Below are 433,876 nucleotides of genomic sequence, written 5' to 3' on the forward strand. Positions count from 1 at the left end.
TTAGTTTCAATTATGACTTTATTACTTTCCTTTTCAATTGCTGCATCTTCTGTTCAACTAAAGTATAACTAATAATAATATTATGCGAAAAATTATAGCTTACCTAATAATAATTGCAAGTTTTTGCTCAGGTGATATTGCATCTCTCATTTTTGTAGTTTTTTTTAAATAAACTAGTGTAAACAGTGTAATAGTTCCTCAAATGTCAAACATTCCTGTTGTGTTTCATTGCTGATTTAATGGATGCACCTAATGGATTCAATGATATTTTTGTTTTCTCAAATAAGTACAAACAAAGCAAATGCCTTTGATCCATTTCATTCTGCTGATTCACATCTACTTATCAAACTGTGGCTATGCATGGCACATGCTGTGAGTAGCCACAGTGAAGAATCGTGATGTGTGAAAGAGGCCTAAGTGTTGTGCTCCATCTCTCCCAGAGTTTTTAACTAGCATGCCATAAAATTTAGTTTCAAACTGACTTTAAAGTATCTATTTTTAATAATATTCAATCTTTCTGTATTATTACAACCATGTAATAGGACTGGATTTTTGTATTTAATTATTACATGTACAAAATGAAACAAAATATGTTGATGAACAAAAATTAAATCCTAATTTGAAAAATGCATATTATACCTGTTCTTGGGGCCTGCTAAGAATAATTCAGCCTGTAACCTTTAGCATTCTCTGTTTTTTTCCCTAGCCAAAGAAGGCTGTGGATGCTATTGATGTTTATGAACTTCGCAATGCCTGTTTATCACTTTGCAATCATGTGTTTTTAGTAACAGTACATGACCTTTCCTCTTTTATTCATAGATGAAGGAAGGAAACTGCTCATCTAGCAGTATTTATGAAAAAAAAAAAAATTTTTAAATAAAATAGGGATATTGTGAATGTAAAAATGTACTGTAATATTTTTATACAGAATACAGCAAGGTGCAAAATTAATATGCAGTATAAATATACAAAAAGATGAAAAGTTCTATATGTTAGGAACATAGTGGAAAATGCATTTAGTAAACATAAAGTGGATGGAAAGTCCCCAGAGTTTTCATGTTATAAAATTTTTTTTATTATATTTAATACTTATAATAGGTATATATTCAACACACACACACACACACACACACACATGATCTGCAGTATGCTATACTTTTCTTTTTCTTTGATGTGATCATTACTTGTTAAATAGCTTAAAGGAAAATTATGGACAAAGACAATTCTGCTTTATATGCCTACTTGCACAAAACTTAATGGAAGTGGTGTTTTTAATGAAATTACATTTGAATTGGAAGGCATGGGAAGCAAAAAATTTGAATTCGAAGGCAAAAAATATATTTTAATCATATTAATCCACCCCTGGTACATTGATTTTATTACATGAGTATATGTGCTTATATTCAGGAGTGGCCCTAGACCAGCTGCCAGCAATTATTGCCAAAACCACAAGGTCAGGTATAGATTGACTAGGAACATTTTTGCTGAGTGATTTTTTATCAGAATTGCATAGTGGGCCACCATGAAATTTTAAAAAATAATTTCACTAAAATTTATTTTGGCACTAAATATAAGATATGAAATAATAAATTGTAAGGCATGTATAGAATTAAATCATTCCTCTGTGAAATAATTATATCTTTGTTTTACTTGTATATTTTTCCATTATTTTCATTTTAGTTCCTTAACCTAATTTTTTACTAGAATTTTGCTCCTTATGCAATGGACTAATTCAGAATATTTTCATTTTTCAATTTAACAAAGTTAAAAACAGTTACAATAAACAATGTATTATTCTTAAATCCTACCTTTTTTGTCCCTAGGACAAAAAAACAACTATAGCTCTGCCTATTGGTAAAGAATAATACAATTCTTGAGATAAAAATACAACTCCTCACAGCCTCTGTAACGTCACAGTGTGAAATTTTTAATTCACTTTTACAGAAAATGTCAGACACTTCTCATTGCAAATATAAAATTTTAAGTCACATTTACAATGGTTATTTTATTAGAATTTTTTAAATTATATTTTTTATAAAATCAATTGGGACTATGAACTGAACAGCACGTGAATGAGGATGATAGCTAAAGTTGCCACCTTTCCCAGCATATTCAGAGATTTTAGGGTTTCAATACAGTGGGACAGCAAGGACAATTGCCATCTCCACCCCTTGACCTCAGTAAATTGCAGCAAATATTGTTTTATGATATTAAGATCTATGGTAACCATTTGTGTTGCCATAGATCTTAATATCCCCTCAGGAGAGAATAAAGAAACAACTGTCTTTTTTTTTTTTTTTTTGCCCTGAATATGTATCCACATAAGTTCAGTATATGACCTCTGTTTTGAGAGCAAAACTAAAAATAAGTTTGTTGTAACCTCTTAAAAATCCATTTACAGCTTCCTTGAGATTGTCACCACTTTTAAATTAATATCCACTCAAGTGTTTTTTCAACCTTCTGAGGAGGAAATAATCAGTGTTTGTGGGGGAGGGGGGGCAGAACCAAACTGCAAAGGCAAGTTGGTTTAACTTCTGAGATTAGCAATCTCTCAAAGCAGCAATTTCTTTATGGGATTTGTACAGGAGCATTGTCATGAGAAGAAAAACACGTGCTGATTTTACTCTTGTCTATTCCTTTATGGCCCTTCAATTTGTAGAAACAATCAGCATGAAAGAGAAGAAACCAGGCAATGTGTTTCCAGTCCTCTGTCAGCGTTCCTAAGAACAGGAGTGGGTGGAACTTGGTTCGGTTGTCCGCTTCAATACACAGTTGTAACAAGATATGAGTTATACGTCCCGAAATGCCTCCTTGTTTACCATGTATTATTTTTCTGTAGCCTTTCTGTTACTCTGCAAAAGTCTCGGCTTCTTGCTACAACGAACCAATCACAAGATCACAATTAGCTATATGTTATTGGATCAATCTAGAGACATAGCCACATGTGAAAACCACCAGTATTGCAGTTTCTAAGATTTCATACCAATATGGCTAGTGCCGAATAACGTCACTTAAATCTTGCCCTGGACTGCCGCAGTTTTAAACCAACAGGTAAAACCACTTGTGTGGCCGGTTATGAACAAAAAAATTTTTAAAAATTGTTTTTAAATTTTTGAAGTTCTGCAATATAATTATTTGAAAAGAAATTGCTACATGTAATAAAACCATGGTGGTCCAGATCTACAGGAAAAATCGTGTGTGGCTGCCAATTCCTATACTGAATTACACATGAGGAGAGACAAAATAATGGAAATGCCTGATATGAAGTAGCTTTTATAATGGATGTATGATGGTTTTATGAACGTGTGATGATTTTTTTGTTTCTTGCAAGTATTACTGCAAAGACGATAAATGATGTGTATTTAGAGGTGATATAAAAGGGTACATGAAGAAAAAGACACCTGTTAATTCTAAGAGGTCAAATTGTTGGTGCACATTTAGCAGAAGCATCTGTGACAAACTGCTGGTTTGTTTAATGTGTCCAGAGTAATATATCGAAAGTGATATCTGCATTCACTAAGTATGGAAAAACAAAATCAAATCTGATGTCCAATTTTGAAAGAAAATCTACACTAATTAAAAACCACTGAAAAGGATTGTAGCCCAAAAACAAAACTTCTGCAAAAATAAATGCGTATTTAATGTGAGCCTCAGCAAAACAGTTCATAAAAACTTCATAAAGCTGAAATTTATTGCACAGCTATTGCCAAACCACTTGCCACTAGAAAGGCAGTGGCATAAGGAGCACAAAAACTGGATGTTTGATTGGAAACATTTTCAGACAATCATCTGAGTTTCTTGAGATGACCAACTAATATTAAAATAAATAAATGATATATACATAAGATAAGGTAAAAGTTAAAATACATAGAAGCTTTTGAGAAGTGCCTCTTCGTCAGCTAGTCTGTGAATGATGTGCTCCAGTATATATTGATGATTACATTAGCAAAAGTCAGCTGGGCATGATCATGTACCACGAGTCTGGTATCAGCAAAACTTATGTACATGTGATGACTGCCAGTGCTCTTCCCACCGCAATACAGTACATTCTATAATAGGGCATAAGTGCACTCCCCTCATGCGATTCATAGTACTATTATTGGTAGCTATGTGCTGTGCTTCAAGCCATCAGCGCTAGCAGTAATCACATGAATAGTCAGCGATTTTATCTCATCGAGGATCAAGATTGTGCTGTTCACCCCAATAATGCTCAGCGACGGCGGAGTTACAAATTAGCGGTTTCCAGAGCCACCTCACGCTCAGAAACCCGGTCCTTCGTTCTTCTACCAGATTCAACTACATAACACCCCCACAATCCGAACATGTAATGTGGTATATAGAACCATCCGTAGGAATGTAGGAACAGGTGTTTTCACAGGCGCCTCCGTAGCCAGGTGGGAAGGAGCAACAGTGCATAGCGCACGCTTCTTGATTAGACCGGGGTTCGAGCCCGCCACCGCCAAATACGGAGTATGCGGAAAGGTCAGGGAATGACCACCGCATATTCCCGGAGCAATATGGCCTTAGTTGCTAATGCTCCTAAAAACCAAACAACAAACAAACAGGTGTTTTCACCTTAGAAATAACAGACTGTAATTTCCTCCCCATATTACGTCTCCATCATATACGTGTTGCACACGTATATGATGGAGACGTAAAATACTACTAACAAGACGTTCCGATACGCCTGGATAATAGGGGATGTAGGCAGTAGAGATAAATTCATTGACGTGAGGACGGTTAGATTGTGCAGCAAAATTGTGAACTTGAAGCTCACATCTATTTAGAATAGGTGGATAGTCGCAATTTGAAAGCTCTGCACTAATTCTAGAAATCTCCAATTGCCCGTCACCAGTCGAACTAGAGTGTGTCCAAGTGCAGGAAAATAAAGTGAGCAGTGTTATGCAAATGACCAGGGGCATGTGCAGACCCATAATTGGTAAATTGGCCTGTGCACATTGGCTTCCTAAAAACGGAAGTTACTAAACTCGAATCCACACTTTCAACTAACACATCCAAAAAAAGAAAAGTATTATCAACTGAATGACGGGTGACAGGGAATGAGATATTGCAGCAATCGAGATTCCGATCCCCGGGGGTCAATCCCAAAGATATCATCAACATAACACCAGAGAGTGATAGGAACAGGTAAGTCCAAGAACATCTAACTCTCAAGTTCCTCCTTGAAACAGTCATTGATCACGATCACACCCCCAGTTAAACACGTTGAGAGCAGTACAAATATCTGTAGAGAGCGAGGTTCTGTATCCCTGCTCAAAAGACGGCTCGCACAAGCAATAGCCTGTTGTACAGGAACAGAAACCACATCAAAGGAGACCATAACCTCACTCTCAGAATTAGTAAAATTCTTAATAATACGTAGGAAATGAGTACTACTGTAAACTTACAGTTTTCCCAAAAAAGTGTGGTAATAACTTAGCAACATGTTTAGAAAGTTCATATGTAGGTGTATGACAACAAGAAACAATGGGCTGTAAACAGGTTTATGGATCTTTGGGAGTCTGTAAAACTGCGGGAGTTGGCAACCTGTCGCATGAAGTTTCCAGTGGACATTCTTGGTAATCTTATTAGCTAAAAACCTAAGCGGGCACAAGTTTATTAAGTTTAGATTCCAGCTTCTCCAACACTTTCATAAACCTCCCGATCCTGTGATAGAGTGAGGGCTTCATGAACATACTCTGACTTGTCCAAGACAACAGTGCGTTGCCCCTTATCTGCAGGCAAGATTGCAATGTTGCCATCTTTGCACAAAGAAGAAAGCAACTCATCCGGCCTAATGGCAGTGTGCTACTGCAACAGGGTCTAGATAATTTGGGCAGATGCGCTAAGAAGTGGCAACTGAATTTAACCTTGACAAATGCAAAGTATTGCATATGGGTAGAAGTAACCCCACAGAAACGTACCAACTGTGTGGTACTACACTTAAGGTGTTAGAAAATGAAAAAGACCTGGGAGTAATTGTGCAGTCAGATATGAAGTTTTCTGAGCAATGCAGACAGGATGTCACAGCAGGTCATAGGGTTTTGTCAATGATATATAGGAATTTTGCCAGCAGGGAAAAGGAGGTGATTGTCCCTCTGTATAAGGCAATGGTCAGGCCACACCTTGAGTACTGCGTACAGGTCTGGAGGCCTCATTTTAGGAAGGATGTAGATTTTCTTGAGTGTGTACAGAGAAGGGCAACAAGATTGGCGAGGGGAATGAAGGGATCCTCTAACCAAGAGAGGCTTAAGTTCTGCAAATTGCAGTGGCTGGAGACTAGGCACATGTGCGGTGATCTGATTGAGGTATATAAGGCTTTGAATGGTTTGAGCACGCTAAATTCTGATGGGATCTTTCGAATTGTTCAGATTACCAACCTAAGGGGGCATAAATTCACATTAAGAAAAGACAGATGTAGAATAGATTTGCCAGCGGGTGGTTAATTGCCGGAACAAACTTCCATCTGTCGTTGTGGAAGTTGATAGGTTAAATAAATTTAAGGAGGAACTGGACTAACATTTAGAGGGAATTGTTTCGTAATTTTTTTTTTTTTTTGGCTGATGCTGCATAAACTCACACTTGCTTTCTTGCATCACGTCCCACTACTACTACTAATAATAACCTCAGTCGTCAGCGGGAAGCTCTTTCTTCTTTGTGCAAAGACGGCACTATTGTAATTATGTCTTGAGTACTGTATACAGGTCTGGAGGCCTCATTTTAAAAAAGGCTGATGAGCTGCTGTAAAGGGTACAGAAAAGGGCAACTAGATTTGTGAATTGAACAAAAGGTTGCTTGTACGAAGAAAAGTCTGCAAATTGCACTGTCTGGAGACTAGGCGCCTGCGAGAGAATCTGAGGTGTATAAGGCCTTAAATGGTTTGAGCAAGCTCAATGTTGATGAGATTCTTCCTCTAGCCCAGATTAATTGCCCTAGAGGATAGAGAATCAAATTGAGAAAAGTCTGTTGTAGAATGGATGTGTGGAAATATGCCTTTAGCCAGCAGGTAGTTGATTGCTGACACAAACTTCCCTCTGTCGTTGGGGAAGTTGACAGCTTAAATAAATTCAAGAGGCAACTTTGACAAACATTTGGTGGTTGGATTAAATGGGAAGGTTTTTTTGTTTTGTTTTTTCTGATGTTGTGTAAGCTTGCTTTCTTGCATCATATGCTTCTGCTAATGCTAAGACATAGCATAACTTCAGACGCAAATTTCTGAAGGAAGTTCGATTTTAATATTTCGTGTGAATATATTGGACCAATTCAGAATAATAACGGAGTTATGTAATGTTCCTACATCTCAGCAATGCACCGTTACGGATTTCGCTCAAGCTTGTGAGTCTATGCAACCTTGATCGAACGTAGCATCACGAAATACTTACAGGTACGAGGCAACGTCCTACTTAGTGTCTTTCCTTTTTTATTCAATTTTTCCTTTTACGATGCCTTTTACATTTATAAGTGTTGAATATGTCGATATGATATTATGAATCTTGCGGTGTAAATGCTCCTGCTACTATTGCTGAATACTAGCGACGTTTTACTAACTGCACAGTTCCGAATCCACAGCCGAGGTTTTATTTATTTATTTCGTTAATTCTCGTGACTGCTACCGCAGCATAATATACGTCTGTGTGGATGGCCTCCAGTGTTGCACCATTGCTGTCGAGGTAATGGTGCTGTCCAGGTTATGTGCCGATTGAAGTGGTCTGTGACTTTTCACAAGATTCTGTTCGGCCTCTGCTTCGGTATCACGTGAGTCTTTGTGGTGTCCATTCCTTTGAATTCTGTTAGGGCCTTCTTCCACTCGTCCTCTATTCTAGATATCATGACCTCGTCTCTTTCCTCTTCAGCTGCTGTAGCTTGTATTTCTTCTTGCTCTTCCTCCTCTGGTTCGGTGGTGGTATGTTCTTCTTCCTCTGGTTCCGTATTCTTTATCCATTGTAATTGATCGCTCACGTCCAGCTTGATTTTTTCCAAGATTGCAGAGCTATCAGGTTCTTCGTGACGATGGCCCTTCTCTGGTCCGCTATTCGCTGTTCGGTGACCTGAATATCCAGGAATCGTTCCAGCCACTTGGTATGTAGTCTTGCCCTGTAAGTTGTCATATCGGTCTCCAGCTTCGTTATTTCGTAGTATGCTTGCATGATGTATTCATTTCGATGCTCCACTTCACGCGCTGGCGTTTTCTCCGTTCCTGGGTGATTACTAGCGCAGTTGCGCAGGAAGCACTTTTAGTTGACTGGATAGTCTTGCCCTTCTTTTGTGGTAGCTATACTACGGGGGGACAGCGCCACTTGCTCCATTGTCTTCCTCAGGAGACCATCTCTGATGTTTCGAACCGACCCCTCTGCCTAAGGCCCGAATGCAATTGACTTTATCCTGCGCCACACTCGATGCGGAATGATTAATATTTCTCTGTAACATCATCCATCTATGGAAGTGGACCTGTTTAGCTTCGGCTTATGTCCAGTGGGAGTTTTCTGGATTTATCCCAGATGGCGCCACAATCTGCCTTAGCCGCCACTCCGATCTTGGGGTAGGTAGGTCCCTTGGAGCAGCTTTCACGATGTTTATTTATTTATTAATTTTTATTACTATTAATTTATTATTATTATTATTATTATTATTATTATTATTATTATTATTATTATTATTATTTATTACTAAGAGAGAGAGAGAGAGAGAGAGAGTGGAATGATGATATCCAGCTCAGAACCCTGGGAGTTAACAGCTATTTTGAAGAACAGTAACGCCGAGATCAAAAGAGAAAATCCCGTTTTTCAGATGCTTGCGAAGCAATATTCGTAACGTGATTATACTATAGAGATTAGATGTCACGGTAACCCAATAGAGAAAGATGATCTTGTCGAGAAATCCGAGTGTCATCGAAAATAAGCATAGGAGCAGAGGAATACTTTTTGCGAAATATAACACAGGACTGAGTTTTAGAAGAATTGAAATCAACAAAGTTATCTTTGCTCCATTGGATATGAGCTTTTAAGAAATTGGTAGTGAATATTCGAGAAGTTCAATCTTTTTGTACAGGGCAAGGTTTCTCAAACTGGAAGGTGGAATGTAACGTTCTATTTTCAGAAAACCATGGATAGGATTTCCAGTCAATGGAATAAAGTGATTAATATAGAACAAGAAAAGAGTGGGAGAAAGAACTGAACCTCGGGGAACACCAGCATTATTGGAGAAGTTAGTAGACTGAGCGCCATATACCATTGCCCACAATGTGCAGTCAGAGAGAAAACTGGATACCCAATTACAGAAAACGGTAGACCACAAGATGAAAGCTTATTTAAAACACCTTTATTCCAAAAAAGCGATCAAAAGCCTTTGAACTATCATGAACAACTGCTTGAGTTTCACCAGACGTTTTTTTTTCCCTTTGAATTTGTCCATAAATTGTTAACATAAGCCAGAATATCACTAGTGGATCGACACTGACGGAATTCCCACTGGGAATCATTGATCACAGTGATGGTGATCTTAATATTTCACACCCAATATAAGCTTGCGTTCGAGAAGTTGTGCCTATGAGAAAATCGTTGGGACAATATAGTGCAGATCTCGTGCTATCATCAAGGACATCCATGCATCTCGATGTTTCCTTGTTCATAAAGAGGTACGTATCAGTGGTGGGATTCAGCCGGTTCGCGCGAACCTGTTCCTAGAATTTTCTGAGTTCGCCGAACCGATCTCAAAAGACCGTTTCACATCCAACGCCATGCGAGTTATGCTACTCTTGATCTATGTTTAGTTTTTCTTTTTTACCTTGAAAAGGGGGAACAAAGTGATAGAGAACCTGCTTTTAAAATTTTTGATTTCTCACGATTGCATGTATTCATATCACTTGCAGCATGTTTAACCACAGGGAGCCGACCGGGCTAGCCGGGTGGGTAAAGTGCCTGCCTGGCAACCCAAAGGTCGCGGGTTCGATTCCCGCCTCGGGCTTGGATCAAAGTATTGCAAAAACCTTGGGAGGTGCATTATGGCCACAGAAGCCTATGCGCCAACAGCTACCAAAAAAAAAAAAAAAAAAAAAAAAACCACAGGGGGCTCACATCTGGTCAGTATGGGCTTGGCTCACCCAGGGTCCTGAGCTGGATATCTTCATTCATTATTCTCTTTCTTGGTGATTTCTTTCTACTTCTCTCTCTCTCTCTCTCTCTCCTGGTGCAGAAAAAGCCTCAGGCTTCCTTGCACCGTATGGCTAATAATAGTAATACAATCGAACCTGAGGATGCTACCAGATTGCTGCAATTTTTTTAATTGCCTAATGACAATAACCATTTGCATCGTTACATCCTATTCAGTGATGAAGCTCAATTCACCGGAAACAGTGTCAAAAACACCCAATCTCATGTTTAGCTTGTTACTTTTAAGAGGAATTTTAAACACTGATTCAGTATTAGTATATGGGTGGTGTGACATCGTCTTGAGTGGTCCATTTATTTTGAGGGTCGTCTAACTGGACAGGTCTCGTAACTGGTAGAAGATGTACCTTTGCTCTTCTCGATGATTGCATGATGAATCTTCTGCAGTGGCCATAGAATTGGCCACCAGACCTAAACCCTTTAGATTTTTGCCTATGGGATGGTTGAAATATCTTGTATATCATATAAAAATGCAAACACGATATGCGTCGATTGCTTATTGAATGCTGGGGCCCGCATAAAAGACAGCTATGATGAGCGGAGAAATTCATTGAAGTGGCAGGTAGTTTTTTTAGAATCAATTCTAACCGCGCGTACGCTGTTACAATTGATTCTAAAAAAAAAATATTGATTCTAAAACTTTCCTAAATAAAAATGAATAAATAGATATAAATCAATATTCTTATCAGTTACGTTTATGTGTGTACAGTTTTTTTGATATCACTCCCAATTGTTTTTTTTTTTTTTTTTTTTCCCCACTCTGAGCTCTGTAATCAGACCATGAAACTCAAAACTGCCGCAGTAATCAGTTCCCGAAGTTACTTCATATCTCTTTGAACCATCATATATACAATATTACAAGTAAATACTATTTAATGAAAAAAGGGATTCAGTTACGCTTATATGTCGTTCATGTGGCTTATTAAATCCCAGAGCAGTACTATTTTGAGTCATTAAACAATGGTAACGTGGTTAGTGTTGGACGTGAGCCAAAGCTATGCTATTATCTGTTGTTATAGATGTTAACAATAGTTCCTTGATTTTATCTTGATGTCGATTAGATATAAGCATTTATAATTGTTCATATTGCTAGGACAAATATAAACATTTATAACTGTTCGTATTCCTTGGGTTCGATTTTGTTTTTGTCTGCGCGCTTAGCTTACACCAGTATTAATTTGCGTACATTTAAGCTCCGCTTAAATGTACGCAAATTAATATTGTTGTAAGCTAAGCGCACAGACAAAAACAAAAAGCATTGCGTACGTTTAAGCGGAGCTTAAATGTACGGAAAGCAAAGTTATATACATTTGCGTACATTTAAACGGAGCTTAAACGTATACAAGCTCCGCTACATTTTCATGTGTTATCTCCTAATTTTTACGAGAAATTTGTCTCAAGTTGTGAACTGGAAATATTGCGGAGATTATGTTGCGCTGCTCAAATAGTAAGACAATAGCCATTACAAGTTTCCTGAGGAGACTACAGCCTTTATTATTATTATTTATTTTGTCATACAGAATTATGATGACATGTATGATTAATGATACAAGTTATTATTAATCATACAGAAGTGCCGTGTCCGAACTACCATACCGCCCCTCCACTCAGTGGACAGCTAATTTAGCAGCATCCTGTCATCAGTTGGTGGGGGAAACAAGGTTTTTGCCTCTGCAAAGGTATGCAGATGTTTTTGTATAAGCAGTTATGGTAATCGTTTACAATCTGCCAGAAGCTGACCATGATTCTCGATGCTAATGTACAAGATTACTGTAGTTATTGCCAAATTATTTTTGTGTTTGAAGATCATTGTGTTTGGACACTGCCACTACAATTTTATTGTAATTTTATGAAGATGCCAAATTTCTGACACCCTCCATGAGGTTCCCAAATTTTGTGTTGTGTAAAATACTAATTAGTAGTAGAAGTGGCATGTGATGCAAGAAAGCAAGTGTATGAGCTTATGCAGAATCAGCCAAAAAAAAAAAAAAAGAAAAAATTTACAAAACAATTCCCTCTAAATGTTTGTCCAGTTCCTCCTTAAATTTATTTAACTTATCAACTTCCACAACGACAGATGGAAGTTTGTTCCAGCAATTAACCACCCGCTGGCTAAAGGCAAATTTCAGCACATCTGTTCTACCTCTGTATTTCCTCAGTTTGAATTTATGCCCCCTTAGGTTCATAATCAGAATTCAGCTTGCTCAACCCATTCAAGGCCTTATACACCTCAATCAGATCACCTTGCAGGTGCCTAGTCTCCAGCCAATACAATTTGCAGAACTTCAGCCTCTCTTGGTAAGAGGATCCCTTCATTCCCCTCACCAAACTTGTTGCCCGTCTCTGTACATGCTCAAGCAAATCTACGTCCTTCCTAAAATGAGGCCTCCAGACCTGTACACAGTACTCAAGGCGTGGCCTGACCATTGCCTTATACAGAGGGACAATCACCTCCTTTTTCCTGCAAGCAAAATTCCTATATATCATTGACAAAACCCCATGACCTGCCCTGGCAGCCTGTCTGCATTGCTCAGAAAACTTCATATCTGACTGCACAATTACTTCCAGGTCTTTTTCATTTTCTACCACCTTAAGTGTAGTACCACACAGTTGGTACGTTTCTCTGGGGTTACTTCTACCCATATGCAATACTTTGCATTTGTCAAGGTTAAACTTCAGTTGCCACTTCTCAGCCCATCTGCCCAAATTTTCTAGATCCTGTTGCAGTAGCACACTGTCATTAACAGCACTGCCAACCTTTGTATCATCTGCAAACTTCGACACTAAGCCTGATACCTTCATCAATATCATTGATAAATATACAAAACAACAGTGGACCCAACACCGAACCCTGTGGGACTCCACTAATAACATTAGTCCACAAAGAGCAGCACCCATTGATTACCACTCTCTGTCTTCTCCCACTCAACCATGCTTTTATCCATTGTAGCAACTTACCCTTAATACCATTCTGCTCCAATTTGTACAGTAGTCTTCCATGCGCAACTGTCAAAAGCTTTCCTGAAATCCAAGTATATGATATCAAAATTATTTTTTGCATCCAGTTCCTTTGTAACCACATCATTATTCTTATATGAAAATGATTAACACTCTTAACATGGACAAGCCTGTTTGCCCATATACTTAGAGCATATGCAGAAAAAGTATTAAATATTGGATTGGCAACCTTTATGTTTAATAGTTGGCTAATAGCTTTTAGGCATAAAGTATTGACACCTTTATGTTTGAGTTCATATTATTACATCAGACTTGTTTACATCTTTGCAATAATGATATGACTCATGCATGAATTATTCCTGCAGTTAATTCTCCGTTGTTTGAAGAATGTTTTTTGATAGTTCTGTGAAAAATTTTTTTTGCCATAAATGTACAAAAGGATTAAAGTTTATTGACCGGAATTGCTGTCAATCATTTAACATGATTATATCTATACTGAGTGAATGACTTGATTTAATGACTCAGGACATTGATCAGGGCCATAGTCCCGTAACTGTTATTGTGATGATTGACAACTGATATATCATTGTTCCAGTTACAACAGCAAAACAACTAAATCTGACTATGTATCATATCAAGCTTCAAAATACATGAACAAATCCAGTAGAATAGCCAGTTGTCAAAATCTGTCTGGTTTTTGGTCAGATAGATTTTCCACACAAATGTTTTGTATGTCTGGTTTATACCTTTGAATTGCACTTTTTTTGGTTTATACTTTTTCTTTCAACTGTTGTGCATTTTTGCTGCAAGTGGGTAGTAATAGTAGACTGACTACCACCAACTTTTTCTGGGAAAAAATTTGAGTCAAAACAAGAAGGATGTCTGATTTTTTTTATTGTTATTTTGGTTTTGGGTAAAATTTTTAGCAGAAATTTACAATGGCATGACTTTTTTCTAAGGCTGGGATCATGCTGACCTTTGATTTCATCATGCCAGCCTGGTCATTAAAATGCCCCAATTGTCTGTTTATCAATTTGCTGTATGGTAAGATCACATCTTCAGCACTGTACACAAGTCTATAAGGATGTGGATCTGTTGGAATGAGTGCGGAGAGAACGTGGAGATTAGTGGGGAGAACAAAAGGGTGTGAAGCTTCAGATTTCCAGGTACTGCGAATTGCGGCACCTGGAAACTAAGCACCTGTCAGGATATCCATTTCAGACTTTGAATGGATTTCATAAGCTCAGGTCTCAGTGCTGATAGAATCCTACAGTCAACTACTATTCAGTCGCAAGTAGTTGATTATTGGAACAAACTTCCATCTGGTGTTATTCAAATGGGTAGTTTCAGTAAATTCAAGGAAAAACTAGTCAAATTATGAGAGGGAATTGACAGGTGATAAGGGAGGTGTTGGTTTGTTTTTTGTTTGGCTGATTCTCTATGAGCTTTCTTTCTTTCTTGCATCATTTACACTACTAATACTAAATCTAATTTGATTCAGTAGGAATTTTATCCTGCTGTGGCATGTTTTTTAACTAGAAAATGTTATAGCAGTATCTGGCATTACTGTATTTAATATTTAATTATTATTATTTTTTTTATGGAAATCTCAAACACGAGAGGTATAGTACTTAGTACAGTGTATGGTTTGGAAGTTGAGAAGACAAAAGAAGATATTTGTTGACATTAGACTTGAACTTCTGTAGACTGTAATTTTCAGGAAATACATATGAAGGAAAGTTGTTCCAGAAAATGGCAGTTGAATGAATAAAATGAGGAAAATGAAAAGTTGGTTCTGTGAGTTTGAAGTTGGACAGTAAATGGATGTTGGCTGGTGGCAGCACATGTTCGGACTGTTTTGAAAGAGAGAGAGAGAGCGGGAATTATAGAAGCCAATTCAGAAGAACAGTGCCCATGGAAGTATCTAGAAATGGCATGCAGCAGAAACAGTACGTCTATGAGACAGAGAGTGGAGAGATTCTGTTACAGATGTCATTAATTAACTTAACTGCCACTCTTCTGATGGAATCTAGAAGCCCGAGAGAGAGGTTTTGGGGACACCGCCCCAGATGTGGGAACAGTATTCCATGGTAGGGCAGATTTGCGATTTGTACAGAGTGAACAGCTGTTTGGAAGAAAAGTAATGCTGAGAGCGAAAGAGAAAACCAAGTTTTTTAGATGCAGAGGAAGCAATATTTGTAATGTGCTCATTCCAAGAGAGATTAGAAGTCAGGGTAATTCTCAAAAGAGATATATCATCTTGCCTAGAAATCGGAATGTCACCAAAGATAAGAATAGGAGCATAAGAATCCTTTTTGCGAGATATAAGATGGGACAGAGTTTTCGAAGGATTGGAATCAACTAAGTTGTCTTTGCCCACTGGAGTGCGGCATTTAAGGAATTGGTAGCGGATATTCGAGAAGTTGAAGCTGATTGAGCAGGTTTATAGGCAAGGTTTCTCAAACTGGAAAGTGGAATGCAATGTGCGACCATCAACAAAACTATGGATAAGATTTCTGGTCAATTGAAGGTCATTAATATACAAGAGGAAAACAGTGGGGGAAAGAACTGAACCTTGGGGGACACCAGCATTAGTGGAAAAGTTAGAAGACAGAGAGCAATCTACCATCACCCTCAGTGAGTGGTCAGAGAGAAAATTGGATAACCAATTACAAAAAACAGTTGGCAAACTAGAAACTTGAAGCTTGTTTATAGGACCTTGCCAAACATGATCGAAAGCCTTTGAGATGTCAAGAGCAACTGATTGTGTTTCACCGAACTTTTCCATTGAATTTGTCCATAAATGGGTAATAAGCCAGAATATCACCAGTTGATCTACACTGACAGAATCCATACTGGCGATCGTTGATCAGACGGAAGGTTTCTAGATAGGTTGATTTGGTGGTTAATTGATTTCTCCATTACTTTAGAAAGAGTAGAAGTAATTGCAATGAGATGATAATTGGATGGGAGGGATTTGTCATCCTTTTTAGGAACCGGCTGGATATAAGCAAATTTCCAAGCAGTAGGAAAAACAGCTTTGTAATAAAGTGAAAAAAGCGGCAAAGAACGGGAATAAGTTCAGGAGCACAGGTTTTGAGAGCAAGTGCAGAAATACCATCAGGACCTGAAGCTTTCTTAGCATCAAAATCCTTCTGACATCCTTTCGATGGAAGATCACAGGAGGCATTGAATGCAGCATGTTGGGAATGGTGAGAGGACTTTTACCAAGATTGTTTTATCCTTGGCTGAAGTGATGGTCAAGCAATGGTCAGGCCACACCTTGCGTACTGTATACAGGTCTGGAGGCCTCATTTCAAGAAGGATATAGAGCTGCTGGAACGAGTACAAAGAAGGGCAACAAGATTAGTAAATGGAACAAAGGGTTGCTCTTATGAAGAAAGGCTTAAGTTTGCAAATTACAGTGTCTGGATACTAGGCACTGGCGAGGTGATCTGATAGAGGTGTATAAAGCCTTGAATGGTTTGAGCATGCTGAATGCCGATGGGATTCTTCCTCTTGCCCAGATTAATCACCTGAGAGGGCATAAATTCAGATTGAGGAAAGTAGATGTGCGGAAATTTGCCTTTAGCCAGTGGGTAGTTGGTTGGTGGAACAGACTTCCATCCCTTGTTGTGGAAGTTGATAGCCTAAATAAATTTAAGGCTCAGCTGGACAGGTATTTCAAACGAACGGAGGGGTGAAATGGAAGTGTTTTTTTTTTTTTTTGGCTGATGCTGCATAAGCTTGCTTTCTTGCATCATATGCCTCTACTAATGCTGTGGCCAATAGCTTTGGCGAGAGACCAAAATGTTTGGCTACCATTAGAGTGAGAAGCAAGTTTTCTACTCTTAACTTTTCAAAATCTGTTTTGGACTGATTAATAACTGCTTTACAAATTTTGCAATCTTTGGTGTAGGCAGAAAATGAAACTGAAGAGTTGGACAGCCTTAGCACATTTATTGGAAAACCAAGGTTTACATAAAGGACAAGATTTTAAAGTGGAGTGTGGGATAAAGGATTCCATTCCTGCAAGAATAATTTCACTGACATGATCTGAGCAAACGTTGACATCAGAAGTTTTGAAACAGTAATCCGACCAAGGAAAAGAAGAAAAGAAATCATGCAGGTCATCCCATTTTGCATTCTTGTAATGCCAAACAATATGAGATTAGAAATAGCCATGAGATAAAGGTTCCATTGGAGAAGAGACGATCACCAAGTTGTGATATGAGGTGCCTAAAGTACCACTCACTTCGACCGTGTACTTGGAAGGGTTGTTTATGAGAAAAAGATCAAGCATGTTGGCAGTATAGTAAAAAGTCATTGTAAAAAGTTTATCCTGTTAATAACATTAGCCAAAAAATAAGTAAAATAAAAATAAACAAATAAATAAAGTGAAAATAAAATAAAAGTAAATCTGTAACATACTTCATTTACCCATTTTTTTCTGATAGCCGTTTAAATTTGCTTATGCTAGCCACTTCCGTACACTATGGTTCCCCCCATTCTTTTCAATAATTTGTTCCAACTTTTGCTAAATTTATTCAAACTACCACATAACATTAGATGGAAGTTTATTCTAACAATTGATTACTGTTTGGCTAAATGTAAATTTCTGCACGCCTATTGTGCAATCATTTAAATTTATGCCCTTTTGTGCGTGTTCTCTGAGGAAAGGTAAAGATGCCATCAACATTTAGTTTACTTAATTCGTTTAAAGTTTATACACGTTAGGTCACCATACAAATGCGTGTTTTCTAGAGGCTGCAATTTGTACAACCAAAAATTTTATGGTAAGAGCTCTTTGTATTCTTGACTAGTTGGTTGCTCTTTCCATCATATTTATGTCCTTCCTAAAGTGAAGTTTACAAATCTGTATTAAGTATTCCATATGCAAACCAAGCATTGTTCTGTCCATTTTGTTGCTAGTGTGGTGTCTGACAGATGCCACTTTTAAATTTTTTTAATTTGTAAATGAAATCAGATCTTAGCATCTACCTTTGCTCACCAATATTCTCCAACTAGATATACAGTATTTTCATTCCTATGTGCTATGAATTAAGAGGTGTTCATTTTTTGTTTAGTGTTTAACAGATTCCAGGCAAGCAAAAACATCTGTTTCTTCTAGGCAATTCACATTTTCATGTGGCATTGGTGAGATGCCACAACAGATGTCTGATTTTGCCATAGAGCTTTGGTTTCACCAGCTAAATATGAACAGTGGTAAGAAATTATTATTATTATTAGCCATATGGTTGCAAGGAAGCCTGAGGCTTATGCTGCACCAGCCAAAAAAAAAAATTTCTGAACCACCCAGAGAGAGAGAGAGAGAGAGAGAGAGAGAGAGAGGTAGGTAGGTAGGTAGGTAGGTAGAAGGGAATCACCAAGAAAGAGAAGAATGATGATATCCAGCTCAGGACCCTGGGTGTGCCAAGCCCATACTCACCAGATATGAGCCCCTGGGGTTAATACAGATGTTCACTTTGTATCTGTTAGATGCCATGTGAGCATCTGGGTTCCAGTCCTGGGGATGAATAACCATAAATTCTAAAAAAATACAATAAAACTTTATTATTATTATTGGTTTCATATCTTTATTTTCATTCGATATTTTGATGTGAAAACGTCTTTGGCAGAACCTACTAAATTTTTTGGACTGAAGTAAAACTGATCGGAGACAAATGACACAAATGATGTCACTTCCTAAATAATGCTAATGACTCTAAATCACTAATTTTGATTCGGTAAAGTAGCAGGCATAAGCATAAAATGTTACATCGTTCATAACTTCAGTTCTAGCTGTTCAATTTTAAAAATTAACAGCTCTGATTTTTGTCAAAGATGGTTTCACATAAAATAAAACATCTTTCATGCATACAGGGTACACGCAATTTTTTTTAATTGAGTTTAGCAAATTATAAGTAATAGACAGTTTTTAATTCAGTAAAGAAGTTAAAAATTAATTTTTTATAATTGAAACAAAAAGAGGCATCACATATATGCCATGTGAGCATTTTTGCTAAATTGAGGGTGAGTGATGGAACATTATGTAACGGGAGAGATTGCAGAAATCTGCCTTCAGTCAGTGAGCAAAGATCGAAAGAACAAACTTTGTGGAAACGAGTAGTTTGAATTTATTCCAGGAAGGACTAGACAGATTGTTAGACGGACTGTATAAGCTTGCTTTGTTGCATCACTTGCTACTACTAATAGTAAAATAGTAAAATTCCGGTGGGAGAAAACTGCACAGAACGATGCACTTGTCTGAAGCACTCCAGAGAGGCAGTTTTATTTAAAAAACTTAATTAAAAGATATGTTTTCAGTATTAAAAAAATGGATTTTTCACAGTTGTGTTCAAACATATCAAAAATAAAGGCAACATCTAAAAGGGAACAATTTTGAATTATTTCTTGCTGATTTTTAAGGTTATAAATCATGTTACTTTTTTGAGTGAGTGATCAATGAAAAAAAATTGTCCAGTAAACAGTTGCCCACCTGTGCCCACCTTTGTATCATCAGTAAACTTGGACATTAAAGTTGATATACCTACATCAGTGGAATTAATAAATATTAAAAATAGTAAGGGCCAAACACTTCCCCTTCTCTGATCAATTAGTCTGTGAAAATCAATGGCCATTTATAACCGCCCTCTCTTTCCACTTAACCGTCCCTTTATCCATTGTAGTAACTTTCCCCAATTTATACAACAATCACATTTGTGGTACAGCGTCAAAGGATATCTAAGTAAATGATGTTAAACTTATTCTATGCATCCAGTTCCTTTGTAACAACTTTGTAGTAGCTAATCAGATTGGTGAGTCATGATATCCCTTAACAGATCTGGGCTGCTGTGATTGCATTATGACTCCACTCTTATCAAGATGATCTTGCATTATATCTATTGATTCTATTATTTTCCCTGACACAAAATTAACTTGGAGGCCTACAGTTACCCACTTCAACAGTTATACTATTCATATCCAGTTGACCAATGCGATTCATCCCTTTCCTTTTATTGTTAACATTTGCAAAGAATGACTCTGCTTTTCTTTGCACTGTAGCCTGCCTGAGTTCGGCAGGCTATGGCAGATTGCACAATAGTTTGTACTTATTGTGTGACTTTGTCCCCTAACAATTTATAATCATCCAATGCATTTTGATTTCTCTACCACTGTGACTTTGTCCCCTAACAATTTATAATCATCCAATGCATTTTGATCTACAGTACAGGCAATGAGTGGGAATAGAAGCTATCTGAACAGTCACTGCTCTGACAGCATAGTGATAGATTTTATCATTATAGCACTGCAATACAGAAAGCCAGCAGGGAAATTATTGCATTATTCTATCCCTAGAACAATCACCATGGCAAGAAAGAAAATTACAACAGACCCCCATCCTGACTTCCCTTTAATGGGACCGGGACGCTAAGGATCGCAGGCTCAAAATGGCAAATTGTTTGTGAATTGGAACATGGAACGTCAAAATACTGTTTACTGCAGGAAAACTTAAGAATGTGACCCAGGAGGTGAAAAGACAATGTACAGGTGATGTTGTTATGCGAACCTAGATGGCCTAGTTCAGGCACACATTTCAAAAGACACCAACATGGAGTGGGGATTCTAGTCACCAAGGATGTCTCCAAAAGCGTTCTAAACAACATTTAAATGTCGATGTAATTCAAGTATATGTTCTGATGGCTGATAAGGAAAATGTGGAAATTGAACAGTTTTATATGGGGCTGAAAGTAGTAGTTAAACTAACAAAGAAACAAGACCTAACTATTGTTATGGGAGATCTGAACACTAAGGTTGGAAAAGGCAGATCTGATGGAACTGTAGGAGAATTTTGTCTTGGAGCAAGGAATGAAAGAGGGGATCGGCTGAAGCAATTTTGCTAGGAAGAGAACTTGATGATTGCAAATACCTGGTTTCAACTGCCTGAGAGAAGACTATATGTGGCAGTCACCCCTAGACTGTAAACAAAATGCCATAAACCAAACTGACTATATCATGATTAATCAGCATTTCCAGGGTAGTATTAAAAGCACAAAGATATACCCCGGTACGGATATTGATTCCAACCACAATCCAATCATAACTGAGATCAAGCTGAGATCTCAGTTATGATTGGAGGCTATTAGAAGAAATCAACTGATGAAGAAAGTTGACTAAGAGAAGTTAAAAAAAAATCCCAGAAATGTATGTGTTAATGAAGACATGCCTTAACGAAACAATGCAACTCATCCAAAGGCAGGAGAAGGGAGCGGAAGATCTTTGGAAGAAGTTCTAGGTTGTGAGAAATGTCTGAAGGACTGGATGACAGATGAAATTTTGACACTCATGGAGCAGCACAGAGCATTTCAGAACTGCAGTGCACTAAGGTACATGGAGGTGACTGATTAAGAACAAAATTAAAGGAGCTAAAGAGCTGGATCACAGAGAAATAGAAGCACTGCAAGAAAAGCATGATGATTTCAGTCTTCACAAAAGGATTAAAGAGATTTCAGGAATTAATAGAAGGAAACAACCAACTTCAAATCTGAAATGACAAAGGTGAGATTATCATGAAAGAATCAGTAAAACTGGACATGGACTAAATACATAAGCTGTCTTTGCTGACAGTGAACATGAGATAGATGACAAAAATGATAGTGATACTAAGATCTGAGGTGGAGAGGATGATTAAGTCAGTGAAGAAGGGAAAAGCCAAAGGATCTGATGAAATCAGATCCTTTGGCTTTGCTGAAATGCTGAAAGGATTTGCTGAAATAATCAAATTGCTTGACTACAAAAACACAGATATTCTATTCAATTATTTAACAGAATTTATGACACTGACAACATCTCTTGGGACTGGCTGACATCAGTGTTCATCACTCTTCCCAAAAACTAAAAATCAGGACTCAAAATGTTCTTAATAATAATTCAAAATCGGATTTTCAGGAATTGTGAGGAGTCTATGGATGATGTGCAGTTTGGATTTAGGGAAGGACAGTACAAGAGAAGCACTATTTTCTGCCCAGGTCATGATGTAAAGGTGCAGAGAACAACAGATCAGTGCCCCTCTTTGTTTTATTGACTTTGAGAAGGCCTTTGATTGAGTCCAACATACCAAGCTCAAGATCTTGAGTCCAGCCTTGATAAAAAGGACATCCAAATAATCAGAAACCTGTACTGGAACAAAACAGCATCTGTTGCAGTTCATGGCAGAAAGACAGAAACATCAATATTGAATGTGGAGTGAAGCAAGGATGTATACTCTCCCCCCCAAGAAAGCATCTTCAAGAAAGCTTTATAGACAGAAGAAAATGAAGTAATATCTGTCAATGGTAGCGTGATTAACAACCATCGCTATGTGGACAACACTGTACTTTGTACAACTAATATGCAGGACTTACAGATACTCATCAATCATGCATGAGGAAAGTAAAAGAATGGGCCTCGGGATTAATGTCAACAAGACTAAGCTCATGGTACTTAATGGGCCAATGCTAACATTTCTCCTGTTAAAAGGAAGGCTGATAGAGAGAATTGACAAATTCAAATATTTAGGCTGTTGAATCAATGACAAAAATGAACTGGATATAGAAATAAAAGCAAGGAGTGAAATAGCCAGGCAGTATTTCCTTAAAATGAGATCTGCATTGTACAATGGGAACCTGGATGTCCACTTTAGAATTTGAATGATGAGATCTTATGTTTGGTCAGTTTTGTTTTATGATGCCGAGACATGGACACTGAAAACTAACACCTCCAAGAAACTAGAACCATTTGAAATCTGGATGTACAGAAGAATGTTAAAGGTACCATGGACAGAAAGGGTGATCAATGAGTGTCCTGCAGAGAATTGGAAAAAAACCTGTGAATTGCTGAAGAACATAAAGAAAAAAACTGTGTATCTTGGAAACCTGATGTGGAATCACAAATATGCTTTTCCATGGCTAATTATTGAGGGGAGAATGGAGGGAAGAAGAAAGCCTGAGAGAAAACTCATATCATGCTAGATAACATCAAAAGGATAGGTCTTAACACTGAGCAGCTGTTCAGAGCTGCCAGAGACCGAGAGATATTTGCTGTGGTGGTTGTTGACCTCCATTAGGAAATGGCACATGGAGAAGAAGATGAAATGCATAGTTAGCCTCTATGATTACTTTTCTGAACACTTCCCATTTGTCATACTAAAAAGAGTTTAAAAATGTCTGAACACATTATAATCCCTTTGCTAATACAAAAATCCCATTACCCTTGACAGTAATTATTTTTTGAATAAATCCCACACAAATACACTATGAACACTGCCACCTAAAGGTTCTTTTACTTGAAGATTCTTAGTACATGATGAATCACTGTTGATAACTATTTTTTTTTTTTTTTTTTTGCCTTGTTAGTTTTGTTCCTTCCTCCACATACTTTCAATAGAATATACAATTTGCCTGGAATCAAATGGTTTTGCCCAGCACAGTATAAATGAGGAAGACTTTTAGTCCTTGGATTCAGTTTTTCATGTACCCAACTCCTCAATGAGGAGGTGCCAATCTGGGGGAGCAGCGAAAGTTTTCTGTAAGTTGGGTAATAGTCATGGGATCATTCAATAGCTTTGTTCATTTGGTGTTTCCTGTATTTATTAGCAGGGCTCAAACATGAAATTTTTGCCCAAGATATTAACTTATGTTCTGTGAAATTTGAGACATCAGCAGATCTGTGGATTTTATTTTTAGTTAAAAAGAAAGTAATGATTTGGATTGGAGTACTACAGGGGAATTAGTACTGATGGTCAGGCGCCTCCGTAGCCAGGTGGGAAGGAGCAGCAGTGCGTAGCACATGCTTCTTGATTAGACCGGGGTTCGAGCCCGTCGCCACCAAATACGGAAGATGCGGAAAGGTCAGGGAATGACCACCGCATATTACCGGAGCAATATGGCCTTAGTTGCTAATGCTCCTAAAAACCAAACAACAACAACTGATGGTCAGATAGATGATGAACAGATTCTTTCCATCCTTATTCACATGGGAATGCAGTTTTAGAGGAGCAGGGGTTGAGAATGTCAGGTCAGCTAATTTAGTACTGAACGAATTTGAGAATTGGAAATGTATTGAAGGAGAAGTCATTAGGTTTTCAAGTGAAGAAAGAACAACGATCTCATGGTATCTATACACTCACTACTGCAAGAAATAGTTAAAGGAATCTCTAAACCAGCGTTTCTCAACCTGTGCGCCGCAGCACATTAGTGTGCCCCAAGTATGCTTCAAGTGTGGTGCAGAAAATGCAAATTAATAAATCCAAGTTTTATAATAAAAATTAATTAAAACAAAAATTTCATTTCCTGTATTTACTCTGCGCTGATTTGAGTGCTTTCCGGCAGTCAACGTAACATCACGTTTTTATCCTAGTACTGTATATGTTCACCTATATCACACATTTGATAAGTGTATTATTAAATGTATCCAATGGAAATAACTTCCCGTTTTTTTAATATATGAGTATAGTAGTGATTGTAGTGTGCCCAAAAATTTTAGCATCTTTAGAAGTGTGGCAGCACACTTCTAAACATACTAAAATAAGTGTGTGGCAGCAACGAAAAGGTTGAGAAACACTGTTCTAAACCCTTATCTATAATGATGCGAGCATTTGTAGAACTGTAAAAAAAAATAACCTGGAAAGCATTTTAAATGGGTGATATACAGTAGACATTGAATAATTTGGTACCAAAATAAGAGTGCTAAAAGAGGGATAGCACTATAAGTAGGAGTTTTTTTGTGACAGGAATTTACTGTATTTTGAATTTCCATGTATCTGAGTTCTTCATATGCTAGTGGAATTGACTTTGCCTAGCACGTGTGTGTGTGCTCGCACCTAAGTTTATATATCTTTACCAAATGTGAGAAGGAAATTTTTTAATAATCAATTGTATATGTTATACAAATGATTACTATAAAATGAATTTATAAATTTGTATATATTGCTTCACAAAGTTGAGAGTTATTTTGATATCATTTTAAATTGATTTTTATTTGCTGAATATTTGCTGATGCTATCGAGGCAGAGTTAGGCGGGTCGGAAAACTGCTAGCTTGGGGGGGATTCATGGACTAATAGATTAACAGTAGCCGCTTGCAGAGGTAAAAGTGATTCTTGCACTACTTCTATTGAAATGCAATTGAGTAGCAGTCTGGAAAGCAAGGCAATGGAAAATTCCAGGACTGCTGGGAGTCATAGTGGAATAAGTAAATACATGGGCTTAGGGTAACAAAGAGTAGAAACAGGTGCATGAATACTTGTATGTACACCAATGCTAGGAGTATAGTTAATAAATTCGATGAGCTTGAAGTGCTAGTCAAGACATCAAAGGCAGATATTGTTGGGATATCAGAGATATGGTGTCACACAGACATAAGCAGTGCAGAACTGGAATTTGGGGAGTACAATATGTACAGAAAGGATAGACAGGACAGGAAGGGAGGAGGGGTTATGCTGTTAAAATCTAAGGAAGTGCATCCAATTGATGTATGTGGACAATGTAGTGTTGAATCTGTTTGGTGTGACATAAGCACTTGGAAAGGAAAAATGAGAGTAGGTGTGTGTTATAGGCCTAATGAATCTGATGAGTATAATGAGCAATTGTGCAGAGAAATAGAGTGGGCCAGTAAACTAGAGTGTCTTAAAAATGGGGGATTTTAATTTCTCAGATATTGACTGGAATTTGTGGGTTGGTCACTCACACACACTAGCAAGGCTTTTGTGGATTTATTGGATGATTGTTTTCTACAGCAGCCTGTTCGGGAGGCAATTAGAGGGAGTAATACTCTTGATCTGATTATCAGTAGTGATTTTTCATGCATCAAGAATCTGCAGATAAAGGAACCACTAGGTGGCAGTGATAACAGTGTGCTGAAGTGGGATTTACTCAAAGAGATAACTACCATCAAGGGTAAAGGGAAGAGTTTTTGCTTTCGTAAAGGTGACTACAGTGGTCTGAGACAGTTTTTAAATTCTATACGGTGGAACCAACTGATGATGTTACCAACAGCAAATTCAAATTGGGAAGAATTCAAAGAATTAAACTTGGAAGCTACTAGGCTTTTCATACCAACAAAGAAATATTGTTCAAGATTTAGGCCAAAATGGATGTCAGATGAACTAATTAGACATGTGACAGAGAAGAAAAATGCATGGGATACATATAAATTAACATGTGACACAGAAGCCTATGATAGATATAAGCTGGTCTGTAACCAAGTTACAAAGGTGGTTAGGCAGGTGAAGGCAGATTACGAGAAATCTTTGGCAAAGGATGCAAAGAAAAACAGCAAAGAGTTCTTTACTTATGTAAACTCTAGAAGGAAGGGGATGAATCAGATTGGTTCACTTGATATCGATGGTTCAACTGTTGATGATCCTGCTGAGGTAGCTAACAAACTAAATGAATATTTAGCATCGACATTCACACATGAGGAGTTATTCAGGGAGGGGAATGCCAGAGGTGTATTCAACTCTGGCAGTAAGTTGGATAATCTTGTAATAACTGAGAGTAAAGTGGAGGAGAAATTGTTGAAAATAAATACAAGAAAGGCACCTGGGGTGGATGGAATCTATCCAGTTATAATAAAGGAGGTGGCAAAGGAAGTAAGCAAACCCTTAGCCATAATTATGAGAGCTTCCCTGGACTCAGGGAAGGTACCCATGGACTGGAGATGTGCAAATGTAACCCCAATCCACAAATGCGGATCAAAGGGAGACACGGGTAATTACAGACCTGTTAGTTTAACATCTGTTCCAGGGAAATTAATGGAGGCACTAGTTAAAGAAGCATTGCAGGATCATCTAGACAAGACTTCAGTTATAGCTCGGACACAGCATGGGTTTGTTAAGTGGAAGTCTTGTCTGACTAATTTGATTGGATACTATGATGTAGTCACAAAGGAACTGGATGCAAAGAATAACTTTGATATCATATATTTGGATCTTAGAAAAGCCTTTGATACTGTTGCACATGGAAGAACTGCTGCACAAATTGGAGCAGTGTGGCATTGGAGGCAAATTGCTGCTATGGATAAAGGGATGGTTGAGTGGGATAAGATAGAGAGTGGCAATCAATGGACACTGCTCTTCGTGGACTAATGTTATTAGTGGAATCCCTCAGGGTTCAGTGTTGGGTCCATTGTTGTTTTCTGTATTTATAAATGATATTGATGATGGTATATCAGGCTTAATGTCCAAGTTTGCACTCGATACGAAGGTTGGCAGGGTTGTTAATGACACTAATGACAGTAAACTGCTGCAACAGGATCTAGAAAGGTTGAGCAGATGGGCTGAGAGGTGGCAAATGAAGTTTAACATTGACAAATGTAAAGTAGTACACATGGGAAGCAGTAATCCCAGAGTAACGTATCAACTCTGTGGTACCACACTGACAGTGGTGACTCGACCTTGCCAGACCACCGCAAGTGAAAATCCAAGGCACTACAATAAAACTTGCTACAGAAATAAAATATCTCGGAATCATCATTGACAAAAATCTGTCTTTTCAGCCCCATCTAAAGTACATTAAACAAAAGATACGGAAATATTCTGCATTGGTCGCAAGAGTGACCAGGAGGGACTGGGGGCTAAGCAAGGGGACCCTGTCCCTCTACTACAAATCTACCTTCATCCCGGTCATCACATATGCTTCACTAGTTTGGTACAAAAAGGTAACCACAGTGGTAAATAGAAGAACCTTGGACAGCATCCAGCGGTCAATAATTCTGACAATCACACGAGCTGTCTCCACAGTCAGCACGCACGCAATCCAGGTTCTGGCCGGAGTCCTCCCGCCGGACTTGGAAATCATCAGATGCACCCTGACATATAATATGGCAAAAGAAATACCGTGCACTATCCTGAACTTCACGTTGGATCTCACCAACAACAGGAAGCTTGAAAAAACCAGATTGCTCGACCACCTCCGACAGGAATGGCAGGATCGGTGGACAGAATCCACTAAAGGGGAAATCACCAAGAAGTTCCTTCCTAGTGTAAACAGAGTCTTTCCAAAACTCCCGAGTTGGTTCCAACCAGGGCTCCACGTCACCTTTCTGCTCACAGGGCACGGGCCATTTAATGCAAAACTATCTAGCTTCCGAATCACTGAGGATCCCCGTTGCCTCTGTGGCCACGAGAAAACATGGCAACATCTCATGTATGACTGCGACCAGTATGAGGACCTGTGATGCAGGCTCACCACTGCTATCACCTACTTCCCGCAGAACATGGAACAGCATCTTCTCGACTCGGAACAAGAATACAAAGCCCTTACCATTTTTGCACAGAAACTCTTTGCTAGAAGGCGAGCACTTATAGCAAACCACCATGCACGGCACCCAGAAGCTGGTGATGAATCCCAAAACCAGGACTAGAGAAAACCGGAATACACAAGAAAACTGTACCTACAACTACGAACATGACCATCATTTAGCCTTGTTCACGAGGGAACTGACAGCCAGGAAGACCTACGTCTGAACCAGCGACAACCTGACACAGGACTTGATTCATGTATGACCCTGCGACTGGGATCTGACTCCTACATAGAAAAAGAACACTAATGAAGATCCGGTTCAGATCGCTTGGACTCCCCACATGCTCACAACTGTCAATGCCTGATGGTGATCTGTACCGGGCTCCCTTGCCTGGTACCTTTACTCCCTTTCCCCTGGTGGGGAGGAGGAGACAGTCTTGTCTCCTCTCCACCCCTGCCAACCCTGATTCTTCTCCTGGTGGGGTTTGGGCCTGCCTCACTGAAATCCTGGGGGTCGCTTTCTCTATCGTCCCCATACTTCTGTCTTTTCCCCCCAGCCTTCAGTCTCCCCCTCCTACTCTGCCTAATACGCCAGCGTATAACCCCACACAAACTGCAAAAACTTAACTTCGTCCAAATTAAACCGCATACACCTCAATTGGCTTTTCTGATTCCAGGGTTCACCCCTACCAAGTCTTTTTTTTTTTTTTTTAATAGGCCCTAGTCACTGAAATCTCAGGAAACTAGGTGGCAGGGCCTGCCAGAGTAAAATTCCATTCTGTGTACCTGGTCTGCCTCCACGAGGCCAAGTGTGGACAACGTTGGGCCTCAGTAGGGGTCCAGCGGCTAAACGGCCAGATGAACAACGATACACAACACTACACATATACAAAATCCACACACTTTTAAATCTCTGGCCTTCCCAGTGAACTGGTACACCTACAATGAAAGCAACGCGGAGATGAGGGAAACCCCTGGTGCCGTTAGACATCAATACACTTTACACTGACAGTGGTAGAGAATGAAAAGGGCCTGGGGGTAATTGTGCAGGCAGATATGAAGTTTTCTGAGCAGTGCAGACGGTCTGTAAGAGTAGCTCATAGTGTCCTGACAATGATATACAGGAATTTTTCTAGCAGGGATGAGGTGATTATCCCTTGTATAAGGCAATGGTCAGGCCACACCTTGAGTACTGCATACAGGTCTGGAGGCCTCATTTTAAGAAGGATGTAGAGCTGTTGGAACGAGTACAGAGAAGGGCAACAAGGTTAGTGAATGGAACAAAGGGTTGCTCTTACGAAGAAAGGCTTAAGTTTTGCAAATTACAGTGTTTGGAGACTAGGCACCTGCGAGGTGATCTGATTGAGGTGTATAAAGCCTTGAATGGTTTGAGCATGCTCAGTGCTGATGGGATTCTTCCTCTTGCTCAGAATAATCGCCTGAGAGGGCATAAATTCAAATTGAGGAAAGACGGTTGTAGGATAGATGTGCAGAAGTTTGCCTTTAGCTAGCAGATGGTTGACTGGTGGAACAAACTTCCATCTGTCGTAAAAGTTGATAGCTTAAATAGATTCAAGGCAGAACTTGACAAACATTTAGAGTGAGTGGATGGGTGAAATAAGGGTTTTTTTTTTTTTTTGGCTGATGCTATATAAGCTTGCTTTCTTGCGTCATGTGCCTATGCTAATGCTAATTTTGCATTTCAAATTTTATTAATCACTGAATGGCCATGCTCAATTTACTTTTACAGCAGTGGTGTCCAACCTACGATCTGTGGGCCAGATGTGGCTCTCAATTTATTTTTATACCGCAAGTGAACTAAAACAGCATTTTAAATTTTGTTAATTATCAAAAAAAATTCTGATTAAATGTTTTGTGTAGTAAATGTAATTGTGTATTGTACTTAATGAAATTTTAAAATTTTTCAATTTTAGTAGGTGTATCATTATATTTATTTATTTGCCTTAATATTGAAAAGTGGTGATCCTTTTTTAGGTTGCATTTCTAAAGTGAGCATTTAAAAGTAAAAGTATGAAATAATTTTTTTTAAAGAAAAGTCATATTTTTATAATTTTAATAAAATCTAAAAAAAAAAAAAAAAAAAAATCACTGACACAGATTTTTTGCATATAAAAAGTGTTGGGAATTTTTTTTTTTCATGTATGACCCTGCGACTGGGATCTGACTCCTACATAGAAAAAGAACACTAATGAAGATCCGGTTCAGATCGCTTGGACTCCCCACATGCTCACAACTGTCAATGCCTGATGGTGATCTGTACCGGGCTCCCTTGCCTGGTACCTTTACTTCCTTTCCCCTGGTGGGGAGGAGGAGACAGTCTTGTCTCCTCTCCACCCCTGCCAACCCTGATTCTTCTCCTGGTGGGGTTTGGGCCTGCCTCACTGAAAATCCTGGGGGTCGCTTTCTCTATCGTCCCCATACTTCTGTCTTTTCCCCCCAGCCTTCAGTCTCCCCCTCCTACTCTGCCTAATACGCCAGCGTATAACCCCACACAAACTGCAAAAACTTAACTTCGTCCAAATTAAACCGCATACACCTCAATTGGCTTTTCTGATTCCAGGGTTCACCCCTACCAAGTCTTTTTTTTTTTTTTTTTAATAGGCCCTAGTCACTGAAATCTCAGGAAACTAGGTGGCAGGGCCTGCCAGAGTAAAATTCCATTCTGTGTACCTGGTCTGCCTCCACGAGGCCAAGTGTGGACAACGTTGGGCCTCAGTAGGGGTCCAGCAGCTAAACGGCCAGATGAACAACGATACACAACACTACACATATACAAAATCCACACACTTTTAAATCTCTGGCCTTCCCAGTGAACTGGTACACCTACAATGAAAGCAACGCGGAGATGAGGGAAACCCCTGGTGCCGTTAGACATCAATACACTTTACACTGACAGTGGTAGAGAATGAAAAGGGCCTGGGGGTAATTGTGCAGGCAGATATGAAGTTTTCTGAGCAGTGCAGACGGTCTGTAAGAGTAGCTCATAGTGTCCTGACAATGATATACAGGAATTTTTCTAGCAGGGATGAGGTGATTATCCCTTGTATAAGGCAATGGTCAGGCCACACCTTGAGTACTGCATACAGGTCTGGAGGCCTCATTTTAAGAAGGATGTAGAGCTGTTGGAACGAGTACAGAGAAGGGCAACAAGGTTAGTGAATGGAACAAAGGGTTGCTCTTACGAAGAAAGGCTTAAGTTTTGCAAATTACAGTGTTTGGAGACTAGGCACCTGCGAGGTGATCTGATTGAGGTGTATAAAGCCTTGAATGGTTTGAGCATGCTCAGTGCTGATGGGATTCTTCCTCTTGCTCAGAATAATCGCCTGAGAGGGCATAAATTCAAATTGAGGAAAGACGGTTGTAGGATAGATGTGCAGAAGTTTGCCTTTAGCTAGCAGATGGTTGACTGGTGGAACAAACTTCCATCTGTCGTAAAAGTTGATAGCTTAAATAGATTCAAGGCAGAACTTGACAAACATTTAGAGTGAGTGGATGGGTGAAATAAGGGTTTTTTTTTTTTTTGGCTGATGCTATATAAGCTTGCTTTCTTGCATCATGTGCCTATGCTAATGCTAATTTTGCATTTCAAATTTTATTAATCACTGAATGGCCATGCTCAATTTACTTTTACAGCAGTGGTGTCCAACCTACGATCTGTGGGCCAGATGTGGCTCTCAATTTATTTTTATACCGCAAGTGAACTAAAACAGCATTTTAAATTTTGTTAATTATCAAAAAAAATTCTGATTAAATGTTTTGTGTAGTAAATGTAATTGTGTATTGTACTTAATGAAATTTTAAAATTTTTCAATTTTAGTAGGTGTATCATTATATTTATTTATTTGCCTTAATATTGAAAAGTGGTGATCCTTTTTTAGGTTGCATTTCTAAAGTGAGCATTTAAAAGCAAAAGTATGAAATAATTTTTTTTAAAGAAAAGTCATATTTTTATAATTTTAATAAAATCTAAAAAAAAAAAAAAAAAAAATCACTGACACAGATTTTTTGCATATAAAAAGTGTTGGGAATTTGCATTTTTTTTTTTTTTTTATATATATATATATATATATATATATATATATATAGCCTGAAAAGAAAACACGGTAACATGAAAATGGAAACTTTCCATTTACATGTAACAAGGTATGGAAAATGTAACACACTAATTTTTCTGGAATCACTCTATGTGGTCCCCACGAAACAAATGTAACTTTGAATATGGCACCAGGAAAAGGTTGGGCACCACTGTTTTACAGTGTAAAAGAAACTCATTTGTGTATTTAATGCTTTTACTGAATGAGCTCTATAAAAAGAAATACTGTTGTTTAAAGTATTAAGTCATATCATGTATTGTCATCAGAAACAGTTTAGTGGTATTTATTTTATAATATTTAGTAATAATATTTTTCTTATTAGGAAGTTTCAATAGAAAATGATTGAAGATGAAATTAAAAGTTCTGAAGAAGAAGAACGTTCACATAGAAAGTATTTCAAGCACAAGAAGTATGTACATATTTTACGCACACTTCAGATTATAGTTGGACTTCTGACTTTATTAATGGGCATTATGGGTGTTACTGTTTTAAATGAGTATCCTGCTAAATTTCTTTTTCTTGGGATAATTTCTGGGTTTTTAATGACTGAAGCAGCTCTTGCTAGTCTTTTCATTCTGCAAGAACACTCTGGAAAAGATTTTAGAGGATGGAAAGAGGGCTTACGTAGAGCAGAAAGAGGTGGGGCATTCTGTGTGGCAATGTCTTGGCTGTTTGGTGTTTTGGCAACTGTTGCCATGATTGTTGTTGATGTTATAGCACTAGTTACATTATATGACTTAAGTGTAGTTCTTATAGCAGTTATGGAATTGGCATGTGGATGTGCAATGTTAATTGTTGTTTTCATATCTGTATGGAATGGGGTGAAGTTTCATGGAGCTCTTAGGAAAGATCCTACTTATGCATAATACTAATTATGTTGTTTTAGCTAGTTGTAATCTATTTACATTTTGCTGTTATGTATGCGATTTTTGTATATATAATTTCATTATCTTGATCTGTCATTATTCTATTTAGATTATGAATTTGTTTTTTCCATCTGATATTGACTGAAAAAAAAAAAAAAAAATATATATATATATACAGTGTGTGTTTGTGCACGCACCTGCTGGTATATTTATTTATACAGTATATCAAATTATAAAAATTATATAACAAGTATAATTTTTAGATTAACATATTATGGGAATTATGTGAGATTACATGAACTGTTCAGTTGCATTACAGGTGGATTTAGTCTATATGGTACTGAATAATGCTAGGTAGGCCTAAAGGCACAATTTAGTAGCAATATATTTGCTATGCTATGTTTAATCTAGTACTAAAAACTAAAACTAATTTTTAGTTTTATGTTGCACTAAATTGCACTTTTAGAGACACCTAGTGTTAGTCAGCACCACGTAGATTTAATCTACCAGTGGCCTCTGTAGCCAAGTGGTCGTGAGTGCAGTAGCATACGCTCTTTGAGTAGACTGGATTTCAAGCCCCTGACTGCTAAATACAGTCGATCTGCCAACCTGCACTGGACCAGCATGGCAGATTATGTTCTATTTTCCTCAACATGAATCATTAAGGAGGCTTCCATTCTGCATTGGATTGATAATGGCTGCAGCTTTTTTTTTTTTTTTTTTAAATGAAACTGAACAGTTCATGCAATCTCATGTAATCCCCATAGTATGCATTAATCTAAAAATTATACTTAATATCAAATTTCACGTGTATATAGTGACTAATTATATACAACAGCAATACCATTAATGCTACATATAAATAGACTAAATTAAATTTTGTCAAGTACTGTAGTATTAAAATTATTTTGTGTATGTGCATGAAAGAAGTTAGGCTCGCTTATTTATGTCATAAATCCTGAAAATTGCTTATTTTATGCATTTAATAATGTGAGGAATAGATGTTTTCAAGTTCAGCTAAAAAGAATGCCATATATTAATTTATTTGTAATGACGTAATTATACATAATATATTTAAATAGTGTCCTAGAAGTTATAATAGCTGATGCAAAAAAATGGAAGAAAATGACACATGTATAATTTAGAAAAATGAACTGACCAATCAGAAACTTAGATGTTTTACATTACTTATTCCTGGAATAAATGACTATTTCTGTTGTTGAAATTGCAATACAGTAATAAGCTTAACTTTTAATATTAAAAGCTATATGGCTTAATTAATATATATAAGTAAAGCTACTTTGACTGTTTTGGTCACATCTGTTTTCCCCTCCCCCATCTGACTATCAGATCATTTCATTACCATGAATGTTGCAGTGGTCTTTGGTACTCATGACAGAACAAACGCCTCTGCTATGAGTTGCATAAGTATTGCATTACTTTTAAATAAATGATATCACTAAAAGGCCATTTTATTTAAAATTGTTTTTAACTAAGTTAAATCCTTTTAAATTAAAACTTTAAATAAATAGAATTTTAAAAAATAAATTCAATGATGTCACTTGTTTACATTACCTATATGCACTTGCGCAACCCTTGGTATGATACACCAGTTTGCCCTTTTGTGAGCTTCATCATCATCAGCCATTTTCAATCCACTGCAGGATGAAGGCCTCTCCAGCAACTTTCCAGTTCCTTCTATTTTGTGCAATGGCCATCCATTTACTACCCACAAACTCGTGAATTTCATCTGTCCATCTCCGCCGTTGTCTTCTAGGTTTTCTTCTAGCTCCTCTTGGGTACCATTCTGTTATTTTCTTAGTTCATCTGTCATCATGTCTTTGAGCTGTGTCCTGCCCAAGACCATTTTAGTTCTTTAGTTTTGATAAGAATATCCTTTACTTGAGTTTGTTGCCTAATCCACGTGTTTCTCTTCTTATCTAACAGTCTGATTCCCAATATAATTCGTTCCATTCTTCGCTGTGTAGTTCTCAGCTTCTCTTCCATTCTTTTGGTGAGTGCCCAAGTTTCACTTCCATAAGTCATGGTGGGGAGTATACATTGGTTCATTATTTTACTTTTCAGACAAACTGTTTGCTCTTCAGTATGTGACTATGCTATCCATCCAAAATTTATTCTTCTCTTGACTACCAGCCATTTATCATTATTACAGCTAATAACTTGTCCCAGATAAGTATATGACTCCACCTTTTCAATTACTGCTCCATCAATCATTATGTCCCTTTCTGTGGCATACTTGTTCATCATTACTTTTGTTTTAGCCATATTCATCTTTAGTCCAAAATCCTTACTAACTCTGCATAACTGATTAAGATTTTCCTCTAATTCTTTGGGATCGTGGCTTATGACCACAATGTCATCTGCAAATTGTAAATGGTTTAGGTACTCTCTATTCACATTCACTCATTTCTGCGACCAGTCTTATCTTCTGAAAGCTTCCTCAAGGGCAGCAGTAAACAGCTTCGGAGATATTGTGCCTCCTTGTTGAACTCCTTTCTCAATTTTAAATTTGCTACTGTCTTTGTCTAGTCTAATAAAGGAGGTAGCGTTCTCATATTTTCTTCAAAATCATAATATATGGGGTATCTATGCCTTGTCTTTCCAGTGCCTGAAACATTGCTTGTTGTTTGTTTGTTATTTGGTTTTTAGGAGCATTAGCAACTAAGGCCATATTGCTCCGGGAATATGCGGTGGTCATTCCCTGACCTTTCCGCATCCTCCGTATTTGGTGGTGACGGGATCGAACCCCGGTCTAATCAAGAAGCGTGTGTTATGCACTGCTGCTCCTTCCCCCCTGGCTACGGAGGCGCCGAAACATTGCCTTATGCTGTATGGAGTCAGATGCCTTTTCATAATCCACAAATGCCATGCATAATGGTGTTTTATATTCATTTGCTTTCTCCATTAGCTGTGATATTACGTGAAGGTGATCCAGAGTTGAAAATCCTGTCCTAAAGCCAGCTTGCTCTTTCGGTTGATTCTCATCAAGTGAGCTTAGATTACTGTAATGTTCACTGCAGTCCAAAAAAACACATCCTTTGTCAAAATGCTTTTATTTATATATACAGTAGTGAAGTTATGTAGTATGTTTTATGTTGAAAATATACAAACTTTTAAATATTTTTATTAGCATTATTTTCTTTTAGTTTATTTATTTACAACATATAAATATTTTTATATGTTGAAAATAAATTATTTGTTTAATAATTTTTTAAATAATTGCCACATTAAACTTACAAATGATATATCTTCTTTATCTTCGCCTTCTTTCCACGTTTATATGGGGTGAGCATTTCCGTCCTTAATTCTTTTCCTCCATTTCTCCCTATCCTGGGCTTCCTCTCTCCTCCATCCTCTCTCTTTTAAATCCTCTGCCACCTTGTCCGCCCATCTCAGCTTATGTCTCCCCCTCTTCCTCTTCCCTATCACCTCCAACTTTTCACACCTCTTTCCCACATACTCCTCACTTCTTCGTTCCACATGTCCAAGCCACCTCAACCTAGATTCCTGCATTTTTTTACTCAGAGGCCCACCTTAACCATGCCTCTGATGTAGTCGTTTCTTATCCTGTCCTTCCTCGTCACACCACACATCCATCTTAGCATCCTCATCTCTGCCACTTCCATCTTTTTCTCCTGGGCCCTTGTAATCACCCATGTCTCAGCACCGTACATCAATGAGGGTCTAACCACAGTTTTATACACTCTTCCCTTCATTCTACAAAATATATACATATATGATATGTAAATTTATGAAAACATATATACATAAATGATATATGTTTTCATAAACTTAAAGTGCAGTGATATCAAATCTATTTCATTAAAATCTTGCTGTTATCGATCTTCCTTATTTTATAAGAAATTTTGCTCTCATCCAATGAAGTAATCGTTTAGCATTCAAAATTGATTTTTTTTTCTCTCAGTTGCCTTGAAATTTCTGCCACAGTTGGATATTTATTTTAAAAATTTGATAGAATCACCACTGAAATAACAGATCAAAATAGCCAACATCACTTATTTTCCATAATCACCATATAGATGAATATGGCACTTCCGCTGCTTTACTTGTCTTTTAAAAAAGCATCTTTACTCTCACCATGTTTGTGCTCTTTAGATATTTATACATATTCACAATAATTGTTCAGACCTGGCTTATTTAGTGATTTCCCATGATTTAAAGAACAGCACGTGCTGTTTGAACCAATACATAACTGTAAAGGTTATCTGTAAACCTGGACGCTGTAGTTGATAACCACATTCATTACGCATCTGCCATTTTCTGCCACCTTTCCTGCTGGATACTGTTGATTTTTCTTTCATTAAGAGCTGAAAGATAAATGCCAAGATGATTCACCCTGCTCTTTTGTTCTGGCGTATATTTTTATTTTGTGTTTTATGAGATAATTTTACAGTGAACTTACAGTTACATCTAGTAAAATCTTATAATGATGAGAATTACTAGCTATGAAATTTTATTATTTCAAGAAACTGTATTCCATTTTTCATGTCCTCTGGGGAATGATGCTTTATTTCCTCCATTAACAGTGAGGAAGCTTGGGCTTTTCTCTCTTTAGAAATGATATTGTTATTTATGAGTTGATTTGAAGTTACTAATTTTTTCCTTACCTTGATTGGCATTATAAAAAGAGGCAAAACTGTTATTCAGTTAAATATTCTGGAACACTTACCAGCCATCTCTTGAGATGGCCTCAAAATAATTACTTAGTGTTTTGAATTGTAAATAATCTAAACGAGTGGTTTATGTAGGGGAGGGAACTTCTGATTAAATATGTAACGAAAGTTGAGTTTTAGTCTGGTACTGGATTGCATTGACCCATTGCAGCACATTAGTGGAGTTTTATTTCAAGCATTAAAATGATAAAATAACAAAGATAGTTGACCTATCCCAGCATGCCTCTGGTTAAGATTTAAAGTACTGCTTTGCATGTGGATTTTTTTTATAAATAATACTAATTACAACTACTAAATCCTAACGTTTACCAGCACACATTTTCAAATATATTTCAATAAAGTCAAATTAATAAAAAAAAAAAAAATCACACAATTAAAGACATGAGTAATGTAAAGGTTAAAATAATTCCATTTTATATTCAGTGGTTATTTATTAAAGTCTCTTTCCAGTGATATGCTTTTTTGTTTATTTCTCATTTATATCACTTCATTCAGTTTTTTGTTAAAAGAATCAAGGAATAGTTGAAAATAAAAAAAGAAATAAACATTTATTTTGGGATTTGATTGCATATACTCCAAGTAATAAAAACAAAGGACTGTGTTCTGTATATGCTTGTATTAACAGATTTAAAATGTTGATTATTTGCACAAATTCATCAATTAATTAATTTTGTATTTAAAAATGAACTCATTATATCCTTGTTAATATGATAAACCTAATACTCGATTGAGACTTTTTGATTGATATATAATTTATCTATTATAGATTAAAAAAAAAGCCTATCATATATTTATATGTTATATAATATAATATATTATTTATCAAAACTTAAGATCAATATTGTAAACAATATTATAATATAATAGTATTGTTATATTTAAGAATGGTTTTGATATTGTATAATAGATTTGATTCAGTTATCCAAAGTAAATATAGAATGAAATGAAATAAATTTGGCTTGAGTAAATTAGAATAACACAAATTTGGTTAAATGTTTATGCGAAATTCATCCTGATAAAACATGACTGGGGTTGCACACTGTCACAGTTCATTTTGTGCTTTACACTGCATGGGGTGAAGTGATCCTCAAATAAAGTTCATGGATAGTTAACTATGTGAATCAATTAAGAATATGGCAGTGGTCTGTTTATATTTCCCCTTTTCCATTCTCATATACACTGTTGGCATTAGTGCCTGGTTCTTCAATGAAAAGGATCACATAGTGTCCACTTCCAAAATATTGCTTGATATATTACTTGTACCCTGCATATTTGTTATTAGTAGGCTACAGTCATTTAAAGAAATATTTTTTATTTTATAAAGGAAAATAATTAAACAGGAAAAATTTAATCATAATAATTAATTTTTTTAATTCTTTGTGATGGTAATTAATCTTTGGATGTTAACCCTATAAAATTCACTGTGCTTTTAAGCTAGAAAATTCAACAACCAGTGTTTCATTCTTCTTTTCAAATATCATTTTTGATTCTATTAAAAATGTTCTTATATTCTGGCACAGCCACTGGGTTAGAGGAATTTACACTAAATCACGAATACAGTCATTAATTGTATTTAGCAGGCATGGGCTTGAACTGTGGTCCCTTCAAAGAGTCACCCTTGGCTGTGTCAGTGATAGCTCTACTAGCCTTTTTATGTAAAATGAGTTGTGCAGTAGCAATTCAGATTCCTTTATAGTCAAGAGAATTTCTGCAGGCAGTCGAGGTCATTCACTAGCTATTCTTCAATCCATTCATGCTAGCATTCCATTCCTTCTTATTAGCAAACTGTTGATCTAAGAAATGCATTGCTTATGTAAGTAGTTGTTGCCATGAATTATATGGGTGAAAGGTGTACAAAATGAGAGAGAGAGAGAGAGAGAGAGAGAGAGAGAGAGAGAGAGAGAGAGAGAGAGAGAGAGAGAGAGAGAGAGAGAGAGAGAGAGAGAGAGAGAGAGAGAGAAAAGGGCAGCTAGTGAATGACCTTGACCTACTTGTAAAAATTCAACTATAAAAAGAATAGGTATAGATTTTTTATTTTTTTTGTTTTGTTTTTTAGCACTTGTGCAAGTTTTGGCAACTGAAATTGTTTATCGTTTTCTTACAGAGCTTACAGTATTAGCCATCAGTATGATATGTGTGTGTGTGTGTAAATTGCATATCCTTGCTTTCCTCTTTTGTTGCAGGAAAATCCTGAATTATTGGATCCCAAAAAAACTAACTCTCCCTTAGTTCAAAAAAGTCTATTTGTACCATCTTGACAGTAGTCAAATGCATACTTTTTCCAGATGGAGTGGTAAGCATGACTCTGCATTTGTAGCAAGGATCCTCCAGCCTTATTTTAATGTATTTATGTGGCAGAGAAGAAAAATGCATGGGATACATATAAATTAATGGGTGACATGGAAGCCTATGATATAAGCTGGTCTGTAACCAAGACACAAGGAGATTAGGCAGGCAAAGGCAGATTATGAGAAATCCTTGGCAAAGGATGTAAAGAAAAACAGAGTTCTTTACCTTTGTAAACTATAGAAGGAAAAGGATGAATCAGATTGGTCCACTGGATATTGATGGTTCAACTGTTGATGATCCTGCTCAGGTGGCTAACAAACTAAATGAGTATTTTGCATCTACATTCACCCACGAGGAGTTATTCAGGGAGGGGGAATGCCAGAGGTGAGTTAAACTCTGGCAGTGAGCTGGATGATTTTGTAATAACAGAGAGGAAAGTGGAGGAGAAATTGTTGAAGATAACATAAAAAAGGCACCCGGAGTGGACAGGATCTATACAGTTATATTAAAGGAGTCAGCAAAGGAAGTAAGCAAACCCTTAGCCATAATTATGAGAGCTTCTTTGGACTCAGGGGAGGTACCCATGGACTGGAGATGTGCAAATGTGATCCCAATTCACAAAGGAGGATCAAAGGGGAACACAAATGATTATAGACCTGTTAGTTTAACTTCTGTTCCAGGAAAATTAATGGAGGCACTGGTTAAAGAAGCACTGCAGGATCATCTAGACAAGACTTCAGTTATAGCTTGGACACGGCATGGTTTTTTTTAAGGGAAAGTCTTGCCTGACCAATTTAATTGGATACTACGATGTGGTCACAAAGGAACTGGATGCAGGGAATAACTATGATATCATATATTTGGATCTTAGAAAGGCTTTTAGATACTGTTGCACATAGAAGACTTCTGCACAAATTGGAGCAGTGTGGCATTGGAGGAAAATTGCTGCTATGGATAAACGGATGGTTGAGTGGGAAAAGACAGAGGGTGGTAATCAATGGACACTGCTCATTGTGGACTAATGTAATTAGCGGAGTCCCTCAGAGTTCAGTATTGGATCCATTGTTGTTTTCTGTATTTATAATGATATTGATGATGGTATATCAAGCTTAATGTCCAAGTTTGCAGACGATACGAAGGTTGTTAAGGACACTAATGACAGTACGCTGCTGCAACAGGAACTAGAAAAGTTGAGTAGATGGGCTGGGAGGTGGCAAGTGAAGTTTAACATTGACAAATGTAAAGTACTATGTATGGGAAGCAGCAACCCCAGAGTGACATATCAACTCTGTGGTAGTACACTGACAGTGGTAGAGAATGAAAAGGACCTGGTGGTAATTGTGCAGGCAGATATGAAGTTTTCTGAGCAGTGCAGACGGTCTGCAGGATAAGGAGGTGATTATCCCCTTGTATAAGGCAATGGTCAGGCCACACCTTGAGTACTGTATACAGGTACTGGAGGCCTCATTTTAAGAAGGATGTAGAGCTATTGGAACGAGTACAGAGAAGGGCAACAAGATTAGTGAATGGAAAAAAGGTTGCTCTTATGAAGAAAGGCTTAAATTTTGCAAATTACAATGTCTGGAGACTAGGCACCTGCAAGGTGATCTGATTGAGGTGTATAAAGCCTTGAATGGTTTGAGCATGCTCAATGCTGATAGAATTCTTCCTCTTGCTCAGAATAATCAATTGAGAGGACAAATTTAAATTGAAGAAAGACAGATGTAGGAGAGATGTGCAGAAGTTTGCCTTTAACCAGCATTTTGGTTGGTGGAACAGACTTCCATCCTTTGTTGTGGAAGTTGATAGCCGAAATAAAATTAAGGCTGAGCTGGACATGTACTTGGAACGAACGGAGGGGTGAAATGGGAGCGTGTTTTTTTTTTTTTTTTTGGCTGATGCTTTAGAAGCTTGCTTTCTTGCATCATATGCCTCTACTAATGCTAATGTGACATGCAGTGTAGATGGTGGATTTTATATTCTATATAGTTTTGCATTGGGATGGAGGAAGTTCAAGTAGGCATTGGCAGAAATGTGTTCATGACACAGAAATTCCTGAAACTTAACAACCAGTGTCAGGAGAATGTAAATAAATTATTGCTAGTAGTAGTTAGTAGCAGCAGACATGGAATACTACCAGACCTCATTGAACCAATTTACAAACTTTGTTACTGTCCTTGGATTTCGAGGGAGTTTCCTATGGGTTGGAGATTTGCAAATGTCTCTTTCCTACTCATGAAGATCTAAGTGAATAACTACAGATCTGTAAGCATGACATGTGTTCCATGAAATATAATGGTGTCTATGGTTAAAGAAGTATTGCAGGATCAACAATGCAATTATACACAATCACAGCATGGTTTTAATCTTGTCTGACCAATCTGATTTTTTTTTTTTTTTTATGTGAACCCCAAACACGAGAGGTATTAGAACCTATAGTACTTAGTACCGTGCTTGGGTCGGAGGTTGAGAAGATGAAAGAAGATATTTGTTGACATTAGACTTGAACTTCTGTAGATTGTAATTTTCAGGAAATATGTATGAAGGAAGGTTGTTCCAGAAAATGGCAGTTGAATGAATAAATGAGGAAGATGAAAAGTTGGTTCTGTGGGTTTGAAGTTGAACAGTAAATGGATGTTGGCTGGTGGCGGCACGTGTTCGGACTGTTTTGAAAGAGAGAGCGGGAATTATAGAAGCCAATTCAGAAGAACAGTGCCCATGGAAGTATCTGTAGAAGAGGCATGCAGCAGAAACAGTGCATCTATGAGAAAGCGAGTGGAGAGACTCTGTTAGAGATGAATCATTAATTAACCTAACTGCCCTCTTCTGAATGGAATCAAGAAGCATGAGAGAGGTTTTGGGGGCACCACCCCAGATTTGGGAACAATATTCCATGTCAGGGCGGATTTGCGATTAATATAGAGTGAGCAGCTGTTTGGAAGAAAAGTAACGCCGAGAGCGAAAGAGAAAACCAAGTTTTTGAGATACAGAGGAAGCAATATTTGTAATGTGCTTGTGCCAAGAGAGATTAGAAGTCAGTGTAATCCCCAAAAGGGATATATCATTTTGCCTAGAAATCGGAGTGTCACTAAAGATAAGCATAGGAGCAGAAGAATCCTTTTTGTGAGATATAAGACAAGACTGAGTTTTAGAAGGGTTGAAATCAACTAAGTTGTCTTTGCCCCACTGGAGAATTACCTGAAGATCGGCATTTAAGGAATTGGTAGCAGATTTTCGAGAAGTTGAAGCTGATCGAGCAGGACAAGGTTTCTCAAAATGGAAAGTTGAATGCAATGTGCTATCATTGGCAAAACTATGGATAGGATTTCCAGTCAATGGAAGAAGGTCATTGATATACAAGAGGAAAAGAGTGGGGGAAAGAACTGAACCTTGGGGGACACCGACATTAGTGGAGAAGTTAGAAGACAGAGAGCCATCTACCATCACCCTCAGAGAGCGATCAGAGAGAAAACTGGATAACCAATTACTAAAAACAGTTGGCAAACCATAAGATGGAAGCTTGTTTAGAAGACATTTATGCCAAACACGATCAAAAGCCTTTGAGATGTCAAGAGCAACTACTTGTGTTTCACCGAACCTTTCCATTGAATTAGTCCATAAATGGGTAACATAAGCCAGAATATCACCAGTGGATCGACACTGACGGAATCCATACTGGCGATCGTTGATCAGAAGGAAGGTTTCTAGGTAGTTTAAGAGTTGGCGGTTAATTGACTTCTCCATTACTTTAGAAAGAGTAGAAGTAATGCAATGGGACGATAATTGGATGGGAGGGATTTGTCACTCTTTTTAGGAACTGGCTGGATATGAGCAAATTTCCAAGCAGAAGGAAAAACACCTTCGGAATAAGAAAGTGAAAAAAGGCGGCAAAGAATAGGAGTAAGTTCAGGAGCACAGGTTTTGAGAACAAGTGGAGAAAAAAAAACCATCCGGACCGGGAAGTTTCTTAGCATCAAGATTCATCGAAATCCTTCTGATATCCTTTTGATGGAAGACCACAGGAGGCATTGGATGGAGCCTGTTGGAAATGGTGGGAGGTGTTTTTCTAAGATCATTAATACATGAGCTGGAAGAAAAATGGGATGCTAGCAGGTCAGCTTTATCCTTGGTTGAAGTGACAACAGAACCATCTGGTTTGGACAGAGGTGGGAGCAGAGATGGGCAAAAGTTGCGGCCAATAGCTTTGGCAAGAGACCAGAATGCTCGGCTACCATTAGGGCAAGAAGCAAGTTTTCTACTCTTAGCCTGTTCTAACTCTAGTTTGGACTGATTAATAACTGCTTTACAATTGTTGCGAGCTTTGGTGTAAGCAGAAAATGAAACTGAAGAATTAGAAACAAGCCAATTACGATATGCAACATTCTTCTCTTGGACAGCCTTAGCACATTTATTGGAAAACCAAGGTTTAGATAAAGGACGAGATTTTAAAGTGGAGTGTGGAATAAAGGATTCCATTCCTGCAAGAATAATTTCACTGACACGATCTGAGCAAACGTTGACATCAGAAGTTTTGAAACAGTAATCCGACCAAGGAAAAGAAGAAAAGAAGTCTTGCAGGTCATCCCGTTTTGCATTCTTGTAATGCCAAACAACACGAGGTTGGGAATAGCCATGAGATAAAGGTTCCATTGGAGAAGAGACAATCGCAAAGTTGTGATCTGAAGTGTCTAAAGGACCTCTCACTTCGACCGTGTACTTAGAAGGGTTGTTTGTGAGAAAAAGATCAAGCGTATTGGCTGTATGATTAGGATTTTCTTGTAGGTAAATGAACAATCTGTGCTAGGTCATTAGTAATTGCAAAAGCCTCAGCATCTCGACCTGCTGGGTCGGTGTGACTAGAAAATGGAAGCTAGCTGGAGTTGTGAACATTAAAATCACCAAGAAAAATTACCTCACTGTTAGGAAAGTTGGACTGGAGCAAGTCAAGTTGCAAAGAGAGGAAGTCAAAGAGCTCCAAGTGATTAGTGGAGTTGGGAGAACGGTAGAGACAACAGATGAATTTGATACAATGGGGTAGAGAGATTTTAAACCAGAGGAGATTCCAAATTGCCAAGTCTCTGACAGGGAATATCAGAACGGACATATGCACAAGTACCACCTTTGAGGCGAAAGGAATCATACAGCGAATAATTTGGGCATCTGAGATGAGCAGTAGTTGAATCAACCGATTACTGAGATTCTGTTAGAAAAAGTATATGGGGTTTGGCAGACTGCACGTGGAAATGGACATCGTTGAGATTAGAATTGAGACCACGTATATTTGTGAAATGAATTAGGAAGTCCTTGGGAGGTTTAGATCTTTTTGCAGATAAGCTTGCTCTATTAGTTTGACAATTCATGGTGTATTCAATAGTAAGAAAAAGTGGGTGGGACATGCTGTATGAAGTAATGAAATTTTTGGATATGGCGTACATGTGGTAAGAATATACCCAGATCCTTGACATAACGTGGCCTTGACAATTCTTCCCGCATACACACTACTCGGACTCCCTCCAGTCACTATCTGGCAGAGTAGAGGTAGCAAGATTATACACTAGCTGATCCGGAAGCCTCCTAGAGAGTTACCAATAGGTTCGGTCCGGTGTAGTAACTAGCGGCCGGCCTGCGAACACCGTTTTAGAGCTTTACCCTCAAAATTTAAGGAATATTGGATCTCGCCACGACGTTCATCATAACCTCAAAAGTCATTAATCATACTGCATGATGGAAGAGATAGGGAAGGGTTGACCGGAACTTAGCTCTAGAGACTAAACATGGGTTCCACCACTTCAATCCTCCAATAAGCAAAGTGGTGGTATTTCACCGGTTGATGAGAGTCATCTACCACCTAGTACTGCCTGGTAACATAGAGGGGCGGTGTTCCTCCATGTGGTGTGGGCGCCACACCTCGACCCCTGCTTACGTTGATTCACACCTGGGTGGTCACCCACCATGTACTTGTGCATGGAGGTTATACCCAGGATTACTAACAGTCCCACCGTTGTGAAGGTGCAAGCAGAGGATTTGGCTGTCACAGACCGTCCGGACTTCGCCGAAATTGGGTCCACTTGACTTGAGTGCCACCCGAATATCAGTTCCATCAGCATTTTAGACTCCCAGGTAGCAAGTACAGCTTGTCTGGCATATCTGAGAGAATGTCTGTGTCAACCTCAAGGACCCAAGGATTCAACGACTCAAGGATTAGTTACTGTGTTACAGTAAAAAGGAACTGAATGCAAAAAAATAATTTTGACATCATATATTTACTTCGATTTCAGTAAAGCTTTTGGCACTATTTCACATGAAAGACTGCTATACAAATTTGAGCAATGTGGCATTTGGAACAAGTTATTGCTATGGATAGAGGGATGGTTGAATGGCAGGAGACAGAGGGTGGTTATTAATGGATGCTGCTCATCTTGGACTAATATTATTAGTGGAGTCTCTCAAGGTTTATTGTGAGCCCCTTACTGTTTTCAATATTTATTAATGATATTGATGATGGTATATCAAGGTTGTCTAAATTTGCAGATGATACAAAGCTTGGTAGGATGGGTAATGACAGCAGGTGAGGTGTACTACTGCAACAAGACTTAGAAAAATTGGATAGATAAGCTGAGAAGTAGCAGTTGAGGTTTAACATTGATAAATGAAATGAGATTACCACTGCATATGGGCAGCAGCAATCTCAGAATAACATACCAATTGGGTAGTTACCACCTTGACAGTTGCTTTAATTTCCTTGAGCAGTGCAGATAGACTGCTAGGACAGCTCACAGTGTTCTGTCAATGATATACAGGAATTTTGCCACAAGGGTCAAGGAGAAGATTATCCCATAGTGTAAAGCAATGGTCAGGCTGCATTCTTAGTGCTGCATAAAATGTCTGGAAGCTTCATTTTAGGAATGATGTGGATCTGTTTGAACAGTTGCAGAGAAGAGCAACAAGATTTGTCAAGGACAAAAAAGGGTATTCTTACCATGAAAACTTCAGTTCTACAAATTTTACTGCTCGGAAACTTGGCTAATGTGAGGAGACTTGATTGAAATGTTTGAGACAAAAGGATTGAATAAACTGAATGCTGATGGCATCCTTACTTTTTCTCACAGAATGCCCATGAGGGATAAGGGGACATAAATTGAAAATGGATGGAGGCAGGATAAATACAAGAAAATTTGCTTTCAACCAGAGAGTGATTGATTGGTGGAATAAACACCTATCTGGGGTTTTGGAAGTCAGTAGTTTAAATAAATTTAAGGAAGAATTAGAGAAATTATTGCTCTCTCTCTCTCTCTCTCTCTCTCTCTCTCTCTCTCTCTCTCTCTCTCTCTCTCTCTCTCTCTCTCTCTCTCTCTCTCTCTCTCTCTCTCTCTCTCTCTCTGTGTGTGTGTGTGTGTGTGTGTGTGACTGATGCTGCATAAGCTTGTTTCCTTGCATTGTATGCTAATACTAATAACCAGATGAGTCCCAAATTCATTATGATCAGCAAATCAAGAAAGTAATGTTCACAGTGTAATCAAAACATTTTCAATATGCATTTAAACCTATAACATGTTGAGGGAGTTTGTTCAAGGTCAAGTGTGTATGGAACATGTATGTACAGACAAGGCTATTCATGACTGGTTCATATGATCAAATGAGTGGGGAACTACTCAGTAATGTGCACATGAGAAACTTCAAAAATGCCAAACTTGACATTTTTGTAAAGTTGCAAGCACAAATTAATGTTTTTGAGGAAAAGCTGATTTTATCCTTATGTAGATATTAAAATGCACCCTTTTATGTCACTTGCTTAAAACCTGCTTGTTGATCAGGCAATCCCTGCTCATCTGACTGGCCTTGTCTGTGTATATGTAACAATGGCATATTCATATTTATATACTGATCAGTTGCGATTTTTTTGATCAGTAAGTTTGCTAATTTTGGAAGGGAGAAGAAATACACAGTTTATTTTTACTTTTACTTTCTCATGAATAGAAATGTCTGAATCCAACATTGTATTCAACTTTAAATACTTCTTTGACCAAATTAGAATAATGGCAATATCACAAGCTTATACTTCAACATTGAGCAATGGACGCCTGCACAGATTTCAAGAATAATAGTAATAGTCATATAGTGCAAGAAAGCCACAGGCTTTTGCTGCACTGGCCAGTAAAAAAAAAGAGTAGATAAGAAAATACAAATTAGTTGCTACCCTCCTCACATAGGTAACTATCCAGTTGACCTTGAATTTATTCAAACTGTCAGTCTCAACTACCTGTGGAGGCAACCTGTTCTGGCCAGAGCCTATCTTAGGCCTAGGCAAGCTAGGCACGTCCCTAGGGCCCATACTTTTGAGGGGGTATATATGAAGATTTATTTGCTTTACATTTTTATATTGATTGTGTAATCCTAATTTTCTGAGTTCCCCTGTGCCCTATTTTTTTACTATTAAAGTAGGGCGTAGGGTCCCCAAAAATATTTTGCCTAGGGACCAAATACTCCAAAGATAGGCCATTGTTCCAGCAATCAGTGAATTCTGGGCTAAAAGAAAACTTTCTATGATCTAGTCTAAACCTCTTCTCCTGTAATTTGAATTTGTCCCCAAGCTCTGGAATTCCTATAACAGTGAAAATTTCGTCTTTGTTCATTTTACTAACTGCTCTCAGACCTTATAAACCTCAATCAGGTCACCTCTGAGGTGCCTTGTTGCCAAGCTCTGTAGTCCATACTGACTCTTCCCTCATATGGTCGCCCTTTTGTTGAACTCACTGTGCGAGTTGCCCATATTTGGACTCTTTCAAGAAGCTCAGTCTTTTTTCAGATCAGGTCTCAGTACTTAAACACAGTATTCCAAATGTGGTCTTACATTTGCCTTGTACAGTGGGACTATGACCATATCTCTACAGGATAATGTTTGATAAACCGTCGATAGGGCACCTTGTGCTTTCCTGGCTACATGTTTACACTGCTCAGAAAACTTCATATCTGCCCATGTTTTAACTCCCAGATCCCTTTCTTTCTCCACTGTTTTTAATTCAATGCCATTAAGTGTATAATTTATTTTGGGGTTGCTATTTCCCAAGTGTAAGTCCTTGCATTTAGCTTCCTTAAAACATAGCTGCCACTTTTCTGACCATTCTTGCGGCCTGTTCAAGTCATCCTGAAGGAGTGCTGCTTGGTACTGATCATTAACTACTCTACCAATCTTTACATCGTCTGCAAATTTTGACATCAAACTTTCTATTCCTTCGTTGATGTTGTTTATGAAAATCAGAATCAACAGTGGTCCAAGAACCGATCCTTGGGGGGTGAGCTTCTGAAGTTAAATGAAGCTGAAGAATATCCATTAATCACAACCTTCTGCCATGCAGCCACCCAGCAATTCAGCTTATAAAATAACTTCTTATGAGGTTATTTTGCCTTGCTAAAATGCCTTTCTAAAATACAAATAAACTATGTTGTAATTGTTCCCTACATCCAGCTCATGAATAACTGTGTCAAAATAGCTTACTAAGTTAGTTGAACATGATTTTCCCCTTAACAAAACCATGTGTGTTATTCAAAATGTCATATCCATTTAAATGTTCCTGGATTGCACTCTTAATTATTTCTTCTAAGATTTTCCCCACTGAAGTCAGACTAGCCAGTCTGTAGTTACCAGCTTTGCTCTTATAACCACCTTTATGTATTGGTGATACTTTGGTACTTCTTCAATCCAAAGGAATCTCTTCCAAGTCCAAAGATGGCCTCGTAATTAAGTTCAGTGGTTCAGTACACTTCCTGGTGGCCTGTATAAAATTTCTATATATGCCGATCAACTCCAGGAGCCTTACCTGCACTTATGCTCAAAAGTTTTTTAAATAAACAGTAATCTGTAATTTCGAAATCACTAATTTCATATGACTCAGCTTGACATGCACAGCCTCTTCTCAGCATGAAGGGTCTTTCTTCAGTAAAGACAAATGCAAAGTACCTGTTCAGAGTAGAACTGTTATGAGTAGAACTGATGACTTGTGGAATTTTGATCCAGGAGATATTGCAATATAAATGATCTGTTTCTGTTGGAAGAAATTTACTATTATTTCTTGTATATCTGTAATACAATCAAAATTAAAGGTCCAAATTTAATAATGAATTGTAAATCCATTGTTCTAAAACAGGGGGTGTCAGACTCAATTTTCATGAGCAGTACCCACGAAATTACTGAGAAATGTATTAAATATTTTCTTCTTCTTGTAAAAAATTTCTCTTTGTCATATTTCTCCTTGTCAAAATTCGTGATCATATCTCATGTATGAAGATTTATATCACTTTTCAGTTTTATATTAGTGTGTATTCTTTTATTATTAATTATGTTTATTATTTTCATATAGGTTTAATACTTTTTAACCTGTGAAAATTGACAACACTGGGAGCCACCATTTTTATATGCCTGGTCTAAAATATAATAAATAAAAAAAATTTTGTTTATATTCTGGGATGGTTGTATGGTTCATTGATTGGAAATTTTTCTAATTAATTTTATTATAATATAATATTTCTTTTGGATATTAAATTATGATTTTATTATTGACATAGTAGTAGTAGAAGTAATGGACGCATGTGATGCAAGAAAGCAAGCGTATCAGCTTACGTAGCATCAGCCAAAAAAAAAAAAAAAAAAAAAAACAAGTTCGCACATACATTCCCACTAAAAGTTTGTCCAGTTCCTGCTTGAATTCATTTAAGCTATCAACTTCTACAGATGGAAGTTTGTTCCAGCAATTAACCAACCGCTAGCTAAAGCCAAATTTCTGCACATTTATTCTACAACTTTCCTCAATCTGAATTTATGCCCCCTCAGGTTCGTAATCTGAGCAAGCGGAAGAATCCCATCAGAATTCAACATGCTCAACCCATTCAAGCCCCAATCAGATCACCTTGCAGGTGCCTGATCTCCAGCCGCTGAAATTTGCAGAACTAAGCCTTTCTTGGTAAGAAGACTGCTTCGTTCCCCTCACCTTCTCTGTACATGCTCAAGCAACTCAACATCCTTTCTAAAATGAGGACTCCAGACCTGTACATAGCACTCAAGGCATGGCCTAACCATTGCCTTATACAAAAGGATAATCACCTCCTTTTCCCTACTAGCAATATTCCTGTATATCATTGACCTGCTCTGGCAGCCAGTCGCATTGCTCAGAAAACTTCATGTCTGACTGCATAATTACTCCCAGATCTTTTTCATTTTCTACCACCCTAAGTGTAGTACCACACAGTTGGTACTTTTCTCTGGGATTACTTCTACCCATATGCAGTGCAGCAGGTCCTTGTTATAACGCTGTTCTTATATTATAAACCCATATTTTACTATAACACTGTCACAAATCACTATAACACTCTTTTACCAGCATACACATCGCATTTTTGTCATATTTAATGAAAATGATTCATCTGATGGAGTCGATAACTTGAAAATGAATAGCAAAACAGCATTAAAACATTTCCCACACTCAGTGAAATTTTGTCGCACGCTAATTTAATTGCAGTACAGTGACTTGTTACGTAGTTCCGAGATTAACATTTTAAAAAATGATCAAGTATATTGCTTGTAATATTTGTGTTATATGCATTTATCCAAAGTCTAGTCATCACTCAGTACAGTATTAGACATTGTGCGTAACGGACAGTTTACTCGAACATTGAATCATAATTAATGCAACCAACGCAGTTACATTTTCAAAGAGTTAATAATGGCAGATAAGAATGAAAAAGCAACGTCTGGATGCAGTATGAAGACTACAAATGTTAGAAAAAGACTGAATTTGAAAATTAAATTAGACGTTTTGAAGTGAATCAATTCTGGTCAATGACAAGCACATGTGTGCCATAATTTAGGGCTGGCAGGTTTAACAGTAAGAACAATTATAAAAATAAAGAATTAATTTTAGCAGCAGGAAAGACAGCTGTTCCATTGCAAGCAACTAGGGCTAGGCCAGCAATTAGGATTGAAATGGAGAGACTTTAACTAATTTTATTGAAGATAATATCCAATGCAGAATTCAGTTAAGTTAAATATTATAGAAAAAAAAAAAAAAAAAAAAAAAAGAGATTAGCCTATATTATGATGATCTGAAGAAAGCTCACCTAAAAAAAAAAAAAAAAAAAGCAGAACCATTTAAAACTAGTAAGGGCTGGTTGAATAGATTTAAAATCCAGGGAGAAGCCGCAAGTGCAGATCAAGGAGCCGAAACTTTCAAAAAAGAACTTGTTAAAATTATTGAAGAGGGGTATAATGTGTTATATTTCTCAACAAGTTTTTAACATATTATTTTGCATTTGTCAATGTTAAAAATGAGAAGTGGTAACTTCAGTTGCCACTTCTCAGCCCATCTGCCCAAATTTTCTAGATCCTGTTGCAGTAGCACACTGCCATTACTGTCATTAACAAACCTGCCAACCTTTGTATCATCTGCAAACTTCAACATTAAGCCTGATATACCTTCATCAATATCATTGATAAATATACAAAAAAAAAAAAAAAAACAGTGATTCCCACACCAAACCCTGGGGGACTCCACTAATAACATTAGTTCACAAAGAGCAGCGTCCATTGATTACCACTCTGTCTTCTCCCACTCAACCACCCTTTTATTCATTGTAGCAACTTGCGTTTAATACCATACTGCTCCAATTTGTACAATAGTTTTCCATGCGCAACAGTGCCAAAGCCTTCTTGAAATCCAAGTATATGATATCAAAATTATTTTTTGCATCCAGTTCCTTTGTAACCACATCATAGTATCCAATCAAATTTGTCAGACAAGACTTTTCCTTAACAAATCCATGATGTGTCTGAATTATTACTGCAGCCTTATCTAGATGATTCAAGACTACAGATGTGCATCTGTAGTCTTGAATTTGGCCAAATTTGGCAAGCCAATTCTTTGTGAATTCTAATATATATTAAAATAGGCTCAAATTTAGATTCAATAATGAAATTGAAAATAAATGTCTAATATGTATAGATGTTTCTTTGTTTAGAAATTTCACTTGTAGCATTCAGCAAAAATAAATACATTGTGAATTATAATTTATATTATACACAATTGCAGAATTTTGTATGACCATCCCCCCCCTGTATATATATTTGACCACCCTATATGTGCACGTCCTATGCAGACATAGTCCATCAGGGATATGTGCACTATATGCTGCAGTACACATTTTGTATGTATCCCGCACTTAATGCCTCCATCTGAAATCTCTGAGTGATCGTGTCCTTTTGGTTTATTATGCGTATGTTAATGATCAGTCCTCACTTTAGTTTCCTCTAATTTTTTCTTTGGTGTGCAGAATGACTATAGTTTTGTATGCATGCATTATTAAAATAAATAATAATTTCATTTAATAACAGATATTAGATTAACGATTAAATATATTTTTCACAAAAATTAGGTTTATTAGTTAAACCTAGTTTTATGAAACTATTCTTGACAGTTTTAACAAATTTTATAAACTACAGAGGGAACATAGTAATTTTTCTTTTAACTTCTACATGATGATTAAAATCCAATGAGTTCCCAGGACACTGCTTTAGCTCTTCCCCCCCACCCACCCACCCATTCAGAAAGTTTTGGAACTACCACTGGTCATGATCGAACAAGTATGTAATTATAGATTAAACTGAAAAATACTAACAATGTAAATATTTATCATTGAATAAAATAAATTTTTTGAACATCCACTAGAGTTTTTGATCAAATCTTGTATTATACTTATCTGGTATATGATTATACTCCTACTCTCATCTTTGTTTTTCCCATATTTACTGGATATGCTTATCTTGACTGTATATGATTGGCAATTAAATATTTTATTCCCTCCTTCCTTCTAGAGAATCTTCTTAGTGAAACAATGTCTTTGTATTTTCAATTTCTATCCTTTCATAAGGACATGTCTCGTAATCATCCTTTGCTTGCTACTTGTTAAGGTAACAAATTTGTTACCTTAACAAGTAGCAAGCAAAGGCTGATTACGAGAAATCCTTAGCAAAGGATGCAAAGAAAAACAAAGATTTCTTTACTTAAGCAAACTCTAGAAGGAAGGGGGATGTATCAGTTTTGTCCACTTTATAACGATGGTTCGACCATTGATGATCCTGCTAAGCTAGCTGGCAAACTGAATGAGTATTTTGCATCTACATTCACACAGGGGGAATTCTGTCAGGAAGGGGAGGACAGAAGTATACTAAATGCTAACAGGGAGCTAAATGATTTTGTAATAACGGAGAGCAAAATGGAGCAGAAATTGTTGAAGTTAAACATAAAAAAGATACCTGGGGTGGATGGAATCTATCCAGTTATAATGGAGGAGGCAGCGGAGGAAGTAAGAAAACCGTTAGCCATAATTAAGAGAGCATCCTTACATTCAGGGGAAGGTCCCCATGGACTGGAGATGTCACAAATGTATCCCCAATTCAAAGGGCTCTATGTGGACTAATGTTATTAGTGGAGTCCCTCAGGGTTAGGTGCTGGGCCCATTGTTGTTTTGTGTATTTATTAATGATATCAATGAAGGTATATTAGGCTTAATGGCCAAGTTTGCAGATTATACAAAGGTTGGCAGGGTTGTTAATGACAGTAAAGACAGAATGCTACTGCAACAGGATCTAGAAAAGTTAGGCAGATGGGCTGAGAAATGGAAACCGAAGTTTAACATTGACAAATGCAAAGTACTATTGCACTGCTTCTATTAGAATGAGCAACAGCCTGGAAAGCAAGGCAATGGAGATTTCCAGGACTGCTGGGAGTCATAGAGGAACAAATAAATACATTGGCTGTGTTAGAGTAACTAAGGGTAGAAACAAATAAATACATTGGCTGTGTTAGAGTAACTAAGAGTAGAAACAGGTGCATGTACACCAATGCTAGGAGTATAGTTAATAAATTTGATGAGCTTGAAGTGCTAGTCAAGACATCAAAGGCAGATATTGTTGGGATATCAGAGATGTGGTGTCACATAGACATAAGCAGTGCAGAATTAGAATTTGGGGAGTATAATGTGTACAGGAAGGATAGATGGGAAGGGAGGAGGGGTTATGCTGTTAGTTGAGAAACACAAAATCTAGGGAAGTGCATCCAATTGATGTTGGTGGACAATGCAATGTTGAGTCTGTTTGGTGTGACATAAGCATTGGGAAAGGAAAAATGAGAGTAGGTGTGTGTTATAGGCCTAATGAATCTGATGAGTATAATGAGCAGTTGTGCAGAGAAATAGTGGGCCAATAAATCAGAATGTCTTATAATGGGGATTTTAACTTTCCAGATATTGACTACAACTTGTGATTTGGTTACTCGCACACTAGCAAGACTTTGGTGGATTTATTGGATGACTGTTTTCCAGAGCAACATGCTCGAGAGGCAACCAGAGGGAGTAATACTCTTGATCTAATTTTCATGCATTAAGAATTTGCAGATAAAGGAATCACTGGGTGACAGTGATCACAATGTACTGATGTGGGAATAATTTATTAAAGATGTAACTACCATCAAGGCTAAAGGGAAGGGCTTTTGCTTTTGATAAGGTGACCACAGAGGTCTCAGACAGTTAAATGGGAAGCCTTCAGGGACTTAATTCTGGAGGCTACTAGGCTTTTCATTCCAACTAAGAAATACTGTTCAAGGTTTAGGCCTAAATGGATATCAGATGAACTAATGAGACTCGTGGTAGAGAAGGAAAATGTATGAGATGCATATAAAGTATCAGGTGACACAGAAGCCTATGGCAGATATAAACTAGTCTGTAATCAAGTCACAAAGGAGGTTTGGCAGGTTACGAGAAATCCTTGGTAAAGGATGCAAAGAAAAACAGCAAAGAGTTCTTTACTTATGTAAACTCTAGAAGGAAAGGAATGAATCAGATTGGACCACTTAACATAGATGGGTTGACTATTGATAATTGATCATGCTAGGGGAGTGTCAGAATTTTATCAAACTCTAACAGGGAGCTAAGTGATTTTGTAATAACTGAGAGCAAAGTGGAGGAGAAATTGTTGAAGTTCAACATAAAAAAAGGGCACCTGGGGTGGATGGGATCTATCCAGTTATATTAAAGGAGGCAGCAAAATAAGTAAGTAAACCCTGAGCCATAATTATGAGAGCGTCCTTGGGCTCGGGGAAAGTTCCCATGGACTGGAGGTGTGCAAATGTATCACCAATTCACAAAGGGGTTTCAAAAGGTGACACAAGTAACTATAGACCTGTTAGTTTAATTTGTGTTAATTTAATGGAATCACTGGTTAAAGAAGCATTGCAGGATCATCTAGACAAGACTGCAGTAATAGTTAAGACAAGCATGGGTTTTTTAAAGGGAGTCTAGTCTGGCCAATTTGATTGGATACTATGATGTGGTCACAAAGGAACTGAATGCCAAAAATAATTTTGATATCATATACTTGGATTTCAGGAAAGGTTTTGATACTGTTGCACATAGAAGACTGCTGTACAAATTGGAGAGGTATGACATTAAAGGGCAAATTGCTACAATGGATAAAGGAATGGTGGAGTGGGAGACAGAGATAGTGGTAATCAATGGACACTGCTGTTCTTGGACAAATGTTATTAGTGGAATTCCCCAGGGTTCAGTGTTGGGCCCATTGTTGTTTTGTATATTTATCAGTGATAATTGATGAAGGTATATCAGGTTTAATGTCCAAGTTTGCAGATGATAGAAAGGTTGGCAGGGTTTTTAATGACAGTAAAGACAGTTATGCTACTCCAACTGGATCTAGATAAGTTGGGCAAATGGGCTGAGAAGTGGCAACTGAAGTTTAACATTGATAATGTAAAGTACTGCAAAAAGGGTAGCAATAACTAAAGAGAAACGTACCAGCTGTGTGGTACTACACTCAGAGAAGTGTGAAAGTGAGAAAGACCTGGTGGTAATTGTGCAGTTAAATATGAAGTTTGCTGAGCAGTGTTTCACTGCTCAGCAAACTTCAGATGGGCCGCCAGGGCAGGTCATGAAGTTTTGTCAATGTTATATAGGGAATTTTGCTAGCTGGAACAGGCAGGTGATTATCTTGTTATACAAGGCAATGGTCAGGACACACCTAGAGTACTGTGTACAGATCTGGAGGCCTCATTTTAGGAAGGATGTAGAGTTGCTAGAACAAGTAAAAAGAATGGCAACAAGATTGGTGAGGGGAACAAAGGGGTGCTCTTACCAAGAAAGGTTAAGTTCTGCAAATTGCAATGCCTGGAGAGTAGGCACCTGCGAGGCGAGCTGATTGGGGTATATAAGGCCTTGAATGAGTTGAATAAGCTGAATGCTGATGGGATTCTTCCTCTTGCTCAGATTAAGAACTTGAGGGGGCACATTCAAATTGAAGAAAGACAGTTGTAGAATAGATGTGTGGAAATTTGCCTTTAGCCGGCAGGTAGTTGATGGGTGGAACAGACTTAGTTGATAGCCTAAATAAATTTAAGGCTGAGCTGTACAGGTATTCGGAATGAATGGAGGATTGAAATGGGAGGTATTTTTTTTTGGCTGATGCTGCATAAACTTAATTTCTTGCATCGTATGCCTCTGCTAATGCTATTAATATCAGTAGGAAAGCCATTTTTTTCCTTCTCAAATGTCAAAGAAATGTTTATGCTGTCATCTGGCTTGCCAACCCACACCATACAGTAGTTTCTCATATGTTTCCAGAATCCATGGATATCCCTTTGCTGAAGCCTGATTGTACGAATAGGTCTTGTCTCAACAATCCAGCAACTGCAGGACCATTAAGGCAAGAATTAATTCCAACAATATAATCTAAACACTAACTCAGTAATGTTGTACCTTTATGTCATACGGTAGTATAAGTTTACCTGATATGATAATCTGCATTTAATAGCTTTCTATACCCCTTCTATATTTATTTTATTATTTATTCACTTCAGTTTATTAATTCGATCCATAACAGGACTATATTACCCACATAATTTTCTTTAATCCGTTACTTTACGTCCAATATTGGGTTAGTTTGACATTATGTTTTCCACTTCTGGTATATCTGTTATCTGGAACCCCCCCCCCCCTACCTTTTCATTTCATTCTTCTCATTTGCATTAGTTCTTAAGAAAATCAATTTATCTTTCAAATTTAAAGGGAATGTTTATGCTACTATCTGACTTGCCAATCCACACCATACAGTTCCTCATATGACAATCAAGGCTTCCCTTCATTGAAGCCTTGATTATGACAGTACCAACAATTACAGGATCATTGAGATAAGAATCAATTCCAGCAATATAATATAAGCAATAATCTTACTTAATCACCATCATCACTGAAATTTATTCCAAGGGATTTGGCAATTTCTCCTGCCTTCAGTTGCATTGCTTAGTTTGTAATAGGCAATCTGGTGAAAGTAAAGAAAGACAACCCGAGAAGCACAGAAAACTAGGGAACTTACCAGACAAACTGGTTTGCCGCTACCGTAGTTTCTCCCTGCATTCTCGGTAAACAGACTGTGCGTGTATCGGTAGTGTCAGTAGAAGTCAAGAAGGATATATTGATTGACACATAGGTGTGACAGATGATAACATCGTAGCGTTAAGTGTCTAAGTCATTGGCGTTATCATACATATATATGTAAATTTTAAATTGCTAAAGACAAGAACAATAAAGTTCAATCCTTCCTACTTCAGTAATATTGTTAAAATATAACAGAAATTCTCATACCTTACTATAGGAATGCTCTTCAACCAACACTCACCACTGCAACTTATCCAGTTAATCATATATGAAAAAAAGGTTAAAGTTAGTAATGCGATATTATCCATAAAATTTTATTATCAATACATACGGTTTTATTAAAAAAAAACTACTCTTGTGTTCAATTTCCTTTATCTATCAACTGCTAAGAAAGTAAAAGTGAAGCTTAGTCGATGCACCCCGAACCACCCAAGACTAAACCAACTTGCAATCACAGACTGGGAATCGCTAAGGCAATTGTCAAATATTCCTCATCATTTTTAGTTAAACTTCTTTATAAGTGACTAAGTTATTTCGGTTGAAATCTGTGCTCACAAGAATTAAAATTATAAACTTAACAATATCCACTCTCTTATAAACCAAATTTAATACTGCCCCCCCCGTCAAGATTATTTTTGTTAACCAATTTGAATGCCACTATTCACACATGCGCATAAAGGTCCATGAATCCGAAATGATGTATGGTCTACGAACGTTTATAGAATTAAAATTTAACTTCATTTCAAGTGTTTCAGCTATTAAGAGTTTTATATATTCATTTTGTATATTAATAACTTTAGCTTTGTTAAAAAGAAAAACATGGTTCTCGTGGATGGCATGAAAGGAAAGTTCAGGAGCACCTGTCCTTTTTGCCCTCACTGATACTTGGTGCTGTTGTATTCGCTTTGGAAGGTAATTTTGGGTAGAACCAATGTAAAAAGAGTTATATTCCCCACATGTAATGCTATAAACTATGTTGGAAAGTGTTAGAAATTGAGGATTTTTTCATCTTCAATACATTGTGGGGTTTACTTATAGGTTGTGCCACTATATTTAATTCTGTATTTTTAAAAATATTAATGAACTGTTTATGCCACTGTTGTACATAAGTAACTTTAATAAAGTATTTATGTGCAGTGTTACTGCTCATTAATACCGATTCTGATATATGTTTCGCTTGTTGCTGTATGGTCCTAATTAAACCTAGCATGTATTCCCTCTTCCAGAATCTTGTTAAAAGGCCCCCAAGTTCATTATTAAGACATTCCTGCGTAGAACTATATAAGCATTATAGAATTGATTGAAAATGATACTCCTTTTATAAGTAAAAGGGTGATAACTGGAGTAATGTAAAATTTTTCCTGTATTTGTGGGTTTATGATATATTTTAAAATGTTAGCGTAAAATTAAGAAAATTTATAGAATTGTCTCGTATTTTTCCTTCCTCTAAAGTCAATTTAAGTCTTATATGTATATTATTAAAAGAATCCATAAGGTTATTTACAATATTTTCATGTGAAATAACGAGGATATCACCTAGGTACCTACCATAAAATGTTAAATTAGGAATGAACAGACTTAAATGTCATTGTTCAATATTGTTAAGATATATTTCAGCCACTCAGGCTAAGTCCCATCGGAAGACCAAAAATCTATAATTATATGTTCGTTTGAAAATCAATATAATTGGCCTGAATGAGAAATCTAATTAAATGAAAAATTTCAGTTACTGGAAGTTTTCAGTTTTATTCAACATTTCAGAATATCTATTAATCAAATCCCACAATGTATCAAGTGAATATTTTACCTCTACATTAGAATATAATAAGACTACATCCAGGGAAAACAGTTTATCTTCGTTATTTAACCTTTTCTCTTTTAATTTATTAAAAAGTAAATCTGAATTTTTTATACTAAATTCTAATATAAGATGTAAAGGTTTTACAATGTCATATAAATAAGATGCGAGCGATGCGAAAGCCGAATTTCTATAGGAGATGATGGGTCTAATTGGATATCCTGTTTTATATAGTTCGATTTGTCCAAACAGGATAAAGGATATCAGAAGGATTTTGATGAATCTTGATGCTAAGAAAGCTCCAGGTCCTGATGGTATTTCTCCACTTGTTCTCAAAACCTGTGCTCCTGAACTGTGATTCCTATTCTTTGCCGCCTTTTTTCACTTTCTTATTCCAAAGGTGTTTTTCCTTCTTCTTGGAAATTTGCTCATATCCAGCCAGTTCCTAAAAAGGGTGACAAATCCCTCCCATCCAATTATTGTCCCATTGCAATTACTTCTATTCTTTCTAAAGTAATAGAGAAATCAATTAACCGCCAACTCTTACTCAGATGGAAGAAACCTTCCATCTGATCAACGATCGGCAGTATGGATTCCGTCAGTGTCGATCCACTGGTTATATTCTGGCTTATGTTACCCATTTATGGACTAATTCAATGGAAAGATTCGGTGAAACACAAGTAGTTGCTCTTGGCATCTCAAAGGCTTTTGATCGTGTTTGGCATAAAGGTCTTCTAAACAAGCTACCATCTTATGGTTTGCCAACTGTTTTTAATAATTGGTTATCCAGTTTTCTCTCTGATCACTCACTGAGGGTGATGGTAGATAGCTCTCTGTCTTCTAACTTCTCCACTAATGCCGGTGTCCCCCCAAGGTTCAGTTCTTTCCCCCACTCTTTTCCTCTTGCATATTAATGACTTTCCATTGACTGGAAATCCTATCCATAGTTTTGCCGATGATAGCACATTGCATTCCACTTTCCATTTTGAGAAACTTTGTCCTGCTCAATCAGCTTCAACTTCTCGAAAATCTGCTACCAATTCCTTAAATGCTGATCTTCAGGTAATTCTCCAGTGGGGGCAAAGACAACTTAGTTGATTTCAACCCTTCTAAAACTCAATCTTGTCTTATATCTCGCAAAAAGGATTCTTCTGCTCCTATGCTTATCTTTAGTGACACTCCGATTTCTAGGCAAAATGATATATCTCTTTTGGGGATTACCCTGACTTCTAATCTCTCTTGGCACAAGCACATTACAAATATTGCTTCCTCTGCATCTAAAAAACTTGGTTTTCTCTTTCACTCTCGGCGTTACTTTTCTTCCAAACAGCTGCTCACTCTGTATAAATCGCAAATCCACCCTGCCATGGAATATTGTTCCCACATCTGGGGTGGTGCCCCCAAAACCTCTCTCAGGCTTCTTGATTCCATTCAGAAGAGGGCAGTTAGGTTAATTAATGATTCATCTCTAACAGAGTCTCTCCACTCGCTTTCTCATAGATGTACTGTTTCTGCTGCATGCATCTTCTACAGATACTTCCATGGGCACTGAATTGGCTTCTATAATTCCCGCTCTCTCTTTCAAAACAGTCTGAACATGTGCTGCCACCAGCCAACATCCATTTACTGTCCAACTTCAAACCCACAGAACCAACTTTTCATCTTCCTCATTTATTCATTCAACTGCCGTTTTCTGGAACAACCTTCCTTCATACGTATTTCCTGAAAATTACAGTCTTCAGAAGTTCAAGTCCAATGTCAACAAATATCTTCTTTCGTCTTCTCAACCTCCAACCCAAGCACGGTACTAAGTACTATAGGTTCTAACACCTCTCGTGTTTGGGGTTAACATAAAAAAAAAAAAAAAAAAAAAACAGAGGAGGTACATTGTTAGTTCTTGCTTAGAGTAGCCATTGTAATACAATCTTTTTTTCTATATTCAGTTAAAATATTATTGTACTGGTTTATCAGATTATCAAACATATCTCTATTTACCAATTGATAGGTGGATTTATCAGTTATAATATTATTCAATTTATCAATATAATCTTCCTTATTTAAAACAACCACAGTGCCCCCTTTATCTGCTCTCTGTATTAAAATATTGTCATTTTTTCTTAATTTTCTTAATCCAGTACTTTCTTCTTTTGATAATTTTGGGATATAAGGATCGTTAGAATTATTAATAACATCATTGATCTGTTGTATTAATCCTTCTCTATTCTTAGCATTTCTTAGACTATACTCAAATTCAACAAGTGTTTGTTTCCACGGAAGTTGTTTAGGCAACAGATTGTAATTAAGACCTTCATTAAGAAGTTAATTTGAGCATTAGATAAATTATACGAGGATAAATTTACTACTCCAAGATTCAGATTATTTTCCTGTGTCCCTGTGTTTTGAAATATAGTCATTATGTGGTGTCATTGAGTCCGTCATATAATGTTGAGTGCTTCTGGTATTACTTCTCTCCCCTGTTTCATTATGTGTCATATTATATCCATTATAGAGGTGTGTATTGTTAACTCTTTGTACTCCCTGTCTGTTGTTTATCATAGGTAAACAGTATTTTATTTATGTCTTGTATTTAATTTTATTTCTAACACTTTTTTTTCTAATTTAAATTACTGACTTAAGATGATTCCAATCATTCAAATGTAGATATCTTTTTACTTTATATCAGAGATTTTGTAATTGATTAAAAAATTTACTTACTAACAATTCTACCCCATAATGTCATCCTGACAATTTTTTGAGATACTTTAAAAGCTAATTTTTGTATCCCTATTATTTTTTGTCTTAACAACACCCTCGCAAATTTGGGGATTAAATTTGCCCATAAGCAGTATTTAAGAAACCTGATATGAAATTGTCTCATATTTTAAAGTAATATAGATGTAGTCTTGTATCAAGTTATATAAATGAGTATTCATAATGCAAAACCAGTTCTAACCAACATACGAACGTAGTTTAATCTGAGCAAAAACAGTTATTCAACGTTAAAATGGTAATGTAAATCTGTAATATTGAGAGTGTCTGTCGTTTTTTTATGTATGTACTATTATTATTATTGATGGATTGGGTTATCTCAATAATCTTGTTTTATATATATATATATATATATATATATATATATATATTTTTTTTTTTTTTTAAATAAAACCGTATGTATTGATAATAAATTTTATGGATAATATTGCATTACTAACTTGAACCTTTTTTCATAATGGATTAACTGAATAATTTGGGAGCGAGTGTTTGTTTGTTGAAGAGCATTCCTATAGTAAGATATGAGAATTTCTCTTAACAGTATATATATATATATAAAGAATCTTTCTTTCTTTTCCTATTATTTCCTAACCTAACCTAACTTTTAAGTTTAGGTTAGGAAATAATAGGAAACAGACTTATATAATTGTAATATTAATTTGTAATGACCGTCACATACTATCTTTAACTTCAGGCATTTGTTATTTCTCCATTTAGACTTGATGATGAAATTCAACAGAATCTTGAAACACCACTGTTTATGTTTTAAGGATTATGAGGGTGAGTCAAATGAAAAAGAATTTTATTTTTTTTTACCAATAATGGTACTTAATTTTTCAAAACTATCTTCACCACTGTTTAGGCACTTTATCCCATCTTGCACACCAGATTTTTTTTATAAGCCCCTCAAAAAGTCTTTTGGTATCATTGTTTGACAGATTCTTTCATTTCATGTTTCAAGAGTGGAAATAAACATCCTGTAAAATCATTCTCCATTCCAGAAATGTGAAATCACAAGACAAGTTCATCCTTCCAGAAACATGATAATCACAAGACATGTCAAGTTTGTGCAGTGAATGCTCAGTCACTTCCCATAATTTCTGGATGGTTGTCATGTGTGTGTGTGTGTGTGTTCTTATATAGTCGCAAAAAAAAAGAAAGTGCCATAACTGAAAACATTTGGGTCTCTTGTTTTTGATGATACATTGCAGATCAACTTTGTGGAGTCATGTGTAATGTTGTGAGTTACCTGTGAGTTGAAGAAGAATAACATGAGCTTAACCCTTCCCTGTGCTTGCAAAAATGTCTTGAATTCATTTGGCCATGGTGATGGCTGATGTTTCTAATGTGTGGGTCACATGCTCTATTACACCATGGCTCACCCATAGTTGTTCTGTCATCTCAAGTTATTTTCTGCTTCTTCATGTCATATTAGTGGGTAGTTGATTGCTGGAACAAACTTCCATCTGTTGTTGTAGAAGTTTGATAGCTTAAATAAATTTAAGGCTGAAACATTTGGAGTGACCGGGTGGGTGAAATTGGAAGGTTTTTTTTTTTTTTTTTTTGGCTGATGCTGTATAAGCTTGCTTTCTTGCATCATATGCCTCAACTAATGCTAATTAGGTGTTGCAAGCAATTCCATTCACAAATGTTTCTCTTCATTGTTGAGACTTTCTCGTACTGCAATCTGTGGGGCATAGTGGTTTAGGCAGACCAATGCTAATATTTGGTTCCCTGATTATATCATTAACTGCCTTATATTGATTTTTTCTCAATGCCATTGTCTACCAAGATATTGTATGAACTTGTCCTGGATGAGAGCCTTTTTCTTTCTTCCTGCTAAGGATTTGTCCATCCTTACACTCGTGAGCACAACAGTCAATTTCTGCAGTAAAGACACCCTCCATTGTATGACACTGGCTAATACTGTGTTATGCTTGCTCTGATGCACTCATCACTGTGAATGACATGTTGTTTCTGTTACTGTACATCAGAAACAACATGGGATTAAAGGATCTAGGCTTGGAGGATCTCTGTTGCTCTGCATCACTGTTCTGCAGACCTGGGCCATGTTGAATTAACATCAATGTCAGTGCTGAAATTTTTATGGTTTATACCAGAGAGAAAGTAGATTGTCTCAATATAAGTTTAGTTCCTAATTTTTTTTATGATTATTATTCAAGATAACTTTATTCTCTCTCTCTCTCCCAGAAATTATAGTGATATAATTTGAAAAGATCATCTGTTAAACTATAATATTCAAAACCTTCCTAATCAACTAAGGAATGGAAATGTTTCTAATGTTTAGGGTTACTATATTTCAGTAATAATAAAAAGAATACTTTTTAACAATATGTTTATTTAATAATTAGATTTATTCCTTGTACAAAAATCAGTTGATATTATGATTGTCATACATATGTAATATAAACAAGAGATATCATAATTTAATGATATTTTTAAGCCACTGTTCTATTTATATTTTAAACTCATTTAACACAGATTTTTCCTTTAACAGAATTGTAAAATTGTTCACAAGTGTAAGCCATTAAATTAAATTAGGTCATAATAATTCTTTTAATAAATATAACTTTAATTGCCATATTGTATTTCCTGGGATTTAATTAATGAAAAAAATCTATTTCAGTATTGACATTTGCTGGCATATTATTAAAAAAAAAAAAGGATATATTTTCAATAATTCATTATAGCATTCTTCAGTATTAATATTGCACCCATTTCTTGTGAGATAACAAGGTATTTGTTTTCATTATTAGTATGATTGACATAAATGTTTTGAGATAATAGAATTGATCAAAAATTTTTGAATCAATAATACCGTACAACATTTCAAAACTAGACATTTTTAAGATTCTTTTTCCTGTTTTTGAAATTGATTAATTTCAGTTTTGGAATTAATCAATTTCTTGTTTTTTTTTTTTTTTGTTTTTTTTTTAATAGTACTTTTGAACAATGAAATGGTTCTCCAAATGTTATTAGTATTAATATGCAAATGATGCGAGGAAGCAAGCTTATACGGTATCAGCCAAAAATAAAATGCATGCATTCACACGCACGCAAGCACTACCCATTTCATTTGTTTGTCCCCTCTAATAATTTGTCTAGTGCTTCCATACTTCCTTTAATTTATTCAAATTATTCACTTCTACAACAGCAAATGGAAGTTTATTCCAATGGTCACTCTCTGGCTGGAAGCAAGATTTTCACTTCTATTTTAAATCACTCCTTTTTCAATTTATGTCCTTTTACGTGTGTTGTCTGAGAAAGAGTAAGGATGCCATCAGGAATTAGTTTATTCAATGTATTTAAAGCCTTAAACACTTCAATCAAATCTTCATGCAAGTGCCTGGTTTCCAAGCATGCAATTTGTAGAACTCAAGTCTTCGTGGTAGGAATACTAATTTGTGTCTTTGATTAATCTTGTTACTCTTCTCTCTATCCTTTCCAACAGGTCCACATCCTTCTTAAAATGAGATTTCCAGAACTGTATGCATTAGCTAGCACTGAAGATTTGGCCTAACCATTTCTTTATACAATTGGATAATCATCCCTTTTCTCTGCTGGCAAAATTTGTGTTTATCACTGACAGAACCCCATGAACTGTCCTAGCAGTTTGTCTGCACTGCTCAGAGAACATGTTGGACTGCATAATTACCCATCTGTGTCTTTTATTCTCCACCATTCAAGGTGATGGAGAATGAAACTGGGTGGTAACAACCATTTGGTATGTTTTTATCTGAGATTACTGTTGCTCATAAGCAGTACCCTGCCTTTATCAGTGTTAAACTTTAATTGTCACATCTCAGCCCATCTGCCTAATTTTTATTGATTCATATCATTAACCACCCTGCCGATCTTTGTATTATCTGCAAAATTGGAAAATAACCTTGATATGATTTTTAACTTTATTTCCGTCATGATAATCCTGCAATACTTCTTTAACAACTGACCCCATTATTTTCCTTGGAATGGAAGTGAAGCTTGAAGGTACGTTGTTACTTACTTTGCTCATTGATCCCTTTCATGAACAGGCGAGACATTCATATTGCACATCTCCAATATATAGGTACTTCCTCTGATTACAAGAATGTAATCAGAGGAAGTACCTATCACGATGAACTCCAATATCTGGAAGGTTAAAACACCATTATAAGACATTCTGATTTATTGGCCTATTCCATTTTTCTGTATAGTTATTCATTAGTTGTTACATGACATCAGATAATATGAACTGAAAACAAGCAAAATGTGCAATAAAATACAGGTCGACCATCACTAATCCAGTTCCACCGCTAATTCGGACATAATTTCCGTGAATGTAATTTCAAACTTCCCAGGTCACCGCACTGACCTGCTGCTACTGTTTTGGTGGCATTGGTTGCAGCATCAGCTGTTGGTGCAAACTCGTAAACACTGGCAAGCCATTCCCACTTGTTTTTCTGCATTTATTATTATTATAACCTGCTCACATTTAGCCACAGCCATGGTTCGAATGCATAAAGGATGTGCCTCTCGTGGTGTAAAGCGCAAACACCGTACATTGTCCATAACAGATAAAGTTGAACTTATGAAAAAACTCGACAGCCGTGTGTCCTGTGAGAAGTTTAACTCTGCTTAATTGTAAATTCCAGCAATTTCTCTCAGTTCCTCTTATTTTACTAATTTGCTTTTAGCCATTCCTTTTAAGATTTTTTTTTTTTTAACAACACACTTGTACAAACTTGTGGAAAAACACAACACAAAATGATGGATAATACAGCATGCTGATGAATTTGTTTTCACAAAATCTCTAACAATACTGACAAACTTATTGTGACATTTGAGAGTTTATTTTATCGCAGCGCTTGTCGTGCGTGCAATGAACTAATCACAAACAACCTTCATATGTATGCCATAATAGCGTCACACGTATGTGGCCGACACGGCTTCTCAAGAAATAAAGTAACCTACTGGGCCACATCGGTCACATATATGCAACATAAAAAAAGTACCCCCCCCCTTTTTTTTTATATTTTAGGTGATAAAACGACAACACTGACATTACAATATTTATTTTAGAATTACTAATCAAATTATTTGCTAAATATTTTTTAGTCTCTGGGGAATTTTTTTTCTTAAACTGGCTTGGCAGTCAACATGTTAAGGTAGGAGAAGGTGGTTTGTTGTTGGGTAAACTGTATGTGCTAAAATAACCACCGGTGATCCCGCAAACTCACTAATCCGGCACCCCACAGGTCCCAATGCTGGCGGATTAGTGAAGATCGACCTGTATATCAAAATATGCAACAAACTGTATTAAAATATCCAGTCAAATATATCAAAATATCTACTAAAATGCCATTATTTGCAAAATATTTTTTTATACTTATTACTCTCATACCACTCTGCATGGTTTTTGATGTTTGTAAACTAATAGCTGTTTATAACTCAGTTTTTTTCTGATTTCAGAAATTTTATTCATATTTTTCTATCATGTACAAAGGTGGTTCAATAAAGAATCACCCTGACCTAGCTGCAGAAGTGCTAGCCTGTTGATTCTTGGCACAGGTTTTAGTCCTTCTCTACATAGCTACTGCAGATTTACACATTTTTCCCATTGATGGATGAGACTACGGATACCGTTTTTGTAGAAGTGGTGAGGTAGGTCTTTGAACCATGGCTCTGTTGCGGAATGAGTGTCTCGTCATCAGGGAAGTGGGTCCCCCTAAGAAATGATTTGAGGGAAGGAAACAGGAAGAAGTCCGATGGTGCAAGATCGGGTGAATAGGCTGGATGGGGCAGTATTTCATATCCACAAGTGGCCGCTTGTGTTGTTGCAATTTTTTAACTGGGGCATTGTCTTGAAACATTCTCACACCTTTGGACAGCATGCCACGCCTACGTTTTGTTTTGATTTTTGTAATTTTGTGAGTAAGTTGGCATAATAAGCACCCATAATTGTTCTAACTTTCAGCAGGTAATCAGTCATTATTACGCCTTTCTTGTCTCAAAACACTGTCAGCAAGACCTTTTCTGCTGACTCTTGGACCCTTGCCTTCTTGGGGGGGGGGGGGGAACCATGATGTCGCCATTCCATGGACTGCTTTTTACTTTCAGGGTCAAAATGGTGCATCCAACTTTCATCCTAAGTGATTAGACAAGAGAAAAAGTCTTCCTCATTTTATTGGCACAGGACTAACAACTGTTGTGCCTTCTGGAAACCAGTCAATAATCGGGTAATCCATCTTGCACCCAATTTCTGTAAATGGAGTTGGTCATGAAGGACTGTTTCAACAGAGCCCATAATCTTCACCTCCCGGGGCAATTCACACACACACAGATATCCGGTGATCTTCCATGATTAACGGTTCCACTTTTCGGATCATGCTGTCATCAATGGCTGAATGGGGATGATCTGGAATGGGCTCAGATTCTACCAATGTCCAACCACACCTAAACTATCTATGTCAGTGCTTCACAACGCCATAGGATGGGCTTCATCCTTATATACAACAGTCATCTTCTCGTGGATTTCTTTAGATTTCCCCTTCAAGAACAGATACTGGATTACAGCTCTGGCTTCAACTTTGTCCATGATTCTACTTTGTCACACGTTCAGCTCTGTAAGAGAAAAACAAATTAAGACACAGCTGAAATTTTACACCTTTAGTACAGAGATATGTATGATGCTACACACAAAATATCATGGCTCTGCGATATGTGGAAGTAGGTGAGGGCTATTCTTTATTAAACCACCCTTGTACCCTATTTTTTCACAACTCACTTGTGTTGATTCATGAATTGTATTATTGAATGTATAAGGAGGGTAAATGCTGGAAATTTGTAAAATAAATCTTCACATGTTGGCAACACTGCTTTGAGTTATTTGTTTCTTGATCTTGACCTTGAGAGCGCCATGCAGCAGTGATTATTATTGTGAGCTCAGTTTATTTTTGAGGTTATCTTGCCAGACTTGTGCTAAAAAGTGAGTAAAATGCCTTCACACAACCATTTGAATGATCCTAACTTATTTTGTTATATTTATGGAAGTTATGTAGTCCTTAAACAAAGACATGATATTACAGAATTTGTAAAAAAAAAAATGTGTATTGTGCTTATTTTGGAGTGAAACTCTGTGACCAAGATAAACAGTGCACCATATAAAGTTGCCAAACCTGTGTTGCAGCCTTGAGATGGTGGAAAAATGGTATAAAAAAGGCTATGCCATTTGCAATTCCCATGATTTGGTGGGTGCCTACAGTCAAAAAATATTCTAACATGTGGGACGTTTTTCTCATGGCACAGAGAACGAGAACTAGTCCCCTACTTTTCTGAGGACGGTTCTATGGTTTTTTGCAGTAATATAAATTACTTAATTATTTAGGAATTAGTTAATCCTACACAGTGGAGACATTTTATTGACTCATCAAAGAGGAGTCTCAAAGGTGTATTGCTTCACAATGGAATTAAATATGGATCAATTCCAGTAGCTCACTCTGTGCATTTGAAACAAACATGAGAAACTGATAAATATTAAGTATGAAAAACATGGTTAGTTGTTCTGTGCTGACTTTAAAATGATATGCATGTTACTTGGATAGCAATCTGGTGACACAAATGTGCCATGTTTTTTGTGTGAGTGGGACAGTCAGGCAAGGTGTAAGCACTGGGATGTCAAAGTCTGTTGTTGAGCAGTTTTTTGCCTGGATCCTAGTTCATAAACCACTGGTGGAAACTGTCCTCCTTCCACCCTTGCACTTTACCTCAGAAAGCTCCTGCTTTGGCTACCTTTATAATAAATTCCCATTGATCACCAAGAGAAGCTAAAACAAGATATTTTTGTTGAACTTAAAATTCATAAACTGATAAAGGATTGAGATTTTGAGGGAACTATGAATAAAAGAGAAAAACAGGCATGGATTAGCGTCATATCTGTTGTTGAGAACTTCTTAAGGAACAACAAGAATATGGTTGAAAATATGTTGGCAAACTTCAAAAGCTGGGCTGCAACATGAGTGTCAAGCTACATTTTTTACATTCCCACATCAACTATTTCCTAGAAAATCTAGGAACTGTTAATGAAGAACACGGTTTCACCAGGTTGTTGAAAACATGGAGATGAGGTACCAGTGGAGAATGAAATGTCAACATGATGGCTGACCAGTGCTGGATCCTGAAGAGGAGGATTGTAAAGTAGGAGGATTTATCCCATCATAGATCAGTTTTTAATATGAGAGGTGAGTGCTTAGTGGACTTTTACCACACTGCTCTTTTTAATAGTGCTTTCACACATGTATTTAAATATAAATGTCTGTTAAAGTACAATTTTTTTTCATAATGTGAATGCACAAATTCTGCCAAAGTTAATAAAAAAATGTGAAATCTCTAAATTTCTTTTATTTTTGAAGAAACCTGACCTGTGAAATCAGACAAAAGTCATTTTTGAAATCAACATTAGAAAATGATTCAGAAACAACCCTTTCTGAGAAAACATCAGTGAATTTTTTTTTTCAAAATGCAGAGTAGCATACGAGGGAGTATCAAAAAGCTCATACCCTTACCTAGAAATGATAGCCCTAGAAAGGTGAAACTTTACAGGAACTTTAACCCTTTTCTATGTACTATCTATGTATAGTAACACATTTCTCCCATCTATGGATCAGTTGTTTAATGCCTTGATCATAGAAGTCCACACTTTTTTAATTTTAATTAAACCATGATTCCACTTCATTGATGACTTCCTGAGATGAATCTAAGTGCTGTCCACACAATGGTTTCTTCATTTCTTGAAACAAGAAATCTGACGGTGCTGGGTCAAGAGAATTGGGTGGGTGCTGCAGTAGTTCGAAGCCACACTGGGCAACAAAGTTGGTGGTGGCAACAGCCGTGTGAGCTGGTGCATTGTCTGACAGAAGATGGACACCTTTGGTTAACATTCCACGCCTTTTCACCTTCAGAGCATCGCTTAACTTTTTCAAAATATTTCTATAGTATTCTCCTGTAAGTGTGGAATCACGAGGTAGGTAATCTGTCAGGATAATCCCTTTTTTGCCAAAAACACGAACAAAATCACCTGCTTCGCAGATGGAGTAGGGAGGAGGTGTGCTTCCACTGCTTTGACATGTCTTTTTCTTTGGTAGAAATGTTTCACGTATAATTAACTGTTTGTTATAGGTGTGGTGTTTTGCTCATATGGTGCTTAAATTATTATTTAATTTCTTTAACAGCAAATCAGCATAAAATGCTTTGAATACTTTCAACTCTCAACTAACATTCAGTTTAACTATATAATGAATTAGCAGATATATTAGATTAAAAAAAATGTTTGACTTAGAGAGTTCATATTTTAAAATTTTTACACATTTTAAAACCTTTGTTCTGAATATGTCTGTTAAAATAGATATAAACGTGTAATTGAAGATGCATCGTATGTGACATCCGTGGAAAATTCAGAAGTAGTTATTTCTTATATAGCACATGATGAACTGGATAGGACTGTACACAGTCCTATCTCCTAGTTATCACAGTCCTATCACAATCCTATCCCATCCTAGTTAACTGTACACAGAAACAGTTTTTGTTTATTGTATTATTGAATACAAGTAACATTTAGTTTAACTATATAATGAATTAGAAGATATATTAGATTAAAAAAAATGTTTGACTTAGAGAGTTCATTAATATTTTAAAATTTTTACACATTTTAAAACCTTTGTTCTGAATATGTAGTAAGTATTTATTCTTATGTATATATTCCAGAATAGCTTGTTTATAGTGGGGAACTTTTATAGTGCAATTGGCATAACTATGATTTGTATCAGCTCTGAGATAAGAGTAAGAGTTGTTATGGTTACCTAATTGATGAAAATGTTGAAAGTGCTTAATAGATATTTTTCCAGCCAAATTAGTAGGGTTTAGATATAGTTTTACACTAATTGACAGACTTTAGTTGGATTATTTTTCTTACATGCCATATAATGTTTGGTATACAGAAATGGATTTATAAATGTTCTAGTCATTAAATTTTATTAAAGAAAGTGTTGACTGTTGTTAACTGAGTGTTGTTCTTTCCTTAAATACCTTGTTCCAGGCAAAATAATGGAGTCAAAAATTAAAGAAGAAAAGCAGAATTCCCATCTTCACATGTATATGTCAATCGGAGTACAGATATATTAAGGGAAGATCTTGTCTGAACAGTAATATTTATTTATTTTTAATGAAAACCCCAAACATTGGAGGTGTTAGAACCTATAGTACTTAGTACGATTCATGGGCTTGAAGGTCAAGAAGATGAAAGAAGATGCTTGTTGATATTAGACTTGAACTTCTGTAGATTGTAATTTTCAGGAAATATGTATGAAGGAAGGTTGTTCCAGAAAAGGGAAGTTGATTGAATAAATGAGGAAGAAGAAAAGTTGGTTCTGTGAGTTTGCAGCTGAACAGTAAAAGGATATTGACTCATTGAAGCACGTTTCGGATTGCTTTGGAAGAGAGAGTGGGAATTATAGAAACCAGTTCAGAAGAACGGTTCCCACCGAAGTATCTATAGAAAAGGCACACAGCAGAAATAGAATGGTTTTGGGGTCACCACCCCAGATATGGGAACAATATTCCATGGTAGAGGGGATTTGTGATTTCTACTGAGTTGAACAGCTGTTTGGGAAAAAAAGTAACGCCGAGAGCGAAAGAGAAAACCTAGTTTTTTAGATGCAGAGGAAGCAATATTTGTAATGTGCTTATGCCAAGAGAGATTAGAAGTCAGGGTAATCCCAATAGAGATATATGATCTTGCATAGAAATCAGAATGCCATCAAAGATGATAAGCATAGGAGAAGTAGAATCCTTTTTTGCAAGATATAAGGCAGGACTGAGTTTTAGAAGGATTGAAATCAACTATGTTATCTTTGTCCTACTGGAGAATTACCTGGAGATCAGCATTTAAGGAACTGGTAATGGATATTTGAGAAGTAGAAGCTATTTGTGCAGAGCAAGGTTTCTCAAACTGGAAGGTGGAATGCAATATGCCATTATAAGCAAAACAATGGATAAGATTTCCAGTCAATGGAAGAAGGTCATTAATATACAAGAAGAAAAGAGTGGGAGAAAGAACTGAACCTTAGAGGAAACCAGCATTAGTGGAGAAGTTTGAAGACAGAGCCATCTCCAATCATCCGCAGTGAGAAGTCGGAGAGAAAACTGGATACCCAATAACAAAAAAACAATTGACATACCATAAGATGGAAGCTTATTTAGAAGATGTTTATGCCAAACACAATGAAAAGCCTTTGAAATGTCAAGAGCAACTGCTTGAGTTTCACCAAACCTTTTCATTGAATTTGTCAATAGATGGATAACATAAGCCAGAATATCACCAGTGGATCGACACTGATGGAATCCATACTGGTGATCATTGATCAGATGGGAGTTTTCTAGATAGTTTAAGAATTGGGTGTTAATTGATTTCTTCATTACTTTACAAAGAATAGAAGTAAGTGCAATGGGATGATAATTGGATGGGAGGAATTTGTCACTCTTTTTAGGAACTCGCTAGATATGAGCAAATTTCCACCTTTGGGAAAACACTTTTAGAATAAAAAAGTGAAAAAAGACAGCACAGAATAGGAGTATGTTTGGGAGCACAGGTTTTGGAGCAAATAGAGAAATACTATCAGGACCTGGAGCATTTTTAGCATCAAGATTGTTAAAAATCCTTTTGATATCCTTTTGACGGAAGACTACAGGAGGCATTGAATGGAGTTTACTGGGAATGGTGAGAGGTAGTTTACCAAGATCATCAATACATGAGTTAGAAGAAAAATAGGATGCCAGTAGGTCAGCTTTATCTTTGGCTGAAGTGGCAATAGAACCATCTAGTTTTGACAGAGGGAGGTGGGAAAAGAGGGGCAAAAGTTGCGGCCAATAGCTTTGGCAATAGACCAGAATTGATTGACTACCATTTGAACAAGAAACAAGTTTTTCACTAAGACTGTTCAAAATGTAGTTTGAACTGATTAATAACTGCTTTACAATTGTTGCAAGCTTTGATGTAAATGGGCCAAAAAATGAACCTGGAGATTTGGATACAAGCCAATTATGATAAGCAATGTTTTTATCTTGAGCAGCCTTAGCACATTTATTGGAAAACCAAGGTTTAGATCAAGGGTTCCCAAGCTTTTTTTGCTTGTGGACCCCCTGAGCCCTAACTTTATGTATGTGGACCCCCATATACGCATATGTAATATTCCTAAATGAAATATTTATTTATAGGTTAGTAAAAGCTAATAATTAAACAATTCAATATAATATAAAAAATGTAAATTATAAATTTTGAAAATTTTAATTGATAAAACTGTAACATATTTTTACTTGTAATGACAGAATTAGTAAAAAAAAAATTTTTAAAAATACTATTTCAAACAACATATATAAATTTATTCCTAAGGCTATTAAATAGATCCCATTAAATAGACCCTACTAATGAGATCCTTATGGCTGATGTTTTGATATTAGCATTTTAATATCTGGCTTCAATTTTGTGAGAGTCAGACGAAGATCACCTCTTTTTACTATATCAAGTCGATTACGATTTTTTGTTAACAACTGTGTTACACGACTAAAGCCAGATTCCACAAGATAAGATGATGGGAAAACAATGACATACATTTTAGCTTTCTCCCATAAAAGTGGATATTTACATGCAATGTCACTATTCTTCCATACATCATTCTTTCCTTTTTTGGATAGACTTCGGACTGTCTCATCAGACCGCAATTCAACAAGTTCCTCTTGTAAATCAGTTTCAGCATCAGCAGCATTTACCTCAAATGGAATCAGCACCCAATCTAGGATGTTCAGTTCTAGTATGTCCTTGAACCGAACTTGCATGTCTTCATAAATTTTTTTTAAATGATCAACATACACAACACAATCATCATCTTTTAAATCACTGCTAACTGAAGTAAGGTTTGGAAACTGGTCAAACGCACGGGGCATGAGATATTAAGACTGTACAATTTGAGTTTTCCTAGGAATGCATTAATGGCTTCTTTGCTAGATATTTAATCACAATTATGTCCTCTGCAGCTTATTAAGAGAATTCAGTTTTTCAAACACATCTGAGAGGTAAAATATGTCTGTTTTCATGGCAACCAACTGTTTTCCAATCTCCTTTTCGTTTAGAAATGATACAATACTGTTCCAAAGGACGACAAAGAAAATTGCCTTTAGACAACCATTGTACCTCTGTATGCAGTACAAGATGGTCAAATCCTTCATTTTCATCACAAAATTTGCAAAAGAGACGATCTCGAAGAGCATTAGCCTTAATGAGGTTGACAGCTTTTATTACAAGAGTTAAGGCTTCACGAAGACGTCCACTCAATCTCTTTGCCACCAGATATTGGCAGTGAATCACGCATTGTATGCAAAATACTTTTGGCAATGCATTTTTTAAATGCGTGATAAACCCTCTGTACCTGTCGACCATGGAAGGAGCACCATCAGTAGCACAAGCCATTAAATTTTCGAGTGGAATATTTTTTTCCTCTAAAATAAGACTGGACTTCCTTAAATATTGTTTCACCTTTAGTATCTGTTTTGAGGAATCTTGCAAAAAGCATTTCCTCTCTGAGTTGATTATCATCCATACATCTTACATATGCCAATAAAAGTGCTTCATTGCCCATCAAAGTTGATTCATCGAGTTTCATTGCAAACTTTTTCACTCGTAATTGAGCAATAAGTTGATTTTCTACATCTTCAGACATTTCATCAATGTGTCTGTATATTGTGTTATTGCTCAAAGGAAGGTTATCGGTAATTTCACATGCATTTTTGTTTAACATAGCTGAAATTACAACTGATATCGAAGGCAAGATGACAGTTTCACCAATGCTATGTGGCTTTCCAGATTTTGCTATTATTTTGCTAATTTCATATGATGCTAATAAATCGCTATATTTATTACTTGCTTGTTTACTAAAAATCTGATCCAATTTGTTTCTTCCTTGAAAATTGTCTCGTAGTTTTCGGAAATACTCCACTGATTTATTTTTCTTTTCGCTGTGCCTTGTCTCTAAATGGTGACGAAGCTTACTTGGCTTCATGCTATCATTAGACAGCACAGTCATACATATAAGACACATTGGTTTTGTGATATTCTCTGGTGATTCAATAAAACCATATGACAGATATTCAGTCAAATATCGTCTTGTTTTCTTCTTTGCATGAGCCATGGGTAATCTGAAAACAATAATAATATTATTAACCTATAATATTTAATGTTGGAAATGCTTGTAGGTACTAATGGAAATATAGTTCACTAGAACAATAACGTTCAATAACATAAACAATAGATTTCATCACGACGATGCTGATTACTCACTAAAGAATGAAATGACTGCCTCTGACCGACTCTTTCTAGATCAGTCGATGCTTAAATAATGTTTTCTTCTTCGAGAATTTTCTATGGAAAGAATTTTTTTTTTTTTTGCGTCAACTAAAGAAGGTTCCAAAAAATACGAGTATCTTCTAACTGCGAATTTCCGGACTTTTCTATGACATTAGTTTATTTTATTATTATTATTTTTATTTAACAAATTATTTTATTTATAATATTTTATCATGAACCCCTTAGCTCATATTATGGACCCCCGAAATACAATTTTTTTTCTTGTGGACCCCCTCAAAGCTTCTGTGGACCCCTGGGGGTCCATATGGACCCCAGTTGGGAAACGCTGGTTTAGATGAAGGATGAGATTTTAAAGTGCAGCGTGAAATAAAAGATTTCATCCCTACAAGAATAATTTCATTAACATGATCTCATTTTCCCTTCTTGTAATGCCAAACAACATGAGGTTCAGAATGGCCACAAGAGAAAGTTTACATTGGAGAAGAGACCATCACCATGTGTTATGTGAGGTGCCTAGAAAACCACTCACCTTTACCATGGACTTGGAAGGGTTGTTTGTGAGATAAAGATCAAGCACATTGCTGTGTGATTAGGATTTTCTTGTATTCTTGTAGGTAATTAACAATCTGAGCAAGGTCATTAGTAATCACAACACAGACCCAGCTGGTCAAGATAGTAATCTTGACCAGCTGGGTCTGTGTGACTAGCAAACGGAAGCCAGCTGGAGTTGTGAATGTTAAAATCACCAAGGAAAATTACCTCACTGTTACGAAATTTGGACTGGAGAAAGTCAAGTTTCAAAAGAGGAAGTCAAACAATTCCAAGTGATTAGTGGAGATGGGAGAATGATAGAGGCAATAGATGAATTTGACAGAATGTGACAGAGAGATTTTAAGCCTGAGAAAGAATCTGAGACCACATCCATTTGTGAAATTAATGATGAAGTGTTTTGGAGGCTTAGATCTTTTCACAGATAAGTTTTTTCTATTAGTTTGACAATTCATAATGTATTCAGTGGTAAGAAAAGATGGTGAGGATGTGCTATATGAAGTAATGAAATTTTTGGATATTGTGTACACATGGCAAGAATATACCCAGCTCCTTGACATAATGTGGCCTCGATAGTACTCCCCTCTAATCACACTACTCGGACTCCCTCCAATCTGGCAGAGTAGAGGCAGCAAAATTATGCACTAACTGATCCGGAAGCCTCATAGATAGTTACCAATAGGTTCGGTCACACCATTGGCCTGTGAACACCATTTTAGAGCTGTATCCTCAAAATGTAAGGAAGATTAGATCTTGCCATAATGCCCATCATAACTTCAAAAGACATCAATTATATTGCATGATGGAAGAGATGGGGAGGGTTGCCAGATCTTTGCTCTGGAGACTAAAGATGGGTTCCACCACTTCAAGCCTCCAATAAACAAAGTGGTGATATTGCACCAGTTGATGAGAATTGTCTTCCACTTTGTATTGCCTGGTAACACAGAGGGGCAGCATTCTTCCTTGTGTAGGTGCCAAACCTCAACCCTTGCTTATGTTGGTTCACACCTCCAGTATGACCAGGTGGGAAGGAGCAGCAGTGCATAGCACACGCTTCTTGATTAGACCGGGGTTCGAGCCCGTCACCACCAAATACGGAGGATGCGGAAAGGTCAGGGAATGACCACCGCATATCTCGGAGCAATATGGCCTTAGTTGCTAATGCTCCTAAAAACTAAAATAACAATAACAACCTCCAGTATGCTAGGTGCTGTAGTTCAGGACTTGCACATGGGGGCCCAGAGTTACTAACAGTCCCACCATCATGAAGGTGCAAGCAGAGGATCTGGCTGGCACAGACCAACTAGACTTTGCTGAAATTAGGTACACTTGACTTGAGTGTCACCATAATATCAAGCCCAGCTTGGCATATCTGAGAGAACGTCTGTGACAGCCTCAAGGACCATTAACTACTATGATGTATTACATCATAGTAGTAGCTTCTTCTTCCAGTCACATAGCTTCCTGCAGATCTGTTGTGGCCACCAACAAATTGCTCCAACTGCATTGATAATGTGCTCTCCGAGGGGCATCTCAAAGTGTCATGCCCAGAGGTTCACTGATCCCATCCTTCCACCTAGTTGCAGGTCTTCCCTGCACCTCTTCCCCTTAGTTTTTCCTTCCATTATATTCTTCCACAGAAAGTTTTCCCTTCTTACTATATGACCAAAAAACTTGAGTTTTCTTTTGTTGAAGCTATGAAGAAGAAGCAGTTGTGGCATAAAAGGAACTAAATGCAAAAGTAATTTTTCACATCATATACTTAGATTTTGGTAACACTTTTGATACTGTTCCACGTGAAAGACTACTTAGAAATTTGAAACAGGATGGCATTAGGGGTAACTTACTACTTCAAGTTGGTTAAGTAGAAGAAGACAGTTGTTATTAATGGGCATCAGCATTTAGTAATCTAAATGTCAATGATATTTTCATTCTTTCTTGGATGGCATACAAGGTGTTACCCAAAAATTTCTCGAAATGTATTTATAAAATAAATTAGACTCGCCCCGGGTCTTATTCGCCCCCATCACCTTCAAAGTAGTCCCCTTGAGAGTGTAAACACCGATCACAGCACTTCTCCCATGATTTGAATGTGTCCTGAAAGTCCTGCTTCGTAATGTTCAGCACCACCTGCAATTGGGTTTGGATAGCCTCTACACCAGTGGTGTCCAACCAACGGTTCACGAATATGGCCCGCACGGAAAATGAATTAAAACAGCATTTTAAAATTTCTCAATTATCAAATTATCAAAAAAAATTTTCTCATTAAATGTTTTGAATATTTTCAATTTTGGGTGTATCATTATATTGATTTATTCACCTTAATATTGAAAAGCAGTGATCCTTTTCAAGTTGCAAATTTTCTAAAGTGAACATTTAAAAGCAAAAGTAAGGTATTTTTTTAAAAAACAAAAGTCAGTCATATTTTTATAATTCTAATAAAATCTAAAAAATAGATCACTAACATAGATTTGTTGCACATAAAAGTGTTGGGAATTTGCATTTTTTATATATAGCCTAAAAATAAAAAACAGTAAAATGAAAACAGAAACTTCCTTTTACATGTAACAAGATTTGGAAAATGTAACACACTTAATTTTTCTTGAATCACTCAGTGTGGCCTGTGAAACAAATCTATAATGATGCGAGCATTTGTAGAACCTTAAAAAATATAAGCTGGAAAGAATTTTAAATGGGTGGTACACAGTAGACATTGAAAAATTTGGGACCAAAATAAAAAGAGTGCTAAAAGAGGGATAGCACTATAAGTGGGAGTGTTTTGTGACAGGAATTTACTGTATTTTGAATTTCCATGTATCTGAGTTCTTCATATGCTAGTGGAGCTGACTTTGCCTACCACCCTAGCACATGTGTGCACTCGCACCTCAGTTTATATATCTTTACCAAAATGTGAGCCCGTGACCACCAAGTACGGAGGATGCGGAAAGATCAGGGAATGACCACCACATATCCCCGGAGTAATATGGCCTTAGTTGCTAATGCTCCTAAAAACCAAATAACAAACAACCAAATGTGAGAAGAAAATTTTTTAATAATCAATTGTATGTTATACAAATGATTACTATAAAATAAATTTGTATATATCGCTTCACAAAGTTGAGAATTATTCTGATATCATTTTAAATTGATTTTTATTTTGCATTTAAAATTTTATTAATCACAAAAATTTTTAATCAAAAATTTTATTGATTTTAAATTAACAAAATTTAAAATGCTGTTTTAGTTCACTTTCTGTGTCCAACCTACAACCTGTGGGCTGGATGTGGGTCTTGATTTATTTTTATACAGCCTGCACGGAAAGTGAACTAAAACAGCATTTTAAATTTTGTTAATTATCAAAAAAATTCTCATTAAATGTTTTGTTTAGTAAATGTAATTGTGTATTGTACTTAATGAAATTTTTGAATTTTTCGATTTTAGTAGGTGTATCATTATATTTATTTATTCACCTTAATATTGAAAAGTGGTGATCCTTTTTAGATTGAATTTCTAAAGTGAGTTAAAAGCAAAAGTATGGTATTTTTTTTTTAAACAAAAGTCAGTCATATTTTCATAATTTTAATAAAATCTAAAAAAAAAAAATCACTGACAGAGATTTGTTGCACATAAAAGTGTTGGGAATTTGCATTTTTTTTTTTTTTATATATAGCCTGAAAATAAAACACGGTAACATGAAAATAGAAACTTCCTTTTACATGTAACAAGATTTAGAAAATGTAACACTTAATTTTTCTTGAATCACTCAGTGTGGCCTGTGAAGCAAATCTAACTTTGGACATGGCCTCTGTCCGGGAAAAGATTGTACGCCACTGCTCTATGCTGTGAAATCTTCGACGCTTCAGACTGATTTTTGTTCTTGGGAAGAGGAAGAAGTCGCAGTGGCTTCTTCGACTTCTGGAAAATAAGGGAGGTGGGGGACAATTGTCATGCTGTTGGATGCTAAAAACTGCGCCACAGTGAGAGATGTGTGCACTGGTGCATTGTCATGATGAAGGACCCAGTTTTTTGTGTGCCACTTCTCTGAATGTTTCCTCCTGATGGCTTCCCTTAACTGCCTCAGGACGTTGCAGTAGAACTTTACATTGACTTTTGTGGCATTTTCCGGGGTGGTGCTTGATGATGGGTACCCAGAGCGATCACTGTCATCAGCCAACATTCGACCATTTTTAAAACGGTTAAACCACTAGTAGGTCTGCATCTGGCCTAAAGCATAGTCACCAAAAGCTTGTTTCAATTTCTTATGGGTTTCTGTTGCTGTATCATTAAGAAGGAAACAAAACTTGATGCAAGCATGTTGCTCTCTCACATTAGCCATCGCAAACTATGTGAAACACACTGCCTAAGAACTGTGCATAAATATTCAATGACTATCCAGCCCGATGCCATATAGCACACTGATTCACTAAGTGTTACCTAGCGCCACAAGTCCGTACTAGATGTAGTTCCTGCACAACATTCAAATTTTGGGAACATTTGAGTAGCACCTAGTACATAAAGGGACATAAATTTGAATTAAAAAAGGACGTTGGCCGTAAATTTAAATTGAAAAAGGATGTTGATTTTTTTTTTTATGTAACTGCTAAACAAGGAAGATATTAAAACTTAAAAGTACTTAGTAACATGCATGGGTTGAAAGTTGAGAAGATAGATGATACTTGTTGACATTAGACTCAAAATTACAATCTGCAGATTGTAATTTTCAGGAAATACATGCAAAGGAGGATTATTCCAGAAAACAGACACAGAACAATAAATGAGCAAGAGGAAATATTGTTAGTTATTTTTTTGAGTTTGAGTTCGACAGTGAATGGATGCAAACTATTTGTGGCACATGGTCAGACTGTTTTGGAAGAGAGTGGGGTAACTGAAGATTCCAATTCAGAAGAATAGTGCATGTGGAAGTATCTATAGAAAAGACATGTAGCAGAAACAGAACATCTGTGAGACAGAAAATGGAGAGGCTTTGTAAAAGATGGGCCATTAATTAACCTGACTATCCCTTTTGAATGCAGTTTAGAAACCTGAGAGGAGCTTTGGGGCACCACACCAGATGTGCAAACAATATTCTGTTGTAGGGCAGATTGAATTGTTGTTTAAAAGAAAAATAATGCTGAAAACAAAAGAGAGTACTCAGTTTTTTAGATACAGAGAAAGCAATATTTGTGATGTGTTTATGCCAAGAGATTAGAAGTCAGAATTTAATGATTTGGTGGTGGATGTTTGAAAAGTTTGGCTGTTTGTGCAGGGCAAGGTTTCTCAAACTGGAAGGTGGAATGTAGTGTGCAATCATCAGCAAAACTGGATAAGATTTCTGGTGTGGAAAGTCATTAATATATGAGGAAAAGAGTGGGAGAAAGAACTGAAACTTGGGAAACACCAACATTAGAGGAAAAATTAGAGAGAGCCATCTACCATCACCTGGAATGAGTGAGAAACCAATTATATAATAAAAAAAATCGGCAATTCTTTATATAAAAATGGAAGCTTGTTTAAATGTCCTTTTTGTGAAATATGATAAAAAGCCTTATAAATGCCAAGTGCAACTGCTTGAATTTCGCCAAACTATTCCATTGAATTTTTCCAAATATGAGGAAAATAGGCCAGTATACACGCATTAATCACTAAATTGTGATCACCTTGTTTGGCCAACGTTTACATGGATAACAGCTGCTATTTGCCTAGACATTGACTCCACTAGATTTCTGAAGATGTCCATAGGGATTTGCAGCCATGCTGTTTGCCTGCCTTTCCACAGTGTTGGAATAGATGACGGTTGCATGTCCATATGCCTCACTTCCCATTCCATAACATCCCATAGGTGTTCAGTTGGATTGAGGTCAGGCAAATTTGGAAGCTAATTGAGATGGGTGATACCTCCACTGTGTTCCTTGAATCACTTGTGCACAGTGTGGCAGATTGATGACACAGCCCATTATCATCTTGGAAGATCCTGTTTCTGTCCAGGAAAAAATGCAACATGGCAAGGGCACACTCTCCAAAGAGCTTATGGTAGATCTCACCAGTGAAACATTGGTCCATATGCACCAAGGGACCTAGTTCCTGCTAGCAAAACATGCCCCATATTAAACAACTGCTGCCTCTTCCTGGATAGTGGGCACCATGCATGATTACTCCATAGAGTAATGTTGCTTGCATCACACACAAAGGTATCTGTTAGCATGTTGCACTGGGAGTTTGGACTCATTGGACTGCCACACTCGTGTCCATTCTTCCACTGTTGTCCAACCAGCATGTTGTTCACACTACAGCATTTACTGTCGACAATAATCAGTGGTGAGGAGAGGGGGTACCTTTTGGGTCGTCTGTTGTGGAATCCCATACATCTGAGTGTGCAGTGCATCGTTATTTGGGATATTGTTTTGGCATTCACCATATTATATTGCAATATCGACTGTCACACAGTGACCTGCTGTTGAGCCTGTACAGTGTGCTGCTCCCATCACTTATCACAAACATCCATCTTGCGTAATCCTTTAGCCCATGCACGGTACTAAGTACAGTCAGTCCTCGTATAACACGTGTTTACACTACAAGCATTCGATCATACACGATTTATAAATAAGGGAATGATATCGTACATAACATGAACCAAATTCGCTTATGCACGATTCACCTTTGTGTTTATAAGAAATGACAGTCGAACGCGGAATCACCCCAACTGAATGCAACACGATAGGAATGAAGAGAAGACTCGGAAAATGTATTTGTTTTTATATCAGTGAAGGGGAAACACAATTCATCATAATAATGTAAAAATCCACACAATTCCAGCTATCGGTATTATCGCAAATGCAATCAGATCAAGGTTACTGCCAGTTTATAACAGATTCCACTAGCAGAAACTCAAAAATGTGCTTTAGTAAAATGTGAGCTAGTAAGGTGTTAATATTGTCTCTGCTTTACGGTGTTGTTTATTCAGTTGCTACACGTACACAGCATTGTTTGTGTATCAAGCGTGCCTCCTCATTTTGTAATTGTGCTTTATTCCCGAAAAATTAGTAAAATACTAAAAGGTGTGAAAAGAAAGCATCCTGGTGAAGACATTACAGATTTAGAGAGAAAAAGAAAAGCAATATCGATAGACAGAGGCAGACTGGGTCAAAAATTCTTACCTGGGAAAATTTGTATCGGCCTCATACTAGCGTTTATGGCCAAAATCACACGGCCTCTATCATCTTCTGGCCCACCGTGGTTTCCCCGGTAAGGCTTATGGCCTGTCCACCTCTGTCGATAGAGAAAAAATATGATATTGTGTAACACTTTGAGCGAAACGAGAGACCATGTGATATTGCACGTGTTACAGGCCTAAATGAGGCAACACCGAGAATTAGAAATAATGCAGAGAAAATAAAATCAACTTTCATAGCAGGAACAACTCAGTGTAACAAAATCCATTAGATCAAGACACAAAGAATTGGAAGAGATGGAACGGCTGTTTGGCATCTGTTTGGATAGAAGATCAAACAAAGAACAAGTTTGCTTACGATGGAAGCAAAAGCATTAGCAATATTTTATTATGTAATAGTCATAATAAAATACTTACGTATTTTATATTTAATAATTGTAATAAAATACTTACGTATTTTATTACAATTATTTATTGTGTTTGGTAATGTTTTGGTTACAAATGTTTGTTCAATCTTGGATGGTTGGCACCTAACCCTATTTTTCCCATAGGGCCTGTTATTTATATTGCATGATTTTGCATTGCATGGGGGTTTCTAGGAACGTAACTATCATGCTGTATGAGGACTGACTGTACTGTAGGTTCGAATACCTCTATGTTTGGGATTTTCATAAAAAAAAAAATCCTATACAACCAACAAGACTGTTGGTTGGAAGTGGTTTAATGACCCATTTGACACCATTCTTTGTACACTTTAACCACCACGGGCTGTGAACATCTGATATGGAAGCACCCAACGCACGAGCTCCCACAGTTGTGCCCTTTTGCAACTCTGTGATATCTTTACTATGTCCTATAATTGCTACTTTATCACTTTGATTTGCATGACCATATGCAGATTACCACTGCTCTAGCTTCCTATACTAGAGCAGTGGTGTTTTATACTGAGAGCTGTGTCACAGGCAATTATGAATGGATGAAATGCATTACAAATCAGTGATCAGTGAGTGTATATCACCAGTGGATTGACAACGACAGAATGTGTTGCTGGTCGAATTGTGGCTTTCAAGTTCTATCTTAGACAGAGCACAGATTCTTAATGATCGTTCATCAGATGGAAGGTATTGAGTTAGTATTTGATGGACTTCTCCATTATTTTGGAAAGAATTGGATACAAATTGCGTTATGCTACTTTCTTATCTTTTACAACCTCAGGAGATTCATTGGAAAAATAAAATTTAAACAAAGATCAAGATTTTAGGATTGAATGTGGAATAAAGGATTTCATCCCAACATATTAATTTCACCTACACGATCTGAAGATTTAAAACTGAAATACAACCAAGGAAAAAGAGGAATAAAGTCATTCAGGTCATCAGTTTCACATTCTTGTAATGACAAAAGGCTGAGATTGGCTGTGAAAGAGATCCATTAGAGAAAAGACCATCACCAGGTTGTGATCTGAGGTGTCTATCACTGACATCGACTGTGCATTTTGAAAATGGAAAATACAGAGGAAACAACCTTAGATTCTGATATAGAACCTTTGGATCCACAGTTCGATTAAAACGAACAAATAATGATGGAAACAACTCTCTAAGTAATTCAGAGGAGGAAGATATCAGGCCTGAACCTGCTTCAAGTAAAATAAATTGAATAAAAACAAGATCAAGAATAGAGTCCCCATAGCGAATAGAAGAACTCTTTATTGTACACAGAAGGCACATTGCTGTACACAACATCCTTTACAGCTACAAGCCAGGGGGTTGTAGAAACCCTACAAAATTACAGAAACCCCACAGTCAGGAGAAAATGCAGCAGAAATTAATACAGAGGAAACTGAGCAATCTTCCCATGCAGCTGGCTCTACGCTGGATAAAGTTATTAGTGCTTGCCTACAACTAGAGAAACTTATAGCAAATCATACTGGAAGAATTACTGCATTACCAAGAACCAAAATCATACAATGCTGAATGCAATGCACTTAGAAAGCACTGTCACAGATCTCCACATAGAAACTGAGGTTCAAAAAACCAAATTAGAGACTAAAGAAGTTGAATGGAAAAAACATAAACAACGATCTTCCCTATTCTCAGTAATGACCAGGCTCGGAAGTTATGCAAAATCACTGAAAGCAAACCAACCAGTACAAAAGTTGGTAAAATATCAAAATAAGACTACTAACCAAAAGAAAGAGGAAACCATAATTATACTGAAACCCAAAGAGGACAGCAAACTGGACTCCAGTGATGCAGTCAAAGTAGCTGTCACCAAAAATCTGGAACAAGAATTCAAAAAATGTAAAAGGCCTAAGAAAAATACATAACACTGGTGCAGTAATTGAAGCAGCAACCAAGGAGGATGCTGACAAAATTAGAAATAATTCTATGATAACTAATTTAGGGCTAAAATCAGAAAATCCAAAAACTAGAGGATGTTAATCTTTGACACAGACAAAAATAAAACCATATCTTAACTGAAGTCTATGACAAAAATTTCCAGGGGCATTTCACCACAGATCAACTAAAGTTTGAATTTAACCTAAAATACAATACAAAGTCATGGTCAGCCCAATTCTGTGGATGTATAGTCACCAAATGGGACCATATACAGGATGTCTCAAAAATATTGGTACAAACGTTTAGGGGGGGGGGTAGGTAACATCTAAAGGAATGTGAATTGCATAGGAACCCATAACCGGAAACGTCACGGGAAAGTCACAGCAGAGGCACAAGACAGTAATTAGTGGCAAACATTTATTTGACATAATATTAACAATGGAGTACGAGATGGATGCATTTCATGATGTTACAACAGATGCTCGAAGGTTCCACCATGAGACACGATGCATGCGTGACACCGATGCAGCATGGATTGGCGGACACGGTTGAACACACTTGGAGTTTCTTTGACAGTAGCAGCAGCGCAGACGAGTCTCGCCACGAGATCCATTTCCGTCTCCACAGGCGATTCATACACGATACATTTGAGGGCCCCCACAGAAATAAATCAGGTGAGCGAGGGGGCCAGGCAACGGGTCTACCACGGCCAATCCATCGACGCCCAAAATGCCTGTTCAAATGGTCACGAACACACCTTCCATAATGGGCAGGTGCCCCGTCATGTTGAAACTAAATTTTGCGTCTCACATTTGCTGGAACATCGTCAAGTAACCCTGGTAGAACTTGTTCAAGAAAGATCCGATATTTAGCGGAGTTCGTGTGGGATGGTAACAGGTATGAACCGACTAAGTAGTCATCGACCATACCTGCCCACACATTTATTGCGAAGCAATGTTGTGCTACATGGGGGCGCATACCGTGTGGGTTGTCGTGAGCCCACACATGAGCATTGTGCTGATTGAATAAGCCTTCCCGAGTGAAATAAGCCTCATCCGTGAACAAAACATAGGCTGGAAAATTCAAGTCTTGAACACTTTCTTGGAGAAACCACTGCGCAAAAGCCACACGTGCAGGATGATCTTGAGGGAACAGTAACTGAACCCTTTGAGATAAAAGGTGTGTAAGGAATCGTCGTGCCAGACACGCTGTACATTGCAATGAGACACTCCTAAGGCAGAGGCAACGGCACATGTGCTGGTAGTAGGATTATTCTGGACGGCATTCAACACATTTTCTTCCATGGCAGGAGTTCGTGTCGAACGTGGCCTGCCCGCACTACTCCTGTTATCTCTAAATGACCCATAATCGCACGAATTTTGATGCACACGCGCAAACAAACGGTGGTCCGGTACATGTCTCTCTGGGAAGCGTTCTCCATAAATTCATTGAGCAGCTCGTCCATTGCCCTCTGCTAATCCATACACTAGGTGCATGTCTGCCAGCTCATAGTTCGTATATCGATGCATGCTCTTCGTGCGGTGATTACTGCTTGAATGAGTAAACCAGAAATTTTCCCTCTCGCGAACTGATGAACAGCGCCGTCTACCGACTTACGGTGACATTTCCGGTTATGGGTTCCTACGCGATTCACATTCCTTTAGATGTTACCTACCTCCCCTAAACGTTTGTGCCAATATTTTTGAGACACCCTGTATACATGGGTTTGGGTGTAATCACCAGTATAAGCAGCACTTCCTAATACCCAATGTATGAAATTTGGCCATACATCCCACCCTCCGCAGTGTCCACAAGTGCTCTCCAAAGGAGAGCACTTGTGGACACTGTGCTGCCAAAGCCCATGATTACAAAGAGGGCAGGAAAACACAAGAGGCCAAATTGCCAACTGTAAATATGCTGGGTGGTATATAATCATTCCATGAGGGATCTTAAGTGTCCTGTCTACATTTAAGGCAGTAAACTAGCCAAAACAAAACATGAATACTCTCCATAGTCTCAGTAATGACCAGGCTCTGAAGTTCTTACAGTTAAATGCCCAGCATGCATGCACAGCAGTAAACAGCTGAAAATAATTGTGGAAGAAAACCAAATAGATGTAGCATGTGTCCAGGAGCCCTACACCCATGGTGGCAAGGTTCAGGGATATCCTGCAAACAACAGAATTATTGAAGCCTCCATGGATACTGCGTGAGCAGCCATAGTAGTCAGAAACATTACTGTAAGTGGTAACTGTTGTACCCTGAATATATATATATATATATATATATAACTATAAAGACTATATGAAAGAAAGAAGAAAGAGCAGGAAAAATTTATTAATGGACAAGAGCCACTGATAGATAGAAAGCACCCGACAACCATAATAGTATATGTAAATAAGCAATAGTTGCAGAGAAAAGAAAAGAAAGATAGAATAGAAAGCAAGGGTAAAAAAAAAAAAAGAAAAAAAAAATTAAAAACCATATAGAAATAAACATTTATTTCTATATGGTGTTTAATATATATTTTTTTCATTGCAGCTATTACTTATTTACACACATGCACGCACAAATTAAATTAGCTACTCTTCTTTTTCTTTTTTTTTATGAAAACCCCAAACACGAGAAATATTAAAACCTATAGTACTTAGTACCTTTGTAAAATAATAAGAGGAGTTTACCTCAATATAGTACGTAGAACACTTCCGTATGATACTCTCCAGGGAGAGTATCACAAGGAAGTGTTCTACGTACTATATTGGGGTAAACTCCTCTTATTATTTTACAAATATTAATATCAACGTAGAATGTATTGAGTATTACAGCTCTGATTCATACTATCTAAGTACTTAGTACCGTGCATGGGTTGGAGGGTGAGAAGAGGAAAGAAGATACTTGTTGAAATTAGACCCGAACTTTTGTAAATTGTAATTTTCAGGAAATACGTATATAGGAAGCTTGTTCCAGAAAATGGAAGTTGAAGAAAAGTTGGTACTGTGAGTTTCAAATTGGACGGTAAAAGGATGTGTCACATGTTCGGACTGCTTTGGAAGAGAGAGCGGGAATTATAGATGCCAATTTAGAAGAACAGTGCCCATGAAAGTATCTGTAGAAAAGGCATGCAGCAGCAGAAACAGAACATTTATGAGACAGAGCGTGGAGAGATCTGTTAGAGATGAGTCATTAATTAACCTAACTGCCATCTTTTGAATGGAATCTAGAAGCCTGAGAGAGGTCTTGGGGGCACGGTCCCAGATGTGGGAACAGTATTCCATAGTAGGGCGGATCTGAGATTTGTACAGAATAATTAGCTGTTTGGAAGAAAAGTGACGCTGAGAGTGAAAGAGAAAACCCAGTTTTTTAGATGCAGAGGAAGTGATATTTGTAATGTGTTTATGCCAAAAGAGATTAGAAGTCAGGGTAATCCCCAATGGAGATATATGATCTTGCCTAGAAATCGGAGTGTCATCAAAGATAAGCAGACGAGAAGAAGAATCCTTTTTGCAAGATATAAGACAGGACTGAGTTTTAGGATTGAAATCAACTAAGTTATCAGTGCCCCACTGGAGAATTACCTGGAGATCAGCATTTATGGAATTGATAGTGGATATTCGAGAAGTTGAAGCAAGGCAAGGTTTCTCAAACTGGAAGGTGGGATGCAATGTGCTATCATCAGCAAAACCATGGACAGGACTTGCAGTCAATAGAAGAAGGGCATTGATATACAAGAGGAAAAGAGTGGAAGAAAGAACTGAACCTTGGGGAACCAGCATTAGTGAAGAAGTTAGAAGGCAGAGAGCCATCTACCATCACCCACAGTGAGTGCTCAGAGAGAAAACTGGATACCCAATTACAAAAAACAGTTGGCAAACCATAAGATGGAAGCTTATTTAGAACTTTATGCCAAACAAGACCAAAAGGCTTTGAAATGTCAAGAGTGATTGCTTGAGTTTCACAAAACTTTTCCATAGAATTTGTCAAAAGATGGTAACATAAGCCAGAATACCACCAGTGGATCAACACTGACGGAATCCATACTGGCGATCGTTGATCAGATGGAAGGTTTCTAGATAGTTTGAGTTGACGGTTAATTGTTTTCTCTATTACTTCAGAAAGAGTAGAGGTGATTGCAATGGGACGATAATTGGATGGGACGGATTTGTCACCCTTTTTAGGAACTGGCTGGATATGAGCAAATTTCCAAGCAGAAGGAAAAGCACCTTTGGAATAAGAAAGTTAAAGAGCGACACAGAACAGGAGTAAGTTCAGGAGCACAGGTTTTGAGAACAAGTGGAGAAATACCATTACTACCTGGAGCTTTCTTAGCATCAAGATTGTTCAAAATCCTTCTCACAGCCTTTTGATGAAAAACCACAGGAGGCATTGAATGGAACGTACTGGGAATATTGGGAGGTGGTTTACCAACATCATTAATACATGAGCTGGAAGAAAAATAGGATGCTAGCAGGTCAGCTTTACCTTTGGCTGAAGTGGCGATAGAACCATCTGGTTCTGACGGAGGTGGGAACAGAGATGGGCAAAAGTTGCAGACAATAGCTTTGGCAAGAGACCAGAATGCTTGGCTACCATTTGGACAAGAAGCAAGTTTTTTACTCTTAGCCTGTTCAAAATCTAGTTTGGACTGATTAATAACTGCTTTGCTCACTAACATGACTAACCTTTCAAGAGGATTCCTTTTTGTTAAACTAATCCAGCTAAATTTTTCTATCATTGGAAGTTGAATGAACATTTTGATTATTGAAATCAATTACTAATCATTCGATTATAAATGTTTCTTTCACTTCCCTGAAAAATTGGGTTCTCTTTTTCACTTTTGGCATTATTTTCTTCTAAACAGTTAGACCCAGTGCAAATTAAATGCTATGGAAAACGTCCCATATCTGGGGTGCTGCTGCTGCAAAACTTCATATAAGCTACCATCACCATCACCAAATTGTGATTTGAGGTGCCTAGAGGATCACTCACCTCAACTGTGTACTTAAAAGGGTTGTTTGTGAGAAAAAGATCAAGCGTGGCTGTATCATTAGGATTGACCGGAATTCTGGTAGGTAAACTTGCAAGTTAAGTTGTATAAACATGAGTGAATGTCAGGGCACCTGTGTAAACTATGTGGTGACCGAATGAATGTTTATGATTAGTATTAAAAAAAAAAAAAAAAGTGTCTTGAAGGTTGTTATATTTAGGTGGTACCTGTCTGTCTGTATGATGATGAAATTAAGATGATAAATGTGTGAGAACGTTGTAGTATGCACAGTCTTTTATTCTTCCCCTAAATATATATATAAAAAAATAAAAAAAAGGAGAAAAAAGTGTAATTGCGTAAATGTATGACAGGTGTGCAATTGGGCTGAATGCACATGAAGTGTGTGTTCTAACATGCTCCCCCAAATTAGACTGCAGTGGGTAAAACCTACCTGGAAATCCCCTCCCCTCCCCTGCCCACACCAGCTTCAGCTGGCCCAGGTAGCATGGATTACTAACAGAGAAGCACTGCATGTTCACAGTGCAATCTCCTCCCCCACACAGGGCACCATGGTCCTATGACTAGGGCAGATGATAAGGAGGCTTTTATCAGAAAATAGAAGAATAGAGGATAAAGGAGGATGCAGAGGATGGACTGTTTAGGGTGATAGAACCCACCAGGCAAAAAGTGTGGCGATGAGAGCCCTTGGGTGAGAGAAAAAAGTCATAGGGCCAGGTGGTCACAATCTAGAAATTTTTGTCAGTGCTCTGACATGCCATACTGGCCAGACCAGCTGAAGCTAGTGTCAGCATCCCATGCTGTCCACCTGAGAAGAGGATTCAGCATGGCACCAGCAGAGTGCAGTGGGAGAGGCAATCAACAATCAAGTTAGTTTGCCTTCCACTGCAGCCAAGTCCTGTCTGTTAGGGAGATGCAGTTCATTCACTTGTTTTAATTACTCTTCCCATCCTACACAAAATATTTAAGATTTTTTACATATATTCAGAGTGCAAAAATTAAGACTGCTGAACACTTACATTCACCCACCTTTCACCTTCATTCACACACCCTCACATTGGAGGGAATGGTGTGATTTTTTTTTTTTTTTGGCTGATGCTGCATAAGCTCATACACATGCTTTCTTGCATCACATGCTACTACTACTACATACAGACTAAACCACAGCACCCTAAATATCGACACCAGACACTTTGTTTTACCAGCCCATGAATGTCACTTGGTCACTGCACAGTTTACACATGTGACCAATTCATTCATACAATAATTATACATTTTACCCTGTCATGATGGTTTGGGAGAAGAAATTTTTTATGTGGTTTACAGTTTGGAACAGTCTTAGATTAGCCACACAGATGTTCTTGTTCAACACAACTGGCACTATCCCACACATGCAGGCTGTTGCAGACAGTGATACAGACACAATGGGGACAAGCAAACATCACCCACACAGACAATTGTGAAGAAGAGATTTCATAATAGGGGTCAGAAAGGATCAGCTTGTTGTAGTGTGTTGTCTGAGTGTCTGCTTCCTAGTTTCAAAGACAGTTTGGTTAAATTTAGTAAAAGCTGTGTGCTGTTGTGAAAAAGTTTTCTTGGAAGGGGACTGATCCTTGATATTAGTAGGTTTTGGCGATTGTCAATGATTGGGCACTCATATAATAAGTGCTGCCAGTCTTCAGGAATGCTGCAGTTGCAGAATGTCATCAGTTAGGCCAAGCTGATGCAGCTTAGCCTTAAAGAACCCATGCACCACCAGGAAAAAGGTCATGAAAGAGTCCTTAGGGAAAACTGGGGGGGGGGTGATTTTGGAGAGGTCAGTGTCACAATGCAGGAATCTCTTTGACTGTTCTCTGTTTGTCTGCCACTGCTGAATAAGCTCAATGGCAATCATCTCCTTTTCTCTGTTTATATCACTGGTAAGGTCTATTATTATACCTATGTTGTGTGGGTTGCCTTTCTAAGCCTGTAGTTATGCTTCGGCATACTATTTCCAGGTCCAGGGTAGAGTAGCTACCAGGACTTGAAAGGTGGGGTACTCACTGCACAGCAAGCTCTGGTTATGGCCAGTAGAATAACTGGATTGTTTCTCTCTGTTGGTCCTGTGGAACCAGATGCCAGCTCCATAGGTTATGACGGGAATAAAGACAGCTTTATGTACAAGACATCTTCAGGAGCATGGCTGACTGGGATCTTAGAAAGGTGCCTTCAACAGAGATGGCTAGCATGTATTTTTTACTGTTTGCTGCATTTAGCAGGTGCTGTATTGTATCCTCAGTGGAGTAGCCAGGTTTAAATATTATTTGTCTGAACGCTGAGCTGCTCACTGGTAGTGGTCAAGTAGCTGGCATCGTATAAGTCTCTCCAAGATCTTGCCCAGCACAGATAGCAGAGCTATGGGCCACAAAGATCTGGGTTCTGTGAGTGGCTTTTTCAGTATGAGCCACACAGAATTGCCTGTTTCCAGGTGGTGGGGAACACACCCTGGGCAAGGATGGTTGTAGAGTTGCAGTAGATGATCCCTGCTTGCCTATTGCAACTCAACAACCATTCCTTCCCAGGCAGTGAAAATTTTTTTTTTTTTTATAAAAAAAAAAAAAAAAAAAAAAAAATTATGCAATATGATGAATCATTTCCTTATTTGTTTCAGGCCTGTTTAAATATTTATTTCTTGGCATTAAAAGAAATAATTTGGATGCAGGATATTCCAAAATAAAAACAAATTTTACAAAAAAAAAAAAAAGTAATATAGATATTACTCCATAAATGCATAATGCATCTGGTTTTCATAACTAGTAATCAACCTTAATTTAGCCAATTGCTTTTACAAAAACAACACTTGCAGATACAAGATGGTCAATTAAAAAAATTGAGGAGCTAAAGATCATACTGGAAGCTGTTATCATAGTTGATAAATACAAGGTCTCTGAAAAGTTTGAGGGCTGATTTTTTTTAAACAATACCACAAGTGCCATGTATTAGCCACTGTCGAAACTATTCACTATCAAACCTGAGCTGGCTCTGTGCGAAGTTTCATTAGTGCACAAAAAGGCATTCTACTGGAAAGGTGTGTTTAAGTTGGTAAAGTAAAATCATGTCATGGATTCAAGGACTGAGTAGAGTGGTCATAAATTGTTTTAAAGCTAGAAAAAGTGCCACAGAATCAGTTGTAATGCTAGTGCAGCTTATGCATGAAGCACTATCATGATCCAACATTTTCACCGGTATGGGCAGTTCTGTGAAGGGTGGGAAGATGTTTAGGATAATGCGTGGCGTGATTGTCCCTCCCAGCCTTGTATGGATTTGAACATCGAAAAAGTTCGATAGCTGTTAATGGAAGATCATCACCTGTCCCTCTGAATGATAGCAGACCAGCTTCACATTAGCAAGGATAATTACATTAGCAAGGTGCATTCGATTGCTGAAGATTTTATATATATAAAAAAAAAAGTGTGTTCACACTTTGTACCACATGCATTGACAGCAGAAGGAACAAGTTAAAATCGTCAAGATTTGATTGAGATTGCAGATAGTGATCCAAACTAAAAAAATCAACTGGTGATATATCCTGGTGCTTTGCATATGATTCTGAAAGAAAAACAATCAGCTGCATGGGTTGTAGAAAATTCACCAAGGATGACGAAACTGGTTCCAAAAGTCTTGATTTTATTACCCCATAAAAGTGGTAATAAAATACACCATAGCTTACCCCCTAAGTGTAACTACAGAAGTAGTGTAACAGCATAGTTTGATTTTATCTCATATTGCGGCTACCTTCACAATGAGATACCAGGTATTGCACTACTTCGAATAAATAACACTTCTCTAGCAGAGGAGACTACTGTTATTTATTCTCAGTGGGCACCACCACTGAGTATTTACATCAATTTTATATAGTTTATTTCAACTCATAACATATTATGCCTTGTGCATTTAGTTTTTAAAATATTTTCATTATCTTCACCATTTGGCATTTCTCATATTGTGGAATTAACTTCGCAACCGAGATGGCATGTTTGTATTATCAGGGTACCTGCCTGCCCACCGATGAGTGAGCCAACAAGCTCTGAAACGACGCTGTTTGGGTGGTGCCCATAGAGAATAAATAATGGTAGTCTCTGCTAGAGAAGCATTATTTATTCGAAGTAGTGCAATACCTGGTATCTCGTTGTGAAGGTAGCCACAATACAAGATAAAATCAAACAATGCTGTTAAACTTATGGGTAAGCTATGGTGTATTTACACTGATATTATATAGTTTATTTCAACCCATAACATAGCTTTGTGCATTTAGTTTTCAAAATATTTTTGTTATGCATTACTGTACCCGCTAATTTTATTTATGAGTGATATATTTGACATTGCAAATTTGTTCATGCTTTATCTATAAAGCATGCACAAATCCTTTAAATGAAGAATGCATAATTACCCAACTGACATGTACAATATATTGACACTGTCAGTGATAATTTATGGCTTCTTTGAGATTTGAATTAATTTAGTTTTCCTGTATTTTGAATGTTGTTTTTCCCCCTTTTAAAGCTGGTACCATGTAAAACCACTTTGGAAATGGACCAAGGTAACACAAAGTAAAAAAAAAAAAAAGCTATAATTGCCTAATCTGCACAACATATGTTGATATTGGTTTCAAATGAAACTGTCTTGATCATAAATGAATTTAAATAACAAAACAGAATCAATCAAAACCAGTTTATTTATTTAACAGCAAGATACCCATACATGAAATAATCATTGTTGAAGAATTCAAAACAGTGGCTAGAGCAGGTTAGTTAAGCATAAATTAAGTACTAATTGTGGCACGTTTGAAAATGCTTTTTCTCATATGGCGTACATTGACTTAAATACTCATAAAGTAGCAAATATAGCTTACAGTGGGCTGCTCAACAACATATTTCAGTTTCCTTTCCTAGAGGCCTTCAGCAGCTTACATAACAGAAATTTACAATTATATACATGACAAGGAAAAATGAACATGAACTGTAGAATTTTAATACTATAATTCAAAGTTTGTGAACATGGAACAAGTTATTGGTCATATGCTGGGTGTCCCATTGATCATTTGACATAAAATAAGTATCTGTCTTTCCTAAAAGCTGGTCAATAACTTTCCCATTTTGGACTGTTAAAACTTCAGTTTTGGTGGCATTTAGAAAACACTGCTAGTTCTTGTTCATTTTGTCTTGTATTTATGAGTGATATGTTTATGATTTATGAGTGAATAGTGCAAATTTGTGCATTCTTTATCTTATAAAGCATTCACAAATATTTATTAGGATTCATAATTATGAGTTGAATTAACAAGATTTTAGTGTATTTGTTTATACACAGTTACAACTTGTTTTACTTATGAAGATAACCAAACCATGTTTTACTAATGCAAAATGTAAATTAAAGACTTTTTTTTTAAAACTAAGATATAATTACAACAATGAAAGTTCCCCATATGTGCAGGCACTACATGAGAGAGAGAGAGGGGAATACAAGACTGGTATTTATGGTATCAACTGGAAGGGGGGGGGAAAAAAAAAGCATAGTTTAGAATGTTTCAATAATAGGATAAGAATGTGCAGTTTACAGTATATAGGTTTATTTCACTTAACATATGTGTATGGCTCACCTGATTGGCATATATTTTTTCAGCATTTATAAATATGGATAGCACTTGACTTATGATGCTCATTTATTGAAGTAGTCCAGAATTATATATAACTGGCCAAACAGGCTAATAAATAAATTTGCTTTTTTATTTTGAAAACCCCAAACAAGAGAGAGATATTAGAATCTATAGTAATTTTCAGTAAATAAGCATGGAAGGAGGTTGTTCCAGAAAACAGAAGTTGAAGGAATAAATTAGTAAGAAGAAATGTTGGATCTGTAGTTTGAAGTTGGACAGTAAAAGGATGATGACTGGTTGTGGCATGTGTTTGGAAGCCAATTCAGAAGAACAGTGCTGATGGAAGTATCCATAGAAAAGGCATGCAGCAGAAACAGAACAGCTATAAGACAGAGGAGAGAGACTTTGAGAAGAGATAGGTCATTAATTAATCTAAATGCCCTCCTTTGAATGGAATCTAGAAGCCTGAGAGAGGTTTGGAGTCACTGACCCAGATCTAGGAAAATATTCCATAGTAGGGCAGATTTGCAATTTGTACAGAGCAAGCAGCTGTTTAAAATAAAAGTAATGCTGAAAGGATAAGAGAAACCCAGTTTTTTTGATGCAGAGGGAGCAACATTTATGATGTGCTTATGTCAACAAAGAAAAGCATAGAAGCAGAAGAAACCTTTTTGTGAGATATAAGACAGGACTGAGTTTTAGAAGAATTGAAGTCGACTAAGTTAATTTTGATCCCACTTAAGCGTATTGGTAATGGATATTCAAGAAATTGAAGCTGTTTCTGCAGGGCAAGGTTTCTCAAACTGGAAGATGGAATGCAAGGTGCTGTCATCAGCAAAACTATGGATAGGATTTCAGGTCAATGGAAGAAAGTCATTGATGTATAAGAAGAAAAAAGTGGGAGAATGAACACCTGCATTCATGGAAAAGTGAGAAGACAGAGAGCCATATACCATCACCTGCAGTGAGCAGTCAGAAAGAAAACTGGATACCAATTACAAAAAAAAAAAAAAAAACCCATAAGATGGAAGCTTATTTAGGAAACCTTTATGCCAAACACAAGCAAAAGCCTTTGAAACGTCAAGAGCAACTACTTGAGTTTCACCAGACTTTTCCACAGATGGATAACATAAGCCAGTATATCACCAGTGGACTGACACTAGCAATCATTGATAGATGGAAGGTTTGTAGAGAGTTTTGGAGATGACAGTTAAGAGATTTCTCCATTACTTTAGAAAGAGTAGAATTACGTGGAATGGGATATGAGCAAATTTCTAAGCAAAAGGGGAAAAATATTGGTGGAATAAGAAAGTGTGAAAAGGTGACACAGAAGAGGGGTGAGCACAGGTTTTGAGAGCTACTAGAGAAATACCATCAGGACAATTAAAAATACTTCTGACATCCTTTTGACAGCAGACATTGATCGGAGTGTATTGGGAATGGTAGGAGGTGGTTTGACAAAATCATCAATATGAGTTAGAAAAGTAGGATGCTTGTATCAATTATTAATATTTGACAAAAGATATCTATAGTATATTTAGATTTCTACAGCTAGGGTTAAATTCATTGGAAACAGTGATTACCAAACAAGTTACTTTGTTTTTAATGGCATTTAGTCAATATGTTATAATGCTGGTATGTTAACAGAAAATTGCCTGTTGTTTACATTATTTTTTAAAAATGTATTTGTACCTTAATAATAGCTGATAAGAAATTCAATTGCTGGAGATGTGTCTGGTTATTAAGAAAATATAGAACCATAACAATGCATAAAAGTTGACATAACTAAGCACTCTGAAAAAGGAAAGAGACCGGCACACATCACTTCTTGGCCTTAGTTATCCATTGTGTGTCAATGGTGATAATCATAAAGATAAGGTAAGAATTACAGGTTATGTTAAAGGACCCTGCTCCAATGCCAGAAAGGCTTATTGCTGATATTGAAAAACTTTTTTTATCATTTGAATTCAGGATCAAACTGTGCTGCATGCCATTCATTTTAGCAACAATTCAAGAAAGGCCAGTAGTCTTTATGATTATCTTAAGTGAGGCGACAGGTCTAATGCCATGACTATGTACTTTATTCCTTCAATAGTTATTTGACTTTACATTTTTATGTTAGAATAAAAAAAAAACATTAGTTTTTAATAATTTACAGTTTGTTTGCTTAAGTATAATGTTATCAGTCATTTTATAATTAAAAAAAAATTATCTGGATGCTTCAGTGAGAACCTAGCAGCCCAAATTTTAAACATTGTGCTTCAACTGATTTAAGATGTGATTTTCAGGAACCAGCTAAGTGTAAGGACTGATAAAATTAGATTTTTGATGTATCTATGCAGTTGTTTCCTCCCTCCCTTTTAATGTTTGTTCTAATGTTATTGAAATTTCTACACATTCAATAAGCTGGTTATTTTGAATAAATACCATTTTTTTAAAAAAAAATAACAGTGACTAAATAAATCAGTTTGAAATTTTCCTAAATATTCAAGTGATGCCAATGGAAGCTATTATGAAATTTAAGGGCTTAATGTAAAAATATGCAACTTTCAGAGAAGTTTTAAAGAAGTTAATTCTGTTAGGCTGGCTTCTTGGAATTAGAAAAGTAATATAAATATAATAAATAAGAGTACTTTTCAATAAAAAAATGGATTTTTAATTTTTCTTCATACATGGTCCAAGTTTCTTATAGTTGTATCATTCATATCTTTATTAAATATATACAAAACATGTTATAACAACTATCCATTATTATTTTTTACTCCCACATCCAATTTTTACAGTTGGTGGTAAGTATTACAAAAGGTAATCTTTTCATAAAAAAGAATACTGGAAGAACTAGCAGTTGAATGTCAACTATTATTCACATCTGCTTTTTATCCAAGTGAAATTACAATAAGCCTAATAAAGCCGTTTTCTTGTTGTTTCTTGCTGCTTCTGGAAGACCATTACACCAACAATAATACAAATAAAAATTCCAAGAATTGCACACAGAATTATCAAAAAGAGTTTTGTACCAGACATTGGTGGAGGTGGATCATCAACATGATCTGAAATAAAATTTGATCAAACACAAGTGTGAATTAAAAAGTAATTATATTTCAGCAGGTTTGAAAAATCAAATTGCATTATTCTACATTTAATTTTTGTTGCCACTTTCGTCCCTTCTTCACTCTTTGAACTAATCATATATTTAAGATTTTAGTAGTTACTAAATTTCCCTTTGATAAAGAGTCTAGGTTGCAAACTGAAGGTTAATAAATTGGTAGCATCATTTTTTTCTAATTTTGTCTAAAATCTGTATATTCTATAGAAGTGCCTCAACTTACAGTAAATTCCTGTTATAGCACTTTCTAGGGGACTAGCCCTAAAGAATAGTCTAAGTAGGACCCTGTTTTTTGGAATTTGTTTCTCAATATTTTGTTAGATAACATTGAATAAATGTGATTTTAGTATTCACTGAAAATAAAACTCTTCTCTTCCACCACCTATGGATAAAGCTGTGTTTATGGAAGGATCAGCAATTATATATCTAAAAATATTTCTGGACTAAATGTCTAAGAGTATGAAAGTTGTTTTATGCGTGGTTACTGCACATACATCATTTAATTATATCTCATATTGTGAATACCTTCACAATAAGTGTCCAAGGTGCACTGCTTTGAATAAGTAACGCTTCACCAGTGGAGAAGACTAATGTTACTTATTCTCGTGATGGTGTGCATAGTTTAATCTAAAAATATTTCTTGACTAAATATTTGAAATGTCCAAGAGTATGAAAGAGTTGATTTATGCATGATTACTGCCTGATCATTTCTACTACCCAGGTAGTATGAATGCATCGTGGCCTTATACTTCATAACTGGGTTGTCACTATTGCAACAGGATACCTGCCCATCCACCGATGAGTAAGCCAACAAGCTTTGAAACTGTGCTGTCTTTCTTCATGGTAGTATCCACCAAGAAAAAAGTAATATTAGTCTTCTCCACTGGTGAAGCGTTACTTATTCAAAGCAGTGAAATACTGCGGCCACTTGTGAAGGTATTTACAACATGAGATATAATTAAATGATCCAGTCATACTACCTGGGTAGTAGAAATAATGTCCATACATAAACCAACTCTTTCAGCAATTATATAATCGGGAGAAAATCTCTAACATCTCCTAAGCTAGATGTTAGAGATTCCTCAACATTCCTCATCTGCAAGGTTAGGGCTGTAGGGCAGATAACACATTTGACATTAATTCCGACTGAGTACAATGACAGTATGAGCAATGTTATGTCTTGCACTGTCATGATGCAGCATCAGCCTACCCATGCAGTTGTGGTTGTTTGCAACAAATGTGATCCTGCAAAGTATGCAGCACAGTTCTAGAATAAGGTCCTGTAATGATGCTAACACAGGGCACAACATGCTAGTAAACTATTACTTGAATGTAAAAAAAAAAAAAGTGACCATAACTTTTCCAGCAGAAGCCACAACTTTCTTTTTTCGATGTTGGCAATGACAGAGACTTTAAAAACGCAGGTTTGTTGCTTATTCTCTGGGTCAAAATGATGAGACCATTTCGTCTGCCATTATCACCTTGTGCAGAACCTTGCCAACTTCAGTAACTATTTGTTGAAGCTCCTGGCAAATCCCCATGCAAACTTGCTGTTGCTTAGGTGTGAGTAGTCTTGGAACCCATTATACACAAACACTTATCATAATCAAATGGTCATGGAGAATACCGTGCATGCCTCCTACTGATGTTCTCAACATCTCTGCAGTTGCCTTACTGTTTATTTTCTCGCAATTACAGAAGCAGTGCTTATGGTTTCTCTGGTGACAACAATGGACGAAGCTCCAGGAGCACTGATTTTTGTGTAATTGAATCACTATCTTTAGACATTCTAAACCACCTGTGAGCTGTGCTATATGGAAGCATAGATTCACCATAAGCCTCTTATAATTTCATATGCTTCAGTTGATGCTCTCTTAAGACAGAAACAAAATTTGAGAGCAGCATACTGTTTGTGTGTCATGTCCATCGTTAGGTAGGTGAAACTAAACAGGCTTGTTTGTTTGTTATTTGGTTTTTAGGAGCATTAGCAACTAAGGCCATATTGCCCCGGGATATGCGGTGGTCACTCTCTGACTTTTCCGCATCCTCCGTATTTGGTAGTGACGGGCTCGAACCCCGGTCCAATCAAGAAGCGTGTGCTACGCACTGCTGCTCCTTCCCACTTGGCTATGGAGGTGTGCCACTAAACAGGCATAAACTTGTGCATGAGTCAACTGTGCAGTTGCTATGAGATGCAGCTTGGTTTGTCTCAAATTCCACAGCTCTGCTAGAAATATAACAAGCAGTACGGTTGTTCATGAAAAATTATCTTTAGTGAACAGCCCTCGTATATAAGTTTATTTATTTATCATTATTTTTTTTTTGTCTGTGTATACTCTAAATTTAAACATAGAGATATAACTATAATATCAGAAAACACTGGTGGAGAAAGATGGAAACAGTTTCCTATGGGGTTGATTGCTGGGTAAAGAACAATGAAACTGATCATTCAGGAATGAGAGTTTAATGAAAATAAATGGAACTAAGGTGGAAGGATCATATAACCAAAGAAGAAAAAAAAAAAAATTACTGAAGTAAATTTTATCCGTTCAAAAGTAAGCAAAGTAAGATGGTATGTCTATAAGATTACAGGCAGACCAAGAGGAAGGGGGATCAATAGTATTAAACTGAATAGGGATAAGCATCTATCAGGATAGCATGGATAAAAATGACTAAAAGTCTGATTTAGCAACCTGTATACTCACTAAATATAACATATCTGAATGGTAATTAAAAATAGAAAAAAAAAAAAAAAAAAAATGCACCTAAAACAAATACAGTGCAAACTTCGATATACTGCACCTTGTTATACCACAGTCTTGGATGTAATGCGATGTAATGCAAGTGTGATAATGTCTCCTCAAGAGGGAAATAAAAAATGCTGTTTATAGGAAAATACAAATTTCACATGTCACTGGCAAAATCAAATTATACCTGTTTTTAAGTAGTTTCTGAAGTGCAGACCACTGAACTACCCTTTTCTCTTTTGTAGAACATTCTATGAGACTATTAAATTTTTATAGATAATAGGACTTATCTAAGAGTAACTACTATAGATGTTCAATCCCTCTCATCTCAGTCAACACACAAAACAAATAAAAATAAAAAAACACATCAATGAAACATTAACCTGGCAGTAGTATAGTGCTTTTAGTATACTAATGCTTGATGTTTTACACGTAGATTACAATGTTTACGTATAGGTTTGTGTTATAGCATCATGTTTATATGTAACCAACTAAAAATTGGCATCATTTAAGTACATCTCGTTGAATGCTTTCACGAGTTGCCATGGTATTGCACTATCTTGAATAAGTAATGCTTCTCTAATAGAGAAGCATTACTTATTACAAGACTACTGTTACCTTATTCTTGGCGGATACCACCACCCAGACAGCACCGTTTCAAAGCTTATTGGCTCTTCGTCGGTGAAGAGATACTGAAGAGGTATCTATTAGAGAAGCAACACTTATTCGAGGTAGTGCAATACAATGGCCACTCATTGTGAAGGCATTCACAATAAAAGATATACTTAAATGATCCCAATTTTTAACTACTTAGTAGTTGGCTAGTTATAAACATGATGCTATAGCACAAACCTATACATTAGTTAATTTCTTCGTAACTAAACAAACTACACTGGTGTTCAAAGAAAGTGCATCACCTAGGAATTTCACTTTTCTAACCCATTTTCGCGATGGTATGTTACATTAATGATTAGCATCACAAATAGAAATATAAACAAATGACATTTATTAATAGTTCAGACAAAGATAAGTAATATTTGACACGTGCTCTCAAAATATTCCAAAATTAGCATTTGCAATCTTTATACAACAGTTTTGGTAAACACTACAATTAGGGCTGAAATGTTATCAAAAGCCCTCAGTTTGCTTCAGTTTATCATTTTAAATGGAAAACAAAATGAAAAGTTCACCAGGTGCAAACTAATATTTAGTTGACCTGGCCCTGATGACAGCACACCACTGTCGAGGCATCGACAAGATCAATTTCTGAATATATTAGACTGATAGGTCATGGTTTCAAACACAAATTATGGCTTCTTGAAGTTCACGAAGGGTCTTTGGTTTCTTTCTGGCAACTGCAGATTCCACATGATGCCAACAGTTCTCTATAGGATTCAGGTCCGGGCTGTTTTTTGGACAGCTAACATTGTAATGGACAGTTCCTCCAAACATTTTTTCACCTGTAACAAATGTAATGCAGAAATGCCTACTACACTTTTTGCTCAATGACAAGGAGCAGAGTTGTCCTGAAGGATGCAGTTGCTTGGCAGGTTGAATTGGTCTCTAATGGTTGGCAGCAATTTGCCTTCCAATATAGCCAGGTATCCATTGGCATTTGCGGAACCTTTTATAAACTGCAGGTGACCTACTCCATGATACGAAATGCAACCCCATATCATTTGGATGGTAGGGAATTTCACTGTAGACACTATACAGTCTGGATAGTATTCTTCAACACATCCATGGCAAATTGTTTGTCTCCCATCAGAGCCATGCAGGTTGAATTCTTCTCATCCGAGAAAATAACTGACTTACACTTGCTCGGGGGTGCATTTGACATGCTTCTTACACAAAATTAATTGGGCCTTTTTTCATTTTTGTGTGAGGAGGGGGCTTCTTCTTATGACGATGGGCTACAAGTCCATTTTTGAAGAGGCGTCTTCTGATTGTTACTGCACTCGCTACCACTCCTGAATGTTCTTCCCATCCTCTTTTCAGCTCAGACAAAGAAGCTTTACCGTTTTTCATACATAAGCGCTTCAAAACGTAGTCCTGTTGTAGCGTAGAGACTCATTTGCATCCAGTTTCTTTTTTCTTAGCAGAACCAGTGTTCTTGAGTTTGGAAAGAAATGGAGGTTTGATGGCGCATAGGCTACTTTGGCCATAATGCGATGGAAAGAAATCTACTCACTGTCTACTGATTACAAGACAATATAAGCAATATGACAGGAAGAACATCCTTCCTTACGTAAAGCAACAATAGCACTCTTTTGTCGTGGCGTCAACTGCACGTTACTCGCCATCCTGACACAAGGAAGGAATGACTGCAATTCTTGAAGAGCATGCTTATATAGCTGAAAGTAACAGCTGATGCAATATTATGTCATCACCTACGTGTGTCAAGCTTATATAATGCAATCTGTAAGAAATATTGCCATAAAAGATTTATGTTATTTGGACAACAATTATAATTTTAAGGGGTGATGCACTTTCTTTGAACACCAGTTTATGTACTTAAAATGCTTATTAATTTCAATTCTTCATTTTTTTAATAATTTAAAATTTTTCTAACTAAAAATGTTGGTACCATAATAGAAACATTTAATCTCTGCCAAATTTCAATTTGTGGAGGCATTAATTGCACAAAACTTCAGCATTTCTCTAGTATATCGCTTTGTGTGCTCATCTTTTATTGCAATAAAAAATTGGGACAATCTTTAAGTATTATCACTTGCAAACTGATGCCTTAAATTCACCAGTGGTTATTTTTTATTTATTTATTATTATTTTTTTTTTGGCTGATGATGCTGCATAAGCTTGCTTTCTTGCATCAAATGCCTCTACTAATGCAATGCTAATGCTAATATGCAGTGGTCATTCCTGACCTTTCCGCGTCCTCCGTATTTGGTGGTGACAGGCTTCAACCCTGGTCTAATCAAGAAGCGTGTGCTATGCACTGCTGCTCTTTCCCACCTGGCTACGGAGGCACCTACATGCAAGACTAAAGACATTATTAGTCAGGTACAAAATGAATCAACTTTGAGTCCCAAACCAAACAAAGTTAAATATTCTCCTGCTAGCCCCACGAGCACACACACACACACACACACACACACACACACACACACACACACACACACACACACACAGTGCTATCACCATTAATACTACATGGTGAAACTTGAAAAAGTAAATAATGCATTTCTTTGAAAGGGCAACTAGCTACCATATTTGTCAGCTGCAATACAGAGGATTCACTTATCATTTTTTGTAAACAATAGCTCATTTCTTTTCAAGGTTATGAAATCACATTTAGGCCTATTTCACAAGAATGAAAAAATTTCTTTTATTGCAGGGTAATAAAACCATATGGCAACAATCATTTCAAATCATTGGGCAATGGAATATATAAACAGAATTTGGGGGTTCAGTATCATTCATTAAGTGCCCAAATTCTCTTTATTAATTCATACAAGTCTTAAAAGTCACTTTTCATTAGTAGGGATTTTGAGACAAATGATAGCTTCCATAAAGAGGTTAATTAGCAGTTCAAGGCTGCTAATTAACCTCTGTTGATCACTAGGCTTTTTATTTTTTTATCTTTCTTCTATGCTGCCACTAGAGGAAAGTGGAAAAAAATAAAAACTAATGCCTTAGCTGGTGCTGCTAATAAACTCTGTATGAAAGCTAATGAAAAGTGACTTTTTACACTTGTATGATATTTTTTACCATTATTATTATTAGTAATGGCATATGATGCAAGAAAGCAAGCTTATAAAATAAAACCATCCCACATCACCTGTTCATTCCTTCCAATTCGTCTAGTTCTTCCTTGAATTTATTCAAACTACCCACTTCCGTAACAACATATGGAAGTTTGCTCCAACAATCAACCACTTGCTGGGTGAAGTACATCTCTGCAACCATACTTCCTCAATTTGAATTTATGGCCCCCTTTGTGTGTAGTCTGAGCAGGAGGAAGAGTGTCATCAGCACTGAGCTTTCACAATTCATTCAAAGTCTTAAACACCTTGCTAATCTCCAGATGCTACAATTTGCACTACTGAAGCCTATCTTAGTAAGACCACTCTTTCAATCCCTTCACCAATCTTACTGGCATCCCCTGCACCCATCCCAGCAGATCTACATCCTTCCTAAAACAAGACCTCCAGATCAATATGCAGCCTAACCACTAAATTATACAATGGGATAATCACCTACTTATCCCTGCTAGTCCTAGGAGCTGTCTGCATTGTTCAGACAACTTCATAACTGACTGCAAAATTAACACCAAGTTTTTTTCATTTTTCATTACTCTGAGGCTAGTACCACAGTTGGTGCTGTTAAAGAATATTAATTCTTTAACAGCACAAATTTGTTAACCAGAGATTCCATTATTTTCTCCTGGGACAAAAGTTAAGCTTACATGTCTGTTATTACTCATGTCACCTTTTGATCCCTCCCACTTTGGGAATTATGGACACATTTGTGCATCTCCAGTCCCTAGGAACCTCCCTTGAATTCAGCATTGCTCTCATATTTATGGCTAACTGTTTAGTTACCTAATTTGCTGCCATCCTTAATATAATTGAATAGATTCCTCCATCCCAGGTGCCCTTTTAATGTTAAACTTACAGAATTTCTCTTCACTTTCCTCTCAGTTATCACAAAATAATTTAGCTTTTTGTCAGATTTTCGATAAAACTTCTGACATTCCTCTCCCCAAAGAACTCCTCGTGCATGAATGTAAATGCAAAATGCATATTCAGTTTGTCAGCAACCTAAGCAAGATCATGATCAGTTAAACCATCGATATCAAGTGGACCAATATGATTAAACCCCTTCCTTCTACTATTAATATAAGTAAAGAAGTCCTTGCTGCTTTTCTTGGAATTCATTTCCAGACACTTCTCGTAACCTGCCTTAGCTTGCCTGACTTCCTTTGTGACTTGATTGCAGACAATTTTATATCTACCATAGGCTTCTGTATCACAAGATAATTTATATACACCCCATACATTTTTATTCTTTGCCCCAAGTCTAATCAGTTTTATCTGACACCTATTTAGGTCTAAGCCTGAAACGGTATTTCTTGGTATACTTGGTATGAAAAGCCCAGTAGCTTCTATGATGATTACTTCCAACTTAGAACTTGCTGTTGGCAACATCATCAGATGGTCCCACTGTACAGAATTTTATGACTGTCTGAAACTACTGTAGTCATCCTTATGAATGCAAAAGCCCTTCCCTTTACCCTCAACAATAGTTGTCTTTAAGTAAATCCCATATCAGCACATGTGATCAAAGCCACCAAGAAGGTTGCCTGCAGAGGGTTGCTTAAAGCACGAAGAATCGCTGCTGATAATTAGATCAAGAGTATTGCTTCTTCATGTTTCATCTCTAAATATTGTTATAGAAAACAGTCATCCAATAAATTCACAAAAGTCTTGCTAGTGTGTGAACCCACACGTTCCAGTCAATATCTGAAAGTTGAAATCCCCATTATAAGATATTCTCTCATTTACTGGCCCAATATATTCCTCTGTATTGCCATTCATTAGGCCCATAACGCACTCCGACTCTTTTTTTTTTTTTTTTTTCAGGCTGTTGCATGTTTCAATAGAAGCAGTGCAAGAATCACTTTTACCTCTTCCTGCAGCTCTAGTTAATCTACGAGGTGTTTCCGAAAAGTAAGAACACATTTTTTCTCTCGATGATGTTTAATAATATGAAGTTGAAATTACACATCAAGAAATAAGTGAACATGCACTACTTCTCCACAAAGTCTCTAGTTTTATTGATGCACTTGTCAACGATGGATCAGTTTATCAATATCAGTACTGAAGAAGTCTGTGCCCACATGCAGTAACCAACATCGCACTGCCTGATGAACTTCCTCATTCGTGGTGAAATACTTTCCTGAAAGGTGTTTTCAGAGGGCTGAACAAATGGAAGTCTCAAGGCTCTAAGTCTGGGCTGTAGGGGGGAAGGTTACAGGGTTTTCCAATAATTATGGCACAGCCACTCGCAAGTGGTGTGGGGATTTGCATTGTGCAATAAAATCACGCTGCTCAGGAGTCCTGGTCGTTTGTGTCGAATATTGGCTTTCAGTTTTTCCAACATTGCACAGTAAAGCTGTGCATTGACTGTTCCTCCCTTTGGCAAGAAATCCACCTTGGCCTTGGTGATCCCAGAACACTGTGGCCATGATTTTTCAGACACTGGGAACAGTTTTGAATTTTTTGCACACAGGAGATTGTGGATGTTTCCAGGTCATGGAGTCTTGTTTGCTCTCCGGGGTAAATCGATGAACCCACGTTTCGTCTGCTGTGACTATGCGAGTGAGAAAATCCTCTTTTGTCGATCGCAACAGGTTCTCCAGACACATCCTCATGCGTTTTGCTTTGTCCTCCTCTGACAATTGTCGGGGCACCCAGCGGCAGCACACCTTTCGAAAGCCAAGGACATCGTGAACAGTCGACTTACTCACGTTCACTATTTGTGCAATTTCACTCACCTGTTTTCAAGAACAATGCACGAAATGTCTTCTGTCTTGCTCGATGAAGGCTTGCCCGCCCGATGTTGATCTTCAATGTCAACACGGCCCGCTTTAAATTCATTGCACCAAAAACACACCTGCTTTGTCATCATCTTCTCGCCATACACAACAACCAATTCACAGTGAATGTCACTTGGTGAAGACCCTTTTGCTTGCAAAAAGCAAATAACTTCATGAACACTTGTTTTGGACCACACTCGCACTGTAGCCACCATTTTGAATCTGCTGTGAGGCGACAGTACTGCTGGTCTTTTTGAAACGCGATGGACAGGTCCATCTGTCCACTGCATTTCATATCATTCCCTTTCACCATTATTAAGTAAAAATATGTTACCTTACTCTTTGGAAACCCCTCATATTAATCTGTGTATCTCTCCCAAGCTCTTAGTTTTCTGACAGACCCAACACCATGAATTGTAGCATCAGCGAACATTTTTACACCCCTTCTATATATGTGTATTCCATAAATGGAATATATGGTATGGTTAACAGGAGAGACTGTAAAAACAGTCTCTCCTGTTAACCATACCAGGAGATGCATGTGGCTAATGTACAATCATTTTTGCCATACAATTAGTGTGTGAAAATTCCCTTTATTGTAGCTGCAATGTGGTTTTATTGGTTTCATGGTAATAAAACCACATTGCAAGTTTTATTACCATATAATAAAACAAATTCAAATGGGCAATTGTTTTGTGTAAAATGGGCCTTAGGATGACAAAAACTGCTAAAAGCATAATGCATTGTGTGCACAAACTGATGAATAATTTACATATTTTTATAATTTACTACTGATTGCAGCTAGTGTAATCCATAATTATACTGAAGTACTGTAAAGTTCACGTATGTTATTTAAGCCCAAAGAACTAATCCAAGAAAAAAGAAACTGCTTCAGTCTGATTCAGAACCTTATTGCACTAACATGGGTTGGCAATAGATAGTTAAATTTATTATCTATTATAACTACTTAGAATTTACAAACATAACATTATAGCATAAGCACGATATTGAAATATATCTATTCAGTAATATAAACTTCACAGCATATCCAATGCATAGCGTAATTACTGCATTATGATATAAATTTAGCGTAGTATTTTTAATTATATTGAATTAAACCAAAATTATGCCTCAGACCAGAGCAGAAAAGCTCAAAGTAGTGAGAGTGGCATGGTTTGGGAAAGAACTGAAGGAGGAGGGGGTTGTCTTCTGAATCACAGCCTTAAAAAATGTTGTGGTTGTTTGATGTTTGTGGAGCTATCAGAAACAGGACGTGTTATTGCCAATCTTTGTGCTTGCACGATGTAAAGAGTGTGAGGACGTTAGGCACAAAATCATTCTTGTTATGGACTTTTACGAGAGCTTGAAAAAAAGAAAGAACAGGATGGATGCCTCAAAGGAATTAAAATGGGGGGGAGGGGCATCAACCTCTCAGCTGCCCAACTCAATGCCAGAGCTTACACTTCTTCATCAGGCAACATAGTGACAATCCCCAAGGCAGAAAGCAAACTGATTTGAATTTATGCTGCCTCAGATCATAATCTGAGCAAGCGGAAGAATCCCATCAGAATTGAGCATGCTCAACTCATTCAAGGCCCTATACACTTCAATCAGATCACCTCACAGGTGCTTAGTCTCCAGCCTCTGCAATTTGCAGAACTTAAGCCTTTCCTGGTAAGACTACCCCTTTGTTTCACTCGCCAATCTTGTTACCTTTCTCTGTACTTGCTCAAGCAACTCTACATCCTTCCTAAAATGAGGCATCCAAACCCTTATGCAGTATGCAAAGCTTGGCCTGACCATTGCCTTATACAAAGGGATAATCACCTCCTTTTCCTTACTAGCAAAATTCCTGTATATCATTGAAATCACCCCATGACCTGCTCTGGCAGCCTGTCAGGATTGCTCAGAAAACTTCATATCTGACTGCACAATTACTCGCAGGTCTTTTTCGTTTTCTACCAACCTAAGAGTAGTACCACACCATTGTTACATTTCTCTGGGGTTACTGCTACCCGTATGCAGTACTTTGCATTTGTCAATATTAAATTTCAGTTGCCACTTCTCAGCCCATCTGCCCAACTTTTCTAGATCCTGTTGCAGTAGCACACTACCATCTGTCATTAACAACCATGCCAACCTTTGTATCATCTACATACTTGGACATTAAGCCTGATATACCTTCGTCAATATCACTGATAAATATATAAAACAGCAGGCCCAACACTGAATCCTGAATCCATTAATAACATTAGTCCACGAAGAGCAGTGTCTCCTATTGTAGCAATTTTCCCTTAATACCATACCTCCAACTTGTATAGTAGTGTTCCATGCACAACAGTATCAAAAGCTTTCCTGAAATCCAAGTATATGATATCAAAATTATTTTTTGCATCCAGTTAATTTGTAACCACATCATAGTATCAAATCAAATTTGTCAGACAAGACTTTCCCTTAACAAACCCATGCTTGTTTCTGAATAATTACTGCAGTCTTGTCTAGATGATCCTGCAATGGTTCTTTAACCAATGACCATTATTTTAACTGGGGAAAAGGTGACTCGTGTCACCTTTTGATCCCCTTCACCTGCATTATACCAAGGCTGAACTGTAATTCTGATAGAAAAGTAAGGGCAAATGAATGGAAGGATGAAAAAAACAAATCACATTGTGCAATCTGATACCTTGTCATTCAGAAAGGTACCAAAATTCAGACTAAACTATAGTTTATCTGGTACTTGATAGTTTTATTACAGTTTATTATACATGATCCTATGACTGATGATGGAAATACTATATTTAGTCAGTAACCTTCTTGAACATGTTTAATCAACTTTGAAAATTTAAAGTAAAATATCATTAATTTCCAAATTAAAAAAGTTCTAAATGCTAATGAATATTCCTATTTTAACAACTAATCACTAAATTACCTCTGGGTGGTGCAAAATAGGATGCAGCAGGTATAATCTTTGAGCGATCCTCTTCTTCATCTTCTTTCATCTATAATATATGATATACAAACATAAACACCAACCATGACAATTAAATAAACTGGTGTTCACACATATACAGTTCATTAAAACTGCTAAAAACAAGCTAAAAATAATGCAAGTTCTCTGCTATTAAACCAAGCAACTAATATTTTACTTTACCGGTAATTCTTAACCCTTTGGAGTCTGATGTTTCAGCCCCCATTACACCATAAAATTTCAGTTAACATCAGATGTGACAGTTAGTGTTGCTGATTATGAAATTTGTTTTTCCTCTGTGCTAGTATAATTATTGTACTGGCAACCATTCATAATTCATGTAAAATGTGAAAAACAAGACTAATGTTTATATGCAATTACTAGAAGCAGGAGGCAGTTGTTTTTCTTTATTTCAGAAGTCACTAAGTACCTTATATTCTTGTGTTAGAAGTGACATATTAAGACATGGAGTCAACATCTCATAACGGCCTTTCTGACGAAGAAATTGAGAAATTGTTAGAAGTTTATTCAGAATTTGAATGAACTAAAGGTGTCTTTTGCCGTCAACATGGAACTAAATGAAAAATTAATATAAAGGAATAATGGTCTGAAGATAGAATTCCATTTTTCAAGAATGTATTTTAGCAGGAAGAGATTTATGCACATATTTTAGATACTGCATCTCTGCCCACCAAGAAAATAGAAAACAAAAATAATTCAAAGTAGAGGATCTAAAGTAAAAAATATTTTTGGTGATCTGGTGTAATAAACAAAAGCCAACAAGGTGAGCCTTCATGTATTTATTTTCGTTGACTAGAAACAAACAGGTTATGTGACAGCTACTGTGTCATATTTTGGAAAGTACTGCTTTGCAAGACCAAGCTTGACTTTCACCTCAAGGATAATGCTTCATCGCATCCAAAAACTGCTTTGCAGTATTTAGGGTAGTGGATTTCATTTATTTTCTAACTGATTTTACAATAATATTCAACTAAGAGAAAACTTCATAAACTAAATATACACAAAACATAAAACTAAATATATAAGAGGCACTGTTACGAGAAATGTGAAGGGGTCAACCATTAAAGATGAAGACTAGAAAGAAACCTGAAAAGGAACAGGAGTGTTGGTTTTCAAAAAGAGGATAAAGTGTTAGAACGAAAAGACAAAAGAACAGTACTCATGCTTTCTATAATAGAAACTGAAGTAACATGTAAGAGATAAAGTATTCAAATGGAAATATGATTTTGGTTTTTATGGCGCAAAAATGTCAAAGGTGCACCAGGAAGAATTAAAATTTACAAAAAATTGAGATTTTCATAACCTATGAAAAGGTTACCTCAAAAGTTGTGTGTGTATATGCACTGGTGTTCAAAGAAAGTGCATCGCCTAGGAATTTAACATTTCTAACCCTTTTTCGTGATGGTATGTTACATTAATGCCTAGCATCACAAATAGAAATATAAACAAAAGATATTTATTAATAGTTAAGGCAAAACTAAGTAAATTTGACACGTGCTCTCAAAATATTCCAAAATGACCATTTGCAACCTTTATACAACAGTTTTGGTAAACACGGCAATTATGGCTGAAATGTTATCAAAAGCCCTCAGTTTGCTTCAGTTTATCATTTTAAATGGAAAACAAAATGAAAAGTTCACCAGGTGCAAACTAATATTTAGTTTAACCGCCTCTAGCCCGGATGACAGCAGCACACCACTGAGGCACACCATTGATAGTTCGTGGTTCCAAACACAAATTATGGCTTCCTGAAGTTCACGAAGGGTCTTTGGTTTCTTTCTGGCAACTGCAGATTCCACACAATGCCAACAGTTCTCTATAGGATTCAGGCTGGTTCCTGTCCAGCTAAGAGTTGTAATGGACCATTCTTCCAACCATTTTTTCACCTGTAACAAATGTAAACACATTACTGTTGAACCTCTAATGCAGAAATGAAGCTAAAATAACTACAGAAGTGCCTACTTACACTTTTTGCCTGATGACAAGGAGCAGAGTTGTCCTGAAAGATGCACTTATTTGGCAGGTTGAAATGGTCTCTAATGGTTGGCAGCAATTTGCCTTTCAATATATCCAGGTGTCCATTGGCATTTACGGAACCTTTTATAAACTGCAGGTGACCTACTCCGTGATACGAAATGCACCCATGTATCATTTGGCTGGTAGGGAATTTCACTGTAGACACCATACAGTCTGGATGGTATTCTTCACCACATCTATGGCGAATCATTTGTCTCCCATCAGAGCCATGCAGATTGAATTTCTTCTCATCCAAGAAAATAACCGACTTCCATTGCTCGGGGGTCCATTTGACATGCTCCTTACACCAAATTAATCGGGCCTTTTTCATTTTTTGTGTGAGGAGGGGCTTCTTAGGACGGCGGGCTACAAGTCCATTTTCGAAGAGGCGTCTTCTGGCTGTTACTGCATTTGCTACCACTCCTGTATGTTCTTCCCATTCTCTTTTCAGCTCAGATGAAGAAGCTGTTTGTTTGGGTGTTTGTTTCGGGATTTATTAGGCGCATCGGCAACTATGGCCATAGTGCGCCACATGAAGAAGCTTTACTGCTTTCAAGGCATAAACGCTTCAAAACCTGGTCCTGTTTTGACATAGAGACTCGTTTGCCCCTGGTTCCTTTTTTCCTATCAGCAGTACCAGTATTCTTGAGTTTGGAAAGAAATGTACTCACTGTCAACTGATTACAAGACACTCTATAAGCAATATGATGGGAAGAACATCCTTCCTCACGTAAAGCAACAACAGCTTTCTTTCTTTGTAGGTTAAACTGCACGTAACTCGCTATCCTGGCACGAGCAAGGAATGACTGCAACTCTTGCAGAGCGTGTTTACATAGCTGAACATAACAGCTGATGCAATATTACGTCATCACCCACGCGAGTCAATCTTACATAATGCAATCTGTAAGAAATATTGCCATATACTTATGTTATTCGGACAACAATTACAATTTTAAGGGGTGATGGACTTTCTCTGAACACCAGCGTGTGTAAAATTCAGTATGAGGGTAAAAATATATTTCCTATATTATCTCAAGGTGCCTTCGTAGCCAGGTGGGAAGGAGCAACAGCAGTGCGTAGCACATGCTTCTTGATTAGACCGGGGTTTGAGCCTGTCACCACAAAATATGGAGGATGCAGAAAGGTCAGGGAATGACCACCGCATATCCTGGAGCAATATGGACTTAGTTGCTAATGCTCCTTAAAAAAACCAACCAAACAAACAAGCCTATATTATCTACGTCTGTACATATTAATAGCATATAAAAATTTAAAAGCTGCTGACACATGGTCATTGTCAGATAAAATCTGACTGAGTGTATAAGGCTCAGTCAGATGGCTAAAAGCAATAAAACATGAACTTCTAAAATTTGGACAGTCTGTTAAAACATGTTTGATAGATAAAACAGTGTCACATTTCTTGCACACAAGAGGGTCATCGACCCTCAGCAGAAAAGAATGTGTCAGATGATTATGTCCTATGTGGAGCCGAGCAAGCACAACTTCCTCTTTACAATCCCTGTGTAGACTAGATGACCACAGTTTGATTACAGGCTTAATCTGATAGATTGTTTTTGTTACCTGCCCAAATAGAAAGATACAATGAGGATACAGTGTTAAAATGGAAAGATAAAAGAACTATTTATGCTTTCTATAATACTGAAACTGAAGTAACAAGTGTTATGAGGTGTTTAAAGAGCTTATAAAATTGTTTTACGATGCAGATTTATATAATTAGCTCATAACCCAAAATATTTTTTGTCAGCATTTCAAAGACTTTTTTTTTTTTTTTTGAATTTTAGAGCTGCACACAGAAGACAGTTAACAATTACACCAGTTCCAAAAAGTCTAATAGAAATTTATGCTAAAGACAAACTTTATGCAAAAAAAAAAAAAAAAAAAAGAGGAGCAAATACAGGGACAAAATAAAAGTTCTTTGTCTCAGGAAAATAAGATACGACAGAATTAAACAAGAATAAATTCTTATTTTTCTATCTTCTAATTGTGATGAGTTTTATATGAACTGGAGCAAAAACAAAAACCTGTATTGGGTGAAAGGCCACATTTATAATGTGATTGTAGGAATTCACAAAAGCTGCATTATAGGACTAAGCTTTTTTTTTTTTTTTTTTTTTTTAATGAAACTGTAAATATGGAGTAATATCTGAATAAGTATGCAAAGGGTTTTTGTAATTACATTAGAGTAATGTCTTTAGAGCTAGATTAAAGTTTTGGTTTCAACAAGATAGCTAAACTGAGGCTTTGGGATAGCCATACTGACCTTTGTGGAATGACTGCCCCAAAGCTCCAGTGTGATCTCAAATTTTATTTTCTTGTGGGGATCATTAATTAATCTGACTGCTGTCTTCTGGGTGAAGTATAGGAATTTCAAGGGAGGTTGTGGGACATCCCCTCCCCAGATGCAAGAATAGCTGCCACATTTGCAATTTGTATAGATTAGTAACTGTTTAAAAGAAAAGTAATGTCAAGAGTGGCATATGCTTATGCCAAGAAAAGTTAGGAGTCTGGGGCTATAAAATCTATTTTGAAGAAAGCATTAAGAATAGCAGATTTTTTTGTGAGAAAAAAGATGGGATGGCTATTAGAAGGATTGAATAAAGTAAGTTTTCTTCTCCCCACTAACCACTTGGCAGTAAATGTTTCTCAAGAAAATGTTTCAAAAATTGTTACCCCCATCCCAGTCCTATTTCCAAAAGTTAGTACACTTGATATCATTGTGTATGTCTCTTTCCCCCCCCACCACAACATTTCTGTTTACGGTCAGACTAAAATCAAATCTATCAAACACACACAACACTGCTCCAAGGTGGTGGTGGTGGTGGTGGTAGCAGTAGTGGCAAGTGATGCAAGAAAGCAAGTGTATGAGCTTATGCAGAATCAGCCAAAAAAAAAAAAAAAATACAAAACAATCCCCTCTAAATATTTGTCCAGTTCCTCCTTAAATTTATTTAACCTATCAACTTCCACAACGACAGATGGAAGTTTGTTCCAGCAATTAATCACCAGCTGGCTAAAGGCAAATTTCCGCACATCTATTCTACATCTGTCTTTCCTTAATTTGAATTTACACCCCCTTAGGTTCATAATCTGAACAAGTGGAAGAATCCCATCAGAATTCAACGTGCTCAACCCATTACAAAGCCTTATACACCTCAATCAGATCACCACACAGGTGCCTAGTCTCCAGCTTATGCAATTTGAAGAACTTAAGCCTCTCCTGGGAAGAGGATCCCTTCATTCCCCTCACCAATCTTGTTGCCTTTCTCTGTACATGCTCAAGTAAATCTACATCCTTCCTAAAATGAGGCCTCCAGACCTGCATGCAGTACTCAAGGTGTGGCCTGACCATTGCCTTATACAGAGGGACAATCACCTCCTTTTCCCTGCTAGCAAAATTCCTGTATATCATTGACAACACCCCCATGACCTGCCCTAGCAGCTTGTCTGCACTGCTCAGAAAACTTCATATCTGACTGCACAATTACTCCCAGGTCTTTTTCATTTTCTACCACCTTAAGTGTAGTACCACACAGTTGGTACGTTTTTCTGGGGTTACTTCTACCCATATGCAGTACTTTGCATTTTTCAGTGTAAAACTTCAGTTGCCACTTCTCAGCCCATCTGCCCAAATTTTCTAGATCCTGTTGCAGTAACACACTGCCATTACTGTCATTAACAACCCTGCCAACCATTGTATCATCTGCAAACTTCGATACTAAGCCTGATATACCTTCATCAATATCATTGATAAATATACAAAACAACAGTGGACCCAACACCGAACCTTGTGGGACTCCACTAATAACATTAGTCCACGAAGAGCAGCCCATTGATTACCATCCTCTGTCTTCTCCCACTCAACCATGCTTTTATCCATTGTGGCAACTTACCCTTAATACCATTCTGCTCCAATTTGTACAGTAGTCTTCCATGCGCAACAGTGTCAAAAGCTTTCCTGAAATCCAAGTATACGATATCAAAATTATTTCTTGCATCCAGTTCCTTTGTAACAACATCATAATAACCAATCAAATTTGTCAGACAAGACTTTCCCTTAACAGATCTATGCTGTGTCTGAATAATTGCTGAAGTCTTGTCTAGATGATCTTGCAATGCATCTTTAACCAGTGACTCCATTATTTTACCTAGAATAGAAGTTAAACTAACTGGTCTGTAATTACTCGTGTCACTCTTCGATCCCCCTTTGTGAATTGGGGACACATTTGCACATCTTCAGTCCATGGGGGGATCCCGAGTCCAAGGATGCTCTCATAATTATGGCTAAGGGTTTGCTTACTTCCTTTGCCGCCTCCTTTAATATAACTGGATAGATCCCATCCAGCCCAGGTGCCTTTCTTATGTTTAATTTCAACAATTTCTCCTCCACTTTGTTCTCAGTTATTACAAAATCATTAAGCACCCTGTTACAATTTGATAACCTTGTGGCATTTTCAAACCTTAATCACTACTCATGTGTGAATGTAGATGCAAAATACTCATTCAGTTTGTTTGCTATCTGAGCAGGATCATCAACAGTCAAACCATCGATATCAAGTGGACCAATCAGATTCATCCCCTTCCTTTTAGAGTTTATTTAAGTAAAGAAATCCTTGCTGTTTTTCTTAGCATACATTGCCAAAGATTTCTTGTAATCTGCCTTCGCCTGCCTAACCTCCTTTGTGACTTGATTACAGACTACCTTATATATATATATATATATCATAGGCTTCTGTGTTGCCTTATAATTTATATGCATCCCATGCATTTTTCTTCTCTACCACGAGTCTGATTAGTTCATTTGACAACCATTTAGGCCAAAACCTTGAACAGTATTTCTTAATAGGTATGAAACGTTTAATAGCTTCCACTATTAATTCCTTGAATGCTTCCCACTTAGAATTTACAGTTGGTCCCACTGTACAGAATTTAAAAACTATCTGAAACCACTAGGTGCTCAAGTACCCAATAAGAGGGTTAAATTTGCTCATAGTTTTGAAATATGAGGGCCATAACTTGATTTAAGTGTGCTATTTATAAGTTAGTTTATAAATTCAAATTATTTTAACAGCACTAGAACGTTTTGCTCATATCTCTACAAGTGTATTTAGTCTGTAGAAGCATGTGTGTTAGGGGACCAATTTACATTGTGTTAAAAGGGTCTGCTTTAGAGTGAACTGGTTTACAGTTTAATGGTACTGCAACAACAAAGCCATAATGTGCCAGTCCAGTTTTAAAACATTAAAAACAAGGGCTGCTTTTATGATTAAAATAAAATTGTTATCAAAAGACAAAATATAGAACAAAACTGTATAAAAGTTGAGATAAAAACAGGCCTTAAAGCTAAAAGATGTTATATGGACTGATATCCAACTGTATAGCAGTTGGATATCCATCACTAAAAGTGCAAAATAAGCCATGGTACCACTTTTGGCACTACTCTACTACCACAAATCTTATAATCTTCAGAGGACTTTGAAGATAACACTTTGCACTGTCCCTTAGTCAACTAACCCTAAAACCATGTGGAATTGGAATAAAATCCAAAATATGACAGGAAAGAATTTTTTGTGCCCTTCACAGTGCAGGACCTCTGCACAGATCTCAACAACAGCTTCCAGTTACCCAGAATTTCTTGCTGCAAAGAAAGAAAATAAAAAATGGGTATCAATTTTTCTTCCAAAGGGCTTAAATCTTATAATCAGCCATTCACTGAACAGTGAATTGCAGGATGAACTTTCCGTCTTCAAATAGCAGTGATTTCCAGTTGTATATTACATTTATACAGTTGAGTATTTCTTGAAGGGACATTTCCATATTCCTGGTGCAAGTTTATTGTTTAGCCTTTCCAAAGCCTAAAACAAAAAAATACAACTTATCAATATTTTTTAATATTGATAAGTTGTATGAGTGGTTTGGACATTCATAAGTTTAGTCTAAAGGAAACCTCTCTCCCTTTTTATTAAGAACTTTTTAACTGACCAAATATTTCAGGTGCGATTACAGTCCTCCCTCCCTCCCTCTACCAAGAAAACAATATATCACAGGAATCTGTGCTAAGCGTAACACTTTTCTATAAGGACAAATTATATAGCAGCTCAGTTACCAACAACAGTTTCCAGTGCTCTTTATGTTGATTTCAGTAATTTCTGCCAATCTTGTAACATGAGAATCATAGAAAGATAGCATGCTATCATTCATCTCAGTAAATGGCCATTAGTTAATGGATTTAGGTTTTCCCCCACAGAAAACAGTATGTTCATTTCTGTTATGAACATCCACCTGACCTTCAATTAACAGCCACAAATTCCTATTCCACTCAAATCAAAAGAAAAGTTTCTAGGGCTTATATCTGACCAAAATCTAACCTTTCTAGCTTATTTGCCAATTTTAGACCAAGTGTATGAAGAGCATAAACATTCATCATGCCTTTTCTTCCATATTTTGAGATGCAGACAGGTGTACCTAGAGAGAGAGAGAGAGAGAGAGAGAGAGAGAGAGAGAGAGAGAGAGAGAGAGGAGAGAGAGAGAGAGAGAGAATCCTTTGATTGCTAGATCCATTGTCATCTGCCTTGCTACAGGTGCCCTCTGTACCTCTGATCTACAGTTTGTATGTAGAGGTCAATGGAATGGCCCTATCGCACAGATACCAGCTGCTTTCACTGCATTTAAACTGAAATCATTGCTGGATCATCCTACATAGTCACCTGTATTTGTGCCATACTAAGATGCCCCAGGGACAGCCAATCATTAGGTTCAAGGTCATATTAGAAAATTTCACTCATTAGTCAACCATGTTGCCCTAATCCCATCCATCCTTGAATGTCCAGTTTCCAGGTTGTGATTTTTCTATTCGGAACAGGGGAAAAGGCACTACACAGTTGTCTGTTTGCAGCAACGTTTGGTTCTTGGCATTGAGCACAGTTTTAAGAATTCTAACTCATTCTATATGGATGGTTCAAAATCTGACTCTTTGGTAGAATCTGCAGCATTCTTTCCAGATATAAGTACAGTAATTTTACACCCTCACTAATCTGGTTACAGTTAATCTGGATGTTATATAATCCAAATCGAAATACGAAAAATTCGATGGGTCTGAGGTGTAATTGCTTATATCACTTCATTTGCGTACTTCTTTACACGTATATATGTACATAAGTTAACATATTTTATATATTATGGGTTTATTATTTTTCACGAAGCATGGGACTATGCTTAAGGTTCACCAGTGAATGGGTCAATGCCTTTGCACCATGTTTTGTTTGTAGTGAACTGTGTTGGCATCATTTTAATTGTATCTCATATTGTGGATACCTTCAAGGTATCCACAATATGAGATACAATATGAGTGGCCAAGGTATTGCACTGCTTTGAATAAGTAAAGCTTCATCAGTGGAGAAGACTAATATTACTTATTCTTGGTGGATACCACCACCAGACGGCACCCGTTTCGAAGCTTGTTGGCTTACTCATTGGTGGGTGGGCAGGTACCCTGTTGTTTAGATAGTGACAACCCAGTTATGAAGTATGAGAGATGCCCGATGGTGTGTAATAGTATAAACCAAGGCAATTATTTTGCCGAAGCATGGGACTACGCTTAAGATTCACTATTGATCTACCACATGTGAATTGTAAACTTTTATTTTAACATTTGCAATTACATTTTAACCCTTTGTCAGGCATATTGGTGATGAATATTCACCAGGGTGACTTAAATTTGAAAATAAGAATATCCATTAAAGTGAATGTCAGTGTGAATATTAGTATTCCTTCATTATTGGTTTGACTTTTCAGTATCATTATTTCTTTTGTTATTTACTGCTGAGGCATGCAGATTTATTCATTTTTGCTCCCTTTAAGTTTTGCTTGCTGACAGGGAAGGTGATGCTGAAATGAGGGCATTAAAAAAATGTTATGAAAAACATAAAACCCATCAGAGATGGGGGTTTTAATCAATTTTTAAAAACTGATTAAAAATAGTTAGCTACAAAAAATTAACAATTTTGATTATTTCTTCCTTTATTCCAAGCATAACAATGGTGAAAAAAAGTCCACCAGTGTGCCGGGCTAATGCTGGTGGACTCAGAATGAAATGGGGGGGGGGGAGGAAAGAGGGAGAGAGAGAGAGAGAGAGATTAAAGAAACCAGCAGTGAACCAGGCCTGGAGATCTTTATGGAGAAAGATGTGGATACAAGCCATCCATACTTTCTCAAGAAAACAAAAACAGAATGAAAAAAGTAATAATAATAAAAATAACTACAGCCCCTCAAAAAACAACTGAAGGGCTGTCTAAATAATGGCAAAATTTGCTCAGTGAAACTGTCACAGTCTCTGCTTACAAGAAACATATTTAGATGCAGTTCCACAAAGAAAGATGTGGGGGATGTAGTATGTGTGCTTTTGTTACAATAAAAACGAGAATGATTACTTTCATTTGTGATTGTACTTTACTAAAAAATTACCAGATCATTACAGTATCACCTAAAATTTGTTTTCAGTTATTTCATTGACAATTATAAGAAACAGAATGATAAACATTGTGATAAAGACTTTTTTTTTTTAAACTATATAAAAAAACTACAGTGACCTTTTTTCAAAAGTTTTATTAGTACACTCCAAAATGAATAAATAATGGTAGTTATTATACATTGAGTTGGTTTTGCATTAGCAATGCTCTCCCCATCCCTCCATGTAGGAATGGCTGATTAAAGATGGTAATTTGCACACGTGGCAATCAGTTTTTGAGTGTCTACAAAGAATAATGGGTCAGGATTAAGACGTTTAGGTGGCAGTATCTCCACACCAGCCAACGCGGTTAAGTGCTCCCATTTTTGTGGTGTTACATGTCTACTGTGACTGGCTCAACAGCATTTGAACAACCAGCCAAAGGTCACATGTGGGACAGCCATGTGTGGTCAATACTCATGGTGAGCATTGTGCATCTTGCCTCACAACATAGCAGTGATGCAGCACAGTGGCCCAGCTAACCCAGTGCAACACATGAGTAGCACAACCAATATCCACATGAACTTGGCACCGTACATTAGCTCATATAGGTTATGGCAGTCGACAGTTGTCGTGAATATCCATGCTCACTGCAAGACACAAGAAACTGTGCCTTGCATGAGCACGTCTGCACCAATTAGACCACTGATATTTAGAAATCTGAAGCCTGGTCTGATGACTTCCATTTCCAACTCTTTCATGATGATGGGTTTATCCACCTTTGGAGACAGTAATGTGCGGCCATAGCATCTGAATGCAGTGGTGTTATGGTTTGGGGACTGTTTCATGGCATGCCCTGGGTGCTCTGATGACTGTTATTGATGGGTATACCTACTTTTCTCTCATCACCAACCAAATACACCCTTTCATGATGACAGTGCATCCAGCCAATTCTGGTGTCTATCAACAAGGACAACATGCCACGCCACAAGGCCTGCCAGGTTGCTACCTGATTTCAGGAACACGACAATTAATTGTCCATCCTCCCAAGGCCACCCACCCAGCTCACTCACTGAAACTTAGCATGTTTGGGACCTACTGGAAATGAAACTCAATGCTGCTACCATCTACCTGGCGATATGTGGACATTATTGGACACATTGTACAACACGGCTGCAGGACACTATGTGAAGTCCATGCCAAGGTTTGCACAGGCAGCCCACACATTGTCAGGTGAGTGGTCGTAGTATTGAATGTCCTTTTGTAGTGTTGGAAAATAGTTGTAGATTTTTACGTAGTTAAAAAAAAAAGTCTTTATCACAATATTTATCATCCTGTTTCTTATAATGTATAACCTGAAAACAAATTTTAGATGATACTCTTAAGTCTGGTAATTTTTTAGTAAAGTACAAAAACAAGAGTATTCACATTCTCAGTTTTGCTTGTAACAAAAGCACCTGCATGCTGCAGTTTCCATCTGTCTTTATGGAGCTGCACCTAAATATGTTTCTTGTAAGCAAAGCAGGTACTTATTGGCAAATACATCACACATCCATATTCTAGCAGAGACTGTAACAATTTCACTGAGCCAAATTTTGCCATTATTTAGACAGCTCTTCAGTTTATTTTTGAGGTGCTGTTGTTTTTTTTTTTTTGTTTTTTTTTTCCTCCCTTTTTCATTCTGTTTTGGATTTGTCTTTCTTGCTAATGTAAAGCCAACTCAGTGTATAATAACTACCATTATTTATTCATTTCGGTGTGCACTGATAAGACTTTTGAACAAAGGTCACTAGTTTTTTTATGTAGTTTAAAAAGTATGGATGACCTGGAGATCTTTCTCCAGAAAGATCTCCAGGCCTGACTCATTGCTGGTTTCTTTAATCTTTCTCTCTCTATGTCCATTTTATTCTGAGAAATAGGCATCAATTTTGACAGTTCCCCCTTCTCATTCTGCCTTGATTGAGGTAGTTTTGGAGCTGAAAAAGAAATCATGCTTGGGGAGCAGCAAACAACTCTTGTACTGGTAGGCTTATAACTGTTTTTGTTCCAGCAAAACATCCCTATACCCTTGTGAGCAGGAAGGTTTGGAGATGTTAATTGATTGTACAACCTTCTTGATATTGATAGTTAACTTCAGCTTTACGTTTCTGAATTCTTTTCTTCTTTCCATTACAGACATGCAGGATGTTCCCCGTCCACAATTAATACAGTTGGCTTTTGAAGCCATGTAGGCTTCACTATTGTGGTTGTTAGAACAAGCACGAATGAGTGATCTGCAGCATGTCATTTGTGAGTGACATGCTCCTGGCAATGGAAACATCTTCATGGGTTTAAAATATAGGTCCATACTGGAGTTTAAGTAACCTGTTTTAACAGATGTAGGAAGCTATGGCATGCTAAAAGAATAAGATTCTTGGTGAGTAACACATTTCCATCAACATTACACTGATGTGTACTCCACATCTATTATCTCCTGATCTTTTAACTCAGTACATATCTCCTCCACAAACATGAGAGATCCAGTCTCTTATTTCATATTATGTATTAATCTTTTCAAGAAAGAGGGGTTATTGTTATTGGCAGTCTTCGTAAATTCTAGACATTTTACAGTTGTTCTGAATGCCCAGCAGATGAGGTTTCCCACAAGAATACCCTCCATCACAAACTAACCATTTGACTTGGTGAAGCTTGCCAACCCTTTCAATCCCTCCTTTAGGAGGAAGAAATTAAAATTTTTACAGAAATATTCAAAAGTACTGTATATACTATCAAGAAGTACTTGTATTTCATCAATTGAAAAACAAGTAATGCTTTGTACTCCTCCATTATTAACCAATTCAATGCCATCTATCTCTCATAAATATTTTATTTGTATTTTGTATAGCAAATGGCATAAAACTTTAAATTCACTTGTATAAAAACACAGAGTAAAAGACTAGCAAAACTAGTGTATACCATGCCTTCACTTTGTGACTAATTTTGTTTTTCAAACATAATGGATGTTCAACATAATTTTAAGAAGTTACTGATTGCCGAAATAGTACAAATGCAGTTACATAACAATTCCATTAACCTGAGGTGGGCGTATTTGATTGCAAACTACTGGGGATCTGAGCACTTGCATAAAAGTACTGCCCCCACCTCCTATGACATAACTTGCTTATGTCATAGGAGGACATAAGCAAGGACATAAGCATGTCAATTAATAGTTGCCAGCCCAAATCAAAAAAGTCTTCACCTGACTTTAATCTTTATTAGGACATTATTCATTAGATTCACCTTTTGGAAGCCTGTAAATTACAATTACAAGCCGAAACATTGTGACCACTTACCTAATAGCATGCTAGGCCACCTTTTTCCCCAATAACTCCTTGCATCCAGCATAGCATTAACTCCACGAGACCACAGGTATCTGGACCAGCTGGACAGAAAGATGTCCCAGAGTTTGGCAATGGAGCAAGATGCTGGTGAATGCTGTGTTCCACTGCATCCCACAAATGCTCGGTGGGATTGGTGTTGGGGCAATTTAGTGGCCAGGGAAGCACACAAAATCTTGGACATGATCCTTGAACCATTCCTGCACAATGCAAGCCTCGATGAAAGAGTCCAGTGCTATCTGGATACATTGTCACCATGTAGGGTAAAACCTGGTCTGAAACAATGCCAAGGAGAATCTGGCAGTGTGTGTTCAATGAGAATGAGGGTACCTAGTGTTGTCCATGAAAACATCCTCCAAACTATGATACCACTGAACATGATAGAGCATAATGGAATGGGAGCCTTGATTCATTAGACCACGCAAATCTTTTCCAGTCACCAAATGACCAGGAGCAGTGAGCCCATAGGAAGAAATATCAATGATGGTCGGTCAATGAATGCATGAACAAGGTGCCTACTCTGGAAGCCTATCTCCAAGAGCATCTGCTGGATGGTGTGCTCAGAAACGTTTTTCTATGTTGTGCCCCGGTTGTGGTCTGCTATTAATTTAAGGAATCACGAGGGTACCTAGTGTTGTCCATGAAAACATCCTCCAAACTATGATACCACTGAACATGATAGAGCATAATGGAATGGGAGCCTTGATTCATTAGACCACGCAAATCTTTTCCAGTCACCAAATGACCAGGAGCAGTGAGCCCATAGGAAGAAATATCAATGATGGTCGGTCAATGAATGCATGAACAAGGTGCCTACTCTGGAAGCCTATCTCCAAGAGCATCTGCTGGATGGTGTGCTCAGAAACGTTTTTCTATGTTGTGCCCCGGTTGTGGTCTGCTATTAATTTAAGGAATCACGAGCAGTCTGTTGTCACGGACACCATATGCCAACCACTGTTCACCTCAATTTTCAACCAATGGCAGTCTCCCCATCCTGACATGCTGGGTGGTTGTGCTTTCTTCCCTGGGTCTTTCCTGCCACACTTTCACCACAGCAGCCTTTGAACAACCAACAATGCCTGTGATTGCTGTGATGCTGGACCCTGCTTTGCTTGTGCTGCAAAAAACTTAAGAGTAAGAGATCTGCAGATTTACTGGAAAAAAGTTGCGAGTTAGGGTTAAATTTGAAAGTGTCTGCAATTCTGCCCAGACACATTAGGAGGGAGTATATGATGAGAGCCTTGTCAATCAATTCGGCCCTGGAGAGATTGTGCAAAGCTCATGGGGTAGAATTTTTTTCAGCGTGGTCTGTACTTGCTAACAGGAGAGACTGCTTCTACAGGAATGGGATACACTTAAATAGAAAAGGTGCAAGAATATTTGCTGATGCTATAGAGGCAGTGTTAAGTGGGTCGGAAAACTGCTAGATTGGGGGGGAAGGATTCACAGACTAAAAGATAAACAGTAGCCACAGGCAGAGGCAGAAGTGATTCTTGCATTGCTTCTACTGTATTGAGCAGCAGCCTAGAGAGCAAGTTGCTGGGGACATCAAGAACTGCTGGGAGTCATCATGGAACAAGTAAATACATGGGCTGCATTAGGGTAACTAAGAGTAAGAACAAGTGCATGTATACTTGTATGTACACTAATGCTAGAAGTATAGTAAATAAAATTGATGAATTTGAAGTGCTGATCAAGATATCAAAGGCAGATATTGTTGGGATATCAGAGACATGGTGTCACACAGATATAAGAAGTGCAGAATTACAATTTGGGGAGTACAGTGTGTACAGAAAGGATAGAGAGGGTAAGAAGGGAGGAGGGTTTATGCTGTTAGTTAAGAAACAAAATCTAAGGAAGCGCATCCAGTTGACACAGATGGACAGTGCAATGTTGAGTCTGTTTGGTGTGACAAACACTGGGAAAGGGAAAATGAGAGGAGTATGTTATAGGCCTAATGACTCTGATGAGTACAATGAACAGCTGTGCAGAGAAATAGAATGGGCCAGTAAATCAGAATGTCTTGTAATGGTGGGGGATTTTAACCTTCCAGATATTGACTGGAACTTGTGGACTGGTCACTCGCACAGTAGCAAGAATTTTGTGGATTTATTGGAGGATCGTTTTCTACAGCAACATGTTCGAGAGGCAATCAGAGGGAGTAATACTCTTGATCTGATTATCAGCAGTGATTATTCATGCATTAAGAATTTGCAGATAAAGAAACCACTAGGTGACAGTGATCACAGTGTACTGATGTGGGATTTACTTAAAGATGTAACTACCATCAAGGGTAAAGGGAAAGGTTTTTGTTTTCGTAAAGGTGACTACAGTGGTCTCAGACAGTTTTCAAATTCTGTACAGTGGGATCAACTGATGATGTTACCAATGCTAAATTCTAAATGGGAAGCCTTCAGGGACTTAATCTTGGAGGCAACTAGGCTTTTCATACCAACTAAGAAATACTGTTCAAGGTTCGGGCCTAAATGGATGTCGGATGAATTAAAGAGGCTCGTGGCAGAAAAGAAAAATGCATGGGATGCATATAAATTATCAGGCGACACAGAAGCCTATGATATATATATAATGTAGCCTGTAATCAAGTCACAAAGAAGGTTAGGCAGGCGAAGGCATATTACGAGAAATATTTGGCAAAGGACGAAAAGAAAAACAGCAAAGAGTTCTTTACTTATGTAAACTCTAGAAGGAAGGGGATGAATCAGATTGGTCCTCTTAACATAGATGGTTCGACTATTGATGATCCTGCTCAAGTAGCTGATAAATTGAATGAGTATTTTGCATCTACATTCACACACGAGGTGTTATTCAAGGAGGGGAATGAAAGACGTTTATCAAACTCTAACAGGGAGATAAGTGATTTTGTAATAACTGACAGCAAAGTGGAGGAGAAATTGTTGAAGTTAAACATATAAAAGCATCCAGGGCAGATGGAATCTATCCAGGTATAATGAAGGAGGCAGCAAGGAAAGTAGGCAAACCCTTAGCCATAATTCTGAGAGCATCCTTAGAGTCAAGGGAGTTCACCATGGACTGGAGAGGTGCTAGTGTATCCCCAATTCACAAAGGGTGACACAAATAATTATAGACCTATTAGTTTAACTTCTGTTCTGGAAAAAATAATGGAATTACTGGTTAAGGAAGTTATACAAGATCACTTAGACAAGACAGCAGTAATAGTTCAGACACAGCATGGGTTTATAAAGGGGAAGTCTTGTGTGACCAATTTGATTGGATAATACAAGGTGGTCATAAAGGAACTGGACACAAAAAATAATTTTGATAACATATACTTGGATTTCAGGAAAGTTTTTGATACTGTTGCACATGGAAGACTGCTGTAAAAATTGGAGCGGTATGGCATTAAGGGCAAGTTACTGCAATGGATAAAGGGATGGTTGAGTGGGAGATGGCAGAGAGTAGTAATTAATGGACACTGCTCTACGTGGACTAATGTTATTAGCGGAGAGTTCTCTCAGGGTTCAGTGCTGGGCCCATTGTTGTTTGTGTATTTATCAATGATATTGATGAAGGTATATCAGGCTTAATGTCAAAGTTTGCAGATGATACAAAGGTTGGCAGGTTTGTTAATGACAGTAAAGACAGTATGCTTATGCAACAGAATTTAGAAAAGTTAGGCAGATGGGCTGAGGAGTGGCAACTGAAGTTTAACATTGACAAATGCAAAGTACTCCATATGGGTACTAGTATCCCAAGAGAAATGTACCAACTGTATGGTACTACACTCAGGGAGATGGAGAATGAAAAAGACCTGGGGGTAATTGTGCAGTCAGATATCAAGTTCTCTGAGCAGCGCAGATGGGATGTGAGAGCAGGTCATGGAGTTTTGTCAATAATATATAGAAATTTCTAGTAGAGACAAGGAGGTGATTATCCCTTTGTATAAGGCAATGGTCAAGCCACACCTTGAATACTGTATACAGGTCTGGAGGCCTCATTTCAGGAAGGATGTTGAGCTACTAGAACGAGTACAGAGAAGGGTAACAATATTAAAGAGTGGAACAAAGGGTTGCTGTTACCAAGATAGGCTTAAGTTCTGCAAATTGCAGCATCTGGAGACTAGGCACCTGCAAGGTGATCTGATCGAGGTGTATAAAGCCATGAATGGTTTGAGCAGGCTCAATGCTGACGGGATACTTCCGTTTGCTCAGATTAAGAATCTGAGGCGGCATAGATTCAAATTGAGGAAAGACAGTTGTAGAATAGATGTGCGGAAGTTTGCCTTTAGCCTGCAGATAGTTGATTGCTGGAACAGACTTCCATCTGTTATTGTCTAGTTCAGCCTTAAATTTTAAGGCTGAACTAGACAAACATTTGGAATGACCGGATGGGTGAAATGGGTTAGTTAGTTAGTTAGTTAGTTATTTGGTATTTACGAGCATTAGCAACTAAGGTCATATTGTTCTGGGATAAGCGGTGGTCATTCTCTGACCTTTCTGCATCCTCCGTATTTGGTGGTGACAGACTCGAACCCGGTCTAATCAAGAAGCGTGTGCTACGCACTGCTGCTCCTTCCCACCTGGCTACGGAGGCACCTGGGTGAAATGGGAAGGTTTTTTTTGTTTGTTTGTTTTTTTTTGTTTGGCTGATACTCTATAAGCTTGCTTTCTTGCATCATATGCGTTAACTAATGCTAATGCTAAAATCATTCCCATTTAAACTCTGTCAGGTCCTTCCTTTTTCCCTATTGCACGAGCTTCATAACGACAAGCACTATTTGTTCTGTTACTGTATATTCAATGCTGGTCGATGACATCACTCCTAGGTGCTGTGGGATGCATCCACTCATAGAGACAGGTGGTCAATGTTTTGGCTTGTGAGCATATATACTGTACCTTTGGAACTGAGAGCCGACTGGTTTCTGGACTTATGTTTTAGTAGCAAGCTTAAAACATTTGATTTGTTAGAAGCGCTCCAAAATTCATAGGTTTGTAAATTATTTTCAAGTACAGTAAACCCTCGATTTAATGGTCCCCGATATAATGGATTTCACGGAGTGGCCAAATAATAATACAGTAATGTATGCATTAATCTCGACCATATTTTTTTTTTTAGGTTATACAAAACTTCAGTGTTGTTATTAATAATAATTGCCTATTTCCATTATTGTTTTGATAATTACCTACTTTTATTTTTATAATCAAATTCAGGAAATTGTTTTTTATTCTTTCTGAAAACATGTTCAAATAGCTGTTTTCTCAGATTACACATGAGCAGGCTGTGACTTGTGAGATGAACGTGACTCAGGACACTAAACTGCAGGTCTACCGATTCGCTTTGTTTCGGTCTCAGTCTGCCTCAACCTATCAATGTAGTTGTACGTGATTTCTGAATTGACTTTATTTATTAAATAATTTTGCAATCCTTACAATTTAAAATGGCATTAAGTGATAGGGAGTTAAAAGAAAGCATGTGAACTTAAATGTGGCACAGAAATTAGAGCTAATGGAGAAATTAGAGCTAATTGAGAAATTAGAACAAGGCATTTCAGTAGTGTTTGTGAAATTTACGGCGTAAAAAAACCCAACTGTTTCTGATATCCGTAAATCAAAGGCCAAATTGCAACATAATTTTATATTGTATTAAATCTTTTTTTTTTTTTATGTTAAGAACAATAAAAAAAATGTTCCTCCCAGGTTACATTTGATTTAATGGACTTTCAGCATTAATGGACACCCCTTCTCCCCTATTAGTTTGTTAAATCGAGGGTTTACTGTATTTGTTTTTAAGAATTAACACCTCAACCAACAAGAGAAAGTAAGTTTTCAAATATTTTGAATAATAATGTGATATTTCATTTAGAGAAAGTTTTTGTGCATATATTCATTTTACAAATTCTAAGATATGCAAGGGGAAAAAAAAAAAAAAAAAAACTGCAAGTCACAGTTTGAGAACACTAACAAAAAAGACCTGAAAAGTACTTTACCTCATCTGCAATATCAAGTTCATAAAGCTTCATTGATATTATATCATGATTATCTATAAGAAAACAAAGAGCCAAATTTTAGTGAAGCACAACCAAATAATCTAGCATAATTTATCAAAATACAGAAAAATCAAGAAAATAAAAGCAGGCATATTTCTATAAAAAAGTAACACTTTAATAACACATCATACACTGTATACTATAACACAGAGAAATGAATGAAATAAGCTGATTTCATAAATATGTCTAGATACTCTCATTTCCTGCTAATGGTGACCTAGAGCAATGACTAAATCCTTGTTATGTGGAAACTTTTATGCATTCTGTAATTATCTTTTTTCATTACCTTTATGTTCCTCATATTACAGATGCCTACCTGCTAATGATACTAATATTTATTGTGGCTATTTGTGTATATCAGGGGTTGGACCTTTTTTTTTTTTTTTTTTTTTTCTAAGTTCAGGTTGCACTGCTGAGAAGTGTGCCTTTTACAGTTAACTGAAAGCAGCAAAAATTGATCATTTACTCAAGGAAACAGAAACCAGAACATCTGCAAAAGTTATCTGATTATCACTAAAGTTGGTGATAGAATGAATTATAGGAATAAATGATTAAATTTTCAAATGATTACAATAAGATTTATTTGAGATATGAATGAAAAATGTTTGAATTGCTGAAAAATTAATTAATACTATCTGGTGACCCCCATGCATTTGAGTATACACTCTGACTCTGGGATGCATTTGTTTGAAGAGGTGTTGGATGTCATTTTTGAGATGTGTCATTCTAGGCACTTGGGCTCTAAAACAAAGGATCAAAAGTTCAGGTTAGAAGGTAATTATAGGGTACAATATCAAATTTCAGATCCAAAACCTTTCAATCGTGCCACTAACATGTTCAGCTGGGATCAGATCTGGTAATGTTGGCGTTACCTGTACTGGCATTATGCAGTTGGAACATCACATTATCCACAATTGCCAAAAGCAGGATTACCACTGGGTTTATGACATTTTAAAAGTAATAATGTAATGTTCTTCACAAACATGAGTTTTTTTCATGTCACACCCTGGTGGTCTCCAAACCATTAACACCAGCAGTTTGTGATGTCTATACAGCTTGCTCTCTCTCTCAGCAGAATTTGAAGAATAAAACAAGCATTTATACTTCTCATTGCTTCTCTTTAAAAAAGTTAGACTGACAGATGGTAAAATTTATTGTATCATTTTGGTACCATACATTTGGAGGGGGGGGGGATGTGGATGAAGATCAACAAAAGGAAATTGCAGACCTAAAGGCTGCAATTTCTTTTCATCAATAATATTTCAAGTTTTTATTTTCCATACTAGTACAGGTGAAAAAATTATAATACCTATAAAATTATCTGAATTAAAAGTTATGTACAGATACTGGTCTAGCATCCAGTTTATAATATTTTCTTTACATATGACTGGCTATATCCAGGGCTACCTTTAAAGAAGTAAACAAACAAAAAAACATGCAGTACATTTTATCTAGTAGGGTTATTACTATACAGTTTATAGGATTCTGAGTTAGGTTAGTTTATTAGGTTACTTATTCTGAGATACTACTACTACTACTACTGTTATAATTAATAGTAGTAGTAATATATACATTTAAGGTGTGGCAATAAAGTTTCCAGACTGGTGCTAATTGCAGTCATGTTCAATGAGTTTGAAAATAAATAGAAGTGGTATATCTTAGCTCAAACTTTCTCCAAAAGATGGTAGTTCAGAGATTGTCCAAGGAAAGAGATTTCAGGATGTTGAGGACAAAGAAAAACATAACCACTGAACAGAACATCATCTCTTTGGAAGCGTTCGCTGACTCTTTTCAGAAACTTTTACAACTGTATAATAGTGCATTCATCAGGTAGAATAAAAATTAAATAAAAAATGATAAATAAAAATAAAACCATTTTTGAGTTCCTTCATTTTGCATTCCTCTTGTTGTTCCAGTCTGGAAACTTTATTGTCACACCTCACATATACATACATACACTCAGTGATCATTGAATTGCAACCACCAACCTAATACTCTTTTGGGCCACTGTTCGTGTGGATAACAGCTGCTATTCGCTTAGGCATTGATTCCACTAGCTGTCTGTACAGATCTACAGCCATGCTGACTGCTTTCCATGGTGTCGAATAGATGATGATTGTGTGTCCATACCCATTCACTTCCCATTCCAAAACATCCCACAGGTGTTCAATTGGATTGAGGCCAGGCAAATTTGGAGGTCCATCGATATGGGTGATATCTTCACTGTGTTCCTCGAACCACTCATGCACAGTGCAGGCCCAATGAAATGACACATTATCATTTTGGAAGGGCCCATTTCTCTCTGGGAAAACCATGGCAGGGTGCATATGGTCTTCTAAGAGCTTCAGTAAAACATTGGTCCATACACACCAGGGGTTCTAGTTCTTGCCAGCAAAACATGCCCCACATTTAAGCAACCACCACCACTTGCCTGTAGGCTATGCTGCACAGTCCATTACGGATGGGGTGGTCACAATTCAGTGATTACGGAGTGTTCAATATATATATATATATATATATATATATATATATACATACATATATATATATATATATATATATATACATATATATTCTTTTGTATTATGATGGTTCAATTCGTATTTTATTTTTAATATTCTATTATAGTAGTTTTATTTAATTTCTTTCTAGCTTTTTCTGTTGTCCCAGTAGCTGTTTTAGCAATGCATGGGTACGAACAGAGTACCTATTATTATTCTTTTGTATTATCATTCTATTGCGGTTTAATTCGTCTTTGTTCATCATTAATGTCATTGTTTTACGCCATGATGGCTAATTAAACATTATCCGTGCCGGTGTTTTTTACCTATAGGTATTATAGTTAATACATTACTGGTCTTTAAGCTAGCCTATTCTCGGTTATGTTAATTTCCCGTGGCCTATACATTTAGGATTTTGCAACTTGTTGCGTATTGCTAAAGAAATTGTCATAACAATTATTGATGAAAAACTGTAGCAATAGGCAAATTATCAATACTATTTTATAACTATATAATATTATTTATACATTTTTATACATTTTTGTATTACATTACATGGACATCAATCCCCTACTTCATCGGGGGCTTTGAGTGGATTGATGGCCCATTCGATGTAATGCATTTTTTACTTACCCGTTTCTGTTTGCATCCATCACAGCTTTGCTATTTTATTCAATTCCAAATTCTAAGGTTCCTTTTGAAATTTTTTTTTTTTTTTTTTTTGGACTTATGTTTATCTCATTCTTCTCAATTGTTGTCAGTCAAATTAGTATTATTTATTATGAATTAAATCAATTCTTTACAATCTCCACAGCAACCGTGATAGAATACACAAAGCCCTACGGGTAAGTTTTTTATATTGCAATACTATTACTTACTTGATGTGTTCCAGTGGAGGTCGTAGAATCGAAAAGGGAAGTTTCCCACCCTTAACTTGTTTTAAGGATGGCTATTTTTATGGCGCAGTCGCATTAACGTTTCACTGTGTGCCGATGGTGTATTGGCCGAAGTCCCCGATTTTCAAGCCAATGTCTATTATGGTGGTTTTGTTGTTGGTTCGATGAATTTATTTATTTGTGTATTTACATTATTTTTACATTTGTTTTATGCCTTACCTCGGACAGTGCCGGTACCGCTTTTCCAAAGCGTAACAACACTTATTTGTCCAGAGGCAAAGCTATATACATATGTATATACATAAAGCTATATATACATAAAGCTATATACGTATGTATATACATAAAGCTATATATACAATAGTATGATAATACAAAAGAATAATATATATATATATATATATAAATGAGAATAAAATAACAGCTATCTAGACTGGTGATATATAATACTATGGTGTTTAAACCCTTCTTCTGTCAATTTAACTAATCTGTTCACTGTAACTTCCATTCTTGAAGTTTACTTTTTTTCTTCTTTTTTTTTAACGCAGGATGGATGAAAAAAGAAATACAGTGAAATCTTATTACAACGACAAGTAGTACAGTCAAAAAATGTTTAACTTTTGGAACAGCCACTAAAGAACAGAGCACTTGTACACATAATCATGTCTTGATACACAGCATGATATTGCAAAATCAAAATCCATAGTGGTCAACCTTAGACTTAAAAAAGTCGATTTTTTAAATAAATTAGCATTATTAAATTAGCATTAGTAGAGGCATTTGATGCAAGAAAGCAAGCTTATGCAGCATCAGCCAAAAAAAAAAACCCACTTCCACTTCACCCCTCTGTTCGTTCCAAATACCTGTCCAGCTGAGCCTTAAACTTATTTAGGCTATCAACCTCCACCACAAGGGATGGAAGTCTGTTCCACCAACCAACCACCCGCTGGCTAAAGGCAAATTTCCTCACGTCTATCCTACATCTGTCTTTCCTCAATTTGAATTTATGCCCTCTCAGGTGATTTTTCTGAGCTAGAGGAAGAATCCCATCAGCATTGAGCATGCTTAAACCATTCAAGGCTTTATACACCTCTATCAGATCACCTCGCTGGTGCCTAGTCTCCAGACACTGTAATTTGCAAAACTTAAGCCTTTCTTCGTAAGAGCACCCCTTTGTTCCATTCACTAATCTTGTTGCCCTTCTCTGTACTCATTCCAGCAGCTCTACATCCTTCTTGAAATGAGGCCTCCAGACCTGTATACAGTACTCTAGGTGTGGCCTGACCATTGCCTTATACAATGGAATAATCACCTCCTTATCCCTGCTGGAAAAATTCCTGTATATCATTGACAATACTCCATGAGCTACTCTTGCAGCCCGATTTCATAATTTTAATCATAAAAAGGCATATTTTTTAAACCCATTTGGTCTTGAAATAAAATTTCACTGGCAATATACACATTTTATATTAGAATACAACCACAGGATTATTTACAAGTACCAGTATGCCTTCAAACATTAGTGCACTCTCTTTGAGACCTGTTAGATAGACACAGCCAACCAGCATTCTTCCTAAGTTGCATGCCTGCATGGCCATGTATCAGTTTTGGAAGTGCACTAAATTTTTTTGAGTAAGCACTACATTCTGGAATGGGTCCTCTGTGAGAGTATAGTGGTTTCACCACCTGTTACTTTTTTTTTTAGAGGTAGATAGGTCTGGGTTAGAATCCCATCAACAACTCAAGGAATTTCTAAAGTCCTCCTCAATCAAGGCGATAGTTAGCTGCCCTCAGGCAGTGGTTATAGGGTTTACCCGCCTGCTCAACGTGCAAATCAACCCAGGAACACACATATGGATATGGATCGTGTGAGAAATGTTAAAATAATAATAATAATTATTATTAAAGATGTCCTGCTTAGCACTCTTAATTGAGGCCACAAAAACAGCATGCTAAGCGAATATGCATTACGCAGGAAGATATATCCATAAAATAAAATGTAAATCCATAGTTGTCAACCTTAGACTTAAAAAAGTCGATTTCATAATTTTAATCATAAAAAGGCATATTTTTTAAACCCATTTGGTCTTGAAATAAAATTTCACTGGCAACATACACATTTTATATTATAATACAACCACAGGATTATTTACAAGTATCAGTATGCTTTCAAACATTAGTGCACTCTCTTATTTGTTTATGAATGATATTGATGATGGGATATCAAGTTTAACGTCCAAGTTTGCAGATGATACAAAGGTTGGCAGGGTTGTTAAAGATACCACTGACGCTATGCTGCTGCAACAGGATCTGGAAAGGTTGAACAGATGGGCTGAGAGGTGGCAAATGAAGTTTAACATTGACAAATGTAAAGTACTACATATGGGAAACAGTAACCCCAGAGCAACATATCAACTCTGCGGTACTACACTGACAGTGGTGGAGAATGAAAAGGACCTGGGGGTAATTGTGCAGGCAGATATGAAGTTCTCTGAGCAGTGCAGATGAGCTGCAAGAATAGCTCATGGTGTCTTGTCAATGATATACAGGAATTTTTCTAGCAGGGATAAGGAGGTGATTATTCCCTTGTATAAGGCAATGGTTAGGCCACATCTTGAGTACCGTATACAGGTCTGGAGGCCTCATTTCAAGAAGGATGTAGAGCTGCTGGAACGGGTACAGAGAAGGGCAACAAGATTAGTGAATGGAACAAAGGGTTGCTCTTACGAAGAAAGGCTTAAGTTTTGCAAATTACAGAGTCTGGAGACTAGGCACCGGCGAGGTGATCTGATAGAGGTGTATAAGGCTTTGAATGGTTTGAGCATGCTCAATGCCAATGGCATTCTTCATCTTGCTCAGAATAATCAGCTCAGAGGGCATAAATTCAAATTGAGGAAGGACGGGTGTCGGATAGATGTGCGGAAATTTGCCTTTGGCTAGAGGGTGCTTTTTTTTTTATTTTTTTATGTGAACCCCAAACACGAGAGGTATTAGAACCTATAGTACTTAGTACCGTGCTTGGGTTGGAGACTGAGAAGACGAAAGAAGATACTTGTTGACATTGGACTTGAACTTCTGTAGAATGTAATTTTCAGGAAATACATATGAAGGAAGGTTGTTCCAGAAAACGGCAGTTGAATGAATAAATGAGGAAGATGAAAAGTTGGTTCTGTGGGTTTGAAGTTGGACAGTAAATGGATGTTGGCTGGTGGCGGCACGTGTTCGGACTGTTTTGAAAGAGAGAGCGGGAATTATAGAAGCTAATTCAGAAGAACAGTGCCCATGGAAGTATCTGTAGAAGAGGTATGCAGCAGAAACAGTGCGTCTATGAGACAGCGAGTGGAGAGACTCTGTTAGAGATGAATCATTAATTAACCTAACTGCCCTCTTCTGAATGGAATCAAGAAGTCTGAGAGAGGTTTTGGGGGCACCACCCCAGATGTGGGAACAATATTCCATGGCAGGGCGGATTTGCGATTTATACAGAGTGAGCAGCTGTTTGGAAGAAAAGTAACGCCGAGAGCGAAAGAGAAAACCAAGTTTTTTAGATGCAGAGGAAGCAATATTTGTAATGTGCTTGTGCCAAGAGAGATTAGAAGTCAGGGTAATCCCCAAAAGAGATATATCCTTTTGCCTAGAAATTGGAGTGTCACTAAAGATAAGCATAGGAGCAGAAGAATCCTTTTTGCGAGATATAAGACAAGACTGAGTTTTAGAAGGGTTGAAATCAACTAAGTTGTCTTTGCTCCACTGGAGAATTACCTGAAGATCGGCATTTAAGGAATTGGTAGCAGATTTTCGAGAAGTTGAAGCTGATTGAGCAGGACAAGGTTTCTCAAAATGGAAAGTTGAATGCAATGTGCTATCATCGGCAAAACTATGGATAGGATTTCCAGTCAATGGAAGAAGGTCATTGATATACAAGAGGAAAAGAGTGGGGGAAAGAACTGAACCTTGGGGGACACCGGCATTAGTGGAGAAGTTAGAAGACAGAGAGCCATCAACCATCACCCTCAGTGAGCGATCAGAGAGAAAACTGGATAAATTACTAAAAACAGTTGGCAAACCATAAGATGGAAGCTTGTTTAGAAGACCTTTATGCCAAACACGATCAAAAGCCTTTGAGATGTCAAGAGCAACTACTTGTGTTTCACCGAACCTTTCCATTGAATTAGTCCATAAATGGGTAACATAAGCCAGAATATCCCCAGTGGATCGACACTGACGGAAACCATACTGGTGATCGTTGATCAGACGGAAGGTTTCTAGGTAGTTTAAGAGTTGGCGGTTAATTGATTTCTCCATTACTTTAGAAAGAGTAGAAGTAATTGCAATGGGACGATAATTGGATGGGAGGGATTTGTCCCCCTTTTTAGGAACTCGCTGGATATGAGCAAATTTCCAAGCAGAAGGAAAAACACCTTTAGAATAAGAAAGTGAAAAAAGGCGGGAAAGAATAGGAGTAAGTTCAGGAGCACAGGTTTTGAGAACAAGTGGAGAAATACCATCAGGACCTGGAGCTTTCTTAGCATCGAGATTCATCAAAATCCTTCTGATATCCTTTTGACGGAAGACCACAGGAGGCATTGAATGGAGTGTGTTGGGAATGGTGGGAGGTGTTTTACCAAGATCATTAATACATGAGCTGGAAGAAAAATGGGATGCTAGCAGGTCAGCTTTATCCTTGGCTGAAGTGACAACAGAACCATCTGGTTTGGACAGAGGTGGGAGTAGAGATGGGCAAAAGTTGCGGCCAATAGCTTTGGCAAGAGACCAGAATGCTCGGCTACCATTAGGGCAAGAAGCAAGTTTTCTACTCTTAGCCTGTTCAAACTCTAGTTTGGACTGATTAATAACTGCTTTACAATTGTTGCGAGCTTTGGTGTAGACAGAAAATGAAGCTGAAGAATTAGAAACAAGCCAATTACGATATGCAACATTCTTCTCTTGGACAGCCTTAGCACATTTATTGGAAAACCAAGGTTTAGATAAAGGACGAGATTTTAAAGTGGAGTGTGGGATAAAGAATTCCATTCCTGCAAGAATAATTTCACTGACACGATCTGAGCAAACGTTGACATCAGAACTTTTGAAACAGTACTCCGACCAAGGAAAAGAAGTCTCGCAGGTCATCCCATTTTGCATTCTTGTAATGCCAAACAACACGAGGTTGGGAATAGCCATGAGATAAAGGTTCCATTGGAGAAGAGACAATCACCAAGTTGTGATCTGAAGTGCCTAAAGGAGCTCTCACTTCGACCATGTACTTAGAAGGGTTGTTTGTGAGAAAAAGATTAAGCGTATTGGCTGTATGATTAAGATTGTCCAGTATTCTTGTAGGTAAATGAACAATCTGTGCTAGGTCATTAGTAATTGCGAAAGCCTCAGCATCTCGACCCGCTGGGTCGGTGTGACTAGAAAACGGAAGCCAGCTGGGGTTGTGAACATTAAAATCACCAAGGAAAATTACCTCACTGTTAGGAGAATTGGACTGGAGAAAGTCAAGTTGCAATGAGAGGAAGTCGAAGAGCTCCAAGTGATTAGTCGAGTTGGGAGAACGGTAGAGACAACAGATGAATTTGACACAATGAGGTAGAGAGATTTTAAGCCAGAGAAGATCGAAGAGAGGAGATTCCAGATTGCCAAGTCTCTGACAGGGAATATCAGAACGGACATATGCACAAGTACCACCTTTGAGGCGAAAGGAATCATACAGCGAATAATTTGGGCATCTGAGATGAGCAGCAGTTGAATCAACCGATAACTGAGATTCTGTCAGAAAAAGTACATGAGGTTTGGCAGACTGCAAGTGGAAATAGCCATCGTTGAGATTAGAATTGAGACCACGTATATTTGTGAAATGAATTAGGAAGTCCTTGGGAGGTTTAGATCTTTTCGCAGATAAGCTTGCTCTATTAGTTTGACAATTCATGGTGTATTCAATAATAAGAAAAAGTGGGTGGGACATGCTGTATGAAGTAATGAAATTTTTGGATATGGCGTACATGTGGTAAGAATATACCCAGATCCTTGACATAACGTGGCCTCGACAATGCTCCCCGCATACACACTACTCAGACTCCCTCCAGTCACTATCTGGCAGAGTAGAGGTAGCAAGATTATATTACACTAGCTGATCTGGAAGCCTCCTAGAGAGTTACCAACAGGTCCGGTCCGGTGTACTAACTAGCGGCCGGCCTGCAAAAACCGTTTTAGAGCTGTACCCTCGAAATGTAAGGAATATTGGATCTCGCCACGACGTTCATCATAACCTCAAAAGTCATCAATCATACTGCATGATGGAAGAGATAGGGAAGGGTTGACCGGAACTTAGCTCTAGAGACTAAACATGGGTTCCACCACTTCAAGCCTCCAATAAGCAAAGTGGTGGTATTTCACCGGTTGATGAGAGTCATCTTCCACCTAGTACTGCCTGGTAACATAGAGGGGCGGCGTTCCTCCATGTGGTGTGGGCACCACACCTCGACCCCTGCTTACGTTGGTTCACACCTGGGTGGTCACCCACCATGTACTTGTGCATGGGGGTTATACCCAGGATTACTAACAGTCCCAGCATCGTGAAGGTGCAAGCAGAGGATTTGACTGTCTGGACTTCGCCGAAATTGGGTCCACTTGACTTGAGTGTCACCCGAATATCAGTTCCATCAGCGTTTTAGACTCCCAGGTTGCAAGTACAGCTTGTCTGGCAGAGAATGTCTGTGACAACCTCAAGGTTGGTTGGTTGGTTGGTTGGTGGAACCGACTTCCATCACTTGTTGTTGAAGTTGATAGCCTAAACAAATTTAAGGCTCAACTGGACAGGTATTTCGAGCGAACGGAGGGGTGAAATCTGAGTGGTGTGTTTTTTTTTGGCTGATGCTGAATAAGCTTGCTTTCTTGCATCATATGCCTCTACTAATGCTAATGCTAAATATTTTTAACTGGTTGGTATTACCAGATGAATGATTTTAACGCATCATTTCTCTATATAACAATATTAAATGCAGCAGCAGAAACATTTAAAGCTTTAAACATAACTTTAACGATCTGAAGGGTTGTTAAAGTACATACATAAGTTATGCAATAAACAAACACAGTGTATATTCAATAAACTGCAAGAACGCTAACCTTAAAATAATGGAATCTTATATATGTAAATAAATAAATTAACAAGACAGCTTACTGTTGATATTCAAATTGCCTAGTCACTAAATGTAGTGTAAATCTAGCACTTGCCCGAATCCAGTCTTCTAAAATTTCAATTTAATTTCCAAAGAAAAGTTTCTCTAATAGCTTTCCACCTTCAATTTAATATCACTAGCTAATTCACTTCTTTGGGATCATTTAAAAAAAAAAAAAAGTTGAAACTACCTACACAGTGAACTAAAATCAATCACATGGACATAAAATGCATATAAACAATATAAACCAAACTGATGCTGAAAAGCATTGCTGACAGGTGCTACCCAACAAAGCGTAAAGAGAAGTTTTATAAACATTTCAATAATTTCAGCTAATAAGAAACCCCCAAGTGGGTGCTCCTTTTTCAATAAAACCACCTGGTGGGATGACATATAGAGTATATTTTTGCAATACACATGAAATGGTGCAGTGACAGCTTTGATATTTTTTCCACCTATACCACAGAATGACCCTAAAAGTTTACACATGTGGACCCAGGAAACTTGTGGCAATATAGACAACTATAGAAAAATAGCACAGAGATGTAAATTATTCATGGAAATGAAAAATAACTTGTGGACAACAAATAGACAGCTTTCGAAGTTTCTCCCAGTCATAAACTGAAAATACTTTGCAACATTTATAGTTTTGTTGGCAATACAACCATTTTCTCATCAATTATGATATCAGTTAAAAGTTGATTTAAATCAAAGAACACCTTTTTGAGAGCAAGTAATGTGAATTGCAGCCGATTGGAAAACTGAGTTAATTAAAAAAAATTTTTTTGATGGGCCTCTCAGGCACCCAAAATATCTCCTAATGGACAACTCTGGCCAAGGTGTTTTTGGAGTGAATAACACAATTCTGAGGGAAGGAACAATGCACAATAGAAAACAAGCACTGAATGAAATGGGCACTAGCAGGGAACAACTGCATTACATTCTATAATGCAGCCAAACATGGTCGCACCCCAGTCTTCTAGGGACTCCTCATGAAGGTCTGTATATTTCTATAATTAGAATACAACTTATGTGTTATATCTGTTAGGAACCATATATGCAGGAAAACTCAAAAAACCACAACATCAGTACATCTGATCTTACAGGACACTAGGAATCTGCCAAAACAGTTTATTTTACACAAATGAAATTTTTAGTGAGATAGTAAGTGAGCGTTTCACGAACTGATATAATGAACACGCCATTATGTGCCTTTTGCTCCACTGCTTAGATTTAGCCTAGAAACATTTTGTGTTGGCCTCGTTTTAAGTCCCATCACAAAAATGTTAATCTATTGGAGAACCTTCGTTAAATACAGTTCAAGTTAATAAGTAAGCACTTGAACAGTATTTAATGAAGTTCAAGTTAACAAGAATTTTAGAGCATTATTCTTATGGAAATTTTGATAGGGAGGTTTTAGGGTTCCAATTTAACAGTCTATTGTATTTATGAGATCAGACATAATTACATATAGTCAGTCCTCATATAACACGCATTTACACTACACGAATTCAATCATACATGATTTATAAATAGGGTAACGATGTCACATATAACAGAAACTGAATTTGCTTATGCACAATTCGGCTTTGCTTTTACAAGAAATGGCTGCCGAACGTGGCAGAATCACAACTGAATGCAACACTTACTGCTTTGTTTTACCCAGTTGCTACACATGTGCTGCTTTGTTTGCGTGTATCAAATGTGCCTCCTCATTTTTGTTCTTTTTATACTGTAATTGTGCTTTATTCCCTAAACATGAGTAAAATACTTGAAAATGGGTGTGAAAAGGAAGCGTGATGGTGAAGATACTGCAGGTTCAGAGAAAAAAAGAAAAGTGGCTAAGGTAAAGAAAACAAACAAACACGAGAACAACAGCAAACTACAGGTACTTGCCAGACAAACTGGTTTGCCACTACCGCAGTTTCTCCCTGCATTCTTGGTAAACAGACTGTGTGTGCTATTGGTAGTGGCAGTAGAAGTCGAAAACGATATATTGACTGACAGATGAAGTTAGGAAACCTTATTTCCTAACTTAATGTTCTTAGCGGTTAGGTTATGAAATAACATAACCTAACCACTAAGAACAATTAGAAAGAATGCAGAAAAAATAAAAGCAAATTTATAGCAGGAACAACTCAAAGTGTAACAAAAGACAATTGATCAAGACACAAAGAATTGGAAGAGATAGAACGGCTGTTATCTATTTGGATAGAAGATCAAACAAAGAAGAAATCAGGAACAACTTCGCTTACGATAAAAGCAAAAGCATTAGCAATATTTTATTAAGTAAAAATCATAATAAAATATGTATTTTATTACGATTATTTATTGCATTTAGTAATGTTTTGGTTACAAATGTGTGTTCGACTTTGGGTTGTCGGCACCTAACCCTATTTTTCCCATGATTTTGCATTGCACAAAGGTTTCTAGGAACATGATTACCGTGTTATATGAGGACTGACTGTATATACTTTACGTTTGGCATTGTTGAGCAAACAGTACTTGCCTACTCTCTCACAAGATGGCAGTACCAACAAAATTGTAACAATCATAGTTTCATACAACAGCAATAAAGGAACAGAAAAGTTTTCCATTTTTCCTAATATCCGATTTGCTTTGATTCCAATATTCTATAAAATAAGCAGGTATAGATATATCATGTACATTAAATATTATCAATCATTATAGTTATTATTATGATAAAACCTGAAAGTTCTCCACTAGTAGCAGATGCACCCAAGAAGTATCCTGTAGGTAATCTGACGCCTTTTACAGAAAAACATTCTTTCCATGCATTTTTTCCTTCAATATCTGTGGATACCTATTGAACAATTGTAAAAAAAAAAAGTAATAAAAATCTTGACATATTTACATAAGATAAGCTAATAATAAATATCATTTACTATCAATCTAGTTACTTTGGGTACATTAGCTAATGGACTAGGGAAAGAAAGCTTCTCAGACAGCAAATATGGAGAGTAGGGACAAAAATACAATAAGTTCAGATGTTTGGTTGTTAAAATTCCATAAAAATACAAATAGACAAAATAAGCTCTAAAACTTCAGGAAAGGCATTTATGGCTTTATTTTAAATTGGTCATTAATATAAAAATATTGTTATGCACATATACAATACTATTAATAGTAATTCACAGTTTATAAACACACATGAGTTTGTTTATAAACTGGGGATTTATAATAAGATTTAAAGCACCTCCTCCCATAAGAAAATATAATGGAGGAGGTGTGTGCGTGTGTTACAATATGGCTAGTATTAGAATAACCAGATTAGGCAAGGAAGTCAATGGTTGGTGTATTCTTAATTTAATCAAACATTGCACATAGGCGCCTCCGTAGCCAGGTGGGAAGGAGCAGCAGTGCGCAGCAAACGCTTCTTGATTAGACCGGGGTTCGAGCCCGTCACCACCAAATACAGAGGATGCGGAAAGGTCAGGGAATGACCACCGCATATTCACGGAGCAATATGGCCTTAGTTGCTAATGCTCCTAAAAATCAAATAACACAAACATTGCACTTTATTTTTTATATATGGCATATGGTGGGCCCCAGGGGCTAATCTGGGGCAATTGCTGTATAGTAAGTGTATAGTAACTGTCTAAGTGATTGAAATTGTTAATTTTTCACTTTTTTGTTCCTTGCTATGTTGTTTTCGTTCGATTAGCTGCCATAATTCCACGAAGTCTGGGGTGGGCAGTCGGGGTTGATCCCCGGCTGACTAAATGGGTGAAAAAAGTTGATAGTTACAGAGGAATTTTGAGTTAATTCTTGTCCTAGCTCCTGGGACCATCCCCGTTAAACTTGGAGGTGGAGTTTTTAATTGCTTAGTGGATAGATTTTCTAAAAGCATTACAAATCCATTTAGGGCATGCTGTAAGAGACCCTTGATCCCTGAACTTTGAGTTTGTATAAATTGTATATAATTGATCCCTACTCACTGTTCAGCAGGGATTTTTATTGTAAATAGTAATTATTTTTTATTATATTAATGAGTTCTACAGAGGAAGAAGAGGTTTTTGAGCGTGAGATGAATGCAACCTCTGATGTGACTGATGATGAGCGAAAGAAGATAAGTATGGAAATACTTTCTCAGGTTCAAGAGTTAACGGAAATGGAAGTGTTCTCAGGTAGTTCATTAAAATGGACACCTCCAATTAGGAGGTCGTCGTCTCTTTCTGGCCTTCCACAATCACAAAGTTTGAGGGATAGAAAACGAAGGAAAATGAGAGGGGAAGGTAGTTGTGGTAAAAAAGGTGTAGAAAAAGAAGGAGGTGGTGTGAAAAAGAAAAGAGAGGAAAGTCAGGAGAGGCCCAAGTATAGTGAATTTGAACATATTAATAAAGTGAAGACTTGTTTGAGATCCTTTCTTTTTGATGTTGAAAGTAAAGTGCCGACTGCTTCAGTGAGGATAATTATGGACTTTTGGGACACACTAGACTAAGGCTATTGATGTATTTACAGAGAATTTATTGTTAAAAGAGAAGTTGAAAAATGTGAAGAATAGTAAGACATTTAAATAATAAAAGATAATAAAAGCAGTGAGTGAAAGATTTAAAAGTAGTGAACAAGTTAAGACGGAGTTGTTAAAGGAAGTGAGGCCGATTCTTGATAATGTAAAGATAAAGAATATTAGGACTATTAGGGATTGTGGTGTGTTGATTGAGGCTGGAGGGGGATGATGATGTTCTGAAGTTGAGAGGTTGTTTGAAAATTCAGGAGATTGGACTAAAGTTTTCTATACCAAAAGCAACTTTTTCGAAGATGGTGATTTATGATGTGGAAAAGGATGTTAACCAATCTGATTTTAAGGATCAAATTTGGTTAAAAAATTGTAAAGACTATGATGTGACTATGCAGGACTTTAAGGAAGGTTTTGAGATTGTTTCTATAAATAAAAATAAAGAGTGAGTTATTAAATTGGGTAGTGGAGGAATGTATTAAAAGTGTGGAATGTATTAAAAGATGGAAATAGACTGTATGCTAATTTGGTGGCATATAAGTGCAGAGAGGTCTTTCCAGTGACACAGTACTACAATTGCTTGAATTTTGGGCATGTACTTATAAGGATTGTATGCACAGAAATGAGGAAACAGCATGTATAAACAGTAAAAGCAGAAAGAAGCATGAAACTCATTCTGCAGTAGATAAGAATTGTCCAGAATATGTGAGGGCTTTAGAGGTGCACAGCAGTAGGATTAGTTAGGGCTAGTTCTATTAAAGTGATTCAGTTGAATGCACAACGAGCTAAATGAGTCGCTGCACAGTTACATTGTCAGATGGAAGCTCTAGACATTGATTTGGCACTGGTGCAGGAGCCTTATGAGTGGCAGGGATGTGTGAGAGGGTATCCTCGAAGATATCGAGTATTATCTCATGGTAAACATTCAAAAGTGGCTATAATAATAAGGAATAGCGATTTGGTAGTCACTAAGATTCAGAATTTAACTACTGAAAATGTGATATGTAGTGAGATAATTGGTTCATTTGGTAGCCTGTACTTTGTGTCAATGTATTGTCCTCTGAGTGAGGACTTAGAGTATTATATAAGACAATTAGAAAGAATGTGTGAGATTTTGACTACTAAGCAAATTGTGCTGGCAATTGACACAAATTCAAACTCCATTCTTTGGGGTAGTGGGAGTCTGATGACAGAGGTGAAATTTTGGAAGACTTCCTTTCTGCCACAGGATTGGAGGTTGTAAATAGAATGGGAAGTTTGCCTACATACTTGACAATACATGGACAGTCATGTATTGATGTGACCTTGTGCATGGGGTCTTTAATGAATAGGATAAAGAATTGGCAAGTAAAGGATCAAATTACTACTAGTGATCACAATGCGATCACTTTTGAAATATGTTTTGAAAGGTGCAGGAGAATAGTAGTGGAGCTGGAAAGATTCTCAGTACGCACCGGCAATTGGGATAGATTTGATATGGCTTTTAATACCCAAGTGAATGAAGTAGATTGGAATAATAGTGTATCTAAGATTAGTATGAATAAACTAAAAGTGAGAACAAGATCTGTTCCTTGGTGGGGAACAGAGTTAAGTAATAAAAGAATTGAACTGAGAAGGGTAAGACGTTGATTGCAATATTATAGGAGGGTTGGAGATACTCATCTGTCAGTAACATATCTGAGATTGTATAAAGATGTGAGAAAAGATTATGCAAAAGCTATTGTTAATGCTAAGCAAGCCTCATGGAGGAATTTTGTTCAGGTTCAGGGATCAAGGAATCCTTGGTCTTTGTACAAAGTTATTACTGATAAATATTATTTTAGAAACATAAATTGTACAGTGAGAAATAGGGAGATTACTGTTTTAAATTGGCATGAAACCGTGAACATGATCATAGAAGAATTGTTTCCCCAGATTAGTGAAGATGAAATGTCGGAAGAACAAAAGGATGCGATTCGAGAAAATTCAGTATATTTTGCAGATTGCATTGAAAATGATTTTACTGTAGAGGAGGTGACAGGTGCAGTGCTGCAGATGGTAAGGCACTGGGCCTTGATTGATTATATTGAAGTTAAGGTGTATAAGAGGGCATATAGTTTAAGGTCTGGTGTCATTGTAGAAATATATAATAAATGTTTGAGGTGGGGTATCTTCCCACCTGTATGGAAGGTTGCAGATTTGAGGCTCATAATAAAGAGTATGGATAAAGTTAGTGAGCCGGGGTCATACCAGCCAATTGCTGGTACGATAATGGCTAAGACTTATGAAAGGCTGTTGATCAGCCGATTAATGATTAGATATAACAGTATGAGTTTATAATCAAGTAGCCAGTATGGCTATAAATGTGGGTACTCTAATGAAGATGCCATTTATCGTATGACAAGATATATACACAGAGTATGCGGGTAGGCATGTCCTGGCTCTGTTTATAGATTTTCTTAGAGCCTTTGATATGTTGTGGTGGGAGGGCATCCTGTCAAGACTGAGAAAGATGCAATGTCCAGATAATATCTGTTCAATTTTTAAACAGTATTTTAGTGAAAGAAGGATTGTCGTAAGGACATCTTATACTAAAGTAAGTAGAGATATAAGTAGAGGCTGCCCACAGGGCTCGGTCTGTTTGCTTGTAATATTGTGCTGGATGATTTCTTAAATCAGCATTATGTAGGTATTAATACTACAGCCTATGCTGATGACCTGTTGATATTAGTGTATGGAGATGCAAGGTCTCAAATAGAGAAAAGAGCAAGTGAGGTTTTGGGTGACTTGCTTGAATGGGCTCAGTTGTATGAGCTGCAAATTTCACAAACAAAGTGTGCAAATGCTGTTGAAGGGGCACCTCAGTATGAATCGAAATCCTTTGGTGAGATATGGTAATGTCTCCTCAAGATACCAAACTATGATTAAGTATCTGGAGGTTTGCATAGGAGAGCATATGAAATATCTAAAGAAAAAGATAAAAGTACTATATTCCAAGCTTAAAAGGGTAGTGAGGGTCGATTGGGGCGTGAAGGGTAGGGTGTTGAATATGCTCTACGATTGTAACTTATGCCTCGATCGCTTGGTTTCACAGAATTGAAAATTCTGTTATAAGAAAGTACTTGCTCCAGACTCAGAGGTTCGTTCTCCTGCGCATAACCAGAGCATGTAGGACAGTTTCGACTGAGGTGCTTCATGTAATAGCAGCAAGAATGCTAATTGATTTACAAGTGGTAGTACTTGCAATGATGTATTGCACTAGAAGGAATTTACAAATGACTATTTTGGGAGTTGAGACATGTCCACAGATTGAGAGGACATATGGAAGAGAGGATGTTAGGAATGAAAAAGTGAGAGTGATAAATGAATTTAGAAAAGTATGGCAAATGAGATGGCAAGAATCTGTTAAAGGACAGGTAACATACTAGTTTTGCCTAGTGTTGAGATTTTAAATCATAGGGCTAATCCCTGGAAACAGTTTGGATTGTATATGTCCTTTCTGTTGACTGGACATAGGCTTGCATGCAGGTTATTTGAGCTTGGGTTGAGGATTGATGGGCTATGTGTATGTGGAGAAGAAGAGGAAACATCAGGACACGTGATGTTTAAATGTAATGTTTATGCTGATTTGAGAATGGAGTTAGAGAGATTGGTTGGTGAGATAGAACAAAGTAGTCTTTGGATCTTGTTCACAGAGAAGTGCCTTTTCACTTATTTAAACAATTTTGTACATTCTGTTTTTAGAAGGAGGAAGCGCTTGTTAGATAGTAGAACCTGCCTCCCAGTGGCAGGGATGGAAACCTGATCCACTGGGATAGGTGGGAGGCTGCGATGTGCCTCTAATATCGTATTCATTGGATCAGAGCTAAGAGGCAAAAGCGCTCCTCCATGAGTTCAGTTGTGCTAAAATTGAAGTTTTTACACAGCAATGAATGATATATATTGGGACACAACTACGTATAAGCTTCGGCTTGGGTAGTAGTTCGGTGGGGTCTTAAATGGAATATGGCATATGGTATTAGATAACACTGTATATAGAAAATAAAGAGAACCTATATTGTGCTCTGATAAGTGGCACAGTTGTTAAGATTTAATCCCATTCCAAAAGTTGGCAATTTTGGAGGTTGCAAGATTCAAGAGTTTATACTGTATTTATTTAAAATTTACTGCTTTTCTGAAATTGTTCATTTCTAACAATGATGAAATATTGCACAGTAATAATGACTGAGAAGGGAGGAGGGACAGAGGTGATACAAATGTGTTTATCTGATATGGATCAAAGTAATGTGCTTGTACACACATCTCAGGAATGAGGTTACAGAAGCCAGTATTGGAAAGGTGTGCTGAGGGCAGTGATATTTTAAATGAAAAGGCAGCTCAAGTTGAGGAATCAAGCTTAAATTATTTTATGAAATGTATCAGGGTAGTAAATAAAACAGAACATTCCATTTAAACTGTCTACAATGTTAGCAATACTGTTAATAAATGAGTGACTCTTAACTTCTTGTTATAAAAATGAATACTAACATTATAGATCTAACAGAATTTAATGTCACCCAGAAATAGGAGGTAACGAGTTTCACTATGGTATGTAAGGACACTGGTCAAAAAAAAAAAAAAAAAAAAAAAAAGTCAATTGTGGTATTTAGGGCATATAACAGATTGAACACATATATCTTTTATGCTTGTTTCTTTATAGCACTGAAATCGGAATATAAAGTTAAGCTATTTTCTTTATTTAGTATTAGTATTAATAATCCAGGTTTCACCAGAACATTAAAGATATGGAGATGATCAGTTTTTAATATGAGAGGCGAGAGTTTAGTGGAATTTTTTTTACAACACTGCCTTTTTTTAACAGTGTTTTTACACATTTATTTAAATATAAAAGTCTGGTAAAAGTAGCATTTCGCTATAATTTCAGTGCATAAATTCTGCCAAAATTAATAAAAATTTGTGAAAAATCAAATTTTCTTTTGTGAATTTTGAAGAAACCTGACAAGACGGAAACAGAAACAGACGGAAGTCATTTTTGAAATCAGCATTAGAAAATAATTCTGAAACACTCTTTAAAACATCAGTAAATTTTTTCAAAATGCAGAGTAGTGTCATTATTTTCATGTTTACATTTGGTATAAACATGAAAATAAAATATAGATTTAACACTCCCCCACCATTTTCAGCAGAGCTAATAAAAATTCTGTTTATTGAAAATAACATTTGCAAAAAAATCCCATTTTTAAATTTTTCGACAACTCACAGGCCACAACAATTTAAGTGCTTCACCCACAGTGCTTAAGTAATTAGAAACTACACTAGCATGTAGTTTCTAATGCAGTAGTGTAGTATTACTAAAAGAAATATTAAATATTTTTATACATTTCCTCCTTATATAAAAATTTGCACTAGCAACACTTACAATAATTTAAGAATTTTACAAATAAATAAAACACACTGTGAACCTGCAAAAGTTGAGCTGCATGCAGCCCATAAGTCTGACATGTCTGATTTATGATTTGGTGTTATATTGATTTGACTAACTTGTCTGTGATGTATACTATTTATTGTTTACTCTCTGTATTCCTGTCTTATAAGGAATAGTGTTATGATCATGGGAACCATTGATGTTATTTGGTTTTTAGGAGCATTAGCAACTAAGGCCATATTTGCTCTGGGATATGTGGTGGTCATTCCCTGAACCTTTTTGCATCCTCCGTATTTGGTGGTGACGGGCTCGAACTCCGGTCTAATCAAGAAGCATGTGCTACACACTGCTGCTCCTTCCCACCTGGCTACGGAGGTGCCCATTGCTGTCAGGTTAATGCAGAGTGTCTGTTAAGTAACTGTGCACCTTTATAAATGGCACTTGCATTATAAAGTATATCCACTGTCTACTGCAACATAGAAGTGACCTGGATATGTGCAAGCGGTAACTATCCCTCTCTGGAGTTGACTGCCATTTTCTTGAGTTAGTTGTTATTGAAAAGTGATTCAAATCAATTGGCCATGATTTTTGTCAGTTGAAGTGTGCATGTTTCCAGGGGAGGGAGGGAGGGAGGGAGAGAGGGAGGGAGAGAGAGAGAGAGAGAGAGAGAGAGAGAGAGAGAGAGAGAGAGAGAGAGTTCTATAATGATGATGAATATAATCATGTAAGGCAGTTAACTCAAGTTCAATTCATGATGGTGCAAGGACAGGCAGACCAACAGCCTTACTCGAGAAAAATTTAATGAAGTTTCAGTAGGTGTATTAAGGAGTCCTCACAAATCATTGATTCTCAGCAGGGATTCTCATCGGGGGCATATGGCCTTCAAGATGACAAAAATTGGTTTGAGTATTACAATCATGGGTATTACAATGGTTTGTAGAAGTTCAAAGTCAACCCTAACCGACGACATCTTATTCCTTAATATTCAATTTCTCTCATTGGGTTTTCTTTTCCCGTGAGACAACTGATTTTTAACATATAGATACATTATATTTTATTTATTAGCATTAGCATTAGTAGAGGCATTTGATGCAAGAAAGCAAGCTTATGCAGCATCAGCCAAAAAAAAAAAAAAAAAACCCACTTCCACTTCACCCCTCTGTTCGTTCCAAATACCTGTCCAGCTGAGCCTTAAACTTATTTAGGCTATCAACCTCCACCACAAGGGATGGAAGTCTGTTTCACCAACCAACCACCCACTGGCTAAAGGCAAATTTCCTCACGTCTATCCTACATCTGTCTTTCCTCAATTTGAATTTATGCCCTCTCAGTTGCAATCAGTTGCAGTTATTCAGTTGCAATCGCCCCTTACACAGCACGCAAGCCAGAGGGGCATATTTACAATGCAGAGGATAAATTTACAAAAATATTTAGTTTAGTAATGAAGGAAATATGTATATTAAGATAAAAATATTGTTCTTTGTTGCTAGATGTCTTCATAGAGGCACATTTGCAACACTAAAATTTATTAACTTCACACCTGAATGTCACAATTACAGCATAATTCAGAGTAACTAAAAGACGATAGGTTCCAGCTAGTAGTATTGCAACTCAGCTGTTTCTTGATAGTCTTTCTGTAGGTCTAATTGTTCAACAGTTAACCTGAAACCGATTTAGGGTTTCTATGGCATTTAGTGGGAATGTCCTGTTTAAATTTTCAAGGAGTTTAGATTAGAGAGAAGTGGCCTAATTTGCAGGCAGGCTGTACAATTGCTGTTGTTGTTGTTGGAGGTTTTTTTTTTTTTTTTTTAAGAGCATTAGCAACTAAGGCCATATTGCTCCGGGATATGTGGTGATCATTCCCTGACCTTTCCGCATCCTCTGTATTTGGTGGTGACGGGCTCAAACCCCGGTCTAATCAAGAAGCGTGTGCTACGCTTCTTGATTAGAAGCGTGTGCTACGCACTGCTGCTCCTTCCCACCTGGCCACAGAAGCGCCTGTACAATTGCCTCTAACTTCGTGGGTGCAAGATGATGCCTGTAAGTACTGGCACATCATATCTTCCTGCCAATAGCTTGGATATGAATATTTGTCCAAATGACGATAAAAATCTTGTTTAGCGACCTGAGTATCCAATATTCTATATTTAGGAAGGTTTTAATGTACATTTCAGGAGCTGAGGACCAGATGACCGAAACTTATAAGGCAACCGAGGCAATGCACCTAACAATATATTCCTTCACCAGTTGAGCATTTTGAATCCCAGCCAATTTTTGTCTTCAGCACCAGATGGCAGCTAGTGTTTTCTTCCTGGCAGTAGTGAAATGCTCAGTGAAGGATAACTTGTTGTCCCAGGTAATTCTCAGATCCTTGTTTGTTTGTTTGTTTGTTATTTGGTTTTTAGGAGCATTAGCAATTGCTCCGGGGATACGCAGTGGTCATTCCCTGACCTTTCTGCATCCTCCGTATTTGGTGGTCACGGGCTCGAACCCTGGTATAATCAAGAAGCGTGTGCTACGCACTGCTGCTCCTGCCCACCTGGCTACGGAGGTACCTCCCAGATCCTTGTGATGATCGATTCATTCAATTAAGAGAATGAATCACCATTCTTATGGATTAAAATTAACTGGGGTCTGTAATACCAGATGTTAATTTAATTGTTTTCAACCAGTCTAGTTCAGGAAAACAGTGTGATTAATGTGTTTTCAAAAAACTATAATGTAATTTTCTTTAGACATGGATTTCTCTACCCTGGGCAGTTTTAAGAGGTTTAATTTTGAGTGCAATCAAGGCGAGGAAGTTGGCTAGATTAGTTAACTGCTGTGTGGCTTGTAAAGCAATGTTATGCTCGCTTATCACTACTACTGGATGGCAAGAATATTTTCAGGTTGTCCGCATAGGTTAGGATGTTACTGCAAGTTGAGAGGAAAGGATTGAGGGCTGCAGTGAATAGTGCCGCAGAGGGCACCCCTCTTTGGGGAACTCCTCTATTTACTGTGTAATTGATGCTAAAATCTTCTTTACTATTATAATCCTCTCTGTAAGTAAATCTTGCAGTAGTGTGAGTAAGTTTCCTGTAATGCAACAGTGAGACTGCTGGAATTGGAGGAGGAATTGGATTGCTATCCTGTCATAAGTGGCTTTGATGTCCAAGAATAGGGTATCCATCTGGCTTTCACTGTTCAGGGCAGTTTGGATCCTACAACTTGTCTCTAGGAGGTTAGTAATAGTAGACCTGTTTTCAATGACTGAGTGAAGATAGGATGGATGATGGTCAAAACATTGATTATTTATTTGTTTGATTATGGATTTCTCAAAAATTTTAAATAGGTTGCATCCTATGGAAATAGGTCTGTAGTCCCTCCAGATTTTAGGTATTGGTTTTGTGTGATACATTTTCCAGACATTAGGAAGAGTGGCTGTTTCAATGGTTCTATTGAAATTATGTGATAGTAAGTCCACCAGGTAAAGGCTACATATCTTAATAATGAAAAGAGGAAATTTGTCTGGGCCTGTGGTGCACTTGTTTGGTAGACCCCTGCTATTTCTCTACTAGAGATGAATAGCTTCTCCCAGGGGGAGGGATCCGATTGGCTATTGGGTTAAGAGGTTGGCTTGCCCATTCTTTGAAAGCCTCTCAAGTCACGTGGAAGCATTGTTTCGAGTTTCTAGGGGATTCCCTTTCCTGTTGCAAGTTTCTCATAGATTATTTTATAATGGGCTTGTTATCTTATCCTGTTGAATATGGCTCTTTTCATTTTGAAAAAAGTATAGGATTTTGGGGTTCGTGTTTTTTGCCTTTCTCGATAGGCTTTTTGCTTGTCATGGAAAGACGATTTCATTTGCTTGGAGAACCAGGGCCTGGTCCATTCACAAATTCTTATTTTTTTGTTGCCCCTAATTGAGCAATGATCCAAAGGTGATCTGCGATGCAGTCTATTGTTCGAGATGGAGGTAGTTTGTAGGTAGTATTCCAGTTTATTGCTTTAAGCTTCTGAAGAATTATTTCTTCCTGGATTAACTTGGTGGAGAAGACAAGTTTTGTGGTTGTTGCTTTTTTGTTTTTATCCTGGTTAATACTGTTAGGCGAGGGGCTAAATTCAATGATAAGAGAGCCGTGATCCCAGTTAAACCTTCCAAAATTCTGCAGAAGGGTAGCTTTACTTATGTTTAGGTAGATAAGATACAGCTTTTGGAGTGAGTGAGAAATTTTGATAAAAGGAAGATAGTGGGCATGATTTAATTCAACCACCTTTGCTTTTCATAGGCATTAAATGCCTATGAAAGCACTTTCAGAGGTAATGTCTCTGCAATCCTTGGCGTTTGCACCTTTCCAACAGCTGCAACCTTGGCAGCGGCGTAGTTTATTTATTTATTCTTTTGTTTCACTGGTCATTATATGAGGCATGGATGGGATGAGGGAATATTTCAGTCTATTGTTTCTACTTTCTAAGCGACAATTAGTATTGATTTATTGTTTCCTTGTAAGTTGTTTATTTTTGATCCACAGTGGTTTTTTGAGTGACATGGGCTATGAGATTTAAATAAAAATAGTTTATATTTTATTATTTAATTCTTTGTAGTCATTCAACCAATCAACAATCATGTCAAGTGCTGAAAACTGTTTGTGACAATTTTTCATTAAACACCATTTTAATAATCCTAAAAATTGTGGAAAGATAAAAAAAAATTGGCTCACATGTACCTCCCAGACATTTTATTTGGCCCTCCATTTATAAAGGTTGCCCATCGTTGTATTAATACATATTAAATAAGGTTTACAAGGATACAAATTGTTTATAATCATTAAAAAATCACAGAAAGTCATTGAGTGCAGAAGATAAGAGGGACAAGGGAGACATGATAATATTGAACTGAACAGGCATTTCACCACAATAGCTTTGAAGGGTTATTTTAAGGCAAACAGTATTTTTTCCTTTTTTAATGAAAATGCAGAAGCCACTCTGTCTCTTATTTAAATAAACTGTGTCTCTGTAAATAAACTGTCTCTTATTTACTTTGTTGAAGTTTAAGGTAGAGAAATTACATGCCATGATTCAGCAGGGTTGGGGGGGGGAGTGTAATGAAAACAATCCTGAAATAAACATTTATAATTACTTTGTAACAAAAAAATTATTTGTTAAATGTTATTTATTAGAAAAAAAATTACATCGAGGTCTTCTTTAGTGATAACTGTTTACTTGTATAGATTTGTAATTTTCAGTTTTAGACTTTATCACACAATAATTTAAAATATTGACAGCCTGACATAGCTAAGTGATCAGGAGTGAGGGTGTAGAAACACATGCACTTTGAGTAGACCATGCTTCAAGCCTTTATGACTACTAAATATAGTTCATGATTGTATTCAGTCAAAATAATTAATATAAATTCTTCTGATCTAGTGGTCATGATGGAGTATAAACTAGAACTAGTATGTAATAAAAATATTACATAGTTGGAGTTAATTAAAAAAGTATATAACAATGTTCAATATCACATTTTCCTAAAAATAAAATGGATTTATCTGTTCTATACCATTCTATGAACCACAGAAATGACAACAAAACCCAGAACCCAAACATGGTATGCTGAACTCTTTCATGAGTGAGTTTGTTCATAAAAATTTAAAGTTTTATAAAAATGGAAACTCTGAACATAAATATTAATTTCTTCTTATATTGATTAATTAAGTCATAAAAAATGGTTAAAAAATAAACTCGCTGTAACTTTTTTGAAGCAATAATATTCTCACATCAGCATTTCTAAAACTGTGGTCCTCAGACCCCTAATGGGCCAGAGACCTGTTGGCAGGGTTCATGAGTAATATTCTTTATTTCAAAAAAATAAGTTACTCAATAATTTTTTTGTTTGTTTCTTGAAAAATATGAAATTATGTTCATGTGAATATAAACAAAAATATCTAAATTTAAGCATACTGTACAAAATTTATATACACATTTTTAATATTGTTCTGTTTTAAGCAACACAATAATACTTTATTATTAGAGGGCAATGGGAGCATTATTTAGACTTCATCAGTTTGTTACTGTTCATTGTGCTGTTTACACGTGTGTGCTATTCACTAGTATTTTTAACTGCACTGAGTTGTGAACTTTTTATATTTGTATACTAAACCCATAAATACACGTGGATTGTTAGGTGAAATCTGCTTAATTACTAAAACATACAAGGAATGACTGCAACTTGGATTAGGATACATTACATTCACAAATGATGGAGATACAAATCCAAACATAAAATACAAAAACATTGTGATAAGTATTCATTATTTGGAATTACATATACAGGAGGTGCAGAATGATCCCAATGTTCTTTATCACGAAATATTATCAAATGAATATGTGAAACCAGTCAAACTCAGTCACCGTTTAGAAACAAAACACAAGAAACACAAAAAACAAATCTCTGAAATTTCTTCAAACCAAATGCCGAGGATTGTTTTCAAGTCAAACACTGATCAAAGAACTTGTAACTGGCTGCAAAATGAAAATGCTCTAACAATGTTGTATTGAGTATCTCTGCTAATAGTTAAGGCTGAAAACTGCACAACCTAGCTAAGGAACTAACTCTACTAGCTGAGAAATAATGACTTATACAATTGAAATTTTATTTTATTATTGAATGATACTATCAAGTAGAGAATTGAAAAATGTTGGAGAATATAAAGAGCAGTCAATTACAAGAATACGCAGAAGCCAATATTATTAAATATTGGCTTCTGTGTATTACAGCAGAACCCCATAAATCTGGCATCATGAGGACATTTCAAGATTTTTGAAAATTCCAGTTTTTTGAAGGTTATGCACATGGCCTAAGTAATCAGAGTAATTTGTTACTTTTATTAGATGATACAGTAGCTCATTCCTATATGATCATAATCAGGATGATAGTCACCAGCATTAAGCAAAAATATTAACCAGTGCTGCTGGCTTGGTTCAGTTGATAAGAAATAAAATTAGCAGGTTTGAATGCTGCCTCCAGTATGGGTGTTGCGATCAGCATTAGTAGAGGCATATGATGCAAGAAAGCAAGCGTATTCAGTATCAGCAAAAACAAAAAAAAAAAAAAAAAAAAAAAAACAACCTTCCTATTTCACCCATCCATTTAATCCAAACTTTTTTCTGTTTCACCCTTGAATTTATTTAAGCTGTCAACTTCCACGACGACATATGGAACCTTGTTCCAGCAATCAACCACTCGCTGGTTAAAGGCAAATTTCTGCACATCTATTCTACAACTGTCTTTCCTCAATTTGAATTTATGCCCCCTCAGGTGCAGAATCTAAGCAAGTGGAGCAATCCCATCAGCACTGAGCTTGCTCAAGCCTTTCAAGGCCTTATACATCTCAATCAGATCACCTTGCGGGTGTCTAGTCTCCAGATGCTGCAATTTGCAGAACTTAAGCCTATCTTGATAACAGCAACCCTTTGTTCCACTCTCTAATCTTGTTGCCCTTCTGTGTACTCGTTCTAGTAGCTCAACATCTTTCATAAAATGAGGCCCCCCAGACCTGTATGCAGCACTCAAGGTGTGGCCTGACCATTGCCTTATACAAGGGGATAATCACCTCCTTATCCCTGCTAGCAAAATTCCTGTATATCATTGACAAGACCCCATGAGCTACTCTTGCAGCCTGACTCTTGCAGCCTGTCTGCATTGCTCAGAAAACTTCATATCTGACTGCACAATTACCCCCCCCCCTGGCCTTTTTCATTCTCAACTACCTGAGTCTAGTACTCCACAGTTGGTATGTTACTCTGGGGTTACTGCCTACCCATATGCAGTACTTTGCATTTGTCAATGTTAAACTTCAGTTGCCACCTCTCAGCCCACCTGCTCAACTTTTCTGGATCCTGTTTCAGTAGAATACCGTCCTTACTGTCATTAACAACTCTAAAACTGATAAATATCACTGATAAATACAGAAAACAACGAAGGACCCAACATGGATCCCTGGGGAACTCCACTAATAACATTAGTCCATTGATTACTACTCTCTGCCTTCACCCACTCAACCATTCTTTTATCCATTGTAGCAACTTGCCCTTAATGCCATACTGCTCCAATTTGTACAGTAGTCTTCCATGTGCAACAGTATCAAAAGCTTTCCTAAAATCCAAGTATATGATATCAAAATTATTTTTTGCATCCAATTCCTTTGTAACCACATCATAGCATCCAATCAAATTCGTCACACAAGACTTCCCCTTAACAAACCCAAGCTGTGTCTGAACTATAACTGCAGTCTTGTCTAGATGATCCTGCAGTGCTTCTTTAACCAGTGACTCGATTATTTTCCCCAAAATAGAAGTTAAACTAAGAGGTCTGTAATTACTCGTGTCACCTTTCAATCCCCCCCTTTGTGAATTGGGGAATCATTTGTACATCTCCAGTCCGTGGAGCCCACCCGAATTCAAGATTGCCCTCATGATCAAGGCTAACTGCTTGCTTACTTCTTTTGCTGCCTCCTTTAATATAACTGAATAGATCCCATCCATCCAAGATGCCTTCCTTATGTTTAACTTCATCAATTTCTCCTTCACTTTGCTCTCAGTTATTAAAAAATCATTTAGCTTCCAGCCAGAGTTTGATAAACTTCTGGCATTCCTTTCCCTGAATAACTCCTCATGTATGAATATAGATACAAAATACTGATTCATTTTGCCTGAGCAGAATCATCAACAATCAAACCATCGATATTAAGTGTATCAAATCTGATTCATCCCCTTCCTTCTAAAGTTCATATAAGTTGTTGTTGTTATTTGGTTTTTAGGAGCATTAGCAACTAAGGCCATATTGCTCCGGGGATATGCAGTGGTCATTCCCTGACCTTTCCACATCCTCCGTATTTGGTGGTCATGGGCTTGAACCTCAGTCTAATCAAGAAGCGTTGTGCTACGTACTGCTGCTCATTCCCACCTGGCTACGGAGGCGACTTTGCATAATGCCCTTTGTCACTTGATTACAGACTATCTTATATCTACCATAGTGTTCTGTGTCACCTGATAATTTATATGTATCCCATGCATTTTTCTTCTCTGCCATAAGTTTCACTAGTTCATCTGCTATCCATTTAGGCCTAAACTCTGAACAGTATTTCTTAGTCGGTATGAAAAGCCTAGTAGCTTCCAATGTTAATTCCTTGAATGCTTCCCATTTAGAATTTGCTGTTCATAACATCATCAGTTGGTCCCTGTATAGATTTAACAACTGTCTGAGACAACTGTAGTCACCTTTACGAAAGCAAAAACCCTTCCCTTTACCCCTGATGGTAGTTACATCTTTGAGTAAATCCCACATCAGTACACTGTGATCACTGCCACCTAGTGGTTCCTTTATCAGCAGATTCTTAATGCATGAATAATCACTGCTGATAATCAGATGAAGGGTATTACTCACTCTGGTTGCCTCTCAAACATGCTGCAGTAGAAAACAATCATCCATTAAATCCACAAAAGTCTTTCTAGTGTGTGAGTGACCAACCCACAAGTTCCAGTCTATATCTGGGAAGTTAAAATCCTCCATTATAACACAATCTGATTTACTGGCTCACTATTTCTCTGTAGAGTTGTTCATTGTACTCATCAGAGTCACTAGGCCTATAACACACTCCTACTCCGAACTTGGTTTTCCCAGTGCTTATGTCACACCAAACTGACTCAAAACTGCACTGTCTACCCATGCCAGCTGGACACACTTCCTTGGATTTTATGTTTCTTAACTAACAGCATGACCCCTCTTCCCTTTCTATCGTTTCTGTACACATTGTACTTCCCAAATTCCAATTCTGCATTCCTTATCTCTGTGTGACACCATATCTCTGATATCCCAACAATATCTGCCTTTGATATCTTCACCAGCACCTCAAATTCATAAAATTTTTTTACGATGCTCCTAGCATTGGTGCACATGCAAGTATACATACACCTATTCTTACTCTTAGTTACCTTAGCACAACCCATGTATTTACTTGTTCCATGATGACTCCCAACAGTCCCTGAAATCCCCAGCACCTCAACTTTCCAGGCTGCTGCTCATTCTAATAGAAGCAGTGCGAGAATCACTTTCACCTCTGCCTGTGGCTACTGTTCATGTATTAGTCTGTGAATCTCCGCAGAACCAGAGTTGACTATTTTTTTTTAATTTGTTCACTATTTTTTTTAATATAAAGCATAAATCAAAGAGTAGTAACATACAGAGTGAACACTTTTATAGACGATAATGTTAACTCTGGTTAGCTGTTAAAATGCACACAAAGTGAACCACCAATGTGGGACCTGAAGAAACAAACTTTTACATTTAAAAAAAATTTTGGTTTAAAAAATTAATAATTATGTGCAGGAGAGACTGGCATAATATAATACAGGGTGTCCGGGCTAGAGATATCCAAAAATACACACATATATCTCAGCATCTATAAGGTGTATTAAAATAATTTTTTCGTTATTATACAGAGTAACTCAACAAGTCTTTATGAAGGTTAGTACAGTTCAATATGGGCCCTTTTGTAGCTCGACAAATGTCAAAACGATAGTCGAGCTCTTTTCAAGTGTTTTCCAGCATTTGAGGCGTTATTAGAGCAACTGCTTCAATGATACATTGTTTCAAATCGTCCATATTCCGAACTTTTCTCTGGTACACACAGTCTTTAATAAAGCCCCATGCTTTTTTTTTTTTTTTTCATAGTCATATCTAAGAAAAAAAATGGACCGATGAAGCCACTTTTTTGCACTCCTAACCAGACATTGACTTCTGGTGCGTCCCTTTCATTTTCGACCACTTATTGAGGATTCTCCAAACCCCAAATGAGGCAAAATGTGACGAAACAAATCTTGGAGAGATTTCCTATTGACTGTGCTATCGTTTGAGAAAATATAATGAGTGGTTCTCGCATTATAAGCCATTATTTTTGGATACCTCTAGCACGGACACCCTGTATATTTAAATATGGTGGAAGAGGGTTAACATATAACTCAGCTATGCCAGTAATCCATCAAATTAAATTGGTTAATTATTTCGTTATAATTAATGTTACTAATTGTGATTAATATCAATGCTGTTAATATTGATGTAATTAGTTATAAATTAATTATTTAATGAGTGCTTTTATTTCCAGATTGTATCACTTGATGATTGACAGTACCTTAAATGATCCATCGAAAAATCAGTACAACTGCATTTCATGCTAATTGCATACTAAATAGTTTCTCCAGTCCATAATGAAAACATACAGTTCTACAATTACAAATAAAAATATAAAAAAAAAAAAAAAAGTTTCACAAACTGCAAGCTGTTGTTGTTGTTTGGTTTTTAGGAGCATTAGCAACTAAGGCCATATTGCTCCGGGAATATGCGGTGGTCATTCCCTGACCTTTCCGCATCCTCCATATTTGGTGGTGATGGGCTCAAACCCCGGTCTAATCAAGAAGCGTGTGCTATGCACTGCTGCTCCTTCCCACCTGGCTACAGAAGCACCAAACTGCAAGCAACTCCAAATAAATGTGCATCCTTAGTTGTATTTAAAAGGAAAGCTCTATCAACACCAAGCATATGCATTACTATTCTTGCTGTTTTTGATGGCTACATAGCCTATTTCCCCTCTCTCCTTATACTGCCAACTGTCTCACATCAATGTCAAAAGAAATATTCAAAAAAAGTGCTGGATTTTAAGTGCTACTGTATTTCCAAAAATGTCAATTTTCTAGCATTTATTCAACATTTAATTTAACAGTAAAATTCACAAAGAATTTTTATTCTTCCATTTATTAATAACACTATAACACTGCTGAAGCTGTGTTTAATAGTCTCAATGATTTCATAATAAAAAATGAAATCAAATGGTTGAAATGTATAGAAATTAGTACTGATGGAGATCATGCAATGTCAGGAAGACACAAAGGACTGTTCACATATGTTCAAACTACAAACCGAAGAGTACTACAGGTGCAACAGTATTGTTGCACCTGTATTCTTCAGCCACTGCAGTATAAAACATTAGGGGGACTGCAAAAAAAAAAAAAAAAAGGTGGTCCTCAAACTATTGCAGTTTAAGAACTGTTTTGCTATACATCTATTTAGGTATCAATTAATTCAATTTCATTGATGCCTGGATTAAAATTCCAGACAATTACTTTCATTTCGGCTTTTGTAAGCCGAAATTTGTGTGATATCCTCTGATTTTCAAAATTATTTTTGTGGTTTAAAACTTAAATTCTTTTAAAACTGTATCTACTATTAGTTAGAAACATAGATAAGAGATAGCAGCAGATACTAGACAATTTATGCATAAATAAACACATCTGAAATGAACTTGAAAAAACATACGCATTCATAAGTTAAACCTGAAGACTCCTGGTCAAACCCAAAGAGGCAGCACCTCTATGAAGAGAGTAACAGATAATAATCAGCCTGGGTCAGCTTTTATAGCTATTTTATTACATGGTCATCTGTTGAAAGTAGGTTAAATAAGGTAAGTTCTGATAGTACAAGGACAAGTAAAAAGCCTTTTAGAATTTTGATTTGTTAAAGATAATAATAATGCTTTAGCGAAATGAGTATTGTTACAATGCTGGGATCAACATGTGGAACACTGATAATCATGATTATCTCTGTGAGCATTAGCAAAGGCATTTGATGCAAGAAAGCAAGCTTATGCAGCATCGGCCAAAAAAAAAAAAAAAAATCACTTCCACTTCACCCCTCTGTTCGTTCGAAATACCTGTCCAGCTGAGCCTTAAACTTATTTAGGCTATCAACTTCTACGAGAAGGGATGGAAGTTTGTTCCACCAACCAACCACCCGCTGGCTAAAGGCAAATTTCCGCATGTCTATCCTACATCTGTCTTTCCTCAATTTGAATTTATGCCCTCTCAGGTGATTATTCTGAGCGAGAGGAAGAATCCCATCAGCATTGAGCATGCTCAAACCATTCAAGGCTTTATACACCTCTATCAGATCACCTCGCTGGTGCCTAGTCTCCAGACACTGTAATTTGCAAAACTTAAGCCTTTCTTCGTAAGAGCACCCCTTTGTTCCATTCACTAATCTTGTTGCCCTTCTCTGTACTCGTTTCAGCAGCTCTACATCCTTCTTGAAATGAGGCCTCCAGACCTGTATACAGTACTCTAGGTGTGGCCTGACCATTGCCTTATACAAGAATAATCACCTCCTTATCCCTGCTAGAAAAATTCCTATATATCATTGACAATACACCATGAGCTACTCTTGCAACCCATCTGCACTGCTCAGAGACCTTCATATCTGCCTGCACAACCATCCCCAGGTCCCTTTCATTCTCTACCACTGTCAGTGTAGTACCACAGAGTTGATACGTTGCTCTGGGGTTGCTGTTGCCCATGTGTAGTACTTTACATTTGTCAATGTTAAACTTCATTTGCCACCTCTCAGCCCATCTGCTCAACCTTTCCAGATCCTGTTGCAGCAGCATAGTGTCAGTAGTGTCCTTGACAACCCTGCCAACCTTCATATCGTCTGCAAACTTGGACATTAAGCTTGATATACCATCATCAATATCATTTATAAATACAGAAAACAATAATGGACCCAACACTGAGCCCTGAGGGACTCCACTAATAACATTAGTCCACGACGAGCAGTGTCCATTGATTACATATAGCAGATACTCCTCATTCCAAACAGGTGGTAAATCTAAGAAGTACTTGTGTTTATATAAGCTGCATTAGAATGATGAGCTGAGACGTTTTCACTGAATTTGAACTAGTTTGTTACATTTAGCATAAGTAAAACAGAATTTTCCACCAATTCTGTACATTACAATAAAAATAGGAGAAATCATATTAATAATTTGATAGTAATCTACCACAATTACTAAGACATTATGTGGGAGCCTTCAAATTATTTTAAACGAGGAGACTGTGTTTTTAACAGAATCTAGTGTACTGTAAGGAAAAAAATAAAGAAATGTGGTTAGGATATAATTCATAATAAAACAAGCCTGCGTGCTCTGGATTCATAATTTATTTTATTTTTGTTACACAGAGCATTAAAACTATGATATCATAGTTTTAATGCTCTTAAAACTATGATATTTATCATAGTTTTAATGCTCTGTGTAACAAAAATAAAATAAATTAAGGATATAATTCAATCATCAGCTGCTAAATGGCAGAATTTGTGTAGTTTGACTGAAAAATAAAGGCCACATTAATAACCTGAATTGAAGAAAAAACACAATAACTAGTCCCATTAAATAAAAGACCTGGGAGTAATTGTGCAGTCAGATATGAAGTTTTTTGAGCAATGCAGACAGGCTGCTAGGGCAGGTCATGGGGTTTTGTCAATGATATATAGGAATTTTGCTAGCAGGGAAAAGGAGGTGATTGTCCCTCTGTATAAGGCAACGGTCAGGCCACGCCTTGAGTACTGCATACAGGTCTGGAGGCCTCATTTTAAGAAGGATGTAGAATAGATGTGCGGAAATTTGCCTTTAGCCAGCGGGTGGTTAATTGCTGGAACAAACTTTCATTTGTCATTATGGAAGTTGATAGGTTAAATAAATTTAAGGAGGAACTGGACAAACATTTAGAGGAAATTGTTTTGTAAATTTTTTTTTTTTTAATTTTGGCTGATGCTGCATAAGCTCATACATTTGATTTCTTGCATCACATGCCACTACTACTACTAAGCACAAAAGTAATTCAAAACAAACTAAACTCTTTGAAGATTTAAAGAGTGTATATACATTCACTGAAAGTTTCAAGTCAAGCTCTGGATAGTTTGAGGTATTTAAAAAGAGGTTAATTTACACAAATTGAAATTAACTGGCCAGAGAACCAGTGCTGATTTTGAGGCAGCAGAAGCATATTCTGAAACTTTGCAAATTATTGTAGTATATTTATCATGTTAAGTCTTCAATGTAAAAAAAAAAAAAAAAACTTCTTTCTTTGAAAAAGAATGCCCAGAAGAACTTTTACTTAATGCAAGGAATAGTCCATACCTGGGGGTTAAGGTGGCCAAAAATACATTCTTTTAGAAGCAAATTCTGAAGAGAATTTAAGTTGAAACCCATGTAGAAAATCTAAGAGCTCTTAAAGGATATAAAAAAAAATCTATTATTCTGTTGTATGACAAGCAAATCAGAAGGGGTGGCTAATTTGGAAGATTTCTGAAGAATGGTTACTTATTACTTTTGTCCTACTATAAAGAAATATTGCAAAAATAATAATACCTTGAACAAAGCATTGTTGCTTCTTGACAATTCCTCTAGACACCCATTCAATTTAAAAGGTATACTGCATTTTTTTTTTACAAAATGTGATATAAAGCCATGCTATATACAAAAATTAAAGAACAAATGACGCATTAAATAAATGCATGCATAAACTGATGGCTTCCTTGCAACATCTGAGTATTCTAATACTAACCATACTAAAACAAATATGTGAAAAAAATTTCACAAAAATTCCAATTTACAAACCACTTCACAGAATTGCATGGTGTTCATAATCTGGAGATCACTGTAATCTTAAGAGACTTATTCCTAAGCAAAAGTCAAAATAAATTTTAATAAATATACTGCACAATGTACTTACAGTTAAAAGATCTCTTTCATATCTTATTGATATATGGGTTTCATGTTCTACCCCTCTGAATTTTGCTTCACATCCATCTAGTTCTGTATGGGTTCCATCCCTGTCATGGTCATAATGCAACGAACCATTATTCACCATTGCAGAAATGTATGGATGACCATGCTATAATAAAAAATTTGAAACATTATTAAAAACAAAGTATTTAAACAATTATAAGTGGCTGCTTCTGCCTCATGCTACATTTCAATTTGAATTCTTACCATTTTCTTTTCTATCGAAAAGCAAAAATATTTAATAACCTCTAACAAAAAAATTAAACTAAATTGGGAATTTTAGTACTTGAAATCTAAGTTATTATCATACTGTACACCACAACGACTCCTTTTACTTCAAAGGTGGCACTTGTACATATTCCATTCTGATATAACTTGTCAGATATTCCTTCATTTGGAATCTTTAACTTAAAAATCGTTCTACCCCTATTCTGTCAAATTCATCAGCTGCCTCTATCTTTTACCCAACTCTACTAATCACTTGGAACTCTGACTTCCTTTCTTTGAAACTCTACTTTCTCCAGTCTAACTTTCCTAACATAAAAGTAATTTTCCGTAGTGAATTTAAAGTTCATAATTAAAACACTGAAGCTGACTTCAGTTTACTAGTTATATGGTTGAAGCTGTTTAGGATGTTGAGGTTTTTGTGATTACTAATGACTTCACATAACTTCTTCATTTTCTTACCAGCATACTAGACAATCTTAGCCACACACCCAACATTCCTAATCTCTTCTTCACCAACAACCCTTCAAAGTACATGGTCGATGTCCTTTGGGTACCTCAGATCGCAACTTGGGGATGGATATTCTCCAATGGAGCCTTTCTCTTGATCATTCTCAGCCTTGTGTCTTTTAGCATTATAAGAATGCAAAATTGTTTTGCGTTCTTATAATGCTAAGCGGAATACAAGCAATAATGCTTGTATTCTGCTTTTTCTTGTTCGTTTCAATTACTGTTTTAAATCTTCCAATCACAATGTTTGCTGGGATCATGTTAGTGAAATTATTCTTGTGGGGGATGAAAGCCTTCACTTTTCATTCCAGCCTAAAATCTTGTCCTTTTTCTTGGTTTTTCTTCTCCTAAACTGGAAAATCAAGATTCAGGGAAGAAAAACATGCTAAGGACATTCAATATAAGAATGTAGCATAACATAACTGTCTTGTATTTCAAATCTCCAATTTTATTTTCTGCCTACACTAAAGTTTGCCAATTGTAACAGTTATTAATTCAAACTCAATCCTGAACATGCTAGAGAGCAGAAAACTTGCTGCCTGTCTAAATGCTAACCAAGCATTCTGGTCTCTTGTAAAGTTAATTTCCACAGCTTCTATCCAGCTACATATCCATTATAGGCTATAATGGAAGTATAGCCAGAAGCACATCCTAATCACATAAATACAGGCTTTCATCCATTTATACATGATGCAGGGGGACTAATCAAAGGCTGTACTGTAATAATATATCTCATGTAGCTTTATTTATATGTACAAATGTCTATAAATTATGGGAGTGCCTGTATTTCCAATAACATAACAGAGGTAAATTTGATTATGCAAGGCCTTGTTGTGAAAAAGCAATGCTCGGTGTAGATGCATCTATTACATGTGCCTAACACCGGCTCTTGATTATACATTCTGTTAAAGTAAATACTTCCTTTTTGGTAGATTGCAATCATTTCTTACTTCAATTGTGAATGCTATACCTTAAGAGGACTCAGCAATAGGTGATCATCTGTCAGGTGCAGTAATTTAACAGAATTCACTCTTTGTAAAAAAATATTCCACAAAACCATAAAGGACAGCATTTTTCATACCTCAAACTTTTTTTTTTGCTATAAAATTTTATCCATCATCTGCAAAAAAACATTTTTGCATTCCACAAAGAATGGGAAACCTTTTGCAAAGGTTTCTCATTCTTTTCAGGCTCATCCTGACCTAATGAAGGGCAAGTAGTTTCAATTAGTTTCAAAGTTACAACTATGCATTTCAATACTTGTTTCTAATGAGAGAGCATTCTTCTCTAACTTGCACTATAAAGTTGTGAATCAATTCTTTTGGTTAACTTACTCTTTCTTATAACATACACATTGTATTTACATGAATCTTAAGTTTCAGGTTGAAAAATAATAATGTGCAGCTCTAGTTTGAAAAACCACCTGCAAATAGTTTTCATATTTTCTTGTGCAGACGAAACAATATAATTTACCAACTAACAAAAAACACTGAATGAAGAATTTGAAAAAGACATTTTCAGCTTTCTTTATAACGAAATATTCAATATCTGATAAAAGAGAATTAGAACATAAAGCAATAATCACTGACATATGGAACCATTCAGAAATTTATGCTGTTTTCCATTTTTGGTGGAGTACATTTTTCATGTCTTGTCTTCCTTCACGGATTAGGCGATCCGCCTGTTCCGATCTCAAAGAGGTATGCCCATCTTTTCTTCGGTCTTCCTCTGTCTCTTTTCCCTTTTGCTCTATATGTGTAAGCTAATTTAGGGTATCTATTATCTTCCATTCTTTCTACATGTTCTTTCCATCTTTGCCTATATTCTATAATTTTATCATTAATTGAGTAAATCTTTAATTCTTTTCTAATATTTACATTTGGTATTTTATCTAATTTTGTACATCCTTTAACATATCTTAAAAATTTCATTTCTGCAGCTTGTATTCTATTAATGTCTTTGTTTCAGTATCCATGTTTCAGAACCGTAAAGAAGTGTTGATATTGCTATTACTTTGTAAAATTTCAATTGTATTTTTTTACTTGTTTTCTTAGCCAGAGTTCTTTTTATTGTTCCACATATATTTTGAAATTTTGTCAATTTCTGATTCATATGTTCTTCAACATCATATGTTTTATCACATCCCAGATATTTAAAATGTTTTACTTGTTCTAATATTTTATTGTCTATAACTATTTTTGTTTTCACAATATTTTTCCCCTTAAAAGCCATTGTTCTAGTTTTCATTGTTGATATTTTAACTTTATATTCTTCTGTTATTTGGTTTAACTTAAATACTGCTCTTTGTAAATTATCTTCACTATCTTGAATAATTACTTGATATTCTGCAAATAACAGTGCATTAATCCTATTCTTTGTATTTAAATATATCCCTGTATTCATTAAACGTTAGTGACAAGCTACATCCCTGTCTAACTCCTTGATTTATTATACTTTCTTCAGTTAATTTATTACCTGTATCTATTACTATTTTTGTTCCTTGATATAAACTATTATTTTTGTAAGATGCTTTGGGTATCCTTTATTACTCAATGTTCCATAATTTGTCTGTTTACTGAATCAAATGCTTTTTCATAATCTATAAATGCTAAATGCGTTTCTAAATTAAAAACTCTTTTCGTTTTTCTATTATTTGTTTTAATACAAATATATTATCTGTACATGATCTTCCATTTCTGAATCCTGCCTGTTCTTCTATTAATATTTCATCAGAGATAATTTTAATTCTATTATTTATTATTTTGTTATACATTTTATATACTGTATTTAATATGCTAATCCCCCTATAATTCTTTGTATCATTTCAATTTCCTTTTTTAAATATTGAAATAATTTTTGCTATCTTCCATTCCTCCAGTATTTTATATTGTTCCCAACATTTATTAATTAAATTTAATATCCTATCTTTTAAAAAACTTCCTCCATACTTGATCAGTTCTGCATTTATACCATCCATTCCCACTGCTTTCCTATTTTTTTGTAGCTTTCAATGCCTTTTCCAATTTTTCCTTTGTTATCGGATTATGTCACTAACTGGGTCTAACTGTATCTCTTCTGTTTAATATGTTGGGTCTTTCCACAATTCTTCATAATGTTTTTTCCATTGTTCTTCCTTTAGTTTTCCCATTGTTCTTACATTTTTCATTCAACTCGAAAATCTGATTTGTTTCAAGTGGTTATCCTTCACTATCTATAAATCTGCCTCTAGGTTGCAGAGGATGGGTTAGTTAGTTAGTTATTTGGTTTTCAGGAGCATTAGCAACTAAGGCCATATTGCTCCGGGATATGCGGTGGTCATTCCGTGATCTTTCCGCATCCTCCATATTTGGTGGTGACGGGTTCGAACCCGGGTCTAATCAAGAAACGCGTGCTACGCACTGCTGCTCCTTCCCACCTGGCTACGGAGGCGCCGCAGAGGATGGGGAGAAATATCTTTGCCCACTTCGCTCAAAGCAAAAACAAAGTGTACACTACTCGTAGTGATTACTATTTGAAAACTATATTGTTATAAAATTTTTCTCAGATATATTTGATGTGTTAACAAAATTTAAAGGAAAATTATCTATGAATAATTTTGATGTAAAAATTATTGACATAAAAATAATGTCAAATTATTTTGATGTCAATAATTCCTTCATTATACGCAAAGGGAAAAAACTACGTGCTAGTCATAATGATTTTTTTTTTATATCGCATTGCTATATTATCAGTCTTATTTATGTATTTGATCTAATAAAAATTTCAAAGTGTATAAGTAGTATTTATCTCTGAATTTGTTTTAAAAGCAATAACCTGACAGTTTTTGAAAATTTTTTTGGTTTTTTTGAATTCTGCTTGTTGTACTGATGCTACATCTTTTACTAATGGATTGCAATACATATTACACATAACATTATATTTTATTTAATGAAAAATTCAAAAATTTTAAAATGTGTTTTTAACACCTGTAATTTTCAAACAAATCAATATTTTTTATTAATTCTGCTAGGGGGAAAAGCCATTAAATATAAATTCCATTTGAAGTTTAAAAAGACATGAATAAGCAAGGAAATTCCGCATTACATCTTACATGTATTAACAGGTTTTGTCAAATGAATAACTGAGACATGAAACCATTTAATACAATTAATATAAAATGATCAAATGATGAGTGCTTGACTTCTGTTGTAGTCAAGCAACCAACCCAGTGAAGAAGTATAGTAATATAGATGGTGGTACCTGGCCAATCGGAATGTTTTTGTGTAGAATTCTAAGTAAATGATAATGAGATACAGTAATACCCCGACTTACGCTACCCCGACTTACGCGAACTCGGAGTTACGCGGTTCTTGATTTTTTCGTTTGGCAACGCTACCGCCCACTATCTTCAAGGTCGTTTTTCATATGTTATCGATTTATGGTGCGACGGCGGAGAATGAGAGCGAAAGATGAACAAAATTCAACTTTGCTGCTTTTATGTTTTTTATATCAGTGAAGGGGAAACACATTTCACCATAATAACGTAAAAACCAACAAAATTCCAGCTATCGGTATAATCGCAAATGCAATTAGATCGAGTTTACTACCAGTTTATAACAGATTTCACTAGCAGAAACGCAACTGGATTTTTATTGTTTTATGGTAGTAACCCCTAGAAATGTGAGGTGTTAATAGCGTATCTCTGCCTTTATGGTGTTGTTTATTCAGTTGCTACATGCACGCAGCTTTGTTTATGCGTATCCAGCGTGCCTCCTCGTTTTGTAATTGTGCTTTATTCCCTAAAAATGAGTAAAATACTTAATTAAAAGGTGTGAAAAGGAAGCGTCCTGGTGAAGACATTGCAGATTCAGAGAGAAAAAGAAAAGCAATTATCGATAAACAGAGGCGGACTGGGTCAAAAATTCTTACCCGGGAAAATTTATAGTGGCTTCATATGCTATGGTTTATGGCCAAAATCACACTGGCCCACCGGGGTTTCCCCGGTAAGGCTTATGGCCAGTCCGCCTCTGTCGATAGAGAAAAAATATGAAATTGTGAAACGGTTTGAGCGAAATGCACATGACTTTTGAATTTCGAGAAAATTTCTCTTGACAGGTAAGGCAAACTTGACAGGTTGAAAATTGAAAAGGGCTCAATTGTAAAGGGCTTAAAATTTTTAGAAAACAGACTCCAACGAAGAACGCGTTATAGCTACAAAGCAAGGAATAAAAAAATTATTAGCTAGCTACGAAGAAATTCTGCGTGAAAAAAAGAACGCGCTGTGTCGTCAGACGAATTTGTTAGATTTTATGAAGCCATCGACATCGAAATAACTTTTTAACGTAAGTCATTTGTTTTTTTAATACATATTTTGTATTAATATGTATAAAGAACTGCAATTTTATTAATATTTTTCTTCTAAACTAGTGTTTTTGTTAGTCCTTGGTCCCAATTAAGCAAAATTTATATGTATTTATATGCAAAGTTGTACCCCGACTTACGCGAATTCGACTTACGCGATTTTCGTCGGACCCGCCTATCGCGTAACTTCGGGGTATTACTGTATTTCAAAAACAACTCAAATAAGACTGTGTGTATAGTTAGGAAGACAGAAAGAGAAAGAGCCACTAAGCTTGTAGCAACAATTAGTGGGAGGGGGAAGGGTAGCTTTTACTTTGCAGTGTCCATCAGATCAGATGCAAAGTTAAGGACTTAGCAAAAAAGGAATATGCCTCTGATTATTGCACTCTTAAATAAAATTTTGCTGTGGTATATCAGTGTTAGTATTAATAACATGATTGCAAAGCTTATATAGCATCAGCAAAAAAAAAAAAAAAAAAAAAAAAAAAAAAAAAAATAGCTCTTTTTTTTTGCCCATTGTTTCCAATAATTTGTCCAAACCTTTCCTTAAATTTATTTAAAACTATCCACCTCACACATTTGGAAGTTTATTCAAACAACTGATTGCCCTTCAGCTGAATGCAAATTTCCACACATCTATCCCACAGCCACCTTTTTCCCCATTTTAAATTTATGTCCTCTAGTGTGTTCCATCAGAGAGAGAGAGAGAAAGTAAAAATACCATCAGCATTTCATTTGCTTAGCTATTTTAAAGCCTTACATTTCAATTAGGTCACTCACAGATGCCTAGTTTCCAGAGACTACAATTTACTCAACCCATCTTTCTTGGTAAGAATATTCCTTTTTGTCCCCAACATGTGGCCTAAACATTGCCTTATACCAGTGTTTGCCAAACTTTTTTAGTCACAGAACTCTTTGTCCTACAGTATACTTCTAGAAAACATATTCTTTTTGGGCTATTTGGTTTTTGAAATAAAATATACTAATTAATGCTCATTTGCTTATTTGTGAAAACAAAATCAAAACAAAATGTTGCACAATTTCTATCAGGAAAACATATAAAATATTATAAAAATCCATTCAAAATTAACAACTGTGTGCTACATAAATAAGTTATATGCATACAAACATGTTGAGTGAATATCTCATATCCAATATGTGTTCTGTGGATAACTGGAAAAAAATAATGTTAAATTATACTCATACAAAAAGTGTTGTATTTTCTCAATTTAAATGTTGCTTCAAGTATGTAACATTTAAAATGAGGAAAAAAAATTTTTTTTTTATTAATTACAATTTTTTCATGGAACACCAGTGTTCTGTTGAACGCAGTTTGGGAAATGCTGCCAATGGGATAATATCACCCCTTTGTTCATGCTAGAAAAGTTTCTGTATACAGACTATAATTAGCCTTAGATCTTTTTTCATACTTCACTACTTTCAGTTTGGTACCACCCAAATGGTACATAATTTTGGGATTACTGCTACCCAAATGCAGTACCTTGCATTTATTATTAAACTTCAGCTAGTGTATAATCTTGCTGTCTCTACTCTGCCAGACAGTGACTGGGAGTCTGAGTAGTGTGTATGTGGGGTGCACTGTCGAGGCGACGTTATGACAAGGATCTGGGCATACCTTGTGTACACCATATCCTAAAATTCTTACCATGTGTACACCATATCCTAAAATTTCATTACTTCATACAGCATGTCCCACCCCACCCACAATTTTCTTACTATTGAATACACAATGAATAGTCAAACAAATAGAGCAAACTTATCTGCAAAAAGATGTAAACCTCCCAAACACTTCCTAGTTCATTTCACAAATATACGTGGTCTCAGTTCTAATCTCAGTAATGTCCATTTCACTTACCGTCTGACAAACCCATGTACTTTTCTGACAGAATCTCAGTTATTGGTTGATTCAACCACTGATCATCTCAGTTGCCCAAATTATTCGCTGTATGATTTCTTTCGCGTCAAAGGTGGTACTTGTGCATACATCCATTCCGATATTCCCTGTCAGAGAATTGCTAATTTGGAATCTCCTCTTTTCAATCTTCTCTGGCTTAAAATCTCTCTACCTCATTTTGTCAAATTCATCTGTCGTCTCTACCATTCTCCCAACTCCATTAATCATTTGGAGCTCTTTGACTTCCTCTCTTTCTATTTCTCTCTCTTTTCGGAGGGCGCTGACTCTCTTTAAAAATTACAGCTGTCAGTTGCAGTCTCTGAAAAAAACGATAAGTGTTTGCCTTTTTATATACATAGTTGTTATTTTATATTGTACTTAATACGTAGTCTTATAGTTATAGTTACGCTGGTTATTTTTATTTTAATTTAGATAAACAGTTTTTGTAGATATACGTAATACACACGTAAAACCGTTATTTCGTTCGAATCTTGCAGCCACTGTTTTTGTATATAGTGGTAGGGAATTCAAATTTTTTAATTGAGGCAGTTAGGTAGCTCTAGGCAGTTAGGTAGCTCTATAATTTAGAGTAATACACTTCACTGTTTCTATTAGATAGCATAGTATTGACATTTAATTAATTTAATTTATTGATTTTATTAATTTAAAGTACCATGCCCCAAACTAGAGCAGCAAAGCAACGGGCACAAAGTGGCAGGAGTGCTGTGACTCAGGGGAGAACTGAGGGGGGGGGGCGATTCTCCAATGCATCACAGCCTAAAAAAATGTGCAACTTGTGAAATGTTTGCTGAACTCTCTGGAACGGAACATGACATTGCCATGGGGGATGTCTTTGTGTGTGCGCGATGTAAGGAGTGTAAGGAAATCGGGCGACAACTCAGCGTTGTAATGGGCCTATATGAGAGTTTGAAGGACAGGGTGGATGCCCTCGAAAGATCTAAATTGAGGGGCCCATCAGGCTCTCAGCTGGCCACATCAAAGCCAGAGCTTGCACTTGGTCATCACGCAACACAGCGGCAACCCCCAAGGCAGAATGCGCTGGTCCCTCAGGAACTAGTAGTTGTTGGTGACTCTATTGTCAGGGAAACGGGAAACAAGCTTTGTAAAAAGGATAGGTGGAACAGGACCAGGATATGTCTGCCAGGGGCAAAGGTCAATGACGTTGTAGAGCAGATATCATCTTTTAAGGGCACAAAAGGTGATGTAGTTGTACATGTTGGCACTAATGATATTAGGAGTAGGAGACCAGCAGAATTACTTAACAAGTACAGGTCACTGTTGAACAAAAGCCGAGAATTAGGGTTGAATTTGAAAGTGTCTGCAATTCTGCCCAGACACGATAGAAGGGAGTATATGATGAGAGCCTTGTCGATCAATTCGGCCCTGGAAAGAATGTGCAAGGCTCAAGGGGTAGAATTTTTTTCAGCCTGGACTGTACTTGTTAACAGGAGAGACTGTTTCTATAGGGTTGGGATGCACTTAAATAGAAAGGGTGCAAGAATATTTGCTGATGCTATCGAGGCAGCGTTAGGTGGGTCGGAAAACTGATAGCTTGGGGGGATACAAGGACTAATAGTTTAACGGTAGCCGTAGGCAGAGGTGAAGGTGATTCTTGCACAACTTCTATTAGAATAAGTAGCGACCTGGAGCGAGGGGTGTTGGGGGTTTCAGGGACGGATGGCAGTCATCCTGAAATAGGTGGGTATATGGCATGTGTTAGGGTAACTAAGAATAGGAGTAGAAGTATAGAAGTATAGAAAATAAATTTGATGAATTTGAAGTGTTGGTCAAGACATCAAAGGCAGATATTGTTGGGATAGCAGAGACATGGTGTCACACAGATATAAGGAATGCTGAACTGGAATTTGGGGAGTACAACGTGTACAGAAAGGATAGACAGGATAGAAAGGGAGGTGGTGTTATGCTGTTCATTAAGAAAAACATAAAATCAAAAGAAGTGCATCCAGTTGATATAGATGAACAGTGCACTGTTGAGTCAGTTTGGTGTGACATAAGCACTGCGAAAGCAAAAATAAGAGTAGGAGTGTGTTATAGGCCTAATGACTCTGATGAGTACAATGAACAGTTGTGCAGAGAAATAGAATGGGCCAGTACATCAGAATGTCTTGTAATGGGGGATTTTAACCTTCCAGATATTGACTGGAACTTGTGGACTGGTCACTCGCACAGTAGCGAGAATTTTGTGGATTTATTGGATGATTGTTTTCTGCAGCAGCATGTTCGAGAGGCAACCAGAGAAAGTAATACTCTTGATCTGGTTATCAGCAGTGATCATTCGTGTATTAAGAATTTGCAGATAAAGGAACCACTAGGTGGGAGTGATCACAGTGTACTGATGTGGGATTTACTTAAAGATTTAATTACCATCAGGGGTAAAGGAAAGGGTTTTTGCTTCCGTAAAGGTGAGTACAGTGCTCTCCGACAGTTTTTAAATTCTGTACAGTGGGATCAACTCACGATGTTACCAACAGTAAATTTTAAGTGGGAAGCGTACAAGGAATTAATCGTGGAAGCTACTAAAAGTTTCATACCTATTAAGAAATATTGTTCAAGATTCAGGCCTAAATGGTTATCTAATGAAACGAGGCAGTGTTAGGTGAGTCGGAAAACTGCTAGCTTGGGGTGAGACAAAGACGAATAGATTAACAGTAGCCACCGGCAGAGGTGAAAGAGATTCTTGCACTGCTTCTATTGGAATGAGCAGAAGCTTGAAAAACAAGATGCAGGATATTTCAGAGACTGCTGGGAGTCATTGCGGTACAAGTAAACACATGGGTTGTGTTAGGGTAGCTAAGAATAGAAATAGGTGCATGTATACCTGCGTGTACACCAATGCTAGGAGTTTAGTAAATAAACTTGATGAATTTGAGGTATTGCACAAAACATCAAAGGCAGATATTGTTGGGATATCAGAGACGTTGTGTCACACAGATATAAGGAATGCAGAACTGGAATTTGGGGAGTACAACGTCTACAGAAAGGATAGACTGGATAGGAAGGGAGGAGGGGTGATGCTATTAGTTAAGAAATACATAAAATCCAAGGACGTGAAGCCAGTGGATATCGCTGGACAGTGCAGTGTCGAGTCAGCTTGGTGTGACATAAGCATTGGGAGATCAAAATTGAGAGTAGGAGTGTGCTATAGGCCTAATGACTCTGATGAGTACAATAAGAAACTGTACAGGGAAATAGAGTGGTCCAGTAAATCAGAGAGTCTTATAATGGGAGATTTTAATTTCCCTGATATTGACTGGAATTTTGGGGATGGTCACTCACACACTAGCAAGGCTTTTGTGGATTTATTGGATGATTGTTTTCTACATCAGCATGTTCGGGAGGCAACTAGAGGGAGGAATACTCTTGATTTGATTATCAGCAGTGATTCTTCATGCATTAAGAATCTGCAGATAAATGAACCACTAGGTGGCATTTATCACAGTGTGTTGAAGTGGGATTTACTCAAAGAGGTAATTACCATAAGGGGTAAAGGGAAGGGTTATTGCTTTCGTAAAGGCGACTACGATGGACTGCGACAGTATTTAAATTCTATACAGTGGGACCAACTGATGATGTTACCAACAGCAAATGCAAAATGGGAAGCATTCAAAGAACTTATTTTGGAAGCTACTAGGCTTTACATACAAACTAGGAAATATTGTTCAAGGTTTAGGCCTAAATGGATGTCAGATGAACTGATGAGGCATATGGCAGAGAAGAAACATGCATGGGATACATACAAATTGACACATGACACAGAAGCCTATGATAGATACAAGTTGATCTGTAACCAAGTTACAAAGGAGGTTAGGCAGGCGAAAGCAGATTACGAGAAATCTTTGGCAAGGGATGCAAAGAAAAACAGCAAAAAGTTCTTTACTTATGTAAACTCTAGAAGGAAGGAGATGAATCAGATTGGTCCACTTGATATCGATGGGTCAACTGTTGATGATCCTGCTCAGGTAGCTAACAAACTAAATGAATATTTTGCATCGACATTCACTCATGAGGAGTTATTTAGCGAGGGGAAAGCCAGAGGTGTATAAGCATTGGGAGCAGTAAGCATTGCAGCTCTAGCATTAAGCTAGAGAATCTTGTAATAACTGAGAGTAAAGTTGAGGAGAAATTGTTGAAGATAAACACAAGAAAGGCACCTGGGGTGGATGGGATCTATCCACTTATATTAAAGGAGGCAGCAGAGGAAGTAAGCAAACCCTTAGCCATAATTATGAGAGCTTCCTTGGACTCGGGGGAGGTACCCACAGACTGGAGATGTGCAAATGTGACCCTAATTCACAAAGGAGGATCAAAGGCTGACAAATAATTATAGACCTGTGAGTTTAACTTCTGTTTCAGGAAAATTAATGGAGGCACTAGTTAAAAGAAGTACTGCAGGATCATTTAGACAAGACTTCAGTTATAGCTCGGACACAGCATGGTTTTGTTAAGGGGAAGTCTTGCCTGACCAATTTGATTGGATACTATGATGCAGTCACAAAGGAACTGGATGCAGGGAATAACTTTGATATTATATACTTGGATCTTACAAAGGCTTTTGATACTTGATACTGTTGCACATGGAAGACTGCTGTACAAATTGGAGCAGTGTGACATTGGAGGCAAATTGCTGCTGTGGATAAAGGGGTGGCTGAGGGGGAGAAGACAGAGAGTGGTAATCAATGGACACTGCTCGTCGTGGACTAATGTTATTAGTGGAGTCCCTCAGGGCTCAGTGTTGGGTCCATTATTGTTTTCTGTATTTATAAATGATATTGATGATGGTATATCAAGCTTAATGTCCAAGTTTGCAGACGATACAAAGGTAGGCAGGGTTGTCAAGGACAATACTGACACTATGCTGCTGCAACAGGATCTGGAAAGGTTGAGCAGATGGGCTGAGAGGTGGCAAGCGAAGTTTAACATTGACAAATGTAAAGTACTACACATGGGAAACAGCAACCCCAGAGCAACGTATCAACTCTGTGGTACTACACTAACAGTGGTAGAGAATGAAAGAGGCCTGGGGGTGGTTGTGCAGGCAGATATGAAGTTCTCTGAGCAGTGCAGACGGGCTGCAAGAGTAGCTCATGGTGTATTGTCAATGATATATAGGAATTCTTCTAGCAGGGATAAGGAGGTGATTATTCCCTTGTATAAGGCAATGGTCAGGCCACACCTAGAGTACTGTATACAGGTCTGGAGGCCTCATTTCAAGAAGGATGTAGAGCTGCTGGAATGAGTACAGAGAAGGGCAAAAAGATTAGTGAATGGAACAAAGGGGTGCTCTTATGAAGAAAGGCTTAAGTTTTGCAAATTACAATGTCTGGAGACTAGGCACCAGCGAGGTGATCTGATAGAGGTGTATAAAGCCTTGAATGGTTTGAGCATGCTCAATGCCGATGGGATTCTTCCTCTTGCTCAGAATGATCACCTGAGAGGGCATAAATTCAAATTGAGGAAAGACAGATGTAGGATAGACGTGCGGAAATTTGCCTTTAGCCAGCGAGTGGTTGGTTGATGGAACAGACTTCCATCCTTTGTCATGGAAGTTGATAGCCTAAATAAGTTTAAGGCTCAGCTGGACAGGTATTTTGAACGAACACAGGGGTGAAGTGGAAGTGTTTTTTTTTTTTTTTTGGCTGATGCTGCATAAGCTTGCTTTCTTGCATCTAATGCCTCTACTAATGCTAATGCTAATGAGACTCGTAATAGAGAAGAAAAATGCATGGGATGCATATAAATTATCAAGCAACTCAGAAGCCTATGGTAGATATAAGCTAGTCTGTAATCAGGTGACAAAGGAGATTAGGCAGGCAAAGGCAGATTACAAGAAATCCTTGGCAAAAGATGCTAAGAAAAACAGCAAGGATTTCTTTACTTACATAAACTCTAAAAGGAAGGGGATGAATCTGATTGTCCACTTGACATCGATGGTTTGACTGTTGATAACCTGCTCAGATAGCAAACAAACTGAATGAGTATTTTGCATCTACATTCATACATGAGGAATTATTAAGGTTGGAAAGTGGCAGAAGGTTATCAAATTGTAGCAGGATACTTAATGATTTTGGAATAACTGAAAGCAAAGTGGAGGAGAAATTGTTGAAGTTAAACATAAGAAAAGCACCTGGGGTGGATGGGATCAATCCAGTTATATTAAAGGTGGTGGCAAAGCAACTAAGCAAACCCTTAGGCATAATTATGAGAGCGTCCTTGGACTCAGGGGAGGTTCCCATGGACTGGAGATGTGCAAATGTATCCCCAATTCACAAAGGGGAATCGAAGGGTGACACGAGTAATTACAGACCAGTTAGTTTAACTTCTGTTCCGGGTAAAATAATGGAGTCACTGGTTAAAGATGCATTGCAGGATCATCTAGACAAGACTGCAGCAATAATTCAGACACAGCATGGGTTTGTTAAGGGAAAGTCTTGTCTGACAAATTTGATAGGATATTATGATGTGGTTACAAAGAATGGTATTAAGGGTAAGTTGCTACAATGGATAAAAGAATGGTTAAGTGGGAGAAGACAGAGGGTGGTAATCAATGGGTGCTGCTCTTCGTGGACTAATGTTATTAGTGGAGTCCCACAGGGTTCGGTGTTAGGTCCACTGCTGTTTTGTATATTTATCAATGATATTGATGACGGTATATCAGGCTTAATGTCGAAGTTGGCAGATGATACAAAGGGTGGCAGAGTTGTTAATGACAGTAATGGCAGTGTGCTACTGCAACAGGATCTAGATAATTTGGGCAGATGGGCTAAGAAGTGGCAACTGAAGTTTATGCAAAGTACTGCATATGGATAGAAGTAACCCCAGAGAAACGTACCAACTGTGTGGTACTACACTTAAGGTGGTAGAAAATGAAAAAGACCTGGGAGTAATTGTGCAGGCAGATATGAAGTTTTCTGAGCAATGCAGACAGGCTGCCAGGGCAGGTCATGGAGTTTTTTCAATGATATATAGGAATTTTGCTAGCAGGGAAAAGGAGGTGATTATCCCTCTGTATAAGGCAATGGTCAGGCCACGCCTTGAGTACTGCATACAGGTCTGGAGGCCTCATTTTAGAAAGGATGTAGATTTACTTGAGCGTGTACAGAGAAGGGCAACAAGATTGGTGAGGGGAATGAAGGGATCCTCTTACCAAGAGAGGCTTAAGTTCTGCAAATTGCAGTGGCTGGAGACTAGGCACCTGCGAGGTGATCTGAATGAGGTGTTAAGGCCTTGAATGGGTTCAGCACGTTGAATTCTGATGGGATCCTTCCACTTGTTCAGATTACGAACCTAAGGGGGCATAAATTCAAATTAAGAAAAGACAGATGTAGATTAGATGTGCGGAAATTTGCCTTTGGCCAGCAGGTGGTTAATTGCTGGAACAAACTTCCATCTGTCGTTGTGGAAGTTGATGGGTTGAATAAATTTAAGGAGGAACTGGACAGGTATTTCGAGGCAATGGCGTGATTTTTTTTTTTTTTTTTTTGGCTGATGCTGCATAAGCTCATACACTTGCTTTCTTGCATCACATGCCGCTACTACTACTACTACTACTACTACTTTGCAACTTGACTTTCTCCAGTCCAACTTTCCCAACAGGGAGGTAATTTTCCTTGGCGATTTTAATGTTCACAACTACAGCTGGCTTCCGTTTTCTAGTCACACTGACCCAGCTGGTCGAGATGCTGAAGCTAATGACCTCGCACAGATTGTTCATTTACCTACCAGAATACTGGACAATCCTAACCATACAGCCAACACACTTGACCTTTTTCTCACAAACAACCTTCCAGGTACACAGTCGAAGTGAGTGGTCCTTTAGGCACCTCAGATCACAACTTGGTGATTGTCTCTTCTCCAATGGAGCCTTTATCTCATGGCTAATCTCAACCTCGTATTGTTTGGCATTACAAGAATGCAAAATGGGATGACCTGCGAGATTTCTTTTCTTCTTTTCCTTGATTGGATTACTGTTTCAAAACTTCTGATGTCAACATTTGCTCAGATCGTGTCAGGGAAATTATTCTTGTAGAAATGGAATCCTTTATTCCACATTTCATTTTAAAATCTCGTCCTTTATTTAAACCTTGGTTTTCCGATAAATGTGCTAAGGCTGTTCCAGAGAAGAATGTTGCATATCGTAATTGGCTTGTTTCCAATTCTTCAGTTTCATTTTCTGCATACACCAAAGCTCGCAACAATTGTAAACCAGTTATTAATCAGTCCAAACTAGATTTTGAACAGCCTAAGAATAGAAAACTTGCTTTTTCCCTAGTGGCAGCCAAGCATTCTGGTCTCCTGCCAAAGCTATTGGCCACAACTTTTGTCCATCTCTGCTCCCACCTCTATCAAAACCAGATAGTTCTGTTGTCACTTCGGCCAAGGATAAAGCTGACCTGCTGGCATCCCATTTTTCTTCCAACTCACGTATTAATGATCTTATTAAAACACCTCCCACCATTCCTAGCACACTCCGTTCAATGCCTCCTGTGGTCTCCCGTCAATAGGATGTCAGAAGGATTTTGACGAATCTTGATGCCAAGAAAGTTCCAGGTCCTGATGGTATTTCTCCATTTGTTCTGATGGCGCTTCCGTAGCCAGGTGGGAAGGAGCAGCAATGCGTAACACACACTTCTTGATTAGACCGGGGTTCAAGCCCGTCACCACCAAATACTACGGAGGATGCGGAAAGGTCAGGGAATGACCACCGCATATCCCGGAGCAATATAGCCTTAGTTGCTGATGCTTGAAAAAACAACAACATATCATATCCACTTTTTCTCAAAACCTGTGCTCCTGAACTTACTCCTGTTCTTTGCCGCCTCTTTTCACTTTCTTGGAAATTTGCTCATATCCAGCCAGTTCCTAAAAAGGGTAACAAATCCCTCCCATCCAATTATCGTCCCATTGCAATTACTTCTACTCTTTCTAAAGTAATGGAGAAATCAATTAACCGCCAACTCTTAAACTACGTAGAAATCCGTAGAAATCTTCCGTCTGATCAATGATCGCCAGTATGGATTCTGTCAGTGTCAGTGTCAATCCACTGGTGATATTCTGGCTTACGTTATCCATTTATGGACAAATTCAATGGAGAAGTTCTGTGAAACACAAGCAGTTGCTCTTGACATCTCAAAGGCTTTCGCTCATTGTCTGGCATAAAGGTCTTCTAAACAAGTTTCCATCTTATGGTTTGCCAACTGTGTTTTGTAATTTGTTATCCAGTTTTCTCTCTGATCGCTCACTGAGAGTGATGGTAGATGGCTCTCTGTCTTCTAACTTCTCCACTAATGCCGGTGTCCCCCCAAAGTTCAGTTCTTTCCCCCACTCTTTTCCTCTTGTATATCAATGACCTTCTTCCATTGACTGGAAATCCTATCCATAGTTTTGCCGATGATAGCACATTGCATTCCACTTTGAGAAACCTTACCCTGCTCAATCAGCTTCAACTTCTCGAATATCCACTACCAATTTCTTAAATGCCGATCTCTAGGTAATTCTCCAGTGGGGAAAAGACACCCTAGTTGATTTCAATCGTTATTGTTGTTATTTTGGTTTTTAGGAGCATTAGCAACTAAGGCCATATTGCTCCTGGGATATGCGGTGGTCATTCCCTGACCTTTCCGCATCCTTCGTATTTGGTGGGCATGGGCTTTGATTTGAATCCTTCTAAAACTCAGTTCTGTCTTATATCTTGCAAAAAGGATTCTTCTGCTCCTATGCTTTTCTTTGTTGACAATCTGATTTCTAGGCAAGATGATATATCTCTTTTATGAATTACCGACTTCTAATCTCTCTCTTGGCACAAGCACATTACAAATATTGCTTCCTCTGCATCTAAAAAACTTGGTTTTCTCTTTCGCTCTCGGGGTTACAGTTGCTACAAACAGCTGTTCACTCCGTACAAATCTCAAATCTGCCCAACAATGTAATATTGTTCCCACATCTGTGGCGGTGCCCCCAAAACCCCTCTCAGGCTTCTAGATTCCATTCAGAAGAGGGCAATTATAATTAATTAATGACTCATCTCTAACAGAGTCTCTCCACTCTCTGTCTCATAACTGTTTCTGCTGCATGCCTTTTTTACAGATACTTCCACGGGCACTGTTCTTCTGAATTGGCTTCTAGTTCCCACTTTCTCTTTCAAAACAGTCCAAACATGTGCCATCACCAGCCACCATCCATTCACTGTCCAACTTTAAACTCACAGAACAACTTTTCATCTTCCTCATTTATTCATTCAACTGCCATTTTCTGGAACAACCTTCCCTCATATGCATTTCCTGAAAATTACAGTTTACAGAAGTTCAAGTCTAATGTCAACAAATATCTTCTTTCATCTTCTCAACCTCCAACCCATGCATGGTACAAAGTGCATGGGGTTTTCATAAAAAAAAAAAAAAGAAAAGAAAAAAATTACATGTCAAAGGACACTGCAAAAATGCTTAGGTAAAATTTGTAAAAATGCTTTTTTAAAAATAAACAATCGTATGCTGCATAAAGTCTTATGCAATACATGGCAGTGTATTACCCTTGTAATGAACAAAATGGTCCATTCAAATCACTTTGATATATAAGAACTAATCTGTTGATATTTTTATTTATTATGTGTGTGTGTGTGTGTGTGTGTGTGTGTGTGTGTGTGTGTGTGTGTGTGTGTGTGTGTGTGTGTGTGTGTGTGTGTGTGTGTGTCATCCATAGTCTGGAATCAATGTAAACATTTTACTTTAAAACACTGTTACAATATCTGTTCAAAATGTCCACTGCCAATTTCAAAAATTTTTATAATCAATAGATTTCTCTGAATATTTTCCAACATATCAGCAACATAAATGCAAACTTATATGATTGTATTATTAAGTTGTTGCAAGATCCTAATTTCTATAGAATAAACTTTTGACTTTAAGTAACCACAGTATAGAAAACTCCTTAGGATTCAAATTCATAGCATGTGTGCATGCATCGCACATGCTATTATAGTGACTAACCAGTGTACTTACCCACTCATATGGCAAAAATGGAAAAATCAGTTTTTCTGCGAGACTTCTTGTGTCGTGAGGCCTATCATGAAAAAAAGGTCACCTCTAAGCCATAAGACCTGTTTCATACTTGTGCTGCTTATTTACATTTCTACCATTTATTTCTCCATTTGATATGAGTTTGTGAAGCTACATGGTGTAATATAAACAGTAATTATGGTAACTTATAAGAAAAACAATGTAATTGCAAAGTGAAATAATATTCTATTTACCCGGGCCACCTAACTGAAATGTCCATATGATATAATGGCTAGTAGGCTAGTAAGAGCCTTAATCCCTGTTTCAGATTGCAAACAGACTAACAAGTGAAATTTTTTGCTGTCTCTAATAATAATTTATCTAATCCTTCTTTAAATTTATTCAAACTACCCACTTCTATTAAAAACAGGTGGAAGTTTGTTCCAACAATCACTCCTTGGCTGAAAGCAATTTTCACATATCCTGTGACCATCTTCTTTCAATTTAAATTTATGTCCACTCATATATGTCATCAAAGAAAGAGCAAATGTCATCAGCAATTAGTTTACTCAGTCTGTTTATCAGAAACTGTACTTGTTTCCTTAGAATTTTTTTTCAAAATTTTTGCAATCACAGTTTGAGTTACTGATTTTTTGACTCTGGATGACTGTTACTGAACTCTGTATCTAGCTATATCTCTCTCTGTATCTATCCTTCACATTCACACACCACAACAATTTCTACATGCACTTGTAAGTTTAATAACATGAATTTTACATATGGATAACACAAATTTGTAACAAAAAAAATAATAATAAATAAATAAAAAATGTTTTAAAATAAAATTAGTTTACATTGACTCCAGACTTTATGAGAATCTTGTACATGTAAACATATATATCTTACTTCATTACTCATTTCATTTTTGATTGTGTGTGTGTGTGTGTGTGTGAGAGAGAGAGAGAGAGAGAGAGAGAGAAATAATATTCAAGGGTGTGTGTGTGTGTGTGTGTGTACACATATGTGGGAGGGATGGAGGATTAGCAAGACATCTGGAACATTCTATACATTGATGCATACCTAAAAGGAGTGACACGTGTATAACCATATTTCTATACTTACATTATGAGGACCATTTTGATTAGCATAGGTATCCAAGAATATGCCCAATCCATGAAAATAATCCTTGCTGCCAAAAACTGGGCCTAAGAATAAATAAATGGTTTCTATAAATTATATTCCTTTACCTTTGCTATATACCGGCAAATCAAATATAAAATATACATTTAAAATAATAAATATTATTATTACCTTTACAAACATTTAAGGCAAATGTATATAACATCAATTTCAAGAACTATCAAATAATTATGTATATAAATTCATACAAGAATAGCTTGCAATCAGAGGCATATTCTTATTTATCTGGAAGTCATTGTGACACTAGCATTCTTCAGCTTTTCTGTTGTAAACTTTTACACAAGTCAGTGGTGCCAATTTAGTGATTTTGAGAGAAGATTGTGATTTCACGGTTGACTGGATTTTGTAAAAATCTTAGATATCTACAATTTTGTAACTTTTAGACAAATTGACTAAATATAATGATTTTCACATTATTTAGTTCAATAATATAGCCATTTTTGAAGTAAGACATGTTGGTAGTTTCTTGCTCTTAATTTACTTATGAAATGGGACAAGCATTTTGTTCACTTTGTTGCAAACCATGCAAGTTTTATCCTGTGGGAAATTTGGCTTACGTAATATCACAGATCATGTTAAAAGGATAGCTTATGAATTCCTCAATGACATTATATAAGGCAAATATTCCAGTATTTAACAAAAATACAAGACATATTACTTAAAACACAATAATGCAAGTGCAATATTTCTTCAGGAAAATAAACTAACATCCTCAGAAACAATCGTGCGACCTGAATTAGCATCCAGGTATGTAAGAAGATAAGCAAGTGATACCCAGAAAAGCACTCATGTGACAAAAAACAAAAAATTAACTGTCAGAAAGTGAGTTGTTGAAAATGAATTGTATATAAAATACAAGGTTGGAAACAGGCAAGAATTCTGGAAGATAACTATGGTTCAGGTAATAAGTAAAAACAACCTACTCACCAATGCATAAGGGTCAACAAAAGCAATATAAAGTTGGGTAAAAAGAGGAAGAATATATACTAAAAGATGCACAGTCAACCCAACCAGGAAGCAAGCGGGCTTAAAGAACACTTATTTGAAGCAAGAATAATAGAAACAATGAAATACCAAAGAATGAAGTTGTATGGGAAAGAAAAAAAAAAACCATTGCTTGTTCCTGTCATGGCACTGTTTTTAAGTTTTTGGTAAAACAGTATATTAATCTTGTCAAAATATTCATAACATCTCCAACCAACAAAATATACAGAAGTAAAATAAAAGATAAAAATAATAATGTACATTTACACATAAAAGTTGATAAAAAATATTGAATTAAAATAAAGGAGAAACTGTTGAAGATAAACACAAGAAAGGCACCCGGGGTGGATGGGATCTATCCAGTTATATTAAAGGAGGCAGCAAAGGAAGTGCAAACCCTTAGCCATAATTATGAGAGCTTCCTTGGACTCAGGGGAAGTACCCATAGACTGGAAATGTGCAAATGTGACCCCAATTCACAAAGGAGGATCAAAGGCTGACACAAGTAATTATAGACCTGTTAGTTTAACTTCTGTTCCAGGAAAATTAATGGAGGCACTGGTTAAAGAAGCACTGCAGAATCATCTAGACAAGACTTCAGTTATAGCTCGGACACAGCATGGTTTTGTTAAGGGGAAGTCTTGCCTGACCAATTTGATTGGATACTATGACGCAGTCACAAAAGAACTGGATGCAGGGAATAGCTTTGATATTATATACTTGGATCTTAGAAAGGCTTTTGATACTGTTGCACATGGAAGACTGCTACACAAATTGGAGCAGTGTGACACTGGAGGCAAATTGCTGCTATGGATAAAGGGGTGGTTGAGGGGGAGAAGACAGAGAGTGGTAATCAATGGACACTGCTCATCGTGGACTAATGTTATTAGTGGAGTCCCTCAGGGCTCAGTGTTGGGTCCATTATTGTTTTCTGTATTTATAAATGATATTGATGATGGTATATCAAGCTTAATGTCCAAGTTTGCAGACGATATGAAGGTTGGCAGGGTTGTCAAGGACACTACTGACACTATGCTGCTGCAACAGGATCTGGAAAGGTTGAGCAGATGGGCTGAGAGGTGGCAAATGAAGTTTAACATTGACAAATGTAAAGTACTACACATGGGAAACAGCAACCCCAGAGCAACGTATCAACTCTATGGTACTACACTGACAGTGGTAGAGAATGAAAGGGACTTGGGGGTGGTTGTGCAGGCAGATATGAAGTTCTCTGAACAGTGCAGACGGGCTGCAAGTGTAGCTCATGGAGTATTGTCAATGATATACAGGAATTTTTCCAGCAGGGATAAGGAGGTGATTATTCCCTTGTATAAGGCAATGGTCAGGCCACACCTAGAGTACTGTATACAGGTCTGGAGGCCTCATTTCAAGAAGGATGTAGAGCTGCTGGAACAAGTACAGAGAAGGGCAACAAGATTAGTGAATGGAACAAAGGGGTGCTCTTACGAAGAAAGGCTTAAGTTTTGCAAATTACAGTGTCTGGAGACTAGGCACCAGCGAGGTGATCTGATAGAGGTGTATAAAGCCTTGAATGGTTTGAGCATGCTCAATGCCGATGGGATTCTTCCTCTTGCTCAGAATGATCACCTGAGAGGGCATAAATTCAAATTGAGGAAAGACAGATGTAGGATAGACGTGCGGAAATTTGCCTTTTAGCCAGCGGGTGGTTGGTTGGTGGAACAGACTTCCATCCCTTGTAGTGGAGGTTGATAGCCTAAATAAGTTTAAGGCTCAGCTGGACAGGTATTTTGAACGAACAGAGGGGTGAAGTGGAAGTGGGTTTTTTTTTTTTTTTTTTGGCTGATGCTGCATAAGCTTGCTTTCTTGCATCAAATGCCTCTACTAATGCTAATGCTAAAGTAAAAGCAAGGTAAAAACAGGAATAAAACATGATAGTGTTTGACATGACAGGATGCCTTTTGGCAACCATAAAATTTTAGAGCAATGAAGAATAAAGAACAAATTAATGAATGAAGCGGTACCAAATTAGGAGAAGAGGATCATGTGGTCAGTAAATACTCATGCAACTTATCCTTCCTTTTATGCTATCTGCTATCTTTCTGAGTTATGAATTGCTGAAAGATAGGGTTGATGATAAGGCCTATTTTATCAGTTGGGGATAATAAAGAATATTTTGATGTAACCTAGAAGGCCTTTATACAGTATATTAATCTTCTGTCATTTATGACTGCTTACCCTTGCGTCTCCTCAGTGCTGCACACACTTGTTCCAGTAATGCTACAATGCAGTTACTCCATTCTTGTAGAACAATTCATCAATGCCTGAAAATAAAATACTTCAACAGCTAACATACCTTTTTATTTGTTTTAATTTTTGTCCAGCTAAGTTAAATTTAATGCTCGGAAACAAAATAAGGCAGGTATGAATTGCAGCAGCAACAGTTCACACCCACAGTAATGCATTTCAGAAACTGCATTTGTTAATGTGTGAGGGGCTGTATTGTCTTGGTGAAATATGACACATTCATTCAGTGTTCCTAAAATTATTTTTAGGCTTCATAGCATCTTGTAACTCATGTAATAAATTGTGGAATGGTTAAGCATAATAATGCATAAAAAACACACCTAAATGACAGTGCTTTAACAATCATTGTTTATGAAAACATATTAGCGTATAAATACAGTCTAATTAATGAATGTTATGAATAAATAGAGAAATAATGAGTTTAACTGACAGGACCACCTTCAATCCATTAATACCATTTTAAAATATTAGTGTATCCACTTGAATCTTTTTGTACAATTTATGTAAATCATACCCTGATGAGTTGCATTAAGTGCTAAATGTCTGTAAGCAGTGACACACATGACTGTAGACCAATGCCAAAAATTGAATAGTGAGCATTAAAAAAAAAAAATAATAATAAAAAAATAAAATAAAAATTCAAATACCTGTTAATGAAATTGAGTTTTGTTAATGCATACAGTAATGTTTTTAATGAGACAGTTGTGCAGTAAACAGATAAAAATAGTATATGGAAAAAGCGAAGAACTGTACTGTCTTAAGGCTTTTTGCCATAATGAAAAAAGCAATGTTGAATTACAATGAATTGAACAAAATAAAGTTTTTTTTTACAAGCACAACTGTCTCACATTCAGGTTATGTTTGAATTATGGCAGAATAGAACAAAAAAAGTCCCCCTTATCATTGCATTGTTATACTTCCATCACTCAGACCCTCAATTTAACAAAGTTGCTCACATGGCAACTGTGAGACACCCATTTTAGTTTTAATAATAAAAATTCTTTTTTGATTTTTACTAAATTGAAAACAATAGCTATTAATTATGACCTGCTAAACTCAATTAAAAAATACCAAATGAAAATAAACGAGAGAAACCAGTAATAATAATAGACTTTTTATCCTATTTTTAAAATTTTTTCAAGATCGCTCATCACTCCCCAGCTTACGTAAATTCGACTTTACGTAAAATTTTGCTGGCCACTGCAAACTTAAAAAAAAAAAAAAAAAATCGTGGAAATGTATTTTGCATCCCATAGGAATAAATGGAGGTATCATTAAAATACTGTAATGTGAACCCAATAACACATTGTTTTTTTTGGCAATTCGTTCCAAGACCTCGGAAGTCGAAAATTTTGCTATATAACTATGCTTATTTATCTCTCTAAAAGGTCATTTTTATAATAGAAATTACACTACTCTTTCGTTGTTATCATATGTTCTGTTATAAGAATCAATTTTGAATGCCTTTGTGATATTTTTCTAAAACACATTTCTGGAGGTCACTACCATAAAACAATAAAAACAATTTGCACTTTCCGGTTTATTGGGCTTTTCCGTTAGCGCAATCTATTATAAACGGGTAGTACACTTGATCTTATTGCATTTGCGATAATGCCAATAACTGGAATTCTGTGGGTTTTTACATTATGGTATTATGGTGAAATGAGTTCCCCTTCACTGAAATCTTCAATCATACAAAAAACATAAATTTTCAGAATCTTCTCTTCATTCCTATTTACTTATTACAATGGTGAAGGGAAAGGGACCAACGGAAAGTGCAAGTGCTGCCAGTGCTAGGAAACAAAACAAAATTGATTTAGAAATGAAGAAGATTAATTAAGAATTGTGAAGCAGGGGCATCTATTGCACAGAATTAGGTCTCGCTACTTCAACAGTGAATACTATTTTAAGGGACAGTGTGTGTGTATAAAAGAACATTTTAAAGGATCAATGCATTTAAGATCACAGTGATCACAAAACAGCATTCAGGTGCTATATCGAAGATGGAAAAGATATTAATAATATGGATGGAAAATCATCAGATTCAGAAGCCAGTGCCCCTGAGTCCAATGGCCATTCAAGCAAAAGCAAGAAGTATTTATGAATATATTAAAGATAAGTATGGTGAACCCCAAGCCAAGTTCGTGGCAAGCAACAGTTGGCTTAATAGGTTCAAGCGTTGCACTGGTTTCTAAAACATTCAAGTATGCAGTGAAGTCACCAGTGCCGATTCAGCAGCTGCAGAGAAATTTTGTGATGTGTTGGAAAAACCCCCTTCTAAATCTCCACAGCCCTCAGCTTCTGCAGGCATGCTTATCAGCTGTAGAGTTAATTCTGGCAATGATGCTCGAAAGATAAAACTTGCTGACAGTATGCCTGTCTCCTTTCTCTTTTTGTAATTTTATACATTTTTGTAATTTTTCCTGCACATGAGATAAAAAATTGAATAAATAATTCTATTTACACATTCGTCAAACATTTCTTTTTTGCTTCAATCAAATTTGCGAGTGCTGCATAAGCATTTAAGGAAATTCCAACTTATGTAGAGTTCCGTGGAACGCAACCCTTATGTAAGTCGGGGAGTGACAGTATATGGAATAGTTTTTCTTATTTAAATCTGCAAGAGCTGAAGAAGAAAACACTGAATAAAAAAAAAATAAATAATAATAAAAAGAATACTTCAATATACAAGGTCATCTTAAGTTATACTCTTAGTTATTATTGTTTAGATACAGAAATATTTTTAATGTGCTTAAGCCAAAGAGATTAGAAGTCAGTGTAATCTCCAATAGAGATATATGATATTGCCTAGAAATCAAACATCAAAGAAATCAAAGAGAACAAGGTCATCTTAAGTTATACTCTTAGTTATTATTGTTTAGATACAGAAATATTTTTAATGTGCTTAAGCCAAAGAGATTAGAAGTCAGCGTAATCTCCAATAGAGATATATGATATTGCCTAGAAATCAAAGTGTCATCAAAGTTAAGCAGACGAGCAGAAGAATCCTTTTTGCAGAGATATAAGATGGGACTGAGTTTTAGAAAGATTGAAACCTTAAACTGGAAGGTGGAATGCAATGTGCTATCATCAGCAAAACTATGGATAAGATTTCAGATCAATGGAAGAAAGTCATTAATATACAAGAGCAAAAAAGTGGGAGAAAGAACTGAACCTTGGGAAACACCAGCATTAGTGAAGTTAGAAGATAGCTCTCTGTCTTTGCAATCACCTGCAGTGAGTGGTCAGAGAGAAAACTGGTTATCCAGTTACAAAAAACCAACTAAGTTATCATTGCCCCACTGGAGAATTACCTCGATTGCAGCTTTTAAGCAATTGGTACTGGGTATTTGAGAAGAAGTTGAAGCTGTTTGTGCAGGGCAAGTTTTCTCAAACTAGAAGGTGGAATGCAATGTGCTATCATCAGCAAAACTATGGATAAGATTTCAGGTCAATGGAAGAAGGTCATTAATATACAAGAGCAAAAAAAGTGGGAGAAAGAACTGAATCTTGGGGAACACCAGCATTAGTGAAGTTAGAAGATAGAGAGCCATCTACCATCACCTGCAGTGAGTGGTCAGAGAGAAAACTGGTTACCCAGTTACAAAAAACAGTTAGCAAACCAGTTGGCATGGAAGCTTATTTAAAAGACCTTTATGTCAAACATGATCAAAAGCCTTTGAAATGTCAAGAGAAACTGCTCGAGTTTCAAAAATCTTTTCCATTGAATTTGTCCATAAATGGGACACATAAGCAGAATATCACCAGTGGATCGACACTAAAGGAATCCACACTGGCAATCACTGATCAGGTGGAAGGTTTCTAGATAGTCAGAGTTGGCAGTTAATTGATTTCTCCATTATTTGGGAAAAAATAGAAGTGAAATGGGATGATAATCGGATGGGAGGGATTTGCCACCCTTTTTAGGAACTGGCTGGATACAGAGGCAGACCATTAACTTTGAGGGCCCTGGACTAACACAGTTTGGGGGCCTACCCAATTAACCCAAATTTGGGTTAGTTGTGGCGACTCATTCGCCATTTTGTCGAAAAACTGTTTTTTTACCCTATTTTAAATAGGAAAAATTATGGCAACAGACATTGAAGAACTTTTTTTTTTTATTTGACACACTTGGATATACAAACTTTTATATACAGTTATAATGAAAAAAGGTTTTGTATACGTAACAAACATCAAACATAAATAAAAAATAAAATGTATTAGATATTACTTTTAGTAACAAACAAAAAAACAAAACAACAAATTCTCAGGTCAAGAATAAAGACTAATAAAAAAAAAAAAAAAAAAATAATACATTCTTAAAAGTAAAATAAATAAAACATTCCAGGAGTTATATAATGTAAGTATTTTTAATACATTAAAGACATTTAAAGAGTAACTTTTCTGCATTTTTTCGCTGCAAATTCTTTTATTTGATCATCACATTGTAATTCTTTGGTTAAATCACAGTTTATGGAAAGAATTGATAAATAATTTAATCTTTCATTCGTCATCGTTGTCCTATATTTGTTTTCTATATAGGACATCCTGGAGAAGGATCGCTCCGCCTCATAGCTGGTGATTGGCAACGCCAAAAAAATTTTTAAGATTGTATAGCAATTCGGAAAAATATCGACAAGTTTCTTTTCATAAATTAGCTTGAATATATCACCGCATGAGTCGTATGAGTCTGGCTTAGTCTGTAAGTAGGATTTTAACTGAATGCATTCATTGACTAAATGTTCGTCTATGTCATCCGAATAATAATCAACAACATTACGTGCACTTTCCAAGTCAATATTTTCGATATTAATGTCTTGCAAATCCATTAAAAATTTGAATCTTTTGCTAAATTCCCCATAGACATGGCCTCTTCTGTATAAATCCATAATCAACTTATCAAATGCAACGTTTAGCGTATCCCGTTTAAATTTTTCTGCTCCATTTAGTGAAACTTTCTCTGTAGATTTATCCAAATATTTTGAATACGTCTCTTTTTTTAAATCACTGTATTCTTTTTTCCGCACTAGTACTTAATTTTTTGGCTGTCTCCTCGTATTCGTTTAGTTTCTGATCTGATTGTTCTCGTATGTTGCTCACGAATGCTTCTAATGATGTAATTAATTTCTCACCTTCACATATGTCTAAGCGTGGGGGTCTGCACTTTTTTGTTAACTAAATTGAATCTCTCTAAAATTTTTCTCGAAAAAACAGTTTAAAAAAATGCGATTTCAAGTTTCGCCAAATTATTATATAAATTCTATGCCTCTCTTCGAAAATCAAGTTTGTCATCCATATTGTCACTAAACGTTTTTAATATGTTCATGATATCACCGTAACTAATTTTTAAAGCTCTAACAGCATCATAGTGACAAGACCATCTAGTCTGGCTTAAACTTTTTATCAAAAATTTTAGTTTTGTTTGTTTCACGATTTAGAAGCACCTACGGGTAGTTGCAGAAAAGAAAACACATATTTGTTGCACTACTCCAAAAAAGTTCACAATTTGAGTTGCACCTTTAACCGCTTCCCCACCAACTAGATTTAGGGAATGTGCAGCACATGGCACATAATCAGCGCATTTATTTTTTTGTTTGAGATGTGCTTGCAAGCCATTGTATGTATCCGCTGGACATATTTGAAGTGTTGTCAAAAGACTGTCCTCTACAATTATCCAGTGGCATTCCATTTTTTTCTAGAAATTCTTGTAAGGAATTGAATAAAGATAAGCCACTGTGACTACTAATTTTGATGAAAGATGCACATCTTTCATACAGTTTTCCCTCAAAAACAATATCGTACTATAATAGCTAGTTGGTCATTGTGGGACAAATCTGGTGTCGAGTCCATTACAATTGAGTAGTACTTTGCATCGTCTCTATTTATTTCAGCTATAATTCTTTTTATTACTTGTTTTCCCATAATCTCTATTATTTGTTCATAAACTGTTTTTGATAAGTACGAAGTGAAAGGCTTTGGTCGCAGTTCTCGTCGTTGGATATGTTTGTGCATGAATGGATCGAACTCTGCTAGTAATTCCAGAGCCCCATAAAATTATCATTGTGCGGAGAGCCAAAGACCTCTGAAATATTTAAGTGTAAGCCCCTTACACTTAAATATTTCATCACTGCAATAACACGTTTTAAGACATTGTGGTAATATTCTGTATCTTTTCTTAATTGCTCCTGCAACTACTCATCAATAACATTCTTATTTTCTTTACGTGTTAACCGTACTAACAATGATTTCTTATGTTCATTAGAATTTTCGTGACTTTCTAAACAAGGTCCTATATGTTTCTGGTCAGAGAATCTGGTTGTGTATTGAGAAGGGACTTTAGAGAAAAGTTTGCAGACTAGACAAAAAACACTTCCCATACTGGGAGAATAGCACAACCAAGATCTTTCCAGTAATTGACCATTTTTAATTTTTTTTCGTAAAGTACTTATTTGAAAATGGTCTGTTTTATTCTTTGCAATTCCTTATTGAAACTGGATATATATTTTTTGCATCTTTATTTTGGAAATAAGTCATTTCATGTGAGAGACAGTGATTAATAAAATTATCACTTAACTGTGTAGGCCACAAACCTACGTCAACATATTTAGCAAGCAACTCTGCATTTTCTAAAGCCTCTTCTGCCTCTTTATCACTATCTTCTTGCAAAACAGCAACAGAGACTTCAGAGAACTGGTCGTCATCTAGGTCTTGTTTATTTTTGTCTGGTACTGAATGTCCGTCAACGTCAACATTATTTTTAGAGGTTCTCGGTTGTGATTCTAGTTCTAGTAATTCTTCTTTATTGTTATATACATTTTGTTGTTTTTTCTGTTTCTCTTCGGTTAAGTTATTCTCTCTTTCGCTTATTACTGCACCTATATCGTTTAGATTCTCATTTTTATTTTCTAATACAAAAAATTTTGAAATTTTGGCATATTTACTTCTTTCTTTTTCTCTATTTAATTGTATTTTTCGTTTTTCAGCTCCACTTTTATATTTTCTACCAGACATTTTTTTAGGTATTTATTTAATCTGAAAAGAAATTAAAAAAATCTAAAAAAAAAAAAAAATCCACCACCATATCAGGTTAGTTGTTGTGGGGTGGGGGTTATTTTTTTATGTTATTTTTTATTATATTATTTTTATTATTTACTTAAAAATTTTCTTATTAACTAGCTAAAAATTTGCAATTCACTGAACACCCTATTGACCTCTTTATCACCACCACCACCCATGCAAATCTGACTACAATTTTTAGAAAATTCCAATTTCTAGGGTGTGTAAAGCGGTTGTTAGCAGAACATTAAAGCCACACATTTTGTTTACAAAATTTAACAAACTGTTAATGAGCATACAACATTTACATAAAAGAAACCAATAATTACATACAAGCTTCCAAATTTCATATACATATGTAAACCATGCTACAATACACTACACTGTCTGTCTGTCTGTCTCTGTCTGTCTGTCTGTCTGTCTGTCTGTCTGTCTGTCTGTCTGTCTGTCTCTCTCTCTCTGTCTCTCTCTCTCTCTCTCTCTCTCTCTCTCTCTCTCTCTCTCTCTCTCTCTTTCTCTCTCTCTCTCTCTCTCTTCTCAGTTATTCTCAATATGAGAATTATTAACATCAGTTTGTATCAGTTGTATTTTACATAAAATTGACTCCAAAATGATTACTCAATCATTCTCTTACCTTACCAATTTTTTTTTCTTTCTTTCTCTTACATCAATAATATTTACTTCAGCTCTTATTACTCCTTTAGAATCTTTGTTTTAGCCTCTCACACATAAAACACATTACGTCTGGTACCCTCTTATCTCAATAACATTCCTTATAGGTCATCCATTCTGCCTTTATTAATATCCTAGCCACCCTAGTTATCACCTTAGTCATCCCTCTTTACTCATGAGGTTTATCTATTAATAAAATTTATTTCCCTTTGCACCTCATCTGATATGTTACCTTGTTTGGCATTTGGCCTAATTTAATGACATAGGTTAACCTATCCTTACAGTACTACACTTATAAATATAATTTCTTTGCTAATTCCTTTACATTATTACTTTGATTTTGCTACTCCTGAACCACCCTTACATTTTTTCATAATCATTAACAACAGGAATGTTCCTTTCTTTTACAAGGACTATCACTCAATGGCTTACAGAGCTAGGTTACAAGTCCTTGAGTTCAAGATTTAATAAAGAAACAAGGAACAGATTTACTTTTCAACTTCGCCGCTACTTCCAATGTCATCACGTTCAGGTTTCCCACGCAACTAACAGGCTTACTTCAGTTTCTTGGGCTCTCCGGTTTTCCTTCGAGGCAGACAGGCTTACTTCAGATCCTTAGGCACTCCAGTTTTCCTTCAAGACTGCTGGGGACACTCCGGTTTTCTTTCGAGCCTGACAGGCTTACTTTCACTTCTGGAGCACTCTTGACATGATGCACCTTCTTCTGTAGACGATATATTCACAGGTGTACATACCTGGCTCATTCTCTTTACAAGGGCCTACATTACCAAACTCGCCTACCTCCACTTCAACCAGCACTCATGATCTTTCTCCCCTTTGACCACAACACACAGAATGCTCTTTCCTCCCAATTTTTCTTTCCCCGAACTTCACTCTTCCTCTCAAGTTTGGCACGCCTCCCCCCAATCAATCCTTTCTCTCTGTTTAAATTTATGTTCCTTTCCATTTGCAAAAACACAATTCTCCCAAGCTGTCTCCCTATCGCGCAAACCAACCCTTTTCTCGAACTTTCTTATTTTTTTTTCACAGGCAGCATTGACCCTTTCATGTCCACCGGCAACCTCCAAAAACACTAATTTTCGTTTTGCCCCTTTCTCTCTAAAAGTATCCCAACACCCAAAAATCAGTCAGCCTGACGCCGTTTTTAATTTGATGCGAACACTGGACGTCCACTCATTTGCTGTTTTGGCTCCAAAGGTGTCATAGATCAAAGGAGACACCTCGCATAATTCCGCTTCACATCTTATTGTTCTTCCTTAAGCAACCCCCTTCACACCCGTTCTCAAATGGCACCCCTTTACTTAGTCCCGCTGTCCCTGTTTGCTCTCTCATATTATTTGAATTACTTGTTTACCACTTTGCTACTATTCTCAATTCTCACGCTTAAACTATCCCATCACTAAATCTAGCGTTCTTCAAACTTTAACATTACTTCTAGCAAAACAATTATTTTTATTTTAAATTTGTAAGATCTTACATTGTCATTGTCAAGTAGGTAAGCTTATAGCTTACGCTGCTTACTAGTGCCTACCGCTTACTTCAAATAAATGGTGTCCAGTTATTTTTATTATGGCTCATTTCGAGGAAATGCAAATGCACTCCGATTGAATTTAGGTGCCGACAAAAGATTTCCGGAAAGTGATTTAACTTATATTTATTTAGTATTTAGTAAACTTTGCGGATACTTACCAGTGAAGAAACGAAGCACCTGAACAGTACACTTCACTGAACGAATGACTATTTAATATTCAACTATACTGTACTGTACATAACTTCAAATGTCAAACGGTGAGAGTTACAGTAAGCTAACATGCTTTAGAGGGGCTAGACTTGCACTCCCATTCCAACGTTGCCACATTATTTGCATAATTGACAAATGACAAAGTATATTTTGATTTTACCGACAGAGGCGATATACTATTTACATTTACTATTTACTGGTTGCATTTACTATTTACTGTCATTTAAAACATTGATATTTTATTCAAATTCAATAGTGTTGCAAACCAACGATTTGCAACATCTAGGTACATCTAGGACAAGATCTAGGTACAAAAAAATTTTGTACAATTTATTTTTCTTAAATTTTTAATTTAAATTGTTTTTATTTTTTTTTTGACCGCAAAGGGGTCCTTTGATTGAACGGGGCCCTGGGCTGCAACCCATAAAGACCATGCCTAAATCCGCTCCTGGGCTGGATATCATCAAATTTCCAAGCAAACACTTTTGGAATAAGAAAGTGAAAAAAAGGTGACACAGAACAGGAGTAAGTTCAGGAGCACAAGTTTTAAGAATAAGTGGAGAAATACCATCAGGATCTGGAGCTTTCTTAGCATCAAGATAGTTCAAAATCCTTCTGACATCCTTTTCATGAAAGACATTGAATAGTGTACTGGGAATGGTGGGAAGTGCTTTACCAAGATCATCAATAAATGAGTTTGAAGAAAAATAGGATGATAGCAGATCAGCTTTATCTTTTGCTGAAGTAGCAATAGACCCATCTGGTTTTTGACAGAGGTGGGAACAGTGATGGGCAAAAGTTGCGGCCAATAGCTTTAGCAGATCAGAATTCTTGACTACCATTTGGACAAGAAGCAAGTTTTCTTCTCTTAGCCTGTTCGAAAGCCTTAACCTGTTCTCTGCTGTTCTGCAACACAGAACAACCTGTGTTTGGAATGTTCTTCAAGCCACTACTAACATAATTTCTAATCCACTGCCTAATTGTGCTCACAATAACTGCCATGTCCCCATTATCATTGCATCATTATACTTCCATCACTCAGACCCTCAATTTAACACAGATGCTCACATGGCAACTGTGAGACACCCATTTTAGTTTTAATTATAAAAAAATAATTTTTTGATTTTTACTAAATTGAAAACAATAGCTATTAATTATGACCTGCTAAACTCAATTAAAAAATATCAAATGAAAGTAAATGAGAGAAACCAGTAATAACAATAGACTTTTTATCCTATTTTTTAGATTTTTTCAAGATCACTCGTCACCTGGATTGAAACACAAATGCTTGTGTGGCATCTTGAAGATGCAACTTTGAACATCCATATTTTTGCCAGTCATTTATATTTAGCCAGTGAAACCAAAGCTCTACAACAAGATTAGATGCCTACCACTGGCATCTCACAGACAGTGTGTGTGAATGAGAGTCTCCTAAAAGAAAGATAATTTTGCTCACCTGGTGTCTGTTAAACTCCAAACAAAAATTTAATGTCTCATAATTCACAGTATATCAAAATGAAAGCAGAAAATACTGTATAACCAGTTAGAGAACACTGGTTGTAAAGGTACATGAGAGGATTTGATTTCATTTACAAATTAAAAAAAAAAAAAAAAATTTTAAAAATGTAGTGCCCGTAAGATACCGTACCAGCATTAGCATTTTTTTTTAGCGTTAGCAAGGGCACATGTGCAAGAAAGCAAGCTTATATAGCATCAGCCAAAAAAAAAAAAAAAAAAAAACACCACACAGACCCTTCTCATTTCACCCATCCACTCGCTCCAAATGTTTGTCCAGTTCTGCCTTGAATCTGTTTAAGCTATCAACTTCCATGACAGATGGAAGTTTGTTCTAGCAATCAACCACCCGCTGGCTAAAGGCAAACTTCTGCACAACTATCTTACAACTATCTTTCCTCAATATGAATTTATGCCCTCTCAGGCGATTATTCTGAGCAAGAGGAATAACCCCATTAGCATTGAGCATGCTCAAACCATTCAAGGCTTTATACACCTCAATCAGATCACCTCGCAGGTGCCTACTCTCCACATTGCAATTTGCAAAACTTAAGCCTTTCTTCGTAAGAGCAACCCTTTGTTTCATTCACTAATCTTGTTACCCTTTGCTGTACTTGTTCCAACAGCTCTACATCCTACTTAAAATGAGGCCTCCAGACCTGTATTCAGTACTCAAGGTGTGGCCTGACCATTGCCTTATACAAGGGGATAATCTCCTTATCACTGCTAGAAAAATTTCTGTACATCATTGACAAGACACCATGAGCTACTCTTGCAGACCATCTGCGCTACTCAGAAAACTTCATATCTGCCTGCACAATTACCCCCAGGTCCTTTTCACTCTCTACCACTGTCAGTGTAGTAGCACACAGTTGATACGTTACTCTGGGGTTACTGCTTCCCATATGCAGTACTTTACATTTGTCAAGGTTAAACTTCAGTTGCCACCTCTCAGCACATTTGCTCAACTTTTCTAGATTCTGTTGCAGCAACATACTGTTATTAACAACCCTGTCGACCATTGTATCGTGTGCAAACTTGGACATTAAACCTGATATACCATCATCGATATCATTGATGAATACAGAAAACAACAATGGACCGAACACTGAACCCTGAGGGACTCCACTAATAACATTAGTCCACGAAGAGCAATGTCCATTGATTGCCACTCTGTCTTCTCCCACTCAACTACCCCTTTATCCATAGCAGCAACAGAAGGTTAAATGTCAGTGAATCTCAATGGGCAGTGTTCTCCACATTCAGGAACTAAATAACACCACTGCTTAATATGCACATCAGTGTTACTTTCCATTTTTACATATTCCAAATATCCTACCAGGTGTGTGATGTTGAAACTTGTACAATATTGATAGCAATGTTTAAATTTTCACCTAGCACCAATATATTTTGTATGCAAAATCATACGAGCAGGAAAAAAACAAATTGGAGGCATCAGTTTTGGAGCAGTCATCATATAAAAATATTTGTACAAGCAAAATACCCTTTTACTTATTGCAAATGAAAATTTATAAAAAAAAATAGAGTTAAAACTTTTAAAAACAGTAAAAATTAACTAATGATAACAGAGCCACCAAGCTTACCTATATGCAATGGCTCTTTAGCATACCAGACAGCAATGCCATCCCCATAAAGATCCTTTCCTTTACCATGTATTTTAAAGTGCACTTGTAATTCCCAGTTATGGACATAGCAGGGCTCAAATAAAATAGAAAAGAAGATTAACTTTCATGTTTACCAGAATTGTTAAAATTTTCAAAATAAAGGAGATTGTAACAAAATGTAATGAATTAAAAACTTACGCATTATAACTCCAGAATAAAGTACCTTAAATACCTTTATTCAGCTTGATATTATGATCACAGTGAAATATCTTTATTTAATTTAGCTTGATATTAAGATTACAGCGAAATATCTTTATTTAGAATGATATTATGATTACAGTGAAATATCTTTGGTGTTATATTATGATTAAGGCATAAAATCTAAGCTAAATAAAGCTAATAAAGATATCTTTATTTAGCTTGATATTATGATTACAGCAAAATATTTTTATTCGGCACCCTTGTGGGTAGCACAGTTGATAGGATGGCCATCTTTACCACACCGTAAAAGAAAAGACCCCGAAGTTCGAATCCTGTCAATGATGGAAGGAATTTTTATGATGATTTTTCAAAACGTGGCTGAGTTAGTCAGTCTCAGAGGATAGCATGGTTTCTTCTCCCAGAAACTCGGGTTTTTTTGTCCAGCAAAACACAAAATGGACCTCAGAACACACAATTTACAGACAATATACGCTGAGCAGCATGGCTTTAATTGCCAATGCTCTTAAAATCCAGTAACAACAATAACTTTATTCGGCTTTATAGTATCACACCCTACCAACCTTTAATTTCAAAAAACTATCAGCAGGAAAACAGGAAGTTTCTGGGCAGAAACAGATTTTCGCAAAAAGTAGGAGTGCTTCCAAAAAAACAGGAGAATTTTCAGAAAAAGCAGGAGATTAAAGTCAGCACTGCACTAGAAATTAAACTTCACTGGCAAAATACATATTTTATATTAAAATACAACAACATTGTTACCTAAACTTACCTAAAATTTTTCTGTCTGTGAACTTCTGTTTGGATATTCTATTAGAGATCAAATGATTTTGATTGCCTCAAGAAAGATACTGTTGTAGACTCTGTCCTCTTCAGAAATGCTGAGTCAAATTGTTTTTCATAACAATGGCCATGCTGTCCAGATTTGACCATCAGGAGCATTTTCAAAGCTTCACCAGAAAGAAGATCTGAACTCAATTTTTGTTTTTATAAACTGGCTTAAAATTCTCTTACACTCACAGCACATGAGGAATTGTTAAAATGCCAAACATGACTTAAGATAATTTCTTATATTTCAAACTTCCTTGTGCCTTGTCAGCTACCAAATCAAGGGCCTCTGTGCAACATTGACAGTAGAAATGCCTATGACTAAGTCAGAATCAATCCTGTTTCAATCTGCTATAGTAATCAACTTCCAAAATGGGAGTGGAAGATCTGATGTGAAAACCACTGGTAAAATAAATTGGCACATAGCATTCTTTAGCATATCTAGGAGTAATGACCTCAGTACATGGATGTGAGGTGTGTTGGGATTGGAAAGCTATGTTCAGATTTTTAAATATCGGTAAACATTTAAAAGAAGCAAGGAAATTGCTTTGTTCAAGCCAGAAGAAACATGAATAGACTTTCTGCATGAGTGATGATAACATACCTAGAATTATCAGCTTACTTGGCCTGTTTAGAAGTTTGCAACTCATAAGTTCTTCCTGAGTTGGGGCCACTTACTAGTGATCGCTTGTCGTACTTTTCAATTTGGTTAACTCAATACTGCAGTATCAATATTCAATATTGCATTTCTCACCACTTCTAACCTCTTCTTCAAACAGACTTGTCAAAAGTCTCTAGTAATGCTACTTTTCTAGATCTAGTTACAGATTTAAACAAAGATAGCCAACATATATACACAATTTTTTTTTTTTTTTTTTTTTACTTCAATGGAATGTATCAGTTGGAATTGTACAAATCCATTTTCCTTTTAGCAATTCTTTCTAGATAGTAATAAATTCCACTAAATTCCATCAGGCTTAGTGTCAAAGTTTGCAGATGATAAAAAGGTTGGCAGGGTTGTTAATGACAGTGTGCTACTGCAATAGTATCTAGATAATTTGGGCACATGGGCTAAGAAGTGGCAACTAAAGTTTAAGCTTGACAAATGCAAAGTACTGCTAACCTTGAAAAAAGCATATGGGTAGAAGTAACCCCAGAGAAACGTACCAACTGTGTGGTACTACACTTACGGTGGTAGAAAATGAAAATGACCTGGGAGTAATTGTACAGTCAGATATGAAGTTTTCTGAGCAATACAGACAGGCTGCCAGGGCAGGTCATGGGGTTTTGTCAATGATATATAGGAATTTTGCTAGCAGGGCAAAGGTGATTGTCCCTCTGTATAAGGCAATGGTCAGGCCATGCCTTGAGTACTGCGTACAGGCCTGGAGGCCTCATTTTAGGAAGGATGTAGATTTGCTTGAGCATGTACAGAGAAGGGTAATAAGATTGGTGAGGGGAATGAAGGGATCCTCTTATCAAGAGAGGCTTAAGTTCTGCAAATTGCAGTGGCTTGACTTGGCACCTGCGCGGTGATCTGAGTGAGGTGTATAAGGCCTCGAATGAGTTGAGCACACTGAATTCTGATGGGATCCTTCCACTTTGTTCAGATTACGAAGCTAAGGGAGCATAAATTCAAATTAAGAAAAGACAGATGTACTATAGATGTGCGGAAATTTGCCTTTAGCCAGCGGGTGATTAATTGCTGGAACAAACTTTTATCTGTTGTTGTGGAAGTTGAGAGGTTGAATAAATTTAAGGTGGAACTGGACAGGCATTTGGAGGGAATGGTGTGATTTTTTTTTTTTTTTGGCTGATGCTGCATAAGCTCATACACTTGCTTTCTTGCATCACATGCCACTACTACTACTACCACCATTAAATTGTTCAATCTCCTTGTTTAATACCTTATCCAAGCTACTCCAGTTTTTTGGCTTACCATACCAGGTGCATTATCAATATTAGGTTCGAGACAGATTTGTTCGGATGTCCAATAATGTACTCTGTAGAGTCACCTTTCAATACTGACATAGAGTATGTTGCTTTTGATTTGATGACTTTTTTTTTTTTTTTTAATGGGATACAGCTTGGAATCATTTTGTTTATACTGCCATCTACAGCAACAGAAAATAGTCCATCTTTTAGAGACATTAGTGTCTCTTCTTTCTCTATCTGTGCAATTTCACTACAATGCCTGTTGTTTTTGTTCTTTTTTTTTTCATACCCATGTTTTTTTTTTTTTCTGCTATTTCACTATTAGGAAACATTTCTGAACAATGTACCTGAAAAATCAAAGGAAAATTATGTTCTATGACCAAAGATGTAAATAAATATTCCACACATATGATGGCATCATCATCATCATCATGAAATGCAACATCTGTTTTTGTAATTGTTCCATGTATAGCATGCTTTTATTATGTCTTTAAATGGTCTGATTACACTGCATTTCCCATCCCACTGCTTAAACTTGAAAAATCACATCTACACACACAGTACAGAAGGCAAACTTACCTTTTTTCAGATTTTACAATAAAAATAGAATACAAGATTTTCAATGTAAACTTAGATTACAACAGCACACCAGATGACCAATTTGTTAATAAAAACAAGCAGAAATTTACAAAAAAAAAGAGATGGAGAAGGGTAAAACTGAGTAAAAGTGGGAGGGGATTCTATGTTTTAAATCTGGTCAGTTGGCAGCTGTGTATTATGTCATAGTACATTACATTTTATAATAGCATGTGTTCAAGATGACAGACTACATTTAACAGGCATCATTCTAATCTTTTTTCAAGGTTAGTAAACATCTTTCAAATGGTCTCTGCTGGTATGCTATGTCAATATATTTTTCTGCAGATCTTGCAAAGTTTTTGGTAGTTGTTGGAGTAGAGTGGGGTTTAATGGTGCACTGGCCACTATGGCCAAATTGCACCTGTTATTGTGCAGTGATGGTTCAGCATATGGAACCAACAGGTGTAGAAGTGCATATAAGTTGATCATTTTAAGGTAGATAAAAAAACTAATAAACTAGCCAATCTCCAATAAGCATGACTTTGTTGCAAAAGTTTGTGTAAGTTAAGTAGTGATCTGAAAGATGAGATTCTAGATCAATTGTGATTTGCACACTTGGTGAGAATATGCTTTACAGTAAGGAAGGCACTGATGCAAGCAATGCAGCAGATCCTCTGCTAGCAGTAAAAAAGATGCATTAAATACATACACCAATTCGTGCTCTGACAAACAAGACTTTTCTTGTCTGTTTAATAAGAGTCCAGATCTCCACAGCTGTGGAGATCCAACAATGATCCAGAAATGGAATCAAAATCAGTGGGATTGATCTGCAGTTCAATAGTCTTGCTATTGATCAGCTTTTTTTTCCCTATGGGTATTCTCATTGAGATGAAGTAACAGAAATCTGACTTGTGTCAAAAGTGGAAGGAAATTCTGTGTTTTATTTTGCAAGGCAACACTACGCTTAAAGAGTCTGTATATATTATGACCTATGAACTTAAATGATTATTAAAGAAGGTCAAAGCCATCTTGATTGCATAGAGTGCAACTGCAAAATATGCCACAATAGCATTGGTAGAGGCAAATCATGCAAGAAAGCAAGCTTATGCAGCATCAGCCAAAAAACCCTTCCCACTTCACCCACCCAATAACCCCAAATGTTTGTATAGTTCTGCCTTGAACTTCAGTTGTTGACCTCCACTACAGGGGGTGCCTCCATAGCCAGGTGGGCAGGAGCAGCAATGCGTAACACACGCTTCTTGATTAGATCGGGGTTCGAGCCCGTGACCACCAAATATGGAGGATACAGAAAGGTCCTGATCTTGATTGCATAGAGATCAGCATGACTTTGACGTTGAATTTTGTTACACAAGACTTTTTGTGACATGGGGGCACTTTTGCATGCCACTCGGATGATTCCGAGTGGCATGCACCTTGGTCTCAGTTGTAGGCAAACACCTAACTCTCATCCCCAGTGACCACTTTTCTTAAGAAACTTGGATCCTGCATAGATTTTTTTCAACGAATCACCTGTGATGTACAGTCCATTTGACTGTCTGACAGAAAGCATGGAACAAACTTTGCACACGCAACATATACCTAAATCTTGCATCAGGATTATGTGTACTGAACCTACAGACAGTCCAACTTCAGGATCAATCTCAACAACAGTCATTTACCTATTTTTCATAAGTTCCTTCACTTTCATCGAAGAGCATCCACTATGAGGTTCATCTTCCTGTACCTTTTAAACCACTCATAACCTGCTGTTTATGAGTGGTTTAATCATTTTAAAACCACTTTTCCCAAGATTAAAGAACTTGATGTTAGCACGCTGTTCGAACTGCAACATTCTGCAATCAGTCATCTGTGACATACAAGTGAAGTGATTGAGCAGGTTCCCACTTGGTATGATTGTGTACGAAGACCAACATTAATACCCCATGAAACTTTACAGCCATAGCACAAATAATTTAAATACCACTGTGCGATTCCAAGAACGTCTTTTGAATGTACAATGTACACAATTCTTTCTGGTCTAAGCATTGAGATTTTTTTTTTTTTTTTTTTTTTCAGAAGTTTGTTTGTTTTGTTTGTTTGTTATTTGGTTTTTAGGAGCATTAGCAACTAAGGCCATATTGCTCCGGGATATGCGGTGGTCATTCCTTGACCTTTCCGCATACTCCGTATTTAGTGGTGACGGGCTCGAACCCCGGTCTAATCAAGAAGCACGTGCTACGCACTGCTGCTCCTTCCCACCTGGCTACGGAGGCGCCCTTTTTTCAGAAGCCATAAGGGATTCACCACTGACCAAGATTCAAGCTACCATACCTGATTGTGAATAATTTCAACTGTTAAGAGATACTAAATCATTAGTTACATGAATCTAGACTTTCTAGGTTTAGGGAAGGCTACAACTACTGTGTGATGCAAAGAACAAGGATAGCAACTTTCTAAGAATATCTGGTTAAAATACATCAGCCATGAATTCAGAGCTTTCTTATCAAGGTGCCATAGCAAGAGATAATATTGCATCAGGATCAGGTGTGCTGTTTGCTGATCTGTTTAGGATAACCTCTAGCTCAAAAATTGTTTACAATTTTTGAGTTAGAGCTGGTTGTATTTAAGAGACATGAATTCAAATTTAGCTAATAAAAAGTAAAGTGCAGCCATTATCAACCCACTGCAGGATGGAAACCTCCTCAACAATTCATGCTGAGGGAAATGGACCATAATCTGCCACGCTGGTCCAGTGCAGGTTGGCAGATCGACCGTATTCAGCAGTCAGGGGCTTGAACCCCGGTCTACTCAGAGAGCGTGTGCTACTGCACTCCCGGTCCTGCCCACGGAAGCCACTACCATTCTGCAATAGCTTTTTCTTGCTTAAAGGCTGACTCATATGCTGATATGGGTGAGACCTAAAAAAAACTATTCTGTCAGGGCATTTGCAATTTCCACTGGTAAGGAAAAGTCTATGCCATTCCAACTTAAAATAGGTGATGATTCTGGGAAGGATTCACCATTCAGTTTTTTTGATTTTCTTCCAGATTTTTCTACTCTCTGTATTCTCTGTAATAATGGAAGCAAACTGGATCGATGATTCTTTGTTTTGCTTTTTCCATACATATAACATGCCTTAGTTTTAAGTTTCTTGAAATTAATAAGCTTGAAATAAGCTCAATTGTTGTATACTTGAAAAACAGATTCTTGCTTTATTCTGCTTATTTATTTATTTTTTTTTTTGACATTATTACTGGCATTATTCCAAAAATTTTGTAACGAAAAACCATCATGTGAAAAGCATTACGGAAGTGTTTTAAGTTTCCACCAGAAGCGAATTATTGTAACTTGTATTGTTGGAATCATACTTGTATGACAGCAACAATAATTTATCTTTGACTGGACCAAATTTAATAAAATTCTGCACTTCATCTTAGCTCTAATACCAAAGGGAAAACTTTCAAATCTCTGAAAGTTGCAGTAGTTTTTCCAGTATAGTGGAAAATATGAACAAGAGATCAAGGAAATTTTCTCATGCAATAAACAGGATAATATGGACATATAGCATATCGCTGGAAAGCTAAGGAATTTAGAAACAGAAATATTAAGGTTTTAAGATACAAAAAAACTTTTGGAAACTGGGAAATGTGTTAATTCGAAAACGTATCTGGTTTCAAGTCACCCAGTGTTTTCAGATTGAATGTAATTTTTTTCTTTACAATTAAACTTTGAGGCTGGAAAAGAGTTCTGCATATTTATGAAAACATTCTTCAATTTGGACTATTATCAGATCTTTCGATAAATACTACACATAATGGAACAACTATAGATGATGTATTTAGTCATAAACCTCTTCAATGTAAAAACTATATATCCTACTACTCAACACAGAACAATACTTTCAGCAACCAATATGTAATTATTATTAAAAAATAAAAACATTGTTATATTATTTTCCATGAATTTTATTAATACCTGAAAATTAAATGTTTTTAACGCCTATGACTCCTAAATATAAAACAAGTTAAATATGCTAGCGGTAAGACACATTATGTACCTGATACAGAATTTTTTTTTTTTTTTTTTTTTAGCACGATGACATGCATCATTCCATCAGATATCAACATGTCTGTGAGGTTCTTTTTTGTTTGTAGTTTACAAGTAATTGGGTACTGGTCACTATTGAGTGGGTTATCTAAAACTACCATACACTTGAATGACCGGAACAGTTTTGGGGAACAGATTGAAAGAGCTATAGCAGTAGATGTCCCCATAGGAAAGTGGATATAAGTGTTAGCATCAGTTTTTAATAATGCAAAATTCTGCCTGTCAATGATTGATTTGATGAGTTTTCCTCGTATATCCACTGAGGGGACCCCACAAAAGATGGTCCAGTTGAAATCCCCCCCCCCCCAATAGGCAGAAAGCAGACAGAAGCTGCACAATGAAATTCTCCAGCTCTTTAAAAGTGCATTCTTTCTGGGGAAAGATACAGAGACTATAGTTAGCATAAATTCATAGCAACATGTACCACTAAAGTCTCTAATGTGGTATGTAGTGGGATGTGTTTGGTAAGGGTTAAACCCACAAGAATGACTACTTCCTCTTGATGAGTTTGTATAGCTTGTCTTGTTGGTAGATAGTATAATTTTTTTAATCACTAGAGGTCACTTGATTAAATTAGATTTGTTTTTTAAAGCAGATGTTATAATGTTTAATCAGATCATAAATATCATAAACGTTGCTGCATAGACCTTTATAGTTTCACTGTATAATGGTCTACATTATTTGGTTTTAGAGAATATGTATGGGAATTTTTGTTTTTTGTTTTTTTTTTTGTGTCCAGCCTACTTTTGGAAATCTAGTTTCATCTTTATTTTTTTTGGAAGGTAGGCATCCAATGTCCGTGTCGCCTTAAGCATGAGGATCTAAGATCGACTCATCCTGAAAGGTACTGATATCAGCATCCATATTTGATGACAATAATCAAATATGGATATTGATAATGGATACTGACATCAATATCCATAATATCCATACCTGAAAGGTACTGACATCAATATCCATAATATCCATACCTGAAAGGTACTGACATCAATATCCATAATATCCATACCTGAAAGGTACTGACATCAATATCCATATTTGATGAGCAAGGCTGGGGCTGATGTTTTCAATTTTACAGCTGGAAGATTATGAAAAGCAGTTGGTGAAAAGTAAGCAGAGTGCTGTTAGTATGATTCACTGTACATTATTCTGTACGAGAAATGTGCAACAAATCACAAAAATACAGATTAAGCCCAATCAGAGACTGACAGAGAGAGAGAGAGAGAGAGAGAGAGAGAGAGAGAGAGAGAGAGAGAGAGAGAGAGAGAGAGAGAGAGAGAGAGAGAGAGAGAGAGAGAGAGAGGCACAGTAATGGCTGTTTGCGATGCTATTAATTGGTATTTCTGAGTTGCTGAAGTACAGGTGAGTTTTGGCATGCTGAGCACAGTTTGCTCTCTAGTTTCTCAATACATAACCTTTTTTCAACTTTGTACTTTTGAATCTCTTTACCTACCTTATAGTGTTCATAGTTTCTTGAGTGGACTGGACAGTGGCCTTTACAATTTGAGCATTGTGGCATTTCTTCAGTGGTCTGTTTGGGTTTTTTTTTTCTCACAATATCAAAAAAAAGATATTGTGAGTAAAATACTTTGATGGTGCAGTTCAAGCAGATTTATCCCATGACATAAGTTTGAGAGTGACCAAATTTTTAGCACTTGGTAGGATTGTTATTGTTTGTTAGTTATTTGGTTTTTAGGAGCATTAGCAACTAAGGCCATATTGCTCCGTGGATATGCGGTGGTCATTCCCTGACCTTTCCGCATCGTGGTGACGGGCTCGAACCCCGGTCTAATCAAGAAGCGTGTGCTATGCACTGCTGCTCCTTCCCACCTGGCTACGGAGGCGCCACACTTGGTAGGATCTAAGTGGATTAGGTATATAGAATTGTATGTAGCAACTGAGCTATCTGGCCACATGACAGCAAAGTTGGCATACCAAATGTAAGAATAATATTTCTAGCAGGAACAAGATTACTGTCTTTTTTGTCATTATTCATTTTGCTTAAAAAGCCATCTGATATTTTAATTCTTGAACAGGTCTCCCTCTGCAATTACCCCTCTGGAACTACAGTAGGCCCCCATTATTACATGGTTTCTTTATGCTGATTTGCTATAATGCTGTTCTTATATTAAAACCCATATCTCACTATAATACTGTCACAACTCACTATAACGCTCTTTTACTAGCGTAAAAGAGATTAAATTTTTGGCAAGTTTAACAAAAACGTTTCATCTGATGTAGTCAATAGCATGAGAATGAATAGCAAAACATCATTAAAATGTTTCGCATGCAGACTTCAGAATTTTCCCACACTCAGTGAAATTTTCTCCCGCACTAATTCAAAAGGAGCATTTGAAAAAATTATCAAGTTAAGGAATATGCAGTATTGCTTGTAATATTTGTGTTATATGCATTTATACAAAGCCTAGCCATCACTCAGTAGGGTTAGACATCATCCATAACAGACAGCTTATTCAAACATTGTACCACAATTAATGCAACACAGTTACATTTTCGAAGAGTTAATAATGGTGGATAAGAATGAAAAAGCAACATCTGGACGTGGCACGAAGGCTACAAAGGTAAGAAAACTACTGAGTTTGAAAATTAAATTAGACATTTTGAAGTGAATCGATGCTGTCAACAACAAGTTGATGTGTGCAATAATTTAGGACTGGCAGGTTCAACTGTAAAAACAATTATAAAAAATAAAGAATCAATTTGAGCAGCCAGAATAATAGCCGTTTCCCTGCAGGCAACTATATTGACTTAGGCTGGACCGGCTATTATGATTGAAATGGAGAGACTTCTAAATAATTTTATTGAAGGTAATATTCAATGCAGAATTCCGTTAAGTTCAACCATTATTAAAGAAAAAGCAAAGGGCCTATATGAAGATTTGAGGAAGCTCACCTCGAAAAAAATGTGGAACAATTTAATGCTAGTAAGGGCTGGTTTGATAATTTAAAAAAGTGCCATAAGCTACACAATGTAGCAATCTAAGGAGAAGCCACAAGTGCAGATCAAGGAGCCAAACCTTTCAAAAAAGAAATTGTTAAAATTATCGAAGAGGGATGTTTTACTATTCAACAAGTTTTTAACATTGATGAAACGTCATTTTTGGAAACGAATGACTAAAAGAAGTTTCATGTCGAAAGAAGAAAAAAACATGCCAGGCTTTAAATCGGCAAAGGATCGGTTGACTTTGTTAGTACTTTGTAGCTAAATCAAACCTACCTCTAATTTGGAAGGCTAATAAAAAAGTTTGGGTTATTTATTTTTTTTTTGTTTTGGTTTTTAGGAGCATTAGCAACTAAGGGCATATTGCTCCGGGGATATGCGGTGGTCATTCCCCGACCTTTCTGCATCCTCCGTATTTGGTGGTCACGGGCTCGAACCCTGGTCTAATCAAGAAGTGTGTGCTATGCACTGCTGCTCCTGGCTACGGAGGCGCCTAAAAGTTTGGGTAACCAGGTCTCTTTTTATCGATTGGTACTCTGAATTCTTCTGTCCCGCAGCGGAAAGATATTATGAGAAAAATAACCTTGATTACAAAGCAATTCTGATCATGGACAATGTGCCAGGGCATCCAAGCAAAGAGATCTTAGAAGACTTGAACAATCATATAAAATTTTACATGCCTCCAAACACTACATCTCTGATCCAACCAATGGACCAAGGTGTTATTGCCACATCTAAAGCTTACTGCATAATTTTTTCCCAAGCTATTAGAGCCATCAACACTGGTGAAAATTTACTGAGCCTAAAGGAGCTTTGGAAATTCGACAACATTAAAACTGCCATCTACAACATTTCAAGTGCCTGGGATGAAGCGACTTAAAAAAACCATGAATGGAGTGTGGAGGAAAGTTTGGAAGGATTGCATAAAGGATTCCCAAGGACCTGATGATTCAGCTGAGAATGTTAAAGTGTAAATTGTTGGGCTCAGAAAAGAAGTAGGATTGGACAAAACTGACAATGATGACGTACAAGAGATGATGGACAATGACAGGGATGGCCTCTCTAATGAAGAACTCATGGAAATGACAAAAGAACAAGAGTGGGAAATTGAGGGAGAAGATGAACAAGATCCTACAGATGAAGAATTGATAAAGTCACTGACTGCAAAAAGGACTTAGTGAAGCTTCCGAACACGTTGAAAAAATGTGTGATTATTTCCGGGAGAAGGACCCTGACATGGAATGAAGTTCCAAGGTAATAAGAATTTTAAAGAAAGAAATGAATTCCTACATATTTGTACGAGAGGAAGAGGGACAAAGTACAACCCAAAATTGATTCATTTTTCAGTTTCGTATAATTATATACGTAAGAAATGTAGAATATTTTATACGTACATATTTTTGAATATTAAATATTTTGACAGACATTTGTGCATCTTTTTGCTACCATTTGTTTTTGATTAGGAAATATCCTATGGCATAGACTGCAACTCACAAATACACGTTACCTTATGGGAATACGGTGCTTGCTTATCACTGATTCACGGAGTACTCTGTTTTTCCGGAATGAATTCTCAGCGTTAAGCAGGGGGTCACCTGTATTTAATGTAACATGAGGGGTAATAACCTGTACTGGAATTCCCCTTAAACAGAGCTTCAGAATGCTGGTGGCTTGCTCTTTCAATGAGTAATCTCTAGATCTGAGTCTCTTCAGTATTTTGTGTGAACTATCCATGTTTTTTGAACATTTCTGAATTAGAAACAGTGAAAGAATATTCACAGATTTGGATGAAAGAGAATGTAAAACAAGGAATGTTTGATATTCCTGTTGATATTCATCTTTTCATAGTTTTGGTCTTTTGGAATGATGAGTCATGGTCTGTTTTGTTTAAGTCACATTGTGATGAGCATTTAGGTTCAAGTGCAGGATAGTTTTCATAATCCATCATTGCTCCTTTTAGCCCTAAATAATACCTTTTCCCTAGGTTCCTGGCCCTGCCATGTGGAAACAGAAGCAGCATTACCATTGGCTAAGCAATAAGAGTTAAGCATGTTATTAAGGTTAGTTCTACATACAGGAAAAAAGGTGCTTTCCTCTCTTTTTAGAAAGCGTACTTCTTTACTTGGAAGAGCAGAAATGAAATAACCATATAAATTAAGGCTTGAACATTCTTTGTAATCAGTTCACTGGAGAAAAAAAGATGCTTTGAAACTTGTTTTGATTGCTCACTTGACACTCAGGACCATAGTTCTTGGTCATCATCATTAGTGCTCTGCGAAGGATAGGTTCAGGCATATACTCAACTACTACTCCCTATCCTCAGACCTCCTCTTCATGTCCCCATATCCATCACTCCTCTCAATTCATCTATCATAGCTTTTCTCAGTCTCTCTCAGGGCCTCTTTTCCCTCCACCATACACCTTCACCTTACAACATATGTCCAATCCAATTGTTCTGCCTTCTGATAATTTGACTCAAACTTCTTCCTATTCTTCTCAAAACCCACTGATTTCTCACTTTATCAACCATCTTTATTGATCTACAAGAAATTTTATCCTTAGCAATTATTCATAAGTAAGCATCTAGTAGTGTTTCATCAGGTGACTTTACTGGACATGGTTAGTCAGTTCCTCCCAAAATATGGTTCCAGGCACTGCTCAAATAAACATCACGTTCCAACATCCTGTCTCCGAGGTCAGGATGTTGTACCATCCGAAACAACACATTCTGAAATATAACACTCCTGGCTGACAATCATATGTCCATCCTTGTTAAACATACAATGATCCCATGACCAGAAATAGCAAACCTTAATGCCACACCTGAAGCATAACTGGGAAATAAACCTTTGTTTTCATAAAAATAATTATAGTTATATTGTAATATTAATTGAATTATAATTAAATTTAAAAATAATTACATGAAACTTCTCTAAAGTAAACATCAGAAGAGAGTGCCTACTATACAGAGGTGTCCAAGTCGGTATAGCCAGTGTCAGTAAGTTGGGAAAATAAACTTACTGTAACTGCTTATTCGCTCGGAGTATTTTTAGTATCATTATAGATATTTGCGTTTCAATTAATTAACCTTCATCAAAGAACACAAGTAACTTTCAATAAATAACACAACTTTTAGTAAACACATAATTAACTTTAGTAAAAATGAATGTAAATTTCTTTTTAAAGGATTTCATTATGGATAATTTAATAACTTACTAGTTTTGGTAGTCCAAATTCATCATTTTTGTTCACACAGAATTCTTTTAACATAATAGAATACAATTCCACCCCCTTCCCCTTTAAAGGGTGAAATTCAGGGGCAGACTGGCCATAACACTTACTGGGGAAATCCCAGTGGGCCGGAGACCGATGGAGGCTGGTGTGATTTTGGCCATAAACACTTAGTATGAGGCCGCTACAAGTTTACCTCAGTAAGAATTTTGACCCGGTCCACTGCTGGTGAAATTCTCTCGCTTTTTAAACTTCTGCATATTAGCCCTGCTGCAAACAGCAAGAAAAGTTTGTTTCTTAAAAAAATAGCATGCAATCAATACAATGAATATAAAAATTTCAATCCAAGGGATTGAAATTTTCATATTAATTTCCAAGGGAAAACCTGCATACACAAACAAACTTTGATAAAACCTTTGCATATAGTTAAATAACCTTCATTTCTTATTGCCAATTGAAATTGGTACATGTCAGCATAGAAAAATTGTCATCATCCCTCAGTAAAAAAGCTGGACACCACTGTTACTAAAGTAGTTATGAAAGTAATGCAAGGCATTACATAAGTTTTCATCAAAGTATAGTAGACTTTTGGATGCAGAATATCCCCATGACTCTTACTGAAAATTACCTAAGCAGTCTATTGGTAGAGAGTTATTTATTTTTTTTCATCCTGCAAGAACTGTATTACAGCTGTACTCCCACAGTTTTTATTATTATTATTATTATTTTTTTTATTATTTACAGGACTAAAAACTGAATTTATTCCTGAAATGCAACTTGCTACAATGCTTTTTTTAAAATTCTGGTGACAGTATTTCTTACAGTTTGGCAATTTTATTGAATGCTAAGTGATGTATGCCAGTGAAAAAACTGCATCATACAGTCCAAATAAGTTTGCAAACATTCTTTGTCAGCAGTGGTGGGCATATCAACAACATACTGTGCCATCTGCTCTATAAATAATCAATTTTAAAAATAAAGAGAGGAATTACCTAAATATATGCATGTAGGACATTTCTTCACTAACACTCCCCTTGAATTTAAATGAATATAAAAATAACGAAATGGATTCTACCCCCGGAGGCACCCCATTAGTGATATCCAAAGTACCTGGTATTCGTGGTCTGAGAGCTCCAAATCCATCACTAAAATACATCAGAACTCCAACGAACGACAGCGAGTGAGAGAAGACATGCCTATAAATTAAAAGTGAATAAAAATAACTTCCAAAAACCTTAAAATTCTAAAACTTTATTTACAAGGTTTTAGAATTTTCCTTATCAAGGAAAGTAAATAAGGTTTTAGAATTTTAAGATTTTTGAAAGTTATTTTTATTCATTTTTAATTTATAGACACAATGTCTTCTCCCACTCGTCGTTCGCTGAAGTTCTGATGTATTTTGGTGACGGGTTTAGAGCTCTAGCACCACGGATACCTGGTACACTGGATTGCTAATGGTTGCCTCCGGGGGTAGAATTCATTCTGTTATTTTAATATTCATTTAAATTCAGGGAGAGCATTAGTGAAGAAACATCCCACATGCATATATTTAGGTAATTCCTCCCTTTATTTTTAAAATTGATTAATAACATAACCTTGTTGCTCTTTCATTTACTAACTATATCAATTTCCAGCAGTCTTGACCATTACGGCAGCTTCTTGCCTCTCTTTCTCTTTTACAAATTAATTTCAACATTGTTCACCAACATGAGATTTTTTAAATATCACGGTACATAAATACATTAATTTAACGTTAAAATATTCATCTCAGAAACATCACATTACGTTTTTAAAATTTTGCCCTAAACAAAATATTATCTCGAAATTTGCTGTTGTGAACTTTAACCACAATATACCAGGTATCAGAAAACTGGCTCTTGCCACCTCGTTTAGAATAATGAAACTTGCATTGAAATCATGTTATTCTAAAAAACAATAATGTCTTTGTGAAGTTAGAAAATTACACAATAAATTAAAGAAATATTTGCACTCCAATGATTGGATTTCATTAAAGACCTCTATTAATTTTCACCTTGCCGCTTTGGCAACGGAAATCATAAACCGACACCGCATCAAACAATGCAATATCTCAAAAATTTGGAGACTTGCATAGTATCAATTATGAACGTCCTTTTAGGTCTCAGTCTACGCCAGACTATCCACACGTAATCAACCTCTCTTCATTTAATTTGACTCAAAACTGTCTCACTCCTATCAAAGGGATTAAATTACAATTTACCTTCGATTACATTCCCCAAAGAAAAGATAATTATAGATGTCGAATTTGGTCTCCGAAACATGGCACAAAAAGACAATCATTCAGCAGATAAATCAGATGGTAAACAACCCTGAAATTCTGCACCTCCTAAACTTAATAAGACCGAGCTTTCAGCATTACATGACCTCAGAAGAAATAAAAACACCATTATACAATGTGCTGACAAAGGGGACACAGTGATAGTAGTTGATAAAATAAATTACAAAAATTAAATACCGTAATTTCTAATGCTTTGAAGAAATTAGCACAGAATTGTTTTCGAATCTGGTAAACCAATATAACAAGTCGTTGACGTTATACCGAAAGAATAATTACATTTCTATGGCCCAACTCAAAGATTTAAAAGCTAGAACATAATATTCCTATGCTTTTCAGTTAAATTAAGCTATATAAAGTGAACTACCCCATCTATCCAATCATCTCGTAAAAGCACTCAGCTTTCGCGTCCTTAGCCACCCATCTATATAATATAGTGAAACCATTTCAACAAGCTATAATCGGTATAAAAAATTCTGATGCTCTTTTTAATAGTTTAAAACATATACAGTTAAAAGAATGATTTATTATATTCTCTTGATGTCATCTCACTATACGACAAGGTGAATGTTGAGTACACACTAGATATCATATATGAAATGTTGAGTAAAAACTCCTCAATAAACCATACAAAATTTCCTATTGAAGTAATTTTTGATTTGATCAAATTTTTAATCGAAGCAAACTACATCACGTTTCAAAACAAGGTGTACAAACAGATTTTTGGATTACCGATGGGTCTAAATCTTAGTGGAATCATGGTGGAAATTTACCTGTCAAATATATTTATCACTTTTACTTTCCAGGATAACCTATTATGGTAGATATCTAGATGATGTCCTTTGTATTACAGTCAACTATTATACAAGAAATCTTATATACTTTCAATAATATCCAAGGAGAGTAAATAAGGTTTTAGAATTTTAAGATTTTCTGAAGTTATTTTTATTAATTTTTAATTTATATACACAATGTCTTCTCCCACTCATTGTCATACGTTGGAGTTCTGATGTATTTTGGTGATGGGTTTAGAGCTCTCGGACCACGGATACCAGGTACGTTGGCTCACTAATGGGTTGCCTCCAGTGGTAGAATTCATATTGTTATTTTAATATTCGTTTAAATTCAAGGAGAGTGTTTGTGAAGAAACATCCTATATGCATAAAATTAGGTAATTCCTCTCTATTTTTTACTTTGATTAATAACATAGGACATACTGAGCTTTGTTGCTCTTTCATTTACTAAATAAATAATCAATAGACATGAAAAATGTAATTAGTATTAGTGTAATGAGCTAGACCTTGGCTAGTAGCAACTATGATGCAAGAAAGCAAGCAGCTTATATGGCATCAGCAAAAAAAAAAAAAAAAAAATTTGCCATTTCACCTATCCAACCCATCCAAAAGTTAGTCTAGCTGTTTTTCTTCCATTTATTCAAACTACTACCCACTTCCACAACAACAGATGGGGGTTTGTTCCAGCAATCAACCACCTGCTGCATAAAGGCAAACTTCCACACGATTCTGTAACCATCCTTCAATTTGAAATTAGAATTTATGCCTCCTTGTGTGTAGTCTGAGCAAGAGGACAAATGCCATTAGCACTGAGCTTGCTCACACCATTCAAAGCCTTGAACACTTCAATCAGATCACCTTGCAGGTGCCTAGTCTCCAGATGCTGCAATCTACAGAACAGAAGCCTTTCTTGGTAAGAGCACCCCTTTGTTCCCAAAACCAATGTCGCTGTCCTTCTCTGAACCCATTTCAGTTCTATGTCCTTTCTAAAATGAGGGCTCCACACCAATATATAGCTGCAGTACTCAAGACGTGGCCTGACCATTAACTTATACAATAAGTGATATGGAAGCCTATTGTTTACTATAGGCTTCCATATCACCTGATAATTTATACACATCCCATGCATTTTTCTTCTCTGCCACAAGTCTCATTAGTTCATCACACATCCATTTAAGTCTAAGCCTTGAATAGCATTTTCTTAGTTGATATGAAAACCTAGTAAGTTCTATGATTATTTCTTGAATGCTTCCCATTTAGAATTTGCTGATGGTAAAATCACCACTTGGTCCCACTGTATAGAATTTAAAAACTGTTTGAGACCACTGTACTCACCATTAAAAAAACAAAAATCCTACCCTTTAATCCTTGTGGTAGTCACATCTTTAAATAAATCCCACATCGATACACTGTCATCGCCTACTACCCAGTGGTTCTGTAGTAGGAGTAGTGGCATGTGATGCAAGAAAGAAAGTGTATGAGCTTATGCAGCATCAGCCAAAAAAAAAAAAAAAAAATCACACCATTCCCTCCAAATGCATGTCCAGTTCCTCCTTAAATTTATTCAACCTATCAACTTCCACAACGACAGATGGAAGTTTGTTCCAGCAATTAACCACCCACTGGCTAAAGGCAAATTTCCTGCACATCTATTCTACATCTTTCCTTTCTTAATTTGAATTTATGCCCCCTTAGGTTCTTAATCTGAACAAGTGTAAGAATCCCATCAGAATTCAGCATGCTCAACCCATTCAAGGCCTTATACACCTCAATCAGATCACTGCATACGTGCCTAGTCTGCAGCCACTGCAATTTGCAGAACTTAAGCCTCTCTTGGTATGAGGATCCCTTCATTCCCTTCACCAATCTTGTTGCCCTTCTCTGTACACGCTCAAGCAAATCTACATCCTTCCTAAAATGAGGCCTCCAGACCTGTATGCAGTACTCAAGGAGTGGCCTGACCATTGCCTTATACAGAGGGACAATCACCTCCTTTTCCCTGCTAGCAAAATTCCTATATATCATTGACAAAGCCCCATGACTTGCCCTGGCAGCCTGTCTGCATTGCTCAGAAAACTTCATATCTGACTGCACAATTACTCCCAGGTCTTTTCATTTTCTACCACCTTAAGTGTAGTACCACACAGTTGGTACGTTTCTCTGGGGTTACTTTTACCCATATACAGTACTTTGCATTTGTCCAGGTTAAACTTCAGTTGCCACTTCTTAGCCCATCTGCCCAAATTATCTAGATCCTGTTGCAGTAGCACACTGCCACTGCTGTCATTAACAACCCTGCCAACCTTTGTATCATCTGCCAACTTCGCCATTAAGCCTGATATACCTTCATCAATATCATTGATAAATATACAAAACAACAGTGGACCCAACACCGAACCCTGTGGAACTCTACTAATAACATTAATCCACGAAGAGCAACACCCATTGATTACCACCCTCTGTCTTCTCCCACTTAACCATCCTTTTATCCATTGTAGCAACTTACCCTTAATACCATTCTCCTCCAATTTGTACAATAGTCTTCCTTGCGCAACAGTGTCAAAAGCTTCCCTAAAATCCAAATATATGATATCAAAATTATTTTTTGCATCCAGTTCCTTTGTAACCACATCATAATATCCTATCAAATTTGTCAGACAAGACTTTCCCTTAACAAACCCATGCTGTGTCTGAATTATTGCTGCAGTCTTGTCTAGATGATTCTGCAATGCATCTTTAACCAGTGACTCCATTATTTTACCCGGAACAGAAGTTAAACTAACTGGTCTGTAATTACTCGTGTCACCCTTCGATCCCCCTTTGTGAATTGGGGATACATTTCCCACGGACCTCCCCTGGGGATTCAGGGGAAGTCCATGGGAACCTCCCCTGAATCCAAGCATGCTCTCATAATTATGGCTAAGGGTTTGCTTAGTTGCTCTGCCACCTCCTTTATTATAACTGGATAGATCCCATCCACCCCAGGTGCTTTTCTTATGTTTAACTTCAACAATTTCTCCTCCACTTTGCTCTCAGTTATTACAAAATCATTAAGTATCCTGCTATAATTTGATAACCTTCTGCCATTTTCAAACCTTAATAATTCCTCATGTGTGAATGTAGATGCAAAATACTCATTCAGTTTGTTTGCTATCTGAGCAGGAGCATCAACAGTCGAACCATCGACGTCAAGTGGACCAATCAGATTCATCTCCTTCCTTTTAGAGTTTATATAAGTAAAGAAATCCTTGCTGTTTTTCTTAGCATCTTTTGCCAAAGATTTCTCGTAATCTGCCTTCGCCTGCCTAACCTCCTTTGTGACCTGATTACAGACTAGCTTATATCTGCCATAGGCTTCTGAGTCGCTTGATAATTTATATTCATCCCATGCAATTTTCTTCTCTGTTATGAGTCTCATTAGTTCATTTGATAACCATTTAGGCCTAAACCTTGAACAATATTTCTTAATAGGTATAAAACTTTTAGTAGCATCCACGATTAATTCCTTGAATGCTTCCCACTGTTATCTGCATATTGTTAATGCATGAATAATCACTGCTAATAATCAGCTGAAGGGTATTCCTCTCTCTCTCTCTCTCTCTCTCTCTCTCTCTCTCTCTCTCTCTCTCTCTCTCTCTCTCTCTCTCTCGTTGCCCCTCTAACATGCTGCTGTAGAAAATAGTCATCCAATAAATACACAAGAGTATTGCTAGTGTGTGAGTGATCAATCCTCAGGTTCCAGTCAATATCTGCAAAGTTAAAATACCCATTATAAGCTATTCTGATTTACTGGTCCCCCTGTTTCTCTGGAATATTTTTCGTTGTACTCATCAGAGACATTAGACCTATAACATTTTTGCTTTCCAGTGATTATGTCACACCAACTGATTCAACGTGTACTGGCCACCCATGTCAACTGGATGCACCTCCTTCAATTTTATATGGTAAAATAAATTTGAAGTTCATCAAATTTATTTTACCATGCTCCTAGCATTGGTGTACATACAAGTATACATGCACCTGTTCATAATCTTAGTTACCTTAACACAGCCCACATATGCTGAGTGGAGAGATCATGTGATACCTAGTAACAGGTAACCCATCTTCTGGCAGGATAAGGACAGTCACACGGTGAGGCATTGAGTCCACTAGTTAAAGAAAGCTTTCCACAGGTATTTCCATCCATGCTTGCTGCACTGTTGTCGATAATTCCGCTGCATTCCTGGGTAGAGGATCCAAAGCTTGAACGGATCTTTCCACAGCATCCCCCAAATATGCTCCAAAGGATTCATGTCCAGTGAACAGGGAGGCCAGTCCATGATGGAAAATCTGCAGAATGCTCTTCAAACCATGTTGTAGTCACCATGGCTCTGTGGGGAGGCACATAGTCCTGCTGGAAGAGTCCATTGCCCTGTGGGTGCATGGCGACCACGAAGGGATGCAGAACTGTACCGTTCAGAGATGCATCTGGACATACCAGATGTCCCAATGTGTGCCAACTGAACACGCCTCAGACCATTACCGACCATCCACATGCCTGAACAGTTCCTTGTTAACATAACGGGTGCATAGCTTCGTGCAGTTTCCACCAGATACGCACCTTCCCGTCCGCTCGAAATAACTGGAAACCAGACTCCTAAGATCAGGAGACCCGTCTGCAATCATCTAAGGTCCAGTGCCAATGTTCTTTTGCCCAGTTGAGACATAGAGTCTTGTGTCATGGTGTTAGCAATGGGACTCTGGTGGGTTGGTGGCTCCCATAACCTACTGCAGCTAATGATCACCTCATAGTCTTGGTGGAGACATTTCTGGCACCTCCCTCGTTGAAGTCAGAGGTGATTTGTGCCACTGTCACTCTCCTGTTGGCTGAAACAATGTGAAACAGACGTCGATGGCCACGTTTATCCACCACCTTTCTTCACCCACAGGGCTGTCCATGATGAGGTGTTATTCTGGAAATGGTGTATTCCCGATACACTCTTGATACTGCTGAACAGGGATAGTGCAATTTCTGTACTGCCTCTGTAATAGTGACCCACGTGTCGGGCACCCACTAATCATCTATCTTTCAAAGTTGGTTAACTCATGACATTTGCCTTTAGCCAGCGGGTGGTTGGTTGGTGGAACAGACTTCCATCCCTTGTGGTGGAGGTTGATAGCCTAAATAAGTTTAAGGCTCAGCTGGACAGGTATTTTGAACGAACAGAGGGGTGAAGTGGAAGTGTTTTTTTTTTTTTTTTTTTTTTGGCTGATGCTGCATAAGCTTGCTTTCTTGCATCAAATGCCTCTGCTAATGCTAATGCTAATTTATCCATACTGACATCGAATTACCGTCTATGTGAATGCAGTGATGCAGTGTAACTATATATCTGCCAAACGGTAGTTTCGTCCACTAGCAAGAGGGGTGACAGTGTTGCGTTGCCCAGGAACCAGGTATTCTATGAATTCTGTCCTTTCGGTGTATTTAATTGTTCACTGACGACCTACAGCAGGGCTTAAATTCCCCAACCTTGCTTTCCAGACTGCTGTAAGTTCTAATAAAAGCAGTGCAAGAGTCCTTTACTTCTGCCTGCAGCTATTATTAATCTATTAGTCTGCATATCCCCATCCAAGCTAGTAGTTTTCCGATACACCTAACGCTGCCCCGATAGCATCAGCACATATTCCTGAACCCTTTTTTTTAAGTGTATCCCATCCCCGAAGAAGAAATCTCCCCTGTTAAAAAGCACAGACCATGCCAAGAAAAATTCTACTCCACAAGTCTTGCACAATCTCTTCAGGGTCGAATTGATTCACAAGGCTCTCATCATATACTACCTTCTATCCCCTTAAATTTAGGGGAGAAGCTTGGTGAAGTTCTGAAAGAATTTGGAGATTATGAATGAATTTAAGTTAAGTATAGATAATGATCAATAATATAAAATAGGTTTATAATTTAGACAATAACTGTCGTCTTTTAAGAAAGACAGAGCATGAAAATTTCTGACAGAATGTAGGATAGGAAATGAAGACTAATTCCTAACCAGGAGTGACAAGACCAGTAACAGACAGTTACTGTGATCGAAATTCATTGTAAATAGGGTAAAAGAAAAGAATGTGGGTAGAATCCTCGACAGAATCCTCGTCAAAGACAAAGTTCAGAGTTGGAAAGATGGAAATAGGCGGGTTTAAAATTTAAGGAACTGTGTCCTGTTAAAAGAAAACTAGAAGACACGTTGGAAGAAAATCATTTACAAGTGTTTTTATTAACAAATATAACTTCAGGAATAAATAATTTTGTAATTAAGCATTTTTGAGAATCAGACCAGCAAAGTTGCCAATGGGTCATGAAGAATATTTAAAATTTGTTGTTTTTCTTGTTTAGGACTGGAGGACAAGTCAATTTGAATTCCATTGAATTCTGCAGGGAGGCCCATACAAATGAAGTAGGAAAGTTCACAGTAAATTAAATATAAGCCTAAAGGTAGTGAACCAATAGAAGTTGTAGGGAAGAGTTAGAGACAGTTCTACATGCCCTAACTAGGACTAGGGGGAAACTGTATTGGATCAAACCAAGCTTGGACCAAACTGTAAACAATTTAGTGTGTCTAAATTAGGCTGCAGCAGCATAAGTGGTACGGCCGAACATCACTAATCCGGCAGCATTGGGACTTGTGGATTGCCGGATCACCGGTGGTTATTTTAGCACATATATTTTACCTAACAGCTAACCGCCTCCTTCTACCTTTAACACATTGACTGCCAAGCTAGTTGAAGAAAAAAATTCCCCAGGGGCCAAAAAATATTTAGGAAATAATTTGATTAGTAATTCTAAAATAAACATTATAATGCCAATGTTGTTGTTTTTTCGCTTAAAATATAAAAAAAAAAAAAGTCTTTTTTTTTATGTTGCATATATGTGGCCACGTTGGCCACATATATGTGACATAAAAAATAATTTACAAAACACTGTCACGTTTTTTCAGAAGTTCAACTTTATCTGTTATGGACAATGTACGGTGTTTGCGCTTTACACCATGTTCGTTTGTTATTTGGTTTTTAGGAGCATTAGCAACTAAGGCCATATTGCTCCGGGGATATGCGGTGGTCATTCCCTGACCTTTCTGCATCCTCCGTATTTGGTGGGCACAGGCTCGAACCCCGGTCTAATCAAGAAGCGTGTGAACGCACTGCTGCTCCTGCCCACCTGGCTACGGAGGTGCCTTACAGCATGAGAGGCACTTCCTTTATGCATTGGAACCATGGCTGGGGCTAAATGTGAGCAGGTTATAATAATAAATGCAGAAAAACAAGTGGGAATGGCTTGCCAGTGTTTACAAGTTCGTGCCAACAGCTGATGCTGAAACCAATGCCACCAAAACAATAGCAGTAGGTTGGAGCACCGATCCAGGAAATTTGAAATCACGTTCGCAGAAATTATGTCCGAATTAGCGGTGGAACCGGATTAGTGATGGTTGACCTGTAATTGGTAAAACGGCAGCAAAATGGTAATTGGTAAAACGGCAGCAAAATGGTAATTGGTAAAATGTTACTAGAGCATAGTTTTTTTTTTTTTTTTTTTATTCCAAAGTAAGTCAACTGTAAAGGTTTCTATAAAAGAAAACTGAAGAGTGTTTGGTTTTTTTTTTTTTTTTTTTTTTGGTAGTTGTTGGCGCATTGGCTTCTCTGGCCATAATGCACCTCCCAAGGTTTTTGCAGTACTTTGATCCAAGTCTGAGGCAGGATTCAAACCCGCGAGACCTTTGGGTTGCCGAGTACGGTTGATGTTTTAGTATGCTGCACTTCATTTAATATCCTAATGTATTCATTGTGCTTTATTTAATTCAGTTGTTGTCCAGAAATTGTCAGTAAGTTTTTCTCTAACTGGCTATAAATTTTAATAGATTTTGTAAACTGTTGACATTAGTTTATTACCTTTGTAATATTGTTAGGCCTAACTCAGGAATCGCTGACTGCCTCGTTTCACCCTAGTTAGTTGTTGGCGCATCGGCTTCTGTGGCTATAATACACCTCCCAAGGTTTTTGCAGTACTCTGGTCCAAGCCCGAGGAGGGATTTGAGCCGCGACCTTCGGGTTGCCAGGCAGGCACTTTACTCACCTAGCCCAGTCGGCTATTTAAATTAGGGCGCTGATACTGGATGTGAACGGCTGATTTTGGCCCCACGATTTCGGCAGAAATTAGAACTGTGCCACTTGACATAAATAATATTGCAAGCACTGGTGTAACTTAATACCATTATAATGACCATATGGATGTCATCCCAGGGCAAATAGCACGTGACAACAGCACGTAAATCCTATTGGTGGTAACTGTTCTTGTGTAGCACTTCTTAAGTTGATTCACCTACTAACTTGCAATGGGTATCATCTGCACTCATTTTCTGAGCTCCTTCTGTGAGACTGTCTCGCCACTCGCTCATCCGCAGTGAACTCGTCAATTCGTATCTGCTCAAAATGGAGGGTAAATCGAGGAAATCGGCTGTAAACACAACCCTGCCAGTGACCGACAACCCTAAAATAGCAGAGCAACACGAAGAACATGAGGGATCTCAAACTGAACCCCCCATTAAGAACAAAAAATCAATCGGTACCAAATTTGATCGAAAAACCAGGTCAAAATCTCAAAACAGAGGGACCATGGAACCCCCCCTCTCCCAAACCGAGTACACAGATATGAGACAACCTGACCTCCCCCTTGACCCCAGCATGCCTGAGGGGACAGTTATCCAACAATCGCTACAACTCAAAGTAGCACTGGATAACGTGCTCAAAGAGCCAACTAACAGAGTTACAACACTTCTTAGGGCAGAAATCGTCACCCTATGGAACAAGCTAGAATCGCTGCTTATCCAGACTCACCTGGAAAGCGAAAAGGCAACTGCAAAATTGGAAGCCTACACTGACTGTGGAGTAAAACAAATGCGACAGCGCGACTCCACATATGCCCATGCGCTGAGGAAGTCACCACCGGACTTTATTCCCGAATCTCAGGAACTGAGCTACCAGACAAACAATTCAGGTGCCAACCTACGGACTACACTGAAGAAAACGCTATCACCCAGACCTAACTTTGTGGTACTTAAACCCCTTACCAATGAAGGTCGTATGTCCAGTGAGGAGGTCAAGAAGACCATCATGGATTCCTTGACAGATGACTTAAAGAACACTAAAATCAAGTCAATTCGCAAAACGCGAAATACAGGAGTAATTATAGAAACAGCCACAAAAGAGGATGCTGAACTGATTGTTAAGAATCCTAAATTACCATCTCTGGGACTCCTGGCCGAGCCCCCTAGACAAAAGGGCCCTTGCATACTGGTACTAGATGTGGACAAGGATCTCCTTCCAGAGGAATTGTAAAGCGAAATTTTCCACAGAAACTTGAAACAGGAACTCCCAGATGAAGAACCAACTTCTCACATAATCCCTAAATTCCAAACAAAACCCAGAGCTGGGCACACCATTAACTGGGTCTTTGAGCTATCACCCAAGGCCTGGAAGATCCTCTCCCAACAAACAAGAATTTACATCAACTGGGGCAGCCACCGCTTTAGGGAGCATGTAGCCGTCCCCAAATGTTTCAGGTGCTGCTGTTTCGGCCACACCACGCACATGTGCAGGCAAAATCTGCCCACCTGTGGCCACTGTGCCGAAATGGGGCATGAATACGCTACATGTCCCAAAAAGTCTCAACCTCCCACATGTGCCAATTGCAAGGCCCTAAAGGTGCCAGCCAACCATTCGCTCCGTGACAGCAGTTGCCCAGTTTATCTCGAAGCCAGAAGTGCTCAACAATCAAGAATAGAATATGGGGAGTAACAGACCAAACCTAAATACCCACACCGTGAAAATAGCACAACATAACGCTCAGAGGGCCAAGGCTGTTGCTGCACAACTGGTCAAAAAGGCAGATGAAGAGAACTTAGATGTGCTGCTGCTTCAGGAGCCATACACTCATAACAAGGAGGTAAAAGGCTACCCCTTGAGATTTAAAGTGGTCCAGGTTGATGGTGACACACCCTGGGCCGCGATCGTCGTTCGCAATCCCGAACTGACTGTCACCAAAATCACTGATCTGTGTACTAGCTGGGCTGTGTGCGCCCATGTAATTTCACCACTGGGGCAATTCTACTTAGTTTCGATATACTGTCGACCGGGGGAAGATATTCTTCCTGCCACCCGATATCTACAGACCATCCAGCTACAAATGCCAAATGCAAAACTCATTATAGGGGCTGATGTTAACTGCAGGTCCCCAGCCTGGCACAGCCGAACTCAAAATCACAGAGGAAATAGAAATGGCCAACGTCTTGAGGACTACTTGTCTAACAGCAACCTGGTCATTCTAACAAACCTAACTGCCTGCCAACTTTCTCCAGTACCCTGTGGGAAGCTACAATAGATATCACCTTAGCTTCAAGCTCCATTGCTCAGCACCTTGCTTCCTGGACAGTCCGTGAGGACTGGACCACCTCTGACCACAGGGTACTAACCTTCCAACTACACCGTTCACTAGTCACTCAACCAACCAACCGAACTCAACAAAGAAGATATGCCCTGAATAAGGCTGACTGGAACCTTTTTAAGGAGGAATTGACCAGTGCAGCCAGCCGCTTCAATCCTAGCGGCCTCAGCCCAGACCAGCATCAATGCGCAATTACACAGCTCGTCAGTAATGCTGCAAACAAGGCTATCAAAAAGAAGAGATTCACACCTGGTGCTGTCCCCTGGTGGTCACCTGAACTCCAGACTCTTAGACGCGAAGTCATTTACTGACGAAAACGCTATCAACGTGCAAGAAGAACATGGCCTCCAGAAGAAACAGAGGCTTTACTGCAGCAATATCGAGTGACCAGGAACCAGTATACCACAACAATAAAACAGCGGAAAAGGCGCTCATGGGAAGCCTTGGTAAGCACTGAAGGGAACGCCGATCCCTGGGGGATTGTGTACAAAGTGACCACTAACAAGCTCCCCAGAGGTGAGGTCGTATCAACCACAAAATTACCGAACGGACTGTACACCAAATCGTGGCAAGATACTATCAATAATATTCTAGACGCTACATTCCAGCAGCCTGCTGACCCACACACACCGGAACAGCTACAGCTCTGCACGGAAAATGAAACATATCACACAACTGCAATTGAAGAACCCTTCACCACAACCGAGCTCAACTTAGCTGCATCTAGAATCAGAAACAAGAAGGCTCCAGGCAGAGACATGCTCGATCCAGAAATCGTCCAGAAGGCCATTGAACTTATTCCCACTACAATACTCAACCTGTTAAACCACTGTCTCCACCAAGGATTCTTCCCCACACAATGGAGGACTGCAATCCTTAGACTTATATTGAAGAATGCAACCAAACCACATGATCTGCCACAATCTTACCGGCCCATTGCACTGCTGCCAGTCTTCAGCAAACTTCTCGAACGGATGATCTCCCATAGAATAGAAGCCCACTACAATGACGCTGGTCTCTCCTCACCTAAGCAGTACGGTTTCCGGAAAGGACGCTCCACGATTGATGCACTGGAAACAATCATTGAAGCTGCTACCAACTGCAACTCCAAATACTTTCTACTAATCTCCTTTGACTTTGCTGGTGCCTTCGATTCCCTCTGGTGGCCCAACGTCCTGGGCAGGCTCCGAAGAGCGCATGTCCCAGAAAACTTATATAGATGCATCAAGACCTATCTCCAGGACCGGCGAGTTGTCGTGTCTGCTCCCCACTGCAGTGTCTCCAGACCAGTCTTCAGGGGATGCCCTCAGGGATCTGTCCTGGGGCCTCTCCTCTGGAATCTGGTGCTGGATGATTTCCTGAACACCAAACTCAACAATGTACAAACCCAGGCCTATGCAGATGACCTGGTCATGCTCTTTTCTGCCAATAACAGAACCCAACTAGAAGCAACTGCCAACCAGGCCATCTCTACCCTTCAAGCTTGGGCAGAGCATAACAACCTAAAGATCTCCCCAGAGAAAACCAATTCGATCCTACTAAAAGGCACCCTTGATTTGAGAAGACCACCCCAAATCAAGGTCAATGGTGTTACAGTAAAACTAAAAACAGAGCTTAAATATCTAGGTTTGATCTTAGACAAAAACCTTTCTTTCACTCCTCATCTAGACCAACTCAGGATTAAGATCAGGAAGTATGCTGCCCAAGTCTCAAGAGTTGCCCGGAAGGACTGGGGCTTAAAGAAGAGAACGCTGTCACTCTTCTATAAGGCAGTTTTCATCCCGGTTATCACCTATGCTTCTGGAGTCTGGTACAAGAAGGCCAATACCGTAGTAAACAGATCGCGCCTAGGAACTATCCAGCGCTCTCTTCTCCTTCTGTCCTCGCGTGCCTGTCGCACTGTCAGCACCCATGCGTTCCAGGTCCTCACTGGATCTCTTCCACTGGACCTGGAGATTGTTCGTCATGGGTTGCTCTACCAAATAGCCAAAGGAAGAGCAGTTACTTGTGCAGGTTTCACCACTGACCCAGCAAATAATAGAAACGCTGAAAAGAAGAGACTTAATGAACATCTAACAGACACCTGGCAAGAAAGATGGCAGGCATCAACTAAAGGCGCTGTCACCAAAAGATTCCTCCCTGATGTCAGGGCCTCCTACCCCCTCACACCTGTCTGGTTTTCACCAGGACTGGAGTCTTCATGACTTCAGAATTTCAGACTCACCCCGCTGCCACTGTGGAGAGGATCAGACGTGGGAGCACCTTGCCCACAGCTGTGAAATCTACGAGGACTTCAGGAGGATCCTAATAACAAAACTACGCTTCAACTACCAAAATCAAGAACACCTAACCCTACGGAATGAAGAAACTTACCGAGCTCTGACTCAATTTGCAATGGACTTATTTACCAGGCAGAAAGCGCTACCACCACCTTAGTATCCAAATCAATAGGTCATAACAACCATGAATGCCAATTGTTGCTACGCATCATTGAGCCATGGATGCTAACGCCTTGGACCAACTTGCACAAGACTTGACCAGCAGTGCAATAAAAGACAGGGTCCGCACATACCTTGACAAATTCCTCATCATTGATTTCTGGACAAACATTGATTTCTCATCATTGATTTCTTGATTTCTCTCGACCAGATGTGACACATTTCATCAAGAAGAGGCCTAGCATCGATCCCTGGACTTGACCATCAATCTTGGACTCCAGGTTTTGACCACCCCCACTGTTCGTTCTGATGGACTACTGGACCAGCCTTCAGTCTGGATGCGACACAGACTCACCAAATGGAGCCCCAATGACGGCACCTGAACTAGACCTTACTGAACATGACCCATCCACCATAGCAGCACTCACACTGCTGGATTTCCAGCAAGTTGTCGGCTCCAACTGACTGGCCGTGCTAGCTGTACCTACCCTGAACTTGCGGAGTATATCTCTCTCTCATTTTTTATTTTATTTTTTTTTATTTTTTTATTTATTTATTTATTTTTTTTTTTTCCGGCTTCTTTCTTCTGTTTCCTGCCATCCGTTCTTTTACTCCCCCACCCCTATTTTTCTCTTACAGAATGATTTTTTTTTTTTTTTTGTGGGGTGGTGGTTTTCGTCCACCTGCCACCCCACTCCTCTCTCTGGTGAGGCACTGGGCATGCCACACTGTCATCAGGGGCCATCTTCCCTTTTGGCCCCTTTCTTCTGTTTCCTACCCTCCAGTCTTCTGCCTTCCTCCCTTACTTTTCTCTTGCACAACGTTTTTTTTTTTTTTTTTTTTTTTATTTAGTTTATATATATATATATATATATGTGTGTGTGTACGTGTGTGTGTATATACATATATTTATATATACACACACACGCATTCCCCACAGGTCTAAATCTAAAAACATCAAAATTACTGCCCGACCTATTTGGCCCTAGAACAAGTTATCAGCGAACAACCCTACGCTCTGTTAAAATTACAACCGTTGCTCAAGAAACAGCGATCATCTCATTCTCAAATCTGGTTCTAGCCACTGAAATCCCAGGAAAGTAGGTGGCAGGACCCGCCAGAGTACTCTAGCTACAGTGGTACACCCGGTCAGCCTCCCCGTGGCATGGTGTGGTAACGTCGGGTCCCACTAGGGGCTCGGCGGCTAATAGACCGGAGGAACAAAGGGCACAACACAATATACAGCACACGACCCCCACACACTTCAAATCTCTGGCCCCGATACAATGTACACCCGCGGAGATGGGAGAAATCCCAGGAGCCGTTAGACACTAACATACCTTATACCTTATATACCTTTGGGTTGCCAGGCAGGCACTTTACCCATCCGGCTAGCCCTGTTGGTATTTTATGGTTCCAACAATAAGAGAAAAGTGAGTGGCCAATATCAAAGATTATAACATAAAGTGCTATTTATAAATAGGCTGCAAATGGAATGAAGTAAAGCAGAATACAACAGCTATTAAATGATGATAATATTCTTATTTATTTAGGTGTAATCAAAGATAGAATCAAAATGTGTTGCACAAAAAGAATATTATGGTGGTTATAAGATGAAACAGCAAAAGTATTTAAAGGGAGAAAAATCTGTAGATAAAGTAGGAAGTGAAGAAAAAGAATGAAGTAAAGAAGAAATAATTAAATTACAAAGACAAACTGCCATGATACTCTTATTTTATTTGTTAATTCTGACAAGGAATTCAAAAAATATTTCTATGCTCAACATTGACATGAAAGCCTCCTTTCATAATTTTAATAAAACGAAAATGATACTGACTGCTTTATACAATGAAGTTCCAAATTATAAATATTTACTTACTGCATTATTCCATATTGCTCCAAATTTACTTTGCTGATCTGGTGTTAATCTGATATAGCTACTGGTAACCATTGTATTTCCTAAGAAATCCCAATATGGTACACTCACACCAGAACCTAAAATAAAATTCAATAGTAAGTAATGTATGTTCTATGTGGGGGGGATAACAATATATAATCCTATATAATTATGTATTATTGAAAACACTAAAAAAAATCACACAAACAGAAGTCAGGTTGAAGGATATATATTACAAAATTAAAGTATGTAAGTTAATAACATTTTACTGCACAAGACACTACTACTTAGACAACTTAGTGGTAGTATTATGACACCTAAGAGAGCAAGCAGAGAGAGATTTAATCCTGGCGGCCCACATTAGTAGTTGGGCATTAGTAGTATCTTCCTAATAGTGTCTTAGTCTTGTATATGTTGCTTTTTTTTTTTACTGCTCTATATTAGCATTAGTAGAGGCATATGATGCAAGAAAGCAAGCTTATACAGCATCAGCCAAAAAAAAAAAAAAAAAAAAACTTCTCATATCACCCATCCATTCGCTCCAAATGTTTGTCCACTTCTGGCTTGAACTTATTAAAGTTGTTGACATCCACTACAACACATGGAAGTTTGTTCCAACTATTAACCACCAGCTGGCTAAAGGATTATTTCTGCACATCTATTCTACAATTGTCTTTCCTCAATTTGAATTTATGTCCTCCTAGGTGAGTAATCTGAGCAAGAGGAAGAATCCCATCAGCATTGAGCTTGCTCAAACCATTCAAGGCCTTATACAATTCAATTAGATCACCTCAAAGGTGCCTAGTTCCAGAAGTTGCAATATGTAGAACTTAAGCCTTTCTTGGTAACACCAACCCTTTGTTCCACTCGCCAATCTCGCTGTCATTCTCTGTACTCATTCCAGCAGCTCTACATCCAGGGGCGGATTTAGGCATGGTCTTTATGGGCTGCAGCCCAGGGCCCCATTCAATCAAAGGGACCCCTTCGTGGTAAAAAAAAAATAAAAATTTAAATTAAAAATTTAAGAAAAAACAAATTATACAAAATTTTTTCATACCTAGATGAAGTTTAAATTGTTGGTCTGCAACACTACTGGATTTGAATAAAATATCAAATATCAATGTTTTAAATGACAGTAAATAATAAATACGGCTCTGTCTTCTATCGCCTCTGTTGGTAGTCACTAAATCAAAATATACTTTGTCATTTGTCAATTATGCAAATAATGTGGCAACGTCAGAATGAGAGTACAAGTCTAGCTCCTGTAAAGCGTGTTAGCTTAGCGTAGCTCTCACCATTTGACATTTGAGGTTACGTATAGTACAGTATAGTTGAATATTAAATAGTCATTTGTTCAGTGAAGTGTACTGTTCAGGCGCTTCGTTTCTTCACTGGTAAGTATCGGCAAAGTTAACTAAATACTAAATAAATATAAGTTAAATCACTCTCCGGAAATCTTTTGTGGGCACGTAAATTCAATCGTTTTTTGCATTTCCTCAAAATGAGCCATGATAAACATAACTGGACACTGTTTATTTGAAGTAAGTGGAAAGCACTAGTAAGCAGCGTAAGCTATAAGCTTACCTACTTGACAATGACAATGTAAGATCTTACAAATTTAAAATAAAAATAATTGTTTTGCTAGTGGTAATGTTAAAGTTTGAAGAACGCTAGATTTAGTGATGGGATAGTTTAAGCGTGAGAATTGAGAATAGTAGCAAAGGGGTAGACAAGTAATTCAAATAATATGAGAGAGCAAACAGGGACAGCAGGACTAAGTAAAGGGGTGACATTTGAGAACGGGCGTGAAGGGGTTGCTTAAGGAAGAACAATAAGACGTGAAGCAGGATTATGCGAGGCGCCTCCTTTGATCTAAGACGCCATTGGAGCCAACACAGGAAATAAGTGGACATCCAGTGTTCGCATCCAATTAAAAATGGCATCAGGCTGACTAATTTTTGGGATACTTTTAGAGAGAAAGGTGTGAAACGAAAATGAGTGTTTTTGAAGGTTGCCAGTGGATATGAAAGGGTCATGCTGCCTGTGAAAAAAAAATAAGAAAGTTCGAGAAAACGGTTGGTTTGCACGCTAGGGAGACAGCTTGGGAGAATTGTATTGGCAAATTGAAAGGAATGTAAATTTAAACAGCGGGGGAGGATTGGTTGGGGGAGGTGTGCCAAACTTGAGGGGTAGAGTGAAGTTCGGGGAGAGAAAAATTGAGAGAAAAGAGCATTCTGTGTCTGACTTCTGTGTGGTGTGGTCAAAGGGGGGAAAGAAGGTTATGAGTGCTAGTTGAAGTGGAGGTAGGCAAGTTTGGTAATATAGGCCCTTGTAAAGAGAATGAGCCAGGTATGTACACCTGTGAATATATCGTCTACACAAGGTGTGTCACGTCAAGAGTGCCCCAGAAGTGAAAGTAAGCCTGTCAGCCTCAAAAGAAAACCGGTGTTTCCCCAGCAGTGAACGCATGTCTGTCAGTCTCGAAGGAAAACCGGAGTGCCCAAGGATCTGAAGTAAGCCTGTCTGGCTCGAAGGAAAACCGGAGAGCCCAAGGATCTGAAGTAAGCCTGATAGCTGCATGGGAAACCTGAACGCGATGACATTGGAAGTAGCGGCGAAGTCGAAAAGTAAGTCTGTTCCTTGTTTTTTTATTGAATCCTGAACTCAAGGATTCATAACCTAGCTCTGTAAGCCATTGAGTGATAGTCCTTGTAAAAGAAAGGAACATTCCTGTTGTTAATGATTATGAATAAATGTAAGGGTGGTTCAAGAGTAGTAAAATCAAAGTAATAATGTAAAGGAATTAGCAAAGAAATTATATTTATAAGGGTAGTACAGTAAGGATAGGTTAACCTATATCATTAAATTAGGCCAAGTGCCAAACAAGGTAACATATAAGATGAGGTGCAAAGAGAAATAAATTTTATTAACAGATAAACCTCATGAGTAAAAAGGGATGACTAAGGTGATAACTAGGGTGGATAAGATATTAATTAAGGCAGAATGGGTGACCTATAAGGAATGTTATTGAGATAAGAGGGTACCAGATGTAATACGTTTTGTGTGTGTGAGAGGCTAAAACAAAGATTCTAAAGGAGTAATAAGATATGAAGTAAATATTACTGATGTAAGAGAAAGAAAGAAAAAAAATTGGTAAGGTAAGAGAATGATTGAGTAATCGTTTTGGAGTCAATTTTATGTAAAATACAACTTATACAAACTGATGTTAATAATTCTCATATTGAGAATAACTTGAGAAGAGAGAGAGATAGTGTAGTGTCTTGTAGCACGGTTTACATATATATATATATATGAAATTGGGAAGCTTGTATGTAATTATTTGTTTCTTTTATGTAAATGCTGTATTTATGTAAATGTATGCTCATTAACAGTTTGTTAAATTTTGTAAACAAAATGTGTGGCTTTAATGTTCTGCTAACAACCGCTTTACACACCCTAGAAATTGGAATTTTCTGAAAATTGTAGTCAGATTTGCGTAGGTGGGGGTGATAAAGAGGTCAATAGGGTGTTCAGCGAATTGCAAATTTTAAATAAGTTAATAAGAAAATTTTTAAGTAAATAATAAAAAATAACACAAAAAAATAATCCCCCCACAACAACTAACCTAATATGGTGGTGGATTGTTTTTTTTAATTTCTTTTCAGATTAAATAAATATCTAAAACAATGTCTGGTAGAAAATATAAAAGCGGCGCTGAAAAATGAAAAATACAATTAAATAAAGAAAAAGAAAGAAGTAAATGTGCCAAAATTTCAAAATTTTTGTATTGGAAAATAAAAATGAGAATCTAAACGATATAGGTGCAGTAATAAGCGAAACAGAGAATAACTTAACTGAAGAGAAACAGAAAAAACAAAATGTATATAACAATAACGAAGAATTACTAGAACTAGAAACACAACCAAGAACCTCTAAAAACAATGTTGACGGACATTCAGTACCAGACAAAAATATACAAGACCTAGACAACGACCAGTTCTCTGAAGTCTCTGTTGCTGTTTTGCAAGAAGATATTGATAAAGAGGCAGAAGAGGCTTTAGAAAATGCAGAGTTGCTTGCTAAATATGTTGACGTAGGTTTGTGGCCTACACAGTTACATGATAATTTTATTAATCACTGTCTCTCACATGAAATGACTTATTTCCAAAATAAAGATAAAAAAAATATATATCCAGTTTCAATAAGGAATTACAAAGAATAAAACAGATCATTTTCAAATAAGTACTTTATACGAAAAAAATTAAAAATGGTCAATTACTGGAAAGATCTTGGTTGTGCTATTCTCCCAGTATGGGAAGTGTTTGTTGTCTAGTCTGCAAACTTTTCTCTAAAGTCCCTTCTCAATACACAACCGGATTCTCTGACCAGAAACATATAGGACCTTGTTTAGAAAGTCACGAATGAACATAATGAACATAAGAAACCATTGTTAGTATGGTTAACACGTAAAGAAAATAAGTCTGTTATTGACAAACAGTTGCAGGAGCAACTAAGAAAAGATATGGAATATTACCACAATGTCCTAAAACGTGTTATTGCAGTGGTGAAATATTTAAGTGTAAGGGGCTTAGCATCCAGAGGTCATGAGGAAATATTTGGCTCTCTGCACAATGGTAATTTTATGGGGGCTCTGGAATTACTAGCAGAGTTTGATCCATTCATGCGCGAACATATCCAACAACGAGAACTGCGGCCAAAGCCTTTCACTTCGTACTTATCAAAAACAGTTTATGAACAAATAATGGAGATTATGGGAAAACAAGTAATAAAAAGAATTATAGCTGAAATAAATAGAGACGATGCAAAGTACTACTCAATTGTGATGGACTCAACACCAGATTTGTCCCACAATGACCAACTAGCTATTATAGTACGATACTGTTTTGAGGGAAAAGTGTATGAAAGATTTGTATCTTTCATAAAAATTAGTAGTCACAGTGGCTTATCTTTATTCAATTCCTTACAAGAATTTCTAGAAAAAAATGGACTGCCACTGGATAATTGTAGAGGACAGTCTTTTGACAATGCTGCAAATATGTCCGTCCGATACAATGGTGTGCAAGCACATCTCAAACAAAAAAATAAATGTGCTGATTATGTGCCGTGTGCTGTGCATTCCCTAAATCTAGTTTGTGGGGAAGCAGTTAAAGGTGCAACGCAAATTCCATCCCTTGTCGTGGAAGTTGATAGCCTAAATAAGTTTAAGGCTCAGCTGGACAGGTATTTCGAACGAACAGAGGGGTGAAGTGGAAGTGGTTATTTTTATTTATTTATGTTACTTTTTTTTTTTTTTTTTTTTTTTTTTTGGCTGATGCTGCATAAGCTTGCTTTCTTGCATCAAATGCCTCTACTAATGCTAAATGCTAATGCTAATTGTGAACTTTTTTGGAGTAGTGCAACAAATGTTTTCTTTTCTGCAACTACCCATAGGTAGAAGCTTCTAAATCGTGAAACAAAACTAAAATTTTCGCTAAAAAGTTTAAGCCAGACTAGATGGTCTTGTCACTGATGCTGTTAGAGCAGTGGCTTTCAACCGGAGTGGGGCAACAACATTCCAGGGGTGCCACATAATTTGAGTTTAAGTTACTTAAACTTATTATTTTTTAATTTATATTATTATTATTATTAGCCATATTGTGCAAGGAAGCCTGAGGCTTATGCTGCACCAGCCAAAAAAAATTTTTTAGTTACCCTGTGTGTGTGTGTGTGTGTGTGTGTGTGTGTGTGTGTGTGTGTGTGTGTGTGTGTGTGTGTGTGTGTGTGTGAGAGAGAGAGAGAGAGAAAGAAGTAGAAGGAAATCACCAAGAAAGAGAAGAATGATGATATCCAGCTGAGGACCCTGGGTGTGCCAAGCCCATACTCACCAGATGTGAGCCCCTGGGGTTATAGTTTATTTCATTATAAAAAGGTGTACAGTATCTTTTTAATTTTGTGGTGATCTATAATTGATGTTTACTTAGTACCTCTGTATAAAGAATAAAATTATATACTGTGTATATAGCCGACCGGGCTAGCCGAGTGGGTAAAGTACCTGCCCGGCAACCCAAAGGTCGCGGGTTCGATTCCCGCCTCGGGCTTGGATCAAAGTACTGCAAAAACCTTGGGAGGTGCAATATGGCCACAGAAGCCGATGCGCCAACAACTACCAAATCAAAAAAAAAAAAAAAAAACTGTGTATATATATATATATATATATATATATATAATTTGTATTATGAAATGTAATTTTTATAATTATATTATTGTAATAAATATCATATAACATATATATTTTTTAATATTATATATATATATATATATATTGGTAGATTTTATTTAATTAAATGTTATTAATCTAGCATTAATGTTGCACAACTGACAAATTCCTAATACTGTAAACTTGACTAGATATCATTATCATAATCTTCAATAAGAACACAATATATATATACAGAGAAAAAGTATCGGCTCTAACAGGCAGAAAATTGAGTAGGAGTGCCGCAAAATAAAATAAATTAATTATGGGTGCCGTTATTAAAAAAAGGTTGAAAACCACTGTGTTAGAGCTTTAAAAAATAGTTACGGTGATATCATGAACGTAAACCCCAGGGGCTCACATCTGGTGAGTATAGGCTTGGCACACCCATGGTCCTGAGCTGGATATCATCATTCTTCTCTTCCTTGGTGATTTCCTTCTACTTCTCTCTCTCTCTCTCTCTTAGGGTAACTTAGAAAATTTTTTTTTTTTTTTTTTTTTCTGTGTTGCAGCAAAAGCCTCAGGCTTCCTTGCACCATATGCCTAATGATAATAATAATATTAAAAACGTTTAGTGACAATATGGATGAGAAACTTGATTTTCGAAGACAGGCACAGAATTTATATAATAATTTGGCGAAACTTGCAACTGCGATTTTAACTGTTTTTTCGGAAGACGTTTTAGACAGATTCAATTTAGTTAACAAAAAGGTGCAGACCCCAAGCTTAGACATATGTGAAGGTGAGAAATTAATTACGTCATTAGAAGCGTTCGTGAGCAACATACAAGAACAATCAGATCAGAAACTAAACGAATACGAGGAGACAGTCAAAAAATTAAGTAGTGCGGAAAAAGAATACAGTGATTTAAAAGAGATGTATTACTTCAAAATTTTTGGATAAATCTACAAAGAAAGTTTCACTAAATGGAGCAGAAAAATTTAAACATTACGCTAAACATTGCATTAGATAAGTTGATTATGGATTTATACAGAAGAGGCCATGTCTATGGGGAATTTAGCAAAAGATTCAAATTTTTAATGGATTTGCAAGACATTAATATCGAAAATATTGACTTGGAAAGTGCACGCAATGTTGTTGATTATTATTTGGATGACATAGACGAACATTTAGTCAATGAATGCATTTAGTTAAAATCCTACTTACAGACTAAGCCAGACTCATTCGGTGATATATTCAAGCTAATTTATGAAAAGAAACTTGTTGATGTTTTTCCGAATTGCTATACAATCTTAAAATTTTTTTGGCGTTGCCAATCACCAGCTGTGAGGCGGAGCGATCGTTCTCCAGGATGTCCTATATAGAAAACAAATATAGGACAACTATGACGAATGAAAGATTAACTTATTTATCAATTCTTTCCATAAACTGTGATTTAACCAAAGACTTACAATGTGATGATCAAATAAAAGAATTTGCAGCGAAAAAATGCAGAAGAGTTACTCTATGAATGTCTTTAAATGTCCTTAATGTATTAAAAATACTTACAGTGTTAACAGGAGGGACTGCTTCTACAGGGATGGGATACACTTAAATAGAAAGGGTGCAAGAATGTTTGCCGATACTATCGAGGCAGTGTTAGGTGGGTCGGAAAACTACAAGATTGGGGGAAAACAAGGACTAATAGATTAACAGTAGCCACTGGCAGAGGTGAAAGTGATTCTTGCACTGCTTCTATTGGAATGAGCCGCAGCCTGGAAAATAAGATGCAGTATATTTCAGAGACTGCTGGGAATCATTGGGTTACAAATAAACACATGGGTTGTGTTAGGGTAGCTAAGAAAAACAACAGGTGCATGTATACTTGTATACTTGTACACCAATGCTAGGAGTTTAATAAATAAATTTGATGAATTTAAGGTATTGCTCAAAACATCAAAGGCAGATATTGTGGGGATTTCAGAGACATGGTGTCACACAGATATAAGGAATGCAGAACTGGAATTTGGGGAGTACTGCACTGTCCAGTCGACATTGCTGGACAGTGCAGTGTCGAGTCAGTTTGGTGTGACGTAAGCATTGGGAGATCAAAATTGAGAGTGGGAGTGTGCTATTGGCCTAATGACTCTGATGAGTATAATAAGAAACTGTACAGGGAAATAGAGTGGGCCAGTAAATCAGAGAGTCTTATAATGGGGGATTTTAATTTCCCAGATACTGACTGGAATTTGGGGGCTGGTCACTCATACACTAGCAAGGCTTTTGTGGATTTATTGGATGATTGTTTTCTACATCAGCATATTCGGGAGGCAACTAGATGGAGTAATACTCTTTTTATTATCAGTAGTAATTATTCATGCATTAAGAATCTGCAGGTAAATGAACCATTAGGTGGCAGTGATCACAGTGTGAGCTGAAGTGGAATTTACTCAAAGAGGTAACTACCATTAGGGGTAAAGGGAAGGGTTATTGCTTTCGTAAAGGCGACTACGATGGACTGAGATAGTATTTAAATTCTATACAGTGGGACCAACTGATGATGTTACCAACAGCAAATTCAAAATGGGAAGAATTCAAAGAATTTATCTTGGAAGCTACTAGGCTTTACATACTAAGAAATATTGTTCAAGGTTTAGGCCTAAGTGGATGTCAGATGAACTAATGAGACATATGGCAGAGAAGAAAATTGCATGGGATACATACAAATTAACACGTGACACAGAAGCCTATGTAACCAAGTTACAAAGGAGGTTAGGCAGGCGAAGGCAGATTACGAGAAATCTTTGGCAAGGGATGCAAAGAAAAACAGCAAAGAGTTCTTTACTTATGTAAACTCGAGATGGAAGGGGATGAATCAGTTTGGTCCACTTGATATCGATGGGTCAACTGTTGATGATCCTGCTCAGGTAGCTAACAAACTAAATGAATATTTTGCATCGACATTCACACATGAGGAGTTATTCAGCAAGGGAAATGCCAGAGGTGTATTCAACTCTGGCAGTAAGCTAGAGAATCTTGTAATAACTGAGAGTAAAGTGGAGGAGAAATTGTTGAAGATAAATACAAGAAAGGCATCTGGGGTCGATGGGATCTATCCAGTTATATTAAAGGAGGCAGCAAAGGAAGTAAGCAAACCCTTAGCCATAATTATGAGAGCTTCCTTGGACTCAGGGGAAGTACCCATGGACTGGAGATGTACAAATGTGACCCCAATTCACAAAGGAGGATCAAAGGGCGACAAGTAATTATAAAACTGTTAGTTTAACTTCTGTTCCCGGAAAATTAATGGAGGCACTGGTTGAAGAAGCACTGCAGGATCATCTAGACAAGACTTCAGTTATAGTTCAGACACAGAATGGTTTTGTTAAGGGGACGTCTTGCCTGACCAATTTGATTGGATACAATGATGCAGTCACAAAAGAACTGGATGCAGGGAATAACTTTGATAATATATACTTGGATCTTAGAAAGGCTTTTGCTACTGTTGCACATGGAAGACTGCTGCAAAAATTGGAGCAGTGTGGCATTGGAGCCAAATTGCTGCTATGGATAAAGGGGTGGTTGAGAGACTGAAGACAGAGTGGTAATCAATGGACACTGCTCATCGTGGACTAATGTTATTAGTGGAGTCCCACAGGGTTCGGTGTTAGGTCCACTGTTGTTTTGTATATTTATCAATGATATTGATGAAGGTCATCATCATCATCATCATCAGCCGTTTTCAATCCACTGCAGGATGAAGGCCTCTCCAGCAACTTTCCAGTTCCTTCTGTTTTGAGCACTGGCCATCCATTTACTACTCAAAAACTCATGAATTTCATCTATCCATCTCCGCCTTTGTTTTCCAGGTTTTCTTCTAGCTCCTCTTGGGTACCATTCTGTTATTTTCTTAGTCCATCTGTCATCATGTCTTCGAGCTATGTGTCCTGCCCAAGACCATTTTAGTTCTTTAGTTTTGATAAGGATGTCCTTTACTTGAGTTTGCTGCCTAATCCATGTGTTTCTCTTCTTATCTAACAGTCTGATTCCCAATATAATTCGTTCCATTCTTCGCTGTGTAGTTCTTAGCTTCTCTTCCATTCTTTTGGTGAGTGCCCAAGTTTCACTTCCATAAGTCATGGTGGGGAGTATACATTGATTCATTATTTTACGTTTCAGACAAACTGGGATATTGCTCTTCAGTATGTGACTATATTTCCTGAATGCTATCCATCCAAAATTTATTCTTCTCTTGACTTCCAGCCATTTATCATTATTACAGCTAATAACTTGTCCCAGATAAGTATATAACTCCACCTTTTCAATTACTGCTCCTTCAATCATTATTTCCCTTTCCGTGGCATACTTGTTCATCATTACTTTTGTTTTAGCCATATTCATCTTTAGTCCAAAATCCTTACTAACTGTGCATAACTGATTAAGATTTTCCTCTAATTCTTTGGGATCGTGGCTTATGACCACAATGTCATCTGCAAATCGTAAATGGTTTAGGTACTCTCCGTTCACATTGACTCCTTTCTGCGACCAGTCTAATCTTCTGAAAGCTTCCTCAAGGGCAGCAGTAAACAGCTTCGGAGATATTGTGTCTCCTTGTCGAACTCCTTTCTCGATTTTAAATTTGCTACTGTCTTTGTCTAGTCTAATAAAGGATGTAGCACTCTCATATATTTTCTTCAAAATCATAATATATGGAGTATCTGTGCCTTGTCTTTCCAGTGCCCGAAACATTGCCTTATGCTGTATGGAGTCAAATGCCTTTTCATAATCCACGAATGCTAGGCATAATGGTGTTTTATATTCATTTGCTTTCTCCATTAGCTGTGATATTACGTGAAGGTGATCCATAGTTGAGAATCCTGTCCTAAAGCCAGCTTGCTCTTTCGGTTGATTCTCATCAAGTATTCTTTCTAATCTGTTAGTAATGACCCTTGTGAACAACTTGTAGATATGGGATAACAAGCTAATTGGTCTATAATTTGCAATTTCTGATTTATCTCCTTTCTTATGCAGCAAAACTATGATTGCATTATTCCACTGCATAGGCATCACACCTTTTCTAATGCACTTTGTGAAGAGCCTTGCCAGTTTTTGTGCTATGTCTCTTCCTCCCAATTTTAACAACTCTACAGTAACTTCATCTTCCCCCGGGGCTTCCGATTCTTCATTTTCTTCAATGCATGTTCTACCTCATCAGGAAGAATATCGGGTATGTCGTATGTGTTGCTACTTTGCAATCCATCTTCCCCACTGCTGGTATCATTCCCTCGCTCCTTGTATAATTCTCTATAGTAGTCTTCTGCTATTTGAATTATGCCTTCTCTGCTGTTTATAAGTACACTGTCGCTATTCTTCAGTTTCAGTATCATTTGTGTTCCTGCTCATGGCTGCTGATTTAAATCCTTTGTTTTCCCTTAATGCTTGTTCTACTTTTCTTGTGTTAAATCTTCTTATGTCCTCTCTGAGTCTCTTTCTAATGGCTTTGCATAACTCAGTATACTCAATTTTCTCCCTGTCAGTGTTTTTCTTGCTCTTCATTTGTCGTCTTTGGTTCATCATGACAAGTGTTTCTTGACTAATTTTTTCTTCTTTGGATTTCTGTTTCCCTATAGGTTTCTTGGGCTTTATCACTTTCAGAAAGTTGTAATATTCCTCGTCGATATCTTGGTCCTGAGCAGTCTGCAGAAGCTCAAACTTGTTCTTAAGTTCCAGTACATACTGCTTTTTCTCCTCCTCTGTTATTTCAAAGACCTTTGTATTATTTACTCGAGTCAGTTTTTTCCTTTCCTTTCCTACATCTATATCAAGTGTACATCTTACCATTCTGTGATCACTTCCAACATTTACCTTATTCAGGACAGTAACATCATTCACAATATATCTTCTGTTAGTGAGGATGAAGTCGATTTCATTAGTTGTTAATCCATTTGGACTCTTCCATGTCCACTTTCTGTTCACCCTTTTCTTGAAAAAAGTATTCATTACTGACATTCCTTGAGATTCTGCAAATTCCACAAGTCTTTCACCTCTTTTATTTCTTTCACCAATTCCAAAATTTCCTATAGTTCCTCTTTCTGCGCTGTTTTGCCTTTTTCCAACCTTAGCATTGAAGTCCCCAATAATAATAGTGCAGTGGGTTTTCTGCTCATCTAGAAGACTCTCAATTTCAGTGTACATTTCTTCAACCTCTTCATCATCATGGCTCGATGTTGGTGCATAAATCATTATAATCTTTAGCTTGTACCTCTTAGAAATCTTGAGTATTAGTCTTGACACCCTTGGTGATGTACTTTTGAATTCCAAAATGTTGTTTTTAAACTCTTTATGGACCAGAAACCCAACTCCACCTTCACTCCTTTCACTGTTTCCATTGGTGTACAACAGATTTCCACTTGATAAACTTATAAGTGATTCATTTCTTCTTCTTGTTTCAGCCAAACCGATGATATTCCAATTCACATTTTCTAATTCCTTTTCCAGCTCTAATATCCTGTCTTCACCGATGAGTGATCGTATATCAGGCTTACTGTCGAAGTTTGCAGATGATACAAAGGTTGGCAAGGTTGTTAATGACAGTAATGGCAGTGTGCTATTGCAACAGGATCTAGATAATTTTTGCAGATGGGCTAAGAAGTGGCAACTTTTTAGCCCATCTAGATGCAGATGGGCTAAGAAGTGGCAACTGAAGTTTAACTTTGACAAATGCAAAGTACTGCATATGGGTAGAAGTAACCCCAGAGAAACGTACGAACTGTGTGGTAGAAAATGAAAAAGACCTGGGAGTAACTGTGCAGTCAGTTATGAAGTTTTCTGAGCAATGCAGACAGGCTGCCAGGGCAGGTCATGGGGTTTTTTCAATGATATATAGGAATTTTGTTAGCATGGAAAAGGAGGTGATTATCCCTCTGTATAAGGCAATGGTCAGGCCATGCCTTGAGTACTGCGTACAGGTCTGGAGGCCTCATTTTAGGAAGGATGTAGATTTACTTGAGAGTGTACAGAGAAGGGCAACAAGATTGGTGAGGGGAATGAAGGGATCCTCTTACCAAGAGAGGCTTAAGTTCTGCAAATTGCAGTGGCTGGAGACTAGGCACCTGCGCGGTGATCTGATTGAGGTATATAAGGGCTTGAATGGGTTGAGCACGCTGAATTCTGAGGGGATCCTTCCACTTGTTCAGATTACGAACCTAAGGCAGCATAAATTCAAATTAGGAAAAGACAGATGTAGAATATATGTGCGGAAATTTGCCTTTAGCCAGCAGGTGGTTAATTGCTGGAACAAACTTCCATCTGTCGTTGTGGAAGTTGATAGGTTGAATAAATTTAAGGAGGAACTGGACAGGCATTTGGAGGCAATGGTGTGATTTTTTTTTTTTTTTTTTTGGCTGATGCTGCATAAGCTCATACACTTGCTTTCTTGCATCACATGCCACTACTCCTACACAAGTAATTACGGACCTGTTAGTTTGACTTCTGTTCCAAGGAAAATAATGTAGTCATTGGTTAAAGAAGCATTGCAGAATCATTTATACAAGACTGCAGAAATAATTCAAAGCATGGGTTTGTCAAGGGGAAGTCTTGTCTGACCAATTTGATTGGATGCTATGATTTGTCACAAAGGAACTGGATGCAAAAAATAATTTTGATATCATATACTTGGATTTCAGGAAAGCTTTTGATACTGTTGCACATGGAAGATTAATGTACAAATTTGGAGCAGTATGGCATTAAGAGCAAGTTGCTACAATGGATAAAAGGATGGATGAGTGCGAGAATACAAAGTGGTGGTCAATGGGTAGTGCTCTATGTGGACCAATGTTAGCATTAGTATTAGCAAAGGCACATGATGCAAGACAGCAAGCTTATATAGCATCAGCCAACAAAAAAAAAAAAAAATATTCTAATTTCACCCATCCACTTGCTCCAAATGTTTGTCTAGTTCTGTCTTGAATCTATTTAAGCTATCAACTTCTACAACGATAGATGGAAGTTTGTTTGAGCAATCGACCACACGCTGGATAAAGGCAAACTTCCACATATCTATCCTACAACTGTCTTTCCTTAATTTGAATTTATGCCCTTTCAGGTGATTATTCTGAGCTAGAGGAATAATCCCATCAGAATTGAGCATGCTCAAACCATTCAAAGCTTTATACACCTCAATCAGATCACCTCGCAGGTGCCTTATCTCCAGACACTGTAATTTGCAAAACATAAGTCTTTCTTCATAAGAGCAATCCTTTGTTCCATTCACTAATCTTGTTGCCTTTCTCTGCACTTGCTCCAGCAGCCCTACATCATTCCTAAAATGAGGCTTCCAGACCATTATATATTTGAACTGTAGTTTTTTAATAATATTTTTATTCCATAGCACAGAATTGAGCATTCCTATGACATTCACCCAGTCTTCTCTCAATTTCCCGCACAGATGATCCATCAGCCTGAATAATTGTACCCAAGTATTTAAATTGCTGTACAGTTTTCACCCATACTCATCTAAATCCAGAACATTAGATTCATTGAGAGGGCGCTGACTCTCTTTAGAAAATACAGCTGCAAGTTACAGGCTCCGAAAAAAACGATAAGTTTTTGCTTTTTATTTACATAATTGTTATTCTATATTGTACTTAATACGTAGTCTTATAGTTCCAATTACGCTGGTTATTTTTATTTTAATTTGTATAAACAGTTTTTGTAGATATACGTAATACTTTATAAAACCGTTATTTCATCCGAATATTGCAGGCATTGTTTTTGTATATAGTGATAGGGAATTCAAATTTTTTAATTGAGGTGGTTAGGTAGCTCTAACATATAATTATAGAAACAGTAATACGCTTCACTGTTTCTATTAGATAGCGTGTATTGACATTTAATTTAATTTAATTTATTGATCTTATTAATTTAAAATATCATGCCCCAAACTAGAGCAGCAAAGCAACGGGCACAAAGTGGCAGGAGTGCTGTGACTTGGGGAAGAACTGCGGGGTGGGGGGGGGCGATTCTCCAACGCATCACAGCCTAAAAAAATGTGCAACTTGTGAAATGTTTGCTGAACTCTCTGGAACGGAAAATGACATTGCTATGGGGGATGTCTTTGTGTGTGCGCGATGTAAGGAGTGTAAGGAAATCAGGCGACAACTCAGCGTTGTAATGGGCCTATATGAGAGTTTGAAGGACAGGGTGGATGCCCTCGAAAGATCTAAATTGAGGGGCCCATCAGGCTCTCAGCTGGCCACATCAAAGCCAGAGCTTGCACTTGGTCATCACGCAACACAGTGGCAACCCCCAAGGCAGAATGCGCTGGTCCCTCAGGAACTAGTAGTTGTTGGTGACTCTATTGTCAGGGAAACGGGAAACATGCTTTGTAAAAAGGATAGGTGGAACAGGACCAGGATATGTCTGCCAGGGGCAAAGGTCGATGACGTTGTAGAGCAGATATCATCTTTTAAGGGCACAAAAGGTGATATAGTTGTACACGTTGGCACTAATGATATTAAGAGTAGGAGACCGGCAGAATTACTTAACAAGTACAGGTCACTGTTGAAAAAAAGCCGTGAAGTAGGGTTGAATTTGAAAGTGTCTGCAATTCTGCCCAGACACGATAGAAGGGAGTATATGTTGAGAGCCTTGTCGTCAATTCGGCCCTGGAAAGATTGTGCAAGGCTCAAGGGGTAGAATTTTTTTCAGCCTAGACTGTACTTGTTAACAGGAGAGATTGCTTCTACCGGGACGGGATACACTTAAATAGAAAGGGTGCAAGAATATTTGCTGATGCTATCGAGGCAGTGTTAGGTGGGTCGGAAAACTGATAGCTTGGGGGGATACAAGGACTAATAGTTTAACAGTAGCCGTAGGCAGAGGTGAAGGTGATTCTTGCACAACTTCTATTAGAATAAGTAGCGACCTGGAGCGAGGGGTGTTGGGTGTTTCAGGGACGGATGTCAGTCATCGTGAAACAGGTGGGTATATGGGATGTGTTAGAGTGGCTGGGAATAGGAATAGGTGCATGTATACTTGCATGTATACCAATGCTAGAAGTATAGTAAATAAATTTGATGACTTTGAAGTGTTGGTCAAGACATCAAAGGTGGATATTGTTGGGATATCAGAGACGTGGTGTCACCCAGATATAAGGAATGCCGAACTGGAATTTGGGGAGTACAATGTGTACAGAAAGGATAGACAGGATAGGGAGGGAGGAGGTGTTATGCTGTTAATAAAGAAAAATATAAAATCAAAAGAAGTGCATCCCGTTGATATAGATGAACAGTGCACTGTTGAGTCAGTTTGGTGTGACATAAGCACTGCAAAAGCAAAAATTAGAGTAGGAGTGTGTTATAGGCCTAATGACTCGAATGAGTACAATGATCAATTGTACAGAGAAATAGAGTGGGCTAGTAAATCGGAATGTCTTATAATGGGGGATTTTAACTTCCCAGATATTGACTGGAACTTGTGGGTTGGGCACTCACACAATAGTCAGACTTTTGTGGATTTATTGGATGATTGTTTTCTGCAGCAGCATGTTCGAGAGGCAACCAGAGAAAGTAATACTCTTGATCTGGTTATCAGCAGTGATCATTCATGTATTAGGAATTTGCAGATAAAAGAACCACTAGCTGGCAGCGATCACAGTGTACTGACATGGGATTTACTTAAAGATTTAATTACCATCAGGGGTAAAGGAAAGGGTTTTTGCTTCCGTAAAGGCGAGTACAGTGGTCTTTGACAGTTTTTAAATTCTGTACATTGGGATCAACTGACGATGTTACCAACAGTAAATTCTAAGTGGGAAGCATTCAAGGAATTAATCGTGGAAGCTACTAAAAGGTTCATACCTATTAAGAAATATTGTTCAAGATTTAGGCCTAAAGGGTTGTCAATGAACTAATGAGACTCGTAACAGAGAAGAAAAATGCATGGGATGCATATAAATTATCAAGCGACTCAGAAGCCTATGGCAGATATAAGTTAATCTGTAATCAGGTCACAAAGGAGGTTCGGCAGGCGAAGGCAGATTACGAGAAATCTTTGGCAAAAGATGCTAAGAAAAACAGCAAGGATTTCTTTACTTATATAAACTCTAAAAGGAAGGGGATGAATCTGATTGGTCCACTTGACATCGATGGTTCGACTGTTGATGATCCTGCTCAGATAGCAAACAAACTGAATGAGTATTTTGCATCTACATTCACACATGAGGAATTATTAAGGTTTGAAAATGGCAGAAGGTTATCAAATTGTAGAAGGGTGCTTAATGATCTTGTAATAACTGAGAGCAAAGTGGAAGAGAAATTGTTGAAGTTAAACGTAAGAAAAGCACCTGGGGTGGATGGGATCTATCCAGTTATATTAAAGAAGGCGGCAAGGCAACTAAGCAAACCCTTAGCCATAATTATGAGAGCATCCTTGGACTCAGGGGAGGTTCCCACGGACTGGAGATATGCAAATGTATCCCCAATTCACAAAGGGGGATCGAAGGGTGACACGAGTAATTACAGACCAGTTAGTTTAACTTCTGTTCCGGGTAAAATAATGGAGTCGCTGGTTAAAGATGTATTGCAGGATCATCTAGACAAGACTGCAGCAATAATTCAGACACAGCATGGGTTTGTTAAGGGAAAGTCTTGTCTGACAAATTTGATAGGATATTATGATGTGGTTACAAGGAACTGGATGCAAAAAACAATTTTGATATCATATATTTGGATTTCAGGAAAGCTTTTGACACTGTTGCTCATGGAAGAATATTGTACAAATTGGAGGAGAATGGTATTAAGGGTAAGTTGCTACAATGGATAAAAGGATGGTTAAGTGCGAGAAGACAGAGGGTGGTAATCAATGGGTGCTGCTCTTCTTGGACTAATGTTATTAGTGGAGTCCCACAGGGTTCGGTGTTAGGTCCACTGTTGTTTTGTATATTTATCAATGATATTGATGAAGGTATATCAGGCTTAATGTCGAAGTTTGCAGATGATACAAAGGTTTGCAGGGTTGTTAATGACAGTAATGGCAGTCTGCTACTGCAACAGGATCTAGATAATTTGGGCAGATGGGCTAAGAAGTGGCAACTGAAGTTTAACCTTGACAAATGCAAAGTACTGCATATGGGTAGAAATAACCCCAGAGAAACGTACCAACTCTGTGGTACTACACTTAAGGTGGTAGAAAATGAAAAAGACCTGGGAGTAATTGTGCAGTCAGATATGAAGTTCTCTGAGCAATGCAGACAGGCTGCCAGGGCAGGTCATGGGGTTTTGTCAATTATATATAGGAATTTTGCTAGCAGGGAAAAGGAGGTGATTATCCTTCTGTATAAGGCAATGGTCAGGCCACGCCTTGAGTACTGCGTACAGGTCTGGAGACCTCATTTTAGAAAGGATGTAGATTTACTTGAGCGGGTACAGAGAAGGGCAACAAGATTGGTGAGGGGAATGAAGGGATCCTCTTACCAAGAGAGGCTTAAGTTCTGCAAATTGCAGTGGCTGGAGACTAGGCACCTGCGCGGTGATCTGATTGAGGTATATAAGGCCTTAAATGGATTGAGCACGCTGAATTCTGATGGGATCCTTCCACTTGTTCAGATTACGAACCTAAGGGGGCATAAATTCAAATTAGGAAAAGACAGATGTAGAATAGATGTGCGGAAATTTGCCTTTAGCCAGCGGGTGGTTAATTGCTGGAACAAACTTCCATCTGTCGTTGTGGAAGTTGATAGCTTGAATAAATTTAAGGAGGAACTGGACAGGCATTTGGAGGGAACGGTGTGATTTTTTTTTTTTTTTTTTGGCTGATGCTGCATAAGCTCATACATTTGCTTTCTTGCATCACATGCCACTACTACTATTACATCCTCACTTCGATTCATTTAAGGTGGTAGATGACTTTCATCAACCGGTGAAATACCACCACTTTGCTTATTGGAGGCTTGAAGTGGTGAAACCCATGTTTATTCTCTAGAGCAAAGTTTCCGGCATCCCCCTCCCCCCATACTTCTCCTTCAACCCATGCATGGTACTAAGTACTATAGGTTTTGATACCTTTCATGTTTGGGGTTATAAAAAAAAAAAAAAAAAATGTACTCTGTGTTATTAAAATTTACTATCAGTCCCCGTGTTTTATATTCTTCTAGTAACTTTCTGCCCATGTAATTTGCATCATCATCATCCTGTGCTACCACAACTTGGTAATCTGCGAACAGTAAATTGTAAAGGTACTTATTTTGATTAAGAGGAATGAATACCCATTGAACTGCACTTCAGTGAGTAGTCTTAGAACAACATCCAGGTATAGCTTAAAGTAGGTGACAAACAGCATCCTTGAAGTAGTCCTTTTGAGTCTTAAAAATTTTCTTGATAATTCTGAACCAATTTTAATACAGCATGTATTGTTTTTGTAGATTCTTCTAATTATATCAATTAATGGCTGGCTTATTGACATTTTTTTCCATAGCCTTCCACAGAAGATTTCTTGGCACATTGTTGTCATATGCTTTCTCTAAGTCTATGAACAGCATACCTACATCTTGGTTTGCAGCCTGAAATTTTTCCAGAATTTGCTTAACAGTGAATCTATACATGAGCATCCAGTTGAAAAGCCACACTGTTACTCAGAAATTATCTCTTGTTTCAGTTTTGATTTTATCACTTTTCCAAATAGTTTAGCAACTGAGCTCATAACGCAAATTCCTCTACAGTTTGAGCATCTTCTTCTGTCACCTTTCTTAAAAATTTATGTAACATTTTTATTATTATAATTAGCCATATGGTGCAAGGAAGACTGAGGCTTTCGCTGCACCAGCCAAAAAAATAAATAAATAAAAATTCTGAGTTACTCCTGAGAGAGAGAGAGAGAGAGAGAGAGAGAGAAATAGAAGGGAATCACCAAGAAAGAGAAGAATGATGATATCCAGCTCAGAACCCTGGGTGTACCAAGCCCATAATACCCACCAGATGTGAGCCCCTGGGGATATCCGATTATCATCTCATATGGTATTTCGTTGCCATCACATAATTTGTTGAACAGTCGAGTTAGATTTATAACTTTCGGACCTCCATATTTAAGCAGCTCCATGTTAATTCCACCTAGACCTGATGCTTTTCCATTTTTTGCCATTTATATTTCCAGTTCCACTTCCTTAATTTGGATGTTCAATCCTATTTTCATGACTCGGTCTCTGTTTCAGTTTCTCTAAGTTCCTCTCTTCCTTCATTCAATAGCTATTCATAATAACTGACCCATTCCTCCAGATATATTATTTCCAGTCCAGCATTTTGCATATGAGGTTTCCTTAAACCCTTCAATACTCTCCACGCCTCTGCAGATCTTGTACATCCCAGTTGGCTATTCACCTCAGCACATGCTCTATCCCAGGACTCTTTCTTTGCCTTGATTACTTCTGTTTTCACTTCCTTATTTTTTTCTTTATATATTTTTCTGTGAACTTCACTTTTTGAGCTCAGCCATCTTTGGTATGCTTCCTTTTTTTCCTTCATTAATTCCTTAATTTCCATGTTCAGCCAATCATTTTGTTTCATCTTTTGAGATTTTCCTATTGCCTCTCCAGCAATTTTCTTCACTGTTTCCTTTAGGTATTCATATATGTCTTTTGCACTCGCCCTGTAGGTTTCATCTAATTCTTGGTCCGATCTTCGTTGATACAAACCCCTAGGATGTTGTCACAATGGCTAAAGTTTGAACTGTCACTTTTGTGGCTTCTTTTAATATAACTGGATAGATTCCATCATCTCCAAGTGCTTTCTTCACTTTAAGCTGCAGAAATTTCTCTTCTGTCTTGCTTGGTTATAAAATCATTGAGCTCCCAATCAGTATTAGACAGACTTCTGTTAACTCCATCTCTAACAAACCTCATGTGTGAATATAGATGCAAAATATTTTTTCTGTTTATTAGCAATCCATAGAGGATCATCAGCAATTATACCATTTATATCTAATGTGATTAATTACCTCCCCTTACTTTCAACGGTTAACATATACAAAGAATTACTTGATGCTTTTCATTGCATTTTCAGCCAAAGACTTCTCATAATCTGCCTTGGGTCTCCTAAGTCCCTGAGTAACTTGATTAGACACTAGTTTGTACTTAATGTGACCCTGTATTCTCTGACAATTTATAATTATCCCATCATTCTTCTTCTCTGCTACTAAGATCATCAATTCATCTCGCATCCATTTTGGTCTAAATCTTGAACAATATCTCTTAAGTGGTATAAAATCTTAGTGGTTTCTATGATTACTATTCTTCTGAACACTTTCCATTTGGCATTTACATTTTCTATCAATTCATACCACTGAAAAGAGTTTAAAATATTTCTGAGCCCATTATAATCATCTTTGAAAAAGCCCTTCTCTTTTCTATCCCTGATGGCAGTTCCAACATCGATATGATTTGATCACTGCCACTGAAAGGTTCCTTTACTTGAAAATTCTTAATACACAATGAACCATTATCAACAAAAAGTCAAGAATATAATATAAAAGTTTAGACAACTTTAAAAAATATAAACCAAAACACATCCAAAAATTTTTAAAACTCATCAACTTGGAAAGCAACTGACTGCATTCAAAACCTGAAAGTGAAAGGAGGTTTTGAGTACCAAGCCAAGGTTAAAAGAGAATCCTAACAAGATACTGAGAAAATATAACAAAGGATTGGGGCCAAAGATATACAGTAAATTCATGATCATCTGGGGTGGTTTGAGAAATAAATTTATCCAGTTAATTGAAAATGAAAGAAAAATTCATAAAAAACTCATAACTGGCAAAAACAAAATTATTCACATACATATTGTATTTCTATTTTTAAAATTATACCACAAGTTGAAGAGATTTGTCATACAATTAAATATGAACCTAAAATTTTTTGAAAAAAGGAATACACTGAAGTTCTTTTTCCTTAGTTTAACTTTCTGCAAATGAAACCTTCTAGTGTAAATTTTAAAACATCAGTTTTTCAGCGAGAGCAGTATGACCTTATTTGTTGTTAGTCAAGTAGATACTCGTCAAGCTGAAACTTGAACATCTTTTTCATGTTTACTGATGAGCTGAAGTTTTAATTCAAAAGAAAGAATAACCTTTTTCTCTATTCATGTCTTTAAAAGGTCTTTTTCCTTTGATGTTTCTCCTTTGTTTTAATTCCCTGGAAATCGATGAGCTGTGCAGGTAATCAGTAAATCGGTATAGGTCCCAGGATGTGCTTTTCATACAGACAAATAATGCAGAGTAGCAGTGTTTTTTAAACGTAGTCAAACTTTTCTGTTTTAATAGGATGCACGTTGACTCAATTTTTAAAAACTTGGCAAAGAATTAAAATTAACTTACAGTACAAAAATATACATTGAAAAATGTAAAGATGGGCTCTACTTATTTCTTGTTGCTATCCAACTTAGAGACTTAAGGATCATCAACATCCAAAGTTAATTCAATTTACTTCCCCATCTTTAGAGCCTTATAGACCTCCAGTCATCCCCTTCAAGATGCTTAACACAAAGTTCTGTGGTCCACATATTCAGTCTTAATCCATTTGGGCACTCTTTTGCATCTCACCAAGTGGATAAGTTGCATGTTTTTTATGTCTTGTCAATGATATACAGGAATTTTTCTAGCAGGAATAAGAATAACCCTTTTCTCGAATCAGGTCTTTAAAATAGGTCTTTTTCCTTTGATGTTTCTCCTTTTTTTTACTTGCCTGGAAATCCATGAGAGGAGCTGTGCGGATGATCAGTAAATTGGTATAGGTCCCAAGACGTGCTTGTCATACAAGCAAATATTCTCTTCTATAAGGCAACGGTCAGGCCACACCTTGAGTACTGTATACAGGTCAGGAGGCTGCATTTTAAGAAGTATGTAGAGCTGCTGGAATGAGTACGGAGAAGGGCAACAAGATTAGTGAATGGAACAAAGGGTTGCTCTTATGAAGAAAGGCTTAGGTTTTGCAAATTATAGTGTCTGGAGACTAGGCACCTGCAATGTAATTTGATTGAGGTGTATAAGGCTTTGAATGGTTTGAGCATGCTCAATGCTGATGGGATTCTTCCTCTTGCCCAGAATAATCGCCTGAAAGGGCATAAATTCAAATTGAGGAAAGACAGTTGTAGGATAGATGTGCAGGAGTTTGCCTTTAGCCAGCGGGTGGTTGATTGCTGGAACAAACTTCCATTTGCCATTGTAGAAGTTGATAGCTTAAACAGATTCAAGGCAAAACTAAACAAATATCTCGAGCAAGTGGATGAGTGAAATGAGAAGGGGTTTTTTTTTTTTTTTTTGGCTGATGTTGTATAAGCTTGCTTTCTTGCATCATATGCCTTTATTAATGCTAATGCTAACCCTCTTTCAGGCTCAATGTACTTTTTCAAGCACTCCACATTTGGACATGGTATGTCCAAAGTGACTACTATATTAAACTATAGGAAATACGGAGAATTAAGGATGAATTGATACTTAATTATTTAGTGAAGTCATCCTCTACTTAATAATTAAGTAGAAGGCGACTTATGTATTTTTTCTCAACTTCTAAGAGAAGTTAATTCCATTTCGCTTCAATATTGCTAAAATTATTAATTTCAAATATTCTAGTATTTATTTTTATCAATGTAAGTTAGTGATAAAAATTATCTTTCTCAGTTATTAGTCATTATGCAAGGAAATCCCAGGCTTTTGCTATACCAGCCAAAAAATCATAAAAATGAACTACAGCCGCTCTCCAACTTACGTAAGAAGTATTTATGAAGATATTAAGGTTAAGTGCACGAACCCCAAGCCATGTTTGTGGCAAGCAACGGGGGGGTTTAATAGGTTCAAGCATCGTGCTAGCTTCCAAAACATTAGTAAAATTTTTTGTAATTGCACACTTTTGTAATTTTGTGCACTTTTAAATTTTTCCTGCATATGAGATAAAAAAATTGAATAAATAATTTCATTTTTATGTTCGTCAAACATTTCTTTTTTGCTTCAATCAAATTCAGTGTGCATAGTTGCGATTGCTGCAGAAGCCTTTAAGGAAATTCCAACTTGCATAGATTTCCGTGGAAATCTACACAAGTTGGAATTTCCTTAAAGCAACGGAGAGCTGCCAACAAGCACACTGCACTCACAATTTCCACTCACTATTCATACATACACCAAGATATAGAAACAAGACTAGAGCTCTGCATCACATCTGGCAATGCAGACGTGACAGAGAGCTCCAATCATGGCATACAAAATCATACAAACAATTAATATTCACACAATACATAAAAATCATGCTCTCAAAAATAAGCACACTTGAACTAAGCACTATGAATCCATAACATTTATATGGTTAATATAACCCCTGAATTAGTTATAAAAACATAACATATATTTAAGAAAATATTCACATGAAGTTATGCAGTGAGGTCAAACATACAACATAATTTCTAAGATGAGCATTCTAACAGGTCAATCACATTTGGGTTTGCCACTGTCAGTAGTCTGTCTAATTAGGGGTGTGTGCCACAGTCTGGATTATAGTATGGTTTCTTCTCCTAGTCTCAAAAGCTTTTTGAGCAAATTCGGAGAAGGCCATGTAATGCATATCATCAGAGATCACCAGTTGCTCATCTATGCAATTTATGGGTCCAATTTTGGCCATAAGGCTACATCTGTGGGGATGGTAAATGGGCCAGTCATAAAGGACATAAGTCCATTCCTCATCAGCCCCACAGGTACATCTGAGATCCTACTTTGGAATGATAATTATTTCAATTCTTGAGTAATATTTTTAAATTTTTACTTTTCAATGCTGTATTCCAAGTAATTTTAGAGTTCCTATCAGAATGAAAGGATTTGGCCAGTCTTTAATAAATTATATTTACTTTTTTCTAAGTACAATATTACATGCCATTTTATAAAAATAAATTATCTAGACACCAGGACGAGAAGTCAACCCAAATTTTTAACTTTGCTCTCATGGGAAATGTGCTTCGACTTCAGATGCAATTTTCAGGAACAAATTGTGTTAAGTGTGAGTACTGTCTGTGTTTGAGTTCTTACAGTGCAGCTGCAATTTCTGAGCCACAGAAAAAACTACTTTGTCCCACTAAATGAATAGGCTTTTTTTTTTTTTGTCGTTTTTTTTTTTTTTTTTGCTCTAAACAGGGATGTAGTAATGGCAATAATGAGAGAGTTGCCTCTGCACACAGCTATAACAGGGTGGCTATAAACTACATTTTGAGATCAAATGTCTGCTGAAAAATAATGGAAATGGGTGCAAAAATTAATTCATTGCCTCCATCACTGCAACTGTTGAGTGTGTCATTGGCTGTGGATAATATTAATCAAAACTAAAAAAACTGCTCAACAAAAGAAGAACTCTTTGAGCAAGTATACTTTATGGTTAAAATTCAATCCCCAAACGAATCTATTGGTCTTGAAGGTTGAGTAAGCTACTCCATTAATCTTTTTAGTCTCACAGATGTACTGTTTCTGCTAAAGATACTTCCATGGACACTGTTCTTCTGAATTGGCTTCTATAATCCCTGCTCTCTTTCAAAACAGTCCAAACATGTGCCACTACCAGCCATCATTTACTCTCCTACTTCAAACTCACAGAACCAACTTTTCATCTTCCTTGTTTATTCATTCAACTGCCGTTTTCTGGAACAACCTTCCTTCATACGTATTTCCTGAAAATTGCAGTCTACAGAAGTTCAAGTCTAATGTCAACAAATATTTTCTTTCATCTTCTCAACCTCCAACTGATGCACGGTACTAATTATTATAGGTTCTAATACCTCTCATGTTCCAGGTTTTCATAAAAAAAAATTAAAAAAAAAAAAAAAAGAAATCAGTAGTGGCATTACAAAAGGTTATCTATCTCTGGAAATTTTAACTTTTAAAATATTGCAGATATGTTAAACTTTTATGCTGTGTTCAATTAAAAACAATCATAGTTACACTTAAAAACTTCGGACAAGAAACAAGAAAATCCCAATATTGCCCTTCAACATCTTTGAATCATTGCAAAATCATGGGTTAATTCTGAGATTACAATATTCAAAAGAACAACAACAAATAATATTATTATTAGCTATTGGTGCAAGGAAGCCTGAGACTTATGCTGCACCAGTCAAAAAAAAATTCCCGGAGTTATCCTGAGAGTCAAAAGTAGTTATACGTGAACAACAAATATATATATATATATTGTTCTTATACAGGGTTATTCAAAATGAAGTCCGGGGTTTCAAACCCCAGACTTCATTTTGAATAACCCTGTATATACTATTTTAACAGCTATAGGTGCTTTAAAAAAAAAAAAAAAAAACCTAAACACCACCCTACTTGGCTTAAGCCATTATCCGATTCTGCACTCAATGGAGCAGCACCAGAGTCAGTACAAAAACTGCGAATACGTTAAAGACAAAAAATGACTGAGACAAATTCGTGGAGGATTAGAGGAATTAGTATGCTTCCAATGTAAATCATCATTCTGCAATTTTGTACCACTTATATTCACCAACTAAAGACAGTGCTTAGTGATTTAATTTCAAATCCGTTTTCTTACTTCTGTGCCACCCTGAATTCTTGATCCTGAATTTATACTGGCAGGATGACAACAGTAAAAAAGGTTTCATACATCGATTAAAATGCACATTAATAATCTACCTTGGTAAGGTTTAATTAATGAATGGTCCCGTTTCAGATAATCTTTTGTATTCCATTGGGCAGTGAAAGTAAAATAAATACAGAATGCTGTTAAAATGTAATTCATAATCCACCATTTCATACTACTCATCGTTAATAGCATAATTACACTAAAATATCGTTACTGTCAAGAAACAAATACGTAAAGCTACTTCAAGTAATTTGCAATCATCTATTACACAAACACAGACAGTGTTAGCGCCACATCCCTTAGCAGCATGTATTCACCATTTTCCCCATTTCTTGATGACAGTGCAACGAAAACTGAAATTATCTAGATAATAATAAAGCTTGCTTTTTTTTTGTTTTGTTTTTGTTTTTGTTATTTTAGGCATCCCAGCGATTAAGGCCCGTTTTAGGTGACTAAGGCCATTTTTGCCGTGTATATTGTCTGTAAGTTGCATGTTTTGATGTCGATTTTATGTTTACTGGACGAAAAACCCATGGTTCCGAGAGAAAAAAAAAACATTCTACCTCCGCTTGAGACCGACTAACTCACCACGTCATGAAAAAAAGCCTATAAAAATTTCTCGCTTCATCAAAGGGATTAGAATTAAGGTCTTTTCTACCTGGTGTAGGTTGGAGGGCGAGTCCATCAACAGGCACATCGCATGCTACCCACGAGCGTACATAATAATAACATAAAAAATAATATTATTTTAAATGTGTAATTATTTTAAACTTAATACTTTACGTATACTGAAAGGACAGAATTCATGAGATATCTGGTTCTTGGGCAACGCAACGCTGTCATCCTTCTCGCTTGGCAGGTATGTGATGCCGTGTATCACAGCATTCATTTGGACGGTAATTCGATGTCAGCATGGATAACCGTCGTTAGTTAAACGACTTTGAAAGAAGGATGATAAAGGCTGCCAGTCACTCTATCGCGGAGGTGGAACAGAAATTGCAATATCCCCATTCGACAGCATCAATAGTGCATCGGGAATGCGCTTTTGCGGAATAACATCTCATCTTGGACACCTCTCTCTCTCTCTCTCTCTCTCGGCTGTTGCAGCCGAAACCTCAGGCTTCCTTGCGCCATAGAAATAATAATAATAATAATAATAACAAGAAGAAGAAGAAGAAGAAGAAACCAGGCAAAATATAGGCCAATCATCTGCCTCCCAACAATGTACAAGATCCTGACTAGCTGAATAACCAGGAAGAGATCACACCACTTGGAGAGCCAGAACATAATGGCCAAACAGCAGAAAGGATGTAAGCGGCTGGGCAAAGGATGCAAGGAGCAATTAACCATAGATGCCGTGGTTATGGAGCAAGCCTACAAGAAGTACCGCAACGTGTACCCAGCCTACATCGATTACCGCAAGGCCTTCGACTCCGTGCCTGATAGCTGGATAATAGAGGCGCTGAAGATCTACAAAGTCAATCCGATAGTGACAAACTTCCTAGGAGCAACAATGGCTAAATGGAGTACCACCATTAAGGTAACCCACCTGATGTACATGGATGACATCCAGCTCTACCCGGAAACCGAGAAACAGCTCCAGCAACTACTCCAGATCACTGAAGAATTCAGCAATGATATTAGGATGGAATTTGGTCTAGACAAATGCAAGACCCACGGATAGCGTCAGGGAAAATTAGTCAACCGACACTACCAGCTACAGACTGGAAAACCGATCGAAGCTATGGCAGAAGGAGGAACCTACAACTGCTTGGGGATCATGCGGGCTCAGCAGTTACAGCTCAAGGAAATTAAGCCCTGCATGACCGAAAAATCCTATTAGAGTCTCAGAAATTTGCCGAATGGAGGGGAACACAGTTAAAGCCATAAACAGCTATGCAGTCCCAGTGATAACATACTCCTTCGGGGTCAAAGATTGGACTAACACCGAGTTGGAGGATATCATAAGAAAGACAAGGACAATGATGACAAAGAGCCGCCGCCACCATCCGAGATCTGCCCTGGAGAGACTGAAAAATACCCGGGAAGAAGTAGGAAGGGGCCTGATAGACCTCATTGAGCAACAGAAGACAGCGACACTTAACCTGAAGGATAACTTCCAGAAACACACAGTAGCACTCCACCAGGCCATAAGGAAAATAGAAAAGCAGTATACCCCACTCAACCTAAACGAGGAGTCTCCCCCAACCAGGAGGTACAAAAGAAGCTAGAAAGAAGGGCACAGAAGCCCTCCAGGGAGGCCTCATTTCAAGAAGGATGTAGAGCTGCTGGAACGAGTACAGAGAAGGGCAACAAGATTAGTGAATGGAACAAAGGGATGCTCTTACGAAGAAAGGCTTAAGTTTTGCAAATTACAGTGTCTGGAGACTAGGCACCAGCGAGGTGATCTGATAGAGGTGTATAAAGCCTTGAATGGTTTGAGCATGCTCAATGCTGATGGAATTCTTCCTCTTGCTCAGAATAATCACCTGAGAGGGCATAAATTCAAATTGAGGAAGGACAGATGTAGGATAGATGTGCGGAAATTTGCCTTTAGCCAGCGGGTGGTTGGTTGGTGGAACAGACTTCCATCCCTTGTTGTGGAAATTGATAGCCTAAATAAGTTTAAGGCTCAGCTGGACAGGTATTTCGAACGAACAGAGGGGTGAAGTGGAAGTGATTATTTTTTATTTATTTTTTTTTTTATTTTTATTTTTATTTTTTTTTTTTTTTTGGCTGATGCTGCATAAGCTTGCTTTCTTGCACCAAATGCCTCTACTAGTGCTAAATGCTAATTAAAAATTATTATTATTTTAGGGTTACCCGTAATAAAATACATTAACCCGTATTTGAGTTTGTAAATTGCGTATGTTCTATGGTTGATTTGCCTGTTTTGCTGGACGACAAAACCCCAGTTACTGGGGAGCAAAACCTTGCTATTCATGTCTGAGACCAACTAACTCAGCCACGGATGAAAAAAGCCCATTAAAGTTCCTCGCGTCATCGACGGGATTCGAACCCAGGCCTTTTCCACCCGGTGTGGGGAGGACGGTGACGATACCACTGTGCTACACGCGCAGACAATACTAATGCTAATGCTAAAGATCACATAGATAAAATTGCTTCCAATGCATGGCTCACGAGAGGGACGCTCTTCCCCGAGACTGAAGGATTCATGCTCGCCATCCAAGACCAGGTAATCATCACCAGAAATTATAGAAAATACATCGCCAAGGAGCCCGGAATGTCCGATGATACATATCGACGATGCCACCTGGCTTCAGACACGATCCAACACATCACCGCGGGGTGCAAGATGATCACCCAGACTGAGTACACTCGTAGTCACGACCATTTAGCCAGGATAATACATCATAAGCTAGCAAAGAAATACCAGTTGATCAAAGAAAGTGTACCTTACTACAAGTACGAAGCCCAGGCAGTACTAGATACCCCAACACATAAGATGTACTGGGACCGCGTCATAATAACGAATAGGACAATCGCGCACAACAGACCGGATATAACCCTTGTAGAGAAGAAGGAAAAGGCGACCTATCTGATTGACATAGCGGTACCCAACACTGGCAAAAAACCCATGGGGAAAAATCAGGAAGCACACGAACCTAAGACAGGAGATCAAAGAGATGTTGCATATGGAACAAGTAACGACCATCCCTATCATCGTGTGACTTCAGGTATGGTGCAAAGACCCTACATAGCAGCCTAGTAGCAATGGATCTCCCAGCGAACACCTAGAAGGAACTCCAGAAAATCGGAATCCTGAACACCTGTAGGATAGTCAGAGAGTTCCTCGACCAACAGTACCACCAGACATAGCAACAACCACCCGGTGTACTTGGTAGCAATACCCGTCACGAGGTGGAACCCCCAATCAGGGAGAAATAATATAAAAGCAATAAGAATAATAATACTGTAATACCAAAAATAATAACAAAACAGTCGATCAGGAACACCCACAACTAGCGAACCCCGGGATTCATAACATCCACAACTGCTGGTACAAGAAGCTCACCTGCACACACAAGCACCGAGCAGAGCAGTTCACTCGAATGATAAACAACCCGGAGACAATCCCGAAGTTTCGCACTGAAGGAGTCACATATCTGAAGCCTAAAGATGAAGATATAAGAAACCTGGTGAAATAGAGGCCAAGCACATGCCACCCAACGATGTATAAGATCCTGACCAGCTGCATAACTAAAACGATATCAGACCACTTATAGTCAGAACATAATGGCCGAACAGCAGAAAGAATACAAGCAGAGAAGCAAAGGATGAAAAGAGCATTTAACCATAGATGCAGCAGTTATGGAGAAAACCTTCAAGAAGCACCACAACCTATACACGGACTACATCGATTACCGCAAGGCCTTCGACTCTGTACCTCACAGCTGCTTAATAGAGAAGGTTTCTAAAGATCTACAAGGTCAATTCGATAGTGACAAACTTTCTAGGAGCAACAATGGCGAAATGGTGTACCACCAGTAAGGTCGAGATCATCACAACGAGGCCAATCCCCATTAGAAGAGGAATCTTTCAGGGAGATACTCTGAGTCCACTATGGTTCTGTCTAGCACTCATCCCGCTATCCACGATGCTCAACGGCAACAAGTATGGATATAACCTCAAAGAAGGAAGAAAGAACATGTACACCCTCACCCACCTGATGTACATAGATAACATCAAGCTCTACGCGGCAACCGAGCAGCAACTCCAGCAACTATTCCGTATCACCGAAGAATTCAGCAAGGACATCAGGATGGAATTTGGTCTAGAAAAATGCAAGACCCACACACTACACCAGGGAAAATTAGTTGGCCGAAACTACCAGCTGCTCACTGGTAAAGAGATCGAAGCTCTGACAGAAGGAGAGACCTACAAATACCTAGGGATGATGCAGGCTGAGCAGTTAGAGCACAAGGAAATCAAGAAGTGCCTGACCGAAAATTATACTTCAGAGACTCAGAAGCATGCTGAAAGCAAAATTGAACGGAGGGAACACAGTTAAAGTCATAAACACCTTTGCAGCTCCAGTAATAACATACACATTCGGGGTCATAGATTGGACTAACGCCGAGCTAGAAGATATCATGCGAAAGACAAGGACAATGATGACCAAGAGTCGCAATTACCTCCCGAAGTCAGCAGTGGAGAGAATGACAACACCTCTGAAAGAGGGAGGGAGGAAGGGGCCTGATAGACCTGATAGAAGAACGGAAAACAGCGATAGTTAACCTGAAGGATTACCCGGAGAACAACACAACACCACTCCACCAGGCCATAAGGAAGATAAATAAGGGGTATACCCCGTTCAACCTAAGCGAGGAACCCCTCCCGCCCAGACAGTAAAAGAAACGAAGTTAGAAAGATGTGCAAAGAAGACACTCCATGGCAGACACTACAATGATCTCCATCAAGATCACAACAAGACTGCTTCCAATGCATGGCTCACAAGCAGGATGCTCTATCCCGAGACTGAAGGATTCATGCTGGCCATCCAAGACAAGGTAATCAACACCAGAAACTATAGAAAATACATCGCAAAGGAGCCCGGCATGTCAGATGACACATGTCGACGATGCCACCTGGCCTCAGAAACGATCCAACTCTTCACCGCGGGGTGCAAGGTGATCACCCTGACTGAGTACTCTCATAGACACGACCAGATAGCCAGGATAATATATCAGAAGCTAGCGAGGAAATGCCAGTTACCAAAGAAAGTGTACCATACTACAAGTACGAATCCCAGGCAGTACTAGAGACCCGAACCCACAAGTTGTAATGGGATCGCGCCATAATAACAGATAAGACCATGCCGCACAACAGACCGGACATAACCCTTGTGGTCAAGATGGAAAAGGCTACCTATGTGATTGACATAGCAGTGCCTAACACTAACAATGTCCAGAAAACCCATGAGGAAAAAATTAGGAAGTACACGAACCTGAGACATGAGATCAAGCAGATGTGGCATATGCAAGAATTATCGACCCGCCCCAATCATCGTGCCAACCACCGGTATGGTACCAAAGAATCTACATAGCAGTCTTGCAGCAATAGGTCTCCCAGAGAACACCTACAAAGAACTCCAGAAAGTCGCAATCGTGAACACCTGTAGAATAGTCAGAGATTTCCTCGACCGACAGTAACACCAGACATTACAACCACCCTGTGTACTTGATAGCAGTACCCGTCACGGAGTGGAACCCCCAATCAGGGAGAAATGATATAAGAGCAACAACAATAATAATAATAGTAATAATAATAATAGTAATAATAACCTAGAACTTCCGATCACATTTCAGTCAGAGCAGATTTAAAACAATTCCAAGGACCTTTGATTCCTGTGTCGTCCTGCCTTTTGATGTGCTACATTCTTATATTAAACATTGTTTCATTACCTCATACGCATCTTCTTTAGCATTTGCATTAGCAGAGGAATATGATGCAAGAAAGCAGCTTATACAGCATCAGCCAAAAATAAAATAAAATAAATAAATAAATGTATAAAACCTTCTCTTCGGGAGTGAAAATCAGGTGTTCGGAATCATCAAGTTCTTCTATTGACAAAATTGTATCAGCCAAGCCCCCCTTTTCAAGCCCCCTAATTGTCCTTTGTTTCACCATATCTGCCTTTTCCAATCTGAGCATTCAGATCTTGGTTCTTTGTTAATTTGACTACTTCTTTCAGTTCTGTATGAAAAGGTTCAATTTCCACAACTTCCTTATTTGGAATCATGTTGATTTATGTTGACATTTTAAGATTGTTCCTTCGCTCGAAGTAATATTATTCTCTCAGAATGTGGCACAAAGTTGAGGACATTTTTGGGGACGTCCTTTGTGACTAGGATCCCCGCATGCTGGCGTAAACCCCAAGGGCTCAGATCTGATGAGGATGAGCTTGGCACACCCAGGGTCCTGAGCTGGATATCATCATTCTTCTCTTTCTTGGTGATGTGCAAAGAAGACACTTTGAAAGAAAGATTCCTTATTACTTTCTCTCTCTCTCTCAGGATAACTCGGGAATTTTTTTTTTTTTTTTTTTTTTCTAGTGCAGCATAAGCCTATGGCTTCCTTGCACCTTTGGGCTATAATAATATTTTTCTTATTTCCAGAGTCATAGAGAGTCGTGTCATCGGGAACACAGATGACCTTCTAGTTTCGCTTAATCGCATCCCCTGTAATTAAGTGTTTTCATCTCCAGGATTTCATTCTTAAGTTTTCACGCAGCAAACAGCGTTCTAATGTTTCAAGTTCCAATTCACAAAAGAATTACTATTTTGAGGTTGGTACTTGTCTTTTTTTTGCCTCATAGAATACTTACAGAAAAAGTAGGGATAATGTTTATTTAAAATAGGGAAACATTGTTCCAATGAAATTTTTTTTTTTTTTTTTTTTTTGGCACGCCGTTTGTTCTATAAAATTGCCGCCACACGTAAAGAGAGTTAAATGGATGTCATAGCGATGATCGATTAATGTTCAATTTTAGTTATTATCATTGTTATCTAAACGGTGAGATGGGAATGTTTATTAATTTTTTAATTTCGGAATCTAGCTGTTCTTATGCTTTTATTAGAATCAAGTAGCCATAAGAAATTTGGCAAATTTAATAGTTTCATCTGCTGCAACTGCACTTTTTTACATTTATGACAATCAGGAAATTCTAATTTTGTTTATTATAACGTGATGTTCATCATTGATAGAAGTACTTCTATTATTATTATTAGCTTATGGTGCAAGGAAGCCTGAAGCTTATGCTGCACCAGCAAAAAAAGAAATTCCCGAGTTACCCTGAGAGAGAGAGTAAAACTAGAAAGCAATCATATCAAGAAAGAGAAGGATGATGATATCCAGCTGAGGACCCTGGGTGTGCCAAGCCAATACTCACCAGATGTGAGCCGCCGTGGTTACTGTTTAAATGCAAAAAAAAAAAAAAAAAACGTACGAACAGTTTAGGGTTAGGCTAAAAAGACCTGTTCTTATCCCATTTTTGGTTGCCCATACTCCATTCTTCCGACGGGTTTGTAAACCAGCATTTATCTTGGAGGTTTATTTTTATTAATTCTCTGCAAGTGGTTAAGTACATTCTTCTGATGATATATTTCTTGTACTTTGTTAGTTATATTTATTCATTCTCTCTCTCTCTCTCTCTCTCTCTCTCTCTCTCTCTCTCTCTCTCTCTCTCTCTCTCTCTCAATAAGATGTTATAAGCAGAAGGATGCAACATAGTTGAAATTGAACATAGTTGATGCAACATAGGCAGAATGCGCTGGTCCCACAGGAACTAGTAGTTGTTGGTGACTCTATTGTCAGGGAAGCGGGCACCATGCTTTGTAAAAAGGATAGGTGGAATAGGACCAGGGTATGTCTGCCAGGGGCAAAGGTTGATGACGTTGTAGAGCGGATATCATCTTTTAAGGGCACAAAAGGTGATATAGTTGTACACGTTGGCACAAATGATATTAAGAGTAGGAGACCGGCGGAATTACTTAGCAAGTACAGGTCACTGTTGAAAAAAAGCCGTGAATTAGGGTTGAATTTGAAAGTGTCTGCAATTCTGCCCAGACACGATAGGAGGGAGTATATGATGAGAGCCTTGTCGATCAATTCGGCCCTGGAGGGATTGTGCAAGGCTCAAGGGGTAGAATTTTTTTCAGCCTGGACTGTACTTGTTAACAGGAGAGATTGCTTCTACCGGGATGGGATACACTTAAATAGAAAGGGTGCAAGAATTTTTGCTGATGCTGTCGAGGCAGAGTTAGGTGGGTCGGAAAACTGCTAGTTGTGGGGGGATACAAGGACTAATAGTAGCCACTGGCAGAGGTGGAAGTGATTCTTGCACTGCTTCTATTGAAATGAGCAGAAGCCTGAAAAACAAGATGCAGGATATTTCAGAGACTACTGGGAGTCATTGCGGTACAAGTAAACACATGGGTTGTGTTAGGGTAGCCAAGAATAGAAACAGGTGCATGTATAACTGCGTGTACACCAATGCTAGGAGTTTGGTAAATAAATTTGATGAATTTGAGGTATTGCTCAAAACATCAAAGGCAGATATTGTTGGGATATCAGAGACGTGGTGTCACACAGATATAAGTAATGCGGAACTGGAATTTGGGGAATACAATGTGTATAGAAAGGATAGGATAGGACAGGAGGGGAGGAGGGGTTATGCTATTAGTTAAGAAACACATCAAGTCCAAGGAAGTGAAGCCAGTCGACATCGATGGACAGGGCAGTGTCGAGTCAGTTTGGTGTGACATAAGCATAGGGAAATCAAAATTGAGAGTAGGAGTGTCCTATAGGCCTAATGACTCTGATGAGTATAATAAGATATTGTACAGGGAAATAGTGGGCCAGTAAATCAGAGAGTCTTATAATGGGGGATTTTAATTTCCCAGATATTGACCGGAATTTGTGGGTTGGTCACTCGCACACTAGCAAGGCTTTTGTGGATTTATTGGATGATTGTTTTCTACATCAGCATGTTCGTGAGGCAACAAGAGGGAGCAATACTCTTGATCTGATTATTAGTAGTGATTCTTCATGCATTAAGAATCTGCAGATAAATGAACCACTAGGTGGCAGTGATCACAGTGTGTTGAAGTGGGATTTACTCAAGGAAGTAACTACCATCAGAGGTAAAGGGAAGGGTTTTTGTTTTTGTAAAGGCGACTATGATGGTCTGAGACAGTATTTAAATTCTATACAGTGGGACCAACTGATGATGTTACCAACAGCAAACTCAAAATGGGAAGCATTCAAGGAACTAATCTTGGAGGCTACCAGGCTTTACATACCAACTAAGAAATATTGTTCAAGGTTTAGGCCTAAATGGTTGTCAGATGAACTAATGAGACATGTGGCAGAGAAGAAAAATGCATGGGATACATACAAATTAATGGGTGACATGGAAGCCTATGATAGATATAAGTTGGTCTGTAACCAAGTCACAAAGGTGATTAGGCAGGCAAAGGCAGACTACGAAAAATCCTTGGCAAAGGATGCAAAGAAAAACAGAAAAGAGTTCTTTACCTATTTAAACTCAAGAAGGAAAGGGATGAATCAGATTGGTCCACTGGATATTGATGGTTCAACAGTTGACGATCCTGCTCAGGTGGCTAACAATCTAAACGAGTATTTTGCATCCACATTCACGCATGAGGAGTTATTCAGGAAGGAGAATGATGTAGGTAAAGTAAACATTGGCAGTGAGCTGGATGATTTTGTAATAACTGAGAGGAAAGTTGAGGAGAGATTGTTGAGGATAAACATAAAAAAAGGCACCTGGGGTGGATGGGATCTATCCAGTTATATTGAAGGACGCAGCAAAGGAAGTAAGCAAACCCCTAGCCATAATTATGAGAGCTTCTTTGGACTCGGGGGAGGAGGTACCCATGGGCTGGAGATGTGCAAATGTAACCCCAATTCAAAGGAGGATCAAAGGCTGACACAAGTAATTATAGACCTGTTAGTTTAACTTCTGTTCCAGGTAAATTAATGGAGGCACTGGTTAAAGAAGCACTGCAGGATCATCTAGACAAGAATTCAGTTATAGCTCAGACGCAGCATGGTTTTGTTAAGGGCACGTCTTGCCTGACCAATTTGATTGGATACTATGATGTAGTCACAAAAGAACTAGATGCAGGGAATAACTTTGATATTATATATTTGGATCTTAGAAAGGCTTTTGATACTGTTGCACATGGAAGACTGCTGCACAAATTGGAGCAGTGTGGCATTGGAGGCAAATTGCTGCTATGGATAAGGGGATGGTTGAGTGGCAGAAGACAGAGAGTGGTAATCAATGGACACTGCTCAACGTGGACAAATGTTATTAGTGGAGTTCCTCAGGGTTCAGTGTTGGGTCCATTGTTGTTTTCGGTGTTTATGAATGATATTGATGATGGGATATCAAGTTTAATGTCCAAGTTTGCAGATGATACAAAGGTTGGCAGGGGTGTTAAGGACACTGATGCTATGCTGCTGCAACAGGATCTGGAAAGGTTGAACAGATGGGCTGAGAGGTGGCAAATGAAGTTTAACATTGACAAATGTAAAGTACTACATATGGGAAACAGTAACCCCAGAGCAACGTATCAACTCTGCGGTACTACACTGACAGTGGTGGAGAATGAAAAGGACCTGGGGGTAATTGTGCAGGCAGATATGAAGTTCTCTGAGCAGTGCAGACGAGCTGCAAGAGTAGCTCATGGTGTCTTGTCAATGATATACAGGAATTTTTCTAGCAGGGATAAGGAGGTGATTATTCCCCTGTATAAGGCAATGGTATACGCCACATCTTGAGTACTGTATACAGGTCTGGAGGCCTCATTTCAAGAAGGATGTAGAGCTGCTGGAATGGGTACAGAGAAGGGCAACAAGATTAGTGAATGGAACAAAGGGTTGCTCTTACGAAGAAAGGCTTAAGTTTTGCAAATTACAGAGTCTGGAGACTAGGCACAAGCGAGGTGATCTGATAGAGGTGTATAAGGCTTTGAATGGTTTGAGCATTCTCAGTGCCAATGGGATTCTTCATCTTGCTCAGAATAATCAGCTCAGAGGGCATAAATTCAAATTGAGGAAGGACGGATGTCGGATAGATGTGCGGAAATTTGCCTTTTGCCAGCGGGTGGTTGGTTGGTGGAACCGACTACCATCACTTGTTGTTGAAGTTGATAGCCTAAACAAATTTAAGGCTCAACTGGACAGGTATTTCGAGCGAACGGAGGGGTGAAATGGGAGGGTGTGTGTTTTTTTTTTTTTTTGTTTTGGCTGATGCTGAATAAGCTTGCTTTCTTGCATCATATGCCTCTGCTAATGCTAAATTCATATGAATTTTATCTCTGCTAATTAAAAATTTAATTGAACTTGCATGCACAGTCCAAGTCCATCACATTTGGTAACATTTCCTGAGTACAATACCACATAGTGGAAGCAGAATAGTAACAATGGTAGAGTTAAACAGTGGGGTACAGTGTATTTGTTTTACCATGCACCATTTATGATTGTACATTTTGTATTGTTTATGCTGATTTCTACACCCCCCCCCCCCCAAATCGTAAGGAGTCTTAAATAAAATAATAAAGAGCCTTTTATAGCCCTGGCTCAGCATTAATTCCAGTTGATATCCAGTGTATATGTCTCAGCCTTACCGTTGAAGTTTGCATATGATACGAATGTTGGTAGTTAACACGAATGTTGTTAATGACAGTAATGGCAGTGTGCTACAGCAACAGGATCTAGAAAATTTGGGCAGATGGGCTGAGAAGTGTCAACAAGTTTAACATTGACAAATGGAAAGTACTGCATATGGGTAGAAGTAATCCCAGAGAAAAGTACCAACTATGTGGTACTACACTTCGGGTGGCAGAAAATGAAAAAGACCTGGAAGTGAGTGTGCAGTCAGATATGAAGTTTTCTGAGCAATGCAAACAGGCTGCCAGAGCAGGTCATGGGGTATTGTCAATGATATACAGGAATTTTGCTAGTAGGGAAAAGGAGGTGATAATCCCTTTGTATAAGGCAATGGTCAGGCTTGAGTACTGCGTAAAAGTCTGAAGGCCTCATTTTAGGAAGGATGTAGCATTGCTTGAGCATGTACAGAGAAGGGCAACTGAGAGCAAAGTGGAGGAGAAATTGTTGAAGTTAAACATAAGAAAAGCACCTGGGGTGGATGGGATTTATCCAGTTATATTAAAGGAGACGGCAAAGCAACTAAGCAAACCCTTAGCCATAATTATGAGAGCATCATTGGACTCAGGGGAGGTTCCCACGGACTGGAGATGTGCAAATGTATCCCCAATTCACAAAAGGGGATCGAAGGGTGACATGAGTAATTACAGACCAGTTAGTTTAACTTCTGTTCCGGGTAAATAATGGAGTTACTGGTTAAAGATGCATTGCAGGATCATCTAGACAAAACTGCAGCAATAATTCAGACACAGCATGGGTTTGTTAAGGGAAAGTCTTGTCTGACAAATTTGATAGGATATTATGATGTGGTTACAAAGGATCTGGATGCAAAAAATAATTTTGATATCATATATTTGGATTTCAGGAAAGCTTTTGACACTGTTGCGCATGGAAGACTATTGTACAAATTGGAGCAGAATGGTATTAAGGGTAAGTTGCTACAATGGATAAAAGGATGGTTAAGTGGGAGAAGACAGAGGGTGGTAATCAATGGGTGCTGCTCTTTGTGGACTAATGTTATTAGTGGAGTCCCATAGGGTTTTGGTGTTGGGTCCACTGTTGTTTTGTATATTTATCAATGATATTGATGAAGGTATATCAGGTTTAATGTCGAAGTTTGTAGATGATAGAAAGGTTGGCAGGGTTGTTAATGACAGTAATGGCAGTGTGCTACTGCAACAGGATCTAGATAATTTGGGCAGATGGGCTAAGAAGTGGCAACTGAAGTTTAACCTGGACAAATGCAAAGTACTGCATATGGGTAGAAGTAACCCCAGAGAAACGTACCAACTGTGTGGTACTACACTTAAGGTGGTAGAAAATGGAAAAGACCTGGGAGTAATTGTGCAGTCAGATATGAAGTTTTCTGAGCAATGCAGACAGGCTGCCAGGGCAGGTCATGGGGTTTTTTCAATGATATATAGGAATTTTGCTGGCAGGAAAAAGGAGGTGATTATCCCTCTGTATAAGGCAATGGTCAGGCCACGCCTTGAGTACTGCGTACAGGTCTGGAGGCCTCATTTTAGGAAGGATGTAGATTTACTTGAGCGTGTACAGAGAAGGGCAACAAGATTAGTGAATGGAACAAAGGGTTGCTCTTATGAAGAAAGGCTTGAATTTTGCAAATTACAATATCTGGAGACTAGGCACCTGTGCGGTGATCTGATTGATGTGTATAAGGCCTTGAATTCTGATGGGATTCTGCTTTCTCAGATTACGAACCTGAGGGGGCATAAATTCAAATTGAGGAAAGACAGCTGTAGAATAGATGTGCAGAAATTTGCCTTTAGCCAATGGGTGGTTAATTGCTGGAACAACGTTCCATCTGTCGTGGAAGGTGATAACTTAAATTCAAGGAGGAACTGAACAAACGTTTAGAGAGCAATGGATGTGTGAAAATCTTTTTTTTTTGGCTGATGCTACTTAAGCTCATATTCTTGCTTTCTTGCATTACTACTGCTAATACCACCACCTCAGCCTTAACATTTACTTAATGTATGTGTCTTACTATTTTATGGTACTATATTAGTATTTCATATACAGCGTAATAATAAAATAAATAAATTTTCTGTTTATACTCTGGGACGACCAAACGGTCAGAGGAGTTTTACAAGATACACAGAATACAAGAAACAGCACCGTATTCAGCAGTCACGGGAATGAACCCCGGTCACTCAAGGCACATGTACTTATGCACCTGCGCGCCTGACCACTAGGCTACGGCGGCCTGGTTAATACTCAAGAGCTTTGAAATATGCTGCTTTGGTTGTTCCAAAAAAATTATGCCTTCCACCCCAAATAATAATGTAATAAATAGTACTGCACAAGACGATACAATTGAAAATGAGTCTCTTCCACAGTTTTAATTTAATTAATAAAACAAAGTTCATATGTTCTGAAAGGTGCATATTCTGGATGTCTCTTCAGCCATTTTGTTTTTTCGAAATCAAGATATACCATTGCATCATTACCACTTTTATATTCCAGAACATCTTCCGGGGGTAAAACATCTTCATTGTTATTTTCAAATGAAATTTTCATTGAAGCAGGAATCTCTTTTAGAAATGAATTAAGGTCCTGTAATACATCTTAATCGAACTCATCACAATCTGTCAACTCATCCAAATTTGCAGGTAATATGCGAATTTTGAAAACCTCATCATTAGATTCTTGATTTGCAGTGTCTTCGATAGTCAGCTTCCTCAGGTCTGGTGTATTTCTTTTTGCCATTAAAAATCTTTGTTTCTATTATCGCCCAGTTTATGATTCAATATAAACGAAATAAAACTTATACAGTAATGCCTAACGTCCCTGTTTGAGGACAGTATGATATAAACAAAAAAAATAACTAGAAAAAATGTTTGAAATTTTGTTCACACTTACAGCATATATCATGTCTTTAAATTTGATTGTAAAAAACAGACAATTAAAAAACACTATTAAAAAAAAAAAAAAAATTGATAACTTCCGTGAAGCAGTATAAAAATAAATCAGGCAGTATAAAAACTCTTGCAACAGTTACAAGATTGGTACTGAAGACATGGCACTGACGGCATTTCCTGATATTTATACATAAACAATATAGGGAAATATTTCATGGAATTGTGACAGTTTCAAAATAACATTTTCGATTAGCATTCCCACACGAGTACACCAGGCGCTAATGGGTTAAGCCTTTCTTGGTAAGAGGCCCCCTTCGTTCGTCTCACCAACCTTTTAGCCCTTCTCTGTACTCTCTCAAGCAACTCTACATCCTAAAATGAGGCCTCCAGACCTGTATGCAATACTCAGGGCATGGCCTGACCATTGCCTTATACAAGGGGATAATCACCTTTTCCCTACTAGCAAAATTCCTGTATATCATTGAGAACACCCCATAACCTGCTCTAGCACCTGTCTGCACTGCTCAGAAAACTTCATATCTGATTGCACAATTACTGCCAGATCTTTTTCATTTTCTACTATCCTAATTGTAGTACCACACAGTTGGTACGTTTCCCTGGGGTTACTTCTACCTATATGCGGTACTTTGCATTTTCGATGTTAAACTTCAGTTGCCACTTCTCAGCCCATCTGCCTAACTTTTATAGATCCTGTTGAAGTAGTACACTGCCATTACTATCATTGACAAATAGCAACCCTGCCAACCTTAGTTTCATCTGCAAACTTGGATATTAAGCCTGATATACCTCTATCAATGATATTGATAGAGGTATATCAGGCTTAATATCCAAGTTTGCAGATGAAACTAAGGTTGCAGCATCCATTGATTACCACGAGGAGCAGCATCCATTGATTACCACTCTGTCTTCTCCCACTCAACCATCCTTTTATCCATTGTAGCAACTTGCCCTTAATACCATACTGCTCCAATTTGTACAGTAGTTTTCCATGATCAACAGTATCAAAAGCTTTCCTGAAATCCAAGTATATAATATCAAAATTATTTTTTGCATCCAGTTCCTTTGTGACCACATCATAATATCCAATCAAATCTGTCAGACATGACTTTCTTTTAACTGACCCATTCTGTGTCTGAATTATTACTGCAATCTTGTCTAGATGATCCTGCAATGCTTCTTTAACCAGTGACTCCATTATTTTACCTGGAACAGAAGTTAAACTAACATGTCTGTAATTACTCGTGTCGCCCTTTGCGAATTGGGGATACATTTGCATATCTCCAGTCCATGGGGACCTCCCCTGAGTCCAAGGTTGCTCCTAATTATGGCTATGTGTTTGCTGATTACCTTTGCCACCTCCTTTAATATAGCTTGATTGATCCCATCCACCCAAAATGCCTTATATTTAACTTCAACAATTTCTCCTCCACTTTGCTCTCAGTTACTACGAAATCATTAATCTCCTTGTTAGAGTTGAATAAGCTTCTGTCCTCTACTTCCGTACAGAATTCCTCATGTGTGACAGTTGCAAAAATACTCATTCAGTTTTTCAGCTATCTGAGCAGGATTACCAACAGTCGAACCATCAATATCATGTGGATCAATCTGATTCATTCCCTTCCTTTTAGAGTTTATATATATGTTGAAGTCCTTGCTGTTTTTCTTAGCATCCTTTGCCAAACATTTCTCATAATCTGCATTTGTTTGCCTAACCTCCTTTGTGACTTGATTACGGACTAGCCTATATCTACCATGGGCTTCTGTGTCTTTTGTTAATTTGTATGCATCCTATGCATTTTTCTTCTCTGCTGCGTCTTGTTAGTTAATCTGACATCAATTTAGGCCTAAACCTTGAACAGTATTTCTTAATCAGTGTGAAAAACCTACTAGCTTCCACAATTAATTCCTTGAATGCTTCCCATTTAGAATTTGCTGTTTGTAATGTCATCATCAGTTCATCCCACTGTATAGAATTGAAAAATTGTCTGAGATCAGTATAGTCACCTTTATGGAAGCAAAAACCCTTCCCTTTATCTCTGATGGTAGTAATAACTTTAAGCAAATCCCACATTAGTTCACTGTGGTCACTGCCACCCAGTGGTTCCTTTTATCTGCAAATTCTTAATACAATAAATACCCCAGGGGCTCACATCTGATGAGTATGGGCTTGGCACACCCAGGGTCCTGAGCTGGATATCATCATTCTTCTCTTTCTTGGTGATTTCCTTCTACCTCTCTCTCTCTCTCTCTCTCTCTCTCTCTCTCTCTCTCTCTCTCTCTCTCTCTCTCTCTCTCTCTCTCTCTCTCTCTCTGGGTCCTCTGGTAAATTAATCTTTTTTTTTTGGCTGGTGCAGCATAAACCTGAGGCTTCCTTGCACCATATGGCTAATAATAATAATAATGAATGATCATTGCTGATAACCAGATCAAGAGTATTACTCTTCCTGGTTGCCTCTTGAACATGCTGTTGGTTCAGAAAACAATCATCCAATAAATCCACAAAAGCGTTGTTAGTGTGCGAGTGACTAATCCACAAGTTCTAGTCAATCTCCACAGGTTAAAATCCCCCATTATTAGACATTCTGGTTTACTGGCCCACTTTATTTCCCTGTACAATTGTTCTTTGTACTCATTAGGCCTATAACACACTCCTACTTTCATTGTTGCTTTCCCAATGCTTATGTCACACCAAACTGACTCAACATTGCACTGTCCACCCATGTCAATGGATGCACTTCCTTAGATTTTGTTTCTTAACTGACAGCATAACCCCTCTTCCCTTCCTATCCTGTCTGTCTTTTCTGTACACATTGTACTTCCCATATTTCAATTCTACGATGCTTATATCTGTGACACCATGTCTCTGATATCCCAACAATGTCTGCATTTGATGTCTTGACCAGCACTTCAAATTCATGAAATTTATTTACTGTACCCTTAGCATTGGTGTACATGGAAGTATATATGCACCTATTCTTACTCTTAGTTACCCTAACACAGCCCATGTATTTACTTGTTTCATGATGCATTCCTTGTAATCCTCAGCACCTTGCTTTCCATTCTGCTGCTGATTCTAATAGTAGCAGTTTAAGAATCACTTTCACCTCTGCCTGCGGTACTGTTAATCCCCCCCCCCCATCAATCTTGCAGTTGTCTGACTTGCTTAACTCTGCCTTGATAGCATCAGCAAATATTCTTGCATTCCATCCTTTTAGAAGCTTTATCTCCTGTTAACAAGCATAGGCCATGCTGAAAAAAATTCTACCCCATTAGCTTTGCATAATCTCTCCAAGGCCGAATTGATTGACAAGGCTCTTATCACACACTCCCTTGCTATCATGGCTGGGCAGAATTATTGTTGTTTGTAATTTTTGTGGTGCAAAAGCTTCTTCAGCTATATTGCGCTGGGCAGAATTGGAGACACTTTCAAATTTAACCCTAACTTGCAACCTTTTTTTTTCACATTGCCCTGTACTTGTTAAGTAAATCTGCTGATCTCTTACCCTTAATGTCATTAGTGCCAGTGTGTACAACAGTATCACCTTTTGTGCCCTTAAAAGATATTTGCTCTATAATGTCAAATATTGTTAGATCCCTTAAATAGTTTATATCAGTAATTAGGTTCAGTCTGATAATAATCAGCTTGTAATTCATTCACGTTTCATGGTTGCTGGGGTTGTGTTTTTAAGTTCCATTCAAGATAGTCTCATACATTCTTTATGGGATTTAAATCTAGTGGCTTGGCTTATTTAAATATTCCATTGTGTTCTTCTTGCCAGTTAAAAACAGTAGAGGCCCTGTGAACCAGGAAGTTGTAATTCTGAAATACAAGAGTATCAAAATCATTAGCAAGGGCACATGATGCAAGAAAGCAAGCTTATATAGCATCAGCCAAAAAAAAACCCATCCCCTTCTCATTTCATCCATTCACTTGCTTCAAATTTTTGGCCAGTTCTGCCTTGAATCTGTTTAAGCTATCAACTTCTACAACAACAGATGGAAGTTTGTTCCAGCAATCAACCACCCGCTGATTAAAGGCAAAGTTCCACACATCTATCCTATAACTGTCTTTCCTCAATTTGAATTTATGCCCTCTCAGGCGATTATTCTGAGGAAGAGGAAGAATCAAACAATTCAAGGCTTTATATACTTCAATCAGATCACCTCGCAGGTGCCTAGTCTCTGTAATTTGCTGTAAGACACTGTAATTTGCCTTCCTTCATAAGAGAACCCCTTTGTTCCATTCACTAATCTTGTTGCCCTTCTCTGTACTCATTCCCAACAGCTTTACATCATGAATGGTTACTCTTTTTCAGGTGACACAAATTTAAATTTGAAAAAGGATGGTTGCAGAATAGATATTTAGAAATTCACATTCAGCCGAAGAGTAATCAGTTGTTGAAAAAAACTGCCACCTAATGTTGTGGAGGTGGAGAGTTTGAATACATTTATGAAAGGTGTGGACAAATTGTTGAAAGGAATGGGGTAAGGAAGTTTTTTTTTTTTTGGCTGGTGCCATATTAAGCTTTGTTTCCTTGCATCATATTGCTGATGCTAATTTGCAATGTAGTAAGTACATCATAATGGTTTATTCACACACATTGTACAGAATGAAAATCAAAATGCGTTTCAGTCATTTTTACCATATGCAAATCAAAAGAGTATCATCTGACTCTGCAATAAAACAATGATAGTTGATACTTAGTAGCTATATGTTCTTTGAAAGCTCCTATATACTAAAGTTAACATAAAAATTACTATAGTTATATATTAACACAGCAGTTGGCACATGATGCAAATTTTGCACAAACACAAAGCATGTTTTACTGCTATACTTTCCACTTAAAAAAATAATTAATAATGCAGATTAAAATTAATACTATGCTTGAGAAACTAAATTTAAGTTTTTCTATTTTTGGTGTACAAAATACACCACCTACTAGGTAGTTAATATCCACACTAATCCAGTTTTAGTAGTAGTACTGTACATTGTAACATCATAAGCTTGAAATTTTGATGAGTGTGCATTCACAAACATTGTGTGCCAGTAAGAATACAGCAGTTTTTGGCAGAATGCAGCAGATTGAGAAACTGATGCACACATGTGGGTCTCTATCTTTACACAATATACATAATTTTTGCAAATTATTTATTATAAACCTCTTTTAAACATGTCTCTTTTGTGCATCACCCATCATAGAAACAATCTTTTTCTGATCATCGATCTCACATCAGAACAATAAAATCTCTGCACCAAATCAACTGTCTCTAATTTTAATATCTTCTCTGTGTTTTAATGTGGAGAGGACAATTTCCTTTTATCTTACAAGCAGCTTTGCCTTTCTAGCCATTTAATTTGTAATTTTGAAATCATAGTAGTAGTAGTGGCATGTGATGCAAGAAAGCAAGTGTATGAGCTTATGCAGCATCAGCCAAAAAAAAAAAAAAAAAATCACACCGTTGCCTCCAAATGCCTGTCCAGTTCCTCCTTAAATTTATTCAACCTATCAACTTCCACAACGACAGATGGAAGAAAGATCATTCACTAGTATTTTGTAAAACTCCCAACTTTTTTGACAATATAGTCAGGATTTGTAATTTTTCAGCTGTTAACATCACTTTGTCTTTATAGATGAAGCAATTTTTTCCATTTTAGTCTTATAGTGCTCTAACGTGCTGGTTGGTGTATACACGTGAAGGAATTTTTAATCCACTTGGACAAAAAATCATCTTACTTTAAGAACCATTTTATTCCGATTTGCCAGATTAAAAACTGGATATATTTGTCAAGCAACCTTTGCTAGAAGCAGACTAATTCGGCCATAGTGAGAAGAAAGCCCAAAAATGTTTATGCCCTCCCCAATCTAGATTGACTCAATCCCATGATTTTTGAATTTGGTGTGTTAAAGTCAGACAGACAGTGAGTGTGTTAATTCATTCTCTTCCTCTTGAATGAGACCGTCATGAGTTGACCCTAAGGATACTAATATTTAGATGTGTGTAATTACTGATTTATAATTCATATTAATAAGTATTTTTTTCCCACTCCAATAAAGCTGTTTCTATAAAGCTTTTATTATTAGTAATATTGGTATAAGGAATGCAGAAATGTACAATAAAATTCTAATTACTTTAATTTGTATATTGGTGAGTGTGTACCCCTGAAGTTGTGTTTCCAACATATAAAGTCTGTAAGTGGTAAATTCTGATAGAAATTGATTTCATCTTCAATTTTTGCATGTATAAGTACTCCAAGATTTGACCATAGAATAGCTGGGAAGCATTTTTAGGTAACAAGACTGATGTATTTAAGTATATTACCTACTTGGGGAGACATGACTGGACTGAATGGTTTAAGGCCTTAAATGGATTGAGTAAATTAAATTTGCATGGCATCCTAACTCTTGCTAGAATGACATACAAGGGAACATAAATTTAAAACTGAAAAAAATGGCTGATTGTAGCATAGATGCAAGAAAATTTGCTTTCTGTCCATCTCCTCTAATATGTCTAATTCTTCCTTAAATTTATTTAAATTACCCACTTCCACAACACCAGATGATGGTTTGTTCCAACAATAAATTACTGTCTGGCTGAAAGCAAATTTTCACATGTCTATCCTGTAGCCATCCTTTTTCAATTTAAATGTATGTGCCCATGTTTTGAGTTGTGTGAGAAAGATTAAGAATACCATCATCATTGAGTTTACTCAATCACTTTAGCCTTAAACAATTCAACCAGGTTGCCTTACAAGTTTCTAGTTTCTAAGTACTTCAATTTGCAGGCGGCCCGAAATCTTTTGTAGTACCCCATTGTGTTCTCGACTAATCTGGTTGCTCTTCTGTGTACCCATTCCAAGAGATCTACATCATTTCTTAAAAGGAGCATTCCACACCTGTATGCAGTACTCAAGATGTGATCTAACCATTGCCTTATACAATGGGATAATCACCTCCTTGTCCCTGCTAGCAAAGTCCTATATATCAATGAGAGAAACCCATAAGCTATTTTAGCAGCATGTTTGCACTGTCCATAGAACTTCATGTATCAGACTGTACAATTACCCCTAGATCTCTTTCATTCTCCACCATAGCTGTTATGTTGTCCTGGGATTACTGCTGCCCATACACAGTACCTTGCATTTACCATTGTTAATAAATATTGTAAATAGTAAGGAGCCCGGCACTGTTATTAATTAATAACAGTGCTGAGCTCCTGTTATTTCTTATGTTTATTAATAATGTTGTTTATTAATGTTATTTGTTAACTAACGTTATTAGTCCAAGAACAGTGCCCATGTATAACCAGTCTGTCTTCTGCCACTCAGCCATCACCTTATCTATAGTAGTAACTTGCTTGTAATGCCACGCTGCTCCAATTTGTACAGCAGTTTTTTGACGTGTAATCATCTTTGGTGGCACCTACTAAATTTCGGACGGTAGTAAATTAATTTGTCACAATTTTGTGATGTGGAAATAACGTCATTCGATGTCATTTCCATTTCATAAATAAAAACGGAGTCGGGAGAGGAGATTGCCCAAAGGGTTATGGGAGGTGATCTTGGATGTGCTCAGAGCTGGCATGAAATAGCTGGTTGCAGAAAAAACGTGGGAAAGGCAAAAAGAACAGAGTCCGGGAGATGATCTTGCACAAAGCATCATGGGAGATGATCTTGGATGTGCTCAGAGCTGGCATAAACTAGCTCATAAACCATCCAAGATCATTACATTACATGTGCTTCAGAATTACCAGTTGAAGCACATGTAATGTAGGTACTACAGTACCCATCTGTATTACTGAAGCAGTTGTATATTTGCAACAAGAGACGAATCATAAACGTTTTTCTGCAACCAGCTGGGCAGGTCAAGAATATTTGAATCAGTTTGCAGTTGGGAGATAATAGACTCCAAATTACATGTATGAGTAGAATCTTTTGCTTGTCATTGGTCATTCTCATTAAGTTTCTGAAGTCCTCGTTGGTCATCAAATTTTCGCGTTTCTTTGCAATTACACTGAGTTGGTTGAGCTTTAGATCCTCATTCTCACTGTTTGGATGATTGTTAAAGTTTCGAAAGGGGTCGTCTTCTCGCAGTCGCGTTACAAGGCTATACAGGTCTTTACCGCATTCTTAGTCAGGGTCAACATCGTCTTGAACAGTCCTACATATTTCAGTCGTTTTACAAATGTCCAAGTCTGATTCATACAGTTTACGCTATGAGCTCTTCATTGTTGTTGTAGATCTTGACATATTTCATCACCGACAGTATCTCTGTTTCCTCATTGCGAAATGGAATGTGCAGCATTACCATTTTGTGCTTGTACTCATTGAGATGCTGAGCCAAGTAATAGTTTCGATAGCGTGTAATGCGGGGATATTGTCATTTCTTGCGGATCTCATAGTGCTGCATGTGTAATTTCGAACAAAGCATGACAGAGTAACATGATCCAACATCATAGTATGATTGTAACAGTACAAATACTTGTTGCAATCATCCTATTCAACAAATAGCTACAATCAAATAGGTAATTAGGCTATTGGCCTAACCTGTTCCAAATGTTGATTTGGTAGAGTAAGCAGCAAGCATGTGTATCTATTTATCACTAACATTGATTCAGTAGAGTAAGTAGCGAGCGTTAACATAACATGCGTTGTTCATGATTTCAGTTCTAGGTGTTCGATATTTAGTAGGTGTTGTCAGAGATGTTTACACAAAAAACATCTTTCGTGCATACAGGGTACACACGCAATTTTTTGTATGGACTTCACTGTCAAAAGCTTTACTGAAATCTGAATATATGATGCCAAAGTTGTGTACATCTGATTCCTTAGTTTGTCTATCACAGTTGCTAATCAGATTGGTCAGACAGGATCTCCCCTAAACAAACCCATGCTAGGATTTCCATACAATTTTATTCCTGTTAAGATGACCCTGCATTGCTTATTTAATCAGTGATTGCATTATTTTCCTTGAACAGAAGTCAAGCCTGAAGGTCTATAATTGCTTATGTCAACTATTGTGAATAGACGAGACATTTCTACACCTCCAATCTAAGAACCTCTCCTGAATACGAGGATGCTCTCATAATTGTTAGTGTTTGCTTATTTTATTTTTTAATTTTTGGTAATTTGTTCCAAGACCTCAGAAGTTGAAATTTTCGCTATATAACTAAGCTATTTATCTCTCTAAAAGGTCATTTTCATAATGGAAATTGCACTACTCTTTCATCGTTATTAGGGCTTGCAAACCGGTTTTATAAACCGGTTAAATCCGGTTTTCATATTGAGTTGTTAAAACCGAAACCGAGCTTCTAAAACCAGATTCAAATATTTTTTAGTTAGCCCTCGAATATAGTTTTTTGTTACGCACATTTTCTTTTGTTTGTTCGTTTGTCTGGATTGTTCAACTGCTTTAAACATGTTTTTTATGTTTAGGTACGAATCTCATGGGCAAGTGGCCCAAATCTAGGAGGGATACCTTTTTATCTTCCCACCTGTATCATGGCTCGATGCAGGTGTACTCATTTACGACTGAGTGAGTCAGAGCGATAGAGTAAAAGAAAATGCTCAACATTTCTCCGTTCCATCTATATTGTTCGCCAGGCAAGTTATGGAACGCGCTTTATTGATGGTTACCCACTAGAAACAGATTCGCTGAATATTGCATCAAATTTCAATCGTAGAAAGTTTTTTGCTTCTTTATTCCTATTAAATTTGCGATCAAATGTTCTCCAAAAAGCAGCTTCACTAAATTTAGCTTTTATGTAATTTCGAAAATACAATAGATTTAATTGGGGAAAAAAAATTGAAAGTAAATAAATAAAAAATTTCTTTTGTGAAAATTTTGAAACTTCGTTTAGACTCTTCATTCAGTGCTTGCGGGAGTGACGCATAGTATTATGCCTTTGTTATCTTCAATATTTTTATTTAAAATTGTCGGTGATATAAATTCCTACTAATTAATATTTATTACTCTTAATATGTCTAAGATGAAATCAAATGTACGGAATTATTTTGCTCGAAAAAGCAAAGATGAAGAAGCACAATGTTCGAAATGTCAGAAGATAATGAAGTCGTCTGGAGGATCTACACCATCTTTGATGTTGCATTTAAAGAAAATGCATCAGATTGACATTAAACAAGATAACAGTGAACCTCCCATAAAAATGATAAGAATATTAGAAAACTTTATCGTTAAAAAATCTATGGAAGAAGAGATTTCAAAATTAGCTGCTTTAGATGGATTTTCTTTTAATTCAATTGCCAAGAGTGAATTTATACAATCAAGCCTTCACCTTCAGAGAAATAAATACAATAAATTACCACCAGCCTCAGTGAATGGAATTAAAAATATGGTTCTGAATTATTATAAAACTAAGAAAGAAGAACTCATTCAGCATTTCAAAAATTCATTGGTTTTGGGTGTACGGTATTCATTGACTCTAGACGAATATACAAAATAAAAGGTATATGAATATAAATGTGCATTCAAAAGACAATCATTGGTCGTTAGGTCTTATTGAGATTAATGGCTCACTTGATAGCAGAAGAACTGAGCAAATTGTGAATGGATACTTGAAGGAATTTGGTTTGAACTTGGATGAGGATATTGTTGCCTGCACCACCGATGGAACAGCAATGATGATTAAGTTTGGCAAGCAAATTACGCCTAATCATCAACATTGTATATATCTGTCAGTTATAGATGATGAAAAAGCAATCAATTATGGTGCCACAGTCTGAGTCTTCCAAAGACAATGAAGAAGTTGAAGAAAGACAGCAAGGCATGCCTTATCAAACCGACTTTACCAATGAGCTCATTTATTTCTTCAATCCAATGGCCAATATTGCACAAACTATTAACCAAGTCAGAAAAATTTGCAAGCTTTTTCGAAAATCGCCTACCAAAAATTACATATTACAAAATTTTGTTAAAGCAAAATTTAATGGGAAAGAATATAAACTTATATTAGATTGTAAGACTAGATGGGATAGCACATTCTATATGATTGAGAGATATTTGAAATTGGAAAATTTGCATTCCAAATGCTCTATGTGCAGTAATGTCAACTGAAGCTGTGTCTGACAATGCCTGGAAAACACTTGAATTGCTATGTGAAGCTTTGTGACCAGTTGAAATGATTCTGAAGGCTATAACCTCAGAAGATACAGACTTACTTAAAGCAGAGTCTTCAATAGAATTTCTGCTTGCTAAGCTTGATACAGCAGAAAACCCATTTGAAGTTTCACCAAAGTCTTTTGCAGCGTTACAATGTAAGACGAAATTGCCAAACTGTGGCTTTGCTGAGCTTATCTGCACAACCCAAAAAAGTTTAGGAAAGAAGATTCAAGTTCAAGAACTTTTGATTTTCCAAGTAAGCAAGTTTTGAAAAAGCATGCTGAAGAGATTTATCAGAGATTATTTGCAGAACATTCCAAAGGAGTCTTAGCGTTGAGTGAAGAAACTGAAAATAAACGAACTGTTCTTTTAGAAGAAAACAGACTCGTCTAGTTCCGATGTTGGAGATACACTCATGCGAGAGTATGATAGTGTAATAAAGAGATTAACTGAAGAGCCTTCAAAATATCCGAGTGAATTGGAAATCAGCAAAGAATTTAAAATTTTGGAGGCAACTAGCAGTAGAAGTGAAAAGCTGGAGAAAGTATATAGAGCACTGCTGACCATTAAACTAACAAGTGTCCAATCTGAGAGAGTGTTTTCGATCACTGGTCTCTTTAACACAAAAATAAGGTCAAGTCTCTCAGGAAAAATGCTTAATATACTGTGTTTTTTAAAGGATCATTTTCAGAAAAAAGCTGAGCAATAAATAGTAAAGTAATTTCCCCAAGCTGTTTTTTTTCACATTATTTATTTATTATTATTATTATAGGGCTTATTATTTTTTTGTTTACTATACAAGAAGATAGTTTTTATTCTAAGGATTTGAATACAATTTGTAATTTTGTATAATCTCAAGCCGGTTACTTTTTTGGAGCATTTTAATTTTTTTTATTTTTTTTACTATAAGAGGTGATAGACTTTGTTTAAAAGATTTGATTACGATTTGTACAATATACTCAAGATAAAATAAATACCTGTGTTATAAGCTTTTAATTATTTTCCCTAAGCCTGAGAACAGAGGCGGATTTAATGGCGGGTGCACCGGGCGCACGCGTGCCCTGGGTCCCGACTTCTGAAGGGCCCATGCAAAACCCCAACAAATTAGTTGAACTAATATGTTCAACTATTAGTTCAAAACTTTGTGATTATTATTATGCTATTATTAATTATATTATACATATATTATATTAAAATTTTATTGGAAATAAAACATTAATAGTACATCATATTTTTTATTTATTTAAAAAAATGGTTAACACGTATTTTTATTTTCCCTGTCTCTCTCTTTTTTTTAAGGGGCCCGATATTTTCTTCTGTGCCCGGGGTCTCAACCGATCTTAATCCGCTACTGCCTGAGAAAATCGGTTTTAAAACCGGTTTTAAAAGTAAACTTCGGTTAAACTCGGTTTTATGCAAGCCCTAATCGTTATCATATGTTCCATTATAAGAATCAATTTTGAATGTCTTTGTGATATTTTTCTAAAACACATTTCTGGAGGTCACTACCATAAAACAATTTACAATTTCCGGTTTATTGGGCTTTTCTATTAGTGCATCTAATTATAAACAGGTAGTAAACTTATAAACAGGTAGTAGACAATTCTGAAAATAAATTTTCAGAATTGTCTCTTCATTCCTATTTACTTATTACAATGGTGAAGGGGAAAGCAACCAACGGAAAGTGCAAGTGCTGGCAGTGCTACGAAATGAAACAAAATTGATTTAGAAATGAAGATGATTAATTAAGAATTACGAAGCAGGACAAAGTTTGTCATCTATTGCACAGAATTAGGTCTCGCTGCTTCAACAGAACACTATTTTAAGGGACAGTACACATATAAAAGAACATGTTAAAGGATCAACGTATTTCACACCACGGCCAGTCCGCCAAACAGTGATCACAAAACAGCATTCAGGTGCTATATCGATGGAAAAGCTATTGATAATATGGATGGAAAATCAGATTCAGAAGCAAGTGCCCCTGAATCTAAGGGCCATTCAAGCAAGAAGTGTTTATGAAGAAGAACGATTAGTATGGCAAAACCCAAGCCAAGTTCATGGCAAGCAACAGGTGGTTTAATAGGTTCAAGCATCTTGCTGTTTTCCAAAACATTAAAGTATGCGGTGAAGTCGCCAGTGCCGATTCTGCAGCTACAGAGAAATTTTGTGATGTGTTGGAAAAAACCCCTTCTTAATCTCCACAGCCCTCAACTTCTGCAGCAGCACGCTTATCAGCTGGAGAATTAATTCTGGCAATGATACTCAAATTAAAACTTGTTAACATTATGCTTGTCTCTCTCTTTTTGTAATTTTATTTTGAAATTTTTGTAATTTTGTACACTTTTGTAATTGTTTCTGCACATGAGATAAAAAAAATTGAATAAATCTATTTACACATTCGTTGAACATTTCTTTTTTGCTTCAATCAAATTCAGTGTGCATAGTTGCGAGTGTAGAATTTCCCTAAATGCTTATTTAGGGAAATTCCAACTTACGTAAAATTCTACTTACGTAGCGTTCCGCAGAATGCAACCCTTACGTTAATCGGGGAGTGGCTGTATTTGCTTGTCCCAATACACTCCAGAATGCTTTGTAATCTCTGACAGCTCACTTTTTGGGCTGCTCTGTGTGAGTCCCAGTAGAAGTAGTGCAAGAATTACTTTCACCTCTATTTGCAGCTGCTATTAATCTAATTAGTCTATGTACCACCCTTTCTGGGCTAGGAGTTTTTCCAACCCACCTAACACTGCCTCTCTACCATCAGCAAAAAACCTTGCATATCCTTTTATTTAAGTGTATGCCATTCCTGTAAAAACAGTCTTTCCTGTTAACAAGCACAGATCTTGCTGTGAAAACTTTTCTTCATGAGCCTTGTAAATCTTTCTATGGTTGAATTAATTTAAAAGATTCTCTGTACTTTCTTTAATCATGTTTGGGCAGATTTGCAGACTCAATTTCAAACCTAACTCAATTTTTTCTGAATACTACCCTGTAGTTAAGTAAATCCTGTGATCTCTAACACTTTTTTTTTTTTGAAAGCTCCAAACACTAGAGGTATTAGAACCTAAAGTACTTAGCACCGTGCAAGGGTTGAAGGTTGAGAAAATGAAAGGAGGTATTTGTTGACATTAAACTTCTGCAGATCGAAATTGTCAGAAAATACGTATGAGGGTTGTTCTACACCTTCAGTTTCAATGAATAAACGAGGTGGAAGAAAAGTTGGTTCTATGAGTTTGAAGTTGGATACTGAAAGGATGTTGATTGGTTGCAGTGCATGTTTGAACTGCTTTAGGGGAGGGAGGGAGGGAGGGAGGGAGGGAGGGAGAGAGAGAGAGAGAGAGAGAGAGAGAGAGAGAGAGAGATTATAGAAGCAAATTCAGAACAATGCTCATCGAAGTATCTATCAAAAAAGCATGTAGCAGAAACAGAACATTTATGGGACAGAGTGGAGAGATTTTTTTTTTTTTTTTTTTTATTATGAAAACCCCAAACACGAGAGGTATTAGAATCTGTAGTACTTAATATTGTGCGTAGGTTAGAGGTTGAGAAGATATTTGTTGACATTAGGCTTGAACACTGTAATTTTCAGGAAATATGTATGAAGGAACGTTGTGCCAGAAAACGGCAGTTGAATTTATTACGAGGAAGATAAAGTTGGTTCTGTGAGTTTGAAGTTGGACAGTAAATGGATGTTGGCTGGGGGCAGCACATGTTTGGACTGTTTTGAAAGAGAGAGCAGGAATTATAGAAGCAAATTCAGAAGAAAAGTGCCCATGAAAGTATCTGTAGAAAAAGCATGCAGCAGAAACAGTATGGATATAAGACAGAGAGAGAGGTAGAGACTGTTAGAGATGAGCCATTAATTAACCTAACTGCCATCTTCTGAATGGAATCTAGAAGCCTGAAAGAGGTTTTGGAGGCACAGCATCAGATGTGGGAACAGTATTCTACAGTACGGTGGATTTCAGATTTGTACAGAGCGAACAGCTGTTTGTAAGAAAAGTAATGTCTAGAGCATAAAAAAGAAACCCAAGTTTTTTTAGATGCAGAGGAAGCAATATTTGTAATGTGCTTGTGCCAAGAGAGATTAGAAGTCAGCAATCCCAAAAAGAGATATATCATCTTGCCTAGAAATCGGAGTGTCGCCAAAGATAAGCATAGGAGCAGAAGAATGCTTTTTATGAGATATAAGACACAACTGAGTTTGAGAAGGATTGAAGTCAACTAAGTTGTCTTTGCCCCACTGGGGAATTACCTGGAGATCAGCATTTAAGGAATTGGTAGTGGATATTTGAGACGTTGAAGTTGTTTGAGCAGGGCAAGGTTTCACAAAGTGGAATGCAATGTGCTATAATCATCGAAACAATGGATAGGATTTCCGGTCAATGGAAGCAGGTCATTAATATACAAGAGCTCATTAATATACAAACACTTCCTAATTCATTTCACAAATATATGTGGTCTCAATTTTAATCTCAACGATGTCCATTTCCACTTGCAGCCTGCCAAACCCAATGTACTTTTTCTGACAGAATCTCAGTTATCAGTTGATTCAACTACTGCTCATCTCAGATGCCCAAATTATTCGCTTTATGATTCCTTTTGCCTCAAAAGTGGTACTTGTGCATAGTCCGTTCTGATATTTCCTGTTAGAGACTTGGTAAATTGGAATCTCCTCTCTTTGATCTTCTCTGGCTTAAAATCTCTCTACCTCATTGTGTCAAATTAATCTGTTGTCTCTACCGTTCTCCCAACTCCACTAATTACTTGGAGCTTTTTGACTTCCTCTCTTTGCAACTTGACTCTCCAGTCCAACTTTCCTAACAGTGAGGTAATTTTCCTTAGTGATTTTAATATTCACAACTCCAGCTGGCTTCCGTTTTCTAGTCACACCGACCCAGCTGGTCGAGATGCTGAGGCTTTTGCAATTACTAATGATCTTGCACAGACTGTTCATTTACCTATAAGAATACCAGACAATCCTAGCCATACAGCCAACACGCTTGATCTTTTTCTCACAAATGACCCTTCTAAGTACATGGTCGAAGTGAGTGGTCCTTTAGGCACCTCAGATCACAACTTGGTGATTGTCTTTTCTCTAATGGAGCTTTTGTCTCGTGGCTATTCCCATCCTCTTGTTGTTTGGCATTACAAGAATCCAAAATGAGATGACCTGCGAAGTTTCTTTTATTCTTTTCTTGGTTGGATTACTGTTTCAAAACTTCTGATATCAACGTTTGCTCAGATCGTGTCAGTGAAATTATTCTTGAAGGAATGGAATCCTTTATCCCACACTCCTCTTTAAAATCTCATCCTTTATCTAAACCTTGGTTTTCCAATAAATGTGCTAAAGCTGTTCAAGAGAAGAATGTTGCATATCATAATTGGCTTGTTTCTAATTCTTCAGCTTCATTTTCTGTCTACACCAAAGCTCGCAACAATTGTAAAGCAGTTATTAATGTCCAAACTAGAGTTTGAACAGGCTAAGAGTAGAAAACTTGCTTCTTGCCGTAATGGTAGCCGGGCATTCGGGTCTCTTGGCAAAGCTATTGGCCGCAACTTTTGCCCATCGCTACTCCCACCTCTGTCCAAAACAGATGGTTCTGTTGTCACTTCAGCCAAAGATAAAGCTGACCTGCTAGCATCCCATTATTCTTCCAACTCATGTATTAATGATCTTGGTAAAACACCTCACTCCATTCCCAACATGCTCCAATCAATGCCTCCTGTGGTCTTCTGTCAAAAGGATGTAAGAAAGATTTTGATGCTAAGAAAGCTCCGGGTCCCAATGGTATTTTTCCACTTGTTCTCAAAACCTGTGCTCTTGAACATATTCTTATTCTTTGCCGCCTTTTTTCACTTTCTTATTCCAAAGGTGTTTTTCCTTCTGCTGCTCATATCCAGCCAGTTCCTAAAAAGGGTGACAAATTCCTCCCATCCAATTATCATCCCATTGCAATTACTTCTACTCTTTCTAAAGTAATGGAGAAATCAATTAACCGCCAACTCTTAAACTATCTGGAAACCTTCCGTCTGATCAACGATCGCCAGTATGGATTCCATCAGTGTCGATCCACTGGTGATATTCTGGCTTATGTTACTCATTTATGGACTAATTCAATGGAAAGGTTTGGTGAAACAGAAGTAGTTGCTCTTAATATCTCAAAGGCTTTCGATCGTGTTTGGCCTAAAGGTCTTCTAAACAAACTTTCATCTTAAGGTTTGCCATCTGTTTTTTGTAATTGGTTATCCAGTTTTCTCTCCGATCACTCACTGAGGGTGATAGTAGATGGCTCTGTCTTCTAACTTCTCCACTAATGCCGGTGTCCTCCAAGGTCCAGTTCTTTCCCCCACTCTTTTCCTCTTGTATATTAATGACCTTCTTCCATTGACTGGAAATCCTATCCATAGCTTTGCCGATGATAGCACATTGCATTCCACTTTCCATTTTGAGAACCTTGCCCTGCTCAATCAGCTTCAACTTCTCAAAAATCTGCTACCAATTCCTTAAATGCGGATCTCCAGTAGGGCAAAGATAACTTAGTTGATTTCAATCCTTCTAAAACTCAGTCTTGTCTTATGTCTCGCAAAAAGGATTCTTCTGCTCCTATGCTTATCTTTGGTAACACTTCGATTTCTAGGCAAAATGATATATCTCTTTTGCGGATTACCCTGACTTCTAATCTCTCTTGGCACAAGCACATTAGAAATATTGCTTCTTCTGCATCTAAAAAACTTGGTTTTCTCTTTCGCTCTCAGTGTTACTTTCCTTCCAAACAGCTGTTCATTATGTACAAATCGCAAATCCACCCTGTTGTGGAATATTGTTCCCACATCTGGGGGTGGTGCCCCCAAAACCTCTCTCAGGCTTCTTGATTCCATTCAGAAGAGGGCAATTAGGTTAATTAATGATTCATCTCTAACAGAGTATCTCCACTCGCTGTCTCATAGACGTACTGTTTCTGCTGCATGCCTCGTCTACAGATATTTCCGTGGGCACTGTTCTTCTGAATTGGCTTCTATAATTCCTGCTCTCTTTCAAAACAGTCTGAACACGTGCAACCACTAGCCAACATCCATTTACCGTCCAACTTCAAACTCACAGAACCAACTTTCCATCTTCCTCGTTTATTCATTCAACTGCCATTTTCTGGAACAACCTTCCTTCGTACGTATTCCCTGACAATTACAGTCTACAGAAGTTCAAATCCAATATCAACAAATATCTTCTTTCATCTTCTCAACCTTCAACCCAATCACGGTACTAAGTACTGTAGGTTCTAATACCTCTCGTGTTTGGGTTTACATAAAAATAAAAAGAGGAAAAGAGTGGGGGGAAAGAACTTAACCTTGGAGAACACCAACATTAGTGGAGAAGTTAGAAGACGGAGAGTCATCTACCATCACCCTCAGTGAGCAGTCAGACAGTAAACTGGTTACCCAGGTTTTACAGTAAACATTTGAAATGGAAGCATGTTTAGAAGACCTTTATGCCAAACAAGGTCGAAAGCTTTTGAGATTTCAAGAGCAACTGGTTGTGTTTCACTGAACTTTTTGATTGAATTTGTCCCTAAATGGGTAACATAAGCAGAATATCACGAGTGGATCAACACTGACGGAATTCATACTGGCGATCGTTGATCAGATGGTTTTCTAGATAGTTTATAAGAGTTGGTGGTTAATTGATTTCTCATTGCTTTAGAAAGAGTAAAAGTTATTGCAATTGGATGATAATTGGATGGCACACTTTTTAGGAACTGACTGGATTGAGCAAATTTCCAAGCAGAAAGGAAAACATCTTTGGAATAAGAAAGTGAAAAAAGGTGACACAGAACAGGAGTAAGTTCAGGAGCACAGGTTTTGAGAACAAGTGGAGAAATACGTTTAGAACCCAGAGCTTTCATAGCATCAAGATTTGTCAAAATCCTTCTGACATCCTTTTGATGGAAGACTAAAGAAGGCATTGAATGGAGCGTGCTGGGAATAGTGGTTGATGCTTTACCATGATCATCCGTACATGAGTTGGAAGAAAAATAGGATGCTATCAGGTCAGCTTTATCCTTTGCTGAAGTGGCAATAGTAATATCTGGTTTTTGACAGAAGTGGGAACAGTGATGGGCAAAGCTTGCAACTGCTTTACAACTGTTGCGAGCTTTGGTGTGGGCAAAAAATTAACCTGGAGATTTGGAAACAAGCCAATTACAATATGCAATGTTGTTCTCTTGAACAGCCTTAGCACATTTATTTTTAAACTGAGGTTTAGATAAAGGACATGATTTTAAGGTGGGGTGAGGAATAAAGGATTCCATCCCCTACGAGAATAATTTCTCTGACAGGATCAGATCTCTCAGATCATCCCATTTTGCATCCTTGTAATGGGAAACAACATGAGGTTGCGGATGGCCACAAGAGAAAGGCTCCATTGGAGAAGAGACTTTCACCAAGTTGTGATCTGAGGCGCCTAGAAGACCACTCGCCTCAACCGTGTACTTAGAAGGGTTCTTTGTGAGAAAAAGATCAAGTGTGCTGGCTGTGTGGTTAGGTATTCTGTCTGTCTGTCTGTCTTCAGATTGTCTGGTATTCTGGTAGGTAAATGAACAGTCTGTGCAAGGTCATTAGTAATTGTAAAAGCCTGAGCATCTTGATCAACTGGGTCTGTGTGACTAGAAAATGGAAGCCCACTAGAGTTGTGAACATTAAAATCACCAAGAAAAATTACCTTGCTGTGAAAGTTGGACTTGAGAAAGTCAAGTTTCAAAGATAGGAAGTCAATGAGTTCTAAATAATTAATCTAGTTGTGAGCACGATAGAGGTAACAGATGAATTTTACAGAATGTGGTAAAGAGCCAGAAAAGATCGAAAAGAGGAGATTCCAAATAAGCCTCTGACAGGGAATAGCAGAATGGAGAAATGCAGAAGTACCATCTTTGCAACGAAAGGAATCATACAGCAAATAATTCAGACAACTGAGATGAGCAGTTCTTGAATCAACCGATAACTGTGATTCTGTCAGAAAATATGCATGAGGCTTGGCAGACTGTAAGTGAAAATGGACATATTTGAGATTAGAACTGAGACCGCGTATATTTGTGAAATGAACAAGGAAGTGTTTTATAATGTTATTTTACCAACACGTACAACAATCACCTTTTGTGCTCTAAGATATAATAGCTATTGTTCATCATCAACTAACCTCCCCATTTCCCCGACAGTAAATTCAACAACTGCTTCCTCCTATGGGATGGTACCAGAGATCTATGGCATTGAGGATGTCGTGTTATTTGTTGCTCAAGAGGGGGCTCTAACATTGAGCTTTGTAGTTGAGTGCTTGCTGGGTCCCTCTCTCTTAATTGTTCGAGGGCATCAACCTTGTTCTTCAAGCCTTCTTATAAGCACATCAAAATGCTGAATTTGTACTTGACCTCATTCTCTTTATAGCAAATATACACAAAGACATCTTCTTTGCTTGCATAATGTCCATTTAGAAGTAACATTACTTCTTTGCAAAACACCCTCAAATTGGTCATTATGCTAAATTTGCACTTAACCTCCTTATTCTCTTTATAACACATGCACACATCCTTTGCTTGTACAGTGGTACCTTGGTTTGCGAACATAATTCGTTCTGGAAATGTGCTCGTAATTCAAAGCACTCGTATATCAAAGCGAATTTCCCCATAAGAAATAATGGAAACCCAGATGATTTGTTCCAAAACTCAAAAATATTCATATACTGTAAAAATGATTAATACAAAATACATACCTTTTTTTATATTTTTAATATTTAAATTTAATATATATAAAGCAATCGAATTTATTAATTATTGGGTAGGACGACTTTCACTGTCTCTAACGGAATCACTGCTATCTGTTGACTTTTTCTTTTTGTGCGACTTTAACAAGGAATCTTTCCAATGACACGTGCTTTTGCCTCCTTTTGAGGATTTCACGGAAATCAGATTCATCGCTCGCACTATTACAAAATGAGGAGGCACGCTTGATACACATAAACAAAGCTGCGCTTGTGTAGCAACTGAATAAACAACACCGTAAAGGCAGAGATACACTATTAACACCTCACATTTTACTAAAGCACATTTCTAGGGGTTACTACCATAAAACAATAAAAACAATTTCCAGTTGCGTTCCTGCTAGTGGAATCTGTTATAAACTGGTAGTAAACTCGATCTAATTGCATTTGCGATTATACTAGCTGGAATTGTTGGTTTTTACGTTATTATGGTGAAATGTGTTTCCCCTTCACTGATATAAAAAACCATAAATACATTTTCAAAATCTTCTCTTCATTCCTATCGGGTCGCATTCGATTGGGGTGATTCTGCATTTGACTGCCATTTCTTGTAAACACAAAGGCGAATCGTGCATAAGCGAATTCGGTTCGTGTTATATAAGATATCGTTCCCGTATTTATAAATTGTGTATGATCGAATTCGTGTAGTGTAAACACGTGTTATACGAGGACTGACTGTACTCATATTGCAAGACCTCGCTTGTTTATCAAGTTAAAATTTATTAAAAATTTTTGCTCATCTTGCAAAACACTCGCTTACCAAGTTACTCGTAATCCAAGGTACCACTGTATAATGTCCAATTAGTGGCTACTTATTACTTTTTTGCAAAGCTACCTCTGATTGGGCATTATACAAGCAAAGACCCCTAAAAACTTTCTACAACTTTGCATGTGTTTGTTATAAAGAGAATAAGAAGGTTATGTGCAAATTCAGCATTCTGATATGCTTATAAGAAGGCTTGGAGAACAAGGTTGATGCCCTCGAAGAATTAAAAGAAAAGAACCTATAAGCACTGAGCTACTCAGTTCGATGCTATAGCCCCCTCTTGAGCACATTATAAAACCATGATTTGTAAGAGAACTGCCATGGGTTGTTCTCTCCCAAGTCAAGGTATTCCTTCTGCTTTGAGCCTTTTGCTTTGCTGCTGTAGTCTGAAGCATGATTCTAGTTTCTAAATTTAGACTCTAAATTTAATTTAAGAATATTGCACAAAACCAAGAGAGAAAGAGTATAATAATGCTAAACTATACAGTAGAATTTCAGAATTTCGGGGATTCAAGATTTATTTTTAATATATTTAATGCAGAAATAAAGAGATTAAGAATGCAATTTTATTAAATGCACATAAAAAACATAAACATGTTGACAACCCAGTGTTACGATCTACCATTAATACACTCCTGCATTTGCCCAATTCTATTTTCCTTATTATTTTATCAGGTTTAGTCTGCATGTGTAGCATGGTAGTATCGTCATCAACCTCCCTAATACTGGGTGGAAAAGGCCTGGTTTTGAACCCCGTTGATGATACGAGGAACTTTTATGGGCTTTTTTGACTCCGTGGCTGAGTTAGTCATCTCAGGCAAGGTCCGCCCCCCGAGAAACTGGGGTTTTTCGTCCAGCAAAACAGGCAAATCGACCAGAGAACGTGCAATTTACAGACACAATACACATGGGTATATGAATTAAACTTTCTGGGTGACCCTAATGTAATAGTTTGGATTATATTAAGTTTGTCGTTAAGCTTTAATGTTGTTCTTCTTTTCTGCTCTGTATGAGGTTTATTAACTTTAGGAGCCATGGTGAGAGGTTTTTAATTTAAAATAAATGTAAAGCAGCAGTGTAATCCATGATATCAGTACAGAACTCACTTTTAAAATGGCGAACACAAATAAATACAGTAATAACGTGACTTGCTGTTTTCTTTTTTTTTTTGGGCACTGCAAGACATCTGCCCTGTATGTAAACATCCCATGTCAATGTGCCGTTAGCTCAAATTGTTCCTTTATTTGGGGTGCTGTTATTTCAACAGGCTGCTGTATCTGTATTATTCAGCAGCATTACTTGCTACACTGTTTCCATTTACATTTTGTCTGTGATACAGTTACGTTATGAGATCACATTTGTATTGCTATAAATTTATAATTTATGGACTTAACAAAACACTTATAATATTAACTGTACTCCTAAGGAATTATATAGAATACTAAATAGCATTTACGTTTTTCCTATAACAGTACTATAATCGATGCTACATTTATATTGTTCTTATATCGATACTATAACAGTGGCAGCAGACTAGCTTTTGTGTTTTAAGCAATTTAGAAAACTAAGAAAGAAAATTAACCAACTTTATCAGATAAACACAAAAACAAGTGCACTACTAATTTTAAACAAAAATATTACAAAAATCAATTATTTTAAATAATAAATAAATCAATTTAGAAACAGCATTATAGTCAGGTACCGGTTTATAATATAAGAACAGTGAATCAGCGTAAAGTGAACCACATTATAACGAGTACCTGCTGTACATAAAATACTATCTCCTGGTTGGAAACAAAACTTTTTAATATATTCGTTGGCTGCCGCCTGCGATCAAATAACTTGATGGTGAATGAGATGATGTTTTAAAATGAAAAAATGTGTGATTTATGAGAAGAAATTAAGGTAATATATTTTGAATGCATTTTTGAACGAGGCTAAAAATTCCTCGCCACCTCTCTTGATAACTAGCCTGTGGCTAGTTGGCAAGTGGATTTATGGAGCTCTGGTCTGAGGTATATTCCATGTTAATTTTAAGTAACTAATGATCCTATAGTTGTTCAAGTCGAAACTTTTGAACAATTACACATCACTCTTAAAATTGCAGCACACATGTACTTGAAGTGTTTAGGAGTGATGTGTAATTATATATATATATTTTTTAAAAGTACAGTTTAACACTTTCACTTCAGGCTTTTCCAATGATGGTTTTGACCTGTGGTTGAAACCACAGATTAAAGCAACCTGGATCAAAAAGGGCAGAAACATTTTTGAGCTTTCATTTCTTGCTACGACTGAATTAATCAACATTCAAGGAAAGTTGCTTGACGAAAATATTGTTTTTCTTCTTTCAAATTGGAATCAAATATGTCATCTATAGCAGAAGCTTCAAATTGACAAAAATTGTAGATCCTCTATCTTAAAACTGAAATATGCAAATTTCAGAAATTCACACTTTTTTCCAAATTAATTTGGAATGTGTATATAAACCTTGATGCCTAACAGTCTTACTAAGCATCATAAATATTGAATTACCCAATAGTGTTAATAATTATGTTCATATGAAAAAAAACTAAATAATTAATTATATTAATAATTATAATAATAATGCTATTCACAGTGTGATAATACCTTAAAGATTTTGATAGTAATTTGTGAAAACTTGTTTTTTTAAAAAATAAGTTATTATATGACTATTATCAGTTTTAAGTATTTTTCCAGAGTTTTTGAAATTAATTGGCTTATTGTACATAAGTCTTGATGCCAAACAATCTTAAGTTTCATAAAAAGTTAAGGGGGAGTCAAGTAAAGAACAAGTAGACAGCCTTACTGAATTACCCGAGAGTATTAATCATAGTGTTCAGATGTTTAAAAATCAAAGAAATTATTTAAATAACAATAATTGCTATTCACTGTTTGGTGTCTTATATGACCCATCTTGTACTTGACTATCTTTGTGTTTGAAATTTAGTTAGTTATTCATTTTAACAAAAATGATGCAGCTGGGAATACTATAAATAAATTTTATAATGCTGTATTTTTCTAGGGTTTTTAAGAGTTTATTTATTTTCTGGTTCTGATTTAAATGAAGTAATGCCAATATTACATTAACTTATGTTTTTATTTTTCTATTTGTCGACGCAGATGCAGTAATTTCCAATGGCCAAAAAACATGCTGCAAATATTTCTACAAATGTGCGTTACCACCGATTGGCAAAAGTTGATGATGGCTATGTTGATCTTCAGGTAAAAGTAGTTTTAATTGGTGTTGCTGAATTAAAAAAAAAAAAAAAAATATGTAAAAAAAAAGCTGCTTATTTATACATTCTTAATATTACTCAGAATTTTTTATTTGCTTTTATAAATTATTATTGTGAATAAACTAAGCTCATCATCATTATCAGCCATTTTCAGTCCACTGCAGGATGAAGGCCTCTCCAGCAACTTTCCAGTTCCTTCTGATTTGTGCAATGGCCATTCATTTACTGCCCACAAACTCTTGAATTTCATCTATCCATCTCCATTGTTGTCTTCCAGATTTTCTTTTAGCCATCTTGGGTACCATTCTTTTATTTGCTTATTCCATCTGTCATCATATCTTCGAGTTGTGTCCTGCATAAGTCCATTTCAGTCTTTAGTTTTGATAAGAATGTCCTTTACTTGAGTTTGCTGCTTAATCCACGTGTTTCTCTTTTTATCCAACAGTCTGATTCCCAATATAATTTGTTCCATTCTTCCCTCTGTAGTTTTCAGCTTCTTCTCTTCCATTGTTTTGGTAATTGCCCAAGTTTCACCATAAATCATGGTGGAAGTATACCTTGGTTCATTATTTTACGTTTCAGACAAATTGGGATTTTGCTCCTCAGTATGCGACTATTTCCTGAATGCTATCCATCTGAAATTTATTCCTCTCTTGACTTCCAGCCATTTATCGTTATTACAGCTAATGTAATATAGCTTACATTATATTACTATATTATTAATATAGCTTACATTATATGTAATAACCACATTGTATAGGTACCGCGTATAACGCTGTACCTATACAAACGCAGTTTTGATATAACACGATCTACAAATTGTATCGCTTCTTTTCACGCACTTTTACCATGTGACTTAAAAATCAAACTTTATGTTCGTTAAATTTGTGTCTGCTCGTATAACGGGTGTAGTTGCCAGAACCGAATTTATATAAGGGGGAGTACTCAAGTACATACATACATATTTTTTTGTGTAGTGCCAATTTTTTGCCTTATAAAGAGTAATTGTTGTGCAAGTGGTTATAAATAGTGAATTTATTTGGGGAATACCCCTTGGCAAATAAAAAAATCTATTTTTTATAGTAATGGCCACCAAAACTGCAAAAGAAGGAAAAAAACTAACATTGAAAAGAAAATTCATTTCTCTTGAAAAAAAAAAATTAAAATCTTGGATCGGTTTAAAAATGGAGAAAAACAAGGACTTTGAAAGTTGCAAAGACTTTGAATTTAAATTAATCAATTCATACAATCAAACAAAATGAGCAGAAAATCAGAGATAGTGTTATTGCTGGGTCAACGATAAGTGCAAATGCGTTGCTCGTGTACGCGATATTTTAATGGAAAAAATGGAGAAATCTCTAATGGTTTGAATTGAAGATTGCACTCACAAGAAAATGCCTTTGAGTGGAAACATTATTAAACAAAAAGTCCTCAAAATTTATCAATATTTAAAAGAATTTGAACAAGATTTTTCAGAAGAAAGCTCTCAGCATGAATTTTGTGCCAGTAAGGGCTGCTTCGAAAATTTTAAAAAGCGATTTTCTTTACATAATCTTCAGCTCCAAGGAGAATCAGCATCAGCAGACATAGATGCTGCCCCAAAAATTCCCAGAAGAACTTTTAAAAATTATTGAAGAAAGTGGATATAGTGCAGACCAGGTATTCAATGCAGAAGAAATTGGATTAAACTGGAAAAAAAATGCCAAAACACACTTATATATCGAAAAATGAAAAAAACAGCTCCTGGATTCAAAGTTTCTAAAGACAGAATTACTCTACTGATTTGTAGTAATGTGTCAGGTGATTACATGACAAAACCAATGTTAATTAACTGATCTTTAAATCCTCGTGCTATGAAAGCGATTGACAAGTCCACCCTCCGTTTATTGGAGAGTCAACAAAAGTCATGGCTTACAGCTAGCATATTTGAAAATTGGTGTTAGGGCACTCAAAAAATGTAACCCATCTAAATATTAAAATAATTTATTTGCCACCTAATATAACGTCACTTATTCAACCCCTTGATAAAGGGATAATTTCAACATTTAAAGCGTATTATATTCATCAAACATTCAAATTAATTTTGGAAAAAATGGAATCTAATCCAAATATGATACTGCCTCAAGTGTGGAAAGTTTTCAATATTTAATTGTGTAAAAATTATTTCTTTATGTGTAAAGGAGTTAAAACCCCTCTACACTGAAAGGTTGCTGGAAAAAAATATGGTCTGGTGTCATCCTTAATCAAAATTTCGTACCTCCTGTGGATGCTGAACTAAGTTGTATAACAAAACTGGCACCCGTTTGTGGTGGCGAACTATTTTCCGATATGGCTGAAAATGAAATTCGTGAATTAATTGATGAAGAAACAGATTTAAATGAGGAAGAATTGGTTCAATTAATAGAAGACGGCAAACCAAATAAAAATGGTGAGGAAAGTTCTTCTGAAGATTCTGATTGTGCTGAGTCCGTTAAATAGTTCAGTCTAAAGAAATTAGCAGAAGGATTAAATTTGACACAAAAGTTAGGAAGTTATTTTATGGATAATGATCCCTCAACAGAGCGCTTGGAAAAATTCAAAAGACAATTGGACAGTTGTTTAGCTCCATATTACGAACTCAATAAAAAATTGCAGCATGGTGGTAAGCAAGGTCTTATTACCGACCCAGTGAGAATTATACAAATTATGTTGAAGAGATTTCAAGTGATAACGACATCTGGCTACTCGTAAATAAAGAATATCTATGAAATATTTTTTCCGAAGACAGTGATGACGATTAAAATATCCATTTCTTCAATTTTGAAATTTATGCATTATGTGAAATGAAATTTATGTACAATTTCTAATTTTTATAATTTTATGCCTATGTATTTGTTAAATAGTTAGTTACATGAATTCTTGAATGAATAAAATGTTTTTGTTGAATGTCATTTTTGTTTTTATAATTAAAAAAAAAAAACATTACAGAACATAACCCTACATTTTGTATGAAACCTGAACTTCATATAATGCTATTTCTATAACGCGTGATATTTCTGGAACCAAACCTCTGCGTTATACAAGGGTTACCTCTATATGAATCCACCTTTTCCAATTACTGCTCCTTCAATGATTATATCCCTTTCTATGGCATACTTGTTCATCGTTACTTTTGTTTTTACCATATTCATCTTTAGTCCGAAATCCTTACCAAATTTGCATAACTGATTAAGATTTTCCTCTGATTATTTGGGATCATGGCTTATGATTACAGTGTCATCTGCAAATCGTAAATGATTTAGGTCACCTCCATTCATATTGACTCCTTTCTGTGACCAGTCCAGTCTTCTGAAAGCTTCTTCAAGGGCAGCATCAAACAATTTTGGAGATATTGTGATTCCTTGTCGAACACCTTTCTCAATTTTAAATTTGTTACTGTCTTTGTCTAGTCTAATCTAATTGTTTCTGAATGTATCTCCATTTATATATTCATGTATTTTCCCATGTATGTAGTACAGCCATATATAAGATGCATTTCTAAAAAGCAGAATTTATATCTTTCAATAAATTTGATGGTTTTTCAGGTTTAAAAAATGTAGGTACTTCCTTTACAAGACAGATTTGTTTAATTTTATTTATTGAATAATTTATCTATATTTCCCATTTCAATTATGGAAGGGAAAACAAGCATAATTTATATATAACCAAATGAGGCAGGGTTTTATGAGGTTTTACTGTATAATGGCTTTCTTGTACAATCTAACTGAAATTTGAATAGAGTTCTTTACAGTGTGTCCATAAATTGACCACATTACAAATTGTTATATAACAGGAATTACAAGAGATATTGGCAAACAGTTTTTTCATTGGAAAGGACAACTCAAAAAAGTTAAGTTTTCACATGAGTACCATTTGTAGCACTCACATAGGATGTCCAAACAATTCACAATATTGCACCAATTGTTTCTGACATTTGAGGCGCACATAGGCTTGGCACACCCCGGTTCCTGAGCTGGATATCATCATTCTTCTTTTTCTTGGTGATTCCCTTTTACTTCTGACCCTTGTTCTCTCTCTCTCTCAGGGTTTAAAAAAATTTTTTTTTTTTTTGGCTGGTGCAGTATAAGCCTTGGCTTCCTTGCACCATATGGCTAATAATAATAAAAAGTACACGCAATCCTTCACATAACCCCACAGAAAAAAGGGTGCTGGGGATTTCAAGACTTGCTGTGAGTCATCATGGAACAGGTAAATACTTGGGCTATGTTAGGATAACTTAGAGTAAGAACACATGCATGTATACTTTCATACATTCCAAAGGTACTCTTTCAATAAATTTGATGAATTTGAAGTGATGGACAAGTTATCAAATGCAGACAGTGCGGGGATACCAGAGATGGGCATTACATCTCTGATATCCCAACGCTACAGCAGCATGTTAGGGATGCAACAAAGGGCAAAACTCTTGATCTGATTATCAGCAGTGATTATTCATGTATTAAGAATCTGCAGATAAGAGAACAAGTAGGTGACAGAGATCACAATGTATTGACTGATTTATTTAAAGGTGTAACTGCCATCAAGGGTAAAGGGAAGCAGTTTTGCTTTTGTAGTGATGACTACAGTGGTCTCAGACAGTTTTTCAATTCTGTATAGTGGAACTATATAGAATTTAACTGTTGATGTTACCATCAGCAAATTCTAAATGGGAAGCATTCAAGGAAATAATCATAGAAGCTACTAGGCTTTTCATACCACTTGAGAAATACTGTTCAAGACTTAGGCCTGAATGGATGTCAGTTGAACTAATGAGACTCGCTGCAGAGAAGAAAAATGCATGGGATGCATATAAATTATCAGGTGATACAGAAGCCTATGGTAGATATAAACTAGTCTGCAATCAAGTCACAAATGATATTAGACAAGCTAAGGAAGATTATGAGAAATCTTTAATAAAGATTTTTCATAATAACAAGGATAAAAAAAAAAGAAAAATAGCAAAGACTTTTTTTCTTGTGTAAGCACTGGAAGGAAGGGGATGAATCACATAGGTCGATATCAATGGTTCAACTGTTAATGATCCTGTTCAAGTTGCTAACAAGCTGAATAAGTATTTTGCATCTACACACGTGAGGAATTCATCAGTGGAATGGACGAGAGAAGTTTATCATACTCTACCAGGGAGCTAAATGATTTTGTAACTGAGAGGAAAGTGGAATAGAGAAATTGCTGAAATTAAATGTAAGAAAGGCACCTAGGTGGATTGAATCTATCCAATTATATTAATAGAGGCAGCAAAGGAGGTTAGCAAACTCATAGCCATAATTATGAGAGCATCCTTTGATTCAGGGGAAGTGCCCATCGATTGGAGATGTACAAATGTATCCCCAATTTACAAAGGAGAATCAAAGAGTGACATGAGTAATTACATACGTGTTAGATTAACTTCTGTTCCAGGGAAATAATGGAGTGACTGATTAAAGAAGTAATGCAGGACCATATAGACAGGAGTGCAGTTATACTTCACTCATAGCATGGGTTTGTCAGGAGGCATTCTTTGTTTGACCAATTTGATTGGATACTAGATGCAGTAAAAAAGAAACTGGACGCAAATAATAATTTTGATATCATATACAGTGGAACTTCTCTATTACGAACTTCTATTTAACGAATTTCTCTATATTACGAATTTTTTCGCAAAACATTGCACCTTGAAACGAAATTACATGTAAAATTAACCCCACATAGCGAAGTGTTAGTCTCAATATAATGAATTTTTAAAAAAATTAGTAAAAGCATTTTTAAAGATTTTCAAGCATTTACTGCTAAACAGCCGCTCAAATATACTGCCTCCTTCCTTCTGAAATTGCACATTAGCATCTGGAATTAAATAATTATCCTTTTAGTGAACACATGTGGCCATTGATGCCCATAGGAGGGTCTTTGTTTCATTTTTGTTACAGTTATTAAACCAAATGGGTTTTCTTAAAAGTGGTGTAAAAATTACAATAAATAGGATAGATTTGTAAATTGATGTTGGCTCAGGGGAAAACGAAATTCGCTGCGGTAAACCTTTAGCATGCTGTGGCGGCAATGCATAGAATGCTACCATAGTCGGTTTTTAGTAACACCTACTGAGTGACATTCGCTTCTCACCTCAACTGTACCACGTGACCTTCCTGTCAATCATTATATGATATGTCCGTTCTCATCTAACTGAACTCCCAGTAGATGGTTTTCATAAATTTTTTTTTAATTTGGTTCATCAGTCACATAGGCTATATGCTCTTGTATTTTATTTTATTTTTTTTTCTGAAAAGTAACATACAGCATACATTAATCATAAATTTTCTTTCATGTATGTACGAATGAAAGCAGAATAAAAGAAATTCACAGTCGTATGTATTTCTTTAAAATGATTGATAGGAAGGGTCACGTGATACTGTTGAATTGGCAAGCGAATGTCATTGAGTAGGCTGTACTGACAATTCACTATATGGCCAGCGCAGCGAAGTTTGTGGTGTATGTATCGGCAAGAGCTGCAATCCAGTAATTTTTACAATTACAGAAACAATGTCGAAGAGAAAGTGTTTAAGTATTAATGATAAAACAAAGATTGTTATGATATTGACCAGGGTTTTAAGAAAAAAGATGTTGCGGAGAAATATGGCATACCTGCAAGCAGTTTATTTACGATTTTAAAAAATTGAGAATCAATTTTAAATGCAATTGAAGGAGGAGCAGACAAGAAGCGAATTAAGTTGTGTACATACGAAGATGTTGATAAAGCTGTTCTAAAATGGGTGCAAATGATACGTGAAAAGAATATCGCAATATCGGGCCAAATAATTAAACAACAATCTCTGAAATTTGCACAGTCCCTTGGACATACAGAATTTAATGCGAGCACTGGGTAGCTAGATAAATTTAAGAAGTGCCACAGAATTCTGGAAAAGGTTATTTGTGGAGAAAGCGTTAATGTAAGCGAAGAAGATTGCAACAGTTGGAGGAACAATACCTTAAAGAAGATTTTGTAAGAATATGAGCGTAAGAATGTTTTTAATGCTGACAAAATGGGTTTATTCTTTAAATGTTTACCGAATAGAACACTTGCTTTTAAGGATGATAAATGTTTTGGCAGAAAGCAAAGAAAGAAAGAATCACTATGCTAGTTGGAGCAAATATGACAGGAAGTGAAAAATTAAGACTTTTAGTCATCGGAATATCAAAAAACCCAAGATGTTTTAGAGGTACAAAATCTTGGAAGTTGACTACACCTTTAATAAAAAAACGTGGATGACAAGGGATATTTTTGAAGAATGGATATTAAAACTAGACAAGCGTATAAAAAAAAAAGGAAAATCATGTTGGTAACTGACAACTGTCTGGCACATCCTGCCAGTATTTCTGCCAAACTTAAAAGTGCGAAGTTGTTTTTACCACCAAAACTCCAGCCAATGGACCAAGGCATTATTAAAAATTTTAAATTTCATTATCGAAAGAGAATAATAATGAAGATTGTCAATGCATTATCAGAAAATAGAAACTTGGAGGTTACAATTAACCTTAGAGATTGCATCTCTGAACTGGCAAAAGTTTGGACAAATGATGTCACCAAATACACTATTCAGAATTTTTTTTCGAAAGCGGGATTTGCATTGAATACAGAAGCCAAACAACAACTGGACGAACAAGATGAACTGTCCCTTTCACAACTGAAAAACTTTTTTGTACATTAGAATCGTCCAGAAACATCGAAAATGAAATAACGCTGGATAATTATGTTTATGTAGATCAAAATCTGACTACAGCAGAACATCCAAATGAAGATGAAATACTGCTGAACAGCATTAGACGCGACAATGATCACGAAGAAATTAATGATGACGCTAAAGACGCATCAGAACAACCCGTAGAAAAGCCAACTCGTGAAGAAATGATTAATGCTTTTTAAAACGGTTCATATGGGTCTACAGTTTTGTGAAAATGTTCCTGATAATGTTTTTAATGCTCTGAACAAATGTGAGGTTTTCTTTGAGAATCAGACAATTTTTTAATTGTACTGTGTAAACGAAAATTAGATTTTTTTTAACTGTGCACTGCTGCTCCTGGCTACGGAGGTGCCCGAATGCCAGAGGTAAATTAAACTCTGGGCAGTGAGCTAGATGATTTTGTAATAACTGAGAGAAAAGTGGAGGATAAATTGTTGAAGATAAACATAAAAAAGGCACCCGGGGTTGGATGGTATCTATCCAATTGTATTAAAGGAGGCAGCAAGGAAGTAAGAAAACCCTTATCCATAATTATGAGAGCTTCTTTGGACTCAGGGTAGGTACCCATGGACTGCAGATGTGCAAATGTGACCCCAATTCACAAAGGAGGATCAAAGGGTGACAAAAGTAATCACAGACCTGTTAGTTTAACTTCTGTTCCAGGAAAATTAATGGAGACATTGGTTAAAGAAGCACTGCAGTATCATATAGACAAGACTTCAGTTATAGCTTGGACACAGCATAGTTTTGTTGAGGAAGTCTTGCCGACCAATTTTATTGGATACTATAATGTGGTCACAAAAGAACTGGATGCAGGGAATAACTTTGATATCATATATTTGGATCTTAGAAAAGCTTTTGATACTGTTGTACATGGAAGACAGCTGAACAAATTGGAGCAGTGTGGCATTGGAGGCAAATTGCTGCTATGGATAAAGGGATGGTTGAGTGGGACAGGACAGAGTAGTAATCAATGGACACTGCTCATTGTGGACTAATGTTATTAGTGGAGGCCCTCAGGGTTCAGTGTTGGATCCATTGTTTTCTGTATTTATAAATGATATTGATGATGGTATGTCAAGCTTAATGTTCAAGTTTGCAAACGATACGAAGGTTAGCAAGATTGTTAAGGACATTGATAACAGTACACTGCTGCAACAGGATCTAGGAAAGTTGAACAGATGAGCTGAGAGGTGGCAAATGAAGTTTAACATTGACAAATGTAAATACTACATATGGGAAGCAGTAACCCCAGAGTAATGTATCAAATCTGTGGCACTACAATGACAATGGTAGAGAACGAAAAGGACCTGGGGGGTAATTGTGCAGGCAGATATGAAGTTTTCTGAGCAGTGCAGACGGTATGCAAGAGTAGCTCATGGTGTCTTGTCAATGATATACAGGAATTTTTCTAACAGGGATAAGGAGGTGATTATCCCCTTGTATAAAGCAAAAAAAAAAATGGTCAGGCCGCACCTTGAGTACTGTATACAGGTCTGGAGACCTCATTTTAAGATGGATGTAGAGCTGTTTGAACGAGTACAGAGAAGGGCAACGAGATTAGTGAATGGAACAATGAGTTGCTCTTACAAAGAAAGGCTTAAGTTTTGCAAATTACAGTGTCTGGAGACTAGGCACCTGCGAGGTGATCTGATTGAGGTGTATAAAGGCTTGAATGGTTTGAGCATGCTCAATGCTGATGGAATTCTTCCTCTTGCTCAGAATAAACACCTGAGGGGGGGGGGGCATGAATTCAAATTGAGGAAAGACAGATGTAGGATAGAGGTGTGGAAGTTTGCTTTATCCAGCAGGTGTTTGGTTGGTGGAACAGACTTCCATCCTTTGTTGTGGAGGTTGATAGCCTAAATAAATTTAAGGCTGAGCTGGACAGGTATTTGGAATGAACGGAGGGGTGAAATGGGAGCGTTTTTTTTTTTTTTTTTGCTGCATTAGCATTAGTAGAGGCATCATATGGCTCTACTAATGCTATATATTTATTAGTAATTATTAAGATACAATTATAATATTTTGGACTCGTGGAAGCTTACACGCATGCATGAATTCATACATTGGTTTCTATAAATAATCTCATGTTAGGTGTCGTTAATTTTATATAAAACAGGGAGAATATCATTCGCGAATCACTTTTGTACTTCTTGTGAACACGGTAACAAACCGAATAAGGTGGTCTCTTAAAAGAAGTTATAAAACGGTTTTAAAGTTTAATTTATGTGTGAATTAATGGATATTTATTTGTTTCGTCGTTTTTAGGTTTTTGCAACAACTTATATTCAGTTCTCATGGTGGCTTGTCGTGTTGGTTGGTTTTTGGAGGTTGGTGTCTGCCGTCTTTCCATAATTTTTTTCAAATTTGCTTGACATGATATGAGAGTTGAAGGTGTGATTATTTTAATTAATAGCTATTTTAATTTGATTTATTTATGACTATGCATGGGGGGATAGGTTCATATTATAATCATTTGCGATTGCGTGTTGAGAGATTAAGAGTCCTACTAAAAAGGTGTTCGGTTTTCTCCTATAATTTAAGACTATTATTATAATAATAAGACTTATTGGGCCTCATAGTCCCTTTTGATTTGACTTAGAAAATGTTTATATTACTGCTGGATAGCAGTAATCCCAGATTAATGTACAACTCTGTGATATTACACTCAGAGTAGTGGAAAGACCTTAGGATAATTGTTCAGTCAGATATGAAGTTCGCTGATCAGTGCAAACAGACTGCCAGGACAGCACATGGGGTTTTTTTTTCAATGATATACTGTAATTTTACCAGCTGGGATAAGGCAGTAATTATTCCATTGTATAGGGCAATGATTGGGCTTCATCTTGAGTTCTGCATACAGGTCTGTAGGCCTCATTTTAGGAAGGATGTATAGCTGCTGGAGCATATAAATGGTAGCAAACTCGATCTTACTGCTTTGCAATAATACAGATAGCAGGAATTCTGTGGGTTTTTACATTATTATTGTGAAATGCGTTTTCCCTTCCCATTCAACTATATAAAAAACATAAATAAATATTCAGAATCTTCTCTTCATTCCTATTTTTAACCTTCGTAAACTTGTTACTCCTTATCTCATTCATGCGTATTGTGTTAGTTGCAATTTTTGCATGCTGTGTGCTTTGTTATTGATTGCTTATCTTTTTTACTGTTTTAAATTTCACAACCTTCCCCCCCCACAAAAAAAAATGTCAGTGAACAGAAATATCAACTAATTAGTATGTACATATTACCGTATTAATTAAGTGTAAATTTATTTTTATTTTGCTAATCTGTGAAAAAATAGTGAATGTTATTTTATTATGGATTTGATTGTATATTGAACTAGTCATAAAGCAGGCTTCCACTGTATATGTGGAAGCCTACTTTATCTATTATAATGAAGCTTTTCATTATAATAGGTGATTACACTGTAGTAATAATGCAATTTTTCTCATACATGTTTTTTGAAAATATTTTAACTACTGTTTATGTAGGTTGAGATGTGCTATTTACGTTATCCTATATGCAAGTTTATGTGAGCGAAGTGGATGTTAATAGAGAATATTAGCTGTGATTGTAACCAATAAACCGGAAACTGCAAATTGTTTTTATTGTTTTATCTCCAGAAATGTGCTTTAGAAAATATTACAAAGGCTTTCAAAATTGATTCTTATAACTAAACACATGATAATGATGAATGTGTAGTGTAGTGATTTTAACTGGTTTTGCGAAATTTGATTCTTTAAAACGGCTGATTCCGCTAACCAGTGATCACATTAACTGGCACCTACATATTTCACTTTATGATAGGATGGGCGATTTTCTCCAACCAGACCAAATGGTCCTTCCTCTTAGCCAATAGCAGCATTTGTAAACATGTTGGCTGCTTGTTTTGTTTTTGCATCCTTTGAGGTGATATTTTGTGTTGTGCTCTAATAAATTTTTTTTAATCTTAAATTTTAAATTTTTTAAAATTTCCATTATAAAAATCATCTTTTAGAGAGATAAATAGCTTAGTTATGTAGCGAAAATTTTAATTTCTGAGGTCTTGGAATGAATTACCAAAAAACACTGTTTTGGGTTCACATTACAATATATTCACGATACGATGGTCTCTCTCTCGAATGGATTTATGTTGTAAAGTGGGGGTCCACTGTATTTTGCTCCTTATAACCATTGTTTCCCTGTACAGTAGAATCCCATTTATCTAAACAGTTGGAACCTAGAATATTTCAAATAGTTTATTTATTTATTTTTTTTTTTTTTTTTTGGATAATAAATTTTAAATGCATTCTTTCCAGAAGGTAAATGGTAAGCTGGAGAAAAATCAAGAGAATTTGTATTTATTATTTACATATTATACACTGCACATGCTTATACAGTTTTAAAATGTATGCTCTTCTCCCTCCAGTGCAATAGTCCATATTTTTTTCAACCACGTTATTTGTTTCACGTTCATTTTTTGCAATTCAGTCCATTTAGCAACGATCTAAAAAGGTTGAAATGTTTCATTGGCTGTTGGCTTCTGTGTAGTTCATCACAGTCCCCTCTTCACTTGCAGTTTATAATTTTGATTATTATTTAATGTTGACGTTACACTATTGGTCATTCAAATTGCCCCACCTAAAGGAGTGTATGTTTCAAGCTCAAAATAAGTGGTGACTGATATTAGCATAGATGAAAAATGATTGTTTGTGTATCATTTAATCAGTGTCAATGGGGGGGGGGGAGTTCAATTTCCCAGATATTGACTGGAATTTGTGGGTTGGTGACTCCCACACCAGCAACGCTTTTGTGGATTTTTTGAATGATTGTTTTCTACAACAGCATATTCATGTAATACTCTTGATCTGATTATTAGTAGTCATTCTTCATGCATTAAGAATCTGCAGATAAAGGAACAACTAGGTTGCAGCAATCACAGTATGCTGAAGTGGGATTTACTCAGAGGTAACTACCATTAGGAGCTGTTGTTAGATTTGTTGGTGCATCAGTCCATCAAGGAGTAAAGGGAAGGGTTTTTGCTTTCGTAAAGGCGACTACGGTGGTCTGAGACAGTTTTTAAATTCTATATGGTGGGACCAACTGATGATGTTACCAACAGCAAATTCAAAATGGGAAGAATTCAAAGAATTAATCTTGGAAGCTACTAGGCTTTTCATACCAACTAAGAAATATTGTTCAAGGTTTAGGCCTAAATGGATGTCAGTTGAACTAATGAGACGTGCGGCAGAGAAGAAAAATGCATGGGATTCGTATAAATTAACAGGTGACACAGAAGCCTAGGATAGGGATAACGTGGTCTGTAACCAAGTCACAAAGGAGGTTAGGCAGGGCAAAGGTAAATTACGAGAAATCTTTGGCAAAGGATGCAAAGTCTTCTTTACTTATGTAAACTCTATAAGGAAGGGGGATGAATTAGATTGGTCCACTTGATATTGATGGTTCAACTGTTGATGATTCTGCTCAGGTATCTAACAACCTAAATGAGTATTTTATATCTACATTCACACATGAGGAGTTATTCAGGAAGGAGAATGCCAGAGGTGAATTAAATTCTGGCAGCGAGCTAGATGATTTTGTAATAACTGAGAGCAAAGTAGAGGAGAAATTGTTGAAGAAAAACATAAGGAAGACACCTAGGTGGATGGGATCTATCCAGTTATATTAAAGGAGGCAGCAAAGGAAGTAAGCAAACCCTTAGCCATAATTATGAGAGCTTCCTTGGACTCAGGGAAGGTACCCATGGACTGAAGATGTGCAAATGTGACCCGAATTAACAAAGAAGGATCAAAGGGTGACACAAGTAAATACAGACCTGTTAGTTTAACTTCTGTTCCAGGAAAATTATTGGAGGCACCGGTTAAAGAAGCACTGCAGGATCATATGGACAAGACTTCAGTTATAGCTTGGACACAGCATGAGTTTGTTAAGGGGAAGTCTTGTCTGACCAATTTGATTGGATAATATGATGTGGTCACAAAGGAACTGGATGCAAAGAATAATTTTATATCATATTTGGATCTTAGAAAGGCCTTTGATACTGTTGAATGTGGAAGATTGTTGCACAAATTGGAGCAGTGTGGCACTGGAGACAAATTGCTGCTATATATAAATGGATGTTTCATTGGGAGAAGACAGACAGTGGTAATCAATGGACCCTGCTCTTTGAGGACTAATGTTATTAGTGGAGTCCCCCAGGGTTCAGTGTTGGGTCCATCATTGTTTTATGAATTTATTAATGATATTGATGAAGGTGTATCAAGCTTAATGTCCAAGTTTGCAGATGATACGAAGGTTGGCAGGGTTGTTAATGACACTAATGACAGTACGCTGCTGCAATAGGATCTACAAAAGTTTAGCAGATGGGCTGAGAGATGCCAACTGAACTTTAACATTGACAAATGTAAAGTACTGCCTATGGGAAGCATAAACCCCAGAGTAGTGTATCAACTGTGTGGTACTACTGACAGTGGTAGAGAATGAAAAGGACCTGGGGGTAATTGTGCAGGCAGATATGAAGTTTTATAAGCAGTGCAGGTGGTCTGCAAGAGTAGCTCATGGTGTCTTGTCATTGTTATACAGGAATTTTTCTAGCAGGGATAAGGAGGTGATTATTCCCTTGTATAAGGCAATGGGCAGGCCACACCTTGAGTACTATATATAGGTCTGGAGGCCTCATTTTAAGGAAGATGTAAGTATGTAGAGCTGCTGGAATGAGTACAGAGAAGGGCAACAAGATGTGAATGGAACAAAGGATTGATCTTACGAAGAAAAGCTTAAGTTTTGCAAATTACAATGTCTGGCGACTAGGCACCTGGAGAGGTGATCTGATTGAGGTGTATAAAGTCTTGAATGGTTTGAGCATGCTGAATACTGATTTGATTCCTCCTCTTGCTCAGAATAATCGCTTGAGAGGACATAAATTCAAATTGAGGAAAGGCAGTTGTAGGATAGATGTGTGGAAGTTTGCCTTTAGGCAGTGGGTGGGTGGTAGGTTGATAGTTTAAATAGATTCAGGGCAGAACTAGACAAACATTTGGAGTGAGTGGATGGGTGAAATTAAGTTTTTTTTTTTTGGCTGATGCTATATTAGCTTGCTTTCTTGCATCATGTGCCTTTACTAATGGTAATGCTAATTTCAGCAGTATTTACTTAAATAAATGTGATGGACATCAATGTGAAGAGTGGGCTCTGTGAATGGTGACACATACAGCCAAATGTCACAGTAGGAAGTTGAGAGTGGCTAGTGTCATCTTTGCTAACATTGAGCTCTGCTATATCTACAAATTGCACTGTGAATTAGACAAGGGTTCAGAAGCAGTGGTCAGAAAGTCCCAAGTGTGTTCAAGGGGTGACTGATCTGACGAATGTGCAGGTCAAGCATTTTGACATCATGTAAGCACTATTGAGATAATGAAGTGATTGTTCTGCTGAAAAATAGTGTTTTGGGATGGAATTAAAGAGGGCATAAGCATTGGTCTTCCCTCAGCATGAATTGTTGAGGAGGCTTCCACCCTGCAGTGGGTTGATAATGGCTGCACTTTACTTTAAGCATTGGTCTTAGCATGGTTTCAACATAATGACTTTCTGTCATTCTATTGACCAGAAGTGAATGACTATTGGAACTGATGACTCCCATAATATTTTGGATGTTGGCCTGATATACTGGCACCTGATTGCAGGCTGGATTCTCCCACCTGGTATGCCTTTGAGCACATACACATCTGTTACTCAATCCAAAACAGGAATATGATTTGTAATTAAGGCTGACATGATACCATTGTTGTCCCCAAGCAGCTTTCCTCCAGCACCACTGTGGGTACTAAAGATGGTGAACTGGCATCAGTGACAGTTGAGGCAGTGGATGGTGAGAATGCAGCCCCATTTCTCATAGTTGTCTGTGCAGTTAGCAGACAACTAGGAGATCCAGGGCTACAAATAGGTAGCATTAAGACGTTGAAATGTGGCAGATTGTGACAGACGTTTCTTGTCACCAGAATCCTGGTGACATGTTTGAGTACTTTCTGGCATAAAAAAGAGATTCAGGCCTACAAATAGGTAGCATTAAGACGTTGAAATGTGGCAGATTCTGACAGATGTTTCTTGTCACCAGTTAGTGGATCCATTGACTCTCTTCTGATATGTCCAGAATCTTGGTGACGTGTCTGAGTACTTTCTGGCATAAAAAAGTTCTTGTACATGACCCATATGAATGGTGATTTTTTTTTTTTTTTTTTTTTGTTGCTCCTTTGACCATCCATCTTGTGACAACCCAACGATGAGAAAAAGAACAAGAGTTGGCTGTGCAATTAGGATTGTCTGTTACTTTATCTGCTAGGTAAAAGGACAATCTGTGTGAGGTCATTAGTAATTATAAAAGCCTCAGCATTTCTACCTTCTGGGTTTGTGTGACTAGAATACACAAGCCAGATGGCGTTGTTAACATTAAAACATTGTTAACATTAAAATGGAGAAATTTGATTTTTAAAAGAAAGGAAGTTGAAGAGTTCCAAGTGATTAAGGAAGCTTGGAAGACGATAGGAAGGGGATGGCAGAAATAGAGTAACTGGGAGCTAAATGATTTTGTGATAACTGAAAGGAAAATGAAAGAGAAATTGTTGAAGATAAAAATTTTAAAAAAGTTGCCTGGGGTGGATACAATTTATCAAATTATATTAAAAGAATTTTCATTGTAATATATTATATCTTCATTTATTATAAAAGTTTATCTACTTTAAAGAGAGGGAATATATCCATTTACCAAAGGAAATCCATAAATTATCTCAGAACAAAATATGATTTCAGTACAGGTTGCTAAAAATTTATAAACTAGGACACTCCATTCAGATATGAACATCTTTTTCTTTTGTGGTTCTTTTAATCACATTGAACCAGATATGTATTTATCTGTCATAACTTCTTATTTTAATTATTTTAAAGCTGCATCCCACATTCTTTGATACTTCTCAATTGCTTGAATGCCCTGGTAGAAGCGATTGTGCCACCAAATTTCAGGTAACCCCAGAACCAATCATAACCACATTCTGCCTTTCCTGATACCTCCTCTTCTCTGCTTGAATATCCTGGTAGAAGTATTAATGTCATTCAGTTATTCCAAAATGAAATTCATCATTGTCCTATATCAGGATGCTACCAAATTTCAGATAATGGCAAAAACATTAAAAACAATAAAATCTAATAAGAGCTTTTTGGGTGAGAACTGTAGCCTTTATCAACTGAGACGTGAAAGAAATACAATCGGGCTTAAAAAATGAGGTTGAATAGAATGCAAGTGCCTAATGTGGTTTCTTTTAGGTCTAAGCTGATAAAGGGTATAGTTCACACCCAAAAGCTCCTGTCAAATTTTATTACTTTTAATGTTTTATTTTCTAACATAGATGAGCCTATTTATTTTATTTACTGACACTAGTATAAGAAATATGTTTTGAGATTTTATTAGACCAGTACCTGCAAATTTATTAATACAAATATTCTTGGTGATTATGGTATGTTGAATTATAGACCCTGTTCCCACATATTAAGGAACAGGTAATTTAGCAGATATTCCTTTCTCTTGTCTGGTATGTATCTTGTCTCTTCAACATCTTAAAAGTCAGTATTTGTGTTCAGAGTGTTGAAAGCACTGAAATCCTGTTGAGTACTTTCTTAAACATCCCATGTTGGAGAAAAAGTGCTATTTAAAATCCATATGATTAGCATTTTCAAATGGATAAAGTGACGATATCTTTTTTCCATATTTGAGCAAGATATTTTTGCATCATATTCTCCCCATCCCCTTTTGTGACTAGGTTTAATAACATTCAGTAACGTCAAACCTCAAAAAAAAAGGAAAATTGATAGTGAGTACCAAAAATTTCAACATTACTGCTGCTTCTTTCAGGATGTGAACAGCAAGTTTGATTTGTCAGGAAACAGTTTACTGTTCTCAAGAAATATAATCTCAAGAGACATTACCATTCCAAGCATACAGCATCTTGTGAAGTATACACTAGTATATCTTGGTCAGATTTTTGCTCTTGAGGATTGCTCAAGCGCAAATTAGGCACATGGTTAAGTATTTCAGTGAGAATTGCATTAGAACATTTTGAAGGCTGTCTCTGTGCCATACCTTCGTTGAACCAAATCACATTCATCTTAATGCACGTTTATTTATTATACTTTTTTTTTTAATTCTTTGATATTGTTTTTCAGTATACTAATTAACACATTGTTTTTGTTAACTGTATTTTGCTTAGCAAATTATTCCCCTTCAGGTGCCTCTACATATACAAAAGAAAGTTGTTCTTGAAAATGATGTTGATGGTTGCCAAGGTCATGAAACTGATGCTGAAGCTTCTTCCATTTGTTCATTGTCATTATTCCATTCCATATGTGCAAAACCCTCCCCAGATATTTCTCATAATCATCCGGTAATAATAACCCCTGGCATTGCTGCTGTGAAGGGCATATTGTATATATATCACTTTTTTATACAATAAAGATTATATATACTGTGGTCTTTTTCCCTTGTGTTATTTTTTTTTTTTTATGTAGATATTTTCAGTCAATTGTGCTAAGGAGTTAGAAGGTAATTTTCCAGTGAAATTTAGTCATTCAGCATTGATTAAAAATAATAGGCAAAGCGGTTCTTACAATGTGCCAGTTTTCCTTCCATATCCTTTTAATACAAAATGATTATTAACAAATTTACAAAATCAGAAAGAGATTAATACAAATGTCGGCCCCCTCTCCCCATTATAAGATTTTATTTGTGATCTGATCTTTTATACCAAAGCAGAATCTGGAGCATTTTACTCATTCTGAGGGAAATAAATGCACAAAGTAGTGTTACGTGACATTCATTATAAGGAAGTTATATTATTTAGCAATGTTTTTAATGCATACAGGTTTATATTGAGGTCATTGTTAACTGTTGATATGCAATGAAGATAAATTTCTTTATTTGTAGTTAAGGTTTTGCAACCATGGATTGTGGATATCTGCTTTGGCTGCTCATCCTTGGATTTGTTCATTGCTTAACGGATGCTCAGTCATTCACTGAATCTAAATTTACTTGATGATCACCGGTTATATGCATCTGCAGGGAACTTTGAGACAGTGATACTTTCATTTTGGCCTGTAATGTTATTGCTGTTACATGCCTGATATTAGACTTGATGTTGCATTTCATTAAATGTTATTTGCATTTGAAGTTCTTTTCATCTTGTATATGAAATTGAAATCTGCAGATGCCTGTGCAACCATTCCCTGCAATAGAAAATGCAGATTCATATAAAATGTGAAATTGATAGTGGTCCAAGGAGATAACTCTGTATACATAATGAAAAGGCTTAGATTTATTTGTATATTTAACTTTTATTCATATATTCATGTAGGGTATCCATTGACCATTAATCTAAATTCAATTGAATGCAGTGTCTGATTTTCATTTTAAGTTGAATTCTTTGGGTGCATTAACTTAATTTATGCCACAGACTACATTCAGATTACATTTAGATAATCACTCAGCATACACTGAGCAGAATAAGTGAACAGTCAAGATGTATAAATACTAGGATATATTTTATACAAAAATATCTTGCAAGCTAAGAACTTAGCTTTTCTCATATGCTCTTAATGTTGTTACTTGAAGACATTTTTGCGACACAATGAAATCCATCCTACCATACTGAAATTATATATTATGACATGCATTATTCATATACATTATATATAACTAGTTTTTAACTTTTGTTCTTAAAAGAATAAAAGTTATGGAGTATCCTCCATTTGCTGTTGTTAAAAATTTCAAGTAGTAAATAACCTTTTTATTTTGATCAAAGCTATTTTACTTGATAAAATTAGACTGGTTCTCCTTCAACATCTCACCTCAGATTTTTGTAGCTCGTTGCACTTGTCAGGTATGACAGAGTGATTACAATTAAAAGTATCAAATTTTTATCAACCACATAAGAGGAAACCAAACTTTTAACTTTTGCTGCTCTAATACCATTGATAAAAAATTTGACACAACAATTTGCCATTACCAAGCAAAGTAGACTGCAAAATTTTGTTGAGAAACTTGGCCATAACACAGAGGGGAAATCCAACTCTGATAACAAAAATGAAGCTTGCCTCACTTTGACCTGTAAAACAACTCCAATTGAAATTAAAAAGTTGTGCTGTGTGGAAATTTTTTAACAATTCCACATAAAGCAAATGTTAAAAGCTAGGTATCCTCTTATGCTGTAGGTAAAAAAATTGCCTAAATTACTAAAATGAAGTGAACAGCAAAGATAAAACTCAAACCAATAAGTAATGGGCAGGTATGCATTATGGTGAAAGTCACCATGATAAACAAGTAGGTTTAGTAATACTAACTTGCTAATGTGTTTAGTATCATTTGATAAGATTTTGCCAGGCTAAATAACACTTAGTGACAGAAGAGCATTGGCCCAAACATTGGGAACTTATGATGTAAAGCAGCCACTTGCATTACAGCCTTCAGGCCTGGGTTAACCACCTCTTTGGTGGACCTTAGGCAACATTTATTTAATTACTTTTGTGGTTGGGGACTGTTTTTGCTGACAACAGTGAGCCCCAAAAGAAGGATTATAGATGGTAGCCTAGTTTGCCTAGTAGATAATCCAACCCTGCTTATTACAACAATTTAACACATTCCATAATAGATTAAAATATACCCTTGTGCTTTAACATAATAGATTTTTTTTAATCTCTCTGTTCATATATATTACATATAACTAGACAAAAACAATTTTTATTCATAGAAACCAAGCTTATACAGGTGAACTCTTTTTTATTATCATTAATGTATGCAATATCAAAAAACCAGGTGCTTTGCACACAGTCAAAAGATTCCATTAAATACAGCTCCAAATAATTTAGTTTACAAACAGAACTATAAAATTTAAATTACCACCTTCTTAAACAGAGTATGTCCTTTATATATGATAACAGTTATTATTTTTATGTAACTGTTATTATATATAAAATTAACAGTTATATATAGTCCTTTATATATAATAACAGTATCAGTTTTAGAAGTACTGTGAATTATCTAACTCTACTGTATCAAAATATTTATTCAGACGTTATAAAAATTAAGCTGCTGTGTCATTGCCAGTTCTGCAAATTGCAGCACCTGGAGAGTATAGACTTTTCTTATACACCTCAATCAGGCACCTGCGAGGTGATTTGATTGAGGTGTATAAGGCCATGAATGGGTTGAGCAAGCTGAATGCTGATGGGATTCTTTGTCTTGCTCAGACTAAGAACCTGAGGGGGCACAGTTTAAAATTGAGGCGAGATAGTTGTAGAATAGATGTGCAAAAATTTGCCTTTAGCCAGCGGGTAGTTGATTGGTGGAACAGCCTTCCATCTTTTGTTGTGGAAGCTAATAGCCTAAATAAGTTTAAGGCTAAGCTGGACAGGCATTTGGAACGAATGGAGGGATGAAATGAGAGGGGTTTTTTTTTTTTTTTTGGGCTGATGCTGCATAAGCTTGCTTTCTTGCATCATATGCCTCTACTAATGCTAATGTAACTGTCACAAATGTCTCATCATATACTGAGAAGAAAATCTCCTCTTCATGACATAAATCAGAATGCAGCTTACCATGAACTAAGACACTTATAAACTGGACAATGTAGTCATTTCTAAAGAGCATAAGTCCAAGTGCTCTGACCATTGCTGGAGGGATAATAGTGCCTTCCCTCCTGTATGTTTGACTGAAAAATATAATGCTGAGTAATATTATATTTAGAAAGTGTTTCACTTTTTCAAAAACCACTTCCTTATTATATTTTAACTGCTTTACGAGGTGCAAGCTAAAATTTTCTGGACTTGGGCAATTTAGACTTATGTTCTTACATGTTGGCGTTGTTCCCTTCAAAGTAGTCCCCTCCAGAGTTTATACATCAATCGCAGAACTTTTCCCATTATTTGAATCGTCTCTGGAACTTCTTTTCATGCTTTCTGCAATTCAGCTTGAATCTCTGATGTCTTTGAATATTTATTCTTTTTTGTTCTTTATATATAATAACAGTTAGTAACAGAAATAACTGTATTTTCATTTTATGAAACAGAAAGAAGCCACAGAGGACCAGGTTGGGTAAATAGGAATGCTGTGGACCATTGCCATTTTGTTATTGACTAAAAACAGCTGAACCAACAGAGTCGCCATTCTTTTGGAAAATGCAGCAACCTGGAAAGCAAGGCGCTGGGGATTTCAGACCCTGCTGTAAGTCATCATTGAACGAGTGAATACATGGATTGCATATGGGTAACTAAGAGTAAGAACATCTGCAGGTATACTTGCATGTACATTAATACCAGGAGCATTGTAAATAAACTTGATGAATTTGAAGTACTGATTAAGTCATCAAATGAAGACATTTTAGGGATAGCAGAGACAAATTATCAGGCTACACAAGCCTATGGCAGATATAAGGTAGTCTGTAATCAAGTCACAAAGGAGATTATGAGAAATCTTTGGCAAAGGATGCTAAGAAAAACACCAAGGATTTCTTTACTATTATAAACTAAAAGAAAGAGGATGAATTAGATTGGTCCACTTGATATTGATGGTTCAACTGTTGATGATCTTGCTCAGATAGCAAACAAACTGAATGAGTATTTCGCATCTACATTCACACATGACGAGTTATTAAATAAGGAAAATGATAGAAGGTTATCAAATTGTAGCACTGTGCTTAATGATTTTGTAATCACTGAAGCAGAGTGGAGGAGAAATTTTTGATGTTAAACATAAGAAAGGCACCTAAGGTGAATGCGGGATCTATTCAGTTATATTAAAGGAGGTGGTAAAGGAACTAAGCAAACCCTTAGCCATAATTATGAGAGCATCCTTGGACTCAGGGGAGGGCCCCATGGATTGGAGATGTGCCAATGCATCCCCAATTCACAAAGGGGGATTGAAGGGTGACAGGGGTAATTAAAGACCAGTTAGTTTAACTTTTCTGTTCCTGGGAAAAATAATGGAGTCACTGGTTAAAGATGCATTGCAGGACCATCTAGAGAAGACTGCAGCAATAATTCAGACACAGCATGGGTTTGTTAAGGGAAAGTCTTGTCTGACAAATTTCATTGGATACTATGATGTGGTTACAAAGGAACTGGATGCAAAAAATAATTTTGATATCATATACTTGGATTTCAGGAAAGCTTTTGACACTGTTGCGCATGGAAGACTACTGTACAAATTGGAGCAGAATGGTATTAAGAGTAAGTTGCTATAATGGATAAAAGGTTGTTGAGTGGGAGAAGACAGAGGGTGGTAATCAATGGGTGCTGTTATTAGTGGAGTTCCACAGGGTTCTGTGTTGGGCCCACTTGTTTTTGTTGAAATTTGTAGATGATACAAAGGTTGGCAGGGTTGTTAATGACAGTAATGGCAGTGTGCTACTGCAACAGGATCTAGATAATTTGGACAGATGAGCTAAGAAGTGGCAACTGAAGTTTAACCTTGACAAATGCAAAGTACTGCCTATGGGTAGAAGTAACCCCAGAGAAACATACCAACTGTGTGGTACTACACTTAAGGTAGTAGAAAATGAAACAGACCTGGGAGTAATTGTGCAGTCAGATGTGAAGTTTTCTGAGCAATGCAGACAGGCTGCCAGGGCAGGTCATGGGGTTTTGTTAATGATATATAGGAATTTTGCTAGCAGGGAAAAGGAGGTGATTGTCCCTTTGTATAAAGCAATGGTCAGGCCACGCCTTGAGTACTGCATACAGGTCTGGAGGCCTCATTTTAGGAAGGATGTAGATTTGCTTGAGCATGTACAGAGAAGGGAAACAACATTGGTGAGGGAATGAAGGGATCCTCTTACCAAGAGAGGCTTAAGTTCTACAAATCGCAGCAAATGGAGACTAGTCATCTGCGAGGTGATCTGATTAGCATTAGTAGAGGCATTTGATGCAAGAAAGCAAGCTTATGCAGCATCAGCCAAAAAAAATAAAGTAAAATAAATAAATAAAAAATAACCACTTCCACTTCACCCCTCTGTTCGTTCGAAATACCTGTCCAGCTGAGCCTTAAACTTATTTAGGCTATCAACTTCCACGACAAGGGATGGAAGTCTGTTCCATCTACCAACCACTCGCTGGCTAAAGGCAAATTTCCGCACATCTATCCTACATATGTCTTTCCTCAATTTGAATTTATGCCCTCTCAGGTGTTTATTTTGAGCAAGAGGAAGAATCCCATCAGCATTGAGCATGCTCAAACCATTCAAGGCTTTGTACACCTCTATCAGATCACCCCGCTGGTGCCTAGCCTCCAGACACTAATTCGCAAAACTTAAGCCTTTCTTCATAAGAGCACCCCTTTGTTCCATTCACTCTGATGGGATTCTTCCACTTTCTCAGATTACGAAGCTAAGGGGGCATAAATTCAAATTAAGAAAAGACATGTAGAATAAATGTGTGGAAATTTGCCTTTAGCCAGCAGGTGGTTAATTGCTGGAACAAACTTCCATCTGTCGTTGTGGAAGTTGATAGCTTAAATAAATTCAAGGAGGAACTGGACAAACATATAAGGGGAATGGTTGTGTGATTTTTTTTTTTTTTTTGGCTGATGCTAACTAAGCTCATAAGCTTGCATCACATGCCTCTATTACTATTACATGGTGTCACTCAGACATAAGTGATGCTGAATTTGAATATGTGGGGGTACAGTGTCTACATGAAGGAAGTTAAGAACCATATTAAATCTAAGGCAGTGCATCCAGTCGACATGGGCGAGCAAGACAATGTTGAGTCAGTTTGGTGTGACTCACATAAGCACAGGGAAAATAAAAATGAGTAGGAGTGCGCTATAGGTCTAATGACTTTGATGAGTATACCAAACAGCTATACAGAGAAATGATGAGCCAGTAAATCAGAATTTCTTATAATGTAGCATTTTAACTTTCCAGATGTTGACTGGAATTTGTAGCTTGGTTACTCACACACTAGCAAGACTTATGTAGATTTCTTGATGGCTGTTTTCTACAGCACCACGTTAGAGTGACAACAGGTGGATGCAATACTATTTGATCTGGTTATCAGCAGTAATTCTACGTGCATTAAGAATCTGCAGGTAAAAAACCCAGTGGATGGAAGTGATCACAGTGTACCAATGTGAAATTTAATTAAAGACATAACTACTCTCAAGGGTAAAAGGAAAGGCTTTTACTTTCTTTTCGTATGGGTGACTACGGTGGTCTCAGACAGTTTTTAAATTCTGTGTAGTGTGAACCAACTAATGATGTTACCGACAACGAATTCTAAATGGGAAGCATTCAGAGAAATGATTACACCAGCCATGATTTTTACTTCCAAGAACTTAAATGTGTTTTTAACTAATTTTTATGCGTAGATTTCAAAAATCACCATGATAATTTCACATCACATGACAGTTATTAAATATAGAGGTGTTACATTTTATCAAAATATGCAAATTTTGCATAATGTAGCCAGTAATGTGTATAATATACTGATTTATTTTAAGAGAGATAAGCTAATTCTCTTAATTTTAGCAATCGATTCTGGCCTCTGTTTTCTTGTGATGAACGTAATCAGACTTCTACCTATAGTTCAAATTTTGATGCAACAATTTACAATTTGAAGATCACACACTTAGCATTTTTGGTGAGGATTTTTGTAGGTTGTGCCAAGGTTTTTCAAGTATTAACTGATCGTGACATGTTATCAGGATTGTAAATCTATCCTCCAAACATAAACAGCCCCTCGAGAGTAGGAGGGTGTGGCCTGCAACCCTTGTGGTAGCAGTAAAATAATTTCCAGCTCTACCCAGCGATTTGCAAATATTTTTCCTTTCAGTTTTTTCACATGAGTAGAACTAGTAAGTTGATGTCTGTGCAGTGATAAAAATTGAATTTGTGTTGTTTTTATATTGTAGTGTTCAAAACTGAATTTACGTTTTCAGAAATTCATTTAGTGCTACAATAAATAAGCATACACATAGGAAGTGTATCAAGCATCCAGACAGTTTTTGTTATGTTTGTGGATGGTTTACCCCAAAGACTTAAAGGAAAAATATCTATGGCACCATTTTTATTTCTGATGTAAAATTACATATCAAAACAAACCTTGGGCGTCTTGATATGTAATTTTATTTTTATATATGTATTTCTTGGGTGATCAAGACAAACCTTGGGCATCTCACAAGTGTTGTATTACCTGTACACAAACCTTAGGAAGTGGTTACGTGGCAAACTCAAAGCATTCCCTTTTGCAGTCCCTATGGTTTGGCAAGAATCATCTAACCACATTGATTGCTTCTATATGAAAATATATATCTGGTATATCTAAAAAAAGCAAACACATTATAATATATCCAAATATACCTTCTGCAATTTGGCCCATTCCACACAGTGACCATTTGCCAATACCAGTGCCTCCCAAAACTTGGGATAACAATAGTGGGGATGATGATAGTGATCAAGTTCAAGTTGATGATTCCCCACAAGCCTCGACTTCACAAGATGAGTTGAATAATTTGATTCGAGACTTAAATTTGCCAAAAGAACAAGCTAAACTGTTAGGTTCTAGGTTACAGCAGTGGAATATACTCGCAGCAGGAACAAAAATTTCAGTTTCAAAAAAGACATGAAAAGTTTTCGAAATATTTTGCTATGGAGCATAGTATGTTTTTTTTTTTTTTTTTCAAAGACATTATTGAACTTCTGAAAATACTAGGTGTCGTGCATAAGACAGATGAATGGCATTTATTCATAGATTCTTCAAAATTATGTTTAAAAGCAGGGGTTTTTTTTTTTTTTTTTTTTTTTTTTTTTTATGAAAACCCCAAACACGAGAGGTATTAGAACCTATATTACTTAGTACTATGCATGGGTTGGAGGTTGAGAAGACGAAAGAAGATATTTGTTGACATTAGACTTGAACATCTGTAGACTGTAATTTTCAGGAAATACGAAGAAAGGTTGTTCCAGAAAACGGCAGTTGAATGAATAAAAGAGGAAGATGAAAAGTTGGTTCTGTGAGTTGGAAGTCAGACAGTAAATGGATGTTGGCTGGTGGTGGCACATTATGGAATCATACAACGAATAATTTGGGCAACTGAGATGAGCTGTGGTTGAATCAACCGGTAACTGAAATTCTGTCAGAAAAAGTACATAGGGTTTGGCAGACTGTAAGTGGAAGTAGACATCATTGAGATTAGAACTGAGACCACGTATATTTGTGAAATGAACTAGGAAGTGTTTGGGAGGTTTAGATTTTTTCACAGATAAGTTTGTTCTACTAGTTTGATTATTCATGGTGTATATTCAATGGTAAGGAAGAGGTGGGACATGCTGTATGAAGTAGTGAAATTTTTGGATATGGCATACACATGGTAAGAATATACCCAGATTGTTGACATAATGTGACCTCAACAATGCCCCCCTCTCATACACAGTACTCGGACTCCCTCAGTCACTATCTAGCAGAGTACAGGTAGCAAGATTATACACTAGCTGATCCGGAAGCCTCCTAGAGAGTTGCCAATAGGTTCGGTCCGGTGTACTAATTAACGGCTGGTCGGTGAATGCTGTTTGAGAGCTGTACCTTTGAAATGTAAGGAAGTTTGTATCTTGCCATGGTGTTCATCATAACCTCAAAAGACATCAATCATACTGCAAGATGGAAGAGATGGAGGAGGGTTGACCTGAACTAAGCTCTGGAGACTAAGAAGTGGTGGGTTCCATCACTTCAAGCCTCCAATAAGCAAAGTGGTGGTATTGATGAGAGTCATCTACCACCTAGTATTACCTGGTGGTAACACAGAGGGACGGCATTCCTCAATGTGGTGTGGATGCCATGCCTCGACCCCTGCTTATGTTGGTTCACACCTGGGTGGGCACCCACAGTGTGCTTGTGCACGGGGGTTAGACCCAGGAGTCCCACCATCGTGAAGGTGCAAGCAGAGGATTTGGCTGTCACAGACCATCTGGACTTTGCTGAAATTGGGTCCACTTGATTTGAGTGTCACCCGAATATCAGTTCCATCCGCATTTTAGACGTCCAGGTAGCAAGCACGGCTTGTCTGGCATATCTGAGAGAATGTCTATGACAGCCTCAAGGACTGAGGTTTTGCATCATAATTGCAACGAATTTCCATTAATTCCTGTGTTTCAATTAGATAAGTTATAGAATTTATTAAAGTACCGATATGATTGGACTCAAGTTTGAATAGCAAAGCTTAATAAACGGTACTCACCTTAGATAACCCCAGTTATTACATGAGGTAGGATGGATGAATAATTTTGGGGTTTAAGAGGTTTTGAATAATTTAGAGTTTAAATGAGTTAATTAGTAAGGAAACGGAATTAAAATATGCTCAAGGAAGTAGAAGTGCACAACTCCGTCCCTGGTTGTCATTGAAGAATTAATTGATTAAAAACTCTAAAATATATAAGTTGTGCACTTCTACTTCCTTGAGCATATTTTAATTCCGTTTTTAATTTTTAATTCCGTATCCTTACTAATTAACTCATTTAAACTCTAAATTATTCAAAACCTCTTAAACCCCAAAATTATTCATCCATCCTACCTCATGTACCAACTGCAGATTACCTAAAGTCAGTACCATTTATTAAGCTTTCTATTCGAACTTGAGTTCCTGTGTTTCATTCAGTTGGACTTAAACAAAGCCATGAAAGCATGTCTAAGATTCTACATGCTGTGAAATACCAGGATTATGGTTGAAACATATGCAGTGATGTGATACAAGATCTAGGAAAATTGGGTCAATGGACTGAGAAATAGCAGCTAAAGTTTAAAATTGTCAAATGCAAGGTACTGCATATAGGTAAGCAGTACCTTGCATTTGTTATACCTAAAAATCCCAGAGTAACTTATGAACAAGGAGGTTAGGCAGGTGAAGGCAGTTTACGAGAAATCTTTGGCAAAGGATGCAAAGAAAAACAGCAGAGTTTTTTACTTATGTAAACTCTAGAAGGAAGGGGATGAATCAGATTGGTCCACTTAAGATGGATGGTTCGACTATTGATGATCTTTCTCAAGTAGCTGATAAACGGAATGAGTATTTTGCACTTACATTCACACATGAGGAGTTATTCAAGGAAGGGAATGCCAGACGTTTATCAAACTTTAACAGAGAGCTAAGTGATTTTGTAATAACTGAGAGCAAAGTGGAGCAGAAATTGTTGAAGTTAAAAATAAAAAAGGCACATGGTGCAGATGAAATCTATCCAGTTATAATGAAGGAGGCAGCAAGGGAAGTAAACAAACCCTTAGCCATAATTTTTGCAGATAGATTCAAACATGAATTGTTGAGGAGGCTTAAATCCTGCAGTGGGTTGATAATGGGTGCAGTTTACCTTTTTTTTTTTTTTTTAAGTCTTAATAATGAGAGCATCCTTACAGGCAGGGGAGGTCCCCATTAACTGGAGATGTGCAAATGTATCCCCAATTCACAAAGAAGGTTCAAACAGTGACAAAAATAATTATAGACCTGTTAGTTTAACTTCTGTTCTGGGAAAATAATGGAGTCACTGGTTAAAGAGGTGATCTAGGATCACCTAGACAAGATAGCAGGAATAGCTCAGACACAGCATGGGTTTGTTTAGGGGAAATCTTGTTTGACCAATTTGTTTGGATAGTACAATGTGGTCACAAAGGAACTGGATGCAAAAAATAATTTTGATATCATATACTTGAATTTCAGGAAAGCTTTTGATACTGTTACACATGCTGTACAAATTGGAGTGGTATGGCATTAAGGGCAAGTTACTGCACTGGATAAAGGGATGGTTGAGTGGGAGACAACAGAGAGTGGTAATAAATGGACACTGCTCTACTTGGACTAATGTTGTTAGTGGAGTTCCCCAGGGTTTAGTGCTGGGCCCATTGTTATTTTGTGTATTACCAATGATATCGGCAGTATGCTACTGCAACAGGATCTATAAAAGTTAGGTACATGAGTTGAGAAGTGGCAACTGAAGTTTAACATTGTCAAATGCAAAGTACTCCATATGGGTAGCAGTAGCCCAGCACTAAACCCCCAGGGTTCATTGCTGGGTCCATTGTTGTTTTGTGTATTTTCAATGATATCGATGAAGGTATATCAGGCTTAATGTCCAAGTTTGCAGATGATACAAAGGTTGGCAGGGTTGTTAATTACAGTAAAGACAGTATGCTACTGCAACAGGATCTATAAAAGTTAGGCAGATGGGCTGAGAAGTGGCAACTGAAGTTTAACATTGACAAATGCAAAGTACTCCATATGGGTAGCAGTAACCCAAGAGAAATGTACCAACTGTGTGATACTACACTAGGAGGTGGAGAATGAAAAAGACCTGGGGGTAATTGTGCAGTCAGATATGAAGTTCTCTGAGCAATGCAGATGGGCTATATAGGAATTTTGCTAGCAGAGACAATGAGGTGATTATCACTTTTTTTTTATAAGGAAATGGTCAGGCCACACCTTGAGTACTGTATACAAGTCTGGAGGCCTCATTTTAGGAAGGATGTAGAGTTGCTAGAACAAGTACAGAGGAGGGCAACAAGATTGGTGAGAGGAACAGAGGGGTACGCTTACGAAGAAAGGCTTAAGTTCTGCAAGTTGCAGCATCTGGAGACTAGGCACCTGTGAGGTGATCTGATCAAGGTATAAGGCCTTGAATTGCTTTAGCGGGCCCAATGGTAATGGGATATTTCCACTTACTCAGATTAAGAACCTGAGTGGGCATAGATTCAAATTGAGGAAAGACAGTTGTAGAATAGATGTGTGGAAGTTGATAGCCTTAAATAAATTTAAGGCTGAACTAGACAAACATTTGGAGTGACTGGATGGGTGAAATGGGAAGGTTCTTTTTTTTGGCTGATGCTGTATAGGCTTGCTTTCTTGCATCATATGCCTCAACCAATGCTAATGCTAATCTGTGGTACCACACTCGGGTAGTAGAAAATAAAAAAAAGACCTGCAGATAATTATGCATTCAGGTAAGAAATCCTCTGTGCAGTGCAGATATGCTGCCAGAACAGCTCATGGGGTTCTTGCAGTGACATACAGAAACTTTGCTAGCAGGGATAAGGAGGTATTATCCCTTGTACTAAGGGCTTGAGTCCGCAACTTGAGTATTGTGTACAGGTCTGGAGGAATCACTTTAGGATGTATTTCATTTATACAGCAAATAATTAGGACAACTGAGATGAGTAGTGGTTGAATCAACTGATAATCGGGATTATGTTAGAAAAAGTACACTGAGTTTAGCAGACTGTAAGCAGAACATCTTTGAGATTGGAACTGAGACCACATATTTGAAAAGAAAAAGTAAGTGTTTGTGATGCTTAGATATTTTTGCAGATAAGTTCTATTAGTTTGAAAATTCATGATGTATATAGTGGTAAGAAAAGGTGGGGAGGCCATGATGTAGGAAGTAATGAAATTTTTAGATATGGAGTACACACAGCAAGAATATACCCAGCTCCTCGACATTAGCATTAGTAGAGGCATATGATGCAAGAAAACAAGCTTATTCAGCATCAGCCAAAAAAAAAAAAAAAAACCCTCTCCCATTTCACCCCTCCGTTCGTTCGAAATACCTGTCCAGTTGAGCTTTAAATTTGTTTAGGCTATCAACTTCAACAAGTGATGGAAGTCGGTTCCACCAACCAACCACCCGCTGGCCAAAGGCAAATTTCCGCACATCTATCCGACATCCGTCCTTCCTCAATTTGAATTTATGCCCTCTGAGGTGATTATTCTGAGAAAGATGAAGAATCCCATTGGCATTGAGCATGCTCAAACCATTCAAAGCCTTATACACCTCTATCAGATCACCTCGCCGGTGCCTAGTCTCCAGACTCTGTAATTTGCAAAACTTAAGCCTTTCTTCGTAAGAGCAACCCTTTGTTCCATTTACTAATCTTGTTGCCCTTCTCTGTACCCGTTCCAGCAGCTCTACATCCTTCTTGAAATGAGGCCTCCAGACCTGTATACAGTACTCAAGATGTGGCCTAACCATTGCCTTATACAAGGGAATAATCACCTCCTTATCCCTGCTAGAAAAATTCCTGTATATCATTGACAAGACACCATGAGCTACTCTTGCAGCTCGTCTGCACTGCTCAGAGAACTTCATATCTGCCTGCACAATTACCCCCAGGTCCTTTTCATTCTCCACCACTGTCAGTGTAGTACTGCAGAGTTGATACATTGCTCTGGGGTTACTGTTACCCATATGTAGTACTTTACATTTGTCAATGTTAAACTTCATTTGCCACCTCTCAGCCCATCTGTTCAACCTTTCCAGATCCTGTTGCAGTAGCATAGCGTCAGTAGTGTCCTTAACGACCCTGCCAACCTTTGTATCATCTGCAAACTTAGACATTAAACTTGATATCCCATCATCAATATCATTCATAAACACCGAAAACAACAATGGACCCAACACTGAACCTTGAGGAACTCCACTAATAACATTAGTCCACATTGAGCAGTGTCCATTGATTACCACTCTCTGTCTTCTGCCACTCAACCATCCCCTTATCCATAGCAGCAATTTGCCTCCAATGCCACACTGCTCCAATTTGTGCAGCAGTCTTCCATGTGCAACAGTATCAAAAGCCTTTCTAAGATCCAAATATATAATATCAAAGTGATTCCCTGCATCCAGTTCTTTTGTGACTACATTATAGTATCCAGTCAAATTGGTCAGGCAAGACCTGCCCTTAACAAAACCATGCTGCGTCTGAGCTATAACTGAATTCTTGTCTAGATGATCCTGCAGTGCTTCTTTAACCAGTGCCTCCATTAATTTACCTGGAACAGAAGTTAAACTAACAGGTCTATAATTACTTGTGTCAGCCTTTGATCCTCCTTTGTGAATTGGGGTTACATTTGCACATCTCCAGTCTATGGGTACCTCCCCTGAGTCCAAAGAAGCTCTCATAATTATGGCTAGGGGTTTGCATACTTCCTTTGCTGCCTCCTTTAATATAACTGGATAGATCCCATCCACCCCAGGTGCCTTTTTTATGTTTATCCTCAACAATCTCTCCTCCACTTTCCTCTCAGTTATTACAAAATCATCCAGCTCACTGCCAATGTTTACTTTACCTACATCATTCTCCTTCCTGAATAACTCCTAAGGCGTGAATGTAGATGCAAAATACTCGTTTAGATTGTTAGCCACCTGAGCAGGATCCTCAACTGTTGAACCATCAATATCCAGTGGACCAATCTGATTCATCCCTTTCCTTCTAGAACTCCTTTCTGTTTTTCTTTGCATCCTTTGCCAAGGATTTTTCGTAGTCTGCCTTTGCCTGCCTAATCTCCTTTGTGACTTGGTTACAGACCAACTTATATCTATCATAGGCTTCCATGTCACCCATTAATTTGTATGTATCCCATGCATTTTTCTTCTCTGCCACATGTCTCATTAGTCCATCTGACAACCATTTAGGCCTAAACCTTGAACAATATTTCTTAGTTGGTATGTAAAGCCTGGTAGCCACCAAGATTAGTTCCTTGAATGCTTCCCATTTTGAGTTTGCTGTTGGTAACATCATCAGTTGGTCCCACTGTATAGAATTTAAATACTGTCTCAGACCATCATAGTCGCCTTTACGAAAACAAAAACCCTTCCCTTTACCTCTGATGGTAGTTACCTCCTTGAGTAAATCCCACTTCAACACACTGTGATCACTGCCACCTAGTGGTTCATTTATCTGCAGGTTCTTAATGCATGAAGAATCACTACTGATAATCAGATCAAGAGTATTGCTCCCTCTTGTTGCCTCACGAACATGCTGATGTAGAAAACAATCATCCAATAAATCCACAAAAGCCTTGCTAGTGTGCGAGTGACCAACCCACAAATTCCAGTCAATATCTGGGAAATTAAAATCCCCCATTATAAGACTCTCTGATTTACTGGCCCACTCTATTTCCCTGTACAATATATTATTATACTCATCAGAGTCATTAGGCCTATAGCACACTCCTACTCTCAATTTTGATTTCCCTATGCTTATGTCACACCAAACTGACTCGACACTGCCCTGTCCATCGATGTCAACTGGCTTCACTTCCTTTGACTTTGTGTTTCTTAATTAATAGCATAACCCCTCCTCCCCTCCTGTCCTGTCTATCCTTTCTATATACATTGTATTCCCCAAATTCCAGTTCCGCATTACTTATATCTGTGTGACACCACGTCTCTGATATCCCAACAATATCTGCCTTTGATGTTTTGAGCAATACCTCAAATTCATCAAATTTATTTACCAAACTCCTAGCATTGGTGTACACGCAGGTATACATGCACCTGTTTCTATTCTTAGCTACCCTGACACAACCCATGTGTTTACTTGTAACGCAATGACTACCAGCAGTCTCTGAAATATCCTGCATCTTGTTTTTCAGACTTCTGCTCATTTGAATAGAAGCAGTGCAAGAATCACTTCCACCTCTGCCAGTGGCTACTGTTAATCTATTAGTCCTTGTATCCCCCCCCAACTAGCAGTTTTCTGACCCACCTAACACTGCCTCGACAGCATCAGCAAAAATTCTTGCACCCTTTCTATTTAAGTGTATCCCATCCCTGTAGAAGCAATCTCTCCTGTTAACAAGTACAGTCCAGGCTGAAAAAAATTCTACCCCTTGAGCCTTGCACAATCCCTCCAGGGCCGAATTGATCGACAAGGCTCTCATCATACACTCCCTCCTATCGTGTCTGGGCAGAAGTGCAGACACTTTCAAGTTCAACCCTAATTCACGGCTTTTTTTCAACAGTGACCTGTACTTGCTAAGTAATTCCGCCGGTCTCCTACTCTTAATATCATTAGTGCCAACGTGTACAACTATATCACCTTTTGTGCCCTTAAAAGATGATATCCGCTCTACAACGTCATCAACCTTTGCCCCTGGCAGACATACCCTGGTCCTATTCCACCTATCCTTTTTACAAAGCATGTTCCCCGTTTCCCTGACAATAGAGTCACCAACAACTACTAGTTCCTGTGGGACCAGCGCATTCTGCCTAGGGGGCTGCCCCTGTGTTGCCTGATGACCAAGTGCAAGCTCTGGCGTTGATGTGGGCAGCTGAGAGCTTGATGGGCCCCTCAATTTATTTCCTTCGAGGGCATCCACCCTGTCCTTCAAGGTCTCATAAAGGCCCATAACAACGCTGAGTTGTCGCCTGATTTCCTTGCACTCCTTACATCGTGCACACACAAAGACATCCCCCTTGGCAGTATCATGTTCCGTACCCGACTGCTCCGCAAACATCAAGCAAACAGTGCATTTTAATAGACTGTGATTCAGAGGGCAACTGCCCCCCTCAGTTCTCCCCTGAACCACAGCACTCCCATTAGCTTGAGCCTTTTGCTTTGCTGCTCTGGTCAGAGTCATGATTCCAATTTAATTCAATAAAATTTAAAACAAAAATTAAATCCTTAAGTTATATCCCAAAACAGTTATGTTATATATATATATATATATATATATATATATATATATTTTTTTTTTTTTTTTTCGTTATCTAGTGTTCCCTTTATACAACTTCCGTATCACGTGTACCACTATAGTTATGTATTAATTATTTGTTACGATTAAGTCGTTATATATATTTATAGAGTTAAAAATACAATTTAATTGACAATAAAGTTTATCAAGATTAATAGATTTACTGATTAATTGACAATATTATATTATGCAGTATACTACACTAAGCTTATGCTATCGTGTAAAAATGGCGGGAATTCACGAACGGTATTTCTACGGACTCGTAAGTATTGATTAGCTTCGAAATCTCGCTATCTCAATTTAGAATAAACTAAGGATCCTGACTAGGTCTATAATCTACTTATAGAAGATAATTTGATATAACAATTGGTTAATAAATCGACTAAATTTGGTTAAAAGACCTCTCGTTCAATTTGTGACACGTGGATTTGATACCGTTACCGATACTAAGTAATATCTACGAAATCTCTGTCTAAGTTAAACTTTAAACTAAGTATCGTAATAGTGTGGCCTCGATAATTACCCCTCCCCACACATACACACCACTCAGATTCCTTCCTGTCATTATGTGGCAGGGTAGAGGCAGTGAGATTATATGTTAGCTGGTCTGGTGGACTATCTTGTTGCTGGCCTGCGAACACCATTTTAGAAGTGTACCTTTGAAATGTAAGGAAGATTGGATCTTGCCAAGATATCAATCATAACCTCAAAAGACATAAGTCATACTACATGATGGAAGAGTAGGGGAGTTGCTGGAGCTTTGCTCTGGAGTCCAAACTTGGGTTCCACCACTTCAAGCTTCTAATAAGAAAAGTGGTGGTATTGCACCAGTTGATGAGTCATCTACTACCTAGTATTGCCTAGTAACACAATGGGGTGGCATTCCTCTATATGTGGTGTGGGTGGTCACCTCCAGTTTACTTTCTGCCATATTTCAGGACTTGCACACAGGGATTATACCCAGGGTTGCTAACAGTACTACCATCGTGAATGTGCAAGTAGAGGATTTGGCTGTCAAGATTGACCCAGCAGATAGGGGAAACCTTGGAGCCTGCAGAAAATAATAAAATGCTTTGTCAAGATTGACTGGATTTTGCTGAAATTCAATCCACTTGACTTGAGTTTTACCTGAATATCAGTTCCATCATTATTTTAGACTCCCAGGTAGCACATCAGCACATCCAGCTTGACATACTTGCAGAATGCCCGACAGCCTCAAGGACTGAACTTACCCCTAATTCCATACTGCTATGGTTTGTACAGAAGTCATTCATGTATAGCAGTATCAAAAACTTTTCTGAAATCTAAGCATATGATATTAAAATTATTTTTTGAATCCAGTTCTTTTATGACTGTGGCTACCTAGTAGTAGCTATTATATTGGTCAGAGATCTCCCTTTAATAAATTTGTGCTGTGATTCATATATAACTGCAGGGGCTCCCCAGTATCTGAGTATTCATTATCCAAGTCCCCACATTAATTTCTGAAACAATACAAGCAATGAAAATAACGTGGAGGATTTTTTGGAAAAGTTTTACTGTTCTACACAGTATAAAAATGATTGGAGAAGCTTGGAAAGAAATTTAATGTAGATTAATAACTTATGGAAAAGTTATATCCTGATGCAGTTCGTGAATATGAAGAATGCAATGTGACCAGGTTACAAAACAAAATGAAATTGTAAGTCTTGCAAAAGATGTTGGATTCCATGAAGTTGATGATGGGGATATTACACAATTGCTTGAATCAAGTGCAAAACCCCTTACAAATGAGGAGCTAGCAGAATTATGCCAACTACCACAGAAGAGGAAGCTGAAAATGATGACCTGATTGAATCACCAAAGGATAAAGATTTGAAAATTAAAGAATTAATTAAAGAAAGCCGTGGAGAAAAGTGACCAAACACTAGAATATTTTTGTGAGAATGACTCTCTTTATGATTGTGCACAAGAATTAAGTGCGAAGTTAAAGGCATAACTAAAGGCAAATTTTATCTTAAAAAAATACAGCAGAAAAAAAAAAACAACCCTGGATTCATTCTTTATTTGTAAAACTGAAAAATAGTGCAGCTTCAATAAAATTTACTTAACCTTACATTGTTCAACATATTATAATAAAAAATGTCTAATAAAATAATTCCCATTTTTCAGTTCCTTCAAGCCATTGTTTCCGAATTACACATTATGAAAATTTGTTCCCGTTTTAAGTGGAATTTTCTGGAACCAGTTATCCTCGGATAACGAGGGGACCCCTCAGTACGTTCCTCAAGATGACCTGCCATTACCCTTTAGTCACTGACTCCATTATTTTCACTGGCATAGAAGTCATGCTTATAGATCTGTAAATACACAACTTTCCCTTTGATCTCCCTTCATGAATAAGACATTTTCACTTCTCCAGCCTATTGTGGACCACCCCTGAATCCAAGGATACTCTCATAATTATAGCTAAAAGTTTGCTTGCCTCTTGCTGTTTTTAATATAATTGGATAGATTCCATCAGCCCAAGAGGTGCCTAATTTATTTTTATTTTCAACAGTTTCTTTTCCACTTTTCTCTCAGTTATTACAAAATCATTTTAATGTCACACAAAAGCATGCCAAGTTATAACTTTCAGTTTTAACTTTGCATGCTTCTGGTTCCTATTTAAAAATTTCTTCATTAATGCACATTATTCAGTTTGTCAGCAAGGTGAAGAAGATTATCAATAGTTATGCCATTCATATTAATTTCATTTTGAATATTTTTCCTAATATAACTAGGAAAATTACAAAATACGTAATACAAAATTTTAAGGTCTAAGAGCAATTTTTGTGCTAAAACTTCAAGTATTGAAGTGGAGAAGTTCTGCATGCATAATAGCTAGGAACATAAATCTTTCAATTTGAATGCTTTTGAGGCCCCTCTGAATTTAATGTTAATCACTATGAAATCAGATTGCAGCACCATAATAAAAAATTACACTACACAGTTGTATATCATATTTAAGGTCCAATCCCGAAGGCCCCAGCCCACCCTTATATGACAAATCTTATATTTTAAAACGTAAGAAATCAGTGTTACCTTATGAATAAATTATTGACTGAAGATATAAACATTAATTGTACGATTCTAACGAATTTATATATATATATACAGTAGACCCTTGATTTAACGGACTTCGTATTCAACAGACAAAAAATTTCTCTTCTAAAGGAAAAATTTAGAACCTTTTGTTTTTCTTATTTGCGAATAACGTGGGCCTAAAATTTCAGAGGAGTGATGGCTAGCTGTGGCGTTTTAAAGTGCCACAGCATTGTTAATAAAAGTACCTGTGGTGAATCTTCAGGTGCGAATGAAGAACAAGTTGAGGCTTTCAGAAAATATCTAAATGACCTCATTAAAAATGAGGGCTGCATTTTATCACAGCTTTATAATGCTGATGAGACTGGGCTTTTTTATCATGCTGTTCCTGAAAATACTCAGGCTTACGAGCATTAAACAAGCACCCCTAGTCGTAAGCTAAATAAGGAACAAATTTCAGTTTTATTTTGTGGAAATGCTGATGCTGTGCATCAGTTTAAGCCTGTGGAAGTTGGTAAGGGGAAAAAACCTCGTGCTTTAAAGGATTTAAGGAACCAGTTACCAGTGATATATTCCCACTCAAAAAATTCCTGGTTTACAGTGGATATTTTCTGTGACTGGTTCTCTGGACCAGTTTATTCCTGATGTGCGATGCTATCAGACAGATGTGCTGAAAATTCCTTCTCGTGAAATAAAAGCTGTTTTACTGCTAGATAACGCACCTACTCGCCCTAATGCTGAGAGGTTAGTTAGCACGGATGGGAGAATTAAATGTGTTTTTCTGCCTCCTAACACTACTTCACTGATACAGCCAGTGGATCAGGGTGTAATCGTTGCATGTAAGAGGTTGTATAAGAAGCTTTTGGAAGAGGTGATGGTTGTTTTGGAAGAAACAGAAGAAGATACAAGCAGCACCAGGACACTGCAAAATTTACATGCATACAACATCAGATCTGCTATCTTCAACTTAGCAGCTGCGTGGAAAGATATAAAAATTACTACCTTGGCCAATGCTTGGTAAAGTTGTTATAGAATCTGAAATGGACTTTTAAGGTGTTGAAGCATCTAATTTTTGGGACAATCTTCTGAGGGCCGGCAACAAAAATGCATCTGAGAATGATGTGGAACAGTGGCTCGAAAATGATGGTGATCCGGGCTATTAAATTTTTACTGAGGTAGAGATCGCGGGAAATCTTCGTGGAGAACAAGAGGATGATGACAAAGACAAAGAATCAGTTACACCTCATCCTAAATTGTCTGTTATAAGACAACATATGGACGACATCATACATTATATTGAATCATCATCAGATCCTGATGTGCTTCCTTATTATCAACATTTTAGAAAATTTCTATCTACAGTAATTAGGAAGCAGCACCAAGGTGTAAGGCAACTGAAGCTTGATGATTTCTTCCAGACCACTTCATCAACTGGACCTGTTCACCAGAACCCTCTACCAGCAAGGAATTAATGCCTCTTCCTCCATTTGACAGTTGTTTCTGACTCTGAAAATTGTGATTCTTTCAATTAGGTTAATATTAATATTGAATGAAAGCCTCCGTAGCCGAGTGGTCAGGCTATGGATTAAGTCCCTAAAACAAAAGTTCCGACCAAAACTTAATGTAATTAAGGACGCCAGAGGAGAACACAAAGGAAGGTGGAAAGAATACTGTATACTGTGAGCAGCTCTTCGGAGCACCTGCTGATACTAATGATCTGCCACCCCCTTTTCAAGAATGTGATCATGAACCAGTTCCACTGAAGGAAGAAGTACAAAAAGCCATCAGAGAACTGACATGTGACAATTCACCTGTAATTGATGAAATGCCAGCGGAATTGATTAAAGCTACAGGTGTGAGGGGCGCAGAGTTTTTTCATAAAATGATTGTAAAGATTTGGGAAACTGGATGGTGCCATCCTGAATTTGTGTAAAACTAAAACTATTGTGATTGGTGATAATCTCGGTTCCAGTAAAGCAAAGGTTATTGGGCAAGATATCGAAGAAGTTGCTGAATTTGATTACTTAGGATCAAGAATAAATAAAAATAGTGACTGCTCAAACGATGTAAAGAGACGACAGGCAATTACTAAAATGTTGGTCACTGATCTGACAAAATTATGGAGAGATAAAGATCTGCCCCTAAAGACGAAACTGAGAATCATTGATTCGTTAATTTTTTCAGTTTCCACTTATGGATGTAAAGGATGGAATCTGAAAAGATTTGACAGGAAGAAATTTGAGGCATTTGAAATGTGGTGTTACAGGAGAATACTGTGTATTTCTTACCTTGATCGAAGAACAAATGAGTGGGTATTGAATAAAATTGGCAGGCCCAAATTTCTTCTTCATGGCATCAACAGAAGAAAACTCGAGTTTTTTGGACATATAGTAAGAAGGGAAAACTTTCTATTGAAGAATATAATGGAAGAAAAAATTGAGGGGAACAGGTGCCGAAGAAGACCTGCAAATAGCTGGAAGGATAGGAGCAGTGAACTTCTGGGCATGGCACTTCGTGATGCTGCTTGTAGAGCACATGATCAATGCAGTTGGAGGAATTTGTTGGTGGCCGCAACAGCTCCTCAGGAAGCTATGTGGCTGGAAGAAGAAGAAGATATAAAAATATTTTTTTTATATGGCACGCAAAGTTATTTTTATTTTAGCTTATTTTTGACATTCAGGGTGAAAAATAGTCTTTTCAATCTTTAAATAATTTAATTTAAGGTCATACCCTCCATGCAAATTGCCATTTCTGGTCATAAATAAGAATCTGTGCATAAAAAAAACCACTAGATGCCAGTGATCACAGTACATTGAAGTGAAATTTACTTGAAATATGTAACCATCAAGGTTAAGTGCAACATTATTCCTATTCAAGTGAAGGATTTTTCTTTTTGTAAAGGAGACTACAATGGGACTAAATAATGATATTACCAACAACAAATTCTAAATGAGAAGCATTCAGGGAGATAACCATAGAAGCTACCAGGCTTTTCATGCTAACTAAGAAATACTGTTGTAGGCTTAGACCTAAATGGATGTCAGATGAACTATTAAGGCATTAGCATTAGTAGAGGCATATGATGCAAGAAAGCAAGCTTATACAAGCACCATCAGGCTAAAAAAAAAAAACCTTTCCATTTCACCCATACATTCACTCCAAATGTTTGTAAACTTTTTCCTTGAATTTATTTAAGCTGTCAACTTCCACGACGACAGATGGAAGTTTCTTCCAGCAATCAACAACCCGCTGGCTAAAGGCAAATTTCCGCACATCTATCCGACAACTGTCTTTCCTCTATTTCAGTTTATGCCCCCTCAGGTTTGTAATCTGAGCAAGAGGAAAAATCCCATCAGCATTGAGTCTGCTCAATCGATTCAAGGCCTTATACTCCTCAATCAGATCACCTTGCACATGCCTAGTCTCCAAACGCTGTAATTTGCAGAACTTAAGCCTTTCTTTGTTCCCTTCACCAGTCTTGTTGCCCTTCTCTGTACTCGTTCTAGCAACTCTACATCCTTCCTAAAATTAGGCTTTCAGACGTGTATGCGGTACTCAAAGTGTGGCCTGACCATTGCTTTATACACGGGGATAATCACCTTATCCCTGCTAGCAAAAATTCATGTATATCATTGACAAGACCCCATGACCTACTCTGGCAGCCTATCTGCACGACTCAGAAAACTTCATATCTGACTGCACACTTACCCCCTGGTCTCTTTCATTCGCTGCTACCCTGAGTGTAACAACACCCAGTTAGTACATTTCGCTTGGGTTACAGCTACCCATATGCAATACTTTGCATTTGTCAATTTAAACTTCAGTTGCCACTTCTTAGCCCATCTGCCCAACTTTTCCAGATCCTGTTCCAACAGCACACTGCCATTACTGTTATTAACAACCCTACCAACCTTTGTATTATCTTCAAACTTTGATATTAAGCTTGATATACCTTCATCAATATCATTGATAAATATACAAAACAACAATGGGCCCAACACCGAACCTTGAGGGACACCACTAATACATTAGTCCATGAAGAGCAGTGTCCATTGATTACCACTCTCTGTCTTCTCCCACTCAACCATCCTTTTATCAATTAGTAGTAGTAGTGGCATGTGATGCAAGTGTATGAGCTTATGCAGCATCAGCCCAAAAAAAAAAAAAAATCACACCATTCCCTCCAAATGCCTGTCCAGTTCCTCCTTAAATTTATTTAACTTATCAACTTCCACTATGACAGATGGAAGTTTGTTCCAGCAATTAACCACCCGCTGGGTAAAGACAAATTTTCCCCACATCTATTCTGTATCTGTCTTTTCATAATTTGAATTTATGCCTCCTTAGCTTCGTAATCTGAACAAGTGAAAAGATCCCATCAGAATTCAGCGTGCTCAACCCATTCAAGGCCTTATACACATCGATCAGATCACCGCACAGGTGCCTAGTCTCCAGCCAGTGCAATTTACCGAACTTAAGCCTCTCTTGGTAAGAGGATCCCTTCATTCCCCTCACCAATCTTGTTGCCTTTCTCTGTATACGCTCAAGCAAATCTACATCCTTCCTAAAATGAGGCCTCCAGACCTGTATGCAGTACTCAAGGCATGGCCTGACCATTGCCTTATAGAGAGGAACAATCACCTCCTTTTCCCTGCTAGCAAAATTCCTATATATCATTGACAAAACCCCATGACCTGCCCTGGCAGCCTGTCTGCATTGCTCAGAAAACTTCATATCTGACTGCACAATTACACTCCCAGGTCTTTTTCATTTTCTACCACCTTAGGTGTTACTTCTACCCATATGCAGTACTTTGCATTTGTCAAGGTTAAACTTCAGTTGCCACTTCGCCCATCTGCCCAAATTATCTAGATCCTGTTGCAGTAGCACACTGCCATTACTGTCATTAACAACCCTGCCAACCTTTGTATCATTTGCAAATTTGCAGATAATACAAATTGTAGCAACTTGCCCTTAATGCCATACAGCTCCAATTTGTATAGTAGTCTTCCGTGCGCAACAGTATCAAAAGCATTCCTGAAATCCAAATATATAATATCAGAATTAATTTTTGCATCCAGCTTTTTTGTGACCACATCATAGAATCCAGTCAAATTGGTCAGACAAGACTTTCCCTTAACAAACCCATGCTGTGTCTGAATTATTTCTGCAGTCGTGTCTAGATTATCCTGCAATGCTTCATTAACCAGTAACTCCATTATTTTTCCTGGAACAGAAGTCTAACTAACAGGTCTGTATTTACTCGTGTCACCCTTTGATCCCCCTTTGTGAATTGGAGATAGATTGGCACTTCTCCAGTCTATTCCCCTGAGTCCAAAGATGCTCTTATGATTGTGGCTAAGCATTTGCTTACTTCCTTTGCCTGACACCTCCGTAGTCAGGTGGGCAAGAGGAAGTGCGTAGCACACGCTTCTTGATTAGGCCGGGGTTCGAGCCTGTGACCACCAAATACGGAGAATGCGGAAAGGTCAGGGAATGAACACCACATATCCCCGGAGCAATATGGCCTTAGTTGCTAATGCTCCTAAACAGAAAATAAAAAATAACAACTTCCTTTAATATAACTGGATAGATCCCATCCACCCCAGGTGCCTTTCTTATGTTTAACTTCAAAAATTTCTACTCCACTTTGCTGCTCTCAGTTATAACAGAATCATTTAACTGCCTCTTAGGATTTGATAAATATCTGGCCTTCTCCTTCTTGAATAACTCCTCATGTGTGAATGCTGATGCAAAATACTCATTTAGTTTGACAGATATCTGAGAATGATCATCTACAGTCAACCCACTTAATTGATATTAAGTTTACCGACCAATCTGATTCATCCCCTTCTTTTTAGAGTTTATATAAGTAAGACCACTTTGCTGTTTTTCTTTGCATCCTTTGCCAAAGATTTCTCATAATCTTGCCTAACTTCCTTTGTGACTTGATTACAAATTAGCTTATATCTACCATAGGCTTATGTATTGCCTGATAATTTATACGTCTCATGCATTTTTGTTCTCTGGCATGTGGCAGAAGAAGGAGAAGAAGAAACAGTAGAAGGAAGGATTTGAATCACATCGGTTCACATAATATTGATAGTTTAATCTTTGGTGATCCTGCTCAGGTTCCTGACAGGCTGAATAGGTATTGCATTTACATTTGCACATGAGGAATTCTAACAGGGCATTGAGCAAAGTTTAAAATTTATAGTTTTGTAATAACTGAGAGGAAGGTGGAAAACAAATTCTTGAAATTAAACGTAAAAAAGGCACCGGGGTGGATGGAATCTATCCAGTTATATTAAGGGAGGAAGCAAAAGATGTAAACAAACTGTTAGCCATAATTATAACCTTTTTTATGTTAGCCATAACATAAAAAAGGGACCTATGATGGATGGGATCTATCCAGTTTTATTAAGGTAGGCAGCAAAAGATGTAAACAAACTGTTAGCCATAATCATAATTATAGGAGCATCTTTGGATTCAAGCGAGGTCCCGTGGACTGGAGATGTGCAAATGTAACCCCAATTCACAAAGGGCTGACATGAGTAATTACAGACCTGTTAGCTTAACTTCTGTTCCAGGGAAAATAATGAAGTCACTAGTTAAATATTTAATACAGGACCATCTGCTGCACAGGAGGGCAGTTATATTTCAGTCACAGCTTGGGTTTATTAAGGGGAGATCTTGTCTGACCAATTTGATTGGATACTTTGATGCAGTGACAAAGGAACTTGGATTCTGTTGATTCAAAGGAGCTTCTGAGTCTGGTGCATATAAAATGCTGCTGTACTAATTGGAACAGAGTGGCATTAAGGGAAAGTTACTGCTATGGATAAAAGGATGATTGAGAAGGAGAAGACAGAGTGCTTATCAATGGATACCGCTCTTTGTGGACTAATGTTATTATTGGCTCCCACAGGGGTCAGTGCTATGCCAATTTTGTTTTCTGTTTTTATTAATGATATTGATGAGGGTATATCTGGTGTAATGTCCAAATTTTTGGACAATAACAGTAATGTGAATGTGTGCTGCTGCAACAAATTCTAGAATAATTAGCCTGATGGGATGAGAAGTGACAATTGAAATTAAACATTAACAAATGCAAAGTACTGCATGTGGGTAGCATTAACCCCAGAGCAATGTGGTACTACACTGCGGATAGTGGAAAATGAAAAAGGCCCGGGGTCAAATATGAAGTTCTCTGGGAATAAAGATGTGCCCTTTCCAAAAAGGCTTCAGTTTTACAAATTTCAGTGTCTGGGATAATAGGCACATGTGAGGTGATTAGATTTAGGTGTTTAAAGCTTGAGAAACTCACTAGGCTAGGTGAATGGCTTGGCAAACTCACTTCTGATGGGATTCTCCCTCTTGCTCAGACTGTGCATGGGTGGGGGGTAATACAAATTGAGAAAGAATGGTTGCAGAATAGATGTGTGGAAGTTTGCCTTCAACCAACAGGTAGTTGATTGCTGAAACAAGCTACCATCTGTTGTTTGGGGAGATGGATTGTTTGAATAAATTCAAAGAATGGCTAGACAAACTATTGGAGGGGATGGATAGGTGAAATTGGATTCCCTCCCCTTTGGCTGAAGCTTAATCAGCTTCAGCCAAAGGGGGAAAAAAAACTGTGGGTGACCACCCAGGTGTGGCGCCCACACCACATGGAAGAATGGCACCCCTCTGTGTTACCAGGCAGTACTAGGTGGTAGATGACTCATCAACCGGTGCAATACCACCACTTTGCTTATTGGAGGCTTGAAGTGGTGGATGTTGATTGGTTTTTAGGAGCATTAGCAACTAAGGCCATATTGCTCCACGCATATGCGGTGGTCATTCCCTGACCTTTCCGCATCCTCCGTATTTGGTGGTGACAGGCTCGAACCCCGGTCTAATCAAGAAGCGTGTGCTATGCACTGCTACTCCTTCCCACCTGGCTACGGAGGTGCCTGAAGTGGTGGAACCCATGTTTAGTCTCCAAAGCTAAGTTCTGGTCAACCCTTCCCCATTTCTTCCATCATGCAGTATGACTGATGACTTTTGAGGTTATGGTGAACATCATGGCGAGATCGAATCTTCCTTACATTTCGAGGGAACAGCTCTAAAACAGTGTTCGCAGGCCGGCTGCTAGTTAGTACACTGGACCAAACCTATTGGTAACTCTTTAGGAGGCTTCCGGATCAGCTGGTGTATAATCTTGCTACCCCTACTCTGCCAGATAGTGACTGGAGGGAGTCTGAGTAGTGTGTATGCAAAGGCATTGTCGAGGTCGTGTTATGGCAAGGATCTGGGTATATTCTTACCATGTGTATGCCATATCCAAAAATTTCATTACTTCATACAGAATGTCCCCCCCCACTTTTTCTTACTATTGAATACAATGTGAATTTTCGAACTAATAGAGTATACTTATCTGCGAAAAGAACTAAACCCCCCAAACACTTCCTAGTTCATTTCACAAATATACGTGGTCTCAATTCTAATCACAGTGATGTCCATTTCCACTTGCAGTCTGCCAAACGGCACGTACTTTTTCTGACAGAATATCAGTTATCGTTTGATTCAACTACTGCTCATCTCAGTTGCCCAATTTATTCGCTGTATGATTCCTTTTGCCTCAAAGGTGGTACTTGTGCATATGTCCGTTCTGATATTCCCTGTCAGAGATTTGGTAATTTGGAATATCCTCTCTTCGATCTTCTTTAGCTTAAAATCTCTGGTGCCTCCGTAGCCAGGTGGGCAGGAGCAGCAGTGCGTAGCACACACTTCTTGATTAGACCGGGGTTCGAGCCCGTGACCACCAAATACAGAGGATGCGGAAAGGTCAGGGAATGATCACCGCATATCCCCAGAGCAATATGGCCTTAGTTGCTAATGCACCTAAAACCAAATAACAGCAACAACATTAAAATCTCTCTACCTCATTGTGTCAAATTCATCTGTTGTCTCTACTGTCCTCCCAACTCCACTAATCACTTGAAGCTCTTTGACTTCCTCTCTTTGCAACTTGACTCTCTCCAGTCCAACTTTCCTAACAGTGGGGTAATTTTCCTTGGTGATTTTAATGTTAACAACTCCAGCTGGCTCCCGTTTTATAGTCACACTGACACAGCTGGTCGAGATGCTGAGGCTTTTGCAATTACTAATGACCTTGCACAGATTGTTCATTTACCTACAAGGATACCAGACAATCCTAACCATACAGCCAAGATGCTTGATCTTTTTTCTCACAAACAACCCTTCTAAGTACACAGTCAAAGTGAGTGGTCCTTTAGGCACCTCAGATCACAACTTGGTGATTGTCTCTTCTCCAATGGAGCCTTTATCTCATGGCTATTTTCTTGATTAGACCGGGGTTCGAGCCTGTGACCACCAAATATGGAGGATACGGAAAGGTCAGGGATTAACCACCGCATATCCCTGGAGCAATATGGCCTTAGTTGCTAATGCTCCTAAAAACCATATAACAAACAACAAACATGTCTGTTCCCAACCTCATTTTGTTTGGCATTACAAGAATGCAAAATGGGATGACCTGCGATATTTCTTTTCCTTGGTTGGATTACTGTTTTAAAACTTCGGATGTCAACATTTGCTCAGATCGTGTCAATGAAATTATTTTTGTAGGAATGGAATCCTTTCTTCCACATTCCACTTTAAAATCTCATCCTTTATATAAACCTTGGTTTTCCAATAAATGTACTAATGCTGTTCAAGAGTTATGTTGCATATCATAATTGGCTTGTTTCCAATTCTTCAGTATCGTTTTCTGCCTACACCAAAGCTCGCAACAATTGTAAAGCAGTTATTAATCAGTCCAAACTAGATTTTGAACAGACTAAGAGTAGAAAACTTGCTTCTTGCCCAAATGGTAGCTGAGCATTCTGGTCTCTTGCCAAAGCTATTGGCTGCAAATTTTATCCATCTCTGCCTCCTACCTTTGTCAAAACCAGATGGTTCTGTTGTCACTTAAGCCAAGAATAAAGCTGAACTGCTAACATCCCATTTTTCTTCCAACTCATGTATTAATGATCTTGGTAGAACACCTCCCACCATTCCCAACACGCTCCATTCAATGACTCCTGTGGTCTTCCGTCAAAGGAATGTCAGAAAGATTTTGACGAAACTTGATGCAAAGAAAGCTCCAGGTCCCCATGGTATTTCTCCACTTGTTCTCAAAACCTGTGCTCCTGAACTTACTCCTGTTCTTTGCCGCCTTTTTTCACTTTCTTATTTCAAAGGTGTTTTTCCTTCAGCTTGGAAATTTGCTCATATCCAGCCAGTTCCTAAAAAGGGTGACAAATCCCTCCCATCCAATTATCATCCCATTTCAATTACTTCTACTCTTTCTAGAGTAATGGAGAAATCCATTAACCGCCAACTCTTAAACTATCTAGAAACCTTCCGTCTAATCAACGATTGCCAGTATGAATTCCATCAGTGTCGATCCACTGGTGATGTTCTGGCTTATGTTACCCATTTATGGACTAATTCAATGGAAAGGTTCGGTGAAACACAGGTCGTTGCTCTTGACATCTCAAAGGCTTTCGATCGTGTTTGGCATAAAGGTCTTCTAAACAAGCTTCCGTCTTATGGTTTGCCAACTGTTTTTAGTAATTGGTTATCCAGTTTTCTTTCGGATCGCTGAGTGATGGTAGATGGCCCTCTGTCTTCTAACTGTTCCACTAATGCCGATGTGCCTCGAGGTTCAATTCTTTCTCCCCGCTCTTTTCCAATTGTATATTAATGACCTTCTTCTATTGACTGGAGATCCTATCCATAGTTTTGCTGATGATAGCACATTGCATTCCACTTTCCATTTTGAGAAACTTTGGCCTGCTCAATCAACTTCAACTTCTCGATTATCTGCTACCAATTCCCTAAATGCCGATCTCCAGGTAATTCTGCAGTGGGGCAAAGACAACTTAGTTGATTTCAACCTTTCTAAAACTCAGTCTTGTCTTATATCTTGCAAAAAGGATTCTTCTGCTCCTATGCTTATCTTTGGTGACACTCAGATTTCTAGGCAAAATGATATATCTCTTATGGGGATTACCCTGACTTCTAATCTCTCTTGGCACAAGCACATTACAAATATTGCTTCCTCTGCATCTAAAAAACTTAGTTTTCTCTTTCGCTCTTGGCGTTACTTTTCTTCCAAACAGCTGTTCACTCTGTACAAATCGCAAATCCGCCCTACCATGGAATATTGTTCCCACATCTAGGGTGGTGCCCGCAAAACCTCTTTCAGGCTTCTAGATTCCATTCTGAAGAGGGGAGTTAGGTTAATTAATGACTCCTCTCTAACAGAGTCTCTCCACTCGCTGTCTCATAGACGTACTATTTCTGCTGCATGCCTCTTCTACAGATACTTCCATGGTCAATGTTTCTATGAATTGGCTCCTATAATTCTCTCTCTCTCTCTCTCTCTCTCTCTCTCTCTCTCTCTCTCTCTCAAAACAGTCTGAACACGTGCCACCACCAGCCAACGTCCAACTTCAAACTCACAGAACCAACTTTTCATTCAACTGCAGTTTTCTGGAACAACCTTCCTTCATATGTATTTCCTGAAAATTACACTCTACAGAAGTTCAAGTCTAATGTCAACAAATACCTTTGTTTGTTTTCTCAACCTGCAACCCAAGCATGGTACTAAGTACTATAGGTTCTAATACCTCTCGTGTTTAGGGTTTCATTAAAAAATAAATAAAAATTTTAAAAAAATGAAAGAAATTTTCAGTTCTTGCATCATTTGCCACTATTAATTTCATTATTAAAAAGATTTTCAATCTCACAGAGACAGTGAAAAGAATGAATCAAAATCACATGAACACAGTGTTAACACAAGGTAATTTTTAAGAATATGACCTGTGTGAAATTTTTATATGATTTTAAATTACCAAAATTTAATTTTCCAGTGCGAAACTCATTGAAATATAAATATTAAGATAGATAGTTACCCGATGTTTAGTTTTTAATATAAAATAACTTAGTAGCCTTAAAAAAACTGTTTACATAGTTAGTAATGTAACATTTTTACTGTTCTTGCAAAGGGTGAATGTTTATTTTTACCTAGCACAAAATTATAAAATTTTGACAGCTTGCTTTTAATAAGCTCTCTGCTGTATGCAGATCTGATATCCTGCTCTTGAGCAACATCATGTTAGTTTTTAATGGAGATACTACTAACTTATCATCATAACCAGGCCTGGCTCTAGGCTTAGGCACAAGTGGCACTGGCCTAGGGGCGCAATGGCTTTGGGGCACCAACATCGTAAAAAAAGCTGGTCTTGGCACATTATAGCCTTAGTTGCTAATGTGCCAATAAAATCCGAATCAAAGCACCAACATCATAAAAAAAGTAATAGTAATAAAGAGGACCAGAGAGTTGAATCGTTGGTGGTACGAGCAGTGCCTTCCAAAAGCCGTATTGAAAGGGGTGTCGTTTTGGTTTGTCTATTTGACTTTTCGTACCAGGCATGGGGTTCCATTTTGATCAAAAATTTTATTTTTGGGGTGTCTATTTTATTTTTCACACCAAACTCTGTTTTATCATGCTACAGCTGTGAACCAGTCTAGGGCATTCAATAAACTAGAAAAATTAAATAGCTTGTTAATCAATTAAGATGAAGCAATATGCAATGAAGAAGAAAATTTTAAAATAACTTTTTTTTTGGAACATTTTAGACCATGCCATCACTGCTTTGAAGGATCGTTTTGATTTGTTAGCAAAACACAATAATAATTTTAATATTCTTTTGAATTTAAATAAATGTAAGTCTATGAATGACATAGAACTTTTAAAACATTGTATGAATTTAAATGTATTTAACAGCAGAAAAAGAAAGACATATCAGGAATGGATTTGTTTCACGAAATTAGATATCTTCACTGTTCATATTCAAATGAAGAAATGTCACCTGCGAAAATTCTCCAATTCATTTGTGATCAGCAATTAGCATCTTCCTTACCAAACCTATTCGTTACTATCCGCATTTTCCTAATGTTGCTGCACCTCCGTAGCCAGGTGGGCAGGAGCAGCAGTGCGTAGTACACGCTTCTTGATTAGACCGGGGTTCGAGCCCATGACCACCAAATACGGAGGATGCGGAAAGGTGAGGGAATGACCACCACATATCCCTAGAGCAATATGTCCTTAGTTGCTAATGCTCCTAAAAACCAAATAACAACAACAATCCTAACATTGCTGTCTCAGTTCTTTCGAAACTGAAATTTATTAAGACTCATTTGAAAACAACTATGAATCGGGAAAGATTAGACGGTTTATTAATATTATCGATTGAACCGAAATATTTTAAAAGAACATGATATGGAAGAATTGATAACAAATTTTGCGACAGTAAAAGCCAGAAAAGTTTTAATTTATTTAAAAAATTGTTTTTTGCTACAATTTTCAATAATTATTCTTATACTTTATAGACAGCTTATATACTTTTTAAGATTTTTTTTGCAAAATTATTACATTTATTATTATTATTATTATACACCTATTTTATAAGTATAATTTTAAATATTTTATTCAAGAATTTTTTTGTTTAGTTTTCAAATAATTTATTGTTGTTATATACCTTTTTGTAAATAAAAGTTTGTAAATTTAATTTTATGTAAGATTTTTTAAATATGTTTTATTACGACATGCCCCTTTTATAAAATTTATTAAGCTTAAAAATTTAAAATAAAAAAAATGATCAGGTGCTGAAAACCGAACTGGCCCAGGGACGCCACATACCCTCAAGCCAGCCCAGATCATACCACATACTCAATTCATTCAATGTACCTGATTAAATTCATCCTCTAGTGTAAGCCACCTACCAAAATAAGATCATCAGTATAGGAGATACCATCCAGATTTCCCAAGCCAGCCATCAGGGACTGTGTTCCGTCCCAAGGGTCCAAGTGGAGCACAAAACTTGTTTTGAACCATCATATTTCTTTGAAAAAAGTAATCTTTTACAAAAATAGTGTAATCCCGCTTTACGATATTAATCCATTCCAGAGACTCCATTGTACTGTGAAATTATCATAATGTTGAACCCAATAACACATTAAGTAGGCATCGGTTAACATGACCACTGGTTAGTAGAATCAGCCGCTTTAGAAAATCAAATTTCAAAAAACCAATTCAAATCATCAAAATGCACTACATTTTCATTGTTATCCTATGTTCGGTTATAAATATCAGTTTTGAATACCTTTGTGATATTTTTCTAAAGCACATTTCTGGAAGTCACTACCATAAAACAATTTGCAGTTTCCAGTTTATTGGGCTTTTCTGTTAGTGCAATCATGGCTAGTAAACTGGATCTTATTGTATTTGCGATAATACCAATTGCTGGAATTCTGTGGGATTTTTACGTTATTATGGTAAGATGTGTTTTCCCCTCCACGAAATTTTCAATCATATAAAAAAATTGTTTCAGAATCTTCTCTTCACTCCTGTTTGTTAAGCTTTGTAAACTTGTTACTCCGGTTTTCACGTATCATTTAATTTCGTTAATTGGTAAGGTTATAAAGTGTAAATTTGTGCTTTGTCTTTACTTTTATAGCCTGTCGATAATATTCCTTCTATTTTTGCTTATTAGAATCACTGTTTAATTGAATTACAATTCAATTCGCAAACGTGATCAAAATGATCGGCACTAACTACATATCTTGTAGTGAACAATATTTTATGGAGAGTCCATTGTAAAATGATTTGATCATACAGTGAACCAATTGTAAAGCGGGGTCCACTGTATAAACAGTGGAGTCTAGTTATTTTGGACTAGTGCACTTTGGCCCGATTAAGTGGCTGCCCCAATTATGTGAAGTTTCACATAAATAGTTAAAAATGCAGTAGACTCCCGCTTTACAATTGGTTCACTGTATGATCAAATCATGTTACGATGGACTCTCCTTAATAAAATACTGTTCACTATAAGATATTAGAAGATGAAATGCACAAGGCATAATTTCTTGTGGGTTTAGGTAATTGACTATATAATATTGGTGTAGATACACCGTAGTTTACCCATAAATTTTAGCTACGTAAGTAGTGTAAAAGGCATTTTAATAGTATCTCATATTGTGGGTGCCTTCACAACGAGAAAACTGGTATTGCACTACTTCAAATAAATAACGCTTCTCTAGTAGACAAGACTACTGTTGTTTATTTTCAGTGGATACTACCACCCAGACAATCGTTTTGAAGCTTTTTGGCTTCATCATCAGTGAATGGGCAGGTACCCTGGTAATACAACATGCCATCACAGTTTCGCACTGATGATGAAGCCAAAAAGCTTCGAAACAATCGTCTGGGTTGTGGTATCCACTGAAAATAAATAACAGTAGTCTTCTCTACTATAGAAGCATTATTTATTTGAGTGGTGCAATACCAGTTATCTCGTTGTGAAGGCACCCACAATATGAGATTCTTTTAAAACGATTCCTTTTACACTACATACGTAGTTCAAATTTATGGGTAAACTATGATGTATCTACACCAATATTATATAGTTTCTATAAGATATGTAAATGGCAGTCATAGTGATCAAATTTGTGAATTTAATTTTAATTCTATTAAATGGCGATTCTAATAAGTGAAATAGGGGGAATATTATTCACAGGCTATAAAAGTAAGGATATATTAAGCACAAATTTACACTTTATTATCTTACCAATTAACATTCAATTAACAAATACCTTCAGAATTACTTGGTATCCAGCTAAATTTAAATGAAGATCCTAAAAAAGAGAAATCCAGATGCTTTAACGAGCTAATTAGCATCTGGCAGACCAGATGGGACATTACCCCACTTGGAGTGGCCACAAGAAAATTCCCGCCTAATGTGACCTTCTTACTTTCTAAATCAGTTAAAACCTGGTGCTCCTTAACTATGGAAACTTCCTTTCTGGTAACTGGACATGGCTCTCTCAGTCAAAAACTCTTTCAGTTTTGCTTGCATCACACTGATCTCTGCAACTGCTGGAATACAGAAGATTGGAGTCACCTGCTCTTTAACTGTGCAATCTACAATGATCTTATGGTGAAGCTCCGAACTGACATTGCAGGTCTCTCTCTAGGGCAGGAGGAGTTGCTTCTGCAGAATAAGAACCATCTCTCAGCTCTTCAGAACTTTGCCTCCGAGGTGTTTGCTCGCAGAAAGAGAATCAACGCTGGAGTAGCACACCAAAACAATCCACCAAATACACCTGTGTAAGTGGGACAATAGTTTGCTTCTCTGCTATCCTCCATGACAAAGCATGTACTTTCAGGGAACACTCAGAAATTTTCTGTGCAGTGCTGGGCTACTCATGAATTAAGCACAGTTGCATCAAAATTCAATATTTTCTTCTATGGTTCATGTATACAAGAATTGTCATTGCACTGATCCTAAAGGTCACCAGTTCCACATCTGAATTATCCTGTGTATAAGAGTACTTATTAGACTACTTTTCTCTTCTTTTTTTTTTTTTTTTTTTTCATTTTTGTCAACCAGCACCTTTTTTTTTTTACCAGCACCAGTTCCTTTTTATTATTATTATTATATTTTTTTTTCTTGCTTCTTTCTTTTCCTCTGGAATGGGCCCAGAGGATCCTGGCCCACCTTTTGGCATCACTAGATGGTCAGAATCTTGAGACATTATTTGCTCTACTAGAACTGGCCCACCTTCCCATGGTGTGGATGAGTACCCAGAATCATCTATCCAAGTGACTGATGATTCTGGGTAGCCAAGTGGCCAGACACAACAACAGAACACACACATAATACACACAAACTTATGTCACACACACATCTCTGGCCCATTTGTAGTGATACTGTATCTTCACAGATACACAAGGCGGAGTTGAACAGATATTCTAGGTGCTGCCCTATACATATACACATGTCCACATTACCAATTAACAAAATTAATAATATGTGAAAATCGGAAGAATATTATCCACCGGTTAGCAAAATAAAAAATAAATTTACACTTACATAGCTTAATAAATTTACAAAGCTTAATTAATACTTTAACATGCTAACTAATTCATATATTTCTGTTCACTGACTTTCTTTTTTTTTTTTTTTTTTTTTTTTTGTTGTAAAATTTAAAGCAGTATAAGAGATTAGCAATCAGTAACAAAGAATACAGCACGCACAAATTGCAACTAACACAATATGCACAAGTGAGATATAGAATAACAAGTTTACAAAGCTTAATAAATAGGAATGAAGAGAAGATTCTGAGAAACATATTTCATCATAATAATACTGAAAAAAACCTACAGAATTCCAACAATCGATATTATTGCATATGCAATAAGATCGAGTTTACCACCTGTTTATAATTGACTGCACTAATAGAAAAGTCCAACAAACCAGAAGCTGCAAATTGTTTTTGTTTTATGGTTGTGACCTCCAGAAATGTGTTTTAGAAAAATATCACAACGGCATTCAAAATCTATTCTTATAGTTAAACATATGATAATGCTGAAAGGGTAGTGCATTTTAGTGATTTGAATTGGTTTTTTTGAAATTTGATTCTAAAAAGTGGCTGAGTCTACTAACAAGTGATCATAACTGGTGCCTACTTATTTGTCTCCGATCACATTGTCTGGTTGGAGACAATCAGGGGTAATCTCAAGTGCTGCAGTTGCCTTCCCTGATTAAATGGCATGCCCCAATTAAGCAAAGATAACCCTGGTTAGGTTCTCTTCTTTAAGGTTTGTTCCTAATAAATGGCTGTCCTGATTAACTGGTGACCCAAACAACCGGAATCCACTGTATCTATTTTGTATAGTTCATATTAATTGCATGCTGAGATATACTTGGGCATCAAAGGCATCCTGAAAATCCATAAAAATTTCCAGCACATACTTTGATTTGCCTTCATTGTTGAAACCATACTCACAATAAGAAGTCAGTTTTACCTTTTTGTGGGTTTCAGAAATTTAGTTTCAATATTCTTAAAAAAAATTTGCTAAATATTGGGAGCAGACAAAGGTTATTGTCCAAACAAGATGTGAAGATAAATTGTCTTTGATAGAAGATAACAGGGCAACCAATCATCTAGGGCCGACCGGGCTAGCCGGGTGGGTAAAGTGCCTGCCTGGCAACCCAAAGGTTGCGGGTTCGATTCCCGCCTCGGGCTTGGATCAAAGTACTGCAAAAAACCTTGGGAGGTGCATTATGGCCACAGAAGCCTATGCGCCAACAACTACCAAAAAAAAAAAAAAAAACCATCTAGGATCAAGTTCATGCAGTAAAGTTGTTAGAGTGGACCCACGGATGCCGAGAGGTTTACTGGAAATAGAATTGTTGGTGTTGTTGGAAAGATACAAGAGAGGTAGGGAAAAATGGTAGTATCAGCAGGGGGAAGTGGAAATCTAGGGAAGGAGGTAAAAAAAACAAAGGGAAGAGGCTGAAACTAAAAGATGTTACAGTTAAGTTGTAGCCAGCAGGGAGGGGATGCTTTATTTTGAAGGCTTCTGTAATAATACTCAAATAACTTGTAGAGAAACACCAGAGACTTTCTGTCTGATGTTTCTCTACTTCAAGTATTTTGGCACCTTTCAGATTGAAACCATGGCCGAGACACTAGAATGCCCTTTAATTTTATGTAGGATTAGCTTGTGTAGGCCTTGTTGCATTAGACTGTGGCCCTCATATGACCTCATAGACCGTGGCCCTCTTTTTAGCAGGGATATTGAGCTTCCTGTTATCCTGGAAACATACTTTGGCTTTATATTTGTTAGCCAGCATAGTGAATTTTTCATCTCACTTGAGATGACAAGTGATGACTTGAGAAGAATGATATACCTGTTTCTTGTCTGAATAGGTTCCCTCAGTAAATTGAGGGGGGGGGGGGGGAAGGATAGTTGTTTTGTAGAACTCTGAACTGAGGTACTGAGGGCTGTAGATGCTTAGAGCCCTGTGTGGTCTCCTGATAATGCTGGTTTTTACTGAAATGGGTGGTTGGAGGGGAAATTATGGATTCTTTCTGCATCAATAAATGGGGAATATGCAGTGATGGATGAAATAATATTAGTGTTCCTGATACGTATGAGGGGCATTCGAAAAGTTTGTGTGCTGAGTGCAGGGTTTATTTGAGGAGTCTGGTAACCGTTACTTTTCAGCATAGTCTCCTTTGGAGTCAATACACTTTTGCAACTGATGCTGCAAAGAAAGTTTTCTCGTGGGCTTCCAGAAATGCATCTACTGCAGCAATGACATCACTGTTGGTGGGAAAATGGATGCCAGCCAAGCATTGTTTTCAAATTAGAAAATAAGTGTAAATCCAATGGTGCTAGATCTAATGAATATGGGAGATGGTCCAAAATTTCAAACTACACTCATGCAGTGCTCCGGCCATGGCATAGACAGACTTGTCCTGTTGGAACATGGCTCCTTTGCTAAGTTTTCCTTGGCATTTGTCTTTGATGTTTTCATGCTTCACAATGTCTGTGTAATATGGCCCTGTGACTGTCTAGCCTTTCCAAAGGTAATCTGCTAGCAGCACTCTATCAGCATCACAAAAAAACCAGTGCTATCACCTTGCCATCAGAAGGAATTGACTTGGTTTTCTTCGGAGGGGGAGAAGAGCATTGTTTCCACTGTTTGGACTTCTCCGTCTCTGCCTGAAAGTGATGCACCCACATCTCATCTATGGTTACAGTCTTGCAAGGAAATTTGCTGAATCTGCTTGAAAACAATGCAAATGTTCACTTTACTTGATAACTCTTATGTTTTTAAATCCGTTGTCAACAACTTTGGAACCTATCATGCTGACAACTTTTTCATAGTGAGATCTCTGTTATTATGTGGTACATTCATTCGGATGAGATGCTCAAGACAGCAGTATACCAAATGTCAGTCATCAATTGCTCATGGAGATTGCAGGTCTTCCAAAGTGTGGCGATCTTCCAGGCTCTCTTTCCCTCATTTTCATTCTGCTGTGCACTTAACCATGGAATAGGAAGGAGCATCCACCTTCCACAATATTGTAACCATATCCTCATTCATGAATTGCCTTTGGAATTAGTTCCTTTATTGAATGACTGCACGGTGACTGATTTTTGTCCATCTTTCCTCATTCTTTCCGCAACTTTGTTGATTTAGGACCTGCAGTTAAGAATATTATTGAAACTGCATGAAACTTGGTAGGTTGCTGTTTGAAGTTTTATACATTAAGTGCAGAAATTTTTAACACTGTACCACTTCCATTTCATACTCATGAACTTTTCAATACCCCCTCATATCCAGGAGTGGAGGGCTCCTGCCAGGTCTGGGCTACGTTGGGATCTTGTGAATTGAGATGGGAACTAAAATCATCTCAAACTATGTCTACTATGAATGGCTGTATATGATGAAACTTCATCATATACATCTTGTGAATTGAGATGGGAACTAAAATCATCTCAAACTATGTCTACTATGAATGGCTGTATATGATGAAACTTCATCATATACAGCCATTCATAGTAGACATAGTTTGAGATGGTTTTAATTCCCATCTCAATTCACAAGATGCAGTTTATTCTAATAAACTGCTTGCAATTTGCTGCCCAGAGGTAAACTTCATAAGATCCAACCTTTTGTGTCTCCCGGTTCTCTCTCTTTTGCCGTTGAATTATACATCTCCCTTGTTCATTTTTCTGATTCCCTCACAGCCTCCCTAAGGTGTCTAGTTGCCAAGCTTTTTAGGCCTCACTTTCTAAGCTGTTCTTCCTATCAACAACCTCACTGATCTAGTTACCCTTTCTGGAAGTTCTATATTTTTCTTCAGGTGTGGCCTCCAGACCTGAACACAATATTCAAAATGTGGTCTGACCATATCTGATCCAGTGGACAAAGACATCCTTTTCCCTACTTGTAAAGGCCCTATATATCACAGATAAGACAACATGTGCTTTCCTAGTCACTTTTTTACACTGTATGGAAAATTCATGTCTACTGAATCATAACCCCTACCTCAAGTCTTTTTCATCCTGGACCACTCTTAACTCCATTACCCCTAGTTTATAAGTAACTTTATACATTAAGTTCAGAAATTTTTAACACTGTACCACTACCATTTCATACTCGTGAACCTTTCGACACCCTTCATATCCAGGAGGTGGGGGACTCCTGCCAATTTTGTTCATTATGTGCAAAAACTTACATTTAGAAGCATTAAACTTCAGTTGCCATTTTTCATTTGATTTAAGTAATTTCAAAGCAGATTGGCCAGGTTCTGGTCATTAACCACCTTTCCTATCATTAAATCATCAGTCATCAGCGAAATGTCAATCAACTTTGACACTTTACCTGCACTCCCTCATCAATGTCATTAAAGAAAATAAGCAACAGAAGTGGCTCCAACGTTGATCCCTAAGGGACTTGACTGCTATGCTGGTCCATCCTGAAATAAATCCATTTATGGCTGCTCTGTCTCCTATCTTTTAGCCAGCCCTTGATCCAATGAAGGATCATGCCATTAATGCCAATTTGTTCCAGTTTATATAATAGCCTTTCATGGGGAACTGTTTCAGAAGCTTTATTGAAATCAAGATAAATAATGTCCAAATTGTTTCTTGCATCCAACTGTTTTATGACCTTATCATAATAATTAATTAGATTGGTTAAACAAAACTTCTCCTTTACAGGCCCCATGTTGTGATCCATTCCTGTCAAAATGGTCCTATATTGTGTCCTTAATCAGAGACCCCACAATCTTAACCACACTGAAGTCAGGCTTACTGGTGTACTGTTGTCCATCATGTCTTTTGCCCTGCCTTGTTGGTTGGGGAGATGTTAGCACTTCTCCAACACAGTGGGGAACTTCTCCAGAGTCTAGCAGTGATCTCATTAACATTCTCAATGAGATTATGCACTCACATGCAGCATTTTATAGTATAAACAGGATATGTACCATCCACCTTTGGAGCCTTACCTTTGCTCATCTTCAGTACTTCAGCTCATATGCTCTTCTCTGAAATGGGTATATCACTTAATTTACAATAGTCTGGCTCCTTGTCACTGATCCATCATGGTTTGAATGGCCTTTCAACTGTAAAAATCATTGCTAAGTAGCTATTCAACTCATCTACCAATTTTTCCTAGAAATCTTCCTTCCTTCCTCCCCCCCCCCCACCAGGAATTTCTGCAGGTCCTTAGTAAAGTAGACTATCATCACAAAGCCTTGGAACTGTTAAATTAGTGGTTTCAACCTTTTTTTTAATAATGGCACCCTGAGTAATTTATTTTATTTTGTGGCACCCCTACTCAATTTTCTGCCTGTTAGATCCGATTCTGTGTGTGTGTGTGTGTGTGTGTGTGTGTGTGTGTGTGTGTGTGTGTGTGTGTGTGTGTGTGTGTGTGTGTGTGTGTGTGTGTGTGTGTGTGTGTGTGTAATATTAAAAAAATGTGTTATATGATAGTTGTTACAATAATATAACTATAAACAAAATTACAGTTCATAATACAAATTGTGTGTGTATATATATACAATATATATATATATAATTTTTCTATTTATATAGAGGTACTAAATAAACATCAATTGTAGATCACCACAAAATTAAAAAGATACTGTACACCTTTTTATAATGAAATAAACATAAATTTAAAAAAATAAATAAGTTTAATAACTTAAACCCAAATTACGTGGCACCCCTGGAATGTTTTGCAGCATCCTAAGGTGCTGCGGCACCCTTGTTGAAAACCACTTTGTTAATTAATAGGGTAACTTATAAGGTGACTCACAGAAATCTCTTGTGGGATTAGAATGTTAGTGTTAATAAAATTCTGCAGGTTTGGCTGAATGCCAGAAAGATTTCTAAGGACATATATTGGGCATTGCATGCCATGGGTTGCTGGTTGCCTAGATTTTATCCCTAATGAAATTTCTTAAAATGATTTCTGCTTAGGCCCATTGTATCATTTGTGGGCAGTCCTATGTATGCACTCTGCAGATACCTGGCCAAACTGATATCCCCCTATTGTAAGACAGCCCAGCTTTACCATTAGACTTTATTGATTTTGTACACACTCAGGTAATTGAAGACTATGAGCAGTGGTGCCGTTTGATGTGGTGTCCCTCTTTATGTGCATCCCCACAGAATACTTAGTGTATAGTGTTAATTGTATTGTGGCTCCAGGGGTTTCCCCAACTCTGCATCGAGCAATATGATGAATACAAACTTTGTAAAAGCCAGATTTATGTAGGTTAGTGAGTATTTGTGTAGTACAGCAATACCTCACACAGTGCGGCTTCAATCAGTACGGGATTCACTATAGTATGGTTTATAATCTGCAACTGCAATTAATTATCAATTAATTTTGTTCTTATTCTACCTCATTACTATTTGTATTTATTATTATTCTAACTAATTCATGCATAATTATTTCTAATATAAAAAAAGTCCTTATGATACTCACGTGTCATTATTTTTCCCATTGAAAATATTTCCCATTTAGTGCTGATTCAGTCAGTATGGTAGTTTTTTTCCAACGCATTAACCGCACCGTGCGAGGTATTCCTGTATTAGTGTAAGGTTGTGTTGTTCATCCACCTCTTAGCCTAGGGGCTTGTATTTTCACACAGAAACCTCTAATTTACTGTCCAGTGCCATGAGGAGGCTGGCCAGGAAAGTAGGGAGTAAAAGCATTGGCAGGGTTGAACCCTGTGGTAGCTGAGGCTACAGACAGGAAGAGCCCAATAAAAAAAAAAAAGGAAAAAAAGTGAAACAGAAGAGAATAGTGGAGAGATAAGAAGTGGGAGGGGGGGGTTAAAGTGATAGAGAGAAAGAGGGGGCAGTAGTGAAGGTACCCACCTAGTTGAAAAGGGGAAAAAGAAGAGGGTCCCTCAGGTCAGAATGCCCATCCTGGGTTGGGGAGAGTTTATAGTTAGCAGTGGGGGTGACCCACCAGGCAAAGGGGGAAGTGTGCCACCCAGCATGGGGAAAGAGAACAACCACCCCAGGTGGTAGGAATGAAGGATCAAAAGGAAAGGGTCCCTATGTTGGAGTTTCTTCTTGGAGACTATCCCACACTGACCAGGGATCAAGCCCTACTGGCCAGTGTCTACAACATGCTGACTAAGTAGCCATGGCATCGTGTCTGCTAGGATGGGCATGGGGCCTTAAGTGGTCCTCTTGCCCACCAGTCAATGGGGGGGTAGGAGAGACAATTTGTGACATTCATGACTACTCATTCACGCACAGTGTGAGCTGTGTGTATGATATTGGAGAGAGAGAGAGAGAGATGTCACATTAAGGGACAGCACTATTTTGAATAGGGAGGATATTTGTAACAGTATTGAATTGTCTCTCTAGCACCATGTTATCTGTTATATCAGGGTATCATATATAAGCAGGTTCATGGTGAAGGAAGAACTATGAACTCTTAATAAGTGCCATTGTTGTTAATTTAGCTATGGAAGAGCTGCTGGAATCTAGGATTTTTAATGGATTATTTCTGTCCCCACATGCATGGAAACTCCATGTTGACAATACTTTCACCATTATAGGAAGGAGAGGAGGGGATGAAATTCTCAATCTTTTTAATTCTCCTTTCATTTGGTTTACCTTAGAGGTGGAGCATTATTATTGGATAGGACTTGGTTCCACTGCAGAAGTGGAGCATATACCACAGCACATCTCTGAAAGTGTGGCTACCCCCAGAAGATTTTGTGAAAGTATATTCAGGAGGGGGGAGGTAAACAAAGAAAGAGAAAGATGGTCACACCTGTTACTGCCCATATATTCCTTACTATCTTGACTTAACAGAATGGATCTCAAGGATATTACAGCTCTGTCAGACATGCTGTGTGCAGCTGTCATGGCAGAGGCTGCACACAGTTTGTCAAAGGTAAAAGATCATGTACTTGCCAAGGGAGCAAGATCAAATGTCAAGATTGTGGGAAGTGTTACATAGGGGAGACAGTGTGTAGATTTGAAGATTAAATGGAGGAGAATATAGAGGATAGATTCAGCTAATTATGGGAAATTTGCTGTGGATGAACACTTTTGGGATAAAAGTCATCAAATTTTTCCAGAATGATAAAATTATAATTGTAATGTTCTGGAGAAATTTGAAATAATTTATCATTTTGATACAGAGATTTTTGATCATTCACATAGGTATTGGCCCAGAAACGGCTTGAGCTTAAGAATTTGTTCTTCTGGACATAACACCATTAATAGAGATAGGAGAGTCCTTATTCATCTCCTGTTCGAAACTGTGATCCTTGAACAGGATGACTGGTTCCACCTGGTGTGCTCCCATACCATTTCTGGTCTCCATGCATGTTTGGAGGATAATCCCCATGTTCCTCCAGTAACAAGAGCCATGGTTTGTTTTTGTTATTTGGTTTTTAGGAGCATTAGCAACTAAGGCCATATTGCTCCAGGATATGCGGTGGTCGTTCCCTGACCTTTCCGCATCCTCCGTATTTGGTGGTGACAGGCTCGAACTCCGGTCTAATCAAGAAGCGTGTGCTATGCACTGCTGCTCCTTCCCAACTGGCTACGGAGGCGCCCAAGAGCCATGGTACTTCTGGGGTTATAAGAATGTACCGTGATTATAAAATACCACTGTTGACAAAGGAGGTGGTTCAAAACTTCCTTTGAAAGCTTTGGTGTTGTTTTTATCTCCACTTTTAACTCCATAATATTTATATAGGGAGTTAAAAGTGACTTAATATAACAGTAATATATTTAAATAGTCATTTAAAAGTGACTCCATAATTATATATTTATTTATGGAATCACTTTTAACTCCATAATATTTATATATTTCTTTTTTTATTTTGATTGCTTTTAACTTCATAGTTATCATTTTATCAGTGTATTTTTATTTTATTTTACCAAAGACTTTGTTGTGTATTGATATTTATTGCAGTTATTATGAGAGCTTATCATTGGCTTTCCAGTTAAGAGAGTCCAGGAAAAACTACCTCAATATGATCCCACTTCTTTATAGTCTCCTTCCCAGAAATCTGCCATAAAAACCTCTTCAAGTAGGGAAGACAGGTTTTCCATGTGCTTAATGTCTTAAATAGAATAGGATGGATTTTCTTAAGCTGAGATGTTCTGTTTTTTTTTTTTTTTTTTTTATTGATTTGCTGTTTTAATTTTTGTATTTTGAGTTAAGGCACGAAAGAGTAGTGTCTGTTGGTGCTAATATATTTTTAAGTAATAGCTTTTGGGAGTTTTGAACTGAGATTCCTCTTCTGAGACAGTGGCTCATTAAAATTTGTTCTCACTCATTAAGCGAGAACAAATTTTTCTCCAGTAAAGAAGTATTAATGCCTGCCTGTCAGATGAACCAATGAGACTTGTGGTAGAGAAGAAAAATGAGCGGCATGCATATAAATTATCAAATGAGAAGCCTATGGTAGATATAAACTAGTGTGTAATCAGGGCACAAATGAGGTTAGGCAAGCTAAGGCATATTATGAGAAATTGCTGGCAAAGGATGCAAAGAACAGCAGCAAAGACTTCTTTGCTTATATTAAAAGCAGAAGGAAGCAGGGGGTGAATTACATTAGGTCACATAATGTCAGTGGTTTAACTGTTATGATTCTGCTCAGGTTGCTGAGAAACTGTATAGGTATTTTTGCATCTATATTCACACATGAGGAATTCTTTAGGGAAGGGGATGCCAGAAGTTTATCAAACTCTAACAAGGAGCTAAATGACTTTGTGATAACTGAAAGGAAAGTGGAGGAGAAATTGTTGAGGATAAAAAAGGCACCTCGGGCAGATGGAATCTAACTAATTATATCAAGGGAGCCTGCAAAGGAGGTAAGCAAACCCTTAGCCATAATTATTAAGGCATCCTTGGATTCAGGAGAGGCACTTACTGACTGGAGATATGTGAATGTGTATCTGATTCACAAAGGGAGATCAAAAGGTGACATGAGTAATTACAGACCCATTAGCTTAACATCTGTTCCAGGGAAAATAATGGAGTCATTGGTTAGAGAGGTAATGCAAGACCACCTGGACAGGAATGCAATTATACTGCAGTCACAGCATGGATTTGTTCAGGGGGCTGTCTTGTCTAACAAGTCTGATAAGTACGATAATACAGTGACCAAGAAACTGGATACAGAAAATAATATTGATATCATATACTTGAGTTTCAGGAAGGCTTTTGATACTGTTGCACATAAAAGACTGCACTACAAACTGGAGCAATCTAACATTGAGGGCAAGTTACTGCTATATATATAATGGGAGAAGACAGAGTGGTTATCAATGGACACTGCTCTTCCTGGACTAAGGGGCTCACATCTGATGAGTATGGGCTTGGCACACCCAGGGTCCTGAGCTTGGATATCATTATTCTTCTCTCTCTTGGTGATTTCTTTCTACTTTTGACTCTCTCACTCTCAGGATAACTCGCGAATTTTTACAGCATAAGCCTCAGGATTCCTTGCACCATATGGCTAATAATGATAATAATGTTATTAGTGGAGTCCCCCAAGTTTCACTGCTTGGCCAGTTGTTGTTTTCAATATTTATTAATGATATTGATGAAGGTAAAAAAAAGGTAAAGTGCAGCCATTATCAACCCACTGCAGGATGGAAGCCTCCTCAACAATTCATGCTGAGAGAAATGGACCATAATCTGCCACGCTAGTCCAGTGCGGGTTGGCAGATCGACCGTATTCAGCAGTCAGGGGCTTGAACCCCTGTCTACTCAAAGAGCGTGTGCTACTCCACTCCCGCGCCTGACCACTTGGCTACGGAGGCCTATTTGTGAAGGTATATCAGGCTTAATATCTAAATTTGCAAATGATACAAAGATTGGCAGCAGTCAAGGTAAGCTACTGCAATAAGATTAGGCTAAATGGGCAGCGAAATGGCACTTGATATTTAACATTGGCAAATGCAAAGTACTGTGTATGGGTAGCAGTAATCCCAGATTAACTTACCCACTGTGGGGTACTACAGTTAGGGTAGTGAAAAATGAAAAAGCCTGGGCACTAATTGTGCAGCCAGATATGAAGTTCTTTGAGCAGTGCAGATAGGCTACCAGGGCATACTCCTGGGGTTTTGACAATGATATACAGAAGTGATAATCCCTTTGAACAAAGCCATGATTAGGCTGTATTTTGAGTACTGTGTACAGGTCTGGAGGCCTCATTTTAGAAAGGATGCAGATTTGTTGGAACAGTTGCAGAGAAGGGCAACCAGATTGATGAAGGGAACAAAAGAGTGGTCTTACCAAGAAAGGCTTGTTCTGCAAATTGCAGCATCTGGAAATTTGGAACCTAAGGATACCTTAATTAAGATAATTAAGGCCTTGAATTAAGGCATTCTTCCTCCCATCCAATTATCGTCCCATTGCAATTACTTCTACTCTTTCCAAAGTAATGGAGAAATCAATTAACCACCAACTCTTAAACTGCCTAGAAACCTTTCGTCTGATCAACGATCGCCAGTATGGACTCCATCAGTGACGATCCACTGGTGATATCCTGGCTTATGTTATTCATTTACTGACAAATTCAATGGAAAAGTTTGATGAAACACAAGCAGTTGCTGTTGACATCTGAAAGGCTTTCAATCATGTTTGGCATAAAGATCTTCTAAACAAGCTTCCATGTTATGGTTTGCCAACTGTTTTTTGTAATTGGTTAACCAGTTTTCTCACTGAGGGTGATGGTAGATGGCTCTCTGTCTACTAACTTCTCCACTAATGCTGGTGTCTCCCAAGGTTCAATTCTTTCTCCCCACTCTTTTCCCATTGTATATTAATGACCTTCTTCCATTGACTGGAGATCCTATCCATAGTTTTGCCAATGATAGCACATTGCATTCCACTTTCCATTTTGAGAAACCTTGCCCAGCTCAATCAACTTCAACTTCTCGAATATCTGCTACCAATTCCCTAAATGCTGATCTCCACGTAATTCTCTAGTGGGGCAAAGACAACTTAGTTGATTTCAATCCTTCTAAAACTCAGTCTTGTCTTATATCTCGCAAAAAGGATTCTTCTGCTCCTATGCTTATCTTTGGTGACACTCCGATTTCTAGGCAAAATGATATATCTCTTTTGGGGATTACCCTGACTTCTAATCTCTCTTGGCACAAGCACATTACAAATATTGCTTCCTCTGCATCTAAAAAACTTGGTTTTCTCTTTCGCTCTCGTCGTTACTTTTCTTCCAAACAGCTGCTCACTCTGTATAATGTATAAATCGCAAATCTGCCCTGCCATGGAATATTTTTCCCACATCTGGGGTGGTGCCCCCAAAACCTCTCTCAGGCTTCTAGATTCCATTCTGAAGAGGGGAGTTAGGTTAATTAATGACTCCTCTCTAACAGAGTCTCTCCACTCGCTGTCTCATAGACTTACTGTTTCTGCTGCATGCCTCTTCTACAGATACTTCCATGGGCACTGTTATTCTGAATTGGCTTCTATAATTCCCACTCTCTCTTTCAAAACAGTCCGAACATGTGCAGCCACCATCCATTTATTGTCCAACTTTAAACTTACAGAACCAACTTTTCATCTTTCTCGATTATTTATTCAGCTGCCATTTTCTGGAACAACCTTCCTTCATACGTATTTCCTGAAAATTACAATCTACAGAAGTTCAAGTCCAATGTCAACAAATATCTTCTTTTGTCTTTTCAACCTCCAACCCAAGCACGGTACTAAGTACTATAGGTTCTAATACCTCTTGTGCTTTGAGTAACCATGGTTGAAGCTCATTAAATTCTGAATATGGTGCTGTTTCTTGTATTCTCTTCATCTTGTAAACGCTTCACCATGCGGTCGTCCCATAATATAAACAGAAAATTTATTATTTATTTATTTTTTTTTAAATTTTTATGTATATTTACTTTGCTCTCATGGTCCTCCAGTTGAGTTTTTTTGATACATGACTCTGTGGAGAGTCATGGATAATTCCAGTAATTTTTTTCATTACTTCTGCACTCCTTCTATTGAAATGCGACTGAGCAGCAGCCTGAAAAGCAAGGCAATGGGAATTTCCAAGACTGCTAGGAGTCATAGTGGAACAAGTAAATACCTGGGCTGTGTTAGGGTAACTAAGAGTAGAAACAGGTGCATGTATACTTGCATGTACACCAATGCTAGGAGTATAGTTAATAAATTCAATGAGCTTGAAGTGCTAGTCAAGACATTAAAGCCAGATATTGTTGTTAGATCAGAGACGTGGTGTCGCACAGACATATGCAACGGAACTGGAATTTGGGGAGTACAATGTGTATAGAAAGGATAGACAGGACAGGAAGGGAGGAGGGGTTATGCTATTAGTTAAGAAACATAAAATCTAAGGAAGTGCATCCAATTGATGTTGGTGAACAATGCAATGTTGAGTCTGTTTGGTGTGACATAAGCACTGGGAAAGGAAAAATGAGAGTAGGTGTGTGTTATAGGCCTAATGAATTTGATGAGTATAATGAGCAATTGGGCAGAAAAATAGAGCGCCAGTAAATTAGTGTCTTATAATGGGGAATTTTAAAATTTCCCAGATATTGACTATAATTTGTGGGTTGGTCACTCACACATTAACAAGGCTTTGTGGATTTATTGGATCGTTGTTTTCTACAGCAGCATGTTCGGAAGGCAACTAGAGGGAGTAATACTCTTGATCTGATTATCAGTAATGATTCTTCATCCATCAAGAATCTGCAAATAAAGGAACCACTAGGTAGCAGTGATCACAGTGTGCTGAAGTGGGATTTACTCAAAGAGGTAACTACCATCAAGGGTAAAGGGAAGGGTTTTTGCTTTTGTAAAGGTGACTACGGTGGTCTGAGACAGTATTTAAATTCTATACGGTGCGACCAACTGATGATGTTACCAACGGCAAATTCAAAATGGGAAGCATTCAAAGAACTTATCTTGGAAGCTACTAGGCTTTTCATACCAACAAAGAAATATTGTTCAAGATTTAGGCCTAAATGGATGTCAGATGAACTAATTAGACATGTTTGTTATTTGGTTTTTAGGAGCATTAGCAACTAAGGCCATATTGCTCGGGGAATATGCGGTGGTCATTCCCTGACCTTTCCGCATCCTCCATATTTGGTGGTGACGGGCTCAAACCCCGGCCTAATCAAAAAGCGTATGCTATGCACTGCTGCTCCTACCCACCTCGCTACGGAGGTGCCAATTAGACATGTGACAGAGAAGAAAAATGCATGGGATACATATAAATTAACATGTGACACAGAAGCCTATAATAGATATAAGCAGGTTACAAAGGAGGTTAGGCAGGCGAAGGCAGATTACGAGAAATCTTTGGCAAAGGATGCGAAGGAAAACAGCAAAGACTTCTTTACTTATGTAATCTCTAGAAGGAAGGGGATGAATCAGATTGGTCCACTTGATATCGATGGTTCAACTGTTGATGATCCTGCTCAGGTAGCTAACAAAGTAAATGAATATTTTGCATTGACATTCACGCATGAGCAGTTATTCAGGGAGGGGAATGCCAGAGGTGTATTCAACTCTGGCAGTAAGCTAGATAATCTTGTAATAACTGAGAGTAAAGTGGAGGAGAAATTGTTGAAGATAAACACAAGAAAGGCACCTGGGGCAGATGGAATCTATCCAGTTATATTAACGGACGCAGCAAAGGAATAAGCAAACCCTTAGCCATAATAATGAAATCTTCCTTGGATTCAGGGAAGGTATCCATGGACTGGAGATGTGCAAATGTGACCCCAATCCACAAAGGAGGATCAAAGTGAGACACAGGTAATTACAGACCTGTTAGTTTAGCATTAGTAGAGGCATTTCATGCAAGAAAGCAAGCTTATGCAGCATCAGCCAAAAAAAAAAAATAAAAAATAAAAAATAACCACTTCCACTTCACCCGTCTGTTCGTTCGAAATACCTGTCCAGCTGGGCCTTAAACTTATTTAGGCTATCAACTTCCACGACAAGGGATGGAAGTCTGTTACACCAACCGAACAACCACCCACTGGCTAAAGGCAAATTTCCTCACATCTATCCAACATCTGTCTTTCCTCGATTTGAATTTATGCCCTCTCAGGTGATTATTTTGAGCAAGAGGAAGAATCCCATCAGCATTAAGCATGCTCAAACCATTCAAGGCTTTATACACCTCTATCAGATCACCTCGCTGGTGCCTAGTCTCCAGACACTGTAATTTGCAAAACTTAAGCCTTTCTTCGTAAGAGCACCCCTTTGTTCCATTCACCAATCTTGTTGCCCTTCTCTGTACTCGTTCCAGCATCTCTACATCCTTCTTGAAATGAGGCCTCCAGACCTATATACAGTACTCTAGGTGTGTCCTGACCATTGCCTTATACAATGGAATAATGACCTCCTTATCCCTGGTAGAAAAATTCCTATATATCATCGACAATACACCATGAGCTACTCTTGCAGCCCGCCTGCACTGCTCAGAAAACTTCATATCTGCCTGCACAACCACCCCCAGGTCCCTTTCATTCTCTACCGCTGTCAGTGTAGTACCACAGAGTTGATACGTTGCTCTGGGGTTGCTGTTTCCCATATGTAGAACTTTACATTTGTAGATGTTAAACTTCATTTCCCAACTCTCAGCCCATCTGCTCAACCTTTCCAGATCCTGTTGCAGTAGCATAGTGTCAGTAGTGTCCTTGACAACCCTGCCAATCTTCGTATCGTCCGTAAACTTGGACAATAGCTTGATATACCATCATCAATATCATTTATAAATACAGAAAACAATAATGGACCTAATACTGAACCCTGAGTGACTTCACTAATAAAATTAGTCCACGATTAGCACTGTCCATTGATTACCACTCTCTGTCTTCTCCCCCCTCAACCACCCTCAACCATCCATAGCAGCAATTTGCCTCCAATGCCACACTGCTCCAGTTTTTGCAGCAGTCTTCCATGTGCAACAGTATCAAAAGCCTTTCTAAGATCCAAGTATATATTATCAAAGTTATTCCCTGCATCCAGTTCTTTGGTGACTGCATCATAGTATCCAATCAAATTGGTCAGGCAAGACACGTCCCCTTAACAAAACCATGCTGTGTCTGAGCTATAACTGAAGTCTTGTCTAGATGATCCTGCAGTCCTTCTTTAACCAGTGCCTCCATTAATTTTCTGGGAACAGAAGTTAAACTAACAGGTCTATAATTACTTGTGTTGCCCTTTGATCCTCCTTTGTGAATTGGGGTCACATTTGCACATCTCCAGTCCATGGGTACTTCCCCTGAGTCCAAGGAAGATCTTATAATTATGGCTAAGGGTTTGCTTACTTCCTTTGCTGCCTCCTTTAATATAACTGGATTTGATCCCATCCACCCCAGGTGCCTTTCTTGTATTTATCTTCAACAGTTTCTCCTCCACTTTACTCTCAGTTATTACAAGATTCTCTAGCTTACTGCCAGAGTTGAATACACCTCTGGCATTCCCCTCCCTGAATAACTCCTCATGTGTGAACGTCGATGCAAAATATTCATTTAGTTTGTTAGCTACTTGAGCAGGATCATCAACATTTGAACTGTCGATATCAAGTGGACCAATCTGATTTATCCCCTTCCTTCTAGAGTTTACAAAACAGCAAAGATTTCTTTACATAAGTAAAGAACTCTTTGCTGTTTTTCTTTGCATCCCTTGCCATAGATTTCTTGTAATCTGCCTTCGCCTGCCTAACCTCCTTTGTAACTTTGTTACAGATAAACTTGAATCTCTCATAGGCTTCTGTGTCACGTGTTAATTTGTATGTATCCCATGCAATTTTCTTCTCTGCCATATGTCTCATTAGTTCATCTGACATCCACTTAGGCCTAAACCTTGAACAATATTTCTTAGTTGGCATATAAAGCCTAGTAGCTTCCAAGATAAGTTCTTTGAATGCTTCCCATTTTGAATTTGCTGTTGGTAACATCATCAGTTGGTCGCACCGTATAGAATTTAAATACTGTCTCAGTCCATCGTGGTCGCCTTTACGAAAGCAATAACCCTTCCCTTTACCCCTAATGGTAGTTACCTAATGGTAGTGAGTAAATTCCACTTCAGCACACACTGTGATCACTGCCACCTAATGGTTCATTTACCTGCAGATTCTTAATGCATGAAGAATCACTACTGATAATCAAATCAAGAGTATTACTCCCTCTAGTTGCCTCCCGAACATGCTGATGTAGGAAACAATCATCCAATAAATCCACAAAAGCCTTGCTAGTGTGTGAGTGACCAGCCCCCAAATTCCAGTCAATATCTGGGAAATTAAAATTCCCCATTATAAGACTCTCTGATTTACTGGCCCACTCTATTTCCCTGTACAGTTTCTTATTATACTCATCAGAGTCATTAGGCCTATAGCACACTCCTACTCTCAATTTTGATCTTCCAATGTTTATGTCACACCAAACTGACTTGACACTGCACTGTCCAGCAATGTCGACTGGCTTCACTTCCTTGGATTTTATGTATTTCTTAACTAATAGCATAACCCCTCCGCCCTTCCTATCCTGTCTATCCCTTCTGTAGACATTGTACTCCCCAAATTCCAGTTCTGCATTCCTTATATCTGTGTGATACCACGTCTCTGAAATCCCCACAATATCTGCCTTTGATGTTTTGAGCAATACCTCAAATTCATCAAATTTATTTACCAAACTCCTAGCATTGGTGTACACGCAAGTATACATGCACCTGTTCTTTTTCTTAGCTACCCTAAAACAACCCATGTGTTTACTTGTACCCCAATGATTCCCAGCAGTCTCTGAAATATCCTGCATCTTATTTTCCAGGCTGCGGCTCATTCCAATAGAAGCAGTGCAAGAATCACTTTCACCTCTGCCAGTGGCTACTGTTAATCTATTAGTCCTTGTGTCCCCCCAATCTAGCAGTTTTCCGACCCACCTAACACCGCCTCAATAGCATCAGCAAATTTCTTGCACCCTTTCTATTTAAGTTCTGTTTAACTTCTGTTCCAGGGAAATTAGTGGAGGCACTAGTTAAAGAAGCATTGCAGGATCATCTAGACAAGACTTTAGTTATAGCTCGGACACACCATGTGTTTGTTAAGAGGAAGTCTTGTCTGACTAATTTGATTGGATACTATGATGCGGTCACAAAGGAAATGGATGCAAAGAATAACTTTGATATCATATATTTGGATCTTAGAAAAGCCTTTGATACTGTTGCACATGGAAGACTGCTGCACAAATTGGAGCAGTGTGGCATTGAAGGCAAATTGCTGCTATGGATAAAGGGATTGTTGAGTGGGAGAAGACGGAGTGGTAATCAGTGGACACTGCTCTTCATGGTGTTATTAGTGTAGTCCCTCAGGGTTCAGTGTTGGGTCCATTGTTGTTTTCTGTATTTATAAATGATATTGATGATGGTATATCAGGCTTAATGTCCAAGTTTGCAGACAATACGAAGGTTGGCAGGGTTGTCAAGGACACTACTGACACTATGCTACTGCAACAGGATCTGGAAAGGTTGAGCAGTTGGGCTGAGAAGTGGCAAATGAAGTTTAACATTGACGAATGTAAAGTACTACGTATAGGAAGCAGTAATCCCAGAGTAACATATCAACTCTGTGGTACCACACTGACAGTGGTAGAGAAAGAAAAGGACCTGGGGGTAATTTTGCAGGCAAATATGAAGTTTTCTGAGCAGTGCAAATGGTCTTCAAGAGTAGCTGATGGTGTCTTGTCAATGATATACAGGAATTTTTCTAGCAGGGATAACGAGGTGATTATCTCCTTGTATAAGGCAGTGGTCAGACCACATCTTGAGTACTGTATACAGGTCTGGAGGCCTCATTTTAAGAAGGATGTACATCTGTTGGAACAAGTACAGAGAATTGCAACAAGGTTAGTGAATGGAACAAAGGGTTGCTCTTACGAAGAAAGGCTTAAGTTTTGGAAATTACAGTGTCTGGAGACTAGGCACCTGCGCGGTGATCTGATTGAGGTGTATAAAGCCTTGAATGGTTTGAGCATGCTCAATACTGATGGGATACTTCCTCTTGCTCAGAATAATCGCCTGAGAGGGCATAAATTGAAATTGAGGAAAGACGGTTGTACGATAGATGTGCGGAAGTTTGCCTTTAGCTAGCGGGTGGTTGATTGCTGGAACAAACTTCCATCTGTTGTAGAAGTTCATAGCTTAAATAGATTCAAGGCAGAACTTGACAAACAACATTTATCTATAGTCAAACATTTGGAGCGAGTGGATGGGGGAAATAAGGGTGTTGTTTTTTTGACTGATGCTATATAAGATTGCTTTCTTGCATCATGTACCTTTACTAATTATATTTGACATGTTGTTGTTGTAACCAGAATGATTTCAATTGTATGTTGAAGTCCTAAACTAGTACAATGAAAAAGGCAATGCACAAAGAAATACCAGACTCTATTTCAGCCATTCAAGTTGAACCTGTAAAAATTTGGACTGCCAAGCCCAGTGCACGAGTGATGCACTGGGCTTGGCAGTCCAAATTTTCAAAATCAGAATTTTCTGGAATATCTTGTATTAGGTTGAACAAAATTTCTGAGATACCATTAGAGGTACTGAAAAAGCCTGTAAGCAGTTCTTACAGTGTCATTACAGTTCTTACAAGCTTCAGTGTCATGATCTTTGTTCATAAATCTAAAGTATAGAGAAACATTACACCTGGGAAATCCTGTCATTTCATTGACTATAATTACATAATAGATGTCTTTTATTGTCTGAAATATTTTATCAAGAATTACTATAAAAATATTCTCATCTATGAGTAATCTCCTACTCTCAAATCTAACATAATTGTAATATTGCTTGTGTAATCTCTGTGCCCTCTTATGGCCTGCCCTTAAATACACCGGTATCAAAGAGTGGAAAACATTCTCATGAGTGCAACCTTGTGCTCTTCTTTCTTTCTTTCTTTTTTTTTTTTTTTTTTTTTTTTTTTTTTTGTCTTATCAGATGGTTGACTAAACATTAGTACTTGCTTTGTTCATACAGATTGCTCTGTGACAGCTACAGTTTCAAATTTTGTGGTTAATATCAACTTTAGTTCATAAGCTTATTTTTAAACTGAAAATATAAAAAATTAAACATTTATGTGGTACAATAATGTTTAATTTTGCAAATCATTACTTAAAATATTTATGGAAAACTTTATCATTCATCTCATCATACATTAACCAAGCACACTTTCCCATTCATTTCTGGCTTTTTGGCAATTTTGGATTTTCAGGCCCTTCAGATGTTGGTCCCCCTCCCCTCTAGATTTTCGTGATCACTTTGAGTCGGAACAAGATAAGGATGAAGTTGAGTACTCTTGTGACACCTGTACTTGTTTATTTTCCATTTTTGAATAAATTTATCTGTAGTCATGCAAGGGACAAGTTCATTAGCTGACAATAGCAATCCAACAGAATGTATAAATGAGTAAAATAACCAATCACAAACAAAAGAACCTGTCAGTGGCAGGAGACAGAAATGGTGACATCAGCATCTTAGCCTCTTAGAATCTGCACCAACATAGGGGAAAAAGTGTACATCATTTTGAATGAAAGAGTAAACAAGAATTTGAAATAAAGGCATTTGCAGTGGATGCAAGAATATTTTTCTCTGAAATATGAATACTGTTTTTCTCTTTCATGATTCAATAAGTTATTTTACATAATTTGATTAGCATTATATATTATTTATTTCTCTATGTTTTTTGTTAAAATATTAGGGAAGACACTCCCCAATATTTTATTATATTGAGTGAACAGAAAGTTCAAAGGGTATCATTATAAAAAACACAGTAAGGAAGAAGTATTTTATTTAAGAAAATTAAGGAAAAAAATTGAATTTGATGAAATATATAATAGATAAAAATTAGTTTCTTCTTATGACAGCCCATTCCAGGGGAGTATACATCTTTAATAACTGCTCATAGCAGTTGATAAACTGTTGCTGCATTCTTGCTACAGTTAGTAATAGATTATGCATTTTTTACATCATACGAGTCACTTCATCAGTATTGGATTTGATATTTTTAAAAGAAGTTACAGTTTAAAAAATGTTTTAATGAAAACTTTAATTATCATGGCAGATCCTTAACACTATGTGATGTTGCTATCATATCACAGAGCAATCTAGTTGAATAAAATAAGTTAATTTTATTTTTATTCCTTCAGATGAAATTGCTAATGACTGCAGATTCATCATATTGAACTGCATACCATTGTTTTAATTACATTTTTTTTTTTCCTTCGAAGATATGATCTAAAGATTAATAACATAAGTGAATTTGAAAATAAGATGGGATTTCCTCAAATAGATTTTATTCAAAAAAAACCAGTTAACAAAAAGTTAAAGTAATGGTTTTATTTAATCTTTTCTTGGACCTTGCTTAAAAGTCGTTTTATAAGGTTCTGAATTTTCATTGCAGTTTAAAAAGGTTGATTCCAAAATACCCTGGAAGGCTATTTTATTAGCTGTATTTCTGTTTGTAATGGGAACATGCCTTACTCTCTTTTCATCTCTACTGCTGACTGGCTATTTAAATGTGAAAGTAAGTAATGATGATAGTTCATAAAATTCAGAAGTATTTTATGTGTTAGCATTAGTTGAGGCATAAGATGCAAGAAAGCAAGCTTATACAGCATCAGCCAAAAAAACCCATTTCACCCATCCGGTCACTCCAAATATTTGTCTAGTTTAGCTTTAAATTAATTTAAGCTATCAACTTCCACAACAACAGACGGAAGTCTGTTCCAGCAATCAACTACCCGCTGGCTAAAGGCAAACTTCCACACATCTATTCTACAACTGTCTTAGCAGTAGCATTAGTACATGAAGCAAGAAAGCACATTGAGCATGATCAAACCATTCAAGTCTTTATATGCCTCAATCTGATCACCTCGCAGGTGCCTAGTCTCCAGACACTGTAATTTCCAAAACTTAAGCCTCTCTTGGTAAGAGCGTCCCTTTTTCCTCTCACCAATCTTGTTGCCCTTCTTTGTACTCATTCTAGCAACTCTACATCCTTCCTCAAATAAGGCCTCCAGACCTGTATGCAGTACTTGAGGTGTGACCATTGCCTTATACAAAGGGATAAACACCTCCTTGTCTCTGCTAGCAAAATTCTTATATATCAGTGATAAAACTACATGACCTGCTCTGGCAGCCCATTTGCACTGCTTGGAGAACTTCATATCTGACTGCACAATTACCCCCCCCCAGGTCGTTTTCATTCTCCACCTCCCTGTGTAGTACCACACAGTTGGTATGTTTCTCTTGGGTTACTTCTACCCATAGGAGTACCTTGCATTTGTCGAGGTTAAACTTCAAGTGCCACTTCTCAGCCCATCTGCCTAACTTTTCTAGATCCTCTTGCAGAACTATATTGTCTATACTGTCATTAACAACCCTGCCAACCTTTGTATCATGTACAAACTTGTAAATTACGCCTGATATACCTTCATCGATATCATTGATAAATACACAAAACAACAATGGACCCAGCACTGAACCCTGGGCTACTCCATTAATAACATTAGTCCACGTAGAGCAGTACCCATTTATTACTACTCTCTGCCATCTCCCACTCAACCGTCCCTTTATCCATTGCAGCAACTTGCCCTTAATGCCACATCGCTCCAATTTGTATAGCAGTCTTCCAGGTTCAACAGTATCAAAAGCTTTTCTGAAACCAAGTATACGATACTTCTTTAATCAGTGACTCCATTATTTAGACATTAGTTACACATGATTAATATTATTTAAACTGGACTATACAACAGTAATTTCACAGTTGTACACTTATTTTAGTACCTTGTGAGTGACAACTTTTTTTGTTGTTGTTGTTGGTGGATTATATTTAATATATACACCGATATATAAAATATTTTGGATATCTTTGAATACCTTTATTTGCACACACAATATAGGCCTTTGCTAAGGAAACAAACAGTCTTAATAATGAACAGATTTATTTTGTATAAGTGGCAAAGGAACTAAGGAAACTCTTAATTCTTAATTATGAGACTTGGACTCAGGAGAAGTCGCTATGGACTGGAGATGTGCAAATGTATCCCCAATTCACAAAGGGTGACACGAATAATTACAGACCAGTAGTTTAACTTCTGTTCCGGGTAAAATAATGGAGTCACTGGTTAAAGATCCATTGCAGGATCATCTAGACAAGACTGCTGCAATATTTCAGACACAGCATGGGTTTGTTAAGGGAAAGTCTTGTCTGACAAATTTGACTGGATACTATGTATGATGTGGTTACAAAGGAACTAGATGCAAAAAATAATTTTGATATCATATACGTGGATTTCAGGAAAACTTTTAACACTGTTGCGCATGGAAGATTACTGTACAAATTGGAGCAGTATGGTATTAAGAGCAAGTTGCTACAATGGATAGAAGGGTGGTTGAATGGGAGAAGACAGAGTGGTAATCAGTGGATGCTGCTCTTCGTGGACTAATGTTATTAGTGGAGTCCAACAGGGTTTGGTGTTGTGCTCAGTGTTGTTTTGTTTATTTATCAATGATACTGATGAAGATATATCAGGCTTAGTGTCAAAGTTTGCATATGATACAAAAAAAGTTGGCAGGGTTGTTAATGTCAGTAATAGCAGTGTGCTACTTCAACAGGATCTAGAAAATTTGGGCATCTGGGCTGAGAAGTGGCAATTGAAGTTTAAAATCGACAAATTCAAAGTACTGCATATGGGTAGAAGTAACCCCAGAGGAATGTACCAACTGTGTGGTACTACACTTAGGGTGGTTGGAAAATGAAAGACCCGTAAGTGGCTGTGCAGTCAGATGCGAAGTTTTCTGAACAATGCAGACAGGCTGCAAGAGCAGGTCATGGGGTATTGTCAATGCTATACAGGAATTTTGCTAGCAGGAAAAAGGAGGTGATTATCCCTTTGTATAAGGCAATGGTGAGGCCATGCCTTGAGTACTGAGTACAGGTCTGGAGGCCTCATTTTAGGAAGGATGTAGATTTACTTGAGCGTGTACAGAGAAGGGCAACAAGATTGGTGAGGGGGAACGAAGGGATCCTCTTACCAAAAAAGGTTAAATTCTGCAAATTGGAGTGGCTGGAGATTAGGCACCTGTGAGGTGATAAGGCCTTGAATGGGTGAGCACACTGAATTCTGATGGGATTTTTCCACTTGCTCAGATTACGAACTTGAGGGTGCATAAATTAAAATTGAGGAAAGACAGTTGTAGAATAATGTGCAGAAATTTGCCTTTAGCCAGCAGGGTTGGGGGAGATTAATTGCTGGAACAAACTTCCATTTGTTGTTGTGGAAGTTGATAGCTTAAATAAATTCAAGGATTAACTGGAGAAACTTTGAGGGAATGGTTGTGTGAAATTGTTTTTTTTTTTTTTTTTTTTTCCTGATGCTACATAAGCTCATACACTTGCTTTCTTGCATCACATGCCTCTATTACTACTACTACCACTACAGAATATTATGATTGGTATAAAGCTAACATCTAAAAAATTATATTACTAGTAATACTGGCAAATTGATCACAAAGAAGCAAAACATAAGTGTTTTGCTTCTGTTTTATATTCCTCATGCTTGATCTTTCCTTAATACGTGAATAGTACAATGACGAGTTGAGTAAAGATCATGCTAAACATACATGCCACCTTATAAATGTAAATATATATTAAAGCTGTGGCATTTGTTTTTCCAGAAAAGCAAAAGTTAACCTCAGACTTCTTTTTCTTTAGGAATGTAATTATATCATAAAACTAAAATCTGCTGTAGGGAAGGTGAGATTTCTTCTGATTTATACTTGATATTAATTTATAACGAAATTATCTCACAAGTAAATTGTAATGTTAAAAAAAAAAAAAAAAAAAAACTGAATGCATACATCTCTTGCAAAGTAAGGACAGCTAAAGACTTGTAAAATAATAAGAAAGCAATTTAATAAACAAAATAAATTGTGATTATATTCACATTTACAGGTTTAAAATTTACACTATATAAAATGCTCTACCAGAATGGTTAAAATGCAAAGAAGCAGGCTTTTTCTTTAGCTGTGGGTATGGGGGAACGCAAACTTTTCCATTGCCAAAATATAACCATCCAGATTTGTTTTGAACTTTAGAATACTCTCTTTTCCTATAGTTCTTTTCTCTACTACCAGTGAGAATATCCCCCCCAAATCATTGTACTGATCCCCTTCATAACCTTATAGATCTCAATCAGTGCCCCCTACCCTTCCCAAGATGTTGTCCAAACTTTGTGGTTCACACCTTCTATGCTTCTTTTTATATAAACATAGATTAACAGTCTTCACAGATCTGGGACAGTACTGATCCCTGTGACACTCCAGTTTCTACAGGATCCACCCTGAAGAATATTCATTTATAGCTAGCTACAGTCTGTCTCCTATCTAATCCAGTTGCTTTATTTATATAATAGACTTTCATGCTGAATCATATCAAAAGCTTTACTAAACTCAAGGTAAGTAATATTGAAATCAAATCTTCTATTCAACTGTTTTATGACTGTCACAGTAATGATATCATTATTATTCAGGTTGTCCTACAGGTCGACCATCACTGATCCGGTTCCACTGCTAATTCGGATGGCCCCAGGTGCCAAGTGATTTCTAGTGCATTTCTAAAAGCGATTTCTGCAAAGAGCATTTGAGTGAACAGATTCTATTTTTTGTTTCAAAAACCGTTTTCTTGATTTTATTTGTATATCAGAGTAGCACTTTCGCTTTACAAGAAGTAGGCAAAGGCCCAGAAAGGGAATCCACCTTTCTGTTTCTTTTTTCTATAAATACTAATTACTAACTCAGCCACTTGGTCACCTCGTGGCACTGCTCCTGCGTCCCCCTTGACGGGGCCGGTAACTTGGGTGGAAAAGATAAACCCCCAGGGCCAAAAGGAGCCATCATGGATTCTACAAATTTTCCACCCTTAGAGCCTTCAAGCTCAAGGCAAGAATCCTGTTATGAAGACAATGACAATAGTCAACCTAAAAGACTTCGAACAGAAACACACTGTTCAGACATTCCTAATTTTTTGGTGATACAGTCTGTCTCCACAGCCTGTGGGTAAGTTATCCCCATTCATGATTCGAAAACATCTAGAATCTATTGCAGGATCACCAAAAATGGTAAAGCGACTACAATCCAGAGATCTCCTGATTGAACAGCCACCACCAAACATTCAGAGTGGCTATTAAAGACAACAACATTTGGTGGGTTGCCAGTATCTGTTACTCCCCACAATACCTTAAATTCATCAAAAGGAGTCATCACCGAATGGGACTTAATTACAGTGTCTGAGGAGGAATTAGTACAAGAACTTGGCAATCAAAGGGTAATCAGTGCTAAAAGAATAATGACAAAAAAAGATGGAAATCTCATTCCAACTCGTTCCATCGTTTTAACTTTTATTACTCCTGATTTGCCATCCTCAGTAAAAGCTGGATATTTAAACTGCCGAATTCATCCATACATCCCGAATCCTCTTCGCTGTTTTAAATGCCAGAAATATGGCCATTCACAACAGGCATGCAGAGGTGACGCCATCTGTCCTATTTGTGGAGCAAAAGATCATACACAGGCAGATTGTCCAGCCGCAATTCCCATTTGCCCCAACTGCAAAGGCAATCACCCCGCCTTTTCTAAATCATGTGAAATGTGGAAAACGGATAGGAAAATCCAAAAGTACAAATTAGAACATAAAGTCACATATCCTGAGGCATACAGACAAATAATGTTGACCATGCCAAGTCCATCTTATGCCTCTCAAACCCAAAGTTTTCATACAACTGCAATTCAAACAGATGTGTCAATACCGCCCAACGTCTTGCTAGCTAATTGGATTAAAGCAATCTTATCAACCATTGGAAAAGAAAATTCTAAAACTAAAACCAGCAATGCCACCAATACCCCAATTAGTATCCCAACTGATACTGTGACAGTCTCAAATGACACAGAAAAATTTAAACCTAATAAAGACTGTAAGGAAACTGATCCACCAACCAACACTATGGAAGTGGATATACACCCAAATTATGAAGAACCTATCCTAGAGCTCTATGCCAGTGACACTATGGATACCTGATGCCCCTTATTCTCAAAAAAAGACTGGAAAAAATGCCCTGCATACAAAAAACAGTCAGATGAATCATCCTCAGCCAAACCAAAATAATGCCTAACATCATACAGTGGAATTGTAGAGGACTAAGAAGCCATTCTGATGACTTAAGGGATTTAATCTCTCAGTTTAATCCCATAGGTATATACCTACAGGAAACATTCTTGTTACCCCAAGTTTTGCTGAAATTCTCAAATTATATGATATACAGACGAGATAGAAGCCCAGAGTCTCCTGCCCGTGGAGGGGTAGCCATTCTTGTAAATTCTAACATACCATCTAGACTGATCCAATTAAGAACCACCCCTAGAAGCTGTGGCAGCTCGGATTGCAGTTGGTATTTCAGTTACCATTGTTTCGATTTATATTCCACCATCTCTTCCACTTGCCCTTTCAGAACTTGACAACCTCATTGCACAACTTCCAACTCCAATTTTTTTTTTTCGGTGACTTTAATGGACTACTATGATTTTTTAGCATTTCTCACCAACCATTGAAGTAAAAACGAAAACCAAAATCTTAATAACTTTGTATTTAAATTTATAATAGATTTACAGTGGATATACAAATAAAATACTGATAATAAAATACTAAATTACATTTACAGTGGATATACAAATAAAATGATAAAATACTGATAACAAAATACTGAATTAAAATACAAAATATACTAGATTAAAAGCGCTAAAATAACTGTAGCTTTCGAAGGCTTCCGCCTTCTTCCTCAACTGTTGAGGAAGAAGGCGGAAGCCTTCGAAAGCTACAGTTATTTTAGCACTTTTAATCTAGTATATTTTATTGTATTTTAATTCAGTATTTTGTTATCAGTATTTTATCATTTTATTTGTATATCCATTGTAAATGTAATTTAGTATTTTATTATTTAACAATGTTCATACTATTCCCATTCCCATAAGGTTACCATCCAATTCTACATTAAATTTAGCCTGACTTACTGCCTCTGCCACATTGCAAGGCAATTTATCCCAGTTTTGACACCTGCTGCCCATGAATGAACTTCACAAGATCCATGAGATCTCATCTATGAGAGAGAACAGACTTCCCTCATTCATTTTCCTCAACCTCTTCAGCACTTCATACACCTCAGTAAAATCTCCCCTCAGATATCTAGTTGTCAAACTTTGCAGTCCACACCTTTTAAGCCTTTCATCATGCGCATCAATTTACACTCTTCACAAATCTGCTTAGAATTCTTTAAATTCTCTCCAAAACTTCTGCCCTTTTCTCTTTTTTTTTAGATACAATAGAATACAGTATTCTGGGGGCCAAATACAGTATTCCAAATGAAGTCTAACCATTGGCTTTATCGAGGAATAATGACATCCTTGTCCACACTTCATAAAGATCCTATAAATCAGGAGTGGCCTACTTAATTTGCGATGCAATCTACTTTTTTCCTTCAAAATGTGCCGCGATCTACCATCTCAAAAATTACTTTGCACAAGATGCACAAATCAAGGGATGACTGTATATTTAAAATTCGTTGTGATCGACCGAAATTAAATCTGCGATCGACTCGTTGGCCACCCCTGCTATAAATGATTGACAGGACAGAAGGATGACGTCTTCCTAGCTGTTTACACCGCATAGAAAATTTCATGTCACGTTGAATTCTAACACTTAACTCTTTTTCATCTTGAAAAATCACTTTTAGTTGCTCTTTCTTATACATGTATCTGGGATTTCTTTTCCCCAAATGCAAACTTTACATATAGAATTAAATATAGTATTTAATTTTATTTAATTTTTACATATAGTATTAAACTAGTTGCCATTTTTTTTTTTTTTTTTTTTTTTTTTTTTTTGGATCATGTAGATATTCAACTGATCCTAGCCTTTTTGAAGCAGCATGTTCTGGCTTGCATTCTTACCACATAAAATCATCATCATAATTTGCCAGCTTACCTTGAATACCCTCATCAACCCCAGGGGCTCACATCTAGTAGTAGTAGTAGTAGTGGCATGTGATGCAAGAAAGCAAGTGTATGAGCTTATGCAGCGTCAGCCAAAAAAAAAAAAAAAAAAAATCACACCATTCCCTCCAAATGCCTGTCCAGTTCCTCCTTAAATTTATTCAACCTATCAACTTCCACAACGACAGATGGAAGTTTGTTCCAGCAATTAACCACCCGCTGGCTAAAGGCAAATTTCCGCACATCTATTCTACATCTGTCCTTTCTTAATTTGAATTTATGCCTCCTTAGGTTCGTAATCTGAACAAGTGGAAGAATCCCATCAGAATTCAGTGTGTTCAACCCATTCAAGGCCTTATACACCTCAATCAGATCACCGTGCAGGTGCCTAGTCTCCAGCCACTGCAATTCGCAGAACTTAAGCCTCTCTTGGTAAGAGAATCCCTTTATTCCCCTCACCAATCTTGTTGCCCTTCTCTGTACATGCTCAAGCAAATCTACATCCTTCCTAAAATGAGACCTCCAGACCTGTACGCAGTACTCAAGACGTGGCCTGACCATTGCCTTATACAGAGGGACAATCACCTCCTTTTCCTTGCTAGCAAAATTCCCATATATCATTGACAAAATCCCATGACCTGCCCTGGCAGCCTGTCTGCATTGCTCAGAAAACTTCATATCTGACTGCACAGTTACTACCAGGTCTTTTTCATTTTCTACCACAAGTGTAGTACCACACAGTTGGTTTGTTTCTCTGGGGTTACTTCTACCCATTATGCAGTACTTTGCATTTGTCAAGGTTAAACTTCAGTTGCCACTTCTTGGCCCATCTGCCCAAATTATCTAGATCCTGTTGCAGTAGCACACTGCCAACCTTTGTATCATCTGCAAACTTCGACACTAAGCCTGATATATCTTCATCAATATCATTGATAAATATACAAAACAACAGAGGACCCAACACCGAACCCTGTGGGACTCCACTAATAACATTAGTCCACGAAGAGCAGCACCCATTAATTACCACCCTCTGTCTTCTCCCACTCTCCTTTTATCCACTGTAGCAACTTACCCTTAATACCATTCTGCTCCAATTTGTACAGTAGTCTTCCATGTGCAACAGTGTTAAAAGCTTTCCTGAAATTCAAATATATGATATCAAAATTATGTTTTGCATCCAGTTCCTTTGTAACCACATCATAATATCCCATCAAATTTGTCAGACAAGACTTTCCCTTAAAAAACCCATGCTGTGTCTGAATTATTGCTGCAGTCTTGTCTAAATGATCCTGCAATGCATCTTTAACCAGTCACGAGTCTTCTCTGTCACGAGTCTCATCTAGTGAGTATGAGCTTGGCACACCCAGGGTCCTAAGCTGGATATCATCATTCTTCTCTTTTTTTGGTGATTTTCTCTCTCTCTCTCTCTCTCTCTCACACACACACACACAAACACACAGGGTACTCAATTTTTTTGGCTGGTGCAGCATAAGCCTCAGGCTTCCTTGCACCATATGGCTAATAATAATAATAAATAACTTATTAAGATTAGAAATAGGAGGTGACTGAATCCTGAGCCATGAGGGAGCCTATTTGTTACACTGGTCCATCCTAAAGACTAACCAATTATGACAAACATTTCCTTCTTTTAGCAGTCTGCAATCCAGTGTTAGAACCTTAACAGTAACTAAATCTTCCCAATAAAGAATCTTGCACTGCTTCTATTGGAATGAGCAACAGCTTGGAAAGCAAGTTAGTGGGGATTTCAAGGACTAGTGGGAGTAATCATGAAACAAGTAAATACATGGGCTGTGTTAGGGTGAGTAAGAACGGGTGCATGTATACTTGCATGTACACCAATGATAGGAGTATAGTAAATAAATTTGAAGTGCTGGTCAAGACATCAAAGGTGGATATTATCAGAGACGTGGTGTCACACAGATATGAAGAATTGAAATTTGGGGAGTACAATATGTACAGAAAGGATAGGCAAATTAGGAAGGGAGGAGGGGTTATGCTATTAGTTAAAAAAACATATCAAATCTAAGGCAGTGCATCCAGTTGACATTGGTGAACAGAGCAATGTTGAGTCAGTTTGGTGTGAAATAAGCACTGGGAAAGCAAAATCGAGGGTAGTAGTGTGTTATAGGCCTAATGATGCTGAGTACAACGAACAACTGTACAAAGAAATAGTTGGCCTGTAAATCACAATGTCTTGTAATGGGGATTTTAACTTCCCAAATATTGACTGAAACTTGTCAGTTGATCACTTGCACACTAGCAAGACTTTTGTAGATTTACTGGACGATTGTTTTCTACAGCAGCACGTTCGAGAGGCAAGCAGAGGGAGTAATACTCTTGATCTGATTATCAGCAGTGATTATTCATGCATTGAGATTAAGCAGATAAAGGAACTACTAGGTGACAGTGATCACAGTTTACTAATGTGGGATTAAAGATATTACTACCATCAGGGGTAAAGGGAAGGGTTTTTGCTTCTGTAAAGATGACTACAGTGGTCTCGGACATTTTTTAAATTCTATACAATGGGACGTATGATGTTACCAATAGCTAATTCGAGATGGGAAGCATTCGAGGAATTAATCTTGGAAGCTATACTAGGCTTTTCATACCAACTAAGAAATACTGTTTAAGGTTTACACCTAAATGGGTGTCAGATGAACTAATGAGACTCGTGGCAGAGAAGAAAAATGCATGGGATGCATATAAATTATCAGGAGACACAGAAGTCTGTGGTTGATATTAGCTAGTCTGTAATCAGTCACGAAGGAGGTTAGTTAAGAAAAGGCAGATTATGAGAAATCTTTGGCAAAGGATGCAGAGAAAAACAGCAAAGAATTAATACTTATATAAACTCTAGAAGGAAGGGGATGAATCAGATTGGGCCACCTGATATTGGTGATCCTACTCAGGTAGCTGACAAATTGAATGAGTATTTTGCATCTACATTCACACATGAGGAATTCTGTAAGGAACATGAGGACAGAAGCTTATTAAACCCTAACAGGGAGCTAAATGATTTTGTAATAATTGAGAGCAAAGTGGAGAAGAAATTGTTGAAGTTAAACATAAGAAAGGCACCTGGGATGGATGGGATCTACCCAGTTATATTAAAGGAGTCAGCAAAGGAAGTAAGCTAACCCTTAGTCGTAACTATGAGAGCATCCTTGGAATCGGGAAGCCCCCACGGACTGGAGATCTGCAAATGTATTTCCAATTCACAAAGGAGGATCAAAGCGTGACAGGATTATTTACAGGCCTGTTAGGTTAACTTCTGTTAAGAGAAAAATAATAGTCACTGGTTAAAGGAGCATTGCAGGATCATCTAGTCAAGACTGCAATAATAATTCAGACAAAGCTGGCGTTTGTTAAGGGGAAGTCGTGTGTGACCAATTTGAGTGGATACTGTGATGTGTTCACAAAGGAACTGGATCAGAAAAATAATTTTTATATCATATACTTGGATTTTAGGAAAGCTTTTAATACTGTTGCATCTGGATGACTACTGTACAAATTGGAGCAGTATGGCAATAGGGGCAAATTGCTACAATGGATAAAAGGGTGGTTCAGTGGAAGAAGACAGAGTGGTAATCAATGGATGTTGCTCTTTGTGGAGTTCCCCAGGTTTCGTGTTTGGGCCCATTTTTGTTTTGTATATTTATCAATGATATTGATGAAGGTATATCAGGCTTAAAGTTGAAGTTTGCAGAAGATACAAAGCTTGGCAGAGCTGTTAGAGTAATGACAGTATGCTACTTGCAACAGGATCTAGAAAAGTTGGACAGATGGACTGAGAAGTGGCAACTGAAGTTTAACACTGACAAATGCATGCAAAGTACTGCATATTGGTAGCAGTAACCCCCAGAGAAATGTATCAGCTGTGTGGTACTACACTCAGGGTAGTGGAGAACGAAAAATACCTGGTGGGGGGGGTAATTGTGCTGTCAGATACAAAGTTTTTTTTCTGAGCAGTGCATGCAGGACAGACTGCCAGAGCTGTTCATGGGGTCTTGTCAATGATATACAGGAATTTTGCTAGCAGGGATAGGAGGTAATTATCCCTTTGTAAAAGGCAATGGTCAGGCCACACCTTGAGTACTGTGTACTGGTCTGGAAGACTGATTTTAGGAAGGATGTAGAGCTGTTAGACTGAGTACAGAAAAGGGCAACAAGGCTGGTGAATGGAACAAAGGGGTGCTCTAATGAAGAAAGGCTTAATTTCTGCAAATCGCAGCTTCTAGAGACTAGGCACCTGTGAGGCGATCTGATTGAGGTCTATAAGGCCTTGAATGGGTTGAGCAGGCCAATTTTGATGGGATACTTCCACTTGCTCAGATTACGGACCTGAGATATCATAAACTCAAATTGAGGAAAGAAAGTTGTAGAATAGCATTAGTAGAGGCATATAATGCAAGAAATCAAGCTTATGCAGCATCGGCAAAAAAAAAAAAAAAAAAAAACTTCACCCCTCAGTTCGTTTGAAATACCTGTCCAGCTGAGCCTTAAATTTATTTAGGCTATCAACTTCCACAACAAGAGATGGAAGTCTGTTGCACCAATCAACTACCTGCTGGCTAAAGGCAAACTTCCGTGCATCTATCAACAACAACAAGTTGATATCTTCAACAACAAATGATGGAAGTCGGTTGGTGGAACCGACTTCCATCACTTGTTGTTGAAGTTGATAGCCTAAACAAATTTAAGGCTCAACTGGACAGGTATTTCGAGCGAACGGAGGGGCGAAATGGGAGTGGTGTTTTTTTTTTTTTTTTTGGCTGATGCTGAATAAGCTTGCTTTCTTGCATCATATGCCTCTACTAATGCTAATGCTGTCTTTCCTCAATTTGAATTTATGCTCTCTCAGGTGATTATTCTGAGCGAGAGGCAGAATCCCATCAGCATTGAGCATGCTCAAACCATTTAAGGCTTTATACCTTGAATACCTCTATCAGATCATCTCGGTGGTGCCTAGTCTCCAGACACTGTAATTTACAAAACTTAAGCCTTTCTTCGTAAGAGCAACCCTTTGTTCCATTCACTAATCTTGTTGCCCTTCTCTGTACTCGTTCCAACAGCTCTACATCCTTCTTGAAATGAGGCCTCCAGACCTGTATACAGTACTCAAGGTGTGGCCTGATCATTGCCTTATACAAGGGAATAATCACCTCCTTATCCCTGCTAGGAAAATTCCTGTATATCATTGATAAGACACCATGAGCTACTCTTGCAGCCCATCTGCACTGCTCAGAGACCTTCATATCTGCCTACACAATTACGCTCAGATCCTTTTCATTCTCTACCACTGTCAGTGTAGTACGACAGAGATGATATGTTACTCTGGGATTACTGCTTCCTATACGTAGTACTTTACATTCGTCAATGTTAAACTTCATTTGCCACCTCTCAGCCCATCTACTCAACCTTTCCAGATCCTGTTGCAGAATCATAGCGTCAGTAGTGTCCTTAACATCCCTGATAACCTTTGTATCGTCTGCAAACTTGGACATTAAGCTTGATATTCCATCATCAATATTATTTATAAATGCAGAAAACAATAATGGACCCAACACTGAACCCTGAGGGACTCCACTAATAACATTAGTCCACGATGAGCAGTGTCCATTGATTACCACTCTCTGTCTTCTCCCCCTCAACCACCCCTTTATCCATAGCAGCAATTTTCCTCCAATGCCACACTGCTCCAATTTGTGCAGCAGTCTTCCATGTGCAACAGTATCAAAAGCCTTTCTAAGATCAAAGTTATTCCCTGCATCCAGTTCTTTTGTGACTGCATCATAGTATCCAATCAAATTGGTCAGGCAATATTGTGTCTGAGCTCTAACTGAAGTCTTGTCTAGATGATCCTGCAGTTCTTCTTTAACCAGTGCCTCCATTAATTTTCCTGGAACAGAAGTTAAACTCACAGGTCTATAATTACTTGTGTCAGCCTTTGATCCTCCTTTGTGAATTGAAGTCACATTTGCACATCTCCAGTCTATGGGTACCTCCCCTGAGTCCAAGGAAGCTCTCATAATTATGGCTAAGGGTTTGCTTACTTCCTTTGCTGCCTCCTTTAATATAACTGGATAGATCCCATCCACCCCCATGTGCCTTTCTTGTGTTTATCTTCAACAGTTTCTTCTCCACTTTACTCTCAGTTATTACAAGATTATCTAGCTTACTGCCAGAGTTGAATACACCTCTGGCATTCCCCTCGCTGAATAACTCCTCATTTATGAATGCCGATGCAAATATTCATTTAGTTTGTTAGCTACTTGAGCAGGATCATCAACATTTGAACTATCGATATCAAGTGGACCAATCTGATTTATCCCCTTCCTTCTAGAGTTTACAAAACAGCAAAGAGTTCTTTACATAAGTAAAGAACTCTTTGCTGTTTTTCTTTGCATCCCTTGCCAAAGATTTATCGTAATCTGCCTTCGCCTGCCTAACCTCCTTTGTAACTTGGTTACAGATCAACTTATATCTATCATAGACTTCTGTGTCACATGTTAATTTATATGTATTCCATGCATTTTTCTTCTCTGCCATATGTCTCATTAGTTCATCTGACATCCATTTAGGCCTAAACCTCGAACAATATTTCTTAGTTGGTATGTAAAGCCTAGTAGCTTCCAAGATAAGTTCTTTGAATGCTTCGCATTTTGAATTTGCCGTTGGTAACATCATCAGTTGGTCCCACTGTATAGAATTTAAATACTCTCTCAGACCATCGTAGTCGCCTGTATGAGAGCAATAACCCTTCCCTGTACTCCTGATGTTAGTTACCTCTTTGAGTAAATTCCACTTCAGCACACTGTGATCTTAGTGCCACTTAGTGGTTCCTCTATCTGCAGATTCTTAATGCATGAAGAATCACTACTGGTAATCAAATCAAAAGTATTACTCCCTCTATTTGCCTCCAGAAAATGCTGCTGTAGAAAACAATCATCCAATAAATCCACAAAAGCCTTGCTATTATGTGAGTGACCAACCCACAAATTCCAGTCAATATCTGGGAAATTAAAATCCCGCATTATAAGACTATCTGATTTACTGGCCCACTCTATTTCCCTGTACAGTTTCTTATTATACTCATCAGAGTCATTAGGCCTATATCACTCTTCTACTCTCAATTTTGATCTTCCAATGCTTATGTCACACCAAACTGACTCGACACTGCACTGTCCAGCGATGTTGACTGGCTTGACTTCCTTGGATTTTGTGTGTTTCTTAACTAATAGCATAACCCCTCCTTCCTTCCTATACTTTCTGTAGACGTATTCCCCAAATTCCAGTTCTGCATTCCTTATATCTGTGTGACACCACATCTCTGATATCCCAACAATATCCACCTTTGATGCTTTGAGCAGTACCTCAAATTCATCAAATTTATTTACCAAACTCCTAGCATTGGTGTACACGCAAGTATACATGCACCTGTTCTTTTTCTTAGCTACCGTAACACAACCCATGTGTTTACTTGTACCGCAATGATTCCCAGCAGTCTCTGAAATATCCTGCATCTTGTTTTCAAGGCTTCTTCTCATTCCAATAGAAGCAGTACAAGAATCACTTTCACCTCTGCCAGTGGCTACTGTTAATCTATTAGTCCTTGTATCCCCCCAAGCTAGCAGTTTTCCGACCCACCTAACACTGCCCCGATAGCATCAGCAAATATTCTTGCATCCTTTCTATTTAAGTGTATCCCATCCCTGTAGAAGCAGTCCCTTCTGTTAACAAGTACAGACCAGGCTGAAAAAAATTCTACCCCTTGAGCCTTGCACAATCTTTCCAGGGCCGAATTGATCGACAAGGCTCTCATCATATACTCCATCCTATCGTGTCTGGGCAGAATTGCAGACACTTTCAAATTCGACCCTAATTCATGGCTTTTTTTCAACAGTGACCTGTACCTGTTAAGTAATTCTGCCGGTCTCCTACTCTTAATATCATTTGTGCCAACGTGTACAACTATATCACCTTTTGTGCCCTTAAAAGATTATATCCGCTCTACAACGTCATCAACCTTTGCACCTGGCAGACATACCCTGGTCCTGTTCCACCTATCCTTTTTACAAAGCATGTTCCCCGTTTCCCTGACAATAGAGTCACCAACAACTACTAGTTCCTGTGGGAAAATAGATGTGCCGAAATTTGATAGAAAGTAGAATAGATGTGCAGAAGTTGATAGCTTAAATAAATTCAAGGAATAACTGGACAAACTTTTGAAGTAAATTGATGGGTGAAATGGAAAGGGTTTTTTTTTTTTTTTTGGTGATGCTGTATCAGCTTGCTTTCTTGTTGTTGTGTCAAAGTCAAAATTGTTATTGCATCCAACTGTTTAATGATTGCTTCATAGTTATCTACTAAACAGATAGGCATGATACTCCTGAATCACATCCTGAAACACAGACTCCATGAATTCTGATCTGTAGGAATCACATGATATATATATATATATATATATATATATAAGTAGATGTAGAGGATAGTACTGAATCGAAAGTCAAAATAGGAACACGGTTAATATTTATAAAGTACAGAGTTTTAATCTTTTCAAAATTCCACAAAGAAACTCACTTTGCAAAATCCACCGCCCTGCCATTGAAACTCGCTACCTGTAGCCCACTTGTATTCTAAAATTTGCTGCTATAGGCCCAGACACCTTCTACAAACTCACCTGCACATCTCAGAAGTTCCAAGAACTCACTTAGGAAAATGTTAATGTCTAAATTACCCTACTGTAAAAACAATTTCTTTAAAGGAATTTTACTCATTGAATTGAGTAAAAGTGCATGTGTGATCTTTAAGCTTGCTGCTTGACTTATTTTGCTAATACATACATACAGTCCCACATTAATTGAGCTGATATAAAGGTCAGCTTTGAATTTATATACATTACTCTTAGAATTAACTATAAAGTGAAATTAAATTTTCTGTTTTGACATTAACATGCAGGTTAGGGATGGAGGTATCATTCCAATTAGGGCAAAAGCCTCAGGGTTTGTATGTAGCCATCTGCAAACAAGGTTTGTTATCAATGTATCAATCTCATATTGTGGAGGCACACCTTTGCCTTGAGTTGCTCCAGTGGAATAGTATATTACAATGAAGACCTGATAGTGATGAACAATATCCCCACTATGTGAGATGCTAGATGGCACATAAATTTCAGAATCAAATAAATATTAAAGGAAAAAGTGCCATAACTACAAGCTGCCGTAGCTTTTGTCCTAAATATTTATTTGATTTTGTATTTTATTGATTTTTATAACCCTGTTACATCCCTGAAAGCTGCTTAAACACTTTTCCCTGTGACCTGTTACTGCTGATAATATTTCAATGTCTCTTTCTGTGCATAAAATAAATAAATGTTTGTATGCAAGTACTCTCAGGTGCCTCTGTAGCCAAGTGGTCATGAGCGGGAGTGCAGTAGCACATGCTCTTTGAGTAGACCGGGGTTCAAGCCCCTGACTGCTGAATACGGTCGATCTGCCAACCCGCACTGGACCAGTGTGGCAGATTATGGTCCATTTTCCCTCAGCATGAATTGTTGAGGAGGCTTCCATCCTGCAGTGGGTTGATAATGGCTGCACTTTACCTTTACCTTTTTTACTCTCAGGAAGGGGCAGTGCAATTTTAGCCCATACCATTAATCTGTGCATTCTCTCGTGACTCCCTATGCTAATTGGGATGATCCCTCCATCCCAATTAGCATCTGAACCATTAAGGCCTCCTCAAGAACATTAGCAAAAATGTCCAATTCCCCCTTCCCCCCTCCCCCAAAAAAGAGAAAGAAATTTTTGCAGAATCCATCGAAGTCTCTTGAGTTAATCAACAAGGTCTTCATCATATAATCCCTCTTATCATGTCTAGATAGAATTGCAGATACAAAAGCATTATGCCTTATCTTTTGATATTTTTCCAACATTACTTAATATTTTGTGACTTTCACAAATTTATTTATCCTCTATGTCATTAGTTGCCACATGAATATGCTATTAATATCCCTAAAACTGATAGCTGGTTTGTTACATCATTAATTTTTGCACCCAGCAGACATGCCCTGATTCTTTAACACGTATGTACAATTTCCCTTACAGTTGAATTTCTCACTAACTTCTGAGAAACCAGAAAGATTCATTCCCAGGGATGGACTTGGGAGAGTGTCTCCCATTATAGTATGAGATTGGGGTGTGCTGTAGACCAGGAGTAATCTTATTTTTGCTCTCCCATTGCTTTTCCAGCTCTCACCTGTTGGTGAAAGTTTTAACTGCAATGTGCATGCAGTTAAAAGTATAACATCTTTTCTCCTCTTCCATGTTTGTCTTTCCTGTACACATGTATTTACCATATTCAAATTGTGCATCCAATATATTCAGAATGATGCCATGTTTCTGATATTCCTAATTAGTTGACCAATACTTCAAATTCATTAGATTAAGTATATTCCCACTGGTATAGAGACATGTTTTAGTGTTCTTTGCAAACGTAATACACCCCAGTAGTTACGTATGATATGTATTCCCCTGGAATTTTCCTAGATATTTGGGCATTTCTCCCATTTTATTTTCCCTGGTTCCATAGTCTTAAGAGCCAGTTGTACTTCTTGGAGTCATTGTGTTATAAGTCTTAAGTTCCAAGAGAGGATGAGGAAGTTTTCCTACTTTTTAAACATATCGTTGCTTCTAGAATTTCCCCTTACCTTACTCTTCAATTTATTTCTTTTTGTAACATGTATATATTCTCATTTTTCAATCTAACAGAAATGTAGAGATGTAGGTTGATGTGAAATTTTCATCAATAAGTTGTTATTCGTGATGTCAGATACTGATAATCGACTAATATGCTTGTTTTAAGAATAAATAATCATTGGCTTAGATAGATAGTGACAACACATATAGGCTTTATATAATCATGGTTTTACTACAATGAATGTTTTTATAATATTCATTAAACTTATTTTATCTCTTCTCTTTACAGTATATTGAAGGTTCCTGGCCATTACTCATACTTGGTCTTCTAATGTTTATTCCTGGATTTTATCATGTTCGTATTGCTTATTATGCCTTCCGTAAATATCCTGGATATTCCTTTGATGACATTCCAGATTTTGATTAATTTCATTGACCTGTAAAATTGAAATTAAAATTTTAGAGAATAAGTAACTGCTTTGTTTTTAGTTGTTTAGCTACATTTGAATAAGTTACTGAATTCACAAAGAAAAATGTGTAAGGCAATCATTATTGTAGAAAAAAATCATACAGTTATGATTTTGAAAGTAAATTATTAAATTTTATTTTATTGTGAAATTTTCTCTAATGTGGACCAAGTGATTTTACATTGATATTTCTTTTCTGTAATAGTTGCCTATAATGAATAACTGTCGTGTTAAATGCTGATAGCTGCTTTATGCCAGGTAACAAACACCCACATAAGAGAGAGAGAGAGAGCGAGCGAGCACGTGATTCCATTTTATATTATAAACAGAATTCAACAAAAATAGTTATTTAATAAACTCAATTCAGTAAATCTGTGTAATATGGACCCTGTAGTGTGTTGTTTCAGTGGCATGCTGTTTTGCTTAAAGATATCAATTTTTTTTTTTATTTTTAAAAAAGCAATATATTTTATAAACACATCTTTAAAAGAGAACTAATTAAATGAGTGCCCTGTTTTAATAGATTTATGATTATTGTTATTTTTTTAATTAATAAAAGAAATTTACATAATTGAAATGTACATAATAGAAATTTTGGTTTTGTAAGTATTCATAATTCACAAGTTTAAAAAGTATTAAATACACATTCCAGGTCTGTTTGTGAAATTTATTATTTATAAAACTTTGTGCAGACTGCGTTTTATAAAACTCATCACTATTGGATGTGGAAGATGTGTTATGACACCAATCCATTTAATTATTATTTGAAACACTATTTTCAACACTCATTAAGTGTGCATCTGCTTTGCTATACTAATTAAAATTTTTGTCAGTTGTATAGGATTCAAGCAATTATCAAAATAAAACTTTTTTAATCTGGTTTAAAATGCTGATGATGATTGAATAAAATGTTTAATGGCTAAACTTACTACATTCTCATCACTGTTAACCAAAGTTAGTTAATCTGTAGTAGGCTGCTCCTTACTTGGGAGTAGCCTCACAAGGGCAAATACAAAAATTATTAGCTCAAGGAGAATATTTTTGGATGTCTGAACTGTATTAATAGACTAAAGATCTATTATAATTTTTATGAAGCTTGGATCTTCTTGTTTCATATGTTCTGCATTGTAATGCAATTTATATAACTATAAAAATTATTAAATAACTATAAAAATCAATATATAATAATATTGATTCAAATGGAGTTTATTTGCTTTCATTTTTTTTGATTACCCTGTCTTTAAACATAGAGATGCAGTAACCTTCTTTTAGTTTCTGTGACTCTTGTTCATTTCTCTAGCCAATATTTTTTATATTATTTCAATTAATGTTTATTCTATTTTTGATATTCATTTTTCTTTTCTTTTTTTTTTTTTGTTTGTCCTGTGCAATGCTTATTACATGAGCAAGTTCATTTGTAAAAATGACAATTTTTTTTATTTCATCGTTTTTGTTGGTGTCATATTTGATTTTTAACCCATATTAGTGGTCATGCAGGAGTCTATTTGCACCCATCTTTTTATGGTGTGGGTATTTATATATATATATATAAATTTTTTTTTTTGTCAGTATAAACACCATAAAACTAAAATATATTCATAATGGCAACAGTTATTCCTCTAAAAATAATTTTATGAATTTCATAAGCGGTTTCATGGACTGATTTTCACATCCGACAGTAACTCCTAATGTAGATATGAATTGATATTTTCATTGAAATATTTCTTTTCTGGTGAAATAGAATAAAGATACTTCAAGGTTAACATCAAAAACATCAATGAAGGATAAACAATATTCAAAAATTAGCCTTTTTTTGGCCTATAAATGTGTTACTTAATGTGACAGTGTAAGAGGACAGTTTAACTGAAACTCATGAAAAGTCATTTTGGCTTTAAAAAATTTAATCCTGTGATACAGAACATTATAAATATTATTAGATGAATTTATTAGCCAGAAGCTCATTTAGGGCTAGCAGAGCATACATTGAAATTTAACATATGTTCATAAATAAAAATACAAAAACTGGTATTACATTGACAAAACAATTATACATTGGTTTATAAGACAACAACCATTGGAAATCTGATTAGACAAAAATAAGCAGTATGCCATTAAACTTTAAAATTTTTCACCTTTAAAAATATCAATCAAGTATAAAGTGAATTGTTCATATAGTCATGACCATAAAATTGACAGTCATTAGGAACAAAAAAAAAAAAAGTCACATGGGTTCACTTAACATATCATTAGTAATGTTCGTTTCCATAAGAAAGGAGGAAAGGCACTGTGTTCGTGAATTGGTTTGCTCAAATGATTCATAAGGTCTCATGTTGAATCTATTGGAATGCAGTAAGGACTCTAATGCAGATGGAATAGGCAAGCAAGTGTAAATGTCTTATGGGGATTTCAGTTTGTTCCTTACTAATTAGAGAAAGTGGAAGGGGACACTCACTGTAAGGGATAAAAATAATAAATAAACTAGATGATTAATATTTGCATTAGCATGTCAGAGAAAATACTAAGACTATTTGAATAAATACTAGGTAAGAATATTTTAGATCTTATAATTACCTGCAAACCTACAGGTCATTATAGGACTCACAAGTACAAGAATGATTGGCAGGAAGTGATCACACAGCCCTTAGAAAGATGAAGAAAACATGTTGCAGTTGTTAAAAGTAAAGGCATTGGGTTTAATTTTAAAAGAGGATTAGGACATTTTAAGGTGTTACATGGCCTCAACTGCACAGATAGCAGAGGGAGGATTAATACATTAGAATTATGGAATTACATTTAAAGCAGTAGTCACAGAAGTGTTTAAAAGACCTCATTTAAAAATTAGAAAAGTAAATGAAGCAGAAAATTATCATTGCTTCCCTTTTCACACTGTGATCATCTTTTTTTTTCAATTTTTATAGAAGGTCATTGTGGGGGGAGATGTATCTGCTATCCTAACAAGGTTGTCTAGGTAACTATATTCACAATATTCTGAATATATAGTGAATATCTTCACCTTGTTTAAAAATTGAAAAAGAGATGATTAGACAGTGTGAAAATTATCAGTTTCCCTTTTCTTGCTGTTGTCAACAATCTTTCAAGTATAGGGAATTTATTCTCCTATTGTTTAAAAATCAGAAAAGTGATATCAGACATTGCATAAAGGGAAGTAATGATAATTTCCATTCATTCACTTCAATTTTAAAACAAGGGCATAGGGAGGATATATCTCCTATTCCTACAAAGTTGCCTGGGTAACATATTCACTGTATTCAGAGTTTTCCTAATATATATGGGATACCTGGTTCCTGGGCAGTGCAGTGGTGTCACCCCTCTCGCTAGTGGACAAACTCACCACTTGGTAGGTATATAGGTACGTTGCATCACTGCATTCACGTAGACGGTAATTCAGTATCAGTATGGATAAACATTATGAGTTAACAGACTTTGAAAGAGGGATGATAGTGGGTGCTCGATGCATGGGTCACTCTATCGTGGAAGTGGTACAGAAATTGCACTATCCCCATTTGACAACATCAAGAGTGTCAGGAATACACTATTTCCAGAATAACATCTCATCGTGGGCGGAGAAATGTGGTGAATGAACATGGATGTCGACGTCTGTATCACATTGTTTCAGCCAACCAGAGAGCAACAGTGGCACAAATCACTGCTGACTTCAACGAGGGAAGTGCTAGAAATGTCTCCACCAAGACCATCAGGTGATCATTAGCGGCAATAGATTATGGGAGGTGCCGACCCCCCAGAGTACCATTGCTAGCACCATGACACAGGACTCTGTGGCTCAGCTGGGCAAAAGAACATCGACTGAACCTTGGATGATTGGAGAGGAGCCTCCAAGTCCTGTTTACAGTTATTTTGAGCAGATGGGAAGGTGCATATCTGGCAGGAACCCACAAAGCTGTGCACCCATCATGTCAACAAGGAACTGTTCAGGCAGGTGGACGGTTAGTAATAGTCTGGAGCATGTTCAACTGGCACACATTGGGACCTCTGATATGTCTAGACTCATCTCTGAATGGTCAAGGTTACGTGTCCATCCTTGCAGACCATCTGCATATCTTCATGGTCATAGTGCACCCACAGCGCAATGGACTCTTCCAGCAGGACACTGGGCCTCCCCACAGAGCCGTGGTGATTAAAACATGGTTCGAAGAGCATTCTGTGGATTTTATCACCACGGAATAGCCTCCCCATTAATCCGACATGAACTCTGTGGAGTATCTTTGGGATGCTATGGAAAGGTCTGTTCAAGTTTTGGATCCTCCACCCAAGAATGCAATGTAATTATGGAGAGCGGTGCAACAAGCATGGATGGAAATACCTGTGGAATGCTTTCATGAACTAATGGACTGAATGCCTTGCCATGTGACTGCCCTTATCTGGGCGAAAGGTGGACCTACCCATTGCTAGGTAGGTATCCCATGATTTCTGTCCACTCAGTGCACAGCACTTCGGTCAAATAATGGAAATTTCAGGCATTTCCAGTTTGCTCTGGTAAAAGTCCAAAGTTTTGGTTTTGCCAAACTGGTAAATTGCACAGTATACTGGATCTGGGACTTTTACAGTAATATATAGCGTAGCACATGCTTCTTGATTAGACCGGGGTTCAAGCCCATCACCACCAAATACAGAGGATGCGGAAAGGTCAGAGAATGACCACCGCATATTCCCGGAGCAATATGGCCTTAGTTGCTAATGCTCCTAAAAACCAAATAATAAACAACAACAGTAATATATATTAAAAAACAATAACACTAAGGAACATAATGTTAATACTGACAAATGTACATCATTGAGTCATCAGGTGTTAAACAATACAGTGTACTTTGGCATCTGACCAATGAATCTCCGGCTTTACTTGATATTTATTAATGTGATGATTAAAATTAGAATACAGGTAACCATTCAACAGATCAAACTGTCAATTTTTACTTTCTCCTGAAAAAAATAAAATAAAATAAAATAAAAACATTTTTAAAAAAAAGTTTTTTTAAAGGAATGAAGTAAATTCATTATTTAAGAATATCGATAAGTAAATGTAAATCAAAAAATATTCTCAGTGCATAGAATATTTGTTAATTTTTCTTAATTGATGAATTGAGAATTTTATATTTAGAAATTCTTTGCTTTTTATTAATTTTATTAAAGCATCAAAAAATATTCTATGTGGTTTAGTTCCTACTCTTTAGTCACTTTTTATTCAGCAGCAAGCTTATTGATTGATCTGTAGTTACAGTTTAACATAACTTAATCTTCAACTAAGTGTATACTTAACTATTTTCAGTTGTAGGGAATAGGGTTTTTCCCGTGAGTTATTCTAGGTTCTTTTTGATCCTCATAACGTGTGTGCTCATGAGCCGGCATGCATGTATTACTGTAATACATGGCATAATATGGCCTAAGATGCTGATGTGCCATAAACCTAAATATAACATTAACTTTGTACTCGTTCTAGCAACTCTACATCCTTCCTAAAATGAGGCCTCTAGACCTATACACACTACTCTAGGTGTGGCCTGACACAATTGCCTTGTATAACGGGATTATCACCTCCCTGTCCCTGCTAGCAGAATTCCTATATATCATTGACAAGACTCCATGACCTGCCCTGGCAGCCCGTCTGCACTGCTCAGCGAATTTCATATTTGGCTGCACAATTACCCCCAGTTCTTTTCCACTTCCCTGAGTGTAGTACCACTCAGTTGGTACGTTTCTCTTTGGTTATTACTACCCATATGCAGTACTCTGCATTTGTCAATGTTAAACTCCAGTTGCCACTTCTCAGCCCATTTTGCCAACTTATCTAGATCCAGTTGGAGTAGCATACTGTCATTACTGTTGTTAACAACCCTGCCAACCTTTGTATCATATGCAGAATTGGACATTAAACCTGATATACCTTCATCAATATCATTGATAAATATGCAAAACAACAATGGACCCAACATCGAACCCTGGCGAACTCCACTAATAACATTTGTCCACGAAGAGCAGTGTCCATTGATTACCACTCTTTGTTGTCTCCCACTCAACCATCCCTTTATCCATTGTAGCAGCTTCCCCTTGATGCCATATCTCTCCAATTTGTACAGCAGTTTTCCATGTGCAACAGTATCAAAAGCTTTCCTGAAATCTAATATAAGATGCACCTTAATTTTGGGGCCCGAAATTTGAAAAAAAATGTATTACATAAAGTTATTGAATTCAAGTTTTATTCATCATAAAATTCATACAACTCCTCATCACTGTCAAAACTCCCATCCATTAGCTTGTCCTCATCTGTCTGATGACGAATCACTGTCTTCATATATTGCCTCGTCCTCAGTTCCATCTATGGCATTTGAAATGCCACACTTCTTAAATGACTTGACAACGATCTCAATCTTGATATTATCCCAGGATCTTTTCACCCAGGTACAAACTTCTCCTATAGTTGGTTTCTTCACTCTTCCTGCTGGTGTCAAATTGTCCCCAGAAGACTTCATCCATTGGTTCCATTCATCTCTCATGGCAGCTTTGAAGGGTTTCTTAATGCTGACATCGTGGTTGGAGCTGGAATGTCAAGCCTCCAGGTATGACAGTAAGTTTTGTTTTTTGCTCTGCAGCAATCTTCTTTGTGTTTTTTGTTATGTGTGCCCTGAACTGATCAAGCACCAATAGGGCAGGTTTGCATAAGAGCCCACCTGGTCTCCTGCTCCAAACTTTCTCAAACCAGATCTTCTTCCCATCGTGATCCATCCAACCCTTGTCATAAACGTGGATAATCACTCCTCGAGGAATGTCTTCTTTTGGCATTGTTTTGCGTTTGAAAATCAGCATAGGAGGCAGCTTGGTTCCGTCAGCACAACAAGCTAGAACAACTGTATAATGGCTCTTTTCATGTCCAATTGTCTTTACAGTTACAGTTTTCACCCCCTTCTTATCAACAGTTCTGTTACTTGGGACATCAAATTGAAGGGAGACTTCGTCCATATTTGCAATCTGTCCCAACTCAAACTGATGTGCCTTCCGACATTGAATGACAAAACGATGAAATGCAAGGACCTTCAGCTCATAGCTTTCAGGCATCTTTTGGGCAAGTCTGGTGCGTGTACGCATGCTTAGTCCGTTCCGTTTCATGAACCTGAAGCATCAATTGTGTCCTCCTTTGAAATCAGTAATTTCTTTTTCATCAGCAGTTCTTCTTGCCTCATGCTGAACCATCTTTGTGGACACAGGAATTTCAATTGCCCTTTGCTCTTCAATCCATATCTTCAATTCCCTCTCTATATCAGGCCATGTTGCTGACTTGCCTCTCATGGCCTTCTTCTGCCGTGGCGTTTTTAGTAGGGTTTCTTCTTCCCGTAGCCAATCTTGGATTGTTTTCTCAGTTGGAGGAGGACCAAACTTACGTTCAGCAGCACGATTTCCATTCACTTTTGCAAACTGGATCACTTTTAACTTTAATTCAGCACTGCACGAAAATCTTTTCTGAGCCATTTCTGGACAGAACGTGGCAAAACGTAACCTAATATACCAGTAACAAGTACGAAACAATGAGCGCAAAGACAACAAGGGCGAAAAAGCGGGAAATGCAAGTAAAAAAAAAAATCTACAACCACTGTATAAGACGCACCCAGTTTTTAAACACCAAATTTTTAGAAAAAGGGTGCATCTTATACATGGGGAAATACGGTATATGATATCAAAATTATTTTTGGCATTCAGTTCCTTTGTGACCATATCATAGTAACCAATCAAATTGGTCAGACGAGACCTCCCTTTGACAAACTCATGCTGTGTCTTAACTATTACTGCAGTCTTGTCTAGATGATCCTGCAATGCTTCTTTAACCAGTGATTCCATTATTTTCCCCGGAACACAAGTTAAACTAACAGGTCTGTAGTTACTTGTCACCTTTTGAACCTCCTTTGTGAATTGGTGATACATTTGCACACCTTCAGTCCATGGGGACCTCCCCTGAGTCCAAGGAAGCTCTCATAATTATGACTAAGGGTATGCTTACTTCCTTTGCTGCCTCCTTTCATATAATTGGATAGATCCTGTCCACACCAGGTGCCTTCCTTATGTTTTAACTTCAACAATTTCTCCTCCACTTTGCTCTCAGTTATTACAAAATCATTTAGCTCCCTGTTAGTGTTTGATAAACTTCTGGCACTCCCCTCATTGAATAACTCCTCATGTGAATGTAGATGCAAAATACTGATTCAGTTTATCAGCTACTGAGCATGATCATCAATAGTCAACCCATCTATGTTTAGTGGTCCAATCTGATTCATCTCTTTCCTTCTAGAGTTTACATAAGTAAAGAACTCCTTGCTGTTTTTCTTTGCATCCTTTGCCAAAGATTTCTCGTAATCTACCTTTGCCTGCCTAACCTCCTTTGTGACTTGATTACAGACTAGTTTATACCTGCCATAGGTTCCTGTGTCGACTGATACTTTATATGCATCCCATACATTCTTCTTCTCTGCCTCATGAAGTCATTTGACATCCATTTAGGCCTAAACCTTGAACAATATTTCTTAGTTGGAATGAAAAGCCTAGTAGCTGCCAAAATTAAGTCCCTGAAGGCTTCCCATTTAGAATTCACTGTTGGTAACATCATCAGTTGATCTCACTGTACAGAATTGAAAAACTGTCTGAGACTTCTGTAGTCACCTTTACGAAAGCAAAAGCCCTTCCCTTTAGCCTTGTTGGTAGTTATATATTTAAATAATTCCCACATCAATACATTGTGATCACTGTTGCCCAGTGGTTCCTTTATCTGCAGCTTAATGCATGAAGAATCACTACTGATAATCAAATCAAGATTATTACTCCCTCTGGTTGCCTCTCAAACATGTTGCTGTAAAAAACAGTCATCCAATAAATCCACAAAAGTCTTGCTAGTGTGCGAGTGACCAATCCACAAGTTCCAGTCAATATCTGGAAAGTTAAAATCTCCCATTATAAGACATTCTGATTTACTGGCCCACTCTATTTCTCTGCACAATTGCTCATTATACTCATCAGATTCATTAGGCCTATAACACACACCTACACTCATTTTTCCTTTTCCAGTGCTTATTTCACACCAAACAGACTCAACACTGCATTGCCCACCATCATCAATTGGATGCACTTCCTTAGATTTTGTGTGTTCCTTAACTAATAGCATAACCCCTCCTCCCTTCCTATCCTGCCTATACACATTGTACTCCCCAAATTCCAACTCTGCACTGCCTATATCTGTGTGACACCACATCTCTGATATCCCAACAATATCTGCCTTTGATGTCTTGACTAGCACTTCAAGCTCATCAAACTTATTTTGATGGAGATCATCAAGAATAATAAAGGAGGTTCTAAACTGTGCGCAGAATGCTACTTATACACCAAGAAGAGCTCAAACAGTAGATGAATAAGTTGGGAATGTTTGCAGAGGAATGCAGTTTCTTGCTAAGGTTTTGCTCATACAGATTTGGAGGCGAAGCAACTACTTTCTGTGACTAAACACAGCCATGACCCAGATTCAACAAGGTTAAAGCAGCCAAAGTAAGGAGCACCATAAAGACAGCTACTTTGACCAACAGGGTCAGATCTGCATATATTGTTGCAGATGTCATATGTCAACAACCACTTGAAGTCCATTATGCCATTGGTTAGACTCTTTGAAACATAATGTTCAATGTTTACAGAAAGGAGCATTTCCAAAGGATCTAACACTTGTCAATGCATCCAGCCACCAGCTCTTCCTGATGGACTACTTCCAGTATTCATGAGAAAGATTCCTCCTGGTTCCACCACAGTTATGGAATGTCCATCAGGCAACCATTGATGAGGAGGCTCGCACCAACAACCTATGCGAGATTTGGAAATTTGCTTTCCATGGGCCTGTGGGGCATGTCCACCCAATCATCTGGAAGGCCATTGAAAGTATTAGAACGGATCAGGTGGTATCAACAGCTCTGATTGAGGATTCTCATGGTGAACCTCCAAGAACACGAGTCAAACGTTGCCACAAAGGAGTATCAACAGCATTTGAAGAACCTTTGTCTAGACTATGTGAATAAGAGGACCTTGCAGGAATTTTTGAATGGCATAGGTCACAGCATCAGGTGGAAGAAAAATGAACCTTAACGCTTAATGAGATTTTTAATATTGTCTTTTATTTGTTTGATTTTTTATAGATACGGTATGATGTTCCTTTTATTATGCTCATTTTTATGATTGTATAAATAAGTTCGTTCTCCTATTAAGCAGTGAGCTATAGATTTGTAATGCAAGTGTTTATAATTTATAATGTAAAGTATTAAAGCAGTGCAATACTTATAATGCCTTCCGTATTGCAGGCTTATAACATAATGTATGTAATATTTTACGTCACTCAAGTGTTCATAAACTGTAAATAATAAGAATAAATATTATGATTTCAAAATTTCGTATTATTGTTTATGCCAGGGTTTTATTGTCCCATAGAGTTTTTTTTCCTAGGGGTGTTTTGTCCCAGGGTGTTCTATCCTACACTGCTCCTGAACATAGTGTTAAGTACATATCCTGTCACTAATGGCCGATGTTTCAATAAATAGTGGAAATACAAAAATGAAGGTATTGAAAAAAAGAATGGAAATGGTTATTTTATTGCAAAAACAAAGGTGCGATATATTGTTTTCTGTGCCTCTTATTTGTATCTGGCACAAATAATGTTCCATTTTGCAGCTCAGATAGATTTTAAGGACCAGAAACCAAGATCTTGTTAAAAAGTATATCTTGAAATATATACTTCCCATCCCACTGTATGCTGCACAGATTTGGTCCTCTGACCCACCAAGCAACCTGAAAGCTTTCCTTAGTATTGAATGCTGGCTCTTGAGATGGCTGAACAGGATCTCGATTCACCCATTTACTATCTCTAGAGCCATTCCACTTTCCAATCTCAGTATTCCTCCCTGGAAACAGGCAATTAACGCAAGAATCATTTTCACATTAGCCCATCTACTAACAGGAAGATTAGACGTTCCCAGTATTGACGGCTTGTCTCACTCTCATCGAGAAGCCACTAAGAATGCTGAAACAAGATATCCTCTTCAAAGCAACTTAAAAAACCTGGACAGCCTAAGTCTATTGTTTTTTTACAGCAAACACAATAGAACTTTTCAATCAACTAAGAATTGAACCGGAAAAGCTCTAACAAAAAAGTCTACAGATTGAAAGTATTTGCCAACTCCTATCGTCTTGTGCAACTGTAGTGCGCAGCCACTCGGCTCAAAAACTGCATTTAATTTTGATCACTTTTAGCTATATATTCTTAGTATTTTAGATGTCAACCTAAGATGTCAAAATTTTAAATTTTCTGTGATGTCAAAGATGCCAAAATTTTAAATATTCTATTAGAAAATCATAATTACTCATGTATTTCAAAATTCTGTATTCAACCTTTCAGGGTGAACATCCCATGGACTTTGTAACCTTTTGCTCATGAGGTCTGCTTCACACCTTAGAATGTTACAATGGCTGTCCCAGGAGTGTCTCCTCAACAGAGAAATAAACTGATAATAATAATAAAAAAAACCAAATGTTCTATTTCATGAGAATTCATTACAACACACAACCAATTTCACAAAATGGAAATTGGTAGAAAAGGGTCTTCAAAAATGTGGACTAATTGACAACGTTGCACAAGCAGCACTAAGAAGCGAAATTTCGAAATGATGCCATATACTGAAAATAATTTGACGTTTCATGGACAAGTTCGTTAAACAGAGGCCCGATTGTACTTATTATTATTTATTATGATTTTACCAATTATCAAAAAAAGCGCATAGCCATGAATTTGCCAAGGGCATCAAAAACCTAGCTATGCCTCTGTTTATCACTCAGAACAACCTGGATCCCTTGTGACCTGGACTCAGTGATGTGTTGAAAGCATGCCACAGGAATGCTGATTCATTTTGCTCTGGCTTCCAACATTGGAAATTGGCTCGTGGTGGTTGTACTCTGAAGAGCTTGTTCCACCTCATCCCACAGGTGCTTGAATGGATTGAGATCTGGTGAAGAAGGATGCCATTGCAGTAGGATGGATTGACTCTTACATTCCTGGAACCAGTTCTGTACAATTATGGCCTTGTAACATGGAGATTAGCTTGTTGGAAGAATTGATTCGCAGATGGATATACTGCAGCAATGAAGAGATGTGCCTGGTCAGAAACAATTTCTAGATAACCTGTGTCATCCAAAATGTTGCTCCATTGGTCGATACCAGCGGAGCAACTTGTGCACCATGGAAACACTCCCTCCACTATATTCCAGTCCTGCTGAGCCCACTGAACCATTCCTTCTTGGTTTTTTTATAATAGAAATGGAATCTGGTTTATTTATTGGTTGATGAGTTACACCAAGTTATGCATTCCAAAATGTCTTTGGTTACCACTGTTGTACTGGATTATTATTTGACCATAGTCTTTCTGTTACTGTGCACAAGTCTTGTCAGCCTCCATTGCTTCCCACATCAACAAGCTGTTTCCAGTGGCAAGATTGCCATTGGCTGGATGTTATTTATTTATTGGATCAATCTTGAAACATGAGACAATCATACATGAAAATCCCAGCACAGTTTCCAAGATACAGGTGGTGTTTCGCAATTCGACAGTCGGATTTCGTGGGCCAGCAAAAACGCTACACGATATTGCACGATAGAATTCTTTGCTGGACTACGTAACTGCATTTAACGTTACTAAATAGCATTAAATAGTGATGGCTGCTTCATACATTTTAACCAATGGTATTAAAGAGCGAGAGTAACATTTAACCAATGATAGATAAAGTGGGATCCCTCAATCGTTCAGCTACGTAAGCCGCCCTCAAAGATAGCTACAGTATGCCGTCAGTTCTTCCTTGGTTATGAGACATTATCTTGTTAATAATCGTAGTCTGAGTTCACGTTTGCTCTAGTTGTTTGTGCTAATTTATAATTCTGCATTTCTCATAAAGTAAAAAATTTTGTGCTTTGGCAGTTGTTTATTTTTTGAGTGAAATTTGATAATGGGTCCAAAGAGAAGTGAACAGTGGAATAATTCAGGAAAGAAACACACTTGGTTGAGCATAGAAAAGAAAAAAGAAATTATAGAAAAAAGTGCAGAAAGGTAGAATAATTACAGATGTAGCTCAAGAGTATAGGCGCCTCCGTAGCCAGGTGGGAAGGAGCAGCAGTGCAAAGCACACGCTTCTTGATTAGACCGGGGTTCGAGCCCGTCACCACCAAATACGGAGGATGCGGAAAGGTCATGAAATGACCACCGCATATCCCTGAGCAACATGGCCTTCGTTGCTAATGCTCCTAAAAACCAAATAACAACAACAGCTCAAGAGTATGGCATCCCTAGGTCAACCGTGGCAACTTTTTGGCAACAAAGAGACAAGATTATAGGTGCTAGGGTGTTCGTTGGAGCAATGAAAATTTCTGACAGAAACAGATCTTTAATCAATGAAGAAATGGAAAAGCTGCTGCTTACCTGGATTAGAGAAAGACAGATGAAAGGAGATCCAGTAACTCAGGCAATGATCTGTGAGAAGGCCAGGTTAATTTTTGAAGAATTGCAGAAGAAAATTCCAGGACGTATCTCAAATCAAACTGATGAATTCAAGGCAAGTCGTGGCTGGATTCAAAGGTAGAAAAGGTATCCATAGTGTTCTCAGACATGGGGAAGCAGCTAGTGCAAATAAAAAGGCTGCAGAAGAGTTTATGAAAAAATTTGAAGATTTAATCATGAAGGAAGGCTACTTGCTGCAGCAAATTTTTAACGGGGATGAAACTGGGTTATTTTGGAAGTGCTTACTAAATCGAACATACATCACGCAAGAAGAAGTGACGCTCCCAGGACATAAGCCTATGAAAGATAGGCTTACCTTGTTATTGGCAGCAAATGCAAGCGGAGACTTTAAAGTAAAGCCACTTCTCGTTTACCACTCTAAAAATCCTCGCTGCTTTGGGAAGAAAATCATCAAGTCCAAACTGCCAGTGATGTGGAGATCCAATGCAAAAGCCTGGGTAGACCAGAAAGTCTTCAAAGATTGGATTTTTGAGGAGTTTGCCCTGAGCGTAAAAAAATTCCTCATTGACAACAATTTACCTTTGAAAGCACTGCTGATTCTTGACAATGCTAGTGCCCACCCCCAAGACTTGGCAAACATTCTTGAAATTGACTTTGATTTCATCAAAGTCCAGTTTTTGCCTCCAAACACCACATCACTGATCCAACCCATGGATCAAGAAGTAATTGCCTGTTTTAAAAAACTTTATACCAAAGCTTTGTTTTCACAGCTTTTTGACGTGACTCATTCTTCTGATAAGACACTGAAGGAGTTCTAGAAGACTGAGTTCAATATTCTTCACGCCATTTCCTTTATTAAAACTGCCTGGGAGGGAGTGACACAGAGGACCCTTCGTGCATCATGGAAGAAACTCGTTCCTTCCTTTTTTCGGGATGACAACAATGCAGTCCAAGCCGCTGAAGAATCAGAGGCAACTGCGGCCATGTGAGAAATCATTTCGACGGCGGAGAACCTCGACATAGGAGAAGTTGATGAGGCTGATGTGGAAGAGCTTGTGGAGGATCACGATGACGAACCAACCGTGGAAGAACTCAAAACACTCAGCGAACAGGAAGGAAAAGAGAGAAAGGGAAATTTCACTTGAAGAAGACAGGGAAAAAGGGCCGATGCCAACAGCTGCCATTAAAGAAATTTTATTCCATTGGGAGAAGGTGCAGTCTGCTTGTTTAAAATGGCACCCCAACACTGCTGTTGTAACTGGAATGACAGACTTGTTTAACAACACTACTATGCATCACTTCAAGGCTATCTTGAAAAAGAGGGAGAGATAGTCCACCCTTGATCAATTCCTCATCCCCATTCAAGCCAAGAGGAGAAAAGAAAGGGTAGAACAAGATAAATAAAACATCCTTCCGACATCTAAGGCTCAATGAAATGTATGTACTCATTATGTATTTTGTAATTTCGTTTGTTATATGGTAGAATATAGTAAAGTCAATAATACTGTGTATTTCTCTCTGACAACGAATTAATCAATTTTCCATAAACTTATATGGAAAATATTGACCCGCAATTCGGCGACGGATTATAGTCGAATTGCGAGGCACCACTGTACTCGTATAAATGCCTCTAGTGCCAATATCAAACCACATTCAAATTCACTTAAATCTTGCCCCATACTGAATTATACATGTACAGCATCCTTACATATGTGTTCACCTTCTTTATATCATATGGTACAAATATATGATGCTATTACTGAAGGGGCATGCCATATTATAAAAGGGTAGGTGTACCTAATAAAGTGGTCGCTCAGTGCATGCATGGTTAAAGAACTAGGAATTGATAGATCCCATCATATGATAAACTGTCCATATAATTAAATATCTGACAGATAGATACAACTGAACTGTTTTCCTTGCTGAAATATGAACAGTTCATTTCACTTGGGTGTTTGTTTTGCTGTAAGTTTTATTAATGGGAAGTACTGTTCAGTATAGGATATTTATTATATGGGCACAAAGATGTTGTATTTTTATCATTTCAAAGAATTTTTGGAAAGATAGAAATACAAAAAGATTGTAATTTGCAGTTTATTGTATTTTGATCACATGTTGATACCTATTATCTGACCTTATAAGGAAACCATCAAACCTATAGTAAAATTACTGCATAAACCTAACTTCATAAAGTCAGTTTGTCCTAAAGGATCCTATTCTTTTTAAATGCTGGACTTGGTGCATCATGACCCTAGTCTCCCTTGTGCCGTAAAAATCAAATCAAATAAAATCATAAATGATCATATTGCTTCTTAAAAACTTTTGTGGTATAATTCTCTGTCAATCTCATTCTGAGATACAGATGATGCTCACATTTTTAACTTCAAGGGAAGCAAGACTAACTTGCAAAATTTACATCTGCTGTGATAATTTCTGTATCAGTATTTCTCAGTCTGTCTAATAATGTGGCTCACCTAAAAGTGCTAGAAATTTCTTCCAGCTTGCCTTTAAAATTATAACTAGTAATTTTTCTATATACATATTTTAATCATTAAAATGTACACCAGATGTTTTAGCAAATATTTTGGGAAAATATTTTTATTTGAACTTTTTGGAGACCCATTTAAATTATTTAGTGTTTCAAAAATGCTGTTCTTTATGGTTTGTATATTTAACGCAAACCATACCTGTTAGATTATTAAACAGGTTAGGTGAGTAAAGTAAAATTAAATAATCTGTGGAAGCATTTTCTCAATAAAATTTTTATATACATCTACCAAATAGCTAATAGTCCCCAATCCCTTTAGCTCTCAGAAAATCCTGCAGTCATCATGGTGTTGACTCAATTATTTTCCAGACATTGGAAATTGGATTACAAATCTCTACTCCAAATAACTTGTTCCATCTCATCCCACAAGAACTCAACTAGATTGATATCCGGTGACTGGGTGGCCACCTGTTAGGCCGAAACATTACCCACACCATTACATCACCTGCCAGGATGAATCCATGGACTTGTTTTCTGTTTTTCACCATATTCTGTTCCTCTCACCAGTGTGACTGCAAGAGTCAGGATTTGTCAAACCTAGCAATGTTTTTCTGATTCTTTACTGCCCAGTATTAGTGTTTCCGAGCCCATTTTAACTGTACTTTTTTTTTTTCCTCCTGACAGGAGAGCAACCTAATTCAGTTGTTGACCCCCCCCCCCCAGTAACAAGGTACGAGTTGTGCACATTCTGCAATGCTTCATTGGTTACTACTATTTGTGCTGGAGTATTATTTTCCTGATTGTAGCCTTTTCTATTAGCATCAGTTGAGACATATGATGCAATAAAGCAAGCTTACACAACATCGGCCAAAAAAAACCCTTCCCATTTCACCCATCTGGCCACTCCAAATGTTTGTCTAGTTCAGCCTTAGATTTATTTAAGTTATCGACTTCCACAACAACAGATGGAAGTCTGTTCTAGCAATCAACTACCTGATGGCTAAAGGAAAACTTCCACACATCTATTCTACAACTGAATTTGAATTTCCTCAATTTCAATCTATGCTCCCTCAGGTTCTTAATCTGAGCAAACGGAAGTATCCCGTCCATATTGAGCCTTTCAAACCATTCAAGGCCTTATACACCTTGATCAGATCACTCACAGATGCTGCAACTTTCAGAACTTAAGCCTTTCTTTGTAAGCACATCCCTTTGTTCCTCTTACTAGTCTTGTTACCCTTCTCTGTACTCATTCTGGCAACTTTACATCCTTACTAAAATGAGGCCTCCAAATCTCTATACAGTATCAAGGTGTGGCCTGACCATTGCCTTATACAAAGGAAATGGTCAGGCCACACCCCATACAATTCTTGTCAGCCTCCACTGGCATTGTGTATCACTCTGTTTCTAACCACAGGATCACAGTTTGTTGGATGTTTGGTTACTGGACCAATCTCAATACATCCAAGGCACAGTCGTGTTAAAACTGCAACAGGGTTGAGGTTTCTGATATACTTGCACAGGCACATCTGGTGTCATCTACATTTCCACATTCAAAGTCACTGAAATCTATTCTCATATATACAGCATCCCTGTGTTTACCTGCTTTACATCATGTAATACAGGTGCCTCCATAGCCAGGTGGCCTGGAGCAGCAGTGCGTAGCACATGCTTCTTGATTAGACCGGGGTTCGGGCCCGTGACCACCAAATACAGAGGATGCGGAAAGGTCAGGGAATGACCACTGCATATCCCCGGAGCAATATGGCCTTAGTTGCTAATGCTAAAAACCAAATAACAAACTAACAATCATGTAATACAGATGCTGTTACTGAAGGAGCACTCTGTTTCATGATGGGTAAAAAAAAAAAAGTGTACCTAGTAACGTGGCTACTCTTGTATAATTTCATAATAAACATTGTTATAGTATCATCTAAGTGTGTCATTTTTTTATAATAAAGAGTTTGAATGATTAAAAGTAAAGCACTAGGTTCCATTTTGAGTAATGGAAATAAATCTTAAAGTATGTTTGTTAAAAAAAACAATGTTTTAAAAGGTATTAAATTGAAAGCAGGTCTTACCTCCTTGTTATCATAGGCTAAAGGCAAAAAAAAAAAAAAAAAAGATTTTCTATTAGCATGTGTCTAGCATTTTGATGTACTTGTACAATTTTGTTGTACTTGCAACAAGCATTGTTGTTTTTACATTTTATAAAATTGCATGTCTTTCATATTTGTCCAATTTCTAATAAACTATACTTTGTGAATGCAAATCATCATTTAATAACAGTTGCTGGTTTTTATATTAGGGTAGTTTCTCAAACTGTGTTCCTTGAAACCTAGCATTCTATAAAGAGGATTAAAGGGTTCTTGCAGGAAAAATTACTATCAAGTCTGCAAAATTAAAAAAAAAATAATAAATAAATATATATATATACACACACACACACACACTGAGCGATCACTGAATTATGACCACCCTACTTAATACTTCATAGGTCCTCCTTTTGCTCAGAACAGCAGCTGTCCAACTTGGCATTGATTCAACAAGATGTCGGAAGCGTTCTGCAATGGCCAACCAAGCTGTGTGTAATGAGGTCAGCAATGCAGGTATGGAGGTGATTGGTGTATCCAGACACCTGATATGCCTTTCCATAGTGTCCCACAAGTGCTCTATGGGATTAATATCGGGGGAGTTCGGAGGCCAATCGATATGCTGGAAGTCAGAACTGTGTTCCTCAAACTATTCCTGCACATCAAGTGTCCAATGGCTCAGCGCATGTCATCTTGGAAGACACCATCGCCATTCAGGAAAAAGTGTAACATAGCGGAGTGTACAGTCAGCAAGCAGTTGATGATAGCGGAGACCACTGATACGTTGTTCCACATGCACCAAGGGTCCAAGTTCCTGCCAGTGAAACGTGCCCCACACCATACAACCACCTGCACTTTTGATAGCATGCATGATGGATCAAGAGCCTCATGTTGTTGACGCCAAATCTGTACACGACCATCCACGGTGTGGAGTAAATAACATGACTCATCTGACCAGCACACCTTCTTCCAACGTCCTACTTGCATGCTTTTTGCACCAGGAGAGTCTTTTACGCCAATGAACCTTGGTTAGGAGAGGATGCCGTAGGTATTGCCCATACGTGCGAGCATGTAACGCATGGTCATGCCAGATATTGTTCCGGGTTTAGCCCATGTTGTATTGGGTAATCAATGGTGCTTCGCCTGTACAAGTCGTTGGACCTGGCACTCGCCTCTAACATCAACCTTTCACTAACTTTTACAGTTTTGTCATTGCTTGACCATTTCAATGCCAGTCCGGGTACACTTTAACTACAGCGGCTCTCGAACACCCAACCAGTTTGGCCATTGGGAAATCGAGGCACCAGCTCATCAAGCACCCACAATCTGTCCTTTATCAAAGTCCGATAAAACCTTCCTTCATGCTTGGAATTTTACTATCTACTGAACCACTAACACCTTAACTATGCTACGTAGGTCAACTAACTCCACACTCTCGTACCTCACGTGGTCGATGGGTCGCAATCAGTTTTCATAGGGGCGGTCATAATTCAGCGATCACTCAGTATATATATATATAATAAATAAAATGTAAATTGGAAAAAAAATCAGCAGCTCAAGAAAGTCTGTGAAGCCTTTGCCATGTTAGTTTTTTTTTTTTTTTTTTTTTTACAAAAGTTAAAACTGAGCTTATCAATTATTTTCTTATGTTCGCTTTAAAATAGTTTCCTTGGCCATATCCAAATAAAGGCATTCTCTTAGGTCATGACTGGAAGCATTTCTTAAAATTGCTTACTGATATTGATTTTAACCCTAAGCATATGATATACTGCTACAGAAGAAGGATGTTTCAAATGAAGGATCTTTGGAAATTTTCATCATTGATAATGCAACAAAGCCAGCACATTGTCATGTTTGGCCACAGGATGTAGCTTTCTATAACCTTTTACCTCAAATTCTTCAGAACTACAAGGTAAAATGTCTGGTTGACAGTTTGGTCTAAGTAGTGGACAATACTTTTTTTTTTTATCAGAGTAAAAAAAATGAACATAGTTAATTTTGACTTGGTCATATTTGTCTTTTTTTTTTTTTTTTTTCTTATTGTAGAGAGCTCACTGTCCATTCACCATTTTTGTGAAGGAGAGAAAATGTCATAATCACTTTTCAAAAGTCAGCTGAATTATCATGGATATTTTCAGTTGACTTTGAAAAGTGATGATGACAATTTTCTCTTCCTTCAATGTCACAGACTTTCCATAAATTTCTTCTATTCTTTTGTTTGGAGTTCCTTCAATTTAACTAAAATTTAAGTTCACATGCTGCACCATAAATTTTTCAGAAGTTTTTACATTTTTGAAGCAAAAACCATTTTAATTTATTATGAGAGCATAATAAACATATAACTTTAGACCATTATAGCAACAGACAAACATGATGCAAAGCTCATTCAAAATTTAAATTCATTGAAGCTTTGTCATTGGTGGTAATGACAGCTGTGCCTTAGCTTTGCCACGCTTGGAACTTTCTAGCCACTCTTCATATTTGTTATTCAGATCTTGCTTTGTCATCAAATTCTTGAAAGTGTTACAATGGTAATTCTAAAATCTTATTAGAATTAGTAGAGGCATATGATGCAAGAAAACAAGCTTATACAGCATCAACCAAAAAAATATATATATATCCTTCCAATTTCACCCATCCATTCACTCCAAAAGTTTGTCCATTTTTTTCTTGAATTTATTTAAGTTATCAACTTTCACAATGATAGATGGAAGTTTGTTTCAGCAATCAACCACCATCTGGCTAAAGGCAAATTTCTGCACATAAATTCTACAACTGTCTTTTCCTCAATTTGAATTTATGCCCCCTCAGGTGATCTGAGCAAGAGGAAGAATCTTATCAGCATTGAGCTTGCTCAAAACGTTCACGGCCTTATACACTTCAATCAGATCACCTTGCAGAGGTGCCTAGTCTCCAGACACTGGAATTTGCAGAACTTAAATCTTTCTTGGTAAGAGAAACCCTTTGTTACCCCTACCAATATCATTGCCCTTCTCTGTACTCGTTTCAGCAGCTCTACATCGTTCCTAAAATGAGGCCTCCAGACCTGTATGCTGTACTCAAGGTGTGGCCTGATCATTGCCTTATACAAAGAGATAATCACCACCATTTCCCTGCTAGAAAAATTCCTGTATATATCGACAAGATCCCATGAGCTGTTCAGCTCAGAAAACTTCATATCTGACTGAATTAAACAGAACCAAAGAAATATAAGTGTAACTATATTTAACCCTTTTTTTTTACAATGTAACCATATTTTTAAGGTGTTTTACGTTATTTAAAGTAAAATTTTAACTATTAGTAGGTGATTTAATATGAACATAATTTAATTAAATCACACTGTTCATTTCTTTAATTTTCTTTAATTTTTGCATTAAATTTACATTTTGCAATTCATTTTCAGTTATATTAATTATGCAATCAGATATGAAGTTTTCCGAGCAGTGCAAACAGGCTATCAGAGCAGGTCATGGGGTCTTTTCAGTGATATATACAGCCACTTCCCGACTTACGTAAGGGCTGCGTTCCGCAGGACTCTACGTAAGTTGAATTTTACGTAAGTTGAATTTTACGTAAGTCGGAATTTCCCTAAATGCTTATGCAGCACTCGCAACTATATGCACTGGATTTGATTGAAGCAAAAAATAAATGTTCAACGAACACGTAAATAGGATTATTTATTCAATTTTTTTAATCTCATATGCAGGAAAAATTAGAAAAGTGTACAAAATTACAAAGGGTTCTTTTCCAACACATCACAAAATTTCTCTGCAGCTGCAGAATTGGCACTGGTGACTTCACCGCATACTTGAATGTTTTGAAAACCAGCACAATGCTTGAATGTATTAAACCATCCATTGCTTGCCATGAACTAGGCTTGGGGTTCGCTGTGCTTATACTTAATATCTTCATAAATACTCCTTGCTTTTGCTTGAATGGCCATTGGACTCAGGAGTACTTGCTTCTGAATCTGATTTTTCCCTCCACATTATTCATAGCTTTTCCCTCTTTGATTTTGATATAGCACCTGAACGTTGTTTTGTGATTACTATTGATCTTAAGTGGGTTGATCGTTTAACATGTTCTTTTACAGGTATCCTGGACCAGCCAGACAGAAGGACATCCTGCAGTTTGGTTATTACAAGATTATCTAGCTGACTGACAGAGTTGAATACACCGCTGGAATTCCACTCCCTGAATAACTCCTCATGTGTGAATGCCGATGCAAAATATTCATTTAGTTTGTTAGCTACCTGAGCAGGATCATCAATTATCCATCGATATCAAGTGGACCAATCTGATTCATCCCCTTCCTTCTAGAGTTTACATAACTAAAGAACTCTTTGCTGTTTTTCTTTGCATCCTTTGCCAAAGATTTCTCGTAATCTGCCTTCGCCTGCCTAACCTCCTTTGTAACTTGGTTACAGACCAGCTTATATCTATAATAGGCTTATGTGTCACATGTTAATTTATATGTATCCCATGCATTTGTCTTCTCTGTCACATGTCTAATTAGTTCATCTGACATCCATTTAGGCCTAAATCTTGAACAATATTTCTTTGTTGGTATGAAAAGCCTAGTAGCTTCCAAGATTAATTCTTTGAATGCTATAGTCACCACTATAGCATTATAGTGGTGACTATAGTCACCATAGTCACCTTTACAAAAGCAAAAACCCTTCCCTTTATCCTTGATGGTAGTTACATCTTTGAGTAAATCCCACTTCAGCACACCGTGATCACTGCCACCTAGTGGTTCCTTTATCTGCAGATTCTTGATGCATGAAGAATCACTACTGATAATCAGATCAAGAGTATTACTCCCTCTAGTTGCCTCCCGAACATGCTGCCGTAGAAAACAATCATCCAATAAATCGACAAAAGCCTTGCTAGTGTGTGAGTGACCAACCCACAAATTCCAGTCAATATCCGGGAAATTAAAATCCCCCATTATAAGACACTCTAATTTACTGGCCCACTATTTCTCTGCACAATTAATAAATTCGATGAGCTTGAAGTGCTAGTAAAGACATCAAAGGCAGATATTGTTGGGTTATCAGAGATATGGTGTCACACAGACATAAGCAGTGCAAAACTGGAATTTGGGGAGCACGTCTACAGAAAGGATAGACAGGACAGGAAGGGAGGAGGGGTTATGCTGTTAGTTAAGAAACACACAAAATCTAAGGAAGTGCATCAAGTTGATGTTGGTGGACAATGCAATGTTGAGTCTGTTTGGTGTGACATAAGCACTGGGAAAGTTATGCTCATTATACTCATCAGATTCATTAGGCCTATAACACACACACCTACTCTCGTTTTTCCTTTCCCAGTGCTTATGTCACACCAAACAGACTCAACATTGCATTGTCCACCAACATCAACTTGATGCACTTCCTTAGATTTTGTGTGTTTCTTAACTAACAGCATAACCCCTCCTCCCTTCCTGTCCTGTCTATCCTTTCTGTAGACGTGCTCCCCAAATTCCAGTTTTGCACTGCTTATGTCTGTGTGACACCATATCTCTGATAACCCAACAATATCTGCCTTTGATGTCTTTACTAGCACTTCAAGCTCATCGAATTTATTAACTATACTCCTAGCATTGATGTACATGCAAGTATACATGCACCTGTTTCTACTCTTAGTTACCCTAACACAGCCCATGTATTTACTTGTTCCACTATGACTCCCAGCAGTGCTGGGAATTCCCATTACCTTGCTTTCCAGGCTGCTGCTAAATTGCATTTCAATAGAAGTAGTGCAAGATCACTTTTACCTCTCCAGCGGCTACTATTAGTCGGTGTATCCCCCCAAGCTAGCAGTTTTTCAACACACCTAACTCTGCCTCGATAGCATCAGCAAATATTCTTGCACCCTTTCTATTTAAGTGTATCCCATCCCTGTAGAAGCAGTCTCTCCTGTTAACAAGTACAGACCAGGCTGAGAAAAATTCTACCCCTTGAACCTTGCACAATCTCTCCAGGGCCGAATTGATTGATAAGGCTCTCATCATATACTCCCTCCTATCGTGTCTGAGCAGAATTGCAGACACTTTAAAATTCAACCCTAACTCACGGCTTTTTTTCAGCATTGTCTTGTACTTGTTAAGTAATTCTGCCAGTCTCCTACTCTTAATATCATTAGTGCCAACGTGTACAACAATATCACCCTTTGTGCCCTTAAAGGATGATATCTGCCCTACAACGTCATCAACCTTTGCCCCTGGCAGACATACCCTGGTCCTGTTCCATCTATCCTTTTTGCACAATATGTTCCCCATTTCCCTGACAATAGTCACCTACAACAACTAGTTCCTTTGGGACCAGCGCATTCTGCCTTGGGGGTTGCCGTTGTGTTACGTGATATTGATGTGTGCAGCTGAGAGCTTGATGGGCCCCTCAATTTAAATCCTTCAAGGGCATCCATCCTGTCCCTCAAGCTCCTCATATAAGCCCATAACAATGCCGAGTTGGTGCCTGATTTCCTCGCACTCCTTACATCGCGCGCACACACACACACACACACACACAAAGACATTCCCTTGGCAATATCATTTCCCATTTCTGATTGCTCCACAAACATCAAACAAGCAGTGCATTTCAATAGACTGTGATTCAGAGGACAACCGCCCTCCCTCAGTTCTCCCATGAGCGACCGCACTTCCACTAATTTGAGCCTTTTGCTTTGCTGCTCTGCTCTGGTATGAGTCATGAATTCTATTCAAGTTCACTAAAATTCCAATACAAAATATAACCCTAAACCTATATCCCAATGCAGTTATAACACTATATATGTGTATTTCGGTATTGAATATTATCTCCAAGTTGCGTTATATGACTTTCTTATCCCCTCTCAACTTATACGTATTAATTTATGATGTTATGTTTGTAATAACTAGGTCACTATATTTATTTAGTTAAAAAATTACAATTCAATTTACAATGAAATTTAATAAGATTAATAAATTTTACTGATTAATTGATACTACTATACTCGCTATCTAGTTTTCCGTTAAATGCATTAGGAAACTGGAGATAAAAGACCTACTAAGTGGCAGTTAACGCTGTGTTGGATTGATTAATGATGCAACTACTGTTGAGGGAAAAAGGAAACGGCTTTTGCTTTGTAAATATTACTGGTCAGACAGTTTTTAAATTCTATGCAGTGGGACCAACTGATAATTTTAACCAACAGCAAATTCTAAATTGGAAGCATTCAGCAAAGTAGAAGCACAGAAACCATCAGGCTTCTTATACCACCTAAGGCTTAAATCTAAATGGATGTCAGATGAACTGATGAGACTTGTGGCAGAGAAGAAAAATGCACGGGATGGGATGCCTATAAATTATCAGAAACCTTAAATTATACAGAAACCCTACAGTAGATAAACTAGTTAGCAATCAAGTCACAAAAGAGGTTAGCAAGTGAAGGCAGATTACAAGGATTATCTGGGTAAAGAATGCAAAGACTTCCTTTGCTACTTTTCCCATGAGTTGTCCTGGCAGCTTCTCTGCACTGCTCTGAGAACTTCATATCTGATAATATCCCTTCCTTCTGTGTTTACATAAGTAAACACAGAAGGAAGGGGTTGAATTAGATTGGTCAGCTAGATATGAATGTCTTAATTATTGATAATCCTGCTCCTGTTGCAAAATACAGTTTAGTTTTCTAACAAACTGAATGGTATTTTGCATCTACATTTACACATAAGGAATTTTTGGGGGTGGGGATGCCAGAAGTATATTCAAATTTTAACATGAGGAATTCTTTAAAGAATGGGATGCTAGAAATTTATCAAATTCTAACAGGAAACTAAATGATTTTGTGATAACTGAAAGGGAAGTGGAAATTGTTTGAAGCTAAACGTAAAAAAGGCTGTTGTTGTTTTGGTTTTTAGGAGCATTAGCAACTAAGGCCATATTGCTCCGGGAATATGCGGTGGTCATTCCATAACCTTTCCGCATCCTCCATATTTGGTGGTGGCGGGCTCGAACCCCGGTCTAATCAAGGAGCGTGTGCTACGCACTGCTGCTCCTTCCCACCTGGCTACGGAGGCGCCTAATAAAAAAGGCATGGAGTGGATGGGATCTATACAATTATATTAAGAGGGGCAGCAAAGGAGGAATAAAAAAACTTTTAGCCATAATTATAAGCACATTCTTGAATTCAGGCGAGGTCTCTGCAGACTGGAGATGTCTAGTTCATGGTGAGGGAATCAAAGGGTGAAATGAGTAATTACAGACCTGTACGCTTACTTAACTTCTGTTTCAGGGAAAATAATGCAGTTGCTGGTTAAAGATGTATTTCAGGACCATCTAAACAGGAATGCAGATATGTTATATTGTAGTTGCAGCATGGATTTGTTAATGGGAGATCTTGTCTGACTAGTCTGATTGCATCCAGTTTTTTTTTGTTTTTTTTTTTGTTATTGCCATGCAGCTGGATGAAAAAAAAATAATTTTGACATCATACTTAGATTTCAGAATAGCTTTCAATACTGTTGCACTTAAGACTGCTATGCAAATTGGAGCAGTATGGCATTACCGGAAAGTTACAAAGTTGTTATCAGTAGGCACCACTGCCCTTCATGGATTAATGTCCATAGAGTTCCTCAAAGCTCGCTAATGTGCCCATTATTGTTTTCTGTATTTATTAATGAGATGAAGGTATATCAAGTTTAATGTCTAAGACATGCAGATGATAATGTTGGTAGGCTGGTTTATGACAATAATCAGGGTATGTACTACAATAAGATTTAGAAAAATTGGGCAAATGGGCTGAGAAGTAGCAATTGAATTTTAATATTGACAAATGTAAAGTACTCCACGTGGGTAGCAGTAATCCTAGATTAACATGCCATCTGTGTGGTATCTCACTCAGGTAGTGGGAATGAAAAAGATTTGGGGTTAATTGTGTTGTCAGGTATGAAGTTCTCATTGCAGACAAGATGCCAGGGCAGATCATGGGATTTCATCAATGATATTTAGGAATTTTGCCTGCAGGGATAAGGAGGTGATTATTCTATTTGTATAAGGCAATGGTTAGGCCACATGGTTATGTTGGAGCAGGTGCAGAGAAGAGTGGTAGGATTAGCAAGAGGAACAAAAGGGTACTCTTACTGAGAAAGGCTTCAGTTCTGTTAATTCTGCAGAGATCTGATGGGGATGTTTAAGACTTGGAATGGACTGAATAAACTCCATGCTGTTGGAATTCTTCCTCTTAAATAAGGGGAAGTTTTTTTTTTTTTGCTAATGCTATAATATAAGCTTGCTTTCTTGAATCTTTTGCCACTACTAATACTATATCCAAATGAAAGAATTTCTTTGTTCTGAGTGTGCCACAATTCCCAAGTCGCCAGAAATAATATGACCATAGTTGGAATCATTGTATTATTGTCAATTTTGTTTGCAAATACAATTATCCAATTCCGAGGTATGAATGTAATTGTTAGTAGCTATACTTTTATAGTAGCATGCAATTATGCTAAAAGGTTTAGAATACTCAAACTTTAATATAAATATTTTGACTACTGATTAGCAGTAAATCACTGTGAATTAATACATAAATTTATTTTAAAATTTCAGAATCATAATAGTTATTTTTATAATAGTTATTAATTGTTCTAATTGAAGATCTTTATGAGATTTGAAATTAAAATTTTCAAATATCATTTATAAGATGAAAAAGATATCTGGACTTGGTCAATAATAAAAATGATCTTATTTAAGATTTGAGTTAGACTGTATTTAACATTGAATTATACATTATTTATAGAATTGTACATCAATGCAATTATTATCCCAATTTTTAAGTATATAAACAATGTTACCAAATTTCTGTTTGTTTGTTTGTGTTTTTACTTTTATCCTTGGATTATTTGCAGGATCTATTTGTTTTGGGTTTGATAAGAAGTTTAAACAATTCAAATTAATCAAACATACAATATTGGTGATAAACTTTTGATTAAATTTGTTAAGTGGGTATAAAGATTTAAATTTTAATATAAAAAGCTCTTCCTGACTTATCCTCAATTTAATTTCAATGATTTGAGTAAGTATCAGATATATATTGGTAAAACTATGTACTTGAAAGTGGATGCATTCTATTTAATGTGCGGTATTATTCTTTTTATTGGTACAGTAATTACTAATATTCGATCTGTGTAAATTAAATTTTAAGTGTGTCCAACATATTGTATATTACAAGTACAAGTTATGAAAGAAATAACGTTATGCATTTTGCAAAAATTGAGAGCTACTATCATTTTATGCTGTAGCTGCATGTGTAAGATAAATTTATTATTTCATGTATTTAATTTAAGACTACACTTCATTTTGTTATAATTAGAGGTAATGGAATAAACCTCAAACCCAGGATAGAGGCATTTGATGCAGATTGGCTCAGGTGTGTGTGTGTGTGTGTGTGTGTGTGTGTGTGTGTGTGTGTGTGTGTGTGTGTGTGTGTGCATAATACATTCAAAAAGTTCTTGGAATCACACAATGGTATTTAAATTATTTATGCTATGGCCATAAAGTTTTGTGGGCATTTATTGATAGTCTTATGTTACAGCTGATTGATTGCAGAATTTTGCAGTTTGAACAGCATGCTAACATTAAGTTCTTTAAACTTAGGGAAAAGTGCTGTAGAGACACTTCAAGCATTACAGAAAGTTTATGGAGATGATGCTTTGAAGAAAACAGCAGTTTACAAGTAGTTTAATCAGTTTACAAATGGACAGAAAACACTGAAAGATGAATTGTGCAGTGTATGCACTTTAATGTCATGAAAGTGAAGGAGCTTGTGCGAAATGATAGGTGAATGACTGTTGAGATTGCTCATGAAGTTGGACTTGTCTGTAGGCTCAGTACACACAATCCCAGTGCAAGATTTAGGAATGCATCTTGACATCCATGCTTGGTGTCGAATGATCAAATGGACTGCAGGAAAGATATGTGTTGATTTGTTCAAGAAATCTGCACAGCATCTAAGCTTCCTAAAAAAAAAAAAAAAGTGGTCACTGGGGTGAGAGTTGGGTATTCACCTGGGACCAGATGGAATCATCTGAATGGCCAAAAATGTCCTCACAGTCCAAGAAGTCTTGTGCAACAAAATCCAACTAAAATTCATGCTGATCGCTTTTTTTTTTTTTTCTTCCCCCCAATGATGAGGGCATAGTGCACTCTGAATTTGTGATTGGGTAAGAAACATTACTGCTACTTATTACATTGAGGTTTTGACACACATAAGTGAGAATGTAAGGCAAAGACAACTTCAAAAATGGAAGGATGGTTGGATCCTGCACCATGACAATGTGCCCAGTCATACAGCAATGACATTTCAGCAGATCTTGCCATAAAAAAAAAAAAAAAAATCACAATCATTTAGCATGATTGTGATTCTTCCCAATCTTCACCATCTGACTTTTGGCTGTTCCTTGAACTGTAAATGGGGCTTTGGGTTGTCATTTTGGTAAAAATAAAATTCCAAAGCAGTGCTAAGTAAGTTAAAAAATACAATTGTAAAGAATGTCTCAAAACTTGGGAAAACTGGGAACAAATGTGTGTGCAGAAGATAGGTATTTGAAGGTGGTTAGATTAGTAAACCTAACTGTTCACTCAATAAACTTTTATAGTAAAATTCCGGGAACTTTTTGAATGCTGTGGTTAAATTTACACTACCATTCCAATGTAGTAAACTAACATTGATGTTTTGCAAGACTATAGTTTTAGAGGCAAAATATTTAAAAAAAAGAAACAAACAAACAAGTAAGCTGTAAATTCAAATGTATGCGGAAAAAATAATTAGGAAGTAAGGGAGATAAAAAAAAAACAATCCATGGCAACATGAGCAGGACCAAGGCAGAGGCATATCAAAATAAACAATGTGCAGTAATAAGGAATAGAAGAATATGCTATGTATTGTGAAGAAAGAAATGAGAGGGAAATTTATGAATGCTATTGCAAAGCAGTAAGACCCTATGACCATAATGAATATATAAATTGAAAAGCTATATAGAAAAAATATGAATTGCACACATGCACAAAGAAAAAAGAAAAAAAGTTTATAACTCATAACCTCAATGTTTTCAAGAGTCAAAAAAGATGGCAACATGTAGACCTCTTTTTCTTATGCAACTAAATAGTAATTAGATTTTAAATTAGAAAAATTAAGTTTAAGGCTAGAAATTTGCATGAATGAAAATACTAATAATAACAAGTGTACGGCTTACAGTTGGTCCTTGAGGTTGTCACAAATGTTCTTTCAGGTATGCCAAGCAGGGATTGTTACCTGAGTATAAAATGCTGATGGAACTACAGCCAGGTCTCACATAATGCGAGTTCGATTAACGCGATTTTCAGTTAACGCTATTTGAAAAATTATACCACTTTACACAATGCAACTTTCCAATTAACACGATCCTTTTTTTTTTTTTTTTTTTTTTAATGCGATAGTTGAAAAAGATTTGACTCGCGCGTTAAGCTTACCGCAAGTCGTACGGTCAATAAACAAACGTTTGCCTGCTGCCCGCCTCGGTGTGTTCCATCAACCATCGGAAGAAGACGTGTTACTTGTTTGTCTCCTGCTAATAAAGTCAATGCACACTTGCATAAAAATTCAAATTTTTAAATGAGCCAGATGAAAATGTTACCAAGAAGGAGATAACGGTAAAAGAATTAAATGAAATCTTTCGTATCGCATAGAACCTCAAACAAAGGGTTTGAGGTTCTCTGTAATATTTATTTCGCCAAGGCCCAGAGAAGATTGTTGTCGGCTATCGGAAATTGATTGATGAAAAGAGAAAGTCAACACTGTTCAAATATTTCCGCAACAGTCATTTCTTCATTGTGTATTTTATGTCAGAGGTTCCCAAACTTTCTCGGTTCACGGCGATTTAGTGTCTCGGTAATTTTTTCAAGGCGTACCCAGACCAAAAGAAATACGTAACAGTTGCGTTTAGTAGTTAGGTCCAAACAACTTAATAAGAAATGCTAAACTGTGAACTACCTCGAGCTAGTAGTTCGCGTGGTGTCCGACAGATGTCGAGTATCGCTGTCTTTCCCTCGAAAATTTAAAATATTCCGCGGCACACAGTTTGGGAACCGCTGTTTTATGCAATAAACATTTAATTCCATTATTATTTTCATTATCTTTTACTTTATATACAGTTAAAAAGTTATTTAAAAAGGTATTTTTAAAATTCTTTATGGACATTCCAGAAGGTCAAGGACCAATTATAATTTTTCCTATTGATTATTATATTCAATTAACGCGTTTCCGTTTTGCGTGATGCGCTCACGGGACAAATTAATCGCGTTAATTGAGGCCGGCCTGTATTATTCAAGTGACACTCAAGTGTACCTAATTTCAGCAAAGGCTGATCGGTCTGTAATAGCCAAATCTGCTGTTTGCACCTTCATGATGGTGGAACTGTTACAAACACTGGGTATAACCCCCACGTGCAAGTCCTGAAATAAAGCACCTAGCATTCCGGTGTTGACTACTCAGGTGCAAATCAATGTAAACAAGGGTTGAGGTGTGGCATCCATATCACATAGAGGAATGCCGCCTCTCTGTGTTACCAGGCAATACTAGGTGGGGATTGTCATCAACTATTGCAGTACCACCAGTGTGCTTGTTGGAAGCTTTAAGTGGTAGAAACGGAGGATAATGTACCAACTGTGCATATATATATATAATGTACCAACTGTGCATATATATGATAATGTACAGTACTACACTCAACTACCTTGAGTGTAGTACTGCACTTTTCATTCTCCACTCAAGGTAGTGGAGAATGAAAAGGACATGGGGGTAATTATGCAGTCAGATATGAAGTTTTCTGAGCAGTGCAGACAGGTGCTAGGAATTTTGCTAGCAAAGAAAAAGGGGGTGATTATCCCTCTATATAAGGCAATAGTCAGACCACACCTTGAGTACAGGTTTGGAGGCCTCATTTTAGGAAGGATGGGGAGCTGCTGGAATGAGTACAGAGAAGGGCAAGGAGATTGGAGGATCAAAGGGTGACATGAATAATCACTGACCTGTTAGTTTAACTTCTGTTCTGGGGAAAATAATGTAGTCACTGGTTAAAAAGGCATTGCAGGATCATCTAGACAAGGCTGCAGTTATAATTCAGACACAGCATGGGATTCTTAAGGAGAAATCTTGTCTGACCAATTTTATTGTACACTACAATGTGGTCACAAAGGAACTGGATGCAAAAAAATAATTTTGATACCATATTATTGGATTTTAGGAAAGTTTTTGATACTGTTGCACAGGGTAGACTGCTGTACAAACTGGAGAAGTATGGCATTAAGGGCAAGTTTCTGCTATAGATAAAGAGATGGTTGAGTGGAGAAGACAGAGTGATAATCAATAGACACTGCTCTTTGTGGACTAATGTTATTAGTGGAGTCCCCAGTGTTTGGTGTTGTGCCCAGTGAGAAAAAAAAAATGCCATGCTTCAAAGCAGTGAAGGATTGGTTGACTTTATTGCTGGGTGGTAGTGCTGCGGGGGATTTTAAATTAAAACTCCTTTTAGTTTTAGGGATAAGGAGGTGATTATTCCCTTGTACAAAGGGTACTAGGAAAGTTTTGCAATATGACGCAACAATGAATCACAGGAAGCTGCATGTTGAGACATGTTCATACGTGCATAGTAGCCGCTGCGCCAAGTCGATGGGCTCAGTTATTCATTAGTAGTGAGAGTGTAAAGTGCTTGCGATGGCATCGTGGTCACGAAATGAGATAAGGACAGTTTTGTGGTATAATTTCGTGCGTGGTTTAACCATAGACCAGTCCTTAGAAGAAATGACTCTTGCACTAGATGATCATTGTCCACATCGTACAACGATATTCAGGTGGTATAGAGAATTCCAAAGGGGAAATTTCACTCTGGAGGATTCTGAGAGGCCGGGAAGGCCACGAACGTCAGTTACAAAGGAAAACGTTACTGCTGTGAGGAAAATGCTTGACGAAAACAGGCGAGTGACCTACCAACAGATAGAGGATCCTTTGGGCCTAAATGCACCAGCAATTCATTCGATTCTGCAAGATCATTTGCACATGAAGAAACTTTGTTCTCTCCGGGTGCCGCATCAACTGACTGAAGAGCAGATGACACGACGTGTGACTTGGTGCCGGGAGATGTTAAAAAAGTTTGATAAGGGACAATCTCGGTATGTGAACAACATCGTGACAGGTGACGACACTTGGCTGTACTATTACGATCTGCCGACCAAGGCTCAAAACAAGGTTTGGGTCTTTGATGATGACGACACACCCATAATTGTCAGAAAATCCCGATCTGTAAAGAAGAAAATGATAGCTGTATTTTTCAAATCGAGTGGAATGTGTCGTTTTGGACACGCAGAAGACAGTCACAGCTAAGTGGTATACTGAACAATGCCTGCCTAAAGTCATTGGATCTATGAAGAACCTGCGGCCAAAGT

The 433,876-nt window shown here is 37.3% G+C and overlaps 2 protein-coding genes across 4 annotated transcripts; one reads left to right on the plus strand and one right to left on the minus strand.

Annotated features, from left to right (window-relative positions):
- Positions 1-101,048: 101,048 nt before the first annotated feature.
- LOC150078390 (vesicular integral-membrane protein VIP36-like) lies at positions 101,049-264,955 on the minus strand. The gene is made up of 9 exons (XM_090384345.1): positions 264,694-264,955; positions 237,813-237,928; positions 206,045-206,159; positions 190,088-190,170; positions 169,890-170,051; positions 147,118-147,232; positions 133,771-133,823; positions 113,889-113,958; positions 101,049-101,597 (listed from the first exon to the last, which is right to left on the minus strand). The coding sequence occupies exons 1-9, from the start codon at positions 264,833-264,835 to the stop codon at positions 101,449-101,451; spliced, it is 1,005 nt and encodes a 334-aa protein (XP_090240471.1). The 5' UTR covers positions 264,836-264,955; the 3' UTR covers positions 101,049-101,448.
- A 6,918-nt stretch (positions 264,956-271,873) lies between these two features.
- LOC150078391 (transmembrane protein 230) lies at positions 271,874-422,814 on the plus strand. Of its 3 annotated transcripts, XM_090384849.1 has the most exons (5): positions 272,067-272,179; positions 304,607-304,708; positions 381,457-381,579; positions 400,107-400,172; positions 422,512-422,814. In XM_090384849.1, exons 2-5 carry the CDS (start codon positions 304,622-304,624, stop codon positions 422,578-422,580), a joined length of 345 nt encoding a protein of 114 aa, XP_090240975.1. In that variant the 5' UTR covers positions 272,067-272,179; positions 304,607-304,621; the 3' UTR covers positions 422,581-422,814. The 3 variants fall into 3 exon arrangements, with proteins under 3 accessions (XP_090240974.1, XP_090240975.1, XP_090240973.1); XM_090384848.1 differs by lacking the exons at positions 272,067-272,179; positions 422,512-422,814 and adding an exon at positions 271,874-271,952 and having other exon boundaries at positions 400,107-400,663; XM_090384847.1 differs by lacking the exon at positions 422,512-422,814 and having other exon boundaries at positions 400,107-400,663.
- Positions 422,815-433,876: the final 11,062 nt, after the last annotated feature.

Source organism: Mastigoproctus giganteus, chromosome 11 (assembly GCF_048544385.1).
Source record: "Mastigoproctus giganteus isolate SK-2022 chromosome 11, ASM4854438v1, whole genome shotgun sequence".
Taxonomy (NCBI): Eukaryota; Metazoa; Arthropoda; class Arachnida; order Uropygi; family Thelyphonidae; genus Mastigoproctus; species Mastigoproctus giganteus.

Coding starts and splice junctions, on each gene's coding strand:
- LOC150078390 (XM_090384345.1), bottom strand. CDS start 264,835: ATGCTATTAACGATGAGTAGTATGAAATGGTGGATTATGAATTACATT. Junction 133,824..147,117: donor TACTAGTGGAGAACTTTCAG/GTTTTATCATAA, acceptor GTTTTCTTATAG/ATAATCATGATATAATATCA. Junction 101,598..113,888: donor CTATTTTGCACCACCCAGAG/GTAATTTAGTGA, acceptor ATTTTATTTCAG/ATCATGTTGATGATCCACCT.
- LOC150078391 (XM_090384848.1), top strand. CDS start 304,622: ATGGCCAAAAAACATGCTGCAAATATTTCTACAAATGTGCGTTACCAC. Junction 304,709..381,456: donor ATGGCTATGTTGATCTTCAG/GTAAAAGTAGTT, acceptor TTTTCATTGCAG/TTTAAAAAGGTTGATTCCAA. Junction 381,580..400,106: donor CTGGCTATTTAAATGTGAAA/GTAAGTAATGAT, acceptor TTCTCTTTACAG/TATATTGAAGGTTCCTGGCC.